The sequence below is a fragment of the Ciconia boyciana genome, chromosome 1 (genome assembly GCF_034638445.1).
Source record: "Ciconia boyciana chromosome 1, ASM3463844v1, whole genome shotgun sequence".
Lineage (NCBI taxonomy): Eukaryota > Metazoa > Chordata > Aves > Ciconiiformes > Ciconiidae > Ciconia > Ciconia boyciana.
The window spans coordinates 134,566,653-135,143,368 of NC_132934.1; the positions used below are offsets into that span (position 1 = coordinate 134,566,653).

Consider the following 576,716-nt stretch of genomic DNA (forward strand, 5'->3'; position numbering starts at 1 on the left):
CAGGAATTGCACTGGGAATTTTAAAGGGAATTGCACTGGGAATCACAGCAGGAATTGCACTGGGAATTGCAGCGAGAACCATACTGGGAATTGCAATGTGAATTGCAGTGGGAATTGCCCAGCACGGGTACAGGGATCCTGCCAACACAGCTGTAGCTGCTGGTCCATTGTGCCAACAAGGGGGGGCAGGCACAGATGCACCACTGCATCCCCTTGGGCCCCTCCACGCTGCCTCTTGCCAGCGTGTTCCCACCTTGTGTGTCTCACCCTCTCGCGCGCTGGCACTGCCAGTACGGTGCCGATTCTTCCAGCACACCTGCGGGAAGTCAGGGCCATCAGGTATGGAGAGAGAGGTCCTCGGGGGCATTTCCGCTGGATGGTGAGCTGAGGCGTTTGGGTGATTTAATCATTCTTCAGGAACCTCTGGGGAGCCTTAAAAGTAGTTAGTGTGGCTCTGAGCCTTTGCCTCCTCAGGGAAGGGGGTAGCATGTGACTTATTGTAGCATCTTTGGTCCTGAGTTGGTGAAATGGGAGGGTACGCAGGCACTGCGATGAGCACCCATCATTGCCAGGGCTGGGAAGGCAGCAGGGCGGCTTCCCTCTGAGCAGGGACCCTGCAGGAGCCAGAGGGCAGGCAGTGCTGCCCGGCGGCCGGGCCACCCCAGGGAGCTGGGGGACCCCCAACAAGGGGCTTGGCAGCCCTCATCGGGACGATGCTCACAGCCAGCCCTGCATGCACGACCCCACTTTAGCTACTGTCTGATCACCTGCACAAGCGATAACACATCATTTAAAACTAAGGCTGGATACGGTTAAGCCTCCCATTAAGCACTGTGTGTGTGGGAAGTGGGATCAGGGCGGCCTTTTAGAAGGTGGTTGGGCTGTTTATGCTGCCCCTTGGTGAAGGTACGTATCCTGAACGTACCTTCACCAAGTTAAAAGACTTCGCTCAACAGCGAGGAAGTTTATGGTCTGCCATGGCATTTTGTGAAATGAAATAGAGGCCTACATGCACGGAAGAGATAACTTCAGGTGTTGCAGCCTTCTAGGCTAGCAGAGGACTCCCACCTTGATAGGTTAGCTCACTCCCAGTGTTCCCAGTAAGGACACGTTTATCTTGTTTTCATTTGGGCTCTGAGTCAGGAAGGTAATAAAAAAATAACTCTTCTGAGTGTTCTTGCACTTTGTGTGTGTTTTTACAGGAATTTACAGACACCTGAAAAGGATATTTGCAAAATGACCTATGATCCTTAACCTGCGGTACACACAATAAATCTGCCACCCTAACCATTGCCAGCCTTTTTGAATGAATGGCTGCATTATAACAGCACATGTGTACGGCTACGGGGCTGTATATCTTATTGGACCTCATACTCCAATCAACATTTAAAAATAAAAGAAAACCTATATACAACTATCTACACATAAATTCTCTCACAGTGATTTGGCTCTCCCTTCTCCCTCGCCCCTTTCCACCCTGACTGATGGCTTTATTATACAAGGGACAGTAATAAACATCCTAGCTAAGCCAATGAACTTCTTCTCTCACATGTAAATACCTCCTTGGAGGATACTAGGTATGACCAACAGAAGAGTAACGACTTTTTTCCCCCAGTTATTCAGTGTTAATGAAATAACTGGTCATCAAAATGTAGGCTTGGGTGTGATAGATTCCCAGTTCGTATCTGGACAGCAAAACAGACTTTCGGTGGGAGAAGAAACCAGTTAGCATCTTTAAAAGGAAGGATGTTGCTAACCCCTTTGGGCTTAGGGTAGCAGTATATGAGTCACTGCCTTTTGGTTCATCAGATGAACTGAAGAAGAACCTAAAAATAGGGTCAAATCAACCTAAAATAATTTTTACTTGTTTTCTCTCACCAAAGGAAAACCAAGAAAGGGTAATTTCAAATTTTGGTCAAACAGCCTAAAAAATAACATGCTGCTTTTCGTTGATGTCGTAAAAGCCAAGGGAATGAAAGCTGGATTCACAAAACTGTCTGCAAAATTTCCTTGTGCCCAGTCCAGCTCAGGGAGCAGCCAATATATATCAGAAACTCAGCTTCGCATCCACCTTCTGCCTGAGAGGATTGAGCCCAACTCCTAAGACCACGATCCAACCAAGGGGCCTCGGGGTGCTCCAGGAGGAGCTCAGCCTTTTCTGCTAAAGTCATTTTTCATTGGTGACATAAATATTCATTAATCCAGAAAACAAAGAACTTCCTAACTCATTGGTTAGGCCCCTCTGAGAAGGAGAAGACCTTAGTAGGTTGGCCAGGAAGCAGGTCCTCCATTAATACGAATCTATTTGCTGATGGGACTGTTACTGACTTTCACTGTCTTACTCAATACACTTGTTTCTTCCAATTATTCAACAAAATGAGCAATACAGTGTGCCTGTGTTTCCCTTGGCTGAGCTGAGGTCCCTTTGGAAACTCTCATTTCCTAAATTTGGCTTTATATCTGATGAGATAACGTACACACGCAGCTATGCCCATACGCTTCTCACGTGTATGTGGTGATACACTGGATGCCCTGAAATCAAGTGCTATAAAACTACAGTGAAGAACATAAATGGACAGAGAGAAGCCCCCAGTGTTTGCCCTCACTGGGCTGTTACGCTGACTTTTTTTATTCGAGCACAATTTTGACATAACAATTAAATTTTAAAAATCTAATAAACAGATGAATATTGTAAATAGCCTATAGAATTTTTTGAAACATTCAAACCATTTTCCTTGGAGAACACTGATTATTTTGTTTTGACTATCTACATATTTTTCATATTTTAGTATTAAAAATTATCACCTTATATGGGGAGGCTTTAGCACGGAGAAAGGAATGACAATTGACCACAAACAGTCACAGCTTTTCAAAACACAATATCTCAACATTTCCCTGTCAAAGAACTTGGTGGCAAAAGTTAACGTTTCCTACAAAGCAGTCTGCTTTAGGCAAAACCTGCATGTCGTGCCAAGAAACCATGTAACCAAATTTTTCAGCCAGCTGTCAAGGTCAGGCAGACTATTTCCCAGCAAAGTATGTGAAGGAAGAAATTAAAAAAACCAAGCACACAAACAAATGCTGCCCATACTGAGCTGTACCTTCAGAAGGTCTGGCCCTAGGACTGAAGAGACATCCTTATGCTCTGCCTAGGCTTCTGGTGCAGCAAAGGGCTTGCTGGCCCACCAGTACATGCTGAAAAAATTCACGGGCTTACTGTAATTTCTGCTGTCATGAGGAGGTGAGAGCTGGCCGCTGCTCTGCCTAGCTTCAGGGAATTGCCTCGGGTCAGCTGCCTGGGCAGAGGAGCTCCCAGAAGAACAACACACCCACCTCACCTCCAGCCCTTGCCACCCAGCGCATCGCTCTTGCCCTGGCATAGCGTGCAAGTGCATAAAAGGGTGGGTGCGGTGCAAAAACCCCCCAGTCTTGAATTGGAGATGTACACCTCGAGATGGGAGAGCCTTTATGCCAGCCCTCCTTCCACACAGGATTGTGAGGGGATCCCCTTTCCTGCACAGATCAGAAATTAAACTCTATTTTTAAGATATGCTCCCCAAACTTTAGGGGGCTTAGGAAGGGGAAAGCAGGGGAGGGGACAGGTGGTCCTGTAGCGCTTGCTGGGAGGACGCAGCGTGGGGGCCGAGCTGGGCGCAGGGATGCTCCCAGCCTTCGACAGCACCTCGCTCGCTTTCCTGCTTTGTTAGGAGAAGGGAAGCAGATGAAGAAATGTTTGCTGGAAAATAAGATGGAGGATGAGATTTCCAGTCTTCTCTTGGCTTCCCTGCAGAGTGAGACTTTGAAGACTGGGCCGGCGAGGCCGGCAGCGTGTGCGGGGGCTGCGGGTGTGCAGCCCCTGCGGAGGGAGCGCTTCTGGGCTGGGTTTCCCAGCATGCGCTGCCCAGATGTGCTGCATCGGGCATGTCAGGATGGGGCTGATTTACTGCATCTGTACAGGCCATCTGTAGGGTAGGAGAGTGCCTGTGTGATAAACGTCCCAGCCACGCTGGGCTCACTGCACGTGCACCGCAAAGAGGATTTATCTGCAGGCAGTGGCCCTTTGTCCAGCATTTCTGGATGTCCGGCAGAGACATAATGCCAGTTATGTCTGCCGGAACTATATCCAAAATGCTCAATCCTATCTACGCAACGTTTCCAGCCAGAAAAATAGCCATATGCATGGAAAGCCACTGCAGTACTGCTGTCACCTTCATGCTGAGGGAGTATCGCCGGGACCTGCTCCGGCAGCTCCCGCTTGCATAAATGGCTCACCGAAACCACCGAGGAACCTCAGTGGAGTCCCCGACTGCTGGATTTACATCCCATGTGGTTTTTCTTTCCTGGCTCAAGGCATGCATAACTCACTAGCGAACGTGGCTTGACAACGGCAGACGGAAGAAACAGCTATTGGCCAGCTGTTATTCAGCAGGGCCTCCGCTTCCCTCCCTCATTGGGATGAGGCAACACCCCAAGGTAACGAAGCAATCCGGGCTAGCTGTAGCAGGCGGCCGTACAGATCCCTCATCCCGCCAGCAGCACTGAAAGGCTTTTTAAAGCAAGTGTTTTAAAATGCTGCAGGGTCCCCGCTTTGAGTGGTCGAGGATGTATTGCTATTTATAATCGTCGGGCGGATGATTCACGGCTTCGCACTTACACCATTAAAGGTAGCATTAGCACCGGGACCCTTTATGCAGCAACATTAGCGAAGGCTGAAAAACACTTCTCTGAAAGGGCTTTGTCACCTTCCCTTGATCGTGAAACGGTCTCTTACACCAACCCCGTACATTTCAATTACCATGCGCCGGCGTTTCTACCTCTTTCCCCAACTCATAAAAATCACAGCCAATAAACACAAATCACCACCTGAAGGAGTCGGTGCTTTCCTCCCGCTTTAATATACTTGCCCATACTTCAAAGAAACCCGGAGAGATTCTCGTATCAGCAGTGCCCAGGCTGCCTAGTCCTAGGCAAGGATTAGCCACGTGCACGCTTGGAACAATCTGCTCTTAGTTTGCTTTAACATGGTTTTTATCCCTCTAAATCACGCTCAGCCATTTGACCTGACAGCAGGCTAATACATGACCTGTTTCGGGGGCGGAGGGTGAGGAAGGGCAGGAGATTTTGCTCTTTTCTTGTTCAAAACAGAAAAACCCTGCCTGCATCTTGCCGGGCAAGCTCTTTTTCTTTTTTTGTGGGACAATTTTCTTTGTATTTGCTCCGTTCTTTCCTAATGGTAGCTATATTTTAAGATGCCAAGATAATGGCAATGACTTTAAGGCTCCATAAGGAGAAGCTTTAGTGGGAACTAACAGGGGAGAGACAGACGTTGCTGAAAACACACGTAACCCTGCAAAACAGAGGGAAGGTAACTGGCAGACACTAGTAACAGGAGAGGGAATGTAAATATCTCGGTGTCAGGCCTATCTTCAGCCTGCCCCTGTTTTTCAAGGGGCTGTGGCAGGGCTTCCTAGGCACCGGGACCCTTGTCATTTGATGCAGCATTGATTTCACCTGCCTGCCGCGCTAGCAGGTGGGGAGAGCCGGCAGGCAGGAGGCAGGGGCACCCGGCAGCAGCCCCGGCTCCCTGCCTGGGTTTTTGCCCCCATCCCAGCGTGTTCCCACTGGAGGGGCGGGATTTGGACAATGCCAGTGCTGTGGAGCAGGAAAACAAAAGTAGCTTTTCATTCAGGGCTCTTGCGCAAAGCGGTGGCACTTCAAAACTTTCCAAGTGTTGCATGGGAGTTTGGCATGTGACTCCCATTAAAGTCAATATGAGTCATGTGGCAAACAACCCCCCGAACACTTTGAAGATATACTGCAATTTATGTTTTTCTGATCCCTGCTTTAAAAAAAAAAAAAAAAGGAAAACTATTGTAGACCGGGACTTCAAGGACAGCTTTTCAAGAGCGGTTCTCTTTCCTTGTTTGCTCCTAGACATTAATCACGGCAGGAGGGAGCGCAATCAGTTAGGCTGTTCGTTGGTGGTGGCACACCAATGACTGGGCAAGGGAAAAAAAAAGGGTGTGAAAAAGAAGCGTTCATGAAAACTATATATTGATTACTTCAGCCTTGTACAAAAGTACTGACCGCAAAGAAACCCGGGTGGATTTCAGTATGATTTAAAAGCTTTCCGTGGAAAAGCTGGAGTGTTTAACAGAAACTGGGGGGGGAAGCCGTGCTCCCGGGTCTGCGTCAGTGCCAGACCTCCCTGGGGAGACAGGCGATCAGGGGAGCCGAAGGTGCGTGGGTCTCGCTGCCTCCTTCCCGGGTGATCTGATCTAGCAGGGCCACTTAGCTTCGGTGCCGTGTTTGGGACTGGTGGTACCCACCGCCTGTGCATCCCCCCACCGGGCATGAAATCCAGCCCGGCCGGTGTGGCTACCCAAGAGCTCTTTCCAGAAGTCCTGGCTTGAGAAGTCCTGGCTTGAGGTTTGACTTGAAATCGGCAGGAATTTTTTCCCCCTCTTGCAAGGAAGAGCCCAAATGTCATTTTCCTCCCCAAGACTTGTGCCCGAAGCCCACCAGTGAAGAGACCAACCGCAAGACAAAGTCTCCTGAAGCTGTGGTTTAGGTCTCCAGCTGCTGTTTCCAGGGGTCTAGACTTTTTAAGTGACCAGCTGTAGTGCTTACCAAAATGGAGATTTTGCTATTACAGGAAATGTCAGTGTTCCAGCACAGACCATATTTCTTAAAATATTCTGCAACTGAAAGAATCTAACAAAAAATTCCCCTTCATTTCAGCAACAGGGTCATCCAGCTGCATACAGGTCCCCAGCCCAGCAGATGGTCTGTGACCCTTGGCCCAGCATCCTCAGCCCCTTACCCAAAACTGGGGCCCAGGGTCTTTCACAGCCCTGCTCTTGGATCACACAGGGCCCCAGAAACCTTTCCCAAAGAAAATGGTCCAGATCCAGTCATTTCCTTGAAAAGAAAATTAAACCAGCATCTTCTGGCAGGAATAAAACATGATCAGAAGTTGTTCTGGTTTTTTAGATACAATCACTGAAACAGTCCCACGAGCTCTCAATCTGACAGTGAAAAACCCTCCGAAGATGAGCTCTTCATCACAAACTTTCTCTGACTGTCTCTGTTTTCCCTGCGTTTCAATGCTCCTGACAGCCTCTGAAAGCCACATTTTTGAGGGTAAACCTTTCAGTGCCAGACTGTACAGCCTGTGCCATAGTAAACGGGATACTGGACCTGAGCATCCCTGAAAATCAAGCCTGGGCACATCCACAGGTCAGGTTTGCAGACACTCAAACCAGGATCACCCGTACCCCTGCTCCCGTGGCTGTGACTCGAGGTCCCCTCGGGCTGTTCCTCCCGGTTCCCTGCTGTCACCAGCAGGCCTAGGGACCACGCCTCAGCCAGAAGAGTGCCTGGGACATCATCTCCACATGTCCCATGCTGCAAAACCCTCCCCAGTGCCATAAGTCCTGTCCCCCAGCCTCGCTGTTAGAGGGTGCCAGGAGAGGCAGGCAGCCGATGCTGCCGGTCCCCCCAGTGACACTGTGCCAAGGTCACTGCTATTGACCAGCGCTCCCAGGTGAACACCACCTAAGGGACCTCAGCCTCCGTGTCTTGGCACCCCTCAAGAAATTCACCTCATAGTGCTCCTCAAAAAAAAAATGTTTTTGCATCTCGCTGGCCCCTAAGGAGCTGCCGTAAAAGGGGATGAAAGATTTATCCCTGCAGCAGCAGAACAGCAACTCAGTGAGTATTGAATAACTACAATAGAAGTAGACAGGATTTGTTTTGATGAATAGTAAGTAGAACAAATGAAAAATTCAGTTTCCAGTGAGAACTATGCACTGACTGGATTTAGATTAAATGGATAAATGGAGAAAAATGGAGGAGTGAGAAGTTTCTTGATATTTCCTTGATGTTCTGTTTTGACAGTTTCAGAATAAATTGTTTCAGCGCATTATTTTGAGAGGATGTTTTTATTCTGAAATTCACCTGAACTGAGAAATACTGAAACAACGCATCATATATCATCCTGAACCAAAGTGTGATTTTTTTTTCTTTTTTTAATTTAGTTACTGAACTATTGAAAAAATAATCCATTCAGGTAAGGCTGAGCAAAATCAACATTGATAAGAGGCCTGATAATGCGATTGCCTTCTACTCCTGTCCCTGCCTGGCCTAAATAAAATGTTTTCAGGAAATTAAAAACCTCCATAATAGCCTAAGTGGAATATGCTTCTCTGCACTCACCTCCTCTAACGTTTATTCTTCATTTTATCTCTGCTTGTCCTTGTCTCACTTTTCATCTTGTGTGGGATTTTTTATAAAAGGTATTTTATTCCCAGGACAGAAAGCACAGGACTTTAATGATCAGCAGGTGAGAGATTACATCCAAGAGAAAATGCAGTGCTGCACTACAGAGGATTCACGGGGATGCCTGGGCTTAGGTTGGATGTGGTTTTCTTGGCTAGTGAAATGCATCTGTTCAGAAAGTAAATGCATTTCTCTTAGGCTTTGGTGTAGCCTCTACCTTTATTTCCAGATTAGAAAATTCCAAGAGGCAAAATCAAGAGGAGCACACTTCTATTTTCCCACCCCAGTTACGTACCTTTGCACATCGAACTTCCCAACTATTTCCATGACAACAGATTACACTTTTTTTCCTCCATTGGCAATGAATTTATAAACCAGGGATTTATGAAGTATCATTGTTGAGAGATGCATCAGGATCAGACAGACATGCCACGCGTTTCTGAAATAACTCACGCCTGGCTGTCGGGAGGGTTGGGGCACTTTGTGAAACACCGCGCTTAACATTCACACCGCTGCTGCCGCGCCACTAAATATCGCCCGCTCACGCTGGAGCTCCAGTAAGTGGCGATCAGATACAGTGCGCCGTAAATCACTCGCTGTATCCTCGCTTTTATGCTTTTGTAGTTTTATTGCTTTACTTTAGCCGCTAGCTGTTGTAACCGAATCAATTAAAAGTTTACTTATTGTGTATCACCTTTGGGTGGGGAACGTGTGGGTGCTCCCCTACCTCCCCAATGCTGGGACGTGGTGCTGGCTGTGGGGATCGTCTCCCAGCCCCATCCCAGCAGCGGGGCCGACAGCATCCTCACCCGTGGCTCTCCCACCAAGGTGCCGGGCTGGCACGTGGGGTCCTCGGGGCTACCCCAGGCCCCGAATACAGTCTGGAGCCCCTTTCTAGCTCCTGCCACCGAGAACAAGCAGGAGGCAAAACGCAGCAAGCAAAAAAGGAGCAGCAGCTGGAAACGAGCCCCAAAGATGCCCGGCAAGCGGGGTCACAGCCCCGATAGCAAAGCCCCATGGTGGCACAGGGGAGCCCCAGGACATGGGGAGCACAGGGACGGAGGGACTACAGTGCTGTTAGCCTGGCGCTTCTCCACAAGTCACCTTGGTCCCAGCTCGGCTACACAGAGAAACACTTCAAAGCGCGAAGGGAGAGTACAACAGACTTCGGGAGGAGAAGGGCCTCCTTTAAAAGCCCTGGTTTGATTTGTAGTTCAGCAAGTTCACACAAATGATTGCTCGAAGCAGAAGGAAAGGTTAACGTGTGAACGCTTCACCCCTGAAAACCCGGGTACTGCTCCTGATTATGTCACAAGTAAAAAATTAGATTTTTTCCAATACGGAGAAAAATTAATAAGACCTTTAATGAGTCCATAAAAACATTAGGATAGCTTTAGTCACTTTCTTTTTAGTAACTATTAGGCTTGTACATTTTCTTAATGGAAGTACAGAGCAAGAAAAGTGCTTCCTTATGAAGAAAAACGAGGAAATAGCTGCTGAAAGTGGAATAGTCAAGGATGTGGAAATGTTGCTGGCTCCTCCATCTGTGTGAAGAAATGGGAAGGAGAGTCAGGGGGGAGTGAACTGCCAGGCGAAGGAGATTTGAACAGCAAGGGCACAGCTGAGACTCGTACAGGACACTTTGCGGGGATTACTGGATGGTTCTGTATTACAATTTTTCCTTTGAAAAACGGCAAACCTAATTAATATAAGGAAAAAACATTTTTGTAGGATTTTCTCTTACTTGCCACTGAATGCTTATTACCTTTGCTAGGTTTATTTCTGTCTGGTTACATTAATGTTAGTAATGCAGATTCTCTCTTCAGAATGAATTAAGAGATGGAGGTAACAATCTTACTGCTAAAATCAAAGGGTTTTTTTAATACCATAACAGCCTCCCTTGGAAAGAGTGCCTTAAGTCCAGAAATATTACACTGAGGGAGATCCTTTAAACTGCTTTCTGCATCTTTTTTTTTTCCTCCTCCCTTTTATATTAATTTTAAAGTACTTTCAGCAATGCTGACTAATAAGTTAGGATGCAATTCCTAGTGTGGGCATAGCACTCATCTATACCCTTGTTGATTCTTATTTGCTTGCCACTCTCTGCCTCCTGCTTTCCTTGCTGTCCGCTAACCTGCTAAGCAGCAAGGCTCCAAGAAGCGCTTCCAGCCCTGTTGTGGGCAGCTCAAACCCCCGAAGGCTTACCCGCTCTGCAGCGGAGCAGCCCTCACAACTCACTCCCCCTGCAAAGAGCGGGGCTGGCAAGCGAAGGCTGGCTGCCACTGAAGCCGGTGGCAGAGCACTGTGCTCCTGGGACGGTTTGGGTAGCCACAGGGCTACCCAGGCTGTCCAGCTCCCCTGGCTGTCTAGCTGGGAGGCCGACAGAAGGAGCGGCATGATCTAGGGGCAAACCAGCAGTTTGACTAGCAGTTCAGCAACATGGGAGGAAGAAACCACTGGATCTCTTCCTTCCTCGCCCCTTAGGAAAAGTGCTGACAGCGTTTCACAGCGCTCTGGGGACGTGGTGACATTTCCAGGTCTGCTGCTCAATTGTCACCTGAGCCCCCCAGGTGCCCTCTGGAGCATTTCCACATCGTCCCATTTCCACGGGGTCCCAGGTGCTTTGGCTGGGCATCGCTGGCAGGTCTGAACTACACATCCACGGCAGAGGCACCTGCCACTTTCCAGAGCGTTTCCCCAGCCCAAAGCCTCCCAGTGGCCCAGCCAGACAAGGGGAGCTGCACAGTGCCTGGGGAGCACAGCCCCGCACCCGAGAGCCACGCCGGGGCTACACTCTCCAGGGTCGGGGCTGGAGAGCTGTTTACGGGAGAAGAGAAGGGATCAGGAACTCTTAGGAAAGCAAGAAAAAAAGGAGAGGCAGTAGTAGTCAGGGCCACCCAGGCAGGACAGAAACAGCTGTAGGGCTGAATGGTCCCTGCTGCCTCCCAGCCCAACCACCCCTGCTCTCTGGGCACCCCCAGTTCAGCAGCCCCCGGCCATGGGTCCCAGCACCCTTTGGTTCAGCCCGGAGCCCCAGGGACATGTAGCATGAGAGAAGTGACTATCCTCAGGGCAAAAGAAGGGGGTCGCTTTTGGGGGATGAGGTGAAACATCTCCCCTGAGCTCACGGGCACTTTCTGGGGTCAGTTGCACCAGGCACGCGCGTGTGCTGGCGTGCCCTGCGGTGTCGGCCAGCTTGCCAGTCCCGGGTGCAGGAGCCAGCGGCACACAGTAGCAGCAAGGGCACCTTGCACGTCTGCAGAGCTCTCACCCCATGCACCCATCGCCTAGAGAAAGCTCCAGCTTCACTGGCAAGGCTGACCAGCCTCTCCGTACAAAATTTTCACCGTGTCCATCCATTTCAGGAGTTATTTAAGCAGCAGGAGCCCTAGTGCAGACATTCAGCCCCGCACAACACCCCAGCAGAGCCTGCAGTGGTACGCATGGCCCAGGATACTGTGGAAGCTGAGTTCCTGCATCAAACCTTGTTTTCTCCACTTATCCGGGAATAAGGCATATGACATCCCTGCATGCATTTTGAGGCACCCCCTTCCTCACACCCAGTCCCGAGGAATAACCATCATGGGCTGTCTAACAGAGCAGGGTACAACAGTTCACTGTCGCTTTAGCCCATGGCTTACACCTCCAGAGCTTGCTGACGACGTCCCATCCAGTCCAACAGAAGCGGGTAGAAGGGTGACCAGGAAGGGGCACCAGCAAACACCCAGCTCCACCAGCACTTTGCAGGGGTCCTGCCTTTACAGAGGTTGCAAAGCCTGGTACTGCCAACAGCACTCGGTTCGGATGTGCCACTCGCTATGCACCGAAGCCACCCTTGCTTCTTCACACTTGCCTTGCAGAGGTCACATTAGCCCATAAGACCCTACCACATTCAAGATCCCAGCCGTCAGAGCCTGTCTCCCCATGCAGCATCCTTTACCCCCCCAAGACAAGCAGCCCACTGCCACTGCCCTGTGCCAAGGATGCCGGGCAGCGAGCCACTCTGGCCTTGCAAAGCGCAGCACCTGCAAATCTTTTAAACTTTGGCCCTGGGTCCTTGCGCTCCCACAGAGAGGTGCGATAAGCTCAGCACGCCGCAAACAATTACAAGGGAGGTGGAGGAGAGAGAAGCACCGCTCGGCTCTGTAGCAGTCAGCAAGCAGATGGCTCTCTCAGCTTGCTTCGAAACTGAGCTCCAAGGCGCGGAGGAAGGCCAAAACCCATCTGCTTTCCTGGGGGCTGGGCTTTTAAAACCTGCGCTTTATGCACTACTGTAGTATAAATCTTAGACTTGCTCACTTTCCCGCTTCCAGGCCAAGACCCCCGAGCGGAGCCGAGGCAGCCCCCTGCACCCCCCTGGTACGCAGAGCCTGGCTAACACATCCCATCTGCCACAGTGAATCAGCAAAATCCATCAGTATTTCCCGGCAGGATTTTGGCACCTGCTCACAGAGTGAGTCGACAGCCGAACCTGTTATTCCCTGCTGCAAGAATAATAAGCTTGCGTTTTCACAATGCTTTTCAGCGGAAAGTTTCCCAAAGCATTTCACAAACAGCACAAAGCGTAGAAAAAGGGGCTGTTCCTGCCAAAACCTGAAGCACAGCCGTTATGTTCTGGAAAACAGCAACTGCGAAATAATGAAGAGAAACAACACAGAACTTTTTAGGAAGCAAAAACAAGTGGCTGGAGGAGTGTGGAAAGACATCCTGGAAACTTAGCTAGAAATAATTGGGAAAAAAAGCTGTGGATATGTAACTCTCTTGGCATTAGTTTTCATTTCAAAAGGCTTCCTTTGGTAATTTGTGTGCCAGTCATAACCAGGCTCCTGCTTCTTTGGAAGACAATCAGCGAAGCAATTTCTGCCTTTATTAAAAAAAAAAAACAATGCTGAAGAACATTTAGATCACTTAGATGTCCTCCAGTCAGCAGAGCAGCAGGGTCTGACGAGCGCTGCTCGAGGTACAGAAGGGAATTGCTGGGGTAATCTGAGAAGCAATAGCAATTATCTTTGAGTGCTCACACAGGCACAGGAACATTTCAGAGACACAGCTGGGATTCAGGTCCAGGTTAAGATCTCTGACAGTAGTTCTCCACGTCAGAGCTGGGTGCCTAAATTTCCATTTTCATCAGTGGAGAGCCAGTCAACGGAGGGTAGGGAGCAATGTGCCTCATCCCACAGTAGACACTGATGAGCAGCTTAGATTAACTCCTCTCCAGATTATACACTAGCATCTAAACTTGGATACCTTGTGCCATCTGGGACTCCTTGGGGTGTTCAGAGCGTTCATATGGGGCTGACATATGAGACATAGCCAAGGGTGCCTTTCTGGAGTGGCAGCTGGAGGCCAGGGCTGGACCTCAGGCATCTCAGGGGGCATGGGACAACCATGTTTACCAAACTCCCTCCCATCTTGGATCCCCGCCATCTGCAATGGGTGTGCAGAAACCTCATGTCCACGCGGACACCGAGGCGCGCGCACCTACAGTTCACTGCCTTCTGTCCCTCAGTGCTGTTAAAGCTAGAAACAGAAGAACCTCAGAGGGTTTTAAATGAAAGGTCCTACCAGCAGAAAAGGGCAAGGAATGTCTGAACTTCAAATGCTCATGCGTGCTTGCTGGCTTGACCTCCAAGTAGGTAGTCGCAGGGGGTCTGACGCTTGCACACTTGGTGCCTAGGGAACAGAGGCACTGATGAGACACGATGGAACAGCAATTACTGGAAATATTGCTGGGTTTGCAAGCAGAGCCTTCAATTCCAGTACAAAGTATTCAATCATTCTATCATTATTTATTTTCCAGTTAATTTCATGTCAATAATATCTCATTGCACCTTGTAGGGGTTTTAGATTTTATTCTTTTTTTTTAGCAAGACTGCTGCTCCTGGATCTGTAACACTCCAGGAACAGTCATGTGAGAACACATATTGAATGCATTTTTGCATTTCCTAGAGATTATCAGATTATGGTTATCAAATCACGGGTTATGATTTCATTAGTTTTCATTATCTGAGCTGCGGAGTTCTTGAGCCTAAGAAACCCACTCCTTCAAAAACTAAACAAAAATAAATTGTTAAAAAATAGTATCCTCTGTAACCACTTCTATAAACCCTTCTGGAAAAGTCCCCTGCACGCCCCCAAGGCTGCAAAAGAAATGAGTTTCACTGTTCAAGAAAAAACAACATATCTTTCTGAAATAAAATTCTGAGTTCCGCTCTGAGGCAGGAGCTTTATCCTGAAATGCAGTGGATTTCCATACCTCTGTGTAAATTCTTCTTATTTCAACAAGACCTCGCCTTTAATACCGCAGTAGATAAAGTACCTGGGAAAAGCTGTTTAATAACTGACAAAATGTCAAAGTACATTTCTGCAAAACAAAGAGATTTATAACGAAATGTGTGTTCTAGCTTTTATTTCAAATTCTTTATTAACATGTTCAAATATTTAAACTAATCCCAGGGAAGAAAGGGAACAGAGATTAGATGCCAAATTAATTGATTGACTTAAAACAAAGACTACACTGAAAAAAATCCCCGTCACGTGCCACTTTGTATGTCTGCTTAACTTGTGTAAATAATTGCAGATGCAACTAATTAGCCGAAAATATTACCAACCAATAGCAACAGTGGAATAGGAAGCATCCTCAGAGATACTGGTCTGAGATGACATCTCTTTTAGAAACTGCCTGGGTTTGATTTTGTAGAATCATACAAATGTAGGCTTAGCTTAAACCTCAGGAGGTCCGCTAATTTTAATCCATCCTCCTGTCCTCAGGCAGGAGTGAACATCCATTACTGAGAGATGTGTGTCTTGTGTAGCCCTAAAACACTCCACAGTCAGTCTCAGTAGCCCACGCCAATTCTTAACAATCATTACATTTAACCTAAATCTCTCACGTTGCAATTTAAACTGCTAATTTCTTGTCTCGCCTTTGGTCATGATGAAGAAATGAGCAACATCCTGTTTGTAGTAAGTTTATACACACTTCAAGATACTCTTGAGATCCCTGTCTTCCCTTCAGTATTCCCTTTCAGGAAACAAACAACTCAGTCCCTCCCTCCTGTCCTTCCTCCCTCCCGTCCTTCCTCCCTCCCTCATTCCTTCCCTCCCTCCCTTCCATCCCTCCATCGGTCCAACCATCCATCCACCCACCCACCCATGCTGTATTTCCCAGATGTCTCACAACTTCTTTTTTTTTGTCCTTTGTGTTCTCTGTAATGTATCTGTATCTTTCTTTACCTGAAGCTCCCATCCCTGGAGACAGATTTAAAGTAAGTTTGCTAGCCAGATATGTATCCCCTTTTCAAGGGCACGATTTAGCCCAAGTCTCCCTAGTACTCTTATGCGTGTAGATGCTCCCACTTTTAGGGCTCTTGGCTATTTTGGACAGGACAGTCTCTGCTGTTTTCCTTCAGAGGCAGATGGTCTGATCCAGCGTGCACACCTAACTCCACACCAACAGAAAGGTCAGGGCTGAGCAAGGCACAGTGTAGTCACCCATCTCCCCTGTCTGAGACAAACACGTGTGCTGGCTGGAGGAAACAATTTTTTCTTTGTGTTCAGTGCATGTCTGGCTGCCTACTCCATAGCTCTGAAGTGTTCTCTTTAGGATCCTTCACTCCCCTTGCAGAAAGAGTCTGATACCTGGTTTGTGGCTGAAGGATGCCATTAGGTGCCCACTGTTAGTATACAGATGCCTTGAGATACTTTATCATACTACAGGACTCTGCAAAACACAAACACTTGCTTGACAGTCTTGTCAGACCCATTTCAAATGCTTGAAGGAATTAGTGCTGGAAATAGAAGAGCATGAAAAACTTAAGCAGGAGATGTGGGAATATAATGACCCCTTGGCAAAGAATTACACAAGCACATCTGGGGAAAAGCAAAGTCCTAGGCAAGATCAATAGTGGTGTATTGTGTACCTACCTTCGTTTCTAATTGTTTACAACATTTTGACTCAGGTGGATTTTTCTTAAAGAGATGCATTTAAAAAATTATTCCTGAGGAGAGCCTGCTGGGTTATCTAGACCAGTTTCTGCTGAGTTAGGAAACCTTGGAGCTTATGAGAATATCCGAAGTTGGGTGTATGTGGATTTGAGATGGGAGCTACAGTGAACATCAGGAAGTGGGTTTACATCTTTTGGGAAGCACAGAAGTGACAAAATGAGTCTTTAGCGCAAGTGTCTAAGGAGAAGTGTAATTCCTTCATCACCTTCTCAAGGTCAGCACAGTCCCCAGAGTGTTCAGCATGACCCATTTAATTTCAAATTAATCTTTTTTGGTTTGGATTTTAAAATGCACTCTTTTTGGAAGACATTCACCAAGGGCTCAAAAACAGAGGCAAGCTCTGAAGTACAGTTTTGTATCGCAGTCTTGTAGGACTCAAATCTGTCTCCTATTAAAGTCAAGCGAGCGGTAAGTTTAATGAGAATTGAGTCCTGATCATACAAAATACGGACCGTGAAGAGAGGGCTGTTCAGTGTTGCTGAGCAGTTTGGCTTTAGCAGGCTCAAGGGCAGCCTTCGCTTGCACTGCAGCAGTGAGGCATTAGATGGAAAAGCCATGGGCTTGCTGCTATAGCAGGGCAGGGAATTAGCTTACCCAGCCCATTAGATATGAGATGTCTGTTTCAAATGAACTTTCCCATCACCTGCCTTCTTTCCCTCCCCTGAAATAGATAGCCATTTAAGCATAAAAAATAATGTAAGGGAGAGAGAAACATTATGATTTAACCGCTGGAGGCACTTATCTTCCCATACGGTATAAAGTGCCTTGACAGTCACTTACACTAGACACCCACTAAAATCGGGTGACGTGAATCCTACCCTTTGTGCTTTCTTTCGCATTTCCAATTAAAAACCTGATGGAATTCCACAGCCTGATAAATTTTAATGGATTCTTTCCACTGACTCCAGAGGCTCGAGGCAGACCGACCTATCCCACTGAGATGGCACACAACACCTCGGGCTGGAGCCATCGGACAGCTGTTCACTGCAGAAGTGGCCAGCGGGGTTTAGGATCATACCCCCTGAGTGCTAGAGGTGACTTCCCTCTCCAGAGAGCCTGCAGAAGCAAAGATGTGAAAGCGCAGGTAGTGCCGGGGATAAAGGAACCCAAAGTTCAGGGCCTTGCTTCACTTGATTCAAACAAGAGGCTTGAAAGAAAGGACGCATCTATACTGTGCCATGAAATGCGGGGCAGAGAGCCCCAGCCCAACAGGATCTACCTCGCTGCCAGAATGGGCGGGATTTACAGCTGTGTCAATAGAAAGCTGCACCCAAACTGCTGGCCCTGCTGGGCAGCGGGGCTTGCCAAGAGAGGCACATCAAACAGGCTTGTGTTTCAGAGGAAGGTGTGCCCACGGCGGCATTTCAGACCGAGGTGGTCTAACTTCAAGCGTCTCTATCAAAGTGCCTAAAAGGCAGCAAAAGGCTCCATTCTTACCTAAACATTAGTGTTTATTATCAGCTGAGATGCCATAGGGACAGCAGGACCCCAGCTGGTAGTCCAGAAGGGCACAGGTCACCCACAGATGTGTTGCCACGTCTGCCAGTCTCACGTGGATGTCTCAGAAAACCTATGATATTGCAAATGGCTTTAGACACCCATGGTTAGGCAACTCTACCAAGCCCTGGATCGCCACTGATTGCAAATGGGCGATTTAATCTGGGCAATGGGCGATTAAATATCCAGCTCATGTCAGTCTATGTGACAATTTCAAACCAAATCATACCTGCTGCCTCTACAGGTACTCTGGATTAGCCAGTTTAGGTTGGCTTTGGTACAGTCTGTAGCTCACTCCATCGTGCCAGCTAGAAATGACCTTAATCTCACAGTCCATTGACGCTCTATGGTTTGGGCAGAAACTCCATCCCAGAAGTGGCAGATTTCACTTACAGATCTTTTGTTTCAGCAAAGCAACATTTTCTAATAAAAATTTCTATGTTGGAAAACTACCATCTGGATGTCCTTGGAGATGCTTGAGAACAGCACCGATCTTTTAATGAAAACACTATTTTAGCTGTTACCTTTTTAATTTGGGGGATAGAGGCTTATTTTTTTATAGATTTTAGAGGTTACTGCCCATGTTGAGATTGCCATCAGGACCGGTGCTCTATCCTTCAATTGCTCCCATCACCGTGCTGTTTCAGAGGGATGCAGGAGCTGGCCACAGACCCGGGTCTAATCTTTCCAACAACCCGTCAGCATCCTGCGTGGAGGTAGGGGTGGGGAAGAAGAGGCAGAGGCAGAGGCACTGGCTGCTTCAGTGAGCAGGGGCCTTCTGGAGGACTGGGGGGGTGGCTTGGGCAGAGGACACAGCCAAGGAACTTGTTTGAATAAGAGCTGCTCAGAAGGGATGACGGTCATACTGCCATCCTTACTGAAACACCCAAGAAGTTTGCTTTTTCCTTTCAGCTGTAACCTGAGTGTTAACGTTGTTGTCTGCTAATGAACTGTATCTTTTTTTATCTTGCAGATGCCCGGAGATGTAAAGTTGCTCCTTAAACTGGTCCCGGATGAATAGCTTGGTAAGTGGTTACTTCCTTAGCACTTTACATTCCTCGGAAACCAATTATTTTTATTTCAGAAGCTGTGAATCCTAGAAAGCCTGTTCCTAGCTCAGAAATGTAGCTGAAAGCTTCAGTACTCTAAATTAGGAGCATGATCTAATTGATTAGTTTTACAAAAATATGAGTTCCAAATTGAAGCAAGGTGGAAGCTTTCATTGCCTTGACTGCTTTAAAGCATGACTGTTTCCTTTTTAACATTGCTTCTCAATAAATATTATTTTTAATGAATTCCAGTGATGTCTTGCGCATTGCTATAATTTTATCAGACTACGCTGAGACATTTTTGGTTTTCTCCTTGAGAGGCTTACATGGGTGTTCAAGGTATTTGATCTTCAGGAAGGGTGATTTGGGAGGCCATCAGATCTAATGGGCTGGGCACTAGACTGGGACTGTAAAGACCCAGGTGCTAATCTCCATTCTGTGACCTTGGGCAAATCATTTCTTCTTCCTGCATTTCTCTCCTACCTTTTATCTTTCTTTAACACTCTTAATTAAGCCGGAGTGCTACAGATAATACAGATAATAACAGTTCTTCCCTTTCATGAATTAGACATGCTCCTCTTAAAATGCCACAGAGGTTGGACTGTGGTGAATGTGTGCAATTACTTTTAGTAAAGACAGTGGTTGTTGCACACAACCTCCCTGGATTCGTATGAGCATCTGGATTAATTATATCCTGTCTTCAGTAATCCTCTGGAGAATGAAAATAATGAAGGGTAAATACCTTTTATTAATACAATTATGGAGTGTAATATGAAAAAAGCTGAATGCATCATACATTTCAGTAACTACTTAATGAAACAGGAGGACATAACTAGAACAAACACCCTGTCCTCAGACATGCTCCCCACTGGGTTTCAGCCAATGGGCCTTCTTACAAGGAGGCAGAGCTGCCAAGCTTCCCATACTACCAGCAGCACATCACCAAACCCTGCAGGTTTTGATGCAGAGACACGACCGGGTAGCAATCGGTGGGCCCTGTGATACTGAGAAGGTGCAGCAAGGAGCTCAAGCTGCGTGCCAAGAGAGGTCGTCCCTCACCTGCCACGGTACTTCAGACAGGGGGAGGACTGGGCTCTGCAGGCGTCCCAGAGGACCGTGAAGTCTCCGTGAGCAGCCATGGCAGGCTGCAAATTTCGGAGGGATGGAGGCAACTGCCAAGCTGCTGAGCCACGATTCAGCCGCTGAGGATGTGTCTGTGAAAGTCACTCAGCCATGATTAGGAAAGTAAAACTTTCAGCAGAAAATAATATCCTGGTTAAGCACTCTTAGTGCCTAAAGTAAACAGTGACATCTTTGTATTGAAAAAAAATCAGTGGGAGAAGTCTAACCTGTGAAAGCCATCTGGATGCACACAGTGGAAAACGGATCACGACAGTCTGAGTGCAAGAGGATGTGATGAAAGGTATATTTTACATTCAAACAGATAAGGTAGATGAAATGTAAAAAATCCAGAGCCCTCTTAATGCAGCGCCAGCACGCTTAGTTGAAGATCACAGCAGTCGGCATTCAAGCACCCTGAGCCCCCCAGCAACGTTAATGCAGCCTCCTTGCAGAGCCACACCACCAATGGTCAGGGTGGTCTTTCCTTAATGCCAGCTCTCAGACAGGCCCCGTACAATGCACAGCTATTACTCGAGAATAACTGTAGCAGCACCTTAAGGAGCCACTTATGTAGGACATTATTATCCAGGAAAGAACTGAAAGACAGAGGCAGTGTCTGTATAAAAGACCCTGGAGCAGAGAGGCAGTTCTGCCCCCTGTCTTCAGTGCAGCGCTGCTCTGCTCTTTCATTCACTGAAGATGATTCGCTGCATACAGTTCACTAGGAATAGGTATGGGTTACAGTATTTTAAGGAATGGCTAGAATTTCTCCCTCAGAGGGATCTTTAGGACATAATAAGTTTTTCAGATTACAAAATGGGCTCTGTCTGCTTCTTATCCTTCTGGTAGAAAGAGAGAAAAATGAATGTATTTTGCAAATTGGAGGGGGGGTGTCTTTTCTTTCTTTTCTCCCTCTCAGCTTGCGTATTGCTAGAGCTTAAAGCCCTGCAAGGTGAGAAATACGCACCTAGTATCAAAAAAGCCATTTGAACAAGAGGGTTGGGCTAGAGAAGCTCCAGAGGTGCTGTTGAACCTCAGATATCCCTTGATCCCGTGAAGAAGTGCACAGTCTTGCTGCCAAATAGGTCCTACAGCTTTGCTATCCAAATGCCACTATTCCCATGTCATCAAAGCACATCAGACTCCTAGCCCAGTCATCTCTGGGAGAAAATATGGTGCATCTCTACCACAGAACCACAGAATCATTGCTTACTTTTTGGCTTCCTATTATCTCAGCAGCAATTAAGGGAAAAGGAATTAGCTTCAAGCCAGAATTGGCTTAAATACTTTATAAGGGAATCAAACAGACCTTCAGAATCATGTTGAAATGTCTAGCTCCAGCCATTGCAATGCATGCCAATATTTTACACCCTGAGTATTGGACGTAGCAATGGGACTGCTGGTTTTTATTTTTTAAGAAGCACATGTCCCCCCCCATCTCTGCATTGATATAAACCCTCCATGTCTATGTAATTTTTATTTTCCACTCAGTTAAGTAAAACGCAGTCCCCAGTGAAATATTCAGAGTGTTTGGACTGATAACTCCTTACAGAGGCAGTAACAGCCTTCTGAAGATGGGGGAGGAGGGGTGTCCCCGCACGTCCTTCACCCCCCTCTGCAGCAGACAGGTCTGCCTAGTGCTAGTCCTCAACTGTCTGCTTCCCGGCCCATGTCTAGGCATCCAGCCCCTTCCAGTTATCCCCCCTGGTCTCTGTAGCCCTCCAATGCGAAATTTCCAGGTATCTCACTCTCTAAATGCCTAAGGCCGACATGACCCTCAGGGGCAAGTCATTTCCCTGCCGGGAGGGTAATACATGTTCACACACTATCATTTTCTTCCTTAGCCTGTGCTGCTATCCTCATCAAACATACACACACACACACGTGCACACACATGAAGCTTTTAAAAGTGAAGTCAAGAATGAGCCCTGCATTCACATCAAAGAACATAAAATACCCCAGGTTTAAAAAGCTATCAAAATTAGCATTAAACTGAACTGAATATGTATCAAGGAACAGCTAAGGTACTCAAATAATCCTAATTCTTATCCTGCTGAGAAGCCAGCCATCTGCCGTCTCTGATTTTGTGGGCAAACTGCTGAAAATACATGCCACAAAACAGTAGGTCTGTTTTTGTTTACATATATATATACACACACATATATATATATATATATATGTCTAGTCTACCATACTAAAGGTAGTGCTTTGTCGTCATGCCAACCTTTGTATTTTTCATGGAAGTACTATAATTTTATGATCTGGGCCCATGAGATCAGTATATAGGAGAGCAGAGCTGGTGATGCGTCTAATGGCACGGGGTAATTCCCAGGAACGGGCCAGGTGCTTGGCAGCCTGAAGAAGCAGACAAGGAGGAGGAGAAAGCAGTACCTGCCTCCTGAGGGAAGGGTGAGGCTTTAAGCCACTGGCTGGCCTCATGAAGAATAAATGCCACAGGTCCATGCTCCCTCGTAATGTTTCTGAATTTTCCAACAACCTCCACCTTTTTGATCAGACCAACCGGAGCAATGCAAACCGCACATACGGCTTCAATGAAGCTGTGTCTGAAATGGTTTTCAGAGTCGACGTGGCAGTGGCAGAGAGAAAAGATCCAGTATGACAGACAGGGGAGGTAAAGAAAAGGAACCTGAAGGGTAAGGATGAGGTAACGGCATATCAGAGACTCAGGTTCAAACCCTTGTCCTCCACATGAGTGAGGTGAGACGTCTGCAATCATGTACACCTGTGCCTGAGAGCCATGCCTGAGGCCAAGTGCACCTCCCATCTTCATTGCTAACCTCCACCAAGACACCTTGGCCTTGTCCTCTGGTGAGGAAGCCCTGCTGCACTGGTGCTGCAGAATGTAAGAGGGCTGTGCCCAGAAGGACAGGTCCTTGGACCCCCATGTTGTAAAGGCCTTCTACCAGTATGAGCAGATCTGACACCAGGTACACCTCACCGCCTGTGTAACCTCACATAGCTGATGTGAAAGCACACAGAGAAGCTTTATACCAAAGGCAAGAGAAGAGCAGACTCGCCGCATGTCCTAGGGGAGGCTGCTCTGTGCATTGCAGCAGGGCCTAGGGGCCTCCACCGCTCCTAAGAAAGCCCTGTGCAGGCACGCACCCCACAACTGCATGGACAGGCTCCGCAGTCTCCGGCAACCATTTCTTACCCAGGCTTGCCTAGCTGAAGAAAGACAAAACTTCCCTCTCCTCTTGCCTAGCTCATCACCAACCGAGATGTGCTCACCCCACCTCCAAACCCAACCCCTAGAGCAGACGAAGCCTTCGCTAACCTTTCGGCTTGGCCGCATATGCCATTAAAGCCCCTGTGTGCTCATGTCGCTCACCCAGGCGTCCTTCTGTGACTCCAGGCTCACAAATGTTTTGTCTGCCAAGAAACATGAAAAGGCTTTTCTGACAACACGCACCCCGTGGGAAGTGCTGGGGGATCAGAGGGGGCCTGGCCAGAGGTTTGTCCGCAGCTTGGTGTTCCCGGGAGGCTGCAACCACCCTTTCCGGTGCAGTGGATCAGTGCTCTTGCAGTGCTCCCTGAGTGGCATGTGCCACCTCATGGGGAAATTCACAGTCCGCAGTGGACAAACGGACCGAGCCTTGCTCACGCTGCTATCTGCTGCCCCTAGCTCGCATCTGTGCCGCTCTGCAGCCTCGCTGTAGGACTCTCAGACAGCTGCTCCCACAGCTTAACACCAGGGACTGGCCAGCAGCAAAGCACAACACCCTCACACAATTCACACAGGGGCAAGCGTCACCTCGCAACAGACCCCTATCTCAGCAGGGAAGCTGGGCGGTACTACCGATACTAACACGTCTTGGACACGTGTGTCACAGCCCTCACTGAATGTCCTGAGGCCATTTCCCTGCTGACTACCAGTTTCTGTGACATCCTGGCCGGGGTTCAAAGAGTTGCCAGTGGGTGCGAGCCCTGCTACAAACCAACAGGAGCAAATTTTGTCAGCCACAATCCACTTGGCCATCTGGGTTAGCTACTTCAGTGAAACTGGGTTACACAGGACATGGTTCAGAGGAGCCACAGGCTCCTGCTGGATTTCATTGCACTGCGCAGCTTCTGCTGTACAGACCTTCCACGCAGCCCCTCAGAGGCTCCCTCTGGCAGATGACACCCTTGCTTGGCCTCTTGGTGAATTGGTGACTGTCAGAAATGCCATTATCGTTGAAAATTTTGGTAAGTGGCACCTTTAGGCAAGTGCAACAGAAGAGCAACGAGTGTCTTCCATACTCAGATCCCTTCTGCTTCTCAAAAACTACACATGATAGTCAAATAACAGGGCCTAAAACATGCCCCACAGGCAGAGCACTGGCACTGAACGCTGGTATTTTGGAGTCACTGGGAAGTAGTGAGTAACACCACAGTGAGTAAGGTAGCTGATTAAGCTAACACCCCCAGCTTCAAAATAACTGTGAACTCTAGGCTGATGCTGTTCCAGACACGCAAAGCCAGTCAAGCGTCAGCTGTCCTCAGCAAAATATGAAACCCACTCACTCTTCTGCTATGCCCAGCACATTGCCATATACCTGCCATGAATTTTCCATACTCAAACTAGTCAAGCAAAATCCATGCCACCTTCAAAGCCACTTCAAAGCCACCCTTGTGACTTGCATTCAATCCGTTTGTCATCAAGTTGTCCCCCGTCGCATGGCAAGCCGCTCGTAGACGTGGCGGTGCATTCAGGATATGTCCGGTGAGAGAGGAATAGCCTCTGTCAGTAGGAACAAAGAAATATGCAATGTTGAGCCTCTTGTTTGTCCCCTGGATTTCAGTCCACTCTGCATCATATTGCTTTTGCTGAGCAGACTCTGGACCACCTGAGGCCAATACTGGCAGCCCCCATGGAGGAAAAGAGCCAGAAAGAGCCACCTAAATATGTGGCCAAATACAGACGCTGACACCTATCGTCAGTAAATCATTTCTGTCCAGACCCTGGAGGCCTGAAGACACCCAGCACAGCAAATGTGGAAGCCACTCTCTTGCTCAGTGAAATTCATGTCCGCTGGAAAAGGAGGCCTCAGCAGTCAGCATAAATCGCAGCAGCCCGCATGGCCTGCATCAGCTCACACCAGGGAATCAGACCAAAGCGTCTTGGCATAAATCTTCCCTGAGATACGCTCCATTGCTTTTCGCTTGCCAACAAGGACGAGAGCATAGCCGTTTTGTTATCTGTCATTATCTGTTTTCATGTTCTCACAAACAAATGGGTAATATTCCCCCAGCAGGTAGCACTCTCCAAGGCTGGCCCCTGGGAATAGATGAATGCATTCACTGCGGGGACCTTTGCATTGAAACTGAACCCGGCTGATCTCTGTGGCGCTGGGCTATAAAGACAAGCTAACGAACACAAAAGGGGTCAGTGAAGTTATGCCAAACATACGCTGTGTAATTGATTTCCAGATTTGGTTCTCTATCTGTATTACCAAAGAACAAAGGAGGAGAAAGACTTAAAATATGATGCAAGACATAAATATTTCTCAATTGTATGTTTTTAAAAGTTTTCTGTAAGGCATCATCTGCTCTTTAAGGCTTGACTATTATTCCATTTTCAGAATTTATAGCACAAATAATAACCACATTTTCTTTCTTTTAGAAGTATCCATGCAGGTTCTCAAATAGTTGGCTATCAATCTGAGGAACGAACATCTTAGAGATGACTGTCCCAGCCAAGGCCTCGAGATAAGAGGATAATAACGCTACACATTAGCCCTAAGCGTTCCTGAAAGCCACGATCCCTCCGCAGACCCAGTTACTTCCCAGCATAGGATTAGTTTCTTGGTAGCTGGCAAAGTTCACTCCAGCAACTCGCGCAGCATTTCCTGCCGTCCCTTTCCCAGTTTCTCAAGAAAACCGGGATGGAACAAAATAGCTTTTGAGGCCAGAGTCGATTGCCATCCCCAGATGCTTTACATTCAACATGCCATCTGTGTTTTGTTTTCTTGTTAGGAGGGTTTTGTAACAGTTTTTATTATCTACTGTAACTAGAAACAACAGCAGGAAATCGTGTAGTGCAAAGCAAGTATAGCGAGTGATTTGGCTTCGCAATCACCGGCCATCAATCCTCCACTTGAAACCTCTCCATTGCGAGCCTTTTCCATCCTCGCTTGCACGTGTATATGTGAGAGAGAGAGGGTGCAAGTGTGGGGCAAAAGAACACATTTGGTGGAAAGGCAGGAGATGGGTAAAAAGACCCCCCAAAAACTAAGGCATAGCAGGGTTTAATGCTGTTGTAAACAGACATCATTTGCAGACAGCAGGCAAACTAGTTAGCTCATTGCTCATTTTTCTGAGGGGGACACAAACTTTTCTGCATCTTTGGTCAGCCCAAGAGATTATCTGACTGTCCAATTTACTCGGTCCTGTGCTCTCAGCAATTTGATTAACAGCTTCATTGATTAATAGTGATTAGTTTAACCAACGGAGTTAACCTCAGAATTAATGTGTGGTCAGTAATTTAAGTGTCTTGTAAAAAAAATCATCCTGATTGCTGTCTTGCAGCCCATTTCCCATTAAATCTTTCTGTTCATTTGTAACCACCTTCTTTCTGTACAAACCCGCCATCTCACACAAACTCCAGTTTCAGTGTTTGTACTCCTCTGTATACACTAAGTAGAGGAAAAAGGAGGCAGAAACATGGATTATGATATCCTAGTATAGGGTTATTGTAAAATTGCACTCGTTGCATACCAGGGAATAGGAAATTTCATTTTCAAGGGCTCCCTGGGGGGCTGAGATAAACTACAAAAGTCACAACTTGTCATAATTAAACACTCATGCCCATTACACACAAAGGAAATTATGCACATTTATCTAGGTCATTGAAACATTCATATGGCAATACTATACATGAATGTCCATTAATATCCTGTAAGAATTTAGTGAAAATGTTCTCCCAGAAGCGATGCAAGGCTGTCTTGGATGAAGGTGCTGTAACAGTGTGGAGGAGAGAGGGGTGGAGGGATGGGAACGGTTAATGTATTTCCAGCAGGAATACAAAAGTGCTTAGATGGCTATACCCACCATTCCCTCTCTGCAAAGTAAAGCATAAATATGTTAATTGGATAAGCTTTCCATATCATTATTCTACATGGCTATCAAGCAACAGTAGTGGGAGTGGTTTAAAAACTGATAAACAGCAAGTGTGCCGTTTGGAAGTTGGCTTGGTTCGTCTAATAAAATTTGGTTTATTGGAAGTTGGTAGCTCTGAAAATATCTCCCACCTCTTTTCTTAGATTTGTATTTTGAATATCTGCTTGCTGTGGGAATGTGTGTGAGGGCTGACAAACAAAAAAACATTTTCCTATAGACACCGTTGTAGTCACCCATATTCCCTTTATTCTTGTCATCTCCTCGATGGAAAACTGTAGTAATCTTGCCTGCCCTCTGGTACTTTCCACAAGTCAAAAATATATTATTCCCCATTAAAAAAGCAGCAAGGATTGTTAGAAACAGCGCTGATGAGTTTGGCACTAGCATCTCCTGGGGAATTAATGGCCAGGTGTCGCTAATGGCTCTCAGCTTTGCGTCAACACTCCAAGTCACTCCTAATCCCCAGGACAGGCTCTGCTCCTTATTGCTTAATTAGAACACAAACAGCTCTATGAAAATAACACTGATGGTCTGACTCAAACCCACACAAGAAGATAAAATGCAGGACTTAAGGGTTAAAAAAAAAAAATATCCCGGAAAGACTAACACACAGCCATCTGTGTAAGTAGGTTTTGTTTTACAGCAAACACTGTTAATAGAAATGGCTGAAAATATATTTTTTCAGAATCTGATCCGTAGATGTTTTGCAGCTAAAAGACCTGCATTCAGTTGCTTTTATTCCTAGATTATGTTTTATGCTATTTGGACCACTGCCAAGTATGTGACAACCCTTGTGTGGGAAAGTGGCATGAATTTTAAGAATGAATGAGTAGTCCTCCAAGCGTTTGTGCCAGAAGCACCTCATTCACTAGTGGTGTTTGGTTTTTTGTTATACAAGATGTTTTATTCATCCAATCAGAAAAAGACAATCTTACCATATGACCCATGAAATTTATGCAACACAAAGAGTCATCAGGTAGAAGAACCCACAATTTTGATATTCCATCAAAATATTGGGTAAAGATCTCAGCCAATAAACATGTTCACAGGAAATCAGTAGTAAGTCATGAACCATTTTTTAATCCAAAAGGAAGGGAGTTTGTGATAGCATTTGAAGCGATTTCACTTTCTTTTGCTTTCAAAATGCTTTTCAAGCTCTGACATGTACAATAGTTTGGTGTTTGAAGAAATGTCCCATCCCCAGCTCTAGCGGTAGAAAGGTCTGCCTAAAGAAGGGGGCTCCTAGAAAGCCAAATCGAATTAGCCAAGTGAGTTTATTCTTCTAGATTCAAACTTTATTGTTAGAATGTTCCAAGGGTCATGTTTGTGAATATCTGTATTTTTTTCTGTATGGACAAAGCAATCCAAATTAAGCCCAGTGCTCTGTTTAAAATACAGGTCTTGCAATGTACATCTGACTGTAGGAGAAATTTCCAGACCTGTACTAGTAAGACCCATGTCTGGATGTAGATTCAAACACATGATTTTGCTTAAGACACTTTGTTCCAGCTGCCAAAGAAAGAATTTTTATTCTTTAGCTATTTGTGAATCTGGATATACACCAGATATAGTCCTACAGTAAGTAGGAACATGACCTTTAGACTTTTACAGAAAACCAATGCTAAAACACAATTCAAATGATCGATTTACAATGCATTAAAACAACTTTTCTCTCCCAAATTAGCAGATAACTCTAGACTAAGTCACATTTCCTTCAAGAGGATGTTAGTGAAAATAAAGTATTATTTTATAGGTTTTCATTGCTTTGCCACTTGAAAAAAAAAGTGATGCAGCCATCAGTATTTTGAATGTGTCTGGAAGATGTGCCATACCTATTAGCAGTGCTATTATCCCTGTTGGCAGCGCTGCTGTGCTTCTGCTAAGCTGCCTCGGAAGGCTCGCATACATACAATGCACCCTGTTTCCTCTTAAAAAAAATCACTTAAGCTGACTTCTGCTAATCCCCCTGGCCACACAGAGTGGGCTCAGTCAGGCCGGGGAGCAGAGCCAATTTATAATGCGAGCTATAGTACCTCTTGCAAGATAGAAATTCAGCTTCGCATTTGGAAAGTGAAAGAGGGGGAGAGAAAGTCAGGTTTTCACAGCTATCCTGGTAACAAAATCTGTATGAGCTCCATACTGGCAATGACAGTAGTAACACAGAGCATCTACTGAGCAACGTTAGTTACTCTGCTTTTTGTGTCTGTGTGTATAGCAAACTGGAAGTACAAATTTCATCAATTCATATGTATTAAAGACTAATAACTTTGTACATGCAGGTTCAGAACTTTTGAGAGATGTGTTGCTTCATTTCTTTCAGCCAGTTCTAGCTTTAGCCTTTTTTTAGCCTGAGATATACATTTTATATATTGTAAAGTACACCACGGGCTTGCACTATAAATTATTTCCCTAGGGTTTCCCTAGGGTAGAAGGGTTGCTTTTAACAAGACACCTATCGAAATGTGGCTGTGTGCATTTATCAGTCGAGTGTTCAATTAATTGGAAACTCTTAATAGCCACGTAGGACCTGAAGCTTTTATCCAGCTTAGCCTGTTTGGCTACATTTCATGTTGGCAAATAATTACTCTTTTGCACAAGTGGTACTGTGTGAGGGAAATTTCCCCAAGTGAGGGAAAAAAAATTAGTGCCCTCATTTTATGCGCTGTATTGTCACCATTTGCTAAGCATGATGTGTTAGGTGTTGATCTTGCAGTATGTTTCCATAGCAAAATGAAGTTATGAATGTAGCATGGCTGGGCATATCTATGCCTCATTGAATCTGCTTAGCCTGGGTAATAAGAGGAGTGAAAGGATGGTGTACGGGAATGAGAACAGCTCAGCAACCCAATTGCCCTCCCAAGACCTGTCAGTGAGGCCTGAAGCCTGTTCCACCACATCTTTGCTGCTCTTGTACATCTTTATAAGCACACCTTCATCTTGTTATGGAGACAAACCCCTAGAAAGGGAGAGAAGGCATGATTTGTTTCTCTCCTAAGAGATTAGGAAATGCCACCTCCTTCTTCTTCACCTTTCTTTTAAATCGATATATGTATGGATGGGATTCCCTGGAGGAAACGTGACAGAAGCAGGTCTTCAGGAAGGAAGGCATCAAAACAGGTAAGTAGTAAGAGTGTGGTAGCTTCCCACAGGAAAGCTGCACCACATCCTAAGGGCCGTGGACAGAAATGGTGCGGGGGTGACACCCAGGGAGCTGAGTTGGGATGTGCCTGCAGGGTGGAGGCCACAGGTGGGCAACATAACTCAGAAATACAACATGTGGGAAAGGGCAGGGCTGTGCAGTGCTTCAAAAGCGAGTATAAGGCAACTCCAGCTGAGGAGTCAAGAGAGAGTGGCGAGGGCTGAGGTGACAAGCAAAGAGGACAAGCTTCGCCGCAGCACGTTTCCCAGGCTGGAAGGTGCAGTGCCCGAGCTGCAAGGCAGCTGGCGCTGGGATGGCCCTGGGATGAGCCTGCAGCTCTTGAGCGTGGATCTGCAGGTTGCCAAAGAAGTGACTTCCATCCCACTGGGTGTCTGTTCTCCAATAGCGTTCCCTGAAAGTTAGCATGCAGTTATAACACATACCCTTATACACTTTAATACACCATCGGTTGTTTAAGTTATATCTGCATTAAATGAGTGTTCAAAATACTGAGCGGCTGTGTAACCAAGAGTGGAGCAGACCTAAACACTTCATGAAATACCAACAAAATAGCTGTAAATCTCAAGCTTAAAATGCCCTGCTCAATACGAGCACAATATTTAATCTTACTTTTTCTTCAGGACACACATCATTAACTGCTAATCAACTCAAGCTTCAGAAATCCCTGAGCAGTCTTCTCAGTTTTCAAAAATGCAGTCAAGAAACAAAGTACTTTTTATCCCACCCTCGGCAACGGTAACGGGTCCCAGAGGTGTCCAGGTGCAGACGACATCACTGCACTGCACACCGAACCACGCTGCGCTGGCGATACTTTGTCTGTGTTTTATAGGGCTTGCACAAAGCCCTCCAGGTTGACAAACATAACTGCTCCGCAGCACATGGTGTTACATGCACCTTGGCTGTCAATTAGGCAGGGCCTGGGAAGCCGAGCCAAGAAGCCAGGGGAGCTTGCCTGCTCCCATGAAGTCTGGGCAGGCGGATGCAGGCTCGGTGGGGGCAGCACGCCACGCAGCTGCTCCGGCTGGGTGGGAGGCAGAGGAGGGCTTGCTTTGCCGAGCGAGCTGAGCTGTGGCATCAGGCACAGAGCAGATTCCTGTTGCTGGAAGTTTTTATTTCCCTGTTGGAATCTGACCTGGGAACGGTTGCCCTTTGTGCGCGGGGGCTGAGCTCACGCACACCCACTGCAGCACCCTTATAAGGGAGGGGTTGCTATTTAATTAGCCTGGTGGGGCGTGCTTTGCGTTTCTACAGAGTGAGAGAATGCTGCTTTGTTAAAAAGTATGCTTGCAGGTGCTAACAGGAGTAATTGGTGGATTCCCCCCAGCATAACGTTTCTTCTGGGGAATTTCTGCCCTGGAACCTGGAGCCTCTCACATCCCTGAATAAGGGTGCTATACGTGCCCCTGCAGCCTTGATTCTGCAGGGTCTTGCTCCGGAGTCTTTTCCCATCTCTCTGATTTGTTGGGGATATTTATACAGCATGAACACAGTCCAGAAAGCAGGCTGCCTTCATTTGAGTTCATGTTGTGTTCCAAAGACCTTGGCCACTTCCTTCCTCCTCATCTTCCTCCTCCTGCCTTTTCTGTCCCTCCTTTTCATTCCACAACTGTTATTGCAGGAGGCTGCTGATAAAGGTGCAGGCTCGGGATTCAAAATATGGCAGAGTCTACTCCACCAGGTGCAAGGAGCCCCAAACTGTCTGTGTGGGAGATAGGCACAGGATTAGATTTGCAGGAGGGGCACACACAGGGACGCTCGTACTGGACTCCCTCAGCTCCAGAATCAAGCTTGGAGGAATTGCCTTCCCACTGCCCCCGTGTCAATAAATCCTGCCTAGTGGGCTCAGCTGCCTAGGCAGCACGTGGGTCTGAGCCGGCAAACCTGTGTTTCACCATGTGGATGGAGTAGCTCAGGTCTCCATGACCTCAGACATCTCTGTACCAGGCTAACACTTGGAGTAGATGTGCCTCCCCACCCTCGGCCCATCATTCTGCTCTTGGAGGGGTCTGCCATGCCCAGGGTCCCACCTGGTATATCCTCTCTCCAAATCCATAACGAGGGTGATACTGCACTGCTAAGGGCACGTGCCCTGCCAGCAGCCCCTGGCCTCCAGGCCAAGCATGATGCAGCATCTTCTGCCCACACCGCTCCAGGTTGGCTCTGTCTGCAGCAAAATGGCTGAATCCACACTATGCGACACACCGGCCTGCTCATCATTATTACTGGCATTGCTGGGGAGGTGGGGGGCAGTCTGAAGTGCACAAATCAGTGAGAGAGTTGTGTTGCAGCCCTCCAGAACAGTTGCTTTGTAGCCTGGCTCCAAAGGGATGTGAGGAGCGGGGATGTGGATGTGGTGGGAGGGAAGGTGTAAGGTGCCAGGCCTGCTGGGATAGCACTGGAGGACCATGCAGCAGGGTGGGACTTGTTATGGTCTGGTCCACACAGCCTGTATGGCACTACCCCCGTGTGTTACCCAAGTTTTGTTCCAGAAAGTTCGGGGCTGGCTCACTCCAAATAAGTGTCAGGCAGCAAACTAAGCAGGAACCCCAAGATGTCCTGGGCACCTGGCTGTGGGTTCAAATGAAGGAGCTGGTCTATTGAGCCAGCCATATCTGCCCCAAATGCTTCCCTAGTAATGGCTGCTGTGTTGCTCAGTGTGGAGGGGGGAGCAGGTTTGGAGGTAAATTGGACCCAAAAAATTAATGACCTGGATGATTAGTACCAGGTACTTGAACTGAACCCTCATCTGAAGAAGGAGCTGGTGGAGGGCTCTGGAGGGCTGTGCTAGTTCTGCTGAAGAGAGCTGCCTGGCGTGTAGCTTATTTCTGTGTTGGTCCATGCCTCCTAGCCGTAAGCTAGAGGACATTACCATAGCTGGCTTTTATTTTTCCATTCTAGAGGGACCTTTTAATGAGGAGGCTTTGCCTCTCAGACGTCCCCTCCTCTGTTCCTGAGTCGGTCTGGTGTAAGAGAAATAAGGATATGGCCCAGAGGGACTAATCATATAAATAAGATTTTAGGATCTGACTCTGAAGTAATAAATGAAAGACTAGCAATTTCATGTTATGAAACCCCAGCTGCACGAACTCTCGACTTCAGCCTAGTGCCTCTGCCAGCTTCCAGCTGGCTATCAGAAATCATTTCCACTTCAGTGAAACCAATGTTAAAACGTCCCCTTAATCCTTTTCCAAACCGTGCCCACACATTCTAGCTGTATTTATTTTTACTACAATTCGAGCAGAAAAGGTGGCCTGACGTCACTCTAGGAACAGCACGGCGTTCATTTGAACACTTCAGCCTGACGTCCGCCCTCCAAACCGCCCTGTGAGGCTCGGGGCTCTGTCTGGCCCTGCCACAGCCCCGTCCTCGCAGCCCCGACCCGCTCGGGCATGCTGCACAGGGAGCCCAAAAGCAAGAACAAAAAATAAAAACAGAAAGGAAAAAAAAAAAAAGCGTATTTCACGGGTTTTTACCACCCATTTTGCCGAGGTTTGCGAGATACGGGTATGGCTGGGCCTTCTCACCTTTTGAGTGTGTTGCAGCTCATTCATCAGGGGAAGATGGCGGGTGGCCAGGGGGTGGGTTTTGCTGAGCTGTGTTGGCTCACGTTCACCGGCTGGCCCACGCTTTCCGGAAAGGGGGAACGAAATTCTTCGTCACCCCCATCCTGTGAGCCCTGATCAGCAACATTTCAGCTTTTCAGCTGAGTGTGGCTTGAAGCAAGGAAGGTGGCACAGGCTGGGTGCATGGGCACCCTGCTGTGGCTCCGTACCCCAGGCAAGTGCCGCTGGAAACAGCTTTTTGTAGAAATTTCTGGGTGACAGCAGCTGCAGGACAGCTGCTCCAGAGGCAGCTGTATTTCAGCGTGCGGAGGAACCATATCTATGTAGGGGTGTGGGGAGAGAAGCCTTGGGGAAGCCCTTCGGGGTGGGCGGCAGGGCAGCTCCTATGGCCACCAGGGGCGGCTGCCACTGCACCGGGGCCCCCAGGCCGGCGTGGGCACGAGGCCTGCGTGTGTGGGGCAGGGGATGCTGGCACGACTGTTGGTCCTGTCATTATTAATAATAATTTCACGTGGCCCTCGGTAATCTGGGGGAGGCACTGCCATTAGCGGGCTGTGAGGAGATGTTGGTGGCCGGGGGGCATGGGGAGGCTGGCCCCGCAGGCCCCCTTGCATGGCAACTGGTGAGCCGGGGGTCTGTGGGGGGGACAGCTGCCATAGGAACATGCTGCTGGCTTTATTTTTAAACAAAAAAACAACCCCTAATTTCTGATGGGGGGTGTCAGTGCTGCAGGGGGAGGCCGGGGGTCTGCTGTGGCTCCTGCTGGGGGGGGAACCGCCGGGCTGGGTTCCACACCCCTCCGCAGCGAGGGCCGGGCTGTTTCGGAGGGACAGGGGTCCAGACCAAGGTCGGCTTGGTGAGCACAGGGGCAGGCAGGACACCGCTGCCCCGCAGCTGCTGCAGAGCCCATTGACCCAGCCCGTCGGTGGACCGAGGCTGTCCAGAGAGGGGTATGGCTGCGAGTGGGGTGCCTGTGGCTTGTCGGGGGACTCTGGGCACACAGCTCTCTGCAAGCCTGGCTCATTTCAGTTGCTGGGAACCGAGGCACCTGAAATCATTAGTCACTTTTGAGAAGTTTGGCCATCATGTGTGGTCCCAAATCAGTGTCAGCATATCCTCAAGTGCCAGTCCTTTCCTTCCCTAAAATCTAGGTCACAAACAGTAGGGTTTTTCAGCTTGTGTTAGTTGGGCCACATTTTCCTTCTTTTTCTTTCTTTTGTTCTTTTTCATTTCTTTCTCTTTCTCCTTCCTTCCCTCCCTTCCTTCCTTCCTTCCTTTTTCTTTCTTTCTTTCTTCCTTCCTTTCTTCCTTTCTTCCTTTCTTCCTCCCTCCCTCCCTTTCTTTCTTTCTTTCTCTTTCTTTCCTTCTTTCCTTCTTTCTTTCCTTCTTCTTTCTTTTCCTCCCTTCCTCCCTTCCTTTACCTCTCTTTCTCTCTCTCTTTCTCCCTCTCTTTATTTCTTTATTTGTTTTTCTTTTTTTTTTTTTTTTGTCAAAATAAGCAGGGTTCCCTTCAGGGGCTGTGCAGAACTGGAGACCTATTTTCAAGCCAGAAGTGTGATACACTGGCAAAGTTGCCTGTGGAAAAGAATAAACCATGAACACTCATATCATTGCTGATCTTTCAATGGCTAGAAAAAAATCCTTCAGATAGATATTGCTTTTTAATAAACCAACAACCCTCTCCCAAAACAACCTGAAAATAATTCAACCTCTTATTTCTGACAAGCTATCACTGCTGTGCACAGAAACCCAAACATTTGCTGCTCTTGAACGTGCAGGGATGGCAGCACAGTGGCAATGGCTGCATGGCCGTGCCACCTGCAGGGTTTTCTGTACTGCTGCACAGGTTGGCCTGGCTCTGCAGTAGAGCTGCCAGCAAGCTCTCCGCCAGCTGCAGCACAGCCCAGTCCCAAAGCTGTGCTGCAGCTCGCCTTTGAGCACTGTGACAGCTTCCCCCAAAGACTATCAAAGGATCGACGGCGTTTTAGGAATGGTGGTGTTTCTGCTGAGGGGAGCAATCGGCTATTTCCCAGCACTCAGAACAGGTTCTCCTTCACCACCCTCATTATCCATAACACCATTAGCTACAAAGCAGTGTCTCGCTAATAACCGGCTTTTGCTTATTACTATGAAATTATTCTTCTGTGCCATATGCCATCTATATTCCTCTTCCAAAAATGTGCTAGGGACTCCATTAGTGGCATCCGCTGTTTATTGGGATCACAGCAAGCAGACAGTGCTTGAAATGTTCCTATTCACACAGGCATATCACATTAGAATTCAGAATAAACTTCAAAACAGGAAAAGAGGAAAGAACGCTCCCTTTGTGCTTTAATATTCACTTATTTATTGACAAAGGCAAATTAATCCATGGTGAGCTGCCCCGAGGAGGCACAGCCACCAACCCAAGGGCACTAACACTAAACAGGAATTTCCCGTACGCTTATTTGCCTGTGACTAAGCCCTGCTAAAATGTTTAAAGAGTCATAACCAAAAGCAAAGCCATAATAATTGTGGTACTGTAAGAGTCAATATCTGCTGGGCAATAAGGAGCACAAAGACACTGAAGTGATTCGATGCTGGGATGTTTAAATGGTCAGTACTTGAAAATTGTGACTTGAAGAGAAAGCTTCAGCTCTGATGCTCAACAACCAGCAAGGGAATAGTGAAACCCGGGAACGTTCTTCCTCCTGCGGAGAAGGGTGGGAGCCAGGCTGATTTACACTACAGCCCCACCTTAAAAACAAAGAAACAGATTAATTCTACTGCAGCAGTGTACGGACAGAGCTGTTGTCTGCCCTATTTTTCGCTGGCAGATCTCCAGGAGGAAATTATTGTGGGGATCTTTGATGCTATCTGGCATCTATACATGCTCATGCATATGGAGAAAGCAAAAGGAGTGCAACCATTAAAGTGGGAACCAAAGCAGGACAAGTCCTGAATAAACCAGGTGGGAAACTGGGAGAAGGATTTGGGTGGCAGACTAAAGTAGCATATGCACACATTTTTAATACATATGCTCACAAGCAGACAGACATACACACACATTTATGAAAAAGGCACCCTGAAAGAACTTTAACTATAAGCTAATGAAGGTTAGGAGGCTATGCCACTCACACCCCCCCCCAGGTGAGAGTTCCTGTACTCTAAGCCCTGATGAGATGGACACACACTTCCTGAACGTGTCTCATGCTCAGTGCATACGTCCCCACGCTTGGCATGCACATTTAGACACCACACTTCCTTTGCAAACTTCTGCCCACCCAGAGGCAAGTATTGTCTTCTGATGGACAAGTAAAGGAGCCGGCTAGTCTTTGGGCTTCTCCCAACTCTTTCTGCACAGCTACAGTTCATTGGCAAGGTCTGGCTTAAGCCCTCGTAGAGGTCCACTGCCCAGCCTGCAGTTGGCTGGCCACTGAGTAAGCTTTGGCTGCAGCAGAGCAACTTGACAGATGCTTAGCTGCTAACAGAGCCAGAGCAGCCATTTCGGTAGCTAAGTAGGCATAGAGAAGTTTGGATTATGTCTCATTTCTTCCAAATGACTCGTCCACCACCTCCCTATTCCCTTATTCCCAGAGACTACAGGGCTGATGATGAATGGCCAAAACCCTTCCAAGGAGTCCACCATCCTGAAAGAAAATCATGTTGCTGAGCAGCATGAACGTAGTCAGAATGGGGATCAGAAGAGGGGCTCTGTTTTTTTCCTCGTTATCAAGAGTATGGTAGGGGATTTGCAAGTGCATTTTGTGCCTGGGATGGTAAACTCTGTGGGAGCCTTCAGTACACACCCGAATGGCAGATTACTTCTTGTGGATGAGTTCTGGGGGCTCATCAGGGTCTGAAGATGAGGTACTGTGTTATTTGTTCACACTTCCTATCATCCTGTGCACACACATAGGAGTACCAGTATCTAGATTAATCTAAAAACTAGGTATCTAATCTAATCTAATCTAATCTAAGAGTCGTGGTTCCCTTCCTAGACAGTGAACAGAAGCAGACACCTTCAGAAGGTGACTCAGATCCCCTCAAATAGGTATTCACCAAGGAGCTGCTTTCTCTCCTTCCAGTAAGAATAGAGGTTATTAAACATAAATAACCAGCCCAAATGCCCACTTTCAGATGGCTGAAGTGGTCAGGTGAGGTGAATTCCACTCACAATATATAATATTTGTATTCATTTTCTTGATTTGTATAAAAATATGTATCTATTATAGTGTGGGCATGTGAAAGCACACACAGACACAGAAGAGAGGAATGGACTTATTGTGCAAAGCTAGGGCATCTCAAGCCTCCTTCCTCCACATTACTGCTGGCCAAGGCACCCATCAGGCATCGAGGGGCTGTGACCACCCTACACTGTGGTGCAGACTTGGCCATGGAGGCTGGGGTGTTTTCCCGGTCTGCCTGAAATTAGCTCAGGGCCTGCCACAGAGACTGTAGCATTCTTATTTTGAAATATTTTCTTTCTTCTTATGTCTTGGTTTTGCGATAAATCAAATTATTTGGCTGTTATCTCAATCCTTCAACATTAAACAATTCATTTTAGCGTTAGGCTTTTATGATCAATGGAAAGCTCTTAATCAGAGCTGCCAGCAGTGCTGCTTTTATTTAAGGCTCATGATGATTAATGAAAATGTATATGATCTCAGTTGTGCTAATTTTTGCTAGCTATGCCAAGTACTCCCAACAGCCTGGGAGGGTGACCGGCTCTAGTCCACTTTATGCATCACCATGGACATGCTGACTGAGCCCCACGGGCAGGGACGTAGTCCCAGCTCCGCACCCACCCACCACGTGAGTGCAAACACCCGCTGAGGACCGCGGGCTGTAGGGCTCTAAGTGAACCAGGATCTGGCTGGCCCTGAGGGAACCCACATTACTGAGGGTAAGTCAATAAACAAGAAAAGGAAGCCCGGCTGGCAACCAAAGCCCAGGATGAGTTTGCATGTCTGGTGAACAGAGTGGGAGCAAAAAGGAGTACAAAATTTTTTAAATTTGATTTATTCATATACTCCCATGGAAGCCAGTAAGAGACTAGAAATGTGGGATGTCATGTGAGAAAAAGCGCATTGTGTGAGCCCGTTTCTGCCAGCTTGTGTGGCAAGCAACACTACTAGTATTAACAAGTGGAGGGTTGTCGTGGTTTAGCCCCAGCCGGCAACTAAGCCCCACACAGCCGCTCGCTCACTCCCCCCACAATAGGATGGGGGAGAGAATCAGAAGAGTAAAAGTAAGAAAACTCAAGGGTTGAGATAAAGACAGTTTAATAGGCAAAGCAAAAGCTGCGCACACAAGCAAAGCAAAGCAAGGAATTCCTTCACTCCTTCCCATGGGCAGGCAGGTGTTCAGCCATCCCCAGGAAAGCAGGGCTCCATCACGCGTAATGGTTACTTGGGAAGACAGACGCCATCACTCCGAATGTCCCCCCCTTCCTTCTTCTTCCTCAGCTTTATATACTGAGCATGACGCCATATGGTATGGAATAGCCCTTTGGTCAGCTGGGGTCAACTGTCCTGGCTGTCCCCCCTCACAGCTTTTTCTGCACCTGGCAGAGCATGGGAAGCTGAGAAGTCCTTGACTAGTGCAGCAACAACTAAAACATCTCTGTATTATCAACACTGTTTTCAGCACAAATCCAAAACATAGCCCCATACCAGCCGCTATAAAGAAAATTAACCCTATCTCAGCTGAAACCAGAACAAGGGTTCACTCACTGTAACCCAAAATAGCAATGACCAAGCAGCTCGCAATAACTTAATACCTCTTCACTGGATTCTTTCAAGTGAAAATTCCGATTTGAATTTCACCTGTTTCTTACCGTCTTTGGGAGTAGGTTGGTGAGGACACAACCAAGGATGGAGCAAAGATGACCTATCACTGAGTGAAGACAGAGGTGAGCAGGGCTGGTCCTGTGAAGGAGCAATCCAAGATGGGTCAGACCACAAGTTCACACAGAAATACTACAGCTGAACTCAACTCCTGATGGCGTTTGATGAGTTTTGTCAAAATCTACTCTGGAAAGATGAAAAAATAAGCCTGTCTCCTAAGAAGCCAGTGAACTTCGGGGGAAAAAAGCACATTTGCAGCTACTGTGTTTGTGGGTACCCTCAGGTCTCTTGAGGCATTATCAGGTTATCAAGTTAAATCTGAGCGCTTTGGCATGCCAGCACATGGTGTCTTGTACTGCTGCTGCTATATTTCCAAGGACGCAGACACTGCCATCCATTGGTATGAGTCTATCACCTCTGTGGAATTCCAGCCTCATTAAAAAAAGGCACAAGACCTATGAACGGAACAACATTCTGGTTTCCACTTCAACATAATAATAATAATAAACTAAAAATCATACAAGAAATCGAGCAAAATCAGAGGCAGAAAGTTTTAGAGGTAAATGGCTGGAGAGTTACGAGGCATGAGCAGATGTCATGCAATCGTGCAATGAAACTACCATGTAGGTTGATCTGAAAAACTGGCAGGTCTTGGAGAAAAAAGGCTTCTGAAGGAGTAACACCAGGTCTGCAAAGTGAGAGAGAAGATGGGGCTGTATAATAGATAATGCTGACAGCAATTTGGGTATTTTTGTTTGTGCCAAAGAAAATTCATTTATTTAGCTTATTCTGTCAACTGACTTCACAGAACAAGGAGAAAACTTTTCACCAGTAATTCCTAGGGAAGATTTTTTCCATCAGGAAAGGTGATGATCAAGCATGCGAGTGGAAGTGTAAGTGGTATTCATGAAGACCCATCCCTTCTGAAAAAGAAACAGTCTAATGTGTATAAAGGATGCCTTGCAATAAAGTTGTTAAAGCAAAGAGACAGGAAAATTATTCTCTTTTTTAAAACAGCTGGGCCACTGACTCATTGTGTGGCCGTGGGCAAGTCCTGGGACTTCTTTGCATCTCAGTCACTCCAGCAGTTCAACTGGATGAAAGCAGAATGGATGGCAGTATGCTCCAATATTCAATATGCTGCAGATGCTGCTGCTGAAAGAAGCATTCCTGGCTAAATAAGCTCACAATGCAAACCCAAAAGCAACTGGGGATAGCTGGGGGCACCAGTGTGAACCACAGCGTTTGTGTTGTCTCTTGAAGCCTTTGTGCTGTCGTAGATCCTAATGGTCATACAAGCTTATAGCTCAAAGTGCAACGGATTGGATTAGATGAGATTTAAAATTGCTTCTATCCCATTTTTCATGTATTCTTTATAATAAATTCCATATACATATATATATATGTAAAACAATGTGAAACTCTGATTAGTTTACTGTACATGTAGCCGCAGAATGTTTTGATGTATTCATAGCCAAACCTGCAGACACGCTGCTGCCTAGAACGGTCTTGAAGTGGTTAATCAAGAGATTGACCTTATTTTTTTATATATGTATACATAAAACCTTATTAATTATTCCTATCACAAAATAATTCTGCAAGCTGGAATCATTAAAATAGCATGTGTGATGTATTTTAAGTTAATTTCTCTTCACGGAAAAATATCTGTTAAAGTAATAAATATTCTCTGCACTAAACTGAGGTGCGCAGCAGACAGAAATATAGGTTAGAATCTTGTACAGCAATGTTGGCTTTGGGACCCAGTTCAGCACAGCGTTTAATTGTATGCAGGTACTTAGATCCTAATGCAGCAGAGCACTAATGCACATATTTAATTGCCACAATGAATAAAGACCTAAATAGGAGTGGGATTACACATTTTTAGCATTCTTAGTAGTTCTTCATGTTCAGCAGATGTTTAATGCTTAATGTTTTACTGAGCTGGAGCTAGGCTAAATTTATTAACAGAAAGATTTTCAATTTCTTCAGGAAATTTCAAGCGCCTTCCTGAGAAAGGTCAGAGTTTATTAGCTTTTGAAAACACTGGAGATCCTCTGAGCTATGGCTGGAGAGAAAACTGTTCCACTGATTTTTGATGATGCTTTTTGAGGCCAGCCTGCTTTGTAGCATGCGGAATCACTGCCATCTGATCAGCTCCTCAGTGACTTATCAGAACGAATTGAGTGTCCAGGGAGTGCGTACCAACATCACAAACTTGCAGCTTCTTCTTCCAGGACCAACTTTCATGAACGACCTCAGCGAGTGAACGGGCACTGGAGGACAGACTGCCCACTTATGTCAGAAGATTAGCTTTCAGCAGCCTGAGAAATACGCATTGCTAAGGCAGGGCGGAATAATTAGCATTGCTATTGTGCTGTACATGTTCAGGAGGAAAAAAGTAAGCAATGCTGGTGCAGAAATCAAGAGAGCACACACATCATGGTTACCGTATGCAGTTCTGGTCAGTCTTTTCCAAAAGGGATATAGAGGAATTAGAGAAAGTAGAGAGAAGGAGGAAGTGGGTGATCAGAAGCATGGGACCTCTTACACATGAAGAAGGACAAAAGAGACGCAGGCTGTTCTGTTCCCCTACAGCGGTAACAGAGGTGATGGAGGCGATTTATGCCTGAGGGCTATATAACCACAGAGGGCATGGGGAAGGTGGGCAGGGAGCAAATTTTGTTCTCTTACCACAAGGGTTAGGAGTCACCCCATGAAACAAAAGGCAGCAGATTTGAAAACCAACACAGAGAAGAAGCTGGTTTCGTACTGTGCATAATTACAGCTGTGCAACTCATTGCCATAAATGGCTCAAAACAACTGAAAAAGGGATTAGAAAAGTTCCCAGGGGAGAGTCTATCGGTAGTCTATTAAACTGAATCACAAACAACCTCCAGCTTGGGAAGTCTTGCAATAGCTGGCTGGTGGAGGCTGGAGAGGTGTGCCAGCACAAGGGTGACACTGCACTAGCCTTTTTTTGCATACTCTTCCTAGGTGTCTGCTTCTGGCCACTGTGGAAGAGTAGGTCTTGAACTAGATAAACCTTTGGTCTGATACAGTATTTCAGGGAGGGGGTGGGAGTTACGTTCTTATGCACCTCTTAGGTGAAAAGGGGATCCCACCTCCCCTCCCCCATTGCGGGACCCTGGGTATGCTGCCGCAAGAAATGGCAAGACATGGGGTTAATCCCCACAATCTCCTCTTCTTTAATAAAGCTACTCCTAAACAAAGCACTGGTTCCTCAGGAAACAATGTCTCCCCACAGGAAAAAACCACTATTGTATGCTCTGTGGCTTCATTGTCTTGTCTTAAGATGGAGGAAAAAGGCAAGGCATGCCAACTCATTGCCAGTTTGACAGAAAAACTGAGTTTACACAGACCAAGAGCAACTAAATTAGCATGTTGTAGTCACTAACTTTGGTGACTTGGAGGAGGAAGCTGGTGTCACTGACAGCGGGTCCAAGTGTCAGCCCATAGGGGACACAACAGATCTTCTCCATACCTTTCCGCACACAGTCAGGTCTCAGAAGGACATTATCATTGTAGATGCTTTCTACTCTCCTCATTTTTCTCAGAAAAGCCGCCATCTGTCAGTGGTTTTTTTCCTAGCCTCCGAAACACCGGATTTTTGTGTGTACTGAGGAGCATTTTATTAAAGTTGCAGCAGCAGTAGCCCAATTGTTTGGGCTGGTGCAACCGAGAAACAAAAATTTGAAACAGGAAAGCATATTGTGAGATCAGGAGCTAAACTCTTGCCCAGGTAACAACGCACTAATTTTGGAGGGGAGAGATGTGGCTTCAAGTTTTAAGTCAAGGGAGATTTGGGAGCGGGGGACAGTGTGATGGTGGGAATGACTTACTGGTGCATTGATTTATTTGCAAAGTGCCCTAGCATCTGATCTGCGGTCCCCATTCCAGCTTGGTTTCCTGCTCCTGCAACTGCTTCATTACCTCCTTCCCTCATTGAAGAGATGGGTCTTTTGTGCTCTGCTGAACTGCTAAAGGACAGGACACGAGTCATCACAGCTGAGCACACTTTGCCTCTTCTTCCCATTGCTCAGCTTTGCTCCAAAGGAGTGTTACGCCAAGAGCTGTTGACATTAAATCTGAACACATTTTGCTGACGGTTGCAGAGTGCATGGGTGGCTGAAATAGGCTCATAACTGCAGATTTCAAGAACAAGCTTAAGGGAACCCCTCCTTTGATCAAGAAAGGTGACTGCATACTCTGCATCCGATTCAAGCACATTGCAGGTGATTTCCTCAGGCAGCACCGAGGTGCCACGTTTTCAAGTGCATGGCACCTACCGTCAGGATGAGACTTTACTCAAGGAGCTCAGCTCCTACAGAAGCACCCAAACAAGTAATGCCCATGCTTTCAGCAGCGCGGGCTTTCACAGGAACTGAGCAGGAGGGGAGCCAGCTCCCCTGGCGTTTTGCCCCCCAAAAGCCCAAGCCAGGGCCAAAGAAAATTCTCCCATTTGTTCAAAGGCCTGGGATCAGGTCTGATGGGTATGGCGAGAAGGGACCAGACGTCTTGAATCTCTAGTCATGTCTGTGCAAGCTGTGCTGGTCAGAAACCTCTGCCCTTGCTTAAACCGTGTTTGCTGGCAGTGCAGAGTGAAAGAGGTGTCTCCAACGCACCCGTTGCTGGCCCTGTTACTGTCATGCTTCCTACCCCCACTGCTGGTGTCACCATCTTTTCCCTGAGACCAACGCATGTGTAGTCCTCCCTGTGCTGCCATGAGAAAAAGCCGTTTAAATCCTCCAAAGACTGAATGAACGGCACAGGAGCTCACTGAAAAGCTAACAGTTGTTCTTTGGCAATGACATTAACAGGGCTTGGTAACAGAAAAAGAAAGATGATGAAACATATTCTGATTAATTGCTCTGTCCCTATCTGCGAGGGCAACAACAAAACCTTTCCATGCTGTGGGGCTTGTGCTCCTCGGGCTGTGACATTCCCAGGCGATGCCACTTGCAATAGGGAAGAAGGGCCTTAACTTTGCTGGTGGGCCTGGAGGGAAAGGCGAGTTTCAGGAAGTGTTACGGCAGGCATCCCGGCTTGAGGAACACACGGTAAGGCTCTCAAGCTCACGACACTGTATTTAACAGCCTGCATTCTTTCCCAGCTTCCCCTTTCATTTTAACAGGAGATATTTTCTGTCCAAATGCCATTGCTGAAGAGAGGCGTAACAGGTGAGAGAATGCTGTAGCGGTCTTGTCCTCCAGGACTAAAATAAAGACTTAGAAACCAACAAACACATGGGAAAGAGGAACCTCCCTCTTCCATTTCAAATAAGCGAACACCAGCAGTGCCATGAAAAACCAGCATTTTGAGGGTCAGCAGGAAAGAAAGAGGAAACCCTTCCTACCCACAAATGTGAGGGTGATATGGAAATAGGTCAGAGCTTATTGGCATCCCTCTGTGGACACACGGCATGTACATTATCGAGCAGAAAGGCACTGCAGGGCTGGGGGAGCCGGCATGATCCTGGGGCTCTGGGAGAGCTTGCCGTGAGCTAGCAAGTGGGAACGGGGAGGGAGCACGCAGCAGCTCCTGGCTCTAAATCTGTTTTCAGGGGATGGAGAATCTGTCTGCCTGAGTCAGGCACAAGCAGCGCAGCTCCCAGGAGGAGCAAACAGAGAGCAAAGCTTGCTGGAGGCAGGATTTTGAAGCAGCCAGGCTGCGATTTTAACAGTGCTTTCTGCTCAGCTAGGCGAACCCACCTCCATCACAGCCCTGGATGGCAACATGTGTAAGCATGGCATGAGAAGGGGAAGGCCACTGAAATGGCTGCTGTGCTGCATAGCGGTGTTGGTACCGGAGGTGCCAGGACTGCACTGAGACTGCATCTCTCCCTGTGTGGCTGTGGTCACATCCCTCCCCTGCTGACTTGCCATGTAGCCATGGGCAAGCCCCATGGCTTTTCTGGCCCCCCAAGAGCTTCCCAGTTGAGCTGAGCATGCCCCCTGCCACCAGCAGATGTTGTGACTTAGTGGGTTATCACGATAAAGGTCTTCAGGCAGAAAGCCCTATCTGCTGCCATGGGGCTTCGGGTCCCAAAGGCAAGGGATTTAAATCCCAGAAGAGAAGGCAGCTGCCTTCTGCAGGACTGCTTTTACGGCTGACAACAGCAGTCACTGGACCTGTAAGGTGTTGGCTTAGCATGAAGTGCAGAGACCTGCTCCAGTCCAACACAGGCTTGTACAGTTGCAGTATTTCTCACCACAGAAGTTGCAGTATTTCTCACCACAGTATTTCTCACCTCGGGCAGGCCTCAAAGTTGGCAAGTATTTTTTTCTCTTCAAAGCACACATTCATGTAACAACAGCCCCCACCCCAGCACCCTTTAAAAGCAATACACAAAGTGGATACACACCTTCCCGCCCCCATCCCAGCACCCTTTAAAAGCAATACACAAAGTGAATACACACCTTCCCGTTGTTTGTTCTGCGTGCAAATCCCAATCCCTTGTACGGCATTTTGTCTGACCTAGGTAGACTGGCAGTGCTTTCAGACAGGACCAACATACACCCTATACCTTGTAGTACCTAATTTGCTCACTCTCCATGTGTAATGCTGTGACGAACACAGGGGCATCCCAGCCTTACTTTGAACTCTTCATTCTCCTGTAGAGTTACAAGTGACGGCGGAATTCACACAGCCACAAGAGATGCAGGAGGGGACATTCCCTATGTGACCACACCACCACTTTTGGGGAGCTTTTGCTTGTTTGGGTTTCATAAGGTCCAAGAAAAGCATAAAAAGCAAAGCCATGCGTAAATATGCCCAGATAAAACCTGCCGGTTTTGCCCCCAAAGGCTGTGGAGGTGGGAGGCAGGCAGTAGTTCCTCCAAAGTTCTTTCCTCCCATGTTTATAGACAGCTTGATGCTAAGAGCTCTTCAGTGGCTGAGGCGACACCTGATCTGACTCCATATGGTTTCTCTTCACCATCTGTATCAGTCCCTCCCAGATCACGGCCAGAAGGGCTGGACTTTCCTTTGCCAGCAAATGGGTCCGGGGCAAAGCAGACTCTCAGCTGGAAGGATCATTTTAACCAGCTGTTCCTCTGCCCTCCAGACCGGGCACAGTGGCATCCCTGTCAGTCCCTTACCGGTGCATCCTTCCCGGCTCAGCTGCATGCATCCAGGTCCTTGTCCTTACATTGCTTCAAACCCCCTTCCCTCGAGGATGGTAAATGACAGTTTACCTTCTCTTATGACAACGTTAAAAGTGGGCGCTCCACATCTTACAGATGTCTTTTAAGAACTGCCAAACGGCCTGCTAAAGTCTGACCAGCCCGGCTCACTGGTGTCTTGTCCTGACAACGCAAGCAGCTTTCATTTTGGCTGGTGTCACCCGGCAGCTGCGGCCCCATCATTCATCCTAGCACCGCCCTGTCGCTCGGTAGTGCCCAGGGTGGCTGCTCTCGTACCACCAGCGTGCTACCCAGGCTCTGAAGGGGTCACCCCCCTTCGTGGCGGGATCCCCATCACCCCATTTTCTCCATCCACTGAAATCACGAGCTGGATTTCATGAAGAGCACGCGCCCCACGTTTTTGTGCCTGCGTGTCAGCGGCAGTGCTGTCCGAAGGCGACGGCGGGGGACGCCTGCGCTGGGGGCCGGGGGCTGCAGCGATGCAGGTGGCGGGCAGGCTGGGCAGGGATGCCCGGGCAGAGGCTGCTCCGCTCCGCTGTGCCCCATCCAGGCTGCGGGCGTCTCTCCTTTTTATGAGCTCCACATTCCAGCCTCGCTGGGCTGTTTTTGACCGCACACTTTGCTTTGTTTTGGTTTTTTCCTCTTGCCAGCACACACAGCTTAGGCAAAACACTTGAACGTTTTGTCTTTAAGTATTTACTTCCTCAGAAGCAGCCAGCCTGGCACCCAGTCAGATTCCCAAAATAATCCAGTAAGGACTTAAGTAAACAGCCTGCAGGTGTTGCCCAGCTGCTTCATTGCGAAGAAGCCTTGAACTCTGCACCGGCCCCTGAAAGCCAGGGAGGGATGGTGCAAGACCTGCCGCCTTGCCTGCCCTTCCAGCCTGATGCTCTGCTCCTGGGCTGGGGCTGGGACAGGGCTGCCCAGCCCTCCTCCGACTGCCTGCTGCCGCTGCCTTTTTTCCACTCGCGCTCTGAGATCATCTCTAGCATTACTGTCTCTAGGATATTTTGCCATCTCCCCCCGCCGCAGACAATGGAAGAGGAAAATGAAGCAATTCACAGCGATTCCCTCCAGAAGCCGCCCTAAGCAGAGGAAGGGGGCAGAGGCACAGGGAAGTCCTGGGAACAGAACTGGGAAGACAGTTCAGAACATTCAGAAGAACAGAACACAACAGAAACCGGGGAAGTCCTGAACCCATCCAAACCAAGGGGCCCAAAAAGAATGGGGGTTTCATTCCCTGAGCAAAAGCCAGATGACCAGACTTGACGTAGCTGACGGGGGACGGAGTTTAGCCCCAGGTCTGTCCCATCTGTAACAGGCTCTGGGACACAGCCGTACGGTGCTGTGGACCTACACTTTCTTCAACCTACCTGGTCTTCGGCAGGGTGGTGCGGTGGCACCAGCTCAGGCTCTGTGCAGCGGTACCAGCCTGGCCTCTTCCCGGGCTTCAGCTCACATAACCCAGCGCCATCCCGCCAGGACTGGCAGTGCAAATTAAATCCAGGTTAAAGGAGAGCTGTAAGCTGCTGCAAACCTGCATTTAACTACGGCTGAGCTGTAAACCTGCTCCTGCTGATGTTCCTGGTAGGGAGTCGGGCCAAGGGAATAGTTTTGAGAGGTCAGTCTCCAAATCCTGTGTTTAAAAAGAACTTTGCTACGTGAAATTTTACGCACGCCTGTTTGTGTGTGCCTGCATGCTATTGAAATAATGCTAACCAGTTGTATTTCTACATGCAAATAATTGATCTACGTGTTCTCTGTGCCTGTGCACATACACACAGGCAGTCACACACACACTGGGGGAGGAGCGTTAGATTAAGCTGATTGCAATAAATGTAAGAAGCAGATTCGATAATGACCCCAAATATGGACCCAAATGTTCCTTCTTCTGCTACTAATTGATCTAATGGATTTCATATTTGTAACCAGGCAGCGGTTTGCATTGTCAGTTTCTTTTTGTTTGCTGCTTTAGAACAAATAAGAACTACTAGAACATAACACATACCATATTTGCAGATGTAATTGCTATGAAACGCCCCCCCCAAGCAATTGCCAATAGTGGATTACTAACAGTTTGGAGCAGTTGCACTGTAATTTATGATGGCAAACTCGGGGGCAGAAATCCTCAGTCACTACGCACACCAATACAATGATATATATGCATATTAATCTATTTTAACAACAACATGATATTCGAGATCCTCAATCAAATGCAGAGTGTTGTCAGAAGGGATAGCATGATTTGCTTTTATTCAGCTGGGAGAGAAAAGATTTGGGGGGAAAACTGAGACAACAGATTCGTGTCTGAGGTGGGAGTAGATCTGTCGTCTCGCTGTACGCATCTAGCTGCTGTGCGGTCCTCTCCCTCTTTGGAGGAGCATCCTTGCCTTCCTCGGTAATGCTTCCCTTCATCGCTGTTTGTCCATCCACACTCTCCCCCCTGCACATTGCCATCCCTATTACTCCTTATTTCCTTCTCCCTTTGATCTCACCCAAGTTTCAATGACTCTGCCACACTTCCCTCTTGAGGGAGAAATCTGAGCGAATCCCTCACTCTTTTTTTTTTTGAGATTGCCAGGCACAGTGGGGAAGCTAACGACACAGCTGCCGGTGCCACAGTTGTTCTGGCCACTTCAAAAAAAAAAAAAACGGGACGGGAGGAAAAAGAATTGGACGCTCTACAGCTCTCAAACTGGCACCTTTCAGGAGTGCTAAATGGTCTTAATAAGCAAATAAAATGCAGGCTATTTATCAGAGAAATCAGAATGGCACCTTTGCAGATGTTCCTGTCTCTTGAGGAAAAAGATATAATTAGGTAGATTTTTTTTTTTTAAATTAAAAAACCAGTTAATTTGGAACCACTCCAGCCTGCTGAGTAAGCACGTGTCTAGGCGAACTTTAAAACACATCTTCTGTACCAGATAGAAGAAAATCTCAGAAGGAGCCTCCCTGGTTTATTGGATGGGTGTGTATTGGGACAGGTTTAAAAACATTTTAGTGTAGCTGATGGACTATGACCTTTTAGTATCAGTTAAATCCAGATTTATTTTTTTAAGAGGTATGCTATTGAAAGGCACAGGCAGCCAAGTTAGAGAAGTCTGCCATAGTATTTTCACAGGATCATTCCAAAGTATTCTGTTGCTCATGCCAAGCAATAAAACCTTTCTTTTTGTGCGCATTTCTGGACACTGCTGTGCTCTCAGCACAGGCAAATTATCTCCAAAAGGTACTATTTCACAGAGAAAACTATGTTTTAAGCAAGAAAGGTTTGCTTTTCCATATTAAGATAATGAAACAAAAAAAGAGGACGGATTTACACGTGTTGTACATACAAAATGAGAGAACAGGCGTGTACTCAAATATTGTTTTAATTATTTTTCACTTGTAGTTCTCCATATGTTTGCACTGCAGTCAGTGAACAATAGAAGAGCTCTCCTGTGGTTAATTTTACACCTGTAAAGTCCCCTGGATACAAACCAAGATTGCGTGGCCAAGTGGATAAAGTATCTGGCTTATCTTGCCAATGAATTCATATGCTCCAGGGGGTTAGAGAAGACGGGGAGAATATGAGGAATTCTATTATTTTCAGTCTTCAGAAGATTTTCATTACTTTTACCCTTTCTATCTCCAACACCCGAGGAAAGAACCCCCCCCAGCTTCAGGTCTTCAATGCAAGCACTGGAAAAAATCCCCACAGTGGCTCTGCTCCCTGCAGGCAACGGGGGAGGAATGCGGGGCTCCCTCCGTGGGCTCCCCCATGCTCCACTCTCCGTGTGCAGGAGCAAGCGGGTGTGCGTGAGCAATGCCCCAGCACAGCCTGGCCCAGGCAGTGGCCGCCCCGGCTACGCAGCGGCCAGGAAAGCCGCACCTCGGGGACACTTCAGGTTTTGGTTCAGCCCTGCCTGTCCCTTTCATACAGCTTCTAATGACCTGCCGATTCTCATCGCTCCAAAAGCGATTGAGGCACTCGAGCATTTTTTCCCTACCAGCACACTGGCTGAAGACTCCTGGGTTTCCAGGCCAAGCCTTGCAACAGGCTTCAGAGTGACCTTGGGCAGAGCGACCATGGCGTCTGTGCTTCAGCTCCCCCCGCCGCAGCCAGGACAGCGATGCCGCCCGGCATCGCCCGCTTCTTGCCCGCTCCGGTTGCGAGTGCTGCCTGGCGAGAACTGCCCCTTCTGTGTGTCCCTCACCTTCTACAGCAGGCTTAGGCCTCTGCTGTAGTCACTACACGTTACCGTAATCGAAATTAATAGAAATAATTAGTGCTTCACAATCATGCAGATTTAATATGCCTGGGAGTCTGACACTAATATATCAATAGAATAGTTTACAGTACATCATTGGTATTCTTTAGGAGCCGTGACCTATATTCTGATATAAAGGATCTTAAAGGTTCCTTTGCAAATAAAAGTAAATGTTAATTAAAGCACTTTTCTGCAAAAGGCTTTCTTTAAAATAACCTACAATTCCAGTATTTGTTTTATGGCGCGCACAGATAGGATTCGCAGTCTCACAGGAAATGTCATATGAATGTAGGAAGGAAAAAGAAAAAAACCTGTAAGGAGATTAATTCCCTTCTACAGCACATCAGAATACAGACTTTGGTGATGGGCTACAGGAAGGCTGAAGTGCAGAGGGTACGTATTGCAGATGGTTGAAACACTGTGTTTTTAACTGCAGAAAAGGTTTGGATCAATTTTTCTTTTCAGTGAAAGGGATGGCTAGGACATACAAAAATTAAATGTCTAACATTTGCATTGCTTTCAAGATAGAGGCTTGGAGGTATTTTATTTTTGCCTTTCATAAAATTTTCTCTCTTAAAGAAAATTCTCTTACATAGCTTATTTGAGGTTGCATCTTTCTACACAGTCCTTCACAGTATATTTTCAGTTACATTCACAATGCACTTCAGAGCATGAGATCACATACAAAATGCAACGCCTTTTGCAGACATAAAAAACGTTCCTCTTTTTGCACAGAACAATTTTTTTTGGTGCAGTTCTTCCAGTTAGAAGGCCTACTAAAGCTCAGCTAAAATATATGATCTCAGTGTAATATCCTAAGACATCCCGATCACCAACAAATGTTCTTGGTTTTATTAAAAATAAAACAAAAACCAAACCCACAGAGTCCCCGGGGAGTCAGACTCGGCTATTGTTCTTCCATTTCTGATGCAAGTCAGGAGATACCAGACAATACAAATTACTGAGTCACCACTCGCTAAGCTGTATTTGCTTAAGCAACAGCTCTCCCAGCTGACCCTTCCAAGTTAGCATAAAGCATATAAAGACAAAAAAGCGCTCAGTGTTGAAAAACCAAAGTGCTTTTATGCAGCCAGGTACGCTGGGAAGCTGGGAAAGAGGGAAATCAGACGGACGTCCCAGTGGGGAGCCGCTTGAGTGGCAGCTGATGTGGATGGGTTTGTTCTGCAAGAAAGTGGGGAGAGAGAAGGGTGGCTCGTGGCTACAGGGTGTAGGCAGAAAAGGGGGAGGCGGCGCGAGGAGGCACTAGATAAATAAAGGAAATGTCTACATTCTAGCACATAGGATTCTGAACTCAATCCTAAAATAAGGATAAGCAGGGCTTCACTCGTAAACAGGCACAAAGGACTCAGAAATTGATTCAGGACAAGGCGTACAGCAGCATTCTGCTTCTTTCAGCACTTTTTCTTTAAATATCTTAGAATTCACCAAACAGAAGATAGATTACACTTTATAATATAAGCCTCCTGAGGGGATGCTGCTAAAAGGCTGTCAGCAGAAAGAAAAAGAAGTGTTCAAAGTGTGCATGTAGGGTTAGGGACTCCACATTTCAACTCATCTGCAGCTGGAGATGAGATGCATTTGCCTTTGTTCCCCTGGCTGAAGACCCAATATTCATTACGAAAGCTATTTCAAAATAGTTCCAGCTTAAAAATTTATTCAGGCATAACCCATATAAAATAAAATTTTACATAGCTACACTTCAAACAATCTTGCCTACCTCCAGTAAGATCTGCAGAGCGATTACTTTCAGTTTCATGTGGGTTTGAGTCAGGCCTTCAAGTAAAGGCCAGAATTTACTTAATTACTGTAGTGCTGATGGGCTCTCTGCTCAGAAATCCTTTTGCACAAAGCATTGTATATAGAAACAAAAATAAAGTTTGGCCCAGAAAGCTTACTTGTCATCGTTTCAGCATCCTTCTGTTCTGTGAACGAGTGGCTTTTGTTAATGATCACTGTCATTTTCCTGACATTTAACTGAATGGATTTTCTTTGGAGAAATTAAGACAGACACAGGAAACATCTCAATAATCCAAAGAACTGAGGATTATGTTTTGGCATTTTACAAAGCAGTTAGGATTCACTGGTTGCTATTGTGAGCATATTCTTAGATCCCTGTGGCAGAGGGGAAGCTGGGGCTTTGGCTCACATTCCCTCAGCAGAGATCTCTGGTAGCCTAAGGCACTGTCACTCCTCTTGGTCTTTCCTTCTGCTTTCACAGAACTCAGCAGAAGAGCACTTGGGCAGGCATCTCAGCCACAGCTGCTCCGAGTCCGGGGTACTTGTGCAAGCTCACGTTCCTGTGCAGTGCGAGCTCCCATGCCAAATGATGAACTGGAGCGGGTAACTTACACAGCTGCGATGAGGTCAGTAACCCCCAGGAGGAGGACGGAATAGCTAAATTTGCAAAGCTTGTCTGAGTGCCCACAATACCTGTTTCCTACACTTGTTCCTTGTGATCGTTTGATGATTTATTATACTTCTTTTCTTTTTGTTTTATTTGAATGAAGCTCTTATTTGCTAACTTCCATCCTGATCCTTCAACTGTGTTTCCGTATGTTAATCTTTCCTACCTTGAGGAGTCATAAATAGGATGGAAGTTGCACGCTCAGATGCTGTTTGCAGAATTGGGCCATAGGCTCAAGTATCAGTGTAATAAATTCAAAGCCAAGCAAAAGCTTGACCAGAGTTGCTTCCAGACTAGGCAAGACCAGGTTTTGCCCACAGTTTCTGAGCAGAGGCTATCTTAGGACAAGTGCATATTTAAAATGAAATTGAGAAAAGCTACAGAAATACAAAAGGTTTCAATGTTTGGGATGTGGGCTTTTTTTTCTTTTAGAAAGAATATGCTGTCTTTGTTGTCTTGTCATAGGAAAGGTATCTCTTACTGTTGCTACAGTTATAAGAGAGAAAAAGAAATTACATTCAAAAATAAGATCTCCATGTAAAAACATCTCACTGGCTACATGGAGGAAAGTAAAAATTTTGAGATATTTGCTTTTGTTTATCTCTGCTTCCAGTGAACACTGAAAGTGTAGCTCTATAGAACTACATCCTTAAAAAAGGGGGGGGCAAAATGTGCTCAACTAGCACCTCCATGAGATCACACAGCAGAAAAATAATCCTCACTTATAATCCAAATACATGGAGGGATGGAAAGAACATTTTATGGAAAACTATCTTACTGGAATTTAAGAAGACTTCTGCAATGTGTGGAAAACAAGTATGTTTTAATAGGTTACTGCTTTAAATGACTGAATTTATTTCCAAGAAGGTCAGGACCATCAAGTAGAAAACTAACTCTTCCTTCATAGCAGTGGCAAAACAGGAACAGAAAATAGCAACAGTGAAATGTTATCTTTGTTCTCTTAGAGGAAGTAGCAGAATGTTGTTGGGGTTTTTTTGTTGTTGTTGTTTTGTGGTGTCTGGTTTTTTGTTTGTTTTTCTTGTGTTTTGTTTGGTTTTTTAATTTATTTAAAATAACCCCTCTATTTTTCTCACTTTTCTCAGTTTGGAGTCAATAAATTATCTGTAAAAACATTTAAACAAAACCAATCATGTCAGTAATGCATTACTATTATTTCTCAGTGCTTTCACCTTTCTCTGACAATTGGGGGAAAAAGTGTGTCTACGTACTTCATTTTCATGTCCCAAGCACCTGACCGCGCTGTTCACTTCTTTCCGATAGCCATTAAAACAAATGTAGTAGTATGCAATGGTCAAGAACTTAAAATAATTCCCCCCCCCAGTGTAAACTTAAATAGCTTTCCCTTTCCTTCTGAAATTTCCTGCCTGTGTAACCGGTAAGGGGCAGGAATTATCTTGTGGATCAGAAAACTAAGCCAATCCTTTTCAGCACATTTGTTGCCGAATCTGAGTGAAGACTGACGCTCTGGGCAATAAGAACCGCAGTAGGATGTGATACAAAAACTGCTCTCAAAATCCAGCTTACTAGACCCATTGCTTGCAGACCCCTAAACATTCTCCAGTAGTAACGCAGACCTCAGAAAGCAAACTGACGCTTACTGAAACAGGCCTGCCTTTCTCATCAGCTTTCACGGCTCGCACAAGTGAGGCAAAACATGGACTGGATAAAAGAAGCGAAGAAGGTAAATAATGTAACGTATAGAAGTGGGTGTTTCACACAGCCAAGCAGATAGGAAGCTCGGATGGCTACAAGGGGCCTGCTCCAGATGATGTTATTCTGGGTCCTTTCACCAAACCCTCAAACAGCCTTCAGTGTCAAAACCTTAGAGAGCAACTTGAATAAGATAACGTTCTGGATTCCTACAGACACTCAGGCTTTGTCTGTAGGCAGTTTAAAAGGTGTGACATTAACTGGCATAAGAAAAGTGTACATCAAACAAGCCATGTTTGCGGCAGCCTGAGCTTTAATGCCTTTGGCTTGAACTAACTAGAAGCGTGGACTGCCTTATGCATACTGACAGGCACTAGGCAGCAAATATCGGACATCTTATTCTGTATTAGTCCACACAATACCTAAACTAAGCAATTTAGGGCCTTCAGTAGAAAGGACACGCACAGCATCCTATTAGCAGTATAGTTTTTCATCTTTGGTTAGCAACCTCTGCTCCCAAACAGAAGATCTTGCAGAATTTCACATCTGGTTAGGTGCCTTCCTTTTCTCAAGTCTTTTTGGCACTTGGTACACTTTCACTGCCACATCATTCTGAAGTCTTCCCGAAGCTAGAATGCCAGTTTGTTTCAGTAAGTTTCACCTGTCCAAGTACTTTGGGATATAGCCAGCTCCCACATCTGAAAATCCCCTCAATTTGGGCTAGTTTGTTACTCCCTGTCATGTAACTGCAACCTTTCCTATCTCAAACTAGGCACCCAATGATATTTTTAAATGTCTTCTGGCCTACAGTATTGTTATACCGCCTTCTGAAACCTGACAGTACAAGCAGAAAGATGTCCTTCTGGACAACCGGTGGCCCCTTCGCACAGTTTTGGGAATTCCCCAAGCCTCACACACTTGCCTGCCTGCTGATGGCTCTGGAGTTCTCTTCCTTGATGGGGCTTACAAAGCAGATGCCACCCTTGGAAAGTTCACGCTACCAGATTAAATGCCAAAGAATCTGCTACGGCTGTGAGAAAAGAGGATGCTGATCCTGGTGTTCATCACCCCTGCATTTTATTACTCGTACAAAACTGTATGTGAACAGTTGCCCCATGTGTTAAAGATTTACAGATGATATTAAAAGTAACTAAAACAAAGATAGCATCTCACTGAACAAACAAATCCAAACTCAAATCAGATCGTTTGTAAACGGAAAGACTTAGCTTAAAAGGATAAAGCTCAGCTAAAAGCGAAACTTCAGTTATTCAGTGAGAGCACCAAAACCGAATTCTCAGAACTGCATCATTCTGTCAGAGTATTTAATATTCTTTCAGTCAGGGAAGGTTTTTGGTTTCTCAGAAAAGCTGTCGCCTCGGTAGGTGGTGCTATACCCCTTCGAGCTACCCAGGAGGAAAGGACAGCCCTGCTTCCAGTGCAGAAGTACATTTCATGGAGTATAGTATAATCAATGCCACCCAACCACTTAAGGGGTGGGGGGGGAAACCTACGCTGAATGTGGAAGTTAAATACTTACATAAGCTCATAGTTCGGATGGCATTTCAAGTCAGCAGTTCCCATTTCACTTCATGCACAGATATCATCATACCATATACTGAACAAAAGAAATCAGTGATTGTGCAAGAGAACTACAAAGTTATTGCATTGCCATATCTATTAAAAAAATTAAAGAACTGCACAAATATTTAGCCTTTTCTACATCATATTCTAAAATCCTATGAGCACTTCCATCAAACCATCTGAACAAATGCTTGAAGAAAACAGGAAATAATGGTATTGGTACTAAGGGATGAGTTCTGGCTATTAAAGCTGAACGTGTCTGTGAGATGGGTTATTTACATACTTGCTGTGGAACAAGCAAAATTTTTGATCAGACCCCCAAGGGGCACCAAGAGGCCTTAGCTGCCCTGAGCAGCCTGACCCCGTCCCTCTTGGCCACCCCTGCGCATGGGCCTGGGACCTCCCTGCAAGCACAGCTCTGGCCTTGTCCCTGCAGGGCCATGCCACAGGTTGGCGATGCCCAGCCCTGTCCCCTGCAGCCTCCCTTACCGGGCAGGGGGACCAGGGCATCCTGGTCATAGTCAGGTCCCCAGTCCTGCTTGGCCCCATCTCCTGCATGAACCTCAAACCCACGTTGCAGCAGTGTCTCTGCTGCTGCTGACTGGACACCGCACCTGAGTCGTTACCCTGTCTCCTCCGGGACTGTCAGCAGTCCCTGCCAGTCACCACTCCAGCCCTGATCCGAGCACCCTGTGGGAAAGGGCATGGTGCTGCCCATGCTTGCGGGTGCCCTCGGCCCCGGCTTGCTCTCCCTCTCTGGGGGAGCACCACCCAAGCTGCTCCCTGACATTAAGTGCAATGAACAACTATATTCATTTGTTAGACAAGAGCAGGCAGTGATCCATCTCACAAATGCATAAAAATCATCCACACTACAACAGAGGGGTAAGGAAGAGTGGAAGTATTTCATGGAGACTTATCTCCCAACTCCTACAGAAAACCCTTTAAGGGACTGCCAGGCTCAGGGAGGCCAATGAACGTTTGCTCTGTTCATTTCACTTGCTCACATATCAACCTATCTTCTCCAGCAACGTGGGAGCAAGCGCTTAAGAAGTCTGCTGGAAAAGGTTCTAGCAGCTTATCTAATTTGAAACAACACTGCCCAAGAGCAGAGGAGGATCTGACACAGAAAGCTTATCAGTCACCCAATAGCTACTTCATGGATCTAAGCTTCAAAAAACCAACAAAAATCCCCAACCAAACCCCCACCCTCTTCATATTGTAGAAGGAAGGGAAAGGCACTCCCTTGCAATTTTTTCCAACTACTATGCAAGTGCTATGTTGGAGACAGAATCATTAAGGTGTTGTTCTTGCAGGAAGATTTATTTATAGGAACAAGGATCTGACCACTAATGCGGCAAGACCCAGTACTGCAGGTCTGACGCACACAAAACCTCTGCTGAAATCCACAACCGTTGCAAGTGAGAACTGGAGATTGGGATGGAATTTTGTCATGGTGTTTGTTTCCGTATCACTTCCAGTGTTTAGGGTCAATCCAAAGATGAAAATTAATACTAAAGTATTTTAATACTTGTGTAATATATATTTAAATGATATTTTCTTTTTGCAGATCATAGTTATACATATAATTATTAATATATCATATGAAAATACTGTATACCCCACCATTCACGAGGCTACAATAGATCTATCAAGAAAGCATAACATTTTACATGTTATCAGGAAATGTGCACCAGATCCTGGACATGAACAGTACTAGATTAGAGGGCTGTCAAGTCTGATGCTAGAAGTACCAGATGAACTATGAAATATAATCTCAAATCCAGAGACGTCAATCATGCATGAATAAAGTGGCCCAGCTCCACTGTACAGAGGAAGGACTCTTATTGCATTAGGGACAGATATTAGGACTACAAAGATGGAGGACTGGTAGTAAACTCTCAGATGTTTCAAATGAGCAGATTACCTTCCAGCCCTGTTTTATTCCTTGAATAAGGACTAACACGGAAACTGATTCCACTGAGTGAATAAGGCCTAGCCTACTAAAAATGCACCAGTTTAAAGGGAGTTTCTTAAAAATTTTACTCAACCCCTACCATTTTGTGGAAATCTCCATTTGAGATAGCTCACACAAAGCTGTAACTGACCAGTAAAGTCCAAAAGAGTTTGCTTTGGTTTACTGAATCAGTTAAGGCAATTTGAATTTGGAAATCATCTCACCTCAATCAGCAGATCTCCTCAAAGCCCTGGTTCTTGAAAGGAATTCTTTTGAGATCAAAAGAATCTTTTCAGATGAAACTGTACCTGAACTGTAGATCCACAGTGCAAGAAATAGTTAAGACACACGTATGTAGTCAAGGAGCTATATGCTAGCTTTATTTGTAAAATACTTTATTCCTAACAGCAAAATACTGTAATTTTATTTTATAAAAGTTAGCAAAAATTGATACATTTGAAACAGAAACAAGAAAACTATTTCTACTTTTTTTTCAATTATTCAATAATCTTTTCCATATGGAAGCTATAGGTATGCACCACACTAACAGATTTCAGTGCCAGACAGGTCATTCAATAAATATATCATTCTACCATTAAAATCTGTGAAGGACAGTGAAAAAGTTTCACAAAACTACTGAAAAAAATATAAGCATTTTTGGCTTTTTCTGAGGTTTGGAACTAGTAATATCTACACGCAACAAAGTTCTTGGCATTTACAAGAACAATTGTATAGAACAGTAACAGCAGAATTTGTTAGCAGTAAACCAGAACAACCAAATCTGCAGTACAACATTTCTAGTTAAAAAAAAAAAATCAGAAATTCAGCCTATTTCTTAAATCCTACAGAAGACTTCTGCAAGGAGGTGGTAGGGGAAACTTAAATTACTAATTTCATATCTAATAAGGCCATTGCATATCCTAACTTGCAATAAAAAAGCTGATCCTATAATGTATATAATAAACACTGCCTGTTTGTTATGAATAGAAGTGAGAACAAGTAACTTCACTATTTTATCCTATTGCTAACAAAACCTCAAACCTTTGCCTTGTAGAGGATAGATTCAGTTAAATCTTGTTCTGCTACGTACACAGGCATAATTCTGGAAACCACAGCTGCATCAGCTTTCAGAGGTGAAACTGGTTCCCTGCGTCAGCCTTCTGAGAAGCATCTTTCTGTGAAAAAGTTGGACATATCTGAGACTACACTCAGACGTAATGCAAGTGGCAAGGCAGGTTCACGCACCAGTGAGCCAATACGTAGACAGTGAGAAGCCTGTGTGACTGATGCTGGAAAAACAAGTAACAGAAAACCATATAGCGAATACTTCCTCTTTTGAAAACAAACAAAACAAAAAACCCCAAACAAAGAACCCACCCAACAAAAAAAAGCCATTAACTTCTGCACAGTTACTGCTGTTGAATTTCAACTTACAAATGAAACTGAGGGGGATATGAAATTGAATATATATAGTCATTAATTTTCATTCATTTTTATGAGTTCAACATCCAAGTGATTTTCAAAATTTGTTTGGATTTTTAATATATAATTCAGTGCACTAATAAATCAGTGTTGTGTGGACAGAAAGGAAAGGCAAGGGCATGAATATTTATTATTGACAATAACTTCTTCCTCCAAGTGATAGAGGAGCCAATGAGGAGAGGTGCTTTGCTGGACCTCATACTCGCCTACAATGAGGGGCTTGTTCAAGAATGTGAAAGTCAAAAGCAGCCTTAGCTGCAGTGACCATGAGACGGTGGAGTTCAGGGTCCTGAAGGGAGGGAGGAGGGTAAAAAGCAGGCTCACAAAAGCAGGCTCTCTTGGACTTCAAGAGAGCAGACTTTGGTCTCCTCAAAGATCTGCTAGGAAGAGTCCTATGGGATTAGGACCCTGGAGAGAAGATGGGCCCAAGAAAGTTGGTTAAAAATTCAAGGATCGCCTCCTCCAAGCTCCAGAGATCCATCTCAACGAACAAGAACAATGAAAAATGCCAGGAGGCCCGTATGGATGAGCTTCTGGATAAACTCAAACACAAAAAGGAAGCATACGGAGGGTGGAAGAAAACACAAGTAACCTGGGAGGAATGCAGTGACATTGTCTGAGCATCCAGGGATTAAGTTAGGAAAGCTAAAGCCCAATGGGAATTGAATGTGGCCAAGGATATCCAAGACAACAAGAAGGGCTTCTGTAAGTACATAGGTGACAAAAGGAAGGCTAAGGAAAATGTGGGCCCACTGCTGAATGAGACAGGGGACCTGGTAACATAGGACACTGAAAAGTCTGAGGGATTCAATGCCACCTTTGCCTCAGTCTTTATTAGCAAGACTGGCCTTCCGGAATCCCAGGTCCCAGAGATCAGGGGGAAAGGCTGGAGCAAGGAAGACACACTGGGTGGAAGAGAATCTGGTCAGGGAATACTTAAGCAAACTAGACATACGTAAGTCCAAGGTGCGCCCACGAGTGCTGAGGGAGCTGGCTGATGTCATTGCGAGGCCACTCTTGATAACCTTTGACCTTGATAACCTTTGATCGTCACTTCGGGAGAAGTGCCCAAAGACTGGATGAAAGCAGATATCACTCCTATCCTGAAGAAGGGCAAGGAGTACAACCCAGGGAACTACAGGCCAATCAGTCACGCCTCCATCCCTGGGAAGGTGATAGAGCAGCTAATCCTGGAAACTATTTCCAGGCAGATGAAGGACAAGAAAATCATCAGGAGTAGTCACAGCATGACTTCACCAAGGGGAGGTCATGCTTGTCCAACCTGATAAACTTATACGATAAAATGACTGGCCTGGTAGATGAGGAGAGCAGTGGATATTGTCTACCTGGACTTGAGGAAGGCCTTCAACATTGTCTGCCATAAGATCCTCACAGACAAGCTGTTGATGTATGGGCTGGATGAGCAGACAGTGAGGTGGATTGGAAACTGGATGAATGGCTGTGCCCAGAGGGTGATGATCAGCAGCACGAAGTCTAGTTGGAGGCCAGTGACTAGTGGTGTACCCCAGGGGTCAATATTGGGTCTGATCCTGTTTAACATCTTCATTAATGATCTGGATGATGGGGCAGAGCGTACCCTGGGATGTCCTAGTGGACACTAAGTTGAACATGAGCCAGCAATAAGCCCTTGCCACAAAGAAGCCTAATGGTGCCCTGGGCTGCATGGAAGATGTTGCCAGCAGGCCAAGGGAGGTGATCCTTCTCTCCTCAGCACTGGTGAGGCCACACCTGGAGTGCTGGGTCCAGCTCTGGGTTCCTCAGTACAAGAGAGGCACAGACATACTGGAGAGAGTCCAGCAAAGGGCCACAAAGATGATGAAGGGACTGGAGCATCTCTCCTGTGAGGAAAGGCTGAGAGAGCTGGGACTGTTCAGTCTGGACAAGGGGAAGCTCAAGGGGGATCTCATCAATGTATAGAAATACCTGAGGGAAGGCTGCAAAGAGGACGGAGCCAAAAGGACAGAACCAGGCTCTTCTCAGTAGTGCCCAGTGGCAGGACCAGAGGCAATGGGCACAAACCAAAACGCAGGAGGTTCCCTCTGAACATCAGGAAACATTTTTTTACTGTTACAATGACTGAGCCCTTGCACAAGTTGCCCAGGACGGTTGTGGAGTCTTCATCGTTGGAGATATTAAAAAGCTGTCTGGACATGGTCCTGGTCAACTGGCTCTAGGTGGCCCTGCTTGAACAGGGGAGTGCATCAGATGACCTCCACAGGTCCCTTACAACCTCAACCATTCTGTGACTCTGTGAACAGTCACTGCACACCTTTCAAGATTTTAAGTTAACAAAGACAGGATGACAAGTCTCTAGAACAACAGCCTACCCCGACAGCAAAGCAAACATGCCTAGCCTTGTAGACCTGAGTATTAAAAGTTATGATTATGAGCTTGAGAAGAAATACTACTGATGCTGGTCATCTCTGACTGCATACCAACAGTACAGCATGTGTCCTTGGTTTTAACTGAAGGACCAAGGACTTGTAGCTGATGGAAATTATTATTTCTCAAATCTGAATCAGGATCCAAATCCTCTAGATGAAAGTTGCAGCAGATTTGCGTCTTGTGGACATCCACACCAGTGGATGAGACATATGCCACTGAACAGCAGACCAAGCTCCTGAAGTATTTTCTTTAATTTTCATCAAGAAAAAACACAACCAACCATTGGACTGTTTGTTCTGGATGCTTTTTTTGTGCTTTTGTAGAGCTAAATCAGAGCAAAGAAAATATTACCAACTGTACTTACATTGTTGTCTGCCTCTTCCCTTATCCTACAACAAAGACTGCTACAGGAGGCAAAAAAGTGAGAGAGAGATATAACAAGTTAGCTAGATGCAATTAAAAAAAAATTTTGTTTTCCTTTCTGCATTAGGTATTTTCGCTTACAATATCCAACTGTCAAAGCAAATTTCATTCCTCACACATAATTAAATAATTTATGAGTCTTCCTCCAAGGAGGACCATTCTTTGCTCTCCACATTTCTATCTGCTTCTGCTGACCTGATGCACTGTGCATCTTTTCTAATCAGATTAATCTTTCAGAGTCTATGAATCATGAGAGGACAGTGCTTGTAGGGGAGAGCACATTGCAAATGCTACAGGGAACAGTGGAAGTAATTTCTGAGGAGCACAAATGCTACTTATACAAGGAGTTAGGGTTCCCAATGTCTTCTTCTAACTTTGGTCTCATGAAATAATACTATTTAGTGCTGCTGACAACACAGTATATAATAGGACAATTCAATGTAATAGGCTTCTACGTGTGATTTATAAAAACCTGCTAAATTATGATTTCAGATAGATGTTAGAGAGCTTCAGTCTGTGAGATTGATAGTGTCACTTTCAAATGGCTTTACTGAAGTAGGACTCTGTGGAGGACTCTTTGCACTCAGTGGTGGCACTGCCAAGAGTTTCCGGCGGATTCCAACTGTAGCCTTTTTATGGTCATGTCTGAGACTGCGGATTGTGCTGTTTATGGCAGCCACGCATGCCTTCCAATCATATCCAGTTTCCTTTAGATCAAAGGATGGATAATTCTCTTGAAGAAAGTCTAAAAATAAACAAGTATATAATAGTGAGTTATCAATTATTTATGCAAGCTATATACTCTTTTTGGATGTAATTAAACCAAAACAAGGACAGCTAGGCATATCATGAAGCCTGAAGAGCAAAGCTAGAGGGCAGATATTTTTTCCCCCCCTCTTTCTGTTTAATTTGAAAATGAGTAACAAAAGGTCTAAGCGCTTAAAAAAAAAAAAAAAGGCAAAGAAAGCATGTAACCATGTACTACGTGGGCTCGATCCTTTGAAGTGCTGAATAACTTCAGCTTCTAATGTGGTCAGCCAGAGCAAAGAAATCTCAGGCTCCATTTCAGAATGACCAGTGTTTGGCAGGACCAAGCCCTCCTTCAGAGGATCTCAGACAATGATATTCACTAAAATGAAACACAACAATTCAACATAACACAGCTGTAGAGGAACAACAGTGACAGAAAAACTGCAAGAGCTTGTTCCTTACCATACTGCAACAAGATCAGTAAACAAATACTTGAGTTCACTATCAATGGGATAAATAAGGTAAGACTACAGCACCTTTCTCCCCTTCAACAAGTAAAATGAGTAGTTTTAAAAACAGATTTTAATTTTTCTTTTTTTTTTAATTACTGAATGACTGTCCTTCTGAGCTTATCTGACATGCTTTCTCTCACCAAGCCCCTCAAAGATTTAAATAAGCACCAAAAAGGAATTCTCACCTGTAATTTCAAATCAAAGGCAATAATACTATTTCTACTTCTCTGATTAACATCTAGATTTACCTTAGTAGAATGAAAGGTATAGCTAGTTGATATTATGTCAGTTTTGTTCTTCCACTGCTCTCACACATACTTGCAAGTAAAAATCTAATATAGTATCATTGTTTACAGTTGATATTTTAACTTGTAGTTCCAAACCTGGAAACCTATTTTGCCAGAAAAGCATGGGTCTGAAAGAAGAAAATAAGAGAAAAAAACTTGTGCTCTTGCAGTTTACTCTGCTCAAGGAGGAGTGTGGGGGGAAGCAAGAGCACCTTAGGTTCTTTCATTCCCAGGATGCTCCTGTAGTAAACTATGCTGATAAAGGATACACAAGCTGTTGGCTGAAGCAGCAGCCAGGCTCTCTCCCCGTCCATCCCTGACAGCAAATTAAAGAAAATGCTTGGCCTCAGAGCTACAGAACAGGAATTCCTACTACCAGGCCTACAGAGCCTTTGTACATGGCCATGAAACAGCTTTTAAATTATGCCTTTTCTTTCACAGAAACTGACCAATTGTTGGGACTACCATAAGGCTATGTGGGGCCCCTTCCTGCTCTGCCGGGTTACATTCAGGGAGTTGATGCTGTCATCCAATCAGGCTGTTATAATGTTAAAGAAAACAGGGCCAGGGGCTGCCCTCTGGCCCCAGAGCCAAGTGACACAGCCTGGCTGCAACCGCAACACAGAGGACTTTGTCGCTCATCTGCTCTGGAGCCTCTGTGGTGTCTTAGGGCTGCAGGAACACACTTAATACATCTTTTGAATGCTTCTTAAGCTCAAAATGTCATGAAACAAAATATGTTTACTATGAGAGTATGTGGCGACGCTTGAAGTGGCAAAGCTTCCTAGCCTGGTGGTGAAAGAATATGTACGGTTTGGGAAAGCCCACTTTTATGTATAGTCTTGCTATATCGGGAATGGTTTCTGGCATGCTCTGTCCCTCAAGCCATGCCCAGACGTCAGTCCAGAGAGTGCAAGTCCCAGCTCCATTTTATTTAGCATTATTGCTGCATCCTCGAGGCAATCTTGTCACACCTGCAGAGCTGTTACGCTGCACTGTCCAGATCTTAACAAACCTTTCAACCTCCCTACACTCCAGACATGGAGGAGAAGCAGTTTCAAGATTTGTTAGGAGACGCACGTTGCAAAAAGCGTGACGAATCATAGAATCGTAGAGTATCTCAAGTCAGAAGGAACCCATAAGGATCATCAAGTCCAACTCCCTGCGCCTCATAGGACTACCTAAAACTAAATCATATGACTAAGAGTGTCATCCAGACAAGGGTAACTAGTCAAATATGCAACCTTACTAACCCAGTGAGCACTATCCCACAATGATATCATAAGTAAGACCCTACATCAAGCCAGTGGTGTCAGGAAATGTTGAAGGCACTCCACTATTACACTGCCTGCAGCCTGGGATCCAGCCCAGTAAATAACATCCCACAAGCAAAACTTAAAGAGTTCCCGGCAAAGTATTTTCTCTTCAGGTTTCTCATAGAAAAAGCCAACTTTTACAATGAAAATACAACAAGAAATCAGAAAATTAGAGAAAAAGTGGAAAGATTTCTGTATTTGAAAAGGTTTGGTCATGCAATATGTTGAACACTCTCTTTAAGATGCTGTAATAGCCACAGAGCAAATGGCCACCAAAAACCTGATGATCTTTCCCCCAACACCATTGTTTGTGCTGGCCATACTTAAATCTTACCAGATAATGCCAACTTTTCTTCTGTGTGATAACCCCATACACCTTTTCTACCTACAACCTGCTTCACATTCCTCCTCACTTGCTACATAACTGTTAAGCTAATTCTACTGTCACAGTTCTGCTTGCTTTATCCAGCCTCGCAGGAGGGACCAAATGAGACTAACAGAAGACTCCCTCTCAGGAAGGAGCACGGATCAGTGTTCCAGAAGTCTTAATGCTGAAGCAAGAACAATGCAGAAGGCAAAACATCTGCTACAACTCCAACCATAACATACCCTCCCTCTGCTTCTGGAATTAGCATTTGCAAATAGAATAAACAGTACCAATTTCCTGAAGACATCCTGGATTCATGTAAGCTGAGGAAAGTGCAAAACTGTCCATATTCATACAGTGGAATAGGCTGTTATACATTATTTGAAACGACACACTTCAGTATAGATTCGTTATTCAAATAGCTCAAACTGGTCTAATTCAAAATGCTGCCTGTTCACTTGGCAGCAGTCCTTATCCCACCTGTAGCTTCTAAACCACCAAATCATTTGCTGAGACCTTTTCTCTCAATTGAGCCTCTTAGGCAAATAGGGACAGCTGATCTCTGAGCCCTCAGAAGGGCAAGGCACTTGAATCTGTTCCTTTCCAATCACGGTCACTCAGGCCGTGAGGGACCTCGGGAGGTCTCTACTCCAACCTTCTGCCCAAAGCAGGGACAACTCTGAGGTCAGACCAGGTCGCTCAAGGCTCTGTCCACTGAGGTGTGGAAAAAGGAGTCTACTCATAGCCAGTCTGAACCTCTCATTTCCATTTATGCCTGTAGTCTCTCATCTTCCCATGTTCAATGCTGCCAACAGCTTGACTCTAGAAGTTTACTGAGAAGACAGATAGTGGTAGGCTGCTACTAGATCCCCTTGGAGCCTTCTCTTTTCCAGACTAAATAAGCCCAGTTTCCTCACCAGTCAAGTGCTCTAGTTCCCTGTCCCTTTTGGTGGCCCTCCAGCTTTATCAGTATCTCTTTCTTGTACTAGGGGACCCAAAATTGGACACAGTAATCCAAATGCAAACTCATGAGTGCTAAACAGAGGGAGATAATACTTTCCCTTGATCTGCTGGCTGTGCACCTGTTAATACAGTCCCAATTTGCTGTCAAATGCAACCTGATGAGCGTTCTCCATTGTCTTCAAGTCATAGATAAAGATGCTAAAAAGGCCAGGTACCAGGACAGACCCCTGCAGTACCCCATGTGTCAGTCACCCAAGTAGAGCATGACTCCCTACCCTCTGAACACAAACATCCATCTAGTCTTTTAACGTTGTCCACCCACCCAAACTGTAACATCCCAACATGAATACCAAAATATTGTCAGAGACAGTGTTGAAAGCCTTGCTAAAAAAGTAATCAAGATAAGTGACAGACACTGCTCTCCCCTCGTCCACAAATCCAGTCGTTTTATCAGACAAGGCAATCAGGTGAGTCAAACATGATTTACCCTAGGTAAAAACATGCTGTTTCCAACCACCACCACCCAGAGGCCTGAGACACCTTCATGGTGAAGACTGAGGCAGAGGAGGCACTGAGCACCGCAGCCTAATCTGACTCTGTTGTCACTAAGTTATCTGCCCCATTCAGCAACAGGCCCACACTCTTCTTGCTCAATCTTTTATATTAATGTTGTGGTAGAAGCTCTTCTTGCTGCCTTGACACTCCTTGCAAGTCTCAACTCTAGCTGAGCTTTGGCTTTCCTGACACCATTCCAACACTCCTCCCAGGCAAAGTTGCTAAATTCCGCTTCATAAGCCGTCCTCACTTCCAATCTCTATATACTGCTTACACTGGAGCTCAGTTATGGATTCCGAGCTTAGCCAAACCTGCCTCCCCATAACTCTACCAGTTCTTCTAAGTAGCAGGATGGATTCTCTTGTGCTTGCAGAATGCTGTCCTTCATCAAGACCTGCCAGCTTTCCTGAGCTTCTCTCCTCTTCAGAGCTGTCTCTCACAAGCTCCCACCAATGAGTTTCCTGAATAGGCCAAAGTCTGCTCTTCTAAGCTACAGGGTCTGTACTCTCAGACCTTTTTAACTCTACTCAGGACCCTGAGGTCCATTATTTCATAGTCTCTACAGGCAATACTGCCACCAATGATCACACCCCAACCCTTTTTGTGAAGGGCACCATAACCTGCTGTGCATTACCTCTGGTTGGCCTACCTAGCCCCTGTATCAAGAAATTATTCACAACACTCTCCAGAATCCTCTGGGACTGATTCCATCTCCCACTGTGTTGCCCTTTCAAGCAGATGCCATGGATACTGAGTTTCCTCATACAAACCAGGTTTGTGATCTGGAGACTTCCTTGAGTTGCTTAAATATAACTTCATCTACTTTCTCTCAACTTGTTCCACTGCTTGCACTAATACCTGTCAGAACAGTTTCACAGGCTTATTTCTGAAGCTCCATGGTTTGTTCGTAAGATACAAAGTTAATCACTCTTGTTAATTTCCCCATGTTATCATTCCAACACAGATTTTCTTACTTACCTCTGAGAGCATTAATTCTGTTGCAGTCCAGTGGGCTCATGCCACGTTCCAGATTACCATATACATTGCTTTTTACCAGCACATCTTCAGTGAACATATGACGAATTAGGTAGCGAGCTGACAACTCTGGCCGAGACTTCCCCTTAGCTACATATATGACTGAGAAAGGCAACTGAACATTGCGCCATGGACTTCCAAGAAGTTCTGGAGAGGGAGAGAAATTTTACTTATCCAGTACTGACCATGCTTCAAAATGCCTGTATTACACTAAAACTAGGACAGAAAAAGTTCTCCCTAAAACTACTGTCCTTGCTTGGAAAGCCCAGAGCAAAACCATTTAACACTACAGCTAATACTAAAATGTACCATATTGCAGACAAATGTCCAAGTAGCCAAAAAACCCTGCCTGTTTTACAACAATGTAACAGCACTTCTGATATGCTTTCAGCAATGCTAGCAATGTAACCTGCATTATTAATGATTGCTTTCTAAATTGTTTTCATCTCATGTGAAAAGATGATGCTATTCCAATTACGTAAGTAAAAGTTCTGCTATTTCAATGGTGCTTAGATCCCGTAAGTGGAAACTGAAAGACAGAGCGAATATTTTTTAACTACTTCAACCTGACTCCACTGCAAACTTTAAAAAAAAAAAAAAAGGGCAAAACGTATATTAAATCAGGAGGTCTGTGGGATCAGACTAACAAATCTTGGGTGCAGGAGCAGATCTGATAGAGCCCCAAAGTGATTCTAATCAAATAAATTATTTCCAAGGGCAACTAATCTCAGCTCATTCTCCTTGAAGCTCTCTAGAGGCATCACATGCTGTACATAGAATTTTTTTCCAATGCATTTGTATATTGTGCGTTATTTTTAAAAAAAGTATAAAGGCTGCTTTAAGGTTTTTATTATCCTAAATTGTCGGTTTTACAGAAAGGTGTGCTTTTCTTCTAAAATTACAATACCATTCAATAGATATTCTGAGCTAGCTTACTCCATTAAGGTAGAATATCTACCAAATAAAAAAAACCAAAACAGGGCAACTGTGAAATAATTCTTGAGAAGTAATTATTCAGAGAAACTGAACAGAATATCTTACAGCTGAACTTTCCAGTCTTACAGTGGATATGCATTACAGGACACTGGTAGATGCAAACACTTGTTCTGTTAGCCAGATAATGTTCTTGTTCGCTCCCATGAAGACCTACTATATATATATACACACATATATATATACATATACACACACACAACAAGTCACTGCCTTAAGAGGAAAAGAAGAGTCACGTAGTTCAGCAAATCCCTTTACTACACAATTTCACCAACAGTAGCATCTTCTGCCTCTCAATTAACCATTTAAAAATGTAACACACAAATCCAGAAGATAAAAATTTTTTAGTTTACCCATAGGCTCCAAAGACTGCGGTTTCTTGACCGAAGGTGTGTGGAAAGCTTCTGGAAACTTATCCAATCCTGAATTCTGCAATGTGTCAGTTGTGGAGCTGGTCATTTTCTGGCAGTTTTGAGAATTACCTTCACTATCTTCATTATAATTTAAATCTACACAATGAGATGTGTCTGGAGTGTCAGCCACTTTTTCTTTCCCTTCAGCTGTCTCCTGAAACATTAAATGAGGTTAGCACATGCACTGGGAAAAGCCTACCAGTTTTCTAATTAGCATTCCAGTTCATTTCCCATTTAGTATAAATTAGATTCCAGATATTTACAATATAGTTACTCCTGAATGCCAATCATGAAAACCACAGGTGAAACAGATACTACATATTCACAGATTTACATGAAGCTTTTTAGAAGCAGAGGTAAATGGAGTTACAGGTGTTTTGGGAGTGATGTTTCAGTCAATATAAAGCTGAAATACATGGCTGGACGTATCTGAAGGAAAGCCTATGAAAACAGTGCTAGCAGCTACATGTTTAAGCTCGCAATCAAATTTGACACTACTTCTGGCAACATTTACAGTGCTTTCCTTCCAGTATCCTACGCTTATACATCTCTTGACTAAAGGCTGGACACAGGAGCCGGAAGAGGCAGAGCAAGAGAAAGGGATACGCTTCCAGTATTCCCCATATGGAACTAGTGCTGCAGTCAGCAGGCCTATGCTGAGCAATGCAAAAACAGAACCCAAGGAATTTCTAGTTCGAGCACTCGTATGATGAGCAGTTCAAATACTTCATTTGATAAAGAAGCACAAACTTAGTACTTAATAAATTATCACCCTGAGACAACTTACTGGGTTTATTTTTGTTTCAGAGCGTAAACAGCGGATCATAGCATTGACATTTGTGATACAGGTTTTCCAGTCTTTTCCATGCTCGCTCAAATCATAGTTTGGAAAGTTAGTTGCAAGAAATTCTGCATATAAAACGTAGAAAATTTTTTAAGCTTTGTGACAAAAAGCAGTATTTAAAAGTATTCTAATTTAGAAAGAAAGCTAAGAAATGCTTCACATTTACTATTGTCCATTTAGAAGCTTTAGATTTCCATTAAAGAGAGATAGTAAACTCACATTTTGAAGCTAAGCAGCACTATGAATTTAATATGTGCAGTGATACTTTTTTGAGCTGTTGTGAATAACGCTTTTATTATTAAGCATTTCCTGGTAGAATTATGGGAAAGGTGTGATTTATCATATGAACTTTAAAAAAAAAACAAACCACCACAACGCAACAAAAAAACCCCTACAAAAAAAACAGAGGCAGGGTAATGCTGATGCTGCAACTACTTCATGTGGCTTAAGTAATCCCTCACCCTTTAAACACGAAGATGATGATGTATAGGTTCACACACACGTGCCATGGGATCTGTGTAAATGGTTTGACATTTAAAAAAAAAAATGCCCTCCCCATCTTCACCATTTCTCAAACAAGAGAAATGAACTTAAGAAAAGAGCATTTAAGAATCACCAGTTAACATTTGTCCCAAGTAGACAATAGCCATAAAAAAAACCCCAAACCAAACAAAACCCAAATCAAAGAAACAAAAAACCCCACAAAACCCATGCCACACACAAAGTAAGTTGTAACAAAAAATTTAGAAACAATCAGCATGACTGATGAAATACACAAAAACTAGAAGAAATCAGAATTGTTTTATCCACATTGAAGAAAAACAAACATTGAGAATTACAAAGCAGGAATTTCAAAACCAAAAGACACAGCAGAGTGGAGCACATCCACTACCGCATTTATCAATCTACCAGTTGCTAGACAATGATTAGCAGAAACATACAGAAAAGGACTCCTTGTAAGTTAAAAACTTTAAGTATTAAAGAAGTAAATACGTGCATTTTGAAAGGTAGCATACCTCTTATTGCAGCAATTTTGTTTGGATCCAATGTTCTGCGCCCTCGTGCACTCACTCCCATAATGCTGCACAATAATGTTTCCTTGGGGAACAAGACACGAACTAAGTAGCGCGCTGCATACTTTGGTTTAGTCTTATGCCGAGCTTTCATCAAATAGCTTCCAAGAACTTTTACATTTCTTACTGGGTCACCAACAAACTCTTTTGTAAAACAAAAGGATTTAAAGAAAAAAAAAATTTAAAAACCCAAGCAAGTTGTTAAAAAAAGAACACTTTTTCAAACTCTTTCTCTTGACCTCTATGGTATACGTTCTCCACTACAGCTAATTCTACTATGTATTAAGTACTTATCTTTGCTCTTAAAAAAGCAGCTTTAAATTGGAATGGTAACAGAAATATCTTTTTGATTCACGTTAACCACCAATGTAACTAACTGAAATAACAGCACCCAAGAAAATACATTAGACACATAAGAGTCCCAAATGTTCAGACTGGCCCATTTTATACATGTGCAGATACCATGTATGTTTTCAAGACAATGACCCATGAAGAATGGCATACCCATACATAGTACTGTTAAATCATACACTGTTTACAAATTCGCAGACAGATAACTGAGTATTTCACCTACTTCGTGCAGCTCTTCAGCTGTATGAACTTATTTTCTAGACCAAAAGCAAACAAAAACTCATAGCTCAGCCTTCCACATAACTCAGGACATTTATAATTTAGAAAGAAATGCATTAGTTCTTAAAACATGGTGCTATTTTATATGTGCTTCTTTATTATAACCTGATGATCTATGGAATTCTTCATTTTCTGTGGAATTAAGTACTTTGAAAGAAACCAAACACTGGAGGATTTGAGGATAGAAAGGATTTTTCATTGATAAAATCCTCCACAAGAAAAAAGGTATTTCCTTCACACAAATCGGGTAAGTTGCTTTCTTAAACACAAAACACGTATACAGGCATACACATCACTTAGCTTTACTGGCCATCTCATTTGTCTTTTTAAAGATATGCATAGCATGCATACATCACTTATGACAAGTACATAGGTTAAAAATAGTTTACATCAAAAGTATCAAGAAAGAAAGAGTGAGTCTAGTCTTAAAAGAACCCAAAGCACATACTGCAAATCAAAGGCTTGTGGTAGTCTATACAACTGTATATACACTGCAGAGGTTTTAAAGTGATCCCTAGCATGTTAAACATTCCTATGACCCTTGTTTCAAGAGTTTTAAACAGTATTCCATTATAGAAATGCTTGTAAGGCAATCAGTTCTGCCCTTTACTTTTGCTAAATGACAATAAAGATTTCTTTAGGTGTATTTTTTTTTACACTAGCAGCAGTTTTTTAGCCTTCATTTCTGAGTATTTATTACAAAGGAACTCACCAAAGCTAGGATTGATGGAGACTGAAGATGATGGTAGTTCTTTACTAATGTTCACACTCCCAGATGCATTTCTGTAATTCACCACCGCAGCATTATTTCCCAAACTGGTCTCAGATGTTGCTGGCATCGATGACGATGCCACTGGTGAAGATGCAATGTTGACAGTACTTTCCACAACGCCGGCTACAAGATTTGATCGTGGAGAAACGTCAGGCATCCTGTTAGCTGCTGTGTATGATGAATGCAATGAATGCGTAGAAACTATAGTGGGGAGTGGTGGGCTCTGCCTACGAACAGGCTGCTGCAGTTCAAGCTGAAGACTCTCCTGAACATGTTTTATTGTGGAATTGACCTGATCATGGCCATTTTGTAAAGCGACCCTTATGACTGGGCTATGCCTTCCCTGGCCTGGTGAAGGGAGATGAAGACTTGATCCCCTTTCCATGGATTTTTGTACTCTTATTTTTCCTTGGGGCAAATGACTGGAACTTCTGTATGTAAATCCGCCCGGTTTCTGCAAATGTGATTCAGAAAACAATTAAAAGGTTGAATTAGACATATCTGGTCATTTTTTTCTTTAGCAAACCAGGAAGACTAGATTTTAGTAATTATGCTATTTGCAACAGACTCTTCATTGAAGTAGTCACTGTCATGAAGCCAGTGCAATTACTTTTTAGCCTTCCCTCTACTTTCTTTTATTCTCACTTGTAGTTCCAACACTAAGAGTTTATCTGGTCAGCTTCAACGTTTCTCAAGTTTTTTCCACCTGGGGTGCTGGCACAATCGCTTTCTAAAAAGCCAGAGAAACGTATAATGAGAAAGGCAGCTTTGTAAAGGCTTTAAAAAAAGCTCTATAAGAAAAGAACAGGCAAAATAAAACTTAAAATTTGTCAGCCATTGACCCAGTCTGCTGCATTTTCAAGGGGTGTCTCCACTACCATGTTAGCTTCCTTTTAAACAAGAAAAAAAAATAAAATTTCACTTTCTCTCCTGGCTTTCTCTTCCTTCTTTACTTGCTAGCTGAAAACAGTAAACATTCAGATCTCCTCAACAATGGAAGATTCCAAAGAGACTAAGACATACAGACAGAGATGGGCTATGCTTTCCACCACTTGGAGTACTTTCATTAAGAAACACATGCACCCTAAAGCATGCATTCTAGTTCAAAATACAAGTCACTGAGCAGGAGCTACCAAATGTAGCTGGCACATGTGGCTTTAGGCTTGGTTTTTTGTTTCTTTTGTTTTTCTTTTTGTAGTTTTTGTTTGTTTGTTTACAGAAATCTGATTATATTCCACCCTTGTAACCTTTAAAAATCTGTGACCTGAAGAAAGACTTATGTGCCTGAAAGTTTGTCCATTTCTCCAACTATTGGAGTTGATCTCATTAAAAAAAAAAAAAAAAAGTACCTTTACCACCAACCTTTCCTTATTTATATCCTTAGCCCATCACACATACAACAATGGTACGGCTATAAAAACACTACAGCATTTCTGATGGTTTTAAAGATAAAGGACTAGCAGAACTTAAGAAAATGGTTGGCAGGTTGCATTTGCTGGCTTCCCCCTTACACCTTATAATGATAAAAGCCTTCCAAAAAAAAAAAAAAAAAGGGCAGTACAGGTCACTTTTAATCTGAACATTAAAGCAGCTGCCATCCCACGTGATCAGAGGGGAGGGTAGGAGCGCAGAGGTCACAGGGTCCAAACGTAGCTTACAAGACCAGTTTGTTCCCTGAATCTCGTATTTTTGGATGTGTGGACAGTACAAGCTTGGAGTTGTCAACAAAAACACATTCCCAAATAAACCCTACTATCCTACTGGTAACTGACATGCACAAGAACATCATCGCTTCTACCCACCCTTAAAGCAAATGGCCTTACTAATGTTTTGACATCTCCTGACAGCAGGATCACCTCTGCCACATTAAAAGCTTTGCAGTATTGTTGACAAAGAAAGGTCATTATGGATTTTATGACCTTCTTAAAAATAATGTTATGTTTTCCTTTTAAAGAGCATTGTTACAAGTACCAATATTCTGTCTCCTTAGTTAACAATAGATTGACCATATAAGAACAAAATGGATAGTGCGTACTGAATATCAAACCTTGTTAAAAATTTTGAAAAAAGGTATTTTATTAAAAAAAAAATACAATTCTATACTGTAATGGATATGACAACATACTGTTGAGACCTAAAAATCAGTTAGTCAATTGAACCAGCCTGTGCGAGTGATGCATAAACTCTCTTTTAACTGCAGAAACCAATGAGACAGTACACTACATCTCATAAAGCAGCAACACCAATATACCCAAGTTTAAGACGTAACCTACACAATTCATTTCTGTTCATTCCAATACAAATAGAATTTTACAGCATCTATCACAGCATCCTGAATTTCATGGGGGCCACTGGCCGTTCTGCGACCACTGGACAACAACAACACAGGAGACTGAAGCTGGTGTATAATAAGAAATCTAGAATAATTTAATTTAAATTGATTAAGTCTACTACTTTGCTACTAATTTTAATTTTAGTGAAAGGAGAGGATTTTTTTTTTTAAATAAGCATCAGAGGAAGTGAGAGAATTAAAGGAAAAATAAATTTCTTAGGTCTTTAATACTCACAGGTTTGAGCAACAGTGGCTTTACACGAGTATGCTGCATTTCTGAGACCTTCCGATGAAGCAGGTCAAATTTTTTATCCAATTTCTGAATGGCATCATACATGGCCTGACAACAAATGTAAGAGTGAAAACAGTATCGTTTCACAAGAACACAAGTTAAATCTGAAGAAATCAAGAAAGTTCAATTAAGGGCAAAATTCCCTCTCTAAAACTGGGTAAGATCTACAGATAACATATACATTCTGTAAGCATATTAAAGATCAACTTAGATACAAAATGCAAATAATAATGGTAAATATCACAGTAAAAAGAATTCTCAAAGAAGCTCACTCTTGTGACTTTGCCATGGCTGGCACTTAAAGGTTGTTCTTCCTGCTTCCAGCAGATGTTTTATTTTTACTTATTTGGTAAGTTTTATTTTACACTGAAAAGCTATTGACAAGCTCTAAGGTAAGTTAGGTATTATGATACGCTATTTTAAGTCATTGGAAGTTTCCAAGTACACAGGTAAAATGCTTATAAGCGGCCACCGAAATACTGATTTCTGTATCACCAATAGGAAGTATCTTTAGAAAAACACTATCTGTAAAGTAAAAGTCCCAACTAGAATTGAATGAGGCCAAGGATATCCAAGACAACAAGAAGGGCTTCTGTAAGTACATAGGTGACAAAAGGAAGGCTAAGGAAAATGTGGGCCCACTGCTGAATGAGACAGGGGACCTGGTAACATAGGACACTGAAAAGTCTGAGGGATTCAATGCCACCTTTGCCTCAGTCTTTATTAGCAAGACTGGCCTTCCGGAATCCCAGGTCCCAGAGATCAGGGGGAAAGGCTGGAGCAAGGAAGACACACTGGGTGGAAGAGAATCTGGTCAGGGAATACTTAAGCAAACTAGACATACGTAAGTCCAAAGGGCCTGACGGGATGTGCCCACGAGTGCTGAGGGAGCTGGCTGATGTCATTGCGAGGCCACTCTTGATAACCTTTGATCGATCAAGGCAAAGGGGAGAAGTGCCCAAAGACTGGATGAAAGCAGATATCACTCCTATCTTGAAGAAGGGCAAGGAGGACGATCCAGGGAACCACAGACGGATCAGCCACGCCTCCATCCCTGGGAAGGTGATAGAGCAACTATCCTGGAAACTATTTCCAGGCACACGAATGACAAGAATACCACCAGGAGCAGTCACAGCATGGCTTCACCAAGGGAAAGTCACGGTTGACCAACCTGACAAACTTCTACAATGAAATGACTAGCCTGCTAGATGAGAGTAGAGCAATGGGTATTGTCTACCTGGACTTGAGGAAGGCCTTCAACATTGTCTGCCATAAGATCCTCACAGACAAGCTGTTGATGCATAGGCTGGATGAGCAGACAGTGAGGTGGATTGGAAACTGGATGAATGGCTGTGCCCAGAGGGTGATGATCAGCAGCACAAAGTCTAGATGAAGGCAAGTAACTAGCGGAATACCCCAGGGGTCAATATTGGGTTTGATCCTGTTTAACATCTTCATTAACGATCTGTATGATGGGCAGGACCAGCTCATACACCAGAGGGTCATGCTGCCATCCAGAGGGATGTCAACAGGCAGGACAAATGGGCTGACAGGAACCTCATGAAGTTCAACAAGGAGAAGTGCAAAGTCCTGCACCTGGGAGGAACAACCCCAGGCACCAGTATGTGCTGGGGGCCACCTAGCTGGAAAGCAGCTTGGCAGAAAAGGACCTGGGATGTCCTGGTGGACACCAAATTGAACGTGAGCAATTGAACCTTGCAAATTGAACCTTGCTGCAAAGGTGGCTAATGGTACCCTGGGCTGCATTAGGCAAAGTACTAACAGCAGGTCAAGGGAGGTGATCCTTCCCATCTTCTCAGCACTGGTGAGGCCACACCTGGAGTGCTGGGTCCAGCTCTGGGCTCCCCGCTACAACAGAGCCACAGACATACTGGAGAGAGTCCGGTGAAGGGCCACAAAGATGATGAAGGGATGGGAGCACCTCTCCTGTGAGGAAAGGCTGAGGGAGCTGGGACTGTTCAGTCTGGACAAGAGGAAGCTCAGGGGCGAATCTCATCAGTGCATACAAATACCTGAGGGGAGGTGGCAGAGGACAGAGCCAAGCTCTTTGCAGAGGTGCCCAGTGGCAGGACCAGAGGCAATGGGCACAAACTGAAACACATGAGGTTTCCTCTGACCATCAGGAAAACACTTTTTCCCTGTGAGGGTGACCAAGCCCTGGCACAGGTTGCCCAGGAAGGTTGGGAATATCCCTTCTTAGAGATATTCAAAAGCATCAGGACATGGTCCTGGGCAACTAGCTCTAGGTGGCCCTGCTTGAGTATGGGGGTTGGACAAGACGACCTCCAGAGGTTCCTTCCAACCTCAACCATCCTGTGATTCTGTGAAAATGAGATGTAAATGATGTATGGAGAAATCAGCTCAGCTGTGCCTTTCAGAACAAACATGGCATTGAAATCAATTGCATCCACATTTTTAATAATCACAGAATGAAAGATAAAGAATTTGAAAAAAACTACTTATTTTATTAAAAGTGCCTGATCTTTAGTCAATCCCCAAGGTCAAGTTTTCTTTCAGATGTTAAAAATTCACGTTGCCTTACTAAAGCAATCAGGTATAAACTTTAAGTCTTATTGTAAATGCCCAAATTTTCACACATAAAAGCCAGATAAACCAAAGCATTTGAAGTCCATCAGTTATTACTATACATTACTGTGTGATACAGAAAGTTGCTTCTCCAGTGTTTCCAGGATTTAGCAACTCAAACATGATGCTTACACAGCAATTTAGACATGTGCTTTGTGCCATAACAGTATAAAGGAATTAGATAACAGAATATTAGTCTAGTATTGAAAGGACACTGCCAACTTGAAAATACGTATCAGGCACATGTCATCAGCTATTACTGCAAAAACCACACAAGGACATTATAACTATATGAGTTACAAAGAGGAAACATTTCTTCAACTAACTAAAGCAATTTCTTTTGTTGATCTACAGCAGAACTAGACAGAGAAATTTTAAAAAATACATATGGCTATAAAAAAATTGCTAGATAGATTTGTAGTCGACAGAATTTCAAATTATTTTCCATTTTATCAAAACCAACAGTTAGGTTTCAATATGACAGCTATCTTTTCAAAAAATTAAATATCCTTAGACAGAAGAATCTACAAATCTTCCCAAAATTTAGAAATATCTCAAGGAAGCACTAAAAGACCTTATATCAGTGTGGACAGTACAGGCACTATTAAAAGGCTTCATGTAGCCCTAGGGCAGATTTACTGAGAGGAGGGGATAACAGTGGTATGGAGGTGATGGAAAGGGGCTAGTAGGCAGCAAAAGAAGCTATATCTTCTCATTAGCACCACTTGCTACAGCACACATTCCCAGACTAGCGGCAAGAATGTTAGTCATACAATCTTAGTCAATTTTCTTCCACAGCATTGCTGAATATATGTGTAAGGAGACTTACAAGACATTAATACTGGGCTACAAGCCACTCACAAATTATCCTCCCTAAAGCATGGCCTGAATGTCTTTCACTCTCTAGAGAGTACTGTGACTCTGGAGTCACATAAGTGCTCACCTGAATAAACATGGGATGTTTTTAATTTTCAGTGCAGTGATTTTCAATCTTGCCAGCTACTGCTTCAGAAGTCAAAAGCAAAGAATTCGCCAAAACACTACCAGGATTTTGGCACACTTTTGGCAAGCCTCATGTGCTTTCAAAAGCTGGGTACGTATGACAGTCAGATCTTTCCCATTATTGTGAAGCCCCTCCCAATAAATCACTAGACTTTACATTTTGTATTAAAGCTTAATATTTGAAAAGTATTCTTGCCAGCTATGGTGTGAAAAAGTCAGAGAATATGAAGAAGTTATTTTTTCATTGAAAATACTGAAGTTAAGTGGACAACTAACAAATGAACAACAGGAAAGGATGAAGTCATACGTTATCAAATATAGAATGCAAATCTTCCTGAAATGTAACTCAAATTGTTTAAATGCCATTTCAGAGATAAAGGAAAAAAAATACCTGGCAATAACTGAGGACCTCCATAAGAGTTTTCTGCTGATCTCCAGTGTAGGAAGCTTCAGTGTAGGAAGCTTCAGATACAATACTCCCCTTTTTCAGCAAAATAATTAAAAAGAAGAGTGTAAGCTAGTAATATATACACAGTCTTAGGATATCACATTAAGCCAATAAATCCCAGCTTCAAACCTCACATGTTATTTTAGTCTACCCCAAAACATGCATCCCCAAAGCAGCTTTTCAAAGTCAGTAAAACAAAAGAAAGTTAACTTACACATTCATAGTCTGGTTCATACTCATAAATGACACTGTCACTATCTTCATATTCTCCTTCCCTGGTTCTCATCTGGGAAATAACATAAGGAACTTTTAATGTTTTGAATAATAAAAGAATTCAAAATATAAACTACAGAGAGAACCTGCTAGGAATCCAACTTGGACACTTTCAGTTGTAGCTATATTCCCTCCCCTGGCTACAAGAGGGCCCAAGAAAGCGAGACTTAACACAGTCATCTCATTTATGTGCCTGTGATTAGGTCATATGGATACTCACCTCACTTCTGTGGTAATAGTACCTTATTCTGGTTTAACATAAACCTCTTGCAAATTTATATAATAATACGTATTTTTATTTTATTATTCTAAAGCCAGAACTTTCTCATCTAACTATATATGTACTATATAGCCAGGCTTATGTAATTATGAGACTCTATGTAGATTTTAACACTAATTTAAATAAACCAATTTGAAAAAAAATGTGTGTTTATTTCAATGGGTATAACTCTGCACACAGAAGCTGTAAAAATGTCTAAGAGAGAGAATTTTCTTACTGCGTGAAAACTGCTTTTAGACAGGAATCAACAGTGCCACCACCTGGACAATTCTGACATTTTTCTTTTACTGGATGGGAGCAGTTCCTGTCTACCATACATCACAGATTTCATGAGTCTGTTGTTGTTTTGTGTTTGTTGTTTTTTAAACTAAGTCATATTTAATCAGGTCTTATTTTAAAAAAAGGATGGTTGGGGGTGTGAGGGGTGTTGTTTTTGTTTGTTTTACAACAGGCAGAATTAAACAGAGTGGAACTGCTTTTATAGCATTAAAGACACCCCGACTGTTGGAATTTAAGAATTAAATATGGTGACATGAACCAAGCTTCAGACTGCCTCAAGTTAAAAATGTATGGAGGCTGTCTTTAGACAGAATTGTTCATGGAGATAAATCCTTATTCAACACTAAGTTTCAATTCTTATTATCCTAAATTGCATGTAGAGATTTTTACTGAAAAAATAAGAGCATCTACATGGGAAATTAGTGTAAGTTACTCTCCGCCATACAGTAGCTGTTGTGATACATGTGTATAGTATCCAGCACAAGAAGGTTTTACTAGAAACTTCCATGCACTACATGGATACCCTACCCACACTTCCTCACTGGGATATCATCAAATGAGCATCCAAAAGTGAAAGAAAAAATTACATTCCCAATTAACATTGAAACTGGCCTCAAAACAAAGGGCTACTGTTTGGCAAAACATACCACATTCTGTTCCACTAGAGTAGGGGCAAATCTTTTTCTTTTATTATGCGAAAACACAAAATCCATTTTTTCAGGGCTGTGACCATTTCCTCTCTGCATACTTGCAGAATGGCTCATTTGTGATGCCACTTGCTCAGCCAGCACTGGTAAGCCTTCGCTTCCTGGAAAAGTGGAGAGAAAGCAAAGCACATTAGCAGGTTTCTCATTGCATTAAACATTTCACTACAAGAAACGTGCACAGTTACCCATTTTTTTTTTTACTTTCAGACTGCTTGGTTATTTGAAATGTGTTCACTAGCATATTATTAAACACTTATTAATCCAATTTATTTAGATCTGAAATTATAAATTCAATTTAATATTCTTTCTTCCAAACTCTCTCCAGCCTCTATTTCATTTGCTTTACTTTTCACTGTTGATTCTCTGTTCTCATTTCCACATCCCATTGTACAAAGTCACAGAATTCAAAACCCCAACAAAACCAGTTAACTGAAATTCAGGCAATACACCCACAATGTAAAACACAGTTCCCATTTGTTTAGTCTTCAGCTGTCCCCTCCCTACACTTACGGGGTCCCCCCCCAGTTTTGTCACTGAAGCACTGTGCAACAAAAAAGATCTGCTCCAGATCTATCTCCTCTGTTGAGCTAGTGTAGGTCGGGGACTACCAAACACAAACTATCCATAAGTGGTACAGAAAATGCCTCCACCTCTTCACCTGTGGGCCTGGCACACAGTTAAAAGGCCATTACCAGTTTACCATTGCTCCATCCTAATTCTTTTGAAGCCCACACGATTGCCAGACCTACCTTTTGAAGAACGTTAAAGGGTTTTCACAGTTAAGAGAAAAGGCGTATCTCTACTGACAAATCTCTACTGTCGATCATTTACAGGTTTCTACCTCAAACTTTCAGGAAAGGGCTATGGCAGCTCTCTTAGAAATAAACACACTCTTAAGAGGGGAAGAAGAAAAAAAAAAGTAACTATTTCCCCTTGAGTTCTACAGATTTTAGCTATAGATGGGCCAAGCACTATATAGATAACAAGATATAGATATAGATAAGAGAAGATACCAAAAGACAAGTAAAGCTTAGGAAGCTAAGTGAGACCTTGGAAGGTTTCTGAGAAATAAGGAGAAAAACTTAGCTGGCATAAAAAGGCAACACCAAGTCTCTACTATACTATCTGCTGTGAAGGAGCTTTTTGGAGCTTAGGCCAAGCTGAAAAGGTATGGTGGGGAAGTTTTGTGGATACCTACAGTAAGTTCCTCACAAGTAAAAGAGGCTGCATGAGAAAAGTTACAAGGGTACTTCTTACTACTTTTGCAAAATAATGGAACTAATTTCATGGCCCAACTGGAAAGAAGAAATGTGCTGGTTTTGGCCGGGGTAGAGTTAATTTTCTTCGTAGTAGCTAGTATGGGGCTATGTTTTGGATTTGTGATGAGAACAGTGTTGATAACACAGGGATGTTTCAGCTACTGCTGAGCAGTGCTTACACAGAGTCGAGGCCTTTTCTGCTTCTCACCCCACCCCACCAGCAAGCAGGCTGGGGGTGCACAAGGAGTTGGGAGGGGACACAGCAGGGACAGCTGACCCCAGCTGACCAAAGGGATATCCCATACCATATGGCGTCATGCTCAGCATATACAGCTGGGGGAAGAAGGAGGAAAGGGGAGACATTCGGAGCGATGATGTTTGTCTTCCCAAGTAACCATTACGCGTGATGGAGTCCTGCTTTCCTGGAGATGGCTGAACACCTGCCTGCCAATGGGAAGTAGTGAATGAATTCCTTGCTTTGCTTTGCTTGCGCGCACGGCTTTTGCTTTACCTATTAAACTGTCTTTATCTCAACCCATGAGTTTTCTCACTTTTACCCTTCTGATTCTCTCTCCCATCTCACTGGCAGGGAGTGAGCGAGCAGCTGTGGGGTGCGTAGTTGCTGGCTGGGGTTAAACCATGAGAAGAACTAATATCTCAGAAGTGAAGGAAGAAAAAAAGAATCCAATGGGACAGGGACAAGCTAAGAGAAATACTGAAAAGCAAAGATAACTGCTTTCCTTTTATGCACTAGAAGAGGAAGGGCCAGGGGCAGGACAGAAAAGCAGTAATATATTCAGTATCATAAGCTGGAAAAAAAATTTGCATTAAGCACCCAGACAAATGTTGTAGCAGAGCTGGCAGATGCTACCTAGGCAAGATCTGTGGTAGATTTAGATTAGTGTCGTTAATATCATTTTGGAATCACAATCAATAACTGAGTAATAAAAATACATATGCAATTACTTACTATTTGTTCTCTTAGGTGAAGATTAAAACCTACCTACCCTCCCACTCAGCTCCAGAGTTTGGTTCCTTTCCCAGATCACCTCATCCCTCTGTCCCCATCACACAGACCAAGCTAGCACTCATCTCCTAGCACTAAGCACCCCCAGAACTGAGAGCCTGGAAGATGGCAGCACTCTGTGGGACCAACACCAATACAGGCAAGAGGACATGCTGAAAGTAGAGGGGGCGCAGGGCAGCAGGATTAACGCACTGGCACAATGTAGTCCCTCAAACTTCAGATACTTTCTGCAGTCAAACCAGAATGCCACTTCACCTGGAGAAACATTAGGTCCCTGGTTTAATTATATTTTAAACATATTACGCTTACATTAAACTAACTGTCTTTCTGCTTAGCTTCCCAAATTTAGATTTAGGCACAAATATGACAACCTAAAAAAAAGTGCCAGCAAAAGTGATAATGAGTTTGTGGGCATAAATGGATAAGTAAAAGGCATAACAGAATTGTTCTGCAGCAGGCAGCGGTGAGAAATAACGGCCTAGATCCGTATCTTAGTGATGCTGAGCTTGCTCTGCCAGCTAAGTATCTGTAGGCAAGAAGATGAGAGACAAAAGTAAAAGAAACTAGTTTGGACAGACAGAACCAGATTTAAAGAAAAGGCACTGCTCTACAAGACAGTAGCCTAAGATGGTGATTGAATAAAAACAATCAGAGAGAATTTCAGTTCAAAGAGTTAAGTTCAACAGTTATATTCAAGATAAACTTACGTCATGTTTTGGTCATACATCTCACTATACTCATTTTAACCAGACACCTAATGCTAACAATCTACAACAACAGAAACTGTAAGCCCAAAGATGACAAAACCATATTTTGCCTTTTAAAAAACAATCCCACCTACTCATCATGATTCCTTTGTTGATAATGAAATAATTACTCATGTCCTGAAACCAAAGTCAGCAACTGTCTATGACAGTTTCTTGGGCAGGAATTTTTTTTTTTTTTTTTTAAATAGACAAAACCCAAAGTAAAGCATCCAAACCATCCTCCTTCCCCAAATATGTTTTTAGACATAAATGTGCAAAAAATTACACTATACTCTACTGTCAAGTAGAAGACCAAAACCATTAAAGGTTCTCAGAAGCATCTAACAACACTAGAACAGAGATGTAACTTGACTCTGCTGAAGAGAAATATTGATGAGATTCTCTATAAAGTCGACAGGCCAAAAAAAAACCCCCCAAAACAACAAAAACAACAAACCAGTAAGTGCCATCACTTAGTTACAGTCATTTTCTTTGCTAACTTGGTAATGCTGCTACTGGACTTACTAAATGCTTGTCACAGCTATCATTGATTTTTGTCTGGGACAATGAAGAATTGGGTAAGATTTCTGAGATACTTTAATTCATTGTATTTATTTTAACATGTATTTATTTTAAGATCAAAGACAATCACCAAAGGCTACTTACAGCTAATAATTTATCACCTTAAACAACTATCTTACTATCATTGCACATCACTATCCCCAGTGCCCCACTAAATTACACTGGACAGTTTATCTAAAAGCCTCATTTTTTGGGTTTGGTTCTTCTATTACATTATTTTCCAAATTGCTTGCTAATTCATTCCTAGGTATACTTACTTTATAAGTAAGTAAAAACCTGTCTTTTTAAAACAATATTTCAGCGGGTTCACTATTAATAAAGACCTCTAAAGTAGTAACCAAAAACATCCCTCTTTTTAAATGCATTGCCAAGCAATTTCTAGAAAGTAGCTTTCTAATAAAATGTTTTAAAGATACGGGTAATACAGAAAGCATTCAAGACCGCAGCACTGAACATACAGCATTAAAACTAGCTATTAACTATTGCATCACAATAAAAATGAACAGTAATTACCATAGGCAAGTTGAGCCACATGGTGAACAACACCATTTACTTCAGAGTTTTGTTCCATTGACAGGCAGCTTTGTGTGGACAGCCCATTTTCTCCATGGTCAATAATCACTGCTTCAACATCATCCTCAACATTCACAGATACATAATCTATTAGCATATGCAGAAAGAGAAACAGGTAAGACTAGACACCATTCTGCGTATCAGATGACAACTGTAGTGCTTGTATCACGTCTAGCATTATCTGACTTGTACCGCGGGCTAATTTAAAACCAATTTCACTTTAGCATACAAATGCAAAGTCACTTTTAAACACAGGCATTGAGGCTTTAACACGTACTATAAGGGAAGCGGCTTACTATTGCTTAGTTGTCGGGATTCCTGAAACTATTCAGTACACAACTCTTCCTACAGTGTCCAGCTTCAACAGGAACAGTTATAGGCCAGTAGCAAGCACTTCTGAGAAGTCCACTGTTTACATTCAAGCATATGACAAGACCTATTAATTTGGGTTTGAAACTTTACTTTCATAAAGAATGCTTAATACACTTGAAACAAATCAGTCTACAAATCCTAACTGCATATTAGGTATTCATATCAAACCAAACATCGGCTCCCAATGAGACGTTGTGCAGAAACACTGAATGGCAAATCTCCAGTACCAAATTTTTTCCAATTAAACATACTGCATCAAGAAAAAATGTCCTTGTTTCAGAATAACTGTATTATAGCTATTATAGCTAGATCTGGTGGTTTGGGGAGGGGAGGGAGCAGAATTTATTCTTGATGAAACAAATTAATGGAAGGAATCATATTGTGAACCACTAAAGTTAGGAAATGAAACTTAAATTCAGCCAGCACACATGCATAATGACACACTAACTATATGAACACATGCTGTATTTTCCACAGGATCTCTACCCTGTTCAGTGCACAGGATGGACTGAGCTCCAGGAATGAATCAGGGCTGTTATGAGTGTAACAGTGGTCTGGTTCTTTACTCTTACACAAACAAGTCACTCCAAATCCTGCTCTCTTCCCTCTGTTCCAATTTCTTAAGGGACCAAAAGGTGGGAAAAAAGCTGAATTCCACAGCTCAAAGTTTTCCCTCTGGCCAGTACTCCCATCTAATCCAGAAGAAACAATACAGCAGGGTTTGGATTTGGCTGTCATCAGATTAGGAAAGACTTCACCAAATTGAGGGTCTGTTCAGAAACACCCATCAATTGCCATGCAGTCAATAGCTATGCTTACAGTAGTAAATGAGGCCAAAAAGCTAGTTGGGGCATAGTTGTCCTGCAAAAAGGAGTTTAGCTGAGCGGACATGAGCTGGGATATGCTGCTTAGGCTCAAAGTCAGAGAACAGTTCTTGGCCAGTTTTAATTAGCTGTATAGAAGTAAACAACAGGACTACTTATGAACTTAATTTAGGCACAGCTTTTGGCAAAACACTTCAGTGATGTTCACTGACTGAAGTTCATTGCAGGCTAACATGAGTTACTTGCATGTGTTGAATTACTTAACTGCCTCACAGGCACAAATTTTTTTGTTGATAATAATTTAGTATTCTACCTACTTTGGGAGAGAGTTAACTGAGAGTCTGGAAAAGTGCACCTGCAACGAAGCAGGTGGGAACAGAATTCTCTCTGCCATTTTCCCCAACCAGTATGCCAGGTTACTGTATGGCCTGACAAATGCCCTACTTACAGCTGGGCCTCTGCTGCCCTGCAATCATCTTTCTATCCCTAACTAGAGGAAGTGACACAAGTTGTACATTGCCTGTGCAACCCTACAACACACAGAATTTACCCGTATATTCATAATCTTTGCCACAAATCTCATGCCTCACTTTGGCCCACAGGAAATAAGGCAGGCACATCAAGCCTACCTGACCAGCAACTATGTCACTCAAATCTACAGCAGACAGAGCAACAGAAGAGGGAAAATTCTGTGGAACCGGCACATAGCAAAGACAAAGCAGCTCCATCTGGACTACAGGAAGGCCAGTATGATCAGAAGTCAGGAGACTTTCTACAACTGGTTGATACCGAAAACAGAGGTCGGTCTTCCATACCCTCCACCACCCTCCCTTAAATAAGTTTCAAAATCAGAATTTCAACAGTGCAGTGGACTCTGGGCAGAATGGGTTTGCAAAGTCTGTAGCTACAGCAACTCACAGCTGGAGGAGAAACATAAACCAAACAGGAAAATACAGAAATGGAAACACCTCACTTCCAAAAAATATCTAATTAATTACAACACATTTCTACCATGATGTAGAAGCAATGCAGCAACAAGCACTAGTCTCTCAAAACTTTTAACCTCTAAGATGGTGGTCAGGATCCTCCTTATCCCCAGGGCTTTTAACTGCCATCACCCATTGCTGAATATGGCTGCTTTCATACAGGGAAAGGAAATTACTCCCTCTTCAGAATGGCACTCTTGCATGGACAGTCAGGAAATTTTGAGATTAGAATACATGACCCATTTCCATGAAGGTTTATCAACATGCCTGGTCACTGCAACAATAAGGAAAGCTGCTCCAAATGTAGACCCACCTGCTTTGTACCAAGCACTTCTTCCTTTTCCTAATGTGTTCTAGTTGCCTTGCCTCTAAAGTCAGTGGAAAAATGTAAATGTCTTTGCTGTAGATTGGCTACACTCATCACCAAGGGAATGTCTGTGCTCAAAAGTATTTTGTTTAGAAGACTTGTCAACAAATATTAGCTAGTTCAAAAAAAAAAAAAAAAAGGAAGGGGAGGAGTAGTTCTCATCTTATAGTCCTATATATATCTTATTCAGGCAAGGGAACACAACTCTTAATGTCACTACTGTAGTCCTTCTTACATGTGAGGACTTCTTTGTTCATTCAACTACAACCTTCACACCTTCAAAAACTTGTGACAAAAGAATTCCAGCTATTTACTCATAAAGAAACTGCAACTTAGTCCTGTAAGCAATTCTAACTATTTCTGATGCTTCTTAAAAGTGCTAGCAATATGGAGTAATACCATATATACAGCACCAAACAATATGAAATACATATCTGTCTCTCTCAAGTAGAAACTACAAACTGCCAGATTCTGTGATTAATTTGTTCTCCTGAAAAAAACCCAAATAAAAATTAAGCCATCAAGATATTTTTTACTTGTGACTTGAATGAAGATGCAACTGCATTTCTTGTGCCAAGTTAATAACTTCATTGTGTTAATTAACTCCACTGACACAAAACATCATGACATAGATATTTAGACGTTTCCAGTAAGTCTTGAAAGGAAATTATAAATTTAAAAAGTGTGATTAAGAAAATATTTTAGGTTTATATATATATTTCATATAAGGCTTTTATTGTGAAGTGAATTACACATTACAGTAAGACTTACTAAATAGGCTGGTTTATCCAATCATTGGAAGAAGTTATCAGTTTAAGATAACTCTGAATTTCTGTTTGAAAACTGAAGTGACAATCATTTAAAATTAGAAAACATCACCAAACTAATTTCCTTCTCAGCCTCAATGCATGCTCTGGGTTATATGGTATAGACTATGACTTATTATTTTCAGTAAGGCAGCAGGAGATGCTATAATATAAGGTAGAGGTTTATAAAAAAATGCATTGCACAGAAAGATAGTTGTAGACAGAGCAGTGCTCTGAAATGACCAAATTAGAAAGCCAAGATTGGAGGCACTCTTTTTAACTTAAAAGCTGTTTATGTTCACCGTTTAGAATTCTTTCACCATGAGCTCTTCCTTGCTTCTGCACAAAGTCATCAGGTAGCAGGTATTTGTACAAAGTTAAAGGCACTTAAAGTTGAGCCCAGCTTTCATAATGATTTACATGCAAAAATGTCCAACTGTGTGTCTAACCCTGCATCAGAAGTTACATTACTATAGTAAGTACAGCTTTTTATGCAGCAAAGTAAAACCAAGCATAAAGAATTTATTTCCAATAACCAATACAGAAAACTAGTTAAAAGTAATTATGACTTGAAAATTGTCTCTCTTCTTTGGAAACTATCATTTGATCAACATACTCCAGCAATCAAATGACTGCTTATCTTTTTACTACGGCTTGGTCACCTATCCCCAAAAAGTATAGTAGTATAGGTTTTAGTGAAAAAGAGCTGAAAACAGAAGAAAAATGTGAAACATAATACTGAAAGAAGAATAGAACCAAACTGCAAAATAAAGAAAACTTGGGGGGGGGGGCGTGCATGGACAGACCACCAAAATAATTTAGAGATGGAAAGATGTTGATATTAAACATCAAGAAATACTAAAAACAAGCAAACAAAAAATGCCCACAAAAACTGAAAACCAAACATGAACTCTTTCAAAGCCAGAGTTAAAAAGAGAAGACAAACATAAAAGCCCAAAAAACTCTGTAGCAACTACGAATTACATACCAAAGCAAATCAAGCAAAGCAACCCTACCCAAACAAATAAAAGATATATCAAGGAACTTATATGGGTTTAAACTAAGACACAAAAGGAGAGCCAGCTAGCATTAACTTGGAACACAACTAGATCCTGCTCTATTTATGGCCTGACACTTATGCTAACACACACAAAAAAGGAACTAACACAAGGGTGAGCACCGGGACACCAGTGTCATGATGCCTTTCAGCGGTAGTACCATCCCATCCCATCTTCAAGTAATCATTTGCATATTAACTCAATCTCATTGCAGATGTAACTGAGAGTTTTAAGCACATTTCTGCATACTATGATAATCAAAGCTACAGGCACAGAAATACAGCCAGATCTAATGCATCAGCTGAAGTCTGAAGACAAGCTGACAGACTACTTTTCTTTCCCCAAGTATGTTACTAATTAAATATATCACATAAGCCAGTGGGATAAGGAAGGACTCCTACTGAGTCAGGCATTACCTGATGAATGCTCTCGCTTATTGCGGAAACAGAAACATAGGCAATCATGAGGTATGAAAGGAAGGCAGATGAGAGAGCTGAAAGCACTGAGTAATACTAAATCCTATCCCAATCTCTACTACAGAGTTCCTGGGGGCTGCTAGCAAAATCACTAAAACTAAGTCAAACTTTTCACAGGAATCCAGTGTTTTTTCTTCATTTTCTAAGAGTTCAGTTAGACACATCACTGTATTTCTACAAACATGATCTTAATACTCCCAGGTGCAACACACAGCCATGGAAGCTATGTGTAAGACAAACTAGATTTTATAAAGATGCTCACATACTGCACTCAGAAAAATTGGGTACCATCCACCTCCAAGTTGCATCCTTGAATTCAGCACACTTCTGATAATTTTGTCCTTCATCTAGATAGGTTGTCACAGATCAGAGACACCAGAATACTCTACCAGAGACAAAACGCTTATCAACAGTCTCTGAACACTGAAACAATAGTTAATTTAGAATGCTGTACTCAAAATTTGCATGACTGAAATTCGCAACAGATTAAGACAATGGGATTGTATATTGAGCAAATACAAACCAATTACTACGGTGAGAAGCAGAATAATGAAGCCAGATTTCCAGTGGCTTTAGGTCTCATATTTGGATTACTGAGGTGCTAATAAGATCAAAACTCAAGGTAAAACAAATCTCACAAAGAGGCCTCTGATGTTTAATAAGATTTGAGCTCATACTGCACCTTTTGACTGAGGAGTATTATTAATGGCACATCTTTTCTATTGACAAGGAATTTAGAACAGTCTTAATATTTAAGAGTACCGAGTTACAGACAAAGCCAATCAGGAGACCAAAAAATTGAGGACAAAGGAGAAGGAACAGACACCAAACACATTACCCTGCATGTTTGCTTAATCAGGAGTATATCAGGATTGCTATGCTCCCACCCTCCTAGATCTCAATCCTACCCCTTTACTTCATGCTGACAGTTGTATAATGGCACAGTGAACTGGCTGAAGCCTAACCACACCAAAAATAAAACTATTTTTTAGCCAGAAAAGCTCCCTGAACCATGAAGTTCAGGGAACACAAGGAAATCAGGCATCTGAGCAAGAGACAACTGGAACCTCTTGAGAGGGTAGAGGTCTGTGACAGCAATGACAAGCTAAATGAGTTTAAACTGATGTGAGACTGTGTAACATTACTCCTTGGAAGGGCAAGATGAAGCATATAACTGACAGAAATATACCTGCTTTGATCCTAAGTAAAGGAAGCCCATATACCTCTAAGACACAGAAGTTGCACTATGCATTATGTCTTCAAATGGAAAGATCATTAGGTCAGGCATCTCACTTTAGGAGCATTACTCATCTCTGCTGGTACTCAGATTTTGTATCTGAGTAACTGCAGCACTCGGGGACCTGACAGGGTCAAGACACCTCTGTTCCCCAGCAAAGTCTCCCCAACATTTTGCCACTATGCTCACCCACCACTTGAAGACTAAGGAAAGCGAAAGCTTCCTCCACCACACACCACACAAATCCCGCTGGCCCCACACCAGAGGTAATCACGCTGTGGCAGGGCCACATTACTTCTTCTGAGCAGTAACTTCCCTGAGAGAGTCCTGCTCCCAGCTCTACCGCAGCACAGCCACCCACGGTCGCACCTCGGGCCTCTCGCACGGCTCCCCTCTGCCCTTGGCTCAGCTGCGGAAGGACTGACGCTGCAGGGGCGCCTCGGGAATGCGCGTCCCCGGGGAAAACCCGAGCGCCGCGGCCAACGCGGGAGCCCGCCGGGGCACGTACGCCCGGCCCCGAGCGCCCAAAGGGGGAAGCGCAGCACCTCTTGCCCGCCCGCGGGGACCCGCGGCCCCCCGCGCCCGCCTGCCGGCTCCGCGCCGCGCGCAGAAGCCGTTGCCCCGCCACCCCCACCCCGCGCAGCACCTCCAAGCGCCCGCCCGCGCGCCCTCCGCGCCGCGAGCCCCCACCGCCACTGACGCAGCGGCGACGGGCAGTAGCGGAAGCCAATGGCGGCGGCTCGCCCCGCCGGAACCGGCGAATAGCGGCGGGCGCGGTGGGCGTGGCTTGGCCGGCTCAGCAGAGAGCGTTGGGGCTGTTGCGAACGATGAGGGAGCGTTCTCCGCGCTCCGGCGGCTCTCCGCGTCCTGTCTCCCCTCCCTCGGGGGAGCGGCGGGGCGGGGGCGGCCGGGAGCCTTACCCTCGGCAGACATGGCTTGCTGGGCCGGCAGAGCGCGGGGTCCTTCTCGGGCGGGTAGGGCGGCGGAGCGAGCGGGGGCTCCGGCACAGGCAGGTGTGGCCGGAATGCGGCGTTGGAAACGGAAGCGGCTTCTCCGACGTGAGCAACAAACTGTTTTGAAGCAGTGCGGCTGCGCGCTGGGCACGGGGGCGCGCCTGGCAAACGGGAGCCGGGGGAGCGGGGGCGGTGCCGCCCTCTCCCTCAGCCGCCCGCCCGCGCCCTGGGCCGCCGCCTCGACCTCGGCGCCGGAGGTGTGATGCCGGGCGCCGGCTCTCGCGTTAGGGAAAGTGCCCCGGCTTTCTCTGTGCTCCTCTTGGTTCCGTGGCACTGCCACGCTCCCTGCTAGCCGAGGCCTGGCCGAGGGCAGCGGGCTCGGTTTCATGCAGGCTCCTCTGTCCCCAGGAGGATGGACGGCTGCCGAGATGCTCTGCGAGTCTCTGCGGGAGGGCAAAGCCGTGGGTAACTTCAGGTCCGGCCCCTGCGGTTCTCAAACTGCAGAGCCTCTTGTGCATGCCACCCCTGGCCCCAGGTTTCAGCATACAGTAATGTCTGGTTATCTTACCGCACCATCAGATGCGATTTTGGTTCTTAGCAAACCACTTGCTGTAATGGGAGAAATACAGTTACAGAGGGGTATTAAAGGCTGCAAAAGTTTGTCCTCACGGAACTGTACAAAGTCAGGTGTTAGGGCCCCAGTTCGTACAGGAACACTCTGGGTCTTTGGGAGGGACGAAACGTAGACATATCAGCCTCACCTACCTATATTAACAATTTTGTGCTTTTTGCCCTACCACTGCCTCCTTTGTCTCTATACACCAACTCCCTTTTTTTAAATTCAGGACTGGGGATAAGGGGGTCAGCAGGGCCAGGACACCCTGTCCAGACATGCCCTGGGTGTGCTCACACTCCCCTCTGGAAGCACAGGGATATCTCTGGGGGAATATGTTTGGGGAGGGATTGGAAGAAGATCCAGGATGGTGATGGGACCTGATCTGCTCGTGGTCTGGGGCAACGAAGTGCCCTACGACAGCCTGCAGGACCAAAGCCCAGCTCAGCAGCACCATGGAGATACTAAAGCAAAGCAACAGAAGAGCAGTCCCTGCAGGTCCAGCCAAGAGCCCTACCAGGAGGTGAAAGAGATGTTTGGGAAGTGCTGTGCAAGGAGAGAGGATGGTGTGATCCTCTCTGGTTGTATCTTTTATCGCATAACCTAATATTCCCCCACTAAAAGCTGATCTGCACACCCACAAAGAAGCAGGAGAGACAATGGCAGGGGGAGCCCAATTCACACCCCGTCCTGGCTACTCCCAGGCCCATGCCAAGGGCAATCAGCCCGTCAGAGGCCCATCTCCACATGCCCAGAGGAGCCCAGGGGCACAAAGGCAGGCAGGAACCTAAATTAACGACTCACAAGGAACAAACACCCTGTCCAGGCCCCTCCCAGGGCTGCCCCAGCAGAGTCTCATGCCCAGCATCCAGGCATGAAACCCATCAAATGAGTTTAGCATTTAGTGAAACTAGTGAAATGAGCAGTAGTGAAATTAGTGAAACTCATCAAAAGGTGCTTTAGCACCTTTTGGACTGAGGGGGGGGCTTGTTGCCTGGGGGTATGGGGCACATTATGGGGGAAGAGCATTTCAGGATTGCACAGGACTTACTATGAGATGTTTAGAGGAGGAACCGAAAGCAGGGAAAGGGATGGATTGAGGTGAATTGGGGAGGAACAAGCATGGCGTCATATTAAATTTCTTTCTAGCTCTTTCCTGGGATGAGAGTTCTCTGTTCTGTGCACGCGTGTGTGTATGGGGGTCTGAGTGCAGCAACGGGAGTCCGACCACGTGTCAGAGGGCCTGTGTGCCCATGGTGCAGCAACTGGAGCGAGTGCGGATGTGCGAGCACTAATGAAGGTCAAGCTGGACTGTCCAGCCCGTAGGTGAAGTGGCCTGGGAGCCAGGGGTGCCTCTAAGGGTGAGACCACGGGGGAGTCAGCTACTGGGGACCAGGGGAGTCCTGGCCAGCTGCTGGAGAGACCATAGGGTCTGGGGGGTCTCAAGGGGTGAGGGGGGCATGTGTGTGTCTAAGAGCAAGACCAAAGGGTGGTGGCTACTGGGGGATCAGGGTGCCCTGGACAACACTGGGTCTGTGAGTGGCTCTGTGTCTCTAAGGATGCAGCCGGGGGGGGGATGGCTGTTGGGGACTGGGGGGGTCCTGGCCAGCTCTGCATGTCTGGGGGGGTGGAGGGCTGACATGGTCTGCGCCAGCAACTGCAGTGGGGCTGCGGCCTCAGGGACTCGTATGTGCCAGCAACTGGGGAGACTGGGATCCAGGGCCAACTACTGGGCAGACTGAGTCAATGCTTCCTTTATCACTTTCTGATCTGTAGCAGGTTTTAAAAGCCTTTTCTGTCCTTGACGTAGATAGCAAGATGGTAGACCAGCATCTACGAGCCCCATCTTGAACCGAATCAGTGCAGTACATCCAGTTTCTTGCACAAGTTTCTTCACCAAAACACAACAGAATTTTCTGATGCTTTCCAGATAAAGTACTGGGCTGAAAGAGCATTGAGTAAGCTAAGAGTTTTACTTTCCTATAAAGCTTGAGGTGATGGGAGAATGCCTGAGTAATAGGGAGCCCAGCCAACAATGCTGTATTCAAAATCAGCTTTTATCTTCCCTTTATTTTTTTCTGTAGAAAGAGAGGAACTTTTTTATGATAGGGCAACATTTTGTATGGATGTAAGGAAGTGGTCCCTGAAAAGAATGATTTGTGAACAGGTAGGTCTTGGGAGGCCACAGAGGCTGAATGGGGTACCAAGACACAGACTAAGTGACGTACTGGCGCGAGGGACAGGGGATACTGCCGACTGTGGAAAGGAAGTACTCGGGGCAAGGATAAACAAATGTTGGGTTTGAAAGGAAACATTGAAAAAGTTTGTTGGATATCTGATTTCCATAGTCTTGTGGGGCAATGGTATTTGGAGGAGCTAAGGGAAGAAAGATATTTAAGGTCAGGCTAAGAGGAGTACAGTCTTTAGGGAAGCTAAATGAAAAGGGACGATCTGATACACTAGAGGCCGTAACATCTCTGTTCTGAGTTACAGCGTGCTGTTTTAGAAAGTTTTGTCTTGAAGATATAAAGTGGTGGGCATTCCTCTATATTTCTACAAATATTCTTTCAGTGGTTTACTAATCATGGAGAAGGCAGGATGGATTTGAAAAGAAAACTGAAGGAAGTGGAGGTAGGCAGGAGGTTGTTCAGGGAAAGTAGTCAGCTAACAGTTAATGCATTTGAATGCAGAATCATAGTTTCAGAAAGATTGAGAAAACCTGGTCTACAAAGAATTTCTTTTTCTTGGATCAGTTTTCACTAGAAATTTCCTGAAATTAATTTGTTGGCCATCTTTCCTGGTACTTATGGTTATTGGATCCAATAAAATAAAAATATAAGTTTACCTACGTTATCTGTTTCTGTAATGTCTTCATTTTGGGTTTGAAATTTGGTATTTTGTAGTGTTGGACATTTCAAATGCCAAGTGAAGTTGTGGACTAACTCCAGTTACACACTGGTCTTCATAGATCCCAAAACTTGTTTTGTGCATTGAATTGAGGAAAGGAACAGAAATTACAGCCTAAATTTACATTATCAGGTTTTGTTTGATGGTTCGGCTGGCTTGGCAAAGTGAAATGCACAGAAACAGATCACAGTATTAGGATAATATGGTTAGGCATCAGTACTTAGAGGGTATGGTCTGTATTTCATTCATTTTGCTTTGGGTCAGCTCTTAAATTATCTACCAAACCCAAGAAAACAGTGAAAGTGTGAAGCCCAATCTAGAGGATTCATTTTTGAGGCTCTACCATTCTTAAGTGGTCATAAAGCCATTTGTTTTCGTTACCCATAATGAAGAAACTATGTAAGGGGTGTCTGACTGCTGCTGAGCAAGCCTTTAATGAATACCAAAAGGAGGTACTTTTTAAAAGGAGAACATTAAAGGATGAACACTAAATACTACTAATAATATAATAGTCCTGTGCCAGCCTTTTAAATATATAAATAAACTTGCTTATTTAGGAAGTTAGCTTAGGAACAAGCTTAGGAACTGAATGCCATGTTCTTACAGATTTTGAATGGCCTTTACTCATATAAATGTTTTTATCTGATGATTTATTTTTTCAGCTTTGAGGCTTGTAACAGAACTGAGCCACCTGACCTAGATTCAGTGTGACTCCTTAACAGACTGGCCAAGCCACAGGTTCAGTCATGTTACTTAATTTTCTCAGTCTCAGTGAAAACCATAGCGTGAATTTCCACAGAAAACTCATTGGATGATTGCATGTTTTTTGAGTGATATTAAAAAAAGCAGCCTAATGTTAAATCAAAACTATTGCAAAACCGTTACTAGAGGGCAAGGCTTCTGTTGTTTGTTCAGGTGCCATTAGCAAAAAGGCTTATTTTTCTGCCTCATTAGTACCTCACTGCTAGGTATGGAGAATGTTGCTGTAATATGGATGAACAGTCTGAACTAACCTATGAGTTGATCAAGAAATGTCATTTCCTTGGCCTTTGTTATTCTTCTTTTGGGACTGAGATGCCCAGCTGAAGATGCCAGTGAACTAAAAAGGGAGATATAGGGGCAGTTGTTTCCTGACAGGAATAGCTTATGGTTTGCAGCCTTTTTGTGAAATGGCAATAGTAAGAAGTATTCATGTCAGAGCTTGATAATCTTCTGTCAAAAAAATAAAATTGGCAGCAACCTATTTAGAGTGAAAGTGCGTGAGAGCTACCACTCCTATCCATGATGCTGTTACTACCATCGCTGTTTTGCACAGCCTTTTAATTTATCTTCTAAGAAAACAGTAAAATTCACCGAGAATGCTGACATCTGTTATAGGATACATTTCTCTTAACATTCAGAGTGGTTTTCTGATTTTCCAACTCTGGGGAAGTTTAAATAGCAATGCAAGTGAATCTAGTGGGAAAGACTGTGTTTAGCTGCTTACCTGTTCTGTTGTCCTGACCTTGAGCCTATGTTGGAGGATATGGATTCCTTACAAATATATTTCCTCAGTTTTCTCGTTGGGGAGTACAGGTGATATGATGTGAAACCTCTTCCATTCACACTGAAGTAATTAAAGACAGACATCTTCGGTCAGCAGAGCTGGATAACTTGCATTCAAGAAGTTAGGAGAACCCGTTGAAGGATTCTTATGACCAATAATGTTGGGCACTAGAAAAGTTTCAGGAGAATGCTAATGTGCCAGTAGCTGAAAATACAAATGGGACAAGCCGGGTAATGAAAAACCTGTCAGCCTGACTTTAAGCCCAGGAAGCTATCAGAACAGTTAATACACACTTCTGTCACCAAGAAGAGAATTAAAAGAGGGAAATATAATTAATGCAACCAAAAATATGTTCATGGAAAACAAAGTCTGTCAAGTAAGTGCCCATAGAAACACGTGTAGAAATCAGTACTAGGATTGTTACCTCTGTTGTGGATCAATGCCTCTCTTTTTAAGTTAAGTCAAGTCCAGTAAAAGCTCCAGCAAGAGATGGAAATTAAGACATGCCTCATGCTTGCTGGCGCAAGGGGGACCCCACCATGTTGCATGTGTGGCCTGAGTTGCCAAGTCTCTGAGAACACTATAGGAAGAATGTACAGGGAGAGTGTATAGGAAGATTTGTTGAGTAGGGGTTGAATTCCACTCTGGGGAGAAGGTGCTAACATTTTCAATGTGGCATCTAAGTTTTAACACCCATGTGCTTTATTATCCTCCAACCCCCCCCCCCCCCAAAACCTGTAACTCTTCCCATGCATAGTTATATATATTATATATATATATAAAATATATATATTCCTTATATATATCTACACAGCATGGTGGGATGCTTTGCTGAGAAGCAGGATAGTACAACCAGAGAAGAGCTTGTATACATAGTGATACTACTTATAGTATCTAGTTTATATTATCTCTGAATGGGGCTGACAGTGGTATGCCATGTACACATACCCAAAGGTACACACTGAAGCCTGGATTTTACAGACTTACAAAAGTCACTGTCTTCACATATGTTGTAAATAGTTACAATGATTTCACTTTGCATATATAAAAAATCAATGGGTATGTTTTATGTAGTCTAATGTTTCATCTTCTCTTCCACTGAGCATGAAAAAAATACACAGGCATACAGTGGGCAAATGAAAACCAGCTTGTGCCTGCCTCTACGGGCTAAGCTCTTCCTACAGATCTTGCTTATCTGTATTTCTGGATTGGGAAAGGCATACAATCCAACAGGAAATGATCGACATAATCATTAACTGCTTGACCATCTGGTTAAAACAAATGCAAACTGATTCCCATTTGGAGACTACTCTAGAACCACAGCCATCAGGGCAATCCTCATAACCTTGCAAAGCATGATTGCAGGCAGCCCAGCAGCATTCCCCAAAGCTGATTTTTTCTACTCACTCTAAGGCACCAGAGCTGCACATTTCAGCTTTTTTTTCCATATGCATTTTTTAAATACCAAGTACAGTGTCGCAAAGCTACTGACAAAATGACAGCTGAAACCAAAGTTTCAGATACGCATCTTCCCTTCCCCTTTTCCTGCAGGTATGCAATTTTCGAAGAGACATGCAGGGGCTATCATTTAAACCACTTAGCTTCCATGTCCTGACTTCTCAACCTCCTGATAACCAAACTGTTTTAAAACAAAGTAGTGTTTGCACTTCTAAGTTTGTGTTCATAATTTATGGCCTGCCCTTTAGCCCACGGCTTGCTTTATCTGATAAGATTCAGTCACTGGATTCTCTATGCCTCTATGCCTTGGGTCTGAAGCATTGCAATTTGTTTTGTTTTCCAGCTGAAGATAAAGTAGCGATCTTCCCACTATTATTCACCCCAGCTTCCTTTCTCTTACCTTTTTCTTACATGTAAAAAAGACCTGGGGCAAATTCAGCAGGGTTTATATTCTGCCAAATTGTACTTGTGGGGAAAACTCCACTTAAGGTCAATGACAGTTTGGATACAGATTTCCCCTCACTCATTTTATAAAAAAAATTAAGTTGAAGAGAAAACACGATTAAATGGTTTGAAATGTGTAATGCGCTGAGAATTACCTTTGGAAATAGCATACCTGTAGTCTGTAGATTAGAGTTCACATTTCATGACAAGAAAGTAAAAAGAAGGCGTGATTTAATTGCAGTCACATTTATTTGCAGTTTCTATACACACTTTCTAGGTAATCAAACTTTTCCGACACATTTTTTGAGAGGGGTTCACAATGAAACTGTCACCGTTTTTACTAAAAATAAATACAAGACTTAAAGTGTTGCACAGCTCTAAAATATACAAAGGCTTGGATTTAATGTAAACTTTGAAAACATTTTACAAAAGAAACCATCTTTGCAACAATTTAAAAAGTTTGTATTTACAAATATTACAAAAATACAAAATGGATGCAAGTCCATAAACCATTGTCTTTTCTGCCAGCATGAACTGGTGCTAGTACCAAAATAGTTACACTGTAACCTTCTTAATTTTTTTTTTTTAATTCTTTAAGTCATAACCTACAGTATTTCTCTATCTGCCACCATTGCAGCAAATGCACTCAATCACTGACCTTTGGCAAAAGCAAACATATGCTTTATTTGCTACAACTATTCCATGTCCCCTCTATGCTGCCACAACAAGAACAAAAAAAAAGAGAAAAAAAGAAAAGGGCGAAAATGTTATTTTTCAGAACACACAGCTGTATAACTTCCGAAATCGTTCCCATAACATCAGTGCAAACAACGGCACAGTAGGTTGAAATGACGGTTCAGCGGTTACCTGATGCAGGTACTGTACCCTGTCTCAAGAGGTGAGTGATGTTCCCTTCGCTCTACAGCTTGTCCTCCGGTGCCTTAACGGCACGCCTGCAACACTACGGCGGGGGTCCCTGCCATTCGTCTTCCTCTGACTCCCACGTTTGTTACGGACTCTTTTCTTCATAGTAGATTTAGAATCTCTCTTTGTTTGGGTTTCAATCTGCTAAATATAAACTAGGAAATTAAACAAAAGAAGTAAGACTATATTTTAATAGGATTATTCTGTGGCCGTTTTGTACGTGAAGTATTGCCTCACCGTTCCAGTAAAAAAAAAATTTTTAGTGTACATATATTTATTTATGGTCTCTATGAAACTATTGATTGGTAGTAAAAAGTGATATCATCAAAGTCAACTCAGCTGTATTCTCTTTACAGTTTTGAATCACTATTTAAGTCAGGACTATTACAAGTTAGGACTATGTTGTAGAAGTGCTCCTGGTAAAATTTTTAAGGAAAATGAGTGAAGATGACAAACTAAGGATTTTCTGCCCAATATCTAAACTTCCTTTACTCATGTCCTCCAGAAAGTGGTTTGTTATATGCTAAACGTTTCCTCTAAAACTTTATCATTCATTCACTTCACTTGTGTTCAGACTTATTTTCTTAACTAAGCTACTACTGTGATTAGCCTTTTGTTTCCAAAACCTTGTTCCCATTACCTTTTTGAAAACTCTTTTAGACTTCTAGATTATTTAGACTTCCCGATTTGCAGCCCTTCAGCTAACAGACCACCCCTCTTCCCAGCGCACGTACCACATGCACAGCGACTCCACCTCGCACACTGCACACAACCAGACTACGCAGGAGGACGGTAGGAAACCCTGAATAATGTATTTCTTGTGGTAAGCGCTAGACGAAATCAGACATGAACCTTATGGGGAATAACATTTGGGATTTGTTAAACCATTCTGACTTGCTTAGACTCTTTAAAATCATAACAGTTATAGGTAGAACCGTCCTCTTTAAAACACGCTCTGCCCTCTTTTAAAAACTCTCAGCTTTATGTATTACATGATTAAAAGCAAAAAAACTAGTAAAAACCCATTTCACACATCCCGCTTCCCTATCCTGTACTTATGCTTAAAGCCAGCTTTTAGTTGATTTCTTCAGTACCAAAGTACGCTCTTTCTGCCATCCTACTTGACCTATCCTACTGCACACCACATTCCTCCTCGCACTGTTTTCTCTGCACTAACCTTTCCTCTACTCCAAATCATATCCTACGGCAACCAACACCAACTGCATCAATTTTGGACAAAGAGGGCCTTCTTCTCTGAGTAGCATGGACAGGGCTACATCGATGGAAACGGTGGTGGCCCAAAGGAGAATCAGGCCTGTTGGTTTTATTCTGCTTAAAAATTAAAAGTATAAAGCGACTCACGGGTTAAGTTTTAAAAGTACACGTTCTTGCAGTTTTAAGACGCAAAAATTCAAGTAACTTCAAGTAATTCAGCTTTTATTTCCCTGCCTTCATTTGTACCAAAGCAGCTGCTTTGGTTTGTCTCCTTTCCCACCCCACCCCAGTCCCCCACCCTGTTCTGCATTTCTGGTAAACCCAGACAAGATCCCAACTGTACGTGGCTGGCACAATGAACCAGAGCTTTCCCCTTCCCAGCTCAGCAATGAATATAAATAATGCATACACATACCTATTTCCCAGCTACGTTTTCACAGTGTCATTTTTGTAAATATTTAGGTAGCATGAATCTCATCAGCACAAAGAGAAAGCTTCACTGAAAACTCATCGCGGATATTTACTGATAAATCGAAAGCGCTTCTTGCATGCTTATAATTTATTTGTTTCCTTTACGAACCAGAAACTAATTGTGTTTAAAGATTATAGTTACCAGGTTATGACCGTGTTATGTATCCCAATAGCCTAATAGGAATATGACAGTTAAGTACTATTTCTTCTTGCATCTCTCCTCTCTGAAGTGATCCCTGCTAGAATAAAGGCCCAGGGGAGGCTGTGGGATGGGACCCTTTGGGGCTTTGCATCAGACACGACTTTGTTCTGTCGGAAGCACGCTCGCCTTCCCCACTGATCCTCACAGTAACCCTCCCAGCTGCACTTTCCAGTTAGCTTCTTCGGAGCTGCCTTAGAAAGACAAATGGTTACTTTAATCCCATCGCAGTCAGCCTTTCCATTTCCTTAGCTAAGGCGGAGAATTCCTCCTTTCCACTGCTCAATGTCGTCCTTCAGGCTTGTCGCACTGAAAGTGGTTATCGGTGGCCATGTGAATTTTTTATGTTTGATATGAAAATGGTATTCACAGAATACAGTTATTACATTTGACTTCTTTTGTCTTCTATAAACAAAGTTGTTATGCAGTAAATTGTTTGCCGTGTCCACTTTTTGATAATTCTATTTACAAATTTTTATCAAAAATATGGTATTTACATATGTTTTGTTAATTTCTTCTAAATTTTGTTTCAACTCATTTTAGTGTAGAAAAATACCAACCCTCAAGAGCATTTTTTTTTTCTCCCTAGGGAAGCACTACAGTGAGGATTTGTTTCTAGATGGGCAGCTTCTGGAAAAAAAAACCCCAAAGTTACTTTTAACTCTATGGAAAATGTATAGCTTTGAAATCTACAGTGACAATGGAAATGAGAGTGGGATAAACCAAATGAAGCCAAAAGAAAACAGAACAGACATAGCGTATCTTCCTCCTTTTAGAAAATGTAATGTAATAAATAGCTACAGCTCTAGTCCTCTGTTTCCCCAGCATCTTACAAACACAAACACATTTAAGCATCAATATTGCCCTGCAATTTTTTTCTTTTTTTTTTTTTTGACTGCTACAGCGTTGGCCTTTTATATTCACACCCTTACAGAGCCCGAGTGGTGTCAGCAGCCTGGCCCTGGCACCCATGCAGCCTACGTTGAGCTCTGAGAAGACCGGTCATCATGGGGGCTGCCGTCCGAGTTCTCCGTCTCTCCTTCGGAGATGGCCTGCATCGGCGTGTTGTACAGCCTGCAGCGCACGCTGTACCGGCTGCTGCTGGCTGCCGGAGGCGCCCGGGAGCGCCCCACTCTCGAAGACGCTGACATGGGAAAGCTCTTGGAGGAGAATCCTTCTGTGTTGACCCTGGGGGAGCAGGGGGAGAGCGGGGACAATGCATCGGGGCTCACCGCAGGGGGAGACTCCTCTAAACTTTGAGGGGCATCCGCCGTCAGCTCTCCGGGAGACTTGGGCAAAATAGGACTTTTCAGAATTTCCGTGGCGGACATCCTGTAGCTGGAATCGGATCGGCTGCCCTTTTTAAGGAGCAGTAGTTTAAACTCCTCATTGGATGTGTTGGACTTTTTGGCATTCCTGTATATGAGCCCGGGAGACCTCTGACTGCTGATGGGAGTGCCCACACTGCCGGCCGGTGGCACGTTGCTGGCAGGCAGCGTGCTGCTGGTGGGGGGCTGGCTGCTAGTCCCAGACGAAGCTCTCAATTTGTTTCTTATGGAAAGGTCTCCAGAATCCTTTCTCCCGAGAACTTTCCTTTTTGATCTGTAAAAACACAAAGGAACACTCCTTCATACATTATTTTTGTAGAATAACACTTAATGCTGGTCTGGAGTTTCACAGATTGACCGTGGTTTCATACTAGCTAGAGTTCTTGTAATCCCTCTATCAAACATGGGAGGCTAGCAGTGACTGATGGCACTTTAAGTCATGATAGCTCTTGTGCAATGAATGAGGCACTGAGCCACAGAGTCCCTTTCAGCCTCACCCAGCTCTTCCAAAACAATGTATGCACAACCAGCTCTTTATAAAGACAACAATGCATCTGGCGTCTTAGCTAATAATAACACTCAGCATAACCTATTCAATGTCAGAAATCTGTGATTTCAGTTGTGATCGCAAATTTCAGATGAATACAAAATACCCTAAAATTGAAGAGATGCCTTCTCATCGTTCTCACTACAATGACTCACCAGAACAGAGCTGGTGGGCAGAAGGCAGGAACCACTGCGGGTAGTTTTCTTTGGAGACATGTATGTTTGTTAGAGAGAACGGCCCTGATGTTGTTATCTGTAGAGCATCCTACACATGCCACGAAGATACTGAAAATGCACACCAGACCTTAAAGCATCTTTTAAAAGCTGCCTTTTAGAAAACTAAACTCAATAAACTAAAGAAGGTGGTTTCAGGACAAGACTTAACCACCGAATAACCATCGTTAGTGGGCGACTGTGCAGGGCTGCATGTTACCATTCCCCGTTGCCGCAAGGTTAGGTCACCTGTGAATGACTGCAAACAGATCCTCCGTAGTGCGGGGTTTGTTTGGAGACACAAAGACATCCTCAGCATCAGCCTGCAACTCCTCACTCAGCGGAGACACGATGGACTCGTCGCTTGGAGAAGACTCTTAAACAAGGAAAGAGGCCACGCTATGAGTCAGACTCCACCGCGCTTTACAACAGCAACACCCGTGCAAGGCACCAGCTCGGTTCACAACCAAGCGGCCGATACTGCCATACAGACTTTATCCTCTAATCTAAACATCATGTATGCATGTTGGAGCCCATAAAGGGGGCACTGCTAGGGCCTGAAACCGGGATCTCCCGTTTACTGTACAGCTCTGATAATAAGGCTCCTCTGTACCCAGGGTTAGCGCTCCTCCATTCTCTTTTCAGCTGAAAGGGAGCACAAGGGAGGAAATAAATATCAGAGAAATACACTCTGAATACACTGAAAAAGCGTAAAATATCTTTGGGCTGGCTGGCCAGCTAACAGACTGGGGGGGCTCTGTACTTAACCTACAGAGGCACGCCGATTTGCACCTCCAGCCTGCTTTTTGACTCCACCACCAGTCACGTCCAAAGCCTCATGATCGCATATAACACAGAAAGAGTTCACAACTGACCTTTCAGCGAAGGCTCGTCCATGCCGCCCGCCATCTCATCCGCCCTGCCGTCATCAGAGGCACTTTTGGTTGGGATACCTGATACGATATTGTTTTCCTGCTTGCAACTCGCTTCGCCAAGTGAATTTGCTGCTGCCGTCTCTGCTTCGTAGCCGATATTCCCAGGCACATGGTGGCTTACATCAGGTTGGTGCTTAAGCTGATCGCCGACGGCCGCTCCCTCAGCCTGACCTGGGCTTTCGCCTGCAGGCCCCGCTTCCAGCCTCCCCTCGCCACCTGCGGAGAGCTCTCGCTGAGCCTGCGCTTGCTGAAGGTCGTGCTCTGTTTCTGCTCCCTGGCCGGGTTTTTTTGCTTCGTCGTCACCTGTGAGGACAGCTGAGCCCTTCTGAAGCCCGTCCGTGGAGACGGCACACGTCTGATTTAGAGCACTTTCTGGCAAGCACTCAGCGGCCAGGTGTGTTTGGTCCTTCCCGGGTTTGATTTCAACCAGACCCACGCTTGCTGAAGTTACAGCGTCTCGCTCACAGCTATTCTGCCCGCTGAAAGAGGAGCTTTTCTCTAAAGGCGGCTTTCCGGGGCCCCCTTCTGCTGGGGAGGCGTCAATGTACGACATTATGGCCTCCTCCGTGGAGTACTGGCGCGACACTGGTTTCTTAGCTAAGAGCGGCCTCGCTTTGCCCGGAGAAATGTCGGTCGCCATCAAGGCGGTCTCCTGTATGCAGAGCAGGTCTGGGGCGCTGCCCTTCTGTTTCCCTCCTTCAGGCTTGTTGACTGCCCGGAGGTGGACAGACTTGAGAACGGAGGGCGTGATGGCGAGGGCAGAGGGAGGGCTGGGATGCAGGGCTTCCCCGACCGCGCTCTGCTTGCTGTGGCTGAAGGCATGCAGCTGGTGCCTGTGAGCGAAGGGCTTGCTCAGGACATTGTGAAGAGCACTTAGGTCGAGGTGAGTAGGAGGTATAATCGGAAGTTCGAGGTCTTTGCTCACCGAGGCGGTGCCATCTTTCGAGAGCGGCTGCTGCAGCGACGACTTCCTCTCCGGTACTTTCGGCTTCCTCTTGCTCCCCCCTGGAGACAAGGGTCCCGAAAAGAAAGCGGTCGGAAAAGACGAGGTGGGCGTCTCCGACTGGCTGGAGTACCCGCTGGAGGGCGAGGCTAACCCTGCCAGCTTCTCGGGGGAGGCCAGCTTAAACTCGTTATCGACCGAAGGGAGGGATGGGGTGGTGGCTCGTGAGCCAGACTGGGACGTCTGGGATTCGGAGCTCTCCGGTGACTTGATGCACTCTATGACTGTAGTACCCGTAGCAGTGCTCGAATTGGACAAGGACCTGTAAGGATCGCTGGATTTCAAGTCGTTCAGAAGCCAGAGGTCTGCATAGTGAGGTTGTTCAGCACCTTCATCTTTAAAGGAGGGGATGTCAGCGGTGTCAAATGGAGTGTCCTTTAACCCGCCATCACCCTGGTTCGCCCAGGGGAGCTCCTGCTTGGCTGGCAGGTTGGGGCCTTCCACTCGGGAAGGCATGTTTGAAAACTCAAGGGGCAGCTTCATCTCCCTGGCGGTGTGAGAGACGTGCTGCCCGCTGCCGATCTTTGGTTCTTTCTTGTCAGGAAGGTCGGTGCTGCCCTCCGATTTCCTCAAAGACGAGCTGCGTTTTGGTGGGGCTGGCTTTGCCTTTGGTTTCTTCAGTGAGATGCTCTGCCGTCCCTGCCTCCTGTGGCTCACGCACTCCTGCCAGGTGCAGTCAGCCAGGCTGGAGGTCACGCTCCCGGTCTGGCCGCTCTCAGAGCTCGCAGCTGCATAGTTGCAAATATAGCTTTTATTACCCTTGAGACCGCAGTCAAAGTGCATGGAGGTATAGTATCCTTCGGTATCCACAGAAAAGTGTGAGCTAGTGTCTGCCTTGTCAGAGGGGGTCTTTTCGAGGAAGCTGTCGTAGGTGGCCATGCTGGTGAAGCTGGGGCATCCCAGGCTGTCGGCCTTTGGGCGCTCGGGGCTGAAGTCCTGGCGACAGGAGGCGTCGTGGTGATGGTGCAGGTAGTTCCACTCGCTGTCGCTCGTGTTGCTGTTGTTGGGGTCATCCAGTAAATCTGCCACGGTGGAGGTGAAGGAGCTTGCCCTGTGGCCCCTGACCTTGTCTGCATGGTCACCAAACTGCTCTGTGATGAAGACGCTGGAGTCCTCGTTGGCATTGGGAGCGGTGTTGAGCGACAGCTCGGAGTCACAGTGTGAAGAGCCCGTCAGGGGAGGAGAGGCAGCAGGAGGAATGGTTTCGGACGTCTGGGAGGGACACGTGGAGCTGCTCCCACTCCAGTTGCCACTGGAGGACTGGTGGTCATCTTTCTGGTCCATGTGGCTGCTGAGCAGGACTCCTGCCGTGGAGATAGAGTGAATGGGGCTCCCAAAGGTGTCCGAGTTGGACGAAATCTCGCAGCTGCCCGAATCGGCCATCCTTGACAGCCGCGATCTCCCCCTCTCGCCGATGCTGTGTTCGGGGCTGTGCAGGTGCTGAGGACAAGTTAAACCGATGGGCTGGCGCTCTTGTGAACCCTGCTTGCTCAAGACCTCCTTCCCCTTTTTCGGGATTCTCTCCTGGCCAGCTAGGAAGCGCTCCGCTTCGTACCCTGCACTCTTGGTGGTGGCATCCTGATGGCCCTCGCTGGCCCGGGCACCCTCGCGAGGAAGGCTCCGCGAGCGGATGCGGTTGCTTACAGCGGCAGCGAAGACGGCATCCCCGTTGTCCGCCAGCACCAAGATGTTGCCGGCAGAGTGGGAGAGGGAGGCGACGATGCTCTGCCCCCTCTGGGCGCGGATTCGCCGCCGGGAGGGAGCAGCTATCAGGATTTCTTCTGTCTGGCACTCTGAGTCCCGGGTCCCCGACCTCCTGCTGCCGGAGCCGGAGAAGTCTGGGTTTGCATGCACAATCACATTGCGCTCTCTTGCCACCGGCGACTCGTCTGAATCTAGGGCACATGGAAAGCCAAGTGAGTGGGAGACAGTTCCACATTTCCTGGTGCGAGATGACCCGCGGTGCAACCCAAGAAGCATTATCTGCTGTATTCTTTCTTTTTTAATCTTGCTGAGCATTGGACCAAATTTAACTTTGCTATAAAGAGTATATAAGGCAGACCTCATCCCAGTGAGGTGGGGAAATTCTCCTAGTCCTGCAATGTGATCTCAGTTTTCCTATTTCTGCTACGTGATCTCACGCAGAGCTGCTCTTGCTGTGGTAAATATTAACATCAACATTAAGTTTTCCATTTTTGTCACTCTATTTCAACTACTTAAAGACAGTTTTCAGGAGTGGCTGCTGGACAAAACACTCCACGAGCTTCTAAAAATAATTCTATTTTGACTACCTGTCTTTTCAGAGTTTCCATTATCTGCTTCTTTACTACCAAGAATATTTGCAAGGCAACAGGATCTTTCTTTCATAGGTTCTCTGGTTGCTTATTCCCTACGATAAACACATTCCTTCTGCTTCCCATCAAGTTTCATGGCAATGGACTGAGATAGCAGAGCCATCCTCAGGTGCAGATGAACATTAAGAAATAATGATCCCATTAGCCCTCAACAGAGTTTCTCCTAATTTACCTGGGACAAAAAGTGAGGTAAGCCGCTTGATTTTGGGCAAATATCCTTGGTAATAAAGAATGAAAGGAAGGAATCGAAGACGAGCGTGATAAATAAAAGGAACATTTAGCAAAGTTTCCCGTAGGGTACCAGCAGCTGTCTCTAAGGCGGATATCCAACTGCTCATCTGAGTGAGTTATCCGGCTGTTGTGACAGCTCATCATCACTTTGCTGAGCAACATCTGTCAGTTCTTTACCTTAAGCTCCCCTCACACAAGAAAAAACTTTCACTTAATCTAGTTACTTTTTATGCACATAACTATGGGTTCATAACAGAAATAAAATGAAAAAAAAAGAACTGATTAACATTTACACGATAAGAGCTGAACACGTACATCTATATTACTCAGTAAGGCCCCCGGTCTGTCAAGGCCATATGGAGTAATATAGCTTTGCTTACTGTATTAAATCAAAAATACCAAACCACATCATTCCCAAACTCCACAAGCATTTATGCTTTCAAGGTTTCGTTTCTTTGGAAGGCTGGCTACCAGTTCATATCCCTGCAATTTAAGTTGGTTAGAAAGCTATCTACAGAAGATTTGTATTTATACTACACCTATTTCTTGTTGCACTCTTCTGGGGATGCCAGAGATGGTTTTCCTCCTCCTCAACTTTCGTCTCCGCTGTAGTACAGATTGTGAATGAACAAGAGAGCAGCGTATACTAGCCTCTCTGTCAAAACCAACTCCTGCAACCCATAAATAGGTCTCATTAGCCTTTAGAAATAGTAAACAAATTTTCATGGCTGGAACACAGTGGAGGTATGTGAGCTTGGATTAAGCCTGTGAATAAACATAAGGGAGTCCTTATGTAGCTCTTATGTAAATTATATCACAGTATATCACAGTTTTACATCTAATTCCAGCTCCCCCTCAGCAGCCTGGTCTGCCAAAAAAAACCAGAAGGCATAAAAAAAAGAAAAGAAAAGAAAAGAAAAGAAATTCAGGAAGGAAAATAGAATTGAGAGCTCTTGGTAACAGGGCATCTTTCTTATAGCTATTTATCCATCTGTCATAGAGACAATGACAGTAACTTGTCTGCAAAGAGTAATCTGTTCAGCTATAGCCTGACTTATTTTAAGCAACTAAGCATAAGAAAACCATTTAAGGTTACAACGCCATATTGCAGTAGTTGGGCACTTCTTAGGAGACCAATATGCCAAGGGGGCTAACATTTCAAAAAGGAAGGAGACAGCTAAAATGGGGCCAAGTCCCCGTGCAAGTTTAGAGAGCGTTCTTCGTGACGATGACACATGGCCAAGGCTGACATAAACGGGCAGCTGCTATTTATTTGCGTACATCCGTAAGTGGCCTGATTTTCACAAGTGCTCAGCACACGGCGGCTTGCGTGGGAGTCCACTCTGGGAATCGGGTCACACAGTCAATCAAGATCCTCAGTTTGGATTTAGGAGCCCAAGTTCACGGGCACGTTTATTTATGACCACAGTCATACAGAATAGGTGAGAATTCCTCATTTTCTTTACATTTCCATGGCATTAGCTCAGGGAAGTGTCTTCACTTTGTTTTTCACACTGTGTTGTCAAAATAAAGTTAAAAGGAGGCCCACCAGAAGACCAGTGCCCATCTGTGCTGGCTTTTTGCACAACTGTACACTCACGCTCTCTGAAGTTGACGTGGGACAGGTCAGAAGAAATGTGCCAGGTCCATAGAAACACTAACATAAGGATCGCTGGTACAGTGGTTTGTAATCTTAAGAAAAACAAACAAACTAAACCAAACAAAAGGGAAAAAAAAATCCTGATAAGAAGCTCTATTTTAATAGCGTATAATTATAGAAAACATAATTATACACAGACATACACGTACATATTAGACTACATAACAATGTAAAACATTAAAAAGTAACTTTCTTGTAAAAGTTCTTCTTGAAATCTACTACAGTGAAATAGAGGCTTCAGACAGATGTCCTGTAACCACCAATGCCCCTGGAATAAGCAGAGGAAGAACTTTCTTTAATATGGAACGAAAGTGCCGTAAACCCCAACAACAGTCATTTTCAAAAAAGTGAACATTTCTCAGGGTTGGGAGAAGCTTAAAAAACAAAAACAGAGAACTGAAAGCAAACTCTTTGAAACAAAAAATCAATCAGCATCATTGCTGGTTTTCCAGCAACTGTGAGTTAGCCGAACATGCTCTGTGCGCCAGATGCACGGGGGTCATCTCTGAGAGGAAAGTGGAAGAGGGTATATCCTCCCCGTGACGCATACAAATTATTCCCATTAGTGCTAATGAGAATGATACACATAAACATCCAGAAGATTACATACCATTCTTGATCTGTAAAACTGATCAGTGGAAATTTGGTTCCAATGTATGGCAGGTGGAGTCTAGGCAAAAATGGCTATTACTGGAAAAGTTAACATTGGTCCCAGACCTAACTCTCCTCTGAACTGCATTAGGTGACATTAGCCATCTTAGAAAGCCTACACCAGTTAGGGTCCTATACTGAATCTAGAAAGAGCATCATTTTAACACCAGCTTTACCTCACAGAAACGTGCCACACTACTTGCTGCTTTCCAGGGGGATTTCTGTTGGCAGTGCCCAACCTGCGACCTGGACCAGCCGGCTCCCAACCTCCAGCCCGGCAGGGTCTCTGCAGGCAGCTCTGCTGGCCAGCCACCTTTCCTCCCGTGGGCTGGCCAGAAGCACCGTCCCGGTGGTGAGGACACCCGCTCCTGGCTGCCACCTCCCCGGGTAGGCAGAGCTGGTGGTACCGAGCAGCGTCACCTCCGCTGCTGGGGTGGAGGGGAACCGGGACCGCGTTGCCATCACCAGCAGGATTCATGCAGCAGATAGTGGCGCAGACAGGGACTTGTCACCGTGATGCTGTAGGACAGACGTGCTGCAAGCCCAAAAGCCCAGAGCTCCTCGGCTGGGGGCTGAAGCTGGACTGTGGGCATAGAGCCCTCCCCAGCACCACGGTGAACCCCACAGCCTGTCCTGCAGGCAGGTTGGGCACCGCTGATAGACACGGCAAAGAGCAATGGGACGTGAGGGGCTGTGACCTCCCCCGCAACCCCCCAGTTACTGGGAAAATAGAATTAAATACAAATATTTTCTCTGGGGAATGAAGGCTAACTGAAAGCTCCCTACTTTCTTCCTGATTGTTTATATTCAAGTCTATAACCGTGGAAGTCAGCCCACTTTATGCTCTTACATTAATCAAAACTTGGTGCGAAATATTATTGAGGAAAACTCAGATCAACTTTATGTTTACCATAGCCCTCTGGAAGGAGAGAAAGAGAAAAAGAGAAAGAGAAAAACAGCCTGATTTTTGATTCTGGAAATAAGTTATCTATCATATTTAATAAGTGATATACCTGCTGCTTCTATAAACAAATTCTCCTTTAAATAAATCTCGTCAAATGTATCCAAATGTTATATAAGTAAAAGAAAATGCCATTACTATACCTTCAGCATAGCTGCATGTAAAGAGATCTCAGAGCGATGGTTTGCATGCTACACAGTCATGCCTCGCATGTTTAAAGCACTGCAAATAGTAGCCTACATTCTCTAGTTTCTCTTCTCCTGCTACACATGATAATCATATGATTAATTTTGGTGGCTTTCTGCATTATTTCAGTCAGCTACATTCAAAAAGTCATTTGAGGGCTTTGTAAATACAGACTGTAGGTTATATACACAACAAAAGTACATTGTTTATACAGGGAACCAGTGTTATGTTATGCTGTATAACATGACTCTGAAAATATGGGCCAAATTAATCCTAGATGCAGCTTCAGTGACTGCAGTGGCCACGCATGAGGGATTAATTTAGCCCACTGTCTTCCAGAAACTAAATCCTCAAGCTAGGGTCTTTGCCCCCAGACTGCACAATCCCGTGACTTCAAATAAATTAAACAAAATAAGTACTTCACCTCCCTTGAACCATGCAATAAATACAAAAAGAAATAGAAGAGATTTGTACCAGTGACATTGATGGGGATAATGCAAGAAGAAATCACTTGGGCATCTTGTTTCATTTTCTCCTCTGGAGTTGGGAGAGGTAGTGCTTTACTCCAATTGGTTTGTTTATCCAGTGTAGAAGGGATATTATGTATTGGATTTTTCGGCCTCTGCCCTAACATGACATCTGTATCTTCGTCCTCTGGTGGATGGGACTGCAAATGAATACATTCAAAATCAGTGTCTCCCGCTCAGGCACACAAGGCTAATTTTGAAACAAAGCAGACACACAGATCAGAAATCAATTACAGGGATGCAAGGAGGAACCGTTCTAGCTAAGTCACACAGCACAAGCTATTCTCCACTGGAAAAATAACAGCCTGCTAATAGGAGAAAAATACCTCAACATACTGGAAACAATTCAGTGTATTTACAGTGACATTTACAGGACATCTCCTCTGTCAGAAGGGGCACGTCCTGCATTCGTGGGTAGCCGTCGCAAGCGTGCCCTCAATTACCATCAACGCTAGACACGTGGGCCCTTATTTGCATCCGCAACATTTTCAACACCCGAGTCCACTGATTACTAGTGAGGACTGGCCCCATATAACCCTTAATTTGAGGGCAAGCATCGGAAGGCCCAAAGTTTTAAAAAAGACCCCTCCGTACTTCAGACCACCATTTGCATTTCATTTTTACAAAGTAAGAACGTGAGCAGACCGAAGTCACAGCCATCCAGCAGCTATGCGGTGGGAAGCGGCAGGTGTTAACAGTGCCGAGGCGGGAGGACAGTGGCCAACGAGAAGAGTAGCTGCCACCAGAAGAAATTCAAAGGGTTATTTAGAAACCATGCACATTTTTACAGCATGCTACAAGAAGCGCTAGATAAGGAAGATAAAGAAACGGAGAGAAAAGTAAACTGCATGGAAGAAACACAGATGGTTTGTTTTCTTTTGGAGGACATAACAAATCCCCCAACAACACCTTGTCCTGCAAAGCTGCTATAATTTTGTCTAGTAAAAGAGAAATAAATGAAGCACATTTTCATGTGGTGCTGGCTACCAACTTGGATTTGGGAGTCTCTTTGTTTGCAAAAAAAGTTTCCATTTTGTTTGGAAGGGACGGAGAGGAGAAACACTTACCTTTTTCTGCCTAATTTCCCTCCCTTTTTCCATTAATACATTCTTCTATAAGCTGTGACAACTCTTCGACCAGCCCAGGACATCTGTCTGCCTCTCAGTTTTTAAAAATGAAGCACAATCCCTTTCAGGCCGGCTTTCTCTTCGATCCTGAATTCCCAGCTGCTTAACTACCAGCCTTCCCCCTCATGCCTGCTGTTTACACTTCATTTGCCAGTTTTAGTTTCAGTAGCAAAAACACGGTGAAGATAAAATATTGCTCTCCGGCTCCTTGGAAGGGCGTTGTGCAGGCGGGTGTTGAACACCGCAGGATCACGCCCGGGCTGCCATTGTACTTCTGCCATTCCTCCGCCCAGGCTCCTCACAAATCCCAGGGGAATTAACCGTCTCAAGCTTGCCAAACAGCATTTACGCCCCGGCCCCAAAAGCATTTAAGATCTTAACTCGGCAGCTACTATTTAAACTGTTGGAGGGCACTTACTTACCTCACCAGCGTCACCTCCTGCAGCACCCCCAGACCTGAGACAACACACGCTTCCTCCTCCTCCCGCCCGCAGAAAACCCCCTTTTCCCACGTAGGATCTCAGTCAAACATCGCAGCCTTCTTTCTGCCTGCAGCTTTTGTGCCGATTCCCAGCAGACGTGAATAGCTCATATAAACTTCAAGCACAAAAGACTTTGTTTCCTAGGTAACTCCCCCCCCCAAAAGTTTGATGCATGCATGCAAAAAAAAAACCCCTTGCACACACGCACGCAGACACACGGACACACACACGCACGGAGGCTGCATTTGTTGCCGATTCCTCCCCTGGATGACAATGAAGTGCTGGACAAAGCGGGCAAAGTGACCCTGGCTGCCAGAGCTCCTCCTTTCCAAACAGTGGCATCACCAAATGGCCGGAGAATAAATACCCGCTGTCATGCTGGCATTGCCTGAACAGTTTCTTACCATTTAGGAAAAAAAGAAGAGAAGGGGCAGTTTGGCAAAAACATTGCAAGAGAATGAAATGCAATCGCTAACACTATTGAGTCTGTCCCGGTTCAGACCTTTTAAAGGAGGCGATAGGAGGAGGTGGCCTCGTCGCCACGAGCTCCTGAAACCCATCCAAGGTGAAGAATGAAAGGGGGAAAAAAAAAAAGTCATTATTGTGTCTTACTGACAAGAGAAAAACAGAAGAGGCTTCTTTTAGCACAGTAAAGTTAGCAAGTGAAAAGCAAGCAAGAGGAAGGGTTAGGATCTGGAAGGGAGAAGAGTTAAGACAGGGCTGTTAGTTGAGGATTGCTTGTTTTTCCAGTACCTTTCTACTCCAGGGTGTCATGTGGCAACACTCAATTGGGGAGGGCGAACGGGTGCTGTTAAACTATAAATGTGAAATGTAAAAACAAAAAACAAAAAACAAAAAAAATTAAAAACATAGACAAAGCATTTCTGGTAAAAGCACATTGTTTTTGTCCAAATAAACTAGCATCACAGGCAAAACAAGCTGAGATTTCCACCCTATTTCCTACTGATGGGTTTGTTCCCCAGAACAGCCTACTTCTCCACAAAATGCAACTCAAGCAACTGTGCCCACGGAGTGGTTTGGACCCCTGTGAAGTCTGTGCTGATTTTGCTTGCTCAGATTAGACAAAACTGCAGTGAATTTGGTTCAACCTCCTTGTACAGACATGCTTAAATTGTCCCAAGAATGCCTTGTATTGGTTTGGTAACTCAGACTGTGTACTGCCTGGAGCTGAAGCAGTGCAAGGTACTTATGCAATTACATTATAAATGATCTATTTCATAATATAAGGGAATTTTTTTGCATGAGGTGTTTAAGCAATGGATATAAATAATGCTGGTCCTGAGGGTGATTTATCAAATACATTGATTGCTAAGGTTTTCTGATGTTATCATTACATCTCTAAGATTGCAATCATTGTGTCAGGGTGACAATGGCAAATTGGCTTTTCCTCATTTTTTATAGTACTTGAAAGGACAAACAGCGATGCCCACAACGTCCTGGGTCTCGCTGAATCCCTGCACCTCTGAAATCCTCTTCTGGCAGAAACTCTGGTTTGTTTGTTGCAATGTCCTGTTTTCAAAACCCAGGAGTGAAGGATGACTTCTTTTGAAATAGGAAATAAACCAAAAAAGGAGATAAAGAAAACAGGTCTGTTGATCGCACTGGAAAGCTCTAGGAAGTGTTTCTTGGTGGGGGCTATTATCTCCCCCTGCATTAGTTAGTAGACCTGCCAAATAATCCTATGAACGTTTTTCCTCCCAGTCATTATCAACACTGCCGTGATGGATGAACCACAAACCTCAGTTTGAAAGACTGCATTATATGGTCTCCTCTCAAAAAAAAAAAAAAAAAGCTGTGGTGAGTCTCAAAAGGCCTAATTCTCTGTCTTGTCGAACTCTGTTCCTAGATACACACCACCTCCTGCTTTGCCCTGCTCCCATGTGCAGGACTAAAACCAAGGGAAGCCTCCAAATGAGCTGCCCATCAGCCTTACAGGAGAGCAGGGGGGAGAATTCAAAAGAGGACTGTTCCCAGTTAACATTTCCAGCAGGTTAGTTTCTACCCAGGTCAGTGCAAAACCAGTTCTCCCAAGCTGGGAAAAGTCCTTATTGCAGGACAAACGCCTCTGCAACGGAGAGTGTGGAGATACTGAATACATCAACCAGTTAAGTCTACTCTTCAGATACACAAGGGTGATTTCACCCTTGGTCCTCTGGCTGAGTTTCCAGTCACCTGCTCTGAGCAGATTGACTGCATTTAATGGGATCAGGGTTTGAACTGAAATCCAGCTTCCTTGTGGAAGGTGTTGGAGGATCTCTGGGGAGGGCTGAGACAGGGGGAGACAAACACTGCTTGAGGTGACAAGAGTTCAGGATATAAAACTCTTTGCAATGTCCCGCAAAGGCCTATGACGGTCTTAGTCAGTGCACAAGGAGAAGGGAACAGGAGGAACCTCCTACCCCGAGCTCCAAGCACAGCTACATGCACAAGCTGCTCAGGGGCAAACCTTCCTGGGAGAAACAGCAGGACCTCGACTTTGGCCTCAGGCAAGGTCTGGTTATGCATCGGTCTGTGCTGGCAGTGCAGGGCTTTCCTACCTCCCCTGTGTGCTGCTCTGCCCGCCTCCTCCAAGAAAACACCCATCCGGTCACGTGTATCCACAGCCATCGTTGGATGGGCCAAACTCTCAGGTCTCTGATTAAGCACAACGGGACAAACTTCCTAGGCAGGTTGCTACCATGAAGAGGTAGGACAAAAATGGAGGTGACCAGCAGAATTTCAGCTCCTGCTGTCACAGCGGTGCTCCTGAGAAAGCCGGTGCCACTGCTACCTTGCCAAGGGGTCCCGAGGTCATCTACTGCCTGTTCCCATGCTGTGCCCACTGCCGGGCAGCCGAGGGACACTGGGATATAGCAGCAGCCTCAGCATTTCAACACCTCCATGCTGGGGGCAAGAGAGAGCTGCAGCTCTTCAAATGTTCTCATTCACTCAGAAGACCAGAATATCTCTAAATGTCCTGAGTAAACACGTAATTAAGCAAGAAATTATTATTATATACCCAAGGCTGTTCTGGTCTGATGGGCAAATCTGCAGTTAGGCAGTTTTCAAAGTGAATTTCTTTTGTGTGGGTGTGCTTGGCAAACAGCAACGGTGATAATCAATCTGTTAAATACAAAGCCAGAATACTTTAAATAGGCATTTTTCTTTAATGGGCTAAGATTGCTTTGAAACCAAACTGGTGTGTAATTGCTTGAATAGGGATTTATTCTGCAGTCACTGACAAATGTGAGCATCTTTATTTTCTGAGCTATCCCATCAGCTTCACTTGTAGAGGTGCCATTGTGCTCGTGAAACTGCTTTGCAGTAAAAATCTTGGTTGCATATGCACGTGATCTGACTTCTCAGTGCGCCGCGTCTCTTCGATGTGAAAGTCTCTGGTTTCTGTGTACTACAACAACAAAGTCAGATGTCCAAGTCTGAACTAGTCTACAAAGCTTCCCCTGTAGAGAAAGAGAAAGCGGCATTGCCGCAGAGCAATTCAGCTCACCTTCCTTCAGCACCTAACTGGGGGTGAGATGAAGCACCCTTGAACACTCTCCCCACTGATTTTAGGAAGAGCCTAGCATTTCTTGCAGGTACCTAGGTCCGGACACACAATTCACCCTTTTGTCGAATGAAAATCTTAAACCCCATCAGTGCAGTGACAAAGAAGCAATTTAGCAGTCGACAAACTTGCCAGCCTGGCAACTTATGGGCCTGCCCCATTTATTGTCCCAGAGCTGGGATCCGGAGGAGGAAATTAATGGGCCAATAACAGGACAAAAATGCCACTTCATCCCCTCTTCTGTTTTCCATCCCCCAAAGGTTTGAGATGCCAATGTTGTTCGGGACCTTCAAGATATAAGGGAAGACTAGAGCGAGAAGCATCATTTGCATTAAATCACGTACCTAGCCTGCCTTACCTATAGTGATAGCATTACAGGAGATACTGGGATTTCAAAGTTAGTGCACAGGGCGTATTGAACACAGTGCAATGGTGAGGGGAAAAACATAAACCCAAGAATAAAGAACTAATTTTTCTTCAGGTAATTAAAGGTGTCTTGACAATGCTAAAGCCTCATCAAGAGCATTTATCCTCAACATGTTTGTCAAATGTAGGCATGGCTGAGTTGATTCCTTCTCCCTCAGCTGTGTTTGACCATGTAGGCAAGGTGTTACCTCGCAGGACATCTCGGTGGCTGAGTCACAACCCCCAGCAGCACAGGGCTTGGCGAGGGCAGGAGGCAGCTAGCAGCACAGCAGTGTTCTCCAGAGGATTATTTTTTATTCCTGCTGCCTAAAAGTTGCAGCTAATAAAAAGCATAAGCCATCCATATTATTTCTGACCTCAGGCTTCTATAGGACCGAGTGGCGGACATTTCCTTCACCTTATGAATAAAGTGGGTGATATTCACCCGAGCAGAGCATTAGCATGAAGCTTCAGCATCCGCAAGCTTCATGTATGGTCCATTTCCAACAGCAAACAGAACATATGCGGGATGCCTTCACCCTACGCGAGCACAGAAATAATATGTACCTATTAACAGTACATCCTGACTTCACATTTGAAAGCAAACATTCACATGCTGGAAAGGTAACGTGTAGAATAAGTGTGAACTAGTGTTTAATCCCTCATTCATATGAGTTGAGTACTGCTTCCTTCTGTGGCCCTGGGTGAAATCTCCCTGTCTCCCTTTCTCCACCTGTAAAACCGAGAGCCTGCTGCTTCATTAACTCACAGAAGTTCAGGAAAATGGTATTGATTTACATGTTGGAAAAATGAAAGGTCTGGTAAAAGGAGAAGAAATACTAATAAAAGGTTAGCAGCTTTCCAGTGTGTTCAGTTGACTACTTAATTAGAAATTAACATTCGTACCTATACAGCAGCTTTCTTACGCAGTCAACTGATGCTGAAGGGAAAACAACAGGAATACTTCTGACCGTGCTATTTCTGCTGCAAAACACAGCCCTGCTCACCTGCCTGTTCCCAACGTTTATATTCCATATGTTTCATTCTCCTCAAGTTTTTGTTTTATCTGCTTGTGGGTGTTTTCTTTTCTTTTGGAGCATCACAAATGCGATCTGTTAAAGTACTGAAAATCCTTTAACGATTAATGCACTGCTCCAATGTTTTGACAAGGTAAAGACAAAAATAAGACGTGTTTTCTGACAGAAGTCATACCACACATGGCATTCCAGCAGACAAAGGTACAAAATAATCATCCCACGATACAGGGTAGTAGGTATTACGCTTATTGCACAAATAGTGCTAGACAAGTTCATTCTGACGAATAACGCCAGGTAGGTTTTATTTCGAAGAGCTACAGGCAGGATTTGCACACAGAAAGTGCATAGCCCAACTTGTGCCCGGCCCTTAACTCAGTTATTTTTTACCGAGGTTTCATACGGCTTCAGCACAAAACTGTGTGAAAGTTAGTATATTTGGTTGTGTTTCCCTTTGCTGTACAAAGCATGCTGAGGCAGACCATAGGGGACATTTTTGAAATGGCAGGAAGATGGAATAAAATTACCCGATGCGTTATTTTCTCTTCACATTATAATTATGAACAAACTGACACTGAACTTTGTGCAATTGTGAGTGTGAATTTCCAAATATTATGGGTTCCTTGCTCCATCTCCCTTGTTTTATTATAACAGCTGTGCCACGAGGGGTTTGAGAAAGTGTGGTCCCATGACATTCTGAACTTGAACACTGAGATTTCAGAGCCTGGCTGGCTGGACTTGGGGAAACCAGAGAAAGAAAAAATGCGGAGAAAATGAATGAGAGGTCTGAAATGCAGCTGGAATGACACAGCATCTTCACGCTCAGTGACTGGCCTCAGCAGTGCTACAGGCAGGGTTGTCATGGGAACATGTGTGAGGAAAAGTTCCCTCATTTTCCCGAGTCCATACTTTCCTCATACTGTCCTCAGATTATTTTAAGGGTTTGGGTTTTTTTTTTTTCATTGGCAAAAACGCCTGAACGAATGGTACTTATGACTGTGTTTGGTTGTATAGTTCTTCTGTGTAGAGAGAGACTAAGTATGCCAGTTTTTCAGCTTTAAAAATGAATGACTGGGATGGATAGAAAAGTAAAATCATGTCTGCAAAACCAGGAGGGGCATGGAGAAAGGGAACAGGAAAGCAGTGCTTGCTGTTTCTCACAGTCTAAGAACTAGAAGGGATGCGATGAAATTATGAGGCATCAGGTCTGAAACAAACAAAAGATACATTTTCATACAGATTGTTATTGTCACAGGATGCTGTTGAGGCCAAGGTGTAAATTTGCTAAAAAATGGATTAAACAAGTCTCACAATCAACGCAGACCCATTTACACTGGCATTAGTCGCTTTGGACTTGAATTCATTTGGGCTTTCTTGGAATTTGTGGGACTTTGGCATCTTCCTCCCTGTAAAAATAGTCATGCTTAAAAGTGAATCTTCATCTGTTGTGGTTGATTTTCTCTAGCTTTACTATACAATATGCAAGATCTTTGGAAAAGCTCACAGCCACCTAATTGGTAGCAATAAAACAGCAGCCAAAATGTACAAATGTGGAAGCCTTGGCTGGTCTCAGACAGTAGCTTTCAGTAGTGGTAGTTCTCCCAGTCCTCACAGTGGTAATGTGAACATTTCTCAAAATCAAGTCACTTATTTCAGTGCCTTAATGCAAGAGCTTAACTTAGGTGGTCAGTTTGGAAAAGTGAGATCCAGTAACTTTTAAAAATTTCCCAGGTTCTTGTTGATCACTTTCCAAATTTACAAGAAACACAGAAAGGGGCGTTTATTATTGTTTAGTATTGCTTTCATCAGCACCTTCCCAATGCATCGGAAAAGTGGGATACAGAACAGACTGCTATGCCACGAATAAAAATTCTTGTGGGATTTAACATCTTTAGTTCATCGACGAATAGATGATACAATTGACTGGAACCAGATATCAAACATTACCGACAGCCCCTGAAGCAGATAACGCCTTTGCAGATGTCAAAAAGCTTATGCCAAAAAGGGCAAGCTAGCCAATAACAGCATTCTCGACTTTCTCTTGTAATGATATCATTAAGTCATGAAGGCTGGCACAATATCAATTAGTTATCCATTGTTGTAGTGTCTTGTAAAAATCTCTGATTAACTTTCTGCCAGACAGAGCATTCATGTGCAGCTTCATCTTGCCTTGTTCTCTCTTCTTACAGTTGCCCCACGAACAAGGAGTTCTCTAAGAAACGGGTCAAGGCACTTTGAAGTACTCTGGCCTTGGAGTATTTGCAATTACCAAAGCAGAACATTGCCAGATGCCTTGAAATCGATAGGACGACAACCTCCAAGCAACTCTTGTTTGCTCCTCCTCAGGGGAACACTGAACCTGGTCAGCTTCCAAAAAAAGGCCCAGTATGGGTGGGCACAAAGCTTAATATTTTCCCTCTTGAAAAGAAAAAGGTGGACTTGCTGATAAAGCCAAGACATCTGCATTCAGCATGACTTAATTTTGCCAACTAATACAGGACTCAGAGGGTTGCTCACTATTTATTATTATTTTGTGTTCCACAGATGGAAGTAATGTCTCAAACGCACTGGTTGTTTTCCAAACACAGCAAAGATTCAGGCCTTTCACCACTGAGTATGCAATTTCAAAAGACATGCCTTGATCCCCATCTGATACTAACTAAGAGAGCTAGCTTCATGTTCAATATACTGTCCAAACTATTATCTGTAACTAGTTCCGAGCCATAACGTGGGGTCACGTCTCCTTTACCTTTCAACAACCCTACTACAGCTCTAGCTTTGATGATGACTTATAAAGAAACAGGTAAGCCTCTTTCTCCTTTACGTCTTCCTACTCTTTTCTATGCTGTCCCTTAACATCAAGATATCTTCTTCCAGTCAAATCATAAGGCCTGCAAATTTAACCAGTTCAAAGCCTGTAGTGATGGTGATGCTGTCCTCGAAATTATCCAGATAAGCAGCCAAAAAGCCAGAAGAGTCAAACTAATTGAAACCTTATCAAGCATTTCATGCTTTCCAATGAGAAACAAAACTCTTCCTATGGAGTGGCTAGCTGACGTTTTGGTCCCTGGATGGGTGCTTTACACTGTGAGTCCTTTACTATTGTAGTATTTCCATCTGGTTAACATAATGGCTTAGGATGAATGTACTTGGATTTTTAAGCTAAGTAGGTGATGATTCAGTAGCTACACACTTAAAATGTGCTCATGGGTGTAGCATCTCTGTAGATGCCAACATCCCTGTACCTGCAGATGCAGGACAGATCTGTCCCTACACTGAGGGCTGGCACTAGACATAGGCATCAACTAAAAGTCAAATCCAGGTCTGACCTGTGGAGTTTAAAATGGTTTGAGGAATGCAATGGCTCTTAGCACAGGGCAGAATTTAGCTACTATGGCACTCTCATGGCTCAAACACCCCGAGCCACACAGGTACTGAAGTCCTGCTGAAACCAGTGGGAATTAGAGACACAGTCAGAATTAAATTTCTGGATCTGGGTGCATTTCCTTTAATGATGATAAATACCATATCATCAACACTAATTTGATTTCAAATTAGTGCAGCAGGGGCAAGTCAGCACAGACATAGAGGACCAGATCTTCAGCTGGAGTTCCTGCTTGGCTGGCTGCAAGGACACGTGTGAGAAATGAAGCATCTGAAAAAACTGTAGGTGGCCACTGCAGAACAGGACCATTGCCCATACATACATGGAAACTGTAGTTCCTCGTAGCTGAAGTGCTGCTGAGCCTATCTGCACCCATGCAAGCCTCAAGCCAGCACTCAAAGCCCTTGAGTTCTTGGCTCCTGGCAATGCTAATGCAAGGGCTGAAATTACAGCACTTACTGAAATTACAGGAGGGTCCTGGAAGTGCCACCTAAAGCAGGAGCGGAGAATGTGAAGGACTGTGGAGGAGTGTGTGAATGAGTGCGTACGTGTGCTGGCCATACGTGAAATAAGAGGTTTCTCAATGGAAACGTCCACCGTGGGGCTGGCTGCTGGAAGCTGCGACCTGAGTTATGTTACTGATCAGTCTTTAAGGTTAGCTGTGTTGTACCTGCACAGGCTCAGGGCAGGGGCACTTGTGAAGCGCTGTCACACTTAGGTCCCACAATGCTAATAACGTGTTTGTGTGTGATAGCTGTAGTGAAAGACTTACTCGTAGCAAGTGCCGGTCCTTTATCGCTTGCCTCTTTTGACTGGAGATTGCGGGGAAGGGAGGAAAGGGGGGAGCCACCACAGTGATGGGGCCTTGGACTTTTTGCTCTCTGTTATCACCTCGGCTTCGATGTTCTGTTTTGGAGGAGAAAGAAGACATGAGTCTTTCAGAGTGTTAAAAACATACAATTATCTCTATTAACAGCACAACAAAGAAATGAACAGGATGTGGACTCCAAAGATGAAAGTCCTCCTCTTCTCCACTGACCGGTACCTATGATCCCTGTGTGGCAACTGAAGGGGAGAAGCACTTACCGGATGTCCAAGCCCCTGGAAGAGCAACGCTCATACAACACACCCCAGTGTGTGCACCGAAGCTGAATTCTCCCCATATGGGATTTATACCCTTCATCCCAAGTGACAAAGCACCTTCTGGGTGCTTGGGACCCGAGTCCTGATTCCCAATGGGAACCTGCAGCGCCTGTTGAAACGTCGAGCTGCAGTAATGCCTGCACTCTACCCATATAAAATATACCCCTCTGAGGAGAAAGAAGGAAACACAGCCCCAGGTAGGATTTCCTTCCCTGGCTGCATGGCAGTGCCAGGTCCTGAGCATTGGCTTGGCATCATGAAGGTTGTTGAAGTGGCAGCTGTGTGTCCCGGCATGGAGGAGATAATCCTGGAAAAGTCAAGATATCTCCAACGCAGGCCCAGAGGAGTCTTCCTTCACCATGGGGTCACAATATTCAGCCTTCTTCCAGCATCAGCCCCAAGTCTCTGAAACCTTCCAAGCGAATGGGAGAATGCTCATGGACTTCCCATCTCTAATTTTAGGTGACAGTCAGGGATTTACTGTTTGCACGGAGTGCTGCTGAAAGGGGATGATGGATTCACCTGATGTACATAGCTACAGTCTAGCCAACAATGTTTGCTGCTAGCATAGCTGTTTTCTGATCTAACATTTAGTTTTAATTACTGCCGGTTAAATAGATAAGGAGATAATGAAATTTTGATAGAAGAAATAGGTGAGACACAATAAACATGTTTAGGGTAAATTTCCGATTATAATTTCACTCCAATACACGCAGTGATTTGGAAAATAAAATAAAGCAGCACATGCCAAGCTGCCTGCTGAACCTGCACAGCTGCCATTAAACACGGAGGACGGGAAGGTGCCAAAACAGAGATTTATAACTTTAAAATGATAAGGCATTTTCTGACAGCTGCCTGCCTGTGCTGCTGTCAGGATTTCTCCTGCCCACAAGATGGCAGGCAGAGATCAGCCTGGTCCTGGGACAACTGCAAAGCAGAGTGGCTAAGAGCAGAAAAGCCAACTTCTGCTCTACTCCAACACTACTGTGATTGCAATTCGGCTGTATGGCTCTTTGCAGTGCTATGAAGACATACTACACCCTCAGTGTGTTCTTGAGCTAAAATCTGTAGAGAGGTTCATATGCGGTAATTAATTGGAACGTTTTATCCAGCTAACAGATGCTCTACAGATCCGAGTAATCGATTATTATTAAAACCTGATAACAATAATAAATGAGCAAGGCAATGATAGCTGTTGGTGCAAAACAATTCCAACACAGGAGGCTGCTGCTGAACATTTTAAGGGTGACCTGCATGGATTTTCTCCTTCCTTATGGCATAGAAGAAAGACAGGCTTGTTTGCCTACTTTTATGTGCTTCCCGGTAAGAATTTTCCCTTGGTTAGGTTCCCAGTGAAAACTGACCTTTCCCCATCTTTTGCTTTCCCTGTAGTGTGCTGTTGTAGGACCATCCAGACGTTTGCACCTAGGAAATTCCCCTTATGGCAGGCATCCAGGAGCGTGGTTATGACCGTGATTGCTCCCGCTTCCTCCCCATATCGCATGATTCGGATTTGAGGCTACAGGTCTCCAGTTTGTTAGGTGATGTCAGGAGGTGTTCCCTGGCCTGGGGAGGGGAGACCTGCCCGACCCTTCCAAGCTGTCTGGGCTATCACCTGGCTTTCAGCTGCCACCCTTGAAGGATGCAGGTCTCCTCCAGTATCATGCTTGGAAACCCCACGCAGCCAGCTCAGTTTCTGTGGAGACTCTGTAATAGCACTGCTCTCCATTTTCAGCCCTTGGGAAGTTAAATCTTATCTGTCCTGGAGCTGAGGCATTGTTTAACATCTGTTTAGCGGAGGGAGACAAGATGGCCTTGTTGAAACACTCAGTGCCTCCATCCTTTTGGGGTCAGTGCATGGATTTGCTCAGACATATCCACTTTACTAGAAAAACATATAAACAAAGAATGTAAAAAGGAAAAGTAAAAAGTCCTTTTCAGCTCTACTCTAGTAATCATAAACAACCCGAAGAGGGCACCAGCCTTTTCTACTGCTAGAATTTCTTCAGCTTTATTTCTTAGCCTGAGTACCTAAGTCCCAGTGGAGACCAGTGCCCACAGCCCTGTGCCTGAGCACCCTGCCGCTGCCTGGAGGAGACGGTGGAGAGGCATCACGTGTGTGGAGCTGGAGCCGGAGCGTGTGTGGGCACCTACCTCTGCGCAAGGCTCGCAGGTGCTGCTTGGCGTGGTGGTGCAGCTCCTCCACGCACGGAGGTCTGGTGGAGGGGAGGAAGATGTTTCTTTGCTGATGCCAAGGTGCTCGGTAATAGACACTCAGTTTGCTCTCTGCATCCAGGTTGGAGACAGCTGTAGGATAAAACCAGAGTGCAAGGTAAGACTCCTAGCCTCTCTTATATCAACCGAGCTGAAAAGCAAAGTCTCTCGCTTGGAACAGCAGTGCCAAGGACAAGCACTGGGGACGTTACAGCACCTCACCTCCCACCAAAGAACAGCGACCGTTATCTTCTCCGTGTTTCCATACCACGTTACACCACGTAGCATTTAGACAATGCCCTTTTGCCAGATTGCAAATGGCTCTATGGAGGCAAGTAGGTGCTATGATACTACATTAGTGTTAAATATACGGACTAAAGGAATAATCATTTTATAGACAGCAAAATGAAAACGCAAAGAAGCTACGCAACCTTCCCACAGTGACATTTTGAGCAAGGGCAGAGGGAGAAATGGGTCTTCTATTTAGCCATTCTCCTGCCAATATGCTCTTTCACTACATCACGTTACGCACAACTAATTTCTGACACAGGTTGCTAGCTCGTTGCCTTCCGGCGCGTAACGACTGAGGTTAACTGCCCGCCCTGCTGAGCGACTTTAACTGTCACCTATCAAAAGCAGTTCCCTTAATAGACAGGGACTTCTGAGGGACAGGAACACTTCAGTTCCTCTACAGAGAAACGCCAGAAGTCTGCCGCTGAAAGTTACATGAACCAAGTCCACTAAAGATTTCAGAGAATTTCTCAGGAGCGCCGGGACTCAGGGGAGATGTCCCCACCAACCTCAGCGTACGCAGTAGCTAGCTTTCCAAGGGCCAAAGCAGGAGAGGAGGTCCATGGGGGATGCCAGTGCTCTGCCCTGGCCGGCCGCGCGCAGCAGGCTTGTCCCACCTGTGCTCAGCAGCCCATGTAGCGCAGCAGAGCCTGTGGCACATCCTCAGCTATAGCACTGGGCTTGCTCCTTCTTCTACGGGCATCGATACAAAGTCTCTCCAGTCATCTCCTCTTGTAACGCCAAGGAGCTGCTGCAGCTGTTTTGGGCACATGGGCGGAAGGGTGGTAGAGGCACCTCCCGGGGTTCCCCTCCCAGCGAGGAGCCAAACCGCCAGCGTGCCTCGGGTTGGTCCCCACACTGGCCACGCGCTCCTCGCCGTCGCCTCATCTCTCTCACCCAGCGAGAGCCCAGAGGAGCTGCCACGAGCGGAGCAGAAGCGGCTTCAACCTCAACACAGTCCCACACAACACTGATGGCCAGAGCTCTCTTCCACAGAGAATACGACCAGGGATATTTAACTCTGTCTTAGCGACCCAGCCTGTGTGCCAGCACCCTTCTCCAGCCTCCCTCTTGCCTGCTGAGTGGTGGGTATTTTGCGGCCGGGCCCTCCCCTCACATTGCTTTTACTGCTCCAGGCTCTGCCCCAGCCCTTGCCTGGCAGGGCCCTCGCCACTTCCACAGGAGAAGGAGAAGGGACGTGCCGCTGCTGTGGGACTCCACCGAGGGGGAGGCCACGCCAGAGAAAGGGGTTGGTGGCAGGACGTCCTCAGCAGTATGTTGTCTCCAGCCAAGGAACTAGCACGTTTCGGGGCTCTCTCTACTTCCCGTGCTTTTGCCCTCTCTAACCTGCAGGAGCAGTTGCCCTGTTTTGAGGGGGAGTCAGGGAGTCATGTCAGAGAGCTGCTCTCTGGTGGAGATGCTTTTCTCTTTCTGGTTTTGTTGCTTTCTTTAATGCAAAACAACATTCACTCGGGATGAAGGCATACCAGTGCTTTGTATAGAGAAAGGAACTGGGAAAGTACAGCAGGAGAAGAAGGAGGGAACAGACACAAGGGGAGAAACCCAGGAACCATGCTGCCATGTGCGGGATGCTGACAGACTTTATCAGTTTCCTTGATAAGAAAAAAAACAGTTCACAAAACTTTGTGGGCATCATGATGGAAGTGGTGGTACAATATGGTGATAGACCTGCGGAAGTTCAGGTTCTCAGAGCTTCAGCACCACTGAAGGGACCCCCAACTCTGTGTCCAGTAGGCAGCCTTGCCTTGCTTCTCAGTGGATTTTTGCAGGTGGGGTTTCACTCAGTTTGCAGGATGTTTGCAGTGCTGCTCCATGCCACTGGCCCTGGTGTCAGTGCAAAGAATGGCACCAGGGTGAGAAAAAAATGATTGATAGTGGGGGGGCTTGTAGGATGAATGATGGCAACCTCTAGGTGTTCATCATGAGGATTTACTAATTAAATCATCGACATCGTAATAACGTAATGTTGCCAAATTGCAAGCAGAGCTTTTGATGGCTTGTCTGTCTGTCACCACTGCAGTAGGTGGATATCTCACTGTCATGAGCTGATTTTTATATTACCTTCACCCCTTGAGGGTAAGGAAGCTCTATGTCTATTTTACAGACAAGGTACCGAGACACAAAGCAACTTGCCCCGATCCTGTTCTGAGCCACGCTGCCTCCTTGGGAAGCTCATCTCAGGACAAAAATTTGTAAGTGATAGTAATACCCCACCCATTCTTTACATCACTGAGGATATGTGATATTCATGATAACAAATTGTACCCTGGAGGCTAATGAAACGGCAGGCACAAGCAGTTCCTCCCTACTCCCAGAAAAAAACTGTCTAGACTGCAGCTCTAGTAGTTGTCTGTGATGGAGCTCAATAAGTGAGTGGAAAGTTTTACCTACTTACGAAATGTTCAGACATTTCATTAGACTAGAATAGATTTCGCTGCAAAATTTAACTTGTGGAAAGCTCTTCTGGCTTTGGCAGCGGTGTTTTACAAATATGAAGAGTAGGAGTTGGGTTAATATACTTTGTGTGAGACTTAAAAATAAAACCAAGCTAATACAGTTCTGCTACACACTTGCTGTTGTAGACACACATTGCTGTTAACAGATAAAACAGCATGACCTCTTAGCCATCCAAGAAGTCTCCCTTAGCCGGCAAACCTGGCAGAGCTGTGCATAGTGCTGTACCAGAAGAAAAATAAAGCACAAATACATTGCTTATCTTCAAATGATAGGGCACTAAGAAGCTTACAGTGCCCTGTGCCATGGCCCCAGCCAGTGCACATCCGTATCTTCTCGCCTTTCCCTGCAGGAACTCCGATTCGCCGTGTCAGGGAATATGCCCCACTGACACCGAGAAAGCAGAAATGTTGCACAGTACACACTGAACTGAACAGTCCTTTAAAATACTCAAAAGCTGGAGTGGATTTTCTAGGTGGTCCAGAATATAAACTAAAAGAGCTGGCAAAAAAGCCATGAGGGGTTGAATGTTCTCAGCCTGCAGTGGGGGAGAAGCTCAAAAGGAGGGAGAAGCGCTGGGTAGGGTAGAGGACAATGCTGGCCTAAGGACAAATAAGTATAAACCCACCACAAATGCAATTGGGCTGGATGTTTGAAGAACAGCATCCCAACCTCAGAGCAATGAAGCTCCAGAAAAGCCTCCCGGAAAGGGAAAAGAGAAGGAAAAAGCTAACCGGTAAGTGAGAAAGCCTGCACCCTTTCTGAAGGGGATTACCAGATGTGATTGCCTGCCAAAAGAGGGACCTGCTTCCACTTCATTCCTTGCACATTGTCCTTTGCATGCATCCGTCCATGTCCTTCGCACATTGCCTGTGCTCCTGCAACGCTATCTCGCCTGGCCCCCACTCTTTGGGCATGGGCCCCTGGGAGCTGGACACCACTGCTGGGAGCTGAAGCCAGAGAATGCAACCACAGCAGCAGACCATGAGCTTTCAGGACCACCGAATGTCTGATTTTCTGCACAGGGTTGAATCTCTTACCTCCACTAAAAGAAGAAAGTCAACCCTGTGGCGGGATAATTCAGCAGTCAAAGACCACTGGGCTGAGATCTAGAAGACCTGTGCAGTCAGAGCTTCACCATATACTTCTGCTAAGAGCCTGGGTTAAATATTAACAATCCCTATGCCTCGGTTCTGTAAAATGGGGATAACTCTTCCAGCCAGCCCTTCCTTTCACTCGGTATTTTACACTGCAGGCTGTTTTTACAATGCCGAGCCTGCGCGTGGCTGTCGCCCCTCAGCATCATCATAATATGCGTAATAAATAAAGCAATACAGAAACTGTAAAGCCTCAGTCTTTAAATTATTAACAGCTGGACACCACAGTGAATGAGAAAAAAAGCCTGTACTGGTATAGGAAATCCTGCATTTCAGGCATCAGATACAGATTGTTAATATATTTTTAGTGTGCGCTTTGATCAATTTAGAATATACAAGTGAATCATATAAACTATCATGTTCATTTCATTCCTGAGTTAAAGTAATTGTTTTTTTGTCTTGTGGGATGACAAAATGACAAGAGACCATTTAAATGGATTCTCCATCACATTCTGTGGATCCATTAATGTTGGCTGGTTTCCTGACAACCAATGTCAAACAGACATACACTAATGGCTGTTCTCATGAGAAGATTTTTGAAGGTTTCCAAATAGCTGTTTTATCAAAGTTGATCATATTTATCATTTATAGACCCTTCTCATCTTCACAGCCTCTTGTTCACTCTCCTTCCTCCTTTTGCAAAGCAGAAAAAGGATCCTGCCGTAGCAGAGCTAGATGTGGATGCTTGAAGGTTGTGCAGCTTTAGTGCACTCAGGCGTGGTTGTCCTAATAATAACACCACAAAGGCCAAGCAAGAAAGATTTCTGCTCTATTTATTTGATAGATTCAGGGGTTTCCCTCCCCAACTCTGTCTGCTTCTCTAGATGCTTGCCTCCCTCCTGCCCCAGCTCCTTCTGTTTCTCAACTTTCTATTATTTCTTTCTGTATTATAGTTGCCATTAGGTGTTGGGGGGAAAAAAAGATAATTTCCTATGCTTCTGGGTTCAAAGAGAAAACACAATTTGGTGTAAGGTGTGAAAAAGTGTGGAGCCTGGAGGGGATTTGAGTGGCGAGCAAGGAAGGTGCCTGCATGCTAAGGAACAGAGCCCAGAGCTGTCACACGCCGTGAACTCCTGCACAAGCGAAGCTGAACCAGCGGCTGCTGAATCCTGATTAAAGCATCTGCATTCCAAAAGACAAAAACCACAATTAAAAAGGATCAGACTAGCGAACAAGCCTATTCCAGAGCCCAGTTGCTCTTACAAGCAGCGCTAATGACCCAGGCACTTTGTGGGAGGCAGAAGAGCTGGGGGCTGCGCACCCACCACGCACCCACTACTTCTCCCTGCCATGCCGCAGCGGTGCGGGATGCTCTCGAAGGCTGCCGCAGCCAGCAGCCAGCAGCACCATGCCAGGCTCTGCTTGGGAAGCCCTTCTCCTCCAGCGTTAAGATGGCTGACCTGTCATTTTAGCAAATGCCATTTTTTCTAGCCCTTTCAGGTAAAAATGGTGATGTTTTTCTTGTGAAATTCAATGTGATAAGAAAGCTCTATGTTCACTCAGCTTTGCATAAATAGGCCTATGCTAGCAGCAGCAGCAACAGGGTTCAACCTGATCGAACTCTTCCACACCTACTGCCCAGGTCAGCAGTGAGTTACTGCCTGCTAAGTTTGTGTGTAAAACATCGCAAGAAAATGAATTCTGAGAAAGACCAGATTATCTCAAAGACTAGGCAGTCTGGCAACACATCCAACTTCATCATGCATTTTAGTGCATAAATGTTTCACTGAGGCAAGTGCCGAGTCTGATGTGAATTTTATTTATAGCCCTGAATGTCTCGAATGTATGCTTCCCCCAAGTACTCATGTCTCTGCTGTAACACCCAGGGGGTTTAAGCCTGCAAGGCTGGTAAAAATCTACAGTCGCTTCTCCACTGTACATGTCCCACATTTTGTGCAACGCATCAGCAAGCTCAGTACTTTCAAAGCAGCTCCCTTTGCGGCTGCTGCTTCATGGTGGTGGCACGCTGGGTGCTGGGGTCCCCCCCCATGGGGACACAGGAGCCTGCAGCTCCTCAGAGGTGGGACAATCGCTCTGTTTTCTACAGTCGTGCTTGCTTCCAACCATGCATGCACCCAGACATTTCCCCCAGTCCTGACCTATTTGCCAGCAGCAAACCCCACCAACTGGAACCGCAAATAGCTATATGGATCAGCCACCTTCCCATCCCATCCTTATCAAGGATTGAAAAATGCCTGTGCAAGGGGAGTGTGTTGGCAAGGCTGCTGTTCCTTGCAAATAAGGCAACTGGCTCTTCAGCATTGCAATCACCCTGCTGAACAACGGCAACCTCACCATAACGTCAGCGACTAGACCTACAAGCATGGGCATGCACACAACTCCCCTCACACCTCTAGATAAAAAATTTCAAGTGACTGGAGCCACAAACTCAGACATACCCTGGTGCCCTGAGGAACCCTGTTCACCCTGGCAGGGGCAGGATGCCATGCTCTTTCCCCTCCAAGGGGAAGCAATAATTTCTGCCCGTGTGAGTGCCAGAGCAACACCTGAGAGTGATGGCTTTCTCTTCTGAAGCCCTTTTGCCGGGGGGGACATCAGATGATGGGAACGGGACAGGCACTTCGGCTCCTCGGCACCATGGGGCTGCTGAGAACCCTGCCTGTGCTTTCTTGTCCTCCTCTCCCCTGGCAGGCTGGTGTGCGGTCCAGCTCCCCCAGGAGATGTGAGAGCTAAGGCAGGTCCTACCGAGGCCTTGACAGAGCTTTCTAAGCACACTTCTCACATGAGACAAGAGATGCTCAACTCTCAGTGAAACAGAAAACTGCATGCCAAAACCCCTGCCTCCTTTTCCTCACCGCTCTTGTGCATCTTTGGGATTTTGTTCAGGATCTGGATGGGATTCCCCCATCCTTGGTCACACCTTTCGTTCCTGCTTTCCTGGTGTACTCTGACACTTGTGAGGGCACTGTTCAGTGCAGACATTTCCCTTTTAGTCCTCGCAGTGCCCACTGTCACAGGGCCGTGGGTGACTGATGCCCCATTTCAGGTAGTTTGCTCCTTGGTTACTTCTCTCTGGGAGGCCACTCTGGAAAACATGGTTTGTAATGGCTTTGCGCATCATTATTTCTTATTATTGCTATTATCAGGGCAGAAACCCAAATGATTTCTGAGGATTTTATGCCCTGTGCAACCTGAGTCCAGGATGGATGTGAGGAGCAAACTCCAGCGGCACAGGCCCTGAGACGTGGCTTGGGCGACTGGTCTGGACCTGAAGCCTGGCTGACCACATCTGCCCTGCCACTGGCACTCAATGCACGCACACCAAAGCTAGCATGACCGTGTCTACAGGGGCTGCAGCTGCCCTCTGGACAAACAGGAGGGGAGACATGACAAAGCAAGTTAAGTCTTTAGCTGCATGTGGGCAACAACATGAACACAATTATTATTCTCTTCTGTGCTCACAGATGGACAATTTAGCAAATTTTTCAAATTTAGGCAAAAAGGCAGAAACCTAACCGGCAGCAGAAACTGTTGAGAAAGACCATGATCTCTTATGCTCTTTGTATTGTTTTATTTCTTGCCAATACGGTGAAACTTCTCATGTTTCAACCATGGTTTCTTAGCGCATCCCTGTGACATTTTTCTGCCTCCCATTATGCCATACATATGGAAATAACAGCTACTCAGGAGACAAACGGACAAGTGGACAAAATCCCATCCATATTTGGCGTTCAGTTATCTGGAAAGATGAAAATCTTGGAAAGCATATGATTTGGATGTCATTTCCATGTGCAGATCCTTGAATTTTGCATTTACCTGATACTCAGTTGAATGGCACAACAACAGACATAATTCAAGAGGGCTGGGAAGTGTGCAGTTCTTATACACGTAAGAAGATTAGGCTGTTAAGCAATATGCACTTATGTGAAGAGTACCACACGCTAATCCCATTCTTGGCTTTGCTGCTTTCAATCACTGCTGGCGGTGTTTGAACATATTTTTAGCTGCTTTCCCTAACTCAGTCAAATAAGTTACAGCGGCCAGAATGGGACTTGGTATTTCAAAGTATTTCAAAGCTGTCACTGCAGGATAGACAATAGCCTCTCAGAAATACACAGTATTTTATACGTTCAAGCCTTCATTCCTGTGAAGTTTCTCTAGCCAGCAATTTCCTTCTCTCCTTTTCTTCCTGTTCTCTGGTCTATGTTTTACGCAGCCTCCAAGAGTGGCTGGGAGAGAAACAGCTTTGTGCTCTCAGCTACGAAACAGTGGCAAACATAGTCACAGACAGCAGGTTTCTGTTGGAGGGTTTCATTAATGGAGCTGCCCTTCTCACCCATGAGAGGTGAATGGCATTTTTATTTTAGGTGCACATGCCTACATATTATACATATCCATGAATATGTGCAATTGTGCATACGTCCCCTCCCCATCACATCCAGCTCTGCAGCAAAGAATTCCTCCCTGGTACACATCTCTTCTAATGCATGGTGACAGAAAGCACTGGAGGGAGTGCAACATACTTATCTATTAATAAACATCTGAAATGTTCAATAATGTATGTGTAGCCATGGTGTTTTTATGGTCCTTGTTCAGTCAGAGATAGCAGGAAGCCCATCAGGGAAAGCAGGTTAGTAAGCAAAAAAGAAAACCACCAGTAAGTTCAGGCTTTATTCCCAGGGCAGCTGAAGACATATGACTAGACAAAAGTTTTCTCAGTTGTGTATGTGTATGCATAAAATTAAACATTTAATCCAATTCTACATCTTCAGAGACCGCAACCCAGCAGGGAAGTGACTCATGCCCCGGCTAAGTGAGTGGAAGTGATACCAAAGGCAGCATTGGTGTTGCCTGCAGGGCAATGGTAAAGAAAGCAGACAACACGTGAGCCCTGCCTGGCAAGCTTAAGGTTGCCATTAGGTCAACTATCCTGCAGGATAAGTCCATTTCAGTTTCCTACCATGCTCCATGAGGAAACAAAAAGCTAATTAGCCAGTAAAATAGTGAAGGTATAAACAGTGTTAAAGAAAAACCCCAAACCCCAAACTGAACTAGTTTAAGGTTACTGGACCTAATGGTAAGGATGGCTTGTTATAGTTGGGATGATATGACATCACACATCTGCACACATATATACCTGTTTGTGTACAGACATACCAGACAATGTAACTGAAATCAATGTCTCAAGAGAGCCCTTTCAATCCTACGTGCTTAATTAGTTGAAAGCACTTCTTTCAATTTGACACACTTTCAGCACCTGTCAACACAGATTTCTTCCCATGTTGACCCTTCACATTACTCCCACTCTCGATACACAGCAAGATAAAGTCTCTTATCTCTGGCAGTGTAGTCTGTGGTCTCTATAAAACACTTTGTAAGCATGCTTTTAGACATCCTTTGCAATTATCTCTCACTGCTCTGCCATTTTTCTCCTGTACTGACTCAGCCCAAATCACTACTAAGCTTGCCCGAGTTGCTCCAATGGGTCACCATAATGCTCTCCCTTTCATCACAGAGAAGTGTGTGGTTCACTGTGATGTTGCTCTCAGATCAGTCACCCTGATTTCACATGCCAGCACCCAAGAACAAAGCTTTACAAAATTAATTTACTATTCTACCTTCAGGATCTTGTGAAAAAAACACCCTCACATTCTCCAGCCTATAGAAATTTTTGTGATAGGTCAAACAGTGTTTTGGCAGTGGTTTTAATGTATCTTGTCTATTCTCCCACTCAAAATATTCAATTCCCCTGCATATTTCTATCTGAACATTTACACCTAAAGTGGTCATTTTCCAGTAATAGCCTTCTGAGTCTATGCTGAGGATCCTCTTTTCAAGAAGAGCAGATGCTCGCACATTGGAGCACCTATTTCCACATCAGCATCCACGATACAACCTCTCCACATTTGTGAACATGCAGCCCAGCTGTAAAACACTGGGAGCCTTGAAAAAGCACACTGGAAGATGACACTCGACATAGAATATGCGGTGTTTGGTACGTTGGAAGATAAGATTCAGATGACTTATGCCAAGTACAGCAAATATATTTCTGTTTTCCTTGAAATCTTCATAAACTACAACCTTCCATCAAAGCTCTAAGAGTTAGTCTCCATCAATCTCCGTGCCTTCTCCGTTTGGCTCTCAGAAGTGGCATTTAGCATCAATTACGCCAGCAGTGCTGTGATACACGCAGCTGTCTCTTGGACTGCAGATTGAGGGCACCAACTTGTTTTACACAGGGCATCAGAAGGCCATCAGCAGGTGATAGCGTTTTGTTTACTACTGACCTACCCTTCATTCAAGATGATAACCTGTAAGAAAAAAAGCCCTATATCCCCACTGCTTAATCTTGTTAGTCCCTGATGTGGCTCCCCGTGGGTAATGACCAAGTCACTGTTTTGGAAGGGCAGTAGTGGAAAAATACACGCCGTAGTGGAAAACCACTATGAAATGTGAACAGCAAAACCAAAGACACAGGTTACATTTTGTCTCTAGTATAAAAGTATTGGGGATGTTTTTCTGTGAATGACTTTCCTCACTGGCATGACTTTGACCCTCTTGCTTTCAGCAAACTGCATGGGGAAGCCAGTACCTGAGGTCAGAAGCTGCTCCCAAGCAAAAGACAAGACTGAAGAGTTTACACAGAACATGAACAAGCAGGGCCCCTCTTTCCTTCCACTGGCACCGCACGTAGGCTAAGAAATCAAACCCCCAAAAGTCAGGAACAGCAAGCCATGTGTTAAGAGTAGGACGGTGGCTCGTATTTCACACTTCTTCCTCCCCATCAGTCTTTTTCAGCATGCTTGGCTAGGTGCCCTGAACACCGCTTAACTGCAAGTTGAGGTAAGTAGCAACAGTTTCTTCCGATTATATTTAGTAAATACTATGCTACTATTGCTACACACATTCCTTCAAATTACTCACAGGCATCGGGGGAAGACAGAAAGTCAATCATCTCAGAGGGACCAAAGACAACTAATTTTTGCTGCTCCTGCAGCTCCCTCAGTCCCTTCCTGCAGAGGGACTGAGAGACCTTAGAGTCTCAGGACTCTGATTGCCCTTGAGGTCATGCCCGTCCCGGGAAGCTTCCTCCCCATAACGCTGCGGCAGCGCGTTTCTTGGGACAGGCAACAAGAATCACACGCACGACTCCGTGAGGTTACTCCTGTGCACCCTGATGATGGCCCAGGGTTGGCTGGGCACAGGGGTGTAGTTAAAGATACAACCAGTTCACTGTGTAGCTCCTCTGGGTCCTTTAAATAAAACTCTTCCCCAAACTCAGTGAATACCTAAGTCAAGTCCTCTACCACCAGCCCTCTCAGATGTTCCTTTTGGCCCTGGCCTCCCAAGTAGTTTACTTGAAGCCCAGTTTCGGACAACTGGCTGTGAACTGGGCTTGCGGAGCACCCGGCCCACGAAGGGGCTCTGCGCCAGGAGGGGGGTCCTATTCCAACACTGTCCAGCAATATCCCTCTCCAGTCCCACTTCTGCCAAGACGCTTGTGGAAAACACTAGAGCAAACAGGGCTGTAAGGGTTCAGAGAGCCATGCTGAGAAGCCAGCTAGGAAGAAGTAACATGGCTAGGTGACTTGCTGAGTTTCACTTGGTGAAACAATACTGAACACAGTCCTTTCTGTTTTATAAGGGGAAGGAGAGCTGCCTGAAAATGTAGACACCTGCCCCCCCCTGCTTTCTCAAAGGAAATTATTTTAACGAAGAAACCTGCTTAGGGATGGATTCTTGTTAGCCTTGCAAGGTGGGAGGAGAGAGAGTACGGTACATTTCCCTTCCTTAAGCCCTTTGCTCCCCATGCAAAGCCTACTGCAATCCGCAGTACACCGTAATTGCACAGAGTCCAGTGCGCACAGCAGCACTGCGTGCTCCAAAAGGCACCGCAGGGAAACTGGGGCTGGTCCCCTCCACCCTGCCCTGCGCTGCCAAGGACATGTCCCAGCAACACTCCCCGCCGGGACTCCAGCTCCTACCCAAATACTGCAGCCTCTCCCCTCCAGGCTTTTGGGCTCGAAATTAGCCCTTAATCCCTAAAGCACAGACGTGTTATGATATATGGAATGGACTGTATTACTTACTGTACTTTCTATACACATATATACAAAGCCACTGAGATATACTGGATTACTTTTTAGAAGGAACCCATCCAGACAGCATTTGGAAACTGTCTGTCTTTGTCAGTGATATTGTGTACCTAGACTGCAGGATGAATAACTTATGTCAAGATAAGCTATTTTCCCACTGTTATTATTATTTGAATAACATGTTCTCAGCTTGCTCACCTTAGGCACTCATTTTTTTTTCTGCAGAGCTGCATGGTTTTTTTTCTACTGTATTTCAGGTCCTTGCTTACCTAAAATGGTCCAAAAACCTCAAATGGTAAATGCTAGCTTGCAAATTTAACCGAGAGGTGAGCACTGTTAGCTGTGTCCCCTTGCACTTCCCTGCAGAGGATGCAAACCTGTTACCATGCCAGCTAGAGAGCCCCTACAGCTCATGCTAACCCACTAACCCCCACTTCGAATTGAGACATCACGGTCAAAGGCAACTAGGACATAAAATGCAGCATGAAAACATTTAAGCTAAAATAAATTTTAAAACATTTACTTCTTGTAAAGTGTCATAAGGTGTTAATAAAGATCATAACATGGACTACCCTTTCTTGTTATGGCTAATATGGCTTTATGAGCCAAAACCACATCCTATTGTTTGTACTCACATTTATATTATTAAGCCACATATTTATGCAGAAAACCTAATTGAGTTCTGCTGGGATTCCTGAAAAGCCACAACTGCTGAAGAGCTACAGAGTTTGTCAGATGCTGCAGGGGTGTGGGCCACTCTCTGGCGAGAGTTTTCATCCAGACCAGAATAGCAAACAGCAAATTCTTGCACATTTGTAACTCATCTGTCTTTGTGCGTGCGTTGGACTGACTACACAGTCGTTTTGAACATGTTGGCTTTAGCACAGTAAATACACATAGTGGCAAACAATTGTTCGCTTAAAGTACGTATAAAATGATTACCTTTTAAGTGTGAGCAGGCATTTTATTACGACAGTGTACCGAGTACTGCACACGAAGAAGAAGGCGCGGTGAAACGGATATGTTTCCCTGCATCCAGCCAAAACCAGAACAGAAATGTCAGATGTCAACACCTACTGGTAACTATCAGAAATACTGGCATGACACTGCGGCATGACACTGGCTGCAACACTGGACAGGAAGCCTTCAAGCTCTTGATTGTAAGCAGTGATGAAAATGAAATAAAAATAAACTGCAGGAAATAAGCTGCAGGAAAAAAATCCGCAGGAAAAGAATTTAAACCAGGAAATACTTTCAGGAAGGGAAAAAGGAAAAGAAAGAAGGAGCGGGAGGGAAAGGGCATCGTCATTAAAATTATCATGCAGAAAGTGTAAGTAAAAAATGGGGCCATTGAGTAGCAAACAGTGTTTGACCTTAATATATCATGTATTGAGTGGAATGGTGAATCAGGGGAGAGAGCACTCCTGGGACGCTTGGATTTGTTCACGGGGAGCAAAGTTGACAATATTTCCAAGCATAAAGAAGCAGACCACGGAAAGTAATCACAAAAGTAACTTTCCCCAGGGGAGATTTGTCTCCCTGGAGTATTTCTGTAGCTAACAGATAGGCTCCTCACTGACTTTGAGTAGAAACGAGCCTCAGAGAGCTCCGAATAGTCCTCTGGCAGAGCCTGTCCCTCTCTGTTCACTGTGGAAGGGCCACGAGCAGAGGGACTGTGCCGAGCCGGCGTGCCCCAGGCACCAGGCACCAAGACGGGAGATGCTGCTTCACAGGGGAGCAGAATCGCCTACTCGGAAACAAACGTGTGTCTGCGAAACTATGGGTGGGTTCCCGCATTTACTCGTTGAATATATTTAACGGCAAAGTAAAAAACCGAATTTAGGTTACAGCCAAGCAAGCTAGCAAGGCATAAAGTGGCTTTTAACTCAAAAGGTGAAGCACTGCCTGAGAAACTGAACAAATACATTCATTTTTATGAAGAGGGGAGTAAACATGCTCAGAAATGTGACACAGTAAGCCAGACCAGGTGTCAAATTTTGCTGTCCTTGCTCTGTCCTTTCTCAGTCGCGGCTCTGCCTGACTTCTCTGGACCCTTTGGCTACGCCGGGACATCGGGTCTGGCCCTAATTACCTCCCTCCCACTTTACTGCCTTCTCTCCGCCTCTCTTCTTTCTGTGTGGATTTTCCAAGTGGCGTTAAAAAATAGAAGTGCTGGAAGAGGTGCCAGACTGCTCTGGAGGCTGAGATGCTCTACATGCTGAACAGCGAAAGGCAGACGACACCCACGGATATACCCCAGCCCTGCTCTGGCAGGATGCTGTCTGGGGGGAGGTGGCAATCAATCTTCACATCTTATCAACTCCCGTAGCATCTGCCAGCACAGGGGGAGGGCGAGCCACCCCAGCCAACTTTTTTTATAATATGGATATTGTTCGTTAAGTTGGAGACATTTTATATACAAATACAGATCAGTTCACTGCCATCTGCTTATTTTCTATGTAGCGTCTAAAGTATCGTAGGGTGTTACAGAGAATATGAAAACAAGCTCTTATCTCTGCCACTGAGCTTAAAATAAAAAAAAAAGAAAAAAAAGGAAGGAAGAAGAAAATATAGGAATTAGTATGCAGTGAAAAGCAAAGAACTGAGACAGCATTTTCAAATGGTGGTTGCCTGGGCTGCTGTTGTTTGGAGATGCAATTTGGCTTGGTAGGCAGATACGCTGGCACATCCCCACTCTGGCCCAGGGCAAGTCACCTCCTGGCCTTCATAGCCATCTCTCGTCCTCCCAGGGACCTCCTAGCCTTTCCTCTCTTCTCTCTACTTTTGTGTCTTAAGAGCAGAAATCATCCTTTACACTAAGCATTTACACATACAGTAATAGGCCCTGCATTTCATGTGCTAGTCCAATAACACTTTATTGGGTGGTTTTTTTAGTCTTACATTCTTCCAGATAAAAGTAGCCTTGCTTATTCTCTGCTAGGGCATGCTCCGAATCTTTGCAGATGAGCTGTGGTTTGCATGGCCCTGGCCGCGGTTTTGGACCCACAGGGCCCTGCAGCACAAGGAACCTCCACCATTCCCAAGCAGCTCCAAAACACCAGACTGGGTAAGTGACGGGTGGTTTGTTATTCAGAATTAACCTGCCACCGTCAGTAAAGAAAAAAGAGCCAGCCTGGCACCCTGGGTGATTCCCACCTGCGCCCAGACCCACATGGCATGGGGAGACGCACGAATTCACTGATCATCTGCCAGATTCATCATCACTGGAGGTTTTTTAACTACTGCATTTAAATCACAGCTAATTCTGATAAATCAAGATTGTTTCCCTGACTTGCTGGTTTGATAATTTCATCTTCATGTTTGTTCATATTAGTAAGTATTGATTTCCTGTGGGATGCAGTACATCTTCCTGTAGTGCGCAAGGGTGAGGTCACTGCTTGGCAGTGTTTCTGTTACGCAGAGTTATTTCTGAAGTTCGGCTGTTGGCATACTTAACACACTTTGATTTTATCCCAAAAATGGGATTCTATGCAACAGCATAGAAGAAAAAAAATCTAAAAAGTGCAGCCACTACTTAACTATGAAAATGTCGGTTAGGCAAAGGTTAATTTGGATGCTTTTCATTTGGGTTATCCTTTTTCCCTTCTATTAGCATCCTGATTCCTTTTGTCTTTGTAATATTTGCACAATAGTAGCATTTTACAAATACTGCAATGCTTCTTCACTTTACAAGGGCCAGAGCAGCCTCCCCACAGTTAATACAATTCTCTCTATTTTCTGCAAGCTTCTACACGTACTTCTAGGATGGAAAAGCTACAGCAAAACTTCAGCCTGTCAGAAGAAAATATCTAAACTTTGAAGATTCTCATTTTGATCCAGAAAATAATTTATTTTGCTGATATTTCTACAGGACAGTGGAATAAGTTTCAAGCCTTTAAGAAATTCCAGTTCTATCGCTACTGAAGTTACAGCCACATCCATGATAGCTTAAGACTAAGGGAAATATTTGCTAAAGGGATGGCTAGAAGATACTCATCCTCCTTCCCCTTCAATGCCCTTCTATCTGTGGACACTCAGTGAGTGTATGATGATGTTGCTCCAGAAGCACTGCAGCTAGAAAAAAGTAATGATAACCCAAGTGCCACACATCACTCAGAAACAAGCCTCGAAGTAGGGTAGCGGGCAGAAAACACTTTCTCATCCCACTCATGAACCACTGAGACAGGTATGTGCCCAGAGCTGAGCTGATTCAAGTAATCCCCATGTAACTCTTTGTATTCAGAAATTCTTTTTTGGGGGCAAACTGAAATGAATTTGTTGCCTACCACAGAAAGCACAGCTTTGCAACAGCACTGTCACTGCCTAGTCTGTGACGATTCATTCATCCCAGCAGGGAGAAAAATGTCTCTTCCTCCAGCCAGCTCCACACTCAGCCCAGACCCCCGCGAGGTGAAGCCCCACCGAACCACAGCTCTCAATTTTCCAGACCTGCCTTTCGACTACTGTCATTCCCAGCCATGTCAATGGGGGCACAGATCATCAGGTAATTAATCCCTCTTTAACGTGATGAAACCAGGGAGACTTGGTGCTAGCTGTCCACCGGGTACATATCTCAGCGGTACCTAACATTTCCAGCCAGGTGCCTACGTAATGTAACACTGGTTCTACAATTACAGCTGATGACAACCAGAGTTTCATTCTGAATTTCATACTAGCAATCTTCCATTTGGACTAGATGATCATGGTAGGTCCCTTCCAACTGAAAATATTATTTTCTATTCCACTCCATTCCATTCCATTCCATTCCATTCCATTCCATTCTATTCTATTCTATTCTATTCTATCCTATCCTATCCTATCCTATCCTATCCTATCCTATCCTATCCTATCCTATTCTTTCTACCAACATGATGCAGAATGGTCATGTTTCATGCTGCTATTTTTATATCTAAGCTTCAAATTCATAATATCTCCCAGCCTGGCAACTCACTGCATGCAGGAACTCTACGTGTAGCTATTGGGAGGTCTTGAGCGGTACAAGGCAGTGTATTGCGCACATGAGCTAATTAACCTCTGGAAATAATTCAGGGTCTAGCTAACTCCAGCTGTGTTATCTGGGGTCATTTTCCGCCCTCGAACTATGAAGGTTATTTGGGTTTTAATGCAACAAAATGACTTTTGTCTTTCTACAATACATTATACTGGCAAAGCGGCTGCAGCCACGCTGACAGAACTGCATTTTAGCAGCTAGCCTACTCCTCACACCCCCACATTCATCAAAAAGACACGTTATGCTGATAAATGGTTGTAATGGCTTTGGCTGGCACAGTTTTACTGGTCAAAAATCACACACTTTTCAGAGCTTTGTCCCATACCTTTGCACAAGCAGAAATGAGTAGCAAAGAAAATGAGCTTCAGTATGTTCATTCAGACTTGTTATGGGGAACACAACCGTTTAGGTTCAGACTACATGAAAGGGATTTAAAAGTGCGGGACACTGCTGCATTACTGTTTTTACTCCTGGCCTTGTTGACTGCAATCTCCTCCCTTGATCTTTCACCACTTGACCTACTGAGTAAAATACTAGTTCTGCCCAGGAAGTACGAATTTCCACCCAGCAAAGCTGAAACCCTTTTCCTGGGGTCATAAGCTCTTCGGGGTTGTTTTGTGTACCAAATCCTATTCTGATAGCCCACAGACCACAATTCATAATATAAATAAAGTTTATTGCATCTCTTGGAGGTATCACCAACTGCACAGTGCCTCTGTTTAAACAGTGGCTGCCAGAAGATGAAGGCAGGGCTCTGCCTGCCTACAAAAAAAGTTTCCAATAATCCTGAGGAGACTTCACCGTGATGCTGGCACCAGAAACAACCTGGGACCTGCAAGGTGACTAGGCCATGGAATCCCCTTCCTCCAGAGAGGGTCAGAGGCTGCAACGAGGCCAACCAAGGGCAGGATGATTGCTTTGGAAAATGAGCAAGGCTGAGTGAAAGCATCAGGGCAGAGAAGATGACTTCCTGAAAAGTTACCAGTAGGTGTAGGTGTTATGAAGAGGCACTGCAGAGCACGCAGAAGAAAAACTGTATGAAATGTAAAATCCGTGCGTGCGGTAAGTAGAAACCCAATGCAAGCTCAGAGAATGGGGCTGGAGTAAAACAGACTGACACATCAGCCAGCCAGCAGAATAGGCTAAACACTTTTTGGTACATTTATGCAGTGATGTACAACTTACAGGTTTATTTATTTTTTAATTTTGCCTCATATGAATAGGCACCTGGCACTGCCAAGGCAGAAAGGGACAGCAGTCAGTCATATATTGAGATAGAAACAACTTGAGATGAAAGATTTTATCAAACCTGGGAGAACCAGTTTCCTCTCAGGTATTTGCTGGACTCCTCCGAAGCTGAAAGAGTGAAAAATTACCAACGGCAGGCTTAGGCTGTAAGACAGAGGACAGTCCCGGACTGCTCCAAAGACCCAGGACTGAGCCTTCAGTACATGCCAGAACTAGGGGTCTCGAGGCACATCTCCAGGAGGAACACCCTTTTCCCAAGGCACTGCAAGAGACAGCCTGAAGACACCGAGCCAGCGACCGAGCCTCTTCTCTGGCCAGTCTTGAAGCTTACAGCAAGTCGTGAGATTTGGACTGGGGCATAACCCCGCAGTTTTGGAGTTGCCTGAGATCAGCATCATGTGTCCATGCACATTGCAGAAGGAGAAGGAAAACACATGACTGCTTGTGAAGGTTGAATTTGAGGAGATTAGGAGACTACCATTTAAGCACTGCCCACCTCGTGTTTAAAAGGCTTTTCAAGGTATTACAGAAGGGGTTCAGTCATTTCTCTTGTATTACAGCTGCAGCATCTCCAATGGAGTCTGCCTTCCCAAAATGCTCATTAACCCGGACCTTCTGAATCACATCCGCTCTACCTGCCATTCAAACTGCACTGCCGTAAGTCAAGTCCCTTTCTTACATATCATAAAAGAACATTTTGAGAATAACATTTAGTCACCAAAAACCTGGGAGGAATTCAGACCAGCAGGGAAGTAAAACCATTTGTTCTGATGAAGCTGACATACCACCAGAACTTTTTTTTTTAAATTGTTATATGACACGCTCACTGTTTCACAGTTTATTGAAAAAACCATAAAGTCACAGAATTGTTTGATCTGTAGTAAAAATACAACCAATTAAGTCCCTAAACCACTGCTGAACAGGGTATAATAATTATTGCGGGCTTGGCTCAACATTTGGAGTTAGACATAAAAAAAAAAAAAGGCTTTGGCAGGGTGATGCTGAGAGAGGGAGTCTGGGACAAACTAAGTGCAAGGGAAAATAGATCCTTCCCTTACTGGCGTCCCTTACCATGCCCGTATTCGAAGCAGGCAGTCTGGAGCAGACCTGTAGCAAGGTGGTAACACAAACCACGCGCCGGCCTCGCTGCTGGCCAGTCGCACGGCAGAAACGCTGGAGGCAGGCATGGGTTATCGGCTGGGTCGGGGCAGGGCTCAGGGCTGCAGCGTGCCAGGAGCACCGGCGACGAACCCCTCTGAGGTCTGCAAGGGCTACCACAGCACAGGCAGTAAATAATACCTTGTCAGCAGGCCACATTATTGAATAGCAATAACTTTCCATAATAACTAATTAGTGTCACATACAGACCAGACACTTAAAAGATAGAAAGTGCTATAGCTCTTCTTCCTTCATCGGATTGCAGCGCTGAGGTCGAGCTTTACTCATCTGCTGGACTGGCACAGGAAAGTACCCGCAGGTGAGCCAGGACCTTCCCTTTGGCAGCCGTGGGTTGAATCATGCGGTTTGTCACCTCCCCCAGCCCTGCGGTGCCGTTCCTTCTGTGGCCATCCTGCCTGGACAGCAAGCTCTGGTGTGTTTGGTTATCCCATGCTGATCCCTGAGACCTCCTCCAGCTCCTGCTCCTCAGTGGGGACCCGGCTCTGCGAAAGGAGGCTCCCGGCAGCACCCCTCTTGGGCAGGGCTCATGCCGCCCCGAACGGGCTCGCTCCTCCTGCAAAGGCTCCTTGGCATCCCCAAGACCCAGGGAAACCTCAGGAAAGGTTTATTTTGGCGGGCTCAATAACGTGGGCACGGTCAGCACTCTATTCCTCCACTTTTCTTGTGTATCAAACAGGGGGACATATCTGTGTCGCTCCATGTCGAGCATGTCGCCTTTTCATTCATAAAAGGCAGCCTGTATCTTTAATCACTTTGCCAGAAGAATAGCAAAGAAACAAGCACTTGATTGCCTGTGTTATCAGACACTATAGGAAAAGTCTAGATAAGGATGCTGAACAACCTTGGCTTATTAGTATTCCACATGCAAACGCTTCCCCATAACCCAGAGTCATCTGTATCCCAGCAACCCTTAAAATTTCATTCTCACTGAATTGCCAGATCTTTATCAAAATATAATTACAGTCTTAATTTGGAAGATAAATTTTGATTGCCTGTGCTGTGCCAAAAAAAAAAAAAAATTGTCAGGTACACGAGAGCTGAGGTACAACTGTGAAACGTGAATCTGCATATTCTGACATTGGTGCGTCACCTTTCCTCTTATCAAAAGTTGGGCTCTGATAGCTAGCAGTGAGGTTACGTAGGGGTAAATAGGCAGGGACATGAAAAACCAGTCTCCTGATGCCATCAAATGAAATTTGTGCTAAAAACAGGGAGGAATGTGAAATCTGCAGCTGCACACGAAGATTATTACTATTATGAAGATTATATACTATTATCATTACGGGGTGAGTGATGTGCAGCACTGCTGTGCAAACCTGGAAGAAAACACCAGTCCTTCCTGAAACAAGAGGAGATTGTGCAGAACTCGCCGTTTCTCCCACTGCTTTTTTCCCCCCTTCAAACACTGGCAGAAAACAGCACAGTGTTTTATAATTATATCCAGAGGGTTCTCAAAATGCAAGGGTCACAAAATGGCTTCAGATTTCAGCAAATTGTTCTAGTGTTCATCTTAAACCTAACTGACAGCTTTTAAAAGCACTCTTAGGAACAGCCTTTGTGGTTGATTCATTCCAGTAAGATCTTCTGGCATTAAGAGCTCGGCTGTTACGAGGCTGAATGAAAGGGGTGCTGTTTTCCAGCAATGATAGTAGACTCCTATGTATATAGGCTGCCACAACCTAAACACCTTGTGTCTGCACACTTCATATGGCACAAAATAGCTGTTCCTTCACTGACGTGCCTACGTGAGCCAACATCTTTTATTCCTCGAAATGACTGAAGATACTAGGATTCATGCATATGTGACAACAGATCAGAATCATCCAACTTTACTATGTGCTGTTATAGTGATATATTATCTTTGATCCCACTCCCATCTGCAGCAGATGCAGAATCAACTTCTACATACAATCATATGAGGATATAGTTGGAAATCCCATCACTTCGACTGAGCATTATTATCAAAGACATACTGCTGGGTGGGGAGGTACTCTTCTACCTTCCAAGAAGTGATATGATTACAAAGATTTTTCCAAATTTAAACATGAACCCTAAAAAAAGTGTCCTGGAGGAATATAACCACTGCCTGCTCTACCAACAGAGCCAAAAGGAGAGGAGACAGCCCAGCAGGCAAGCCGTGGAGGTTACCTAGTTTCTGACTTATCAGACTACAGCAGTCCAAACCCACTTCAGTTTTACCCTGTTGAAATGCCAGGGGGAAAAGATAATTACTTGGATGACAATGGCATAAATGCAATTAGACACTTGACCTTAGTGTTTCTTGGTCACATGCACAGAGTTGAACTCATTGCTAAATTTGGGACCAGGAAGTTCTTCCCCGCCCCTCACGATGAGTTATCTGCACTTTCTCTGCAGCCCTGATAAGGATCCCTTCCTAGGACAGATGTGATCTCATCCCTTGAAAGTGATCTCCTCACCTCCCGTGGGGGCTTTGGGTACCCAGCCTCAGTCCTCTTTGTTATCTGCTTCTTCGATCACCATTGCATGCACCATAAAATAATTCTTTGACACACCTGTTAGCTTGAATTCACTCCCATGGATCTTATATTGTCCTCCCCTGAGAAGACCATGCAAGGTGAGAACAACTGGAGCAGTAAGTAAATTCTACCACATAAACATACAGAAGGATTACACTGTAGACTGAAATTCATACTGTGTCAGAGTTACAGTATGAAAAATGTGCGTCCTCGTGGGCAGCGGTCAACTACATCGCTCAAGTGAAGTCTGTTTCCTTCATGCTCCACTGCCCCAACCCTTTCCAAGAGACGACTCCAAACCAAGTGCAGTTTTGACCAGAGTCTGGTGTAAGCAAACACAGTTGCCAACTAATGGTAAGACCCAAAGCACACTGAAGTCCAGAGAGATACTGCAACCTTTGCAGTCACTTCTGTGCACTGGTTCCCGTTGCCTGAAAGTCATGTCCGTCACTGACACATCAGTAACGCTTTTGCTGACAGTAGCAGTAGAAAGTTTTACAGCTGAATGGGCTCAGGGACGGAACCATTCTTGTCCCCTTGGTGGTAGGACCTCAATGGGGCTAAGTCACACTGCAGTAGAAATGCAGGGCAGGAAGGAACCATGAGAGAACTGTCTGGTCGATGACTTTTGCAACCCCGAAACACAGCTAAAATGCTATAAAGAGCAAAGGAGGCACCCACGCCCAGACACAGAAGACGGTTCCTATAGGGAATTTTGACCAATGTGTGACCAAAACTGTCCTAAAAATGCCAAAATGCAAAGCCAAGTGTAATTCCACTGCTCTGAAGTGGACTGAGCATTTCTAGTCCACCCCAACTTTATTCTTAGTTGTTCTTAAAAAGCCTAAAAGAAGGACACGCCATAAGCTCTGTAGGATGCCTGTCCCAATGCTTTATTTCTCTTTGCACTTGGAAAGGTCTTCCTAACCTTCCCTGCTTCAAAGTCAGCTGGTTCCTAAGGGGGAAGGCTGCAGAAGCCGGCACACCGGCTGCAGTCACGTGCAGCTCCCCTCTTCTTTGGGTAGCGGACTCCATCTCTAGTGCCATGAATTTGCAATTGCTCACCTCAGATGAACTAAGCCGAGACAAACAAGCCAGAACTAGTGCCCTGGAATACTCCAGGCAGGGGGCAGGGGGAATATCTGAGCCCCCAAAGGACGAGGATTAAGCGACGCTTACTCCAGAGGCACAGTTCTTTGCTCTCCTTTTTAAAATGCATTAATTCCCTGCTGGTGAGGAGTGCCACACTAAAATCAGAGGAAACCAAAGTTGCCTATCCACAGCAGCAGATTCATCCTAGCGCTAGAGAGATGGAAAGCTTCCATATGCCATGGTGACGGGTTCAGTACAGCCTCTTATCCATTCCCTCCACCTGCCAGGCACACGGCCCCACATCAGCACTATCAGTGAAGGCAAGCATGCGTCTGGATGAAAACCACACTGATATGAACATGTTGTTTTGAAAGCCTGGCTTTTGGCTCCGAGTTACATATTCCAACACGAAGGCTAACGCTGCGAGGACTGGCAGAAGAAAAAGGTTACCAGATTTACTCTCCCTCTGCACCATGGCGTGTTGCAGGGGGAGGAGTTCAAAATGGCCCCCATGACAGCTGCCAGCATCTTCATGATAGCTGGTAAAAGAGAGGCTTATTCCTCCCAGATGCTCTTCACTGGGAGCTTTCTCAAGGGAAGCAACGGATTCCCCAAGCCTTTATCATCAGCAGAAACCTCCTGAAGGAACATTTCATATTCAGAAGGTACCACAATGTTCCCATTGCTATTCTGCCTCTTTCATTTTCGAGCCCAGTTCTCCCACCTTTGAGCTCACAGTTGCCATGATAGGCTACAGCAGAAGGTATATGGCTATCACATACACGTCCCAGGTTCCTAGGAAGCAAAACTGAGGTCTGGCTTCCTTGGCTATCTCAGATGTTCTCCTGGGTGAGAAGAGAAGCAAGGCTCACCATTGGCAAACGGGAGCCCAGAGAGGAATGTTATGAGCCTTCCACAGCCAGCTGGACTCTCGGCGTTACAGCCCCTGCCTTTGGACCAAGCAGCATGACAACAACCACAAACCCAAACTGTGCCAGTGATACCAGTAGCTGAATACTTGGAAATATAAACTGGGGGTGCTCTTCCCCACCTGCCACTTTGGCTAAGCCACTTTACCCTTGGTGGACCTGTCTTGACAACCTTATTTATCTAAAACTGGCTTGACTGCTGCTGCTGCTGATTCCAGGAACCGGCGAGCAGCATAACCCTCTGTGCTGCCGACTGTCCACGGCACAGCCTGGCAGCCCACTCATTTCTATGAAAGACAGCAACGGGGCAAGTGCAGTGGAAGGAGCAGCACGCAAGTGGTTAACGCATGCCATGAAGAAATATACATGCATATACTGCCTCAAACAGCCAGAACCTCGTATGTTGACATTTTCCATTCCGTTGTTCCACTAGAATTAAAATGCTCATAATAAAAACCTGGCAATCAAAAGCAAAGAAATTGCCCCCAAAGCAAGATTCATTTCTATCTATGTAGTTGACCAGAAGTCTTTCTGCCTCTTACAAGCAACATTAAATGCCATCCATTACAGCAACAAATGCCAGCCGAGTCCCTTTCTTTCCACCTGTGATTTTAAAAGTACATTTCCCATGCAGAAAGCTGTGTGCTTGGCAACCTCTGCATCTCCCCTCCTGACGAGCAGCAGAAACGCTGCATGCTAAACTCTCTCCTGTAATGACATGGATTCCCACACCAGAGCAAAATTCTCAAACTACCCAGGCAAAACTTCAAATAACCTGCAAGGTATTTAACAAACCGGAGGCAAAAGCTGAAGTCAAACCCTCAAAGCATACAGAGAGAGAGAGAGAGAGAGAGAGAAAAGAAATGCCCTCTGCTTGACCCAAAATAAAGGTCTACCAGAACAGTTCTGCATAGGAAAGAAAATGAATTACCATTGTGGGGACCCTCAGTCATTTAGAGTCTCCAGTCAAGGCTGAGAGCCATTCTGAGACTGCAGGTTTTTCCTCTAACTTCACTCCCCGGCTCTGCGAGGAACTAGTTAAAAATGACATCACTGCTCATACTACCCTCCTCCCCCTCCCCATTCACTTGCTAAAAAAGCTGAGGCTGCTCCTCTCCCCCTGCATTGGCTCCAGCTTTGGTCCTCGATCCTCGCCAAGCGCCCGGTCTGCAGTTGACCGTGCGGGTCGGTGTCAGCACGGGACGGAGGATGCACCGTCTCCACGCGCTCTTACAGCATCCCTGCTGGCACCCACTTGAGCAATAAAATAGCCTTTCCCTTAAGAAATCAGAAGAGGTCTAACCTCGCGATGTATAATGCATTACACAGCCAGCTCCGCTTACAGAAGGCAAACAGTCTTCCTGTTTGAAGCAGGAGGGAGAGAGAGACCTTCCTAGGGGCTCTGCCTTTTGGCTCGTCTTCCTTAAAGGAGAGGACCCTCTCTGTGGTTTGCTGCATCCTCCTTGCGTTAGGACTGCAATCTATCTTTTTTTTTTTTATTTCCCTCCCCCTGAGCGTGACATCATCAGACAGCAACTCTGCTTCTGTAATAAAAAAGGATCCCAAGCAGAGCTACCTGGTTCGAGGTCATCTGGAGGAGCCAGGCGATGCTGGCTCCTGAGCAGTTGTCGCTTCTTACAAAATACTCTGCTCTTACACACTGTCATCTGGATTTAATAAGCCTGCGCTTGCTGCAGACCGGGACGCCCAGCTGCCGGGCTGAGATCAGTCTTGTTTCTATCCCCACTGGCTCCACCGGCATCAACAGCGAGCAGGTACCCAGAGCACTTCCCTGGCACCCACGATTCACCTGGCATCTCCGTTTGCTTCCCTCCCCTCACCCCTGGGAAGGATGCTGCAGCAAAATCCCTCGGCCAGCACTCCTGGCTGCTACAAAGCAGCCAGGCTGCGAGCACCCAGCGCACACGCTCCCAGCGCTCCTCCACTCTCCCAAGGTCTCAGCCTAAGGCATCACTGAAAGGAGCCTTCTCAAAACACTGTCACCCCTGCCTGACGGCTGCAGGAGCCAGCGGCTCGTGGCCAAGAGGGAGGCCAGCCCCAGCGCAAGGCCTGTTTGTTGCCAAGGGCACCCGCCGCCTTCTCTTCCCTACCTGCGTTTTCTCTCCCGGGGTAGCGCTGGGCTCGTGCTGAGCGCTGCCCATCCCCGAGGTGTCCGGCAGGCACCAGGGCGGCCGGGGCGAGCCCCGCTGCCACTGGGGTGGGGGACGGACGGCGGCTCCTGGGCTCCGCAGCCTCCCTTGGGTGTTCCCATGCTCACGGCGGCAGCCGGCAGCGGCGGCGGCAGCCACAGCACTGGCAGGAGAGAGGAGTCTGTGTGTACATGCATATGTATAACATATGCCTTCGTGTACCTATTATATACACAGAGAGCTACATGTAGATATAAACACAGACATGCATTCTGGATCTCTTACTGCTACCAGCAATGCCGCAGATGTATCAAATATTGCACAAGTAAGGGGACCGATGGGATAAGGCTGCATTTGCAAACGTGCTCGGAGCCGTTTGCGCGCTACCTGTCTATACAGCCTGCACACAAATATAACCCTCGCCACTATGTTGATTACAGGTGAGTACTTGATGTAGAGCTGTAAAAGCTTCACGAAAGTCACCCAAGCTCCTCTAAAAGGTATAGTGGTGTGTAACACACATGTCATGTAACGGTACTTCTTTGCATGCTAGCAATGTCTTATACATGGGAGGGACTGCAAAAGTCTTTCAGCAACGAAATCCCCAGCAGCCCTCGGAATTAGGAACGTGCCGGTGCATCAGGTCCCATGGAAAATCCCTGCTAGAGACAGGGAGCCAGCGGGAAGTTGAAGGGAGTCGGTAAAAATCCTGCCTCAGGGTTTATTCATAACTCCCTCCCCCTTCTCTCCTTCTTCAGAGCTGTGTTTTGCATGTGGGCTGCTAACACATTCATATCAAACACCAGAGCCCTTCTGAATGAGCCAGGGTTGAAAGCCTGACATCTCCTGTCAGCTGGGACAGAAGAACGTTACACACTCAGCAAAGAGCAGGTGGCGTTACCCTGGGATAGGATTTCCACTGAAGAGTCTCCCTCTCCATCTTCTAGCAAGCGTGGCCCTGCAGGTCCTCTTCTCCAAATCACAGCCCTGCCAGGCTGCACCCATCTGCTCCACGCGTGCAGCAGGCACAGGCCTCTGGCATGGGCAGGACAGAGCCCGAGACGGAGGAGGGATGACTGTGGTGGATAGGGATGTGGGACCATCTTTGAAGCTCCTCTGGTGTGAACCTTCAGATGAATACAGAAGAGCGTGTCCTCTGCCATCACTCATTAACCAAACCTCAGTTTTCTCACTGCTCTGATGGGGATATCACAGTCATTAGCAAAGGGGGATCCTACGTACACGTAGCAGCATCAATAAAATCTCTGGAGTAACATCGATTATACATCATATACTAGATCAAAAGAGAAAAAAGCAGAAAGTGTGCCAATTCACCAGATAAATCTCTGTATTTCCCTTCTAAATGAAATTAGTGTTTAACCCAGCTTCTTAAGGAAAAAAGGGAAACCTGGTGCCTGTCCCCCGCATCCCATCCCCATAATTTTTGAGTTCCCTGCCCAAATTTTCCAGAATAATTTGATTATGTTCTGGATAATTAAGTTCCTACAAATTTTAGGTGGAAAAAATAAAAAATACCAAATCAGTGCCACTCTCATTGAGGACAGCCAGGTAAAATTCAACTATTGCACTTTCCACTGGGAACCTACTGGCTGGCTGGCGCTGGGCTAGTGGTGGTCCCCTTGCCCTGGCAGAGGGAAGGGTGTCCTGTGGCTTTTCTGAGGAGGCAAAGAGCGTTTCAGAGAGTAAAGGACAAGTCGACAAATCCACATGAAGTCCTTACTGCTTGGTTTTCTTTGGTTAATGGGACAATTTGTTTAGTGTTTCTGTTTTCTCTTCCTAAATCTGCTTCTCACGGGTCTACCAGTGCTTTGCAGTTTAAATGCCTAGGTATTTTATCCTCCGAAGAAACCCTTAAAGAAACCTTTGAACAACCCCTTCTCTTTTACTTTGGTTCTCCTAAGCGGTGGCACTGTTTTAATCGGCAGCCAGGAGCGTTCGCAGACTGCCAGCTGGTTGTAACAGTCTGAAACCTGACAAGTTCCACGCTTGTTCCTGGTCGTGAGAAGTTTTTGTAGGAAAGCAAACCAACCCATTCCTGTAAGAAAGAACAGGCAAACAAAGTGCGGGATTGGGGGGTAGAAAGAATGCAACATAAATAAATGTGGGCTGAAACTACACCCAGAGCTCCCAAAACTCCCAAAGAGGTAGAAAACCTTCCAGCCAGAAGAGGAGCTTGCCCACCTCTCCCATCATTTCCCCTCCTATTATACTAACTAACAGTTTCACTTGGCGAACACAGATTGTTTCAAGTATTTGGGTGACTGAGCTGAAGATCGGTGCTCAAATAAATGAGCGTCATGTAGCAGCAGTGCCTTAATGTATGCATTTCAGTGTACCTTGGGGTACCTCCAAAGTAAATGGGGTAGAATATGCTCCGTATTATATGAATTCTCCACTTGCCTTAGCAAATGCACCTTGTTCAGGATTTCTAATATCCTCTTTAATCTAGCACTATGCCTCCCATGAGCACAGTTTAACAAATGTGTTATATCGTATAAATGGGTGTTTCCCATTTTGAGAATCATTCAGAGGCGAGCTGAGAGTCCCGGACTACTTCTCTGCTTTGACCAGTCTTTAAACGCAATCAAGTCTGGTAACAGACGTGAAGAAGTCAGCAGATCAATGTCACACATCTACATCCTCTGCTATTTTTAACATTACAGAGCGTACTGAAAGGAAGAACTGAAAGTCCTCTTCTTTAATGATGTCCCTGCAATTTTAAAAAAAATCTAAATTTCAATACTCTTCCATTTCAACCCAAACTGTTACAAAATAAATCAAGGTCACGGCTGTCTGTCACTTTCCCAAATTACTCTTGAGTAAAGACTGCCCTCAGCCAAATAATATCAGTCTAAATAGGAACTCAGCCTCTCCTGTTTCATTATCCCAGGGAGGTTTCAATTTCAAAGCTGACTTGGACTACATAAAAGTTAGCTTTTAAGCAGAAGCAGTGTGAATATTCCTCCCTCACCTCTATTTTACTTTCTCAAGGAAAGAAAGAAGAAAGTAAGACCCAATACCAGTTCTCCTGACCTAACACAAGAGGGGGAGGCAGAACAGCATGGCATTCCTCTGAGACGAAATCTCAATGCCATTTTTTCATTGCCTATTTTCCTTCCTGCTCCACTTGACTACGTGGTACGCTAAAAACAGGCTGCTCCAGCCTGCTGCTCCCGTTTCAGAGCGTTGTCCTCAGCGGGGGTGGCTCTGAGCATCCCACCATTTGGCAAGTGACGACAATGCGGCTGACCCTGCAGATCCTTCCTGGGGTTATGCTTCTTAGTCAGGCCCTCATAAACAGACACAACCCAGCAAGGTGCAACGAGAAAGTGAGAAATGGAGACATAAAGGAGGAAAGAAAGAAAAATTTGGAAGGGAAAGACAGAAGAAAGGAAGGAGGGGGGCTATCCCCATTTCCCACTTTCCATGTACCTGCTGTACAGTTCGAATGGCAGGCATGCACTGGGCACACGATACAGCTCGCGTGTTCACCACGTCACCTTTGCTGCACTTAATTCACCACTGCTAGGTTTCACGTCCCCAGCAGGCAGTGGCCTCAGTGGCAGTCATACACCAAATTCCGGCTTCCAAGTCTTCACGCCAGGCTCCTTGCAAAGGCTGGTGTTGACTCTAACATCCTCTTTTAAGCTTTTAAAACTCTTAGGGGAATAGCTCTAGCATAGCTATTCCCTCTTTCTTTTACTTGCATGCCTGAAAGGCCTGGTTGCATTGTTGGCCTGTCCCCATTTTGGCCTTGACAGCCAGACCAAGGGCACTGCAGCCCCATGCGGGAATCTGGAAGCAGAAGCAGGAGACGGGAGGGAGAGCCGGTCTGGCACCTCTCAGTTCCTCTTAACCCCGACCTTTCCCGTCTGTTACTGCACATCCCCATCTACACTGTATTGCACACTCTGGAGCTACGAAGTGAATGTTGTAAATTCAGGTAGCTGTTGACATCAGGAGAGGAGATGCAAACTGGGGAGAAAGAGCAGTAAAAAATAATTATACAGTAAAAAATAATTGTACTGTAATACAGAAAATGTAGTATATTTTGGACGTGCTGGGCTGAACATTTCTGAGGAGGCAGGAGGGGAAGTGTCAGAGTTGGAGCAGTGGGGAGGGACGATGGGAGGCAGCAAACACACTTCAGGGTAATAATACCATCTCGAAAGTCTTTCCTCTTTTGCAGTAACTGTACTCTGGGCTAGTCGTCTAGCTGCCATCCACGTGAAATGGGTGTTGCTTTGTCACAAGCAACATAAAACATATTGCAGATGCTTGTAGCAATGGAAAATACCAAAAGTAAAATTCCAGAAGATGCAAATGGTAATAACTAATAGCACACTCATGCTGGAAGTGAGCTTGTCAAAGCTGTTCTGAAGGGTTCAGATACAACTTGGCTTTGAAAACCACTTGGCTTTGAAAACCTGAACTCCCATCTTGCTGCACTAGACTAGAGGGAGCTATCTTGGCATTTGGGAGGCAAGCAAAGGGTTTTTCTAGGAGACAAAACAGCTCATGTATTATTAAAATAATTAAGAGCTAGAAAACAATGCAATACAACAGATACATCTTGAGGTTTTTGGGGACAGCACTTGGAGGATATTGCCACCCAATGGGATGGATTCCACTATCAGGTTTTAGAGCATTCCCCATACCCATCCGCATATGTAGCTACCTCCACATGGCCACAGACCCACATTCTCAGCCTCACAGAATATTATGTTAAAACCAGAAAGCATCAGACTGATCATCTCCTCATTGTGGTTCTGTTTCTTAAAAGGCTGCATCAAATAGCAGGCGTTTTTCTCACACATCATAAAAAACCAGTTTTCAAAGCTACAACGTCATTGACTCAAGGCCCTTTCGTAACGTCAACTCACAAAGCGCAACTCTTCTGCTCGCTACAAGCCAGACCTTTCTTAGATTCAATTATACGTCCTATATAGTGTCATTTCTTAAACTGGAATTAATGAGTATCTGGTAAAAGACAAGTGCTGTTCTTCCACCAGTGTTGACCCGTGCTTGTCATCGGGGCCGAGCACCGCCACTGGGAGATAACTTTTGGCTGAAGCACCTGCAAGGTGCGCTGCAAGCCTTGACAACACCTTCACAGCTCTCCTTCTTGGTGTCTGCTCCTCTTCTCCCCTACACCGTCCGTTCCAGAAACCGGGCCTGGGGATGCAAACCAGACTGCAAGGCTGGTTTGGGCAATCGTTCTCATTTTCCCATATTTGCCGTATTGGTTTTGCTGCAGCTGTAGCAACCACACATGTTGGAGCTAACAAAGGAAAAGCTTCCACAGCTGCGTCGGAAGATTTTAAAACTTCCCTGCTGCTCCTTAGGCCAGCTTGTTTTGTTTTTAATGCAGATAATTTTTAAAATTGGAAGCATGTTTGGAAATACCAGAAGGACACAGGGTTATTCTTTTTTCCCCCCAATTTCTGAATTTAAGTTGTCTGATACGTGCATTTTGGGGACTCGTGTGAACACGTAACGGTGCAGCACCCTTCAAGTGTCACACACACATATATACATACACATCAAAGCATACACAGACACATATACCAAGGCCGTACGTATATACATGCACGTAAATGTACTATATTTGACTTGGTAGTTCAGAGCTCCAATGCTATGAACAAGCGGGATGGGATCACGCTGCCTGCTGCCTGCATGGCTGCGCCGTCCCCCCATCTCCAGCCACCACAGCCCCGCTGGCCAACCCCGGCCAGATCCGCACAGCGTAGGTGACACCGGGGTGCAAAATAACAATTCAGAAAATTCAGTTTTCTCACAGATTGAAGAAAGGTTGGGATTTTCGCGTCACCCTCACCTAGTGAAAACTCTATTCCCCCAGGTCTCCAGCAGTGCAGTGACCGTAACACTTCACCTAGGGCCCAGGAAACACGGATGCAAACTCCTCTCTCCTTGGACGGATGCGATGCTGTATTTCCTACCTGCGAGAACAGCATGTCATTCACTGTGCAATACACCTCTGTGGCACTGGTTTTCAACACTGATCCTGGTTTGTGTTAGAATCTCAAAAACTAATAAGAGGACGCAACATTTTCTAATCACCAGGACATAAAGTTTCTTTCTCCTAGTTTAACTAATACATCAGGCTATGATATGGAACCTGGATTGCCATGGAACCAAAAAATAAAACCTTGAACTGAATCTTGGGTCCTTCCCTGGGTAACAGGGAAACTTTTTACCTGTTTGCTATTCCCACTATCCCGTTGTGTTTCCATGCTGCCCCGGGGTGACAGGGTGTGCAACCCATGCTTTGGGAGAATTATGATGTGGTTTACAAGTCTTATAATGATAAAAGATGTTGTAGAAGGATCAATATATTTGCCTGGTCTTTTATCACCAGAAGCAGAATGAAAGTGTTTTTTTAAATAGGAATTGTGCTAGTATAAATAGTTTGGATTCATAATGTAACTTTCAGTCACAACTCCTTAATTAAGAGATTTGGATGTGTGGCTCCATCCATTTCTATGTAATCCAGTAACACCTCAACTGCCACGCTATTTGGGTACCAGCTGCAAAATAAGGATTGCAGAAAAGGATCCTCTCTTGACCCTTCTTTTGCCCAACAGCGCGCACTCGCTTCATTTGTCTGAAGCCTTTGCTTAGCCACAGGTGATCATGCGGGCTTCTTAGAAGAACCAAGCCCTGAGTTATGCATGTGAGTTTTATATTGTAATTATTTTATGTTTATTGTCTCTCACTAGCATTTCCAGCCTTCCTCATCCTTTTTCACAAGGTTTTCTTCTTGTTTATTTCAGAAGAACTACTGATTGTGTCATAAATATTGATGTTTGACTTAATATATTTTGCTTTTAGCCTGGCAGCTCTGTATTTCTGCTTGCCAGGGCTTTGCTTTTCAAACAGCTAAGGACACAGTTGTTATAATACAGATTAATAACTGCTTGGAAAGACCGTAAGGTTTATTAACATGAACAGAAATACAAGTCACATTCAAGTAACCCACTGCCTAAAATAGTAACCATGTCATTGTCCTAGCAAAACTGGTATTTGAAAAGCCTGCAAACCATCCAGCAAGAACTGCCCTATTCTGACCTGTTAAAACAAGGCAGAACTGCAATAATCTCATAGCATTTATCGGGCGCTTTGCAGCAAGTTCTACCCACAAACCCAAATAACAACCTAGGGAACTACCACTCCATACTGACTGCATCGGTACAAATCACTATTACTTATCTAATAATTAATATCACTTGATGGAAAAGGATTGAGGAGCCTGATTTTCAGTGCTATACTTTCAGCGCTGCCTTCTTGCTTTGGTATCGAATTAAACCCTGAAGATATATCTGCTGAATTTTACTGACAAATTACATTCATCATCTATGTGCCTGTCTTGTCAGGGTCTGAGATGTAATACATATTAAATTACTACACATGATTTTCCTCTTAGAGCGCTTAGCAGATACCACTCTTGCATACCATGCTTGACTTCCAAAATCCAAAACAACGCTTTTAGTGACCCCCGGGGAGAAGCCAAGCTACGGGATTAGTGACCTCTATAAGCAGTGACCACAAAAACAAGAATCCAACTGGAATTATCCCCAAGTGAGTTTGCCATCTGCTGCCCCAGGAGAACCACCCCAATTCCTTTCAACCCACACGGAATTTAAGACGATCGTGGGAATTCTATATTTATTCCTCCATATCTGTTTGCTTCATCTGTCAGCTACGAAGGAGTCGATCACTGTTTGCCCTGTGAGCTAGGAGTGCTATATTTGTGCTACGACCAGAAAAGCACCAGCCTGCGGCGGTGGGGCTGAGACGTCTCTCCGGAGCCTGTGGCTCTGCTGCAGAGGGCAGCCGAGGAGGTGGCAGGAGGAGCGAGGATGGACACGGTCGTGGCAAAGGCGGGGGAGAAAAGAGCCTGGAAAGGATACATGTGACCCCGTATTTCTCAATCTTACTGCAGTTAGCTATGTGTCTCTAAAAGCTGTGTCTGCTACTGAAATTTCCCTTCCAGACTGAAAGCGGGAGGAAGAAAGCACCTGAGCATGTGTCTTTGATTGAGGGACAAGGTGTCTCTTCTGACAGGCTTTGACCGCCCGCTGCTTTTAGCTAAAAAATAGCTTAAAAGCCCGGTGTCTGTACTTGCCTTGATGACAGTGCAAGGGGAGCACAGTTGTATTTCATCCCTGTCCTCGTCACCGCTTTGGGAAAATGAAGAGAGGGACGTACATAATCAAATGGGAGGGAGCGATGAGTTGAAGTAATTCCACGTGCTGCCCGTAACAGCCACAAACAGTTCAGAGGAGGGAAAAAAGGAAAAAACTTTGAGCCTCCACGTCCTGGGAATGAATGGCTGCTTTTTTTAGAGACAAGCTGCCTTAAGCCGGACTCCTTCATAGGAAAGGGAGACGGTCCATGACAAAGCTTTCTCCACGAGAGGCCACAGTGGTGACCTCCAGCTGGAAATGGTGCAGTGGTGAAATCCTGTCCCAGCCGGAGGCAACAGCAAGATGCCCGGTTGCAACCAGGCGAGGCCAAGGCTGTGGACACCCCAAGTGCCTTCTGTATACCAAAAGTTTGAATCGATGCTAAAAAGGCTTAGTCTGGAAGAGAGCAGCCTATTTGGGCAGGCTGGTAGCGGAGGTTGATGTGTGCAACAGCAGTGGCAGGGCTGCAATAAGCAGTGGTGGTAATCCTCTTTGTGGATCAATCTTTAAAAAGCCCAAAAAAATGTTTGCACAGAGCCATGTGACACCATGACAACATGCAAGGGAATGTCATTGTGCAACTCTTTTCCCCGAGTTTCGTTAGACGGCCCTGAGTTTTGTGGAAATATTGATAGGCCCAGGGAAAAGCCCAAGTGCCATTTAATTTTGACAGATGGAAAAAATAATGCCTTGTACAAAGCATGATAGCTTGATGGTCTGCTTTGTCCCTTTTCATCAAGGATCAGCTCCCAGAGGCAGTAGCCAGGATAAAGCACACGTCAAATACAAGGAACCAGAAAGGCAGAGAGATTTTATGATTAAATATTTACAAGGGAGAGTGGAAGCAGGGGGAGGGGAGGATGTACATAAAGTATATGAAGCAAATGGTGCAGAAGAGACAGACACGGCGATACGGAACTGCCTGATGTGAAACTGAAACCCAGGCTGCTGGGGAGGCATGACCTACCTCATTTATTCACCACAGTCTACAACTGGAAGTCATCCCAACAATTTATCTCAATTCCTTACTCAACTGCATTGCTATGTGATAGGAAAATAGCTTCTCGCTGTTAGCATCTACGAGACCTGGCTAAACTCCTATTCATAGTAAATCTGGGACTAATTTTATTAAAGTCCTTCCTTGGTCACTGCACTCTTCTTGAAAAATATTGTGCCAACAGCTACACAGATACTATTAGCTCATACAGACCTAGTGCCTGTTGATTTGGTATTGGCAACAGTGACTGAAGTTGGTTAGACAAATGTGGTTCGGCTTTGCTGTTTGTAAAGGAGCAGTGCTGCAGACTGCCTAGTTGCTTTTCTGTTTCTGCCCTTCCTCCATTTGCAAATGCCCCTGTGCTCAGCCGCTTTGGTTGACTTAACATGGTCAATACCCGCCCTGGGATGGAGACCCGCCGAGCCGAGCCAGCCTTTGGCATGGTGCTCCAGCTGCCTACTCCATCTACTGTGCAAGGTTATTGCACAGCATCCATGAGGTACGAACACAGGATACCATGAATGGGAATTAAAAAAGGTAAAATCATTTCTCTTTGACAGCATTTAAAATCTGCTTCCCTGGCCCTTTGAAATATGCTTCTCACCAAAGCTCCCTGTTCAAACAAAACCAGTGCGCTGTACAGTGGATTGGTCACAGGCATCTTTGTTCTGCACCCACACGAAATTAGAAGTGACACTTTACTTCCATTGCAGGCCAGACATCAAGCAGAGTCGTGTCCCCACTTATAGTTTATTTAAAGCCATAGCTGGCTTTTTAGGGATCAAAGAGAAGGAGGTATAGGAGGGGGATGCTGTTCAGAGGAAGACTGGCAACAAAACAGTAGTTTAGTCATACGTGTCTTTGACTGCTTCATGTTTGCTTTTTAAATTGCTGAAACCTAGCATGGCAATGAAATTACATAAAGCACGAGACACGGAGGGGTGGCCTATGAAGCTCTTTCAGTTTGTTAGTACTTCAGCTCTCTGCAGTACCTGTCGCAAAGGTAAGGGATTAGACTGGTGTTAATCAGTGCTGTCCCACTAAGGGCAGCCACAGTGGGAAGCCGGGCTAAAGGCTCAAAGGGCTTCGCAAGCTGAGGGTACAAAGCACCATTGGGATACACATACTGTCAGCATCCGAGCCCTGGGACAGGACATTTGGATAGGGCACGTAGCTTTTTTTATCATGACTTGGACTCTCTTTCAAAGGAATCCCATTTAAACCAGAAACAGTGCTCTGTGCATGGCCAGGCTCTGCAGAGCTGGCAGCTCGCCTCTCCCCATATCGGTACGTCTGCGTTACAACCAGCTGGATGCCCCAGCCCTCTCCCCTCCCTGTAACTGGGTTTCAAGTTTACAAGTATCACAAATGAGTTCATTTCCCCTCATTAACTCCCCCAAGTAGTCGCTGCTCCTCTGAACTCTGTATTTCTCTGCCCCCAAATCCCTTGGGAGCTGCTGGGGCTGAAAAAGCCCTTCTCAACAGGAGCAGTTTCGGACGGCTGCCCAAACGAGAAGAACGAAGGGGGCCTCATTAGACCGGACACGGCACTCACAGAACGGATGGGGAGGGGGATTAAATCAATGGAGAAGCTTATAAAGCAGAAATCTGAGCAGCTTCATTTTTTCAGATAATTGTTTTCAGCAGGTTTTTTATTCGATACAAGCCTCAGCCAAAGTGGTATTACAAACTATTGATCTCATGCTTCCAAATTCACTTTATACCTCTCTCTCTATCCCAGGCCTCTAATCTTCTTGCTTCTCTTAGCAGCCCACTAAGTCCTCAAACCGGCAGCTGAGATCCCAGACTCTCCCCACCGTCAGCTATTGCTCCAAATATGCAGCACGGCAATCTTTTTGACCCTAGAAAGCCCTGCGCTAAACGGCCACTATGAAAACCTTACTGCACCCGCTCCATGCCAGATTAACTTTTGGACTGCCTCGTTGACACTTCCACCAGGTCTTCTGTCACGTGCGAGGCTGCTTTCCTACACTCCACCTCCCCGTGTATTTTCTTTTGGTCCGGGGTTTCTCTTCCTCTCGCTTTGTCTCATGTGACCTACGTACCGTAGGCTCACACGGACGTTTTCTCGAATAGCAGAACAAATAACCCAAGGCAGCCGCACAGTTAGGGCGAGACTTGGCACAGGGGTATTAAAAGAGCATGTGCATTTCCCTCCAAAACCCAGCACAGAAGACGTAATAACATCGAAGGCTGAAACAAAAATACAGAAAGTATAATAAGGTTAGGTGAAAGGACTTTCACACCTTCCCTGTACACGACATATGCCATGGAGAAGCATTTGTCATCCACTGCAAAACTTTCTTTAATGACCCTTAGCTAGTCAAATTATTCCAAAATGAGAAAAACAAAAATAAATCCAACCAAACCCACCATATGGATACGTTCATTCCTGAGAGAGGGCATGTTCCAGAGATCAAAATGCTGGATAGCACATGAAGAGGTCTGGGCTTGGGTCCCAGCTCTCACAGAGGCTTTATATATGATCTTGAGCAAACCACTTAGAGTGGGATTCAGTTGCTTAAACAAAGGTGTCCGGTACCATTTGAGATGCCCTAGGGTATCCGACACATCTGTACAAGGCTGGTCGACACAAAATAGGACCCTGGGGCAGCAGCTGGAGATGAGGAAGGATTTAGACACCTGTACTGCATCCTGTACTGCTTTCTGAGTGTCTGCTAGAGATACCTCATGCAGCTTTCCAAGCCTCGCAGCTTCTAAGCTAATGCACCCATTACACACCTCTCCTGAACCCTGGTGTCCTGTATCAATGACAAGCTATAATAATGACCCATATGTTGCATTAGAATATGGATCTTTTGGCCAACTTTTTCACTGAAAAAGCGTATTTTCATTCCCCCTTGCCCTCAACAGTCTGTTTTTTGCTCAAAATGAAGACTTTAAAGCTGGTTATGCTCTACCAGGATGGGCGCAGGCAGTTCATGCCATCTAGTCCACTCACACTTGGCTTTTGGGCTCTATGCTACAGGCCCCTTTATTGGCCATGAAAGCTGTTGTCACCTCAAGCAATGTAATGGCCCATTTCTTGTATTTGTCACTGCAGTCACCCATTAGGCTTTATTAGGAGTGCGAGGCATAAGCTATAAAACCCTGTATGGGGACTGCATCATGATGTGTGACATTCTGCAGCATTTGCCAATCAACTGTGACATGACAGTCTCTCAATATATATATAACGTCATAGGTTGACCTACACGGAGATGCTGGTCAAGCTCGGTGCAAGACCCCATTTAACTACTGGTTTGTTTTGCTGCTTTGGGGAGCAGGGGGATGGGAGCTCACATAGCCGTTTGCTACAATCCTTGTGCCAGGATCTAGTCACCCTGTGATGCTGGGAGAGCAACTGGGGACTAATGACCACAAACCCTTTATCGTGGTCCAGTTATCACAGTGCACTGAAAGCCTGCTGCCCAGAAAAGGATGGAGTAGGTTTATGCCCCCATTGCTGATTTTGAAAGAGTAGCAGCAGCCTTGGCCATATTAGATAATGTGAACAGCTTCATAGCTTAGGGATCCATTGTTGCTCCTGCTGCTTGTATATTTGCTGAGATGAGCCTTAGATGTGAAGCCTGCTTTAAGTCTGCCCCACCACAGCCATCACACCTTGACAGGACACCTTTAAAGTTGCTTTTCTTCCAGTGGTATGTTTTTGGAACGGCTGGTGCCATATTTAACACGCTAATGCCAACAACCTTCACAACACCTGTTATGCCACTGAGTGATTGCATCTTGGTTACAGACTGCAGAGCAGCCAGAAGAACCCCATTCCCCATCCTGCTGTACTCATAACAGCAGATAACCTACCCCGTTATCTTCCCTTTTGGTTACCAGTGCTCTTCCTTGTCACCCCGACCACCTCATTTGCTCTATAACCTTCATGCCCCAGGACCTGTGCTGTGTGAAGCACACTTTCGTATTCCTCATTGCTGGAATTGTGTCACTTGGTCATAGCTGTGCCTGAAGCAAGCTCCAGCCAGGCTCTGCGCTCCCTGGCCCAGGGTACCAGTCCCACCAGGCGGCAGCCAGCAGGGCTGGGAACACCCTGCACCCCGCAGACCAAAGCCGGGCATTGCAGGCAGCAGGACTCCCTCTCCCCCAAGGGCAGCGCTGCCCACAGGGTTTGCCCACGGATCCTGCTGGGACTGCAGTCACTGTGCTGGCAGATTTGCATTGGTCTCCCAGTCCCTCCGGTACAACACCTCTGGAGAGGTCCATGGGCCAGTGTATTTAGTCGACCGCGGTTAATCCCTCATGATGGAGAAAGCCTACAAACTCCCCAACAAACTCAGCGAAGTCGGCATGTCCATCCCTGGGTGTCTTTACAGCGCTGAGCACACGTCTCCCTCCCAAAATAATCAAGCCTTCATTCCTTTAGGGCTTTTCCAAGCCCAGTGAGGCACACACGCATGGGTGCCACCGGCCCGCCAGCTGTCGCAGGTTGGGCAGCAGTGCCCTTGCTTCTGTGGGTGGCCAGGGCCTGCTATCATCTCCTCTAGCCACGGGCTGGCTGTTTGACTGTGTACGCTCCGAGCAGGCTTTACAGCACAATCGCATTCCAAAATTCATCACCCAAGCCCAAACTGCTGGTGAGTCTTTCAGAGACAGAAAACTTTGGCAGTTGCAGTTGGTGGTGGCCAGAGGTGAGTATAACACAGACAGGGCACTGGCTCTCACAGTGATTTACTGTGCACTCAAAAGGTAAATCACAGTTTTGTCCTGACTACTTGTGGATGTCATCATGTAAGAACGGGAGCGAAGCATTTCCATGGAGTCCTCCTTTCCCCCAGTTCACAAAAACATTTCTTTCCTCCATCGTATCGATGTCTGACATTTGTGCTTCACTTGTGCTGTTGAGAAATTGCAATTGGGTTTCGGAGTCCAGCCCAAAGCCAGGGTGACTCCTGCACACTTCTGTTTCTGTGCTTCTGCTTTACCGTGATATGAACATGGGTAGCACATACTTTTCTGATAGCTTCTCAGGGGGGAAAGAACATAGGCACAAGCACTCGGGATGTCCATCCACAGCCACCTCCTCCCAGGTCTGACACCACTACTGCCCACGCCTCACCCTCAGGTTCGTGCCAACCCATGCATCCCCACTATAGGTGAGTGGAAGCTCTCCCAAACTACGGGCTGTAAAAGGCATCCAAAGGCCAGACAAGAAGATTTCAACAGGGGAGAGAATGACTCTCTTCCTCATTTACTGCTCATTTATGAAAGTGAGCACAGATCTGCGGGGGGCAAAATTGAGAGCATCTCTAGCACTCACTGGCTGAGATGCCCCAAGCCACCAGCACCAGGACAGGCACCCGGCTTCCTATTCTGCCCCAAGCATTAAAAAAGCTCAAGAGGCCACTGTGTAGGGGGTGAGGAAACTGCCTCAAAGCCCCAAGGAGTAGGAGGACTGTAGCTGGGGCTCCTGCTGCACAAGGATGGCTATGAAGCGGAGATCTTCCTCCACCCTGCCCTTTTCCTTGGACACCAGCAGAGCAAAGTGGTGCCCCCTTCATCCTGCCCATGCCCTGCCAGGGGTTGCATGGGCAGCACAACCGCTGCCCTGCTACCCTGACTGCATTAGTACAAAATCCATCGTTACACCAGCTGCTACTAGCTCTCTGCTATCCAACATAGTTGGCAACAGCAGAGTAAAATATCAGATCAACTGTTTTTGAGGGACTTCATAAGAGGCCAACAAAAGCAAGGACGTTCAAAGCTCTCAGCTAAGCATAGCAAGAGGTCTCGGTGGAGCGTCAGATGACGAGAAACAGATTTGCTGCATTACATAGTCATGTCAAAGGGTTGTGCTGGAGCTTTAGCTGACGGCAAGTCTGAATTTCTTTGCACTCGCTGGCTTGAGCCAGACAGAGGACCCTGCAGCCTTGTGTTTCATATTTTGCCTACCTTTCTTCTTAATTTCATTGATCAAATTCTGATATGTCTCTTACATATCTTATCTTACTCCAGACTGGCCCCACTGTTTTTGCCATGGGGATGACTTTAGCACAGCTACTGGATGAGTAAGGCATCTCTTGTTATGATTAAGGGACGGTCCACAGATCAAAAACATAAAGAAGCATTATTAAATGGTAGGTAGTCATGGTACAAACCCGTCATGTTAAACTGAGATGCAGTTCTTGCTTGGTTTGGAGCAAACTGATTTCAAAGGCCTTTTTTAATATGGGGAATTTGACAAGCACATGGTATTTCTCTCTGGCCATTTTGTGTAGTTTCCCATGAGGACTCTCTATTCCATAACAAAAGTAGATTTATCCAAGAAGCACAATGTTAATCATTTCTAAAATCCCTGTTTGTTCTGGAAGACAGTCCACAAAGGCAGCTACTCCAGAGTAGCTATCGTCAGAGCGTGGCTGCATTCGCTATACATCAGTTCCACTTCCCCAGGAGGATGGAACCTATCCCATTCCTGCTGAACCCAAAATGAGCTGCTAAAGAAAAATAGCCCGGTCTGTCTGCCCCAGGGTCTGCATCCCTTTAATTTAACCGTTTTATAATTACACCTTTATTTAGCTGAGAACATGTTTTTGACATACACAAAGACTTAGAATTGAGCTCGGCTGAACCAAAAAAGTCCCTATTATACAAAACAAAAGTGGCTTCACAGACTGTTTCTAGTTAAGGGCGCACCCACACCAGGCTTGCAATGACTTAGCAAGTAATATCTGCAGCGATGCTCCAATGTGTGTGCTACCATGCAAAGACTCAGCCACATGGTAAGTAGTGGTACCTATAACTCAGGGAAAGCCATGAAAAGAGGAAAGTTTTAAGCTGAGATAAATGGAGACCACTGAACACAGAGATGGGGGGAGGTAGCTCTGCTGATGGTGGGGAACATGGTAATTTACCATAATTAGACTGTATCTGAATCTCCCCAAATCCTGTTTTTTCCTGATTTAAGAGAGTGAGACATGTTTAAGTTGTATATTCCAGGTCTGTGGAGTCCATGGACGTTGCTGGCAGGTGTTGCACACCGTTACACCAACAGACCAGAGAGATTGCTCTCACAATACAAACCCATTAACAACAGCAGCAACATCTGGAACAGAACATTGCTTTCTTGAGCCACAGGATGTCATTATGTTTGGGGAACTTGTACCATAATGCCAAATTGTTGGAGACATCATTAGAAAGTACTTATTTGCTTTTAATTGTTAATTAATAGGGGGCCCAAATATTCGGGGGAGGGAGGAATGGGACGATTTCTGTAAAGAAGGTACCCACAAAGCAAGATTACATTTTATAAGGCTTCGTTTGCACAAATAAAGCACTTGGTTTCATAAACCTGTCAAGGAGCAGTTCTGTATGGACTTCAGTGAAATGTTGCAGAGTGCCACTGGGAGGTGTCACTATATAGCAATAGCGTCAGGCCAAAGAAAAGAGCCGTGTCAAATACAGCAGAAGGCACACGCATTATTTCCACGGGGACTATAAAAAGGGGGAGTGTGTGGGGGGGTGTGATTAAGTCATTAACACTGGGATGCCTGACACTTTTGTCATCGGGTGCCATCCATCCATTGACAGTGTTTTAAGATGACCAACCCTGGCCACAGAGTTAAGTGATATATGTTGTTGACCTCCCCTTTAATCCATCAGGATCAGCACTTGCTAGTAATACAGTCGCACGTGCACGCACACACACACACACAACCCCCAAAGGCTTACACATTAGCGTAATCTTTACCGGGCATCAATAGATTTGACACTAACGAGGCTTAACAACAAAACCAAACCCTATCCTACCAACCCTTCAAGTTATGGAGAAAACTGCTGAAAGAGCTAACTGCCTAGCTAAACACATCAAGCCTCATCCTGCTACTCCCTCCTGGCCCTCTCTCCTACCATCTCCCTCCCTCCGAGCATTTAGCTGGATCTCCCTTATTAAACTGATCATGCATCTGATGCAAAAAATGTTTGACTGAATCTGCATTTTGCCCGGGGTCTTATTCATTTATTTATTTAATTTGGTGTTTCATTTGACAACAAAAAAATCCTGCCCAGTCTGCATTTTTTTCTGCAAGGAGCAGACAAATAGAGCTATTTCTCCATGGCAGCAGAACCGAACAAATCAGAGAGGGTTTACAACCACTTTCTACAGATTTTATCACCGAACCAATTAGGTGATATCAGTGCTGTCATTCAAAAAAAATAACAGAGACCCCCACCCCACTCCCACTGATGCTTTGCAAGGAGAGGAGAAAAAATAAATAAAAGCGTATTAGCTGGCTTTGAAGGCTGGCTGAATTTCAGACAAGGTTCCTACACGAAGACCAGTCCCATCTTTCTCCACTGTCCCGTGAAGCTATCTGTAGTCGGTCTGGGGTGCTTGACAAGTGGCTAACACCCACCCACGAACCACCAGCCCTGGGAGGAGGCACGAAGCCAGCCGAGAGCCGAGTGCTACCCAGCTCCCTGCTCCCGCCCGGCAGCCCGCCGGCTGGCAGGGGAGGCTCTGGGTCCTTCAGGAATCCCCCGCTCGGGTAAGTCTCTCGGCCGTGTGCAAACAAGAAATAAAATCATAAAAATGAAAAACTTTAGGCAGGCTTGCCAACTCGCAGAAAGCAAGGACAAACACTGAAAAGTCTGAGCACTCTGTAAATCAGTTTTGATAAGAAGTACCTGTTACTGAAAGTTTTACTGCATTCTTTGGCACTGGAAATGGAAAAAAAAAAAAAAAAAAAGGAGGAAGCATCCTTAAAATAAGGGGCAGGGAAAGTGAGCTTGGGGAAAACATCCCCTCTCCACCAGCAGTGCCTGCAGGGGAAACCTGGCAGGAAAAGAGAAAGAAGAAGAGAAGAGAAGAGAAGAGAAGAGAAGAGAAGAGAAGAGAAGAGAAGAGAAGAGAAGAGAAGAGAAGAGAAGAGAAGAGAAGAGAAGAGAAGAGAAGAGAAGAGAAGAGAAGAGAAGAGAAGAGAAGAGAAGAGAAGAGAAGAGAAGAGAAGAGAAGAGAAGAGAAGAGAAGAGAAGAGAAGGACGCTGCAACCTGGCAGGAGAAGGACGCTGCCTGTGCTCTTCAGCCCACAGCAGCTCAGGGCCACAGCTGCAGGCTCTGCTATGCCCTTAGTGAAGGGGCCCGATGCCCAAGGGGCTCCTCTGTCCTCCATGGCACCCACCAAGTCCCAGCCACACCGGGACGCTGCGGGGCTCACCCCGGGGGAGGAAGGGGCGTGGGGAGCCAACGCGCCGGCAGCATGGCAGACCCAGCCTCTGCGCGGCCTCCCTGCTCCCCTTCCAGGCTCACAGATGGTCCGGCCCTGGGACTCGGTCCTCCTAATCTCCCCACGGACAGCAAATGGGAGTGGGGAGCAGTAATCCCCTCCCCACCACCACCACCACCACCCCTCGATCCTGCTGGCCATCGCGTGAAGGGGTTAATGCTTTCCTGCCCCGGAGAAGCTCGAGTTTCTTACTTGGCTTCTGCCCTGGCTTAACAGCAAAGGCATCGGGAAACATTCCTGCCATGGTTGGGAGAGGTGGGAGAGTGTTTAAGAATTAACCCGGCCAGCAACGGAGAATAATCATGACTGGTAAAATTTGCGTGGAAGAAAAAGGAAAAACCCCACAGATGTGATTAAAACCAGCCGTTTCTCGCCAGCACGCACGCAGCATCTCCTCCTGCCCGAGCCCAGCGTCTGCGACGGGCTGCCCGTCGGGCAATTCCCAATTACAGCAGCCGTGTGCTGCTCTCCTGGGCTGGTCAAGGCCAGCAGAAGCTGACCCCAGGTTGCACTGCTCACATTGGCGTTGCAATGTCAGGCACGGAAACTCCAGCAAAGAGGGGCAAATGACCAGTGCCTCTCTGCAATACTTCCTAAGGTTTCCTGAGAATTGTCAGCTGTGTACTTCCAGCCTCTTAGTTTCTGATCCCCACGTCTGGAGCTGATGCCGTGCAGAAGAGCACGGAGGAAAAAGTCATTTTCAGCTAAGGAGCAGTCCCTACCCCAAACCCACTGGCTGTTCAATAGGCTGCTCCATCACGTAATGGCACCTCCGATGTTATTATCACTGTGCAGCAGAGAGAAATGTTCTCCGGCAGCATTCCTATTTTCATTTTTCTGCGGGTCTCCATTCGTTCTCTTAAAAGTATTTTTTAATAAAAAAAAAAGTCCTGACTGCCTCTTCTGGTTCACTGCATATGATCGTTGATAATAATAACTGGGTTATGAGACATGGAAACCAAAAAAGAGAAAAGGCGGGAAAAGAGATTTAGGGAGAGATTTCAAAGATTTAAAAATAACAACGGCGATGGTTAAATGAGAAATTTTCTTCTCTGCCTGGGGAACCAGAAAGGCTGTGATTAATGCTCGAGTTTCCCTGGTCAGGTTACCCACCTCAGCGATTACACGAAGAGCTGAGCGGTGCAGCTCGAGTTCAGAAGGGGAGCTGAAGCATAGCAGAGGCTCTTTGATGCATTAAGACAGCCCAAGTCAACAGCAGGTCTGGCTGTAAGGGAGGCAGCAGCCTTGGAGAACGTGACCTACATAGGGGCTTCAGCCTCCCAAGCAGCAGCGAGCGAGGGGAATCAGCGGCTTGTACAGCCACGGACATTTCCTAAAATACTTACAATTGCGGTACTCGCCGGCTGCTCCATCCCCTCCCTTCGTGTGTGAGCCCTCGCACTGAGAGGGACCGGACGACAGAAAAGCAGACCAAACATTTCTACAGGGTTTTATGGCGGTATGACTTATGAATGAGCGTTTTCATTTAAAAAAAAGAAAATGGTAAATTAATCCATACATTTATTCAAATCCCCTGCTATGATCCCAAGTCAGGCACAAAGCAATGTTTCCTTCCCAAGCCAGCAATTTTTCCATAAAAATAACCTCACAAATGGAAGGAAGAGGTGCTTTACATTTTATTTTCTCTAGGAAGTAATAATAATTTTTAAAGGGGCGATATACCTCCAGCCCTGTTTTTCCCTTAAAATGACCCCAGGCTGCACAGGAAAAATATTTGCTCTCAGTGCTTGAACAAACCTCAGTGAATTAAGTTTTTGTTGTTAATGGCAAGGCTGCTGTTTATCTGCAGAGAATCGAACCAGATGTGGAAAATAACTGAGGGTTTGGTGGCTCAGCAGCTCGCCCTTCAACCTCGGGGAGAAAGCCCACTACCTAAACCTGGGCGAGACTGCAAACAGCCCTAAAGCCTTGGAGATGCCCGGGCTTGTCTGCTGTGGCCATCCGTGCCCACCGGTTCCTGGTGGGGGTTGGGGGGGAGAAGCAGGAGCCCCAGATGGGCTCCGGAGGGAGAGCCGGGCGCTTGGGCACCTCTGTGCCCTCCTCGGGGAAACTTTCACACGGTGCAGCCAGCTTTGAGCTTGGGACATTATTGAGGGTTAATAAAAATTTTAAAAATCCATCATAACTGCCATCCCAGAGAAAATTATGTGTTCGACTCAGTAAGATTGGTTGGGCAAAACTTTTTTCTCCCATCAGAAAGTTCCCCCAGACTGGAAAGATTCACTCCCTGGAGAGCACTCACGTGGAAGTGCAGCGGTGGCCCGCAGCAGGAGGTCAGGGTGGCCGCCCCGTGCCACCTCCCTCCCCGCGAGCCGGGCTCCCTGGCCAAGCTGCACCTCCCACGCTGCCCCCCGAGACCGCCGCCGCGGGGAGCGGGGATCTCGCTCACGAAGGGGAGAACGCAAGTACCCTCAGCAAGTACCTTGGCCAGAAGGTCTGCCCCGCGGATGCGCAGCAATACAGTTCCCATATGGGCCCGCAGCGGCATTTCTGAATTTTAGCTGGAGATGTGTGTCAGAAAATGTTTGCTTTGGGGCTTCTGCATTTGCGTTGAAAACTTTCGCAGGAAGACAAAAAAAGACCCAAACCCACTCAACACAGCATTTTCTGACCAACTCTATTAAAAGCTTTTAATCATGGTTTCGGCCACAGAAGCAGAAGGAAGCTGCATCCTTGAAGTATTTTCCCTATTTTGCATGTGAGCTTTTCCGCCCGTCCCAATGAATACCCGCGGCATTGACCACAGCCATCTGACAGAGTGTTTGAAGCACAACAAGCACGCAGGGCGAGAAGCTGAAGAGGTGACCGTGGGTGGTGCGTGCCAAGGGGGGGTTCACGACAGCCTGCTTTTCCACTCCACCGTGACCTGCCTCACCTTGCCTCGCCAGGGACTTGCTTCCCCCTAAAACAAGCCCGAGTCCTGTGAAGGAAACGCATAAGTGGTGGGGAAAGGTGGCTGTGTGGATCCGTCAGCACTTCATTTCAGTAGCCCTGCTCCCTGCAGGAGACCGAACTGGGCTAATGAACATTAGCCCTCTTCAGGCATACTGAACCTGGTCCCGCGGGAGGACCGGTGGGAAACTGTCCTGGCACGCCCTGGGAGATGCTGGGGAGGCACAAGGCTCTCCAGTGGCTCTGACAGCTTATTTATATCTCTCACTACATGCACCTCTGAATGGGATGATCGGCTGCACATTTAGCAAAGGGCAAATTTAGCAAAGGGCTCACCCATCTCCCGCTCTCTCTCCTTGCAGCTCTTTCCCTATGAACAGATAATATAGCTCTTCATTTTCTTCATGGGACAGCCAACAGGTACTGATGGCTTAACCCCACTGTCCCTTTATCCTTAAATACCCAGGCTTATACTAAAAAAGTGTAATTTCTTGCAACAAATTATGTTTTGGACAAACATCCAAAATGCAGAAAATGGAGGGCAGTATTTCCATGCAGTATCTCTGTGGCTGCTAAGTAGTCTCCTTGCTAGGCTTTCACGTGGCTGAGATAAGGAGAGGTACACTCTCCAGTGAGGGACCAATCCACCACATGCACCGGGGAGGCGAGGGCAGGAAAGTCACATTATGCCCCATCTGATAAGGCTGTACTGATGGTCTTGCAAAAGCGAATAAATACCCTGTCGATCTAGTCATATTCATCAGAACATACAAGTTAGCACTAAAACAATGCATGTGATTTAAATACTGCTGCAGCATTGCAAGAAAAGCGCATACAGGTGTTAATGCAGATTTGCATGGGGCTGTCTCTGTGACCATATAGAAGAACCGCTGACTTATAAAATCAGGTTGCCTTTGTAATGCCACGCACAGATCTCCTTCTCTCCCCTCCCTGGAGAAATCAGGATGTGAAGAAGCAAAGCTTTCTTCCTTCTTGATGTTTCCTAACTAGGCCAGATCACTTTGGAAGATGGCCAAAAGTTAATTTAATATTCACCGCTGACCTGTTTTATTCCTCTGAGGTTTCAAGTAAAAAGTTGGGTGAAAGCCTTTTCCTCTGTTTGTCTGAAAGTGCGCCACTGCTAATGCCAATCCCTGAAGCACAGTCTGCAGTGCACACATAAATGATTTATTCAAAGCTGCCGCTACTTGCTTGCTCCATCAACACACTCCTGCAGAAACTTGCTAGCTGCTGCTCAGGTAATATTTACCGGCAATCTCAGCAGCATCAGGGAAAAAAAAAGAATAAACTGCTTCCTTTTTATTTTAACACCCTTCTTCGTGTCTCTTCAGAGTCATGAAAGAGATTTGGAAAACAGGTAAGAAATACCCAGCTCCCAGCTCTCCTCCAGCTGCCTGCGTATCACCGGGCTGCTTAGCCGGGAGATTATGCAGCTGTGTAATCTGCAATGCAAAGCTGAAACCCTCCTGCTAACCATCAGTACCTGTCTGCAGTGCAAAGGTGCTGTTCTGGCTACTGGAAGTAAGAGAGGATAAGGGGAGGAAACTACAGAGGCAGAAGAGATTTTTTTTTCTTTACTAGAACATGAAAATCCAAGACAAAGTGCAATAAAGGGTGCAAATAAATTTGAAGCGAGTGAAAATGGTGATTTTCTTACTTGCAGGTGGAGGGCATTGTGATCAGGTGTTGCTGGACATGCTGATCACAGCTGCCCCTACAGAAGCCATTTTTTAACTGAATTAGGAATTTGCAGATACTATACTCACATGCGCATGTGTTCACGTGCAGCATCACTGATTACCTGTGCAGCAGATTCTGCTAGACAGACAGACATGCATACATACACGACTGATGGCCATCAGTCCACAATAGCCCTACTGACTTTGGAAATTGCCCTAAATATCAAGCATATGTTACGTGTCGTTAATCCTCTTAGCTTCCATTTTCTACAATAGGAGTTGTGAGCGTTCAGCTCCTTCTCAGACTTGGCTATGGAGGAGAATATATTTCTGTGCTTGCCGCTACGTGCTCAGATACCTAATTTAAGTTACTGGTTGTGACAGGGACATTGAATTTAAATTAATGATTCTGGATTCGGTCTTTCTTCAGTGGAGGGACAAACTGCTGTGCTGCAAATGCTTATGGCCCAGCCAGTAGTGGTCATTAAAGATCTTGACGATATGTCTCACAAAATGACTACTGGTCTTTTTCTTCAAATCAAGCTGTCTTAGAAGAACATACCCTTCTCATTTGAATTGGAAAAACTATGCTGACGTTCCTGAATTAAAACATGGTGTTTCCAATGAGCCCTGGTACCTCTCTTCAACACCTGCACTGCTACTCCTGCCTTGATGGCCTTTCAGACACCGCAGTTTTAGGCAGTGGATCACGCTGGATAAAAGCTGCTGCAGAAGGTGACATGTCATACATAATGTGATGCTGGCAAAACTGTATCAGAGGCAGGTTTTCAAATGGACTGGAGGTGCCTGCTGATGGGTCCTGACGGATGCTTTACAGGATACAAATACATGTGCATACCTATAGATAAATTCCTCTCAAAGGAAGGACAGATTTTCAGCTACCCACGGTTTCAGTGATGCTTAGGTGACACATTACAGCACTTCGGAAAACTCCCAAGAGGTAAATATACCTCCATGGGACTAAGCCCTGTTGAAAACCCACCCAACAGGGTGAAATTCAGCTCATCTAATGCCAGTTGCCTGAAAGTGAAGTGCCTAACCTAATCCGGTCGTCCAGACTCCTCTGAGTCAATGGAGAGAGACAGGCACCTTCGGAGGGCAACTCAGGTGGCTTACCTTGGACACGTCCATCGTGGTGAAGTGAATACCCACCTGCAAGCGTCTGCCGCTCTGCCTTAACTCTGCCCCGAGCACCCTAGACCAGATAACTAGATGAATCCTAGACAAGATGAATCCCAGCCTTGGAAATTAGCTGGAGTCTTTTCCTCTTTCTCCTTGTTTCCTGGCAGAGATCCCTTTTGGGAAGGCTCTCAGATCCCCAAGTCCTCAATTTAGGGTCCAGGTAGGGAAGCGTCTGTGCCACACCACTAGCACCGTTCCTCCTCCTGCTCCCAAATCCATTTCGCTCTCCGAAAGATGAATTCCGATACATTCAATACCCAGAACAAGTAGCCAGGCAGCACCTTTCTGTATGCACAGAACCTTTTAACCTTTTCGGGGGGGTCTTTTCCTCACAATAAATAAATAAATAAACTTGCAAGGCAACTTTTGCAGAAAAATTGAAACTGAAAACTGATGATTTGTCTGACGTTTCCCTGTTATGAGACTAACCTTGACTCTGCGTGCCAAACACCGCTTACCAAAGAGCTCCCCTGCTACCTGCACGAGCTCTGGTCCTTGCGTGAGGGCTCCCAGCGAACATGGCCTCAGCAGCTAACTTGCTGCTGACACGGAGCCCAGCTCTCCTTTGATTTACAACCTCCTTACGCTGCTCTGATGCAAACATCCTGCAGCCCAACGTTATTGAATAACTCGTACGATCTGTCTCCTGTGATTTCCATCAAAAACACCTGGCCTAAAAGATTTTCATAGATCATAAATCCAAGGTTTTATCTGGATTTCTCAAGTGATGGTGAGCAAGATGTTTGCACCTATGGGAGCCTGTTGAAAACTTCCTTCAGCAAAAGATGGCTTTTGAAAGGAATAAAGATTTTCTTGTGATTTCCAAATCAATACCATCACTTTGGAGGCACACTAAAGGGAAGGTGTTTTGTTTCTGCAGAAAAAATTCCTTACTAATGAAGATATTTTGCTTTGTTCAAAAATTTCCGTGGATCAGAAACAAATTAAAAATCTCTTATGTCATCATCACCTAATGTTTAATTAAGTAAACAATCCTGCTTTACCAGAAAGGCAGCAATCTATATTGGACAAAAAAAATGCAGACATTTCAACAAGTACAAAGCCAAAGCAAGAAACCGCAGGCACACAATAGCAGCTAGTGGTTTTTTTCTGCCAATGGTGGAAACGTTTCCCTTCAAATATCAAACAGTGAATTCATTTCTTAAGGTGAATAGTTCAAGTGATAAAGGCAGGTCGGATAAGAAGGCAGAGGACAGAGAATCACGCATGCACGCATTAACCGCAAATCATCTCATGTAGTGTGACTTATTTATACTGTACATCAATAAAATAACAACTTTCAACCCACTTAGTGACTTTTGGTGTACAGACAGAAAATGAGCACACCTAAGTAGGCAAGGAATATTCAGGTTAAATGTACAAATTATTTATACTTCATAGTCTATTTTGGAGGAAGAAGGGTTGGGGGGGGAAAGGGGAAGAAGCAGAATGTACTTCAAATAGCATTATTTATCATTTCCTGACTAAATATAGCATGTGTCTCAGGAAAAGATTGACTTGGGCTTTCCAGTCAGCAGCGAAGGGAATTAACCCATGCTGGGTTTGGCATAAACTGGTAAATCCTTCAAATATGATCCACCCCTTAAATTAAAGTCCCAGCTGAGCTGCTGGAACTGGATGTGAGGAGAAGTGTTCCCCTTTTGATGACAGTTTGCCTTGAAGAAAATATGATTTTCCTTTAATGCTTGCTAACCTCTGAGCATGGCAGGATCTCTGTGGTATGGGAGGAGGACCCACTCCCTCTTCAGCCATCGGTCAGCTGCAAGCAGGAGACCTGCATCCAGATGTGCCAGGGAAACCAGCCCCGGATGACCTAAGTCCGAACAAAAGTGAGCCTCCAAGCTCCAGGAGACCCAGACACGGAGCAGCGTGAAGCCCGGGAAAGAAACTAGCAATTTCTGAAGCTGTGAGGCCCTGCATTTGTGTAAATCTTGGATTTCCCCATTTTTTTGGTGGTGCCTGACCTTTGCCTTGCCTGCCTCCGCAGTCTGAGCGAACAAAGTTGGCAGTGCTATTCACGGGAAGGATTAAGCAGAAGCACTATTTCAGTATTATGTTCCAGCACTTGCCTCAAAAGCCGTGCAAATGTGCAAAATAGTATGTTCCATTAAGTGATGAAAACTCACAGGAAAATTGAAATAATGACCCCTTTGGAAAAGCAACAAATACTTCACCAAGCAAAAGCACACTCGACTTTGCACTTCCAATACCAGACTTACTTTACAGCCCTCAGAATCGACTCCGTCATTTATATTTCATCAGCTATAGCACGCTAGGGTACTATAAACATAATCCAAAAGAAGTGCCAGCTCAGCTTCCAGAAAGCAAAAAATCCCCCAAACAAACCCCACCAAACCCAAGCCCTGCTCCAAAGGGAGACACAGAGCAATCAGGGGGTCTGCTCCTCATCGAGGGAAAGGCGGGCTCCTCCCTCCCGCCGGAGACAGCACCCCTTCCCGAGGATTTACGGATGGGTTGCTGCAAAGGTCGCAGGATGGGGATTGACGTCTCTGTGCTGTAAAGAGAAACAGGCAGACTTCTCAACTGCCTCAACCGAGGATACTTATCTCATTTTAATCCCAAATTTATTCCTGGCCCCAAAATCACTGCTGTTATCCCACATATGTTATTACGAGTTATATACATCAAGCATGCTGAAATGAAAGCCTAAGGCTCCAGACAATGTTCTTTCCAGTGCAGAAGTTGCTCCCATGTTATCTGAAATAATTTGTATGTCTGGTTTTCTGTCTTCCCTCCGTTACCTCTTTGCCCATCAGTGCCGTCTGTGTTTGCATTGTGATAACTTGACAGATACACAAACAAGTAGCAAAAAAGGTCTTGAGTATTTATAGTCTTCCTGTTGTTCTGGTGTTACATTATCTGGTCTGCCTGCCTGGAGTAAAAGGAGGCAAGGCTGGCTGGATGCTTTGGCTAATCCTAACACGCTATCAAGCTTTTCTTCTAAATCACCAATTCAAATGCGAAGTCAGCAGTGACCGGCCATCCTTAGGACTTGCTCCGGCTGCCCTGTAGAGCTCCTGAAATGCCATTAACTCTCACAAAACACACACCTACTTCAGCAGAAACCCTCTTGCAGTACGACTTGCAGCCATAGCCCAGAGGCCGGGCACTGAACAGGCATTCGCTACCACATCGCTTCTAGATAAGGCGATGGTTATCACTCGCAGAGGGCACGTGGGCCCTTGGAGAGCTTCCTCTTGGGCTCTACGTTAGCACGTGGTGCAGGGCAATGGGAGCTGGTCTGCAGAGCAAAACATCGCCAAGGACCTCATGTCCACAGGACCTGCAGTTTGGGGTTTTTCTGCCCCCCTTTGCCCAGCTCTCGCCTGCCCCATGGACTGAGCGCCTGCTAGCAGAAATGCACTGGGCGTCCTCCTGGGACACATCTTCTGGTTGGGTTTCACCTGGAGGGTGAACTGCTGGGCCCAGCATGGCTCCACGCCGCAAAGCAAAACCCAAAAGGGGACCATGGGGAGCACCCTCCTGGACCGACCTCTGGCATCCAGGAGACGGGTCGGGGAGGAGCGGGGCAGCTCGCTGCCCCCCGTGCAGCCCACCCCACCACCTCCTCCCCCTCAAGCACGGGCAGGTGGGGAGACTGCCAGGGCACGCAGCCTCGCTGCAGCCAAACACGCGGCAAACATGGGCCGTGCACGGGGCGGGCAAGAGCAGGCAGGTCTCGCTGCTGCTGCTGCAACCACAGCTCTGCCCGACCACTGCAGCGAAGGCAGCTGGGTCCTACCCACCGCCCAAATTTCACATGGAAACGCAGTCACGTATACACGGATGCCACTGCTATCCAAAATAGGGCCATAAATAGCATGCAGGCTATAGCAGGTGTGGCAGGCTGTTTTGCCATAAATAGCAGGGAAAATGGGTCAAGCTGTAACTCACGCATGTATGCTCATGCAGGGTTTTGCCCGTTGAGCCTGGAGCTGCTCTAGTATTTTCAGTGGAGTAAACAAGAGATGGTACTGGCCTAAGTGGCTCTATACACAGATTTCCTTCAGTTTGATGTGAACTGTTCCAACAATCCTACCATCACCATTCCTTTTGGAAATTATTGCACAGTACAGGAAAAATCAGGATGTTTTTCCCTTTGAAGAGTTGCTGGTTACTACTGTGAGTAATTCTTCTCCTGCCTTGGCATTCACATGTTCTGCAGGCACAGACTATTGCATCTCCGCCTCGGCTGTGGCACTGCCAAGCAAGCCAGGTTTAATTCTTGCAAAGCACAACCGACAGTGTAGCACCCTTCCAGCTCCATCTTTGCTGCCCTTTACTGAACTCTAGCCAAATTACCTCTATTTTTCCGGCAACTGAGGGACCAGAACCAACCCCAAAATTCCAGTTACAGATGGAGTCTGAGAGAGACAGGAATTACCGTCTCCTTGCCTGGGACCTGAAGTCTCTCCATAACGCCTTATGTTTAAACCTTCTTTGAAGCCAGTCAGTGAAACGCTGCCCACCTTCCCACATGCTCCTTCAGCGCAACTGTGTTCCACTTCAAAACATCAAAACCATGTTTCATGTTTTTCCCTAGAGCTTAAACTTGTGTTTTAACAAGTCAAATCTCACTTTGTTATTTTCTGCTCATTTTTCCAACCTGGCAAGGCCTGCCTGCCTCCCTGTTCAGTACTGCTCATGGTTCTCACTGGCTTTTCCAGTTCTTCCAAGACAGTGTCACCTCCAAATTCCTCAACTGCTGTTTGAGAAAGAAGCCTTCCTAATTATAAGTAAAAAAAGAGAAGAGAAGAGAAGAGAAGAGAAGAGAAGAGAAGAGAAGAGAAGAGAAGAGAAGAGAAGAGGAGAAGAGAAGAGAAGAGAAGAGAAGAGAAGAGAAGAGAAGAGAAGAGAAGAGAAGAAAAGAGAAGAGAAGAGAAGAGAAGAGAAGAGAAGAGAAGAGAAGAGAAGAGAAGAGAAGAGAAGAGAAGAGAAGAGAAAGAAGAGAAGACCAGATCAGATGCAACAAGCCAGCAAAGCAAGTTGCAGAGCCAGTCCAAAGTGGCAGACTTTGCCATCTGTGTGAGCACCAACCAGTTACAGAATAACGTGAACACAAAAGGATTATTTTTTGCCTAGAGAAAAAAAAAACAGTGAAAGATCTCAAAACAAATGGCAGTGTCTCTGCTCTTCCCAATAGCAGGCATTATTCACTAATCTTTCAGGGAAATTAAGGCACAGAGATTTGAAGGGATTTGCCTCTGGACAAAATAATGAAGAAGAATGTCAGTAAGAGATGATTAATATTGCAGATGGTAGCACGGTCTGTAATTAAAACACGATATGCCAAAAGATTACAGCCAAACAAGAAGCCTGCCCTCATCCACTTCTTAGTATTACTAATTGTACAGTTATTAGGCCAAACAGTGGCTTTTCCTCATTATACTAATTCCTTTATTTGCTGTGGAGCTCCTGTCTTAAAGCCCCAGACACCAGAAAACCACTTTATGCCACAAATAACCCGGCAGAGGCAGAGAGGGGGACTTGTGGGGGACAGGGACAGAGACGCATGGACGGAGGAAGCGTATGGAGTGAAGGAGCCCCTCATCACTCTTCCCTTCAAATCTCTTTCTCACAGCCACCAAGCCAATGCTTGGCCAAAAATTTTCGTCTCAGGCTCTCTCCCGCTCCAGGGGTTGCTTATTCATGCAGATGGGGGTCATGGATGCCAAGTGTCTGGGAGGGATCACCACCCAGGGACTCGTAGGAAAGTTCCTCCTGCCGATGGCCCCAGCGGTGTCTGGGCGCACAGCTAAGGGGTTTGCAGTGCCAAAAGAGCTCCTGTCAGCGGACAGCCTGCACCCCACCGTGCCGGCTATCTTCTGTAGTGCTTTGCCGCAGCACTGAACTGAGTCCCATCGGTGGTGAGAGCTTGCAGTCCCAGGAGGGGGACTGCAAGAGCATGCTCTCCCCAGAAGTGCACCAACGTCCCCCATCCGCTGCACAGCAATGGAAAGCTGAACGTTTCCACCCACCAAGGCAAGCCTGACCCCGCACAGATGAACCAGCTGGGACCTGCTCACTAAACGTCCCTCCTACATCTGTACAGACGCACACTTAGGTTTTCAACAGGCGTCGTACGCACGAGATGAAGGACGTGGGGCAGTTTGTTCACGTGGATGACATGTGTAGCATTTGAATACACATTAAAAACATTTCCCCACTGGAATTCGGCATTTTTTAACTTCAAACACATGCTGTACTTAATCTAAACAGAGCTAAAAGAGAATGTGAAGAACTGGATGTCTTTCAAAGTCCCAACAGCCCGGTTTTTCAAATCTCAGACCACCCTTCATCTGATTATTTGTGGGCCTAACGAAGTAATTGCGGAGTGGCGGCCCGATTTCCTCCAATCAAATGTCAACAGTCACGAATCTCCAGGAGTTTCCGCAGCTTGGTAACACAGTGACTCTGCAGCATGGGGGCCCGTACATGTTTTTCATATTAGGGAGCAGATGGAAGCTGTAATTCCCTTTAGAGCGGAGGGATGCCTTGCAGCAAACAGTAGCAGATGACATGCTCATTTCTGGAAATGTTTTCCACTTCTATCCAACAGATCAATGGGTTGTGGTGGAGAAGGAGCTGAAACAGTCAGACATGGTTGGACAAAACACCACAGAGGGGATGGGGAAATACAACCACCGTCTCATAACCCACGAGTCTCTGTTTATCTGGAACTTGCTGCTCTCTAATGCCAACAAATTTGGTCATGGTGCCCAGGCAAAGAGCTCTGCAAAGCCGCTCGGCTTTTAGAAACAGAGACCGCAGTAGCACTGGCAGCATCGTGCCATTTCTCAAGAAATATGCCATTTTTCACTAGGTAGGCTTTACAGGTGATCTAACCTTTCTGTAGAGAAGACGTTAGTGCAGCCAGTGTGGTGGCAGGATGGCTGCGGTCTCTTTGCAAGTTTGCCTGTATTTAGAAGGCACAGAGAGCTTTTTCTTGAAGGCGGGGGTTTTGCAATCCTGCCTGCAGTAGGGTCAAGCAGCCTGTCAGCTGTCTGACTAAGGGAGGTAAGCTGCAAAATACAAACCCTGGTTACTCCTTTAAAATGAAAATACCCAGGCTTGCTGTCTTTCAACCCTCTTTCAGGCATGACTGTTTGTTCTGCCAGCACGGCAGACACTCAGGAAGGCAAGGAGCACGGGGGGCTTCGAGTATCCTCTGAGCTTGACAAGGAGACTCTGACAAAGCAAATGCTCAGGACTTCTTCATTCAGCCTTTGCAATGCAGTACCTGCCAAGAGTATTTCCCCACCCCTCCCTCCCTTACTCCTAGCGAGGAGAGACCAAAGCCTGCCCTCGGGAAAACACACTGGTAAAATTTAAAAGAACATGAGCTAGCAAAGGGAGAATAACTGGAAGACTATGAAAATACAGAATAATGTGGCTTACGGTGGGATCTACTCTGCTGTACATTTTTAAAAGGTGTACAGATTTGTTTCTCTTTCGTGATGCCGATTATATATGTTCCCAAACTCCAAGGGGCTGTTTAAAATCCCATCTACTGCCTAACTCGGATATTTCCAACACTCTGAGTTTTCTGGAGTATTAATTTTAGTGCTCGTGCACGCCGACTTAGCCCATTTCTGAGCTACACAAGTTCCCTCTGGCAAACTCTGCCACTGGCTCAGCTTTGACCCTACATCTTCTCGGCTGCCTAATTCAAAGCTTCTCCTGCCCGAAGATTGCCTGTCAAAGCGGAGATGCCAATCTAGATGCTAAAGGCAGAGAAGCGCCCTGTGACAGCTCGAGCTCCTGTTCCCAGAGGTGAAAGGCCACCAGCTGGGCGAGCTGTCCGTCTTTCCTTCCTCTCTCCTGACTGACAACCGTCAGCAACCAGCCCTCTAATTCACACTGCACCGCAGGAACTAAATAAACAACTGCGTTAGGCAATTACTGCGATAAATGCCTTCTTTCTTCCCTCATTTCCACTACCAATTTGTTGTTGGAGGCAAAAGACCACCTTGTTGGAGTGGCTTAATTTTTTTAATTGCGAAATAACCACCTCACTGACAGGTGGGTTATGGTAAGTGTTTAAAAATCCATTTAGATGAACATAAAGTCAGACGGGCTGTAATGTAATGCAAATTTGAAAGTCTTTGCTTTTAATTCTGCTGAGCTTTTGCCAAGCTCAGGCATCCTCTATGGCAAACAAAAGATCCTCTCCCGTGAAGCCAAAGCGTGTGGGGTTTTTTTATCCCATTTTTATCCTCAAACGTTTAAACTTTGAAATTGAGCTTGCCCAGTGTATTTAAGCACCCAGGAGTTCGCTGCTGAGGCCAGTCCAGCCTGCCCAGCAATGAATACAGGGAGGGGAACCTGCAATGGCAGACGTCCTATTTAACTATGCCCAGCTATGCTGTGCCTTTAGATGGAGATTTGTCTTGCACACATGGGCAGATCTTTTCCACAAATGGCATTATCTGATGATAAGGCCCAGACCTAATTTGATTAGAGGAATTTAACTTGAGACTGAAAATTAAATTCTCCTGGCAGTCAAAGGCAAAATAACTCAGTAAGCTGACAACACATTCAAAATTAATTCTGATTTTTAGAAGAGATATCTTTTGGCAAGGTTGATTTTCCTACCAATCTGGCTTTTTTTTAACATGCAGCTCACTATTTATTAAGCAACATCGGAGGTTTGAAAATCCACTGAATGCTGTTATAACAACTGCAACATTCAGACACATGAGGAAAGTGTGACGTGGTACTGATTTATTTAGCGTGAAAACAGATTTATATCAAAGTAGATGTCTATAGCTGAAAAGTCTAAAACATCTGCAAATTTACACTCATTTCTCTTCAGTCACCTTTGTGTGCATTATACACACTTTTTAAAATGGGCTCATGCATGTATTTTACTTATATTTAATATATGTATAATTTCTCATTGTAAAAGTTTGTTCAGCCGTTCTCTCACGCGTATCGAGATACGTGTGCAACCGAGGGCTGACAACACCCTGTTTCACAACCCAAGCATTTCTACACATGCCACCTTGAGCTGCAGGGCATCAGCACGCTCTCTGCTTGGGATCCCGAGGGAAATGCAGCTCCGAAATGAGGTGCCTGAGCCACGCAACGCAGTGTGCCCAAGAGGCACAGCCCTGATGCACTGGCATGCACTGCCGCGGCAGTTTCAACATCTCCTGCTCCTGTCATGGGCTACCGTTACCACAGCAAGGAGAGGCAACAAGAAGAAGAAAGTTGCAAACCAAACCATTTGTCCAGAAGGGAAAAGGATAGGACAGAGATGTTTAAAAACTGATGTCGTATGGCCGTGGATCTGTAGGATTGTCAGTCACATCTCCAAAGTCTGCATGGCCGCTCTGCAAAACACTGCCCTCTGCAAGTGGATAGGTATTTGCACGAAGATGCAATGCCCGTCTTTGCCTCCTGTTGCAATTTTCTCTTAGCGTTTTCCACCGAGCTTGGTATATAATATGTGCACACGTGGGAACACAGGCAAGTCCCTCGAGGGAAAAAGCAATCCTTGGAGCAGACAGAGGCTTAAAAGTCTCTGGTTTTGAAAGGCACCGCAGCAAGAGCAGGTGCTTCCACTCACAGAGACAGGAGCTAATTGTAGGATCGGTTCTGGCCTACAGGCTCTCTTTTTTATGGTTAAGTCCATAAAGTCTTTGGCTGCTCTCTGTAGTTAGTGACCACACACACAAAGAGGTCTTTCATTAGCAGTGCTCTATAGGAAGCCAGAGCACCGAGTAAATGATACCTTAATGTTCCCTTTCAAAGCCGGAGTGGTTTGACAATGACGCTTGTTAGCGTACTGCCATACGTTCCTCCTGCCCGCCATCCTCCAGCTTGCAATTAAGCTTACAACCATCTAGTATTTAGCTAGCCTCCCAAACTTTGGCACTAACTGTTTATGAGTTAATTTGGGAAGATGCAAGGGAAGAGCTATGTTTGAAGAGTGTGGCTCCAATTCCATGTTACAGCAAGTGCTCATCAACCACGCCACCACCAAGAGAGGTGCGGGCACCCAGGACTGAGCCCCGCAGCTGTGCAGTCAGCAGGCGGGCAAACCCAGCAAGAATTCAGGGGTCCAGGTTTTTTCAGGGCAAAGAATTACTCTTTTGCTTCTGGAAAGTCCAACGGGATTTTTAATGTTCAGCCTTGGGTGTGATGCTGGTTTAAACCTGAGGTGGAGTCTGTTCAGCGGGTATTACCACCTACAATGTAGCACAAGGCAGCTCTGGCTACAGACCTCTGTTCCCACCTGCAATATCAACATCCGTGACTTTGTGGCCCGGCAGAGACAGTATTATTCACTCCTGCTTAATGACTACCGCAGCTTGCTACTTCTGTACCAGAGGTTTCTGGGTCTTTGCTCATTAAACGCGAAGCAAAGAGAGAAACACAAACAGCAACTGTCACAAAGTCCTTTTTTTTCTATTAACTGTGTGCACTAAACTGAACTATCTTACTGACAGCTGATGGTGGAGAAGTTACAGGCATTACAGCTGAAAGTATGAGTAAGTATGAAACTGAGCATTGCCAAAGTCTACAAAACCACCTGTGAATTCAGATTAGCACGTTAAGTGATAGCATGCTAACTGGCAAAGGAAAATGTACCGATTCTGAAAGCAGGGGGGTACCGATTCTGAAAGCAGATTCTGAAAGCTTCCCCATATGATCTGCTTCCCTCCGGAAAGGAATCTCTGCTTACCCATATCAGTTAGGACAGAGTTGTGTTTTGGTGAGTCGGTCCTATTTTTACAAGGAGGTCCTATTTTTCTAAGGCACTGTACTTTTCAGAGACTTCATATCAAAATCCATCTTCTTGGGGGAGCAGAAGCAAAGGACTGCATGAAAAACAGAAGGCAAGAATAACAAAGACTGCACTTGCTGAGTCATGTGCAAGGCACGTTTACAACAGCAGACCAAATATACCTCAATATTGTCATCATTATTCAATGTGAGGCTCTTCTGACATTTTACAAAATGCTCTTAGTTTTGACAACTTAGATTATTAAGGGGGATTTTATGTACCCAGCCTAGTTTGAATGATGTGACTACAAATGCTTGAAAACAAAACACCAAAAAAAAAAAAAAAAGAAAAAAGGGAACAAGCCCACAAGTGAATACTAAGTAAACATATTTAAGTGAATAGTAAGTAAACATATTTAGAACCATTGAAAAAGAAGGTAATTCTTCATCACTTCCTCCATGGCTTTTAAGCTGCATTCTATATAAGTGAAATACAGGATGATGGAAATGTGATATAAATATTTTTATTTTAGTTTTTGGGAAAAATGGTGGTTGGTTGGTTTTTTTTTTTTTGAGCTTGCAAAATTAGCATTCACAAAGCCAGACAGTCAGGTGTTTTGTCTGTAAGAGATAAGCATCTCATCTCTCTCCTAGCTTTGTTTGACAGATGAGCACTATCCCATCACTTTCAAGGCATATCAGCCAAATTGAGATCTTCCAGCTGCACCCTTTGGAGCAGATCAGTAAAATGGTGCGTGGGAAGTATTCATTAGTAAGGTAGCTGTTTAAAGCATTGCTGGAGATACTTATATTTGGAAAAGCTAGCTACAAATATATAATACAGATCATCCTAAACAAGAGTGAGACTGTAGTTACACGGCCTATTTTCTGTATCAGCAAAGCCAGCTTAGGAAACTCTTGCTTTCCTTTGTTTTCCCCCAGGTTCTCAGCAATGTATATTAGGCTTTTTGACATCTTAGAAAGGCAATAGTCACCCTCTGGAAATCCTGTCCTTTCCACTGACTGCAGAGGGAGCCCAGATGACTAGCCTGCACTAGGAGTCAAAGTGTGAGACAGTTAAAACAAGTTGGTTATAGGAGATAAACCCTCAGAGAAGGGAGCGAGTGCGGAGGCTGTGCTGTTAGGCTATGAACTGCTGGGGGGGTCCTTCCAGGTAAGCTAGTGTTGTATCTGCCAGGCATTCAGCACTAAGTCCGGACTCTGACATGAGCTTTATTACCGCTAGCAGAAGCCAGCTGCCAGCACCCCTCGCTTCCTCGCTAAAGCTTTAGCATGTGCAGCTCTGCTCACAACCTGGTGAGTAGATGGGAAATCTGGGAAATCTACTGAGTTTCAATGGGCAACAACAGAAATGCCTACAAAATCTTTGTGCTCCAAGACCCATCCACAAACCACAGGAGACAGTGCTGTCAGAGTCCAGATGGCAGAACTGTGGGTGACCTCCGCCCATGAGAGACTGGATTTTGATTCCACTAGGACCAGGTTTTAACTGTGCTTCTGTCATGATATAACCAGACCCTATCATATTCCTTACAACTTTCCAACTGGCTGTGCAACATCTGTCCTGTTGAAGATATCCTGGCACCTCAGCCAGGAGAAGGCATGATGCTCTGCTTCTGCCCTCATTTGCACAGGCTCACCACTGCTCCCTAGTACGTCCCATTCCTCTGTCTCACCCTTCACCACTGTCAGGATGTTCCTCAGGTCTCTTTTTTCCATTTTATCCTTTCCCTGCAAGCCTTGCCTGAAATCTTTACCATAACACCTCTTGACACATCTGAACAACCCTGTTATTGTCAGACGTTCCGGTCACCCAGAATCCAGCAACTTGCGCCACGCTCCTGTAAAGTGACACATCTTCCATGTCTGGCTTTGACAACTCGGCACTGGGCAACTGAAGTCTATTTTTAAACGTACGTTTTGTTGTGAAAATCAGGATTAAAATAATTCTTCTATGCTAGGAATCTGTAGGGTTTCCTGGAGGGAGTCGGCGACTCGCTCCTGCAAGGCTATTTTTAGAGCATCCAAGACAAGTTCCATAAACATGTACTAAACAGAATTTTTTGCAAGTGGAAAGCAGTGCTTTTTAGCACATTTGGTCCCTTCTTTCTTTCTGGGTTGGTGCTCATTTGCTGTTGGAACTTTCTCCACAAAAGGGAAGAGACATTGGTGGCAACAAGTTCTCCATCGCCTCTCCACCTTTTTTGCTCTACCTTTGACAGCAAAGACACCCCCCTCCTGCATTTTCAAAGGATATCCCAGGTCTGGAGATTATGAACTCAGGGCTACTTTCTTCCGGAGTATTTCTGACAGTCTGCTCCCCCCTGGGAACATGGGGCAAAAGAGAGTTGCAGACTGGCTGCAGCAGAAGCGACGGTACTGCTCTGCTAACAACCTGGGGAGCAAGGGGAGCTGTGAAACACAGGGGACCAGGCAGATGCATTTGACAGGCTGGTGGGACTTTCTTCTCAAGTTATCAGTGAGTGTGAGAGGAATCCCATCTCCTCCTCCTTCCCCACGTCTGAACTATACAGCCGTAGTAAATAAATGTCCCAGGAAAGAGCTGGAGCTGGCCACAAACCTCTCTGCCACTCATGGGCTGATGCTCCAAATCTCACTTTTCAGCGAGGTTGCATACAGAGCTCTTCTATTTGCTCTTTCTTGGGGGGATATTTTAAAATTATCCTCCAGGCAGCAGCAAAAGCAGTAGCAGATTATGCTAGCCTGCAACTTAATGAATCCTGTAAAACAGCCAAGTGGTTTGTCTACAAACTATGCTGGAACTAGAAGCACCCAGCAGTATGTGCAGCTTAGAAAAGGACTATTTTCCTAACAAGCTTTCCCACAGTGGTGTCATCAGTTCTCAGTGCCTTTGTATGCCTGTGGATCTCCTTCGGTAACTTTGGCTCCCTCACGCTGCCATTCTCCCCCTGATGTTGCAGGTTCCAACAGGGCATCCGTGAATACCTCAGAACTGGATGATACACAGGATAAAACACCTTCATGCCATTCGCTGGTAATTTCCTTCATTACACAAGCTATTTGCCTGGCCAGCTGGGTGTGCTTCCCTCCAACACCTGGTTGCAGGGCACTGAATCACACATTTCCTAAGGGCAACTTCTGCTCTTGCAACTGGCCCAAACTCTTAGGAAGGATGCTGGTTACATCTACAAAGACAAGCCATGCGGTGTGGAAACCCCCTTCCCATTAAACATTTTCCAATGAGGACATTTCCCTTCTAAAATGACCTGTTAAGATTAGGAGTGAAACATGAACCGCTGCTCCTAAGCAGAGACTTTATGTCTGTGAAGAGAAGGTTTTTGAAAGTTGGTCATCTTCACATCTATAGTTCCAGTTTAAAGAGGTGATGACCGAAGGAGTGGAAAACAGTGCTCAGTAAATATAAAAATAAATAGAGATAGCAGGGTGAAAAGGAGGAACAGAGCTTAGAAATGCTCACTAAAAATTTAGTGGCATTAGGAGTTGAGGGCACATGTAGGATTCAGCAAGACAGAGGCGGTGGAATAGTTGGTTATGGATGTTTTGACTTTTGTTACTGGCTGTTATATGAATACAGCATCGTTAGGAAATTTTGGCCAGTTTTCACATCCCCATGGTGCCATGTGGAAAACTAGAGCTTTGATTGTGAGCACTTGCCCAGCGTTTCTGGAAGGCTCCTGTTCAAGATCCGGTCCAAGTCAGAAACTTCTTCATATAGCTGCAAGGTACGTTAAGGAGTCTTGGGACATCAGAGGGTGGGTTACTCTGCCTGGGCAGAAAAAGCTGTTCTGTGGTTCATGGCACAAGCCACTGAACTCTCCGTCTCCTCCTGTTTATTGATGAGGAACTCAATGACAGAGAGCTGTACGGCAGTACTTCGGAGTATGCCAATAAAAAGATATGCATGAGGGCAGCAGGAGGGCTGTTCTGAATACCTACATAGTTCACTCTTGCAATTTTTTTGTCCACTAGTTAAATACCTGAGTCACAAATAATGCAAGGCTTGGGTTGTTTTTTCTTGGTTTGGTTTTTTTTTACATGCACACCTTATTTTCATATTCTTTTTTTTCTCTCCAGCTCTGAAAGCTCTTCCTTTTAACACTTCTGCCTCAACTTCTGGCAACACCTGGATCACGTATTTAATTTGCTTTTTATCTCATCAGCTTGTTAGCTTTAAACAACTGACACACTCCATCAAAGGAAGAGAAAAACCAAAACAAGAACCCTATTAACCTCTGTTACCCATATAAACTAATTAACTCTAACCCCTCCCCAATCCTCTCTGGAGAGGGGAACTGCTTTTATGAGCTTCCTGCTCTTTTCCCACCCCTCCTGGCCACGGCTGCTTGCCTTGCTCCTGAGGAGCGAGGCACTGACGTGCCCCATCCGCAGCTGCCCTCGCAGCCCTGAGGGCTCTGCAAGCGCCGGGCTGCTGCGAGATGCTGAGCCCCGCATCCCTGCTCGGCCATGGTGCCCTTCGGGTGCCCGGGGGAAGGGGGAGAGGGTGATTTTCCCGACAGCTTTTGGTCACCTGGTTGTTTGGCCCACAGTCAAGGGTGGTGACCCTTAGCTTCTGAACTTGGATTACGTTTCAGGTTTTCAATGGGCTTCCCGTCTGCTGATTAAAGCTTGTTTGTTCAAAGCGAAAGGATTAAAAAGAGTAATTATAATCCTGCTAATTTATGTGATTCTTCATGCTAAACCATGCCTGCATGCATAGACATCTGTGAGCACACGTGCCTGGGACGGTTTTTGTGTGCATTTGTTTTAAACCTGTGCCAGCAGCGAGGGAGACAAAGATTATTAACTGGCTGCTGTTAGTCCTCTCTGTGCCATATACATGTCAACACACACGATCGTTCTTCCTTTTCCATTAAGAAGTAACTAAAAGCAGTGAGGCATTTCAGTACGCTAAGCTCTTGCTTCTGAATTGCTATTCAACAAGTAACCTGACGCGAAAGGTGAGAGCAACTGTGGCTATCCTATCCAGCTCCATGTAGCTTTTTGGTCAACTCTTTCATCAAACACAGCCATAATTACACATTTCCAATGCACTGTATACCAAAGACCTATATTGTGCACGTGGAAGCGAGTAACGTGGACTAGCATCTACTTACTGTACGCAGATGAAGGGACTCTCGGCGAGAGTCCAGTAAAACAGAAGGCAGCAAGTAGGGGAAACTCTGTTCCATGCTTGCAGAAGAGATTGTCAGCAGCAGGTCTGGGGCTGTAACCATCCCGATCAGCATCACACAAAACAAGTGGATCAATTCAGAGCTCAAAGCGAGAGGGAGGTACGGGGCTCCGGTCTCTTGGCAACCTCCTCTCAGTTATTTTGTGCCAAGGAAGGTGTCAGACGGACAGTCCTGGAAACTAAGCTCCTCTCTGCATCTGGGCAGGGCAGACAGCCCGATGCAGACCCAATTAAAACTCAAGGCATGATTCACAGTTACCTAGAGAGGCTTTGGGCTCAGTCCTAACTTGATCCAAAAGTTGTTTGAGGGGCTTCTCAACGTGCTTCATGACCTGGGCCAGGAGAGTTGTTTGGACCAGGATTTGGCAAAGCCCCAGGTGAGCCAGTGCCGGAACGGGGTCTGTGGTCCCTCTCCAGTAAATGCCCATGGTGCACCCAGTGCTGCTGGGCACAGACGGGGACGGCCCACGTGGCTATGGCCAAAGCACAGGGTCCAGTCAACCTCATCCTAATGGTGTCAGTCATAAAAATATCCATTTCTCTAAAATACCCAGCTAGCACGCTCTGAGGGGCAACAGGTATTATACTGTTTTTTCTCCTGACAAATACTACAGACAGGAACAGGTATCTGGGCAGGCTCTACAGAGACCACAAGGTTTTGCTTTTGGTTTTGTTGCCCTCCCATTACCAGCTGAGCAGCAGCACTACAGAAACCTGCCTTGCCTTCCCCTCTCTAGGGACGACGCAGGTTTATTCCATCCCAGGGTGTATGGCACTCTAAGATTACCACTTAAGTAACTAAAAAAATACACAGTGAATCTGATGTGCAGCCATTATAGAAGTGGCCCACGTTACAAGGAGCCTAGCTTTGATGTGCCATCGCAGCTACAGCAAGTCTCTACCCACTCCGTCCGTCTCGGTGAAATTGAGCGCTTTTCTTCTAAGGATGCAAAACCGATCCAAATCCAGGTGGTCCCTCCACCCCACAGCTCATGTGAGAGCATCCCTTAGAAAAATAGCTGGCAGCCTGTCCTCCTCTTCGCTTTTTTTTCTCTCCTGTCTGTGTTTCCCCTTTCCTGCCCCTGGGACCAGCCCCATGGTGCCCAGCCCGCTGCCGGCCGGAGGTGCCGTGGGAGGGAGCCGGGTGGCCACCGGAGTGGTGTTACCACGTAGGATGACCCCGACTGCTCCCCGTGGTGCCTGCCCGCAGCAGGCTCAGCGAGCCGGGGCTGCCGGGGTCTGGCCGCAGCAGCCCCCCTCCCGTCCCCACGGTGGTCTCTCTCGCAATGCATGGGCTTCCCCAGCTTGTGCCCGCACGACGAGTGTCCCCATCTTTTGCTCCTCGCGCCGGCTCCATGTGCGAGTGCAGCAGCAGCGAAATTAAGGCAGCAGATTAGAAATGCTAAAAATTCTCAGCGCTCCCTCCCCATCCTCCTCTTTGGGAAACTGCTTTCAATCACTTTATGTACTGAAAACAAACATGAAAGGAAAACCTCTCCTCTGCCTTCAGTTGTCAGAGCAAAAACTAGAATTCCCTGAGCTCTTTTCAGAAGTGCTAATATTCTCCCCCAGGCCTTCATTATATCGCACACAGATCTGCAGTCCTCTGCACACAGACAGGGAGGGAACAGCCTTAAAAACTTGGGCCGCTTTATTTATTTATTTATTAAAAACAAAAACAAAAATTTGCCAGTACCAGTGAACAGCAGATTGGAATAAAAAGGGAGGCTTTGGTTCCAGCAGCAATCGAAAGGGCAATGTTCGGCTGGTGTGACGGGGGCCCCTGACCCAGCTCAGAGGGAATACGGTGGCCGGGTCCTCCTCCTCCGGCCTGGCACCTGCACAGCTCAAAGCAACTGAATTATGTTTCTGTAGGTATCCAGTTCTCCTTCTCAAACTTCTTCTGCCTGCTGCGACTGAGCAAAATGCTGTGCTCCCTGCTCCTTGTGCAAGATGCCCCATGCACACATTTCCTTGCTGTTCTCCCTGCAAAACATTTAGATTTTGTCAGTGGCACTCCTGCTTCCAGGCTCAGGAATATTGTTTGTTTGAAATTTGAAACTGCAATTTGTTCTAAGGGAACAAATAGTCTTAAAAGTCAATATTCCAAGTGGAGGCTATTTGTGGTAGTTTTAAAATCTGGGCAAACCCCCAAATCATTACTAAATTTCCCATCAAACACAAAGGAATTAGTTACAGTTCGATCAAAATTCTGTTCTCACTTCAATGACAGTGGAAGCGCTTTGTTCAGTTTGCATGATCTTATATCACATTAATTTAGAAAAATGTTTCTGCCGAAAGGAAAACTATTTCCAACAAGAAAATCAAACCATTCAGTAAGATGAAGTTTAGAATGAAATTTTTAATATTTACTGGAACACTTCAAAATTATTCTATAAAATAACATTAAATTGCAATTAACAAATTTGGGGGAGACTTTTCAATTTTTAGGAAATCAGCACTTTCAACTGGAAAAAATATACTGGGAAATTTCTGCGAGTGCAGAGCCAGCTTCATGCCACAGTTACGGATCCCATTCTCTTGGTCATCTCATTTTCCATCTATTTACAATCTGAATGCATCCAGCCTAGGCCTAGCTAAAGTATAACCTGAGATGGGAAAGAGAAACACATTCAACATGAATGCTTTCTTTTCTCCTCAATGAACAGTTTTGACAGGCACGATGAAGGCATGATATACCTATGCAATGACTGTAGATAATGGGTTTGAAACAAGAAGAAATTATCTTCCGTGTTACTTAACCTTTCGCAACATCCGCGGTTTCACTTGTGCTGAGCATCCCACCTAACAGCACTGTCCACAGGCTGACACCATGTGAGTTTACATGCGTAACAAAGGGAGCTGTGAATCTCATCCGTGGCCAAAGGACTTGGAAATCCAACCTCAGACTTGACAAAGCCCCATTTTACCAACTTGGGAGTCAGTTTCCAGGCCTACACAAACTGGATGCTCTCGGCTGGGCCCTTACCGGCACAGCTCATGCAACCTCGGTGGGAAGATGCCAGCTCCCACCGCCCGAGCATCCAGATTAAGATCACACTACGGCTACTCCTAGTGAAAGGAAATCAAGGTTCAAAGCTGGGCTGATCTTCACACCTCTGGCAGGTGGAGCCCTGGGAGGTGGGCAGAAGGAGACCTGTGCCCAGGTCCCCGCTGCTGGGGGGTCCTGCGTGTCCGCCTGGGCCAGCCCTCCCTTCCCCAGCACCTCTGAAGGGGTCTGAAGAGGGCCCCTCATTCAAGGAAACTCTCCTTTGGTAGTGAGGTACCCAAAACACAGGGTAACTCAACCCAATGCCAACCGAGGACCAGGCAACGGGACAAACAGCCAGCGGGTGAAATTCCTCACTAATTCTCATGTCCTGTCACCCACTCAGGAGCCCCTGGATTTTTTATTTTTTTTTTTGCATATTACAATCGTGGGTATTGACTAATGGCGGGACTGCACGAGCAGCACCCTTACTCCTGGAATAACTCCAGCACAGAAATGACATTTATAACATGCTGCCAGCAGGCATCCACATCAGCCCCCTCAATTTTTAGATCACAGTTTACAGCAGATAGAGCTTTTCTGTCTCTCACTTTATTCACGCTGCCTAAAGAAGAGAGAGAAAAGGGGGGAAAAAAGCTCTAAAACATTACTGTATTCAGCCCTTTTAAAAAAACACCCCATGAAGCACTATTCTCGTCTGGTTTCTCAAACACACTGGGAAGACATTAACCCTCCCTTACCATTGCAGGCATACGATGTGTATGGAAATGAAGATTCGTTTGGATTTCACCTGCTAGCGCAGAGCATTTTTTGGCTTTCTCCAAAGTTACATGAGTTAGATGAGTCTAAAATGTCAGTGTCAACACTACAGCACTGGGAACAGAGACAGGAGTATGTGAATTGCCAGCCTGATTTGAGCCAAACTTGGCAAACAAGACACACCATAAGACATACGCCTACGTTCACAGCAAGGCACCTGCATCAGGGCAATAACAGAGTTTTCCAAGCGCAGAGCATCGTTCAACTGCCTCTGAGAACCCTGTGGTTAAAAATTAGATCAACTGCTTCAATGTGCTATAGAAATGTTAGGATATCGAACCAGAAGCCTATGTTTAGGATGAACCTTCCACTCTTAAAAGTTGAAAGTATTTTTAGTATCGTGTCTCTTGAATCAGTTGGTTGTGCCAGTGCTGGAAAGCACTGGTTAATTCTAACTCTCCCCAGACACCATCCCAAAGGTCTGAGCCCTTTGTCCACTGTCTTGCACCCAGGACTTGAGTGGTTTAGCATGTACTGCCATCAGTTCTTCTATGGATCCACACATATTAGAAAGTACTAGGATAAACAAACTACTCTGAAAACTGGTATTTTGTGTACTGCTTGCTGCTGAACATCGAATAAGAAAGCCAAATTTGTTCACTTGCCTCACTGGAGTAATCCTGAGACTATCAATAATGTAGTCAACATACAGCCATGCCATTCATATGGAAGCCGTAGTTCAGCTAGAAGTTGAACATGGCATCCCTAGGGCTGTTTTCCAAGGCCAAAGAATTTTTAACCATCATTACAGCACTGAATGCATGCCATGCAACGCATGTAATACACCCCCGCATCCCCCCTCCCTTTTCTTTTTACTAGAGACAAAAATCTCTCTGAAGCTGAATAAATAACGAACTATATTGTTTTCTGATCTATATTATGCCCAGAATATTAACCCTTCATCCTCAGAATATATTCAAGACATGAGGAATCAATAAAACAACCTGCTTTTTTTAAAGGCTACTCTTTGGCGTGACCACCTACCTAGAGAATTTGCCTCAAATGATCCTAAAGTACTGATTATAATTTTCTCACTCTTCTGTTAGATCAATTCTGGCTGACAGCTGCTCTCAGCTTGTCTCTTCAGTGTTGATTAAGTTTGCTCTTGTAGCTGAGATACAACAGAGGTAAGGCTCACAAGGAGAAGTAATTTCTTTTCATAGATGGAGGCCAGCTCCGGACTGAGGCGAAGTGGATGGTCTTCTAGGGCAACACATTGCTTGCAGAAGTGAAATGGATCCGGTCCTTCTACTGACCTTGCTCACACCAGAGCCGTGGCAAGGCAGGGTGGCTGCTGCTTCAGAAAAGCAATGGGCAACGGGTAAGGTATTGCCAAAGAAGGGAGCGGGAAGCATCTGCTCCCACTGGTGGAGATGCTGCTTCCAGCCCTCCAGGCTCCACAGGGGTAGCAGATCTGCAGATCTCCCCATCTCAACTCTTCACCCAGCTTTGGCCCCCTTTTTGCCACAAGCCTTTACTTTTGAAGCAGCAAAAATCGTTTTTGCCTGTGCTGCTGAGCAGCTTGAAACAGCAACATTAATTAGTCCCACAGACCAGAGTTAGAAAAAATGGACAAGCTTTCAGGCACTCAAGTGCTTCTTATTTGATTAAGCTACTTTTTGCAAGTAGAACACATTCAAACAACAGAATACCCTTCAAAATGGGCGACAAACCCAATTAACTGACAGGATCTGAAAGGACAGGGCGAGGAACGGGAGACAAGGTAAAGTAATAAACTGTAAAAACTGAAAAGAAGCCCCACATAAAATAAGATGGATTTTGGTTGTTTCTCAGTGTGAAAGGAGTGATGCAGCCAACAGGACTGGCTGCTCTACATGTTATGACCCGCTCAGTAAAAGCACTATTTGATAACTATTTAAGAGGTATCAGTGGCAAAGTATAGCTGTCCAGTGGGTTCCCAACCAGTTGCTATTCAAATTTAGAGGGGTCTACATCATCAAGGGTGGAAAAAGCTGAGACTGAATCTCAAAGTCAGTCTAGTCTCATAGCTCACACAAACCACCTAATGTGCTATCACCTCGCTGCTGCAAGATGTGGGTAGCATTGCTGAGGACCCGCTAAAAGGAAGCTGTATAAACAGTGCTTCAAATGCTGGCCTTGCAAGGTCAGCATAGGGTAAGCTGGGGTGCAGCATGCACAGGCACCCTTACTGAAACAAAAACCAACTGACTTTTTTACTGCACATAGTACACAGCTTGCTACCCAAATGGAAAGGTCAAAAGTCACGATGTGATTGATATTCTTCAAGGATGAGACAAAGGAAAAGAGGCCCTGCTCTTAACCACAGCACCACAGGCCCAGCAAGAAGGTTTTATTTTCCTGAGGTTGAGGGTAAGATAACTGTGATGCATCCAGCTGGCAAGGCTGTCAGAGAATTTCCCCAAGGCAGAGTCTGAGCCTACAGACTCCACTGGGCAAGATAAACAGATGTACCAAGCACATACTGAGATCTCCATGAGTATACTAATCACGCTTTAGGATGTCTAGGAACAATCCCACTAAGGTTTATTGCATGGATGCGGTGACCTAGATGCTTGCAAGCAACGCAGTAGAAGGCAGCAGCATTATTCTGCTAGAGTTACCAGCAGGATGCCACAGCCCTGTGAAATCACCAGGTGCCAGGTCTGATAAATGAGCCCGGCTCTTTACTGTTAGGTATAACCTTAGTAGGGCAAGGGCAGAAGCACGGTGGAAGAGGACAGACTCAGGAGAAATGCTAAAGAAATCATCTCGGCACATCTTCTCGCCCTCCTTATGCCAAAATCTCCTTCACCCTTCAGCATCCTTCTTCTCCTCCCCACCGCCAGGAACCAGCAGGGATGAAATAATCAGGTTTAGCAGATGAGCCTTATTGGCGAGAACATCTGTTTGGAAGCGTACCTTTTCAGCAAGGCTAATTGACTGTTTCTAGGATTGAGTGCTTTTTAAAAGGAAGATGTGAATCTGATGCTAAAACTGAAATTAAAATAATTCACCTTTTATCATCTCTTAGCATGACAGCAGATAGGAAAACAACAGGGTCAGCAACTGTCTCCATGCTGAAAAATTCATGTTTCCTGATCTCTCCTTTGCTTTTTACCTTCCATGTACCTGATAACGCTGCTCAAGGTCTGCTGAGGACAGAAGATTATTCATCTGAAAGTTGCAGTCCCTTAATTAATGCTAATAAACACCCAAGAGGATTCCATCATAATTAGTGTGGCTCAAAGTACTGGAGAAAATAGACTGTTCTACATGTAGGCTGCTGTACCATCAGATTGACAAGCAAACTGCAAAACTACTTAAAAGCAGCATGGGACTGAATCCTGCTCCACTTCCATCTATGTCACTCCAGTGATGCTACCACGAGATACAGTGGTGTAAGCCCCATAATTCAGTGATGAATCTTTTTTAGTTAAGATTCTGATTTAGCCAAGATTCTGATTTAGTTAAGACTCTAGGCCCTGAGAAGGCAGTTGTTCCTAAAACGCCCCAACCGTTCTGGTGGGTCTAGTACTAACTCTGGCAATACACTACTGGACCAGAGCAGCGTCACAAAAACAACCTGAGTTGTTCAGAGCCAATGTGGCACCTTTACTTGTCATTGATCTGCCTTTTGCTCATTAAAAGCAATGGTGAAACTCATCCTGGTTTCCATAGAACAAAATCAAGCCCGTGTATGACACGTGGCTAAAAAGCCACAACTAGTTGTCAGTGTCTATTAGCTGCACAGTATCTACATGTAGGCAAAAACAGATTAAATTTTATTTTATCCTATGACGCAAGTGCTGTGTAGACTAATATATCCTCACCACTAAATGGGCTACCCCTTCAGTTCTGCTGCCCAGGGCAATAGTCAAATCAGCACACAGAAGGGGCCTGCCCGGACCTCCATTAGACACCCATGGAGTGAGTTAGGTATGCCCATATTCTGCAGGGGATTCAGAGCCCCAGGAAAAAGGCCATTCGGCATCCCAAGAGAGCCAGCACATTCAGAATTCAGAAAGATTAAACCCAACAATGATAGACAGCTCCAATGAGTATTTTTTAAATGGCAGCTTGCCACGCAAACGGTGAAGTGCAGATTTTATTAACTAAATCTTAGTTAATTTACTGTCCAGTGGGATTCAACAATCAAGAGGCTGCTCTTTTCATGTGAGTTAAAATACTGCAGTGGCAAACCTTAGGTAAGCGTATTCCCACTCTGTCTTTTAACAGTGTCAAGCAGCTGGGGGCGGGGGGGAAGCAGACTCTCTAAGTTGTGTCAACCTTTGACATTGCTCCTGAATCCCCCCTAAATGCTGTGGCTGAAATCCTCGCCCCCGTGGCAGCAAGAGGAAGGCTCTTCACGGACTCCTGGAGCCCAGACTCTACTTGCACTCGGCAATACCGGCACTTCCACTTTGCTACCCCATCCTTCCTGCTTTTCTTGCTTTCTCAGTCTGCCTCCATCCTCCCCTTTTAGCTCACACGTTAATGCAATCACTTCCAAATTAAAAATTAAAGACACTAAATCAATACAAACCTCAGAGCTAACAATCTGTGTCCAAGCCTCATTGTTCATTCTTCTGCCTTGCTTCTATTCCTCTGGGCTCTTGTTTTTGTGGTTTCTGCTTCTCCCATGGAAGGGATCATTTATGCCAAAGGTGCCAGATCATTATTAGGAGTGGTACGCTGGCTCTATCGGGAAGAGCTGAAGAACTAGATAACCTGTAAGCAAATGCCCAAAGTGCAGGACTGAGGAGGCAGCTGAGCTTTCCCTGGTCTGTGGGTAGAAGTTCAGTCTCACAGGAAGAAATGCTGCAGTTGTCCCATTCTCAGCCCTGCAGTAAAGATCAGCTTCCAGATAAAACAGCAATTAAGGGGTCTCTCTTACTGGCCAAAGATAAACCTCCCATTTTTCCCACCAGAAGAACGCAAGCATTGGTTCACCCTTTGGAGGACTTGAGACCTAGGTTCAGTTCTGTGTTTGGACAGATCCTTCCCTAATTCCTTATGGCAAGTCACAAGGAGCAATTGAAGACTACTACTTGACTACATATCATGTAACAGCAGACACAGAAGGACCTAAGCTAGAGAGAGAAGAGAAGATTTCTAAGAAGTGCTTTGTCAGCCTACACAGCAAAGAGAAGCTGAGGCAGTTTGGCTTCTACTAACCACTTCAGAATTAGTCAATCCTTTCTATATTACCTATCTATCTATCTATCTACCTATGAGTATATATAGGATATATCTTATAGAGAAAATATATATACACAGTACATATAAATGAAACTATTTCAGTGTTCTTAAAAAAATTAAGACAGTCAGCAACCGTACCATAATAAGCAGATCCAAACCTCAAACTTCTAATTTTTAATTACCAAGAGTGAGAAATATTTTTTTGAGAAATGAAAGTCACAAAGGGTGTGCCTGTCTCATTTTTCTTCCCCTCCAGTTATATACAATGCACAGCATGTGGCGGTTATCTGACACTGAGATTCTTCAAGTCCTGTACACCACAATGGTGAGTTTGAAGGAGCATGCTACAAACAGCATGGCCTCAACTCAGACTTGTTTTACTAATGCCTTGTGTCTGTTTTTACAGCCTATTTGAGAATTCCTTGCTCTACAATGGTGACATAGTTCTAATTTACAGCTGTCAGACTCCTAGGAACATTGCTCCCAAGCAACCAGCATTTTGACCTCTGCACTTTCGGATGCACATAACCTCTTAGAAACCTAAAAAGAACCAAAACAAAACAACCCCAAAAGGATGATCATCTGCATAAGGGAAAACTTAGGCAATGTCTGTGGCTACTCTCTCTGCTCTTGGCTCCTAACACATCCAAAAGAGATGCTGTCCTCTCTGGGTGCATCTACATTATTGTTTTAGCTCACATCAAGTGTATGGTTTGGAAGCAAATCTACCAATCATTCTCACTTGCCAGATTTTGGGTCACATCACAGGGTGGGAGATTCTGAACCGGATGGCTTTTTACCTTGAAATTAAATTGGAAGGTGCGCCCCAAGAGTGCACTCAATGTTCTCCAACCACTAATGGACATTCAGCTCCCTGGTACAAAACTAGAGTTAGTCCACAGTAAAATCCCAAAATGCATATGGTGTGAACATCAGTCCTCAGCCCCATCTGGTCCTCTCCTCTTGCAGTGTACTTACTACTTGATTATGTAGTCACAGCCTCTGAAACTAGTTTCTAACCTTCCCTAGGGCTTCCTTGGGTAGGGTGTGCTGTGCCACTGCTGGGCAGCAAGCCCAGTACTCCATCCGCAGGTCCAGGGTGCAAAGCTGCCAGCATGCGGAAAGACTGGGTGGCCTCTTCCCTCCACCTTTCCTCACACTCCATTCCTGGTGAAACTGCCTCTCAAATCATAGCCCTCAAATATGACTTAATGGAAAGAGAGGTTGTGGAGTCTCCATCCTTGGAGATATTCAAAAGCCACCTGGACGCAGTCTTGGCAACTGGCTCTAGGTGGCCCTGCCTGAGCAGGGAGGATTGGACAAGATCACCTCCAGAGGTCCCTTTTAACCTCAACCATTCTGTGATCCTACGACAACCACTCTTTCCAACTATACCGTAAAATCTGAAATGTATAGCTCACACAGAATCAGAGGAACATGTTGTCATCAAGCTCCCCATGGAAAGGGTTTGAGGGTTCCCAGGGCTGGCAGAGTAACCCACCATAACTGTCATGAAAGGATGCTACTAATCCTAGGAGCTACACTAAGCTTGCTCTTCTACAGCTGAAAACATTTGTCCTTGACTGGAACATCTCCCAGCTCACGGAAATGCCATTTCCATAGAGACATGGTGCCCAGGGATCTCTCCAGGAGAAAACCAAGTATTGCAGCCACTGGCGAGCGGGGTGACTCCTTGCCTAGAGCGGGGCAGAGGCCTCCGCCAGCTCATGCTTCAGCTACTGCGCTGCCCTGGGGGGAAGCCGGGAGGGATGGTCGCACTGACCTTCCCTATCGCTAACACTACAGAGAGCGAGCTGGGGAACGGTACTGTAAAAGTATATGCACAGCAGGGTACTGAGGGGAAAATGCAGATTAAGTAGATCACAGGCAAAAAGGAATGGTGAGCCATTTATTCAGGGTCAGCATTTTTGAGGAAGGGAAAACAAAACAGTTTTGGTGACGGTTCAGAAGAACACAATGTAAAACTTATTCGAGGTTTGAGGCTAAATGTCTTCTAAATTCACAATAGGATTTTTACAGAGGTCAAATACATTTTTTAAAGACAAAAAGAAAATGCAGGCTTAAACATTGCAGAAAACCCATCATTTTGACTAGTTACAATAACAAGTGCTGGGCTGGCAATATCCTCCAGCCAACGCTTTTTGTCAGAATTCATCATAAAAAGCATTTCAGATGGCCCCTCTGCAGCTTTACAGAGCTTTCAAGAGAAGCTCCCTTTTGTGAACTGCATAACCCATAGGACAGCACAACTGCCCAAGGAGCCATCCGTACCAGTCACACACTGATATGTGGACATCACAAGACAGAAAGCTCCAAATGGCTCAAAAGCCATACAATGAAAATAAAGTTTCTTTAAATATATGGAGAAGCTGCAGAAACGGGATCTAAACCATGTGTTATCAATAAAAGAAATGTAGAAATAAAGCACATCTTACCATGTGATTTCACATGATGACTTTTACCATTAACCATAAAGTTTTGGTTGGGTTTATCGCATGTAGCCAAGAACCTTCAGCTGGATTTGTAAGTGTGTCATGATGTAGCCAAGGCCTTCAGAGTGTTTTATTTACTAATTAAATGGATGCTGGTAGGCTAAGTGCCAGTCTGTGCCATTACACAATTACATTAAAAGGTCTGGATGATGTAGAACTTTCATCACCCATTTGGGATTTTAACAGGCCGTTTCGCTTTCTTTACTAGTACCGGCTTATTACAGTAGGTGCTGTCATTAGCGTGCAGTCAGCCAGAGCTGAATTTGCAGGCAGTTCGACGCGAGCATGTGCTGCTGTGTATTAATTAGGGAAGTGCTGAGTGTGCCATGTGACCCATTTTCCTCCGCTCTGCAATTAGCAGCTTTACGAAAGTGTCTTTTGAGGACCTGAACACAAGTTAGTCTTCTGGGGGAAAACGGCAAAAGAACCAATCAGCAAAACATTTCAAATGGGATTTAAGATAATTCTGCCTAAAACTGAAAGGTCTTGCATCTACGCGATCGGTTTTAGGATACTGGCAAAGTACCACGTCTTTGTTTCTGGAATAAAAATTCCAGCAGAGTACATTGCCCTTCATGTTTGCATCTTTCCTTCTACATTTTGGAAGCCACAAAATCTGACCCAGCATGTCTGCATGCCTTATTATAGCATGACATCACCCTCGTGGCTATAATTTGAAAGAGAAAACTTGTCATTCCCAGTCAGATACCCACTGCACACACAACATTTGCTTCGTCAATCATTCAAAGACCTACTGAGAGCCAAGTGTCTGAAGTTTCTCCAGAAGAGACTTTTTTTTCCACGGTGTTTGTACAATATTCAAAATGCCTTTGCTGCTCTGACTGGAGTTGGAGAGAAGTGGCCTTCAGACATTTCCAGTGATGTGCTTATTTCCCGTCTCAGTAAAGGGTAGACTCAGCGAGTTCGCAGTCCATGGTCCTCCTGCACTTGGTATCTCCTATGGCTGGGACGGACCTAGGTGATGGGAGACTGCAGGCTCAGGGACTCCAGCTACTCTTTGGCTGGAATTGAACCTACAAACAACTAGATTTCTCCTAACAAACTCTTCTATGAAACTGGTTTTTAAAAGTAATTTTCTATCAGTGATGAGGGAAGGTGGTGAGGATCAGCTCAGGTAAGCTTTACAATTTGGAGTCTGTCCAAATGAGATCAAACATTTTGAAGTTCTCCTCTTGTTGAAGTCTCTATCAGCTCCTGAAATTCCTGGCAGTTGCTTAATGCCTTCTGGCACTCTCCCCTTCAGCCGCAAGCAGACAATATCCTTGGGGGTTTCATGGGAATTGCTTCTTTCTAGTACACTCCCAGGACTACCATCTTTTACCCAAATGAGAAATACTGTGTGATGAACTTCTCCCTCAGTTCCAGCTGAAATCATTGAGCAATGATTGAACATAAAAACAATGCTTAAATCCAAAAGTTAAATAATCTAGCTGAAGATTTCTGTAACAGTTTGGTGCAAATTAGGTTGGCTCCCAATTTTATAAAGGCTGGCTTGATTCCTAGATTTTACAGACACCTGTTAGCAGCCATTAGCCACATCTTTGGATTTTACTTCTAATACAATGGCGTTATTCCAAAAAAAATTCTCCAGCAGGTAACACAGATGGGCAATCAGCACCTACCAACCAGATCAGTGTGAATACTGTGTGCGATAACAGCTAGAATGAGGATTCAGTGTGTTTATCTGACATGATATTCTAGATGACGTATCAATTTAGTTAATCTGACACTCAGCTAACATTTCCTGCATGAGAGCTGTTTACAGCAGGGATACTCAAATGGCAGACAACCCTGTCCAGATCCAGGTGGTAAGTGAATGTCACAGAAGCATAGAAAAGTCTGGGGTGGAAGGGACCTTTAAAGATCACCTAGTCCAAGCCCCTGCCATGAGGGGGTCACCCAGACATTGTAGAGGTAACACGATGTTCTCCAAATTCCTGCAGAAAACTCGCATTTCTCACTGCTCTCCTCTCTCTGAGGAGTAGCTGCAGTTCATCCCCACAACCCCAGCCATTAAAGTGGCATGAGCATGGGCAGAGCTAGAACCAGCATGCTGCTTCTCAGCACCAGCAGAATTAACCAGAGGACTTAAAGTCAACTGTCTTGGGATTAGACAGAGTATGGAGCAGCCTTGGTGAACAGCCACACAGTGAAATCTATTCTTTGAGAAGATCTTCTTGATGTCTAATGATATGCAGGAACAAGACCACACAAACTGGTAGTCCACCTGTGTAAAACCCTTCTTCAATCTCAAATTGCTTTACAGATGTTCATTAAGCCTCACCCCCCTCCTCTGACGTTGGCTGTATGCCCATTTTGCAGACGCCCCAGCTGAGGCATTGGTAAGTGCTAGCTGGGGAGCAGTGAGTCAGAGGAAGAATCCTGATTCTGAATCACTCCAGTCACTCTGTGATACTCCTTTCCCTAGAAAAACTTTAAACCTGAGCCATATGGAGGTTAGAAACATAAATTATCAGGCTCGTTATTACTTCTAGGCATAGCTCCCAAGACAAGCAACAGGAAAAAATCCTGACATTCCTTTCCCCCTCCCTACCCGCCCTGGAAGCCACAGGCAACATCCTACTGAACTTAATGGGGCCAATACTCTTTGCTTTTATCAATTATGACTGTCAAACCTGTGCTGTCATTAGTTACAGGAGTTTTTTTGTGATGTTCAGACATGTGCCTAAGAGGGACTTTTACAAATCAATCTGTTCAAGACCAAGACATTGATACTCTATGGTCTCTTACATAGTCCAGGTGTTACGGAAAAAACAGATAATGACCGAATAACAAATTATCTAAATCAGGAGTAGAAAAGCTATGGCTGTGGAGCAGCTCCCATAGCAACACTGTATCATGTGGCTGGCCATGTTGGTCTTGGGATGACTGGGTAATCTGAGTCCCTTGCTGTGACCAGCCTGAAGCTGATGCCACCAGGTCTTCAGCAAAGGTGTGGGATGTTGTCTGTTCTCTTGCATTTGCTTTGATTGTCTTTAGCAACAACATTCAGTCCCCCGCAGGCAAATGTTTGTAGATCCATGCAATGAATATGTCTTCAAGGCATTTTGCTAGTAGCCTGCATTTCCATAAACTGCAGCAAACATCCTCATAAAGGCATCAAAAAAAAAGAGAGACTTTGGATATTCAAGATGTCTCTTTAACCTGAGCAATGACTACGGCCACACAAGGACTTCTTCAACATGTTTTATCTGTACTTTCTCTTCTCTGGCTTCTCTTGTTACCCTGCTCCTCTTAAAACATCTCCTTTTCCTTTTGAAGAAAAACTCTATTAGCTTCACTTTTAGCTTCACTTCTAGATATTTTGGGCACCCATAGTTATTGCAGACCAGGAATTTTAGATGTTGAGCCCTACACTGTAATGTTGCTTTATAAGAATAAAGTTGAAGACAGTCTACCAAGTCTTCTGTCCAGCTCACCACTACTACAGCAGTGTTCCTGTTAATAAACTAACTAATGATTCCCATAATCCATTGATGAACTCTTCCACAGGGACTTAAAAAGGCATCTAAATGTAGCATTTTAAATCTATACACAGATAGATTAGTATCACATAATACATATCCTGCAAATTGCATGGTTTACCAACCAGTAACCAGTCTAGGTACCAACCAGTCTAGACACTGCGTTCCCTGTTTTGGGCGGTAAGGGTTTTAAGAGGAGGCTTTTTCTCAAGATGAAAAACTCTGTGGTAGTTAGATTTAAATTTTCTGAAGAAATATACCTGAATACCAAAATAAGCTTGAATTCCCAGCTGGTATCTCAACTCAAGCTACCAGAAATAAGACCATCAGTGCAGTAAAGCAAGGACATGAGCTGGCTGAAGGGCACATTTCCAAGAACATTATCAGAGCTGATATTCAGATGGGATGGTCCTTACTCCCATGGCAACTACAGTTCTTCTCTTTGAAGCAAGGAAGTTATCACCCTGGCTGTTCTCCCTAGAAAAAAGATTCTTCTAACCTCATCCAAGGGTGACCAAAGCCAACAGAAAGATTCTTCTATCGGTCAACTGGTTTTCTTATTTCTAGGGTTTTTCAAATATGCATTAATTTGTTTATGAAAGACAGTGCTGACAGCTTTGTGGGGATAATTTCCAGTCAGCAACCTATCAAAACCAACAAATTAAAAGGAAGCACCTTCATCACCCACCATTCTCTTATTTTAAACAAAAACTTGCCTGTGCATGTGGTTGAAGTACTATCCATCCATGGATGAGGTATGCCCCATTTTGCAGAATAGCTTGTCTCAGTGACAACAGCTGTGACAAAAAATTAAATGTTCCAGGATGAAGGCATTTCCATCAATGTTCTTCTGTTTAACATGGCAAAAAAGATTTTGTGGCATTGCTCTTATTCCTTCTCTCTCTTGCTCTCTCTCATCGGGCTGCTAATTTGGGCTTCCCAGCAGGCTTTCAACAGAGAAAGCCAAAACCAGGGGGTAGATCCTCAGCCATTGGATGTTGTTAAGAGCTCTGCTGAAGTCACTGAAGTGTGACAATTTACACCAGCTAAAGATCTGCCTGCAGGGCTCAAAATGCAGCCAATTGTCCCTCCTTCCCCTTCGCCACGCAAACAAAATCTTATATATCTTGTATGGTAATTCACTCCATACTATTGGAAGAGGAGAGAACAGAAAGGGAGTTCCCTAGATTAAACATTTGCTATTCGAGGCTTGGATAGAAACCCACAAAACTGTGAGCGATCAGAATGCACCACATGGAAACGATGATGGAAAACCCCAGTGAATAAACATGCCAGCAAAGCCTGTCTCTAAAGAACATATTATTGTAGGTTTTCTTTAAAAAAAAAAAGAATTTATGGTTGTTGTATTTTTTTTAATAAACATTTTCTTAGTTTCCTCTATTCTGCCTTTTCTCTTCTCTCCATAAATTTCTCCCCTCCCTCTACAGTCCCATATGTTCAAAAGGGAGACGGCACATTAGCAACCGGGCCAAGTACAATTGAAGAAGTATGCAGGCACACAGAGCAGGCTTTGGGATGAATGGGAGGAGCACCTCATTTTTGTCCTTGTGGATCATCTGGTTAGCATTGAAACGGAGCTGGTGCGCTGTACCAAAAGTCCCTCTCATGTAAGGGCAGGTTACAAAGTCCCCAACCAGTGTAGCCAACTACAGTGCCCTCAGTCGTCTGCGGGCAGACCGGCTGAGCCCATGGGAATTGCGGGGCAGAGACAGCACTGTGCAAACAGGGCTACCTGCTTGCAGGGTCGGGCCAGCCTCAAGCGGAACCCAAACCAGCTGCTGCCTTGTAAACAGTGGGACTCAGAGTAATTCCCCAAACCCTGGCAATGTCCTGACTTGCATGCTGGGGTGAGATAATGGCAAGCTCCACCGGACTCGCCACCCACTTCTCCCTCTTCTAAGGTTCTGGTTTCTAAAGGAAGGAAGGCAGGAAACCCAGGGGTACCCCTCCATCAGGGGAGACGCTCTGCAATCTAATGCCGTTCCTACTCTGGGTCATCAAAAGACCAGGACCTTTGGGTGCACCACCAAAGGAATCCTCCCCACGTAGCAGCCACAGGGAGTCCTTGCCCCTGTACAGAGTTTAGGTACCATAAAGTATGAGTGAGCCGAAGTGATGGGATTTACTTCACCTGCCTAAAAGTTCAGCCTAGGTTCTTTCCATAGTCAAGACAGACATGCACTTCCCCAACAGAGTTCATCCCACCTGGTTTAGGATGGGCTGGATCACTCTTGAGAGGTACTTGTCTTTCTCCACTCTTTCTAGAGGACATCTTAGATACTTTTAGACATCTAAGAAAAATGAAATTATTTCCACCCAGGTGTCAAAAGTGGCTCCTTCCATTCTTGCAATTTGACTGATATGATTAATCAGTGGAATGAACTGACTCAGGATAATATCAAAGAAAAGGGATTAATAGGAGTCGAGACAAGACAAAGGAATCCAAGTTCTCTGCTGATGTAAAGGAGTGAAATTTATGGTTACTATCTGTACTGTCATTAGAAGAACATTATATTTCTATAAAGAAAGCTTTGTATTCCAGTTCATGAGGTACAGAAAATGTGTCGATTGTGCCCAAAATGCCAGCCTAGTAATTTCCAGTCTGGTAGTTTTGATAGTCTTAATGAACGGGCTCAGCAAAAAACAAGGACTGGAATATGGAGATAGCTGTATTAGGTGGACTGACAGGCTCTTTCAGAAAGACTGCATAGGACCTGCCCTAAATATTCTTAGCCATTCTGTGGTAGTACTTCCTCACTTTCTTAAGCACGAAATTCACTTACATATTCTAAAAAAGAAAAAAGCAGGGGGTGGGGGGGGTGAGGAAGAAATTGGCATTTTTAGTGTACAAGCTTATTTACATAATCAGGGCAAAAACCTGCATTTTAAAAATGCCCTAAATACATATTTACATGAGAGAATGCAATGATTCCAAAGAGGCTGATAATATGCATTTTAAGGATAGCTAACTACATATTTACACAACCAAGACAATAATCCCCTTTTTTTTTTTTTTACATTGCCACATTAGAAAACTGAACAGTTATTAATCCATACAACTCCACATTAACTCCTAGATACTGTGTGTCCTCAGGGCTTTGCAGTACTCGTAAGCGTACACTGAAGCCTAGAAACTTCCTCACGCGGAAAGGAGAGGTTCCATCTCTCTCTGGGTTTTGCTCAATTCTCAGTCGTCTTCCAAAAGGTCTCCTGGAACCGCAGTTTCTCTGCTGCAAGTGGCACCCTGCTCGAGTCACTGCTGAGCTGCACCGGGGATGGGAGTAAGCACTTTTTAAACATCCCGATTCAGAATGGTATTTCTGAATGAATTGTGCACGTCTGCTCGGCATGGTCATTCCTGAGTGCAAATGCACGTGCGGCAGGGAATTCCCTCTTCTCTTCTGGCAGGAAAACCCGATCTCCTCAGAGGCTATGACGAACAGAGAGCATGTGGGAACGTAGTGCTTTGGGTGTGACAACGCAAGGGGAGACAGAGACGGAGAGAACAAGAAAGGGTCTCTGCTGTCAAATCAGTAACAGCCTCTCCTAAACAATTTAATATAGTGAATTGATGAATAATATGAAAAGGAAGCTTGCTTTCCCTCCTCCACACCCTTTGAATTTTCCCCATCAGAAAATCCTATCTTATTAACAAGGTGAACAGTATTTCTAGATATTTTTTTTTCTTCTCTTCTCCCAGCCTCAGTTCCAGTAACACAGGTATCAATGAGTTTCAGGAAATGAGAGACACTGGATTTTTGTTTCTTATGGTAAATCGCCATCTATGATCAACACAACTACTTCAGTGTTATCTGTGGGCACAACACTTTTTTTAAAAATAGACTAAAAGTAATAAATTATGAAACATTTTAAAAATTAATGCATGCTCCACTTTAAGCAGCTGTGAAATTCATCTGCTCCTCCTCCTCGCAGGAAAACATCTCTTCCTCAAAATATCAAAACTCTAAAGGCAGTCAAATACAGAGCTTTGACTGGTGCGGAAGGACAAACATCCATCATCAAAAGTACTGTCTGTCTTTCACATCTTTTCTGCATTACCTCACTTCCCTGCAACTTCCAGCCCTACCCCATCAGCAGAATACCTGAATTCCCTCCAACAACGCACCCAGCAACGCTCCCGTCATCTGGTACCTGTGCTTCATCCTCTCCTATCTGCTCGCAAAGGGAAAGCTGTGTATGCAGTCGAGCATTCAGGTAGGGTTTGGTTTGGGGGGATTATTCACATTTTCAGATTTTCAGTCTCTACACGAAGACAGGCCTCCTGGGGAAGCCCTTATGTTAGACCGCATGTGGGCAGAGCTTGGACACGCAGGTGGAGGAGTCACTGGTATGTAGGGACCAGCCCAGACTAGCGGTGACACTGTTCTTGGGAACAGTCAACAACCTTATATCGATGTCCATGACGTTTTTACAGCACCTTTGCTGGCTGAACTTTCTTAAGCTTTTTTTTTTTGCATTAGCTGACTTTTGCTGCTGTTGTTCTCAGGCTCCTCATAATACTCCTTGCTCTCACCTCACTGGCAAGCTTCTGGAAAAAAATGTCCTTCTCTGACACGTGTCCATCTTGTTCTTGTTCCCTTTATACTCCTTCTGCTATCGTACCAGGCCCAGCTCAACAAGCCTCATCTCCGCTCATACCAGCCTTAATCAGCTGGGAGTCCAGTAACAAAAAAAGATCAAACACGAGAGGAGTCATCATTTCAAGGGTATTGCCTCTTCAGCATCTCCAGCCACTGCCAGAGTACAGGAGGATGCTGGGGACACAAAACAAATTCACATCCCCTACCTGAAAGCAGTATCACACTATAATAGCTAGCATCACAGGCCACTGGACCATAGAGAACACTGGTGAAGGATTTTAAGGAGTTTTACCTCCTTCTCAAAAGAAGTACGGAAAAACAATGAGTCTGGCTGTCAGCATAACCTATGCTGCCTGGCAGGCAAACGTTTTCATAAACAGTTGTGGTAATTTCTTACTCAAATTAAGCAAACAATAGTATTCACACACACAAACGCATGCATGCGCACACCCCACCTGAGGAACGCTCCAAGCTGTGGCTATCCCTGACCATTGCTTGCAGACACGAGAGCTGTTGCACAGCCCCCCTAGGCGTATTTCTCTCTGCCACAGACCCGCTGGCCTGAGCACAACCAATACATGGACATCAGAACAGAGACAGCACAGAAAATAACAAGCCTCAGCAGGGTCACCAAGCAAAGAGATCGATCAAGAAGAAAGTTAGGCAGCCAACACAAGTGGACTGGACACTTGTGCTTTCAATAGCATATGTTTCTTTGGGCCATAAAGCTGACACTGGGACTTCACACTTGCATTCCAAACCAACGCATTTCTTGGAGAAGCAGAAAACTCATGTTGGCCTATTAACAACTGCTGTCCTCTGTATATCAGTGCAGGACCTCCCTTGAAGTATATTGCCTCCCATTTATCTCACAGGCATCAAGGAACCCTTTGCCCTCTTCAACTCATTGTTTGGCCGTTAAATCAAAACATTGCCTTTCAGGGAGAGGATTGGTTCACAAAAGCCAGAGTGGAAGACAGACTACTCCAGTATGAGGTTCAAAACGTGGTTGGAGATACAAATGACGTGATCCCAACTTGCCATGAATTTGTTGCAAAGATTTGACTTCATTTTATTTCCCTTTCTGGAAAAAAACAGTGCTCCTAAGGTTCATTGGTGCTACGGGAGACAAAGTACTACAGAAACCAGCAGCTCTTCAGGATAGGATACATGCACAGATGTGCTACTGTTTCAAATGAATGGAGATTAACAGTTTAGCATCAGTTTCCTATGAGTTGCTCGGATACAATTTTTCCTGCAGAGTTAATATAGGACTAGAATGGCAGAATTTAATGCTATAATTATAATTTTCATAAATCTGGCTTATGCTGAAAAATTGAGAGAGTGCTATTTTTTTAACTAAAAAGCATCCTTTATAATTCCTGTATTATTCAGGGGAAGATGAACTGATAAACAATTGTCATGGCAAATAGGAAGAAAAGTGTGGAGATGAGATATCTCTATGCGCTTTTTCATCATCTGGACTCCAAGGATGTGGTCAGATACATTCCCTGATAAACTCACTCCTTCTGTGGTCAGTGTCCTCTTCTCCTACTGACAAGGAGCCAACGTGTCCCACTTAGTCACACGGTAGGAAAGAGCAATAACCAAAACGTAGTGGTGAAGTTCCTGTGGGAACACAGTGTTCACAATTTGTACCACAGCGGTGGTCCCGTGGCAAGAACTCACCCCGCTGCCTGCACCGTCAGACAGGGGTGGCCCAGGTTTGTCTGGGAAAGGAGATGAGCTCCCCTCAGTGCTGAGCAGGTGGGAATCCCTGTTCTGCAAACACCGTGTGGACATGAGCCATCCCACCATGGCCCATCCAGGAGAGGATAAAGCCCTACAGCACCACTCTAGGTCATACGAGAACGAGAAGAAGCCAAGAGCTGTGCTGTATGTGCAAGGTCCGAGGGCCCGGAGTCAGGCGTGCGCTTAAGCATCTGTCTGTGCCGAGGTGCTGGGGCTGGACTGAGAGAGGAGGAGCAGCCACCCAAGAGCAGCGCGCGCTGGTGCCGGGGCGGTACCCGCAGACGCGGTCTTGATTTACTCACAGGTTGCAAACATAAACCAGATATTTTTATGTTCTGTTACTAGAAAGGTTCTGTGCAGCCAGTAAAGATAGCAGTGGGAAATCCAAGAGGGCCATGGCACTACAGAAATGCGAAGTTGTAGAAAAAGTTAATAAATTTTGGAGGAATGTTTCAGGCTTACTCTGTTTCCAAGGGACCCGGAGATTCCCCGCGTGCATAGCTCACGGGCCTGGCCAAAGGGGCTTGGACAGACTTCAAGGGAAATCTGCAGCTATCTCTGTCTCCGCTGCCAGGAGAAGTTTAATGGTGCCGTGCAACAAAGCGCTGCTGTCGACTGACAGAGCGATGGAAAAACAGATCAGATGCACGCCTGCCTCCGGGGAAACCCGCTGCAATCCAGGAGATCCTCCCATCATTGTGATAAAGCACTTACCCTTTCAAAAACCAGTTTCAAATCTCTTTTATCCAAGGTGGACAGGCAACAACCAGGGTCCCCTGACCCTGTCATGCTGTGATGCTACCACGCCATGAAAACAAGAGTTCCCTGTAAAATCCAAACCTTCTCACAGAACCAGTTTAAAAGCAAGCAAGGAAGAAAGATGTTTGTACCCCTAGTTTGATATAATTGTGTTCTGCTGTGTCAGCAATATTGGCCTCGTGAAGTACACTTTTATTTCAATGGACCCAGTGAGTCTGAAACCTAATGTGATGGTTGCCTGTGCCATCATTGACCATGTTAGGACCTGCTTGCCTCATACTTTTCCCAAGGCAGCAGTTTCCAACTTCTCTCACATCAAGAGAGTACCGCATTGTACTACCAAGGAGGTACTTGTGGAAAGAGAAGAAGAAAGGAAGAGACCTGGTCACAGCTGGCCAGAGCCAGGGCAGACCCATATTTCCCTGCTCACACTCCAGGCCCTGGTTACTCTTTTTATGGACATTCTTGATGCTGTGCACACTTGGCCTTGTTTTTTAAGACTAACACTTCTATGTGCCATTGGATCCATTTGTCTGAAAAATTAATTACAAGTTTAGGAGCACATGGAAACAGCACAGATCTTCAGAAACTCCATTACCAAGAAAAGAAAAAAAAAATCAAGCACTTAATGTTAGCAAATGAAAAACAAAATGTGAGCAGGAAAGAAGCCTGTGCTTTTGAGATACTAAAAAGGGGAAAAGGCAAAGATTAAAAAAAAAAAGTTATAAATAATTTTCCTATTATTTATGCAACACAGCTGGTTAAAAAGTTGTTTAAAAAAGGTCTTTTAAATGACTTACAATGTGCACAGCTAAAAGGTTTATTTTTACCTTTCTGGTTTTAGATAAAAGTTGTTTTGCTGATCAGAACAATTATGTTTATAATGGGAAATAAAAGGAATTTGTTACCTACAGATACACAAACCAGTGATGCTGGAGGTACAGCCACTATGCAGCATTCTGCTACTTAAATTGGTTTCATCTGTGAATTTTATTTCTCCACAAAACGTATATACTTTTTTTTATTAGGGGCTTTCCATTGCCCTATGCAGTTAATACTTATTTTTACAACTGTGGAACAAGCAGGAAAGCTTTCTGTTTGGGGAAAAAAGGAAAAAAAATAGGGACTACAAAAAGCAAAATAGGGGCTACAATTTACAGCTAAAAAACCAGAAAAAATAATATCAAAACTTGGGTTAAACACTGACTTTGCTGTTTCTACCAATGGGAAATGCTGTTGCACACAATGATTTGTGCTGTGTTCATGTCATGATTTGTGCTATGTTCAAAACCCACCAGTATCAGCTGTTGCCAGAAACAGGGAAGCAGATCACATGCACTACTCACTGTCACAGTTCTTCTATTCCTAGAAGATTTTATTCTATTGGTATCATTGGAAACTTCTTACACGGTGTCTATCCAGAAGGACTGCATTTTAATTATCCCTCAGAAGGCTGGCTGGATGTTGGGTGTCTCAGTAGTTTTGCTTGCTTTCTTAACATTGCCTTATTGCTTAAGGCTGTACAGATCCCTCTGTAATAACTGAAAGCATCTAAACTATGGAAACGTTATCTCCTGGAAAAGTAAAAACAAATCAAGATTTGGGTTCAGGGTGGCTTAGCAGAGTGAATTCTTATTCATAGTCTTCACATTCTTGCTGAGGCTTCATTTTATTGAATTCCCCAACATTTTTCTCTTGCTGTTTGATTAGTAAAACTCACTCTAGGTTTCTAGGGCATTGTTGAAGCACATGTTCTTGCAGTACCCGTGTTCAGTGGCGTTACGGCATGTGGAGAAGAAACAATGAATGAGTATAGTAGAAGAAAGAGAGGGCCAGTCCAGAGACACCAAGTCTTCCCTGGCATCTAAAGGGAAGTAACCTCTCACAGTGCGATTGTCAAAGAACTGATCACACAGGTTTATTCTGATTTCTGTGTCAAACGAGTCTCAACTGCTCCTCAAATGGCAAGGATATAGCAGAAGAAATGAGAAGGTAGTGAGGTAGGACCACCTGCCCTGGAATCGGCTTTGTCTTGGCTTTCATGGAGCATGGGCTCCAGAAGCACTTTCTCTTTTTATACCAAATAGGTTCCCAAAGTGAAAATAAGACTTTCCAATAGGTCTTAATAACTCATAGGCTTGGGCAATTCTGGCCTGGTAGGACTCTGAGGAGAACAGCAAGCAGTGTGTGGCAACCAAGATCAGAGTTGGCCATGGTAATCATAGGGACATGTCAAAGGTCTCAGTTTCTTCACTTGGTGAGACCATAACCTTCATTTTGCAAAAAATATATTCCTATTCTCCCCAGTTGTAAAGGAAATATTTACAAATGAGCCAAAGAATAGGTGTCTGCCTCCACCTGTAGGAAGCCTGCAATAAATTGCTTCACACAGTGTAAGCAGTCCCTGTTCATCTTAACCTCAACCACAGGTAACGTGTGGGGAGAGCAAAGGAGCAGGGCCATGAGGGTGCCATGGGAGATACATGGAGGGTTCCCAATGCCTTAATTAATCCATGACTCATGACAGCAATTTAAATGTAGCTTCTCCAGCTCAGCTTACAAAGTTTAGGCATGAATATGAGGGCGCAGTGTGTACTACCATAGCCAATGCTGTAACATCAATAAACCAGAAGACTTAAGTTTCTGGGCTGTCAGTTTGGTAATTTGCATTAACACTACATTCATCTCAAAATTAATTTGAAAACAAACAGCCCAGGTAACGCTAACTTTGGTATGTTACAGCTTATTAGCGAAAGCAGAGAAAACAAAACTGTACCGTGCACAGTTGGAGGTCGCACAGGATCCCAAAACAGGATCCCACAGTGCCTTTTAAAGCAAATTGTTAAATCAGGACTATACATGTCACTACAGAGCTGTCAGCTGATATGGTTCTAGGGTTTCAACATTCTCCCTCTCTTGCACACAAGTATGTACACAAATACTCCCACAGATTCAACAGAGCTCCTGCATACACCTCTGCCAATCCCTTGCCTGCATATGTATGACTTCCACTAAAACTGGCATGAGTTCAGTGAGAAAAATGATGTATTTCTTTCTGTGCCATAATGCATGTGGCAGTGCTTTCTACCATTGCCATTTGTTGTTTATGAAAAATTCAGTTTATGTGAAACAATTAGGAATATTGAAAAATGAGACGGGAGGGAACATTAGGAACAAATATATTTGTCCATGACCCTTTGGAAAAGTAGCATTTAGAATAAAGAACAACAACACTCTGCATTCTGAACTCAAATGAGTCCATCAGTCATCTAAAATAACAGGCTATAATGAATTAATAATATAATGAATTAAATTATCATAAGCTTACACTAGAAAATTACTTAAACACAACCACAAAATACAGAAGGGTGGGGAAGGGCTGGGGTGCAGGCAAGCCAGGCTCCTTAGATGAAATCCCTTCCACATTCAGCAGCCTCCCACCAACTTCAAGGCCCTGATTTCTCTCCTGGACTCTCTACCAGGTTTCACTCGCAACTCACTGCCTGAGATCAGAAAAATTTCCACCACCTCCATTTCTGCCAAAGAGGGAAACCCATCACTGAATTCAGGCTACTGTTTGATATGCTATGTCTTTGATTCAACACAATACTGTGGCATTGTGGTTATTTTTTAATGCAAGAGTAAGAGTCATCCAAGGTATTTTTAGCCTCCCAGAAGGACGTAAAATACCTTTCACTGCATTAGGTTGGAGGAAGGCTTCTCTTGCTGATGAGATGCTGCATGAAAATACCTGTGACCTGAGCTCAGTCCCCTAGTCCCCATTCTACAGGGATCAGTATTAACCAATGAGGCGAATACACCTTCTTTCTCCCAATCTTGAGAGATAATGTCATTTTAGACTTTGGGAAAAGAATTAAGTGATTATGGCGTGCATGCCCCAAAAGACACTGCCACACAAGGCCCTGTCATGATGTAGAAACATAAAATAATTTTTAAAACTTTGACATCTTCCCCTTAAAGGACAAATGTCCATATGGGTAAAATAGTGCTCTAAATACTGCGGGGAGCAGCGCAACAAAAGAGAGGGAGATGAGGAAAATGACATCTGTACCCTGACCTGCCAAAACTTGGTCTTGTTCCCCCACTCGTGGGGATGGGCTCCATCAAGGTGGGGGCAGCAGGGAGTGGGACAAAGCAGGGTAAAGGACCCACGCAACGGGGCAGCGGCAGCAGGCAGGAACTCGGACAATACACAGGGGAAACGAACTCTAGACAATCACTGGTTTTTGCTCCTAACAACAGTTTCCTGAGGAGGTGAGATCATCCAGTATTTATCATCTTTGAAGAAGATTTCAGGCTGATGGGTGGTTAAGCAAAACTGTTAGAAATGGCACGGAGCCCAAACTAAGAGCGTGAGGAAACGCCACTCGAAGAGGTCTGCTCTGGATTTGTGCAGCCTAGCTGTCACGGTGCAAGGTAAGGAAAACCAAGAATGTGTCTTCTCTGACCACAGAGACCCTGTAGGTTCCATTTCTCAGTAGTGCTCTAGAAACAATTCTTCATCCTCACTCAGGTTTGAATCTTCATTTTTTCCCACATAATTTCCAGCTCTCCAGAGAACCTTGTCTTTTCAAATCCCTCCCATTTTCATGAGGATTCTCTCTCCCTTGTTGTGATTTTGAAGACATTCAAATCTACATACATAGCACAGTGTTTTGAAAGGTTACTTTCCTGTTTGACTGATCATTCTTGACCCATTGCCCTTCCAGCGCCGCCCAGTGCAATAGCAATAACATTTGTCAAAAGTGGGAAAACAGATCACAAAACAAAACATAGATATATCTATCGGTAGATCTATATCTATCATATAGATTTACTACAATGCAAAATAACTACCAGCATAATGTGCTCCGAAACATAAATCCAATATGGACATAAAACACACACCCACATACCCCTCCTTTCTTCTCTGTGGCTGTGTTGAATAGACTGGAGCTAGGCAAAAAAAGAAGCTTTTTTCCTTTTCCTATGTGCAGTTTCCACAAAGGCCACCCAGCAGAGCAGCGGGGAGACCTGAGGAGTCGTGGCCAAAGCCATGGGGGCGAGCAGGGCAGGGGGTGTTCAAAGCCTCATTGCCACACACCAGATCCCATCAAAATACACTGGCCCGCTGCAGAGGGGACCTTCAGTCTAGAAAAGAAATGATAGCCACGGACATCTACTGCTACCCTGGACATCTGAAGAAACATTCAGCAACTGACTGAAGGCCCAGTTTTGTGAACTGGGGCTTCATGTACGAATTCATCTGACCTAACATTAGACATCTACCTCATGGGCTGAGGTGAGAAACACAGTCACGCTGGTCCCTCCTGCAGCTGGAGGTGAGGCACTTCAGAAAGGAGCTCAGGTCTTAAGCCAAGGGTGACCGCACTGCTCATTTGGGACCTTGTGTCAGGTGGGACGAATCCAGGTCTTAATGAACAGGTCTCCTTGCCTAGCAGTACCTTTTACAGCACAAGGACTGGGAAATCCTGCATGGGGAAATCGCAGCTCTGCACCCACCCAACATGAATGTCCAGGATGCAAAAAGACTACAGTAAATCTCTGACTTTTTTCTTCGTTGGTTTATTCTTCTTGGCTATGGTCTACATTTCTTGGAAAATTCCTCCATCTCTCTGTTGGCAGATCAGTCCTACACTTGTCACATCTCTGCTGCTTTAGCAGACTAATAACTTAATTTTCCCCACAAAGCAGTAACGTGTTACGGAATGAACTTTTCTGATTTTTTAAAGCAGTAAAAAGTCTCTTATTCAACCTGTTGAATAGGTTAAGTGGTCATTGTGTATTAAAAAAAAATCAGGTATGCTTTGCTTCCCAACCTCTCTCTCCCTCTGTTTTTAATCTGACATTTTAACAGTTTCAGGATCAGGGAAGTAGTTATTTTTGGCATAATATTCAGAAAGACAATCTTGGAATAGTATTCTCTACCAAGTGCTCAAATGAACAGAGCTTATAAATGATTAATGTAACAGCAGTGAGATAACCCTGACAAGTACATCTGGTGTTTGTTAAATGAAGATTATTTCTTTTAAAGTTTTAATTGGGCCATGTTAATTGGATGCTTTTCTTCAGTAGACATATTTCATATCACAAAGTTAAGCCAGGTTTTGTTCAGCAAAACTGTAAACACGCAATTAATCACTGAAAAACATGGGCCCCTCCTTATGCTTGGAACACACAAACCCTGGAAGTCATTTTCACGGGGTTTTACTCCCTAAAATCAAGTGGACTCATATGGCTGAGGTCTTGTATAATGGTCTGAAAACTGAGGGATGCCTCAGTAATTACCACGAGCCTGCACAGCACTGGCAAACCTGACAAGAGCCCTTCCTGGCACAAATACCCTGCGTACTTCAGCAGGAGCGTCTCCGTGAGAAATGGTTGACAAGAACAGGACTGTGACAGCCCTTGGTTTCCCTTGCCTGTCGGAGCAGAATATCGCCTTGCCTGCGAAAAGGAAGGCAGGAGTTCTGCTTTTGTGCCAAGGGGGTCTGAGCCACTCAGGAATGGCTCTGCCAGTGTTTATGACGAGTTTATTATCTTCTCAAGGCACTGTCACCAAGGCCAAGAGGGTGTTAACACACAGAGGGCAAGAGAAAATGTACTGCCGTGTCACTGAGGTTATTCAGAGTAAGACTGGAAACCACCTGTGGAAAAATACTGCCAGAAAGGCTACACAAGCCCTTTCTGCTTGGCAGCTGGGTTAGTCAATGGCACGGGGACTGTGGGAAGGGACTGGGTCAGTGCCAGTCCTATCCGCCCACGGAAGTGATGGGAAATGGGAGAGCTTCCCATCTACTACAATACATTTTCATGGGTTTGAGTTTCAGCTTTTTAGCTTATCATCTTTTCCTTCCTTCCTCCCTCCCTTCTTCCCTCCCTCCCTCCCTCCCTCTTTTACTATTTTCTATTTTCCTTTTTCTTCTCTTCTTTTCTTTCCCTTTTTTCCTTTTCTTTTCCTGTCTTTCTTTTTTTCTCTTTCTTTCTCTTTCTTTCTTTTTTCTTTTTCTTTCTTTCTTTCTTTCTTTCTTTCTTTCTTTCTTTCTTTCTTTCTTTCTTTCTTTCTTTCTTTCTTTCTTTCTTTCTTTCTTTCTTTCTTTCTTTCTTTCTTTCTTTCTCTCCCTCTTTCTTTCTTTCTCTCCCTCTTTCTTTCTTTCTCTCCCTCTTTCTTTCTTTCTCTTTCTCTATTTCTCTTGCTTTCTTTCTTTCTCTTCCCCAAATTAGCTAAAACTATTGTGTAGAAGATGCATACACAGGCCATTACAGTAGAACCACTCACTGATCCTTACCTATGGAGGCTTTCCAGAGCCCTGTACAAGCTCCTTTCACAATGACAGCACACAGTGTTGTGAAAGAAGACGAGAAACCACAAGAACAATGTTATTTATGGGAACAACTTCTACTTTTGCTTTAGAATAAGAAGAGGTTTTAACCTATAGCTATGATGTACAACTACATAAAATATGCATATGTTATACCGAGGTACACACACACACTCAGCACAGACCAGAGCACTGTCATTTTCTGGTAGACGGAAATTACGACTGTACACAAGTGCCTAGTGCATTGTGGGGGTATGATAATGCTTTTACGTGAGTGGCTGCATAGCTATATGGAGAATAGCTATATAATGTCTGTTCTCATTACGCGGTAGTGTAAAGCTCATTTTCACTGAATTAATTAAGTTGTTCCTGTTCCAGATTCATGCCAGCAGGACTTATGATTGATTAAAAGTAGTTGCAGCCACGATCTCCTTGAACATGTGTCAAAGGTCTGCAGCTCAGTGCCCATGTAAATTAGAGTACTACAATTTGCCTTTCATTAGCCATCAGGTTTTGGTTTGAAATGCCCCCAAGGAAACTATGACCTACTCTATGATCTGTAGAAAACACCCTTTACTCCCACAGGCCCAGTTCAGGGCAGTGTTCAGCACAAGCCTGGTTTTAAGTAAGCGGATACACTGACTTGTCTCAGCAGAACCACTCATGAACTGAAAGCCATGCTCCTGCACATACTTGCTGAACCCAGAGCTAAAACCAGATCAGCCTGAGAAACCGAATACGTGCTCCATGATCACTTTTGGACATCCAAAGGCTTTTTTCACATTTTAACATAGGCAAAAAGACAAACGACAGACATTTCCAGGGGACTAAAATCCAGAATTACTTCATTCTTGATACACAACATGTCTTCCAGATTTCCAGCAACAGCCGAGGTAACTGAGTGCTAAGGACCTTGGGGAGTCACAGCTGTCTTGCAGTACCATGATGGAAACCATGTTAAGACCATGGACACAGGACTCCCAGACCATGAATTGGGTGGAATACCCAAACCAAGCAGGAAGCCTCAGAGCCCTTGGAGACCTGGTTGAAGAGCTGGGGCTGACAGCAAGGCTCCCTCCACAATTACGATGAAGATGCCAGAGGAACCAGCTGGCTTGGCAGTCTGGAAACCATGAGGTCCATTTCCTTGGGGCAGAGTATCCAGTGGGGATGTCCTGGAGCTGAGGACCCCAAAGGCCCCTGCACTCCCCACTCTGACGCCATCTTTCAGGCAGATTTCTAAGTCGCTGGGCAGGTAAGCTGGCAGTAAGCCTGCGAGGTTTCTGAGAAAACCTGGCTGGCAGGAAAGTTTCCAAACCTGCCTGACAGGCAAGGACACATCAGAGCTTGGGGGAAAGAGGGTGAAAGACAGAAAATGAGCTGAAAGGAGCATGTTTCTATATGATGTTTTACATCTGAAAAAATCAGCATATTCTAAGATAAAAACGTTCTTTTGGAAAATTTCCGTCACCTCTACTTAAACGGCTATCATCTGCCACAATCTCGCTTTCAGCCTTACGGAACTGGATCACTGTTTGCTTGCTGCAGAAAGTCCTAACTGGAGTAATTTCTACAGCAGATTGTTTCTCTGAGCAAGCTTCATTTGGCCACGGAAAATGATATACTATTTAGCTCCACCACGGTGCATGCTATGTCAGATCAGAAATATGACAAAAGGAAAATATTCCCATAACACAAAATACTCTCTCTCTCGAAAACAAAATCTGTGGGATACATGGGTTACACAAGATATCCTACAGCTGTCAAATAACTGAGTGGCAGCAGCCCCGAGACTCCACTCCACTACGTGGATTTTCCCCTTTCTCCTCCTTTAAGTTTCGCACGAAGAGCTCACCCTACCAGGTTGTAGCGGTTAAGAAATACCATTGGAAAGAAATCTGCCATCCAAATTTTAATAGGGTTTCAGCCACTTCAAAGCTGTTCATTTCTAACAGTTTTAATCCTTTTCAGCCGCTAGCTGTCTTCCCGCCAAAGTCAAGTCAATTAGTTAAGAAGTCATTAGAAAAGCCCTCAGATATGAAAGCCATGCCTTGAAGTCCAGCTCTTTTGCGGCCTCTCTCAACAGACAGGGCTGCTACTTTGGCACAGTTTCAGCCCCTTGGTCTACCTGAAACACAAATGCGAAATCAGCCTGACGCATCTGCTTTGTCTGATTGCATCCTCAGCCACTGGAAGAGGCTTTCTGCCGGAAAGCAGATGAGCAAGTACCAGTAGAGCAGCAGCCACAGCTTTCGTGCTGGCGACTGAATAACGAAGCAGTTGTTATTCAGCAGACCTGCTGTGACAAAGTCGTGCCAAATTTTTAACATCTTCAGGGATGCTGCTGTGCACCAGCCTTGCGCAAAAGCCTTGGTGATCAGTGGCAAGTTCAGTCCTAGTCAATTCTCCATGCCATGAGTCAGCCCTCACCCCAGGGCCAAACGGTGTGTACTGGTTCACGACTGCTCTCAGTGTGGGGTCCAGCTATTTCCCTGCCAAGAGAAATATTTGGCTTGTTTCTGACTGGAGCCCTGAATGCAAACTCTTATACCTACAGCGTGGGTGAAAAACGGAGCCATGCCCCAGGGCAAAGCAGGGAGTGAACCAACCTGACAGCACAGAAACACCCAGTGAAATTCATTTTCATTTTTGGCCCATCATCTCCAGTGAGCTTATCTCGTGTTGCCATACAAGCTGTAACTCAGGCCAAGACTCAAAATTTTCGCACTTCTAGGCTTGCTCTGGACAGAGTCAGGCATCCTGATGGCAGCAACGCCTGTCCCAGGGGTGCCACCACATGCACTGTGCTCCCTGGATATCCCACGGCCACGACACATCAGCCCCAGCTGCACCGAGGACAGCTGGCACCCGCGCTGCTGCCACACTCACGGCTGCCAAACAGAAGGGGACCCCTTCCTGCACGGCGGTGGAACATGGCATTTGCTGCTGACGTGTCCCACCCTCTCACCAAGCCGCACCGCGGAGAACAGCACAGCGGGGTGCAAAGTAAATCCCGTCTGTAACATGCGGCCCTGCGTGATGCAGAGAGGGTGCACTGGCAACTGTCCTTTTACTAAGCCCATTTGCATCCTAAGGCAGGCTGTCATCAAACTTGGCATTGCAAAACAGAAACTGGCAGGGACCAAAGGCAAGAAGCATGCGCCTGCTGCAAGTACATCCTCACACATCCCCGCATTTTGCATTGCAGCACAGCAGCAAACAATTATATCGCGCAACCAAAAATTGCTCAAATTACACATATTTACCCCTACAGTAAGTCAGAATGGGAGTTGATTCACTCATCACTCCAAAGAAACGGGATGGAGTGACTAATGCGGAAATGATCATAATTTTCCCTGCCCTTAATTATGAAACTGAATTTAAAAACATACAATCTGATGATGGCAAAAGATGGGTTGTAAATATTTTGATAGGGCAGCATGAAAAAGGAGGCTGAGTGTTAAAAGACATCATAGCAAGAAGCAAGAAGGGACGCTGTTACTGTACCTGCAATTTTCACGTGGATTGTACAGCATCAGAAAGATATTGTCAAAATAGAAGAAATTTGGTAAATAGCAAAATGAGCCAGGGCAAGAAGCAGGCTTAAGTGAAAAGACCAGGAGAGCTACTATTTCTGCTGCAGAAAGGGTGAAAAGATAAATCTTCGAATTGCGAGTGCTGTAAAGTGCGAGCAAAAAACAGGCTGCAGCACAAGGAGCGGACACAGAAATTGCTCTCTGCAGCCTTTACTTTGCAGCTTGGGCCAAGCAAGATCCAATGGAGACAAGCAAGCAAGCGCTTCTGAGCCGAAACACCAAGGAGAAACGGAGTCGGTGCAAATAACCTGCCACCAGGCCCAGTGTGGGCGAGGGTCCCCTGCCCAGTGAGGGGACAGGACGGGACGGCTCTGCGCTGCGTGTCTGCCCGGGGAGACGGGGACGGCACAGCCAGAGGACACGGTTGTCCCTGATCTTCTGGGAAACGAAAAGCTGGCGAGATGCGGGCAGAGGGGGCGAGGGGGCTGTCACTTGCTTCTTGCCTGCTCCGTTTAATCAAGATATCCGCTCCTCTAAGGTGGCAACTGTGACCATTCTGCCAGGAGCAATAAATCCGGGGGAGGAGAGCACGCACCGCCTGGCCGCCCGCCCCGCCGTCCCCCGGGCCAGCCCCTCCACACCTGCAACAGTGCAGGGCACTGCCAGGGCCCCACCAGCCATGTTTTGCTCCCCTTCCTTGCCTTGTGCCACGACAGCAAGGCGGATGGGGTGGCTTTGGAGGGAGGTGAGAGCCGCCCAGGCAGGGGCGGGCAGAAGGACGCGGGGCAGCTGGTCACTGGAGCTGCTACGCAGCACTTTTGGGCAAGAAATACACTTTGCGCGGAGGAGCGGCCTCGGGGAACGGAGAGGAGGCAGAAAGGACGGAGCTTGCTCCCACTCTCTGGCCGCTCAGTCACCGACTGCACAAGAGGGATCCATTTCCCAGGGTTTGAGGATCCGCTACGAGGCTTTGGGAACAGAAAAAATACCCCTCTCTCTCCCCCAGATATCCACCTGCTGGTACTGGCAGATTTGGAAGAGGCGGGTGGAAAATGTCCTGCATGTGGAGGCACAGGTAACCCACCATCACCTCAGCATCACCTCTGTGCACAGTGGACATTTTCCAGGATGCCAGGATGCCCAGAAATGCTAGGGACAGCTGCTCACAGTGAGCATTTCTCCCTGAGGCTCAGGACAGCATGTAGCAATCCCGGCCCCATCCAGGACGCCGTGGTGCTGGCTGCTAGAGGACCAATGAACATATACCAACGGTGTAACACCGTGGCGAGGATGTGAAAGTCACCGGCCCTGTGCCCTGGCCCTGGGTTATTGTACTGCTGTGGATGTGCCTTGGGAGACAGCACAAGATTCCTGTCTTTCAGATGACTCTGTTATTCCAAGCAACGCTGAGAAACAGCTACGGAGGGCACGTGGCCGGGATGATGGGTTTGCAGAGCTCTTCAAATGCTTCACAATGTCATCCTGACCTGTAGAGAGCCTGATGTTTCAATGCCAACTTCATTAAGTGTACCTCTGTTTCAGATAAGCCCCCAAACAAACTTTTTTGTGTGTGTTTTAATTTAAGGGAAAAACATCTGGCTGCTAACGATGCTGTTGTCATTGGAAACAAAATTAAGACTTTTGTTTTCGTAAACTAAAAATAATGGTGAGTGGTATTCAACAGCCTGAAATCTTTATGCTGTATGTATAGGAGTCATGATTTTTCTAACAAGATGGCTGTTTGAAGTGTGTTTAGATGTCTATAAAGAGAGCTAAATAGCACGTATTGATGTTAATTGCAGAGCTGACAAGTTGTTCTACCCTGTTATTACGTTGCCCCCTTCCACATAATTCATAAACTATGTGAAAAGTTGTTTTGTTTGGTTTTAAACAGACCTCCCCTGGTGGGGAAAAGCTCACTGTGGTCTGCAACGAACGCTGGGATGGAGCTCGCCAAAGCACGGCACTTGCTCATGGCCTGTGTTTCGGCCTCGGAGTGGCTCTGGCGTCCTAGAAGTGAAGTGGATGAGATAGGTAGAAAATGCAGCACCTTAAACCTGTTATCTGCCCTGTGCAAAATCCCATTCGGATTGCCACCCACTTCTGGGAAGGGTCAAACTCAGCTCTTTAGCTTGTCCCCAGAGAAGGAAAGGAAAGGGTTGGGGGAGGTCTGGGGTTTTTACAGACACCGTCACCGCTTGTGAAAGCAATACAAACAAGGGCTTCAGCTCAAGCTCAGCTCCAGGCTCTCTACAGAACAGTCTCCTGACATTGCAGCAACACCATGGCTGCAAGAAGTCAGCTGACTTCTATGGGTCTCAAAAAGACAGTGGATGGTGACAACTGGGGCAATGCGTGTAGGATTTCTGGACCCACAGACAGACTAGCATTGGCGAGGGACAGTTTGCTTGCAGACAGCTTCCTCTATGGCTGTGAGTTGGATGAAGAGTGTGATCACACCCGAAAATCTACTCAAAGTCTACACTCATTAGAGAGTCTGCAACAGGGAGAGGGCAAATGGACCCGCAGACAGGGATGGCAGTACTGCTAACATCTGAACTATGCTGCCGGAAAACCTGGGATGAGGAAGCACGGTAGGTTCTGTGTTTCATCTGCATGCTGAAGACCTGCAACATACGTGGACCACATTTCCACGTTGAAAGCTGAAAGTCTCACCTTATCACATAAATGCACAAGCTGGAGTGTACAGATATTTGTCAAATACCACAGGATTTGCAACAGTATCCCAACGGGAAGCGCTGGCCTTACAAGGCGCTCAGTCCATGCAAGAACAGGAGTTTTTAGTTCATTAGTAGGTAGCTACAGGAAGAACTACTGAAGTGGGAGAATAATTGTCAGGAAAAAAAAAAGATGGCAAGAGGCCACAAGAGAAAGCGAAGGTTTCCACTGCTCAGGAAATGGGAAACTAAGACTTCCTGCTTCTTGCTGGTCCAGAAATATCACAACTTCTGTCTCTCTCAAAACACTGCAGAACTTGTGCATTTGGTCTTGTGTGGGACATGGTGTTCACAAAAGCAAGCACAGAAATGGGGCAGAGGAAAGAGCTACCCACATGTTTTTCATCATCAGACTGGTCTCGGACATCTAGGTGACATGCTCTACCAGTGTTTTATTTACTCCAGCAGGTTTGCTCAGTAACACAGTTCCAGGAAGATTCCCCTGCTAATACTGCAGTGGTATTTCCCCTGGTTTGCCCATCCCTAGTACACAATAGTATATTGTCAATTACAACCATGCTCTATAGCTTGCCCCATACAGTTAACGGATACAGATTGAGTGGGGTTTTCCTTTTCCTTCCCTTGGAGAGGACTTATTTCACAGGAATGTTTCGTCCTTATTCCTCCTGCCTGAGCACGAGGCTATGTGAATATAGATGCTGGCTGCCCAGGGACTGCAGCTCTGACATGAACTCACATGCACCTCAGGGACAAGAATCCTTTCCCTCCATTTCTTCGCAATCCCTGAATAAATGGAGAAACTTCTTTGCTTAACACCATCAAGACAGAGGCTAACATCCATCGTGTGCCCCATCAAGGAAGCCTACCTGTTTCATCTCTCCTCTGACACAAACACAACAAAATACTGAAGAGGGTCTGAAGAGACTGAGAGAGAAGAGACATCACCCTGGGCTGCTGGTACAGTTACCGTGGAGAAAACACTTTCATTGTGTAGCCATATGTACAAAATCCTGTGTGATAGAACCTACAAAAACAAATAAAACTACAAACCACTGGAGGGGCCAAGCACCCTTACTTGGTCTGAAGGAAATCACTCTACTGGCGGGGAAGCACGGAGGAGCTGGGAGCTTCCTGCACTGTTCTGGTGACTCCCTTTCCAGCTAAGGAAGCTTCAGCATGCCAGCGAGGGCCACTCTTATCTCCTTCTTTTAAAAGCTTCTAAAAAGTTTAGATGCTTTTTTGGCATTTGGGGAAACAAAAACTGGCTTCCATATGTGAAAGGAGAAGACCTACTCCTGCAAAGCGATGAGCATGTTCAATTCCTACTGATAGAACTGGCTTTTCAAATAATACACTATCTTTGCTGACTGATACATGTGCTGACAGGTTATATTATTTGAGAATAACATGCAAGGAAGTTGATTTAACCATAATCCAAATGGACAGAGTTAAGTTTAAATGCTATTGTTTGGCTTTTGAGAGATTAAGTTTAGGAATTTACCATTCTCTTGATGATTTTTTTATTTATATAACGTGTCAAACTGTAAAGCGTATCAGTACATGCAGTCAAACAAGATACTCAGTATACACAAGAGGGTGATGTTATAGCTTGCAGAGATGTTGACAGTTTCATTTTTGTATTCAACAGACATCTACCCGCTAGCACAGATCTTCCATTCGTTCAATCAACAGTTTACAGAAATACAGATGAACGAGGCTCAGCTGTAACCAAACTCATGCCATCTTCTATGGCAGGAGCCATAGCAACCACTTGGGTACTGCCACGGCTTTGGTTTAAAACACACACCTACACTCTGCAGCAGAGACCCATCAGTGCGAATGAACGTGACAACACTCCCTCTCGCAGTCTAGGGGGAAACACATACAAGAACATGACAAGGGCAGCCAACAAGGTGGCTTGACTCTAAAGCTAGTTGACCTTGGCCATGCCCCATTGAAAGGAAGGCTCTCCACAAGCTGTGAAAGCGATGCTCCTACATATACCCTCTCCTTATGTGCCCATGCCCCCCTGGCAGAAGCAGGGACGATGGGGAATCGTTCGGTCAGGGCAACACAAAGGGCCCTCTGCCCTGTTTCTTCTAGGTCAGCGAGCAAGTGCTGTTGTTAAATTGGGGTTTAATGTACAAACTGCCACTCAGTTGTTTCTGATTGTCCAGAATGTGTCTTTGTTTAAACACATAAACCTCCATCTGGTACCCATTACCGGCCCGTTTCTTCATCTTGCGCATGGGTAACTAAACACAGAAGCTTGTAGGGATGGTGAACTCGGCTTGTGCACATGGCCCCACAGCTCCCTCAAAGAGCCGGCTGGGCAGCCACAATGGTCCGCTTGCCCAGCTGAGGAATCGCCTCCATTGCTAAAAGGGGACAATACATTAACGTTACCAAAAGGCAGGCTCTCCTTTGCCCAGGAAGCCAGATCTCTGAGATAGGATTAGCAGAGAGCATGTTTCAGACAGGCATGTTTTCGTAATAACAAGGAGTGATCAAGGGCAGAATGACTGAAGTGGGGTGAGCACAACCCAAAATGTTCAGATCCACATTCAGAAGTCCCAAATCTGGACTGCAACACACTTCACACAAACCCACCTTTTCTTCTCTCACACACACATCTGTAGGTGTCTACAACTTGCATCATCATCGTAATAGAAATCCACATACTGTATTTTGGGTTCACACTCAGACATTTGCCTTAACGGGCTAACAAACTCCAGCCTCCAGTTCTGCCAGGTTCAGCAACGTTCCCCTGTCCATTCAGGGGTTGAGTTCCATGTACCTGCACCAATTACTTCTGAGTTGACACAAATCACTGTCATAGCTATCTTACTTCGAGAAGGGTTTGTGGAACAAAACTCACCCCAATCCTGTGCTCACAAAAATGTTTCTTTTCCAACCAGCATAGCCTGGCCTGATTATGGCTCCCAAAAATGTCTGTCCGTTGTGAAAGTGGCAAAATGAGACAGGTCATCTCCATGTTCAAACTGATGCTCACACACATATTTCTTTTAAACACTGCATTTTATATATTTGTAAGCAATTGTATAAACACCTAATCTTTGTATCCTCCTAAACTTTGAGTTGAAGCTCATGCTGTCTGTCACAGAAGGGGACACTCCCATGTTTCCTCTGGCCACCAGTGATGACCAGAGCTTAGAAAAGCTGGCTGCTCTAGGAGCACTGCACTAGTGCCCCAGGCTTTCAGGTCCTGTCGGCCCATGAGACGGCTATTCCTCTGAAAAGCACACCCCTCTTTTGGCTGTACCCCCACCTCCATTCCCCCGTGTCGGGGCTGACAGAGACCCACACAAAGCCTTTTGCAGTCTAAGTCCGCAGGCTATTTTCAGAACTTCACAGTGCGTTTCTGGAGAGTGGCAACCACATTCATACTGGCATGAAAAGGAGAACAGGGAAGACTGAAACTATTCAGAATAATGTGATTTTAAAGATAAATGACAAAGGGCAAACCCCACATTTTTGCAGTTTGCCAGCTGCTCTTCTTCCTAGATAAAGGATGACCATCATGTTAATAAATCATGTTGGGTCTACTGATTCTTGCTCTTAGGATAAATTCCGTCACTGAAACTCATCAATTTCTAAAGTCAAGTGAGTTTCACTAATCATCCCAATGCCATGGATGGGGAGCTCTGTTAATAACTTTTAAAATGACATTTTGTATTTCAAAGATCAGACCCTAAGCATTCACAAGATTGGCCTGACTGATTCATAATGCATCAGGGTTTTTATTTTATTTAGCTTCTATTTTTTTTAGACACTGGGGCTTATATTTTCCAACAATTCTCTGCAACTCCAGGTGTCTAAAAGTTAAAAGAAATCTTTGATAGTCACGACATTAGAAGGAACGGAGGCTAAATGAGGTTCATTCAAAATAAGAACACTCAGCAGTGTTGCACTCAATTGTGGCAAAATGTGTAAGGCCAGGACCAGGACTCTGCCCACGTGTAACCTAGAGATTTCATTTGATTAGCTGTCACACATCGTTTTGTATCAAACAGCTCGTTTGGCTATATTTATGGTGACAAATGGACACCTGTGCACCAGACACCCCAGGCCTTGCCTATTACATGCTGCGAGTGTGAACACATGCCTACTCATACTCTGATGATCTTCTTAAAGCACCAGTTCCTGGAGTCAGGTGATTAAGTGAGAGTCAGTGGTATATTTGAAGGAAAACAAGATGTTTTTTAGCTTTCTTGGTTGCAGGGAAAAACTTACACCAAATAAACCTAAGAAATCTGAAAGCAAATTGTTTTGTAAAAAGTATATAATGACCATGGTAAATTTCCGGTCCTTGAATGACAGGTGTTGGCATAACTGATGCAGCCAATTTGCTGGCAAGAATTCTGATTCCTATGATGAGCTTCATGAAACACCTATGGCCACCAAAGGCTGAAGTGATAAATAAACTTGCCTGTTAATACCCACCATGCACTTTCTATAAGATTCTGCTGTCCATTTCCCCATTGGCAAAGAAAATCCAGCTGCCATGTTTACAACACCGCAGTGAGAGCAGGCACAGTGCTGAAAATAATGCAGAAAAATCTCGCAGCATGCCTTGAACCTGTCTACCTGGAGTTACAGATGTGGGAGGAGAGGACGTGCAGTCGGTGCACCTGGCATGCCCAGCAGTGGGGACACAAGAAGCCATGCAGGAGCCGTCCCGGGGAGCCTGCCCCACAGCACCCCAGGGTGTCCGTGAGGGGGGCAGACAGTGACCCACGTGCCAGCCATGCCCTCAGTCCCAAGCCCAAGCAGGCAGGCCAAAGGCACAGCTCTGCTCCGCAGCTCCAACGCTCGGTGCCTTCCTCTGTACCGAGCCATGGCCATGTTTGATGTCACTTCGACCAGACGCAGTCCTTCAAACACCAGCGTCCCCAGCTCAGCAAGCAGCACGCAGGACCAAGACTTTGTGTTTCTCTACCCGCCGCTTACTTTGGGGCTGCCACTCGGATTCCCAGGAATTGAGGAGGTGGTGACGGGCATGTATACGTATATATACACACAGACACACACACACACATTTTAGTCAGCCAAGAAACAACCACTGCAGAGAGGACCTGGCCTGTTTTTAAGGTGTGCACTAATGAATGCCCTTCTCCAGAAACCAATCAACAACAGCAGTGGTTTGCAAGGCAACCCTTTGCCTTTCTGTGCAAAACCGAAGCTGTTGCACGTTCTTCCCTCAGAGTGGAGTTTGCAGAAAAGCTTTCATGGACTGGCTGGTCGTCAAAATGGTAGAGGAAGAAAAGGGAGGAGCCATGAAAAATACTAATTTCTAATAAATCCGAGATGGTTTCACATCCCTGCGGCAGACTTATGTTGTTTTTGGCAGGCATGACATAAAAAATAACACTGAGTCTGCAACTCGTGAGCAGCTTCCTGCATGGGCTGTGGATTTGCTTTGTTTTCTGTTATTATTATTGTTATTAGATGGAGGTTGTGGAAAAGAGCATAGGTGCGTGCAGGGGGGTGAAGTAGGAAAAAGTTAATCTGTCATGTCATCACTCTTTTAACTCAAAGCATAGAAACTTGGGGGTTTTATAGTGTGAGGTCTGATAATGATAATCCGACACCACCTGAACAAACAGTCTGTGGGGCAGTCCATACCACAGCGAGCGGGAAGCGAGCGGGAAGCGAGCGGGAAGCGAGCGGTCCTCCACCCGCTCTCTCCTCCTGCTCCGAGAAAGCTAGCCGAAAGTGTGAAAAGGGGAAGGGGGCACACGCCGCAGCGCCCGTTCTGTCAGCTGGGCCAGGGCACACAGGCACTGGGTGAGCCCAGCGTACAATCAAAAGGCTTCTTCGCAGAGAAAAGCCTGCTCGAAGGCTTGCCCGAGACCTTGCCCTCTGCCAGCTGTGGGTCCCGCGGCAGCCTCCCCTTTTGGAGACAAGCACATGTCTGAAGAGGAACGAGCCTGTTAAAAGTATTTAAAGTCTTCTTCACATCAGCGTTTACCAAAAAATGGTCAGCAGCAATAACGTTTCTACAACAACTAGTACTGACAAAGGGGAATGACCTCAGCTTGGGCCATGGAAAGACCAGGGTAGCAAGTACTTAAATGGACAGATGCTCTTAAATTACATGCATCTGAGGAAATTCATCCAAAAGTACTTAGAGAAGTAACAGAAGGCATGATTAACAGGCTCGTTAGTGGTCATCTCTGAGAACCTGTAGATGGGTGAAGGCCCAGAGGCTGGAAAAGGGTAAGTAGGAATCCTTGCTTTAAAAGGGGGAGGGAAGGAGGAGCAAGGGAACTCCTGGTAAGACCACACTGGAAGAGGATGTCTGTGGCCCGGAGGACAGAATTACAATTCAAGTCGGAAAAACAGTCTGAGAATAACATACTAGAATTCAGTTTGAATAAGGGAAAGCTTCTACACAAAGGCTGGAAGAGTCAGCCACACTAATACACAATGGGGAATCACTGGGCCAGCAGCAGCTGTACAGGAGGGGAACCTGTGGGTTATAGCAGAGCGCAGGGGCTCTTGTGATGCCTGGCTTAGCCCCCGTCTGATAGCTGATACAGGAAAGGAACTTCAAACGGGGCAGAGAGGCTCTTCCATTCACACAGGGAAGCAAGTATGGGAGGAGAACACCAATGAGGGAAGGTGGCTAAACTCACCTAGCCTCTGAGCCCAAATGGCACCCAAAGATGGACAAAAAGCCTGGGGAAGAAATGAGATAATAAACTGAGGATGCCAACCCTCCATCCACTGCTGTAACATAACTCCCATCTCCCCCTTTCCCTGCCTTCACTTCTGCCTCTTTCCCGCTCTTGTTCTCCACTCTGGATGCTCTTCCACACCACCCTCACTTGAGATGAACTCTCCAGCCTGGCGTGTTGCACCGTGTCCTTCCTCTGCTCAGTTCTGTCATGACCGTGTATCCCAAAGGACTATCCAATTTCATCTCTCTCTCCAGGATGGATGAACAACAGACGGGAAATTCAATAAGCCCAGTGCAAGCTAAACAACATGCATATTAACTTCATCACTCCATCACTGGGTTGTTTAGGTTCAGTGCTTCTTTAAGTGCTCCATCCTTTACTTGTGTCAATCCACACAGCATACTCCTCAGGGCAAGTCTTTGAATTGGCCAGAAAAGCATGCTTTATGCATTTATATATCTGTATTATATCAGTGACATCACTAGTGACATCATTGCCCAGACACGTCATCAAATCAATACATTCAGGGATTTGGGGTTTATTTGTTTGGGAAAGTGAAGGAGAAAAAGAGCAGCAGACCACAAATGAAGAAAATGCGGTGCCTTAAAGGCTTCCATGGGAGAGTTTTGTCTGAGATGAAGGACAGAAGAATTAGCAGTTAAAAGAGGAATCGCAGAGGAGCAGCTGTGCCATGTCACGGCAGCGTAGCTGCTGCGGACACCTCTGCAGCGCTGGCTGAGAAACGGGCAGCCTGCACTTCAGGACTCTACAGAAGGGGCTCTGCACCGTTTTACCATTCATGATGATGTGTCTGACGTGTTAACATGGACGGGAGCAGCCACTTCATACATGGGGACTACTGTATCCCAAAGACTCTCCCCAGTATATCACTGGCAGTGTTAATTACCCCACTATAAAAACCTGGGGTTTTACAGGAGCCACCAAACCGATCCCATTCCCTCTCTGACTGCTAAGCTCCTTGTTGCTCATCTTAGTTAAGAGGGGAAGACAGGCAATACTGAGCCAATGTGGGTGAAAAGAAGTGACCTTTAGTTAAAGAAAAAGACAAACCACTACTCCTTCTTCTTTAATTCAGACATTATACAAGCAAGAAGCCTCCGCTTCTTTCACAGAGAGCTGAAGGCTGAAATACAAAGTACAATCACTCTCTTGGTCACCCCACTGGTAGATCACCACACCTTGAAACAAAACCATTAGGAGAAAAGGGCCTGGATTTGTAGAAAAGCTCTATAGGAACGCTATAGTTTGGATGTGAACCTCACAGGGCTGAAGAGCTGGGCAAGCAGCATCACAAATGTTGAGAAACCACAGACAGAAAAATCCCACAGTTTTGGTATGACAGGCAAAAGTAATGGAAGGGATAGAAGTTCCTGAAAGGTTTAATGGGACAAAAAGAGAGCATAAAGACTCTAAAGTGTGAAAGCTCTCTAGATGAATCATAAAATTAGGTAACACAGAAAAATGAGATACTGCCCACAGACAGATGGGGCTAAAGGTGTACGTACTCAGCTTACAGTCTGAAGCTCCCCTTGGTGCAAACTCAGCTCAGGGCGTTTCACTAACCCAGCAGAGATCCTTAGGTTATTGTGTCTCATCTTCTGTGCACCACAGGACAAGGAAAGCCATACAAGTGTCCTTAAGTTGGGGTTGCCAAGTTACACCTCAAAATCAAACCAAACCGCTGTGCCTCTTTCCCTCCTCCATGTGAAACACAAGACATCTCACTACTGCTGAAAATGCAAGAATGCTTTGCTCCCTAACTTTTTTTCACTGATCTATGACACAACATGAAATCCGATATATGTAGCACCAACCCAAAAGTTGTAAAGTTGTTATCTTTTTCTATGGTTGACATTGCACCTGGATAAGCACCTCCCCACCACAGAATTTCTCTAACAGATATGACCATGCCGGCAGGCATGTTACTGCCCTCAAGTTATTCTTGTTTATCTTGTATTTTGCATATGGGTATGGATTTTCTTTAAGATGTAAGATTTTATTTATTTGGCGGGAAAGAAGCTTTTCCTATCTGCTCTCCAAAAACTGAGGAAAATCCTTTAATTTTTTTTCCCCAACATATTTTCAGTGCTAAAAGATAAAAGCAATAGCCCTGATTCAACAAGGTATTTAAGAACATGCCTAACTTGAAGTACATTAGTAGTTTAACTGATTCCATTGTAATGAATTTTGTGTTCATGGCTGATCACATATACCTTGATGAACCAGGGCTAAGAGGTTTATTTTGATGGGTACCAAGTACGTGCAGACAAGTGCAGATGCGTATGAACTCCCTACAACCAGAGACATGAAACAACAGTCAGCCATTTTCACAATCCTGTATCTGTTAGTCAATCAGAAGATTTTTTTCCCCCTCTTATACAGGAAAAATCTGCAAGACCTTGCAAACTGGTCGTGGTGGTAAAGAATCGAAGCATGTCCCTGTGCCACATTTTTCCCTCTCATCCCAGCCTTACTTAACCCAAATATGGGTGAGCCAACAGGCAACCCTCCTTAATGTCACCTACGGACTCAAGATTTTTTCCCTTTAGTTTCTTGATGATTATGGAAGCTTATCTGTGCACGGTCCTGCTTCTTCCATGGAAACTGTCAGCTGTGTCCTGCAGCCTATTTCAGTTACGATAATAGCTGCTCCTCTCCTCTCTGCTTCCCCAGCCTTTTCTGAATTGCAGGAAAGTTCCTGTGGTTTACTGGTTCTCCCAGCACCCAAAAATTGCTTTCGGTGTCACTGAACATCGTGTCTAAAATCTATCCATAAACAAGGAGAAAATGGGGAATGGAAGAAAACAGAGAAGAAACAAAAAATGCAGTTAGTGATGCTGCTTAATTTGATCCTCTCAGGAAGTGTCCTGTCCTAGAAACAAACCAAAACAAAACAACCCAAACCAGCGAAAGAAAACATTCATCATTCCCCAGATAAGATCACAAAATGTGGGGGAAGTTATGTTATTCCTCAGGGCACAAGCTGGAGTCAGCCGGGAGGAGCGGGGCAGCAGACAGCAATACGGGTGCAAGCTTCCCAGGAGGCTGGGGCTACAGTGGGGCTGAGCTGGCCACTGTTTGCCTTTGCACCGAAAGCAGTGCCAGGGGCAGCTGGGGGTCCCAGGCACCCCGCAGCCTCCACACCCAGGGCTCCCCGCCTGGGCTCCCTCCTGCACCCCTCCACGGCACACTCATCACCGGCTGCTGCCGACACCTTCTGCCCGGGGGGCTTCCCCGTCTCTGAAAACACCAATTTTGTGTTTTATAGGTCTGTTTCAGGCTTGAGAGCAAATCTAGGAAGAAGGCCTATTTTTCCCATTTTCTTGTCTTTCTCCTCTGGCTTCTGGGGACTTGGGGAAAGAGCACCCCTCCTTTCGAAGGAAAGCCAGCAGAGAAAATGATACGATCTCGACTGACAGGATTTGAAAGACTCAGTCTTGGCTAAGAGACAGCAGGAGAGGGGAGAAGAAAATGACTGTATCCCTGATTTTATAGCTTGTGCTAATCTATGGATATTCATGTGGGGCTGAGCAGTGAATTATGAACATCTTTCCCAACTGCACGCTTTCCAAGTCCTCCTACGGGAATAACACATGAGGTAAGGAGGTGAGGAAACTGCTACCAGAAACCTAACTAAAACTGCCCTAGCCAAGTATGAAAATTAAGCTTTCCTTTCCACTGCTCACCTAGATGCTGGTTCCAAGAGGGCCTGGAAACATTATGGTCTTACAATTGTAAAGGAAATTGTTCCACTGGGGCCCAGAGCAAGTTCAGTGGCTGGGTGTCACATCTGCTGTTAGCTGAATGCCAGAAGTTTATCCTCTCACTGGAAGTACACTTCTCAGAGTTTTAAACGCCAAGCTCACAATCACTTCACCTCCTTTCCTAAAAAACCTAATGATTTGAAAAATGGTGTGTTGTGCTGGGAAGTGACCCCCAGATCCCACCCCGGAGATGGGCTACGTTTTATGGGTGAATTATCCTTGAACATGCAACTGGCAACGTCCTCTGTGAAATTAAAGAGGCTGCCTTGAAAAATAACATTAAACATTTAAACGTGCTCAGTACTGCTGTTCTGTTTCCATTTATTCCTTTCCCTGCTCTTCCTCTTACTTGTGCATGTCCATGCATGGAGTCGGCAAACCCCAGGATGGAGTCTGTTGTAATAACAGAATCAGCGTTCACCTTCCTCCTAACTACAGAGGAGACGGTACCTCTTTTGCTATTTCTTACCCTAAAGCTACCAGAACAAACACACCCACTCATTGTCTCCAAAGAGGGCCAAAAAAGTAGTGTGTAATCACATACGCCGGAACGAAGTGCTCCAGGGGCAAATAAACAGACAATTCGGTGCATGGCAACCTGGAAAGCAGCTGAAATGAAAAAGGACATTCGATGCTAACTTCTGGGGTTTTTTCCCCCTTATCAGGCTTGGCTTGTACTTCTGCTGCACCCTGGGAGAAGTAGCTGTGCGCCGTGAAGATAAGCCTTCGTGACAGATCGGCCCACGGCGCGTCGTCCTGAGTCCTCGCAACGCCACGTGAGCGTTGAGGAGCAGAGCAACATCTCTCTGCCTTTCCTCCAGCTTTTTCTGAACGGCGGAGGAAAAGCAACTTAGGGACAGAGTTACTGACTTGCTTTCACTCACTAGGAACATTTTTACTAGTTCCCGTGAAGTCTCAGTGAGGGATTTGGTTTTCATCTATCTGTTTTCCTCCAAGCCATCCCAATGTCTTGTTCCCAGGTGATCTGTCCTGAGAGTCCCACATTCAACGTGCTATTAAGTTGCCAAAACATACACAGCGTAAAGACCCCTCTGTCGTGCACCTTCATGGCTACAATGTGCCCTGACTGAATAATATGGCAACCTCCTCCTCGATTTCTACCAGTAAATGAAATCATCCCTTGTGGCTTCATTTCCCCAGGCTTTCAGAGCTCTGTATAGCCACTGTTCTGGTTCTGCTCTGATGCAAGACCGGCCACGCACAAAACCCTTCAACAATCTCAAAAAAAATGCTTGGACCCATACAAACACACACTCACATGAATTCTCACAGGTATGCTCCAAGTATTCAATGTCTTAAAATTCAGTCTCACTTATAGCCAAGCTAAAAAGGGCCAGTGGATCTCCTCCCTCCAACTCACCAACAACTGTGCATACATCAAGTACAGACATAGGTACGGACAGAAATCAAAGTGCATCATTTCAGAGAGTCAGAGTCTGACACATGAAAAACCCTGAACTTTGTGTCTGCTGCACACATCTAAACTCTGTAGGCTCTGAAGTGAGTAGGAACTGACAGAAAACAGAGCCAGCACCAGCACATTTTTTGACAGGGGTGGCATTTTTGTACCTCATTGGACTTGCAGGAGGAGAGGGGGAATGAAAAAAGGGGAAGATAGGAAGGTAGAAATAAAGCAACTGCTTGTTATTTCTCTCAGGACCATCCACAGACCCGTTCAGCAGCACTCACCGTTGCTGTGCTGCAACACGCATGACCTACATACGGCGCCAGGTGAGTGTCAGGGTTTTCTCCTCCGTGGCAGGATGGAACATGCCACCCTTAGAGATCCAGGCCCTCCACTTCTGGATAAGCTGGGTGATCCAAGAGGCAAGCAGTGGACATACAAAATGCACACCTGAATTTCTCCGACATTTTGTTGGCATTTTTAGGGAAATCTCCTCTTCTGGGTATTTCTGAAAGTATTATGGTTGACCAAGAGAGGTTGCACCAATGTGTGAATTCACCCGTTTCACTACAAAGGAAGAAGGTAACTGTCAGTAACTCCTCTCCACCTCCTATGTTCACCTTCCCAGTGCAGGGAGTGTCCCACTTTGGTTCCCATCACGGGCAAAGGCAATGGCACCAGGTCGCTGCAGGCAGGGCCCCTCGCAGCAAGATGGGTTCATGGCATGGCACCTTTGGTAATCGAGTTCTCACACGCCATTTTTGGGCAGCTGGCAGGATAGGGAAGGTGAAAAATGGCCAAAAGCAACACCTAAACTGGAGGAAAGCTCTGGCACACAGAAACCCCTCTGGCAGGTGATAACCAATCTGCCTGCAGACTGACACAGGACATGGATTTGTTCACAGGTGAAGTTTTTAGTCAGGAAAAACTTAATAGCACCATCTATGAAAAGGATGGAAGGAAATGAATCCTATTTTGTTATAGGCATCCACTTGGAATAAAAGCTTTGTCGTACTTACAATGGAAGAGGAACTAAACTTAAGGTTGCGACGCCTGTGGCTGAGCTGTGGCTGCCAGTGCAGCTTATTCCTCGAGAAAAAACCCAACATCCAGTAGCAACTGTGAAAACCATCATATGAGAATACTCACAGGGCACAACTAAGTGCAGTGACATTCCTGGAATCCCCTACTGCACAAGACCAGAGAAGCCACAATTATCTATATAAGCATGTGGTCAAAATCCATGCCGCAAAACTAGGCAGAATTTCCTATATCATATCCTCTGATTTTTTTTTTTTCTTCAGAAATGAAGATAGAAACTGCTTGATAAAATTTACTTAAATAAAGCGTCTTCTTGCCTGCAAAACTCACAGCTGCATTTTACAGAACTGAATAAATGCCACATGCAATTGTCAAGTGGTATGGATGGGAAATACATTCAATGACCAACCTAAACACTTGCATGAACCTGTCATTCATGCAATTTTCTTCCTCTTTACCTTCCCCAAGCCAAAAAAAATACTTCACATACCACAAGAAGATGTAGACTCTATTGCATTAGACTAAAACCAAATCCTTTGTCTATACCTAGCACAGTTTAAAGCCTTATTCTAGATTTTTCAAAATTCAGATCATATATTTAAATGAACATACTGCTTCAGAATTAAAGGTTGAAAAGTTTCATTTAGCAAATCTGAAAATGACATATTTTCATGTTCAGAAAAATGCTGCAATGAAATGTTTTGACTTTGTTAAACCTTCACTTCCTCCTCTTTTCTGTCAAAAATACTAATCAAATTTAACCCGTTTTCTAGAACAATTTCAGTACCTCTGAAATTACATTTTAGGCAGAATGAACCATGTATTGACAAAACCACCTCTTGCTGTATTATCACCTTTCTTAAGATAGTTGTTAATAATATAACAGCAATGCACTTTGTCCATTTTTGCTGGTTTTTAAAATTATTTTGATCTTCTCTAACTTTCATGAGGTGCACTTTCATTTTTATGTCCTGATCACAAGTGTGCTTTGGAAGTGAATTTCCCTCTTGTCGCCACGCACCGTGCCTTGGTTCACATCGCAGACTGGTTTGGGAGCATGCAAACTGGATTTCTTTCAGATAAAACCAACTGCAAGATGCTCTTCAGGAACACATCTACCATGTTCCAGCTGCTAACGGGTGTTCAGTCCATGGGGCTAGATCTGGTGAGCCCCTGCAACGTGCACAATGTGGGGCCAAGTTCTCAGCGCTGACTTTTTTTTCCTTTGTGTGCCTACTCCTGCTGCTCTGCACTACTGCCATGCAGACAGTCCCCCAGGGAATGTCTGTTCTCAGCTTTTGACGTGCGTTACAAACCTGGCTCACTGTCACCATTCCCGCTTTGCACATGGAGAAAGTGCGGCCGGCACAGCGCATTTACGGTTGGTATTTTCACAGGTGCTTGCTAATTTTGCATCCATCATGGCTGGGCAGGCACTGAGAGAAACTCATGGTAGGAATCACTCAACTTGGGGGGTCTAAAAGCTAGACCTCTAAGTCTGAGTTGGTCAAGAAAGGGAAACAGAGACCTTCATAAGGTAATGCATATCTCGTCCACCTTAAACAGGAGAGGTGGCTCTTCCATAAACAGCCACTGACCATAACAGAAGCTGAGATAACCAGTTGAGATTTAGGTGTCTAACTTTTAAACTTAGACCAGAAGCCAGAACGTCCCTCAGAAGAAAGGTTTTCCTGTACAGTGTTGACCAGCCACAGTGGACAGAGACTCTCTGGATCAGACTCACAGACTGGCCAAGGCTGGAGAGCACAACTGGAGAGCGTCCAGCCCAACCCCTGCTCAGAGCAGGGGCAGCTGCAGCAGGTTGCCCAGGGCCATGTCCAGGCAGGTTTTCAGTATCTCCATGCATGCAGACTACACAGCCTCTCCAGGCAACCTGCTCCAGTGTTCGATCACACTCACCATAGAAAAGCTTTTTCTTATTTTCAGATGGAACTTCCTGTGATTCCAGTTTGTCCTGTCACCAGATACCAATGAGAAGAGTCTGGATCCATCTTCTTCTGACAGTCAGTACACCAGTGGTCAGATTAAATCAAGCAATCTCTCTTTAAATGTAGGAATATACTGGTTTGTTCTGGTGATCAATAATTCCTAAATTAATATATCCCATCAGATTTTTCTGACTAGCCCATTCAATTCCATGACAAAGTCAAACAGCCATTTTCTCAAGCCTTAATATCAACCTCCAAATGCTTCTGTTTAGAAACTTCACAATTACAATGTTTATTCATGTTTCATAACCTCAAATTCAGTGTTGAAAGATGCAATGAAGCACCAATAAACTTCTATTTATGCAGTTAAAAGTTTATTGCATAACCCATTCCAATTTTCATGAGATTTTTGCTCATAAATTTCTGCAATCCATTTCATCATTGATGTGTGTGCACAGAGGGAGACAGAAAGATGACAGATAGACAGTAATTTTTATGCTTAATCCTGTGTAAATGAAACCTAAAATTCAAACTGACTTTGTAGACAGAAGCTGTGAGATTCACATTATCGTTGAAAAAGTGTATGCAGAGATACATGTGATACGGGTGTGAAACTGTGGTGCACCATTGGGCACAGATTTTGAACTTTTATTTTCTTTCATTTTTCTTAAGAGTGTAATCAAAATTTATGTCCATATCCATTCTTGCTTTGACAAATTATGATTCCATCAAATTAAACTGTGTGTATGTGCATCTTCATCTCTGTTCCTCTAACACATTACAATCTAAAAGCCTGTTTCTGAAGAGAAAGAAATCCAAAGAGTGCCTGAAAACAGCTCTCAACCAACAAGAATTTAAAATGCAGATGAGGTCAAACTCTCGTGGCTGTAAGTACGATGGGCATTGGGTGCTTGCCTCCTAGTAGTAGAGATTTAAGAAAAGCAGGGGCAGGGGGACCGAGGCAAAAGCTATTCTAATGGTTATGAAAAGGCTTCCTTTGCAACGTGGCAGCCACCTGCCACAATGCGCTCAGTGGAACAAACTCCCTTCTCGTCCACCTTCACGAAATCCACTCGATTTCAACCCGGAGCAGGTAGACAAGTCTCATTTGCCAACTGCAAACTCCAAGTTGGGTCAATAGAACAACATACGGACAAAATGAAAGATCCTCTAGTATGAACATCTTTTTAATGGATTAAAAGTTGCAACGTATCTCCTGGCTACAGTTTCTGTGAAGGGACTGAACCTGCCAAGAGAAAACCTCTTCCAGTAGCAGGGCAGGCCTCATCCAGCCTCAGTACCTGAGATTGGGACTCTTGCCATCACCATAACTATGTCAAACAAACGGATGGATTATTGACCATGCAATGATGACACAAGACAGGCTTCCCTAAGTATTTTCCCTAAGGCTTGATGCTGAGTTGAGGCCAGACCCTTCTTTCAATGATGGAGTGTTAGTAAATGAGCTTGCACCTGCAGCAAAGGGGTTGCACATCTGAGGATGCTCCCCACCGCCTGTTTTCACTCCATGTCTGGGCCAGAACAAAATATACTCTGGCCTGTTCCCTCCCTGCTCCTAACACACACAGACTTTCATGGAAACCGACGGAGCTTAGTCTGTTATTTGCAATTATTTATGAAAATAAAAATCAAAGTAAAAATTAAAGGCTGGAGTAAGTCCACATAGGAGCTGAACTAACCCCAGGGTTTCTGTGAAGTCATGTCTCATGAGCAAGACGACCTCAGGACCAGAAATCAATCCACCAAAATTTGCACAGTGAATACTGGTCCTAGCTCTGAGCAAAAACAAGAGGAAAGGCTCTTCCACTTCTTCCTAATTCCCTCTTTTCTCCCTTTGTCTAAGGAAGCCCAGACAGCTGTCAACAGTATTTCTTTGGCAATTTTGTAGTGAGCTCATAACCAAAAAGACCGCTAAAAGCAGTCATAAACAGCTTAATGCTGGTCCTAATTTGCCAAGTCTTGGAGTGAGTGATAAGGCTGTGCTCAGCCTCTTCCCGTGCTGAGGCTGCCAGGACGCTCAGCAACAGGAATGGAAGTAGCATTTTTTATCATTTCTATTTGCCTTTTTTTTCCCTCTTTATCTTTCAAGCAAGAATACACTGTTCTCCAAAAAAGCAGCAGCAACTACTCCAGCTTATCTCGGGTGACTTCGCCTTCCAACAAGATGGTCTTTAATGCTATACTTAATGCCAATTCTAAGTTCTCAAACTGGATCTTCCCTGTAAACCTCCACAGCTGAAGCAAAACAGAATGCACTTCAGAAGCAAAATGAGATCTGCCCATACAACACCTTTCAGACCCTTTCCGTTGCTCCCCTGCCTTTTCATCTGTATCTTTAATAACGTAGTATTGTAAAGTGAGTATTATGTGATAATGTAAAGTCTTTATAAGTCAGAGACTTTAATGGAAATTGTTGGCTAAATGCCCAAGCAGGCAGAGGTTTCTGTGCTCAAACTCTAAAACCTCACTTGACCATTAAACACCCCACCACGTCAAGGTCACATTAACACCTTTAACTCTGGGGACCCAGCATATTCTGTTGAAATGAGCACAGGATATCAGCTGGGATGCCCTCCTTCTTCCAGATCTAATAGCTATTAAATTGTTGGCAACATGAGAGACTTGGAAGCTTACTGGAGAGCTCTTGGGATCACATCACAGGAAAGTAGGAAGGGCTCTAAAGAGAGCTCCTTGTTTGGTATAATAATCAGGGGAACAATATGGGCACATTACAAGCCTTTACTTTATATTTTACTTTTTTTAATAGAAGCAGATAGACCTTCCCCATGATGCACACCTTTAGAAAGTAGCCCTTGCCTTACTGCCGAGATTAGTTATCTCACAATAACTGTCATTCTGTTTATAACAAGAAGGCCTGGGACTAGAGTCACTGATGGTTTGGGACCAGAGTCACTGATAAGAGTCTGGCAGTTCAAAGCTGTCATAAACATACTTGAGGAAACAGCACACAGCCCAAGCATTCTTCCACTTGGCCAAGTCCCCTCTCCGTGACATGACTACCACCTGAACGTGCGGGCAGTCTGCAAATGGCAGAGCAGGCCTGAGGCGAGAGACAAACTAGATCTTGGTCAGCTCTAAGCTTAAGTATGTAACAGGAGCTCAAAGGCCACTTTTGGCCCATATATTTTTCCACTGACCCTTGCACAGCCACAAGGCAGGATCTCATCTGCTAGTACTGTTGTTTTTGTAAGACTCTAATACTCTGTTTTACCTCTTCAAAGACAAGATGGCTTAACTCTGGCATCCAGATGCAGGTTTTGAGATCCCCTATAAGCTGTCTCTGCCCTCAAGAGTGACTGTCAGCCTCCGCTCCATGGGAGCATCACTAGCCCAGCTCCTGAACGCAGGCAGACAGCAGCATCTGCTTCTCCTGGCACAAGCATTTCCAGCATCTCTCTGGGAAACTAAAGTGAGTCACAGGCTGGGGTCAGCATACTTGCCACCAGTTAAACCATTCCATTGTAAAAACAGAGCTAGAAAAAGCAGCATTTGTACACACTAAATAACATTAGGTCACCCTGGAGACTAGCTTTGGAAGAAAATGGCCTTTGGAGCTCAGTGACATGATATTCAGCTTCCAAATGGAGGCACTGTTAAGAAGAAGTATGCCTAATACCCACGGAAACCAAAATGAAAGGATTCCCCGCCGGGCTGCGCGGCAGTAGCTCCGAGGCACCGCAGAGCGGTTAGGAAGCGCTCACCTCGCAGGACGAGGTTGGAAAGGAGGAGTGTTTTTGGTGGCTGCTACCCTTTACTCATGGCCATATTTCTCTTCTATCTGCTCTCATTTTTCAACACTGCTTTAAAAAAACTTACTCCCAAATGCCCCATCATTCAAGCCGGCAATACTCTTTGCAATCAAAATTAAAAAGACTAGACGGCAAAATAGCCTGTTTTCCTGCTTGCCAACACCAGCTGCTTTTTTAATTCCTCTGAAACCTTGTATCTCTGAAATACCAACTTCCCTGGAAACATTTTCTTTCACTTGCTTCTCTGATAGGGGTAAAATTACCTCAACAAGTATTTCTCTCTAAGAGATGAAAAACAGAGATCAGTGAGGTTTCCAAGGCTGTATTTGGTGCCTTTTCTATACTGAACTGTGATATGTAATTTTGATTTGGGCCCCTCTGAAATTACAAAGTTATTTGTGTTCTTTGATGTAGTAAGGAGTAAAAAATAAATCAAGTGGTTCAAGAGAATATAGGTAAAGACTTATCTGCATAAAAATGTGATACATATAACAATTCCCAGACATCACTTCTGAAATATGCACGTGTGCATGCATTCTACATATTCATACATACATTTACAAACACACACCCCTTTCCCAGTTAGCCTAGTAGAAGTGACAAAACCTAGAGGGACATAGCACTGTAACATCCCAGGGTCCTTTTGGGGTAAGATTTCCAAGAATGCTCTTTAGCTAAGCTCTGGAACAGACAAACTACTAGGAACTGGGGATTTGTGAACATATCTTACAAGAGGAGGCTAGAAGACTTCAGCTTTAGCCTGGCAAAATGAAGGCTGAGGGATTATATTGGTGCCTTCTCTAAATTCATCACGGAGATAGATAAAAGTCAAAAACAAGGAAAGGCTGTTGAAGTTGGCGCCAGAATAAATGGTTATAAACTGGTCAAAATTAATTTAGGCTGGAAATTAGAAGCCCCCTAAGTTTTAGAGTAGTGAGGTCCTAGAAAGTGTTCAAAGCAAGTCAGAAGACTTCCTACATTGTTGCTGTTTCCCTTAAAGTCATCTCCTGGCTAGGTGCGGCCAACCCTTCCACTGGCAGAGTTAAAACCCTGGTGACATGCATGACTCACTCCATCACCAGGGCAGAAGAAGATATCTTGGTGTCTTCAAAAAGAAGGATTTTGTTCCAAAGGAAAAAGCATGTTTATGAATGGCTGGGCTGGCCTGAGAATACGGCACCCCTCAGCTGTGTTTGGTACCTTGCTGCCCCAAGCAGGCAGCCACGTCGGGGCCTTGCCCTGGCACCTTGCTCGCACACCTCTGCCCCAGACCTGTGTGGTTTGCCCGAAAGAGGCACAGGTTTGCTCCGTGCGTGCCCCCCATGTTTGGCTTGCAGTGGCCGTGGCCACTCACTTGGAGCAGCAAGAAACCAGCCACTCAACCTGCAAAGATGCCTTCTCCAACCAACCCTGGTCATTCACAAGTACTATTTTACCCTTCGAACAAAATCCCAAATTCCTCGCAAGCCAAAGCACGCCCACAGAGGCACCGGATTTGCTTCAGTGCAAATGGTGAAGGAGAGATCCTAGCAATTTCCCTGGGACCCTGTCATCCAGCGCAAACCTGCTCAGCTCATCACGAAATCCACAGAAGCGGCCAGGCAGGTCTGAGGGCAATGCCAGCCCCTGTTGGGATTTGACCCTTTTGATGCTGAGAGACAGCAGGCGAGCGTCCTTTCATTCTCCCCATTTAAAATGAGGGCTGGGTCCTTTCTCTCGGGGGACCGAAGTCGCCGCGAAGCCCCGCTGGCTCCACGGCACCGGCGCAGGCAGCTCCCGCGCTGGCCCGGGCACGTTGTCCCTGCCCCTCTTCTTTCAGCAATGTGCTGGCAGCAGCTTTACTTTTGTTTCACCGGCTGATCCCTCCATCTGGGCGACGGCTGGGCCCATTCAGCAGCCGTGCGACCGTCTCCCGCTGCTCCCGGCCCCGGCCCCGGCGCGGCCATTGTCTCTCAAAAAGCAGTCAGTCTCCCCAAACAAAAGTCCCCAGAGCTGGGTAAATCCTTCTGACATCAGCCCCGCAGCAAAGGCAGCTGAACTTGGACTGTGCCCCCAGCCATGTTCTTTGGGACTTGCTCAGCGTTGCTGACCTCGCATTGAAAAACACTGAAACAAAGAGCATCCTCACCCCAACATACGCTTAAACGTCCCTCCCGATCCACGCTGGGACCCATCGAGAGGCTGGCAGAGCTCGAAAGCTGCCAAGCCCTTCTGGGTCATCTCAGCTTGAAAATCAACAAACAGCAATGCAGGAGAGGCCCTGATACCGCCTGGGGGTTACATTCCCAGTGCACTGGATGATTTCCACGTAGGAAAATTTCGTCAGTGATTCCACAGCATCTTTACAACTACGTGCACCAGAGACGGGAGGCACGGCACCCTGCACATTGAGATGCACATCCTTAAGCCACAACAGTCAATAACTGAGCTGCAACATTTCTGTGCAACAGCATCCCTGCGTTCTCTGCACCGATGGATCAGAGCACAGCCACACAGCCTCAGAACGCTCATCCCTCATTTGTTCTGATAGGGAAACATGGGATGGGAGATGAGGGTCTCATTTGCAGACTGCAGTTCTTTTTTTAAGGATAAAAAGAGAAAAAATGTAGAGAAAGAAAATATTAAAAGTTTTGACTGTCCAAAGGGACCTGGTTTTCACTTCAGCAGAGAAGAGAAAAGCACTGAAAAAAGATGTAGGAAAGACTTACTCAGTATTACAGACGCCTACTTAGACTTTTTCTTTTCTTGACTGGGAATTTTTGTTAACTTCCACTGCGATGTCATGTAGGGCACCCACATATACAGGACCTATTGTGCCAGTCAGGTACAAATATATAATGATCACCTTGCTGCTGATGCTGATACAGGATTTAAAATTGAGGAAAAGAATGGATTTTACAGTGAGAAACAAGAATTTCCGGCCAAAATGAGATAAGCATCAGTTCACAGTGGGGATGGTAATAGCACCTGCCCTTACACAAAAATGTATAACAGACATCTACATGTACAGCAGTTTTGATGGAGAGAGACATTAGACTAAATCTCCCCCATCAAAAGTTTCTCGCGTGGCTCAGGACAAGTCATTTATCTCTGCTGCATACATATCCCTCCCCATCTCCCAGGACCTCTGAGAGATGAAAGACCTTAAGAGCAGCGACATATTCAAAGGCTACAGCATCGAGGGCCACGGGAAGCACCTGGACCATGTGTAGAGCAGGTCAGGGCCCCAGCACAAGGCAAGCCTCTCCTCACGCTGTGCTGGTGAAGCCTGTCCAGAAGCCTGAGGAGCTGAGCGGCTCCCTCTTAGCTACATCACCCTGCACCATTTAAGTTCACTGGAGACATGGATCACTCACGGGTCTCAGAAAGAAGACAAGTCCTGAGGATCAACCCCAGCTAGAGATGTTTAACTAGCGCTAGCCAAACTATCAGATCTACTAAAGCCACTTACTTCCAACCAGATCCTCGGGACTCTGAAATACTCTCTAACTCCATTTCTACAACAGGTCTGTGAGATCTCCCATGACCACTGATGCAACCACCCAGGAGCAACTCTGTGATGCCTCTGCCATCAAAGGCCACCAGCCCTGCTACTGCTGGAGGAGGGAACTGTGGAAGACCCGAGCTCCCCTTTCTCCTGCAGACACAGCCTCACTTCTCATTTCAAACTGCCTGCTGTGGCTGGGGAGCTTCTCTCTGTATTTTTCTGCTATGTGCACTTCATGATTGATGGCAAAGGCATGAGGTTCTGAAGAGCCCAGGGATCCACTTTCCCATGCAATACATCAAAAACATAAGAAAATTTCAGCATCTTTAAGTGAAAAAGTCGTCACCAGCCTGGATTTTAAAGGAGAAAGAAAGAAAGAGGAGATTCATTAAATCAGACACATTCAAAACTAGCAAGGGTCAAGACTGCCAAGTTTGTAAATACACAGTTTGGTTTGGTTTACGTAGATCCTCTCATCTCCCACCATAGTCATTGAGATCGTGATGATACTACTCAGCCACATTTATGAAGCTGTGATCGAGAGCTAGGTAATATTCTCCAAATTAGGGGGAAAAGAGAAATTACAAAAGCCCTCATGGGCTCACTAACCCTTCTCAGCCAAGTACGCCAGTCACAAAAGCCTCTCCAAGCTGGTGACAGTAATAACTCGAGAATTCCAAGTACCTCATATTTACAAAGTGACAGCTTTCAAAAAATAAACTTAGAGCCCTCCAGGGGTAGAGAATAGTCTGAAATATTTCCTCAATTAGCAAATTTAGCTTTTCTTTGACTTCCTCCTGATGTGGCCAATGTAAACTTTCCCGTTTTCTGCTATTTTTTCTCTTGGAGAGCATCACGCCTTACAACAGAAACATGAAATCCTCCAATTCCAGTTGCCATTGTGTTTGGCATCTTTTTTGCCAGGGGTATTTTTGCCATCATAATATGAAGCTTCCTACAAAATGGGAGCTTTGGGTCATTAGTATGCCAAGCATTTTTTTAATCTATTTTTATAGACAGTTCACCTTCAGGTTTCTTGGGATTTTAATGCTGCTCAAAGGCTTCAAAGAATATTAGCACTTTCAGCATTACTTACTTGTGTGATTTGTTTTCATCCTCCATAAAGATAAGAGAGGACTTTGAGTGTATTCTCTCTGTGTCTGACAAATGTTAACAATGGGTATTTGCATAAGAAAGGCTCATGATTTATATTTTGATTTTCAATCTATAGCCAAGATAAGCCTAACCAGAGATCATTTTGGGAAGATAAACATTTATCCCATTTTTCTTTCGACAAGCTGAAAAATGCAAAAGTTCAGAATATACTTAAAAGGGAGGATGCAGCCTTCCCACACTAAATTTATAGACTACATTATCAGAGCTGGCCTTCACAGTTCCTCCCCTCCTCCCCTGTTCTGTGCAGAAAATCTGTAGAGCAAGAACCTTGCGCTCATGGGGGGTTTTTTTTGTAAAGCTCTCAGCACTTGGTGGTGGTGTCTGAATAATTAATCATACTACATTTGTATATGGTTATGCATGCAGAACTATTTGTACCAGAAAATAACACTACGGACATGCACAGAAACTGTGCACATGCTTTTGAGAGATTGCCTGGCTAATGGTGGCAGAAACACAGCCTATGTGTTCAGTATTGTCTTCTTGTAAGGAATAAATATCTTAGCACTCAAAACCCTTTATGTGACAGTGGCATTATATTACTAGTACCGTAAACCCTAAGAAGAGTTCAGACCCCACAAGAAAAAAAACACATTACGGGCAGGATGATATATTTTTTTTCTCCAGCCTTTGCCCTGAAAAAAATAATTTCGCAAGTCTTTTCCACCTATTTCATTTAAGAGATGCTCTCAGCAGATAAGGTTAGCACAGTACATATGTCCCTCTCCAAATCCTCACTCATCTTCCTAACTAATCACACCTGAGATTCAGCTGGCTGGTCGTGCCCAGCATTCATTCTGCATGGCTTACTGAGTCTTTGTGGAAACCACAGCTTCGAAGTCATTGTTCCTTATGGTGTTTTTTAGCTGCTACAGCATTTTTCCTGTGCCCACATCCTTTACCTACAGGGCTTTTCCTAGCAATTATGATTTACGCTGCTCTGTTGCACAGCATTTTTATCTAACTGTGAGATTTTGCCCTACCTCATTCCAAACGCTCAGTTCCTACCTTCATCAGTTATAACCAGCGTGCTGGCATCTCACCCAGCTCTTCATCTGACAATCAAACGACTTACTCACTCGAGCTGGCACACACTGCTCCCAGATCCTCCGCTGTCTTTAGGATATAAACAGCCATTTACGGGCGCATCCCTTATTTCTCCTCTTACCTTTATCCCTGCACCCCAGCGTGAATCTCATACTTGAGCACTATTCCCTCCGGTATACTGTTACAAATCCACTCTCTGTCACCTCCCCTATGTGCCATAGTGGTTGTATCAGGGTTGCCTAGTAAGGCACGCCCCAGCAAGTCTCTGGGGACATGCAGGAGATCTGCTGGAGCGATCTGTGGCTCCCATCCAGCCTGCGTGCTCTGGCTCCTTAGCACAGCAGAGAATGGGAAAGGACGGTGCATGCTCTCGTCGTGCCCCAACGTGGAGTTTGGACACAGCTGTGGCACGCACCCAGGCGCAGATGCTGGGAAACTCTCCTGGGTTCAGCAGCGCGGGCGTTGCATTGGGCAGAGGCTGTCATCGCATTTCATAGCTACTCTGCTTGAAAACGCGAGACACTGAACATTATTAAATGCCTCTGAAATACGTGCCACCAAGCGTGGCATTCCTTACTGGCTGCCAGGACAAACAAAACCAAGTCATTACATTAACATCTATATCCCCCAAGAGTGTTAGACATTGGCAAAGGGTGATGCTGGGGAAGGGGAGGAGAGGCTGGAGACACAGACAGGAGGGAGGGGAGAAGTCTTTCCGTACAAACAGAAATAAAAGTAAAGTCTCCACCAGAGCTTGTGATGTTGTCCTTTCCGTGACCTTCTCCAGCCTGTGTTTACCAAGAACATTGTGGAAATCACTCCAATTACCACACACTCGAGTAGAAGGTTTTCACTGGCACATAAGCAGGCGTGTGCCAGAGATGCCAGAGTCACAGCTTTCCAGACTAATGTAGTTCTCAAATGTGCACATCACTGCTGATAAGGGGATGAGCAGTGGGGGAGGAAAAACACAGGCTCTTGCAATGCAGCTCTTCAGTTTTTCAGCCTGAAAAAATGCAGTCTGTCTGTGGGTACACTCCAGTAGCTCAAGTGTCTGGGTAGCTCGTCTTGCCCCCAGTTTCCATTCCCCTCTTCTGCTATGACTTTGAATGCTCTTGCTTGCTTTGCTTTTGAATGACTCTCTTCTCGCTTCCCCAGGCAGCGGAGCACAATCCACCGGTCCCCCGTTGTTTTATCGTGCCCACCAGGCTTTGGCTGTATCATGCTCTGGAAGAACAGCTGTTGCCTCCTCTCACCCTCTTGCCAAGCAATGCCTTTTGCTTTTCCTTTTGCTGAGCATTTGCAAGTTGGAGGACCCCCCTGCAAGCTACCTAAGTGCTAAGTGCTGCGGGCCCAGGGGACCTGTGACCCTGCAGAGCAGCAGACATCCCGCTCTGTACCTGCTCTGACTACCGTGGAGGTGGGTGGATTTCTCCAGGACTCTCTAAAAGGTTGACAACTAACCTGGGAAGAGATAACGGATCAAATTAAGTTCTTAAGTGGACCATTAAATTAATAAGGTTACAACACAGGAGAAAAGAAAGCCAAAGGCACACAAAAAAAACCCCTTAACTCTACTGAAGCATGACGCTCCAGAATGGACAAAGAGATCTGGAAAATCTCCAAAGGTACAAACATGTGAGAGGGTGTGAGGTCTCATACCAACCTTCTAGATCCCCCTTAAGCTCTCCTTACGCTTATTGTTTGGCTACATAGCAAAAAAAAAGGTCTTTAGTGGGATTTCATCTTTTTATTTCTATAAAAATAATTGTTATTAATGCTGGGGAATTTCTTCATATGAGGACTTCATCCTCAAGCAGAGGCACCTTTGGAAGAAAAACCCCTCATCTATGAAGGTAGGATAAGGTTCAGTAAAAAACTATGAGATACAGATTATCCTTCCAGAAAGTATAGCTGGCCATTACTTTACTATTTAGGAGAAATGCAGAGTTAGAGAACTAAAAATTTATTATGTTTTTATATAGGTGGCTGTGAACAAGTAACATCTTGCAAGCCTTACAAAATTCTTTCTCCACCTATACAAGTAAATTTCTAAAAGAGCAGCTGCATACACTTATTGTTTGGAAACTTGGAAATGATGGACAGATTCAACTCATGCAATTTTAACAGCCTATTGGAGGTATTTCATAGGAGTCCACCAGAGACCTGAACCTCTGCCTCTGTCCCAGTGGTGGTGTGAGAGGGAGTCCAACAACGGAGCCCAGGGCGACCTCCTTCTTCGTCCAGGCTCTGCAGGGAAGCGTTACAAGTCAGGTCAGATCAACACCAGGTCCAAGTCTGCAAAGACCTATTTGAGTAACCAGTCTTGGCAAAGGTAGCAAATGCAACAGCTCCACTGAAAGCAACCTGCTGTCCTCCAGGTGAATATCCCACGTAACCTGAGCAAGCATGGCGGGATTCCGCCGAACATGAGCATCATTATTAAATCTTATTTATGTAAATATTACATATTACTTGTGTAAAACTTTGCAACAACAGGCCTCTGGTTATTATAACCTCTCCCTGCGCAGTCTACCTCCTGCAATAAACGTAGAAAAAATTCATTTTAATACAGTACAATATAAACAGCCTAGTCCTTCCTCCAGGAGGTACTTCGCATGTCAGAGCACTTCATATACTTGTTACCAACAAGCACAGGCCCTTTTAGTACAAGAAAAATACTTCGGCAATAAAAAAAGCAACAGGCAGCAGCTACAGACACTATTATTTAAATAATAGTGACTTCAGAGTCACCTTTGAAAGGTAAAATAAATAAATCCTTACTGCAAAGCCAAATAGCAAAGCATTCTGGGCTTTCCTATCTGCAACACCAGAGCAAGACTTGAGCAGTTTTGGGGCTCCAGAAAAGAAAGCCCCAAGATAGCTTTGGGAAGTCCCAAGATAGAGACAAAAGGCTGCCAGACAAAAAATGAAAGTAGTTAGTGCATGAACTAGCAACAGAGGGAAAATGCGGGGATTTATTTGACAACCCTTTCGACAACACCCCAGCAATCTGATAAGTGGTTGGGACTTTCCTCTGGAAAAAAGAAGGAGTCAAGTATGACTTATTTTTTAAGGATAACGTGCAACTAAATCTCTTTGCATCGATACTGCCAAAAGCCCCATTATGAAAAAAAAAAAAAGGAAAAGCAGCAACTATCTGTGCAGTGCTGCAAAGGCCTCGCTCACTTACTCACTCAGTGAATTTCAAAACTAAACTTGTTTTCGTAAGGATCCTGCAGGGATTAATCTATATGTTGTAGGAAAGGTGGTCACACTTTTTCTTGGAAACCAACTGGTCAGCTACCCTTTTATGGCTACGGCTGCAGCGAGGGGAACAACACACCATGGCCAAATATGGAGCCAGGCTGAAGTTGCTGAAGCCATTTCTTTCGTTGGACCCAAGCCACTGATTCTGCTTTTTTATTGCATGTTGCATTCAGCTAGCCCAGATGTAATAAAGGCATCGAGATGCAGGAACGCCCGTGCCTGCCCTTTTTTCCTCTGGAAATACTGCACAGCCTAATTAAATAATGACATTTGCAACAGGAATGATAATGCAAAAATTAGAGCAGCATTTCAGCTTACATCGCACCCCTCCTTGACAAGCAGCCCAAAGTAGCTGACAGTACGCAGAACATCACACTGTGCTAGAAGACCTGATGTGCTCTGAAAAATAAAACCCATCCTCGGTTTGTGCCGCAGTGGAGGAAACAAGCAAGGAGCTCTCCCGGGAGTCCCCGGACACAGTGCTCCGTCCCCTGAACCTGCGCAGCAGCGTGCTGAGCCGCCTGCCTGCCTGCCTGCCAAAGGCGAGAGCACCTGGCAGCGTGTGGATTTAAAGGCAATAGCGCTGCTGAGAAATAAATGCAAAGCAGGGCCGCTCAGAGACTTGCAGATCACCCCCAAGGTGTTATCCGGCTCCTGTGCGGCTCAGTGCTAGTCCCGGCTGGAGGCTGAGCAGTGGGGTTCGGCTGGGGCGACGAGGGGGCACGTGGCACTGACGGGTGGCAGGTATGTAAGAGGACTACTGGAAATGCACTCGGCCAAACTCGCCAGGCACGCTGGGGAAACTGTTCAATAGAGAATTATATGAAGCCCTGGAAGCAAAACGCAGCGACTAAAAGCAGCCGGGCTCATCCAGAGATGACTTGGCCTATAGGTATAATACCTATCACCATTCCTTCACTTCTATAATCAGCCTGAGGAAGGAAATTAAAAGCAAACAAGGAGACACAATAGCAATATCTCTTCATCAAACAAGGAGAAGCAAGGGAGAGCAAGAGGCCACAAATTCACAGTTGCTTTTCCCTGGCCCTACTGCTCAAAGACGCCGTTTTGTCCCTCTCCATCCCCGCCTTTGCTCTGCCTTGTGCTGGCACAAGCATTTGCTCAGCTCTGCGGTGAGCCGGACCCGGGGAACTAATCCAGGCTGAAACTAATCTAGCAAAAATGAATTACAGCACAGGGGCAGGAACGTGTGGCCAGGGCAGCGGGAAGGGCAAAATCAGCTCCCTCAGCAGCAGCACCCATGGGGGTCATCTTGATTCGGCTGCGAACGACGGTGTTAGAGTCTGTACCTGTGAATGCAGCTGCTGTCATAGCAGGAAAAACCGTTCGTGTGGCCACAGGCACGCGGGGACTTTAAGCTCAGTGGCTCGGATGCTCGCTAGCAGTAGAAACAAGAAAGCACAGAGCTCAGCACATGCAGCAGAGCCTGCCTGACAAGGTAGGTAAATATTCAAGCAGTTAGCTCTGTGCTGATGCAGCTACACAGTTAGCCGTGATTTAATGGTAGCTCCGGTGCGTTTGCATCCATCATAGTCGCCACAGAGAATTAAGCACTGCAAGTATACGTCAAGAACTAGAGCTGGTCCCATTTCTTCACATTCAAATTGATGTTCCAAATGCAAAAAGCAGCAGGAATTTTAACGTTGTTTTTTTCTATTTCTGACATTTGTAAATAGCCTTTAAGAACACTGACAGGAGCACTGCCTCCCCAAAATCAGTCACAAGAAATTATTTCCTTGTATTAGCCTTTGATCTCCCTCTGCAGCCACCTCCGATTTAAAACAGCATTCATTTGTGGTATAACCATGTTGGCTACCAAAGAGTTACAGCAGAGATGAGTTAGACCCACCCGTAATTAAACATCGCAGCGTCTCCTTCGCTCCGCAGCCTCTCTGCTTGTGCCCAGCTCAGCTCTAAGCCACTGCACTGCTTTCACCAGACCCGGGGCTGAACTCGTTGCTGGCGGAAAGCAGAGCAAACCGGGGGCCGTTAATGAGTGCTAACTCGCAAGGGTTTCTCAGGAGCCATGATGTTGTCAAGGCAGATCCAAGCGCAGCGCTCTTCAGCCCTGGAACGCACCATCCCTCTCCCTCGCCTTGACATGCTTCCTGCACCCGGGAGAGCCAAGGGGAACGGGCACCGTGCTGGGCTGGCTCCGTACCAGCCGAAAACACCCCGGAGCTAATACTCAGTTGCCCTGAGAGGCTGTATTCAAGACCCCTCTGTGCTCCTCTAGCAGTTCAAGGTGACCTCTGCAAGGCAGGTCATCGCAGTAAACTTCATCCTTGACAAAGGACTGGGGGGAAAGGGGGGGGGGGGGAGAAGGAAGGAAGAAAGAGAACTAGAAAAATGAATTTTCTGGCAATTAGCTTGCAACATAGTGAAAGTAAACGATAGTTAATCCTAAATTAAATGCCACAGAGTAGAGAGGAATAAAAAGAGTGAGAAAGACGGACAAACGCGCGCACACGCGTACACGCACAGGCAAAGGTTTGCAGTTCACTCACAAATGCACCAGGCTCTCTCTGCGGAGCAGCGATGCAGGTAACAAATGCTTATGCCATGCCGGGGGGGATGGCATGTTCCTGGTGTCTCAGAGGAGGGCTCGATTCTGCTGTCACTTACACCACCAGAAACTTCCAGTAACTCCCTTTACAGCCGTGAAAATGAGATCAAAACCAGGCCCAAGGTCCCTGCTCCACAGAAGCTTGCTGTGTACTGTTGACAGTTAAAATGATGAGCAAAGACATCAAACCTCAGGGAAAGAGGGAAAAATAAAGGTGACCCAACAGCAGGAAAAGGGGGTGGGGAAAAGAGACACTCTTAGGAAAGCAATTACAGCTTCTCTTTCATGTTGCTTGCTTTATGCTTAGTGGAGACCAAGGGTGTTTTACTTTTAAAAGCCAGGTGTGGCAGCAGGAATGGAGAGAATCTGAGCAGAGATTAATGGGAGTTTCAGAGACAAAAGGACTTAACTGACTTTCCTCTAAAAGCTTTTAATGATATTCAGGCCAGGCCAGTTTCTGACTTCCCAGGACTGATACCAGGCTTTGGCTGGCAGGAAAGCCTGTGGGTCCCGTCCTACCCGGTCACACGGATGAGGCTCTTTTAGTAAAGGAGCACATAAAAGATACTACGCAAAGGGAACTGGCATCGCCATAGCTTGTTCTTCAGAAAACCTGCAAAGCCTGAAAAATAAGCTTATGGCTTGATCTCTACTTCCATTTTGAATTGGGCAGTGTCCTTTGGCAGGTACGAACTTTCCTGACCCCAACCAGCAGACCCCTGCTCTGCCTATCAATAAAAATCAAAGAGCCCATGTGCACCAATGACTCGGACACACGATGAAAAACTGGTGCAAAATTCACCTTGCGTATGCACACATACACACATTTGCATGCGCGTGTGTGCATGTGTTCGAATTTAATTTTGGACACTACCTTAAATTCAGGTTGAATGGTAAAATAGCCAAAATCAGAAAGTGCCAATCACTGGCACTAACTTAGAAATGCAAAATATGCCTAATAGCGTAACTACCAGGTTACAGTGCTGGGACTTCACTGGCTATCAGAAGTCATGCAGGAGCAGGCCAGAGATCCTCTGAAGCGTGTAGGGAGTGGAGCCAGCGGGGAAGGCAGCCATTTGCTTTTGCTGGCAGTAGGGACGCCCTCCTTCCAGTCTGTTTTCGGGCAACCGGGAACTCGCTCACGAGGCCTCAAAGTGCCACCGCATGAGTGCAAACACACTTTACCGTTCTGCTCCTACCTAAATGAGCAGGAAGATGAGAAGCCTGGCTCCCCACCTGCCCCCGCTGCTCGCCTGGGGCTCCCCGACCAGGGGGCCAGGGCAGGCAGGGCTGAGCCAGCCCGGGCAGCCCCCCGCCCCGCGCTGGAAGGAGCCCCTCCGCGTCTCCCCGCAGGCGGAGGTCCCCGTTCGCAGGGGCACTCCTCGAGGGCGCTGGGAACTGGCGAAACGTTTCTACCGCGCGGTGCTTTTGGAGGTGCAGTTGAAGACAAATGAAGGCTCTCGGTGAATTCGTAATCGACTGAGACTGCCGCATAAGGGGGGCTGCAGAATTCAGCGCTGCTTTACCAATATGCTGACTAATAGCGTTGATTAAAATCCTAGGGCGCTTTTTGTAGCACACAGGAGCATTAATTCCAGTTCAGTTAATTACCTGTGCCTAAAGAAATGCCACTTGCAGCTTCAGCCAGGCCTGAAATTCTTCACCTCCCCTCTTAAAAATGGTGCTGTATACAAACACACAGCTGCCCCACCTCCCTGGGATCCACGATCCTCTCTGCCCCTTTCCATTTCTATGTCCCTGCTCATTGCAGAGGGGTTGGACTAGGTGACCTTTAAAGGTCCCTTCCAACCCAAACTATTCTATGATTCTATGATTTCACTCGGGAGAGAGGATGATGCCTGTACAGTGACTCTAGATCCACGGATGAAAGATGCGATACAAGGGCAAAAGAGACGCGCTGCCTCCATGACCTGATTTTGTCCTTTTCCATTTTTCAGATGTTGGGTTTTGTAGCTTATGGCTGTTAGGGCTTCTTTCGTAAGCACTGCGTTTTTAAATGGGAACTCTCGACTGTGCTGCAGTGGCAGCTGCCATTTTGCATTCATGTGCAGAGAGTGAGCCAGCGAAGGAGCTCTGAAGAAGAATTCACATTACTTCTTTTTCCTCCTTGTTTTGCTGTTGCATTTAAATATAAAATAAAGGTCATCCTGACTGAAAGGACAGAATTGCTCTACGGAAACATATAATGAATGCGCTGGATGTAAAAAGGGCAAATGTCCTTTAAGCAAAAATACAATTCGAATTATCTTTTAAAAAAAAGAAAATTTTTTTTGTCGTCAGACAGTTTCGTTTTGTGACTAGCGTGGGTCAAGGCTTGAGGAATTACAAACCCACATGAGCTGCCGCAATTGTGGCAGAGGAAATACTTCCACTGCACAGGAGCTGCTTTCCTCTCCGATCTTCCTAGTCACTAAGTGGGGAATTTCAGGAAATGATAAAGCTGTAAAATTTGGAGAAAAAAATTACTTTTGCATGTTGTTTGACCTGTTTCATGTGCTGCTCAAACCTAAAGGAATTAAGCATCTCCAGTATCTCTATAAGGCCTACTCCTATGAGGCTTACCCCTATCTGAAGGCTATGACACTTACAGAAGGAAATTCAACACAGCAAAATGGAAGCCAGTGGCAGAAAGAGTTTCCCAGCACTCCTGAACCCCAGCCTAGTGCCTGTTGCCCCACTGGTAAAAGCTGACCTGAAGAAATCATTTGGCCATCTCGCATTTTCTGCCAGGTGAGCTCTGCAGGAGGGTGCAGCCCGCCCGCAGAAGGGGGCACGACGCTGCCCCTCTGATGAGCGAATGACACCCTGCAGCCCTCTGCCAGCAGCTCTTCTTTGCATCGCCACGCACAGAAAACTAAGACCTTATCCGATGACATACGGTCCAAACCTACACCATAAAACCAGCAAAGCTCTGTTGGCAAAAGCCCAGGCTTGCAACGCCTAAGCTGTTCGCAGTGTGGTTTCCTTTCTAGCCTTCCCCATCCCATCCCGTCCCCTCCAAAGACATTCCCAGCTAAGCAGCAACTGCTTGTTATGAATCAGAAAACGCTGGTGTGACACAAATTATGGAAATTGTAGCTCCGTTGGGTGCAAACACGGCGACACGTCATTGCAGGCCAGGGGCCACTTACAGGTTGCAAAATATATTTTAAAACCTGGTGTATACGTGCACTGAGTAGAAAAGCAAACGTGAAACCCGATCAGCCCAGCCAAGAATTACCCTGGAGTTTGGAGAAACCCATTACAAAACTTGTGAGAATAATCACATCTAAGCATTATTATGCAAAATTGAGTTTTCACGCAACAGATTATGACAGCTCTTTCGAAAGAAGGTGCGTAAAGACAGGAAAAGGAAGGACATTAAAACAAATGGGAGTTTCAGATCATTATAAGAGGCATGGAGGAGAAAGATAAATCCCAACTGGAAAGAGGTTTTGAAGAACGATAATAGTAACAGTTCAAGCCCCATCTCTACTACCACTTTGGGGGCAAATAATTTAAATCTGTCTTATCAGTTGCATATAATGTACCACTTTTTTCTCTATTGGCATATTCTGAGGATTAGTGTTTGTTAGATTCGTTTTCCATAAATATAGTGCAGTATCTATACACTCAGAATATAATCCAATTAATACAATCATGCATACACATAGCAAATGATTGGAAATTTCAAAACACATAGACTACGCAGCATTGTCTGCCCCAGGCAATCCAAAAACTATGACTTACACTTCAAGCAGGAATGGGAGTAATTTTAAAATCTCCGTTTAGAAAAAAAAAGACGTTTGGAAAATTGTCTTGAGGAGATCTTAATTTATGTTCTGCCTTTTGAAACTTTAGGATTCCTATTTTCCAGATTTTCATACAGCCAGGAGGATTAACAGATGCAGCCAGAATCTGAGAGTGAGAACTATGTCAGGAATTTGAAATGAATCATTAATCTCTGACAACTCTGGAAAAGGCTGAACTCAAGCGACATCCTCATTTATCTCATTTCAAATACACATCGCTCCCAGACCCCGACTGGGTTTCTGCAGACCCAATAATCCTCCATAGGTGACTTCCCTAGTGAAAATGCAACACGAAGCGGATGCCAGGCACAAGTTTGCGGCAGTCACCCGCCGGCAAGCACCAAGGTTGGGGTTACTGCACCACCTCCCACCCCATCACTGCCTCACTGCGACGCTTGTTCGGGCAAAGAGAGGGAAAAAAAAAGCAACCACTCAAATCTCCTAAAACTAATTTTCGGAAGTGAAATAGGAAAAGGTCGCTGTGGATGCTGCTGGGATGCTCTCCAGCCAGAGATCTGCCTCCCTATGGGCTTTATAATCCAAGTGGGGTTTTTTAGTGCACGGCAGCTTCAAGTTTGCAGGTGCTGGCTGTGGGGCGGCTGCTCAGCAGGTTGCTCCGCCGGCGGCAGCCCTCTCCTCTCATGCCAGCACTGGCAGTTTGGGCACGGCGTCTCGCTGCGCATGGAGGAAACATGAAATTTGGAGCAGCCTCGAGAAAAGGTCACTCATGGAAGCTTTCAGCTTTTGAAGTTTTCAGCTTTTTGCCCCGAGAAGCAGGAGCGTGCCGCCAGCCAGGCTGCGTGCGGACAGCGGGGAGCCCATCGGAGGGGGCCCTGCCCCCGTGCTGTGGTGCCCCAAAAGCCCATGCCAGTGCCCCGGCCGGGTGCCAACGATCGGCTGAGGTCAGTGGGGCTATGAAAACATACAGCAGCAGAAAATCCGCCCCTCTGTGCTTCTCCTGCCCCCCTTGCAGCCCCATTCCATTCACCATCCTCTGCTTTGAGACTGATCTGCTTGTTAATTACACAGCTCTTACAAGCTCTGCTCCCATCTTCCACGGAGTCCAAGTCAACGTGTACAATAAACAAACAACCAAAAATAGGTAGGACCAGATCTCGACCGTACATGCCACTAGCTGGGGAAGCAGTCTTTTCAGTATAGGCGATCTGTAAGCAGCACTGAGTAGGTATTTCTTGGGCTGTGGAGAATGCTCAGCCTGCACTCGGAGTTGCTCACGCCAACACAAAGTATGGTGTTACTACTTCGAGAACAGCTTGGGAGACAGTGCTCCTTTACCTCCACCCCTGCAAATACTACCAGCAGGAACACGTTACTCAGTGCTTCCTTCAGATTCACTCAATATAAGCAGTGCAAAAGACACCTACTGACACACTGATAGGAATTTTAAATTCTTCAGCATCCTGTCAAGCCCTTAACTCTGTATCTGTCTGAAAGCATGAAGATTTGGTCCTCCGCCTTTTTTTTAAACTGCTCTTTTTTCTTTTTTTTCTGCCTACAGATTCCCCCACTGTCTCCATTTATCAAAAGCCCTTTTTCGTCTTGAGGGGAGCTTTAGGAAACTTCTACTGCCACTATGGAACATGCAGGTTCCTTCACTGCTCCTCCTGCAGCTCCACGTTTCTTTTCCTGAGAAGAGCAACATCTGCAGACCTCCATACTAGTGTACATCGACCCTCGCCATTTTAGCTACAATATCTGCTGCTCTGCTGAAAGCCTCGGGTCTTGGCATCACCTGATTGCAAGAGCCCCTGTTTTGATTTAAAACTAAGAATTTTTCTAGCTAATCTCACTTTAGATTAATAAAAAAGACTTGAAACACTTCAAAACGTTTCAAGATTTAAAAAACAAATAATAATTTTTTTAAAAGTTGAACAAATCTCAGGTGACTTGGGCATGACTTCTGCATATCGGGGGCCGACAGCAGGGCGGAAGAGCTGCCTGCACATTGTCTCCCTATCATGGCAAGCGTTCCTGCAGGCCCCAGGAGCCAGGGAGCTCAGCATCACCACAGTTGCAACGATTACAACTTTCTTGTGAAATCAAGAACTGAACAGAGGTACAAAGAGATTTAAATAGCATCCGATGAATCATGTGAGAAAGGTAGAGCCAAGCTGCGAAACATCCTCTCTCTTCTTGGCTCCCAGCCTAGGGGCTCAGTCTTACCATAACAGTCCTTCACAGATTATCTAGCAGCAGAGCATATAAATCTCCTTTTATTTCAAAGCAGTCGGTAATCAATACCCTAAATAAGACAAAAACACGGCTCTCTTCAGAAAATTGCTTTCTTGATAGAAGACAGGGAATAAATATTCCTAATAGGTACCTACTTGCTTTTAAATAATAATGGCATCAGCTCAGTAATGTGAGATGCCTCAATTAGAGCCCCATTGTGCTACGAGATGTACAAACAGGTCAAACTGGTTCAAGCTATTCTTGTGATAATTTCCAAAAATAAAGAACAGAACATGGGAAACGATCAAAATGCTGAATGTGAAACCTCCTGTAGTTCTGTCAGACATCTTGACTTGAGAAATCCCCAGGAAAAAATGAAGCAAACTGCTGGGACAGGCAGTCCTTAATTAAAAAAAAAAAGAAAAAGAAAAATATAAAAGCACTGAAAACTGATTTTTCATTAATTCTTGTTTCATGGGTTGCAAGGATGAAAGGCAGCAAGGAGTGTGATTGGTGAGGTACCTCCCTCTTTTGATAATGCACACACACACAGCCGCGCACACACACACACACACTTGCCCTCTTCCTACATACGGTAAAGAAAATCACTCGGCTTTGATTTTCATAAGTAATCAAATGAGTCACATCTAGCCATAAATTAACTTTATTAATACTGAAGAGCGATCCACTACTTTAAATTTGTCCACTGGCAGTTGCACACACAGATATTTTCAGTGGTTTTTTAAAATATAATTTTGCAAAAATGAAACCATCTCTCATCCTTCAGCATCTGAGCTATGAATGAGAAGTGGTTCGTGCCAGCAGCCTCCTACATTGTGAGATGGTGTTTCCCAGGTCACTTTAAAAACAGGTTTGAAATATGAGGATGGAATGAACTTCCAAACCTCCTTTGCTTTTGTTGCTAATTACACAGATACTCCGACCCTCTTTATTTTCTCCAAAGATAGCTTTGCATCCCCACTATGTACAGTAAGAGATGTAGAGCCTTCAACACTGTACACTGAAGGCTGTACATCAGCCTTCAACACGGCTCCAGAGATCCTGGAGGTTTAAAATAGAGCAGCAGCTCAGGGTTCAGCTATTGTTATTATGAGAACTGATAGAAATTTTTCCTCTGGAAAACAACTATGCAGAAAACTGGGTTTCTGCTTAAGGAATACTTTGTACTAAACTTCTGTTTTCTATTGAAAACTGTCAGTGCACTAAATCCCGTAGAGTACAGGTGTGAAATGCTGCTGCAGTGAACCGGGGGAACTATTTCCATGTGTGGCTCATGCTCTCACCTCGGGGTCATGTCCTGCACCCCTCACAACCCCACATTAGGTGCCTGTCCGGGATGGGCTGTGTCCCTTTACCACAGGGGAGCCATTGGTTTCACCAGGCTAAAGAGAAGAGCGGAAGCCTGAAGCATCTATTAACTATAAAACTCACAAAGCACCTTGGCAGTGTTTCAGAAGCAATATATTTAGGTGTTAGGGAAAATACTTCATCAAAACCTGACAAACTTCATATGGGGAAAAAAGTCCCTCCATTTTCAGGTCCAATTACCATCATGAGAAGCTCATATGATAACAGTACCAGTGCCAGGTAAAAAGCAGATAGGAAGACCTGCTCTCTGCCTGGGGGAGTTTGTGAGCTAAGTATTTCACCACTGTCTGCCAAAGTAATATGCAAAGGTATGGTAAAGAAAGATGTAAGCAAATGCTTCCAATTTGTATATCTGAAATATTATTACAAAGTGCTGACTCCTCTCATCCAGTGCCTCTCAGCTGCATAACTCTATGTAGAAAACAGGGTTAAGGAGTGTCTTCAGGGCCAGGAAAAGACTTTACTTACAGATCAACTGCAGATTTCACATCTGAAGTATGCTTGGTAAAAGAAATGAAAAATCTGTAGGCAAGGTCAGCAGCGCCAGTGGAGCAAATGAGTCAGAACACAGTGTGGAGGAGAAGCATGCACACAGGGGTAAACCAGTAAGGGGATAAGGGGGCTTGAGCATGAAGGGGTGAAACAGAGGGAGCCATTCAAAGTGGATGGCAACGTGGCTACAGAGAGGCAAATGAAAGAAGCACTGCTGTGGAAGAATAGGCGTAGGTTTTAGGGAGATGGGTAAGTTCTGGGTGGAAGATGGGAGCCTGGCCAAAGTTTCTGCTGCAGATGGTTTGGGACATGAGAGCAGGAGGAGGCAAAGGTGATCAAGGGCTTTTGGCATGAGGGTCAGGGTGGTGGAGAAGCAGGATGGTGAAGTACAGCCCCATGGTTCCAAAATAGGTACCTCTGTGCAGGCCTCACTGCAAAACTACCTCCAGCTTTCCACACCGAGCTCAAGCAACCTTGTCCTCTCTTCAGCCACCATCTGAGCTTCAGTTTACAACGTTGACATCTGAGCAGCTGTATTTGGATTGTAAGGTGATAGGACATCATCGCTGTACGCTCCCTATTGCTGTAGTCCTTGCAATGCTAGCGAAAACACCAGAGCTTTTCCTTCCCCCCCAGGGAATGCTTGACATTAACTTCTATGCCTTGCAATGACTCTGCAGTCAGAAGGTCCCCTGGGTTATGGGGATCAGACCTACAAATCCTCCTCCTCCTGCCCTCCTGGCAGTGACCTGCCTGGAAAGCTGCGTCCTGACAGGTCTCCCGCCCAAAGACTTATCCATCACTAGCGCCCGTGACAGATGTGAATCACACAGCCAGGCAGCAGAAAGCAGCGCTGCTGGGACTTTTGGATAGTGATCCCCACAGGTTGGTGGGGGGGAGGTTCAGGAAGAAACCTCTGCATTCCAGTGCGGAGATGTGCTGGGAGCACATCCAGCATCCCTGACCTCAAGTCAAGGAAAGAAAGAGAGAAACTTGTAGCAGCTTTGTTCAACAAGAGAATCTTAAATTAAGAATTGAAGAGAGCCCCGGGTCTATCCTAGCAATGGAAAGGTCCAACTTCGTCATCAGATCTGGAAAGACTACAGCAAAACAGAAGCTGGCATTTTACAGAGGGATCACCTAACTCCCGTGTCAATCCACGTGTGCAGTTACATAGCTCAAAGGAAGAGAATGAACACAGGCACCTTTGGAGAGGAACAAAATGACACCAGCACCATGAAGAACCTTTCCCCTGAGTGACTTGGTGCTTTCCTGCTCCCAGCCCTGCTCCCCGAGGAAGGAAGTGCCGAGCAGCTCCGTCGGAGCAGGCAGACTATATCACAGCTTTCTCTTCCGTGGCTGAATTCAGGTCACGCCTCCATGATCATTAATCCTGGCTCTTTGCTCTCAGTACACATTTGATCTGGATCAGCCCAGGGCACATAATCACATTTAAGATGAATTAGCTAGAACACATGATACGGAGTTTATGCTGGCCTCACGCCAGCTGTGGGAGGACGAACGACACTCGATCCCGCATAAAGCCTGCCAGTACAAAGTTACCCCGGTGCTGTTTTTGGAACAAATGTGAACCGGCAGAGCCACATCGGTCCCCTGGAACCAGCCCTGTGCACAGACTGGTTGCCGCGTTTTTGATGCAGTTACTCTTAGTCGGAGCCAGACTAAGTCTGACTTCATTACGAAGTCAGGGTAATCAGACTCACTCTTAGTCAAATCACATTTCGTATCTTACAGCAGAGCTGCCCCACAAGTTAGGAGGATCTAAATACACCTGGACTGGGTGTAAACAAACACATGGTGCCTTCTTAGCTTTGTCTCCTTCCTTGCTGGGTCTGCTCAGGGCACATCCCACGGTTCTCCAGTACTAGAGCAAGCAAAGCCACGCTCTAACTCCTTCCTCTGCATTTTGGAAACAAATTGTCTTACCCTTTGGGGTGCATAAAAGAAAACTAGAAGACCGTCTCTTGACACACAGGTGATTTAACCTGTGACTTTACTGTTGAGTTTCTGCACCATCCAACTAAATATAGGAGGGAGAGGCGGGATGAGAGACCTCCTGTCCAGTGCTTACTATTTTATTGCACCAAAACAGTTACCGTCAGCTGCTATCTCTGCTTGAAAACATGTTCCCAAAACATCTGCTGTGCATGCCAGTGATAACCATTTTAAAATATCATATATTGTATGACTGTTATTGAGCTCAACATAGTAGTTAGCTCAAGTATAGAAAACTGGCAAGTGTTCAAAGTGGAGCGCATATATAGACAGACGACACAATGCACTGTTTTCCTTCTAATGTCTGGGTGACAATATCTACACATGCCATTCCAACATGAGCTTGTAACCAAATGTTTTCATATTCACATTAAAAATAGAAGAAGTTTTCTGAAACAACCATTGCACAAGTTATCTTTTACTAGATGCAATTAAATTGTACTCAAACTTCTTGGATTGGATCCCTAACAGATAATTAGGAGGAAAAACATAAATTTCTAGAAAATAAAAGCCGTAGGTGCTTCACATGGGGATGCTCACAGAAGTGAGATAGTTTGAGCAGGGCCCTGAACAGCAATTCTACCGTTCTCCTTGTGGCAATGAAGAGAACAAATGGAAGAGAAAGGCAGAGAGACAACCTGGCTCATCTCCTGGCCTCCGGCTTCGCCTTGTCCTTTGCCTTAGTTTCCTTTTCCCTAGTAGGATAAATCATATCTATCCTCCATCTTGAACCACATAATTCTTTTATTTCTAAGGTGTGATAACATTTCATTATTCCTGCCAGTTGTAAAAGAGAGCTTTCAAGGACCTTGGTGAACCATCTTCTGTTCAGCCCAGCTGATTCATGAGATAATCTGTTCTTAATATATACAGTCCTAAGCCTGTAGCGCTCAAGTTTTAGATCAGCATAATATTCATTCCTTGCTGTGACTCAGTGGAGGCTGCAAGAGATGGCGGAGGGGAAAAAAGAAAAGTATTTTTATAGCAGGTTATTTTTATTAGAAAATAGTGTGTTGTATAAAACCAGCCTTATTGAATTGAGGTGTTCAAAGCAATTCCTGCAGAGTAAGATTATAGTGAGCAGAGTGCAGGTGAGAAGGTCAGAACTGCAAACTAAATGCAATTTATTCCACTGGTGCAGAAACCTAGGAATGTACTCCAAGGTAATCATGAACACGTGTGATACAAGTATCTCGCATGCATAGATGTACATCCCACCACACAAATCTTGAACTGTACTCAAAGGCAGTAATGACAACAAACATAATAAAAAGTGCAAACTTTTAATCTCCTCACAAAATCGTATGTAATAGATGACTTTCAGCACAAGTGACGAGAACAACTACATGGCTGAAAAGACTAAACTCATCATACGTTTAAATAAAGCATTTGCTGAAAAAAGGAAAACATGCAGAAAAAAGGATGCATTTGGGTGTGTCCATCTGAACCCACAGTAAAGGCCAAGACACAAAGGGGATCAGCTTGGAAATAAAACCCAGGTGGTACATTAAGCGTACATAGGTGAAACAACAATACAACGCAATGGAAGTAAACAGGTATGGGGATTAAAGCCAAAGCAAAGGGGAAGATAAGCCATCTGTAAGCTGCCCAGGGGAAACAATGTATGAGATCATACTGAAATTCTAGCTGTTTGGATGCACGGAAACCAGGTGAACCATTTCTGCAGAAAGAATGATCTCACGTTGATTAAAGACTGAGCCCTCACTGTCCAGTTGCTACCCGCTCCAAGCTCATCTCGGATTAATGCTGGCCGCTACAGATGTGGGCAAGGGAACGTGCAATGAGGGAGTCTCATTAAAAGTAGAGTTCATTTGCAGTGCTTTGAAACCAGAGGGGATGGGGACGGGGAGAGCGAGAGAGAGAGCAGGAGCAGTACACAGTTAAGTCACCAAACCACCCAGCGCAGTCTTGTATTTAGTGTGCAGACTACACTGCTCTCCATGCAAAAACAAACCGTCCACCAGCTACTGTTTTGACCAGTGGCTTTAGTAAAATGTAGCCAGCCAGAAAAAACACATGTATATATATTGACTCCTCAGTAGTTACCCAAGATCAAAGCAAATGAAGATGGGAGAGACCGGGAAAGGAGGTTTTTCTCCTTTATTCTGGGAAAAGAGGTTTTTCTCCATTATTCCGCAGCTCATTCTATGTATTTTCTGAGTGGCATGTTCTTGTCCATACCAAGTTCATGGTTTGTCATCTCCAGTTGTGCTCAGCCTTTCTTTTTTCCAGTGGAAGTTAGATGCACAAGTCTTGCCAGCATAGATGGCATGCCCATCAGCAAAACACTGCATAGACTGTGTTCGCTCCACTGGCATTTTATCACATTAAAATAGCTGTGAGCCAAAGAAATCCGACAGTTATGTTTACAAAAATTTCTACTCACCTATATTTTCTCCCGCTTTAAAAAGAAAGACAAAACAAAAAGACCACAGATGCAAAGATCAACACTGTAGAAAAAGGCCCAAAGAAATCCAACACATGGTAGGTTTCTTGAAAGAACAATCCCTTTCTCTGAAGAGCATCTGTAGTATAGTATGTCAGTCATAAACTGGAATTTCCTGCAATTAATCAATTTAATAAAAATAATTTGACAGCCTTCCTTCAAATGCTGCACATGGTTTGGTTGCATTTCTGTTTCTCGATCTTTTGATCAATCAAGGAAGAAACTGACTGGCTAGACTTGCTCTACTGAAAATGAAAGATGAACTGGGAAGCTCATTTATTTTTGTTGGAGAAAGAAACAAAGACAGACAAACTGACCAACCAGCCAAATCAGGCCACTGGCCAAACCAATTATTTGTGTCTTGCCAGTCATTTCACTCCACATTTGTTCCTCTAACAAAACTAAGCAGCCCGTTCATACAGTTATTTGCCCAACAATGATGAGGCAATCCAAATCCTTCTGGACTGTTTTCAAACAAATTTTGAATATAATTTTATATTCTGTTAATTTTTAAAAAGAATGAGTTGGATGCTTTCAGGCCTCCACACTTACTAATACCTGTTAAACAACCAGAATGAAGCCGACTCGCAAGAGAAAATGTCTTCTCAGCTGATGAAGTCATAAAATTCAGCATTTCTGGCTTGCAGCTGGAGAGGAAAGTGATTTCTTCTACAAATTATGTTTCAGATGTTCCACTATCCAAACGAGACCTACACAGTAAGCGCAGGTAGGGGAAGATTGAAGAATGGGATGAGATCCTACCAGCCACAACTGGAGGGTTTGCACTTGATTTATGGTCTCACAGCCTGAGAACATACCTCACTAGTGCTGCTGCTATAGTAACGAAACCAGACTGGTATGCAGGTTTGTGGTAATATTTGTTGAAAGAGTTTTCTCAGTTGCATATTCATGCTTCTGCTTCTTTTTTTTTGGCATATCTCTAAAGGACATCAGTATATGAAAGCAAGAAATGCAAAACTGGAGGGAAAAAGGTCTGTAAAGGCTTTATAAGAGAAACACATAAAACTCTGCAGTTACTTCCCAGATATTAGGGACCAAAATGTTAATGGTTATTTGGGAACCTCCTAGGCATTTCAGCTGCCCTTTGGGCTTTGAAGAGCCTGACCTGGAGGCACAGTCCTCCCAAACTCTTAGAAATATCGGCAGCTTTCTAACTGAAGCAGCAGTGAATGGGAACTGGGGGGAAGAGAGCAAGACTTGGTTTATTCAAGGCCAAGTTCATCCTATGGCACCAGTGACTCAAACCCTTACATACTGCTTTTCTTTAAATGCTACAAACAGCCCCCGCTCATGCAGTGAAATCAACAGCAAAACTCCCGTCACTTGTATACATAAAATTATCTGTGTGCTTTTGCTCTTGTGTGGACAAAGATCAAATCCCATTTATCTTATTTATCCATGGACCAAAAAGAAAGAGTCTGCTGTTTGGCCTTGATTCAACAAATCCCCTTATCCAGAGAAGATCTCCTGTACTTGATGGCAGTATGTGCACTGCTGATCTGAGATCTTCCAAATATCCCTTAATTATCACAACGTTAAGGCTATGAAGGTTAATTAAAAAGCAAGTGAGGACACTCCATAAAGGTAATTCCAGTTACTCTGACCTGTAAAGGCATGTAATGCTTGTGCTCTGGGTATTTAAAAAACAGGGAAAGCCGTTTAGTTAAATATTATCCTGGCCTCTTTAAGAATATAGCGTTTAGCACAGAAACATAGGAGTATGCTTTCGTTTCTAATGGAGCTAAAATGGGACCATTTTAATCTAATATTTAAAAAAGAGCCATGAATTTGGGAATCAGTGAAGAACGGCATTTGTCTTTACTTACATGTTTTATAATACATATTTTCAATATTTTCTATTACGATATGAGATAATCGATCTGTTGCTTTATTCTTTCATTTCTATTCTCTGTTTCTGTAGAGCCACAAGGAAGAACAAGGCCCCTCCACACCTGCTCACGCTAATTATCTTTCTTGGTGCTGATGTCTCACCCACAGCAATACGCTGAGAAATGTGAATTTTTGACTCACTGAAAAAGGGGAATGGAGACCCATGCAGCTGTTCTTTGGTTCAGTTCCTCCATACAGGCCACCAGCCTAAAACTCAACCAGTGTGGAAAAAAAAACCTTTCATGGACTATAGATCATTAGCACATAAGAAGGAGGAGTAAGAAATGGCATGGCTTTCTGGAGTAGGAAAAAAAATCTCCAATCTGGCATACAGAAGAGAGAAGATTCATCACATGCAGGACAATTTACCTTCTTCATCAAGAAGAAATACAGTCTCTGCACTGCAGGTTTTTTCTCCAAGGCCAAAAAAAAAGGGACCAACACTGTTCCTACCATCATAACTACCGCAATTCAAAGAAATGAGCTATCCACCAACACATCTCTTTGAAGAAAACCCAAGGCACTGCATCTTGGTGCTGGAGGTCTGAGCCATTTCTTGAAGCTTTTTCCCCTTTAATAAAAGGCAGCTACAACATTGCTCCACTTTGAGTACATCAGTTTTGGCCTTTGGTTTTCTGGCAAAGCACCAATGTATCCTCTCAGTTACAAAAACTTGTCATGTCTCTGAGATACCAACTGGTTTGGAAAGGTGAATATGGTCTAAGTGCCCATTAACGGTCGGCCCCCACTAATGAGACTGAGCAAGAATGGCAATAAAAGAGGCAGTAAGGAAGATACTATACTAGAGTACCCTGAGTCTGGCAGAAATTTTTAAAGCTAAAACTGGCACTCTGGCTTCTTTCCCCCACCCCCAAAAGAGGTCAAGAGCCAAACCAGGAAATTATAGAGCAGTAGGATTAACATCTGGCACAGGAAACCTTTAAGGCATGTGACATGAGAACACCTGGAAAGACAGTTTGATTAAGGACAGCCAGCATACATTTAGACACAGGAGGTCATGCTTAACTAACCTGCTGGATATCTTTGAAGATAATGCTGCCGTGGCAGATAAGAAAAACATGACAGATGCTGTATAGCACACTGAGGTTAGATTTTTCAAACAAAGTTTTGACAAGGTCCAGTGTCAGAGATGACTAATGGAGACAAACAGAAAGTTTGGGATTGCAAAGTAAAAGGACGGAACAGTCACTGTGGAGCAAGAGATAAAATCAGATCTTGGGTGGGAGCTTTATATTGGGAAAAGGGTACTGAGTGGAGGGGTCAGATTTACAAGGGTCATCCCCTCCCACTTGCCCCAAACACTGTTTCCATGTCAGCACCTTCCAGACAAAAACATCCTCATGACCTACACTACCTTTGATTAGGGCTCTTACATTACGGCACTGGTGAACAATGGCCTTTACAGTCGCCTTTGGTTCACAGTACCACGCTTGTACTTGTACACTGATGTCAATACAGAAAACCTGAAAAGAATATCTTCCCACGGTGTGAGCGAGTGGCTGTGTGGTGCTTAGTTGCCGGCTGGGGTTAAACCACGACAAGCTCTCATGTTAGGAAATAAATCTAGGCTGAGCACAGTCAATGCAGAAGAATTTGATTCACTCAGCAAATGTAGCTCAACACAAAAATCACAAAATAAATTAATCCCTGAGAAAGGAATCAGGCAAAGCTGTATATGCTAAGTACCATAACGACATGACACTTTGCAGAGGTAAAGGATTTTAAGGGTTGTAGTGGAAAAAACATAATTAAAGCCACCAATATATGGCAGAACATCAGAGAAAAGGAAAAAAAAAGGGAAATGGGATACAAACTTGTGTTAGTAGAGATACAGCAATAACAACTAGAAATCAAGGGCTTGTTCTGGAGATGGAAGCTTAACAGATGCTCTGTATTAGTCACTATATCACAGCAAGAATATTATTGCCTCAGAGGGTGCAAGAGCAGAGCAACAAAAAGTGAAACCAGATCTTGGCTCTTACTGGGCCCTAAATTATTAGGTGGGTGAAGTGAGGGCATGTTATGTTTATTCTCATTGGAAAAGAGAATACTTTGATGTGACCTAGTAGAAGATTTTCAGAATCATGAAAGGGGGTGATCAAGGTAACCTCTACCATGCTAGGTGGAGGAGCAGGGGGAAGGAAGGGAAGGGATATCAAAACAGGCTGCAAACATTTCAAATAAAACAACTGGGAGTAAACAGGGAAGTTGTCAGGCAGAACTGCTTCAGCTGAAGGGTAATAAACATGTGGAACAAGTTACCAGGAGAGGCAGTTGAAACAAAGGCTGTACATGAGCTCAAAAGACACCTGGACTTGTTTCAAGAGAAGAGAGGGATTCGGGGATTTTTGTGAAAACCAGAATGTTGGGATTAAGATGCACTGTAAAACAGCAGGTATGCCAAGCCAAGTCAGGGTGCCTAAAATTGTGCATACTGTCACACACTGTAAAGCAAAATTCCCTGTGTTGCCGCCACCCCTTTACCCTGGAGCCATGGTTAAGAGAAATATCTCCACATACACACCTTCCCTCCTGCAGCTTCTTTTGGCCAAACCATTTAAATCGAGAAGCCCTCTTCTCCCAAATACCTCAAGGCTACAAATAGCTCAAGGCTGTAACAAAGGCAGAAATGAGCTGCAGGAGCATCACCGAGTCCCACCGGCAATGACCTCCTCAAACACAAGCTACACCTGCCACTGCTGCTGCATTTGCTGCACAGCCCCCCAAAACACCGGCTGAGGTGCAGGAGGAAAGGAGCGACTCGAAACAACCCTGTGCTCACTTTTCAGGGTGAACTTCCCAGGTCCTCGGCCTTTCAAGTCCTGAAATGGTCAGCAGGTTTAAGAGGCAGGTTTCCCGCAACCTCAAAGTTGCCACAACGCCGGGTTGCCACAGACACAGCCGAAGCCTCCTAATGGCAGGGGGTATGTAGGACTCACAGACTCATAGAATCATTTAGGTTGGAAAAGACCTTTAAGATCATCACTCCCTGCTGCTCAGGGTCCACTGCAGGGACCCTGACAGCTGTCTGTTTATCTGTCTTCTTTATTGCATTTCGGTTTAAAATATGGAAGAAAAAAATTGCTGGGCATGTGCAGCAATGTCTAGAAAGATACGTGCTCACCACTCCCATCCCCAGGCCAGGATGTGATCAACTCCGTGTTGGGCATCAGCCCAGAGTAACTTCCCTGCAATACCAACAGCAGCTACGTGATGCAGTTTGGACCAGAATCATGACCACGTAAGCAGCTTAATGAAAAGTGGATAAATAAGGATCTTAACTCTTCTTGTTTAAATTCTATCCTTATTTTAGGAAAGCCATCTCAGAATTATCTTCAATTTTGTGAAGAGAAAAAAAATAGTGCTCCCTGGTTTAGAAATTTACACCCACCAGTTTAGCTTCAAGCTATTTCTTGTGGATGAGATACAGTGTGCAGAAATTAGGTGACTGTTTTGGAAACGTTCGCATGCTTCTAATAGGGAATTCACCACCGTGCATGGAAATATTTTTCACCACTTTATTTTTATATTTGCTGTTAGTTATAGAAACATATAACCCTGAGACTGAAACGGGTTTTCTCTTCTGAGATTTCTTCTTCTATTACCTGACACCCTGATTTCTTACAATCATTGGTTCCTAGCATTTATTTCATTTTAATATGTTCTAAAAAAAAGCAAACGTCAGAGCTGTTCAGAAAAGCATAAACAGCAACATGAGTATCGCAACTGCATACAAGAGGAAGAATAAAGTAGATGAAGAAAGTGTCCTGTCAAACATGAGCATCCTGTCCTAGCTACAATGATAATAAGAGAGACAGGATTTAGAAGAAGGCACAAGGTAAAAAATACATGTTTTTTTACAATTTGTTACTGTTCCTTCGGACACAGCTTAGCCAATGATGCTGCCTTCAAATATCCCTCAGATGGGTGTGTTTATGTCCTTCAGCAAGCACTGAATCCAAAAAAACACTTGTTCGGAAGCCCAGTCAGTATTCTCCTTCCCCCTGCAAACCAGAGCTGTATCTCCCAGCTTGCTTTCCTCAGGGAGTCCACAGGATTTCTCTCCAGAAGACCTGCTGTACCATTCACGTCAAGTGTGAAAGTCCACCGAGCTTGGCAAAGGATTCCTTCTCCCTCCTGATCTCACCCAGCTCCCCAGAAAAGGCCTTGAACTGGCTCCAGTCATCATGCCATCACTGACAGGGATAACAAACGGAGACCTCTGGGGAAAGTTAATATTATTAGGCAGGGTGTGAAAACAGTTAACGCTATTTGGGGTAACGACAGGCCACATTCCCCGCAGGTGTAAATGGAGTTTCGACCATTTATGGGAAGAGGGAATTTGGCTTTTGGAGTGTGTTGTCAACCCTGCCAGCCTCCTCCACGTACCCTCCGGCACTCACTGTGGAAACCTCAACGAACACCATCTTTATTTAGAACTGTAGGCAAGTCCCTTCCAAACCCATCCATTCTTTCATTAGAAAGTTCACATCTGGGTGATATTACTGAGATGACCAGATTAAATACCCATGACTCCGGTTGCCTACAGAAGACAACTGGCATTACTTAGGCCAAGAGACAATTGCTAAGGAAACCAAATGATGGGCTGTGTCACACACTCTTTTGCTCAAATGTGTTGCTCTGGAGTAAGCAATTTCTAGTAAAAATGTGTATTTTGCATTTGCTCCTTGTTTGCAACAAATTTTCTTCATGTCCAAGATTTATTTAGGATATGTCTTTTGACTGCAAGGACTGGGAGATTAATTACACTTTTCCTGTTTCCACTGATAAATTATCTTGCTAATCATGATGACTATGCTGTGCTTTGCACTAGGTGTAGCTTGTGAAATGCTCCTTCTGCCTTTCTAGAAGTCATTCTGGAAGAGAAACAGAAAGCGTATCTTTTGCTCAGTTTAAGCCACTGAGCAAAATGAAGGACATGTAACTGACATATGGACTGACAGAAACATTGTAAAACAAGATGAGAAAGATTAAGTCTAAAACCACATAGGTGGGTCACCATCAATTATACCCCAGTCTACTCTTACAAACTCCTGATGACCTGAAAACCAGAAACAGTTTGATAAATACAGCTGTGAGACAGGTGTCCAGGCTGGAATCTAAAATAATCAGATAATGTCCTCACCACAATTTCCATCAGTAACAACTGCTCGTTTCCAAATATGTAAAAGTATAAATGCACATACATATATATAGAGTTCCAAACTATGAATCTATTTTGAAAAAGACGAGGAACAAAGTTTATAGTCCTATATTGGCATAGCAACCGGCAGAAAAACACATCATCTACTCCACATGGCAGGAGCACATGGAGCCAACCGGTTGTGATAGAAATAGGACCAGGCAAGGAGCCTGCTGAAAGGCAGCGTGGGGCTGGGAGGCTGGGGGGCTTCCCTTTCCCACCAGTCTCCATATCGTTTGGTCCCAGCACAGTGAAGCAGGTTATATGAGGGTTTTTTTCCCTTCCAAAGCAGCCTCTACAGCTTTATCATAAAGGAAATATAGCTTGGGTGAATTAGTATCACCCCAGCGTACAGCAGAGCTCTGAGAAGGTGGGAAGAGTTATGGTTATGATGAACTGTCTGCACCAAATTTTTTGCTTCCCTACAGTAAGTGTCTATAAAAAGCTCTTTCTTTTAAAGAAAATAAAAATGAAGCACAGAAAAGAGTCCATTCTTAGTCCATGCTTAGATGCATGTGCAGGCTGATGGCCAAGGACAGCAGTGAAAGCAAAAGCCTTATCAAAGTTTTAAAAAAAAAAGAAGTAAAAAACCCCAAACAAACAAACATATCCCAAGATAGATGCTTAACTGAACTTGCTGTGACACAGTATCTGAGTTCCTGTCCTTTCCCACTTCCCTCACTGCTTATTTGGGGCTTGACTGTGCTACGGTCTTGCCGGTCTGCCCAGGGGTGTCCCAAGGGATGCACTTTCCCACTCCTCTGCACGGGACTGGGAGAAAAGGTGCGGGAAAAGGAAAGCTGGAGCCACCGAGCCACCCCGTTCCCTTGCAAGTCAGCAGGCAGCAAGGGCAGGAGCAGGCAAGGTAGAGCCATTCCCTCTTGCCCTCTCCTGCCTCCCCACGAGCTGTCTGGCCACGAGACAGGGAGCAGACACCGTGCTTGGTGGCACAACGTCCTCCCTCTCCGTCCTCCCTGCCATGGTGCATGGGGAGCAGGCACAGGAGAGCCGGGGATGCCTCCAGCAGTGGGAAACAGCCCCTTGCCCCCAGGGAACCCTCGGGGTTTTCAAGGCAGAAACCTTGTACGGCAACTAAGGCACAAGCGGTATAAATAATCAATGTCAATAGAGGACCTGCAAGGGAAATGTTCTGTTACAGCAAATCGGCACTTATGTCCCTCATGAAAAAAATGCATGAAAAATATCTCCGCTATTTCTTAATGGGAATAACAAAAAAGTACATTTAATTTTACTAGAGCAGTAAAATAAGCCTAAGTATTCTCTCCCCATCTTCATAGTTAGCATTTTACAGAACGATCAATGCCAGCACGTCCCCTTCCCATGCATGTCCCAAGAGATAGTTTAAGGAACCTTTTAAAATGAACATTTCTTCATTCATGCACAGAATGCACATTTCAGTGCCGCTGTACAAATGCTGTGATGCCAAGAAACGACCACACGGTTCTCCTATTCAGGCTGCTTTTTTAAATGGAAAACAGAGTTTTATCCTCAAGTGTCTGCTTTTGACTGACATTTTTCAATTTTCATAGAAATCCACCAAAGATATTCTGGCATCCAGGAAGCAAAACAGTTCAGTTCTGAGCTAAAAATTGAAGTTTTCCATTTGGAAAGACTGACAGATATTGTTTTGATGTTTTGATCCAAAATAAACTTTCAGCTTTCCTGCAACGAGACATTGTTTGGTCTTGACTCTTGCTTTAAACCAGTTTCCTCCCTGCCTTCTCACCAGACCGGCCCATGATTATTTGTCTAAATACTTCAGCCTCTTTCCATGGCCCATGCTCTTTGCCTAGCCTACGTAGCTCTGACCACGCAGCAACACCATGCCATTCCCCTCATGCACGTGCAGGCCGTGATGCATCAGGGGGATGCAGGCCAGCTGGAGAGCCTGGTCAGCAGGCTGGAAGGTATGGGAGAGGAGACAAGCCATTACCAGAAAAGGCAGCATGATTTAATAAATGCAAGTAACTGCTCTGATTTTCCTGAAGGAAACTGCTTTTATTCGTTTGGGGAGAAAAAAGGGAAGCTTTCTTTGCCATATTCCCTCTCTCCAAATTACATCGCCTCAGCCCAGAAAAGAAACGTACTTAGACACCTGATTAGTAGCAGTTGGACATACAGGTATTTTCATGCAGCTGGGCCTATACACTTAAGCTTAGTTGCAGTGCTCCCCTTTATACACATCATACCGTGTTGCACAGTAATGGGTTAGGGAAGGGATTTCCACATCTCCCTGAGAAACCAATTTAGTCCTGAAGGCAAAGAAGCTGAATGAATGCACTTTACCTCAGACTACGCTAATTGCATGAAAACCAAGGACCTGGTTAAGAAACAGTAAGACACAACTGAGGTCTTCTTGACAAAGCTGCTTCTAGATTTCTTTGCTGTTTGTACACTTCTGTTGTGTTATTTCACCTCTCCCTGCTCCAAAGGAGACCAGAAGCTGCTGAATGACTGAGAAGGAGGTTAGTCCGGAAAACAAGAGCCCAATTCTGCTGCCCAAAGTGACCCAAGTGTTCCAAGGAAGTTACAGCTCATACAGTTCATGCAACGGTTCAGCTGTCATTAGATTCATTCACGGGGAAGCCTGACAAGCCAAAATGACAATGTCTAGAGAACAAGGACGGTTCAGTGTCCCCCTCCTCCTCTTCCCCCACTTGTGTCAGCCCTGCTCCTTATATCTGGTGGTGGCAATTAGTTTCACCAGCTACGACACACACACTCATGGAGGCAGGCACTATACAAGCACCGTGGGAGCAGCTCTCCCAGCCCTTTCGGGTGCTATGGTTTGGGATTGTATCAATGGGTACGACAGATCCTGCTGGGGGAAAGTGCAGAGAGGTGAAGCAGCTTGCCCAAAATCACAGGGTAAATCCACGGCTTGGCCAGACCGAGGATACCAGTCTCCACCTCCTAATGCCCTGACCACAACGGGACTGTACTCCCAGCAGGAAGAGAGCATGGGGAGGGCAAGTGTTTCATGGGACAGTGCACTCCCTTCCCACCCAAAGCACATCCCGTCTTCGTTAAGGCCATCTCCCATGCCAGCTCCTAACCCAGCTGCGCCACAGACTCCAGGCTGGCAGCATGGGACCTGGGCTCTCCCTGGCAGTGGCAGCTGTATCCTTGGTCAGGTCTTCTGACGCTTGCTTGAAACCTGGGCTTATTTGGAAGACATGAGGATTGCGGGTGGAGGTGTTGCTCATGCCCTGGACCAGCACTCAGAGCTTTAGCTTTTCATTTCAAACCTCTAGAAGCAAGAGAGATGGGATTTTCCCACCCCTTTGCTTTCCTCGTAAAAGTGCTTTCTAATGACTTTTGCAAAGCAATGTGCAGGTCTCCTCCCTTGGCCGTTTCAACACGCAGAGAAGTTACAGCCCTTCACCTGCTCTCCGCCCCAACGCCCGTAACACGCAGCAGCCGCCAGCGCTCCTGCCCCACCGCCACAAATCTTTGGGGAGAAATGAGCCGTGTGGGAGCGGGGCAGCTGGAGATGAAGCGATGGAGAGACGCGCCGTGCTGCCTGCGCCGGGGGCTGTGAGAAGCGGGTCAAAACCCAGCCGTCACGCACCACCCGTCTGTGGCACGCCGAGGAGAGAGATGTACGACGCTTTCAGGGCCAGTGGGTGTTGCCTTCTTAGCGGCCCGTGACATCGGTGCTCTTTACAGGCTTTACTTCACAACAGCATAAGAGAGGCAGAAGGTGGGGTTAGACAGGAGGACAGAAGAACAGTAAGCGATCTTTTATTTACACTGAGAAAAACAATGAGAAGACTGGAGGGGAGGATCCAGCCTTACTAACACACATGCCTCACTCCTGGGGGGGACGGGGATGACCTCCCCTAGAAACAGCCACCTCTTTCCAATGAATACGCAAGGAGCCCCAGAGGACTGCTTCACTATCGGCCTAAAATAGAGCTGGGTGGGTCGATGCCTCTCTTGTGCACTCCTTCCAAGTATTCACTATAAAAGGCCTTTACTCATATTAATCCTCCTGCACCGAAGAGTGCAACATCTCATCATGTGAATGAAGACTGCGGCGTAAGGCAAATATCTCTGTTGGCTGAAGTAAGGCTGCATGAACAACATCAGCTCTGGCATTTTCCACACATATTTTTTGCAACCTTAATTGTATTCTTTCAATAAAGACATTTGTAGTTTTGTGCTTTCCAGAGTTTTGGGGTTTTGGGGTTTTAGGGTTTTTTTTAATGCATAAGATATTTAATAATATATGCCAGACAGGAGCCTCAGTCTAGTAAATCGATGGATGTTTTTTCACCCCATTCACAGAAAACCCCACCTCCAGAGATGATCAAACCAGAAGAGGCAGAGAAGACTGGAGAACCGTTTGGTTTTCAGCCCATCCCTCCACAACAGGAGAACAGAAACTTCCCGACAGGCTTCGCTTGGAATTGCTGCAAAAAGCAGATCTCACGTAAAAGCTCAAAGCTTAGTTGGAGAGGAGCTGACTTTGCTGTTAGGGAGTGGTGACACGGGGCTGAAGTGGTGATACACAGTGAAATTACCAGGTGGAGGAGAAGAGTGAGACTTGCCCGCAGGCCAGCACTGAACATTAGCAGGCTGGTGTAACAGGGGTTGTTGTGCTGTTCAAATAGCTGACGGGGCACACGGTGCATCAGATGAGTATCTTGTACTGTATCTCAATACATATTTTCCTTTACGAAACAGTTGCTTGTACGGTTCCCAAGATTTTTTATTTATTCTGTAGGTTTGCTGGGATGGCAGAAAGGGGCCAGTTTACTTGTTTTTAAACATCATGCTTCCTCTCTCTGAGTAAAGCTGGTGATGTTTATGACACTCAGTGCTCTACAGGTATTTAGCAGCTTTATGCAGTGCAACAGGCCAGTGAATAATTTGCACGTTGCTACAGTTAAGCCACTTCAAACTCCATCACTGGTTGAACTCCTGGTGAGGCTTTTGCCTCTAAAATGCTAAAGTTTTAAAGCAACTATTTACTTGTGCTGGAGGAAAAAAAAGTAGAAGAGAAATCCCAAATCCATCTTCTTCGTTTGTCAGATATTGGTACTCTGCTTCATTTCATAGCCATTATGTTTTCAAAAAGTAAAACAAATAAAGGAGGGTGCAGTGAATGCCAAGGTCTAAAGGAGATCAATATAAAGACCTGCCTAGAACAGACTGTGCATTAAGACTATACACAAATGGTTTCACTGACCTCCCTCTCAAACCCTGTGTTTTGGTAGCCACCTAACTTAATCTGTTTAGCATGAAAGTAAGCAGTGAATCGGATTCTTAAGCCACCATAAATGCGTGCCAGTAGAAGAAAACATCACCAGTATTTATTCTTGACAGAAATCCTAATATCAGGAAGACAATGTAGCAATGGCACAAAGAAAATGTATCAAAAACAGATTTGATCCCCTCATCCTCAGATGCCAGAGGAGAGGCTTACAGGTTATCCCAGGTACCACTGGTGGCTTGTAGGGCAATTCCCTCTGGCCCCCGAGTGCCCTGAACGCTTATTCGCACACTGGTCCATCTCCACCACGCTCGCATGACATAAATGCTACTGCAGCTGGTCCTCAAAAGTGTTTCCAGACCATTGCTTCCCATAGGGTAGGGTCTAGCTTTAGGAGTTACATTTCAGCATCCTTGTGTCTTTGCTTATCATTCCCTGACAGAGAAGCAACATCCATTGCTGGCTGAAGCGTGCATCAGGTCAGTGCCTGGTTTCAGACACAGCCCCATGCAAAATGGGGCGCAGGATCCCAAAGGTTCAACAGCAACGTTCCTTAGATTAAGGTTTTCCTTCCCCCCAAATCACACACACAAATCAAAAGTCAAGAAGATAACAGAGTAACATTTGTACTGACAAGCGTTTTAACCTAAAGGTGACAGCAAAGTAGAGAATACATTTATACTAAAAGAGAAAGATCACCTAGTAGGAGATGGGGAAAGAACTGTAAGACAGGGGAAAGCATAGAAAAGATTCAAGCAGAGGGGAAAGAAGAGATACACTCTCTTTCCATCCCCTAAAAAGGCAGCAGATGCAGCAATTTGTACGATGCAGACCAAAAGCTCTCCTTTGCTTCACAGAGTTTGAAGGAAGGGAAGAAAGAGCCAAAGAAGAAATGGAGCTTCTCTAGCAGCTAGCAGCGCGAGTGTTATGCCAGGGTGCCTTTCAAGAGCTGCAGCACTGGTATCCAAGCATTAATTCCTCTTCGCCGCATCGCAGAGAGCCAGTGGCATCTCGGCAGATTCCAACTTTACCTTAGCAATGCCCAGCGGAGCAGCTGCACTCCGGAGAGCATCTCGCTTGCACGTCCCCAAGCTGTCAGTTCGCAGCACATCACTCCAGCCATCCGAACGGGAGGCCAGCAGAACGGGGAAGGCTCACAGTGACCTGCCCAATAACATTTTCTGCAGACTGGAAATCCCAGTCAGATCTCATCCAGTCCCATCGTAACCTCCCACAATCAAACCTGACAAGGAAAGCCAACTACAGAATGCATTTCAAGCCTCACCTGATCTCCCAAGAGTAGCTCTACATGCTTGAAGCATTTTGATGGGCTTCCTGAAATGCTTGCCTGGCTAAAGTGACCTACAAATACCAATATACAGCACATCCTTTATTCCATTTGCCTCTGTTTTGGAACCCAAGCGCTGTATTTAATGTTGGGGGGGACCGCAAAACAAGTCAAGTCAGGAAGAGGAGGTGGACAAAGGAAGAGCAGAAGAGCTGGGACTAGCTAATGGTACTGGCTACTAATCTATGGTAGAGATAATTATTATCATTTGAAGGGTATGTTGACAAATATGTTATGATGGGGACTATTAATCCTTATAATCATCTATAAAGGTGCCTTCAGAGTAGAATTGTCTTTACTCATTACCTCTATACCTATGAACCTAAAAGAAGGGATAGGAAACAGTCAACTGGCAAAACTGTGCTCTCTGAGCTGTACGGCCGATCCCTGCTCCACCACTGCCCAGCCCCACATGTGTGTGCCAACACAGAGAGCAGAATGCTTTGTGTGCAGATCTGATCCTTAGCACAGTATCTTCTACTAATAATAAAGTAAGAGTAATTTGAGGACACTGAAACAGGCCAATCAAACAAAAAACCTGGGCTCAGGTTCTCAGGCACTGGAAATCAGTGCAGCTTCAGTGATACTAGTCAAGTTACACCAATTTATTCCTACTGACGGTCTGGTCCATTAAATGCTAACACCATCCTTGGGTTTTACTTTCTCTCACTGCGTTCAGGGAAATAGGCTCCGTTCTTTTAATAAAAACTTCCTCCTCGCTGCCAAGCATCTGTGTTTCAATTCACTGAAAAAGGAGCCGCAGAAAATACTAATTTTTCAAACACACTTTTATCATAGCATGTGCAAAAATAAAAACGTAAGGCTGTGTATATATATGTATGGAGAGGGAAAAAAACATCCCATATATGTGGCATATGACATATATATGGCATATACCATACCCATACCATATATATTTGCATGCATACCATACGCACACACACACATATATGGTACATACATGGGCCTGTGTTTGTACATAGACACTCATGGCACAGATGCCTGGAGAGAGGGCAAAGACAAGTCTTCACGCAGTCCAGCACGCAGTCCAGACTTTCAGACATGGCCTCCCCAGGCACCAGGATAAATGTCTCTCAGTGACCTTGTAGAACAGAAAATGTTCCTTTCTGTAGGGTCAGCTCTTGCAGAGCATTCAAGCAGGCATTTCCAGCCCTTCCACATCCTCCAGTAAGGTTTCCAGACAGAGCAGTTCTCTGTTAAATCCTTTGAATTTTCAGAGTTCCTTCAGTAAGGCCTGACAGGTCTCACCCCATCGTATTTCATATGACTTTTTCCATAGGCAACAAGAGCAGGGGAGCCATGGCAGCTCTCTCACTTCAGCAGCAGCAGGTACACCTGAGTGGGTGCACTGGGGACAGCCACAGGCCATCCTGCCCCAGCTCCACTGGAGTCTGAGTCACCCTTTTTGCTGGTGCCACCATCGCCACCGTGGGCCTGCACGTCCCTCCAGAGTGGAGCTGAGCAAGGACTGGTGAGAGCAGATGAGCGATATGGGGGTTAGCCACAAGCACAGGACCTTACACTGAACCCCAGGTGAGAAACTCTAAAGAAGGATCTACCCTCAATGAGTGCTTCATTTATGCCTTCTAACTCTTTGTGCTGGCATGGCAAACTACACTTACTTGTGCATTGTCAGCTGTTTTGAAAGCGAAGCAACAATTACTACCTGAGGAATTTCTTTCTGATCATCAAATCTGTTCTAGGAGAAGCAACGCAGTCTAACGGAGGCTCCCTGTGATGTGTGCCTTCCACATCCATACAATGGAGGCTTCCAGCACGCGTGCAAAAGTCCGTTCCTTGGAGCAAGAGAAAGCCAGCTCCTACATGCTTCCCTCCCCCTGAGTTACACACAACTTTAGGCATCCTCATGCTGCAGCATCCCAGTGCAACAGCGCTCGGGACGCAAAAAGGGAATAAACACAAGGCGGTTGTATACAAGGCACCTAAACATATGCCCACATTGGAGTAGCCTTATCCTTCATGCCTAAGATTAAATGCTTTGCTCAATCAACATTTCAGAGAATATATATTTTCTCTTTTCCAACAGGAAAGAAGATCTGTTGCATCTTTCTTCCCAGCGGCTTCCTGCAAGCAGCGGCGAAGGTGTCCCGGCTCGGGCAGACCCAGGTTCCCACGGATGTCCCTCTTATCTCCCACACAGCAAAGAGGCAGGGGGGAGCGCCAAAAGGAGTGCCAAAGTTTGCCTTTCCTTTTTCAAAATGTCAGCGCTCATTGATCACTAAATCAGTTCAACAGCTTATTAAGTAGATGTCACAGAGAGTTACTACCAGTCTCCTATTAATTCAAAAATACTAATGGGTTTTTTTGGAGCGCAATTTCTTTCTGAATGAAAAATGCTCCATGTATTAAAATGTGAACATTTTGGACCCCAGTAGCCAGTGTGCAAGGCTGTTGATAATACAAAACACACATTTAGTAGAAATTTTAACACTGCAATGTGTTTTTAAGGTTGCTCTGTAGCTTTCTTGTCTTATTTCTTTATCATTTCAAAGGATCCCCTCCATTTGGTTTTTCCATTTGCAGACAAACTGACATTCTCCTGATATGTATTATTCACAGGTTCATGTCAATACCAGCATAAGCAGAAGCTATCAATCACTTCTCTGATGATAACAGTAAATAAATAATGCACACTTTAAGCCTTCAAAGCTCTGCATAAACATCAGTTTGTTTTCACAACATCCCTTTAAGTGTTGAGGTAAGTAGTTTAACCATTTCACTAGGCACTAGCTCAGATTCAGGAATGGCTTAAGACCCATATGAATCATTTTGTATATTACCCACAAAAGACTTACATTCTGATATATAACCTATACCTAAAAGACTGGGAAAAGCATATTTTCCCCCCAAAAAATGAAACTGAAGCCAACTATTTCCCATTTTAGAAGAAAGCCAGGAAGCGTTTCCACAGCAGAACCACCACGCAGCATTGCCGGGCTGTGCTGCCCTTCCCTTTGGAAGCTTCTGCTTCCCCACAAACACGGAGGAGACGGGAGACACCACTGTCTGCCTTCTCCTAGTGCCCTCTTTCCCACAGGACGTGAGGCTGGAGCAGCAGCTACACATCTTTGTGGCACCTGCAGACAAATGCTACCTGTGCCATGCCACTCTCCCATGCAGGGACAGCACATGCCTGCCACAGGCAGGTACGTGCCCTGGGCACAAAATGAAATACAGGGAAAAAAAGCTTTTTTTATGGTGAGGGTGGTCAAACACTGGCACAGGTTGCCTGGAGAGCTTGTAGAGTCTCCATCCTTCAAGATACTCAAAACGCAGCTGGACACGGCTCTGAGCAACCTGCTGCAGCTGCCCCTGCCCTGAGCTAGGGCTGGGCTGGACGCTCTGCAGGGATGCCTTGTTGCCTCAACTATTCTGTGTCTTTTGCATAATGGAGTTGGGATCCCTCATTTGGACTGCTACATGCTCATGCAAAATAAATACCAATGTTTGAGGATACCAAAGCATTTCACTGCCTTTTACTTTTCTGTGGGCACAGCTAGAAATGTCATCCCATGGCTAGAGATGTCATCAACTACCCACTCCTGCAACAAATGCTACAGGGAGCCAGACACACGAAATGAAAAACATACACGGAGGACCAAACTGAGACATCTGATTCCTATATACCGTGCAAGGAGTGGATGGGTGTTGTCTGTGTTTGGAAGCCTTTCAGCTCTAAAATAAAACTACTTTTCATTCTCCAACAAAAGACTGGGATTAAGTATCAAACTTTTTTCCTTTTTTTTTCTTTTCTTTTTGTTCAGCAGCCACCAGCCAGACTTCGTAGCATCTTTCTCCCACAGTTTTCCTTCATAGATATAAAAGCTTCCTGCCCATTACATCTTCGGTTATTTCACATCCTCTTGATCATTCTGCCTGTCCAGCCAGCAGAACAGCAGCAAATAAGCAAGCAAACTAAGATAAGGCTAGATTTTTGCCCTGGAAAGCTGCAGCCCTGTGTTGCCTCCCCTGTGTTCTTCTCTCCCTTTCCCCCTCCTTCCCCTATCTTATTTCATCCCTAGAGACATTTCCAATAGCAGATAAATCAGCACTTTGAATTCTTCTTCTGATGTTGTAACAAGCTGGCAACTGGCATGACAAGTTGTAGAGAGAGACATGTGAATACCTAAGTCAGAAATAATGAGATTTCTCTCTCATATTCAGCGTGAAATGAGAGGCAAACAACACCACCGCTGAAAACAGAGGAGTGCAAGAAGAGGTGTGGGGAAGGGAGGTAGAAGGAGTGGATTTCTAATCCATTTTGCTTACTACAGTGGATTTCAGAAGAAAAACTGTCTCATAGGCAGCACCCTGGGAAACACAGACTCGGAGGGATGGGACAGTGGCAGAGCACAGAGTCTCAAATCCAGGCAGCTCCACCCTATATCCCAAGGACACGTCCCCTGTGGCCAGGCACTACTGCGCGTTGTGGCCAAATGAACTAGTCCTTCAAATAAGAACATAAGAGATGAAAGGAGGAAACAAAAGAGAAAGGGGATAAAAGGTCCCAGTAAATCAATTAATGCAAAAGTCTGCTTCAGTTTATAGACAGCACTGGTAATTGCTGTGTGTGTTGCCTGTGATGAATAGGGGCTGGTTACCGTTGCACAACTCATCCTTCTTTGTGCGGCTGGGAACCAGCAGAACGCTGATCTCCACTGAAAGTCTTTAATTATTGTTAAATTAATCAGGGCAGGGTGTCAGCTCTGGGTTCATGCTTAATTGTCCCATTTTCTCGCAGCCTCAGACTCCCACCTTCCTCCCTTATCCTCCCACCCCCTCCCCAGCCCCTGTGCATGCATCATCTGTAGATTGGTCTAACACTGGGTCCTGTTTACACAGCAATGAGCCACACAAAGATTTTTGAGATCCTGCATTTCCACTACTTCAGGACTTTGTCTCTTTGAAAGCCACGATGTAACACAAAACTTTGGAAAGCAGACTCCAGACATACTTAAAACCACAAGACATGGGGTAGAGTATGTTGCCACCAGTGCAGAAGTTGGAGATATTGTTGTTGCTGTTACTACTTAACACTGGGCATGCAACCACTTCCCAGTCCTGATCTCATTCTCTGGGGTGGTAGAGAACAAGGGGCATCATCATCTTAAACCTTTTCATTCATATTAGGGATCACTCCACCAAACAGTTTTTTGTCTAAAACCAGCACAAGCAAGATGATAATCTGGTCCAAAATGTTTCTCTTTTTGGTGCTCAGAGAAGAGGTCAAGAGCCTGTCAGTGGTTAAAGATGACTTCCACATCTTTGGAAGACTACTTCCCAAAGTCTTAAGCCCCTAGTTTCTCTCTTCTCTGTCTCCCCAAAATGCCGAAGGATTAGTGGGATTGGACTAGGATATTCCATGCAACTTTCACAATGTTAAGCCACAAGTATGTAAAAGATTACAGCAAGGAGAAGGAGACTGTGCTCCATGCATAGAGAGGATAGGACAAGAAGTAATGGGAGCAATTAAGGAATAATTAAGTTGTAGTAGAAGACATCTAGGTTAGGTGTAAGGGGAAAAAAGCAGTAAGAGCAGGAAAGGACTTGAATAAATTTTCTAGGGAGACTGGGGGATCTGTCACCAGGGGTTTTTAGGAAGCAGATAGACAAACAGCTGTCAGGAATGATGCAGACATGGCCTGAAGACATTGAGGTGGTCTGAACGACTTCTTCCAGCCCTACAGTGGAGAATCAGACTGAGCTAAGGGGAGGGTAATTACAGATGAGCAAGGCAGCAGCAGAGATCCTGAGGACCTGCTCAAAATAAACTGCAGTGACAAATGCAGTACTGTAGGTTTGGCCCTGTAGAAGTCTGAAAATCACTCCCATCTGCACTTCAGTGCAGGTCCAGCCTTTACATACAACATAAACGTGATTGAATTTTCCTTGATTCTTATAATGCAAACATATAATTTACAGCAAAGTCCGGGAAAAAGGTGCATTAAATTGAACAGTTTATTTATCAATCAAAAAGCATAAGCCTCCCAGCAGCCTGAGTTCACCGCTTTCCATCCCTATGCAGAAAAAGTTAGTTACGTCTATAATGCAACCTGCATAACATAATCACGCTGCTCCCCTTTCTCACCCAACTGAAATGATTCACACGGCAAGGCACCAAGGGAAAGGCCTGAAAACCAAAGCTGTGCATAGCCAGCATAAGCAATATTTCACTATTCTTTTTTAGCATAGTTTAAAGAAGACTTTGTAGAGATCGCTCAGGAAGTTCCTTCACTATTTCTAGGCCACTGATGGGTGAGCAAGTTCACTCTTTTGAAGAATATATTATCAAGAGATGCCCAATCTAAGAAGTGATCTAATGCATCTAATGCTGTGGAGCTACTCACAAAGGACTTGGCCATGAATCTGAGAGCAGGAGAAAGACTTGAACTCTGAAATCTCAGGTAGGATCCTTAGTCATTCATTCCTTGATATTACCATATGACTTCTTTACTTTTGGCTTCTCACCGATAAATGAAAAGCCTTCAACCTACTGAAGTTAGGCTGTATAAGAATATATCTTAGCATAATTACATTTGATAAAGAACCACTTCAGATAAAATGTGCTTGTATCACTACATTGATTCTTTCTTACTTCCTAAAAATGGAGACAAATTAGCAAGTCTTTATTATCCTAGAAAAAGGCATCTAGCATTTTATTGGCACTCCCATATTTGCTTGGCTCAGTTTTACATTCATCAGGGGTGAAATCATTTACATATTTTTATTTGCATTAGAATGGCAATTTAGGATCATTGTGCAATCCCAGCAATATGTATCACACTGCACAGCTCTGATCTCCCCGCTGTGCTGGGAGTAAGGAATCCAACACCAACATAAGTGATGCAATAGTTTATCTTTACATAATTGACTGCTTTCAGCTCCTGATACTTTATTTTGGGAGGGCTGAGGGAAGGGAGGTGGTGGGAAAGAGAAGGGCAAGAAGGAAGAAGAGGGACCACAATGAGATTCACTCCCTCAAAAGAAAATGTATTTGCTTTTTATCCAGACATGTGAGGCAGCAGAGTTTATTAGTTAAAATGGGTCTTTAAAAGATGTTTCAGTGAGCCCGATCCTTTTCCTCTGAAGGGCAGATATGGAATGATCTACTTCAGAGATGAACGTGCCAGGGTCCCACCATGGCAGACAGAGGGACTGTAGCAGGCACTCCCACAGCACTGTCTCATCTTTTTCTTTTCAAACCCAGAGTCACAAATTCCTTTGTTTTCTCTTCAGTCCCCAAACTGCTCTAGACTAAGCAGCCTAGACAACTCCTGGGCTTCAACTCCCTCATTATCTTGGCTTCTTTTTGTTCCAAAGATACTCCTTCTAAAGAAGACGGGCCCCCATTGAAACACCTGTATAATAACAGAGGCTCTCTCATATGTGTGCATTGTATATACCACCTAATTTTCTGAGGGTCACTACATGTCTTACCAAGAATGGCATTCATTGGAGGGTGTCTAATCTTTCTTTCCCACTTTTTTCCCATATACCAAAAGATCCCTCTATTTCACAGATAGCTGTAGCTGAGATGTTATTGATTACTTTTTATCTGTGTGAAACTTGCATAACAAAATCACTGGGTTTCATACTATCAGGAAAGAATGAAAGGACGGAGTGGGTAAAACCAATTCTAGGCGCAGTGCAAACCAAATCAGGACAAGGCTCATGAGTTTGCTGGCACTTATTATTCTGCTTTTCTTGTCCATTGTATGCATCATAGCGTTATTTCTGAAAAATGTTCTTAAAGTCTTTTTCTGAGTTTGTTTACCCCTGGGGCTAGTATTTTGTACTGGGATTTTAGCTCTGCCAATAGAAGAGTCAGCTAGACAGTGTGTTAACCAATCCTCAGGCTCCCGTGCTTTATTCCCAGATGCATCTTTACACTGTGGCAATTCCTATGTTATTGTTAAATAATTGGAGGTGGGGAAGATGTGAAAAGGAAGAACAAGTTACATGTATTGGCTTCCACAGATGAGAAGGTAGAAAGATAGTTAAACTTCTCCCAAATGGATAATTTCTTAATTATCTGTATAGATTTTCTGTCTGTCTTGCTATTGCTACTGCTGCATCTCATTAGGAGTTGTTTAGCTTCAGACAGTCTCACAATTGTTGTTTCTAGATGCTTTTGAAAATTACTATAATTTGTTTGTTACTTGTGTTAAAAAAGGCTTGAATTATGAGCTTTTCCAACAAATGTTTACCAAGTATTACAGAATCCATAATGAAATTTCACTCTGTAACGCTTGGTAGTTTTATTTTTTATTATTATGAGGTTGGTTTTTTAATAATCTGAAGCATAACAACCCTACCAAATAGTTAAGCCCAAAGTAGAGCTCTTAAGAGTTAAGTTATGGTTAGCCTAGAGTACTGGAAGTAGGACTTCATTAATTTGAGCAGTATGTTATTACAGCTTATACATAACAAATGATAATTAGTAGCTGAAAGTTATTACTTGAAGGCTAAGCAGGATCTTGCCTGAAACAAGATGACAGTCTTGCTCGACCTTCCAGGACCATGAGTCACATCTCCATGCCACAAACAGGTTACACCGGCTATACCCAGAAGTGAGGCTAAATCCGAAAAAAAATGTTTTTTCTGCTCCCACAAGACAAAATGCGCTTCAGCGCTCTTGGGTTTGGAGAGTGGAAAACAAGAGACATGAAAATGCCCTCTCCTGGCACCACTTTTCTAAAGTGGAGCCTGAAACGGTGACCGGAGGGTCTCTGCTGCCCTCTTTACAGCTGGCAGCACGTGTTAGCAGTGCACAAGGTAACAACAGGTGACACTGTAGATGCCCCCAACCTCCTCCTTGAGCCCAAGATGGATATGAACAGCCCTACCATGAAGTTCCTGAAGAGCTACGACCCCAGACCTTTCAGTGGGGAGAGCGGAGTTATTTGTCACATTAGAATACCACTTTTCCTTCTGAGAGTACTGTGCCCATTTTAGTTTATTAAAAAAAATCCTTAACACACTGGAAGGATTTAGCAAAGGTATCATTCTTCTCTGTTTTCAGTCTGTTTTGCTTGTGGACTTGACAACAAGAATCTGTGACTGGCCGTTTTCACTGCATGACGGAAGGTGCGTGCTCTCCGCAGGCTCTACAATAGGATGCTTTCCAGAAACAGCAGCAGCAAATCTGAGAGCAAAAGGCCCTCAGGAAGATGAGTAATGCAGAGAGCAAAGGGAGGGATTTCTGTGGCACAGGGCCCAAACTGCAACTCTTTATGAAGATCAGTCGGGTCTGGATGTTACTGAGCCTGAATGGAGAATGCCTCCGTGTATGAAAAAAGCGCCCGCCCATCACTCATCGCTGTCCCTCGGGAGCTAACTCAGTCATCGGGCTGTCCAGTGTCTCTGCTGTAGAATTTGGTGTCAAACCACATCAGCTTGAAAACTGTATTTCTCTAGGCTAGCACTGACATTCATAGTTCAGAAGAAAGACTGCAGGCCTGATTCATCCTCATTTTACACCACAGCAGTTCCACAGAAGTCGGTGGAGCCACACCAGCACGTACCCAGAACGGGTTCGCCTCAGCAGTCGGGAAGTGCCGGGCTCTCTCCTAGACAGCTTCTTGGGAAGCAAAGCTGCTGCAGGGCTTGTGTTCCCACCACGTGAGCAACAACAGTGCCTCTAAGAGTGTGCACGTGGGATTTTTGAAAGGGAAAGATTCAGTTCCGTGGGAAGTAGAAGCCCAGTATGAGCACTTCATGTGGATATCCCATGCAGAAAAAAATGTGACCGGCAGGGCACTGATTTACTTTAGATCGTAACATTGCTCCACAGCCACTGCATTTTGGTTGTGTTGTAGCCTCCAAACGGCATGTTCTGGAAATCATTTCCAGCACTCTATTTCGTGCTAATATTTTGAATTAAGTTAAGTACTTTGAAATCAGCCCTGCTGTGTGCCTCTGTGAGGCTCGACCAGGTGACCTCCAGAGGTCCTTTCCAACCTATAGTTGTCTCTGAATTTAAGATTCTGAGATTATTTACCTCTCGTGCTGCTTATTCTGCCAGGGGTCTGTTTCAAACCAGACTCTAATCAAGCTCTACCTGCCGTAACCCTCTTACCACAAAGTGCTGACTTTCTAGTTACTAACAGACTACCAACTAGAGTGCATTACTGCAAGATCGTTCCTAGCCCCCCTCATCTACACCAAATCTGCTTCCAAATCTGCTTTTACCACTTACCTTTCTTTGTGTATGGGAGTCCCTTGTAATTTCTCCTTACTTAGACATTCCTTACACCTGAGAAGCAGCTGGGATTTTCCAGACTGCCCTCATCCCTTTCTCCAGTGCTTCCGTATGGCTGTAACACCTTGCCATTGCCGTTATCTCATGGTAAATGAGGAGGGCCTGATGGCATTCAGAACACTGAAGCAAACCTCATTTTCTTTTGTTTTTTTAATTAAAAATAAAGGCACTTACTTACACACTGGTATGGCCAGATACGTGGCGAGGTCTCCCTCTGCTCCATACAGTGCGTATGTCTATACACACTATGTATATGTAGAGCCTGTGTAAGCAGCATTCTTTCCCAGGAAAAGCCAGTCTAAGCCCCAAACCGACACACCCTATTCCTCTCTGGATATACCACTCAAACGCAGACAAATTACAAATGTGAACGTGCTACCTCATTCATGTTTCTCTTGGCGCTTCCAAAGTTTTTTTACACAGCGTGCCAAAAGTGCTCCTGTCAGTCAGTATCCAGCTCCTCACCACCACGGCAAACGCTGAAGTGATAGAGTGGGCACAGATTTATTGGGTGAGGATGGCAGAAGCAAGGGGCTAGGACAGGCTTCACCCCCTCCGCTAGTACCAGCTGCCTGGCCCACATTTCTCCAGTTACTCAGCTGTCCTCTCACCTCTACCACCCATATTCATTTCGGCGCTGCAAACACCTTGGTGCTCTCCAAATGAGCTGCCTCTGCCTGGCGGCATTGCTGGAGCAAACCAGCTCATTTGAGCCGGTAAGCCTGTCAGTCACTATTTAAAAGACGTTCCAGTTTTGCAGTATATAAATTAACCTTGACACCTACTGCAGCAGTACCTTTACTTTTCCTGCACATCCAGCTGCACTCGGTGGGAGTTAATAACTGCAGGCAGCAAGAGAAGGACACTGCTTTCAGGAAAAATTGTGAGGAAGAGCTTTCAGGGGACATGACGATGTTCCTTGCAGTGCAGAATTTTGAAATTAGCTGAAAGTCAAATACCCCAAAACACTTAATGGTGTATCCCTTTGATCTTTGGCGTTCAGCCCTGTGGCTTGTTGGACGTGGCATCTTCACTACTGCTTGCTTTGTGCAGGAGTTGTATTTCAAGGCATCAGAGTGCTGAGGGATATTAGTAGAAGGTAGCATTTGTGTGGCCCTTATCCTAATTAGCTGCGTTTCCACATGTCCTTTAATTCACCCAACTAATCCTAGGGATAGCGTGACCTTTATCTTTCACCTCCTTTATCACACTCAGCAAATGAACTAGTTCCCATAACCTAGGCCAACCATTACAAATAATGAGCCAGACCTGAACTCTATAGTTTTTGTCTGCAAAACCAAAATACCTTTGCTTTGCCAAATTCAAAGCAGAGCTACAAGCCAGGAATCAGCTTGTAATGTATTTGTAGCAAATATTTTATGCAAATTCTGGCATTGTTTTTTTTAATTAAATATTCCATCAGATATGCGTCTGTTATTACAGACTTCAACTAACTTGACTATCAAATAATACTCTGCAAATATTTGCAACAAATCATTGCATTATGTTTGAATGCATTCTAATATAAAAGCAAGCTGGAAGAAAGCAGCCATGTCACAGCTGGAGACATCACTTGTGTTTGGACTGCGCAACCAAATCTAGCCCATGGGAAAAAGATACAGCATCAGGTCAGGAGACTCTCCCCTATTTTACTTTGGTGCACACACAGCTTAGGTGGTATCAGCAAACAAACAGGGTAGTATTAAGCACAAGAAAGGAAGATTTCTGCGCTTAAGCCCTGAGCATATCTCCTGTGCGGAAAGAAAGCCAGGAAGGCAGAAAACTCAGCAATCTGCAACTTGGGCATTATCTGGTTCACCTGGAAGATGGAGCCCAGACCTCTCCTTGAGGTAAGGTGCACCGTCTGCTAAGGAGACAGTCAAAAGCCATCGCAACAGCAATGTGAGATGCCCAGATATGTAACCAGACCACAGGCATCCCCTCGCTGGTATAGAGTCACCAGGAGCTGCCATGCACCTGGTGCATGAGGACCATGCACCTGGTGCATGCATGGTGCAGAGGCTTCCTGGGCTCCCCACCAGCAGGCTTTGGAGAGCAGCTGCAGACGCAGGCTGCCTTCCCCCACAAGAACTAATCCAGCCTGGAGAGTGCTCCTTTAGCAGGGAGCAGGCCCCGGGCCGGGCTCACCTCCACGGACGCTTGTATCTGCCCCATTGGCTACATATATGCTAGATTTTTCCCTATAACACCAGAAGTTTGTTTGATTGGTCTAAGCAAACTAAAAGAACAAAACCAAAAAACCAAGCAACCAAACACTCGAGAGCACTCTTCTTCTCCATCTTTGCACAACAAACTCGGCAATTCACAGTGGCACTAAACAAGATGGTATCGATAGGACCAAAACACACAGAGACTAGTGACCCACGTCAGCAGCTACTAGCCTGCCTGGTATGGCCTCCGAAACAGGCATCCCCCCGCTCCTGTGCAGCCCGGCTGCAAACGAGGTCCATTGTGTCCTTCCAGTGACCCATTCTGTTTGCTGAAAGCCGAAACGGGGCCAGTAGCTTTCCTGTTGGCATCCCAGCCCGCTTTTCGGCTGCGTGCCTCATTCTCCCCTCCTCCCCCCAGCCAACCAGCTCACTTAAACAGCCAACAGCATTCGTTTGGATTTATTGTGCAGTTACGGCCTGAGTCCAGACCCGAGCTGGCAAGATCAGTGGAGGACCAGCATCGTCCTATTCAGCTACACACAACCTACTTGTCATCCTTTTGGGAACCAGTGACTCAGACGTAACTTTATTGCGGCCTGGCAGCTGGTGGGACTGGGCGAGACGTACAAAGAGAATAATGCTGGCACCCACTGAGCCCCGGAGCACGGAGCAGAAAGCCTGCCTGCAACCCTCATTCAAGCCCTGGCATCATTAAAAAAACATTACCACTCTTTGTGGCAGATTTTCACCTTCCGTAAATGCAGACTTTCTGTGAGTGTTTTGTTTTACCAATTTACTATGTCTGAAAGTCAATGGATTATAAAACAGAAGAGCAAGTTATCTTCCTCTCTTGTGTGCTGCTGCTATTAGCAAAACCGCTGGAGCTTACCTTTGGGGCTATGCATATGGTGGATGTTTGACTGTAGCCTTGCCAGCTACCAAGGAGACAGCAAATCAAAGTAAGGGTCTACTCTTTTGCAAGGCTCCAGACAAGATCTTTTTTTCAGATGCTGTATCTACAGGGGGCAAGTGAGAGAAATCTTACAATTTTTATAGGCAATCTTTCCCTCTTAGGTTGTGGTTTCAGAGGAGAGCTGGGCAGCCCCATAGGCTCCCTGTGCTGCCACAGTCTCTCCTCCTTGCCTGCTGCCCGATCCCACCCGCTGCAGTGCCCTTCCAGTCCTGCTGATACAGCTGGTTCTGCAGGCTTGCTGAGCCCGGACCAAGGAACTCATCTGGATGGATGAAGGGGAAAAAAGAAAACAGTAAGTCACCCTAAGCAGAAAGCAATTGCAGCCTCTTCGCCTCCATGCAGCAGTGTTTTGTTCAGGGTACCTGCTCCTTCCCAAACAGCCCCCCGTCACATACGCACTACAACATCCCTGTAACGCCCTGCAGAGAATATGTCCTTCTGGTAGCTTTGCATATGCTCTAGCTAGAAATCCAGCTCCTCTGTATCTTCTCAGTTACCAAAGATCCAACCAGTACCAAACTACAATATCTATGTTTCCCCATCAATACAGCTTTTAGCCCTGCCTCAACACTGCAGATACAAATAGAAGAGGGTAAGGGAAGAGGAAACATTTGCAGGGCAGTTGCAGAGGAGAAACTAAACACATCTCCCTCCTTTTCCCTTCCCAGGATGCAAGACGATGCTGTTACTACATCCCCAGACCTATTTACATGAGTGTGCAGCCACCACATGCCCCATCCACCTGAGGCAATGCCCGCTCCTGCTCTAGGCAGCTCCAGCAGCTGATCCCCCTTCTCCTCACATCGCTGCTTGCTGTCCTAACCCATCCCCCAGCTTCAATTTTCGTCTGCTCTTCTAGAGGGAATAGCTCCTGCGGTTGTCTCAGCAGCTGCTCTTCTCTTTCCCAAGCAGCAGCAGAGCTAAATTGACCTAATTCCTGCTTGTTTCCCTGCCACCCACAGAATCTGAAATAGCAGCAGTGAAAACTGCCAAGGCGCTTGTCAGCGGCCGCCCTGCCGCAGCGCGGGACCGGCTCACGTCCGCTCCATTTTCTGCAGGTCCCACAAGGGTTAGAAACTTTTTAGGCTGCAATTTAGAAACCTGCAAAAGCGGCAGACAATTATTGCAGGCAGCTCCTCCGGCAGCCTCAAGGACAAGTGGATTTTTTGTACCCTACGGCACAACCTCAGCAGTGTTCTTTATACCGCAAACATCAGACATATCTATTTGTAAAATCCATGGATAAGTCTCCCAGCTGCTGTCTCACCTCCTTTTCAGATGTAGTTTGGATTTGCAGTCAGGTTGGGACTATTAGGCTGATTTTATTTTTTTCTTTTAATGAAAGCTGGGTTAGTCTTGATCATAACTTCAGCGAGAACAGGACTTAAACTCGTATATGTATTCTGTAGTGAAATGAGCTATCACCTGCCAGGCAATCTGAGGGACCTGTTACTGCTTCATCAGGAGCGGCCTCCCTTTGCTGAAGTCCACAGTCTCAGATATAAAAAAAACATATAAAAAATCATTCTTTCCCTCTCGTGGGAACACATTGCCACAGCCCAAGCTGCACAACTGCCCCCAAAATTTAACAGGCTACAAAGTGAGCGGGAGTGGGAACATTTATGTTAATTAGTGTGTGGAGAGGGAGCCAAAGATATGTTAAGATCTGATACGGCATATGGGATCCAATAGCATGTCATTAGAGGTAGAAAGCAGCCCTTCCCAGTGTAGCTTTTCAGCTGCTTATTAAGGCTTTCTGTTCAAACTTTTAAGTGGCCGGGCTGAAATTTTCCATGCCATAATTGCTACTATTCTGGTAATTAAAGCTTGCTATAATGCAGAGACACAAGGGCATTTCCTAACTTCTGAGTGTGTGTGTGTCTGCAACCTTACTCATTTTTTTTCCTAGTAGCAGCTGAAGGAGGAGGAAGGCTTAAGTGTCTGAGCCTGAGCATGAGCGAGGTTGGCATTCAAGTTCTCCCAAACTTGACGGGCACCAGCCTAGATCAGACAGGGATGTAAACTTTACCAGAACGTATTTTCTGTCCTTGCATCTGCACTGGGTTTTTATTGCTCTTGAGACTCAGGGCAGTCTCAAATTTAAGTAGAACTCCTACATCAGTCAGACAAGTCATCACAAAAAATAACGGTGGCCACGCACTCTCCAAATACTCCTCCTTCCCGTACCTTTGGCAAGGGGAGCTGTTACCAGTAGAAAAAGGCTCATAACTTGTCGTAATATGAAACATCCTTTTGGATTCAAACTGAACCAAATGACACGCTGTGCACCATTAACTAGGCCTGCAAATATCTGCAGGACAGGGAGAGGGATTCATTCTAACTAAACCTTGAGTCGTTCAGATTTCAATATTTAATAGAAGCTTCTGTAGGTATCTTGCCCACTTCCCTATCCCAGCCCTCATCAGCACAGTGACCAACGAATGTCATTCACTTAAAGCTTGCCAAAGCTTCGAGTAAGAAATTCTGGCACTGCTTAGACTCTTAGGAGACCTCAGAGCCAAACAGCCTGTGTAATAACTATGAAAATTGTATTATTAGCTTCTAAACAGAAGCAGCACGACAATCCGCAAAGGAAATACACAGGCTGTCAGAAGCCCTGAGAGAAGGTGTCAGCTACAAATTAATGGCTATTTAAACATATTATTTATTCCAAAGTGTTAAAAATTAGATTTTTAGCTCTGACGGCAGAAAAGGTGGTGGTGTGTCAAGTCCCACATCGGCGTGCCATCTCTCCCAGCTGCTGCTGCCAGCATTTCAAAGCTGTTGCTTGGTACCATTTAGAGACTCCCATGGGGAAAGGAAGCCTCAGGAGAAACAAAAAGAGGTTTTATTCCTTCCCCTTGGTTTAGTTGAGGCAGAGACATTCCACTTTGGGCTCTGCTGACAAACACACATGATTAAAGAAAGGAAGGCAGAGGAACAGAGATCGACTTAAGTTAGCACAGATGGACGACGTGGACACAAATCTAGCTGATGGACTCCTATTCATTGAGAAACTGAATTTACAACTAGTTAACTATGTGTTTGCTCAACTAAGCAGTACAATGTGGCTTCTACATCCAAACTCAGAGTACCGCAGACTTCCAAAGAGCGCTGTGAAAGCAGAAAGGCCCTTGCAATCTGAAATTTTTACTGCTCTTCCCATTTTGCCCGTTTAAAATGTACCGCCTCAAAGAAGCAGAGCCTCTGATATGAAACAGCCTGAGGAAATGAATTGGGAAGCTAAAAGCCAAGCCAGTGGAAGACAAATCTCTGTTTTCTGAAGGAGGCACTGTCTTAGCTACCATGCCAGCTCTTTTTTGTGGGGGGGGTATGTGTGGGGATGCGTGTGCTAACCATTGCTATCGTACATGGAATTAATCCCATATGTGCTGCCACTGAAGATATTTGGGGACTACAGACTGGTACTGCTAAATGGAAATACTACTGAAATTTTTCCACAGCACTTGCAAAGAAAGAGAGCAAGTGTGGCACACACTGGTACCGCACTGCTCACAGGTGAAGAAGGAACCATTGATTTTAATCTATTTGAAGAGCTATCTGTTGAATCTACTGCAAACATATTGATGGAGACTTGCCAGTCCAAGGTAAATAACATGCCACACCCAGCCACAAGAGTGGGTCAGCATAGTCAGTGCTTGGCATAGCATGAAATACCCATATTTCATGTCAGCATTTCTTGAAAAATCTTCCTGCAGGTCCCTGAGCCTTGGAAGATGGGGGCGGGAGGGCTCAAGGAGGTGGGACATGCAGAGCTTCAGAGGAGTTAGGCTGGTTTCAGAGCATCCTACCACCTGGGTCTTGTCGCAGCCACAGCTCGGGTGCCTGCAAGACCAGGCTACCAAAGACGCAGACCTGAGGCTTCCCTGCTCCTGGCTCCCCTGTGCCTGCTGGCTAGGCGGGGAGCTGGCAGGGAACAAGGCAGGTTTCAGATCCTGCACTGCAGAGAAAGTTTTCTTGGGAAGCTGCCTGGTGTCTGTCAAAACCGCATCGTAACCAACTCAGTTTCACAGACTCATCTGACTTCAAGTTGGCGTTGTCTGATGGAAAAAATGCTGTATCAGAATATGCCCAACCAACATGTCTGAATATAAAATGATGAAGGGCTTTCCCTGAGTCCACTGTGTCCTGGGGCAGGCTATCTGCAAAGTCTGGGCTACTCCACATATTTCTCAGTGATCTTTTGAGTCTGAAATCCAATGCCAACTTCAAAATACCAGCCTTTTAAAGCATTTCTGTCGAGAGATCTAGCACCAACCTTTTGTACTTATGGCACAGCTCCTTTATTTGGTCAAAACCACTAAAACATCACAATATTGGTGTATCCCTGATTACGTTGACACTATCAGTATTTGAAAACTAAAAAAAAAAAAAAAGCACGCCATATGAACTCCAGATGCTATCCAATGCCAAACAGCAGCCATCCTAGTCTAGTTACTTACTCATTTCTCTTTTCAGTGAATTACATCTTTCCACAAAGTTGCACAAACCTCTCACATCAATCTCAGACTCTCGCTAAATGTCAGTCCACGCAGAACCTGGGTGCAGGGAATAACTGAGCTGATGAAAGGATGCAATGGACTGAAGCATAAAAGAGGAGGGCTCGGTGATGAAAGGGGAGACAAACGCAGGCAGCCTGCACTAGCAAGCACTCCAGCAAGAAATCACACCGTCAAAGTTAGAAGGGGAGTTTAAATTAGAGGAGGTACTGTTATTCTTAAGGTTTGTAATCAAAAGCCTGCGGTTCCAATTAGGAAAGCAAAGATGCCTGGCCAACATGCTATTACCAGCTTTTTGGCAGGCAAAGCCATTTACAACAACCAGGCTGCCTCTCCTGCACTCAAGTATTTGTTTTTACATTCAAGCCTTCTCAGACTCTATAACTCTTGGAATAGACTCCAGCCACACTTGTAGAGGGCAAAGTCCATATCAGATGGATCGTCAAGCAGAACAAAGTGTTATTACTTTCTCAAAGCTGCTATTCAGTCACACCCCTTACATTATTTCTGTGAAAATGAGGGAGTGAATTCGATTATTATGTATGGAGAGAAGAAGAGACTGAATATAGGAGATGAGTTGTTGCGGGTTTTTTTTAACCTTCAAGGCTGAAGTTCATAGTAAAGCTCCCCAGAATAAAGCAAAGCACCTTCCTTTCGGTTGTGCTCTTCCACCTGCCGACCTTTGGAACATGTCTGGGAGCACCACAGTGCTGCGCAGGTTGTTGAGTGTCAGAGGTGCTTGGTTATACTGGAGCAGAAACAAGGAAAGGGAGGGATATTCGCAAAGACTAGCATTTGCCTAGGGAGAACTGGGGCTCCTGAAGTCAGGCTCCTGCTCTGCATCAGCCACAGGAAGACCTCTTCTCTTTCTGTCTCTCTTACCATCTCATTGTGTCTTGATCTTCAGTGACTTGAGTCCCTTGGGTGATCAGTGGGTAAGCTCCCTTTTGAGTTTCACTCTTCCACACAGTCTCAGCCCAATGCAAAACTGCTTGTGTTCAGCAGAAAATGTCTTCCACTTTTTCTTCCATGCTTATTTAAAGCTCCACTTCATTATATTTACTGGTATTCTGACTTTAATAAATAATAATCGTATGCTTCTTGGAGGCTCTAGGCATCTTAACGCATAATTAATCATACAACCAAACCCCATGAGCCTTCAAATCATCATTAGAAAGAAAATCTTCCAGCCAACCACCTTGAAAAAAAGAAGAGATCCTTTCTCTCCCTTAATTGGTCTGGGAACCACAGCCACAGCTCTCTCGAACGGATGTCTTCTGCACCGTACCCGCAGATCTGGGCTCAGACCAAACCAGGGAAAGAAATTCCAGAGGTGCACAGCCCCCACGGAGGCACGTCCTGCCAGCACCCGTCTCTCTCTGCAGCACGGTCTGTCAGGTTGAAGTGACCACAAGAAGGAAGAGGGACAGAAAAAAAGGGAGCATCCTTTCTCCTCAAGTCAAGTAAGAATTAATATGGAAAGTGATACTTCAGGGATAAAACACTACACACGGACACGGGCAACTCCACAAAGCTGCTGTTAACTGATGCGCACTTCTCTTCTCCTAAAGGTGGAAGTGTAAGAGTGAGGCTTCAGAAGTGCTTTAACTCTTTTTCCACCCAACACCTCCTTAAATCTGGGAAGTTAAACTCAGTCTAATTTCCTTTACAGCCTTGATTACAGCTGGAGAGTCAGCACGTATCACTAACAACAGCAGAAGGTTGCTTCTGGTCTACACAATAATATTAATCACACTCTGACCTAAATGAGCACCAGGGCCACAGGCTGAGGGTTTTCTCCTGCCTCGGCAGAGCTCCAGGTTAGCCCTGTCCCCGTGTACTGTGGTAGCTCGGGACTCAGGGAGAGCTTGGAGAACTTGAACCTCTCTGCCGGCCCCAGTAAGCAGAAGAAGAAGTAAGAGGAAGTACAACTGCCTGGGAGCAGCGGCGTGATGTCTCCAACGGCCGTGGAGCACGTGCTCAGCCGCCTCGCTGCACCTCCCGTGTGCCCCCCTGGGCCCAGCCGCAGCCATTGGCGGGTCCCCGTAACACAGACGCGGTGCAAAGATCTGCACGCTCCGGTTTTCCCAGTTAGTGACTCCGCAGCACCCTCCCAGCTCACTTCATTCACCTGCGGTCCTTGCCATTGGCACGACCCCATCACAGGGCTACCCCTGCGCACTCCTAGAAAGTAAGAGTAGCTAGCTTAAAAGACAGCTTATTTCCGTCATAGTATTTACATTCCCCTTACTTCTGCTACACAATGAAGTAAGGTCTAATATGTAATGGTTTACCGGCAGGGCAGAAGGAGCAAATAGCTAACTTATTTGTTTTAGAAGGAGCACGCAATAAAAAAAGTGCAGCCTACTGTATTGTGCCCATGAACTTTATCCTTCTGACTAACACAGTGTCCAAGAAAAATTTCCTCCTCCGAGAGTCTGCGACCTGGGACGGGAGCCCAAAGACTCCCAAGAAGGTCCAGCAGCCAGTAACCAGCTGCATATCCCGAGGGAATGGCTAACCTGGCAGTGGTTTCCCTGACACTAAATCCTTATTGCTTTAACAAGGTTGCCTGGAAGTGGCTCGAACAGAAGAAAAGGGAATGCTGCTCTGATCAAGTGACTCATAGAAAGAGGGAGGGAGGTCTTAAGATACTCTTTGGAAAGGATTTCAAAGCTGAGCATATTGTTCCAGGAAATGTTTACAGGCTGGAAAAGAGGAAGTTTTGACTTTCATTGGCTTGTTCTGTTGCAACATGGCATGTTTACCAAAAATCCATAAAGAGAGGGAAAAGAAAAGCTCCCTTCTGAAGAAGAGCTGGGCAGGAGGCAAAAGGAGTGCAGTTCTGCCAGTGGGAACTCTGCTTTAAAGAACCAGCCAAGATGGGAAAATGAACTCTGTCCTGGCTCTGCAAGGCACGCTCGTACCTCAGCCCCACAAATGCCTCAAAAAAGAACAAAACCCAGAGTAAATCAGAAGAGGCCAGAGCACGAGGAGTATATTCTCACTGCAGTTTTTAGGGCCACACCTGCCACATACTACCCACTTTACAGACACCAAAGAGGACAGTGCTCCTCCCTGGAGATGTTAGCAGTGCCTGGGAGATGGAGCAGTTAGAGGGAGACTATATTTGGGGCTCTGGTGGGGGTAGGAGGACTTTATGGATGCTCCTGTGAAAGGCTCAAGAAAAGCATGTCATGTTTTAGGTCAGCAGCTCCTAATTTTTTTACAGTTGAGGGTCCTTTGAGAAAATGGGCAGTGACCTGTGCCTTCCTATGTAGTCCTTCAATTGCTCCATTTTGTCCCGAGCCAGCATCGTTTCATTCCCCTAATCCACTCGGGATGTCTCCTCCCGTCCCCTACCAAGCGGCTGCAAGATCCCCCTTTTGCTGCCACCGGGTTTTTGGCAGCAGCATCGCCCCAGAGGCAGAGCTCATGCTCCTCTCTGACCTTGCTGAGGTGCCAGGTCCCAGGGCTGTGAGACAGCCGCACTTGAGCTGCTCCTCACCCTGACCGAGCTCTTGCCTCTCCAAAGAAGTATTGTCCTCACTCCAGAAAGAGCTGCAAGAAGAGAGGCCTGTGGAGGACCCATATGAAAACAGCCCAGCAGAAAGTAAAGGCTGAGAGAACAGGGTGGGTGTCCCTCAAACTGCACTGTCCCGCCTGCTCTGAAGCCTCACAGCATCTCCTCTTTTTCTCCCCACCCTATAACCCTGGCTCCAAAAAGGATGGGAGCACTTTCAAATAGGCCCCAAAGCTCGTTGGGAGGGAGGACAGCAATGAAAACAAAGGCTTATCACAGGCGATGACAGCAGAGATCAACCCAATACCCATCAAAGGTGAAATTATGTTCATTTAGAATGACAAAAAGATGAGGAGCCTGATCCAGAAGGCGTGAAAGAAAGTTTGGGAAGAAGGTGAGCATTTCACTCCTGGAGATGTGTGCTGGAAGACAACAGGAGATGCAAAAGTCATCTTTTTCATCCTTAGCTCTTTTTGCAAACCATATATATTCATTTTCTCGCACTGCAGGAAGCCTAATGAGGGGTAAAAAAAAAGGTACTTTGTTCTGCAAACCATTTTTTAAAGAAACAGAAGTCCCTCAGATGTCAACACTACTCTAACCTGTGGACCCCTAAGTGGACTAGCTTTTGCTTTGGAAATGAAGGGCCCCTGCAGTTCGGTGACGTAGACATTTGAAATTCTAACCTATTTAACAAGACATTAGTCAAAAAGCAGTGCCAGAATGTGTGAATTAATAGGACCCATATGTAACTGCTTAATAGTAACCACTCACTTAATCCTGTGTAGCTAAATGGTATAACAAAAGAATTAGCCAGTGACATCCACTTAGGAAATATGATCCAATCGATACTATGATTTCTTTTTAACTGCTGAACTGGTTTTGACACATATAAAAATGTGGTTTCGATCAGACCAAATTGCACCGCAAAAAAGCCTTGTAAAGAAGCCCAGACCTGTGGGCTTTAAACAATGCACTGAAGTGAAGAACATTCACAATGGGATTGAGACTGGGAGCACGGGGGGAGGAAATAAGTGGTCCCTCAGTCATTATTACCAGCCATGAGATCACACAGACCTTTCATCTTATATTATCAATCTCCCTTAGTGCTGGACTTACAATAAAATATGTAGTGCCGGGCAGAGCTGTAACAGGAGGAACAGTCAAATTCCCCTTGCTTTTCTCCTCCTGATTGCCCTCATTTACATTAACTCCTCAGCAAACAGTAATAGCTAATGGAGCAAGGCTGTTACAGTCCTGGTTCAGCGACACTGGCTAACTGGGAACACTAAAAGGATATGCAGAAACACAGACCAAAATGATAGCAACTGACACTTTAGCCTTAGTGGGGAAAAAGAAAAAAGAAATAAGAAAATAAACCTCCCAGACTAAAATATCCCCCACACCAGGGGCACTCCAGAGTAATATTTTTATGAAGAAACCCCACTGACCACAGCTGATCTGATTTTCCGTATGTCCAAACGGGAGCTGAATGAAGCTTCCTCCTGGCGATGGTCTCAATCCAAGCCCTCGACCCACCAAGCACTATAATTGTCTTGGCTCAGGCAAGACACGGCCCCTGAACAGCATCCCACCTGCAGTTTTAAGATGGCGTTTCATTAAACTGAATTATCTTTGTGCAAAATGTACAGATTAGCTCCTGGGCTAGCTCATATCATAAGTACACACAAGCACCAATGAAGCCAATCGGGTTTGATCCCATGCAGGGATCAACGGCAAAGCTAACTGAGCCTTCACAGACCGACCGAGAGTAATGCATCTCCTGTGCATAGAAAAGTCAAAGAGGAAAAGCAGGGCCACAAAGAGCACACACACTGAGCAGTATGTGGGGGGTGTGTGTGTGTCCATCCCTGTATTTGTACGCCTGCATGCTTACCCTCTGACTGCGCTTGCAGACGACAGAGAACAAATATGGCCATGAGCTCTGCACGCATACAAAGTGCTTAAAAATCGTAAAGGCTACACCAGTCCATGGGAAACAGGGCCACTTCAGTTTTAGAGCTGAACATATCATAACAACCTCAAGAAATTGGCTGCCACATTTCCTCGAGCAGGTTAGTACTTGTTTTACAGCTTCTGGTGTTGCTGCTGTTCCCCCTGGAGCTGCCCCAATGGGTGCTGAGCCCAACACCTGCAGCCTTTGAGGGAAGCCAGCCCTGCGCCGTCCGCAGGGTGCAGCTGCATCGCAGTCCTGCCTTGTCACACATAAGCCTCAGCAACACTTACGCTAACTAGGCTTGCGCCCTCGTAGTACTCTGGTCGTAGCATCAGGGTGCTCGAGTGAAGCTGCCTGCTGCGGTATTTGGCCAGCCTTTTCAGGCTGTTCTGCAGGCTGCAAAACTGGGGTTGTAGCAGGCAGACAGCTATCGATACCAACACAGCTAAAGACTTGGCTGTATTTCAGTATAGTCCCAGCAGGCTCTAGAGACCACAGGTGGTGTGGTCCTCCTCCTCCATCCACGTCAGAAGGTGAAGCAGTTAGCACTCAGCTACTCAGCCTACCAAACATTAACTTTCGCAAACCATGTCAGGATCCAAAAGAGTTTTGTTAAAGAAATAACAAACTGCTGCTTTTAAGAAGCTGTTGAGTTTCTCGGCTATTTCCTCTCAAAGGTCACACGGAGCAGGTTTTAAGATTCAAAGAGCTGTTTTCCTTTCGGGATACTGCCTCCTAGCTTCACAGCTGAGGGACGGATAGACATGAGTGGGCTTCTTTGATTTGCTTTCTGAAATAAATATTCGTTCCCACATATCTAAGTCAAACATTAACAGTAATGCCTTACTCTAGGAGCTCATAACAACATGAAAGGTGAATGTGCAGATTTAGAAGAGTCAGCTTTTAGAAAAAGACAAATAAGGTGATGCCAGCAGTATCTCAGAGAGGTCTTCACCCCTTTGTGCAAAAGAAGTCCCAGGTCACCCACCTCTGTACTACCTAGGAGCAAAGAACAATTTCTTTGTTGCTTTCATCTGTTTCTTTAGTTATATTGTCCTTTATTCGTATGCCCCTCATTGGCCACATCAAGATGGCAAGCTGTCCTGAGAAGAAGGACATCTTGCCAGTTAGGATAACAAAGCTTTCACCAGAGAAAGGATGTTCACAGACATCAGCACAGTCTAAATCCAGCCCCCTCTCTCCAGAAAAAATGAGGCAGGAGAATCGATGTTTCAGTAAGCGATTTTTGCCCTAACAGTCAAATGTTTCCTCCGTGCTCATGAACTGCCTAGCACAACGCTGAGGAATCCCCACAGCTCACGTGGGAGGCAAGGACGGGGCTGGGGCACATCTCCTCCTCTGCAGGCACAACCTCATGCAAGGGGGAGAGAGGAAAGAGGTTCTGCAGCTGGACGTGCCACACCGGCTGCTGAGACCGAGCATGCTGCACCGTGTCAGCTTCACGGAGCAAAGCCAACATATTAATAGCTACAGAGAAAAAAATCCCAGTCAAATGTTTGCCAAAGCTCTTATAAGAAGTAGGACCTGTTCCAACAAAGGTTATTCCACAACTAGTTCAGCCTAGGAGCAGACTGATAATCTGGTGAACTGCAACACTGCAAGGACAATCCCTCTGTTTCTGAGCACGGAGTTACTAAAGCTTCTGAAATGGGCCACTGGTGGACTGATACTGATGTTAACCCTGTAACAGCACCACAGCAATAAAAATAGAGCAGCAATATTAGCCACTATGCACAAAGGAGTACAAAAGGGTGAAGAGCTGATGGATTTATTCATATTTATTTTGGGTGAGCTAAAAGCAAATGTAAATTTCAAGCATGCTCCTCAGCTGCATCTCATCACTTCTAACCTTACTCATTACAAAGATCCAAATATAGTGTACTGAGCTTAGGACTTGCATTTGCAATTCACTGATCACTGTGTTAGGATCCTAAGTGCTAGCAGAACCTCATGCATGGTTTTATTTATCAATTTACATGTTTCAGTCATAGCATAATGCTCAGAAGAGAGGTCTTCATTTTTGTACAGTGGGCCACAAACAATGTAGGGGGACATGTTCCCCTCTGCTCAAGAGAGTGCAATACACCACCACCAAATCCTGCAATAGTTTCCTTGAGAAAAGGCAAGCTATACATGCTTGGTACACATTTAAATGCTTGTTGACGTGGGCTCAGTCCTTGAACAGTTGTCCTCCTGTGGATATATCTGCTTATGGGAGAGGCCCTCTCCCATTGCCTTCAGCCACTTGTCACCCTACTGTAGCTACCAGACACTCTTCTTCCTCTTCCCTACTCCATCCTGAAAGGTAAGCGGCTCCCTCAATTGCTTCCGGTAAAAATCAGCTGAGTTAGTTTAAATAACTTGGTGGTTCAAGCTAAGCCAGTCCCTCTGGGTTTTAGTTCCTCTAAGACTTGTTCTACCCAAAGTTTCCATAATGGTTTGACTACTTCAGCTGGGGGTGTCATGTTATCCCTGTAAAATTGAAGTGGTAGCACAGATGTAGTTACACTGATATAAAATATTTCACAACATACTAATTTTTTTCTCCTTTGTGCTGTGAGTAGCTGTAGCAGTGGAAACACCTTTGCACTACCACTAGAACATCCATGTTCATCCCATGTGAACCTCATGAGGTTCAACAAGGCCAAGTGCAGAGTCCTGCACCTGGTTGGGGTAACCCCCAGTGTCACTACAGGCTGGGGGATGAAGGGATTGAGAGCAGCCCTGCGGAGAAGGACTTGGGGGTATTGGTGGATGAAAAGCTGGACATGAGCTTGTTCAGCCTGGAGAAGAGAAGGCTCCAGGGAGACCTTCTGCAGCCTTTCAGTACTTAAAGGGGGCTTATAAGAAAGATGGGGACCGGCTTTTTAGCAGGGCCTGTTGCAATAGGACAAGGGGTAATGGTTTTAAACTAAAAGAGAGTAGATTTAGACTAGATATAAGGAAGCAGTTTTTTATGATGATGGTGGTGAAACACCGGAACAGGTTGCCCAGAGAGGTGGTAGATGCCCCATCCCTGGAAACATTCAAGGTCAGGTTGAGGGCTCTGAGCAACCTGATCTAGTTGAAGATGTCCCTGCTCACTGCAGGGGGGTTGGACTAGGTGACCTTTAGAGGTCCCTTCCAACCCAAACTATTCTCTGATTCTATACCAAAGAGACGATGCCATTTTAAGATTCCTGCTTTCAAACCAACATAATGAAAGCACTTTGTAAAAAAACCCAAAAACCCCAAACCCTGCAAGCGGTCTTGTCCAAAGGTGGTCTGCCTCGGCCCTTTGTACTGGCTCCTGCTCTGTATTGCAGTCCCTGTGTAACTCAGCAGCTTCTTAAAATGCTCTCCCATGCGCAGCTGCAGCTGTCACACAGCTGGCAAGGCAAAGGTGGTGATGAGCACAGGCGCAGGAGCCCTCACTTTGATGGCCTCCACCCCCTCCTCTGAAGCAGCGGGACCACAACCCTGGTGGGTTTTCTTCAATGCCGCCTGCCTTTACCCCTCTCCCGTGTGCCGAGCAGGCGCACCTTCCACCCCCAGCACAAACATGGGCAGTGTAAGAATGAAGGGGCAGAGAGCAGGGAAACGTTTCTCCCTGGCTCTCAGTATCTCTTTAATAGGCAATTTATTCGGGGACATATGTGAGCGCACGCTGTGTGGACCAAAGAGAAGTTGGTTGCTGTAAGCAGGGTGTGTGCAAGTTCAATAAAAAGAGAGCAAACCCCTCTGTCAAGAGCAGTGCTGGAGACGCTTGCCTACCAGCAGGCACGAGAGCAGCTCAGAAGGACGCATTTTAACGGGCTGAGAAGATACTAATGCGCCATTTCAATCCTGGCATACCCACCACGGCTGCCAGAAAGGAGCTGCCAGATGGGACTGTGGGGAATGCGTACAAATTACAAATTTTTCTGCTGATTATCCAGACAAGACCACCCATCCATTTTGTCGGAGGCTTCGCAGCTGACGCTAGTGACTTGGAAAGTAAGGTTATACATCCTAAGCCATCCAGTCTGGCTTTTAGATTTTATAGTTTTTAATTTAGATTCTCTTGATTAATCCTTCCACCTTCCTTTCCTGCTGTGCTGGAAACTGTAATATATCACGGGCAGAAAACAGAAGTGAGGGGGAGGGCAGGAAGGGAAAAAGAACAACAAAACTACAAAAGTGATCAGGCCGGCTAAAGCAGGCAACAACAAGAAGAATATAAAATGTCAGCAGTAAAAGTGGTGGCCGAAGGGACTGGCAGGGCAGAAAAACCAGCAGTGGGATGTAGGGGTTTTCAGCAGAAGATAATATTTAAAACAACAAATCAATTCAAGGCATTGTCATAAAATACTCCTTTGTACAGAGAGTAAGACAACCCTCCAAACATGGGTGGAGAATAACATCTTCACTTAAGCTAGAGCTATAGTTACCCCCTAAGCTTTTCCACAAAGGACAGAAAGGGAAGCTGAAGTGAACTGGCCAAATATTGGCAGTGAGTAGTAACTCCACCCTGCCTTTTAGCTATTGGCAAGGAAATGAACACCCAGCAGAATACAGCAGATTTTTATCAGAAACTATTTTTTCAATATATCTGTAACATTTAAAAAAGAATAGATTTAAATTTTACAGTGGTAGAGAACACATTACTAATGAAGCTGGTCGCCCCCCAAGAAAATCCAGTAACCATATCCAGTAACTTTATTAATTGCATACGGTGTTTTTCTTACAGCCCAAGCTCCTGGAGTCAGGTGACTGAGTGGAAGCTAAGATTAGCATTTTATTGAGAGGAAAGGGAAAAAAAGGAATTAAAAATTAAACCTTATAATTGTGGAGAAGCATTTAGAGATGATCAAAAGTTTCAAAGTAGAGATTTTAAAATAAACCAAATGCATTACTATGTTTAAAATATATTTGTTTTTTAAAATAAAAGTCAATGTTTTAAGACTAGATTTTGACTGTCTGGATGTTGCAACTCACTTCAAATAGACTAATAAGGTCAAACACAATGAATCTGTTTCTCTGGACTTCTTGCCAGCTTGACATTTCAGAGCAACGTGCACCAATCTTCAGTTTCAGTATTTGGACCCTCTGAATTAACAGGAAACAGCAAGAGCCAATGCTCTATCCACCACCCCTCCTTACAGACTCTTGGATAAGGGACCACTCTGAAACAAATATTTTCTGTAAATAGTCCAAAGAAGAGAAATGAGAAAGATGGGATGTCTAAAAAAATTACCTGAGACTGCAAAGTGAAAGAACTGGCATTGCTTAGTCTGAAGAAAAGAGGGGATGTAGGATGACAGTATTCAAATATATAAAGTCTGCTGTGGAGAAGAGAAAAGTCTATTTTCTATGTTCATGATGAACAGGGCAGTAAGTAACGGGCTTACATCACAGGGAAGAGAATTACAGTTGGATAGCTGGAGACACTTTCTAATGATAAAAATAGCAAAGCCCTGGAACAGGCTGACCATGAAGTCTTCAATATCAGAGGCTTTTCAAGATAGGTTAAACAAACACCTTCTGAGAATGACATTGGTACAGTTGATCCGCCTCAGGGCAAGGAGATGGATGGCATGATCCTTTGAGGTCCCCTCCAGCCTGAGCTGCCTATGATTGCATGAATTGTTTATTAAACTAAAACTACTTACATTTTAGAAACTCTGTGTTTTACTCTTCCATATAATATGAAATAACCTCTGAAAACAAGTTAGTTTGTGGGAGAAATTTCCTTTGCAAATAATTCCTCTTCATGAAAAAAAGAGGAATTTTCTAGCTTCCTTCTTTAAACTGTAGCAACAATATTTACTCACTGGTCTCATTCCTGTAGCAAGGTGAAAGGCCTCCAGAGCATTTCTTTTAATGAAAACAGAAGCTTAAAATGACTACTCTCTCCTTCCCTAGTCTTTTGTCTGTTTTTCAGATCACTTGTGGACGTCTTACTTGCTCTCCCCTCAGATGCTCTTTGTCCTCACAGCAGTTATACTACAAGGGAAATCTTCCCCTTAGTTCCATTTCCACCTCTCTGCTACACTGTGGTAGAAAAAATACGTCTCACTTGCATATGTAGCTGACCTGCCCCCCACCTCACACCTGAGGATTGGTGAAGCCTCTCCCTAAAACACTCTCTCTAGATTTTGCTTGCATGGATGTAAAGGAGTAAAATACAAGCAGATCATCCAGGCAGTGGTAGATGAGATTTCAGAATGGGACTATGCCACAAACTCTTCCCACTTCCAAGGAGACAGTCAGGAAATGCTGCAATACTCAAGCCCAGACAGTGATCTGCAATCGTGACTCAGTCTAGTACATGGGAGCATTTGCCAAGAGTAGCATGAGCTGATGGCACGATGCAGCAAAACCCCTCAAGGTTGGCCAAGTCTCCCTTTACAGGATTACCCCTCTCCTCCCCAAAACCTGACAAATAAGTGAATCTGAAAACTTCTCTCATTCATAAGCTCAGCCCAGCTCTGCAACATCACAGGAACTACAGTCTTTCTCTCTCTTCCACTGAGAAAGAAATGGAGGGCCCAGTGAATTCTCTCCATCACGACACACTGGTATAGGCAAGATTTCTCCCTAGAGGTGCCACCTTTCTTTCAAACACACTTGTGATGAGCAGTAAGGGAGAGGATGCTCCTGGACAATGTGTCAGACCCAGCTCTACCATCCCAGGCAAAGTTCTCGTGGGATCAGGTAGTGACAGTGGTCAACAAGACTGCCATCAAAATGTGGGTGGGGCCAAGGGATCAAAAAGAAAGGACATTTGGAGAAAAATAATTGTTTAACATAAGTAAGAAGAGAAGATGAGGAGCAAAAAGGTGAAGCTGTTGTATTCCCCACCAGAGATGTGAAATGGTAAATGCCAGCACCTTCACAAGTTCATAACAAATCTTAGTCTGGGAGCAAATAGTTTGAAAGAGAGTACTTAGAGGTTACAAAAATATGGTATGATGCATGAGAGATTATAAAAGCAGGAGATCTTCCAGGCATCCACACTACCTCCCAACCAGTCAGGATTATTACCCACCATTCATCAGTAATGCGTTGCACTTACAACAAAAAAATTATTTTGAATACAGTTATCTTTATTGTAGGGCTCCTGAATAGCTAGGCTCGCAGGGGAAAAAGTGAAGAGATTTAAGTGAGAGATTTAAACAAATTAAGTGAGCAGAAACTATTACAGTGTTTTTAAATTGTTATTAAGGACTTCTGCATCCTACTGTAAGGGGTGTGTTGGATACCTGTGAGGCAGTTGCTGCTCTTTGGAGGACAGTACATTTCGGACAAATGGCCTCTTGAGGGAATATTGAAACAACAGACCTGAAACGGCTCTATTGTGTCAAAGGCACCACACTGACCAGATAAACCTTAATGTTTTCAAAGAAATCATTGTATTCTTAGGCTGCTGAAGCATGCACTAAAAGTTTTCTGAACAGGGTGTGCCCTTTTTGGTTCCAACAACTTTTAGAGAGCCTCAAGGAAGGTCTCATGCCTTTCATTTATATTTCTGTAGCTTTCTGATCAAAATACATGTCTGACCTAAGGAAGCGACTAAAAAAAGCTTTCCCAATCAATGTCACCCGCTAGATCAGCAGGCATTACAGGTTATCAAATATTAAAACCAACCTTTTAGAAATGCAGAGTTGGCCTTATTAACCCTAGAGAACGGAAGTATGTGTGGGTGAAAAGATTACTGCAGTGAAATAACGGGAGCTTGGCTTTAACTTCAAGTGGTTTTCCCTGAAGCTTTTCACCTCAGCACCTTTCCTCCACTGGCCAGGTACAGCACTGGCAAAGGTCACTGCTCTAGCTCCTGAACCGTTTCAGCCTTTTTTTGCAGGCGCTATCTCTTGCAGTGAGACTGGTGGTGACAGAGGATGCAAAAGGGTGCTGCCGAGCTAATAACTAACTTCAGGGACACTCAGTGCAGTCACATAGGTAGGAGAAATGCAGCTTCATGGTCTGTTTTGCTGTTCTCCCATGTCCCTAGGTCTAGCTTATTAACAATCCCTCTGGGTTCTCTCTTTATGAAAAACTCAAGCAGTTTTTCATGTCATCCTCATGCACAACAGCAAAATGCTACAAGTTGCGTAACATGGGAAAGCCAAAACAAGCCTCCTCTCCTCCTTACCCTTTTCAGCAGCTTTGCTGTCTGCAGAATGGGGGGGCAAGGTGGGAGGGTTGCTCCCCCCCCGTGCTCTTGTTTTGCCCTAGGCCTCCCATAAGCTACCAACAAATATCAGATTGCTGGCTCAGCTGCAGCATTCACTAAACAAGAGATAAGGATTACTTACATAGGAACTGTAAATCCATCATCAAAATGCCTATAATTGCAGGAGAAACCAGCTGTCCAAAACGTGGAGGTCTCAGCTGAGTTTTGCCCACAGCCACAGGGCTCTTGTTTTTCACCTCCCCTCGTACTTGTTCAAAGAGAAGAAAAAATCCACCTTTATCTCAACTGGGGGGGGGGCATTTCCTCTGGTAGTCTATGTCTCCAAGTAAGAGAGCAAGCATCTGCCAATTAACTACATAAAGACAGACAAGTACAAAAGCCCAGATTGTGAAAGGCTTTCAAAGGTGATGCCTCTGGTACAAGCCTTGCCTCCCTACCTACTTCTGCATATAGTGCAAAGTGCTTCATATCTCTCCCTTTGCTCTCTAGTTTGGCATATCTAAGGTCTACCAGACACACACGCTTACAAGGAGCTTTTCACTAGAAGCAGGGCTTTTGCCAGGGTATGCAAATACAAGAGCAGACATAAGCTATCTTTTCCCCAGTATTGCCTCATTGCACTATCCCTCTCTTCATGCTCTACCTTGCTTGCTTTGCACCCAACAGTGACCTAAACTGTTCAGCTATAAGATCTGGACAAGTATTTCCAGCAACTCATAAAAGCCAAAGTCAGGCAACAGCCCCTCTGCTTTGGTATGTCAGAAGTGCTTGATCTCAGCAGCACGCCAGCCCACCTAGGAGTAACAAGGAGTCATTTTTCATATACTTTCACAGAAAGGAGGATAAATGAGGTTCACGCCTGATAAAGCAGCCATCTCAGCCTGTGATTGAGTCATGACAGCTTCTTCAACCATGATAGCATGGAATTAAGGAATTCTATTTCTATGCCTCTGTATCTTTCCTCTGCAGTTTCATTTTACATTTCAAGCTCAGAGTTTTATTATTTTTTTCTTTCTTTAGTCATTATAAAAACTATGGATCATTTGTATCTCTTGAAATCCCCAGTGACGGGTACAGTTTGTCCTGATCGATGTTGACTTTAAGTTGTTTTGCAGAAACTAAGTAAGTAAATGACAGGCTATGAACAGAAAGGGCTCATTAAAGAGGACAGAGAACCTGAAGGCTGCAAAGGTGGCCACTGGTCAGATGAAAACTAAATCTCCAGGTTTAAAAACATGTATGGAAGCTTGCAATAAACAACTGGCTTATGCCTGTCTTAGATAAGAGGCTAACAGACCACCAGCACTATTAGTGAGTCAAGTTTTGCCTCCACTCATCTGAGGAAAAGAAGACGTCATTCCTGGCCAACCGTTCCCTCCTTGTGCTGTTCAAAGCAACAACAGACTGACAGAGCTGCGGTGCAGGTAAGCAAAGAGCAGAAAGCCATCCAGAAACAGCCAACATCCTCATACTATACAGTATGCATCCATCATATGGCAAGATAAGAAACGAAAAAGCAACTTCCTGTGCTTGTGAACAAAAATAGACATATGAGTTCGGTTATTACAGCTGTAGTGTTCTCCCACTCTCAGCTCTGTGCCTTTTTTTCCATACCACCCACGACACTTGGAACAGCTTCCCATTTCCTTTTTACCTAATGCCCTAAATCTCCACAGAACCTATTTTCCCCTTGAAGCCTTCCTACATCTGCCAGAGTTGGCCTAGTGTCTTTGCATCATTTCATGGCCAAATTGTTGTCCTGGTGCTGGTAAACTACCTGGAATAGGGCTGTATTTCCTCCAGTGTTTGTAAAGCGCTACATGCATTTCTGCAGTGTTGTATGCAATAGGAATCTGAGAATGACTTCCCGCATTACGTGCCATCTTATAGCACGCGCTCTCCAGATTTCATTACAAAGAGCCCTAATCCTCACACAGTCATGCCTAAATCTGTCTGCTGCTACAGCTATGACACCAGCATGGCGATGAAGCAGCTGTGTGGGGGGAGTCCAAAAACATGCAGCAAGCTTCTTTTTGTTCAACATGCATTTTGTCTCCCTCACACTTATGTTACTTGCAGTAAAGCAAATAATTCATGGTCTCAAATATATATATGTTAATTTTGCTGTTAATGTTATTATTAATGTTTAATTAGTCTTTGCTCTGAAGATGAAAAACAGTGAAGCACATAAGTTAGGCTCCTGCAATTACTGTGATTGCACTCACAAAACCGGCTAATTGCACTTGCAAATTACAACTTAGCTATTTGCACATGTACTTCCGCAGTCTGCCGGCACCACCATGATAACTGTGTAGAGAGCCTGGAAAAAAACTAGGGTGAATTATAGTAATTCTGTGGACTGTTATTGGGTCTTTATTTCACTTCCTACACACTAGGATTTTCTGATTCTGTTCCCGTGGCACAAGGGTTTTCAGATGATGATCACATCCCACGATGCATGTGAGACCTGGAGCTTTTCCTGGGGCTGTGGTCCCCGAGAGGTGCCATTGCTGCGCCCCTCAGCCAACATGAGCAGAGAGAGGTCTCCAGGTGAGGTGGTGGGCAGGGGCCTTCCCACCCTGCTGTCGGCTCTAATGGGCATTGCCTCTCCCCTTCCAGGTGTAAAGTCCAGCTAGCTCACCCCCTCCATGGTGCACCCACACCCACAGAGGGCTGCTGGCCCTCACCCTCTGCTTGCAATGTGCAACTGTTCCCTAGCGTTAAGGTGGCCCAAAAGCTAGGTGTGGGTTGAATGAGTTTGGTGAAGCACAAAACAAAGCTCTTGGACACGTCCTCTGCAGAACTTCATATCTTGGGCTAAATGACTGTTGCAAAGTGGTCTTTTCAGCATACCTGTTCATGCTTTTCAATCCTGCATGGAGCGCTCAGAAACCCCACTATATCCTTTAGGGAGGTGGTGACACCGAGGTAGCTTTGGCCCTTATCCCTCCAATCACACCATGCCGTCAGAAGAGAAATGAGCATTTGTACTGTGCACAGGTAGCACATCTAATTGCGCAGAGCTCCCTGACATCTCTATCTGGCAACACTCAAGCCCTTCACACTGTCGCAGCAATGCAGAAAGGACTAGACCTGTCAGCAGCCTCCCTGAAGCAGCGCTGGAGGGAGTCTGCAGTGTCTCTGTGGCACAGTTCATTCATATTTGGCCACCTATTTGACAGGACATTAATATCAGTTAATGGTTGTTAATTTTTCCTTATGATTCCTTATGAAATGCATATGACCTGGATGTCTGAAGGTAGCAGGAACACAAGGGTTGATCAGGACTCTTCTTCCTGACGAGCAGATTTCAATACGTCTATTTTGCAGCAATCACGTTCTCTAACAGCAGTAGGGCCTTTGAATCCTTTCCCCTCCCCCTCACAAAATTAAACATTTGCTTGTTTTTCTAATCTTGCTATAGACAGCCTCCACAGGTCACGCACAGAAATGAGGACACGATATTAAAATCAATCTGCCCCGCATACTCATTTAAACGGAGGGGAAAAAACAGAGCCACAGAGCAGAACTGCAGGACTGGAATAAAAACCAATAAAGTGCCCCTTCTCTAATTTCTCTGAAGGTCTTTCTAGAGTTTTATTCCCAACAGTGCTCCTTAGATGTCTTGGTTTGCCTGCAGAAACACTTGATATTTCTGTAGTGCAAATCAAAGTGAATTAAACATTAAAGCACTGTGATAGCGTAGCAGGTCTGCTATAGGAGTGAAACTGGTTAACATGGCACTGAAGTTTATGAAGCAGTGGACTGGACTTTCCCGCTCCTCCTCCTCCTCCTTCCTCAGATGTATTTACTTATTCATTAGTTCATTCATGCATCCTTCAGCGCAAAGCAGAGAAATCTTCCAGTATAACTCTCCAGTTATTTTGGTCTGGCACTTTGAATTTTCTGCACATTGCATGACACAGTTACATACACACAAGCTGTGTGACATGCTGCATTCTGATGTGTCCTCGCAGAGTGCTTTCCAATACTCCCTCATTAAAAGGCAGCACATTAACTGAAGGATCCCAAACACTCCTCAGAAGAGGAATCCCTCTCCCTTTAATGGAAGGCTAAGAGGTGCATAAACATCCACCGCCTGAACAGCATTACCATAGAATCATAGAATAGTTTGGGTTAGAAGGGACCTTTAAAGGTCATCTAGTCCAACACCCCCCTGCAATGAGCAGGGACATCTTCAACTAGATCAGGTTGCTCAGAGCCCTGTCCAACCTGACCTTGAATGTTTCCAGGGATGGGGCATCTACCACCTCTCTGGGCAACCTGTTCCAGGGTTTCACCACCATCATCGTAAAAAACTGCTTCCTTATATCTAGTCTAAATCTACTCTCTTTTAGTTTAAAACCATTACCCCTTGTCCTATCACAAGAAGCCCTACTAAAAAGTTTGCCCCCATCTTTCTTATAAGCCCCCTTTAAGTACTGGAAGGCTGCAGTAAGGTCTCCCTGGAGCCTTCTCTTCTCCAGGCTGAACAACCCCAACTCTCTCAGCCTGTCCTCGTAAGAGGTGCTCCAGCCCTCAGATCATTTTTGTGGGCCTCCTCTGGACCCACTCCAACGAGTCCATGTCTTTCCTCTGCTGAGGACCCCAGAGCTGGACGCAGTACTGCAGGTGGGGTCTCACCAGAGCAGAGCAGAGGGGCAGAATCACCTCCCTTGACCTGCTGGCCACACTGCTTTTGATGCAGCCCAGGATGCAGTTGGCTTTCTGGGCTGCGAGTGCACATTGTCAGCTCATGTCCAGCTTTTCATTCACCAGTACCCCCAAGTCCTTCTCCGCAGGGCTGCTCTCAATCTATTCATCCCCCAGCCTGTAGTGACACTGGGGGTTACCCCAACCAGGTGCAGGACCCTGCACTTGGCCTTGTTGAACCTCATGAGGTTCACATGGGCCCACTTCTTGAGCTTGTCCAGGTCCCTCTGGATGACATCCCATCCCTCAGGCATGTCAACCACACCACTCAGCTTGGTGTCATCTGCAAACTTGCTGAGGGTGCACTCAATCCTACTGTCCGTGTCATTGATAAAGATATTAAACAGTACCGGTCCCAATACGGACCCCTGAGGGACACCACTCATCACCAATCTCCATCTGGACATTGAGCCATTGACCACTACCCTCTGGATGCGACCATCCAACCAATTTCTCATCCACCAAACAGTCCACCCATCAAATCCATATCTCTCCAATTTAGAGAGAAGGATGTTGTGGGGGACCCTGTCAAAGGCCTTACAGAAGTCCAGATAGACAAGCCCTTCCTTTGTTCATTGATATAGTCACTCCACCATAGAAGGCCATTAGGTTGGTCAGGCAGGACTTGCCCTTGATGAAGCCATGCTGGCTGTCTCGAATCGCCTCCCTGTCCTCCATGTGCCTTAGCATAGCTTCTAGGAGGATCTGTTCCATGATCTTCCCAGGCACAGAGGTGAGGCTGACAGGTCGGTAGTTCCCAGGGTCATCCTTTCTACCCTTTGAAAAATGGGTGCAATGTTTCCCTTTTTCCAGTCACCAGAGACTTCACCTGACTGCCATGACTTTCCAAATATCATGGAGAGTGGCTTGGCAACTACATCAGCTAATTCCCTCAGGACTCTGGGATGCATCTCATCAGGTCCCATAGACTTATATATGTTCAGGCTCCTCCGGTGGTCATGGACCTGATCTTCTCTTACAGTGGGAGGGACTTTGCTCCCCCAGCCCCCATCTTGTGGTCCATCCACTCGAAAGGTGTGGGAAGAGAGTTTGCCAGTGAAGACTGAGGCAAAGAAGTTGTTGAGTACCTCAGCCTTCTCCTCATCCGTTGTTACCAGTTTGCCAGTCGTGTTCATCAGAGGGGGGTATGCTTTCTTTGACCTTCCTTTTCTGGCTGACATACCTATAGAAGCCCTTCTTATTATTCTTTGCATCCCTTGCCAAGTTCAGCTCCAGCTGCACCTTGGCCTTCCTGACCCCATCCCTACACAACTGTGCAGTGTCCCTACACTCTTCCCAGGATACCTGTCCCTGCTTCCACTGCCTGTGCATTTCCTTCTTGCCCTTTAGTTTGACCAGCAGGTCTTGACTCATCCATGCCAGTCTCTTGCCTGCCTTTCCCGATTTCTTACACCTGGGTATCGAAAGCTCTTGTGGTCTATGGAAAGTGTCCTTAAAGATCTGCCAGCTCTGTTCTGCTCCCTTGTCCCCAAGGGCAGTTTCCCAGAGGGTCCTATTGACTAACTCCTTGAAGAGCTGGAATTTTGCTTTCCTAAAATTCAGCGTCCTGACTTTACTCTTCACCTGACCCATAGCCCTCAGGACTGCGAACTCCACCAGTGCATGACCACTGCAGCCCAGGCTGCCTCCAGTCTTGACATCACCGATTAGCTCACTTGTGTTGGTGACCAACAGGTCCAGTATTGCATCCCCTCGGGTAGGGGTGTCTATTACCTAGTTTAAGAAGTTATCCTCAATGCATTCCAGGAGTCTCCTGGATTGCCTATAGCTCACCATGCTACTTTTCCAGCAGATGTCGGGGTGGTTGAAGTCGACTCCCCAGCAGGATGAGAGCCTGTGAGCACGATGCCTCCTGTAGCTGGATTAAGAAGGCTTCATCAATAGGCTCCCCTTGATTGGGTGGCCTGTAGTAGACACCAACCACAAGGCACCCTTGGTTGCCTCAGTCTCTGATTCTTACCCATAAGCTTTCAATCCACTCGTGGCTATTCTTCAGGGACAGCTCTTCACACTCTATCCATTTCTTGACGTAGAGGGCAACACCTCCGCCCCTCCTTCCCCGCCTGTCCCTTATGAACAGCCTGCAGCCATCAATAGCTGCACTCCAGTCATGGGATTCATCCCACCAAGTTTCAGTAATGGCAACTAGGTCATAGCTTTCCAGCAGCATGGTGGCTTCCATCTCCTCCTGTTTCTTGTCCATGCTGTGTGCATTGGTGTAGAGGCACTTCAGCTGGGCTGTTGGCCATGTCACCTTCTTAGAGTAACAAACACCCCTTAATTCCTTTGAGTTATTTCACTGGTGTTTCCCTGTTGGCTCCTATTACCTCAGGGGCCCCTGGCTCATCTCCGTAAGACTTCAAGTGTGCTGCAGTGTACCCAGCACATCTCAGAGCAACAGGCTGAGGGCCCTTGCTAGCACCCTGTCCCTCTAACCTTGGTGTGTCATCCCACAGCTTGTCACGGGCAAGCCTGATATTATGCCCCTCCCCCTTCAAGTCTAGTTTAAAGCTCTGTCAATGAGCCCCGCTAGCTTGTGAGCAAAGACCCTCTTCCCCCTTTGAGAAAGGTGAATCCCATCTGATGCCAGCAAGCCTGGTGCCGTGTAGGCCACCCCATTATTGAAAAACCCAAAATTGTGGCGGTTACACCAGCCACAGAACCATGTATTAATAGACTGGGACAGTCTGTTTCTTCCAGTGTCGCTGCCCACAAATGGAAGGAGAGAGAACAAAACAACCTGTGCTCCAAATTCCCTTACCAACCGTCCCAAGGCCCTGAAGTCTCTTTTGATTGTCCTTGGACTACCTGTTGCAGCTTCATCGCCACCCACATGGAAGAGCAGTAATGGGTAACAGCCCGCGGGTGGTACCAGGCTAGGCACTTTCCTAGTGATGTCCTTAACCCAGGCCCCAGGGAGGCAGCAGACTTCCCTAAGAGGAGGGTCTGTCTGGCATATTGGACCCACTGTTCCCTTCAGAAAGGAGTCACCTACAACTATAACCTGTCTTTTCTTCCTCGTGGAGGTGGTCATGATACAGGGGGTAGGCCTTTCTGACCTTGGCGACACCTCTGGTGTAGATGGACTGTCATCCACATCATCCATTGACTGGCCTTCCACATCCAGAGCCTCATACCTGTTGTACAGAGGCACCTGGGAAGGCGAAGTGCGCAAGGAGGGGGTTCGCCTGCTGCCCTGAGAGTGGACTTACCACCAGTCTTCTTCCATCACGGGGTATAAAAAGCATCAAAGAGATGTCTTATTCACAGGTGAGACCCTGGAGCACCTTGCACTGACTCCCATTCTCTTACCTGACTCACAGAGGGGCTGGCAAACTGACCAGAGATGGCATGCCGGTTTTCTGCAGTCAGCTTTCTGCTCGGCTCCTTCCCCTCCCTCTTGACCATACACACTCCCTGCTTGCTTTCCCTTGGCCAACCCTGCAAGATTACAAAATGAGAGAGAAGCCAAGGACCTGTGAACACCAAGGGGAGCAGGCACTTGCACAGGTACCAAAAGGTCTACAGAAACCAACTGCACATTCAGATGTAAGGAAGAAGAGTTTGGCATCTGCATTAAGAGATCCAGGAAACCAAACACAACTGCAACAAAAACTGGAGCTTAAGGAAAGAAATGAAAGAATTAATTCAGAGGAGCACACTAGACAGCCAGCAAAGACAATTAATTTATAAGGCCAACTAAAGGGAGAGACTCTAGCCAGGGCCTTGACTTCCATATAGTAGAAACCTGCACTTCAAATTAAGCCCAGAGGAAGTTTATCCACCAGAGCTGAATAATGAAACCATCATTCAGAATTATTTCATATAACTTTTGTGGTTGGTTGTTGGTTTTTTTTCCAAGAGAGAAGCTGCAAGGCAGTTTAAAGCTCAACTGTATTAAGGTTCATGGGGGCTAGGTCATCTGGAGAAGCTCTGATTGCCTCTGGGCATTTTGATGATTCTGACTCCCCTCCCACACATTTTTGTTTCCCTCTCTCAGCACATCACATCCATGGCTATCAAGCCCTGACCAGCGAGGGCTGAGCAGGTGAACATGATTCAGATTCCATCTTTATTGTCTTTAGAAATATTTATCAGGTTCTCTAAAGATGCTTTTGATTAATTATTATGCCGGACAAAAAGTTCAAAGCCTCCTTCAGCACTGGTGAACCCATTCCTTGCCCTGTTTTCAAACTGCAGACATTAATTTCACAGCTAACTTTACTTCAGAAGGATGATTTTGCATAATCAGAGAGATTGCTCTAAATCTCCATTATGCTCCCCCCACCAACACAAAGAAGAGATGCAACATGTATATGTATCTGGGGTCATCACCAGCTGAACACCTCAGCCAAATAACATTCAGCCATGTTCCTGAAGAGAGGGCAGAGTACTCATACATAGATCCCCACTGTCACTAGGATCAGGCCTAAATTATACTATTTTAACATATGGCCACATTGGAAAGGACAGGCAGGGAGGACATAAAAACATCCCAGGTCAGTGTTTCTTTTTATTTCAACAGATAAATATACAGAACTGCACAGGCAGCCAGCCAGAAAGCTCATACATAACCTTGCTCAGAAACTGGCAGATCAGGTTCCTTTTCTCCCCTGTTATTACTATTTTGAGGAGAAAGTATTGTGGAGAGCCAGCATTGAGGACAACGAGCATCAAATGTGTTGTAGTAGCTATAGTAATGTGAAGACAGAATGACATCTTATATCTTCAGTTCATCTATTCCCTTTCAAATATTCTACATGCATTCTCCCTCCATCTTCACTTTCCTTTGAGAGCACGGCCACAGCAAGTATGCACTATCAATTATTTATTAAAATCCGTGGCTGCTCCTGCTCTGATTTCTAACTATAAACATGAATGTGCCTAGCCAAGATGAATGGGTACATCATTGGTTCAAACAAGTGCTGCTTTGATTGATAAGCAGCTTAAATGGCCTTCACTGCCTACTTATTTTGATTTACATTAAGTGCCCAAACTCCCCACTAACGTCAGGGCCCCTTTGACCTAGGTATTAGCCAATATCTATTAAAAGACTACCCCTCCCCTAAGAGTTTCATAATCTAAACACCCATGAAAAGTAGACATACAAAGAGCTGAACCAGCCTGCTTGCCACCACAGAGCAGGCTACTAGCCAGGCACAGAATATAACCCGTATCTCCTGCCTCTCAACAGGGATGGTGGCATCTTGCCACATTGCTGCAAGCTCTGCAATAGCTTTCATCACTACTGCTAGTGATTCAGGTTGACCCAGTGAGGCTGGCTCTTCTCCACTGCGTACGAGAAGCTGGAGTTCTATTAAATACTCTCTTACTATTTCCTCTCACTGGTTGGCATTATTCCTCAAGAGAGGTTCTGCAACTAACAAAAAAAACCAAAACAAAACAAAAAAAAGACTATGTTCTATTTGCTTAAACAAGGAATACAAAAAATATAGAAAAAGTGTAAGTATAGAGATTTGAGGAGAACTTGTTTAAAACTATATCTTATCAATCTAGGTATTTAACTTTGTTTCTTAAGTGTTCTCTCTCTGAATGAAGGTTTTCATTGACAGGAAATGTTTGGCTTTTTTCCCCTTAAAAGCAATTCTGAGAAAAGCCTGTACACTCCTCTGGTAAACTGCTGATTTAGGGAGTAACAAGAGGATAATAATAATCTGACACCACCCTTTCTCAAGAAAAAAATGATAAAAAAGGAAGTATCTCCATTCCCCAAGACACCAATGTGTGTAGTGTGGCTAGTCCCCTCTTTTCACCCCTGTAATCATTGCCCTTCTCAGCAGAGTCAAGGACATGAATTTTTACTAAGCACCTTTCAAAAGGCCTCTAGATGTCCTACCCTCCTGAAGGGCAGCAGCTCCCTGCACACACGAAATTTCTGCCGAAGCTCAGTTCCAGCTATAGGTTTATGTGCCATTTATATGCCTGCACTGGGACCTACCTCTTTTTTTCCCCTCGGGAAGCAATTTTCATACTCATACTATGAAACCCAGGTTTCATATTCTTTCTTTACTGCATTCCTCTTCCCTTCCATTGCTAGCATCCTAACCTGCCACACTAGGCTCAAATAATACCTGACTACTTTCATTTGCAGCAGTAATGCTTCATTGCATGTTATAGTACATGCAGTTGAACAGAACTAGATGGAACTATACCTTTGCTATAACATCACATAGGTGACTTCCATAGACCAAAGCACTCCATATGTAAATAGTGGAAAAGCACCGAGAACAAGTCAGGCCCACCTTTATCTCAGACAGGATCTGTTTTGCAGTGTAGTTGTGGCATAAGTTTGAGTGTAAGATTTCTTACCCTGTTTATTTTTAGGAACTACCCAGCTATACGGAATTTTATACTGGGAAAATCTAGCTTAATAATGGACCACATGAAAGCATCTAGTTAATACAGCAAAGGCCACATTTTGCTGTCAGTAGTTCAGATACTCAGTACAGAGGGACAGAAACATCAGAAGCCTCAGTTAAATTGCTCTCTAGAGAAAACCCCCCAAACTTGTTATTTAGCAACAGCATAACTGTGACAGATACACAAAGCATGCTCCATATTACAGTATTACATGAGCTAATGGAAATTATTTGCAGGAGTGATGGTGGAACTGTTTGTTCCATTAACTGGTACAGTCTTTGTCACCATGGCTTTCAAATGCTACAACTCACATTTAAAAATACAAATAAAACCATAAAGGGCACTAGATACACAAGGACCACTGTGGCAGGGTTTTATGATTACAATGAGAAATGGGAAATACTTTGGTAGCGACAAACCTGGGAGAGAGCAGAGGGAGGGTTTTAAATTATATGCACACACTTTTCAGGGATGCAGACCTTTTTAAAGCACATGACCCTCCGTTATCGAAAGCCTTTTAAAATATTCAGACGTGATTAGATCAAGCATTTCCCTACAAAGCCCAATGAATGAGGTATGGCATTTCAGCTGTCTGAAAGACATGAGTGCAGAGTGAAGCCTAGGGGAGAAGAAGAGACTTTAAGCTTCACTGACATATACTCCATATAAAAGGCATGCTAGGCAGACTTTTTGGGTCAGTGGTAATCAGCAAGAACATTAAAGCCTAGCTGTACTGTAACCGTGGAAAAAAATCTCTTTCATTCTCTAATAGCAAAAGCAGTCACAATGGCTGTGGTGAGCAGCCAAGTGAGGGGCCACTTACTCTCCAGCCTTGTCCTACTGAAGCCAATGGTGCTCCAGCAACTACACCAGAGAGTGAAGTCGGCTTGCCAGAGCCCCAAGACATCAGCATGCTCCTAAGCTGCGTAGGCACGCTCTGTTTTTGCACCGCCTGGTTAGGAGACAGCTTAAGCAGAGATGGGTCTAATGAAAATGTTCCTCCTCACCAAAAGCGCACCAGTGAACATAAAAGGGCGCTGATGATTGAACAAATGCGTCACCAGCGCCCTGACTCGCACACTAAGGAAAGCTGTTGCATTTATGAGGTGCTTGGTGTTGCTAAAATCAGCTGGCAAGAGGCTTGCATCCCCTGCTCAGGTTTGTATTCTTTTCTCCTTCCTCTGCTTGAAATTCTTCAGCTGTTAAAAGCAAGACTGTCTTGCTGACTGTCAAGTCATTCAAATCCCAGATTTCACTTCCCATTAAAACAGCACACGATGATAAAAAGCAGGTCCTTATTTTACCCCAGCAGAGATTTTCTCTCAAATTAATCATTCACGCTATGAGCAATTAAAGAAACTGAAGTCTATATACAGCACTTGGATAGATACTGCACTTGAGTATATGTAAATAGGCTCCAGTGCTAGATGGTCTGCTGCTTGAATGGGATTTCAGTTACCTTATGAACAATTGGAAATCTTACTTGGATGACATAGGGCCCTTTCCCAAATTTAAAACATACAACTTTAAAATGGGCTTCATTCCTTCAAAGTAGACCCCAAATAACTAGACAGAGCCTCTTCAGAGGTTGTTCTTAGGTGTGGCTGGCTTAAAGAAGGTTTATATCTCTCTGAAACTCACATTAAGAAACAAAATCAGAACTTCACCATGAGTAAGGTAGAACAGAGGCTATCAAACACCTTTCAGCAACACACACATCCTTGAAAAGTTTGGATACTTCCTCCTCCTACTTAGCCCCCTCTGATACCTGTCTGCCTCATCACTCAGTGCTACCTTAGTCAAGAGGCCCAATGGGCCCAAAGCAAGTTTGATTTTAAAGATTACTGACAGCAACAATCTCAGGAGGAGAATCAGGAGAAAACTTCATGAAGGGCTCCCTTGAGGGAAATCCATGAAACCTTCCATCACATGGTGAGGACTTGCTCCCACTGAGTACCCAAAGGGTCTGGCTCCAAACCCTGTGAAGACCTTGCAAGACCACATCGTATGTAGAGTCACAACTTGTGTCTCCCCCAAAGCCATCTGATAGGATGATGCTACAAGTGTGGATATTTGTCCCACAGTCTTCATGACAGGCACAGCTACTCTTAGGAGGGAAGCAAGGAAGCAGTCACCTGGCACTCAGTGTGTGGGGAAACATCCAGGCAGACACACACAGCTAAGGAATGCAGTAAATAATTCAATATGAAGAACAGAGGCCTGGGTTTTAGCATGTACCTGGAGCTCCCACAACTCAAATTCTAACAGCAACGGGCTCAAAATACAGAAAAGGATCATGGAAAATAACAGGAGAGAAATCCAATGCTTCGCCTCAATGAAAGCATTTCCTAACTTTTAAGGAATGATAAAATGACCTATATGCACTGCAATTAATGAACACCTTTCCTTTCCTCTGTTCCTGGAGCCAGAAAGCCTGCACACCATCACAACAACATTACAGGTCTCATTTTGTGTGTGTTGTGAGCACTGCTATGTACGACTGAGTTCACCGTTCCATCCTGGAACTGCTCTGTGTTTTGGGAAGCCACTGGACGGTGTTTGTTACTCATCAGAACCAAGGTATCAAGCATATTATGCTGCTTCTTAACCAAGTAAAGAGGCTCTTGCTGGCATAGAAGCAAATGAGCAGCTTTCCCAGGAGTGTTTTTACAGGACACCAGCTCAATATTTAAAAAAAATAAAAGTCAAGGATTATGTATGATGAACAGCTGGAGAATGTTAAACATATTTTACTTTAGGTTTGGCAGGGTTTAGTAAATCATGATTTAATCACACTCCCAGGCCATCGCTGTAAGTGAACTCTGGAAATACTCAATAAGACATAAAGAAAGGATAAACAGAAGAATGGAAAAGACATTTTACCAGGAAGGACAGAGCCATTTGTTATTTAGCTTTGGAGCGAAACAAATGTGAAGAAGTCTCAGAAAGGATAGATGAGAAGTGATATGAAGGAACACCATGTCACCTTCCTCCCTCAATCATGGGCACGCTTCAGCTGCAAACCTGGCTTGGACCTCTGGGTGGGTGTCCCCACCCCACACGCGTGCAAGCACGCACGCACACACACACACACACACACAGAGCTGTAGGCTCCAGAATGCTTTAATGTGAACTGCTCATTCCTTACTGTAGGAAGACTTCAATGTCAGGAAACGCTGCCAGATTTTTAAATCAGCTAGGCAGTGCATAAGCCCAGATAAATTAAAATTAGTTCCATGCAAGTTTTGAGGAATACTGTCATATGCTTTACTGAAGATTAAGGGACAAGTCAGTGAAAGCTGTGAAACTGACTTCAGTGGCACACGGTTTAGCTGTCTGAGCACTGCATTTACCTTATTCAAGCAATTTTAATAGTTGTTATAACCAAGCCAATGCTCTGATTTATTCTTTATTAACACCACTTGCTCATTTTTTGTGGTTTCATTACCTCCTAGAAGGCAGAGGTTTATAGGTTCTGGGCCAAATTCAGAAGCAAGGCTTGTAAAACTGATCTAAATTATACTTGGGTAAATTATATTCTACAAGATCTTCTTAACTCCAAGAGAAATGGGAAAACAAAATGTTAAACTGGAGGTCAAAGTGATTAAGTGTGATTCGTTGCACAAGCCACACCATCTTCTGCCCTCCTATTAACTGCTTGAGTGAACCAAAGCATACCAGAAGATCCATACTAGGTCAGACCAACGGTCTGTCCAGCTCAGCACCCTGTCTCCAGTCCTTTGACTAGGCTTCTAGATTACAGGACATCATATTACATGGGACGGCAAGACAGCATAGAAGCTTGCTCCATCCACTCCACACACACCTGACGTGGCAGCACCTCCCAAAAAAATAAACAACGGCACCAGCAGTTGACCAAGGCAATGTACAACAACATGCCATGACCTTTCTCCAGAGCACCCCATTTCCAGCAATGTGCTCCTCTGGGATCTCCTGGAGCAGAGCAGATGCCCTTGTATTTATCAGCGCTCAGTAGATCTCCCTTCCATTAGTGGATCTAGTTGCTTTAGATTTCATGTATCTTTTTAGTATCCCAAAAGTTGAGGTGAGGAGCTCCACAGTTGCTCAAGGACCCACCTCACATAGTTTTGAACTTATCCCTTGCTAGTTTGCTTTTATGTCCCCAACATCTCTCTACTGTACCCAGCTCTTCTGGTTTCCTTGGTGACAATATATAGTAAACCAGGGTTCCAGTCAGCTGCTTAATAGTGTAGATTTTATGCGGCTTTAAGTTCAACATTTCCTCCTTAAATCTTTTTTTTAGTATCATTTTACAAGAAAATAGCATAAAAATTAAGAATTTTTCAGAATCCATTTTTTCCCACACTTGTGACTTTTTACATCATAAATGTTTACATTGTGATGTAAACATTTTAAAACCTTGTTGTTTCCTATTCTTCATGTCTCAGGTTTTTATAAAAGAACTTCACAAAAAATTTTGGAGTTCTCAGTAATAAAATTTCCCCTCTAATTGTCCAATTCTTTTTCCCTACTTACTATATATCTTCCTGTTCTTTGTGAAATCACTGTGTCCAAACTGTGCTGATGTAAGTGAAGGAAGAAAACCTTACCTAGTGTCTTTTCATTCTCTCCTCTGCCCTGAAACAAACTCCTCTCCTTTGCTTAATCACGTGCATGTTATAAAGAAGAAAGTTATACAAAATTTTACAATACAAAGAAGTTTGCCAAGCATTCGGTTTTAAAGGATAGCGTGAGACCAAGTGGAAAACATCGGTTCTTACCAACATGTCTAAAGCTTCTAGCGAGAAGCTAGATCGTCTTCAGTGAGTTTTATAAAACATTCATGCACAGCTGCCTGATTACGTGTAAAGGTTTGGCCAGAAAGATTGTTCTAAAAATCCATAGAAGTGAAGGCTTGAGGGCTTCCTTACCTATGTGAGAATGGTATTTTTTCAAGCTTACTCTTATCGAACATCTAGACTTCACAACTTCCAAAGCAAGATGGCAGAGTTGGCTGAATACAGTGAAACCAGACAAGGAGGTCCATGCAAGCACAGCTCATTACTAATGGGGACTGCAGATGGGCCGTGCTTTGAAACTCAGATACCTGAAGCTTAAATACAAGGAGCTCACAAGTCAGTTGTGATGGACTTGCACATTAGCAGTGTAACAAAAATGTCACATTCGCAGAATATTATCCATTTTGTCCCATGGAAATGCAGGTTTCTAAAAATGAACAATCAAATTAACAATTTTAACATGCACTCAATTTGTCCTGTCTTGGGACTACTTGTGCTGAGTCAGATTCCTGCTAGAAACTGCCTGGGTTTCTGGAATGAAGGTATTAAAGACTGCGGTGGAAGTTAATCCTTTTCATTTAAGCGCATTTTAAAGGCTGCTGCCAGCCACTAAGATATAGGACAACACATACCATCTTTTGAAAAGGGAAAACTGGGAAAAAACATAATAAGGAAAGGAAAAGCCACAAATCGCAGCCCCCATGTTAATCATACTTTGGATAGTGGTGGCAACCAGGCTGAAACACAGTCTTCATTGAGAATTAAGTCAGTTTTTCACCTCAAAACCTATACGTCAAAAATCAGCGTGCTTACACATTGTCAGGATGTAAATAAGTACTTCCTGCCATTGTGAGCGCTAAGTGAATGGCTTCAGTTCAGATACGTAAGCCGAGGCAGCGTGTACTGAAGCCTTTCCTCGCATCCCTGTGGCTTGTGGTGGCTGCAGGAGCCCCGGGACAGAGAAGATGACCTCAATGGGCAGCTCTGTCCCCACCACATCCAAAGCCCGGTACCAGAGGCCCACACCACCCGACAGTAACAACGGTCCTGGTGGGACGGATCCTTGAACCCTTCTGCGTGGACAATGGCCAAAATGGCGTCCCTGCCGAAATCAATGGCAAAACCCCCGCAGATGCCAGTGAGGCCAGGACATCACCCAGGCACCTGGTGGGAGCCAAAACAACAGTGCCATCTCTTCAGCCACCTCAGAGAGAGTGGGAGATGCCAAAAAAAAAAAAAAAAGAAAACAAAAGGGGGATTTTGCTGTGAGGTCTTAAATTAAACTAAAAGAAAACTCCTTAAGAGAGTGATAAATATTGTTCGCAGCTTCTGTCTAAGCATCAGCTCAAAGTATTTCCTTCTTTTCTAATTAAAATAGGGATTTGAGTGCCAGAACAATGATCTCTAGTCAAAGACTCTCACAGATGGAGGGATCACACCGACTCATTTCCTACTTAAACAATGAAATCAAACCAAGGTTTGGGAGACCAGCGTTTGTTGCTATTACTTGAGCTGGCACCACGCGCACTCTGCAGTACTTTGATGTGGCTGCCTTAGGCAGCTCATAACAGGAGTAATAATATTGTAAAATGTAAACAATCCCAGTTAGCAGTTTGGGAAAGAAGGAAAAAAAAACCAAAAAAAACCAGAGTCCCTGCTTTTGCAGCAAGAGCGAGCATACTGCCTTCTCCACTTGTGGGGCCCGGTAAAACCAACCCCAAATTTTAATCGTGCCAAGTCTGTGCTCCTGCAGGTGATGGAAGGGGAGATCGGTGCCAGCACAGAGACTCCCCTGAGCCAGGCGGCTGTAGGCATGGGGCAGCCCCAGCCCTGGGCACTCCCCTGGGGATGGCGACAGGTCGAGGCCAGGCTGGGATGTGGGCCCGCGGGTGGGCCGAGCTCGGCGGGGCCCATGGCCGGGCAGGGCAGGGCTGTGGGGAGCTGGAGACCAGCTCTGCTGCGGCATCGCTGGGGCAGGGGCTGACGGCCTGGGGGGCTGACATGGGGTCCTGGGCCGTGGGCAGGGTGGGGGCAGCCCCCGGGGGACTGACATGGGGTCCTGGGCCGTGGGCAGGGTGGGGGCAGCCCCCGGGGGACTGACATGGGGTCCTGGGCCGTGGGCAGGGTGGGGGAGAGCCCCAGGAGGCTGGGCAGGGACAGGCAGGGCTAGGGGTGCACTCAGGGCCCGGACACCGGGACTGCAAACTTCAAACCCAAGACAAACACAGTCATACCCCAGAGTTACCCCAAGCGTCCCCCTGACTGGCACTTAAAGGTCTCTCCTGCTGACATGGCGGCTATAAAAACTTTAAATTGCCAATGAAAGTGATAATCATGAAAAAAATTTAAGTGCTGAGAAAGTACTGCTCACATTCCAATGAACCCCTGACACACAGGAGCAGATAATTTTGAAACTCATTTACTGCTTTTCAAGTGAACGTTGCAATGACAGTGAAAAAAGTGGGCATTGGAAAGAGCAGCAGAGCATACCTAACGGCAGATAAACCCACACATCCTATGCAGTGCGACCAGCCAGGCATCCATCCTCTTAAATGAATGAAAAGCAAAACAGACATGCTGACCACGTAGGAGTACCACTATTTTCCTGATTCTGCGCCAGTTCCCTTTTCCCTCCTCGCATCTCCTCACGCTTCCTCCTTCCATTGCCATCCTATTCCAGTGCCTCTTGAAATCAGCGGGCTTCCTGCTACTGCTTTTAATGGCCTCCAGTCAGACTCTACAACACTTCAGGCCCTACCTTTATGAGCAAACCCCACCAAGTAAGGAGTTTCCATCATGAGATGTGATATGCATGGGAAGGCATGGCCGGCAATGCTCAGAGACAGGCCTGGCATAGTTGAGCTGAACCAGGAGGTGGAACAGAATGACTAAAATCGCAGAAATCCCAGTTTAGCAAGGGAAGATATAGCCTAATCTTGAGATAGGAGGGCAAAACTGACTTTGTTTTAATAACTGCGGTTCTGCTGGGGACAAAGAAAGCAGTACATGTCACAAAAGTAGAATAAAATTCATGTTATTAATGCTAAGAGGCAGAGGGCTCCACTGAATCCAAAGTGGTTATTGTTCTTCTACTATCAATCGCTGTGCTAAAAGCCTTTTGTATTTTAAAGCCTGAAGCCAAGCTCACAAGCCTTAAGATTCATTAGATCAAAGGAAATGGTTTATAGAAAAACAGACAGATTTAAGGACATACCCAAACATATCTATTTACAGGTCTAATCCTTAAGGCATTGATTATATTACTCAGTCTGTACATGGACAATGGTATCGGTGGTGGTGCTGCTCCAACTCCCTTATTAAAATACATTCAGATGGAGACCTAACATTAAGAGTTGTGTTTTCTAGAAGTAAATTTACATCTGTCAAAACCAGACAGTATTCCTCACTTCCTTTATCACATTATTTCCAGATAGATAGTATGCATGATATGAAATGCTGGTCATAAAATATTCAACCTCTGAATCATAGAATGAAGAGTGGTTTTAAGTAAGTCTATTCAGTAGCTTAAGAGTTTACAAGCTTTAAAGAGTGTTTTGGAAAAAAAAAAGATGGTGGCTGCCTAGCATTTATCCAGATTCTTCTCATTTAGGAATGAGTTAGCAGGAGGAATGTCAAGAGAAAAATATCTAACCACTGTCATACGCATTGGTCAATTTTGAGAGAAAAATATCTCAATTCAACCAATTTTAACTGTTATTCTTCTATAATTTTTCACTTTCTTTGCAAAAATAGAAGGTAGTGTCACTGCCAGGTATCACTACCACTTCCAGATTAAACAGCAAAATCTACCAAGATCTCCTCTGTAAAAATAGAGGAGAAAAACTATGGAAGTACACTGTGAATGCAGCAGCAAAAATCCATTGAGTAGGACGGAAAACTGCCTCTTTCTTGCACTTACAGAAAACACAGCAATATGCCTATCAGGAAGTCCTCTAGACAGACAACCCACCATTTATTTATGGTTTGGATTTATTTTAAGGTGCTGAGATCAGTTCCAAGTAAATTCACCTTAAAAGGGAGACCATATGCTAATCTCTGACCATTATTGCCAAGTCCAAGTATTCGAAGATCCGCAGTCAAATGCCCTTGGCTCCTACAACAGTCTGCATACATATCTATTAGATAGAAGTACCAGAGCTGTGTGTGTTGTTTTTTAAATGGTAGGTTAGTGCTTTTCATTTACCTTCAGGATTGTGAACCTCTAGAGTTCAAAATACTAATGTTTACAACCGGACAAGCTAGTAACTTGCTTCTTTTTAAACAGGGAGAGCTGATGCTCAAATGAACATATGACTCTAGTTTTTGGCAGTCTCAGATGGTCAATAAAATCACAGAAGTTGGCAACACTGCCCACACTGTCAGCAAGCCATGAACCAAGGGTGACAGTACATCTACCATTTTACAAGGTCCCCCTCCATCAATGTTTTTCCAAACAGCTACTAACAGCATCCCTCAAACGGTATAGCCTATGCTAGCACAAAACTAAAAAGATTAATAAAATAGCTGTTAATTGCATGCAGGGACAAAAAATTATAACAAATAAGATGAGGACAAAATGCATTAGCTTCATTTGCACACTTAGCACAGTGTGCACGGCAAATTGCATTTCTGTCATGCACAGCTTTCACTTAAATGCAACGGAGGCCTTATAGAATACCCTTGGCTTCAATGTTTCACTCATTCTCATCTTTCTGAGGCCACAACCTATTCCTAGGCTACCCATTTTTTCCCCACTTCATGCAGCGACAAAGGGTCAGAAAACAATCAAATTGTAATTTCAATGCAGATGAGGAAAGCAGTAGGATTACATGCTTCTTTTTTACTGCAAAGCAATCTCTCTTAATGCCTCAGTGCTTTGAGCACAAAACTGTTTCTCTGCTTGCAAAAGAAAACATACAAAAAAACTGAAGGGGAGGTGACACCTTAGCCACAGAAACCTTTGGGACTGTGTCACAAGTTGTGGAGTGGCTATACTGGTTTGCTATACCTGTCCAACAACAGCGGACCTCTCGAGCATCTTCCTTCCCAACAAGTGGAAAAGCCCTGGGTCATGTCATGGAAGAGGGGGTGCATCCCAGAGACCACGTCACTTGTTGGGAGAGGTGTCCCAGCCCTTGGCTCTCACCTGCCACCGAGCAGACCTGCCTCTCATTAGAAGTCTCCTGTTAGGTGGTGTAACCCCAGCTGCATCACAGCAATCCCCTTCCACCAGACCCAGCTGCTTCCAGTACATATGGTCAGTCACAGGATGCTGCTGAAATATGTATGAAATACAGGCCTGGCTGCTCGGAAGCAGCAGGCAGAAGTCAAGCATGGGGGCTCAATGTAAGATAAGGACCAGTCTGCTCCAAGCTAGGCAGAAATCACACAGCACTCTCAAACCACAGTTTCCAAAGCCAGGGTATTCAGGCTTTCTCCAAAGCAAAGACATTTGTAGCTAGGAATTCCACATCTAGCAGCACTGCCCTTGGGGTAAAAAAATAAGATAAACATGGTCCTTTCACAGAGCTTGGAGGAGGTAACAAGGTATCAGTACTGGGAAGTAGTGTGGAACCCATTAGTTTGATGTTCTCACTTCTAAGCTAGATGGCCTTAGCCATGCACACAGTACACAAAGGAGAAAAGTTAGCACCGATCTTCTCAGCAGTCCAATACAAAACCATAACCATGCTAGTCTTTAAGAAGAAATGTCATCCAAAGGGGCCAGCTTCCAGAAAATGATGGCAACCCACACCAAACATATACGCCCCTGTGCTGAAAGGCTGCTGCAGAGCTTCCAAATTCCACAGAAGATCAGTTCAAGTCCTAACCTGGCTTTAGGCCTGCACAAGGATGCAGCCCCACTCCCCATGCTCGTTATCATATTCCAAAACTGCCCATCAGCCTTCCTAAGCTATAAAAATTTGCAGATATTATCCTCGCTCCTCCATCACTGCTGCGTGCAGCCTAACAATCTCCCAAGCAAAATTACCCTTTGAGGGCAAACACCTCCTTCTGAAAGGTGCTCCCACGTGTCTCCTGTCATCCAAATGAGAAATCCACACACGCTGGTGACTGACTGCCAGTTGGTGGCTCTTCTGCCATGGGACATGTGGTCTCATAAAGGAGTTCAGGCTATTCAGGCTCTACACAAGCCATTCCTAGCTGTGTACGGGCAGCAAATTGCCACGTTAACATCGTTAACATCACTTTTGCCTCCATGCCAAGTCAGGACAGACACTTTCTCCCTGCAGTATCTCCCCAAATGTTTCGAAAGGCAGGTCACACTTAAGGAAACCCCCAGCGGAGCCAGAACCCCACTTTATCCCATTCTGCATCAATACGGGGACAAGGACACAACTGTGAAAGAGTTAATCCTCCCAATGTGGGTATTTTTCTTCATTTTACCTTAGCTTAAGTGGGGTAAAAGAAGGTAATTCTGCAGCACAGGTATATGCTAAGCCAAGTCTATAAGGATTAAAGCATTTTTATCTCCAAATCATCTGTTCCACAAAATTTGTTTTTCCACACGCTTACAGTTAAGGTGATTTGTTTGAGCTTAGTTGTTTTGTTTTGTTTTTAACATGAAAAATGCAAAATTGTAGAACTGAAGGTTTAGTGAAATTTATATGAAACATTTATATGAAATAAAGTATCCCACACTGTTTTAATTTTCTTGCTGTATTCATGTGGGTTCCCCACAGCACGTTTGTCAAACATTGCCCTTTACATTAAGGCTTCGGCAAGTATGATAAAATACAAACACAGGCCCTATAAAACCATATTCACAGCACAAATTTACATTTATAGCACTTGATATAATTAATATAGAGGACAGCAACAGTAGGGTGCGTATATTCTATGTTTTCTTCAGTTGCTGAAATCATAGCAAGAGCACATGATTTTGAACATCTGAGGGTAAAGATGTGAACATTAGCCCCTTTGACACAGATAGGAGGAGGCTTGTACGTACTAACTGAGCTCGTAAGAATCAATAAGAAAATAAGTAAAATGAAACAAGTAGCCCAGTTTCTCAAGAAAAGAAAGATAACACTGTTCCCAAGCTCAGTAGCACTGGTTAGCAGAATATACCCTCATTTACTGCTACTGTATAGCCTAGACATACATGGTCAAGTTCCATAATTAGCATCCTCTGTTACAAGGATAGAGTATACATTCATGTCAGAACCGAGGGGAGAAGAAGAAGGGTGGGCGAAGACACTTTTTTCCATATAAAAGAAGCTACTGTGTTTCCGCAGCTCTCTGCAGACGGGTTCTGTAGGTGGCCATTGAAACAACAAAGGAAGTTCAAGGGTTCAAGACAGATTTCTGCTGCTTAATACCCAGAAATCTGCATTTTTAAACTCAGTCTCCCTGCTGTGCAATTATGTATGAATTTAAGACTAGTCGTTTTCTTACAAGAGGCTGTGTTGTGCAAGTGGGAGACAAAATCAGGTCACTCAATCATGAGAAGTAAATTTCTCTCACCAGCCGTTGTACTCCAGAGAGAGACAAAGAGGGAAAGGCAGATTTTATTCCCTCCTCAGACTAGTCCAATTTCTAATCATATCCTTTGGAGTTTTGAATACCCCTTCCCTTTCCCTTCAGACCCAGGGACTAACATGGGAACCTAATTAAACCTTAAGTAGTGTCGTGTAAAGACCAACACTGTGTTAAGATTTGACTGAAAGAAAAGATCAGCCAAGGCTGCCTCTGTAAAACATACATCCCCTGTCTAAAACAAGGCACCTGCCCTCCCTGAGACTTCTGTGTCTATTCCAATCTCCCTCTCTTTCTCTTATTTGCCTTTGAACACTTCATTTAAAGTTGTTTCCTTCCTCTGAGACATTTTATATATCCACTCAGTGTGTTCACAATGGTCCATACGCATTGGAGGTCATGCCCTTCCAGAGCAAAAAGCCTAGAGAAGGGACTAATCCAAATTGCTGTGCTTTGCCACATTCCTCACCTTAGGACCCCTCAAACTGTCAGCAGAAATTCCTCCAGTTTCACCGCAGCTTTGCACGGGCAAGAGAATCCACAGCAGCAAAGCCTGACCCAGGATGCAGCCTCCCTCACCCACCACCCCGTGATGAACATCCACACACAGAACAGGAATATTTTACAACTCTCTAGAGAAAAACCAACCTATCTCCTGCTGTTGGACCGGAATTCAGTATTAGTGAACATCTCTGAGACAAAATATCTTTTGCTAAAACCAGCTGATTTCTCACATGCTTTCACAAGCAGAGAAACCAGTAATTAGGGTTAAGGTTTTTGCTAGAAAGACATGGCAAAGGAAGTACATCGAGCCTAAACCATATGTCTATGTGTGGTTTTCATTTGCTCCCAAACATTATTTGCTGTGTGATCATGAACACAAAAAGGTGTTTAGAAGAGTCAGCCTGGGAAGAAATGACTTTCTTGACTACCTTGGAGGAGGCTACTCTCAAACCAGTAGGCAACAATTGCTTCTATCGGAAAGATATGACCTAGGTCCATCAGCTTTATTTATATATGGCAGTTCTGCCCTGTAAACAGCTCCATTACACAGCACAAATTCAAGGTGTGTGTCGCTGCCTCACGCAGGTTGGCTCTTCCAGGGCTCCCAGACAGCGTCTTATTTGCTTTATGAGCATTCATTTTTTAGTTTCTGTATTAAAATAAGTACTATCAGACATTTATATTTATTAGGCATTTTTAAAAAAATCTCTATTTCAGTGACCAAACGTCAACAGCAAGTATACCTTGTTAATCAAAGCCTATTTTCAAAAGAAAGTCATGCTGTACACTAGAAGTTACAAAGCTCATTCTGTTTAGTTCCTACATGTGCAATATACCGCATTAGATCAAACAGGAAAAACAAATCAGAAAATGTGTTTTCCTGCTCTGATTCTCTAACATAGCCCACAGTTTCAACCCTGAGCCCACGTAGTTCAGTGCTGAAGAGCAGTGGACTAATTCATGGTTAGTGAGTCAAGCAAGAAAATCAATCACTGGATCACAGTAGTACCCTTTATCTGCAAATGAGAAAGGGTTTATCTGGGTTTGCCCTTTCTTTCCATATACAATAAAATACAAATGGCTGCAAAGAATCTTGAAAGAGAAATTGAAACGTGTGAATAAATCTAGGAACTGAAGATATTACAGTTTAAATATATGGATGGATGGATAGATATTTAACATGCATGTACGTATCTATGGATGTCAGAAGTTACAGCTAAGGTTGCCATGTTCAACTCTGTTTATGACCACAGTCAGACAAGCTGCATGCGTTCCCAGCTCTCCAGCTCTTTGCCTTGGTCGGGTCACAAGGCTATTTTTTTGAGAGTCGAGAAAGTAAAGTGAAGGTGAATTTTGAAAATAATCTTTTTTTCAGCCTGATTTGCCACTTTGCCATCTGAAAGAGGCACTAGTGCATGGTCGACTGAAAACAGACCACTAATTTATGGAGGAAGTATTTTTCTCCCTGCACAGGGCAGGTATCATAGACTATGTTTGGAGGGAAACGAGACCTCAGGTAGCCACAGAAAAGCTATTAAACATCTCTGTATGACTTCTGCTGAAGTGTTCTCCTGAAATAAGAGCAAATTCCAACACTACAGGTCCAGCTGCTGCTTTTTCAGCAAATGTCCCTCCAATGCTAGTTGGGGGCCTGCATAACAACTTTTCTCTGAAACCTTCACCCTCCAAGCACTTAGCAAGCCTCATTTTTCCTTGAATGCATCTCAAGGTCTCCTCCTCCCTCAAAGTGCACTCACTGGGCAGCTTTTCCATCAGCCTATTTTTGTAAGAAAATGAAAGTTACTCACCAACTACATACCAACTTTTCCCTACATACCAACTTTTCCCCCAGTAGCAGTGAGGGGGCCTCCCAGCATGGCACAAATGAGGCGACAAAAAGATTAAGCTCTGCCAAACCTATGCTAGCTTGGGGACTGCAGCACAAACACACATCTCCAGACACAGAATCAGCAACATCTACCTGGGCTTATTAACGCTGTGGTGGAGCCAGCATTGCCAAAGTGAGCGGCAGGGTCAGCCTGAAGGATAAGGAAAGCATCAGCTACGGAAAGGCAGCTCAAGGAAGGAAATTGTAAAGCGAGGCGAGAAACTGGACCCAGCCAGGCCCAGGACCCACTCAAAGCTGTTTCCCGTGAGGCATGTGACTGCAAAAAGATTGGGAACTATTAGATGGAAAAATGAAAAGCAAGCCCAGCATTAGGAGTTCAGATGATAAATCCTTCCAGATGGGACCCGTGCACCACTGTTCTTTCTGTCCCATCTCCTGTTACAAAGGACTGAAGCCACAAAACTGCTCTCAGATCCCACACATCTATAGTGAACTACCTCCTCTTTGAATTCAATTTCAGCAGGTATGAAAAGGAAGGGATTTCTCTTTCAGCTCTTGTTAGTATTTTCATCTCATTTTGGAATTTGTCTATCATTTTTATCTTTTGATTTAGAGATGTTAATAAAGATTGATGGTCTCCCTGAGGAAAAACAGGTGAGGAGATAGCACAAGTTGGATTATATCATCCCAATAAATCTTCCTTTCAAAACAAACACAGCTTTCTCTTCTTGCAAAACACTGCTCTTTAAAGACTGTACTTTGTTTTTTAATAAAGGAAAAAGTCTTTCAACTGTGTTAACGATTAGCAAATTAATATGGCAGCTAACCAAGATGCTCAGGCCTGTAGCTTCAGTCACTTATCAGATTAACAGATATAAATGAAGGATTCTGTAGTCTTCACTTACAGTGGCTGAAGTCATCGGGATTAGATGGCACAGTGAGGAAAGGCTGCAGCACTGAGCCCGGAGAAAGGGGGAGGACGGAGGGAGAAACTGAGGAGAAAGGAGCTCCCAGAACACATACGCATAAGGACACTGCTGTCGGCAGCTGCCTTCGAGTGGTGAACGATACAGAGAAATAAAAGAAGAGTTCCAGAAACAGCTTATAAAAATAATTAGTAGCATGAAAAGATCTACAGATGGAAAGAGACTGAAGAGGTATGATGCATTTAATTTAGATATAAGGGCACATGAAAGAGGTACACAAAGTAATGAATAGCACAGAGAGAGAACTCCTGGATTCTTTAATCATCCAGCTTTGTAATGCAAGAACAAGTGGGTATTCAGAGAAATGAAACCAATTCCAGAGAGTTCCCAGGCAATACACAGGTAACCTGCGGAGCTGCTGGCCACGTTTCATCACTGAGGCCAAGAATTTAGGAAGACTTAAAAAAAAAAACACCAAACCACAAAACACACACCCCTGCTCAACTAATAGTAGCACGTGCAATGACAACATAGAGAGTGAAAAAATGCCACGTAAGAAATGATGCTTCAAGGGACCTGTCAAAACCAAGCCTTCCTTCTCTAGGATAAAGCTTCATGTGTGGGCAGTCATTACTACTTTTTACTACAGCACTTCTTACACTTTGCTTGAACCATCTGGTTCCAGCCATGACTTTTCTGATCAAAACTATTTTCCTGAGTATTTGAGGATTGCCATGAGGCTCATGGTAGAAAGAATAATCTTTATCCCCGTGAGCCCTCTCCCTGTGCTACCTCAGCCTGCAGCAGCCCAGGCATGCGAGGGGGGAGACCCCGGCACTGTTACAGCAGGAACACTAGCGTTGCCGTGTGGTTGTTCCCATGGCCCTGGGACACCTCCGCGGAGGCACTTCATCCCCCCTCCAGCAGCAGCAAGGCTGAACACAACATCCCAAACCAGCTGTCATCCTCAGGCATCTTCACAGCTACTGGAGGGGGTGTGCATGGACACAGCTCCCCAGCTTTTCTTAACAGCTGATAAAATGGGGAAGCTCATGTAGGTTCTCCTGTCACGGGCCACGGCTGCGGAGCCCTCCTCGAGCTGTAGAAGCAATTTAAAAAGAGGCTGGGTGGACACAGGGCCAGTGGTCTGGGCTCATTTCCACAGCTGAAAAGAAAACTAGGTTCTCCCCAGGGAAATGGGCAGACGGGTCAGTCCTGCACCGCATCAGCACCGGGGAGCGGGGAGCACGGGGCAGAAGGGGCACCCTTGGTCCAACGCGGGCCATAAGCAATGGGACAGCTTTTGCCTCCAGAGGGCAGAAAAACGTAAATGGAAACTGATCCAGCTTGCTGTGACTGCTCCACATGCCTGCTCCTTCCAGTGAGCTCCCTCGGAGAGGGAAAGAAAGAAAAAAAAACCCAGAAGTGATTCATGAGGGCGTGAAGCTTTGTCTGCCTGAATAATGAACTAACGGTTGGCCTCGCCGACAGCCCTGCATCCTTTCACCATCTCATCAGTCTGCGCTTTGTTCTCAGGCCCCGCTCAGCCATCAGCTGAGGAAGTTCATCTGTCTCAGCGGTACACCGTAATGATAGCAAGGGTTAAATACCACTTAGATGGAGGTACAAAAGGCCGGTATAATTTTATATGAGGCCAGACAGCTGGTTTGTATAATTCCAGTTTTCACAGAGCGTTTTCTTTCCAGTGCGTCCCCTTAAAAAAACTTTTCCCCGCGAGTTAATTCTCCCACGGGAGAATGCCAGCGCAGCTCCAATTATCAGTGAGACAATCCAAAGCTAAGTTCGCTGTCAACTCAGACCCGGGCAAAGGCTTCAAGAGAAAAACTCTTATAAAAGTCCTCACCATGAAATCATTTAAGGACAAGGTAGAGTTTGTTTTGTGTCTACCCTGTTGAGTTTTTTCCCAAAAAAAAAACCTTACCGCTCTACATTTCTAAGAGTTTCCAGATAAGAACATCTGTTTTTAAATAATCTCAGTGCTGCTTTGGAGTTTCTGCAGTGTACAATGAAACAATCAGCTGCTTTTTATTAACTTATTTGTTTGTGCAACAGCATTGGTGAATGTTCATCCCTTCATCACTGCACATCAAGCAACTGGGGCAGATCCAGTAGCGGGAGTGTTCAGTGCTTGCCAATTCTGGTACATCAGCACTAACGAGTAGCTGAATCATGCTTGCCTTGCCTGAGCAGGCACTCATTGAAGACAAACACACGGACACACAGAGTTGCTTACCAAATCCTCCTTCCTCCACGTTTTAACAGCTAAAAACTGAGCTGAAAACATAAGTCAACAGCAAGGCATTCAAGGTGCAGCTGAACTCTCCTTCCCCTTATTCCCTCGTCTCCAAGATTCTCCCAAATAATGGAAAAACGCCCTTTTCCAGGGATACCCCTGCAACGTGAGGACAGGATGGACCTGACCCATGAGGACTCCTGTAAACAGATTCTACACTATCACACGCAGCTTTGCGTAGCAAAATACCATCCTAGAAGCTCCTGGGATTTCTCGCAGAGTGTGAGCTAACAGTCTCTGACTGCCGTAGAGCTGAGGGGAGGGGGCAGAGCAAAGCAGGGTCCCAATTTGATAACACACTGTGTGCCCCTCACCTCAGCACACTACCTGAAGCCTTTGGTAAATGACCCTCCTGCTGAGGATGGATGGAGGACACGGGGTTGTCACTATCCAATCCACAGAACGACAGGGCAGGAGCAATACTGAGACCCGTGGGTGCAGGGTGTGCCACAGCAGCCCTCGAGAACCAAAAATGAACAGTTTCATCATTTCAGCTATGTGCACGTTACCACAAAAGGGAAAAAGCCCCTTTACTGGGCTCGGTCTGACTGACAGCCTACTAAAGGCAAGTGGAGCCTGTCTTCTCTGCAAGTCTTCCTAATGGCTCAGAGCAGTGGAACTGGTGCCTATCCTCTTAAGAGGATAAATGAAAAAGCACGGTCCTTGAAGCTTTTAATTATGGCACCTCGAGCTCTTAAATGCTTCAAAGACTGGATTATAGAGGAGTACACAAAAGAACTAGAAAATCCCATAGAGTCCAGTCTGATCTCTGCGCCTATGTATTCTGTAACTACCCCTTTGACAGCACTATCCTATCTGATCTGATTTTGACTCTTTGCAATGACTGGATGTGGACAAGCTGCTTGGCTGCTGTGAAGATGCTGTGTGTGATGGAGCAAGGGGGTGTTTCAGTGAAAGGCAGGTCTCGATTTGTCCTAGAGTACCTGATGATCTTACAAGCACAGATTAAAAATAGTTTTGAAATGTCTGGACCAAAGCACTATTGCTGTCCCTGCTGGAAACAAAAGCACCTTGTAATCATGCCACAAAATGAGAAGTTTCATAACAAGCGCTCTCCTCTACGAATCTCCCACTGTAAATCCAAGAACGGGGATCTCCACCCCCACTAAAATGAACAAAGCTCTAGATCTGGGTTTAAAAGGTAAGGGGGATCTAATTACACTTTACAAGCCACCTGCAGATCTTGAGTTAACTACTATTTAATTGAATCATTCTTCTGAAATTTTCTTTAAAGAAAAAGAAAGATACTGACTCATTATGGTTTCTTTGATCTTTTCCAACACAAGTAGCTATATGAAGAAAGCAATTTTCCTTCTCTGGGTCCTCTCCTATTTGTTTCCTGTAGTGTCAACCTGCTGCAGCAGGCAGTCCCTGCTTGTGCCACAACACTGCTTATCCTGCCCGCGATCGCTTTTAAAGACACAGTAGTTCTGATTAAACACTGCCAGCACCACTAATGAGGTAGGCCTACTGTCATGGGTGGGTAAGCCAAAATGATTTGTAATGTCTACCCAGGCACAGCAAAGAACTACCACGTCAAGACACTGCTTGTGACTTTCCCAGCCTCTACTAGCATTTTGGGAAAGCGTTGACTCCTAGCACACCCTGCTCTGGCCACATCCCCTCAGGAATCCCAATCAAACCGAATGTTCCCCCAAATCCTTTTATGTTGGAGCATCTCTTTCTTGAGAGACTTCATACTTATATGATCATTTAAATATTCTTCTGCAGGTGAATGGTATCTACACTGCCTCTACCGTGCTTGTGAACTATGGAGGAAAAGGAAATATTAGTTTAATAATGCACTAAGGTGATGGTAACAAAAGCAAAGCTACAGCTTTCCATAACATTAGATCTACTATATTAAGCTTTTAATACTGCAAGAGATTAACAGTGACAGATTCCGTTGTAGACTAGCAAAAGCTATTGCAATTCTTGCAACTTTCACATTAATCACATTTAAACATGCTGCTAACAGATGGGCATCATGGAGCGCTAGGTCTCTCACAAGCCAGTGCTAACAAAAAGCAGGCCTAGGAGATCTTGTGGCTTCTACAGTTCAGAGAGATTGTATATGCAGGCGCTTTATTATTGTTTTTGTTATACATTATCTATGATTATTAGAAAAGCTCAAGTTAAATAGATGACAGACTTCAGCATACATGAGTGGGAAGGGAAAGGGAGGGGGGCAGAAAGAATCAAAACAAGACCACCCACACAAAGTTCCTCTAAGTCCACATTTCACATGCATGATCATGATTTTTCCACTACACAGGGAAAGCCTTAGGTTCTGCACTGCAAGTTTTCCTCTGACACTACTACCTGCAAAAACCTTTTCCCAAAGCCCAGACACAAGCCCAAGCTGTGAAAAGTGAGCTGCCAGACACTAGCCTGGCTGGACAGAGAATGACAATCTGTCCTCCCCTTTCCTTAGTGCAGATGTCAAGCTCAGGTGGCCCTTTCTAACTGAAGTTGGGAGAGCACCTGAAGAGAACCGCAGCATTAGCACTCGGCAGCCGGATAGAACATACCAGACGTTTATTAAACTTCTCAGCACCGTTTTTTAATTAAACCAAGTCCCAAGGTACAACCTCGTCTTTACAGGACTGTAATTAACCAGGACACAATGTCTGTAATGTAAGAAAGCTCAATCTCCTCTACAAGCCAAGTCTCAAAAGAAAGATTGGCGACTGCAAACTTGGCCCAACCTAAGGTTCGTCCTCACAGGGCAAGAGCTGCAGTTCTCTGTAACAAGAAATGCTGCTTGCTGAAGGAGGATGGGAGAATCCCACCCGGGGGCACTGCCTGCATCAGGAAGAACCACACGGCAACCAGAAGCGTTTGCCCACAAAGGACCGAAGCACGCTTGATGTGGAAGGCTCTCAGCCTCGCAAACTGCTTGTCATTTACAAATGGGGTACCCGTGCAGTATCCATCACCACAGGACCCAGCTCGTCCTCACTGCCTGTGTGATATCACCTCTGAGGAGAGGGGATGGGCTGTCACCCTGCCACAGAGCTGGGGAACAGAGGCGTACAGAGCCTGTGGTGGTACCCACCTCGCACCACAACATTTACAGAAGTTGAGGAACTCATGCAATCACGCAATCTAGAAACTTTCTCTGCTCAACAGAGAGAGACAGGCTCACCCCTGAATGGGATGGGTGGCCCAAAGTTTAGAGTGCTAAAACTTGGTGATCTGAATCCCACTAACAACCTTCGCCCAAGCCCCCGTGAGAAGCCAGCGGGTGAATCCAGGTCTCCTAAGCACTAATATTTTAGCTGCTGGGCCCTCCTCCTCCTCAGCTCCAACCTGCAGAGCTGAACATCCTCAGACCACTCAGAGGGACTCAGCACTTGGGTGGGTCTGGGTCTCCTCTACACATCTACCAGCTATTTACAGATAGCAGCTGAGTCCACCAAAAAGCTACCTGCTATGTTTTCTCATAAATGAAATGGTGCACACATGGCCCATCAGCAGAAAAATAAACAGAAAAAATACTGTCATTCTCAAGCCGCTTTCCAAACCATCGGGAGGCCAGCTGCCCTGCGGGGCCAGATCCGTGCAGGGCTGCCTCTGAAGGGGATGAGGTCCCACAGCTACGGCCTGTCAAGAGTTTCTTCCAAACCATATCACAGCCCATGATACACAGTGGTTGCTCAGGACGGAAGGGATAAACTCCTCTCTGGACAGTGAGATGGCAATTCAATCTTTAAGGTGAGACCTACACTGTCAGACTTATTCCAAGGGCTGCAGTGGTATTGGAAACGTTTCACAGGCTCCATCCTGGCCAAGCACAGCTGCCTGTGAGCAAGTTTCAGCGTTACTCAGCCTGTAGCACCCTGCTCTAACACACCCCATCGTACCCATGAGGCACCTGAAGGAATTCAGTGCTGCTCCACGACGGAAAACTTCCCTGGCAGTAAAAAAGGAGACCCTGGTCTCTGAATACCCTCCTGAGGTGGCTCTTCTCACAGCTGCTCCAAGGATAACATGTACGCTCTTTCTCCCTTCTTTGGTTTTTGGTTTTTTTTTTTGGTAATCATCTCCCCACTATGCATACACAACCCCATCCACAGTAACATTATGGAAAAATGACTACCCCAACTTTAATGTTTCTGAGTAGAAATGGAGAACGAAGCAGAGGAGGGTACTTAGGGGCCAGCAGAAAAATAATATCCTTTTGATGCAGCTTGTTCAGGACGAGCCTGATCCTCAGATTCAGGCCCACTGGATGTACAGGCCAGAAGCATCTGAGTTATTTTAAACAAGCCATGTTCTGTAGTACAGCTTCTACAAACACCGCTTCAGTGAGTGGTCTTTCAGGAATGACAGAGACTGCTTCCTCACCCACTCCCTTCCCGCTGCCAACTCCTCTCCCACGCACCGACACCGTCCTGCCGGAGGCTGCACAGCACCCAGGCAGGGCAGCACGAGCTGCACAGGAACATGTTGCCTTGGAAAGCAGCTAGGCTGCAAAGAGGAAGCAGAGGAGAAACATCAGCTGCTCCGCATCCCCGAAGCTGCTAAGCGGCGTGTCAAGGAAGGGGAGAAGAAGGGGAGGTGGGAGACAATTCACTTGCTATAAATGGCATACGAAAGCAGGAAGGAAAAAGGCTGCAGGATGGCAGACAGACCTCTGACGTGGTTTCCTGGTCAGTATGAAACCAGGCTCCTCAGACCCCAAATTCACAATGAGAGCTGCAGAGCCACATTCCAGTGTCCACAACGCGCTCGGCCAGGACTGCGCTGGCGTGGGGCTTCCAGGGAGTGCGGGTTCACATGACAATCACAACTGACCACCACGACTCCACAGCAGGAAAAAGGCTGTACAGATTTGAAAGAAAAATTCAGGTGGGCTTCCACAGGCCCTACAAGGTTGCAAAATGTTCCTGTACTGCTATCAGGACACAAAGTAATAGAGAGAGCTCTGTATTATGCAGATGAAAATATTATTGGTATATAATTTAACATACTCATACCCAAGGAATATGATCTGAAGGAAAAAACAAGAACTACTTTGACACAGCAGATGTATCTTGGACTAAGAAGTACTGAAGTACTGGCCAAGTACACTCAGCTCCAGCCTTCAATACTAGAGCACTTAATTATGCTATCCAGCATTTAGCTCTAGGGCTCTGTCCATCTGGCTCACGCCACTAGAATCAAGAAGCTACAGAAGAGCAGACTGCAGCAAACAAGGTCAGTATGTGCCAACTTCTGTAGAGACATATTTAACAAGCCCAAGGTTGGACTGTCTCAAAAGGGAACGAAGGCAGGGGAGACATTTCTTTGCAATAATAAACACAAGTACAACACATTCCTTCAGTGAATCTGCAAACTACACTGTAGACTTGCATCACTTTACCTTTCACTTACCCATCTGTTCTCTTGGAATAATTAATTTCATTAATTTGTCTTGGTTTTTATTTTATTTTTCAACCCTCGCTGTAATATAGCAGGGGCAATTCATTCAAAAGCAAGGGCTTTACTCTTGCAAGTACAACCAAACAGCATAATTCCCACATTCTCAAGCAAGATGTACCTCACTTCTGGGGCAGGATCACCCATTACATCCAGTAGAAGAGTTTCCATCAATACCACCACAACCTCTCGAGTCCAAACTAATCTTTCACTGTGAGAGGGAGGGCATGGGAAGGAAATGAACTCAACCACGAGATGCTTTTGGATGAAGACACAAAGTCAAAACAAGGAAAGAACAAGAGACGTCAATTGCCTTCAATTTTTACCTTTGTAAGGAGAGCTGTAGTACTGAATATTTTCTCCCTTGTTTGACCAGGTTGCTGCTGATGTGGCTATAAAATTCTTCTCCCCTTTATTAAGTTTTTCTAACCTCAGTGACCAACATTATCTTGACCAATCTTTCCAGTGGTCTTCCTCCTTTATCTAGCTATGTGTTTATGTATATAGATATATAAAAAGGTGTTCTTCTAGTGACAGACAGAATTTTGAGGAAGAAGATGCTATCCAAGCCTCTTCTATTTCAACTATTGCTTATAAAGGTCTGCACAAAATTGGGCACGCTCATTTATTTTATGGTAACAGAACCTTTTAGTCTCACAGTCCAAGATGCTGCTTATCACGTCAGATCTACAGCCAAACAGGAAATAAAATTCCAGAAAGGAAATAAATAATCACCCCGAGCTGTGATATTTTGCAGCTCCCTCTCATTTCCTTTAACGAATTGCCATTCTGATGGGTTCTTAGGAACAAGCAGATAAATGAAAAATACTTCTAATCTACATTAATAATTTGTGTTAAGTTCCACTTTGACAATTTCATAAATGAAAAGCCACATTATAGCTGCCGAAGGTAGCTGTAACCCATTCACTCATTTACAGACCCAGCACTCCTCAAATACAGGTGCTCATTTCCACAGCGTACCTGTAGGCAGATGATTTTATCATTGGATCTGATATAGAACTGCCCTGTAAATTTTGCAGGTATTGACAGAGGTCCCTAAAAAAGTTTACAGTGCAAACTGGGTAAATACCCTGGGTCGTACTTTAAACAGGCGGCCAAGTGTCAAGGGGAACTCCGAGCACAGGTCCAGCCTGCTTCAGCCTCTCTCCTCCTCCTCTGTCAGACACGGGCGGTCAGCCTCATGTGCGGTCAACCCATGGTCAAGGCTGCCGTCCTAGCTCACCTCCCAAGCGCTCCAGCTAGCTTCCTTCAAACAGATCTGGTCCAGAGCACTGCAGTGCATGGTACACGTGGCTGGCAACTGCGCATCTGTTTGTACAACACGGCTATCTTACCACAGCCCTGCTGCCTTGCTGTGCGGGGATGGGTTGCACCGCTGGCTGATAGCAGATACATTGCTGCCAGGGTAGCCCCATGCCCCAGGCAGTGGCCCAGCCCCACAGCCCTGCCCTGGGCATGTCGGCTGGCCCAGGAGCGAGCAAGAATGAAACTGGAGACATCTGCATGCAGACCAGCATTGCTCTGCCACTCTGGCTTAAAAAGGGACAGCTTGCGGGCTCCGGAAACCAATTCACACCAGCTAAAGGCGATGGAGAATTAATGGTAAATCTTCAGGTGAGCCTCCTAGTCTCCACTGGGAGGATTTTGCCCAGAACACAGCTTATCCAACCTCTGTCTGGGCACCGAGGCTGAATCAAGCCTGTGGCAGCTGTAACAGAGGCCAAAAAATATTGCTGAAGTCATGAAGTAGTGATACTTATTTTAGGCTATTAGCAGAGTAATGACAAGATGATTGCCACAAAATATACTTCAGCTAGACTGCAATTTGAAAGCAAAGGAACTTAAACCAGTGATTTTAATGTGCCAGGCACAATGAAGGCATTTACAACATCTATTAAAAGCAGGTTATGTTTGGGGGAGGGGGTTAATTAAATCTTAGCAGGTTATCTGTAGTTTATTAACTGAACAAGACAGCATCACATTAAAGATAATCAATGGAGAATAAACCACAGTCGTAAAAATTAATACTGTTCCGTCTTACAATGAGGGGGGTTTGCCTTTACCATTAACACAGAGGTAAAAGCGTAGCTGCATCCCCTTCAAAACCATCATGAAAAGAGGAGCAAAGGATAGGATGGCCCAAAAGGAAAGTCATTCAAGGCATAAGTTTCCAAAAAAAAGATTAAAACTGAAAAGAAATAATCGGTAATTCTAGAGGGGAAAGAGGACTACCAACAAGCAGTTTTGCAAGCAGCGGAACTAATGAAGCCTGGTTTTCTCCAGCTTTTATGTCATGCGAAGGACTGACTTTCACAGTGAAGAAAATGTGAGCTCCAACTGGAGCACTTTTTTTTATTGGGTTGGAACATTTATATGGGATTCTTTCCCCAGTGGATTTTCTAGTGCCTAATAAAGAATGAGCCCTTCCTTCAAATGCAGCAGGAATAGTCTGTTCTCTCCTTTACCTGGCAGCCTCTTTTATGATTTCTACACCATGGCAATGTAGTTGAAATCGTAGCTTAATAACAGATATAAAATTTCTGAATGGCTGGTGTGAGATACACAGGCATGCCCACGCCCTCCCCTGCTATACACGCACAGTGTGCTATTCCCTAATACCTGTTTCGATAAGAAACCAGGCTACAAATGGTGTTGTCAGAATAATCCATCCTATGGGGAAAATTTAACTTTGGCATGCTAACTGTGTGCAAGACTTCAGGCAATTTGCTGCAGAGACCAAGAGTTCAGGTTGCTGCAGCAATACTTGTTGCAGGGGAACAGAATGAATATGGGAGGGGAGGCTGGATCTCTTCAGCGTGCTGAGATAGGAGCCTCTGTGATTATGTTAACTGCTGGGGTACAGGAAGGCCAGGGGAGCTGTGTTTAGCACAGCCCCAAGCAGCAGAAGCTGTGCTATGCAGCCAGAAGAGGTTTTGGATAAATATGAGAAATTCATCCCCACAAAAAAAAAGGAGGGGGAAAAAAAAAGATGCTTGCATTCAAAACTTGAACTGTGCAGAGCTATGTAGCTTCCAGGGTAAGAGCTGGGCATATGAAAGTCAGTGGTCAACCCATGATATATGCTTTTCTTTTTGAGAAATTAATTAATATACATCTCTTGACTATCCTCCTGTACACAACACTGCACCAAAAGCCACTTCACCAAAGAAAAGACCATGCCTATGGCAAGAACTGGCCCTCTGTTTCCTGCAAGTACATAAACAAACCTTACAGGGAGAAAAAATGGAGCTGGGTAGCACCTGCTCCTTGGACCCACTCTGATTTGCGTGAGAAGTATTTAATCATAATTAATCTCTCATTTCACTTAAAATTAAAAGGCCCCTTATCATATCTCACTAAATACTGGATGCAGTGAAACATGCATACCATCTTACAAAAAGTTTGCCTGTCAGCATCGCAGCGAGTTATGGCTGCTTATTCTGAGCTTCATCATCAATAAGATCTGATTTTTGCAATCACGTGCAGTCACAGACCATCTGAAGAGAACAACACTTGGTAATACTTTTTTTGGGGGGGAAAAAAACCAAACAACAAAACCCAGGCAAAACTGAGCATGCACAGAGAGCCCAGTTTTGCCTTTAAAGCAATCCAAAGCCTGTGCACACGGAGGAATTTTTCGGTGCACCCCGCGTGTTTCACTCCTAAAAATGCCCTGATTCTGCAGCCACTGATACATGTATCTTCAAGGAGAAGGATCAGTGCCTTTTCCCCCCAACTTGCCCTCCGTCCAGGCCAACTTAAAGGTCTTTTCAAACATTGTCAAGCCAACAAAAAAACTTGGAGAAGGCAGGGGGAAAAGCTGCGGAGGCCTGAGCAAGCTATGCATATTTATAGCACAAACACACCGCCCTATGCTCATTCTCCTTAATCACATGCACACGCTAGCAAGACAGCTCCTCCGAACTTTCTCAGGGACTCGGTCTGAGTGGCTATAGTTCAAAGTCCAACTGCCTTGGCAGCTGAAAAGAAAGAGAAAACCACGGTGGCTTTGTAAGAATTACAGTGATCCTATTAAAAAAAAAAAAGTCATTCTCTGCTGAGACTTAACATGGCAGTGCCACGCAGCACTCATTGAATCCAGCAGCATTTCAAGCACACAGCTCCTGGTGTAATTAAACCACAGGCTTAATTAGGTTCCCATCACTATTGCTTTCTTCCTGCCTTCAGCCAAGAAGGCATAAGAAAAGATTGTCCAATACAGATACTGCAATTTAAAGTCTTGAGTTAAGAACACAGTGGGTGTATATCTGCTATAAAATCTACCCTAAAAACATGCCAGTTGTTAAACTAAGCAGTGCATTAGACGCAGTTAGATATAATGAGAATGTAAATGTAAAGTATTCTAGGGAGATATTTCAGCTAAAAACAGCACACACTGTGTGCTATCTTTTATTTTAATCATGCTCTAAGCCCTGCCTTTTTGAACTTTTTATAAATTCTGCTATCTCCCTTTGCAGTTACTTACATATTGGTATATAAATTCAAAGACGAGAAGCAATTAGGAATGAAACGAAGACTCCCTCTCTTGATGCTAATACATCAAAGGAAGTGAAAAAACCTTCCCCCTGCATACACACTCGGTAACACAGAGAGTTTCTGCTCTTCACAGCCTAATAGCTCAAGTAGTTCCAGTCGAGAGTCTGATGTCAGCCTCTGATTACATGGAGATGCCAAGTGATTGGAAAGAGCAGCTTTTGAAAATCCCAGCTCTCTGACTCAGAAGACCACACAACCCTGCAACGATGCCTTTAAAATGCATATGTGTATTATTCACATCAGCTGGTCATATTTTTTTCCCCGCTTTGGGCATCGTAACATTGCTTTTAAGAGTTCCCTGGGGGTCCCTGCTTGATTTGGGTACAACATGTCTAGGCACGTGTGAAGGAAATGTGTTGGATTAGGGGCTTTTAAAAAACAGACGGTGCTCCCCTGCACTCGATCTGTTTTGCTATCCAGTTTGGAGAGAGGAAGAGCCAGGTACTGCCTTTAAACGGCCACGCTTAAGAAGCCTGCCTTTGCCAGAACGGAGAAGGAGAGGTTGGGACTGGCTCATGCCAGGGAGCAGTAAGGGCTGGCTTCCCCTCTTTTCTCCCCACCTTTGCATACCTCTGCCAGACCAGCCATAATCTGATCCTTGAAACTGCAGCCACAGAACAGGTAAACCTACATAAGAAATGTCAACAAACCTGATTCTGCTGATCCAGAACAGCAGCTGAGTGGCACCGTTACACTGGATATTTATATTTGCTTCCTGCAAGTCCATCCATCAGTCCAAGGACATTTGAGAACTATGCAAAAGTTTTCGGGAAACAATCCAGGCCCTTCATCTTTCATAAAGGGAAACGACCATCTTTTTTGCATGTGAACCAACAGGTGAATGACCTGCCCATGCCCTTAGCAAGTTATCAGAGTCTGCTTATTTCTTAATCTCCAGATCTCTCCTCTATCAGCAGGGGAACTAACCAAAAGTAGGAATGACTCCACTGATTTCACTGGAACACTCATCTTATGTTTCCATATGAACACATACATTAAATTATAAAGGCTCTTAAATAGAAGCATGGAGTTTTAAAGGGGCTGTGGGAATTATTTCTGTTAAGCCATCAGATCCACAGTAAGTTGCTCACGGGCCTGATTCTATTTTCTCTGCAGTTTTACTCCTGTGTAAAGGAGACCTCATTGGTCTTAAAGGAGTTAAGCCATTTCCACCAGGATTTCTAATAAACGCACTGAAAACCCTTGCTTGGCTCTTGAGTATGAGCCAGAAAGAAGTTCCACTAATGATTATGATATTACACAGCTATATAGCTGCAGTGAGGTGGGAATCCAGCTTTGAATATTTTTGGATATCAGGCCTTTTGACTGGCAGGCTCTCCATCTAGCAACAAAATCCCCCAACAGTTTAAACCTGTTACATTAGTTTAAGTACTATTTGTGGAATGAAAAGCAAGGAACTCTAGAACAGGCAAAAGCCTTCTATGCTACACCGATGGAAGACCAAGTAAATAAGATTCAGCAAAACTCCTGAAGATTTACATCTGTATAAGAGGGAATGGCTTCAGAGGAAAATCACCGCTGTCTGCTATTCGTCTGTCACCAGGCTGTGCCAGACAAAGGCTAGTGAGTCTACCTGAGCACTGGGCTCCCAGAGCCTTTCCACTGAGAGTCTCCCCAACCTGGGCAGGGCAAAGGATTTTACACTCTGCTTTTATCTGCAAAGAGGCCAGAGTCTGCTTTCCACAAGCCAACATGACTGAAGGTGACAACCCCAACTTCCAAAGCATTACATCCCTCCCAAAGCCACCTGACAAATGCCATCCCATTACCTTCTATCACATGCTAAATGGATGAGAAAAAAATCTCTCAAGCCCAGGCTCTGAATGGTCTTGTTCTTGTGTAGAAGGTCTTCTATTGCTATTCTGTAAACAAAGATAAGGAATCTTTTTCTATCACATACTAAATGGATGAGAAAAAAATCTCTCAAGCCCAGGCTCTGAATGGTCTTGTTCTTGTGTAGAAGGTCTTCTATTGCTATTCTGTAAACAAAGATAAGGAATCTTTTTCCTAAATGACGGTACTCTAGCTAATGGTGCTCTGGCTAATGTTACGGTAAGGTAAGGTAGGGATGGGATCCTTAGGTGAGCAGGTTTTTCTTCCTCTGCTCCTTTGTTGTTGTGACAGCAGTAAAGGTAAGCAGGAAAGCCAATGCTTTGGCCTCCTGTTCCTTTCGACTCTGCTAACTTGCCATCAACCCTCTGCATTTAGAAGAAGCCAAGCACTGAGGAAATTCTCCAACTTTCCCACACCCACAACTTGGGTTATTTGCATTCATGGGCAAACTACAGTCAAGTGCACCAGAGAGGCGAGTTCTCTAACACAAACGAGTAAGCAGCAACCAGCACAAAACCAAAAACCACACCTGGCAAGTAAAGCCAAAAGCCCTTCTCCATTTCCAAAAGGACAAGTGAAGAGGCTGTTCCATTCAGTTTGGGCAGGTGCAGGACACAAAGCTGAAGGCAACGGATTACCACATCCAGCGTACAACTCTGCTTTTCTTTGGAGGTTTTATTCTGCACCCAACAAGGATTTGCCAATTAATATGATTTCAGTGTACAAAGGGAGCTCTGAATACATCCTTGTGCCTCTTGTCCCCCAGGCTATGTTAGTGTGTACCTCTCAAAGTATAACTAACCTTACACTCAGATATGCTCATACACTATAAAGCACTATAATATAGAGTTAAGGGAAGCTAGAAAATGCTTCTGATTTGTCTTCAGCAGTATCACAGATATTTTAATGTAAATGTATCCAACCCATGGAGGTCTACAGTTGTGCCTCAGCACAACAGAAAATCCATGTAATGAAAATTGTACTTTAAAGTCTCTAGGATTTTGTGAAGCTGGGATAAAGTACAACAAGCAACTTGCACTTGCTTGTTTCTTCAGTCAAGACGGCACTGACTCTTAAGGTCTTATGGACCTGCCCAAAGATCTCTGCGAGTATGCTCACCAAAAGTTAGCCTGGGACAGCCTTACGATGCAACTGTATCTTAAGCAGCAATTGAGACTTCAGCACATTAAGTCAAGGAGGAGGAGAGGCATTATCTGGTGAGCTTTGGGTCCAACATATGTTTTGTAAAAATGGTAGGATTGTGGCAGAAGGCACATAAAAACCTTACAATTGATTAAACATTTCCCTGCAGTGCTCAAAACCCAAACAGAAGAGCATTGTATCAGTGTGTGAAAACAAAAACAAACAAAAAACCCCAAACCAAACAAAATCAAAACCAAACCACCTAAAAAGCACAATGAAAGAGACTAAAAGCAAAAGTGAAACTAGCCAGGCTGTTCTCAGTAACCAAGTTCAGAGAAACGGGATAAATTAATGCAGAGCCTAAAATGATAAAGAATCAGTTCACAGCTGTCTTTTTTATCTCAATACTGATGCTTCAGGAAAGAAGAAAAACCCATAGGGGAGCTCACTGCGGAGATCCGGGGGCCTCTGAAGAGCAGAGTAAGACGGGAGATCCCACACTTCTAAGCGGCTGTATCATGAACTGCAAGCACGTAGGAAAATCAGGAATGGAGAAATGGAGCAATGAAGATACAGCAGGCAACCGCTGGAAACGATACAGCTTTTAGAAAGATTGGCTACTGGTAACACATTGATGCTTTCAGAAAAAAAGCCTGGAATGTGTGGAATTCTCCGGGATGCCAGGGTGCAAAGAGGATCTTGTTAACTAGGGCTTTCCAAATCTGCTGCCAGGTCATTGCTGATTATTCCGAAAGCAAGATGGCTTACATCATCAATTTCTGAAAAGTACAATATTCCACTTAGACTGCCAGATCTGTAGTCCCCTGGACTGAGAAATCATCTTTCCAAATAATAACGGAGGCACCGAGTCCCAAGTCTACACACAAATCCAGCACTTCTCCTACATTTCTGTATTACCAAGATAATCAAGCATCTAATAATAAAACTGGGCAGTACCACACTGCTCAGTTCTCTTGCTGGTAATAAGAAAACTCTAAGCAACAGCCCGACTGACAACAATCATGTTATTCCCACATGGTTCTGCTTTAGAAGCAAACCCTGGAGCTGCTCATGATGAAAAGCAGTAACGTACTTGGAGTGGCAGAAGGGCAAAGTAGTTAGTTCAGGAGCTGAGCAGGAAAACATTTCTCACCCTTGTTTCTCTTCCAGTCAGAGGGTGGGAAAGGATTCATATTTGCAAGATGCTAGCTGGCCAGAGGCTTATAAGAAAGATGAAAGGACAAGCAGCATCTGGGAAGGCAGAGGCAAGGGACCTTGCGTTTTTGAAGATGACCTGCTTGCGATTGCCCAGAATCAGTCCTTTATTGCACCTAACAAGATTTTCCAATCACGCTTTCTGAACAGCTGCAAAAACAAAGGAGCAACATATAGGTAAATACCTTTACCAGTAGCTCAGCAGAGGAGTTTAAGTTCTTTTCTTGAAGCAAGGCATACCCAGTCTTGCAAATGTTCACCACTTCAATAGCAACAGAGCTGAAAATATTAAGGCCTCATGAAAATGACAGCAGTAGTGATAAGCATTACCGGAAAAATGCCAGTTTTAATTAATTTCAGTTTTCTGTTAAGATTCCCTGAACCCAACATAGATGTTTTATTTGAATGCAACAATACATAATTTTCAATACAAAATACAACATTACTATGCAAAATTGTACAGTATGCTGTTTTCAAGAGAGCTCCTTTCCTGCTCCCCTTCCCCTCGGTATCATCTCTGCGATTGCCAAGGAATGGTGTTCTGGGCAAGGGATGGGGGTAGGGCAGCCCCTCTAACCACTGGCTCCAGTAGCTCCCGAGATGGCGTTAGCCCATTATTTCTTTTTCCTCACCCAGCCTGTGCCTTCACAAGGGAATCTCGGAATCCAGCTGGCTTACGAGGCATGGAGAAAAAGGCCTTCCAATGTCCCAGCTCAGTACCTAGGGCGTGTCTGGTAGCGTTATTCTCAAATCACTGTGCTGCGCTTGGTGTTAGAACATCAAGAAGGTCTCACTGTGGCAAGATAGCCTAGTAGTTTTAAACTGAGTACTTAAAAAATGTGTGGTTGGCCGCATTGTTGTGATGCCAACATACCAGTACATGGCATCTCAGTCAATGCGTCCAGCACCTCCGGACTCCTCATATGCAACAAGTTCAATGCGACCATTACAGTCATGGCATGGGTGCAGGGGCTGCATGCCTGTCACAAACTTGTCCCTTGTGATGCAAGTTCAAACCTCCAGCCAGTTCTGAGTTATTCTTCGATGTGTCATTTGGGCCGGACAGCCAAATGCCAGCCCAGAGGCCACCTCATCATTCCCATGTTTGCCACAGGAGGTAGAAGTCAGTAGGCCTTAATGTGATGCTGGTGAGGTCCTGGGCAGACCTGTGACCACCTGCGATTGCTCTCTTGGTTTCAAAAAACCAACTGGGTGCAGTGACTTGAGCGTAATACTGTCAGGAGTGAATTGTGTAGGCACTTCATGCTTAAAACAAACATTAGCATAGTCTTGCTGAAAGTAATAACAAAGGAGGAGGTGTCAGCCCAGAAAGGAGAAAGCACGCTATCATTATACACCACAGCAAGGATGGGCAGTTTCCTGCCAGGCAGTTTTATCTGGCCCTTGGGAACACTGAGCAGGCTGGAGGCCAAAGGGAGATGTTGCTGTGGATGTGTATGGATTTGGGGGATGTGAGGAGATGTGCAGAATGGTGCAGTTCAGCTCTATGTTGAGATGTTCAGACATAGCACTATGCAAACACAGCTGTGCCGGTCCAACACTGGATAGGGAATAAAAACAGCCGGAGCACGCGAAGAAGTTGACTGCTTATGCACATTGGGTCGGCGTGGAGACTTTCACCTTTAAAGCACGTGTGGCACAGCAGTGCATAGAGAGAAGCGATGAGGACTGGGCGACATGCCTGCAAGCAGCTGTATCGCTGGAGGCAAAATGCACACCTACTGGAAGATGGGCAGTGGCAAAGCCCGGCATCGTGGAGGAGCCCTTGGCTGGCCAGATCGAGGGACATCTGCAGCTCTATCAGCGGCACTGTGGTGTACACTGTACTGTATACAGGGGGGGAGGAGGAACAGCCGGTGGACATGGGGGAGATCATGACCAAAAGTCTCTCCCCTCCTAAAGAGAGAAGGATTTAAAAGAAAACAGAAGAATACCAAAGGAGCGGATTCTGCACTTATCATCACAAGGGTAAAGCCAGACTCTCTAATTAAGTGCATGACATAACCGTGATGTAATACCAAGGTCTTGCACTGTGATTTGAAAACAAGCTGCACTTGCACAATCCAGAAAGAAAAAAGCTGTACGGATTAGAAAGGCTAAGCTCTGCTCTCACTTACATTAGGGTATACCCACCGTTACTCAGCTCGCAAGACTTACAGATGAGAATGTGATACAAGGAGTTTCATTTCCTCAGACAGTTCCCTCACTACATCGGCCAAGCCTCCTTCTCACCGCAGTTCCCAATCACAGCCCAGCACTCTGCTCTGATTACACACTCGTCCTGAAACCACAGAAAGCCTCCCTGGGTCTGATCTACAGTTGATGTATATTAATATATCACCAGCAAAGTCACTCTACAGCTGCAAGGATCTAGTTTAAATACCACTGAATACTTAAGGCTTGATGCTGTTAATCAGTACAGCTTCACTGATCCTAGAAGAGTTACTTATATTTCCACACCACTCCAAAGGGGGGGAAACCCAGAGCATGATTTTTTTAAATGGCACGGTCATTAAAAACACCTAGAAGAGGGCATGCTCTCATTTACCCTGGTGTAAATTCACTTTGCTGTACTCATTGGAGGTACTCAGGATTTAGAGGAGAATGGCAGAAGGCAAAAACTAAGCCAAATTCCACTTTGAAGATACTGCTTTTCCTAAACCAGATATTAAGAGGACAGGATCGACAGCAATCTCTGCTATTCCAGACTTCCAGTCCACAGCCCTACCTATCAAAAAAACCCATATTCACAACGCTCAGGAAGCGTACGCGCCCGTGAGAGTACAGAACCATTACACTGCCATGAACACGAGCCACATTCAGCAGAAATCAGCAGCTGTTAGGACCACGGAGCCTGTCACCGCTTTTATAGTTTGGGTGGAGAAGAAGCAGGATTCAAGCACTCACTGCTCATACCCAAGTCGCATATTGCCTTGATCTTTTTCTCCCCACCCTCCCGGCTCTTCAGGGCCACTCTTTAAACAGAAAGAAGTCATTAACCAAACTTCCTTATTTCATGGCCCCGAAAGTTGGCTAACGACGAAGCGGTTTTATTATCGCTACTTTAGAGCTTAACATTTCGCTCGGGAAGTCAGAGACACTTCTAGGGGGAAGACAAACCTGTCCGGAGAGGAGGACAGGCCGGCACAGGGAGAAAACCCAGAGACGCCCGGGGACGGGGGATCATCCCCATCCCCACCACCCCCGGGGCCCCGCAGACAAACTCGGACCCCTCCCCGGCCAAACCCGTGGCTGCAGAAGATGCGCCCCGAGAGCCCCGCCAGCCAGCTCCTTACGTAAGGCACAAACCACTGACATCATCCCTCCCGCCGGCATCGCCGCGGCGCCCACCGACCCGACCCGACCCGACCCGACCCGAGCCCGCCCGGCAGGGCACGGCGCGGCGCGGCCCCCTCCCACCCTGCCGCCGGGGCTCCCTTCGCAGCGGCTCCGGCCCCAAACTTCGCAGGGCGGGCTGCCGGGGGATGGCTTCCCCCGCCGGGCGGCGCGGGCTGCGTGCGCCCATCCCGCGGTACTTACGCACTGCCTCCTGCTTGGGGTCGAGGCCGCGCACAGCCCCCTGGAGGCCGGCGATGCGGCCGTGCAGCGCCCGGACGCGGCGGTGGGTGCCCTGGATGTCAGCCTCGACCTCCTGGAAGAGGGTGCAGGCGTGCCGGGCCACGTCGGAGAGCTGCCGGAGGATCCGCGACAGGGCCACGTTGCTGACCGAGCAGAGGTCCAGCACCATCAGCACCGCCGCCGCCTCCCTCTCCCCGCCGCCGGCCGCCTCCGCGCCCTCGCCCGCTGTCCCCGGCTCCTCCGGCGGCGCGTCCCGCGGCGGCGGCGGCGGCTCCGCGCCCCAGCTCTCCTCCAGCACGGAGGCGGCGGGCTGCCGCCGGCACAGCCGCTGCGGCTCCACGGTCCGCTTGGCGAAGGGCATGGCCGAGCCCTCGGCCGGGGCTCTCCCGGGCTCCCGCGGGCACTGGCGGGGATCGCTGCCCTCCTCCTCCTCCTCCTCCTCCTCCTCGCCGCCGCCGCTCCTTGCCCCGCCGCCGTCACTCGCGGGCGGCCGCCGGCGGGCGGCTCATCGCCTCGCTCCCTCCCTGCGCGGGGCTCCCGGGCTGCGGGGCGGCTGCCGCGCCGCCGAGCATCCGCCGCCGCTGCCGCCGCTGCCGCTGCCGCTGCCGCCGCCGCCGCGGGGAGCCGGGGCGCATCCGCGCCGCCTCGCTCGCTCGCTCGCTCGCACGCCGTCCCGCTCCGGCGGCGGGTGTGAAGGGGCGGCCCGAAAACCCGGAGAGAGGAATCCCGCGGCCGCGAGGAGGAGCGAGCCGCCGAGCCTCCCGCCCGGGAGAGCGGCGGGGCGGGGGCGGGGGCCGGGGCCGGGGACCGGGGCGGCGCCGAGCGGCCGCCACCGCGGGGAGGCGCTGCGGGGCCCGCCGTGCCGTGCCGAGCCGTGCCGTGCCGAGCCGTGCCGAGCCCAGCCGTGCCGTGCCGTGCCGAGCCGTGCCGAGCCGTGCCGTGCCGTGCCGAGCCGTGCCGTGCCGAGCCGAGCCGAGCCGAGCCGAGCCGAGCCGAGCCGCGCCGAGCCGGCGGGGGAGCCGCGGCCCCGGTGCGCGGGCTGCGGGGAGGCACCGGCGGCCCCTGTCAGGCGGGGGCCGCTGCTCCGGGGAGACGGCGGCCCGGTCGGGGCGACTCCTGTCCTCTGCGCCCCCCGCCCCGTCTCCCCGCCGGCGGGAGCACTGCTCAGGTGCGAAGAAGAAGAAGAATAAAAAGAAGGAAAAGATGCCGAGAAGGGCAAAAAGGAACCCAAGTCAGCAAGGCCTGAGCGCTGCGGGAGGCTGGTGTCACCCCTCGGGGCACCGGGGAGGATATGGCACCCTCCAAAGTCAGGTGGATGCACTTGGGCACCCGGCTTCTTAGGAGGTGTCAGGGCAAACTGGGTTCCAGTCAGACAAGGAGCACTGTTTCTGATGCAAGACAGCTGAGCTTGCTTACATACGCTTCTGGAAGTTGAACATGCCTAATGAGCAGGCATGAAATCTGAATGTAAGCTGTAAATTATGAGTGGTAAATATGCAGAGCAGATATCACAGAAAGAGCTACCGTAAAAGGAGAGCCAGCGGCTGCAAATGCCAGCATCCCACAGTTTGGAAACATTAGCTTGAGTTTGCCCACTTGACCTTAACTTGTCATTCTTGCACACGTGCGTTGCGATACAGTCTGTCATTACATGACCACATACACACAGCTTTCAATTACCTCTGGTCAAATAATCTGAGTTGCAGATATCAGCACTGCAGAGAGTGTTGCCACCAGCCCAGTGGTACGCACACCTCGGGCTCTGCAGGCACAGCGACCTGCGCCTGGGACAAGCTTAGGTCCGGAGGGTGGATGCGGTTCCTTTTGCAGAGCTCAAAGTCTGAGCTGATAACCTTTGCTGGCCCTGCGGCTGGCTTTTGGTATAGGCAGTTCCTGTGCCTTCACGCTGTGCCTCTGGGAAGGGGAACACACCACCGCGCGGAGTTAGCACGGGTCTTTAGCTCAAGTTTCTAACTCTGCTTGAAATGGGCAGCGCCGGCCCTGCGCTCGGAGGGGAAGAGGGCACAGAGCCTGCCGCTGCCTGCCTCAGTCTCAGTGCCAGCTCCCCACACCTCCTGGGGGGCCTGAAGTTCAGGTGCGACCCAGTGGGAGTGGGCAGGGATCTGAGAGCCGTCGCAGACCCGGGGGCAGTGCTCAAGCAGTACTAAAAATATTTCCTGGACCCGAGTGGAGCTGCTGTTAAAATCACTGGGGCATTTGTACCCTGTACTCCTGAGTTTCTTCTGCAGCAGAGTGGCTTTTAGCCCTGGTAATGGAGCACGGACGGTACTGCTCTTCCCACCTGTGGGAGTCATGGCACGTTATTTACAAGCCACTGAAAGGTATTCTAATATTTCACTTGAGATTCATAAAGGAGGAGGGAGTGGTTAATTCTTAACGTTCCAGAAAGAGCAGCAGCCATCCAAACTGGTGTGGGATCACAAGAAAAGGACCACAGGAGTCAAACCTGTTGGAAGCAGCGCTGTGGCACTCGCCAGGCAGGGGCAGGAGCTACCTGCGAGGAAAGCAGCTCAGGCACTCGTCCTGCCTCTCTCTCAGGCACCCAGGGAGCCACTGGATTGGGCTGTTCATAACAGGTAAAAGCTGCAAGAGGCAGGATTTTAGACTGCACCTTACCACAGCCTCCCGGTTGCGTGTAATGTCTGACCAGCTTGGGGAGGACAGGAGCTGTGCAGCAGCTTCCCTCTTCCTTCCCTTGAAAACAACACCTTGGTTCCTGCAGCATATCCCTACCCATCCTTAGCAAAGCTACCAGAAGCCAGCACTTGCTCTTCCTTTACTTTTCCCAGTCTGTTATTACTACTCCGCGTTACCATAGGCTCCAGGGTCTCTCTCTTTGTCCCAGGCTTGGAAAGGTACAGCTTGCCTTAGGGACACTACTAGTCCCACGACAATTGTGTGACTTCTGTATGTAGCAGCACGAGATGCACACGGTGCCAAAGCCACACGAGTGAATTTCTTTGAAGGAGGCAGGTCCTGCCAAGTCTGCGTGTCTCCACCATAGGGAGCATATCTTCATTTTGGAGGTCTCGTTGCATTTCTATCCTTCCCTCCGTGAGTGTAGATGTTGCCATTTTTCTTAGTTTTTCATTGCAAACAGAACTGACTCCATACACAGCTCGGGTGTGAGGCGCCAGCACTTTCCACCAGGCAGGTGGAGAAGACATCTCCGTTTCCTTTGGTCAGAATACAGCTCCTGTCATTGCAGGTGCTGGCGGGTCAGGTAATACCTCACCCCAGTCACGCACCTACTATATGTTTTCCATCAGTAATATCGGGTGGTGCAAATCCAAACTCAGCAGCTTCTCAGCTGCCTGCAGGATTGCTCTTGGTGTGTCTGTTCAATAGCAAACGTAGTAAGTGGGGAGCAGTCCCAAAGGTTAAACTCAGCCTCAGGGGACGGGTATCTGGAGGCTCTGTAGCCAAAGGAGAGGAAAAAATTCTTCCATGCGGGGTTTTGAACGCTTAAAGTTGGGCTTCAGGCCTGAAGTGCCCCTCAGAGGGGCCTGCACCTCCGCACTGACTGCCCGGGCAGCCCAGGGAGGATAGCTTCCCTGGACTGAAGTTAAACCTCAAGAGTATTCCCTGGGGTATTAATTTGTGAACACATCAGCCTGGGCCAACCTTCCACATCAACAGATTTCAAGAAGCGCTTACAGACCTCGGAGATTGAGACATGTCAGAAAGAATATCAGTCATGAACAGAGATGTGTATGTGAAACCGTTCCTTATGTATTTATTTATGGCAGGAAAAGCCTCCTGTTGGACTGTACTGCCTTCTCACATGTCTGTGAGCTGTATTCCTTGCATTGGCTGCTGTAAACTTAGGTTGGGATGCTGCTGTGGATGGCATTGGCTTTCACCCCTGGCAATGAAAGGCTGCACAACGGTTTGCTTCAGAGGCACATACAATATGAGGGTGGAAGAGCCGGCAAAAAGGGTAAAAGAAAGGTCCTGCTTGACCTCTCACCAGTGCTGCTGGTGGTAGGCAGGCACTCGGTTATAACCCGCAGTAGCTGCTGTGCAGCTTCCCACCCCCATACTACAGCTGTATTCATCCCCTGGCTTGCATTTGCTGCTGCTATCCTTGCTGAGGTGTGATTTTACAGCGACACCAGCTAGGCGATATTTGTGCTGATGGAGACAGAGGGCAGGGCCATTGGCAGATGAGAAGGAATCTGGTTCCCTGCTGCAGCGAGCTGCAGGAAGCAGGGAGGTGGGATTAGGCAATCTCACCCGGTTTGGCAGGGCTGCTCTGGCCTGCTGCAGTACGTCTTGTTCTGCAGTGCCAGAAAGGGAGGAGAGGCTGATGAGTGCTGTAGGCTATTGTCATTTCCTCCTCTTTCCACGGCTATCAGGAGGATGCCTCTAGGCATCATATTAATGAAGTTGTGGCCTTTTGACCATAAAGTGGCACCTGTCATCGCTGATGCTAGCCCCCCCTAAGTATATCGCTTATTTATTCTCAGCAAAGATGTCACAGACAGAACATTACCAAACCTGTCCGCACTTAGGCTAGCAAAAAGTGTCCTTGTTCGGAAACTCTCTTCAAGGTTCAGCTGCCATTCTGCACTGAGACCTGACAGTGACGTTCATTGAACACCAAGGCCACATTAAAGGTAAAAGCCCGTAAGGCAGGAAAGTAGCACAGTGAGGGCAGTTCACTGTGAGTCTGGACCTGCTCATTTTGGAGTCTTAGCCTTGCCAGGTTGTTTCAGCAGGAACATGTTAAGATCATGTCCAAAACATGGGATTTTATTAGGACTTTAGCTGGGAAAGACTTTTGCTGAAGAGGCTCCCTGGGTGTGAATGGCTTAGTCAGGCAAAAGACTGGTAATTCAGCTTTTGACAACGTCTTATGTTCCCCAAAACGCTCTTCTGTTTGGGACACGGAGATGATTTCATCCTTCAATGTGATCTGGCCTTTGAAGGCAACACTGCAAATGTACTGAGGCACACACCTTCTTACTTCTAGTTCCTGTTTCCATACAACTTCATTGGCACAATCACCTATACAAGAGTTGACAAAGCACACAAGAGACCACAAGTCTCTTCTAGGAGCTGCTGCATGAATAGGTACGAATAGGTACAGGTATGAATATTCCTTCTTCATCCCTGCCCCTGCGATCTCACAATATTCACAAATACACCCTTGCTGCCCCTTTGCCATCACCACTAACACTGTGCAATCTTGAATTTTCTTTTGTCCTCCAGGCCTGGGCACCCTTTTTCGTCACGGCTCTTTGAGAAGGAGAATTTTACAATTCTCAGTAGAGCTGTTTCCCTTGCACCTCCTGGATGAGAACACGTACTGGCATTAGAGCGGTGAGTATTTCTCTGCGTTAATCTGTCTCTCCTGTCCAACTGGATTTCCCCAGGCACTTGTGTGCTGTCACCAGCTTACAGTGATCCAGCCTGCTACAGCTCTTTCTGGTAGTTGTTTAATATTTGTATTACCACTCTTAAACTATGACCCCACTGTTTTAGTCACTGGTTTAAGTGGGGAAAATGCAGGGCCTGCAGGAGTGCGTGTACCTGTAGCAAAAGGAATAATTGGACTCCACATGGTGCTGCAAATCATACAGTGCAGGCAAAACAGAATTAAAAAACTGCAAGCTAACTCCCTTTCTCCAAACTCCCTTAATTATAGCTGTTATAGAGTTTACTTGTAATCAGAGTAGGGATGACATTTCAAACTGAAGAGTGATTATTAAATTGACACTTCCTTTAAAATGTGCCTGAAGTCAAGGCTGACATGCTAATTGAATTTTATTAGTAAGAAACGTCTGTTTTAATAAGGAAACTTCCTTATCTCTCTAGTAAGTTCATGTTAAGTGCACACCTACTGAATGTTTTCTGTCACTACTATCTGGCATCGCTAGTCAGAAAAAAACCCTCATCAGAGCATCCCCCTGAACAGCGAACGCTCTAATTTCCTTTGATATCGATATTCGTTTCACATTCATACATCCCATCATTGACTGCTAGCACTGGGAGACGTCAAGGAAGAAAAAAGAAAGCTGTTTAAATACTGTTATCATTTAAGCCTTTAAAAATAATGGTTAAGAATGTGCAATAAATCCAGCACCAAATCAAAATGGGAAACTGGGAATTGCTGGCAAACTTCAGGGTCCCCCCAAAAACACTAAATGGTTCCAACTGCTCTAATATGACGGGTGTCAGTATCCATGCTGTTATCCTAGAGAATACTGATTCTCGGTTTGTTGTCTCAGAAGAAGGGAGCTATGCAGAGGACATTTGGGAAGCCTTTCCTAGGCTCCGTAGCAGAACACAGCACAGCAGCGTAACTGTGCCGCCGGAGCAGCCTCCAGCTCCGAGCTGGACTTCAAGCTCTGCCATGTGGGCTGTGCCGCTGTGTGTTAGGGAAGGGCAAGTGGGTCCTTCTTCAGATGACAAAGCTCTCAAACTGAAGTCAGGCTCTATTTTATATAGGAGAGCTCTGTTGGGGCAAAATTGCCAGTGACCTCAGCTGGAGTGCAATGAAGCCTGTCTCCAGCCTACGCAGAGAAGTGGTTAATGTGATCTCTACAGTCCCAAGTGGGAACATTCAGGATGACACGAAGTTAACAAAGATGGTTATATCTTAAGAAACCATGATAAAAGAAGAGGCAGGCAAAAATAAACCGTGTTCTTTACAAAGAACTATAATCCACTCAAGGGAAACAGAAGGGAGAAAGATATTTTACTTCCAGTGTGAGATCCATCCAGCCTCTTTGTTGCTCTGACTTCTTAATTGTACTTGATTTGATAGCAGTGGGGGTTTAACCTGCACGCTATGGGTATTTTCACTGTTCTCTTTAATTTCGCCTGCTGGCATCAGGCGGTTGGTGCACATCAAGCCAAGTCTGCAGTCTTGATTCAGGACTCAGCCGACCTCAGCTGACATTTTGCCTGTATCAGGACAGTGGGAGCAACGCTAGCATAGAGAAAGGAAGATTTATTGGGAACAGAAGGTGAAAACCCCATCATCCACAGATGATCATTTGTTCAATATTAACAACATGCGTTTTTACACTTCCTAAAATAATTTGGCACATGCTGATTGCACGCTGAATGTGTCCTAACTCTGTATAATACAGTCTAAATGTGGAAGTAATTTCAGGTTTCTGTATTCTGGTGTCGATCCAGCTTGCAGTTCATGTCACCAAGTCGAGGCCAGTAAAATGTCACCTTCCACCCCTTATGCTTACGGTGAGGAGCTGAAGAAGGAGCTACTCTGGGAAAGGCCAGGTCAGGTCAGTGCCTCCACGCTTCCCACTGCTTCTCCCAGAGAGGAGGAACTTCAGTTCGGTCAGGCGGGTGTTCGCCTCACCTGTACCTTTCTGTGTTGTGGTGTGACCTTATCTCACTCAGCCCTGGATGCTGCTTGGAGAGCAAGCTAGCTTTGCATTTCTGAGAGAGGATGGTAGGTCCACGTCACGGGTTTCCTTGCGGCACCTCATGCCAGCCATCCTCCGGCAGTTTTAGGCAAGCTCCTGCTGTTGGGTTCGCTGATGTGGATTCCAGCAGAGGAAAAGCGAACCAGGCTGGTTTCACCTTTTGAGACTCGTGAGGGAGAGCGTGTTAGGGTATTTCAAGCTCTGGCCTGCAGTGTGCAGGCCCTATTCCAGCTCAGTGTGGCAGAAGTTTAATTTATCAGAAAGCCCATGCTCCAGGGGTCCAAAATAGCAAAAAAGGGAGCAAATCAGGTTTGAAGACCATTGGGCAAGTAAATGAAAAAGCTCATGCTGCCCTGCACGTAATCTTTCCAGCTGTATGATTTCCATTATGAATAAAAGTTTGTCTGCCAGGAGTAACTCTTTGATTTTGAAAGAAATCAAAATAACAAAAGATAAATAATTACTTAGTAGGTGGGCTAATTCCTTCTTCCACATCTTTGTCCACAATGGAGACAAAAAGCGTAGCTTTACGCTCAGTGGCTTGGCAGTGCTTCCAACCCTCCACCAACAGATGGGAAAGGCACCCTAAACTTTAATATTTTAACTCTTACTGTAAAGCAGCGAAGGCTGGCTTGTACCCTTGAGCAGGCTGAAATAGTTCCTGCATGTGCTGGAGGCAGAGCCACCAGCCCAGCTTTTAAGAAGAATCTTCATCTGATATAAACACTTTTTAGTTTGAGACCACTTGTGGTCTCATCATGGCCAGTCAAATTGGCTTCCTGTTTTGTTTAACTAACAAGTAATATTTTAAGTGCTCTGAAAATGCACCGTAATAAGAAAAGTCTGACGAAGTAAGTTATTACCGTTTCAAAGGAAAACAAAGTTTATAGAAGCATAATTAGTCATGTGCTCTCAAACCAGAAAAATATGGTAGAGAAACTGAAAAGGTATCTTTGGGGTTTTAGAGAGATACAGAAACAAGTTAAATAATGGAATGTCATTAGAGTCTGCATTTATCTTAAAGACAAACAGAGCTATTGTACAGTCACCCACCTTTATATCTACCCTTTCTGTGTTCTGCCTAATGGGCTCTCTTCCTTGTGTACGGAAAAAATCCCAGCCCTATCCTGTTTACAGTTGAGCTGCAATATACTTAAAATTATTACTTCAGATTTTGTACATTAACTCTGTCTGCTGGCAAGAGGAAAACCCTCTCATATTATCTAATTATGGCTTCAAGCAGCACTAATGAAGAAGTTGCGCAGGCTGGGGCCTGTTCTCTCTTGTCTGGAGGCATCGACAGCAAGTCTGTGGTTGTGGTGGCACAGAAACGGGGAGGGAGGCTGGGGCTGCCAGGCACAGCAGCCTGCAGAGTGAAGTTTAGCACTCACGAGCACAAATGGGGAGTCAGGTCCACATCCCTGACTTAGGATTGCAGCCTTGATTCGTGAGGCTGAGACCCCCATCAACAGCTCCTTCCCCCTCCGCCCTGGTAGCCTCAGCTGGGATGCCTCTCGGAGGCGGCCGGGCTGGGTCGGTGATGGAGACCTCCATGCTTCGGAGAGGTGAGGTGTGCAGCTGTGCCAGCACAACCGCGGCACGTGCTGACAAGCGTATTCCTGGCAGCGGGCTGCGAGCCAGGGCGAGGAGCCGCTGCCCGGCTTCAGGAAAGTCATGTCTGGTCGGTGGTGGGTGAGACTCAGGTATATATGCACTGGAATCAAATGAGCTACCTATGCCGATGTAAAATAAGGGAAGGTCAGTGGCAACTCAGGCTGGACGAGCCAGGCTGTGTCTGCATTCGTAGCAAGGACTGAAGCATGGCATGGAGATCAGTGAGCTTGCTACTTTGGTTTAGTATCATGGATGCAACAATTCAGCTGTAAAACCCACTGTAAAAGCCTAACACAAAACTCACAGCTGAGCTCCATGCTGCCATTCCTGACCTGTTACAGATTCCAAAGCTAACTGGTGTAGGGTTAGCTGTGCTAATTTTCTAAACACTGTTGACATCATGGCATAGTCATACATGTAGTCACCCCAGAAAGAATATATAGTGCAGAGACTCAGAAGAAACGCCACTGATAGCTGGCCTACGTGAAGAGAAAAGAGACCCAAACTCAGATATGAGTTAATTGGGATTTTCTTCTACATCTCATTAACCTCTGGGATGGAGAATCCAGCAAAGCTGTGATTTATTTACCATAGATGCACTCAAAGGATACTGCATAACTTAGTGTTCTGGCACTGTGAAAATTATTTGCAATAATGAATTTTTTAAATTCTTTGGAGAAAAGTGAGTGCATATTCCCTTCCCCCACCAAATTAAAAAAAAAAAAAGAAAAAAGACATTGCAGAGTAACATTCAAAGGCTCATTAAAAGCAGCCAGGGAAAATAGATTACAGAGACTTCAAAGACTCACGATACTGGTTAAGAATCAGCTCTCTTTTTCAAAGAAAATGTTATTAGCTAATCCTTGAAATTTGGTTTTTGGCAGATGACACAGTATTTCCTGCAGGTGCAGAAACAAGAAAGCATTAAAAGAGTTTTGGTAATGCGCAAAAAACTTCCCAACTAGACTTGTGGTTCCATCTGTTCAAGCCAGCCTGAGTGAACTCCCTGATTCCTCATACATGTACTGAAATGTAGCAGCATTTCAGGTGACTCTAACCTACATAAAGCTGTATATCTCCTTTACTCAGAAAGCAACTTTGTTAAGGTAATGTCTTTTTTTTGTTTTTTAGGTGGAAAAATAATGCCTTTAATACTGCTATTATCAGTAATATCAGGAGAACTAACAGAAAAGCCAATGCAATGCATAGCGGAAACAGTGTCTACACATAGGCAACAATTGCACTAATAAAACACCGTAAGGATGCAAACATCACTCCCCACCACTTTCCTGCTTACATCAGTATGGAGATGCTTTGACATATTGTCTCTTTTAAGATCTTCTTTACAAGGTCCCTTGTGTGTGTTTTTGTCCGCTTTATCCATGACTAATCCCAACTCCTCCGTTAGCTACAAGTCCCTGGCTATCAAAAGAGACAAGGCCTGCCACATCTCTCTCAAGTCCTTTGTTAAGCTGAGATCCTTTGGCTTTGATTTAAAACCTGGCTGTCTCACAATGACAATTTTCCCACTGAGACTTTCACCTAAAATTTGGCCCCAAAGATGCCCAAAGCTATGTCCCACTGTTTCCATGGCAACCAATTGCTTGAAGTCCAATAACTGGACTCAAGATGCCCTTAGTGGTTAGCAACCTGAAAAGGAGCACCTGAATCAATAAGGGATGATGTAGTAGCAGCAAAATTTGCAATTAAACTTATTCCTATTTTCTAGCAATCCAAACAGTTGTTCTGTTGCTATTCATTTTCAGGTATGCTTTGAACTACGTTGCTTATAAATTCAATACAGAGACATTCAGGTGTATGAAATTCAAACCATGGCACAACCGAAGTTCTCGACTTGTAGAAAAGAGACCATGGGAGCTCAGTTCATTAAGTCTATCATTAATGACAGAGACCCATGTCTGTGTACATTAGGAGACACAAATGTTACAGGGACACAGTAAAGCTTACCACTTTACTACGTACTTTGCACCTGTCCTGAAAGAAGTATTTTGCAGTGTTCTTGAGATCTTGCATATGGTATACAGGCACTTGCATTTGCTTGTAAGAGACAGCTTCTCTTATTACTTAAAAGTTCATTCTCTGAAGTGTATTTTGTCCCTGTACATGGCATCAGAAATACAGTGCTGAGGCCTAATAGCAGAAAACCTGACACAGTTATAATTGTTATTAGAGCCACATGCATATCTACTGCGAAAGAGCCACAAGATATCACATCGAAGAGTTAAGCTGGTTCAAAAATGGGTATTTGTTTGTCTCAGATCTCAAGTCAGTCTGCAATGAACAGAGAGGTGAAGAGACAAGATAAATATTTTGGCCGGGGTGGCTTACCTGTTTTCATTCAGCACCTAGAATAACTAGGTATTTTCCAATACATGTTTTTAATTAGAGCTCTCTGAACTAGCTGGGAGAGCTGGGACAGGAGGTGGAGTATGGCTGATGACACCAAATGGAGTAATGCAGCATTATTAAATGGGCATCACCAACATTATACAACTATGTGTCCAAAAAAATCCAAAAGCAAACCAGGCACAAAACCCACCTACGTCCACATTTACGCCATTACACAAGTGTCTTGATTTTCAAAAGTTTCTCTTAATGGCCCTTATTGCTCTAATTTTATTGACATTTACACAGATGTGTCAAAATGCCTGCTGAAAAGTTTAATCCGATATAATACTGTTCAGAGAACAAGAGGGCTCAGGAGATTTAATTTTTTTGTTAGGAGAGGTTTAAAACAACTTGGGTGTTAAGGAATATTTATTGCTCAAAGAAAAATAACCCAGAAGTTAGTAAGTGAAATAAATGTTTCTGGAAATAAAAAGGCTACATCTTGAGCGCAGGGCATCTGAGCAGAGCTGTATAACTTATTGTAGTTCTCATTTCCTTTGCATAGATTTATTTCCCCGCTGGTGACAATAAAACAATGTTGGGTGTACAGCAGGATCACCACCTGACACAGACTCTTCCCTGTGGGCAGAGGCCCCTGAGGGCAGGTGGGGTAAGGAGTGGGGAGAGAGGTTGCAGAAAAAGCACAGTTTGGAGGGTACTCTGCCCCTAACATGAGTCTCTTAACTGTGATTATAAACATAAGAAAGGTATCTAGAACCCCTGTACTCCCTCTTTACTTAATGTGGGTCAGTGAGTTGTTCATCTTGCTAAGACCAGAATCGTGCTCTAAAAATGCCTGTATCTGTCCTTGGTTTATAGAGGCCCTGTCTTCCTAGATTGGACGTGCCAGTTACAAACCAGCACCAAGAGTCAGGTGGAATGAATCTGGGCCCCAGTCATCTCCCTTTTGGAGCAGGATATGCTCACAATATATCTCCACACCTTCTGTATTAGATCAGCGATATCAGGGTTTCCAGTGAACTTCCTGGAGTCTCTTGCTCTTCTCATCTGGAAGGCAGAGGAACAATGACCTCTGGAAGATTTTGAGGGAGCATGAGATATATGGGGGAAAACATCAGAAAAGGAGAGTGGCCACAGTGAATTGTAAAAGCCACAGTGGTTATAAAGTACCTTGCTGACTTTACCCAGTCTAAGCAGGTAGGAACAGTGAGTAGGATAACCCGTTTACGGGAGGTGGTACTGAATTATCATGTATGATTTTTGCTGCATGGAAACTTTTTTTGAAGGCACTATAGCATCTATTCATCACACATTAATTTCAACAAGAAAACACCTCCCTGTTCATCAACTGGAATGGCAGTTCAGTTGGATACTCTACCTGTAAGAACGAGGTCAACACCCTTACCCCAGGCCATTGTACTTGAAGTATTGGCTAAGAGTTTTATGTGGATTTCTCAATGGCTGCTATAGTGTCTGTTACCAATTTTCGTTTCCAAATGATGTGTGCTTATTGCTACTTCAATAAAAATTCTGGTTTAGTTAGGGATAGCTACTCTTTTGCACCTGTCTTGGCAGCAGCCAAGGCTGTACAGGCAAATAAAAATGTTCTGAGTACCTGCATAAGAACCAAGAGCACTCCCTCTGGTTCTTTACCGCATAGCCCATGCTACCCACCCCAGGCTCCCTTCTGTGCAGGGGCAATGATGTCACAGTGAGGCTGTTGACTGGAGGATGTGTCAGGACAACTGTTCAAATGAGTAACGTGGGACCCAGAATATTTAGGACTATACTACTTTTGGAATTGTATGTAATCTCTTACTTAAAAAAAGCTTTGATAAGCATGCAAGAGGAAGGAGAAGCATGAGGAAAGAAGTACATTTTTTCAACCTTGTTCCTGCAACTTTACCTACATTTGTTACTATTTTAACATTTGTCGCAATACTTAAAATCTTACCACAGGCAAAATGTCTCAACAATATTGTTTCCACTTCAAAACTAGATGCAGAATTCCAGTCCTGTGAGTCTGCCTTGACAAGCATACAACACTGAGCATTATAAAGTAAAATCAAACTGAAGTGGCAATTCAGAAAAATCCATGTGCAGGACACATTAAAAATTCACTGCAACATCACTGATCAAGTATAAGGTCCTAGGTTACATGAAGTGAGTAACTAAAGCACAAATTGTTCTTGAGAGCTACTTATCTTGCTCTCCATAATTAATTTAATACCTTAGATGTGGAGAACAAAGGTGAAGGCTTACTCTCCAGTGGGGGTCACTGTTGAAGAATAGCATCTAATTTTTCTTCTACGGAAGTTCAAACACATCCTAAAAGCGTCGGGAATAATCCATACAGCTCATGCGAATGTATTGGAATTCGATTGGAGCAGTTCACACCAACCCTCAAAGTGAATCCTGTGTAAAGGCAAAGTGTATGGACTATAGGAAGCAAATTATCAGATAATTAACACTCTATATGCATAACAAAGAAGTGAAACCAAAAGACGGGAGGGTGGGGAGAAGTGTTTGACCTCAGATGAGGCTTGGTGGGAATGCTGTGGTCAAGGGATAAGGAGTCACCAAGAAAAGCTAGCAGCCCTCCTTTCCACCAGGATGGCATTTAGAAACCTTCAGGTCCTGGTTATCACATTTCACGGTTGTGAAGCCTTTTCACCCAAACTTGCTTTTACTTTTAGTAGAAATGGAAAAGCAGAGGACCTCTGGGGTGCAGTTTGCAGAGGTCTCCACATGCCCCAGAGCCTCCCGCAGTGGGGTCCACCAAAGGACTAATGTCCCAGGGGAAGGAGGGAAGGGTTTAGGAAATGGGCTGTGCATTTCAACTCACACCTGCCCCCTTGTTCTCCAGCCTTCCTGGGGTTAAGGTTTTCCCAGCAAGAGCAAGAGCCTAACACAGCTGTGAAGTGAGAAGCAAGTGCCCACGTTTGGGTCGGTGTGACCTGAAGGGTGCATGGGGCTACATCCCTGTGTCGGTGTCATGTGGCACAGCTCTGATGACTTCACAGAATCACAGAATCACAGAATCGTATAGGTTGGAAAAGACCTTTAAGATCATCAAGTCCAACCGTTAACCTAACGCTACCAAGTCCACCACTACACCATGTCCCTAAGCACCACATCTACACCTCTTTTAAATACCTCCAGGGGTGGTGACTCAACCACTTCCCTGGGCAGCCTGTTCCAATGCTTGATAACCCTTCCAGTGAAGTAAAATTTCCTAATATCCAGTCTAAACCTCCCCTGGGGCAACTTGAGGCCATTTTCTCTTTATTCGAGGTGCGGCCTCACCAGTGCCGAGTACAGGGGCACGATCACTTCCCTACTCCTGCTGGCCACACAATTCCTGGTACAAGCCAGGATGCTGTTGGCTTTCCTGGCCACCTGGGCACACTGCCAGCTCATATTCAGGAGGCTGTCAACCAACACCCCCAGGTCCTTTTCCACCAGGCAGCTTTCCAGACACTCTTCCCCAAGCCTGTAACATTGCATGGGGTTGTTGTGGCCCAAGTGCAGGACCTTGCACTTAGCCTTGTTGAACCCCATACAATTGGCCTCAGCCCATTGATCCAGCCTGTCCAGGTCCCTCTGTAGAGCCTTCCCACCCTCAAGCAGATCAACACTCCTGCCCAACTTGGTGTCATCTGCAAACTTACTGAGGGTGCACTTGATCCCCTCATCCATATCATTGATAAAGATATTAAACAGAACTGGCCTCAGTACTGAGCCCTGGGGGACACCACTTGTGAGTGGCCACCAACTGGATTTAAGTCCATTCACCACCACTCTTTGGGCCTGGCCATCCAGCCAGTTCTTTACCCAGTGAAGGGTACACCCGTCCAAGCCATGAGCAGCCAGTTTCTCCAGGAGAATGCTGTGGGGAACTGTGTCAAAGGCTTTACTGAAGTCTAGATAGACAACATCCACAGCCTTTCGCTCATCCACTAGGTGGGTCACATTGTCGTAGAAGGAGATCAGGTTGGTCACGCAGGACCTCCCCTTCATGAACCCATGCTGGCTGGGCTTGATCACTTGGTTATCCTCTACATGCCATGTGATGGCACTCAAGATGATCTGCTTCATAACCTTTCCTGGCACCGAGGTCAGGCTGACAGGCCTGTAGTTCCCTGGGTCCTCCTTCCGGCCCTTCTTGTAGATGGGTGTCACATTTGCTAATCTCCAGTCACCTCGGACCTCCCCAGTTAGCCAGGACTGCTGGTAAATGACGGAAAGGGGCTTGGTGAACACTTCTGCCAGTTCCTTCAGTACCCTTGGGTGGATCTCATCAGGCCCCATAGACTTGTGAGTGTCTAAGTGGTGTAGCAGGTCACTGACCATTTCCCCCTGGATTATGGGGGTTCCATTCTGGTCCCCGTCCCTATCTTCTGACTTGGGGGGCTGGGTACCCAGAGAACAATTGGTCTTACTCTTAAAGGCTGAGGCGAAGAAGGTGTTAAGTACCTCAGCCTTTTCCTCATCCTTGGTCACTATGTTCAGTGGCATCAGGCCCTTCATCCCAGATGATTGTCCAAGGTGCCCTTATTAAATCCTTGATATTAGGAGCTGGTAGCCAGCCACAAGCACTGGAGGAAAAGTGCTATGTCCCTGGTGGCTTAATGGATGAGTTGTTTAATAATGATGAGCAATAAATGAAATCGGTACTCTTGCATTTCTATCTAGCTAGGCTGCTTTTGTACCAGCTGACTGACTGGCCCATTGACTCTGCTTTGGTAACATTAATGTAGGCCTGTATCTTCACAACTATCACCCCTTAAAAGATATTTACTACACCTTCACGGTTGGTGTTAGATTTCTTACCGAACCTGCTCTAATGCTTCCGTTTTGGACTGAAAACTCCCATAAAGCTGAAAATACTCCTTTAGAGCAGCACCACTGTTATGTGATATGTTGTTTCCCAACAGCACGATCTTTATACCTGGTTGTATTCAGATTAAAAAGCTGTTATTACTCTTTGCTTCCAGAGGACAGCAGCAGCAGCAGCAGGCCTCGGACCACAGGGGACAGATAGAGTTGCAGGCAGCCCTTATGTACAGATATCTACTCTTAAAGGCATGGTTTTAATAGAATAAAAAAACCATACGCGCTGGGTCAGATCTTTTGCTCCCATAAATTGGAGTGACGTCACTGGAGCTCTGCCATTTTTAATGGCTAACATCCAGCTCAGAAACTTTCAAGCTGTGAAATACAGAGCAGGCAGCCCTCCCCTCCACCCGGCATCAGGAGGGAAGAAAGGAGGAGGTATTCAAGTAGTAGTTCCAAACATGAAGATGTTAATCCCTGCCTGAAGGGATTATGAACTTCAGCTTTTTACAGTTCAAGGAGCAGCCCCTACCACTGTTAATCGTTCTGAGTAACGCCTCACTGGGAATAGGTTAAAAGGTCTGTTGGTTTCAGGGAGTACATACTTGGCGCTTCAAGTAGTCCTACCGAAGTTGGATGGAGTCAGAGACATCCGAAATGCAGACATGGCAGGAAATGTCTGCCGTGTACCTACTACAAACGTTTTGTGTATTTTTTAGCCATTAGTATTTCTCAAAGTCAGCAACTCCGCAGCACAGAGGAGAAACCTGGAGAGCAGGAGAAATGCAGTTCATTTATTCTTGAGCTGGGACTGAGCTCTGCCTTCTGCACTGTGCCCGTTCGGACATGTCCGCACACGGGGCATGCCTCCATCTGGTAGCTGAAGAGGAGACTCTCTATTAGCCGCAGGCACAAGAGAGATCAGGATTTCAGGAAAACATTGATAGATCTTTGAGAAATTAACACTATGACGAATCAGACTTAAAACTCTCATTTTTAGAAATGGAGTGCCTGTTTAAGAGGAAAACTGCTGGCAAAGATCATTCAAAACCTAAGTATGTTCATGTAGCTGTAAGCCTCATGCTTTGTTTAATGCTTGCAATCTCAGCATCTTTGCAACTGCAAAATACCAGTTCTGTCACTTCTGTGCATACCGGTGTCCTTTCATGTCCTTGAACCTCCTTTCTCCGTTGCATCTGACTAAGAACTGAAGTGTGTCAGCCAATGTTCACCTATGGTTAAATACTCTTGGTACAAAAAGGAACATTATTCGTAATACAAAGTATTTCATCTGGAGGACTTGGGTGTGGTGTAAGGAGAAGATGTATATGACAAAGACAAAAGAAAATGCTCCTTCTGCCTCACCTGAACAGATGTAAACATGTGGCTTCATGATGTACTTCTGTTGTACTCTGTTATAAAATGAAAGTTGAACATTTTGTTCTGCTCCAATTTTAGCATCATCTCCACAGATAATACAGAGCACTTCACAGACTTTTCGAGAACATCTTTTTTTTTTTTTTCCATAATGTTTATGGAAAAATAAATTTGTCACACTACCTTGCAAAAGGCAGTTGCTTTGTTGACCAGATGCCAAAATGGAATTCAGAGATGGATGGCCAGAAATAAGATTTACTTTAATCCTACTAATCCTGAGCTGTTGATTGGTACAAGGCACCATTATAGCTGGGTAAGCTTCCCAGGTTTATCGGCTGATTCTGTTTGGAGTCATGAGATCACTTTGAATTCTCAGCTTTTCCCTTGTAAAGGGCAACGTTGTTGCCTCATGTTCCATTTTTTGCTATAAACAATAATAAGCAAAATAAATTGTGGATCTTTGCCAGCAAATGCAGAAAACTCAAGGCAGGTGGTTTGCTGAGCCTGGTGATATGCTCTACCAGAGAGAGTGGAATGAGAAGACGTGGGCCTGTCCTCAAGGAGGTTAGCAGCCTGCCCAGTTAATTATAGGGCCTTCTTGTACTGACTTCAGTGAAGCCCCAAGCCACCTTCAGAAGCTGAAATTGTGCTTATAGAATCATAGAATCATTTACGTTCAAAAAGACCTTTAAGATCATCAAGTCCAACTGTTAACCTAGAACTGCCAACTCCACCACTAAACCATGTCTCTAAGCACCTCATCCAAACGTCTTTTAAATACCTCCAGGGATGGTGACTCCACCACTTCCCTGGGCAGCCTGTTCCAATGCTTGACAACCCTTTCGGTGAAGTTTTTCCTAATATCCAAGCTAAACCTCCCTTGGCGCAACTTGAGGCCATTTCCTCTCGTCCTATGGCTTGTTACTTGGGAGAAGAGACTGACACCTACCTCACTACAACCTCCTTTCAGGTAGCTGTAGAGAGCAATAAGGTCTCCCGTCAGCCTCCTTTTCTCCAGGCTAAACAACCCCAGTTCCCTCAGCCGCTCCTCAGAAGACTTCTGCTCTAGACCCTTCACCAGCTTCGTTGCCCTTCTCTGGACACGCTCCAGCACCTCCATGTCTCTCTTGTAGTGAGTGGCCCAAAACTGACCACAGGATTCGAGGTGCGGCCTCACCAGTGCTCAGTACAGGGGCACGATCACTTCCCTAGTCCTGCTGGCCACACTATTTTTGATACAAGCCAGGATGCTGTTGGCTTTCCTGGCCACCTGGGCACACTGCCGGCTCATATTCAGCCAGCTGTCAACCAACACGCCCAGGTCCTTTTCCGCTGGGCAGCTTTCCATCCACTCTTCCCCAAGCCTGTAGCATTGCACAGGGTTGTTGTGGCCCAAGTGCAGGACCTTGCACTTAGCCTTGTTGAACCCCATACAATTGGCCTTGGCCCATCGATCCAGACTGTCCAGGTCCCTCTGTAGAGCCTTCCCACCCTCAAGCAGATCAACACTCCTGCCCAACTTGATGTCGTCTGCAAACTTACTGAGGGTGCACTCGATCCCCTCGTCCATATCATTGATAAAGATATTAAACAGGACTGTCCCCGATACTGAGCCCTGGGGAACACCACTTGTGATCGGCTGCCAGCTGGATTTAACTCCATTCACCACAACTCTCTGGGATTGGCCATCCAGCCAGTTCTTTACCCAGCGAAGAGTATACCTGTCCAAGCCATGAGCAGACAGTTTCTCCAGGAGAATGCTGTGGGAGAGAGTGTCAACGGCTTTACTGAAGTCTAGGTAGGCAACATCCACAGCCTTTCCCTCATCCACTAGGTGGGTCACCTTGTCACAGAAGGAGATCAGGTTGGTCAAGCAGGACCTGCCTTTCATAAACCCATGCTGGCTGGGCCTGATCACCTGGTTGTCCTGTATGTGCTGTGTGATGGCACTCAAGATGATCTGCTCCATAACCTTCCCTGGCACCAAGGTCAGGCTGACAGGCCTGTAATTCCCCAGATCCTCCTCTGGTCCTTCTTGTGGATGGGCATACTTCTGGCAAGAAGGCTTAGCTTTGTTTTGCCTAGGGGAAGAAGGGGAGAAACAGGACTCCCAAAACATTTTCCAATGTAGTTGAGGACCACCGAAGAGCTGGTGGGAGCCTATTGATATTTCTCTTCCATCTGGAAACAGCCAACAGACTTCCACGGGTCTGTGGATTACAAGGTTGAAAACCACTCTAGACATGAAGCACTGAGCCAGTCCCATTAGCAGCAGCAACCTGTGCACCTATGGAGGGGCACTGTACTCAAAGCCTGAATGCTCACACTACCTAGCTGAAGAAAGAGGAGGGCCTTTACAGTAAGGTTGTCTCTTGACTAAACAATCTGCTTCATTTACTTTTTTTTAATATACTGATTACATTGTGTGTTCCAACTTGACAGAGCTACCTCACAGTCCAGAACACCACATTCGGGTTGCTTTATACCTCACTGGGATATTATCTGTATATCTGCGGTCTGCATTCAAAATCCTCTGGAAAAATTCCTGCCCTTGAAGCTTATCTAGTTGTAGGATAGTTAGAAGGACACAGATTCCAATATATCTGATGTACCCCATGTTGCAATGTTATCAAGGTAACACCATCACGCCAGCAATGCAATTTGAGTTGAAATAAAAAGTTACATATTCAGTTTTAGGCTTAAGTTTATCTAGGGGCTTGTGGATAAAACTTGAAAGGACAGTAAATGAGTAACACGAAGCTTCTGAGTCGTAGTTTCACCTAGAAAGAAAAGGTGAAAGTTTTACAGAGGTGAGAACAGATGAGTTATGTTGATTTTTACTTTAAGATGTCTTCAAGGATTTACAGCTCAGAGGGGGTTTTGAGACTGTGACTGTCTTTTCTTCTGTTTTCATGGCATCCCTACTATAGAGCCTGCTCTATTTCTGAGGCTTATAGGTGCTATGGTAATACAGACAATAGCTGGCAGTAAACAACACAACCTCCTACACACAATATCTGTATAAAGCAGATGATTGAGAACAGTTCTTACGATCCCTTTTAGCAGTGGATGCAATTAATTTGTTAACATTTCCCTGTAGTCTCACAAAGAAGCTGAACAACATGGAAATATAAACTGGATAATAAACATACGTTGTTGATTCCTCTCAGCCCTAAGATGTTATCCATCATTTATACTCAACATCTTCATACATCTTAGAGGGGAGTCTCTTCTTCTGCAGGTGCACAATGTGTTCCTGAGACCATGAAGTCCTTCCAAACATAATAAAACATGCCACGCCACTGTCGCCAAGGCAGAAGAACTGCATAACTGAGGTTAATTGCTGTAGTGGTGGGATGTGTAACATTGATCAACATCTCTATTTACTGGTCTCCAGCCTACCCAGCTCTTGTCACTTTCCAGAGGAATTTTTAAGGGTATTGATTTACAGAAGTATTATTTGCAAATAATGCTACAAAAGTATTATTTGCAAAACTATTAGCCCAGGGATTGAAAGATGGCTGTCTGTCCTCTCCAGAGTCCTGCCTCCCAGAGGCGGGATGTGATAAAACCCACCTTTGGAAAGTGCTACCCTGCAGGAATGTCAAATGGAAGCAAAGAGGTGAGAAGCAGCAGCTCCCAGCTACCCCACGGTGCAGCAGGAGGTGCAGCAGGAGGCAGAAATGCCTGCATCTGTGAGAAGCTGTTTGGGGGGAGCAAAAGAAAGCAGCATCCTGGCCCATATATCTCAGCTCCCCAAATGTGGTGCACATCTCCACTGCAGGGATTAGGCTCCTCAGAGACAGGCAGCCTAAACTTACTTGTAGGCTTGACTGTGCTGCTGAAGTCAGTGGAAATCTCTGCATTGGTAAGTGCAAAGTTGATTCCAATGGTAGGAACTGGATGGTGTTGAAAAGACAAAGAGCCTTTTAGCTGCTGTGGTTAATAGAGCAACAACAATTTTCACTATTAAGAGACTGCCTTATTATACTGGAAAAGACATCTCTGAACACCCTTTGTTGCGAGAGTATTGTGCTTGCAAGGAATTATTACAGTGGGATCAGGGAATTGCTCCAGCAAGTTGACTGAACTTCTTTTAAAATTGCTCTCCTAACAATTTTACTGGTGAGCTCATTCTCCAGTTGGACAGTGGGCATCTCTGCATCTGTTCCCATCAAGACATGGGCAGCTCAAAGATCCCTCTGATTGTCCTAAATTCTTGACTTCTGATTATATACAGCTTATGCTTCTGACAGTTCAAATAAATAGTCTTATTTAAAGCAGACCTGATGATCTCTTAATGCTTTTCGAGGCTAAGGTTTCAAAAGAGTTTTCTCTTTAATTTAGTTTATGGCAGCACTGTATTTCACAGCTGGTTTTAATGTATTTTTGGAGACTATATGGAATCAGTACTTGAGTTACAAGGTATGTATATCAGATGGAGACATAGCCACCATTCCCTGGCAAACTGTTGGATCAAATGAGCTGAATCTCCTCTACTTTATTGCCTAATTAATTTTTGAACGATCACTGAATTGCAGGAGTGGGAAACCTGCCAACTTTGGTCACACTCTGTATGGGGTTATGTCAGAAAGTATTGGAAAGTGAGGGTTTTCTTTAATCTGGGTTCACAGAGGGAAATTTCTAGGTAGGTGGGCAGGGACTTCTTTTGCCTGCTTGCACAACTGAATAGCAAGAGGAAGCAGCTCTTCAGCCAAGGGTCAAAATCTCCAGGGAGGAGCAGATCCCACTGGGGAACAGGACCATGAAAGCACTCGCATTTCGCAGTGCCAGCTTGCTGCTAGACAGGATGGGCTTGATTATCTGCAGCCAAGTCTTCCTTGGATGACTAGCTCTTTTATGGTTTTTGCAAGCACTACCAGGAGTGGGACAGCTGATTAGTTGGAGAGATAAGTCATGGATTGCTGAAGATGGAGTCACAGCACAGAAAAATTTGTCTGAGAACTGATCCTGAGGAATTCAGGAAACAATGTCTTAGGAAGAGCATTGTTGCTGGCAGGGTGATGTTAGACACAGGACCATCAGTGAAAAACTACTTCTGTTTTCCTGGAGCAGCAATTTCCCATTCCTGAGGCTTTATCCTGGTTTTGAGCATAGGAGGACTCTTTTAGGCATCTGGACACATGACAGTTTTATTGCTTACACAGTCCCTCCAGAAAAATAAAAACTACTTCTTCTACAGCCATGGGCCTTCAGGAGCACCTGACACACCACCCAGTGTGCACAGCTGGAGGCCTCACTTCTGCACTGCTTTTCTGGGCCATGCTGATCTACAGGTGGTAGCCCAGAGGTCTGGGCAGCCTTGGCAGTGGGTACTCTGTCTGGACAGAGCTGCAGCTAAGCCACTGAAGTGCTGTGCAGGGCTGAGTAGAAGGGCTGCTTTCATCTTTGCTTTCTGTGCAAGCCAGCCTGGGTACCAGAAGTTGTATGATTGCATGATATTCCACCTGTGCCAATAAGGCGAGTAGCAGAGCACGTACTGCCTCGGGTACAGGAGTGACAAGTCCGTAGCTACTTTGGGTAACTCTGCACAGGGCTACATCACATCTGTTAGCCACACCTTGAACATCCCAGCAGGAAAGAAGTAAGAGCATATGCAAAAACCAACAGGGTCAGATCAGCCATTCACCTATTCCAGTGTTGTCTCCAACAGTGACAACAGTTGGAAGTGCCAGTCAGGGAGGGCATACAAGCCTGCCCGCTTTCCCTTTTGTACTCCCAGCATCCACAGCTCATGTATTTAGGATGCCAGAGGGTACATCCCAGCCTCCTGCCTTTAGCATTTGTATATATAACTGCTGTCCGTGAATTTTCCCAATTTGTCTAAGGCAATAGGGTGGAAACGTTGTTGGCAAGGAAACCGGTTTATAAGATGTTGTGGATGTTGCGGCTGTGCTTATTCCTGGAATGAAAGATGCAGTTGAAACGTTTTGAATGTACGCCACCACTTCCACTTAATGTGTAAATAAACTCAGGTCAGACCTCACTGTGGGTTTAACTGAGGTCAGTGACACAACCTGTTTGTTTTAATGAGTGGAATAAAATGGCCAGAGGCTAATAGAAAACTCAGGATCTGAAACTTAGTGGCTGTTTTACATTTGGATGGCAGGCAATCAGCTTTGAACGGCTATCCTGGGCATTAGGGAGCTCTTCTTTTCCAGCAGACTGAAGCTCCTGGATGGGAGTCAGTTGGAGGTGTGGGAGCTTAGCACTGTGGCAAAGACCAGCAGCAGACCCAAGGCAAGACCCAAAGGCCCTGTATCAGTACTCAGGCAGACATTGTCTTTCTGACTGTTTGTTGAGATGCTCATTGGTTCCCAAATGATCTCCCTCCAAGTATCACCATCCTTTTCCCTGGCACTTGGCTTCGGTTCTCATGCCAGCATCACTCCGATGTTATGCAGCCCTCTGAGGATTTGATGGTGATCTCCTCAGAAATAATGTGGAGTTTCTCTGTGTGCCTGGAAATATCTCACCTGGAAGACTGGTGCTCAGAGGGCATGCAGGCAATGCCTTCCTTCCGGTACCTTGGCTCATGTCTGCAGTGGCTCCCTGGGAGCCACTTTCCCTAAAAAGCTGTCTCTGATGGGCCACCAAAGCAAGCAAGCTTCTGCAACCAGCAAAACTCCTGCAACAAGCCCCACTGTCTTTTCTGGAGCAAAAGCCTTCATAAAAAAACCCCAGAATGTAACAGCACAGCATGTCTGAACACATGCTAGCAGAGTTAGACCCCAAACAAATAAATGGGAAAGATACCATGGAACAGCCCCACCTCATGCTGTTTACCATTACTGCAACGACAAACACCCCCAGTAGATTTTCACTGCTCTCGTCCCTGCATGACTTCTATGATTCAGGGAAAGCCATTGAGAAAAACAAGCCTGTTTCTAAGTAAATCTCTGTTGGCCACATAGGGGTTTATATCTCCACTGGTCACATTACCCAGGGATCACAAATCAAAAAAATGTTGAAAACCATGGTCCCATTTAAACCATATTAAACCTGTGCAAACGAGAGCTGTTCCAGAAGCCTCTCTGGCATCCAGGGGACGGGTGGTTATGGAGGGGGAAACTATCTCGGTGATGGTCTTCTATCTTGGCCTCTCCGAGGGCCGGAGGGAGGAGGAGGCTGAGCTCCCCGTGCAAGAGGGAGCCCATGGGAAGGTGGATGCTCTCCAAAGTATTTTTGCCTGCAAGAGAAGTATTTTTGCCTGCGAGAGTGTTGCCCATGGAGCTCATGGTGAAAGCATGAGCAGAAATGTACTTGTTCTTTCACTGTCATCATAGGAGAAGCTCTTTGTATGGTGGATCTAGAGAACACTGGAGACACCTATTTCCCTTTAGCGTTTAATGTACAAAATGAAGGGAATTGGCTTGCTCTTGTTGAAATATTGACTCATCAAAAATTGCCACAAGAGCAAAACACTAACTCGTCTGGTATTTTTGAATGTAATTGTGAAGCCTTTGCACAGAACTAATCCAGACAAGGACAACATTAAATTAACTCTACAAAATCACCTGTTTCTTTTCTTACCACATATATAGGAAAGTCCTAGGGAAATAACCATCCCCCTTTAAAGAGAAATTAAATGAACATAAGACTATTCATATGAATAATGTAAATCATATTAATTTCAAGGGCTGCTTTTCATACTGAATTCATTTGTCCATATTTCCAGAGCACTCAATAGCTTCTCAATTCTTTTCATACTGCATGTACTTAGTTGTGGATAATTTATCCTTGAAGCAAAGGTTAAGGAGCCCCAGTCAGAACCAGTGTCCAGAAGGTGAGGGAGAAATGGCCAGGGAGGGTGGCCAAGAGCTGCAAAGTGAGGTAATGCTGATGCCCCTACCCCAGGTGCCAAGGGACGCTGCTCTGCCATGGTCTGCAGAAAAGCAGGGCAGAGGGAGGCGAGCATGTTGTGCCATGGCAGAGCAAGGAGGCAACACCACAGCAGGCAGGGCTGCCGGCCACGCAGGAGACCCTGTCTGTGACTCCCGCAAGCAACTCAAGACACCCCTCGTCCTACAAAACTACGGGCACTGGTGCGGCTGGTCTCATGCCAGCATCACTGGTGGAGGTGCCCAGGACTTCCTGCCTCCCCAGTAAGCCCAGTCCTCTGTGGTTTGTGTTTTGATAAGCCTGCTCGGACAGAACCACACGAGAGTGCCATAAGTGAGCTGGCGCACAAGGAAAGCTTTCATTCAGGGAGCGTTTATTTGCTTTGGCTGCAAAGCTCTCTCATGTGCCTGCAATGCTATAGCCTTCATCGATAGATACAGATCAATGTTTGTACGCTCAGCACCTTTGCTTGCATCTGAATTTTTTCCAAACCAACAAAGTTACACAGATCTGGCTGATATGTCTGAAGCTTACAAACTTCCTCTTTTCCGCTCCCGCCTGTAATATCTGGCTGCTGGTGATTAGTCTGCTAATTAGCAAGGGTGGACCAAAAAAAAAAAAAAAAAAGTGCTTTTATCTCAAAGACATAACCCCCAGGCACATAATTCATGGATCACCATCTCCTAAGAGAAGCTGCTTGCCCTACAATACATGTATTTACATTTCACATGGCGTGCCATCTCCTGCACATTCTTTCCAAAGAGTTAAATACAGCAGAAAATTATACTTAATATTTTAATAACCTTTAACTGTGAACCCCTAGCCTCACTACCGTGTAAAGGAAGAGACCCAGGAAAAAAACACTTACGGGGGAAATTTAAAGCAGCTATGCAACTTGCTGGAAATTATTGCAGACTTTCAGCTCTTTAATGAAGACAGGCTCGGTTCCTTGGGCTTGTTCGTACAGAGCCGCCTGAAGTTATAAAGCTCCAGCAGATGCACCCAGTAGCATCCTTTCTGCCATACACAACCTTGCAGTGGCACCACAGCCTTCCACACTCACGGTGGCACTGGGCTGTATGAACTTTGTTTAGTTTGCAGCTACTTTCCCCCCTGCTAATGACCAGCCTCAGGATTGAAAATTCAAGTGAGAGGACCATCATACTCTGAAAAAGCTGCACACCCCTTAATTCCCTGTGAGAAGGACTCCAGATCAGACCTGTAAGGCTCTCCTCCCCTTCCTTGCATGGTCTAGCTAGCAGGAAATCCAGCCAGAGCTTCATGGCCCCATGGACACTGTGCTAACAAGGAGGCAGAAGTCACACAAGCAGCAGCCACCAGCCCTGGAGGACAGCTTTGGACCCTTGGTAGAAGGGAGTTTCTTTTTCCAGGGTCCTGTGGGCTCTCAGAAGGACCACCCTGTGTCACCACCTGGGCAAGGAAGTACAACAGTTCTTCATGCCAATTTTCCTTAAGAGCTGTGTAGCAGGAAGAGGATAAATTTTCTTTCCAAAAAAGCCTCTCCATCCCCACCTTGGATAAGTGGTAAAAAATGCTGCGAGAGGAGCAGGAAGCAGAAGCTGTGTGGAGCAAAGGAAGTGAGCCCTTCCCTGGTGTCACAAGCAAAGCCTCGTGGGTCTGCCAGGTGAGTTTCAGGACTTTACACGTCCATATTTCTCTCTTCAGGCTCTGCGGACGGCCATCCTGAGATCGCTGAGACCAGCGCACTGCATCCACAGGGCTGCAGCTAACAAGCCACCCACTGAGTTGTCGGCTCAGTCCCTCTCATTTGCATTAATGTTTTGTGCCACTGCCAGGCCTGTGGAACCTCACGGGGACACTGCTGGGCATAAGAAGAAAAAAAATCATATTCCAAAATGCACTATCTTAACAGCAACATAACATGCAGCCTCTACACCTCCACCCATCTGAGAGCTGATGGTGCTCAGAGGGCCCATACCCAGTGCACACCTCTAGCTCCAGCTACTCTCCCTGCTTCAGGCAGAAAAGATGCAACAAGTTCGGTCCCCATTAGCGGGGTATCCCTGGAGGACCACACAAGCACATTCCTCTCCATCCCCTCAAGTAAAAAGCGGCCTCCAGCCTTTCACTGTGTCAGCACAAAGAGTAATTCACATGCATATGAATGCATTTGTCTAATCATAGCGTAGGGATAATTCCCTGTATATAATTACATGCTGTACCAGGCAGTTAACACTGCAGGGATGTTAAGGTCTGCTTATGTGTAGGCAGGGGGATGGAAGGTTATTATGCAATGTTCACAGGGCAAACGGGCAGTTTCAGGCCTGCTGGTAGATTTTGCATAGATATTGAGCCGAAATCTATATCTAACTCAGTGCAGTCCCGATTAAAACCAAAAATAGCTATTGCTGGTAAGATTCAATTTAAACTCTATCCCCTTATCTTTGTCAAAAACTTATGTCTTTGCTTGGGGATCTCCATCATACTGATAGCCAAAGCTGCCTGGCTGTCTGGATTATTAAAAAGTCTGGTCCTATGCACCGTGTTCACTCTCTCACTTTCAGAAGTTTTGGGCAGCTGTATATCTCATATATGGCAAGGGATTAGCAAGTACCTAGTATCTCTGAATATCATGACAGCTTTGTCTGGGGTTGAGGCTTTTCTGAAATCTGTGAGTGAAGGAGAAATATGGAGCCCTTTGAGTAGAAATAAAATAATATAAACCTGAAAACAGAACACCCTTTTTCTTATTTTTATATATATCAAGAAAAACACAATCCAAAATTGAAGAAGAGTCGAAAAAGAAAAGTAGAGCAACATCCCTGAATTAGGTGTCAAGTAGAGGGTGAAGAAAGCAGTTCACAACACTGGGGATACAAGGTACAGGAAAACTCAGAAGTATCAGCAATTCAACAGCAAGAGAGCTCCAAGCAGACACAAAATACGAGGCTGGTTTCCAAAGCTCAGGAATAAGGCTAGAAAATTATGAGGTTTTGAAAGAATAGAAACTTCTATTCCAGTTTCTAAGCTGGAGAAGATACACCAATCTTCTTTTGTTCTAAGCTATTTTTTGCTCTGCTGTCACCACAACTAGAAGCTTAATTCATACAAGTCAAGTCTGAAATTCTTGAACAATTCGTTGGCTTTCTAAGAGACAGCAAATATTAATAGACTCATGAGAAAGTCTTATGAACTGGCAAGGCTGAATCAGGAACCCTTAGTGTCAGAGCAAACACAAACAGAGACAACATGAATTGCTGACTGAAGCCAGGGCAAATCTCCCTGTAAATCCTGTGTGAGCCAGTGATTCTCTGTGTGACCTTTGGCAAATCGTTTGGTCTTGGTTTGTTCCTCTGTCTACTCAGCTGGAAAACCGGGTTAAAAAAAAAAAAAGAAGCAGGAATTGACCGAAAACCAGATGCTGAACATGAGCTAAGCCTTTCCAGGTAAATAAATTATTTTTAAATAATTATGATAATAGAAAATGTTCAGCATATCTCATGTTTTACTTTATGTATTTACTGCTGGACCCAAGCCCATTTACCCCAAGAGGGTGAATATGACGACAGTTGAGAGGAGGGATCTGGTGCCAAATCAACAGGGAAAGCCATCAGTCCTTGCAGGCAGTATCAGACTGCCAAAGACAACACTGTGATAACAGCGAATCCCACCCAGATTTCCAACCCACCTCACGGCTGAGGCAGAGACCAAGGCCAAATGGTTTTCTCCTACATAGAAAGGGACAAGGAAGCTACTGGGAGACCCAGGAAAGCCCCTGAGCTGGTCTCTGTGGGGCTGGGGAAGCCCCACAGGGAGCTCAAGGCAAGGTCTCCCATTGGGCTGGTTTGGATCCTGGGAACTGATCCCGTGGTTTCTGCCAGACGACAGGCGACTTTCCGTAAATGCCTCCTCATTCCAAAATAACTCAGACTCAATAACCTTCCAGAGACACACTGCAGAAGCCATTCGTTAGAGCTAGTTTTGGGGAGAGGTTGGGGACATATTCCAGAAGCAAGAGGGGAAAAGGGTTGTTGGTTTGGGGCTTTGGGTTGTTTGGTTTTGTTTTTTTTTTTTTGTAGCTTTGATTTACTGCCGAAGTTCACTTACTAGCATGCATTTACTGCTGTTGGCGGGCTGAGCGTGCACGCTGCCTAGCAGATTTATCTGTAATATTGCTGGGTGGTCACTATTCTTGTGTTGTAAAATTAATTGTAAAGACTCCTAGGACATTTGGTACTGGGAATTTTAAGCTATTTAAGTAAAATAATAATGCATTTTTCTCTGTGGCCCCATCCATCTACACTAGGGAGGTCAGGGTCCGTAACAGACTAGCGGTGCAACTCCTCAAGCCATGGGGAGGAGCAGCGGCTATCGCAGTGCAGAGAAGGCTCGTATACCTTATCAGCTCGTTCTCCAGGGTCAGCAAGGCAACGCAGTGCTGAAAATACTGAAAACTTGCCTTGTTCCTCCCTTTGTTCCTATGGGAACACCATGGCTATGGGCTGTAAATATTTCACTCTCATGGGTTTCCAGACCTACTGGCTCTATTTAGCCACCAATGAACATGCAATAAGTGGCTGGCTTGGAAACTCCTATCTAAGTCCTCAAAAGGATCTAATTCTTTGGACACCTAAATGCTACTGATTTCTCTTAGTTTCATTTGGAGGTCAGCACAAAAATCCTGCCTGGGATCTGTGCTTAAAAGGCAATGATCAATGAGAAGTATAGTTAACTCTTTAATTGCTCTGGTCTGAACCGAGCTTTTCTTCTTGCCCTACCACTGTGGTGAGTGTGGGAAATGTGCACAGAAAGCACTGAGTCGGCACTAATCCAGCACATGTCTCTGTTCAGGTATCAGAGGTCAGTGATTTGGGCTGGGAGGGAAATTGCTGGCTCCCATCCCTTAAGGCCACCCGGTGATCACAAACAGCTATGAACTGGAAGCACAAGACTTTCAGCACCCACGGCTTCTCTTCTTTGAGCTGCAAACACCACCTGCAAAGCCAGCAGTGAGTATTTTCATAGAGGGAGCTCCACTGGCTTCAGAGCCTCGTGGCGTGACCCTTACAGCCGTGGTTGTGCCTGCCCAGTGGCGAGACAGGGGCTACTGGGGACGCTGCATGTGCTCGCACCCGTGCTACCGGCGGTGAGTTTCACCAGTGACAACGGGTTAATGGGAGTCCCGTTTCCTGGCAGGGTATGGTGGAAGAAACTGAGCAGATACATACTGCAGAGTTAGAGTACTGGTAATGATTGTGTTTATTTTTTTAATAGTTCTTAGGGTGAGGAGACAACTCCGCTATAGAGAATATTTTTATACTGATACATTTTATGGATTTGCACTGAGTGAGAGTGAACTTACTTGCCAAATCAAATATCAGTTTTAATAAAGCTGTTAGGACTTGGCCAGTTTAGGAACACAGGGTGCCATTTTTCTGGGGTGTATAGATTGCTGGCTGGGATTTTTTTTCTTTTTATACTTCAGTGACTCCTTTTTGGCATTAGCATTAGCTTCTCATTTCCTTACAACTGAGTGGGCAATAACAAGAGCTTAGACACACAGGGACTGCTGCTAAACTCACAGGCACACACAGCAAGCAGAAGCTTCACAATAGAGTGGCCAGACTTCAGACAGCAAGTAACCCCCTTCTGGGTTTCCAACGCTCCAGCTACAGTACGAAAAGGTCAAGTGCCAGCTAAAACCTGCAGAAATGTCACCTTTTTCTTCCCTGGTCCGACCCTGTGTTACACAGTGCTTGCACAGCAGCCCCTCGAGGAGGGGGGGTGGCTGGTTTGCATCTGGTGGCTCCCCAAGTCGCCTGGTGCCCGGGAGAGCCCAGGCTCCTCCAGGAGCTGCAAGCTCTGGCTGTGCGGCTGAGAGGGAAGAGTTTCTCCCACCCTTGACCAAGCTGGCAGAGGGTCACTAGCAAGCACACTGGCCTGTTTGCTCCCGTGCTGAACAAGCATCCCAGCATTGCCTCTTTCCAGGGACTTCTCTGCTCCTGTTCCCTTATGCTAGCAGCCCCTCTGCAAATTGGGTCCTTCTCTTTTGCCTCTCCTCTGCAGCAGCTTCCTCACTCAGCCTGCAGCCCTTGCAGCCCTCTCAAAGCAGAAGAGATCTTGCTCACTGTCCCTGCCGGTTTCTTTCTCCATCAGCAAGGCACACTTGCCAACTTTGAGCAGGTTTGGTAGGCTAACCCTTCTCCTCCACAGTTGCCAAGCCAAGACCAGGGTGATAACATGAAGGTTATCATCACACATGCACACCCCCCTTTTTTTTTCCAAATACATAAAACTTTTACTAGGTTTCAACACCTAGGAACCCATCCATCAAAGGCATATCATGGGCAGGAGGGTGGGGAGGCAGCAAAGCACTGAAGCAAATGTCCTTTAAGCAGCCCTAGACGCCTCTACTTTTTTCAGGCTGAAGCAGCCCTGGAGTACAAGAGAGTTTTGGAGATCCCTGAGCGGGAAAGCAAGGTGAGCTCTGCAGCGGAAAGGAAAAGCCCCTCGCCAGATATGTGGACTCAGTAGCTTCTGACTTGCTGGTCCATGGAAGGACCTGCCTGATCCACTCCAGGGGCTGTGGGAGCAGATCTTTCCTCTCCCCCTGACAAATTGACCATGCAGATTTTCTGCGGTGGGACAAGATTACCAGCATTGCCTCTTAGAGGTAGGAGAGACTTGCTGAGACCCGTGAAAACCCTGAAAGTCCACCCAGGATTAGGATGTCTTAATTAATGCCCACAGACCAGCTCTCCCCAGACTGTCAGAGAAATACTGTCCGAGAGCATCCCAAGGGCAGCCTCTTCTTTACTACATTACCACGACCACCCCCTTTTTCCTCTTCTTCCCCATAGGCAGCCCAGCCAAGAAAAATGGGGTGACAAGGGGTGCTTTGTTCTCTCTAAGTGACGGTCAATGCCGTGCAACCGAGACCTGCAAGTCCCCTCCTTCTTCTTTTGCAACTTTGGACTTAAAGGTTGAGCTGACTGTACTGTATTTGGGACAGGCTGAGTAATCAATGGCTGAAATGCAAAAAAAAGCTTACAGAAAGCACTAGCCTTCTATTTTATATTTTTTTAATTACAAAATTACGTTATTTGATAGATTCTTTCAAGGTTGTATCTTGCATTAATTTTAGTGGAAGTTTTGAATGAATGAGGGTTGCAGTAGCTGGCTCATGATAACCATTGAATATATAACAATATTAGTGCCAGCAAAGCTGACACTTTAATGGCAAAGTTACCAGTTCTCACCACAAAAAATAATTTTTCAGAAGTGCATTTGTAAAGTCAATGCATGGTAAAGTTTCACTCTGCCTTTGAGCACAGAGGTTAGCAATAAAAGCAGATCAGAAGGTGGGGAATATGGAATACAGCTCTGCAACAGCTCCACTCCATTTTCCTTTTCTTCTTTTTTTTTTTTTTTCAGTAAAAAAGATAGATATTTTTCAGAAGCGGAAAGTTGCCATTGCCTTTTTTTTTTTACAGAGAGGCCTTTTTGCCTCTCTCAGCAAAACTGGAGCATTCTTGTCTGTAAAAATGTCTCATTTTCACCTAGGGCAAATTCATGGAAATTTACAAAGATTTACAACAAGAAGCAAAGCTTTAATTTTCATTAATATGCCCCAGGTGAAAATGTGACATTTTTACAGAGAGGAATATACCATTCTCCTCAGCAAATGAGTTTTTTCCTAACAAAATAGCAGTTCAATTTTAAAAGCTGCCTTCAATTACATTTTTTAGAGCTACAAAAGGAAAGTTTAATGCAGCCATAAAACCCACTCCTTTCCCATTTTGCCACAAACAGGAGCTTCTCAGTTATATAGAGAGTATTTTTTTATTGTCATTATATTTAGGATCCTTAACCATGGATCAAGACCCTGCCATGCTAGGCACTGTATAGAGACAGAGCATAAGGCTGGTTCTTGCTTCAAAGAGCTGAGCCCCCATGGCAAGAGGCAACAGCATGGGGGAGCGTATGGAAACGAGACAACGGATTATCAGCAGAAGAGGTTTAGAAGTTGATGTACCGCAACCGCTTTGCCTCGTGCTGGGAGAACGGGGTCACCACCTATCAAATTGCAAAACCTTTGAATTCGAGCTGAGGATTAGGGACAGACTTGGAAGGATCTTGCTTAGCTGCAGCAGCCAGAAAAAGATGAGGTGCAATGCCATTAATGCGAAATTTTCCATTTGTCCTGCTGTCAGTCGGATAACAAGTTGCTTATATATGAAGACAGGACTGATATAAAACACCAGGACAGAGCACCACAAAGCAGAAAAGGATCCAGGAGTGACTGTGGTGCGAGAAGCCAACAATGTCCTGCTACTGCAGAAACTGCAAGCATTGCGCTGGGGTACCGCACCAGAACCACCATTTATAAGCTGTTTGACATACCTTTGGTCTGTTTAATGCTGCTAAGGTCTCCACTGGAATATTTTTTTCAGTTTCAAGCACATTTAATTGTTTTTAAGAGAACGAAAAATAGCTGTCCTAAATCCAGTTCTTCAAAGTAGCAAAACCAATTAGAGATCTAGAAGCATGATTTATGAAGTAAGGCTGAAGGAAATGGGGTTGTTTAGTCTAGAAAGGACAAGACTGAAGGGAGACAATAACAGTCTCTAAATACATTGAAGTTATCTGCAAATATGGGGGAATAATTCTGATGATAGGATGGGAAATAATGGGCTTTGATAGTTGCAAAAGAGATTGAGGATAAACATGAAAAAATTTCTAATGGTAAGGATTATTAAGCACTAGATAGATTGGCTGGGCAAACTCTTACATCTCCATCATTTTTTGTTTGTTTTTGAATAAGAGCTTAGGCAAACATCTGTTGTGAATGGCTTAGGTACAAGCTGATCCTGCCCTTGGGCATAGAAGGGATCAGATCTGTGGTAAGCCATCGAGGTGCTCCGAACCACACCAACCGCCCTGCCGGAGCTTCATTAGCCTGTGGGGCACAGAAAACCCCAGCAGGACTCAGCAGAGGCACAGGTGAGAAATTTTGAGAAATTCTGGGCAAGACCATCTCTCACTATCCTCTCAAACATTGCTTGGAAGATTTATGGCAAGTAGAGTGTAATATATCTTGTGGTATGTATTATAGCTAGGGGCCTTTGGCATGTCCGTATGCTGGCGTTTAAGGAAGTCGCTAGTGATTCTGAGTGCTTCAAAGTTTGGTGCAGTCCTGCAGTTTTTTGAGAACATGATGGGCACCTGCCCTCTGGAAGCCAAGGCTTCCAGACTTTTTAAAAGCTTGCTCCTCTTGGGCACCTGGAGTCACTCATCTCCTTTGCAAATTCAAAGGCACCTCTGCTCTGCAGTCTTTTCCAGACCACTTTGGGGCAAGACATAATCAGCATTCATAAAAAGAGATTATTGCTGTAAGAGAGAGCAGAGAAATGGGAAGCAGGAAACGTGGTTACACATGTTGATGAGAAGTACAACCAGTGAGGCTTGAGTACCACACTGAATCAAATCATAAAAGCGCACAAAGAAGAGATCCTGGAGACGTGCAGAACAGCCTGGAGCTTGTGCTCTCCCAAAATTTGTTCTGTGGTTTGGAGACTTGGTCAGACCACACAGATCAGAGCGAGTTTGAAATGACAAGGGTGGGAAGCAGAGGGACCCCCACCACAGCAAATGAAACCCTAGAAGCAATTTGCAGTAAGTGCCTCAGTCTTACCCGCCTAAAATCCCTTTCAAGCGGAGCAGGAGGAAGAGACTATGGCTGCCACAGCATCCTGCTGCTTCAGCGGTGGAAGGTGCTGCTGCACAGCTTTGGAATGGGCATGTTGGGTACTGAAGGCACAAGCAGATGAAAAAGATTACCCAGATACTCTGCAGCTTTCTCCTGTGACACATAGCTTATCCTGCATATGGGGTAGAAGCTATTTCACTGTTATTGGGGTAGGAGCACACATGTGGGCAAGCACCAGGGTGCAAGACATGCTGTAAGATGTAGTCATTAAACTTTCTGACGCCTTGTCTGTTCCTTACAGTACGGTGGAGTACTTAGCTCTGCAGTGCTTGTTCTTTTCTCTTTGAGCATTATGGCTTGACACATGAAGACTTTGCTCCTTGGAAAGACAAACTGTCTCCTTACGGTTCAGCACAGAGAAGGGACAGTCAAGAGACAGGTTGTGACACAGAAACTACTTTGGTTCTTGCCCTGCCATTCCTGCTGCCAGCTGCAGCTGCAGCTTGCTGTGGAGACAGTTAAAAGCAATAACTCATTGGCATCACACTTCTGCAAAGACACCTGCTCAACCATCCTGGCATCACAGATGCATGTGTGCCTTCACACCTCTCCTGCTAACGCCACAGGATTTGCCCAAGACCAGTCTTGGAGAGTGAGAGCAATGATCTCCCATTGCCTCCACGAGGAAATGAAACGTCAGGAGAACATCCACTCAACACCTCAGCCCCTCATCTGTAACGCTGCTCCTTACCGTGTGTTTCTGCCCAGAGAAACAAACCATAAGAACGAGTCATACAGCCAAAAAAAAAAAAAAAATCCTAACCCATCTCAGACCTGCCCCGCGTCAGGAAGATGATGCCCACGGGAGCTTTCCCTGAAGGTGCTGCCTTTCTGTCTAGCACCAGCGCAGCTCTGGTGACAGACAGGACAACCGGAGAAACATAAGTGTAGGCAACAGTGGGAGATCTTCAGAAAGTACACCCACATAGGGACCAGGTTTCCAGCAACCAAAGCAAGGGCGTGCATGCAGCGTGTGAAGCTGCACTGTGGATGCTGTCAAGTAGATTAGAAGCAGGTGGAAGATTTATCTCTGCCTACACAGGCCGTCTGAGTTTTCTTCCAAAATTTTCAGGGGAAGCGTAATTCCCTACCTCTGAGGAAAATTAATAATTTCTACAAGATGTGTGTTTTGTGCTTGAGTTCCCTTCTTGCACATAAAGGACAATTATTTTTTCCTTTTCCAGGAAATCATCTCCTCTTTTTTTTGTTTTTCTTTTTTTTTGGTGGGGGTGTGGGGTGGTGCAGACCAGCAGTGCCCAGGAGAATGCTTGTCCAGTGGAGAGGAGGAGTCCCTGTAGGAAATAGTTTTGCTGCCAGGTGGTCTCCTGCTTCTCAATTTTGTGAAACCCCTGAAAGACCTGGATAGATGTGCCAAAGGTACACATATGCAAATGGAAGAAGGGGGTGAGTGGAAAGAAGGCAAAAGAAGAGAATAAATTTTTCTTGAGACAGATTTTGACAAGAAAACACTCTGGAAGTCAGGTTGCCTACAGAGACTGATTCATTTCAACTTGAAGCGCAAATGTGGTTGCTAGCCTAATCCCCACAAAGCCACAGAGAACTTCCACTAAAGAGTTCATTAGGCTTTGACAAACTATATGCACCGGGCTGTGTGTGCTTGCCGGGCTCTCCCGAGACAGTGGAAAGTATTTAATACACAGGCAAACATCTTAGAAGGGAAGGTATCCTTTCCTCATATATCTCCACGTAAAGCATTTCTGAAGGATTTATTCAGCGTAAGTCGATTATTTCCAGGCTGCCATGTAGCTCCCAGGAACAGCTCTGACCTCGGCTAAGGGTGGGAAATCAAGGAATTCGGCTTTGAAAACAGCCTTTCCAAGCTGCTCTCAAGTTTGGTGGGACAGTTCAGTGCCTATGGGGGGCGGAAGGAGAAAAAAGCATGTTTCTGTTCACCAGCTCAGCCCTCACAAAGTATTACTGTGTTTCCTTCCCAGGGAAGTGCCTAGGGAATTAAGAGCTTATTTTCTCAAGGGGTACCTGCTTCAGTTGGTTCCAATGATCTATTTTTGCCTCCCTGTTAGGCAGGCTAATTCACTTCATGCAGTCAAGGGAAAAAACAACAATCAAATTAGATCATATTATCAGCATAAGACAAAATAGTAGTGGTTTTATTTTTTTGAGCATTTTTACCTCAGTGGCACAATTTGGAGCAAGTCCAAACACTCAGAAATTCTGTAAATTCGCTTTTAAGAGCCCAGCAGGGGGTTTTCATGCAACATGCTCCAGTATGTGGAAGAATTTGTGAACAGCCAAGCCCATTTACTACAAGATTTAATGTGCTTTTTTTGCAGTGTGATTTGTGGAAGTCTATGTTTCTGGTTGCTACTTCCCACCATTATGTTTTCATTAAAAAATGCAGGAAAGTTTTCCTTTTTTAAAAAAGCTATTACACTAAATAGCAAAACAACCAAGCCTTTAATAGGATTGTTGCTCTAGCTTTAAGGACCTGAAGTTTGTGGAGGGAGAAACATCTTTTATTAGAGCTACTGATGGGCCATGGAAAAACAGACAAGTCACTGGATACGCAGGCCTCGTCTTTGGGCCTGAAGCAGCTATCATCACAGCCCAATTCTGTTTGGTCTTAGAGAGCACTGCATGATAAACTATTCTTTTGATGGAAAATATTATCATCTCAGGCCCAACCATGAGCTCCTGTTAACTTATATTAGCAAGCCGTGCTCTTAGAAGCTAACGAATCGCCCTTTTTTGGGCTCTGGTACAAGCCAGCAAGCTTGTCTAACTTGCTGAAGTATCCTCAGCGGCTGGCGTGTCATGGTTTAAGCCCAGCCAGCAACTGAGCCCCACACAGCCGCTCACTCACTCCCCCCACAATAGGATGGGGGAGAGAATTGGAAGAGTAAAAGTGAGAAAACTTGTGGGTCGAGATAGATAGACGGTTTAATAGGTAAAGCAAAAGCCATGCGCACAAGCAAAGCAAAGCAAGGAATTCATTCACTCCTCCCCATGGGCAGGCAGGTGTTCAGCCATCTCCAGGAAAGCAGGGCTCCATCACGCGTAATGGTTACTTGGGAAGACAAATGTCACCACTCCAAATGTCCCCCCCTTCCTTCTTCTTCCCCAGCTTTATATGCTGAGCATGACGCCATATGGTATGGAATAGCCCTTTGGTCAGTTGGGGTCAACTGTCCTGGCTGTGCCCCCTCTCAACTTCTGCACCTGGCAGAGCATGGGAAGCTGAAGAGTCCTTGACTAGTGTAAGCACTGCTTAGCAACAACTAAAACATCCCTGTGTTATCAACTCTGTTCTCATCACAAATCCAAAACATAGCCCCATACTAGCTACTATAAAGAAAATTAACTCTATCCCAGCCAAAACCAGCACATGGCGTTCAACTTCAATAGGAACACCAACACTCTCCTGCAGCGACATGGAAGAAGAAGTTTTGCAGTGGTTGAGCACCACGCAAAAGCCACGTTGGCCTGTGTGGTGCAGGACCATGCTCCTCTCTTGGCTTCCTACAGCTTCGCAGCCCACCAGGCAGGCTGGACCCAACCCAGAGGGGTGGACATCTTGGAAATCCAGTCCTACTCATGCCATAAAACCAGGCAGCCAGGTGATGGAGACATCCTGGCAATGCCCCACTGAAGAAAAGGCTTTGCAGTCTCTGCTCAGCACAACCACAAATGCCCCATAGCCTTTGATCCAGGGCTCAGCCCCCCCTAGGCACCAAAGACTGGCAGCTCGGCTGTCTGTAGAAAAGCCTCCTTCATGAGCCCTGCTGGTCTCAGAAGCACGGTGCCTTCCTACACCTATACCACGGGACTAATTAGGAATTAGTTTGGTAGAGACTGCAATCTGTAATGGAAAATGGTACTTGGCTTTCAAACCTGATGCTCGCCCCGCCATCCAAGCAGCACGACCCTTTTTTTGGCTCTGCCACTGCACCCCTGTGGGAGAGCACTGCACAGGACACGGCCCCAGCAGCTTTCAAGAGCTTTTTGGCTGGACGCCAGTGGATCATCACACTGCTGGTGAGACATGTAGGGATGCTGTAGTCTCCTTAAGGACAATAGGAAAGAATGCCTTCTCACTGTTTTATTCCTGGTATACATACATAAAAAAATACCAATTGTTTTACATTTAAAAGAGCTGAATTTTTTTTTACTAAATTGAGAATTTAAGGATGTTTTTAAAAACAAGTCATTACTTCAAATAGTAGAATACCAAATGGAGTCGCTGCGGTGGGAGAGCAGGAACAATAATCTTCAGGCAGTGCAGAAACATGGCAACGACCATCACAGGTTTGCCTCAGTCTCTAGCAGCACCTCTCTCCAGCTGTCGCCAGCCCTGGAAAGGGCAGGGGGAGAGATATAACCTGTAATTCAAAACCTGCTTTTTACTCTGAAAAATACCTATAAGTATGTGTCTTCAGCTACCAAAACAAAATCCATCTAATCAATAGCTTACCTTAAACTCATTAGCCACAAATATAAAAAAAATTTAGCAAATAGCTTCTTTTGCCTTCATGAGGCTCTAGCTGGGTATTTTTCCCTATCATTGCACACAGCTGAGAAAAAGCTGGGCTACCCACTCTCTTTCATGGCTGAGAATATTGCCAAAGTGGTAGCTTGCCCTCCAGAAGTTCATAAGAAACAGGAGATTGCCCACAACTCCCTCCCCTGTCACTGTGCAAAGAGCATCCTTCAGAAATCCTGCAGCGCTCAGGGACGGGTCTGCAGCCCCTCAAACACATGTGCTGACAAAGCACGGCCTTCAGCAGCTGTGCACTGGGGCTTTTTTGGGACAAGAGGGAAAGGGTGCCTGGTCCCACCCGAGCAGGGAGAGGGCACCCAGTCCTCCCAGCCAGGGAGCCGTCAGGTCCCTCCTACCCCTCGCTGGCATGGGCTTGCTCTGCACCTTGCGGGGGTTTAGCATGCGGATGAGGAGTTTCTAGCAATGTTTGCCGGGGTATCGAAGGCCCAAGAGTGGCATAGCCACCAGGGACGATAGCCAGCTCCGCCACGCCGAGGGCCAGCTTGGCCATTCGCCAGGATCATAAGCGAAGCAGTTAATTTGCATCTAAATTACTTAGGATTTTAATCAGAGATTAATAAACAAAGGTTTCGGTAATTATTTATACAGATCGCAGCAACAGTGCTTCGCACAACACAGCGGCCAGCATCGTTTGCTCTTGGGGCTGCAGAGAAATAGGGGTGGAAAAGAAAAACCCGCTGCTCCACTGGAGCCAACTTCTCCAAGCGTGGCTCTCCCTCCTGCAGTGGCTGGACCCCCACTAGAGCACAGGCTCCCCCTGCCCCTGGGCAACGGGGAGCTCTGCCTGCACCCCTGCAGCTGGGCATCTCTGCCAGGTTCCTGGCAGGCAGGATGCCACCGCCGCCTGCAAGCGGGGTTCAGGCCTGAATCCTCTCCTCCTCCTCCTCCCTCTCTGGGAGCCACCCTGCGGTCTTGGGCTGCCATCCAGACCCCCTGAATTGCCATGCTTGGACCCCCTGCCATGAGGTGACCCTGCTAAACAGCTCCCCACTATAGCAACAACCTTCGCTGCTTCTTCATATCACATCAAGAAAAAACCCCAACACATCAGTCTTTGCTGGTGGAGGATCAGCTGCCTACGCCGTGCCTTTGGCAGCTGGAGAGGCACTGGTGCAGGGCATGCACAGACCGGCGCCTGCCGGGGAGGGTGGAATTGGGGAAACCAGCTCTCCTCCACAAATGCTTCATGCTGAAATAACACAACGGCTCGGGGAGATTTATACTTCCCCATATTAGCTTTAAATCCCAGGTTTGTCAGTTGGTTTGCCCTGTTGATTCCCCCCTTATACTCTCTGGGGGTTTTGTCTTCATGCATGCATATGCTGCAGTTTGGTTAAAAAAAATTTAGAGATTGGACTTCAAGTTCTCGCAGTAATCATCTCAACCATTTAGCTTTATGCTGCTATAGTTAGTCATATAAAAATAGAGGATTTTAAGTCAATACTGCCTAGAAACTGCTGTTGCATACAAGAGAAAGGAAAAAGGATCTCTCTCGTTACTTAAAGAAATGCAAGACCAAAAAAATTCCCTGAGCACAGAGGTGCTCTGTTCTGCACAGCCACTTAGCAGAGCAAGGTCAAGAGAGGCTCCGTTATACAATAAAGCAGCAGCTCACTTGTCCCTGTTTAAGGAGTCACATCCCTAGACATTGCTAAAGAAAAAACCTGCTCTAGCAGGAAGGTACTGGAACACATCATTAGCATGAAGGACATGGGTGTTTTTCCAAGAAACTTGAATTGGTGTGGGCTTTAAGTTTCATTTCCCTCAGCAATGCTAGGCAAGAGCAGGCACAGCAAGACTATTGTAGCTTACATTTTGTTAGTGGCTTGCAAACGGAAACTCAACAGCTTAACAGTTTAACACAGCTGGGGATATTCAGCTTCAATGACTAAATATGCCTGAAAGATGTCATAGCTGACTTGGAGGATTTTACATTTATTCTGCCCAAAGACTCGCTGTAACACTGTTTGTCACTGCAGGTAATCGGCCCTGCTCAGCCTCTGCATTCAACAAAGAAAGGCTCCAGATTTTCCTGTCCATGGGTGAAGAAGAGTGTTTTTCAGTCCATCTTGGTGGTGGCTTTCAAGATTTCTAAGGAAAAGAAAGCAAATAAGTTTACAGCTGCTTCTGAGCAGGCCTTCCATGCAGGTACGGATTCACAAGGATGAACAGAGTTGGGGACAGGAGGAGAGAAAAAATTACTTTAAAGAGATTTGCAGCTTCTCTCTCCCATTAGCAAGTCCCTGTGCATCTCTGGCAAAATACACAATTTTTCTCCCCTCCCCACTTCTCCTGACCTGTTGAAGTTGTACCTGTCCTTACCTTCAACAGGCACCTGCCACCAGCACTGCCTTTTACCTCTGAGACATTTCTGTCTGAGCTGCCACCTCCCAGCCTCCTCCTAACCTCCTCCTCCTCCTGGGGCACTGGAGGGCTGATGGCCCTTCCCCATCAGCACTCATTGCCCCACAGCAAGCATACAGTGGGTCCTGGCTCCAGCCCAGGTGAGGATCGTTCCTGGTTCAGGTTACTCTGCTGAGGGAAAATCTCATTCATTTTTCTGACTTCAGTGTGCTCAAGGTACTGTACAAGGTACTGTACTCTCAAAACCTTCCTCTAGATAATCCTTTGCAGCCTGGTGGGGTGCTGGGTGGGGAGGGCAGAAATAGATGGATGAGATGAGAAGCTCTGGAGGAGCTGCTGCCTGGTACAGTTGTGCACAAGGCTTCCTTTCTCACTGCTGAAGACACAGCTCAATGAAAACATCCATACTGTCTGCTCTGTGAAGAATTGTCCAGATTATAAAATTCCCCAAAAATTCAGGTTGGAGGGTCCTCAGGAGGTCCCCTGCTCAAAGCAAGTCCAATTAGAAGAAGTTGCTCAGGGCCACGTCCGGTTCAGTTTTGAGCGTGTCCAAGGACGGAGAACACACATCCCTGGGCAGCCTTGTCCAGTGCTCAGTCACTCTCTCTGTGATACTTTTTCCTTGTATCTAATCAAAATATCTCTTGCTGTGACCTGTCCATTGCCTCTTATCCTTTCCCTGTGCTCCTCCGAGAGGAGCCTGGCTCCACATCCTCCCATTTAGTAGCTGCAGACAGCAAATAGATTCCCCTCCTTTGCGGTTTTTTCTCCGGGATAAACAAATCCTGCTCCCTCAGCCTCTCCTCATACAACAAGTACACATAGAGCCTCACCTCATGGAGTAAGCACAGGGCCTGGCCGATGCCTGAACCAGTAGTATCTGGAAAGAAGAAAGCATTTTGAGCTATATTAACAGAAGCTTGGCTAGCAGACCAAGAAAAGTAATTATCTCCCTTTACTTTTTGCTTGTTAGAACACATCTGGAGTACTGTGTCTAGTTTTGGGGCCCCTGATTCAGGAAAGTCATTGATGACCCAAAGGGACTTCAGCAGAGGGCTACCCAGCTGGAGCACTTGCCCTGTGAGGAGATGCTGGGGGACATGAGCTTGTTCAGACTGAAGAAGGGACAGCTTCAGGGAGACCTTCCAGTACCTACAACTAGGTTACTGAGAAGATGGAGCACAGTGGGAGAACAAGAGACGGTGGTCTGGTCCAGCAGAAGCAGGTGCCACCATCTCCCAGAGGATTCAATGTGTGTCAGCCCTGGCACCACTGGAGAGCCTGAGGGAAGGAGAGCCTCCAAGTTCCATTGGGACTCCTCTTACAGGCCCTGGCATCAAGGGTTGTTATTTTACAGTTTCACAGGGGGACGGGGGCCATTAGGATCCCTGTGGCCAGGGAGAGGAGAGAGGTGCACCTGCCTCCTCATGCAATGAGTGGTACCATGGGCACTGAGGAGTTTGGGAGCTTTGGCATCACCCTCTGCTTACTCACATCGGTGACCGCCAGCCAGGGGTGCCGCCTGATGTGACGAAGGCTCTCAGTACACGTACCACGGTCTGCCTCATCCTCAACTCCAGGGTGAGCCATGCAAGCTCCTCTTTGGGCATCAGGAAGATCATGACTCTCGTGAAGGTGGGCCCCAAAAAAGGGGCAGCAGAAACAGTCTGCAGCAAGTTCCCGTGCAGTCCCCACAACTGCTGAACTGCACCACCAGCCCAGCCCCCAATGGCGTCTCATGTGGCCGTCAGTTCTCTTGTTCATGTCCATCGCGGAGAGGAATGATACGTCGGAAAATTTCCTGCATCCTGACTGTAAAAACAGAGTCAAAGTAGGACATTTTCTCCTCTACTTCAGGGCTCATTCTTTGTTACTGAAGCGCATCATGTAACAGTTTGCAATTAAAACCATCAACAGCATGGAAGGCCATACCACAATAGCTTTGTAGTCAATTATTTGATTTATAATTAAACATGCAGAATTTCAGCTTACTGACTAGAAAGTAGGACAAGTACTTTCTGTTTGCCTGGTTCTTAAAAAAAAAAGCCAGGAATCCAGGCTGCAGTTTCTATAGCATGGATAATTTCTCTCCTCCAGCGCGGGCTGTCTAGACAACGAGCAGGTTAGAACAAGGTAAGTTTCGGGATGCAAATTTTAAGTATTACCATAGCAACAATTAGAAACCCCCAAATAAACAAACAGCTGGTGGCTATGAAAGCCCCTCAGCCATCTGGGAAGGCAAGCTGGGTAAGACACGGCGAGCACTGCAACACGTGGGTCGGGTTGGCGTGCTCCCTCCACGGGGTGACGTTCTCCTGGATTCATCAACGCTGCCGTCAGCTGAGGCAGCACGGTAATTTTGCACAGTGAGTCAGTGCTTCGAATTGACCCTGAAGAAAGCGATTTCCAGCTACTTTTTACTCACACACCAATGCCGTGTTGTCCATCCCTTCCTTCCCTCCCCACCTCCCCCTTGGACAGCAAGGAAGATTTGAAGGTGGTTCTCATGTCAGAGTCCTCCAAAGGACACAGCAGTTCTGTGTTTGTCAGCTCTGAAACAAAAGACAGAATAAAGAAAAGGCCAAATATTCTCAATCTGACTGACACACTGAACTTTCCTTTGTTTAACCCTCCAAATCCTCGTGGTTTGTGGGCCAGCCAAATGCATGTGGGGCTGTATACGTCTCTGCCAAGCACATCAGGTACATCTCCTTGGTCAGGCCTTGCAATTCTTCAGCTGGCTTTCAGTTTTTATGCACATAAAGTGATATGCAGCCTATTGCACAGGCATCCTGTGCACAACATGTGGTGTGCGAGGGCTAACAGCAGTTTTTACCCAGCTGATGAGCAGAGCAGTATACTGGATCTAGCCAATTCACGCTGTCTTCTCTGAGAAGTGGTAAGCATATCTTGAAGGCTGTTGTTACACTTTCCTAACCACTTCACACAATTAGTCTTGAGGGCTTTTTTAGAAAATTTCTGTAAAATATACTCTCTCCACTGCTCTCTCGTACGCATTAGATTACATTTTTCTCTTCTGCAGCTTTGTAAGAGGCCACTAGAAATTCCCAGGCTCTCTGCCTCCACCGGGCATGCCAGGAGAGTTACGAGGGCTTCCAGAAACCCATGGGATTTCCATGCTCATGTAATGAGAATGAATACTGAGCCACAGCTCATTGTCCAAGATCCCAAACATCTGTTTGTGGGAAGAGGTTTTGTGTATCCATACAACTTGTTCTAAAACTGACTTTCATGTGAACACAGTGCACAAGATTCGTGCTCAAGACTTGGACAAGCACCATGTGGAGGGCCTACAGCATCCCTGGAGCAGCAGAAAGACTTCAGGTTGTGAGCGGCCAAACATGCATATATCTGATGTGTTTTTCTTACCTGGAGAGCAGACTTAGCTGCCTATGTAGACAAAACTGTCATTACCTTTCCCATACTCTGGCTTTGGAACATCTCTATTACTTATCCTTGAAAAACATTCACCTTTAGGGTCATGATATGGCAGTGAAATAAGATCTGAGTAGTGAATATCTGCATTTTCCACCCCTTGACAGTAGAAAAGGGGTTTTACTTGGTGATTTGTACATCGGGGCAGTTTTATGCCTGCTTGCCATTCTGCCTTCCTACAGTGATGGTGAGCTGTTCTTCATAGACAAGACTACCCGCCTGGTCATCAGAAGAACCTACCTGTTTGCATGTGGTATTTCAGGAAGGTGAAGCAATAAAGATGCCTCCCAGGGGATTGTTTCAGGAGCCAGGTTTCAGCTTGATCAGTAACAAGTACACCTTAGTGCAGAAGTAGCTCCTCTCTTCTTACCAGCCCAGCCCAAGCGTAGTTTCCAAAAGCTTGGATTATTTTGGTATCACAGTGGTTGCACATGCAGAAGAGGCAGATTCCCATCTTGAGAAGGTTGCAATAATTGGCCATATATCTAGCAAGGGTTCAGTGGAGCTCAGAGGTGTTCAGCCTATGGGTCAGGTTGCAAGACTGGAAAATCAGTGACATTTAATAAATGCCAAACAAGAAATATTCTTTTTGTGAGTCAGTTGCAATTAGCACAACACTAGAAATACTCAGCATGGTTACAATTTTCATACAAAAAAGCAAACATGCTCAGAGTAGAAATGACTGGATTTAAATGCAAGAAAACAAAACAAGGAGAAATTGCCACCTATAAAACCATATATTTCACTTGATGCATTCTTCCTGCTCAAGCCCCATTCCTGAGCAGACAGTCAGCAGTGGATTTTTTTCCTGTTTTCATGTTCAGTACACAGAAACACATGCTCTGTGACCACAAAGATCAAATGGTAGACTTCTAAATAAGGGTTATATTCAGTTATTACTACATCCACCAGCGACATCAATTGTTAAAAATAAAATTAAGACCATTTAACTATATTTTCCTTACTTTGTCATCTGGCCATTTTTCCCAAATTAACTTTTCAGCTGCACAGGGAAGCAGTTTAAGTATGAAGCAACCAACTGGGATTTTTGTATGACTAAATGTTTTTCCCCGGGGTCTGGGAAATGTTTGCATCAGCTGTTGCCAAACCATGCCTGCCTCCCAGCTAGTGCAAGGCCATGGCCTCTTGCTGGGGAGGGCAAGATGTTCCTCTGAGCTCACCAAATTGGGCATGAGGTGACTCAGAGTGGCATGGAAAACTCTTCTTCCTCCCAAATCATTGCACGGGCCTAACACTGTACCGAGTGTAGATATTTACCTCTCCGCAGTGCAAAACGCTGTTTTTCCACGCAGGCCTGACTCAGCACACAGTGAGGGTAGCTGCAAAATGCAAGGCTGCTTTTTTAAGCAGCTTAAAGGAGATGCAGCCTGAGCTGGAATCCAGGTCTTGTCCCCAGGCCTCTCCTTGGCTTCTGCTTCCTTGCGAGACAGGAGGATCTTTTTATATTTCAGACAAATTCCCAGAGCACCAGCAGAAAACAGAAGCCCCTGGCTGGATTTCAGTCTCTGCAAAGAGACCTCTGGCACATCTGAACTCCCGGGAAGGCCGGCATCCTTAGGCAGGCATTTCAGCCAGGCGGCAAACCTTTGCCCGGCACGGCAACGTCACATCAGCGCACTGTGGGGACCATCTTATACACATCTATCCAAGCACCAAGCATGTGGCTTTTACTGATATACCTTTGGGATGACAAAAAAGGCAAAGAGAGCTCGGAGTTCACCTCCCAGCAGTGCGAGAGTCTTCCCACAGTGCATCCTCCGGTGCTTCGTCCAGCCACCATTAAACTGTAAGGTCGATGGTGTGGGACCGTGTTGGCAGGACAGAGCAGGGGTGCCCATAGGCGCTATGTGATTCGGAATGCTACTAGCCACCACCATAGTACTGCCCTTCGCCTTCCCCACACACTGCCAGACTTCTCCCTCGCTGGCTTTAGGCTATTTTCTTCTGCAGACAGGAGTGTTTTGTGCTGTTCTTCCTCACTAACGTCCCAGCCCTCTAGTGAAACACTGAGAGGTTTCCATTCATCACGCTTGCCATTTCACCAGCGGTAACTTGAATCCGTGACTGCTGGCAAGTACTGAATGTTTTGGTTTTGCCCGTTCACTTTCCTGCGGTCTGTAATTTCTCGTGTGTGGACGGCAGTTGCCTATTTTGCCTCCTTTAAGGCTTCCCATGCGTATCTCTAACAGGAGAGTTGATTGCAGACAACCTGTACCTGGGACAGCCTAGGATGGCAGTAAGTGGTAGCCAATTCCTCCCCAAAACTAGCTACGTATTTTCTTTTCTGTGGCCAGCGTGCATGAATCATTTCCCATACCCAGGTGTCTGAGTCTTGCCCAGCGTGGCCTGGCTCTCTCCCAACGAGCCAGTGCTCTCATTTCAAATCTGAGGAGCGATTTGTCTCTGAAAGCGTGCAGAAAGCCCAAGCAGTACTCATCGGTAATTGGCACCAAAAAACGGTTGTCTTTTTTCCACGAAGCTTGCTAGATCTCATTACTGGATCTTCATTTCTAACAGCCACACTGTCGAACATTGACTGGCACATTAAGAAGTATTAAAACTAATGTGGCAAGTGTCAAAATCCAGTCCATGTCAAAACCCGTGTTGCCAAGCCTCACACCTTGCTTTTTCATTATGTTCATTCACTTGCAAAATCCACTGGCTTATTTGCGGGGAGTGTGAGAGCCATTAGAGAGAATTAAAGAGGATCTGCTGAAACTGGGGAAGAAAAGCTTAAACATCTGCACAGAAGGGAGGGAGGGGAACTTCTGCGTGTTGGTTTAAGGCAGAGTAATTAGGACTGCACATGCTCCTTGGAGAACAGAAATCTCCTGGAATACAAGCCTGCGGTCCAGAACCAACCTCATCCTGGAAATGCTGGTCTCCACCATGCGGTTTCTCAGCCATGGTTAGGGTAATTAAACCTGCAGACTCACGAGCATGGCGAAAGCGGGGAAGAATTTGTGGAAAGGAGAGAGCCGCTTATATTTTGTTATCGCTCGGCGGAGGTAGTGAGGGATTTAGGCTGATTACACGCGCTGCACTAATCTTTCATTCCCCGGCACCTGCCTCTTGCAGGGGCTCTCGTCAGATAATGAGGAGTGACACATGGTGTGAAGTGCCAGCCCTATCTAATCGACGTTGTCATCGCCACTGTCACAGAAGCACTATGGGAGATAAATTTAAGCCTGACTGGTGTTTAGAAGGATTCGGAGGCTGTTTGTTGCTATTTTTATGCAGATTCTCTGACAAAGAGGCTGGAGGAGAACTGCTGAGTTACTGATCATGAGAAACAATTTCAGCTAATTAGTGTTTCTGACCCTTATTAGGAGAGCATGCTTTTTTTTTTCCTGGATTAATTTAAAATGTATCTTGCAGGCTTTAGTCTGATGTAGAGGACTTGGTGAAACTGCCAGACTTAGCATCTCACTACCTGGTTTGGAGATCTGCTTTGTGCAACTCTTTTAACTCTTTGTATGCGGTTTCCCCAAATAAGCTTTGGCTTTTCGAAAGTCAGATATAAACTCCATTTCATGGCACCATCTGAGCTCACATGAACATGTACATAACAAAACAAATGCATGAGTGGGCAAATTTTTCCTTTAAGGACTGAAGTTTCAGTTTGATTCTTCCAAGAGATTATTATAAATGACTGTGGGAAAATGATGAAAAAATGCATGTAGAGTCCTTTCATAATACTTGCACTGAGAAATATAATAAAAGGAAAAGCATTCCCCTTTTGTCTCTATTTTTGTGCGTAATCCTTGGGGTTAAAGCTGTGATTGTATCTCTAAGCCCTTTTCTTAACAATTGCTGGTTAAAATGCACCAGCCACGTTTGCACAGATAATAACCTCAGACCTGGTCATGCAGAGGTTTACACCCATGTTTAAAGTCCTGTACTGTGAACAACCTCCTCAACTTAGAAGAACTGCTCCCTGTACAGAAAAGTTGAGCCCATGCTTGAAGTCCTGCAGCAGGACTGGAAGTCGCGACCTCTCAAGTGGTCTCATCCAGCTCAGCCCTATATCATCTGTGCAGAAACCTCCTTGTTGCCTGACATTTGCAGAAGTCTACCCACACAAAAACAAATGGCACAATTTTGGCCTCCATCCGAGGCAATTTAAGATGAAAAGTCGAAAATGTTTTCACATTTATTTTTCCCAAGCCAATGAAAGGAGTGTTTGACAGTCTATGGTGCTAACGTTCATTAGCATTTTGGAGCATACACAGCCTTTACTTTGTTTGCAATGAGTACAATTATTGTTTAAAGGACTGAGAAGTGAAATCCTTGTAAGCTAAACTCTGTGGGCTCTCTCCAGCCCACAATATCCCCCCACGTGTGTCTGTAGGACCCAGTGCTGCAGCAGCCGTTCAGAGGCCCCTGGCGTGGGTTGCAGTGGGGCTACCCCGCAAACAACTGGGCCAGCAGCAGGGTGCTTGCAACTGTAGGAATGTTATATCCACCTCCACCCTACTGGGAGTGTCACGACTTGCAAGCAAGGGCACCAAGTAAGAGACCAAAAAAACCTCCTTTGAGCCAGCCGTGCTCTCCTATGGGAGACTAACAAGGCTCCCAGTAAACCTCAAATCTGAACTGCAATTTTTCCTGTAAGTAAATGAAGGACATGCAGACCACGCGGGATGGGTACCAAACAGGCTGAGCTGCTCCGAGGCCAACAACCATGCAGCTTCTGCAGCTGCAAGTCTGAAAGTCTGAAGACATTTTTTGGACAGGCAGAAAATCAAACCAGACTCTCAGAGTGATGAAGTCTGTCGGCTGACCACAGTGTGGGGGTTGAAGCCCTTTTCATCATCCCCACTCTCACCTGCAGCATCCGGACTATGATTCTGGGTGGTGAAACCCTACTGTGAGCTCGGTCTCTCTGTAACTGAGCAAATGTTTAAAGAGATGTTATCATATTTTGTTTCAGAAGAGGAAAACAGAATGATTTTTGTTTTCTGAATATGTGTTTTCTGTTGCTGCATAACATTTTAAAAGAAATATTCATACAGTCATTTTTGGTAAATCTGTTACTACAGAAATTTTGCATAAAAACATCATGCAAGCTCTGCTCCCACTCACCCCAGTCAGCGACTTCACTGATTGAAGACTAAGCACGGATCACCAGGTCAAGACCAACATGTGGATTTTGGTGTATTTCTTCAAAGAAATAAATTGCAATCAGATTACAGTGCACAGACCCTGCAAGGCCCATAAACAGCTTCTCAGTCCCTTCCTTGAGAGAAAAGCAAAGCAAAGCTATTGTCAGCAGACTTAAGTTCCCCAGGCAGGAATCCCTACCCCCACAGAAAATTCCTGAAGGCTCCAGAAGCCAAAATACTTCTAAAAAACCAGCTTCATAAGGTAGGCTTGCTCTTCTCCCTTGTGTCTGGGGTACGATCTTAATTACTGAGAAATAATTATAATGTCATAAAGGACTCTTCTGCATGCGGCGGAGAGGTGGATGATGCCACATACACTGCCACTGCTGTTCTCCCATCAGATGGGAGTCAAACCAAGTGCCGCGTCCCACGGGGCTTACAGCACTGCAGGACTCATGGAGCCATGTGCCAATGGCTGTGCACCGCCAGCAAAGGACTGTCTAAGAAACAGAGATCCCGTTCTCATGCAGATGGTCCCAGTGATAAATGAGGAAGGGGGAAAAATAATAGATTCAGATTAGTATTAAATTAAATAAACTCATTTTCAAAGATCAAGGTGATTTACCTGTTGGTCTGTCAACTTTTTTCAAGGCCTTCTTAAAGTTCAGCCACCTCCTTTGCTACTTGTTTCGCATCTTTCTATTGGGAATGAACCTGAACTAAAGCCAGAGTTAGGATTGCTCTAAACATTGTCGAAATATGACTAAAGTTTATCCTAACATGCTCAGGCTTTAGGAAACCCAGGTTTCTTGGCATTTCCTGTGGCTTTAGGAGCAGCTCTACTGTTCTTGTCCTTCTTCAGTATTTTTCCAGCATGACTTGACATAAACATGGATCCTGGTCATTTTTCCATTTGGGACATGACGTCGCAGGTGATCTCCACTTGTTGGTGTGCAGGCAGTTAATTCCAGTTTAACAAAGGTGACCAAATACCTGTTTTAATGAAAAATAGTTCTGTACTTTTCAGAGTTTTTCCTCCAAATCAGATTAGAGAATTAGGTCAGGACAAAGAAATGCATTTGTGATATGTTGTGTGAATTGTGAGCTATGTCTTGATCCATGCCCATGTCTCTACAGATGGAATTGCATTCGGGAAAAATTTGGTCCATAGCATATAATTTACTACTCACAGAGGAAGGAAAGTCATTTAAGGTGGAAACCATGCTTATTTGTAAATGCAGAGGTCACCAGGTGGGAAAGACACCCCACAGCAGCGGCTAGGGCTGACCAAGCGCTCCCCTCAAATACTCACAGAGCAAAGAAATCCTCCCTGCCAGCAAACTGTGAAGAACCCACAAGCTGAACTCTGTGTGTGAGAGCCCTTGGCTCAGACTCTTTCGAAAAACAAGTACACTGGTTACAGCTGTTCCCCCTGCCTTTTTTTATAAACCCAACCAAGAGACTTGAGTGGGCAAAGAATATGAGCAGTTGCTTTGGACAAGAGGAGATCTGCATGGGTGCCTTCCAGCTATGGGGTAGCAATAGGTGATAGTGGCATCTCTAGCATCTGGTACGAAACTAAGTTGTTCTCATCAAGTAGGAATATTCAAGCTGTTCCCCTGGAGAGGTAAGGAGCTGCCCCTGCACTGTCTTAGGCAGAAGGAGGAGCGTGATTTAGGCACAGGGAATCCAGGTCCAGGCATTCAAAGAGAAAAAATGAGAATAAGAATTGAAATGGATGTTAGCACACTAATTCTTAAGTGATGCTTTCCATGAGCCCAGTCTGTTTTGGGATCACAGATTACAGCTGTGTGTGCAGGATAAACTGAGAAAAAGGCAGGGGACTTTGGAAACAGCATCGCTCTCCTGGGAGTCTCCCCATCTTTGAGGACATAGTCATGGCATATTCCAGAGGACCTCACCAAACCACCAAGTTTATCTCCTTCCCAATGCCAAATGAACAGACTGAAATGGGCGCTGTGGTTGTGTTGACATCCGTGGAGGCCTCATTAATTTTTGTGACTGTCATTAGAAAATCTGAGGGTGGATTTTCAGTCCTCTGAAACGGATTTGTTTCTGAGATGTGTTCTTCTCCTCAGGTCCCTCCCCTCAGTCCTCCACAGTAAAACAAAGCAGATTAGACAAGCGCAGTCAGTTTCACGTGCTGCACTCTTACTTCTGAGGCAGAGAAAGAAACAAGGATGTCTTGGCAAAACCTAGAACACTTCCTATCATCCCCTTCATCTCCTCATAACCTTTTTAAGACTGAGACTTTTGGTTCCCAAAGCTAGCTAGCTCTCTGTACCACACGGTACCTTGACATATGCTACTGGGTAAGCCCTGCCTCCCTGCCCTCCTTTACCAACCCTGACTCCTGGGGGCTTGCTGTCCCTATATGGGTCTTTTTGCAAACTATTTTTCTTCTGTAAACGATGAAGGGGCCAACAAGGTGAATGATTAACCCCTTGCATGGATGTTGTCATGCTGCTGATGCCTATGGCGAACAAGACGATGAAGACCACAAGGCTCAACTGGAAACGAGGGCTGAACCAGAACGAACTGCAGAAGTGTGAAAGTGCGAAGGACATTATGAGGCCAACTGCAGGGGTTCATGAGCTGTAGGAAAAATGAATATAAAAGGAGCAGAGCTACACTAATTTTGAGTCAAAGTTTAAAGACTTTCTCAGCCACTTGCAGGGACCAAAGTTGTTTCCTCTGCCTGAAAATCTGACTCTTCCCTGGGCAGTGCTGGAGGGTCCTTTGAATGGAGGCAGCTATACGATTAGTTTCTGCAGGGGGAAACAACCTACAGCAGAGGCACAGTGATCTGTGTGCGTAATTTAAAAGGGGAGATTTATGAGAGATTAGTGCTGTCTCCTGGTTTTACACAATGTGTGCAATTAAATGTCAGGTCTGTCAGTGTTACACCTTGTGCACAAGCAGGACGTGGTTTTCCTGAGCTGCTCTTTATCACTCGTATCACAGTACTGTGATTAAAAACAATAACGTGGCTAGCCAGGCAGCCTACTGGATCACAATACATTAAGGAATGGGGTCAGTCCTTTTTTCTGATATACCGATTGGTTCCTAAGAAGGAACGTCTCACCTTACAGGGACTGGGGCGCAAATCAACAAAGGGACGTACTCACCTCAAACAATATGTATATCCTAAAGTCCTTAAATGTATCTCCATACAAACCTACATGCCCCCATTCCCCAGTGAGTTTAAATCTGCATCCTCTTATGCCCGCTCTTATATGTCTCATCAGAACTGAACAGCTCACAGCCTTTTAAGACTCCCAGATTCTGTGTTCCCTTGCTGTATCTCCCAACTAGCTCTGCCTGGCATGCCTCAAGCAAATTTATGGGATCTAATCTCCCCCAAAATCAGACAGTTTGTGCAGCTGAAAATGACGATGATTTACACAGTAGCTGGTGAATTATAACAAAGGGTCATTCTTTGGGAACCACCCCCAAAATACTGGAGATCTGCATTCAGTTCTGTCTTCAGACAGCTTGAGGGAATCAAATTCCTTCCTCTCTTGAGATGGACCATGCAAGGGAGAATAACTCTTCTCACTGCAGAAAATTTGAACTTTATTTGGCCAGAGAAAGAGGATCCAGGCCCTGCTTCAAAAATTATCTGCAAATTTCATTAAAAATATACCCTCCCCATGGTGAGGGGTTTATTTTTTCCTCTCTTCCTCACCTAATTAATATTTATTGATTACATGCAAAGTGGAACAGCTTCAAGCTTGAGAGGTCTTCTCTTGGAAGTACTTTCTCACTGAGTGATTCAAGAATACTGTTGTGGTCCAAATTTCATCAGTACAGGAGGGAGTTCCATACCCTTAATAAGATCTTGTCACCAAACACATTCTATCGGTGATGGAAAGGATGATCTCTTCTTGAGTTTTGCAGAAAGACTTTCAGGCACTCATTGCTAGGGGAAGGGTTGAGGAGTCTCAATCTGAAGGCTGAAGCCAGCATCTCTAAGAGAGGCAAGTATAGGACTTGCCCCCTCCATCAGCTTTCCCTCTGGCAATAGGTATGTCCTTTTGCTGATAAAAACCTGAGGCTTGAAACTGAGGGGGTGGGTGTCAGTCAGTTGCTTCAGTTCCCTCGGGAAGACTTCTGTGTGCAGAGCCTGCAATGGCCTTCTGTGCCTCTGCAGGCACGACGGACCAAGGTGTTCCTGCTGGTGCACATCACTGCTGAAGTGGCAGCTTTGGGCAATGCTGTCACCTTTCCAAGCAGCCTGGCGATGGGGTGAGGAATGGGATTTGGAGTTTAAAAGATGAAGGCATCCTTCTTCTCGATGCTCAGAGGTACTCCCTGAGTGCCTGTCCTGCTGAGGTGAAGGATGACACACACACGGCTCTTCATGACTGTCATTTATCCCGTCCTGAATTGTCCCTCGGCCAGTGGGCTTCTCACTCTGGGATGTGATGGCCACCAGCTTGGTAGCTGGCCTCTCCAGTGCCCTGCTTTGCCTCACTTCAGTACTCACTACAGTATCCAGCAAGACAGGCAGCTCTTCATGCCACACGCGTATCACCTCAGTGTCTATAGGCTGAAGCTAGTGGGAAGTTGCCACGGGCAATAGGGAGGTTGCCTACATCTCCAGCTCCCATTTTAATGACCTGGCCTGCAGGTGCCAGGTCATATTCTAGGAAACTGCTGTCCTCACAGTAAAGAAGGCAAAAAGCCTTGCAGCCCTGAGATACAGTGTCCTGGTATCGGCACAAGGCTTCTTCCAGTATGAAGGCTGGTGTTGGTCTTCCTCACCTAGGGGATCAGCCCCTAAATGTCCACACAGTGCAACTGGGCTCACATCCTAAAATGCTACAGGGACACCAGTGGAGAAAGGATCACAAGGGAAACATGGATAAATACGCAAGGTACCAACCAATGCAAATGCTGTTTTGCCTATTAACTAATTCAACAGTAACATACTCATATTCTGGACCAACTACATGCTGCCAGATGATTTAGCACTATTTTCATGTTAAAATCCTTATCTAATCTTGCTTAGCTTGCTGGCTTTTGAAAAGCCCCTCTGAGGTGCTAACCCTCCTCATATATGTTGCAGAAAACCTAATGTCTCACCAGGATGCCCCTCATGTGACGCTCACCCTTGGCCCTGGTGAACACATGTGGCCGGTAACGTAGGAACCAGCTGTGGTGGGCTATGAGATGCTAACCAGTTTGGTCCTCCCTACCACCCCTCTCCTTCCATCCAGACTTTTTGAGCCTCAGCAGTGAACACATCAAAACACAGAAGGACATTCATGTAAGTCAGCAGGATCCGCTGTGAGCTCCTGCAGCGGTTTGTGCCGCACACACGTGCTTCTGAATGCTCCTGTGCTTTGGTTTGTGTGCCTGGCTTGGGAGGGATGACCTGTGCCCGAGAAGTGCCTGTTTCCTCCATTAACTGGAGCTTAGTGTGACTGGCTCACGCTGCAGGCTTTAGTCTTTATGCATCTTCAGTCAGATGGATTACATCTCTGCTATCTAAAAGTTAGATATTTAGGCACTAATCTCTGCACAAACGCCGACGGGACAATGATGAAGTGTCCCATTAACTCCAGCTGGAGTAACCACGTATGCCAAACTAGACGTGTGAAGAAACTGTTGCGGTGTTAAGTCTTGGGAAGCTAAAGCAATGTGGCCTGATTTCCCGGAGAGTCTGCTGAGCACTCAGATCTCCTGTTGAATTCAAAGGAGCTGTAGGTTCTCTGCACTTCAGAAAATCAGTTTGTGCCAGATTTTTATAACAGAATGATGCCATGCTGCACTTAAAAATAAACATTTCCCCCCTGCCCCCTCTGTGTCCCATTTTAACTCATTTGTTTTTCCACTGGATTTTATCCATAGCTTTCTCGGTATGAGCAAAGGAAAGAAAATGCATAAGTTTTAATTAGAAATTAATCTTTCAACCTACAATGTAAGCGAGGTTTGAAAATCCAGCAAAAAATGTTGCAAAGCCTGTTATCCTTAGTTACAAAATAAATATGCAAACTATGTCACCATATTCTTCATAAATATCTTTCAGCTGTTCTTTTTAATAAAGAAAAATATGAACCCTTCTGTATTACTCTGCGTTTAAAGTAGCTCAAATGTTTGGTCTACCAACTTTGACAATGTCCCTTTAAGTTTTCTGATTCTTGTGGAAGATCTAGCCCTGGGGTTTTTTGGCTTAGACACAGCACTTGTCAAAACCCTTCAGACTCTCTTACTGAAGTGGCTGATGCTGAGTGGTTTTTTTATTATTATTATTATTTTTTTTTTTTCCAGAATGACCTTGTTTCCAGCTCCAATTTCATGAGAAAATGTGATCGTGTCAGAATTTTCCTTTGGAGAGAATTTTCATTTTACGGATCTGACAGATTTTCAATTTCATGCTTTGATTTGAAGTTTCTGTGATTCTTTTCCTCTTACATTTTAATCTGACAGCCTGTAAGGCTAGGGGGACCTATTCTCCAACGGTTAAAGCAAAAGTTTTGCATCAGGAGATCTGGGTTCTATTTCTGGTCTAATCTCCAGACTTGCTATGTAATTTCAGCAATATGAATACATGAGTGTGTGTGTGTCTGTGTCTGTGTGTCTGTGTGTATTTTGCTGTGTCTTGTCCTTTAAATGTATAAATAGGCATTTAAATAGGCAACTATATGCATAGAAGGCAGCAATGCTTACCCACCCTATTTCTATTAATGCTTTTGATTATTTTAAGCTTCTTGGCTGTGAAAGAAAAAAAAGATAACAACACATGTGAGCATCATGGTATCAGCGTGTTCCCATCAGCAGTTAAATTTTGACTTATTTATAACTGATGTTTGCATTTGCCAAAGTTTTGCATGTCTGTACATTCATGCAATATCCTAAACAGACTATTACTAGTAACTGTTTCCTAAACAGTATCCTATTACTTCAGTGAACAGGTAGGGAGGGCTGCAGGCTGCGTAGATGGAAACGCGACTTTTGCCTGCAGCTTTGGCTTCTGCTGAGGTGGTTCCTAAAACAAGTTTAGGCTCCCTGGTCAGTGTGGACTGAGAGACATCTCCCATGGAGGCTCCAACCGCTGCCAAATAGGTGTCTCAGAGAGCAGGTGAATATTGCCAAAGTTTCCTATTCACCCGATGGAGAGAAATTTAGATGCATCTGCTCCATAGAGCGTATCTCCCTGGGGGACCTTCAAAGGCATGTACTTCTCCATAGGGAAATGAGGTGGTTACTTTAAAAAGACTATTTCATGAGGTGCCAAAAATGTCGATGCAAACTACATGCTTATGTTGGCTAGATTTCTATCATAGAGATGTGAATATTTGGCTGTAGATCTTCAAGAGTTCTTCATCTGCTCCTCATATGGTGGCCATTACACTTTTATATTTCTGTATCCATGGGCGAGGAATTCCTCACTAAGAAAGGCTATCTGAAAATTTTAAAAAAAGAGAGGTCAGTCCAAAATGGATGACAGATCAAACTGTCGAATGCTCCATGAAAATTGATCATCAGCACTCCCGGCCAGGCTCAGAAGCTCTGCACTTGCCGGCTGTGTCATGTATTTGTAATTGAGCCCAATGCTTTCCTCTTCCAGCTGTCAAACAGAACTGGAAAGGCAATCTGGAAAGCCACAATTTTGTTTTTGCAGTTCAACTATTTTCTCATTCATTAATTAGATAGGAACTATGGGACTATTTACAATTTGGCTATTACCCGAAATGTGATCTGTGTAATTGGTCATATCATTCATATTTACTCTCTCTCAGACCAAACAATTCCGAGGCCATAAAAGAGGTTTCAGTCTTGTCCCACCAGCCTTGCCAGTGAGGCTCACCAGGTGATCACTATCAGATGTGTTTTCACATGATTTTCATTTTACAGATTTATTTTCTGGCAAAAAAATGACAGGAAAATTCAGCTACTTGAATGTTGGTGGAGAGCACATAAAAGGAGATCTGATACTATAAAAGAGAATTTGCTATAGTCTTCCAATACTGTTTTTTATCAGCATTTGTTCTTTCGGAGACGATCTGTATCCTGCTCACGCAGAGCTTATCAGATCTGATGAATGATCTGATTCGTTTTCATTCATATTCATTTGAAGGAGAATAATAAGCGTGTAAGAAGAAACGTGGTTCTTCCATCTCTGGCTAAACACTCAAAAGAACAAAAGTTTGGGGGCATGGGAGAGACTGGTTCGAGTGCTGTCAGGACCTGAAAGCCAAAGGAGGTCATTCTCAGTCTTGTGGAGGGGCAGTAAGCTCTTTTTGGTATGCTTGCAGGGTGTCTGCTCCAAGGGGCTAGAGCATAAGGGCAAATGGTACACTATGAGAGTAATACTCCTTAGTGAACAGCATCGCATCTGGAAAGCAATCTAAGCTGAGAGGGAAATAAATGTCGAGAAGGGTGTGAAAAATCAATTCACAGAAAAATGCACACTCTTTTAAAGCTAAAAATGCTGTGTTTTAACTAAGATAACATGCACTGTTTCAATAATACTCTTCTTTAAAAACAGATGTTAAAAATGGCTGCAACACTGATAACCTGTTGCTAGTATTGGTCTCTCTATCTCCTAGGGAGGGAGCAGATCCAGCAGCATCCTCAGCTTTTGGCAGGGACACAGAGCTATGGCAGAAGGAGAGCAGTGGCATAAGCATGGCCCTTGGGGGGAACTTCTTACCCCTCAGTTGAGGTGAGGAAGTTTACCTTCAGCTGGGGAGGTGGAAGCTATCTCGCTCTTGCCAAATTTAGCATGGGACAAGGGTACAAATATAGGTAGGTATTGAGAGCACATGCATCTTGTGTTTTTACAGTAACTTACTGCACTGTAACTTCCTGAATAGTATGCCGCATATGGTAACAGACTTAATTATGCTACTTTATTTTTCTTGACATACAGTCTCTTTCTGGTTTTGGTTGGTTTAGCAGACGTGTGGGGAGGTAGCAAGCAGGGATGGGCTTGCAGTGGGAGAGAGTTATATATGTGTCTGGTATTTTTAGGAATTTATTTCATATTGCAACCTTCTTCTTAGCCAGCTATTCTTACTTACCACTGAACTGTGTTCAAAAGGCCAGGTAAGCTGGGTGTGAAGAATTTCCCCCAGAGATACTGCAGTTCCCCAAGCCTCACACATCAAAAGGCCTGGGTGCTCAGTGTTTGAACAGCACTGCTCGCTGCAGGGGACACCCTTCCCCTCCCATAGACATGACCTCTTTAGTCTTGTATGGCACAGGAAACCCTTGGAGAGCCTTTTCTCCTCCTGGCAAGACAATTGCAATTTATCGGTCTCTGGTAAGACCTCAACATCACACAGAAAAGCCCAGCAGCCTTTCAATTAGAGGAATGGCAGATCAACCGGCCCTCTTTTCATTTCCCTTCCAGTTCATTCCCTATGCTTCCTCATCACCATCTAAGCCTTGATGACTTTGCTTGTGGAAGGACTTTATTGGGTTGGCTTCTTAAAAAATGCACATCTTCCAGGAAGGTCTGAAGTCCCAGCCCATACTCATTGCTCTGCAGCAGGAACTTGTGCAGATGAAGCACTGGGTTTATTGCAATACCAAGGACAGACATCTTACAGGTGCTATTAGTTCCAGGGACAGAGTTATTCTAAGAATCACAGAAATGCTACTCCATTAAAGAGCGTTGCAATGCTGCGAGTATGGCTGCCCATGGACGACTCGTTATCCTTTTGGGTAGGAGTGGTATCACTCAGTGTTCACCATCAGCAAGCAGGGTGTTTGCTCTGAGGGAGCCATGTGCCCTCTCTCTATGGTCAGTGGAAAGATGGTCATGTGAAAGGACAAGGTCCCCTTTTTGCTCCATGGAGGGACGAGTGTCAGGCTGGGACAGCAGTGCTCTTGCGAGGGGACGCTAAGGCTAGATACTGTGAGCCTGGGAGGTGTGCGGAGGTATGTGAGAGTAGTAGATTTGCCACAACAGGGCTGGGGGACAGTCCCTGCAGATGCTGGGGCAAACTGTCCGGCCAGCAGCGGCCAGCGTTCCTCTTGAAACTCATTATAGAGGTGGGGGGAGTCCCAGCATGAATTACTGTGTGGGCAGTGTGGGTGACGAGGGGACTGGGCCCTGACAGCTAACGGGGAAGGGATGTGATTTGATAGCACAAAGGCACCTCAAGTTGTTGGGATGAATCATCCTTTGGAGGCATTTGCAGCTCCAGACACAATAAAGAGAGCCGAGACAGCCAGGCAGAGCTGTACACCCCGCTTTCAGACAGCTACGGCTAGATGAGAGGAGCCCCACTGGTGTCTCAACCCTTTCCAGCCTCCACAGGTTTGATTTCTCCCCTCTTTTACTGTGTCTGCTGGGAAACGAGCCAAAGCCACACAGAGCTGGATCTGCTCCTGATGTTCCTCATGTTCCCACTGTTCATCTCCAGGGCTTTGGGTTGGCCCTTCAGAGGAGCTGAGGCCAGCAGGGAAATTTGGAGTTTGATCAGCTTCCTAAAGGGGGGAGTTTGGATTCAGGGGGTTGTTTCAATCCTATCCCCACAAATGTTTGCTAAAATAATAAAAACTCATTTCTTTCCATTAGCTTGACTTGCATTTGCTATGTTGGTGGTCTCTTTTTCTCCCCTTTCTTAAAGTCTTTCCTTATAAATTTAATCAAAACAAGTTTCCTAGATTTGCTGAGTGATTCCATTGCATTTCCTGACCACTCTCTTTCACGTCTGCTTTACCTGTCTACCTCTATTCCTCGCTGTCCTGCAAGAATCTTTAACACACACCCCTGAACCCACCCAGTCACAGCCCTTCAGCATTTCCTTCGTAAGCACTGAAACAGGCAGAGTAGGCTTGATTATTTGGCAGAGTAAGGCTAGAGCGTGTCCCTCTGCCGCTCCAAGGGAAAAATCCCTTTCCCTGACACTCAGCTCTGATTTATAGCTCTTGCCCTATGTGACCAGCAGCTCCCCATCACCTCTCCCCTCTCTTTAGGTGGCTGGTTTCCAGACAGCGGCTCATCACGTCTGTCTTGAGGTACCTTACAAACTAGGAAACTCGTCGTGTCATGCTGATGGATGGCATCGGAGGTGGGAAACGATGGCTTCCCTGCGCCCCAAGCCCAGGCAGAGATATGCCTGCCGTTCGGAGGTTGGGGTGCAGTCCCCCCCCCGGCACCCAGGGCTCACTTGCCAGAAAGGTCTGCGCCGCTTCTTCTCCCTCCCTGGATAACCGTGACCCACCTTTCTGCGTCCTTTTACTCCTCTCTGGTTGAATGCCCTTTCTTAACCTTGTAGGAATGTGAGTGCGTACTAACCAGAGGGGATATATAAAACACGTCAGCCTGTACATAATACCATGTGAAGGTGCTTACCTGAGACACTGGGGCATGAAGACTACAGTATGCTGCTGGGGAGCAGGAAAATTTATCGGCAGCTTTAGGCCTGACAACCTTTGGTGGCTGTCAGAGTGGCAGGGAATAGAGGCAGAGACAGATCTGTGCTTCGCCCCTGCTTTAACTACCAGGAATTTATTGTTCAATCATTAACTTCTTACATTGAGCCTCCTTTCTCCTGAGCTCCAGTTACTGGGGGGGGGAGCCCTTTCTGCCCTTTCCTTGTTTCCTTTAAAAAAACCCCAAGTTATATGTCCTGTGGAGTGTTTGTTTTGTTTTAAAAGCCTCTGCAACAAGAGGGTAAAAAGTGTCAGAGACAAACCAGCGGTTGTTTTTTGGTTTTCCTTGTTTCATTGTGTTCCAGCTGACCAGCTGCAAACTTTTTTTCGTGCCTTCATTGTTTTTTTTTACTGTCAGTGGTTTTACTGCTTGATTTCTACTTGGACATTTCTTGCAGGTGTACCTCTAGTGCTAAATCAATGCTGCTCTTGGCTCTTTGATCTGGGTCTTCAAATAATGAAACCGAGCGCTTATCTCTCTCTTTTATCCAGGTGGCTGTGTACTTTGCCAACGCTAATGAGTCTGGTCTCACGGCACCGAGGAGACAAGCTGTAGGTAGCTATTGTCCGCATTTAAACGGAGGTGCAGAGAGGCTTGCCCGGCATGGCGAGGGAAGGCAATGGTGCTGCCAGAGCCGCACGCCCAGCACTGACTGCCAGCACAGGCTCTCTAAAATGACTTCCCCTACTTTGATAACGACATGGGGAGAGTGATAGCAAGCCCTGGCAGGTGTCATTGCTCCTTTGTAGATGGAAAGACTGGTCATAATAATGAGAATATATCATAAAAAAGCATGCTTCATCTTTAAAGCGCTTTAAAAAAAGTAGTTCTATAACTTCCCAGGTACATACTTAGCCCTATAATCACTGCTTCAGCTTACTGCAGCTGCTTATCTGCTCCTCTTACTCTGTGTCCTCTTACTAATTACTCCCAGAGCTCAGGACATTTTTCTCCTGGCATTTGAGGATATGCATAAGAGACAGCGGGAGCAAACCAAAGAAAAGAAAGGACTACAACATCTCCCTCTTACAAATTCGCTACATGTATTTTGGCCAGTCTGTTGTAGAGCATAGCCTGTGGAGCATCCTGGTGTACAGGAGATAGCAGCTTCACAGCTGGGGACACAGGAGGCCTAACGGGGCTGACCTATCCAAAGCTGCAGGACAAACCAACCGGAGAAGTAGCTGGGTTGCTGGCAAGGGGCAGGTCATTTTGGTGTAGCTGTCCACGCTCTCCCACTGAAATGCAGGCTCATGAGAGCCCCACTGAGAAACGACACAGAAGTCGGTTCTTAGAGATCACATGATCTAGCAGCTGTTCAAATGCAGATGGTTTCAGATCCACTGCTCGCATGTTTTTCCACACTCTCCAGAATCTATAATTCAAATGTTAAGAAATGAAAGGTTGCATACTCCTTCTTGTTACAGTGTGAACTGTGCCCAGATATAGCTTAATGCACAGCTGTGCTTTTAGCTGGAGGGCATGGTTTCACAAGACACCTTGAGTTGAACTAATAACTCATGGCTCTGCTGTTTTAGTGGGCCAAATCGGCTTATCTTACAATCAGACAAGTGCCAGAGCCGGTGCAAGGAGAGTCAGGGAGGTGGGGAGTGTGTGGTGTGGACTGGGATCTAGAGGAGGGCATAGAGGGGACCCAGGGATGGCAGAGGACGGGCTCTCCCCTCCTGTAGCAGCAGCTAGCTACTAATTCAGCTCATCCATAACCAAGCCCTTACCGACCAGAGAGAGATCAGACGGCAACGGTGTCTGGACAGCTGAGTCACTTCTACAGCTGCAGGGGGAAAGCTTCTGAAGGCTCTCATGGCAAGCTCGGTGCTTCAGGCCACCGTGGTGAGGACTCAAACAGCAACCGCGAGAGAGGTGTCAGCTTGGAAGCCTCATTACTCGGGAGAAAGCAAAGGCAGCTCTGCTATCAAGCTCCCGCAACATTATTAGTATTAGACTAGTATCATACTCCCACAACAAGGGATGCAAGTTTTAATGGGTACACTGTAAAGAGTAGGGAAAAATAAGGGAAAGAAAATATGCATTCATGAACCAAGTTGGTTTAATAAAGTAATAAATATTTAATGAATGATGCTTTCAAAACAAAACCAAACAGGATCATGGAAAGGCAGGAGAAAATGCAAGTACACCAGAAACGAACTGGACGGCTCTGAAATTCCTAAGCTGGGTCTGAGGAGGGGAAGGTAAAGGGAGGAGCTGGTCAGAGATTTCTACTGACTTCTGTCTCTAGCGTGTCTCATAAAACCCCACATAGCTCAAATTATTTCATTCCAAGACACACGTTATAAAGACAAACCTGTTATTAATGGGAAACTTTCCTGGTATGAAAGGGAATATGAGGTTGATCTTGTTCTTGCCATATGTCTCCTGAAATGACAGCTAAAGACGGCTGAATTGCCTCTCAGTGCTAGGCAGCGGTTACTGACTAAGGAGATTTTTTTATTGAGAAAATGATTATATTCCTTTCCATGATAATAAAATTCTTCATGACGCTCATTAAAAATGCTAAGACTTCCCAGGTAGCCGCTGTGCCCTGCTGGGAACATGGTGCTCTCCTGGTGTTCAGGCAAGCCCAAGAAATGTGTAGAGCTGGCTGTATGTTTTCAACATCTTTGCAATCCTCCTTAAAGAACTTGTGATTTGAATAAGCCCAGGAGTGTCCTGATCCTTCTGAGCTGATTCTTGTGCTGCTAATCTTTGCTCCACTATTTTTAGATAATTTTCCAATCTGCCTGCTTTTCAGTTACGAATTTGCTCAAAGTGATGGCTTATTTATGTGGTCCGGGAGCATTTGCTCTTTGCCTCAATATGTCGGTCTGAGCCCTGCAAACGCTTTCTGACTTAAGCAAGCTCTAGTTGCCCTTACCGTCTGCACCCTGCTGTGGGAGAGGTCCCCGCAGGGCACACGACCACCCACCCACGGGGTGCTGCAGGAGGAGGGCACAGCTCAGCCCCCTCCCTCGCCCCCTGCCACACACCTCACTGCCTGCCAATATAATAATAATAATAATAATAATAATAATAATAATAATAATAATAGTAGTAGTAGTCTTTATGGTTTCAAATGTTTAGAAAGACTATGTGCTCCTACAGTAAAAGCATGAGTGCATCGTCAGCACACAGCAGTGCCCCTGGCCATGATGGCAGGAGGTCCCCATGGCACCTGGCAGAGGCCGGAGAAGGTGCCCAGGAGCAGCTACAAGCTGGCTTTTGCCATGTGTCACCTGAAGACAGGCACACAGCTGAGGCCAGTGGGGCTTTGCAGGCCTAGACCCACTCAAACCCACATTTGTGCAGCTGTGCAATAAACTGCAGCAAGGAATAAGGCAAAAATTACAATTTCTTTCCAAATCTGTTTTACTCCTGTCCTGTTTTACTCTTAAAAGAGCTGCAAACCAAAGACCGATGGGTAAAGCCTGGTGGGTGCAGGAGCCAGGCTGCCGTGTCCTGGCCGCTTGGCCCCACAGGTGCTTTGGTGGCTGCATGGGACCCACTTCTGCTCCCAGGTGGAACAAAAACCTCATCAGGAGCAGTGAGCCCCGCTGCGACAGCCGGAAGGGAGGGAGCGGGGACATGTGCGGGGCATGAGCCAGGGCTGGGGGGGACGTCTGTTGTGTCCTTTTCACCATGTGAGGTACTCCCAGACCAGGAAACAAAGCTTTATTGCATTTACAGCTTTATTACCTTAAATAGTTGGAGGGATTCAGAGCTGCCTTCTGGGTTTGAAGCAGAGGCTCTTTGGGCTGCAGCTGGCACCGGGGACTGGGAGAGGTCAACCCTGGCAGTGCCGCTCGCTGAACCGGCGTGTGAGGTGCCAGCAGGGGATGACATCCGTGTTGCCACCGCAGAGTGGGACTGCCATTTTGCTGTGAAAAAAGCAACATTTCCTTATACAGGCAGGAAAGTTTCACCTTGAATCTAAACTAGGACAACTTGCGTGATGTTTGCTGGAGGAAATACAGTGAAAACAAAGCTGTGATGGCAGAGAGATGGGCTGGGCGGGTTTTTTTACCCCCACCCCTGAGTCTCTAAAAGTGTGGAAATCTCACTTAAGGTCATAGCTGAGCACCTCTGTGGATATTCACAAATCTGTCAGCTTTCGCTCAACAAATGCTCAACAAACAGCAGCGAGTTGTTTGGCCGAGACAGTTCAAACCCACCCTGCTCCTCCGGTGAAGGAGCTGAGAAGCAGCGGAGGGTCGGGGGAAGCATATTTCAGCTACAGTGCAGCGGTTTGTGCTTCACACTCCCATGCAAACTGTGTGGGCTTGCACTTTTAGGAAGCGGGGCTGCCCTCGAGGAAGAAAGCGAGGTTTATCAGAGCTGGCGCTGTGAACAGCACTTGGCTGCTATAGCTGCCACTTTCATTTAAGGCCAACATCAGCTCACATGCTTTACACAACTGCAGATGCTGAGGGTGTTGCAAAAAATCAATGACTACTGACAATATATCTACGGATAAGCCCAAACCCAAGCTATTCCTTGAACTTTGAACACTGAACTCCACTGAAGTGCCAAATGTTATTTATACAGGATACGGGCAGAATTTTAAGTCCGAATATCCTTACAGCTAAAGACTTGCTTAAAAATGGATCCAAAGTAGCCAGTTAAAGTAATTTGTTTATTTTGGGTTTCTTTCTTTCACATTTGTGACTCAACAACCTGGCAGCAAAAGGCCTCCATTATTCTCATTATACAGGGCAGCGTGTTTAAAGAAATTGGACCCAATTATGTCGGTTATGTTGATCTTGCCAAACTACCTCTTCCAGCAAGAAATTACGTAGCCAAGATCATTGCTGGGTGATAAACATCTCTCATTTCCTTCAAAACCACAGGTGCCTTTTGCCCAGAGAAGACTGGCCAGAGCAGCAGGGTGGTGAGGCCAGTGAGCCTCCATCCTCTGACCCAGCAGCCATCGGTGTCCCTCAGTGGGCTGCCTTGGGCACCTCTCCCCATCAAGGGCACCCAGGCCCCCCCTTGCCGTGGGACCATGGTGCTGGGAGGGCTACGCAGCCAGGGCTCACCACCCGCTGAGACCTGGCCTGCGCCTGCCTGCAGGGCTGGGTGCAGCCTCTGGGAGCCCCAGTTTCCCACCTGGGGAAGCAGAGGGCTCTAGCCTGGTTCACCTTCCAGACTGCTGGCTATTCAGGTACTGCAGTGACAGAAGTCCCCGGAGCAAATTGTATATTGAGAAAAATTCGGCTGTCTGTGGCATTACCACCTATCTCTGCCATACATGGGTACTCCCAGACTGAGAAGAGGAGCCAGCAAAGACATATGAAAACCTCTGCGTGGTTTTTACCTTACCAGTAAAAGCCAGTGCTTTACCATACCAAGTCAAGCCAATGCCAGCAAACCCCTCCAATCAAACATGACAGGTCGAATGATGAAACAGTGTTCTTCGGTATGTCCTCAATGTTTTCATGTGCGTATGTCAGGGCTTAACCTCCACGCATGGAGCTGCTCACTGGCGACCATAGACTTGCAAGAAAGTATACTGCAGAGCCCCTTTGTCCCCATGTCCCTGTCCAACCCTTAGATCCTCCTTGCTCTTTCCCTGGTAGCCCCTTTGCCACCTGAACCTTTGCAGTCTGCTCTCCCTGCTCAAGTACCTCCTGCTGTCTGCTCCCATCTGCACAGCACGGGGTCTGCCTCGGGGCTGTATTCAAACAGCAACACTTCTGCCAAGGTGTGGTTGGTCTGGGAAGTGGGTTACACATGGAAATGTCCCCCAGAGAGCAGAGTTTCTTGGTTTCAGCGCATGAACTTGGCTTCAGAGAAGCTGGGTGACCCCTGGCATGATGGAGATTTGTAGAAGTGGGTGTGTGTTTTTAAAGAGCGTGGAGGCTGTTGGCGTAGTTATTTTTGTTCCCTGATCCCATAATCCCATCTCAGGGATCTTTTCTGTCTTTGGGAAGGAAGTCCCACCGTGGGAGAGGCAGAGAGCTATTGAAGAAGAGAGTTAGAAGAGGTTAGCACAGCCTTGCCTCCCAAGCACCCAAGAAACCCAGTTTCCAGAAGGTGACTAACCTGAGGAAGGTGAGTCTTCGATGGGAAGAAGAAACGAGGACCATGAGAAATGGTGCCATCGAACAGGACACTTCAGTATTAATGAGGGGCATTAAGGAGTCAGTCATAGAAAAAGCCAGCAATGTAGAGAGCTGCAGAGGACAACTGCTGTCAGCTGAAAATGCCAGAGGTGCCCAAGCTGGTGGCAGATGTGGCACACTCGCAGCTGGGAAGGCAGCACGCCGCTCCCGAAAGCACCCTGTCGCAGGGTGGTAGGCAGCGTGCTCAGCCCTGGCTTGAAAGCATTGGAGGTGGGGAGCTGCCCTCGAGCTCACACTCGTGTGCACGCACCTGAGTTCACTTGGCCATTGAGGGGCACAACCCGCAACGCAGATCCGTGGGGCCGTCGCGGGAGGAACCTCTGTGGGGAACGCAGTCGTGAACTTTGTTTCTGTCTGTGCAAAACAGATGTAAGGGAGGTAGATGAAACAGGGAACAGGACGCAGGCTGACATTTCAAACGCTGCCAAAGTCTCAGGCTGTGGTTCAAATCCGGTGCTGTCTTCGATTACTGCAAACCTTTTCCCTCTTAGTCTCGGTTCTGATGTGACTAAAAGGACACTATCAACCACACTTTGTTGCCAAGTTCCTTTTCTTTTCTTTTCTTTCTTTTCTTTTCTTTTCTTTTCTTTTCTTTTCTTTTCTTTTCTTTTCTTTTCTTTTCTTTTCTTTTCTTTTCTTTTCTTTTCTTTTCTTTTCTTTTCTTTTCTTTTCTTTTCTTTTCTTTTCTTTTCTTTTCTTTTTTTCTTTTCTTTTCTTTTCTTTTTTCTTTTCTCTTTTCTTTTTCTTTTCTTTTCTTTTCTTTTCTTTTCTTTTCTTTTCTTTTCTTTTCTTTTCTTTTCTTTTCTTTTCTTTTCTTTTCTTTTCTTTTCTTTTCTTTTCTTTTCTCTTTTCTTTTCTTTTCTTGTCTTTTCTCTTCTTTTCTTTTCTTTTCTCTTCTTTTCTTTTCTTTTTTCTTTTCCTCTTCTCATCTCTCTTCTCTTCTCTTCTCTTCTCTCCTCTTCTCATCTCTTCTCTTCTCTTCTCTTCTCTTCACTTCTCTTCCCTTCTCTTCTCTTCTCTTCTCTTCTCTTCTCTTCTCTTCTCTTCTCTTCTCTTCTCTTCTCTTCTCTTCTCTTCTCTTCTCTTCTCTTCTTCTCTTTTCCCTTTCCTTTCCTGCCCTGCCCTGCCCTGCCCTGCCCTTCCCTGCCCTCCTCCCTCCCCTCCCTCCCTTAAATATTTTTTTAAAAAAGCCCTTATTTTGAAATTATCTGTAATTTCATCTACTGAGGATTTTTCTAATGTTTTAAAATAGTCATGGTTTGCATTTTTGGAAGAAATAGCATCAATTATCTTTTATTTAAATTTGGAAACAAATGTAGCTTTTCTGGTCCTCCAGTCAGCCCTAAATCAAGGAGGATTAAGCAGTGTGCGGTGCAGTTCTCATTCATGCCCATTGGGCCTTTTTTATTCCCTAGAAGGTTATGGCCTCTCCTCTTGAGCTGACATTACACACCAATCATGACCATTGGTGCGGAAAGCTAGGCTAACATTTGTGGCAGCAGCTACTTCCCAACTAAATTCCCATGTTTCCCTTGAAAAATGCCAATCTTCCTCCAGTCTCAGTGCCCACACCCTGCGAGGCTGGTTAATGGCAACGTTTACCAGCTGCAGCAAAAGCATCATCTCAGCAGCCTTTTCTTTCTGGAGAGTCAACTTGGACACAGGACAGCAATGGCAACCCACGGACCTCCTTTCCTCATGGGAGCCAGGCCACCCAGAAGCTAAGCATTGGCGGGGGAACTATTTTAGGTCTGGAGACACCTGCCTCCTGCAGCCTCATGAGAAGGGCAAGTTCCTGGAGGTGATAACAGTCTGACTGAGGTTCTTGCTGAAGTCTCCTGTCATCTACAGTTTATAATTGAAAGGGCAATTTGGCCCTCTGTCTCAAGAGGGTTGTAAGCTCAGACTAAGTTTTCCAACAAATCCCCCAAGTTCTGCAGAGCTCCAGTGTAAGAGCTTGGGAATTTGTCAGCTAGCTCACTGAAGTGAAAAAAAAAAAAAAAGAGCAGTTTTTAATAAATAAAATACAAACCAGAGTAATAAAATAAGCATGCTAGATTCGGTGTTATTTGTTTTTATATTAATTTTATGCTGCCCCCACAAATTCAATATAACACAGCTTTGTATATTAAGAAAACATGTGCAACATGGAAAGTATTAAGGAAGTGTTGTAGGGGTTGCGTTAGAGGAGGGTCGTTACTTTTGGCTGTCTGAGAAGCTGTCTGGAGTTGAGGAATGCGTGTGTCAGCTGATTAAGACCACAGAAGTGATTAGCGAGGGAACTGTTAACAACGCTGCATGTCAATGCACATCTTTAGGTTAAGGAGTTAATTGCCTCTCTCAAAACTGTGGTTTCAAGACTTCTGTAGACCTGGAAAGAAAACCCAGTGGCAGTTTGCACTTGATCCACATTTTTCAAAATTCATTTCACAACTACAAAGGCTAGATACGTCTCCTTTTAGTTCCTGCTGAGCATTTAATGTTGAGGTAAACGGCTAATTCTGTGAAGAACGAGGTAGCCATGAACTACACAAGCATTTACCCATCACCTCCCCTGTTTGCTACAACTTTTTGTTTTCAGGGAAGCTTCTCCTTGATTTATGAAGTGTGCTTCTCCAAGAGTTCAAGTGTGTGTGCAACACAGCACCTTCCACCAAAGCGCTGATGTGCAGCATCCCCTTCAAAATGCCCTCCCCAACCCTGGGAACAAGCACTTGCCGTTCCTCCCTTTAAATGGTCCTCTTCCCACCCCTTACTCGTAAGCCTGAAGGAATAAATATGGTCCAAAAATTAACAGATCAAGATTTTATAGGCTGAAGGAAGAGAAAGACCTCTTGTTGAAAAGGCTTTGGTAGCTTCAGTTCATCTACAGGTGAGAAGCTGGAGCACTTCTGCTTGGTAGCGCTGCCCGGACCCACCCTGGGGGGCTCTGGACCCCTCCAGCCTGGCGGGTGCTGCCCGGTGAGCTTTCCTGGGGGGCCTGGGTGCCCCCCGCAGCCTGACCTCTGGGCTGGACCCCAGGCTGCCCACACCAAACCCAAGCCACTGCTCTTCAGCTGCAACGCTGAAGTGTGACCTTGTGAAAAAACTGGGTGGTCTTTCAAGAGAGGAGGTCCCAGGCCATTTCCAGCTGTTAGAGATCCTCCGGAGCTGTCCCCAGCCAGACTGTGGAAACCAGGGGGTACTTTCTGGATGAGATGCACCCACACAAGGTGGCTGCTACCTACTGTCCCCCACTGGTGCTCCCAGGAGGACTGCACGGTGCTAACCCAAACTTGGGGTGTGCAGGTATTGTTCACTGCGCTGTAGTAGGTAGGCAAATTAAAACCAACAAAAGTCCCAACCGAACAGAGGAAAAATAAACATTTGTTCAGGTCAGCTGCTCTGATCTGCTCACATTTTGCTCAGCTGCCCATACTCTGCAAGCCAGAGTGATAGATGATAGACATAATCTATAATCAAGTGGGTCTTTTCCTATTGATAACATGCAGGCACAGTCTATCCTATCTTGGCCGAGGCCAGCTGGCTCTGGGTGAAGCCCTACCCTCAGCCAGCCTTGAGTAAATGACCTTCCCCTCTAGCTCTGGGACCCTGTTGCCTTCTTTAGCAACTTGGCGCTTGAGTCGAGTGGCACGAGGGTGCTCGCCCACCTCTCGGGTCCATAAGGCACAGACACCAATGTGGTGGATGCAACAAATGGCGTTTATTGCGTGATACAGTTTGCTTATATAGCATATGTGACCCCTCCCACATTCAGGACCCGCCTTCTTCTTCCCTAGTCTTTCCGTCACAGCCCGAGATCTTCCGCATCGCCGTTCCCTACAGGACCCCAAACACCGCTCCATGCCCCCGCACTGGCCCGCAGGCTGGGAAGCGGCAGGCGCAGGGCGAGCTAACCAGCTCAGTCAGTGCCTGGAGAGAATCAGTCTTTTCAGTTGAGAGATGCTGGGAGCGACAGCCGTGGCTGCGGATGCTTTCTGTCCCTGACAATAGCTGCTGAACACAGCTACGAGTCCTTGCAAGAGTTAGGCACCAGCAGGTTTAAACAATAGGCAAAGTAAGTCCTTCGTGACCTCAGCTAAATCTTTAACCTGAGAAGAGGAGAGCCAGCTTTGGTTTGCACAAGTACCTACAGACTCAGATGTTTATTTCAGGGTTGGTTTTTTTTAACAGCTGGGCTTGTCTTCTCTAGATAAGAGTTTTTCTTGAGATATTCTGCATTTAATTATCAGCTGGGATGGAAAGCTTGCAAACACAGCTGTTATTGCAACATTTCAGTGCTTTGACTTTCAGGCCCAGATGGAATGAACTGTGCAGAAATGAGAAATCAAGAGTAAAGCAAACTTTCCCAAACTTTCAAAACAACTCGATGTGAGAAGCGGGCTGAGATGGATTAAGGGCACACACGGACGAGCTGAGCCGCTGCGGTGATGAGTCCTGGCGCTACACTGACGTGACACCATGCTGCGGTACCCTGCCGCTGAAGAAATGCCGAGGGAAAGGGCTCCTCTGCAACCTGCGGCTCGGAGCCCTGGCCTGCCATAAATCTCTCTGTGGGGCTGGGTGAGGACTTGGCTCTGCCTTTATTTGGTCAAATACCTTTCATTCTTTTCATGGCTGGAGCTCATCACAGTTAAAGACGTTATTTGCAGAAAAATGTATTCGGCTGTTGAGTGTAGAAGTGGGGAACAGCATGGGCTCCTTGGCATGTTTGCCAAAGCCGTGCCATGGCCATCACTGCAGGCAGGTGTGTGCATGCATGTGCTTGTGTACGTGTGTCTGCCTGTCCCCACAGTGTCCTACAGGTTGGACCCTCTCTAACAAGGTGACTTGAAAATACCAGCATGTGCTCAGATGCAACTTCGCCTTTTGTTTGCTGCTGAAACATTATTTCATGACCTTAGAAAGTTTAAAAGCTTCTCTTTGGAGGAAAAGAGCTAAAATAGGATACCTGCCTCACAGGCCTCCTCATTCACTTACCCTTGACGCTACCTTTCAAAAATGAGAAGAGCACTCGGGCACTGCAAGGGTGCAGTCAGGGTCCCTCCCAGGGACCGGGTTTGTCCCGTGCGCTCAGCACGGCAGAGGCCACCGGTACAGTAAATGGGAACCTGCCTGCGTTCACGGCCCAGGCCAGCAGCTTTTGTTTCACATGCAAAGCTTGCAGCCAGGGTATTCCTCTTTCATGCCCATCCTTTCATCAGCCCCGGCCGCTGGGTCGCTGCCGCCAGCCAGCCGTCGGGCTGTGCCGGAGGCACCGAAGCTGCCGTGTCTGGCTTTGCCAGCCAGCAGGGAGGGTGATGCTGGTGATGGTTTCAGCGTGATCCCTCGCCTGCAGTGAGTTTGTCCCAGGCATTCCCAGTCTGTGTTGGTATTTCAGGATCTGGGAGACTTCCCTCTCCCACCCCCTCCTCAGGGCACCTGCCCGGCTGGCGCTGGGCTCCCACGCTGGGGCGAGACCCATCTCTCCAGCGGCACACGCGTCCTCCCTTCGGCGGAGGGAAGCGCTCTGGGCCAAGGCAGAGAGGCTGGTGGTGGGGCTTGCCTCCTCTCATGCCAACCACTTAAAAACCAGGCATCTATTTAAGGTCTCCATTTCTGGCAGTCCTGCTCCCCACATGCCCACCGCCCCCGCCTTGTTTCCCACCTCTACCGCCCTGGTGCCAGCATGAATGGCCTCACAGCAAGCCAAAGGAAGGAACTGCTTTGGGTTAAAAAGACCCGTTTTTTGCCAGGCTGGTGTTAACCCATTTCTCTCCCTGGATGCGGGTGGCAGCAGGGCTCGCGGGGCATTGCCTGGGCAGGAAGGAGCAGCTGCGGGGCCGGGAAGGCAAGAGGGCAGCGCTGCCGCAAGGCGGTTTAAGGCACGAGCGTGACCGGGGCCGCGGCGAGGTGCCGGGAGCCCTGCTGTGCTCACCAGCACGGTAGCACTGCAGGAGCTGCCCTCCAGAAGTGCTCTTCTCTCCCTGTTAATGCAGAGGGAGCCCAGACGGCTAGCTGACACCAGAGCTTTCACTCTTACCCAGGTGGAATTAAGCAAGGTTAACCCCACATCTGATGGCTTCCCGAGGCCGCAGAGAAGGCGGCGGCAGAGAAGGATTTGAATCCAGATTTCCGTGGCTCGTGCCCTAATGCCTGGACAATCTTTCCTCTCTGGGGGCAGGCATCTGAGAGCCAGAGTCTTGTCTGCAGCGTCAGCGGCAAATAATCAAACGCCATGGCAGCAGAGACAGCCTCAAGCACTTTTTCCTCTCAGAATTAATCAGATTATTTCCTCAGGATAATATTTTATTAATGCAACTGTAACCCATTCCATTAGTACCTTTATTTACGAGCGGCTTGCACTGCCGTGCCTTGCGCAGGACGCTGGCTGGTGAGGCTCAGCACCTGCCCCCAGTCAGTAGCATCAGTCGAGGTTTTCCAGTTGTCTTCACGCTCCTGCTGAGTGAAGTCCAGGTCTCCCTGTTTCCTTGTCAGCTGGTTACAGAGAAGAGGAAGAGTGTCCTGGCTCCCTTTGCGGGCCAAAGAATCCGGTTCACAAGCTTAAAGGAGTGGATTTCTAGGAAGGCAGGATTTCAGACAGCTTTGTGGAGCTCTCCCCGTTGCCTGTGCAAGAAAATAATCTCTTTGGCTGGCTCATCCCGTATTAGCTTCCCAATTCATCCCCCAGACTCTTAGCCAGGGCCATCCATACTTCATTAGTTCACTGAGCCCTGTTGCACCTGCCACATACATGTTATTAGGTCACTGCTGATTAAATAATTCAGTCTCTCTGAAATGACAGTCCTCAAAAAAGTGGGTTATGTGCTGAGGCCAATCCTGTTTACCTCAAGGAAGGCTGGTGGTACTGGCCAACGTTGTTGGGTTGAGAGAGATTTTTGATGGAGGAGAAGGAGTTGCAGTAACAGGCTGGCTTTGTCAGAACTATAGGCTGTGATTTCTCTGCCCCCAAAGTGTTTTCAGAACAAAGATCACTGCTCTCCTGCCTCTCCAGGGCACAGAAACAAGAATTCAGCTTCACGAATTTTCCCCGTAGAAACACTCAGCTAATTCATTGATAGGCTGCTGCCTAAACATGAAATATAGGCAGGCTACAATACGTAAGCAAAATACAGCAAGGAATGTCTTCTAACTTCTTTTATAAAGCTGGATATGGTGGTTAACACAGACGTGATGTTCCCATTTCTAATGGGACAATATTGACCTTGTCTTACTCACAGAATCACAGAATCACAGACCGGTTGAGGTGGGAAGGGACCTCTGGAGATCACCTGGTCCAAGCCACCTGCTCAAGCAGGGCCACCTAGAACTGGTTGCCCAGGACCATGTCCAAGTGGCTTTTGAATATCTCCAAGGATGGCAACTCCACAGCCTCCCTGGGCAGCCTGTGCCAGGGCTGGGTCACCCTCACAGGGAAAAAGTGTTTCCTGAAGTTCAGAGGGAACCTCCTGCGTTTCAGTTTGTGCCCATCGCCTCTGGTCCTGCCACTGGGCACCTAATAGTCCCAAACACTCTGGCAGTCTTCTCTGAGAAGGTAAGCCTTGGTGCCAGAGGAAAATACAGCTTGTGTATGTTTACTCCTTTATGGCGGCCCCTTGGAAGTCACAATTACTGAACTCTCCACCAGTAGAAGGACCTTTAGAAGAGAAGCTGGAAATGCTCCTTCTATTTATAGCAACGGGAACTCCACATCCAGGCATGGCAGTCTGGCAGCTTTCACGCTCTGCGCTTGATACCAGAGACAGGACAGGTTTGAGTAAAATATTAGTCATTTTGACACTTCCCATATTTTGATTTAGAATAAATAAAAACTGTGCAAAATAATGATGTGCTCCCTGAAACTTCTTTATTTTTTTGGAGGATGAACAGGACAATACTGAAGCTGTTTGAGGGGTCTTTTTATGCCTGTTACTTACACATTAGATAGCACGCCTTGGGACAGCAGCAACGCTGTTACGTGTGTATCGACAGCTGAACAGCATTGCTGCCTATTTGCTCTCTCCGAGTATTGACTGCATTTCTTAAAGCTCCAGCTGCTGGAAGCAAGGGATTAAAAAAAAGTAAGCTTAGCTTTAATTCTGAAAAATCTGTGGTCAGGCATTAAAAAGGTGCCCTGAATAAAGATTCAGGAGCCAGAAGTCACATTAAAAAGAATTCCCATTCAATTTTCAGTTGTCACTGTTTTTAAGCCCGCCTTGTGGTTTTGAAAGCTGGATTCATACATTTGAATCACTGGGGCTTGTAACACCTTGGCCAACACGATACTGTGAAAGTGAAGATCAAATCCTTTATTTTAAAGTTGGTTATCCTACTAATTTCTTAAGTCCCTAAGGAACTTCTAAAATTGAATTTATTTTTACCACTTATGATATGTAGTTACTTCTGCATTTCACTCAACTTGCACAACGAAAACAGACCAATCTTTCTGAGTACTGTTGCTACTGTGACCTGCAGAATTACTGCTTTAAGCCTTCAGCACCTGCCTACAGCAAACTTACACATGCAGCAAGCAAATTCACATTCCCCTATGTCACCCGCTTCCCATTGTATTAGAAGATAAGTAATGAAACTATTGTAAAAAAGTAACAGCTACTAACATATACATCTAGGTTGAGGATTAACATAAATAACTTGTGCCCTTCTAACAGATGAGAGGATTATATAGTCTCCTATTGTGTAGGCAGTAAATAATCAACCTGATTTTCTTTTAGACAAAAGCTAAATTTGAGGCCTGAATTATTACTTCTTCCTTAATGATAAAAGACAGCTGCGTAAGGCAAAATGTGCGGTGATGTCTGAGCACAAAAATGAGAGCAACTCCCAAAAGGCTTTGCAAAATGCAAAGAGGAGCAATAAATACACCTGTTTAAGGGAAATAAACATTGAGATATTGATTAATTTTATTAGAATGAATTTTGAGATCTCATTCCTCTCCTGCCTTTGATCCCGCTTCTTATTCTTGAGAATAAATAGATTAGACTGCTAATAAGATGCCTCAGGATGTAAAATTACCTGCAAAATTGTCCTTCTCCCTGGGAGCTTCCCAAGCCCAGGCTCAGAGTTACCATTACCATAAGCCGCAGAGCAACTCCTGAGCTTGGGATTTGCATTCTCAGGAGATGCAGACAGTGATGCTGTTATCTGAGGGAGCGGAAATCAAAGCGCACAAAGTCAAAGGACAATTTTTATCGGCCTGAAGAGACACCTTTTTTTAGCACTGGTTTTCAGGGAGATATAGGCTCTCAGTCAGCTAAGACCTGAGGTTTCCTCTCCAGCTCATGCACAAACTTTTCCATGCAATTCTGTGAGAATGCATGGTTACAGGGTGTACCTGCTGTGGGGCAGGGTGGCTCACACACGCTTCTGATGGTTTAAAAAACAATTATTACTTTAAAATGATGCCTCAGGTTTGATGCAAGCATCGAGAAAAGAGAGTGTGAGACAGAGATTCACACCTTCTTTTACTGACTTGTGCAGTGCTATTTATAAATTCTCAATCCACTAGGATGATCCCACCCTTCCAGGATGCCAGCTGATGTTTGCAGGGCTGCCAGATAGAGGGGGGAAAAAAAAAGAAGTAGTATAAACTCCTGGGTGTCATGATGCTGTATTTTACAGAGTCACTGCTTTAGAAATGAGGTGACAACAAACTGGCTTTCCTATTTCAAAAAAACAATAAAAGGAAGGAGAAAAGTCCCAGAGAGAGGCAGCAAAACCAACTAGGGACAAAGAAATGTCTGGAAAAAGACAGGCTGAACAGATGGGAATTCCTCTGGCTATACTAGAGAAAAATAACACAGGAAATTATATTAAAAAAATACATATCAAATAATGAATGGCAAATGGAAAAGTAAAGCAGAAACTTCTGTAAATACGTTTGTATAGAGGTCATCCTGCTGAGTGTGTATTACAGGTATTCTTCTGTCTCGATTTATAGAAGAGAGAAATTGCTGTGGTCAAAAGTGAAGCAGATGCTGGCCTGGAGCAGACTGCAGCAGTCCATGCTTCAGGTTCCAGAGATGCCAGAAGAAACACCAGCACGTCAGCCAAGGCAGTGGTCATCCAAAGTCTATTCACTGAACCATTTTTGACAACTTTGGGGTTCTTCCCTTTTCCTCCAACACTTTTTGGCACTGCCCAACGTCAGAGTGACATCTTGGATGAGATGGGCCAACCTGAGCAATAGCTCCGCGTGTTCTGCATTAGTGTTGCTATTAGTCTCAGGTATCATTTCTGTAACTTTTCCCAAACTCTGTCAAGCACCCTCGGGTTTCTGTGCTCCAAGTTTGAGCTGAGGGCAGGTCTCCACAGACCGTTTTGATATCCAGCTTGCAAAGCTGCAAGTCCACGAGACGATCTCCACCCAGCCGATATGTCATGAAGAGGCCCCTGTGCTTCGTCACCTGCAGCCAAAGCCACCTCCAGAATCAACCAAACCAGAGCAAAGTCGTAAACCCAACCACACATTTGTACGCAAGAGCGAAAGCATACCAAGTCTCCCAGGCTATGGGCTGAAAGCAGGACCAGCCGGTAAGCACCTGCACTCTGCTCAGTCTTTCCAGTTGGTGCAAAACCAAGCAATTGCAGGGTGCCAGACAAATTTAGAAAACAAGGCAATGAATCAAACTAGAGGGAAGAGTAAGAAAGTATGGCTGAGGGTCCAACCCATTAAAATATGCATCAAGCTAAGTTAGCTTCATAACTGAGATGGGGGAAACCAAACCGCACTTTTCTTCCTCAAACTAGAGTTTACCCATGGTGGTAAAACTCAGAGCAGGAGGAAGACACTGCTGGCCTGCCTCTGCGGTCCAGCGCTAGCCCTTCTGCCGGCCACACTTGACGCAAATACCCGTTACCTGCTTACTCTCACTTGGACGTAGCTCCGCGTGCACTTACTGGCCAGCTCTAATTGGAGCATGATATACCTGCAACAGCGGTTTGCAAGGCTGTAAGAATAAATGTACGGGCTTAAAAATATGTATTACTATTTGCACTAATGTGGGTGATTGCAGTAAATAGGTTGGGGTAAAACATGAAGGCCAGTTCTAAATCAAAGCCCCCTAAAAGCCCTGGGATGCCTGGATCAAAGTTCCCGACTGATGATCTTTTGCAGTGACAAATTCAGAAAGCACAGCCCTGAAGAGGCACCTGAATAACACAATTACCCACATATTCGGAGAGCAATCAAAGCACCAACTTTTTCTTTTTTTTTCTTTTTTTTTTTTTGCCATGTGGTATGGTACGAAGCACTGGAAACGAACTTTGTCCCAAGGAGGACTCTTTTAATCCCAGGAGATATTTTGGCTGATAGTTTCCAGTGACTGCTGACTCTGGCAGCACTGGCTTCTTTAGCGTCCAAGCCGAGACACCCAAAAGGGAGTTGCTTTTCTGCTGGCAGAGCATGGTGCCTCCCAGCACGGCCCTCCCCGAGGGCTAATCGCTTTTGGAACTGCACACCTCCATCACCCAAGGTGATTACTCTGAAGGGAAATTGCTCTAAGAACTCATTAATGGCACAGGAAGCCATTATTTCTCATTGAGTGTACGGTGTCCTTTAGGAACAGCACGGGGCTGGGAAACAAGACCCAGGTGAGATCATGTGCTGGCTTTTCCCTCTCAGATAAGAGCGTGAAAACTGTAGTGAACAATGCACCCTTTGTATTGCTCTGCCAAACACTGGTATCGCTGGCTTAGCGCACCCTGAACCTGTGAAAGACAGCATGAACTACTGAATTCCTTAAGTGACCTTGGAAGGGGATAGCTCGTGCATCAAGTAGCAGTCCTACAGCCAAGCCTCCTGCCAGCCAGGTGTCCAGCAGAGCTTTTTTAAACACGTTATTCTGCTGTGTGGGGGTGGAGCAAGTGGTGGAGGTGTACCTACTTCCCTGCTATCTCAGAAGCACGATTACTTTTCCCGAGTCACGTTTTCCCTCTGTCGTGGTCCCACCAGAGCTGACATACTGCCTCCTTCTCTGCTTTCCTCCTTGCTGGGCTCTGCATGCCATTTGCCGTCACCGGGCTGGGCATGCTATCACTGCTCCACTACTGCTCATCTCCGCAGGGGATCAGCTATTCAAACATTTGAATAGCTCCGCAGCTATTCAAATGTTTTCCTTTTCCCGGTTTAATTTCAGCTCTTGCCGTTGACAAGGGTCCTGGTGGCAGAGAGACGTTACCTGTGCATTTGCCAGCTGTTGTATCCACGTTTCATTGAAGACCACAGCACAGTGATGAGTAAGTTCCCTACGTGAAGCAAGGATGGGAAGTAAAAAAAAAGATGTTTCTTGTGGGAGCACCCTGGCTAAGGCAAGAATCCCCTTCTTCCCTCCCTCCCTCCCTCCTGCAAAAACTAAACTAGATGCAGTATACAGCCTTAGTCTTGTCTAGCCCATCACATTTCTGATGCACAAAGCATCCTCAAAACGTCCTCAGGTAAGACGTTCTTCCTAGCTTGTGCTATTTAAGTTAGCAATCAAACGTAAACCAATTCAGGATTTAACTGGGAATACCGATTCAGCATTTAGCAGGGGGACTACTGGGATGGCACAGCTAATGCCACTGCTTCCAGACACATGCCCAAAATGGTGGGCGCTGAGCGAATACTGGGGACTTGAGCGCCTGCCGCAAGCTGACTTCATGCACCCAAGGCCTCCCGCTCCAAGGTGCATTCGTCTGAGGGCACGCAGTGCTGGGGGGCTGGCGGGGGAGGTAAAACAGGAGGAGCGATGAGACCAGCAGGTGAAAGAGCTCTGATCCAGCTATGGGCTATGGAAACCCAGGGAAATTTTTCATTTGTTAATTTTCCTTTATTCTGCTTTGCTGCAGAAGCCATGTAAGCATCCCATCTAAGCAGGCATGCTTGTGAAGCAGCGTTACCTTAAAACCAGCAGAAGGATAAAAAAGGACTTTTGAAGCTCCTCCTATTTCTTTTCTTTCCTACTTCCACTAAGAACTTTTTTCCTAGAGCAGGAAGATGCATCTTTTAATTTTTAAGAAAGATTATTGGGAACGTGAATTTAAATATGGAGAGCCAGCCTAGAATTGCATGAAGGCACCCCAGAGTACCATCTAACTGTAAAAACTAAGAATGGAAGAGCCGTCTAAATCCATCCCGCTGCCGACGCAGAATAGCTCCCTACAGGATATTTACCAGTTTTTAACGCCTTGGCCTTGTGCCTCGCATGCACCGGAGACATACTTTTAGGCCAATAAAACATCCCTTGTCATGGCTTAATGCTGTAAGAATTAATTTATCACTAATTATTTCCTCTTTTAAAGCCCTGCTCTTTGGATAGATGTGACATAATTCTTAAAAATCAGACTAGTTAAAGAGGAAAAGTACACCGTCCCCTCCAGCTCCCTGCCCGGGAAGGCCAGCTATTCAAATGTTTTCCTTTTCCCAGTTTAATTTCAGCACTTGCCGTTGACGAGGGGCCAAAAACACTGATCACAGGGGTGCTGGGGGGAACGGCTCGAGTCCTCTCCCTGCCTGGCACCCTCCGACCCAGCGTCTGCTGGAGGCTTGGAAGGGCTTTTCCTCCGTGGTGGTGCCGTCCAGGTCGGAAAAGGGTGCACCTCTTCGGGCTTAATCACGGAGCTAAGCCTGAATTCTGATAAAGCGAGGCCTGACAAAGTAAAGACGAAGTTTTGACTTAACTGAAGCCTAAGGAAATATGATTTCACTTTAAGTAAGTCTCTCTCTGTCTCTCTCGCGTACACACAATCCCAACATAAGTGATTTCATCTTTCATAGCTGAAGGTCAGCCATTTCAACGCTGTATTTTTTCCACAGCGAGTCACAGTTTCTGCTCTCTTGGCAGGTCTGCACAATCGACATCCTAAATAAACCACAAAAGCAAGGCAATTTGGAGTTATTGGACGCTTTTATTTTAATGTAGCACCCAGCTCCATATCACATACATTTTCCAAAATTAGATGGGCATAGTATAGAACACTATACATTTTGCAGCTTACCACGTGGACAGTCTGCAGCTGTGAAAACAAATTGCTTAAATCTGGCTATCTACTTTATAAGTTAAAATTCAAATATATAATGGCCTCAGGGTATTTTTTTAGATTAACAACAATAATGCTTGCAATACGATTTTTTTTATATTAAAAAATCAGTAACAGAGTAAAACATAATGCATATGTTCATAGCACATTATCATGAAGATAACTGAAAAAAGCTTCAAAATACATCATCTCTTCTCAAAGGTACTACATCACTTAGATTTCTTTTTTTTTTTTTCCTGAAAAAATACTTTTACTCTTCAGTCAATAGAATATGTGGCTTCATGAGGGCCTCTCTTCCTCTTTTATAACCCCGTGTATTTTCTTGTCAAGGACCGTGTGTGCTGAAGGCCGAAGGGCTGATGGTGCTGAAAAACGGATGCCACTCATTCCCTGGCTAGCAACTTTTACAGGCTCTCTTTCTCTGGATCTGGAAGCTCAGCTGGGAGGAAAGCAGCTTATACACCACCAAAAGGCAATTTTCATATCATGGCCATCCCAAATGCTTCCTGTGAAGGGTTCCAAGTCCCAACCATCCCTTTGTGGTTGTTTTACGGTGCGAGTCATCGCTACCCCGCGCTGGTTAGCCCTGGCAGCGTCACGCTGGGACCATCTGGAGGACAGCCGAGCAAGTTCCTCTCCCCGATGTGGATACTGAATTCCCAGCAGCAAAACTACTGCCACACACATAAAAACAGTTTGGAGATAATCTTTTGAGTTAAAAAGGATATTCACCAACTTACCAATAACAGGGCTGAATCCAGTAATCACTGACATTTTTGCTACGTCAGCAAAACTCTCTGGAAAAGAGAACTGAGAACTGTCTGGAAAGAGGTGGTAATGTTTCCACCGCATCCTGGTACAAATTTAATAACTAGGAGAAGGACATTGATCATGAAGGATTAATATTTGTTCACAAGCAGTTTGTCTAAAGGAATGCCTCTGAAATGGAAACTGTTTGCCTTGCTTAATTACCAGGTCATTATTTATATTTAAAGGCCCAAATAAAAATGGCTTGATCTACAAAGGCAACCAGCCCCTACACTTAGCTGGGCATTTTTCCTTTTTCACCACTGAATTACCATGTATTGAAACAAGATTTCATAGAAAGGTATCAGGTGATATGAACGCTAGCAGATCCATAAAGAAATGCACGATCAAAAGGAAGACACGTGAGTGCATACTTACACACACGCTGAGGAAGATCCTTATCTGCTCTGCCTAGTCCTGCCCTGCAGACAGAAATATTTAGTTGTCCAAACCAGAACAGCTGCACGAAATTGAAGACTTAGAAAGGGGCATCAGGTTCATGGTCTGCACATCCTCTCAGATGCTAGGAAGCCATGCTCCAGTTCCTGCTCCCAGTTATCCTCTCTTGCTGGCCATGTTCTGCTCTGCATAAACACCTACAGAAACCGTGAACTGAGGAGAGTGAGACCTCACATGTGGGAAGCTGCTCTCGCTCCTTGGTCGGGCCGTAAGCTGGGACAGGCAGGTCCTAGTTGCTGTTCTGGGTCAAGCACATCAGGGGCTTAAAGTTGATCACTCTCCTGTAGCTCAAGGAAGTGCCCTGAACATTGAGCAAACTGCTTGTGAGGTCTCCCTTTCTGACCAGATGGTCTGTCTTGGGTCTAGGAGCATCTCCCATCCAAAGTTTCAGAAACTAAAGGTTTCTGCAAGAAATGGTGACTTTGCTGTATCCACATTTTTCCAAAGGAAAAATATTTTTTGAGAACATCTGTGATACTGGGTTTAGATGTGAATTTTGACCAGCCAGGGTCTGTTAATAGTAGCCATGAGCGTGGCTGTATGCAGCAACTGCCAGAAGCACTGTCTATAGCTTCATGATGCCTTCTCCTCTCCCTCTCAAAATGCTAACAGCCCCCAAAACCAGAGACACTTTTTCATTTTGCATGGGCTATCATGAATGCTTAAGTACTGAGAGATACAGAAGAATAATTTCCTGCATTGTATGTATAACACACTGACATTTCCCCTTGAATATTTCGCTTTACCCTCTGTGTGAAGTAGCGTATCATCATCACAGCCAACATTTCACCAAACAGAATACAAATAAACTCACACTCTAGGTCTTGAAGCTGTGTGGAGCATTTGATTGCATCCCTAAAAATGGAGGGATGGTTAGATTTTATATTAAGTCCTGTGGTAGAGTAACAACTGAGTAAATATTTCACGGTTGGCTAACCAAGTATCCTAATTTCCGGTGAATGAAAAAAAACTCTAAGTCAGAAGGGAGACATTTGAAAAAGACATATAAAGCAGACTTTTCCACTCTTCCTTTGAACAGCATATATTCCATGAACAATCCAAGTGAAATAAACTCGGGTTTACTCTAGAGGAAGCTCCCATCAAACATGGAAAAGTCCTCCACTGCCTTAAAAATGCAATGTGCACACTTTTTTGTAATCTTTGAAAAGCTTTCCTTAAAAAATCACCCATAAAATAAAAAACCAACGTGCCATATGATTATTTCCTATCGAATAGTAGGAGCTTATTAACCAAATGACAATGTAAGAACTAAAAAGCAAACAAAGAGTGAGCACTTAACCTCATTAGAATTTCAGGAATGACTCAGTGTTATGAACATATGAAATAAATGATGATAACTTCTGAACAGTACAACAGTACCACTACTAGCAAGAGGGCAGCGGCTGTGTTGGCTGTGGGCAGCTTCCCGGAAAAGTCTGCAGTTCTCGCATTTTGTCACTGACCAGGAATGGCTGTCTGACCCCAGCTATGCAACAACCACACAAAAGAAGTCCCAAATCCAGAGAAATGGTTGTGGCTTGTTGACATAGTGATGTTTAGTTGAATCGAAACCAGTGCGTTACAAAACCAGATTTTCAGTAACAATTCTGCAAATGCTTATTTTCACCTTCAGACTTCTGAATCCATGTTCCACATGCATATCCCTTTCAGCAAAAGTAGGCTGTTTCCTCATCACTTCAAACATTTCCATTGATGTCTGTCTTATCTCTCAACAAAACGTTTGGCTGCTCTGGTGTCCTCTGATACCCCACGGCAGCCATTCCATGATACACCCTGAAGGGAGGCTACCCAGCTGCTTCAAACCTGCTTCTCCTTCCTCTCAGCCCTAGGGCCATCCTATAGCTACAGGGAGAAAGCATCACGCCAACGACGGTAAAAAACTGCTGCGCCGTTTCTGCAAGGTGAACGCGTACACTTAAATTAGGTCAGTGAACAACAGGATATGAAACGCATGCAGCGTCATGTTTAAGATGGGTAACAGGTAGGTGACATTCCCTTGCAGTGAAGCACATATCATATCCATGGAGGGAGCAGGGCTGACATTGTTATGTCTGAAGTCATCCAATACAAGAGTACCGGCCCAAGAAATAAAGTAACATTAGTTAGCCAGCTTCCATTGCAAGAACTGAGACTGAAGCCAATGACCACTGCATCTACAGAAAAAAATCCCACGGAATTCAGCTGGCCCTGGATCACACCCAGGTAAAAAATTAATCTTTGCTTCTTCATTTAGAAAACAGATGGGCATTAGCAGCTTCACCCTGTCAGTAGCACCTCCAGCGAGGTGCAAAGGAACCTTAACAAAAGCCTGTTGTAGAGGGCAATTATTTCCATCACACATTTTATAACCTCATATATAGCACTTTTGCTATCTTTCTTGTTTTGGAAATACAGTTCTTGTACACATCCTTAAAACAAATCAGCAGCTATTAAGACAACAAAGCAGACTAATACGAATGTACATAGAACAGCTTTTATAAAAATGCCCAGAATGCATTTTTAACCTCTTGTTAGAAACACACTGTTGGTTAAAAAAAAAAAAAAAAGAGAAGAAGAAAAAGAAGCTATAAACCAGTGATCTCAAACATGCTAAAAGTACGCAGAGACACTGGCAGTTGCAAGCAAGTGATCAAACACTGGTGATCAGAAACAGTTATAGCTCAAAAAACATACTTTTTTTTTTTAATTTCCAAAATAATTAAATTTTAGTATTTTTTACTGTTCTCTCATATGATTTGAACTTATAAAATACAAGTTCTCTAACATTAAAATACATCCGTGATTGCATAATAAACAGTGCTAAGAAAATAATTATCTGACATGTGATTGCGGATAAAGACTCTGTAAGTCTAGTGAGTTTTATTCCTGTAGTACGTTGAACCCACAGGTACTCTACCATGATACAATCCTACAGGAATCAGTAACATCAGTAAGCAAGAATTCAGGAATGCTGTACCTCTTAATGATGAGGGCAGGAGGTGCTGCCAGAACGCGTATAAATCAGGAACTCTTTACATAAATAAAATACTCTCAGGTTATTCATTTCAGTGATAAACTGCATTTACACATTAGGCTGGGAAGAGGGAGGAAAGAAATATCCGGCAGTCAGGCATTTGTTTTCTGTACCTTCTTAACGGTTGGACTCGATAATCTTAAAGGTCTTTTCCAACCTAAACGATTCTATGACTCTATGATTCTTCACTTGCAAAGGCAAACGCGCGCAGCGGGGTGAAGGGAGACCTGACAAGCCAGTCCCCCCCGCTGCCACCACCTCGGCGGAAACTCTGCCCAGCCGCGCCGCACTCCTCTCCTTGCAAGGCTGTTGGGACGCATGCTCCGCTCTTGCCGCTGCACTGCGGTGCGGGAGGTCACAAGACGGTGACAGGACGTAGCTGCTCCAGCTGGGTTTCCAAGGCAATTCGTTCCTTGTGAACCTCCTGCAGGAGGGAGAGATGTGCTGTAACTTTTGGGATGCTTGCTTGCACCACCCCACTCTGGTGAAGAGCAGCCAGGCAAACCGCTGGCATTGACTGGAGGCTCGGGGCTCTGCTGTCTAAGAAACTCTCCTTGCGGTCTCAAAACACTGTACCAATGCCACACAGCCACCTCGCGCAGCCGTCTACTGCCTTCTCCTTAGAGCGGGGCAATATGGAGGCTCAATCACTTGCTCGGGTGATCACGGAGAGGAGCAGTCATCCACTGGCCAGTGGAACAGCTTGGGATGCAGCGACCCTGGCCACAGGTTGGCAATTTTACCAAAGAAAATGAGGTTATTTTGAAATCACATTTCCCTCAAAACTGCTTTTTGAGAATTTTTGCTTCACGCAACCAACCTCTTCCCTTCTGGAAACGAACCAGACTCAGCCTTTCTAAGATGACACAGGCTTTGCAGTCTACTTCTTTGGCAGCTGTGTCAGGAAGATCACCAGTCTCAGTCGGAAACTAACTGTGAAGGCTTTGGGGATCAGCGACTTTGGGAAAGCCTCTCCTGGTCGCAAGGCTGTCCCTGTGCTGAGGGGCACCTGGCTCTTGCTGACCTCCCGTCAAAGGGCTCCCCAGCCCGTGTGGGAGCCAGGCTGACCTGTGACTCCTCCAGGCTTTGGTACCCCGCTTGGGCAGGCTCACAGCCCCCGCCTGGGAGTGCACTTGAACGCGCCCCGTGCCTCGGTGCAAGCTGTGCCTGAGGGGTCCCTATAAAAACATAAAGGCCCTGCTCCATCAGAAAGCTTCCAGGCAGCAATACGACTTGAAGGACAAGTTCAGTTTTCTGCTCGTGCGTGGACTCAGGCAAATCTGTCTTTACATGCTTCCTTCACCCTACCATAAAACACAGATAACAGCACTGCCCTGTTTTGTGAAGGTCGGGGAGTTTAAGCATGCTGAAGATAGTGCATGGAAGCAGATAAGACCTGAGCCAAGGAATGATGGCAATGTGCTGTCATTAAAAGCTTTCATCTCTGTGCTTATTTCAATCGCTGTCCTATATTTTGCTATGATTTCAGTACAGAGCATCCAGCCTGCATCAGTCTGGGGACATCCTTGAAAGCCAGTTAAGAAATTATGTTAAAGCAAAGTAGAACACAGAATCAAACTTCCACCTTGAGTCAAGACATAGTGTAACTGGGGGTTCACCTCCCTTTCCACACAAGTGTGTTCATAATATGCAAGGAAGAAAAAGCTGTAGCAGATGAAAAACTGAAGTCTGTACTACCTTTGGACTGAGAAAACAGAAGAACCACAACTGGTATTTATAAGAAAACAGCCCCTTCAGAACATGTTAAAAGACAAGTCAGCAGACATTAAAAATCAGTGTTAGCTGTTCACGTAAAGCATGGTTTAGCCAGTCCATGTATACCTAATGCCTGACTCCAGGAGACAGCTATGTAGCACAACTGATCAGAAGACAAGAAAGCTACGCTTGAGTTGCTCTTCTGCGCTAGGTGACACCATCACATTATCAAACTTTTCAGAAGGACAAAGTTCACTCTTTAGACTTGCTCTAACTGCCAGTGGAGCTGTAGGCCCATAGGTTATAACTTTTCCCAGAAAGCCTCATCCTACCCACACATACAGTAGAGTTATTCCCTTCCAGAAAGCAGGAAATAACACAGTAGGTTTCATCTGAGAGGATGAACAAGATTCTCTGCTGGAGGTGACACGTAACTGATTGCAGGGAGCTTTGTCACCGATTTTCAATGCATTCCTTACCTTCAGCTGCTGCTGGAGCTCACTGTTCAACCTGGCGAGCACAGCATTGGCTTCTTTGTTTTTTCGTATAGCGGTCTGAATAGCCCTTTTCTGCTTGGAAGACTGTCTGCCAGACAGATAAATACAAAACATTTCAATTAAGAGCCTCAACAGTGGCTGATGCCAGAAGACCAGCCATCCATTTTGCGCCTCTGTACTCTATACACACTGGACTACACTTCAAAGCCAAGGTACAAACTACACATTTAAGAGAAGAAAAATGTAACACTGAAATGAGATGGCTGAATCAGGTAGATTATTTGAAAGTAAAACAGTCACACCTGTTAACCTGAATGACAGAAACATTTCAGGCACTCTCAATTATTTCAAAATCACTGCATTCTGATTCAGCTTAAGAATAATCCCTGCATAGCTGTACTTACTGCAGCTCTTTTCTTTAGCTATTTTCAGACACTTGCAGAGTTTAAAGGTTCAGGAGTGGTTAACAGAAAATACAAAAATCATTCTATGCGGAAAGAAAGGACATCTGCATGAAAATACCGTCTCAGATTTTTGGGGGCACTGCTGATTCTGATGTTTCTTTACTTCAAAAATTAATCTTTCTTTCATTCAAAGCAGTCATTTCCATCAAAACCATCTGATGTCACAAACAGGAACAGGTAGATGGCTTATGGACTTTTGTAATCTCTTTTGCTGCTTAAAGAAAAGATTACTCTCCTATTATTATTACTTTATAGCCCATGGTAACTGATTTGGAGGAAATTACAGTTAGGCAGACAGGTACAAAAAGAGACAGCTCTGTACATAAGAACCAACCTATTCCAAGAAACAGAGGTAACAACAGGAAAAAGGAAAGAAAATACAGAAAATGCTGTCTGAATATCCAAGCCCTTTTCCAAATAGATTACTTTAAAGTTTTACATGAGGCATCAAGAACCCTTTAATGACAAATTTGATCTAAAGCAGATGCCCTATTTAAATAAGGTGCATAGTGGTACACAGTCCCCATTAGCTCTTTTCACAGAGCTGATGGCACTGATCTTTGCAACAGGATCTGTTTCGCAGCACAGGCAGGTCTTTATGCTGTTATCTTCCAGCGAACTGTCAGTTTTCCGCTTCAAGATTTTGCTTCAAACTACTCTCCATAGGCTATAAAGTAATAATGGCAGGAAAAATCCAAGAATCAGGGAGATATACCTCTGTGGTCATTTAAACATTTTAGGAAAGATATAGACAAGACAGGATTAAGTCAAGACGCTAACAAATGCTGTTATCTTTCTTTGAACCACTACGGAATATGCACTCCCAAAGCACAAAATAGCACTTTAAGGGCATCCTAGGAGTCTTATTACTTACTCTAATCTCCAATTATGCAGCACAGATTCAGTTTACTGATAAACAGTTTGCCAAGAACCACTCAACTGATTTGGACAGCTCGGTTTTGTTTCAGACTGAACCAGATGTCTTTGCAAGGCTTCGAGTGAAGGCAGGCTATAATGTTTGCACACTGTTTCAGTTGAGGGAGATGTATAGACCCAATAGGGCTCCAAGTGCCTTTGCTTACCATTTGCACAACCCCTTCTCCACTGCTATTAAATAAATATATAGTGAAATCCCTACAAGTCTTTGCTGCTGACAGCTTCAACAGCTACATTTATGTGACCAAACAACACACACTGGATTTGGCAATTATCAGATCATCACAAGTGGTCTATGGCTCAGCTCATACCAGTGGCGAGCTCACTTCCAACCTGCCTTGCCATCAAGAAATATCACAAGGATATGACCAACATCAAGCTTTTTATGACTCAATTTCCTGGGCATTTATCTGGTCGTATCTGGCCACATGAATGAGCAACATTCCAGAAGATATGTGCAAGGCAAAAATACACACCCACAGAGCAAAAAGGAGTTGTGTTAGAGATGCTGCTTGAACAGCTAGGCTTGCTCTTCAGACATGTCTACCAGCTACAGCAGTAGGACACCTTTGAAGAAGCTATCACTCAAATATTACCAACTTAGACAGTTGCTACAGACTTAGTCTGCATTTGAGAAGACAGATGTAGCTGTCAGAGACCTGTAGCTTGTGAAGCATTCTCAAAACCAGAACTATTAAGCACAAAATTATGCAAAGAGCAAACCCTGCCACATCAGATCTCATGGTGCAGTTTGGTACAGGTTTTTACTTTTGGACTGGGAGGTGAGGCTTGACTGCTGGCAGGGAAGAAGTCACATTTATAGTGGGAGAAAGCTCGGGGGTCTCCAGCCCCTGCGCCTCTGTCCGGAGCTTCCTGCGGGCGGGTTTGGAGGGCGGCTGAGCGAGAACAACCTCCTGCAAGGGAGAAGCACAGCAACATGAAGTCAGGCCATATGCATCCCATCATTAGGGTGGGGAATACTTGTGACACAGAAATTGCTGACAGCTGGCCTAAGATTTCATAATTTAAAGTGGTACAGAGCTTAATTCAAATTTGGTAATAGCCTCTCAGGTTTCTGACTTTGAAAAAAGGAACAATAAGTCCTGCAACCTCTTAATGAATGAAATTATTATACTGGTGTTTTGTCTTCATCTGGATGACAGGCTCTTCAGAACTGGATTGTATAGCTCTGCGTGCATTTGTGGGGGGTGGAGGGAGGGGTACAAATACATACACTAGCCCCCAGTTGACCCAAAAGCATTAAAACCAAAACGAGATTTCTTTTTAATTATGCTCAGTTGGTAAGAATCAATAATCAATCACTTGCATCCCAACTTACTACCTCACCCATCTGGCATGGAGTCTCTCCCTTCTCCCCTCCTCTCTTACGTGAAAATAGCTTAGCAAGACAAATGTATAAAATTATCCATGCAAAATTAACATGTTGGAAGTGTAGAAGGCCAGTTACTTCTCTTGATAAGTTACATCAAAGAAATAGTCTGGTTTGTAGGTAAAACAAAGACTCTTGGATTTTTATGACTTCAGTGGTAAAAAGCATTTTCATTATTTTAAATTAAGACATCCTTTCTTTTGCAACCAGTAGTTTTAATGCCTTATAGCTGCTGTAAACCTGAAATATAAATATATCCTTTTCAGTGTATTTTATTATTAGATCTCTTTTACAAGGGATATAACTATTACTGCCCCATTTCATGGATGAGAAAGCTAAGACTCAAAAAGATGAAGTGACTTGACAAAGGTTATACATTTAGTGTCACAGTCAAGACCAGAGGCCAAATTTTATTATCACTTGCACAGTGGACAATTTACTAGGCCAGACTATCTTCCTTACTATGTTTGGCCAAATGCTAATAAAAATAAGAAAAAAATTAAATGAGGAAGCATTTAATGATCCAGCAATCATAAGAAAAATACCCCACACTGTAGTAAGCAGCTTGACTCAGCAGAATAGACTACTATGAGTGATACAGAATGAAACCAACATAAGACCATCGATAATTAGTATTAGAGAGATTACAATTATTAAAGGAATTAGAATTATAAGGAAACAAGGGGTTTCAACATTAAAAAACAGTTCTGCCATTACTGAAAAAAAAAATCTAAAAATATTATGAGATCTTTTGATCAGGACGTCAGCACATCAGCACTGCACCAACCTCAGGTAATACTGTGCTCTGAAATCCTATGCATATGCACAATGCACAGCTCCCTGCAAACACACAACGTACAGCAAGTGAGGAACTTGTGTATGCCTTCTACAACTATAAACTGGTGGGATGCCAAATGCACAATCCTAGCCTAACTTGAATTGCCAAAAACCTACCAAATCCGTAAGATAAATCCCTCTTCCATTTCAAACGCAATACTGGAAGAAATGATCCAACACCTAAAAGCAGAGCCCTCTGCAGGGGCTCTTTGGCCGGCTGCTGTTGCACCAGGCCTTGGAAGGTGGGTGAGCACTGCGCCAGCAACCTGCTTCCTGCACCCCACAGCCTGAGCTTCTCTGTATTTTAGGGAGCCAGGTGGGACGAGGGTGAGCATGAAGTAGGTGGACCACAAGGATTTCACTTCCCCAGCAGGGCTGCAAAGCAGGGCTGCAAAGCAGGGCAAGGAAGAAGCAGGGCTAGGCTAGTAGTAGCACGCGGTGAGCGCAAGTGGAGCGAGGGCGCTGCCCTGAAAGCCCTATCGCATATAGGAAATGACACCAGACATTTGTCTGTGCCCCCCGTTAGGCTAAGAAATGTGATGATGCTCCCTGGGCAAGGTACGCACTAGGTACGGCACCTGCCAACAGTTCTTGGTTGTGCTGAGCAAAGGTCTTGTAGGTGCTCCCTGGCTGCAGGAGGGGCTGGAGCGGGGAGGACATGCGTTTGCCCCCTAGCAGAAACCTCTTCTGGCTAGGGCTGGTGGAAGGAGGCGGCGAGAGCGTGACCAGGAGCGGGGAAAGGCTCACAGCCATTGCTAAGGCCGCTGCATCCCTAAGCAAGGCCCCGTGAACAGTGCCATTGCAATTTCAGTGCTTACTTTATACAAATGATACGTTCATAAAAAAACATATTAGAAACTGCACATGTTGAGCTAATCTCTCCCAGTCTATGTACATTTAGTAGCAGATTCTCACCTCTAACAAACAAGTGTGGTTACATCAAAACTGAATCCTCAATAACTGAAAGCACAAGAAGTGCGTCACAATTTGGAAGAATTACAGCGAGTCAGGGGTCAGCACAAAGCAACTCTTTTTTGTCTTCCCTAAGGCTCCACAAGCCCCTATTGATTTGAAAGCAATGGCAAGCTGCCTCTCTTAAAGCACGTGCATCGATATATGTACTAAGAGCTTTCTTAATGATTTATCTGAGCTGATGTCACACGCGATCCTGGTTCTCTCTAGCGTCTTGACCTCCAGAGAAGGTAAACATGTAAAAACGTAACCCTAACCATCCATTTAATTGCTTTAAAACTTAAAACAACCACAGTTGTTGATGAAGGCAAATCACTCCAGAATGGTACAAGTGCAGGGCTCACCTTTTTTGCTGAACTGTTTTCTTCTGCCTGCGACGGGGGTCTGTTCATCTGAGGATGTAATTCAACCTCAGATACTTGCTCTGTCTGCAACAACAAATCAGTCATTGCTACACCCAGAAAACGACTAGCAGTCACATACAATAAAGTCAATGAAAGGAAACGGCATACACAGAAGAAAAGTTACTTTAACAATTCAACAGTAGGAGAAACAGAGATCCAGGGTGACAGCCTAATGGATGACATATGTCTTTCGCAGATTTTTAATGAAACCATTTTCCTGCATTTTGTTGTGCTAGGAAAACAAGAGAAAAGCGTTAGGAACCATGTCTCTGAATGTAAATACCTAGTACCCAGAATTTCTTCTTAGTTACCCTTATGGCCTACATACTCAGAGAAAGACTAAGGGGCTGGATAAAAGCTAGAAAGATCTTGGTTGCGCCCTGTCACCTTATCATCTCCTGAAACTGATGAAAATTCATTGGAGTAAGCCTCTGTCTTTGAAGTTTGCAAGGCTGGAGTGAGAAAGTCTGAATTATACCAAAAATTCCAGTGAAGTTACTGAAAACAAAGTCATAAAAGAAGCCAAGTAAGTCTTCTTCCCTCCTCCCTTCTCACGTTTCAAACAGAGACCGAGCTGAACACTCATCACACAGGTCTACACTCGGGCAAAACAAAACACACTCCCCCCAGCACATCTGACCGAGCAGCAAGTTAAAACAGAGGGTTAATCCCTTGCTTCGCCTTTCCTGAAATCTTCCAGCATCTTTCGCTCGGCTTCACCAGGACAGGGCACAGCACCGCAGCAGGATTTGGAGCTGCTGGTCCCTGGGCACGCTGCCGCAAACATGGTATAAACACGGTGCCGGCTGTTTTCTGTCCAGAAGGTATGGGCTGGCTCTCAAAGACGGGGAAGGCAGGCAGGAGCGGGGAGGTTGAGGGCTCTTGGCACTGGGCAGATGGCCTCTTCTCTTTCCCATCTTATGCCAGGTGGGAGCCAGGCTGACAACGGCCCCCAGGCAGGAGAGGCAACCCGCCACCGGCTCTCTCCTCAAAAAAGGCTTGTTTCTACACTGGTGAAAGCTTGCATTTAAAACCAAGTTCAAGGCAAACCTCAAACTTTAAAGGGGCCAGGATTTTAGCCGTAATAATAATAATCATAATAACCTGTCGCACACTGAAGGACCTAATTCACTGTTGCCAAGAGGTTTCTGCATAGCTCCATCAAGCTCTGTAGCAGTCACAAGTTTCCCAGTGCTTAACTGTAAGTTACATAAAAACAACAGAAAGCACAGAATTTGGTATATTTAAAAAGGAGGGACTTTTTCGTACCACTTTCATTTCTTTCATAACATACACAATAAGAGCTGTACAGAAAGCTGCAGGGGAAACGCGCTTCTGTCACGTTACTGCTGTTCTCCAGCAGTACGGTGTTGAACATGTGCACAGAGGAGGGAGATCTGTCATCTTTTTTTAAAACGCATGTGAAATTCCCCTCGAGAGGAGGAAAAGGTGTCTTGGCTGACAAAGTCTGTCTCCCTCCCCTTCTAAGTGTGCTACATCTGCAGTGTTATCTGATGGTTAAACACCACCCCACCACCACCACCCCCCCCCCCCCCAAAAAAAAAACCAACCCAAACTCGCCCTGTAATTTTCCAGTATTATTTGAATATTAGTATCTTAAATATTTGTATTTTAATAACTATTTGATACTAACATTTCAATTCTGGAAAGCTTCTGATTGACTGAAGAGCTGCTTCTTTAAAGGTAGATTCCTGGTAAAAACAGGAGTGTGAAATGGAAAAAGCAATCTTTTTTTTCTGTCTACAAAAACCAAAGACCTTTAAAAGTGCATTTAATGCAACAGAGCATGTTTTTATCAGCAAGCTGAATAGCCCCTCATGTCCCTGATTTCTACAACCACTTCTTACATATTTCAAAGAAATGAAGGCTCTAAGCACTGGTAACAGTAGCCTGGCAAAGTCCATGCGGCCTTCATGAATGATTTGGGGATAGCAAAGTCCAAATACCCAGCAGAGCCACACGATAAATTTGGGACCAAATCACGTCACTTTGACAAATCATTCATTTAGGGACAGCAAGAGTAAACACAAGCTTTCAGAGAGCCACGTAATACATATATTGTAAACTCCAGCTTTGCTGCACAACACTGAGCAATGACAGAGATATACAAAAGCCAGCTCTTAGTGACCTTTCTTGGACAGGGAGCACTAGATACCCCCCTAACCTGGCCAGGCAGGCAGTTTCTCGTGCTCACACTTTTGTTGGAGTCGAAGTTAAACCTTGTATCCGAAGCAAGAATACAGTCACTTATTCCACAGAATGAAAAAGAAAGGAGACCAACCCCATGTTATTTATGTATAGATAAAATGCAGCTTTTCGAGAACTAATGTGTTCAAACAGTGTAGAAGTAACTAAATAGACTGGTACTCTACAATGTCAATTGCAAATAAGCAGGAAAATGGAAATCACCGTAAGATAAGGGACAAGTGGAGGGGAGAGAAAATAAATAAAAAACCCCAAAATTTTGCAGAAAAACTAAAACCTCCCCCTCCCTTTTTTTTTAATGGTCTCATTGCAGGAGAATAATATTTTAAACTGAAGGGAACTGAAAAGGCAAAAAAGAGTAAACTTTGTGTTCTGGTGGAAGCGAATATAAATTGGAGTGCTGATGCCAAAAAGGATAAGATTTCAAAATGTCCAACAGTTCGGTATCACAGTTCCTACTGATGCAAGATACATTTTTTACTAGCTGAGTGCTGTGATGTGGCCGTCAGCCTAACAGCTGTGGCAACCGCTGTGCTGCAGGGCTGCGGCCCCGCTGGGTGAGGTTGGGCCACTGGGCTGGCCACTCCTCCCTGGCTGCCAGGACGTGAGGATGGCAAAGCTCAGCAGCCAGCAGGGCAGGGACTGGCTGGAGCAGGCAGGTGGTAAAAATAAATAAATAGTTACATCTAACCAAAAGAAGAAAAAAAAGGGGGGAAAAAAAAAAAAGAACTAGTTCTGGTGATGCAGCTCATGCATGAGGAATAAAACCAAGTGACTGGCATGTCCCTAAAGTGCCACCTAGTGGCATGTGGGACAGGCCATTTCGGAGCGTTTTGCTTAGAGGAGAGTACCAAAACATAGCTGTCCGCGTTACTCAGAGCCTGCAGACTGAGCCTGCAGCGTAAGCCTCAGCTCTTTCCCTCTCAAGCAGAAGCCAGGTCTACACATTAACGATCTGCCAGCAGAGCTACAAGTTCTCCTCTACGAAAGATCTCCATTCCTCAGAGTGATGTGCCTCCGACACAAGCGCCCAAGCGTAAAAAAATCGGTATGCTGTTGCAGGGGATTTTGTTCAGGGACTGACAGCATTTAACCCAGGCAAAAATCTTTTGTTTAACTGCAATGTGCACCAATGCAAAGAAGGTTTGCTGATTCAGCTAACCCAACGAAGTCCTCTAGGCAAGGCCTGAGAGGCTTTACAAACACATTTGCAAGCTGATGTCTCCCCACACCGGCCCCACATGGATTTTAAAGGAAAAATAACTCCTGCTTTTTCTTTTGGCAGAGGGATTCTTCACAGATTTCCTTCCCTTCACTGATTTAGATGTGGGGTAAAAGCTAGTCCCTGTAGCCTTCTGGTCATGGGCAGAGTGAGACTGGCTCCGAGGTACTCCAGTCCAAGCTCCTATAGCAGAGCGTAAGCAAAAGGTGATCCATCAGGAGCAGCTGAGGTGGGTTCCCTTCAGTTCTTCATAGTTTTATCCCATGCTTAGTACAGTCTTTGGGCAACTCACTTCTCATTCAGAAACACAGCAATAAACTGCCTCCCTCCATCACAGCAATAAATGTCTTAAAGTTTTCCCACATCTTGGAAACTTCTCACCATTATATTAGGGTTTAAAATTCTTCGCCATCGGTTTATAAGACTGAGAGATTATACATTATGCAATACGGTCTTCCAAAGGAAAATTCAATTACAGGAGTGTAAAAGTGTTTAAAAGTGCACCTCATTCATGTCCACAGAATGGAGTAAGCTACTGACATAGGAACTGCTGCTGTGCTGGTATGGCTGGGTCCACATCCAGGGTTATAGTAGTTGGGCAAAGAAAATCCTGCTCATGTGAGCTACCAGCAGTGCAAAAGAGTTTGCAGACCAGGCCTGAGAGTATCTTGATTTTGGGAAGAAGAGAAAGTGACCACAGAAAAGAGCAAGACAGTGTCCTATTCCAAATCTCCTGAAGAGCTTCTCTTTGCAAAGACCAAAGTCCAGTTATTAACTGGCAGTATCTCTTTTTTCCCCAGCAGAGTCTCATATTTTCTAGGAATAGCCATACCCTCCTCATTCTTCCAGGCGGCAAATAAAACTGGCCCACAAAGTTTCTGTACAACAGCCACGGCCAGAGACCAACCTGTGGCCTACGGCCAATATTGAGCATTAGGACAGATAATTCCGCATCATTAAGGAGAGCATTAGGAATCGCAAATGCTCATTATTTCATTGCATGATCCTTGACCAGCCATTCATAATCTCCTCACTGCTCCATGTGACGATACTTAACAGTACCTTCCTAAAAGAATATGTAATGCTCACTTAAGGACGAAGTGCTTTGAAAGCCTCAGATGAAAGATTTTCATAACTATAGGAGAATGCATTACCTTAACAACTGGTTCTTTGCTTACATTTCCAGTTCTTTTGCTTTGCGATGCTAGATTATATGTAGATTTCACACCACTTTTCAAGACAATCCGTAACTGATCTTCCAGAACAGAAGGTCTACGCGGAGCTTTCATATTTCTGTTACCTGAGAGCCTTTTTGCAAGAGGTGAAGTATATATTCAATCTTTCCCACAATTCAATCTCGCCCACACTTACGCTCCAGGCTAACATTACACATGGAAATAGTCCCATTGTAGTCAATGGCACTACTCACAGAAGTGAAATTATCTCTGTGCATTCATTGGAATAGCCCATAATCATTACCTATACAGTGCCACTGCTTAGCTTTGCAAAAAAGTATTGAGAACAGCTTATCTGTAAGAAAAAGTAGGATACTAAATATGCTTAACGCTCAGTATGTGCCCATTGCAATCTTCTATCATCTCTACGTAAGTTCATTTAAGAGGTATTTTCCTCCTTTCTAAACATTCATATTTTTGCACTTAATGCCAATTTCTAAGAAGTCAAGATGTCTCAATTCCAGTTTCTGTGAGTCTTATGCATCCCACACTGAATCATCAATTCTTTTTATTGCTTGTTACAGAAACTGAAAATGATAAGACAGAAAGAAACCCCATAGGGATGCAAATGCAACAAGCTGCCAGGGTCTTAGTGCGCTGCCTGCTTTCTCAGCACTGTGCAGCTCTGAAGTTTTGATAAGCTTTTTCTTTCCCCGAGCTATCTGAGGGCTGGTGATAAGGTTGAGGAAAAAGGCAGTAAATACAAACAAATTGCTGCAATGTTCAGCCCATTCGCAAGGAAAGAATAGGACCCAGATGGAAGCATTAACAATCTGTTTTAATACTCCACTTCCACAAAACCAGATTAATGTAAGCTAGAAAGGGGTCTGTGCATTCCACTAAAGATATAGGCATTGGATTCTCAGCTTTTTTTGTTGTTGTTTTTATTATAAACATGAAGCCAAATTCAAAAATTATTACAACACATTTTAATTAAGATACTTGCCCTTCTTCCACTCTCCCAGAAACCTCTTTAGAAAGGATTTTATAGCATCCATCAACTACTTCCCAAATTCAATTTTAACTGTGCTACTTCCCATCACTTCTTAAACCATAATTTATTTTGTCTGGCCATTTTAGATTTAATATATCATTTTCATGACAGGAAGATAATCCACTTGTATTATATTAAAGTGGCTGATGGCAAAATCTTTCATGTTATAGAAGACTTTCAGTTTTATTACAGTTACAGGCTTCTTCAGCACCTACTGCACTGCTTATACAACATATGTCATTCTGCAGCCAAAACCGTGGAGATGATCAAAAAACCTACCCTCTTCTTGCACAGTGGTTGTAAATGCAAGCTAAAAAAGGTATTCCTTTGGTTTAATATAAAATGGTTGTCTGGGAGAATACCATCATGTATACAAATAGCATGCCTGCCAAAAGCAAAATCTTCACTTTCTTTTTTTTAATTTCTGTAACAAAGAAGTTCCTTCCCATAAAGCTCCAGGTGTCCTGCCAGCACTTGAAATTCCTCACATAATTTTACAGCGTAAGAAGGTGCCTCAGTTGGCTGAACATTTCCTCCAAACTACTCTATAACAGAGATAAGCAAACCCTACCTCATCCTCCATGTATCCCGGCTTCACCCAAAGACATTGGCCATGGGGGGATCCCCGGACCAGCTCCCAGCACGGAGCTTGCACTTGGCCACCCCACTCAGGAGGCTGAGAGGTCTCAGCAGGACGGACAGGAGCCCTTCCCCACCTCTTGGCCTCAGCGCCGCAGATCAGCGTGGGCACGTGTAATTGACGGTCACAGACCCAGCCTGAGCGTACCCCATGCTCATGGATCTCCATGGATTCAGCAGAACATGGAGGCATGTTAGTAGAGACAACTTCTTGAACTGGGTCCCAGTTTTCACTTGCAGTTCTGGATGATGAATGGCCAAAAAGCTTCAAGGAATTATGAAGTATCGAGTAACATTTGGAGAGTGGAACATTCGATATGTTAAAAAGAGTAATATCTTTGCTTTCCAACAACACCAGGTGCCTGTGACTGGATAGGGTGACCCACCTATCATCCCTCACAGCACTTTGTTTCCATGATTTCACCTAATCAATAACATCTAATGGTAACGATGGCCACTAAAAAGACAGCCTAACTCCTAAGCTCATATAACAGTGAGATTTTAATCTTCAGAGCTGCAATGTACTCAGGATGTTTCAATTTGATAACATTAACAGCTGCCTACCTACTCCACTTCACCACTTTGCCTTCATCCATGATTTCTTCAGCACCTGTCAAAACTGCCAGTGTGGAACCAGTGGGAAAACCAGGTCCCAAGGTCTCCAGAAATAGAAGTCCTGCACAAATCAGTGTGAATTTACAAAACTAATAGGCTTAAAATTTAGACTCTGGGAAAAGAGACTAGGAACATCAGTTTTTTCAGCCAAGATATACAGGGTTTTCTTCCAGTCCCACTGTTTTCAAATCGCCTTATGTAGCATGGGCAGAACTGAAGATACGCCTTCATTATTGGACAGGAAGGTACCGAAATAGAGTAATTTAAATAAAGGAACATTGATATAATTGGGCAATGTTGCAGATAGTGAGCTGACGTTGGATAAAATCCTAAAGTTATATTTGCTCTTCAGCATTCATCCGTAATTCCTATTAGCATAAATATGCCACTAAACCTCCCACAGTAAGCAGCTGTGGTAAATGACTTCTGTAGGCTTAAAAGCCAACAGTAATAAAGTACTATTTTGTTTTCCATTAAAAAAAAAAAAACAACAGAGGCTTATATGAGATGTGCATACACATGTTTGGTTCCAGTGGAGTGTTATTCATGAGCACCTAAAGTTATTTCCTGTCTGAAATCTGTGTCACTGCAAATCAGCTACATATGCCATTGCCTTCCCAACATGATTCTTACTGCCTCCAGGTTACACAAATTTTCTATGTACAGCTCTGGGTCCGCACAAAAGTTTTGGGGCCACCTTTATGCCATTTCTCCTTGATGACTTAAGTTTACCATTAAGTTAGGAACACAGGATCACGAAAAATTACCCAAGCCACTGAATGCAGTCCTCTACAAGCCCAGAAAAAAACACAGTAGGTATTTCAACAAGCTACAGGTTATCTGTTCTACATACCATCACTCAGGGTGGGACGACGACGATGGAGATGACAAAAAAAATCCTAAAAACGTGAAAACACTTTAAAAACCCACAAAAAACAATAATAAAAAAAGAGTGGAAAAGCCATAACTATAGCATGTCATGAGAAGTGAGCAAGAGAGGTAAGGCATTGCCAGTGTCCTAAGTCTGTACAATAGCTTGCAGCATATTAAATATTTATGGCCTGAAGAAATAGGGAAACTGATACAGATAAAATTATGCTTAAATCCAAGCAGCTACTGCAGACTTACTAAGTGTGAGACATGCTACTAGGGGTTACAGAAGGTGTCAGTGAAGTTACACACAGGCATATACACAGTAGTAAAAGGAAAACACTTCAAAATAACATCCTATCCAAAACAAAACTCTAGTCTTTGTATAAACCTCTTTCTATACATAATCTTTTCAAGTACCCTTTATAGAGTTTAGGCAAAACTTGAATTACTTTATTTTTTTAATAGGAAAGCAACATGAATTGAGGATTCTAATAAAGCATTTCATACTGCATTTCACAGCGTCTTAGTGAAAACATCAATTCAAAATGGCTTGCAGCACAGAGACACATGGGTTGGAATTCGGGTTAAAAGATCATAAATTGGAGATAATGGTGTATCCACATTATGTAAACTTGCCTTCTGTCCATCTTTATTTATTAAATTTATTTACAGTCAGCATAGGGACCTCAGATGAAAGCACCAGTGCATCCGAGAAATGTCTGGTGAAAGCTCTAAGGAAAACTTGGGTACAGTTTGTGGGCTGATACAAAGTCGATACAATGCTGACTTCGTCAATGGAGAAAGATCCCGAGGAGATGGAGCTACCATAGCCTTTTAGAGGCCATCAAGAAGAAAGAAATGCAGAGTTACTCCACCAACTCTAAAACCCATCACAGAGGTAAGAGGAGATGCAGCCGTAGCCGTAAAGGTGTCTACCCATCAGAGGCGTAGAACGGCATGGGCTGGCAGCAGCAACCCAGAGCAGAGAAGCCAGCCCTGCTGGTATTTCCCCATAAACCAGCCAAGTCCTCGCAGGATCCCAAGACTCGAGCCTCTCACAGTAAGCCTGTGCATCCGCTGAGCTCTGGAGTCAAGGCCACAGCAGTATTAGCTCTAAGCCTTACCTTGTGCTGCACTCCCCCAGGGATGCAGTCCTTCTCCCGCGTTACTCAGCTGGCTGCACTATGGAGGCAGAGTTGTGATATGGCTAGAGACATTTGGCGCACCCTGAATAACCAGTGTTTCAGTAACTTACTGAGCTTGATTACCTTGGAGATTCTGACAGGAAAAATAATGTTTTCCTAAAGGTTGAAGCAAATTCTACTAAAAACAACAGCAACCCAGGACCACAGTCAAGATACCATTTCTATATTGCTATTGATTAAGCTCACAGAAGGACTTCTGCTCCGCTGAAATGTAATACCTACCCCTCGATACCTCTCTTTTATGCACTTTGGCCTTTACATCCCATGAGCCCTTTAATCTCACTCTAAAGAGCCAGCCGGTCCAGGCTGCTTCTCAGCCATCCATAGAAAACTGTAGTCCTCAGAAGAAATTATTTCCCTCCCCTCCTCCATTGACTGATTTCCAAAGCTGAGCCAAAATAATCACGCCATGAGCATACTTACATGGTGCGCAGCCACCTGAAATATGTGGGGCTCGCTTCATTTCCAAGCTACATTTGTCATTCACATTGCTTAACTGCAGGCATACAGCAAAATGTTACGGCAATAAAAAAGGATTTTCAATAACATTGTTGAAAAATAAGTTAAGACAGAAATTTAAGAAGTGTTTGGTAAATCCTGAAACAGGAAAAAGCTGAATGTGTCATTTCAGTATCATGGCTTTTCTTCAGTTCTTGACCCTGCCTTGGTTTTGAAAGCAGATCCCTCCTTCCAACTCCTTCGTGGTCTTTAAATCAAGGGCCCCACTGGACTAATGTAATCCATACGGTTACTATTGCTTACATGCTATTCGTAAGGGTCAGCCCAGCTGAATTCTGACCCCACCACACATACTTCCCTACTGTCTGTTACCTTTATCACAGAAAGGCACGCTTGGAGAAAAAATAAACAGGATGTGATGAGCGTGAAGTTTATTATGTTTTCACTAACTGTTTTTATGTACATTTTTGCTAGATGTCAGAACAAAAATATTTTGATATTTGATTAAATAGCTTTAAAAATCATCAGAAATAAATTAAGTGAATGTAAGTGATGCATGTAAGCAAAGCATCAGCTATATATTCATTACTGAGCAGACACAGAAGCCACTTTTTTTCTTTCTTTCAGAAAACAGACTTTTGTATTGGAGAGGACTGGATCAAGAATTTCACATGAGAATCTTCTTGTGTTTATCATTTTAGAAAGGTCCTATATTCTGCATGGCCCAGTGTAGGATGAGCAGTTGGTTCAGTATTTATGATGTGGTAAGGAAGCTGCTGGCCATGCATAAACTAACGTCCCTCCTCAATGCCCTGCTAAGGAAACGCAAATCTATCACAGGACAAGAAAATGAAAAATTAGCAGAACCTTGCTTGAAAACAATGGTTTTCTTCTCCCCAGGAACAGGATTTGTTATAGTTACTGCTTTTCCTGATGGCAGCGAGAGGGCTTGCAGTGCATGGAGCTGGCGCACTGTGGCAAGTCCAAGCAGCGGCAGGAGGGCCGGCGAGGGCTGCAGCAGCAGCTGCTGCAGGCAGGCACAAGGCAGGGAGCTGCGCTGCGGGATGGGGAGAAGCCAGAGGGAAACACTGCTCTCCGGGCAGCGTTAGACAAAGCAGGAACGTGATGGCTGCACTAAGGAGCATGTGGTGTGAGCAGCGTGGCTAAAGCCACTGCGACTCGGAGGAAGCACGCAAGCTCAAAGCAGAAGGCTCTACAGTCCTCAAGGTAGAAACGAGCTGCACTCAGGTGCTAAAAAGGGCTGGGGAGAGGAAGAGCACAACGATCTGGGGGTGGCTACAAGCCTTTTATCATTTCTATCCTAAGCACTGGGCAGCAGGAGGTGTTCAACAGCAGACTCTTAAAAGTAGATCCAAAACTCAAGGGAGGACTGTTTCTGGCCCAATGAAGGTGCCTCACCAAGTTTTTATACGTAATGGGCTGTTAGCTCCCCTGTAGACTTGTTTTCCATTATACACCTCACCTAAAGGAGTAACATATGAAGCATACTGCTGCCTAAGACTTAACAGAGGCAACAACATAAAAAGAACAAGACACTGATCCTCCATCATTTCCTAAAACATGAAGAAGTATCTGGATGCAGATACACAATATAGTCAATTTGCATTGTGCTGCGGCTGTGCGATGCTCTAAAAACAAACAAACAAAAACCCATCCAGAAAGCAAAACAAAAGCATGCCAGTAATAGTTTGAAACTTAATAACATAACTAACATGGCATTCGCTTCCTTTCAGCATTATTTTTTAAACCCATGGGTGACATACACTCTTTCATGCCGTGGCTCCCTCAGCAGATGCCCTCTGAGCATTTGAAGCTTGAGAGGCAAATAGCAGGTATCAAGCCCATGCCTTTCAGGCATGAAACTCTTATTAGTAGACTAGCCTTACTAGCCTTTAATTTACAGTTTTGTCTAGTGGGTGCATGTCAGCTCCACTACAAAGAGATTGAATTAGTCTTTAATTTGACATTGCAACACAGCGGCTAGACAGACCAATGAAGAAGGACATGTATGGAACTGCAGAGCAAACTGCAGATTTACATTAACTTGGAAGCAAGAACAACTGCCACATCCAAGCCAACTTGTGCTAACCACTGCAACAGTAACATAAATAAGTGAATAATACACAGCAAAGTGCTAAACCCTTTGTCCATACCTGAGATACAGAAGGTCGAGGGGGCAGTGCAGGCGGTGGTGGGGGCAGCCAGCCAGACCTCACAGCTGAACAGTGAAAAAAGAAGAAAAAAAAAACAAACAAAAAACAACAGACAAAACCACATTAATTTAATTCCAAATAAAACCAGAATTAATTTCCATGATAATTCCTAGTGAAGAGGCAGTATTCAACATTTTAATAACAGAAACCAAACTTGATCTTTATGGAGCAAACCCTGTTTGAAATGACTTCATGAGTAGTGAATAAGCAGTGATTAATTGCTGTAAAAACCCACAATGTTATGATAAAAAGCAGAGATGGAAGCCAGTCAGCCACAAAAGCTGTAGCTAACACAATCCAATTCTAGTTAAAGAACCCCAGAAACAGGGTCTACTTGTCCTTGGGACTTTGCTCTTTGTCATTAACATTATTGCCTTTTTTAAAAGTGATGCTTTAGCATCCAATGTAGACATTAGTGTTAATTCCAGATAAAGCACACTGTGTGATGGTGTGCAGCCTTAAAAAGAAAACATCTGCCATGGAATTAATAGGACAAAAGCTTAAACGAACCAAAAAGAAATCCGTTTCTTTGGCTTTATGTTTTGTATTTGCATGTTATTACTCATTGGAGGTAATTTGGAGGGAGGAGGAAAAATAAGGGGAGGAAGACAAACCCTAATGGTCAGTTGAGGCCCCTTTAACATAATGCAACGTCAACTTTTAGTTTAAGCCAGCACAAAGGGAGGGTAACAATCACGTAGGTCCAGCCACTGTATTTCTCAGTTCCCCTAAAATACCTAAAACCCATCACGGGACAAAACTACAAGACAGATGATAGCTTCCAAAGGCAGCTGCAGAGAGGAGGACTAGGCTAGCACAGAGACACCAACCAGGACTGGTGGGAGTCCTTACGTGGGTTACCCTCCCCAGGCTCCTGTCACACTAAGCGCTCAGCGCTTGCACTGGCAAAGATATCGGACAGTCCATCTTGCACTGGTGGTTATTTGTATAGCAAAAAACCTCAACAATATTAAACTTCAAAATGCCTTTTACCACAATAATGCTAAGCAAGCAATTACAGTTATACACTTTTTATTTCCATGCATATTTTTAAAAGCCACAAAGACCATTACGAGCCCTGTTACAGCTTAGCCATTTACATATTTTATACACCAAGTCTAAAAATGTCTACATGATTGAAAATACAAAGACAAAAGATATTAACCATTAAGGACAACATTGACATGAGAGTAAAAATGTGTAGGTGAAAACATTGAGAACAGTCATATTGACTATATACAGCTCCAGAGAGGCTTATAATACATTGGGGTTTTTTACATCTTCTGTATCATCATCTCTTGAATCAAATGAAGCCTGATATCACTGCACACAGTGCCAAGGAGAGAGGAAGAACAATTAAAACCCAACTTAAGTTAAGCAAGGGAGCCACTAACACACCTACTAACCACTAACCACCACCTACAGGTTAAGAGAGATTTGAAAAATATGGTCATTAGGATCCTTTCTCGAGTTCAATTAGTTCTGTTTACAAGGCCACTGCAATACCAGCATGATGCCATCACTACACTCTCCGTCTCTTCTGTGCAACTAATCTTTAGAAAGGAACATTGGAGTAAGAAACCTTCCTTTCCTTTAGTGTGAACTTCAGGTTATTATTTCATTTATTTGAGCACTGGCAGTGGCTTTGGCAATTACAGCTAATAACAATATTTGAAAACACCATCCAACTCAAACACGAGCACTCTGTAGGTCCATCAGCTGCACACTGTAATAGCGGACAAGTACGTATGCTCAACGTGGCATGTTTATCTTCAGGAAACCTTGTGGCAACTGTGCTGCGACGCTCCATGGAAAACACCTGCATGCACCTTACCCTCCCAAGACCACTAGTGATTATCACTGCGAGGGTATCATCTCTGCTCTCCAAACAGCTCTAACGTCATGGGGGAGCATGGACCACGCACGCTTCCTAACGAGCCCCTGGCAGCCCAAACATGAAGCTACGGAGTGCACTGCTGCCACGAGCACGGAGGTCCCTGGGAAGGGGCACACGGGGCCAGGGTCAGCGGTGCTGCAGGCAGGCACCAGCCCCAGCAGCTCCCTCAGCCCTTCCCCAAATGTACGCAGCCCCCCCAGGGTTCATCATTTTTCTATGTGCTGGCTTATGCTCCAGCAGGCCCTCAAAAGCTTTACTGCAGGAGCTGCGTCCATTGAGAACTGGCCTCAAGTTCAACTCTAGAGGATACAACACATACTGTCCTTGCTCCCTGATTCTTCAAACCCAGTGATATACCTACAAAAGCAGCAGGATAGTCTTTATGCAGAAAGGCGCTGGGCTTGCTGGAAAAGCATCTCCTGAAGTGGTTGCATACGCTGTGAAACCCCAGAATTCTCCTGGGATTTGGCCCACAAAATTCCAAAGGGAAAAGTAATTTTTCTGTAAGATGGTCAAATTAAAAAACAAAAACCAAAAAAACCCTCCACAAACAAAAAAACCCAAAAAAAACCCCAACCAAAACCACCAAAACCTCCCACCCCCCAAAAAACACTTCTTCAGCTTTCAAAATACAACATATATGAATTTAGCATTAAAGAAGTTAGATGTTTACACCATGTGCATTTGACCCAGTTTCCTCTTTTTAATCCTGCAAATTCTAACATAAGCTACTCATGAAATATTCATAAAATTCCTGCTGTTGCAGAACATCTTCGGCCCGTTAGAAGGTAATCATGCTTATGTGAGCACAATTGCTAGACAAAAGTTAGCTGACTTTTGAGGACTCATAACAACTTATAAAAACCCCTCACTTTCTTTTCCCCACAGGGCAATGAAAAAAAGTTTAATGATAGATGCTGCATGCTTCAGCCTTCTCTAGTGTCGCTACCCTAGAAGAGGGCAATACTAACAGATACTCATAGGTTTTTATGTGTATCAGCAGGTGACTTGTACTATTAGGCTATTCCAGAATGACTGCCTTCCTGGGAGACCGCCCCGCACAGATCGTCTCTTGCTGTTAGAGATGGCATCACTACATTAGCTCTGAAAGCGAACCCAAATAGAGGGGAAGGTCTCTTTCCAAAATGAAAGCAAGTACCCTGGGACAGAGCAGCAAACAGACAAACGTCATATTTGCAGGTGCACACCCCAGAGCTGGGTAAGCTGCATGCCATCGCTCTTTGAAAACAAGTCTTCACACCCTGCACAAAAGCAGAGGGAGCTGGAGGGAGCAGGACGAGCCTCGCACAGGTCGCCTCGCTACTGAGCGGCTTGGTGGCATTCACACCAGGGTGAGCAACGTGCAGCAAATCTCAGAGATAGCACTGTGGAAAGGCCATACCGGTACTAGTAAAATAGATTTAAGTATATCCAGTATCCATATCGCATGTATTCCTGTAAATGATAGCATTTTTATGCACTAGTTACTCCCACAAAAATAGTGATAAGGCTTTCAGTTAAAAAATCATGGCGCTCTACTTAGCATGTTTACACTTTAAGGTGGATTATCTGCATGGAAAGCTTCCAGGACCATTTTTCTGCCCTACTTTGGCAATTACAAAGGTCTGATAGCACTAACAGGACACCACACTAGATAAAAAAACAGGTTTTCCAATCTGAAGCTAGATCAGTATTTTAAAACAAACACCAGGCTGTAATGCTACACTCTGAGAACAGGCCATGCCATCCTATCTGGCCATGCCGCGCTGCCTCCAGCCTCCCTAGCAGACAACACAAATCTTCAGCACTTTCATTACCCACAGTACTGAAAAATATCAATCATGGTGACCATCCAAGTAGCTCCTTTACTTGACTTATTTGATCTAGGAAGAGGATACCAAGGAAAAACATAAAATTATCATAATCCAGTCAAACCTATGGGAAGTAGGTCTTTAGCTCACCACACACAGCAGCAGGGGAGGATGCCAAAATTGGGGTGGAATAAATTTGGGCCCTTGGGATCCTTTAGAGCAACCTGTAAGAGCAATGTGCTGCACCTCTCTCACCCAATGATAGTCACCTGTCCTCTTGTTTCTTAGTATTGAAGAAAACTGCCATAATACACTGGGCTGCTGGGTGCATGCTATTTTTTAAAATTAATTAATAATAGAACAGCAGCATATAAAATTACATTTCCTGAAACATTTCCATGTCAAGTACTTAATTTCATTTCCGTTCTTTACAGCTGTCTTCCTTCTTGGTTTTATATGTCTATCGCTTTACCTTGGGTATCACCTCAGACAAGCTAGAGCTGTTGGGTAAAAAAAAAAATGTACTCCTCCTCCTCATCTGAATCGAACACCTTCAGAAGCAGTGTCCTGAAAGAGGGTGGTTTTCCTGGGTCCAGGGCCATTTTGTACCTTTCTAGCCAAAGTGAAACTAGACACCACCTACACCAAAGGAGGCTGACCTCATCTTACGCCAAAACCCTACACACCTTTCATCCCGTGATCAAAAGGGCACCCAGAGTTTGGTTGCTCCTCTTATTTCGGTCACCGTTCCCACAGGGAGAGAGAGGCCTGTGTTGCTCAGCTTGCACAAAGGGTGCAGCCCTAACCAAAGCCAGCCTAAATCCAGGCTGACCTGGATCCACATGGCCTAAATCCAGGTTCTTGCTTCTGTTCCGCTTCCCCACCCACCACCACTACCGCCCCTTCTGCAATTGGGTGGGGACCATCCAGGGACTCAAACTGGGAGAAAACTCTGATAGGGTTCCTCGGTAGAGTCTGGCTGATGTGTTTGGTATTTTTCAAGTGGATGCTACAGCACTGTTGGATCAAGGGAGAGGCTGGTTGCACGGCAGATTTACATCAGTACCCGCTGCTTCAGCGTGCTTAGCTCCCAGGTCAGGTTTAACAAAAGCTCAACCAATTCATTTTATCAGGAAGCAAAGGATCTGCAAAAGATAAGCCAACAGAGTGAATCATTCTCCAGTTCCCCAAACTACCCAAGGCTTCGGTTCCTTAAGTAGTTTGGGAAGCCGGCATTTTCACCCTTCCACTCTGACACTATTTTGGAGAGTTTTTTGAGATACTTTTCCTGCTTCTGTTGCCAAAGGCAAACCACAGGAAAGTTCTGTGTCTAAGCTGATTTCTGTTTACCTCCGTCTTACAAAACTTCCCTTCTTGTTCACTGAAATTGGTACTTGGATATCCCATAATACCGTTCTCTGCACTCCTTCATTTATTTACATTCCTGACAACAGTGCTAGTAAAGTGATTGTGAAATAACTGTTTTTCAAGATATCCGATTTCTTAATTCTCACTACTATGTCTGCAGAGAGTTGAAACATGAAAAAAAAAAAATTTTTAAAGCTGTAGCCAGGAATGTAAATTTAATGAAGGATTCTAGTAAGGTGGTTGTAAAATACCTATTTATCTAGGGATCTGTTTCAATAATTCTTACTAATGTCTCCTCAGAAGGTAATAGCAACGCGGAAAAAGATTTGAGAGTCCTGATATTAATTTTGTTATCAGGTTTGTAGAAAGACTGTAGAAAGCATCGCCAGAATAACCTCTCTTTGCACAGTGATTTCTGGGAACCCGCTCAGCAGCAAAGCTTCCTGCGTCCCAGCGAGTGATACACACACCTGATGTCACAGACACACTCAGAAGTGTGTTTCATGTGCTAATCATACAGAACACCAGTCCTACCTCGACTGCATGGAAAATTATCCAAGTAATTTTCAAGAGATTAGGAAGAGATACAGCCAGACCTTAAGCATTTAATGCTTCTGCACTATAAGCTCGCAGGTGTGACTTCATTTAGGACATCGGTGTGCTTACATATTTGACGGGTCACTTTCAAATCAAACAAGCAAGACACTATTAAAGGTGGTTTTTATTATGTCTTTTTTTAACACCCTATCCATGAAATGCAGCATGTTTTATGTAAAAGCTGTAAACCAGATTTTTTTTTTAAACACCTGTTTTCTGTTTTGTGTCATATATCCACAACAGCTGTATTTTTAACTTTCTGTCCCTAATTTTCCCTAAACCATTCCATTTTCTAGCTACTGTTTTCTCTACCCCTTCCTTTTCTGTGTATTTCTGTTTGGGGACTGTTTCTCCCTCCTCCCTTAAACGAAGCTATTCATGACTTTGTTCCCTCTCACTTCACGTTTAGCTTCATTCTCCACCCACAGGGAGGCACGGTCCCTCCACCTACCTCCCACAGATCCATGTTGCCAGAGCTTCTCACCTCTGGAGATCCCGGTGGGAGTGCTGGAGGCTCCGGCACTTGCCACCTGTGCCCATTTCCAACACAGATCGACTCTGAGCAGGCACACGGGAGCCGGGAAGAGCAAGGAGCTACCACCCACCACCCCTCCAGTCCCACTTGCCGCTCAGACACTTCTTGAGCACATCTGCATCTCCAGGGTCTCCCCCACAAGGGAGGCAACTTGTCCCTCTGTTCTGCATGAGAAATAGAAGATCCTCTCTTGTTTAACCTGTAAAGCTATTCTATGATGGACCAACATTTTTTCACGGGACACAGTAACCCACATGGGGTCATGAAAATAGGTCAGTGGGGCTGGTAGGGCCAGTCGAGAACATTTCAACCTCAACAATTTTCAGTAGAAAGGGGTTTTTGGATTAAAATCTCATTTTTAACAACCCGCAACAGAATAAAAACAGACTGTAAACCATGCCTCAATCCCAGAAAGACAAGAGGTAAGATGAGAAAAATGGGAAAAAAATAATTTAAAAGAAGTTCCATTTACACAAATTATCAAGAAACAGTTACACTGAAAGGCTGGTAAGATTTACCCCAGTTTGCACCCAAGTACTCTCTGGTCTCAGCCCTTAGAGATAGACATAAAAATTTAAAAATCTAAAAACACAGAAATAAGTTACCCCATCAGATTCCTATCATGTAATAACCATTCATCCATTTACATCCTCACTATTTTCTCCAGCCTATTCAACCTTAATTATGTCCTTGTCCAGGTCAGCAAAGAAATAAGTTACATAGTTGTAAACACATAAATCCTTCATAAAAAATTCTAAAAGGCTGAGAGGCGTAAAACTCTTCCATTCAAATCAGAGGGAAGACATTCATATTTTATTCAGAATAAGCTCAGTTCAGTGATCACATATATTCTGAAGCAGAACAGGACTAGAAGAAAACAGCAGCTCCAGTAACAGATCAGGAGCCGAGTCCCAAAAGAACAAAATCTATTCTTTGCTTCAAAACATGTTTTTGCAACATATATGTTAAGAAAGCATTTCACAGTATTTTCATTGAAGTGATACAGTGCTGGAGAAGAGTACGAACAGCAACTCAATTTTGTGTTCTCTATGGTTTATGCATAAAAGACGTTTTTAATTTAAATAGCAATTGTTGTTACAACCCTTACAACTAAAGATATTAACTTAACTCTGCACTCTTAACTCGACGAAGCTGGCAATGTTAGAGTTCTTGTATACCATGCAAATGACATTCAGTGAAACGGCATATTTTGCTGATGGTATTTGCCTTTATCGCTATTCTAAAATAAAGGTCCTTCAGAATTGTCATTTTCCTAATTTAATGTTTTGGTCTGATTAACAAACACAACACAGTAACATGCAAGACAGCATAGTACTACAGCATGACTAAAATCCAGCCCTATTACCCAAGAAAGTAGCTGGATTTTACTAAATCACGACCAATACAAGAGCAATGAGAGGAAGGGGTCCCGAAAATTAACTACTTAATTAAATTAACCGTGATCTACATTCAGCATAAAAAAGGACATTACTATTCTAGGTTCCCCTTGTCACTTCGGCTTTGAACCAAAAAGTTAGCTGAAAAATCTGTACTTATGGTAACACAAACAACCTCCTGCATAACCCTTTAAAAGCTTACCTTTAGTAACTAGGACTTGCAAAGAGCTAATCTCAATAGATACAGGTATTTCCTAGCAAATACAATTAAGCATAAAAGAATACAGAAGATAATGCAGTAATCATACTTATCTAGGTTAAATTTGGCAGGTTTTTTAGTACCCAGTTCCATGTACCCAAAAGGGAAAGTCACCTGCATTTGGCTCACTAAGCTAAAAATACGATGTAGCTGAAAACAGATTGCTGAAAACAGCTGGAAATAGTGTTAGGGTAACTATTTGGACCTCTTTGTATCAAAATATGTATGACAACGGAGCAACAATCATTTTAATTCTCCAAATCCTCTTTCCTACACAATTACAGAACTGTTTTATTTGATACATGGACTGAAAACATTCAGAAATACATAAAATTCAGCTGTGGTTGGGCAAATATGAAAAACCAAAGACATCTCAACACACTTACTATTCAGAAATCTCCACACTGGGCAAATAAAACCCACCAAGCCTGTACATTCAAGGAAAGGTTGTGCTAACTGAATGAAGTAATGAAGGTTTGATCAAGAAAAGGAATTAACAAAGAGTCTTCTTCAAAGGTCTGAAAAAGAGGATAAAATGTAATGCTGAACACCAGTCTTCCTCTAGCACTAACAAAAATGAAAGGGTGCAGAAAGAAGTCTGTACTGACTGCATCTTATGATAAAAGTACCACTGTAAACTGTGTGGGAAACGTGTATATGAAGGAATACAGAAGTGATGTGGGGACACATTTGTATCACTTACAGGAATGCTGATGCACACCAATAAACCTGTTCCCTTGTTCCTTTTCTGTGAACACTACATTTAGAGCAGAGAGGATGTATTCTTGTTTGGCAGCCATCACTAGCCCAGCAGAGATAAGTAGAGGTTACAGATCTGACTGCAGTTAGGAAAACATCATCCCTAACAGAAAACACTGCACTTACAATAAAATGCTAGTTGTGTTTCCCCCTTACCAAGCGTGATACTTAACGCCTTACATTTTAAAAGGGAGAAAAAACCCAAAAATACTAGCCCCATGCCGCTGGCTGAAACCCGCATCCCCGAAGGAGCGAATCCAGGTTACAGTGAGTATTTGCTTACAAGCCGACATAAGAAATGGTGCCTGCATTCCACGCGTTCTTCACTGCAGGGACAGCCACAGTAGGAGGCGAGTTTCAAAAGCAAATGAGTGCCGAAAACCTTCAGTCAGAAATTCATTTGAAAATAGTTATATGGCTGTTTTGATTAATTACACAGAGATATTCAATCTGCTTCCATATCAACATGAAGCTACACTGTTTATGACAATTTTGTGGTTTCATTAAAGAAAATTCCCTTTTCCAAACAAGTATCCTTTGCTCAACAGAACTGTTAATTAAAAGAAGTTATGCCATTTAGAAATTAAACTAAATGGGAAATAAAATGTACTTCAGAGGCATCTGTATCAATCTAACAAGACCCAGACTGCTGTCACTGCCCATAATTGCCCAGAAGTAAATTCTTTAGTAGTTGTCATGGGTAGAAAACGTAACCGAGCAAAACGCCAGAAGACACTGGACGCATTTTTGGGTTTTAATATTTAAGCTGAGACTTGCTCCAGTCCAGAGTTACCCCAAGGCAGACCCTAGCTTACTGTTGCTGTTTGGGGTAAAAGGTGGCTGGGGATCTTGCTGCAGGACCACCAGGCTCTGAGCTGCAGTGATTTTGGCCCCCTCAATACCTGCTCCCTCACCCAGATGGCAGGACAGATGGAAGGGAGCACGAGGAGCCCCAGAAAGCAACTAATTCTGCAAGAAAACTTTGTGAACAGTGCAGGAAAGCTTTGCGGACCACAGGCTATCAGGTCTTACTCTGGGAGCTCTTGGCTTGTATTTGACTAGACAGTGGGCTAGAGAAGAAATGAAGATGTAAACCAGGTCATGTATGCATTTAAACTGACATTTGTGTTTCTGCTTAAAGCCTGCTGTTGTCTTTCCAGGAAAACATAAAACCTAGCCAAGTATTTTCTTTAATATGTATGTAGGCTAAATGCCAGGGGTTATATATTCAACAAAAAGAAATACATTGAGAATCCAGCAGTACTGAATTCTTCTCAGATGCTAACATAAAGACTACGTGATTAAAAAAAAACAGAAGAGATTTCTGTCTCTTAACATCTCTTAACAGAAATTCACATATGGACTTTTCAGAAGGTGGGGTCCTTCAATAAGTTCTCTTGGGTTTTTTTATGTTTTTCCTGGGTAGCTCTAGTTACAGCATCCCAGAAGAGTGCAGCTATGGAGTATGAATGAAGGCTCCTCCTTCAAGTGCAGTTATGTCCCAATTCAACAATTTTAAAGCACAGTTTCTGTGGCTAATGCATTGCTGGACATTCCAGCCATCAGGGACAAATGTTCTCTGTGTATACTTGCCAGGAGAGGGGCATCATAAGATGGTGTCAAACATGATATAGCAGCAGTAAATGAAAAACAACCAAAACACCCCCCCAAAAAAACCCAGTGCCTGCTACAAGGATCTGCCACAGTCTTTGGCTGAAGTTACTTGAAGAAAAGAGATTTTTCTTTTTCTGCCCTTTAAAAATGAAATAAACAAAAAACCAGTCCAAACCACTGATTGCTTTACAATTAAAGAAGTGATACCTATAGATCAACATGACCAACGAGGAACTGAAAATAAAACTCAATACTACTGAGCACTCCTTTGCAGGTGTAGGAGCAGATTACCCACCAAACTCCCCAAATCAGAATTATGTCTGAATAAGAATTAGTAGGACAAAAACTAATGTACCAAAATGGGATTATTCTAATAATGTTGGATATACCCTGAAAGCTATTAAAATGGTCGATTTTACAGTCTGGTTTTCTGTACCGACACTAGGCAATATAGTGGTGCTAGAAGGGATGGTCATTCCAGCGAATTTTTGTGGTTCAGTTGTGACAATGAGACTGTTTTTGAAAACCTAGGAAGGAAGGAAGGCAGGGAGAAAACGTAAAGCAAAAATTCAGTCGAGAGTACATTAGGACAGAAAGTAATCAACTGACCTCTGGACAGACACACATCAGGTTCGATATTTATGCCAGGCTGTATTACCCCAATAGCCAAGAAACCTAAATAGTACATTGCCACTACGTCATCTATATTGTAAATCTGTAACTGTATCTTCCGATGGCAGATGGAAACTATTCCAACTTCACTTTTTATACTGTCAGCAGAAATAAGAATACAGCTCGTTATTATACAACTGTGTACAATTCACTTCACACAAACACGCACACACACTTTCTTTTCAGCGAGGCTCTTTGGTTTAAGGTGACAGTGCTCAATCCCTCTGTCTTCCTACAAATTGCCTTTTCAGAAAGTGCAAAGTGCACCTCGGTAAAGAGTTTGGCTCTGAAACAGTGACCACTCCCTGAGGAAGAACTGTCACTAGATGAAAAATATCCAAAAATGGTGAGACTGGAATTTCTACTGAGAAGCAAGATCAGTAAGGAAAAGGATTAAAATAAAGGATGAAACAAGTGAGGTGATAAAAACAAGAGAAGTGGAAGAAAAGAAAGCAGCTGTATAAAACCACATTATCAATAGGATGTTGCAGAATGACAACTATTCAGGGCTTAATGATAGGAAAGAGCATGCACATGTTTCGTCATAGAACGAAGGACTGAAAATATGACTTCCAACACAGACACTTTACTTCAAAGCAGAGCAAGGTAAATGCACCATGGTACTTGGGCGCGCTGGGATGGGTTGATTTAATCCCCTCCTTCTGATGACACAGATTTATTTGAACTGGAACCCTTCTTCAGGGTGGCCTAACAAGTTCTTCCTTGAATCCTTCAAAGCTACAAATTCCTCCGTATTCTTTCCCAATGGGTATTTACATTTTTGACACAAAACAGAACAGCTCCATTAGAGGGAGATGACCACACAAATATTTAGCATTGCCATCAGGGGACATCCAAGAGAGCAAAAAATGACAGGCCAATACCCTACAGGTACAGGAGGAAGCTGAACCTCTGGGAGACCTTCCACATTTCTGCAATTTGGTAGCACACTATACTTCGGGTTTTGTCAACCTAGAGCCCATTTTTGTTCCAACTATAAATAGCCATAAATTTGAACCAAATATGAAGAACAGTTTTAGGGTGACCAAAGTGCTTTCTTTTTTTGCAAGCAATCAACTGCCTATCCTTACTTAATTGCCCCATTTCCAGTAAGGAAACCCTCCAAAAAGTATTGATAGGACGAGTCATCCTTTCCTGCACTCACTGTAACACTTAGTTTGTTAAGTTGGCCAGAAGAAATCATTATGTTACTTCAAAAGCAATGGTGACTTTCAGAATGACCCATTTCAAAAGCAAGATGTTACTTTTCCTTCACAGAAAGACTTCTTTGAGAATTTACATTCTCCTTTCATTTGTGTTCCAAGAGAAACTTAAATCCAAGTTTACTTCCTTCCAGTTATACTTTTTATCTGGATTCTGAGAGGATTTGCTGCCTTAGAAAATGTGTACTTGGCTCTGTTTGGGGTTTTATTTTGATGTATAATGAAATCAAAATTGGAGGCAACACATCCCTGAACAGGAACCACAGTCAAAGATCAGGAATTGCTTCTCTGTGTAAGGCAGAAAAAAAATAAAATGTTTATTCCTATTGAGTTTCAGGGTTCAGCACACATAGCAGGACTCTTGAATTCTGTCTGGTGTTTGCACAAAAAAAAGTCCCATATAGCAAAAGGTGAAACTCTTTCTTTTCTACTCCAACAACCACATTAGAGAGCCCAGTTAAAACATTCCTTGACACAGTTAAATCTTGGCTTTCTTCTGAAGCATAAACATGACCATATTTAACCTAGGCCTTGAGTCAGATGATTGGTGTGCACTGCATAAAGCTCTGGTCTGGTTCAAGGACACCGCTAAAGCACAGCGATGCTGGGTGACTGCTGCCCTGAACAAGCAGCTCCTCTTTCCACCGCTCACTGGGCAAGGCAAAAGGAACACTCAAACACTAACGCACTGGAGAGCCGTCTTCTTTCAGTTCACTCCAGCTACTATTCTACATTTTCTTTCTCTCCCTTCAACATGCACCCGTGTCAAAAGAAATTACCCTTCCCTTTTACCCAAAGAATGGTTTCTGATTGCCCCCACGCATATGGAAGACTTTAACATCAAAAATGTTTGCACACTACAAATTTCACTTTCTCCCAGTTTAAACATTAAGGGTTTTCTTCCTGCTTCTGAACTACAAAAAATAAACAGTAATAAAAATCAAATATATTGTAGTTACTGATGAGAATTGTCTAAACAGCCAGACTAGTTATAAACAGTCAGTGATGACAGACTACCATATGTTAAGCTTCCCATTATCATGCCAGAAAACATTATAATCACCTTAATTACAGCAACAGTGATTTTTCCCCACAGTGGCGATGTAATGCAAGAAAGTGCAACTTCTTCTATTCTGTAGTGTATTGCTGTCTATAGCAAAGGCGAGCATATGCACATACTACCAAGCATTTGTGGAAACAGATCAAGTTGCCAAGTATGCAGCCAACCTAAATGGTCTCAAAATGAGGAAAGAAAGCAAACTTTACCTGGTGTGTTTTGTTGAAATATTTTGTTCAGATCCAAAGAGGAAGCTCTGGAATGTGATTTTTGTGGCCTTGGAGGTGGAGTAGGGGGCTCTTCTCCCTTTTTCATAGCATCTTCTATTGATGTGCTAGAATAAGACCTAAGGAAGAACAGGGGACGAAAAAAGAAGAAAATATTTATTTTTCAGAATATTATTTCAGAAATTCATTTTAAATGACTACAGTGAATAGTACCTAAAAATACACTGACCAGAACTCAGGTTCACGGTGGAAATTCCTTGCCCGAATGACTAAAAGTTACCCCTTATAAGAAAACAGATTTATTTGGCAGCAGAGGGACCTACATGCCTGGGGAAAGGCAAGGGTCATGCTTACAGGGCTAGTGTTTTTTAAAGCCTTTTATATCACAGCTTCACGCCTTCTTACATAACTTTAACTGTCAACAGGATACTTGTAGCAACTATTTTGAATAAACCTGAGTAAAAATTCAACCCCCCCTTACAGTTTCTGTTGCCTTTCCCAACTGTGAGGGTAGTGTCTATAGTGGTACAGCTTCAACCCACCTCTTGCAAGTATACATTTTGTAATTCATAATATTCTAACTATCAGAATGATTTTTTTTCACAGCAAATGATCACCGAATTCCACAAAATCCAGAAAAACTGAATGGCTCCAGAGTGATCAACACTGGTCAAATACATGTCTCAGTACCTCTTTCCAGGGCCTTCCACAACCCATTAATCCCAATGCAGTGAATTTTCTAAGAAATTCGATTTTGCTGAATAGCGTCCAATATTTTGCAGCTGTTGTAGTTACCAGTTTTTCTGCAAGACCAAGAGCTTTGTTCAAAACCAGCACTGACAGTGTGAGATGTTACACTTACTGTAACACATTACACATGACAGGCAAGACCAAAACCACATTTGAGTAGAACAGAAATAACTCCCACTAATGGGAAACGGATCGCTCTTTTGCCAAAAAGGCTGTTGTTAGAAAACAGCTCTTCAGCGGGACAGACATTTGGCAATGCTGATCCTATATTTCTGATGTAAACTTTAATAAATACAGGAGTGAAAGCCATAATTGCTTCAAAATTTACATGTGACACAAAAACCTCTGCTGATGCTGAATTTTTTGTCTTGGTAGAGTTTTGAATTCCATAGCCTTACCATATCAGACCTAACTCAACCACCCTGAAATAAATGGTAAAGCTTTGAACCAGGATCTTAAGGTTTTATACGTTTACTTTCCATATTATGCAGCGTATATTTTACTTGCATTAAAATTGTACAACCTAACAGTTTGAGATTTTTAATTTTTTTTTTTTTAAAGATCAAATAAGATTGCAGCTACCAAGCAAAAATACACCTGCCCCAGCAGTGCCAACACAGAGCCCTGTGACAGTGAATCGTTGCTTGCGGCAGGCAGACCTAGCACCTAAAAGTCAGTTAAGAGTCAGCAGCTAAGAACCTGCAGAGCCTAGGCTAGAAAGCCAGGCTCCAGAGCTGAGAGCTGTTACAGACTCAAATCGTAGCCTCTGGTGGTCAGGCACACCTGAAGACAGAGACCCTCAAGGTTATAGATCCGTCCAGGCTATGCAGGACAAGCGCAGCAGAAGGTCTGAGTTCAAGGATGTGCCCAGGAATCTTTAGTCTCAACTTCTGCATTAAAGCAGTGACATACAGTCAGATGTGAGATAGTCATATGTGACACAGTAGTCACATTCCAGTGACTTTTTTCAAACTTGTTTAAGCATTTGCTATTTCATGCATTTTTGCATAAAATACTTTTTACACGTTTTTTGCATATTTGCAAGTTATGATTCAGTAACACAGCAAGAAAATTTAAAACAGTGTGAAAACTAAAAAGCTTTGGCTAGCAGCAGAAAAATAGCACACAAGCCAGTTCAGCCTTCCTGGATGTAGGCCCTAAGAACAGAGGATTTCAGTCTTCATTCATCATGCTTATAGCTGATTCTCTCTTATTAGCAGGCTTTGACAAGCTTGTAAGGAGGGAGCTCCTGATTATACTCTCATTACCTAAGAAAAAGAAATGAAGCCCTCTAACTAGCACCAAAAAAAAAAAGTTTGAAGGTGAATGCACGATATGGCTATACACCAGAATGGTGAACAGCCAAACCCAACATGTAATCCATTTATACACAACATTTTCTGGCACAGGTTTCCCTTTTCTTTCAAACATCCAAATTCAGCAGGTGTCATTTCTAGCACACAACAGTGTAAGTCCGTAAGTCCTTCCATCACACACCAACCAGCTGTAGTCAAGTGCATGCGTGCCAGCGAAAGGGTTTACTCACCCACATCCGAGAGCTGAGCTACTATTGCTCTTTCTGTGGGAGCGTGCAGCATCTCCCTCCATACGCAACCACTGTGCAGGTTTCAACAGCACAAAATTGCTGAGAACGTTCCTCGGAATGGAGTGGTCCCTGCTGCCCCGCCACGATGGCCCTGGGGCAGGGCTGGAGGCAGTCACCACCCCGACAAGGCAGGGGGGCTGGGCAGACAGGGAAAAGTCCCAGCGCCTTATGACCAGAGATCGCAGGGCTCTAGACAGTACTTACGTAGGGTACTATAGCTTACAGATCTCTCCAGGTAAATCTGTCTTTTATCTGAGCTGGACTTCCAGCACAACACCAATTAAAAAAAAATTTAAAAATGCAACACCAGTTCTTACACCTTGTGTCTAACACCAGAGGAACTTGTCTTCTCCTGAAATAGAAGTGAAAGCAGTACCTGGATCGTGGTCTGGCTTTAAGTGCATGAGATTCCTGAGCAGCTGAAACAGAAAAGAAAAAAGAACCGCTAAAACATCATATTTAAATAAATGCCTTTAGCTGAAGGATCAGTGTTCATTAAAAATGTGTTACAAATGTGGATGTGAGAGTGTGCTCATCTCACATGAGCAATGGGGATTGATTTTTGCTTCTCCTTCCCCTTTGTTTTTGTAGTGTGTGAATGTCCTAAAAATTCAAAAGCCCACATTTAGTCAGACCTTCACCTTTTAATTTGGTTACCAGAACGCAGGAAAAACAATAGGTCTGACAGCTCTGACCTGTACTCCTGGATGTAGTTGTGACAAAGCAACATAAGGAATAGCATAAACTTTCCACAGAAAACATCTTACTCCTAGTCCAGATATATATTAGTTGTCCTGCTTCCCAAAGCACAAAGGTTTATGTCCTTCTTAAATACTTTAACTAATTAGTATAAATGTACACCTTCGTGGCACTCATTAAAAAAAAATTAACACATCAGGTTGAGACTATTTTGACATTGGGAAGGAAAGATATTTGAAGGCAAAAAGCTTTACAGGCTAAGTGTTGATCAAACACATTTCTAGCAATGTAAAAATCGGTTTCTTTTATCTGGATGAATTCCAAATATCCTGCCACATGCAGGTTTTATGTCATAGGAAAACAACAGTGCTGACTTACCTTCTCTGCGTAATTCCTCGAGGCTGTTCTTTGGTTTACATAGTCTTTTTGTGACTTTTCTGTTACTCTCCTTACTAACATCAGATAATTTTGAGAAAACATATCTGTATGACTGCTTTCAAGTTTAGCCCACTAAGATATCCTCAAGGTACCACAGCAGCATCAGTGATCCCAATGCACACACAAAGTGAACCCTTGTACTTTTCCCATTGTTCTGCTAATCAAGGTACAACACATAAGAAAAGCAAGTAGGCTGGGGGAAAAAAAAATTCTCAGAGTTTCTAGCGTCCTTCAGATATATGCCTACTCCAAAGTCAGACATTTCTCACCAGCTACTATACAGCACTACCTGAGAATACAACAGATCCTCCAAAACACAGAGCAGGAGCTACCTGTGCTAGCAGCTGGCAAATACTGACTTTATAATGGCTTGTATTGTACTACTGCATAGACCCTCCATAGGAGGCTTTAGGCTCACAGAAGACAAGAAGCAGCATATGGCACGTGTATAGCCACACACTATTTCTCCATTAAAAAAACTGCTTTTAAGGTCATGCAGTGCTAGTTGGTGCTTTGGATGGAATAAACCCAAATGTAGCTGGCAGTGACACAAAAAACCACTTACAAACCAAGTTCTAGTAGATTATTGTCACCACCAAACTGGCTCACAGTCATTCCAGATTTCTGTGTAACAAACTCTTCCTAGCAACTAAAGGGTAGATAGGGAATTATTATTAAAATATGCAGTGGTGATAATCCTTCTCTCTCTCCTTCTGTATCAAACTCCCAGAGAATACAACTTCAGAAACTGCTTCCCTACAGCCATATGACCCAATTTTTCCAATGCTGAAACTGCTGATTATTAAATTACATGCACAATTATTAAATATATGCCACTTAGAAATAGGAAGTATAAATCCTTTCCAAGCTAAGCTACATTTAAGAACCTTCAAATTTTCCTTCTTTTATGGAGACTGTAATTCTGTTCGTACTTCTTTTAGAAAGCCTTTCTTCTAAAAACCTGCAGGTAAAACTGACATTCAAACTCTCTGAGGACATCTTGTCGAGGTAAACAGAAAAGCACACAAGGAAGAGAGAATCCTGAAATGACTACTAATAAAAAAGGACAGCAACCAAATACTACTGCCAAGAATTTTCTTTTAAGCTTTTGAAAAATCAGGAAATTCAAGGCTACAATTACACAATACCCAGACTTAGCTTTACCTTTCAAAAGAAGTATAATATAAAAAATATTATAAAGCAGGTAGTTCATTATTAGGACATACAAACAGTTGTGACAGGATTTCCATAAAATGTGCAGTTATTTTGGTACACTCAGTCTGTGCATAGTTTGTGTTTGAGGTGCAGGTTTATACACACACATAACATGATCAGTCAAGATGATACAAAACTATTTATCCAGTTAATGAATTTTCCATATTTCTATTGCTATGGATATATAAGCCTAACTTACATGAAACTGATATAAAATTAAAGCTGTTGAGTAAATTACTTACAATTATTATTTAAAAGTTTGTACGATTCCTGGAGCCTGATGAACTGAACAGCTTGGTCCACGCTAATTAAAATCATATATGATGATGAACTCCTATTTATTCATTCACACCACAGGAGAGTGTGAAGGTTCCCGTTTTGGGTGTTTAACTGTTCCCACCCCTCTCTCCCAAGACAACTTCATTTAAACGTTCCTAAGGATGCAGGCTGTAGCTGGATGGCTTACACTCAGCTGGTGCCTCCTTGCTTTACAGGCTGATTATCAGCTGGAAAACCGTACCATAAAAGGTGCAAGTATGCTACACTGCTAAGGAAAAAACAAAGAATTCCCCACTAGTTTAAATCACCTGCACTGACTCATCTATTACCTTTTATTGGTGGCCTAGGCAGAAATGTACAATTTAAACGTTCACAAATTTGGCCCTTAATCCTTTATATGTCTAAGGCCAACAATGATCTTGCACTTAGGAGCCTAAATAAACTGGCCAGCTATTGGGAGATGCTGAGCATATAAAGTTTTCACCGACTTCAAATTTCTAGTCCTCCTGATGGCAAAGAAAACTTTCCCATAATGAACCATGGCAGTATCATCTTTCCTGAATTTACATAAACAGCCCAAATCAATAACTGAAGAAGGACGTAAAATTTCTCCCACTTCATCCCAACTGAGTTTTCACCCTGAAGGTTAATGATTACAACGACCTTTCAGAATGATGATCGATCCCAAAATAACCACTCAACTACTGTGCTGTATCTAGCCCACTGCATAGATAAACATTTTTACTTCTAACATCAATCGTATCATGCAACCTGAGAATGTGCTTGCTCAAACCCTCAATGTGCAGGACAGCGAGGGTGAAAGCCCTACAGTGACAGGAGTCATGACGATGGGGTGAAACTCTGCCACCGTCTCCCTTGGTATACAATCACAGCGATGCTGCTGGAGGAGCACAGCAGCATCCAGAAGACCTCCCTGACTTGGAGATGAAGGACATGGGGGAAAGAGTACAGTGGCACAGGAAATGTGCAGGTGACAGTAGTTTTTTTCCTAAGCGTACCGAAGATGGAATTGCCAAACTGAAAATAAAACTGCCTGGGGCGCTCCTGAGCAAAACGTCAGGGAAGAGAACAGAACTGAAAGTCTCACAACCACCCTCCTTCTCCCCCTGAGAGGGAAGTGTAAGAGTGTGTGTGTGTGTGTGAAGGAGAAGCAGCAATCATTCAAGAACAGGAGCTGAAGACAGGAAACCTGACAGCTGCCAAGTGTTTGGGAAGAAGCCAGGAAAAAAAGAGTTGGGAAATGAGGCATGCAGCTGTTGGGCAGCCATAAATAAATCGAGCTATAAGACAAAACTGCTGTGACAGACGTGTGGGGTCAGTTTTCTTAATCAAGGATACCTTCACGAGTAAAAACATTTATGCAAAAGGAAAAGAAAGCAAGTCCAGATTTTAGCTTGACGGGGACCAGGGAGGGCTTGCAAACAGTCTTACCACTCTAGAAACAGATTAACAAAAGAGGAAGGCAAGGGAGGTCTGATGAACCGAACTGAATGCATGGGAAGTTTCTGGAGCAACTAAGCAATTTTGACATATGCCGTTCCAGAAATAACATTTTCCAGTACGATAGGAACAAGGAGTGTGTGTTCGAGTTGGAGAGAGAAAAAACAGGGGTGGTTTCAACAAAGAAACACCCCCCGAATCAAAAGCTTACGTCAGTGCTGTCAGTGCCACAAGGTCTGTGTTTCCAAAAGGCTATCTAACCTTAAACTCTTTGACAGAAAATGTGAAAGCTCAGTTTTTACAAAGAAACAGGCGATTTCAGAATAGTTACTGAATACTTATTCCATACTTGAGAAGAGCTTTTATCAAGAGGTACAATATTCGTGCTCTGACATCTCATTTCTAGCACAGAAAACCAAAATTCAGACTCCTTACAAAATGCTACGTTAAAAACATCTCCCATGCATGAAGAACGCACATACGGTAACAACAAGGGAAAGAAAGCAAGAAAACCTTTTGACAACCTGAAGTACTAATAAAGATTAATTTTGCAAGTAGTAGTCCTATGAGGTAAAAGCTAATTTCAGTAGTAAAATAGTACAAGAGCAAAAGGATCTTAAAAAAATGAATCAAATTACATTGATTTAGGCTTACTGTGATATAAAAATATTTGACTGAAACTCTAATGGAAGTAACAGATCAAATTTTTTCTTCTTACCTGTTTTCACAGTCAAGTGCTGAAATTCCTTTGGTATGGTTTTGAGAGCAGTGCTCACTTTAAGAGCTAATAAGAAAACCAAAACAATGAAAATTACTTTAAGTATGTGCAGGTAAAATCTACAGGTATCAGCTCTGAGAAAGGAGCATCTAAACCGGTATTAGTTAGAAGGTCCAATAATGCTAAACGTACTCGAAAAGAAAACAGAAGTAGCCAAATACCCTCAGAACACCCAAGCACTCAAAAAAGTAACAATTTTTAAGAGCACAAGAGTCAAGAACAGGAAGGCCTATGCCCAAATTGCCAAATAATCCCAAATTTTGAGAACTGGGGGTTTTGGTGTCCAAATCCATGGACTCCCGTTTCAGAGATGTAGCGCTCTCACGGAGACGGCAGCGGGTGACACTTGGCAGAGCTGGGTGGGACTCATCTCTCCCAAGCTACAAACCGGGAAAGCCAGGGCACACCAGAGACTAGCTGCTGCTGGCAACTCCAACCTCACCAGCCTGCCCCAGGGAACGTCATACGGCACCGACAGAGCCAGGGTTAAAAGTTAGGAAATCCCAGTCTTTGTGCTTATTCCCCCCTTCCACTGATGCCTACGCATCCTTTATTAATGACTTTAAGGCATTCTTAGTGCATTGTAGCATATTTTAATGCATTGTAATACACAGTATTATAAATGACCACTTGGAATGAAGTCTCTCATCTCCATCTGCCTTTATCAAATAAAACACTTGGGAAAAGTCTGGTTCTCGTGATCCAGTTCTATTTACATTATCTTCCACATTTAACTGTATTACAACGTGACAGAGTGGAGCTAATTTACTTGTATAGTTTTGAAAATGCAGGAAAATTTGCTTCTATAGTCCTGAACTACAGGTTCTTGACTTCTGGGGAGATCTCCTCAGTCAGGAGAGCGATCTGTTCTTTCATTTGTCAGAACAGCAATAAATGGTAGAACAAGAGCATTTGTTCTTTGGCTGAAAAGGCAGGAATCTGTGTCATAAATACAGCAAATCTTCAGCCCTGAAGGACTGCGTGTACCAAAGCAGCTTCCCATCTGACTTAACATGTCAGCTACCAAGAGCAAAGCACAAGTTTTTCACCTACACAGGGAAGAAAAAAAGATTCCTCAAGTAAAAAGTAAATCTGCCCTAGTCATGAAAGCAATAACCTTCAAGGTTCAAGTCCTGCTCTAGTCCATTACAAATTTTACAACAAACCTTGTCAACAAAACACGAATTTCTTGGAACATGCTGACTTGTCAAAATGTTTTACAAACACCCGTCAACTCTGACAACCTTTCTTTGAACCAGGGACACCGGGAATCTGCCAAACTCGGTCACACCTGAGTGTGGAAGGTGATTCAGGAATGTGAACCACCTGGTCTCACAGCCCTGATGCAACCTCAGCATGTGGACAGCTGGGAGGTCAAGATGTATATTTTTTTTTATTAATGTATAACCCGCAGCTCTGAGAATAAGGCAACAAAATACCCACAACTGTTTTGTTTCCACAGCTGAGGGACAAGGACAGCAAGCGAGAACCTGAAAGGTCAGGGAAAGGGCATATAAAAGGGAATGACCATGCAATGATCCAGCACCAATTCTGGAAGCCCTAGTAGCTGCTGAGTGGAAAAAGAAAAAGATCACTTCAATTTCACATGGCTTGCTGCTGAAGGATTTCAAGTGAAATAAATGAATCGAGTATTTTCAATCCAGTTTGTCCAAAACTTCTGTTTTGCGAGAAAAATATAAGGATTTTTTTTTAATAGGAATAAAAACTAATTTTGAAGTGTTGCTATTTCCTGCAAAAAGGGAAATCCAAAATTTGGCACAATGTAGTCTTTACTCTTAAAAAATTCCTGATAACAACAATTACAACTTTGTTAAAATATGAAGTGCAACATTAATTGCCTTAGGACTAGACATATTTTAGAAGGCACATTTCATACCATTCACATATGATAGAACTAATTTTGAAGAAAAGACATCCCTTTATTTGTCTTCAACTCAGCTGCTGTCAATGATTTAAAAGCAACGTCTTGCTTTTGAATCTATAGCAACACATAGCCAGCTTAGAAATTAAAAATACCATTGCTTCTGTCAGCAAATATAGGGATTACTAATAATACACAGAACTTAACCCGTAACAGCGGGTGTGGAAAAAAAAAAGTGATTTATTTGAATACCTTGTTTGTCATCTTTCTTTGCATCTTGTAACAGGGCAGAGTTATCAGGTACCTCTTCAGCTGATGCCTTCTTAAAGAAAGAAGATGTATTTATTATACTGATTGGCATAGCACCCACATTTCCACAGTCAAATATTTAAGAATACAGACCAACACAAATGAAGGCGGTATTCTCTCTCACACCACTATTTGCTTTGTAAAATAAAGCAGCATAGAGGACCTTCAAAAAGACAACTGCAGTTCTGCTTTTCAAGGTACAGCAGTTCCACACCTGAAATTAGTTTGAGAAGCACTTCAACAGTGACTCACAAGGAACTAAGGACTATATGTAAGGAGAGACGTCTCACAACAGAGCAATGTCATTCTGTGTTTTCTTTTCCTTTTGGGTGTAAAACCTGTGTTAAGGTTGAGGAAACCTGCTCCAGCCCCTTCACAAGAGTCAGTCTCCATCAGAACAGTCTCTCTAGCCAAAACTCAAGCCATACTGCAGAGCCCTGTAGTTCTGCATCTAAAGTCTTGCAGCTGAGGTGGCTGATCCCTGGACTACTCTTTTCTTTTAACATGCAGTCATTGAGATGGGAAAAACAAATTTCATCAGCATGTCTGCTGGAGGCCCATTCAGGCCTCTGATGGGAAAACAGGGAACTTCTCCCTGATCTTATTCCTTAACTTTTCTTTATTTCAGCAGCAACTTATAATACAGGCATTTGTTGTTCTTGTAACTTCTGCTGTGTAGCTCACAAGAAGGAACCAGGAACAAATTCTACTACTATTATCTGTAAGAACAAGGATATGCTCTGCAGCCAAAACAACAATAAAACAAATGTCAGAAACCCCAAGCTTCCCTAAATATTAAGTGATGCTGGTTTTTTCCCAGGGAGCATGGAAGAGATTACAATCCATTGGGCCTAAAAAAAAATAAAATTCAGAAACACAGATTTTGCAGACATTAAAAAAAAAAAGGCAAACAAAATCTCAAGTCAGTAATTCAAGAAGGCCAAGTCCAGAGTAAAAGGCAATGAGATCTACTTTATAAAGTTGCACGTGGGATTCCCTAATGCTTCTGAGGAAGCAACATAGCAAAAATATGGCTTGAGGACTCTGAAAATGTTTGAACAAAACACTTCACATTCCTAGCTAGCCCTGACACTCTAAAGAACATCAGACTAAAGACCTAATTCAGTGCATGCTTGAATCGATGGAATGACTCTCTCAAAGTTCAAGAAACTGTGAGCATGACATTTCTGAGGGAGTTTAGAGCAGTCCCAGCCAGACATTTTATGCATATAGTGCGAAATCTTGTGTCTTATCTTTAAGCTTTTGGCACCAAGAAAGCTTGTGGAAAAGAGCCAAAGGAATGGAAAAGGACAAAAAAAAAAAAAAAAAAGGAAAAGACAAATCAGAACCAGAGTGGGAGACAAAAACTTGAGGAAAAAAACGGGAAGACAAAACCTCCTTGGTTAACAAAAAGCAGTCACCCTTGTCATTCTCCAGCATAACATTAGCAGTCTTTGTGTGTTTTGTAAGTTTAACAAAGCCTAGCATTCAGGTGACCTGTCTCCTGCCATTATTTTCTTTATGGATGCATTCAAGAACTGTTTCCATTGTACTGCAGTACTGTAGTTCAGCAGTCACAGTAAAAATGGTCTCCTGAAATTAAATTAAACAGCCTGAATGGATGATAGGTGGAAAGAGACAAAAACATGGACATAATGCATAACTGATGGCATTGATAACATAATATTTTTATGTAGCGATCAAGTATCTAAACTATATTTCCTCAAGTAGACAAGCTACAAATTAAATTGCACCAGTGAATTACTGCACTTCCCACAGAGGGAGATGAATGAGAGATGAATTACTGACCTTCCAAATTATACTAATTCAGTGTATTAATTCTGAACATAAAAACATCAGTTGAACAACAACAAAAAAAATCAAGTCAAAATCATTCTCAAATCAGTTTTGAGAAGAGATTTTACAGTCCATTAATCTGGGATAACAAAGGGCCAAAATAATAAGGCCCTGAAACAAACTAATTGAGAGCTTTGCCCTACATGTCTAGGACCCAGACAGTGAAGAAATGGAGCAAAACCAGCCAAACAATTGTGATGCAGTCAGGTAACACTATCTGCGCTCAGCCAGCAGGTAATCATGCTACAAATTCTTCTTCGTTTTCAACCTAGCCATAAAAAAACCCTGATTTTGCAGAACATCCTGCCACCTTGCAGAACCTAGGAATGGAGCAGAAGACCCAGCTGTTCCCCCAAGAACATTATCTGACTACAAAGGCAGCACAGTAATCTGCAAGGTATTGGCAGGTATGGTGAGAATGTCTCAAGGAGGTGAGCGCAGAGGTCTGAAAGCTTAACTGCTAAAAATCGAATTAAAAATTAAAAATAAAATGGGGGACTTGTTGCTTGTTCGGGTTTTTTACATTTTGTGCTGTATACCCTATACAGCTATTTAATTATTACTATGATATTTCTACTATTATCATCTCCACTGCAGCAGAAAAATCTAAAGAGCAAAAAACCATACAATTTAATTGCTTAGGAAATTATCTCCTTCTAGATTTATCTTTACTCTGCACATACATTCAAGGACCACAAACAAGAGCCTAAAACCAGACATTTAATAAGATTACAAAACTGTATTGGTTAGGTTACTGAAATGACATTTTATTTCTAAGAAACACAAGATGACTCTGAAAGCAAGATTTCTGAGCTTTCTGAAATATATAAAAGAACATTTTAATCTCACAGTCCCAAAGCCTGTGCTACTAAAGAGCAAACCTCCTCACAACTCTGCAATAACCAAAGACCACTTTGCATGTCTGGATAATCACTTGCGAAGCCAGTATCCTAACAAAAACAAGGGCTCCCTAGGCCACAGAGATACTGAGGTACATCCTGAAGTCAAGAAGTTACACAGACTGAAGCTTTTTAATTATGTGTATAAAAGAGACATAATTATATATTTATTTATATTTATAATATAATTTCATTATATATATATATAATATCTCTATCTTTTTTTATATATGCATGTGTATTTGTATATGCACATGAAAATGCAAGTGAAAAAGAGAAGCTGACACTCAGGGGTCTTGCCTACTGACAAAAAACCATCCCAACAGGGATGTGACAGTTTTTAAGCAGAAGACAAATAATTGTCTCTAAAAACAAATATTGTAAGTTGATGCAGTGAGTTAACTCAAATACTACACTGACTCTTACTGCAGTCTGGAAATGGAGTTATGTATATACGTACATACACATGCTGACATCAGTGAATGAGTTTTCAATGCAAATCACCTTGAATTTGGCCTCTCATTGCTCATTTAAATTGCAAACCAATATGCATGTATGCTAATCAGGCACACTCACAGGACTGTCGAGCTTTGCCACACGACCACACAGTGAAGAAGTGCTAGCGCAGCGTGGCCAGTGGCACGATCTCGCAGCCCCCTGCAAACCACCCTCCCAAAATAAGGCTGTATGCAAGGGACAAGGCTGTTCTGCTACGGTAAAGGACCAGCCTACGCTGCCAACATACCAGCAACCCGCACTACTAGAACAGCAGCGCTGCTTTCAAAACCCTGTATGATGCTGTACTTTGGCCAAGCTGCAGTACAAAGAACAATACCACCCAGGGAGAGCACTGGGGAGACCACATATATTTTAACAGTTCCAGAAGATAAACTGGATGCTCAAAGCGCTGGCTGCAGCATTGCCCAAAGTGAACATTGCACTCCACAGCAGCTTAGGAGGGTCTGTTTGGTGGTACCACTACTGAGCTGAATTTCACGAGGGAACAGTTGGGTTCTGACCCAGAAACTCCCCAGAGCAAAGCATAGGGAGGAAATAATGGGAGAACAGCCTTGCTGAGCTGGCATGACATACCATTACTTTTTAACTTGGAAGCAGCATCAGAAGAGCCCATTCTTGCAGTCAGTCTGCCATTTGATTCACTGCCTCAAATACTAAACCCTTAAATCCCACAGCGTATATATTCAGAGTTGCAATATCCAGGCATGACTCAGTGGCCATGGTTAGTTCAACTTTACAGGACCTTTAAAGTTTCATTTTTTAACCTCAGTGATAAACTTTTCTTCTTAATTTAGTTTTGCTTGCAACAGTTTTCCATTACAAGGCTGGTATCTGTTGTGATATTGCTACAATGGATCTCCATTCTTCCCTCAAAACACTCTTCCCGGCTCCTTACCATTACTACCTAGACCCTTAGACGGTGGTTCCTTAGACTATGAAAAGGCTGGCTATTAAAACGGAGACTGAATCACCTACAGCAGAAGGATGCATGGCCATACCGTACAGAGTCTGGGATAGTTTCAGTCTCCAAAGAAGCAAAGTACAAGGAATCAGGACAAGCCAAGGCATTTTTCTTCTCATCATCAAAACTGGGGGAGCAAGTGTGGAAATGGAGCCCTTTAAATGGAAGAAACGCTCAAGAGCTGCACGGTCAGGAGTGCCTGACTAGAACAAGGTCTGCACCCAAAGCCTGACATTTTTGACCAATTCCGATGCTGGAGAGGTTTCACCTGCGCGCTGTCCTTGTGCCAAACAGCCCTTCCGGCAGCATGGGCTCTGCCCCTCCGCTGCCTCCCAGCGCCGGAGGGCCAAATGCAGCCCCGCGGGACACGAACAGCTAAGGCGTATTTCTCTGCAGACTCCAACATTGCACAAGGCTGGAGTCCCTCGATGACTACCATGAACTCTGTTATGTGGGGGTATCTGCTGAAAAACCTGTCGGCCCTTTCCACACGCTGAACGAATCGCTGAGAGAGGGGGTTGAGATGGCTTAATGGTACACTTAAGAGACTTCTAAAATCCTCTCAAAGACTTGCAGTTCTCCTGCTACACATACCACAGCCATTGTGAAGCTGGGCTACTCCTCTGCACCCTGCAAGGTAACTACCCTGCTTATGCCTTCTTACCTCCGTCCGACTGAAGTCCCGAGTCTGCTGACCGCCTGGCAACGACTCAGAATAAGAATCAAATAGTGCGCAGTCACGCATGGGCTTCAAAGAAGCTGCGGGGGGGCGGGAGGAAGACAGACATGTCAAGTCTTCGGTTAATACACAGTTCTTAAAAAACTGTTCCAGCATCATTTTGCCCTTCACTTCCACATATCAGAACTGATCTATAAGCCACAGATGACAAACACCATGGAGAAAATCTTACTGTCTTGTATTTTGAATAATTCAATGTCACGAAAGGGATAACAAGTTAATTTCTGTTGTAGAAATAATTGTGAAATTTGTGAGAAGTGTTTTTTTTAGTAAACATTAACTGCCAAACAAAAACCGTTAATTTGCATTTTTCCTCCTCACAGTTCAGTATCAGCTTAGTTGGCCCTATAGTTTATACCTTGCTGTCTTAGGAATGTTAAAGGTACTTACCAAACCTTCAACTCCAATTTTTGACATTTTGAATACTGAAAAGTATAGCAGAATCTACGTTATACACTAAAATTGAAGGCCAGCAAAAAGCAAGGACACTAAACACAGTAGATGCTGTAGTATATACCATCTTTAACTAAACAGCATTGAGAGCAGGGGGAAAAAAAAAAAGGAAAAAAAAGCAACTCTAACTTCTCACAGGAAGATTCACAAGCACCTCATTTCTATTCCACAAGCTCAGGTCCTTCTGCTGATATCACTCTGGGATTAATTCCTCTGAGATAAATCTGTCTTAACAGCTGGAAAACAGCTTTTCTTTAAGATCAATATATTGAAAGGCAGAATAACCAGTTCTCATGTCAAATTGCTAGTTTCTGGCTAGCATCTAGTTTATCTGAATAAATTAAGCTCTTGCAAATCTGTCTTAATTTACAACACAGTGGGTTACATACAGGGCAAATAGCTTTACAGATTCGGCAAATTAGTTTTAATAAAAACTTTCAGAAAATAAGGTGGTGGGTCAAATTGTCAATGGAGCTGTGCCAGTATAGCATTTGGCCCTGCGCTTGTAGTTTATAGAACAAGCCATAAAACTAGCAAAATTAATTCATTCTTAAATGCTCTGTCTTATGCTCCAAGTTACTTTATTTGAAGCTTTAAAACTCCTATCAGATGCAAATATTTCACTTGAACCAAATTCTGCCTCATTCTGAAACTAACACAACAACCCAATGAAAAACAGTTTCCAGTAATCTTCATCGGGTTTCTAACAAGGCAAAAAAAAAAAAAAAAAGAAAAAAAAAAATCTAAGCTTCACAGAAATCATATTATGAAAACATGAAGCCAAAAAGTTTTTCTTGAAAATTTCTTTGACATTTTAGGTTAGGTGTATGAGATGCTTACTTATCAATGTTTTCATTTCAGAAGTTGATATGACCAGGGCTCTATGCTTTCCTGTGATTCACGGTGTTACAGTGTGTTGAGATGTTCTGCTTTTTATTAATGCAAGTCTTTCAAAAGACAGATTTCTGAATCCCGACTAGGCAAGACATTTTCAGGCCCTCAAGCTAACCAGAATTACCTTATTAGCTGAGGTATTTAGAGTGCCCACAACAAATAATTAGTCCCTTCACCTCTTCCATGTAGATCAGCTTGAAATGCTTCATTGCAAACACCACCATGAAACAATAATCATCCAAGAAAATGGTAAACACCCCAGTGCTGAAAGGGACAAATTTGGGAAAAAGATGACTCCCAGGGAACAACCACAGCTTAGCATCCTCTTCCTCCCATTGACATAATGATCCCCTACTACTAGAGATAGTTATTTCCATTGCAGTTTTACCCAAAAAGGCTTAATGTGAAGACACACCAACAAGAACCTGCATGGAAGAGCTTACAAGGTAATTTATGATGAGAACAGGCATGAGAGTAGCGAATAAAGTGGTGGTCCTGGAGGGAAAAGGGTAGTTGTAATTATGACAAGGGAATGTAATTAGAGAGACTAAAAGTGATGAAGACTTGGAGGTGCAGGTTTTACAGGAGCTTCTCCCTTTGGATATGAAGATAGTGGATCATAAGGAACATGACTCCACCAGAAATTACTTCACAAATCTGATACAGGGTGAACATTTAATTTTCCTAACTACAGCTTGATTTGCTCTTTTCCTGTCTTTTAGTATATTCAGTGTCATCAAATTTAATGGAGATTTTATTAGGTCTTAAATATTATCCCTTAGCACTGTAATTATCATTTGCGATTAATCCTCCTTGCCCTAGAAAGACATCCACATTTTTTTAATGGAACAGTATATATTCCAATGTTCATTTATAATTACAAGACACATAACTGAAGAGAACAAATTAAAGGGCAGGTCTCTCACTGCACAATGTTACTGAGGTATGTTTTATTTCGGATTAATTTACCCTTGTGCTACACAAACTATTGTAATCCCTCTGTCATTACCGCGAATTACTTACAGAAGAATCTGTGGATTACATAAAACGAATTACAAAAACATTCAACCTTTGATACAACCAGTAACTGCATCGAACAAAATATTTTAGCATAGTAAGTTCTAAAGCAGTCCAGTATCGTTTTCAACACATCTTCAAGAGACAGGTACATAAGGGAAAAATCATCAAAAGAGTTAAAAGCCATATAAGTCTTGTTAGATTATCTTTGCTATAATCACCTGCCACTTTAGCACACTGGAGGAAAGAGGCAGATATTAAGGGGCGGGTAACCTCTATGTTTTGCATCACTGTTTTGTGCTTTTATATGTTCCTTCTTCAGCAATTGCCTCATAAGAACAATTAAAAATGCATGTGTTAAAAAGCAACCAGAGAGCCATTACGCAGTGTAGAACCCCATCCTACCTGCAGGATGGAAAACAAAACCTGTCTTGCATGTTGGGTTTCTGAGATGGCTACAGGAACACGACCTGCCAGAGGGACATTACCTGCTTGAAGGTACTCGGGCAGCAGCGTCTCCGGCAGTGTCTCCGGCAGCTGGTAACCATTCTTCCTCGCAACCACGAGGTGGAAAGCGGCACAAAACTCTGGGAGTGTCAGCGCCCCGTCGCAATCCATGTCGCTCAGCTCCCTGCGGGTACAACAGGCACACATTTTCCAAGCCGTTACCTCAGGGAAACATACATGTGCAATCACAGGGAGACAGAAATGCAGCTTTGAGAAGGGATATTTTAATACTAGACAAGCATCTCTGTCATTTGCACTTGATCCTAACTTGTACATTCGTCTCAGGGAAGATGAAGCAAGCTAATTTTCTAATACTGACTTGTTGCTTTTTTCTTTTTTAACAAAGTACATTTTTTTGTTATGCATCATACTGTATGTATACATTATAACATGAAATACATATCCTGTATCTCCAAGGGTGAAATTAACTTTTAGCTAGTTTTGGCTAATCCATGCAGGATCTTAAACACTGCAAGCAGAAAAAGTTAAAAATGGACTTCAGCAAATGGTTACTTAGCACTAGTGACTAGCCCCAAGAAGAGCTAAAAAAATGCTTTTGACAAGTTTACATGTTATTGTTAACTGCTCATTAGAACTGTTGTGTCTTTAATTCTAGGACGCTCTTCAATCAATAAAACTGGACTTCAGAAATTCAAGAACTCAAATTTATAAATTAACTCTTTGTAAGAAATAAGTATTATTTTCTCATTAGCACATGGACTAAAATAAACAAACATAACTTCCTACTCTTTGAAAATAATGAGCATTTTTCAAGCTGTTGAGGTTATATAGTAACAAAGACTGAAACATCCCATGTGTTTAACACAGTGACACAACCTGATAAATCACATCATCACTAAGTTATAATTATCTACTAGAACAGAATACTTTTCTTTAAATTTTGCACAGAGAACAACTTGTGTCAGCAGCAGAAATAAAATGTGTTTTGTTAACATATTGGGTTAATCCATTCTTCTTTAACAATCTTGAATTTAAATTTCAATATTCACTTCCCCCAATACAATGTTTCTTCAGTTGTTTTTTTTTTAGTTTCACAACTGACAATCCGCTTTGAAAAGATTCCAGACATATTCTTTGACCCTGACATATGTTTAGGCTCTTGCAAGCTTTTCTTCTCATCTCTCTTCATAAAAGCATATATAAAAGTAAAACTTTTGTCAGCATTTTTGATCAACATTTAAAACTGTTTGTTCTTCCTATCTGAGATGCAAGGATGACACTGAATTACAAAGCACCATGTTGTTTATGAAAATATAATAGAATCCTTGTCAAATTTTATAATGTACAGTTCCATCCGCAATCGTTTCTAAATAAGCTCATTAAAAGTAAGTGTGCTGGTTCATTAGAAAAGCACTGATGAATTATGTAGTTGTACTTACTAAAAATTAGGCATTAATTAGGCCTCCTCTGACAAAACACAGCCAGAAACATAAAACCAACAACACATCTAAAACATTCCAGAGGTGCTTCTCCTCTGTGTCGTTTCATGACAAATGTCAGTTCGTTGAGCTAATGATGCTGCTTACAATATACTTAAGAACAGCTCTCAGTTATATCGCTGTTCAAACCTTCCCAGTCCTGCTGAGTAGGCAAACATCTCTACAGAAAACAAGCGTGTCAGGAAGATCAATGAGCACCCTGCTGCTTCGGCCTGAAAGTGATTCTGGAGATAAGAGCAATAATTATAAATTTTGAAAAGTGTCTTCAATTAACAAGAACTCTTGAATTAAGCGTCTTAAAAAAAAAAAAACAGGATACACATCCCCAGTGCTATTACAGTACTTACCAGATGTGAGAAAGCTCTGGGATAGGCAGCTTTGATTTTGTGAAGAAATTCTTTGCCACGGAACCTGTTGGGAAACCGTGCCTTATCAACCATTGGAAATTAGTTCTCCAATTATTTACCTTCGGCCAGGGCTGCCATGCCAGAAGCAGCTGGTTACTTTACATCCGAGAGATGCTCAGATTAACTGCATGCTAATATAGCTGTTGGACCGTTTTTCTCTTGGTGAATAAGCGAGAGAGAAAGCCAGACAGAGCTGTTGACCTCATTTCCCCATTCCCTCCATATGGGAAAAATAAATAAAAGGAAAACATGCTTCTGTACTAGTGATTCTAACCAGCATAATTAGTATGTCACCAATGATGAAATAACAGACACAAAGGGCTCTACTTCACCCAGAAGCCATGTGTGCGGCAGTATAGTGCTGTAGAGTCTGCACTGCTCTCCCAAGACACTGCTTCAACCATGACTTTTCCCTGCAGCGGCTCAAATGTTATGAAAAAAAGCAAAAACCCAGGAGATTCACATAGCACATAGCTACTGTCCTGCTGCAGGCATCCTCACTCACCCTGCCACAACAGCCCTTCTCATTCTTCTCCTAGCTAATAAATCCATTATCTCACCATCCCATACACACAGACTGTAGAGGTAGCACAAGATCCCTGTACCCTGGAAGCCCTTCCTGGATATAGGCTTACAAAACGTAAGGCAACGTAATGCAGAGACTTCTAAAGTCTCTACTACTCTGCCCCTTGTGCATTCAGGTCAGATCACCTATTGCAGGGCATAAGAAAAGCTGTAACTGGGGCAGGTCCAAGACTCACCTAGCGCAGAGCATGTCCTCTCCAACACCGGCTGTCAAGAGAGGACTGTGTGGCCATGACAAAGCCACGTGATATAATGTAGCTCCAGAACATCCCCCAACCTCTGACCACCTGCGATTCAGGAACTTTGTCAACCAGGGGTAGCACTTAAATATTCAATAACTTCTGATTGATTTTTTCAATTACAGATTTCTCTAATAACTTCTTAAACCTGGACAACATCTCTAGCAGCTGTATCACCTTGCAGCAAGGATTTCTACAGCTTAATTATTTTAGGATGCTGTGGAAGCTCAAATTTATTGTTTATAAACAGTAATTTTGGATGTGCAAGGACTGCCTGAGAATCTTTCTCAACATAAAGGAAAATGCACAGCTACCTGAGAGGCTGTATATGCATGTACACATACATACACAGTTACCGACTTATATAAGTCTGTGATGAAATACCATGTTGTTGAACAACCGTTTTCTCTTTCAAGAAAATTATATTAAGGGAACTTAACTGAGGCAAAGAACTGGTGAAACGCTAATTTCTGTCAGCAGCAGGCAATTTATTTAAACTTTTGTCTGGATCCAAGCCTCCTGAACCCCAGTAACAGAGCAGGACTCAGTATAAACCGCTTCAATTTAAAACCTGCGACGTCTTCCTTGACAGACCAACTATCTGTACCCGCAGTGACTCCTCTCACGAGCAGCCTGATCGTCCTATTTGGGATGGAAATGCAATCTCAATACTCTGTTAACAATACGTTTACCATGTGTGTGCTCTCCAGGATTTGATTTTAATCACCGAAAGGTCAAAATCTGAGTCCCTCAGAGCCATAAACACTCAGGCTTGATCACACAGGACAGTCAAGTGTATGCTTCACTTTCATCACATGGGTGCTGCCACATTTCTGCTGGGAAAGCAAGCAACCCTAAGGGTTTTTTCAGCTCAATACACATTGCAGGTGTGATCCAAAAATACAGTACCTCAGAGTGAGAGCTCATTTTCATTTTTACTGAATCGCAACACTTCTCTCTTAGATGCAATTGTTTTCCTAAAATCAGGATATTTAGGAAAAAACCATAATGCCCACAGTACTGGTTTGCTCTTTGAGTTCTCTGCCTTTAAAACAAAAATGCAATCAACTCTTTCTCATAAACTCACTCCAGAGAGAAAAAAGAATTAATTTTTCTACTTAACTCTTTGCACCTCTCAGCCTGGTCCCTCTACTCGATACGCACAGTGTTTGGTAAAAACTACCTGAAATAAAGGAGTTGAGGTCAGGCTGCAGGGACTTGAACTGGTTGATGTAGTAGTCTCGCTGCTCCTCCGTTATCCTCCAAGGGTCATCCGAGTAGTGGGCACTGCTGTCCTGCTGCTCCCGCTCCGCTGAAAGAGACTGAAGGGAGGGACACTGGCACCGGCCGCAGGCAGAGGGCCAGAAGGGCCAAGCAGGGCACTGGCAACCTCAAGAAACCAGATTCACTCTCTTCTATTAGCAGACACATATTTTAGAAAGATGAGAAGCAGAAATGGCCAGCCTGATTACCGTTCCACTACTTTTCTGTTAAAGCTGAGGCTAATATTAGGTATCTTTAACCAGGCAATTAAAGGAAGTTTACATGACTGAAGCTAAAAGAAAAAGGAAATCTTACTACTGCTGACCTCAAAAAGGGAAGTCCAAGGCATACCTTACTAGCTCTGGATTCAGTTTGGCTGTTCATTTTGGCTGCCATGCATTACAACCCTGAACTGCACACTGTACGCCTGAAACGGATGGAACCAGTGAAGGACCTAAAGCTGTATTTATGCAGCACAGTGTATAAAAATTTAGCTCTGCTAAGAAACTATGTATTTAGTCTAGGAGTGGTGCTGTAACTATGGAGCTATACCGCTTCTGGACCTCGGCCCACGCAGGTACCTCTGCACACATTACACTGAGCCAGGGAGACATGCAAACCCCTACAGACCTCCTTGACCTTCTGTCACTTCCCATGGTTTAGGTAAAAATTCTCCTTCAGGAAAAAGAATATTCTGGAGGAGAAGGACATTTTATCCATTTATGCCTTTGCTTTCTGATTGACTTGTTTAAGGGAGATTGGGTGGTGGTGTCTAGAGAGGGCTGCCGGTACAATTAGTGCCTTTGTTAATCTGGAATGACTTAGTATTCAAGATTTAAGCCTGGATGACAACACAAAGAAGGAGGGCAAGAATGAACAATAATCAGGCTCCAACTAGCTCCACAACCCTTTCTCTGACATACCTGTCCATTTCCTAAGAATCAAACGCAAAACACTGGTTCTGAAACACACCAAAGGATCCCCGAAACAGGCAACATCATAAAGCTGTAAATTAATTTTCATTTCAAAGTGCTACACAAATGCACCCAATTTCATTTCAAGTTAGCACAAATTATGTGACACTACCTGTAGATCTTTTCCTGAGGCTCAGGTGACATTTTATTATGGGTGTTGGGTGCTAAGCACTAGGGAAAAGGTACAGAGTCTCTGAGTCTTACTTATTTAGGAAAAGCTCTCCCTTAGGAGAGCTTTGTCCTTCCACAGGGCAAACTACCTGTCTGCATAGTCAGTGCACAGCAGGCATACTGGAACATTGGATACATCTGCTTTTGCAACCAGGAGGAGAACATAGGACCCATCTCATAAAAGCAAACAAATATCCAGAAATTAGTTTATTCTGTTTGAGATGTGATTTAACCAACAGGAGTGAAAAAACAGAATACGCAGAATATTAGGCCATAAATTCTGTGCGTGTGTTACAGATGGCATTCTAAATCAAGCAGGAATCTCTGTGAAACCTCACATATTTTAAATAAAAATGTTTTACTTTTGCTAGGATAACCTCAATTTTTTTTTTACTTTTGAACTGAAGATTCTCAGTCTAGTTTTCCTATCTATGCTATTTGGTCCTTCTCATTCTACTTAGCTTCAGCAAAATAACTGGATTATTTATTTTAATTTCTCCTTCCCATCAGCTTTGTTTTTTTCTTTTTCATATACTAAAAAAGCACGCTTCAGCCTTTAGTCTAAAAACACCATGAAGAACACTTTTTATTTCTGAAGTGAGAATACTTCTGCCTTTTTTTTTTTTTAATTTCTCTGTTGTTTTATTAGTAGTACTACTAAAGAAAAACATGCAATTCATTACCCGATTAAGAGTTGAACAGGCGAGTGCAGGCTTGGCTCCATAATTCCCTGATGATGGTCCATCTTGCTGGTGAGTAGAGTGTCTGACTTCATAAGGAGCTACAGACATTTAAAATAAAGTATATAAATGAAAGGATAATCAAAAAGATGCTACTAGGCTAATCAAATACCACAAGGTCAAGAATCTAGCTTGTGAACCTAGTATCATAGTATCAAAGTCCATTTTGTCTTCTGCAACAAAATTCCAGCCACATACTTGCCTTTCACACTACATCATTCTTCTTCAGACATTACTGATAGAAACTGTCAGTTATATATTACTAGATAACAGAAATCATTGTTCATCATGTTGAAATATAAATTTATATAGCCTGTTTACATACTTATACATTTTATATACTTATAGCCATATATAGCAAAACAATGCCTTACAAATAAGAAGAAATAATTCAACTGAGCTGCAAAAAAAATGTTTTGACAATGCTATCAAACAGTAATTCACTAATTTTCCATATACTCTTCTTCCTCCTTCCTGAATTTCTGTTGAAAATCCAAATACATGACTCACCACTTCACATCATTTGGAGTAAAGTCAGTAAAGAAAAATAACAATTACTTCTTCTTTTGTTAAAGTAAGTCACTTACGTCCCACTGGAGCAAATATAGTAAGCAGTGACATAACAGCACGTTTAAGAACAATGTTTTAAAAATAGGTCAAGTATGCAAACACAAAGGCAACTCACTTGCAAACTCTTACAGAGCTGAAAACTGCTGCTGCCAGCCTATTTAAAATGTACCACTACAAAGACAGTCTGCATTAGATAGACAGAACTTAAAAGACGCTTGATGAAAACCGAGACCAAGAAATCTTAAAAATTCTGAGCTCAGGAAGACCTTAAAAATCATACCCCTAACTCCCTTGCTTTCCTGAGTGGTCTTATCCTGTATTGGTATCTATTTTTATGCCCGTACAAGTAACTTCTAATTTCAGAAAAAAAAAAAACCAACACAGGAAGGAAGCTGGGAAACATACAGACGCCCTTGGAGAGGACATTTAAGCACAAGGCCACTCTGCTATGTGTTTGCTGCCAAGAAAAACTTACAAAACTACCAAGAAAGGTATCATACGGTCATGGTTGCAGTGCGAAGGGCTGCCCTCGAAGGCACGCTGTCCAGCTGCAGGGTCAGACCTGCCGCACAGAACAGCCCACCCAGCTCGGTGCTGCGGCGCTAGCACCTCCTGCGCGTACGCGAACGCGGTGGCTCTCAGACCCACCCTTGCGAGTGGAAGGGTCAGAAAACTGGAAGGGTCCTAATCTTAAAGGCCAGGAGAACCAGTAGGTCACCGAGCCTGGCATGTGGTACAGCATGGGCCGTAAAACGTTACCCGCTTACTGCTGCTGAGAATACATTTGGCTGAAGTACCCCCAGTGGGATTAAAATGAGATTCCCTTTCTGGAAAACAGGAGAAATTCCCTTTCTGGAAAATAACCATAGTGTTCTACACCTCTAGTATTTTATCACCTGCAAGCAGCTGAAAGGTGATAAATTCACCTGAAAAATTCAAGCAGTTGACTAATTAATTTTAGAAGTTGACAGCTGGATTGGACGCTGCTGCCTCTACTCACTTTGCACAGCCGCTGACTCCATGAGAAATTTCACTGAAGTTACGATTGCAACCAAATTCAGAGGAAAAAAAACCCCAACACCCAAAATACCCCCCCCAGCACTGACAGATCTGGGACAGAGTCCCAGAAAACAGCAGAGCGCACAAGGTGTAACACAGTCGGCTGCTCCCGATGGTCGCCTCCTGCCCGGCTCTTCAGGGTGTGGGCTATCTGCCACGTGTCTTCTTCACTGGAGCAGAACATGCGTCATACCAGAAGACAACCTCGCTAGTGTTGCTTATTTCAGAAGTCAACCATCACTGTTTTGATCACCCCCAACGGTGGGGTGGGGAAAAATCCCATATCTGAACAAACAGCAGTTTACCTAACTGGCAAAAGAATGCCTGTGACTCAGTACTGGTATGATTTTCACATGAAGGCCACTTGATAAGTGTTGAACACATTCTTATCATGGCTTTAGTGAGTTTCAAAATGTCATAATAGCTCTGTTTTTTCACAAGGACAACAGCTAAAGGACTAGCATGCTCCACTCCTCACTCACTGCAAACACACTAACTGAAAGCAGGAGGGATGATGGAGGGATGGTACACACCAATGCCTACTACTGCCACCATCTTGGTCACCAGATGTTGCAATTAGGAGAGCACAGGCAACTTACTATTAACAGGAGCTTGTAAAACTGGCTTCTGCCCCACTACCCTCTTACTAAAATCAGCATGTTTTGCCACCTACTCTAACGGCAGTGAGATCAAGGACAGAGCATCTATGTAGTGCCTTATTTTTGGCTGTTTTGCCTAAGTTACATTGTGGGACTGTTTTTATGTTCATGTCCTATTGTTATTTCCATTATGAAACCAGAGAGATTATTATCCTTTCCTGCAAAGGAAGGTTCACTGCCAATCTGAAAACTAATATAGCAGCTATTGAAATCAGGAGTGGGCTTTTCTTCCCCTCTAATGAAACCAAAAGCATCATGCACTCTGAAAATACTCACAAACACTCTGTCAGTGGGATATACTGCACATAGTCTTGTCAGCGACTAGGTATTAGCATTTATATATAAGCAGTGACACATAAACTAATTTACCAGAAAGCGAACAGGACTGAACAATCAAAATAAAATTAGATGACTGAATCATGTTCCAAAATACAGGTCTAATTAAATGTTAAAATCATTAGGCTGACTGTCAGCTGCATTTGAAATTTGGATGCTTCTGAGAAGAAAAAAAGAAGAATTTAATACAATGTGCACATACCAATTTTTATCCTACCTCCGTGCTGCTGCTCGAGCCCACTTCTTGATTTACCATATCCATAACTTAAGGGTATTCTCTGGTAAGTAGATGGAGAAGCAGGAGGTGAGCAGATTGGAGACATCGGTGGAGACTTGGGTTCCTATTTCAAAAACACACCAACACAAAATGGAATTCTGAGATGACAGCAAAAAACCAAGTAATCCTGCATAGGGATCTGAACATGTACAGCATGATAGACAAAGAAAAGGCAAGCACTGTAGTTCCCTGAGGCCCTTTATTTCCAAGAAAAGGCTCCTTAAAAAAACAAAAGTTGGTAAAGACAGAATTTGGTATTGAACCTTCTCAGGGTAAAGCATGGCAATGCCATAGCAAAGCTTTACAATGAACAGCTTAAGGTATTTTACTTCTAAAAGATGCCTGAAGAAGTATATGTAGAATGCTTAATGTGAGTGGGTATCTTTGAATTTATATAACACGTTTAGTTAGGGTGAGTGCATTCTTTGTGGGAGAGCATTTTTCCTATAAAACACTTACAAAAAATTAAAATAAATCTCTGAATTGGTATTTTAAGCACTCTGTGGATTTGTAGGTGTTACAGGGTATCTATCCTACAGCGTTCTCTTTACCTTGACTTATGGATTGTTTAAGAAGAGGATGTGATCCTGAAACAGTTTACTGTGTAAAAAGGAAAATATAACACACAGAGAAAACCTAGATGGAGCCATGGGTTTGAGGACAGCGTTCTGCTTCAGTGTCAGTACACACAGGTGGACAGGCATACATGCTCTTCTTCCTCATCCTGTTATTTCACCCGTGTATCTTGTCATCAGCTCATTCCTGTTGGTTGACCGCAGGCTGGGAACGCCATTACTCATGCCAACGCACCGTGTGATAAATGTGTGCGCACGTTGTGGGAAGATAAAGCGCCTGCCACCAGGCACTTACAACATGACCTGATATGGTACCAGAACAGAAGGTGTCAGGCCTGGGGAAAATTATGAAAATCAAGGTTGCACTGTGAAGCTGCTTGTATCCAAGTAAGCACTCTCAACTCTCCTAAATACAGGTAATACATATCTCCCTTAGATAGCTTTATTAAACTGGCAACTCAGAACAACAGACACTGGGACAATGTTTCACTGAGGACAAAAGAAATGCAGATTTCTTCTGGGCTATTCCTGGGGGACATCAGAATGGAATAAAACCTGGTGGCCTTATCCCACCCAGAAATAGTGGCTTGTGATTCAACACCTCTTCTCCAATTGAATATTTCTGTAGTGACTAAGAATCATACTGGCCATGAGAAATCGCTCAGTTTCCTGTTGTGTTTCACAGACAGATTTCTATTTGCTGCTCCTCCACAAGAAACAGCGCTGGACTAAGTAGGAGGACAACACTGAAATAATTTATACAGACTATTACAGGGCTGACAGCTTTATACAAGGTTATATAGAGAAATTCCCTTCAGGGATGCAACTGGGATGCATCAAAATCAGAGCACAGCCCCAACGGGGATTGCTTGCACGTCGGGAGTTCATCTCCTGTCTAGTACTGCAAAACTGAGTAAGCCCACATGAGTGTAATCATTTACAAGACTGGACCCAAAAGGAGGATGCATAACAACATATTGGCCTGAAGGAGACAAGCCTGTTACCTGTTTGTCCCCTTCATCTGTTCTTTTGTAGGAATTTTTTTCCAAAGTTGCATGTGGAACCTGAAATTTAACTCCATGGAGCTCTGCTGGAGTCCCATAACGTACTTCACCGTCATTTTTCAGCGCCATAAACCGCGGCAGAGGCAATTCTTCATTGAAAGAGAAAAATTCAATTGAGACAACAGAATATTAAAAGTACTTTAAGTGGTATCATCTTGTAAAACCAATGAAAAGTTGTATTTATATTTTGTATTATAAAAGTTTTGTATTATAAAAGTTGTATTTATATCTATAAAAGAGTAGTATTTATATTCTGTAATGTTTATAAGTGTGGCACCCCTGTGATTATTTTATGTCTTAATAAAAATACGAATGTTACACAAAGCTACATTCACTAGCTTAATATATAATCTTGCCATGCAAAGAGAAAGAAGTAAGCCTTGTGCACGTTATTAAAGCAAGCAGCAATCTCATTTCCTGCCTTGAAAATGTTGTCTGTAATGAAAAGAATACTTTCCCACAGAAACTGTGGGACTGATGAATTAATCAGTCAGGATCACAGTATCCTCAATGCTGCCATCATAAAAGGAACAAATTAAAAATGGTAGAGTTCAGAGATCATGCCAAGGCCTGGTGAGATGACCATGTCAGAAGGTCCCATGTCGTGTCTGCTCTGCAGAGCAGGAGAATGACACTTTCTCACTCTTTAAGACTATTCACAATTATTTTGAAGAAACACCATTTATTTTTGTGCACAGTCACGCCGAAAGATCAATACAAGTAAGATTAACAGAACGCTCAAAACCGAGCAAAGTCGTACATCACCTCTGTAATCATTTACACCTACAGCTACTACGAGGAAGAAAAAGAAATCAGTTGGAGTTTGGTGCATGTTACTCACCCCACTCTAAAGGCACTCATACATTTCAAGACAAAATGTAATTAACACTGGAAGCATTTCAGTAAGTAAGTAGGATATCAACACAAGGACTGCAAGTACCCTTCTTCACTCAAATTTGTCAATTATTTGCAGATGTTGGACTTGTAAAACATACACAGCAAATCTCACTTAGTTCAGGTTTCTAATTTAGTTTGTTGGTTTTTTGGTTGTTTTTTTCAAATTAACATCCTTAAAAAGGATGACAGTGCAAGAGAGAGCACACAAGCTGTCTGTAACGAAAACTGACAGACAAATCCAGGCTGCCCCACTTCACCCCTGGTTTAAACCCCTCTGCCAGCAAGGCACTGAACCAAACCGTGCTGGCTGCATCCAGTCCCCTCCACTTAGGCGGGAGCTCTGCACTGCAGGAGCTCAGCACACATAGGTCTGCACTTGCAGGCCCAGCTTCCTCCCCACCAGGATGGGGCAGACCTGGGAACTCCCTCCCTGTGCCTTGTAGCATAGGTGAATCTTACATTTCGTTGCCCTTAGCAGGGACAGCAGAGCAGAAACTGCACTGGGAGCAGTGACCCGACTGCGAGGCTACGGGTAGCTCCTGCCTTTCCTACCTCCTCTCTGATCTCGTGGCTGGTTGCATCGCTGCCTTCAGTGCGACGGTGGCAAGCACTCTTGCCCAAAGCACAGCCTCATGGAACGGTTTGAATGTCCACCTGGGATATGGGAGCTAAGGGTTCAAACCTGTTCAGGCTCAAGCCCAAGTGAAAAGCCACGTGTTTTGAAGCCTGAGCCCTGCCGAGGCAGAGCATGCATCACCAAGGCAGAGCATGCCATCACCGAGGCAAGAATATAGAGTTCCTTCCATTTAGTCGTTACCAAGGTTTCGCAGCTAAAAGGGCCCTGCTTTCTCTCTTCATCGCTTGAGTTTGATAAAACTCTTTTAAGAAGTATTTTTCTCCATCAAAAATGGTAGATTTAATATTATTGTCAATTCATTGGGAAGAACAAAGCTGTTTTAAATTACATCTAATACACGCTTTCATACCTACTTATAGGAAGCATTATCATTTTGTCACCATTGCCCATTTATTTCAGCAGGATTATTTGCTAAAACAGATGAGTGTTGCAAGCTGCCCTGCACAGGGGGACCCCTGACCTGCCCATGCCGCCTGCAACATGCTTCCACCCGAAGCAGCTATCAGCTCCCACTCTGCACAGCTGTCAAGATTAGAGGCTGAAGGTGAGAGAGACATGCATCCCTAGCACTGATCAGCTGTCATTTGTGCCATTCCTCTGGTAATGCCTTTTCCAGAGGGGGATGTCACCTCAGCTTTGCCATACACGTAATTCACTGCAATTTTCTACCAGTCACTTAGAGAATGTAACATTACCTTCCACTCTTTCTCTACTCTTCAAAATACAATTGTTTCATAGACATGTTAGAAGAAAAGTTTACCACTACAGAGAGCTGACAAGCATTAAAGAAAGTGAAAAACAACTGCACAGCGCTGCAAGCAAAATTTGCTACTTACCATTCTTAATGCTCTCAATCCGTACTGGGAACCCTGACTGCGCTGCAGCAATTAACTTCAAAGCAATATAAAACTGAGCAGGACCAAAATAACCCACACGCTTGGCTCCACAAACTTCTGTAATCTAAGAGAGAAGAGAGACATTGTTGGTTAAATGCATTTCACTCTTCCAGGGAATGTAAACACCACTACTTAAACAAAGGAAAAATTCTTAAAAAATGCAAAATGCGTGTTGTATTTAAAGTTTTCTATTAAACATATTTGTTTCAACTCAGGACATTGCTGTCTGATCACATTCCCCTTAGTATATCAGAGACAGGTAGTGATTTGTTATCCTTTTCAGAAGCATTGCTGGTTAACATTGCTATCGTAAAACAATTTATGGGTTTTCATACTACGAATGATTTTAATAGCAGGTGAAATGATAAATTGTTAAGTTTTCTGCCCAGTAAAACATTTCCATCGCAGAAGCTATGATATTCACAGAAAACTGTACTTAATATTAGTCCTTACAACAACAGTTCAGACAATCACTGTAACTAGAACATAAATGCAACACAAGAAATACCCCATCACAACGCTTGAGTAGAACACTTTTCTGTGTGAAAAATTAACATGGTCTCAGCATCAAAGCTTAATTTCTGTATATACTTCACTGTTTGCTTCACTCAGCCACCTCCGTGAAGCAAACAGCTCCACATTCACACGCTCAGACAACAGCTAAACAAACAACAGCTACCAGCAGGTTTGAAGCACAGGCGCCAGCTCTCCCATGCACGGAGCTTCCAGATGCTCACGAACAAACCTCAGCCAGGCACTGAGGTTAGAACGAAATCCCATTCCCCCCAAATGTAAAGGGAAGCCCCAAATTGTTTTCCTGAAAATACACCTAGATTAGCAATGTCTCCTGGCTGGCGAGGTTCATCGCCTGCGTGCAGGACGAGTAGGGCTGTGCTGGTTCTTCCTTCATGGGTAAGTGCTGCTCTCCAGAAAACCCCGTGCGCAGATCGCTCCCGAGCTACAACAGCATGACAGAAACTGTTCTCATGTCATGTGTATAAAAAAATAGCACAAATGGATAGTCTATTTTTCCTAACTTATTTTTATATGTATATATGTACACATACACACACACAGAGTGGCAAAATATCAGGTGAGACAATTACTGAAAAATCAAATGTTTTGGAATGGTAATTCTTACTAATCAAAGAAAATTATCTTCAAGCGAACTCTTTCTTCTCTGGATGTGGCTTCTGCTTTGATTGAATGAGCTCTGCCTTCCTTCTCTTCCTGTGAGTTTCAGAGATGCATGGCTTAATTCTGTGATCACGAGATGTATCAAGCAGCTTTCTTTTCTCTTACTGCTTGATGAAAAGGGAGACTGATTCTCTGTACAAGGACAGCTTCAATTAACCAGCGGCATTTGCCATTCCCTTTCCTCTACATATCTTTTTTCTGAAGTCACTCTGGCCTTTTTTTGTTTTTGTTTTTTTTTTATTCCCCACCCCTCTGTTGCTGGCCTTACTTCTTTTATATTCCGGTGGGAACGCAGGGCACTTGGCTTGTGCCCGAGATGCATGGTGCTGAAGCATGGTGAAGGTTGTAGAGCACAAGTCTTCCGAGGGGCGGCTGAGGGAACTGGGGTTGTTTAGCCGGGAGAAAAGGAGGCTGAGGGGAGACCTTATTGCTCTCTACAGCTACCTGAAAGGAGGCTGTAGCCAGGTGGGGGTCGGTCTCTTCTCCCAAGTAACAAGCCATAGGACGAGAGGAAATGGCCTCAAGTTGCACCAGGGGAGGTTTAGGTTGGATATTGGGAAAAATTTCTTCACCAAAAGGGTTGTCAAGCATTGGAACAGGCTGCCCAGGGAAGTGGTGGAGTCACCATCCCTGGAGGTATTTAAAAGAGGTGTAGATGTCCTTAAACATGGTTTAGTGGTGGACTTGGCAGTGCTAGGTTAACAGCTGGACTTGATCTTAAAGGTCTTTTCCAACCTAAATAATTCTATGATTAAAAATGGGAGGGTACCGGGAAGAGAGGAACAGGTGGAGGGGAACTCCTGGGAGGAGGGCAGAGCCCCGTCCGGGGTGCAGGAAGGAGCCAAGCACACCCCATCCACCTGGGCGGATGGCACTATGCAGACCCCAGTGTTGCAGAGGGCTTCCCGCTGCCGTAGTGAGCAACACTGCCCGCCGTAGGATCCCACTGCAGCAGCGGGTCCCCCGACAGCAGCCTACCGGGGTCCCCTGGCAGGAGCTGACACCACAGGTGGATGCCCACCGTGCTGCAGCGGCAGTGCCTGGCCGCCCGCCTGCAGCCTGGGAGTGCTGCCGGGACAGCCGATCACAGTACCGGCACCGTTTTGGGAGGGCATTGGTACCATTTCTGAACTCAAAGCAGGTACTGGCGTCCTTCCCCTTGTCCCTGGACACTCCTCATTCACTCAGTCCTGCTGCCCACACCTCCTGCATGGTCCTTCCCTGCCAGCGGCCCCGGCTCTGCCCGCCACAGCAGTGCAGAGCACAGCCGATCAGGTTTGACCCGGGACGGACACGGAGCCTGCACCGTGGCTGCGGCCCAGCCGGCTCCCCACAGGCACAACCGCCCGGGCACGCCACACCCCGACAGCTCTGGAGACAACGCCGCCGCCGCCGCCACCGCAGGTAGGTGGGAAGCCACGGGCCAGGGGCTTGCTGCGCACCCCAGGCGCACAAATTCAACAACCTGGGGTGAAGCAGCTGGAGAAGGGGCACAACCAAGCTGAAATTCACTCTGGGTACACAGCCCTGGTTTGTTAAAGCAGAGGTTCGTTAAACAAAGGCCAGCACTGAGTACGGCAGTTTGCAAAAGCTGGGCACCGGCCCGCACCCAGGCCCTCCCGTGGGGGGTGCGGGTGTTCACCTCCTGCATGACCCATGGACGGTGCCTGGGGATGGCAGCTGCTGCAGTGCAAAAAACAGCACGCAAAATCCCTGGGTGTACAAGAGGGGACCACTGGCCACGCAGACCCCAGAAAGATTTTTCTCCTCTTGGGCTGCTTTCCTGCCACGGCATCTGACGCTTGCTGGCACAGAGCAACGGCGTTACCATGATCTGCGTTTCCTCTCGCCGGCTGCTGAAAAGAGGAAACACCGAGCAACTGGGACTTTCACACAGGGATTTGTGATGCTATCATCTTCCTGACAAGATACTGAGAGTTAATTTTCCACCTGTTTTTCTATACTTGGAAATATTAAGGCCGCGGAATGCCGTAAATGCTCTGCTTGCTCCTGATGTAGAACCATGAACATTTTATTCTGATCAAGCAGACAAAATTTTTTATCAAGGATACACCTCCTCCTAAAAATATGGTGGTGTTTCTCAAGCACACCAACCAACCAACCCGAAACTTTCGCTCTGTAATTTTGCTCTTCAGTGGTAACAAGAGAAAAAATATTTTATAGGCATGAGCTCCTCTGTGTTATTTTTGCAACTAGATCCTGATCTCTTGTTAATGGCCCAGAGCAACAGATGCAAGCTGACGGAGTAGCCAAATTTATCACACAATTAGTTGTAGGTATTCACATAGATTAATTGCAGGTAGAGACATTTACTCTTATCAGGTTCTCTGTACAGTTGGAAGAGGGGGACTTGCGTTCCCTTCCAGACAGCATTTCATACTACCTACACCAGGACCCTCCTTAGAGCTCCTATGGGGAGCAGCCCCTCTCCAGCAGCCCCTACCTCCGGCAGCTGCAGAGGTAGGTAGCAGATTAGCCTTTATCCAAAATTAATTCCTCAGAACGTGCTGCCTGCTTAAATTTCCACAGCAGCTTAAAGTGAATACTGCATTATTTTTTTGTTTCCTGGTTTTACCTTTGGCAGGGTCAGTGCACATAGCCTCTTGATGGGCAGATTACATTTAGTGATATGCAATACTGAAGTTAAGCTAGTTTGTGCAATATACTAATAAGAGTCTCCAAGTTCCATCTGAATTAAAGGCATTGTATATGAATGTGATACGATATTTTTTCAAGCTGAAACTAGATTCTTTCTCTAATAAAACAGAGAGTACTTTGGAACTAAGATTTATGACAATATCCCCTGAAAGACAGGGGAAACATCAGTTCTGTTTCCATTCAGTTCTGTTTCCATTCAACTGATGTTTAAAAACAAATTCTTCCTATCCTTTCCTGTTGTCAGGTTGCATACTTTTCAGCAAGCTAGTAAGGAAAGAACTGGTATTTTCTATTCGTGCACTGCTAAACAGACATCCATGTAAATCAAAACAAGTTGTATACCTTGATACTTCAAGGGATTTTAATACAGAACTATTGACAGTCAATTTTCTTTGCAAATTTTTTTTTTAATTCTTCAGCAGAAAACTGTAATCCTCCAGTCACAGCCGAATATTGAAGAAAAGTTTAATGAAGAACATTTTGGAATTAATTTTTCATGGTGGCAGGTTACAGATGTTGCTTGCCAAACCTAACCTCAGGATGATAAACTGGATTTTTAACAATTGATCTACTCAATGGTTTGTGAGGCAAGAACATGATGCTGAGTGGACTAAAACTGAGTTTAAATTTACTGCAAGGTGTAACTACTTATATTAAACAATTTCACAGGTCATTTGCCAATTAAGGAAACAAGTTCATTTCACACAACATGTGAAAACAACATTTCTCAGAGAAGGATGGAAAGCTGTAGTGTCTAATCTCGTGTTCGTTCTCACGCAGTCCTAGAACAGCACCTCTCAGTTCAATGCGATTTCAGCAGGTAGCCTTAAAACACATGTTCTGTACACAAATCACTCCATCTTCCCTATCAAGCAGCAATAAGAAGGGGAGAAAGAGCGTGATCTAGATGCCTGCACACCCTTTGGACAGGCCAGAAGTTTTTCTGTGGTTGTAAAAACACACACTTTTTTTTTTTTTAAAAAAGATATCTCCAACTCATCAACAATAAAATTCAAAATGTAGCTACAAGCTGTTCAGAAGAGTGGCTGTTTTAGATTACCATTCTCCATACAAACTTCTAATAGAAAAGCTTTACATCTTGAGATGCTTGAACACAAAGCAGATTTTTGTATTTACTATCCACTCACTGCTCTGCTCTATCGGCTGACAGCAAGTGTTATTTTTGTAATTGCTCCTTGAAGACATCCCACATGAAGCAGCTTTTCCCAGCACAATCTGACATTGTTCCAGCTCTCCCCAGTTCTCTCCAAACAAGTTTCCACTGCAGTCTCCAAGAGCACTGACCTCTCAAACACCCTGGGCAAGTCTAATTTAGATTGCAAGAGCTAAACTTCAGGAACTGAACATTAGCCTAGAGCTGAAGTTTGTTTTCCGTAAGGAGAAAAAGAGGTAAAATCAGAAACAACTATTCCATAATCCTATGGGCAGGCTGAGATGACCGTCCTGCAGCCTTAAGGGAAAGGTTTTCAGCTGTAAGGCAAAGGTAGAGCTGGGATTTTTGCTTTTTCATTTAGCCATTAATGCTGCTACAGCACCCTCTGTATCTAGCTGGCACACAGTTTTTGTCTGTTCTGCCCCCTTGTCGCTACCTGTCACGTAGATGGTCACTGCTTGTCATTTGTGGGCAAACCCAGCCCAAAGGTGCTCAAACCTCTGTGCGGGTTGTGAGACTCTGAGAGGAACGCGTGTAAGCTGAATGCATATTCAACTCATTCGGAAAGAAAAAGAAAATTAGTATCACTGGCTCTTACATTAAAGGAAATTTTCCTCGCTGCACCTTCCACCTCAGCCCAACCCCCGAAAGCACAGTTTTGTTACTTGTCCTTGCTCAAGCTATAAGGAGGTAGAAAGATTTTCCAGTTCATCAAGTGCCTCCACATTTTAAGGAACATGTTGAAAAGCTTCTGCCGTTAGCTGACGCACACCTCACCCTGCAGGACGACCAGCCCTGATGCCACAGCTGAGAGCTCAACCGTGGAGCAACCCCAGGCTCCCTTCTGGATCAACCACCCTCTTATAACTGTTTCAAAGACAAATATTTGCAGCAGTGGCTTATCAACAGCTTATCTCAAAATTGTGTCATGCATCTGACCCACTTTACCCTTTTTTTTTTTAAATTTGTGTTTACAGAGTCTTTGATCTGCTTGTTACAGACGAGTTTTGCTACATTCTTAAACAGGTATTCCTTTCTGAACAGATCACTGTTCAGATATCAGTAACACTACCTGGAGCCCGGGACTATGTATCTATCTCTTCATTATTTAAAGCGAAGTAAGAAACACCACATCCTGGATCCAGGAGGATTACTGCCTGGGAAGGCAACAGGACGAGGAATGTGCTGGGGCAGTTACATACCCAGCTGTACAGAGGAAGAGGCTCTGCTACGGATTAGGTTCTTTAGCTCTGCTCCTTCATATCAGTGGTATTTCTGTAACTATCTTATTCTGTCGTCCTGACTTTCAAAACCACATTTTATCTGTGTTAGACTTTTTTTTAAACATCACCTGAAATGCTTACTAAAATCTAGTTATTCTGAGCAAGCATGGTTCCAACACCCAAAACAAAAGGAATTACAAATGGCTTAGTTTACGGTACGCAAGACAACACATATATAGCGTATTTTTAAAGATCTAACTACAAAATGTTCTCACTGTTTAAGCTCTGCATGATCACCGCTTTACATTAAAGAACACCATCAATTTAAATTGCAAGGCAAGCTGCTGATAAACTGCCAAGGCTTAGCAACTTCAGTTCACACAGCGGTAAAAGCAGCAAAGAACACCCACATCTGTTAGGCAAAACTCTGCCGATAGCACCGCCAGGGTTTCCCCAAACTCCCTCCTCCTGGCACGACCCAGAATCATTCACATCCGCGTGCACCAGTGCTCCGCGTGCCATCGCACCTTTGCCCGTCTAGGGGGAAAGCACTTCACTTCAGGAACAGGGAAATGCTTTTCCAGCAGCTCCAAGCAGAACATTTTATGCCAATACCGAGAACTACAAGGCTCATGATTCAGTGCACAGACACACGCGAAGCCACAGATAGCATCGTGTGAAACAAACACTAAAGCCATTTTCAAACAGCTCTAAGTCTCACATTGAAGCCTAACAGCAGAAATATTTTATATACTAGAAAAAGTCGATTCCCGAGCAGAGGTTAAAAAAAAAAAAATGCAAACACAACTGTTTACAATCAGTAAAGATTTTTGCGAGCAGGCAGGGCAGGAGCAGGGCAGTCATACTCGGTCAGTGCAAGGGTCGGTAAGTCTCTCTTGTACCTGAGAAGTCAGCTGCAGATGCCTACAGAAACTCAAGCGTGCGAATCATGCCGTACTTCTCTCCAAGTAGAAAGACTGGCAATGCCAGCATACCACAAGTTACAAAAAATATTGAACTGAATTGTGCAGCTACCAGGACATGTGAGTCAGCACTGTTAATCAAAAGATTTCCATTATCAAGGAGTGCTGGCTAGAAAAACCCTGCCAGGGAATAAAGGCTGCTGATGCATGCTAATATTTATAAGTGTTGAAGCATACCTGAAAGAAATCCCATCTCCTATGCTCAACCCTTTGTCTTTAATACACAAATGCCAATGAATCTTTTATCTGCATATGATGTGGAAAACGTGGACACTTTCATCTAATGTCAGTCTTAGTGGAAGGTTTAAGAATCACCATTCCTGAGAAATATCTGGAAGTCTCCACGCCAAGTAAATTATTTTCCCGACAGCAGTGCCTACAGAATTAGGTCAGAGGCTGTTACGTACATTTGCTGATACTTCATTCTGTCTTTCATTTGAAAGAAAAACCTAGCATCATCTTCACTAAACACATGCCTTTAGGAGTGTGTAAAATCCTGCAGGGTTGAAAGAGATGAAGCAAATCCTTTTCAAAAACTCCTTGCGTTTTTCTTCTTACTATTTGGAAAACGAATGCTCAAAGAACAGCACTCATCCACCTAAAATTGTTCTAGCTGTGTTTCATACTCACTAGTTTGTATCAAATTCATATAAAAAACTACCCAGGTCAATAAATACAGCTTGTGCCAATAAATTTGCATAGGATTATGAGTGAAATTTTAATAAAGCTTATTACACTTGGAACACAAAAATAAAAAGCCTGAAAACAGGTTACTCCAGATTTAATAACTCAGCATAAGGATACCAACAAGCGGTACGGATTTTTACAAAAGTAGGAGTCTACTTATTCAGTGAACTGCTTCACATTCTTTGCAGGTAATCAGTTCCTCAGCATCTGGATATGGAAACGCAGATATTCGGCAGGTCACTCTCTGAAATGCTGCACACACAGCCTTGCCAAAATCACTATTAAGACCTGAAATCCCATGGAAATCTGCAGAGAACACAGAATTGGGTTGTGGGTGTTTTATTTGCTTTTCAAATCTTACTGTAGAAGCAAGGGAGTAAGCATAATGTCCCAAGTAAAATGGCAAGTACAGAGCTGTCACACCGCCCCATCCAACCAAGTAGATTGCAGGAAGCTTCCACAGGGCTTATCCAAATTTCTTCTGATGCAAGTCCCTGCCAAGAGCATTTCCTTTTCTTGGACATGAGACATGAGTTTCATAAAGCTCATCCTACAGATGGTTAATACTATACATTTTATACATTGTAAATATGCTTCTTTAAAGGCACTAGTCATTCCAAGGATTTCTGTTCATTTTCCTGCTCACCTCTTTTCTTCCAAGAACTTACCTAGGCACGTAACACAGAGAAGGTCCAGGATGTGAGAGAAGAGAACCCAGACCCTCCAACTCCTGCCCGCTCAGCGGAGACATTATCCTGAACACCCTTACCCACAAGCAACCGACATGGCAAGAGGAGCTTGATGGAGGCAGGATATAACTACCCACACTGGAATTTGGCCAGGGCTGGCACTGAGCCAACCAAAATATGCATCCCTTCCTAAAACTTTCATTTTCTGGAGGCTGAACTGAAAAGAGTATCTAAACCTTACTACTAGTGAGAGTGAATGGAGAGTTCCTCTTCAGCTCAAGTGGAAACGCTGCGCTTTGCACAGGAGCTGCACCAGCAGCCTTTGGGAATGAAAATACAGGATGATCACAGGAGCGTTAAGGAACACCACTGCTTTTAACAAGGATAGATTTTAGGGAAAGGGAGTATATCCTTGTGTTTTTATCATTTTAGACCACTTCAGCAACCAAGCTGTTAATTATTTCAAGGAACACTTTACACAAGCAGCATTTCTATTAGCATATTTTCATCTTGAGAGTACATTTTCACTGACTTAAAATATGACACTCATTTATAAGCTTGACTTCATTATTTAGAATGACATTTACTATGAACTCCAATGTATTTCAATATGCTTATTTTTAAAATCCATTCAAAACACTCTACATATATACAAAACTGAAATTAAATGTAACTTGAAGCTCAGTCCTAACAATGAAACCTTAACAGGAAAGGTTTCCTCAATCTGTCCAAGCCTTTTTTACACAGGATGAACGGTCTCTCCATTGCTGCAGTTCAGATATGGATTAAAACACATACTCTGAATTTAAAAAAAAAAAATGAAAACACTGAAATTTGATAATGGTGCAGGAAGCCATTTATAATGGAAGACTCCTCAAGCCTACTTAAAAACATCTGACTGAATCTTGCAGTTGGTTATTCATACAGACAATCCTTATCCTACCTTTTGTCAAATTTCAGTCTCTTAACAATGCTCCACAGACTGAGAGGTCAATGATTTTTTCAGAAAAAAAACCAAGCCCCACTGGTTTGAGTTGAAGTAATTTTCTTTGCTTAAGTCAAAATTCAGTTTGAGTATTACTCATGCAATACAAATGTGTATTACAGAAAAGTCCACTTCATTTTTTTACATCATGACATGTTGTTAGGCAGGATTTACGTTACTCTCTGAAGAAGTTAACGTCAATTCTTTGTCGCAACTTACTCTTCAATAAATGAGCTAACTTATGAAACCAAGCAATACAGCTCTGTTTTGTTCTCATGTTAAAATATCATCACAAAAAGCTTCGGTATAAGTCACAGTTGGTGAAAACCCCTCCCCATCACCCATAAAGAAACTTGCCAATCTCACCTAAGGCACAAAAAGTAACCTGAAACAGCTGAAAAAGTGACAAGCTTTGAGCTTAGCAGTAAGGAGACAACACCTCCTGCAGACACACCAGAACATTTTATGGAAAGGTAATCAAAATATCTTCTCAGATTTGGGGCCTCTTTTAGCACCGCAGAAAAAACAATGGAAATGCTTGCTAGAAAAATCCTAAAGTCAAACTACAATGAGGAAAATGGGCAGAAAGGCCATTCCACAATCTCCTTTGCAAATGTATAAAAATTAACTGCTATCAGAAGTCTCTTTTGATACTTCCACTGATACACTCAAGCCAAGGATACCCAAAATATGGACCTTTTCCATTAAATCTTTCTTTCCTTTCTCATTTGATGGCAATGTTTAAAGACTTCATTCCATCTGAGTATGCTGTGTCGTGACAGGCGAATCCCAGAAAACAAAGCTGTTTTAACTTGCCGTCACCATCGAGAGGTCTCTGGGACTGCCTACAGAAGGTACCACAGCACACTTCTGCTGCTGCTACAACAGCTGCCTTATAATTCCCACATTTCTTTGCAACTACAACAAGGAAATACTTCAGGAGTCTCACTCTCAGATGCTATGCCAGGAGAACTTTATGATCTGTTCCATTTGTAGGCGTTTTCACAGCTGAAAGCATACCAGGAGCAACCAACAGCAAACCTCATGACAATTACTGTTATCATTACATATCCAGGCAAAAACATTTCTCTACTTATTTTGGAAGGCTAACAGCCTTTTCTTCTCAGCGAGTATGCTTCTACTTGTTGATGGGACACAACCCCTCCAGCCACCATCACAGTTCTGATGTGCCCAGTCACCGTCTCAGCCAAATTAGATGTAAATAAATTCTTCATCTCTGATCATAATCAAACAAGGCACCTCGCTCGCTTCCCCTCTGCACGGGGACAAGAGACTCTGATGCTGAGCCCTACGGGCCATGGTTTAACTCACAGTACAGCTGTGGGATCAAATCGGTTGTAGATGACAAGACATCGAACAGAGAGGATACCTAAAGTTGACTAGAAAGATTACAGAAGAACATGTAACACTTATTTACACTTATTTACACTCTGTGGGCTCACACACCCGGGTGAGCTTTTTGGAGAAGTCTGGAAAGCCCCTCACTTGGGGACACACAGACAACGGGTTTGACAAAGAGTGAAGGCAAATGTTGCTCAGCTTTGGTCTAAAATAGTATATGATTAACTGATTCAGCTTTCCCATGACTTTTGGGACAAACCCTGTAAAATGCAGGAGAGGTAACCACCTTCAACAATTAGTGAAGGAAATAAGAGCAGTCTTTAAAAATAAGCAGAGGTAGCAACCCTAAACTGAGCTGAAAATCGAATTTTCTGCAGCCGCGCTGAGCTGTGGATAAGTTGCATTACTGCCATTAAGTTCCGGCTGCCCACGGGATCCGCAGGCCACCCTGCCGCAAACCCGCTCTGCATTGCCACGGCTGGCTCCCAGGGATGGCAGGCAGCCCGGGACCAGGGCAGAGGGACGGGCAGGCTCCCAGAGCAGCTCCCAGTGCTTCCGCGCATGGGGCATTCCCAGGGCATGCACCTGGGAAACATTCCCGGACCCCACCAAAATAAAGTGACCCAAACCCAGCCGGTGACTGCTATGTAGCAGAGCTGGCCAAAAAAATATAGCAGCAAAGTTATTAGCTGCAGGTTTCTGGATTTCACTGCAGAAAGCCTGGCACATGGATCAAAGCGGGATGGCCTCTCCCATACAAGACTCGGTTCACAGCAAGATTTGTCTACAAGACAAAACTCAAGTTAATCCCTCTGGATCTGTTTGTTTTCAGTGGGCCTTGGTTCCCGTAAAGAAAAATAAGAATAAAGCTGCTGTTATATGTTAGACATCAATGTGTATCATTCACCTTTTACCACCAGACCTTTTAACTGTGGCCAGTGCAATACAGATGAGTGTTTGAACGTTCAGTTCAGCAACACCTTTATGCTTGTTTCCATTGCCTTTCCTCCCTAACCTTTAACTGCTTAAAACAACTGTAAGACCCAAATATCATGATATGCAAAAATAAATACGCCACTTAAGAATCACAGCTCTCTTGCAAAATCTTCCACAGCACTATACAAAGAGATTATTACCCAACATTAACTTTTAGCAACATGGGTTTAAAGATTCAGCAAACTATTTAGCAAAACTACTCTTTTTTTTTTTAACCCCAAACCACTTATAAAATCAAACTCTGTACATTAAAAAGAGGAGACCAAAAGTCATACAGAGTGCTTTAAACTATGTCTTTTCCAAAGTCCCAGAGGGAGCAATCGATGAAGCTTGTTTTCCAAGTCTTGGTAGCAGAGTGCAGATTTGTGCAATTTAAAGTTAATTGACATGTTATTAAGAGCATTGCACTCAATTAAAATGGGCATAATTCACTGACAGAGAGGTAAGTCTGGAGTGAAATTCTGTAAAAGGATTTTCTAACCACCAGATCTGTGGCAATTTGTGTGGAACAGCTGAGGCTGGCTCACCCTGCAAAGGCAAAAGTCACTAATGGTGCAGCCCATTTCTCAGCTATTACAGATGCTGCGTGATCCATCACACATCACTGCCGCAGCCATTTCTGCTCAACCTCCCTCTCCCGTCCTTAGATAAAGATAATGATAGCATAATTTGCGCTTGCGAGAGACTGTCAAAAAGTGCTTTGGACTTCTAAGACTTCAATCAAATACTGAAAGTATCCTTGTAACAGCCTTTTCTCCACACAGAGTATCTGGTGCACCGCACCAGGGAACTGCACAGGCTTGCACAGCTGAGGGGAGCAACCCAATGGCTGAGATTTGTAGTAGGTATGCAAATCCCCATTTAATTTCTAAGTCCTTGGCACAACTTTCAACAAACATTTATGGCTCAAAATAGCAAATTAATAAGGAAGAACTTAACACATTGGGCAGAGAAAAGACTGCTGATTTATTTGACTCTGAAGGGATGGGTAAAATGGAGAATGATCCGTGGCTAGTATTGCATGCTGATTTCCGATCTCCAAAGGCACTAACGATTGCTGCAGGAGACATATACTACTATCTGCAAAGCAAGAAGGAAATGTCCAATAAAAACTTAGCAATTTTCTTCTCGTAGTGGAAACCCCCCACACACCAATTTTAAGAAAGATTTTCACTCTTTTCTACACAAAATACCACAACTGTTTCAAAAACAATTCCTATGTCTGTGCTTCCTCCTCCTACACATTCACAAGTAACATTTTGCCATTTGTGCACTAATCAAATGAAAGCTTCTATCCCTGCCTTTCATTTCCACAGGCCCATTTTATAAGGATATGAGCACAGCTATTTGTGATCCAGGTCTCATTTCACACAAGGTACATGAGCTAGCATTTATCTTTAAGCCTGCAAGAAATCCTCCTGCAACCAAATGGGAAAATTCACAAACCGAGCATCACCCACGTGTGGATAATATCCGAAAACAAGGCCATAAATCTGCATTCACCTTAGAAAAACAACTCCATGCTTCTCTTCACAAAGCCTATTGTGCTGCATACTCAGTATTTATAATCTACTCTAATAACGGCTATATTAAGCAATTATTTTGCATTGGTCCGTTCAAGGAAAAGGAGCTCAGTGGAGATGCACTGGGAAAGAGTGGGATGCACTGGGAAAGAGTGGCCGCGTACCAGTTCCGCCCACGGCTGCCGCCGAAATGCCTTCTCCAGCTCTCGGCACCATGGCGCACGCAGGAGGAGCTCAGGACTTATTTGAAATGCTAAATTATTCTGAGTTTGTCACTTCTCTGATCTTAATGCAACAATTAACAACATGCTTATTTTAATATACCTCCATTATTAGGACAAAACATCACAGCAGGCAAGGTATTTAAAAATATCAGCTTCAAGGCTTTTATTGACTCTTTCACAGGACTTCTGGAGTTCATCTAGAAAAACAAAAAGACATCTGTACATATTACTATGTATTAGAAGAAAAAGGATTTGTAAAAGCTTGTCACATGCAGCTTTTCTAAATATCTGTTCATTTTTAGCATTACTTTGCTTCAGTATTGAAAATTAAGCCTATGCACCAGGACAGTGAATGAACTATTTAGCAATCATTTTTCCTTTCAATTGCTTTATTTTCTTTCTTGTTCTTTAACACTGGTAAGTTTTATATTTAGGCAGAAGTCTTTAGGCGAATTATTGCTTAAAGTAAATGAAAGCTGGATACCAAAAACCAAGCTTGTGTTGCATGCCAATTCATGTCTTAAAGGCAGCAGCCTCTTTTTCTTCTCCTAACCCTCTGCCTTATACTTTGCCCAATTTCTGCAGTAAATGAAACAGGAATCCTGCAGAGCAAATAGTTTATCATGCAATTAAACCTTACAACATACTCACAAAAGGGGGCCAAAGTGCAGCAGCTTTAAAAAGAGCAAAACCACAGAAGACTTTTAATAAATTTATATTTTAGTAAGCACGTACTCTTTGTATGACTGAGCTAGAAATTCTTCTCTTCTATAAGAGCTGTACAATTCAAGAGAGTTCTCTCTCTGAGAACAGCCCCATGCGAATTCACTAGGAAAGCTCATGGGCTGAAAACCCCCAAGTTTCTTAACTGCTTTGTTAGTTTGGAGCCTAACTGAGAACAAGCAAAAGCATTAGTACTTAACAAATACATACTCTTTCCCCTATTTTCCTTGCCTAAACCATTTAAACTCCTGAGGGTGCAGGAACTGCTTAAGCTTTTAATTCCCTCAGTGCTTTTGCACAGGAATCTGTTGGCTTAGTAGACTTACAACAACCACTTTGTTAAGCACAAGAAGCAAGATAACAAGGAAAGTCCTACTCCTGACGCTCCCCTTCGCTCCGGTCCTACCTAACAAATACTGCTCTTCCTACCTGCTGCTGCCCAGCAAGAGTGTTGCCACAGAAAGTGCCAACAACTTGGAGTGTCTCAAGTTTTGTTTTATAGTGGGAAGTTAACTTTCAGGTGTTCTTATTACTGACAGCTTACAGAAAGCAAGTTTAAATATAATAGAAAACTATTTAAATAAAACAGAAAAAAACCCATTATTGCTACTTTTCTTCACTTGAAATCTTTAAACTGTGGCTTACTTTTATTTTGCTGTTGAAACTAGGTCTTCGGTCAAAAAGCAGGAGCGTTTTTTTCCCACATGTGTGAATACTTAAAATAAATTTAGATTGCAATTCATCACCGGTTTTGGCGGTAGGTTGAGGGGAGGAAAGAGGGGAAGAAGAGTTGAGGTAAGATATTTTAAGATATTTTTTTTTTTTGCCTTACAAGTTGCTGGGGCTTGCACAGGGGCAGGGGAGAAATGCCAGTTTTACATCTGCGCTCCTGTATGACCCATCCACCAAGCAACCAAAAAAGTACCTCCATCGGTGACCTGCTTCTCACCACAGTTGCAGGCTTACTGCTGACTAGTGCAAAAGGGAGTTTTCTCTGTCTTCAACTTCTTAGCCACACTAACTTTCTAAGAAGATCGTTCTATAATACGTGAAAACAGCATTTTCAGCCTCTAGAAACAATTGTTTTGAGCAGAAAGCCCAACACTTTAATCCACAAGCACTTTTTCTTCTGAAAACAAACCAGTATATACATATTTTGCAACAATTTCTATCTGACCCTCAGGTTTTATAGAAGATGCTACATCAAGGTTAAATGATTTTTAAAATTATCTACGCCACTATGTTAATTCTGAATTAAAACTACTTGCCTGCTCTAACTAGTAACAAGAAAATTAAATACAACACTGTGCATTATACAATTAAAAAATTTAAAGATCCTAATTCCCTGAAAAGTTTCTGGTCAGTACAAATTCTTAAAATACTGGGGGAGGTGGGGGGGGGGTGTCTTTTCTCAACAGGTATGGCAGGTACAAGAAAGAATAAACTCACTACAATTTCAAAACCAGGCTTGGGATTGATGTCACAAATAATTCCAAATCTTTGCACTGTACACACAAAGAGGTATTTACTACTGACAGATAAAATACAGCTTTGAAGAACTGTATGCCTGTGGATCCAGATGTTCTAGAGGTATACACAAAACCTGGATGATTTTAATTCTGCCAAATGAATACAACCGTGCTACCTTTTCCTCCTAAATAAGCAGTGAGAAATATATGCATCTATTGTTCATTTGCATCTTCCTAAGCAAACGGTCATAGAAAAGTTGTGACAATTGTAAATACCCCATTAAACAGCAAAAGCATGTAAAATACCACAAAAAAATATGAACAGTTTGGAACAACAATAAAAAAAATATTTTTTAGAAAAATAACTGTGATTCCTTGAAATGGCCATGTCCTTTTAGAGACCTATTGGTTTACTTGTCCGTTTCATTCTTCCAGCTTCAGAAATATGGAAAAAAATTGTTCACAATTAACAAGTCATGTAAAAATGATCCAACTAAACTACAGTTTATGATAGAATATATTTGTATTCTGTACATTTCTTTTTAATGTCACAGTATTTGGGCACCACACCCTAGGCTCTCATTGTTTTTAAATCCCTCAGAATTGCTTTCGTAATAATAATTCTCACAACACTGAAAATCTTTGGCTCCATACTTCAATGTCAAAAGGAATTTATTCTAACAAATAATACAAAACCTTTTGTCCTTTTAAATAAGAAATTTTAACAAGGTACATAATTATACTTATTGCACATCATGAGTACAAGTTTAATTCGTATTGCATAAGAATACCAGATTTATTTTTTTCCAGATTGCTAAAAAAGCTGGAGGCATTTCCACGGAGTATTAACCTTAAAAATCTTGACACTCCTCACAGGAAATTGATTTTCTACAAAAACTTTGGAAAGGATTCAACTTGGATTGCTGCACATGATATTTACAGTCCATTTAGGTCCAAACCTACAACACGACCCACAGATACGAGTGCAGCGTATAAAAACCCAACATATTGGAACAAGTTGGCATCAAGTGAAACTTTGAGAATAAAAGTCCCAGAGGAACAGAATGAAAGGTAACAAACCAAACAATTTCAGAGTTTAACTTTTTTCCTAAGTCCCCTTATTAAGCATTCTGTAATAAAATTGTTTTCATGGTAATTGCTGATCTTCTGTAAGTCTTGACAGACACGTAAAATGGCAACCATCCAACTTATCTTGCCCCCCTAAGCTTCGTATATGGCTCGTGTTTCAAGGAATGAATAAGAAACATTTCCTACTCAACAAGATGTTTATTGTGAATTCATTCCCTTAGAGAGGTTTTTGGGTTGGGTTTGGAGTTTTTTGTTGGGTTTTTTTTTTTTAAACAGAGTGGTGGTGTCAATATTTCCAACGAGGGCCTTTTGAAAACCGGCCTCTGATAACAGGCCTTATTTTCTGGCCCACAACCAAGCTTGGTTTCAGGAGCGAAGAGCGTACATGACCACAAGAAGCAGCCACTAGCAGTAGGAACCACGTTTTGAAAACTAGAGTTTAAAGAAAAAAAACACTGACAAACACACCATGCAATACAATCCACCATTTCCACGCACCTATAAGAACTGTAACTTCAAGCCTGCCTTGGTGGAAACTTAAGATGTTCTTATGAACATCAAAACCTTCGTGAATTCTTCACAGATTAGCCCGTTGGGGCGAGGGGATGGTCTCAGGGCAGGCAACGACCCCGGACACAACTCACTGATGGACGGTAAAGATCCTGCAGTCGGTAGGTGCGTTTCGGCTGCCTTGGGGGTTGTGGTCGGCAGCACCATCCGGGCACACAGCAGACCCGTGACCGGGTGGCATGGCCCTGTCCATAGGCACCACGGCTCCCCAGGCGCCTCTGAAAACGTACCGGCGTGCCTCAGGCACAAGGGTGTCCCTGCTCAGAGCCCAAAGGAAAGCTGCAGTGAAATTCCCTCTTCTCTGAAGAATCGTGCCCGTATGGTTTTTATTCTTATGTCTGGTACGACCGCTTGTACCCTTATCTATCTTATTAGCAAATGATACTTCAAGTTTCTTGGAAGAAAAAATGTCTCTACGTTCATTTTCCCCAAGACTCACTGCAGAAATGTCCAAACATGTAAATGGCAGTTTGCAGCACTGAACTAAAAGGAGACACAACAATAGCTAGCTTGAAAAGGGAGAGGAATTAGCTGTTCTTCATATCCTCTGTAGACAGACATAGGGCTTACAAAAACCTTCTTAAATCTAAAGATAAGGCAGCAGTAGAGTACATTGCCTACAAAAGTTGCAGTTATCACCAGAGATTAACAAATTGCTCAAGAATGACACAGAAATGGGATTTTGCTGTGGAAAGGAGAGGGTGTCTAGGGATGGCCCAAGGTCCTTTCCACGTCTGTAGATAATCCAACTTCCCATAAAGATGAGGCTGATGTGATCACACTGCACCAAACCCTCTTCCCAAAACTTTTCAAAGCCCATTAGTTTTGGTGTCCATTTGGTTTGAAAGAAGGGCAGGGGTGTCAGAGAAATGCATTTCTCAGCCTCTGATTTTCACGGGCCTGACCAGTAGCGCTGACGCAGCTCAGCCCCTTCTCCGTGCTGACACGGCCGTCAGGTAGCTAGTCAGGGCACGGGTTGCTTCTGAACCCATTAGCGTTTATGCTTCCACTGGCCTATGAAAAATGCTACGCTCACATTGCCATGTGCCTTTTTCCTATATAAAAGGCAGTGTGCAAGGCCAGAAGCGAGGGAGGGACAGCACACCAAGGGCGACCCTTAGGACAAGAGTCCTAAGTACTGTAAGACAAGACCATGTCCGCCAGTCCCTACATCAGCTGCTGTTTCATGAAAAACTACAAAAACGCCATTAATGTTGAGTGGCACCTAACATCTACAAAAAACCTTAGACATGCTTTTGCTGATTATCCTTTCTTTTATTCCCTGTTACACCTTGGGAAATAAGAACGACAATCAAAGTCCTGTCTCACTGTGCAGCCCCTCTTACCGATGATCAAACCCTCTTCCTTCTGTAGATTAAAAAGATTCACGATCGCTCCAGACTGGTGCTCCTTCCCACCAGTTTCTTCCTCTGAAAGTAGCAAAGTCAGTAATGAAGCAAAGAGCAGAAAAATGTTCAGGCCTAGCTGACTGCGGTGAAGGTGTGTATGGCCCACTGCTTGTGTCCTGCTTCTCAGCAGAAGCTCAGCCCTGGTGTTTTCAGAACATGCAAGAAGTTTGCTCTAGACTGGGCAAGCTGGTTAAACACAAGCATGCAGGATTTCACAACTTTCCAAGAGACCGCCAACATGTATCTTACAGTGTCTTTGACTAACACATTGCTGCAATTTTTCATACAATTTAAAAACATGTTAATCTTAAGCAAAAGCATGTATAGAGTAATATTCCTCAAAACCCTAGGTAAGAATGTTAACAATAATACATAATTTCAGAAATTATTTTGCATTCCAAATAGTCTTTCAAACAAACCACATCACAAACATTTTGTGTAGCTTAAGACCTCAAACACGTTTACAGAGTCAAAAGGTACACACGGTCAAGCAAAGTTTCACTCATAATTAGATATTGTTAAGTATTTTTTTCCAAGACGTAGTATCAGCAGACACGCTTCTGCAATGAGATGGTGGTGGCTGTTATTTTTAAATTCCACTGGAAATAGTTGTGCAGATTTTGTACAAGAAAGTATTTCCCCGCAATGTTTATACTTAAACATTTCTGTAATGACAGTTTGAAAATAAGGCCAATTTTCCTTCCAAACTGAGAAAAACAGACAGCAGAGACATAGTAAGAAATTAAGGAAAGTCTGTTACTCATCTTTACCCATCATAAAAACCACTGAATTTTGTAAAGATAAATATACATAAAAACCTGTAAATACTTTCAAAGGTGACAGGATCCTCTTAACTAAGAATGGAGTAGATATGGAGATAATTAATGAGATATATCCACAGCAACAAAAGTATTTGGTGTTAAGACATAACCTTGCTGTAAAGGAGAATGGGGCAGGCAGCCTCTCCTGCACGCCAGCGCAAGGCGGGCAGTTCCTGCGCCACAAGCAGCCAAACTTCCTGAAGGGAAACCGCTGCTAAATGATCCAGACCTGTTAGACACGGCTAAGAAATTAACACCTCCTTACACAAACAAATGAGGAATGAGCAAATGGCAATGAAGTTGGGTATTTAATTTAGAAGCAGCTATCAATTGCGACATGCTGAGCTGGCACATTATATGTGAGGGGCTCACCTGCTTGCTGTGCCAAGTATAATCCACCTGTTCATCTGAATCCCCGACATAAGATGAGACATCACGTGGGGTGACGGGGAACCTGAGCCTAAGTACAATTAAAAAAAAAAAAAAAAGGGATCGGGTATGTTCTCTCCGGCTCCCGGGCAGACGGCAGCCACAAGGGCTGGAAACACTAGGAGAAAGTAGTGGCACAAAAGGAGCAAAAATAGCACCAGCACATCGTCTTCAGCTTCCTGGGGAGTTAGAGGGAATTTATAGGACAGAGAGGCAGACAGCTCCCAAAGCCCCGCGGCGATCAAACGTGGGCTGCAGCTACCTGCAGGTATGCAGGTGCAGGCCACTGTACAAAGCACTGCATGAGCGAGGGGTGCGTGCAAACAAAACACAGCGCCTGGCAAGCCCTCATGGGACTACGTTAGACCTCTCAATGGTAATGGCATACTTAACAGCCGTATAAACGAGAATCCATCTCCAACGCATCCATGTCGAAGCACGTGCTTTTTTCTTAAAGCCAGAAAACTAAGGAAACCAAGGAGGCAATAGGATTCAGCCCTAGTTTCAAGGAAATTTTCTCACAGCAATACATTTTTGCAAGACATACAATTAAAAAAAAAAAAAGCCTTAAGTAAAGCTGACAAAAAGAGCAAGAACACATCCCTTCCGTTTCTCTTCCCACTATTTATTTATTTCCTGGCAGATGCAGAGAAGTGCTGAAGCAGCAGCTCTCTTGGCTGGTGGAACTCGCCAGCTGGAACCAAGGGGAACAAAGAGCAGCGCAGGTGGAGCCGCGTGGGAAGAGACGGGGGGGCAGACAGGGGCACAAAAATAGCGACAGAGAGCAGATACGGAGAGACTCGCCCTCCCCTTTTGCTCCTCCCCACTCGCTATCACAGTAGCTTTAAGATGCTGTTCTACAACCATCTTTTATCTCATGCCCACTCCAATGTTTAATAACCGCATTGGTTCTAATAAGACGTTGCCTTTGAGCAGCAGAACCGACAAATCCCGACTTTCTCTGGACCCTTGGTCTTGAGGTGACATTCCCCTACAGATTCTTTAATGTTTAACATGGGTTGAGTTCGCTCTGGGACCTTTCCTTCAGCAGGAAAATTAATAGGGTTTTCTTTTACCAAATGACTTGGGTCTTTCACATAACTCTTCGGAACTCTTCAAAGTCTCTCAATTTTCTGTGAAATTTTGTTGAAATAGTTAACAGATTCAGAAGCTATTACTGGGCTGAATTAACAGCATTATTGCACAAGCCTCATTTCTTTCAAAAACCAGGCCAAAAGAAAACCCCAACACATGACATGGGGAACTGGCAAATTTTAGATTACACTAAGAGAGATGAAATGGAATAAGCAGCAATAATGGAGACCATCTCATTCTTGTGCTCATTTTTGAGCTGCAACCACACAGCCATGTAGGAAATGGCAAGACCTTTCAGGAATATAAGCTTGTGGTTAGCCACATAATGATAACAAAAAGACCATTAGTTGGTAGGTCATTCCCAGCAGGAGATGAAACTTTGCGTTGCATAAAGAGCAAGGTGACATGTTAAGCAAGCCCCTCATGGAGAACCAGAGGAAGGATGCCTTCCCCATAGCGTACGTTACACATTCGGAAACTCAAATGTGTCTTCAGCCATTTGACCATTTAATGATTAATGAGACTGATGGGTGTTCACACAAGGATATAACTAGCTTTCATATTCTGCTTGCAACCTTGGTAATAAATAAGCTACTGCGGCCACAGAGGGGTAAACTGAGCGTTCCTATTGCAAATGAGTACTTCTGGCGTTAAACTTGTAGCAGTTCTCCCAGACAGACTGCAAGAAAAGGTTAACTCAACAGAGAATGAAACCTATCATAACAAGGTATTAAAAGCATGGACAGGCAAATTCCTAACAGAACAGGAACAGTAGCAAAGCAAAAGAAACATTTTATACTTCCCAGGACTGAAAAGTCATTTTAGCTTAAAATTTTTTAAGCATTAAGTTTGCGAAGTGGTTCACTACGGCAATATGCATTAGCTCATGATTCAAACCCACCTTTCATTGGAACCACACAACTTCAATACGCTCTTTCATTATAAAACTATAGCCCTGGCCACTTTACAGCAATGGTGAACTGGTTTTGAAATGGCTTAATGCTCTTCTACAAATGAAAACTGCTGTACAATGTTGCTTGCAAGACATGTTGTCTTGCAATAGCCATCAGGAAGCAAAGCAAAATTTCAAGTATTTAGAGTTGGCGCAAATAATTTCACTGCTCCAAACAAACTAATTTCTTCTCTGTGCTCTGTTGAGTCACATACAAACCATGCCACTCAACTAGACAGTGCAAACTGTAGAAATGCTGTTCTGAGCAAATGCCAATCTGACCATAAGACGGTCCTGCAACTATCTATTTAAGGCACTACATATTACCAGAAGTCTCCATATGAAAGGGAAACAGGAACATGGAAAACCAGACAGCACTACTTACCCGCTTCTTCAAATGTATTTCACATCTACAGTCCTTGACACATTGCTCCTCTTTCTCTTCATTAAAATGTCAAACACTCATATTTTGAAACTTAACTTACCTTGAGTGACCAAGTTACTAGAAGGATGACTCAAGTATTACTGTGCCTGTCTCAGTATTAATTTGGTTGTTACTAATATTTGCACTTAGACATTGCCAAATAATTTAAACTACATAGTGGGAAAAAAAAAAAGATTCACAAACTTACCCTCTACTTTCGCCTTTTTGGATGTTTCCCCTACTCAGAGATATTTACTTTAAGACCTGTCCTTCAGTATCTGAACAGAAGACCTTCACTCCAATTCCAGAGTGCCCTATTTTGTTGCAGGGCTTAAATTCAGTAGTTATACTAAAATGAAGTGCCTTGCTAGACTTAACTTAAAGCTTTACCTCTTGCACACTTCCCCTGCAATCAAATATATGCATGGTAAATAATGCAGTCTAAAAACAGCTAATGAGTATTTCCTAAGGAAAAATATTCCTTTGGAGAATATCCTCCCCAAGCACAGTCCTGATTTAGACTAGATCAAATAAAAGATATAATTACTATAATATAGCTGGGAGGAGGGGGGAGCGGAGAGAGAGCGAGAAGGAAAACAAGGGTCTGATAACTTGATGTAAATAACATTAAGAATTATTTTCCTGCTGACATCAGCACTCCCCAGCGCTGCTCGCTCTTGTCCTGAAACAATATTTGCTCTGGCCAGTGAACCCAGGACCTGTCACGCTGTGAGGTTCCAGGTGCTGTAACATCGTCACACCCGGGCTCCCCATCCTGGTTCCTTCCTCTCACAACATGTTTTGACAGGCATGACTTCATACCTGTATTATTTTATAAGTATACTATATCCCCAGAAAAATAATTCAGTGCTCTTTTTAAAAAAAGTCCACGGTTAAGCGTGGGTAGCAGCAGGTTACAATGCAAGTGCAAAAAAACCCAAACCTACTATTTTTTACAGTGGAATCCCTCCATCACATACCAGGTGGAGAAAAAAGAAAGCTGAGGCTCTCTTCATTTCTAACTTTGGTGGAATCTCATGAGAAACTCAACCTAAAAACAGGATAAGATTCTGGTTGTGTAATTTTAGGGGGTTTGTTTTGGGGTTTTTGTTATAGGGGTTTTTTGGAGGGGTTGGGTTGTTGGGGGTTTGGGGGGTTTTTTTGCTATTGATGAGCTTTTCATGAGACTACTCAAGGGCTCTGTAGGAAGCTTCAGACATCAGCATAATTTTAAACCTCATGTTATCCCTTTTTAAAGGTTATCAGGTTCCAGCCTGTTTCACCTTCTATCTGCAGCAGACATTTACATTCATAACCTGCTCATCACCATGGTATCTAAAGCATCTAATAAAAACCAGAAACAAGCAGCTTCCTGGTTCCTGCCTTTTATTATTCAACAGCAGCTAACAACGTAATTGAGATTTATTTATTTTTGCCTTCTGATCTTCTCCCAAACCAGATATCCCCCAATGCACACACTGGCCACCTGGCTGACTCTTTCAAGCTGCTTCTCCAATCTCTTTCACAACCACTGCTTGTAATGAGATTCCTGCTCCAACTACCTCCCAGCTCCCTCATCCTCAGGTAAGGTCTCCACTTGTCTTACATTCTTATAATGGGAAACCAGTTTTAGTCTATCTGTTCCTACCAGAACCGCAAGGGATCCCATCTAAGTATCGGAAGCACAGAAAGCTGCTGGGAGGCATGAATGTCGCAGTTACCAAACCCAGAAGGGAACTCGGCCAGTAACCTAGAAGTCAGCCCACAATGATCCACAGAAACATACTATCACTGTGGAATAGCCTTGTATTCAGAGTCTTCTTCTTACTCTGTTTAAGAAGGGAATTACTGTATTTTGGGTCCACAGGAAAATTTTCAGGACCCCTTTTTACCATTAATACTGAATTCAGAGTTTACAGAAGAGAAGAATAGACGGCCAGGACATATGTGACATGCCCACACAGTTAAACAGGAGAATATTTCTAGCAGCTACAATTATCTAGGTCTTCCACAACTTCAACAATGACAGAAAAACTCATTCTTCAGGGAGTTAAACTTTTTGCTTCTCACTTCTCAGAATGAGAATCAATTATGGACAACTCTTCATGGCAGATCTGACACTTGGTGTCTCCCAGTCCTCCATCTTTTATACTTAAAATAGCATCAGCAGAACAAAACCAAACCAAACCAACCAAACATCCCCCCCCAAAAAAAGCCACCACCCCTGCCCACCCTCCCCCCCAAAAGCAATGGGGCATTCTGAAAGCAGTGACACAAAGTGCCTCCAGTTGCTAAAAAAAGCAAGAGTTAGTATCCAAGAAGTGACAAAGAACACACACACGGAAACCCTGACAAATCGTCCCCAGCTAGATGGCAGCCACCAGATCTAGTCATCTTGAACTAGACTAACTGAAAATACTGCAAAATCTTGAGTTTCTTCCTGAAAAAGCCACTTCGATTCCAATGAACCTTCCAAATTTCTGCTAGGAAATTAAGGATTTTTTTCCAGGTTGCCTTAATACAAAGGTACCATAGAGTGTCGTGGAAGCTGTTGTTTTGATGTTTCATACCCTTATGGTTCCTCAGCAGATGACATTTATGGGGCACCATGGTCTCCCATCTGAACAAGCTGCCTGGCCACCACCACTGCTACACGCAACGGCAGAATTAGTCTAACCAACAAAAAGGAACAAAGATGATGACCTCCTTCCCAAAATTCATGTATTTAAGATGTCACAGTGCTTTAACACATAAGCAGTTCAAAACAAAGTGTTTTGATGTAGTTCAATAAATTGCAGGGTTTTAAACATTTCCAAATCAACTTCTCTTGCGAACATTTCTCACAGTTAACTTTGCCCTAGAAGGCCAGAAAAAATTCTGGCATTTCCCATAAAAATGTAATTCTGGGTTTTGCTCCACTTTGCAGACAAAATGAGACGCTACTAATACAGAAGAAAACAGAGACTCTGTGACACAAGATGCACTTTTGACACAAACAGAAACCACATATGGACTTATCTCCCATTTCATCAAAATATTTTTTTCTAAAATAAGCATCTTTCTTCAGTAGTTACTGTGATGTGATTTTCTAGACTGGCTCCCCCCAAAAAAACCTTGATGCTCCCTGTACCCATCCTATTTCATCACATTTGGCACATTTCCTGAGTTAATTTCCCTAGCACTTACAACTACAGCAGGTACTTTTAAAGGCAATGCAACAAACACCCAAAACATTATCCTCTACAGTTGTGCAGTTATCTTAATCAATATCACAAATTAAAATCCTTCTTTAGTTGAGAGTTATGGATTATTTTTATAAGCCTGAAGAGTTGTCAAAAGACTTCTTAACTGAAGGTGTACCGCTGTAGCTAACTCCATCGCATATGGTGTGCGTAGAAGACACCTCCTGCCCTTCCTTGATCTCATACCCCATTTACCTCTAGTTTGAATCAACACATCACTTGGAAAAGCCCCTTACATTTTTTCTCTTCCACATCACTAAACAAAACCCTAAAATGATCACCATTTCACTCAACATGCTTGCACCTTATGCGCTGAAATGCGTCATTCAGTCAGTGAGAACCTACTTGTTTGCGTCTAAACCAAGCGTTCATCCTCAATTCCGCTAAAGCGTGCAGGACTTCAAAGCAGCAACATCAGACAGAGTCAAAGGTGACATCGTCTCCGGTGCCCGCGCACAGTATGCCAGCATTTTATAGCACACTTTATATCACGACTTGCATTTGCATTTCTGTCTGTACATAGTAAAGGAAAGGCAGCCTGTGGCTATTAAAACATAAAGCGTTCTTATAAAGGCACCAATTATTCAGAGGAAGAGAAGCAAAAAAAAAATTTTAAATAAATACATAAATCACACTACTGAGTTCGTTTTGCCTCCCTTCCCATTTGTTTTTATTTTTGGCATTTGAAACCTCGAAGTACTTCACCTTTTACTGCTCCACTGCTGTTACTGTTGGTAATAAAATAATTCTGACTGTATTTGTTAGCCTATAGCTCTCATCCTGTTTTGCAAATGATTAGACACATTGTTTTACTCTGAAAGACCATCGTCTTGGCTTCCATAGGACATCACTGTGTAAATTACGCCATAAGTAAATAATGCATGAAATGTGAAATGTTACCTATGCCAAAGCTGATCTGATGTTTCTTGGTGTGGAAAAAGAGACTTTAAGAAGAAGAAAGGATTAAAAAAAAAAAAAAGTAAATGAATTTGAAAGGCTCATGCCAAAAACCACACTCTAAATAAATAATAAATAATAACAATAAAGTAATGCTAAGACATTTGCTATTGAAAGTAGAATTCAGCTTCATGACTCCTACCGTAGTGAGCGAGCAGACACCGCGGGCCATGTTCAGACAGCTTAAGTTCAAGCTCAGCCAAGCGTTTCCCATTAGCCGACTCTAAATTTTCAGTGCCACCAAGCCAATGGGAATGACGAGGTCCGAATCCAGCGCTTCAGGTATGGCCCTGCTCAAAGGAGTAGCTCCCCACCACCTCCTGTCAGAGAAGAGGACCAAGCGAGGTGCATGTTCAGATTGCAGGACTATGCAGATGCAAGGATAAGATACTGGAAGAACCATTTGCAGCTTTTTTGGATGGGGAAAGACTGCTCAGGGAAGAAAAAACCCCACAGAGATCAAAAATAAAGCAGCAGAAGAAAACACTGAAGATGTGCTTTGGTAGTCAGGCTACCTAAAGTTCCTCAAGAACCTTTTTTTTTTTGTCTTAAAAGACATTTGCTAATCATGCCGCAGTAAGTGGGGCACTTGTAGCTCTGCTCAGTAATTTGCGTTCATTAGGAAGGCCACTGAATGTCTCATCCGGGTACAACATCAATTTAACCGGCAGCGTGTAACCTTGGGGTAGTCTTAAGCAGGCCTAGTCCCAACCGGAGAGAGCCCACCGCACACCACAGGCACGCTCCGTGCGGCGTGACAACCTGCTGGGGGACACTTGTCGGAGACCGCTTCTTCAGCGCTCCTCTCCGAACCTACCACCCAGTCTAAAGCAACCGGCAGCACGAAGCAGCTTAACCTTAACGTTTGCAAGGCAGACTCATGGGAGAAATAAGTTATTTAAAACATTATTTGAGTCTGAAGAGATAAGACTCTCATTTCATTTTTGGTCTGTATTGGAACTTTCTAGTTATTTTTCTAGATAAAGATCTATCTCATCAGTTGGTCATCATTAAATCAATATATATTTTTTTAAAATATGGTAACATTTGTTTTTACTAAACAAGTAGCATTTTACTAAACAAGTAGCCCAGGGAAGTGGTTGACTCCCCTTCCCTGGAGGTATTTAAAAGACGTTTGGATGTGGTGCTTATGGGCATGGTGTAGTGGTGGTCTTGGTAGTGTTATGTTTATGGTTGGACTTGATGATCTTAAAGGTTTTTTCCAACCTCTACGATTCTGTGATTTTAAAATATTTAAGCAACTAAGTAGCTTAATATACATCTTAAATTTTTTTCGTAAGAAATTTGCTCCATTATAATCTTTAATAAGAGATACATCTACTTGTGTAGGTACATGTGATATATGCAAAGTGAAATTTAGATGAAAACTGGAATTCATTTAAAAATACACAGACCATCTTCATCTGCTAGAAAACGAAAACCACACACTTCTTATGTATACAAACACTTAGAAGTTTATAAAAACATGTTTTGTCTTTTAAACACTTTGGTAAATAAACTAAGTATAATTTGCAGTTAGTGATTTAGCTGATTATTTCTGGTCACTGTGTCCTACCAGATGACAGAAGGAATGGACCTTGTCGCCCCACATCCTTCCACCTCATCATCATATCTAAACTTCAGGGAAAACAAAACAAAACAAAACAAAAAAACCACAACAACTTCCCAACAGAGTTCTCAGTTTTATGCAGTGGCCACCAAATAATGCTCCTGAATACACTGGAAAAAGAAAATATTCCCTCTGTTCAGGAAGAGGGGATTACTATTTGTCCACAGTTGGTTTTCTACTCCAGCAACCTTTTCTAGTTAATTATCCACTAACTCAGCTGTTCAGTCATTTGACTGTCTTCAAAAGTTGAACTAGCACATATTGCTCATTAATGTTTTATTTTACCATACTGTTGGTATGTTTAGATGTTAATACGTCAAAGAATCCTGCTTTACAAATATTATATCAAACATATTTCTCAATTCATAATATTTTAAATTTAAATAGGTTATTTATCCTGATTTCTTGTCACAGAAATGCTTGTTCCACCTTTCATGAATCTGTCTTGGATAAGTTTTTCAGCTCAGCTAAATTCATGTTTGCAGAGTTTATACCAACCCTCTTTTGCAGGGGTGCCTGCGCTAGATTCCCGCACTGAAGTAGGTGCATTCTGTGTCCTACGTGTCCTTTGCAAAACAGATTGTGGACAACATCAGTCAATCTGTATATGAACATCACGATACTGACTGCATATTGCTGTAGATACATGCACGAGAAAAAGAGGTTATACTCAACTGCTTGGTGAACCCACTGCACTTAACGCAAGTACCATGACAAAACCACTTAAAAAAAAAAAAAGAAAAAAAACACACACAAAAAATTCTTCGTCATCGCTGCTTCATACTGCAGCAATCTCTCATGAAGAAAGTTATTCATTTTCATCCCAGTGAATCTTTTTCCTCCATCCCTCTTGTAGAATTATTGTAAATCACTGTCACAGCAAAGCATTACTTTATTGGAAAAGAAACTAATTAATTCATACTTGGTTGTAATGAGGGTTAATTACTGAAGGCTGCAGGCCTTGACCAGGCTAATTCTGACCATCCCACTGAATGTCTGTGACAAGCAGGTCTAGGAGCTTCTGGTTTTACAGAGTGATTTGGAACGCACTTGGGAAGGAACAGCTTCTAGAAATCTTCTACTGTGTATCTCAACATTGTGGCACACAAAACTACTAATCTTGTAAGCAGTGACTACTAAATGATAGTTTAAATTACAAACAATAGTTTAAAGATGTATTAAGACCTCAATTTTTTTTTAATGGAATATATCATCAAGATTGCTTCAGGTGACATTCTACCCTTTGGTATGATTTACATATTTTTTTAAATAAATAATACTGCTATGTTTTTTACATGTTCCTACTTACATAAACACAAGTTTGCTTGTGATTCTAGAAAGGCAATGACAGTTTGGGGGATTGTGGCCAGAACTACTGATACTGAAACGTCAGTTTTCCTTTCCTCTTCTTGCTGTACCACTTACATGAAGTTGTACTCCGCCTTTTGTTTCTTCCTGACTCAAAGACGTCAGTAGGATGTAATTTCTCCACGTGTACTCTAACCTAACATCACTTTTTGATGGACTTACTGTTAGTCAGTCAGTCAGCTAAATCACATTTCCAGCACTAGCATAATGCCAAATTCTGTTAAAGGGGCACAACAGAGCGAATTTTATCTTTTATAAAGTAACGATAAATCCAGACTTTCCTCACTCAAAAAGTTCCTATTTTAACTGCTACAGTTCTTATTCTTTTCTGCCTGTTTGAGGCTGACAGTTAATCCCACCCCATATATTATGCAGGTACTAATTTATGCTTATGGAATAAAAAAAGTACTGGCCTTTTTCCAAAGAAATATCAACTCAGCAATTTTTTTTTAATCTATTCGCACTTCTGTTTTTTGAACACAAAAATACGGTAGAGTTGTAACTATAGAGACAAGTCACGATAAACACAAATTAACTCACGAATCCTGTGGAAGAAGAGCAAGATTGCTGGTCTGTGTTCCCTATTCACACAGAGCTGGAAGGAGAGTTCCAGCTAAAAAAATGCAGCGTCTGTGTAGCCCCAGCACCACACAATTAGTACTTGTCATCCTCAGAGCTCAAAATAACACAGTGTGTTCATTTGCAGAGGAAAAAATGCATTTTCTTAAGAAAACTGGATCTCTGTGCTGATAGCGCAAATCCACGAATAAGATTAAGGTTTATAAAGCTGGGAATTAAAGATACCATCAGACAACCAAGTGAGAATTAATCAAGTAAGTCAGAAACTAATAAAAAGAGATAAGCATTTCAGTCTAAATCTTGAGTCCAGTCCTGCTCCCTAATTTCTTAAGACAAAATCTTCAGAGACCACAGTAATACCAACAAACAGTAAAACTAGCACAAGGTAACTCTCCTTTGCTGACCAGTGGGCGATGACTCTATAAAGCACTATTTTATCCGAAATCTGCGCAGGCATCAGCCCCTTGGTACTTGGCACCCATAACCTTTGGTGTCCCAGACTCCAGGAGCAGAGGCTGTACTCGCTGGCAGCCAGCTTCAAAATGGAGTCCCAAACTGATTGCCCAAAATGAGACAAGGCAAACCAGCCATCGTCAACACTTGTGGCACAGCAGTTCGTGAGGAGTATCGACGTCCCAAGACACTCAGGGAGCATAATCAAACCGATTCCTCCAAGGAAAAGGCCAGAAACCCCAGAGAGAGTTTGCCCTTGTGGGCACGCGAACCTGTTGTTGCCATCTACCGATGGCCATCAGATGGCCATCTCAGGGCCTCCTGCCCCGAGATGCAGTCACTTCTCCCTTCTTCCCAACTGCTAGCCGCCCCTTCTCTGCCTGCCTTCTCCCCTTCTCTGCCTACTCTGCCTGCCTTCTCCCCTCCTAAGAAGCGTTATCAATATTGATCTATGTAACAAAGTATGCTGTGGGATTCGTCTTTGCTTCAGCAATATTTTTGTGGCCCCAGTGAGTTCAAAACATTTATTTTTTCAGGATTTTCTTCTTCTTTGCACAAATTCAGTTCTTTTTCCCTTTATTAGGAGTCAAAGCATAGGGAACACCATTTTCAACTTGACCAACGTGGGTAAATATAAATCCGCTGAGGCTGTTGAGTTTCTTCTATTTCTGACAGTCTGCATAATTGCATGGCACGTGACTAGACTGCTCCTTCCTCCTTTGACATAAATATTGTAAGAAATAAAAATAAAAACAATCCTAGCACAGATCTTTCAGGCAAGAGATTATGGACATTTTACAGAGTTACTTTAAAAGCCCCCGGTGAAAGATCTGCCACAGGCTTTGTGCAAGTCTAAACAAAATCTTAATGGTTCTGCCTTTAGCCACACTATATGGCTAGTCAAAGACTTCCAGTACATGGGGGAGGTATGATTATACAGTCCACAAAAACCACGCTGTCCTGTCCCTGTCATGCCCTTCTCTGTCCTGTGAAGTGTCTGACATCTTTAATTTTAGTGCTAACTTCAACGATTTTTCCAGAACTGAAATAACTCTTGCTGAGTTCATTCTTCAATTCTTTCTTTAAGGGAAGTTAAATAGGTACAACCTCTGCTGTACCCTATTGCCCAGCAGAATAGCTGGCTTTAATGAGCCTGGGTGTAATGAATCTGTGTTCAATCACTTCATTCTTAGCAAGACCCAGGACTCTCGGGTCCACACCATCTGCTCCTACTGACCCGGCTGCTCTTGGATTTTTTCCATTTATTCCAGCATTTCCTCTTCTGGCACATGCTCTCACATTCCCTACCTGCTCTCTGTTACCTAGCCTCTTTCTTCTAAATAACCTCTTGGATTAACCTTTAAACAAAACAAAACCCTTGCCCGTTTGCTGTTTGGGAGCACGAGTCGCTGCTTTTCCCACAGGAACTGACATATTCAACAGCAGTACTCCAGCCGGGATGCAACCACATGATTTTTGACTAGACTGCAAACCCAGCCATTACAGTTAAGGAAGGTGGAAGGAGATTTCCCATGATGCTTGTGAGATGCTTCTGATCAACAAGAAATCTCAACCGAAGACTGTATAAGGAAAGGCTCCTTCTTTCTCAAAGATTTATCCCACTTATTACACAAGTACAAATCCCTGAAGACAACAGCACAGGTTCAAGACTTTGCCGTGGCACTAAATGCCAGTTCTGGAAGCATACTGATCTGTGAAACTGCTCCTCAATGAATACATTGAGAATAAAAAGCTGTAAATTGCACATTGCTTACAAAACGGTCCGTAGCTGCCTCTTGTTATAGCCCACGCAAGGGCCAGGGAATGGTGTTAAGTACCTTCTGGACTGTGCAGGCTCTGCTTAGTAGAAATCCAGAACTGGTTTCCAATCCAAATCTCCCCATTTCTGACATGGCAAAACTCAGCATGACCATTTCTCAGTCGGTCAGTAGGGATGCCTGCGTACTAAGCACTAATTGTGACAGATGGGGATTTTTAAAAGCATTTAAAAAAAAAACCAAAACTTTCATGGTCAACAATTATTTCAAAGAAAACACATTATCTTAACCCAAACGAGCTGCCTCTGCCTAAAATGGGTGTTCCCTGTACTAGCAGAAAACATATACCATGAACCTCTGTGCCTTGTTCCCAGAATTGTTAGAACAGTAGGGTTTTTTAAACAGAAACTATTAGACTGCATTTTTGGAGTATGATAAAAGACAAAATATCAGCAAATATCTCAAACAGTGTTGTGGGGTTTTCCCTATTGAAACATCCACATTTCCAATTCTTTTTTTTTCTTAAGTCCCAGTAAATGTTAGTAAGAATACCTGACAGCAGTGGGTTTTGAGGACAGGCGCTCTAGCCATAGAGCAGAACGCCACTGTGATTAGTGCCATATAAACAAGAGGGGGAAGGCAGGAAGGGGGAAGACAAACAGCCCCAGATCCCACAGGCCTTATTAGCTGAATATTCCTGAAGCCAATTACAGGCTTGTTTCCCACTAATATTCTCCTCACAGCATAAATATACCTAGAAATAATCTAAAATAGTAAAAAACAACAACAACATTTAAAAACCTCCCCAACATTTCCAGGCTTAAGTCTCATATCACTATCAAAATGACCCCCAGAACAGACTATGATAACAATATGACAATAAATTTCACTTAAATGATAGGGTAAGGAACTACATAGCAAAAATAAGAGGTTTTTTCCATACTTCTTTGGAAAATTAAGTGACTAATACCAAAGTCACACAAATTTACTAATAGGGCTTTAACAAGTTCCTTAAATACACCTTCTTATTTGAAATTAAATGCCCTCTTCTTCCTCTTTGCAAAAGACCTACTCTTGGTGCTAGATCTATGCGAAAATTCTACTTTCACCACTCAATTCACCTGCAAGACCAAGGCCACAGTGCGGCTCAAAATGAAGTAGTACTACAGCGCTCGGTAACATTTTTGTTTTACAGATCTGGTAAACAGCGCAAGTAAGAGAGGAAAAATACCCTTGAAATATCATCATTTCCATTCACAATCACCTGTGTAACATGAATTTGTATAAATCCTTATGAGACGACCCGACAGCTATCGGGAAAGCAGTAGAGGAGTTTAGTACCCTCAGGCGGTGCCCAGGTATAACTATACTTCAGCTCAATTTCAACGTAACTTTTTTCTGGTTGATAAATAATGACTACTGAAGAACAGAATTCCTGTAAATGAAAATAAAAGAAGATAAAATAAACAGGAATACCCTACCTCTGTTTAGTTTATTGTCAGAAGTATTATGCAACTACGGCGCATTAGTCAAATTACTAATCCACAGGTGGAGAAGACCACAAGCCCGGCTCTTCCCTGCCGCTGGAAACTGCAGGGCACAAGCCTTCCCACAGCCTGACCAAGCTCCTCCTCAAAACCAAGGGGGGTTCTGCCTCATAGCCTCTGTTGGGGACCTCTTCTGGGACTCTGCTGCTCTGATGGTGCGAGAGGCTCCCACTTCCGACCCAAACGAGATTTGCTCTCAAGAACAGACGTAGAAGCACCGCAACGTCATTTTACCCACAGATCTTTTTCACTGGAACAACACTTAAACAACAAATATCAGTGTTAAGCCAGGAATTAAACACATCGCATGCCCTTTACAGCTCTACGAACACAACTGTCTTTATGACATTTGGGGGCCCTTTTGCAGAAGTTAATGACATTACCGGCTCGACCCGGGAGACCGCACGCAGACGCCGAAGGGCTACACATAACCTTACGCCTAGCCCAGTGACTCTGTGCCGAAGCATGAACAAACAGGACATCGCCTATCCCTAATACACGAACACCTGGAAGGCAGAAGAAAGACGACGACTGAATATTGCCACTATTCGCAGCTTGTCTGAAAAAAGAAATCGGACACAAAGCAGCCCCGGGCACCGCCATCCACGCCGCTGCGGTGCGAAGCCGAGCCCCGCTCCAGCGGCGTTTTGGCGCGGGCAGCGCTCTGCTCCGCCGCCCGCACCGCCCGCGCTCCGCGCCCGCCCCAGCCGCCGCGGACGGAGCCGCCGCTCGCCCCAGCCCCGCGGGCAGGGCAGGGCAGGGCAGGGCAGGGGCGGCAAGGCACCGGCCCGCCCCGCAGCCCCTAACTTTCCGGCGGAGGCAGCGCCAGCCCCTCTCCCGCAGGGCTGAGGGAGCGGGTCCCGTCCCGTTCCCCCCCTCCGCCCGCACCCCGCAACTTCGGGGAGCGCCGGCCGCCCCCCGACCCACCTGGTGCAGCGTGTCCGGGGGCAGCTGGGAGGCCCGGAACAGCTCGCCCACGCTGCTGCCCCCGGCGGCCGCCTCGGGGGGCGGGCAGCACCGCGAGAAGAGCTCGGAGTAGCGCTGCTGCTCGCTCTCGCTCAGCGGCAGGAGCAGACCCCCGGTGCCGGCGGTGGCGGTGGCGGCGGCAGCAGCAGCAGCAGCGGCGGCGGCGGCGGACCCCCCCGCCGGCCCCTGCTCCATGGCGGGGCGGCGCAGGCAGAGCCGTTCGGCGGGGCAGCGGGTGCCGCGCCGCCGGGGGGAGGTGTGGCGGCCGGGCGGGAGGCGGCGCCGCGCTGCGGCGGGGAAGGTGCAGCCCCCCCCTCCCCCGCCTGCGCCCGGTGCGGCCGCCGCGCCGGCTCCGCAGTGCCCCAGCCTCTGCCGCCGCCGGGAGCCGCTCCCGCCGCCTCCCCCTCCCGGCCCCGCCTCGACCCGCCGCTCCGCCCCGCACCCAGCGGCCCCGCGTCGGGACCCCGCCGGCCGCGGCCCCGCGTGGTGGCGACGTCCCCTCACGGCTCCGCCACGCCTGCCCCACTCTCCGCCTGGCGCCTTTTTTCGTATTGTCATTTTTTTTTCCTGAGTTGGTTTGGTTTTAATCTTAAGTACCGACCGCCCGCGCTTGCCGCCAGCCCCGGGATTTGGGCGCTGCGTGGGGCAGAGCATATCCGTGCCACGGGGCAGGCCCACGGGCAGCGAGGGCCCCGGCGCCGCCGCCGGGCGGGAGCAGAGGCGTCAAAACTCCTCAGGAGGCCGGGTGGTCCGTCCCGCCCCGGCCTACACCATGGCTGCCTGGTGCCCGTCGCCGCCGAGCCCCTGCCGGCCCTGCTGGGCTCCTCGGGCCTGTCCGGCCGGCACAGCCCCGCCTGGGCTCCCTGGCCAGGGGCTCGGGCCCTCACCTGCCGTCCCCGCTGTAGAGGCTGCGGTCGCAGAGCTCGGGGGTACTCATTTTTCTCCCCAGATATGGTGGGCCCTTGTCAGCAGCCTTTCCAAAAGTATCACCTGCTGCTGAAAATGCAGCGTGGGTGCTGCAGGGAGGAAATGCAATAATGTGATACCCTGAGTGAGTCCTAATGGACCAGCCGTGACAGCTGAACAGAGAAACGGCTCACCGTGTTCTCTGTAGTTTTTGCTCTAGCACGAAGGGCAAAGAGCCCCTTGTTCATGGAGACAAGATTCCTCTTTATTACACCTCTGTCAGCGGTTAACACTGTAAATGTTCCCCTTGCAGGGCAAGCGTCTCCTTAAAAGTCAGGCAGGTCATGACCCAAGGTAGGAGGGCTGGGTACATCCCAGCAAAGAAGATCTTCGTGGGTCTCACACTGTTTTTCGGAGCCTTTCCTCCCAGCAACTCTTTGGGGCATTTCAAGGAGTAAAATAATCGACCGGAAGGTGATGCTTGTGAATGCCAATGCCCTGCAGAAGAGCAAACAGTTCTCTTCACAGCGGCTCTGGTGCTGAGATGCAGCCTGGCCCTGGAGAAGCCAGATTACTCGTTATTCGCTTGCAGTCCTGTACCATTGGCATCATGTGGCTCATGTTGTTAGCCATGTTCCTAAACTCAAAATATTTAGGAAGTCAATGTGGTTTATTTTGATATGCTTGTTTACTATTAATTCTGGCAAAATATAAAATCCAAATGTAATAATTTTACATAATGTTTTTACTAGAAAATATAAGGTTAGGGTTACTTCAGTTAAAATTGCTATCAGCTTAATTTACGGTCTGTAAAGCGAAAAAAAAATTTACTAGCTCATCACCTCTGTCCTTGTTAACCAAGACCTGTTATCTCTTTTCAAAATCTTGTTAAAACTACGTTATCCTCTCCACACCATGCATCTGTGCCTCCTTCTCACCGACACAAAACATGCAAACCTTTAATTCCTCTGATCCGAAATGAAGATCCGTGCCTGTCCTCTCAACGTGTGGAACGCTGAACGGGTTGTTAGTTGCAGTTATTGGCAGGTGAGTAATTGATGGTTGTGTTTAAGGATGGAGTGTTACAGAGAAATCTTTGCTCCATTAGGGACAGTGGATTGTCATGGTATTTTCTCATTTTAAAACACACTGTTTGGAAGGAGGGGAAGGCTATTTCAGAAACTGAATCTTGTAGCCCAACTTAAAGTGGCAAAGACCGATAGTAGCTCAGAAAAATGCTGTGAGTCCTCTTGAGAAGGCTCTGCAGAGCAGAGAGTGAACGACTCCTCAACGGCTAGGTTCTTCACCTGGAGAGTCCTAAGATGTCGCTGGCTGCCTTCTGTATCTTCAGTCAGGTACAAGATACTGGTCAGAGGAAATGGTACCAGGCATGTGGAGATGACATAGGGGTTTACCTAACTATTGCCATGTTTAACTTTATGGCTCTCATGAAAACAGAATAATATCTTCAGACTAGCTTATGGAAGAACAGCTGTCTTACAGCTGAACTTGAACAAGAGAGATGTTATGCTGCCAAGCAAAGGAAAATACTGTCAGCAATTTGTGCTAATTGTGCGTTTTCCTGTGCCTGAAGATGCTCATTCATAACTGACCATCTCAATACTTGCAATGCTAATGTCTCCTCACAACAAATACTCCCTTCTCCAACACTGCAGCAGACACCATTTGACCTTTGTTGATGTGTTGGCCTCAGTTTTTCTAAGTTTTTCTAAGGTGGACCATGGCAGGAAGATATTGGAAACACCCACTGTCTCAGAACACAATAGTCTGTTTTACCAGCCACACCTCTTACTGCAAACAAACACAGCTGCTTGCTTTTTTGCCTTTTTTTTCCCTTTGGACAATTTTCTCTTCTTCCTTGACCTGTAAAACTTGCATTCCTCTCTCCATACATCCCACTCTCATCAGAAACGACACAGTGGCTGTGTTCCAAACCAGTCTACCCCAGTATTGTAATCTCCAACATGTCGTCTCCACTAAAGAAGTGAACCCCCACAAGCTGAGGGAGGAGGCAAGGAAATCCATGCCTCTTATTTCTGCAAAATAAGTGTGAGCTTATAGGTGTAATAGGTGTGAGCTGAACACCCCATGGGCACGAGCACACCTTTGGGGAACACAGGGGGTGCGCAGGTGTCGGCCTGCCACCTCTGAATTGCAGGCGTCCTTCGGCACTTAGCAGCGCCAACCACGCCAAGTTACTGTGCTGAGCCCAATACTTACGGGGAGCTTTAATCCACCCTGGGTGCCAGAGCCACTTTCTATACAGTCCGGTGCGCCTTGTGCAATGGCATTGACGGTCCTTGCATGCTTTAAGGTTCTTGTGAGGGTACAGGAGTTCAGACTGAGAGGCACTTCATGATAACAGAAGCCATACAAGTATCGCAGGAAGAGAGATTCAACCTTCCTGTTTACAGGGAAGTTGTGATGTCATTACAGGTTACCAAACTTCCCTGTAACTCAGAAATGCTACATACCAGTAAATCAAAACAATTCAAGTATTTATTGTTTGCTGGAAAAAAATAAAGGCAGTAATGTAAACTGGATTGAAATCTGACTTATCAAAGTATGGTTTGGTCCTCTGTGTGTGGTCCTCCTTTCCTCCTTCCCTCCCCACCCAAATAATAACGCAATGACTTACTTTAAACCCAGCCAGCAGCAGTCCTGCAAACAATTGTGTGATCACGTGTGGGAGGGAGACTGAAGTTGTAGTAAAAAAAATAATTAATAAATACTACTTCCAAAGACATGCTAGTAGGAATAGTAGTCATATGTATGATAGGTATATTTTTCTTTAGGATGAAATCGTCAGTATAAATTGTCATGTATAATATGACATATAATACATAATCACCAGTAAAAAATCCCTCCCAATAATTTAGTATTTAGGGGATCCTGGGAACTACTTTTATTTAAGCAGTACAACCAAAGACCAGTCACTCAAATTTGTATGTTACTTCACTAGTCTTAGGGTTTAGATCCTGTCAAACGTGCCCTGGCCCAAAACGCATGAGATCTGGCTGGCAGCTGCTTTCTGTTGTCTGTGAAAATACCCCACATATCACTGAGTGAAGCTTCAGAAACATAGGCAAATGGTTGGCTGGAAAACCGTGATTTAGCTTTTCCCAAATCAGTTCGAGTGAATCTCACCCATCGTTCCTAATAACAATTCTCTTTATTTATGCTCTTTGCAAAATGAAAGAAGACTTTGATGACAAGCAACTGGTGGGGCAGGTTTCCCAGCCATGGCATCAGGCGTGCTTGGAATATAGTTGACAAGCTTGTAGTTTTGTGTATCGATTCAGCGTGCGAATACTCTTATCTTTCCTTGCATTGTTGCTTGCATGAAGATATTCCATCTCTAAGAAAAACAGGAGAAATAGTTAATGAGCTGTAAAATTTGACTCCCTGTTGTCCAGCTTGTTAATACCTCTAATGCATGAAAACCCCCTAAGAAAAAGTGGCTGTTTCCTAGCTCTGACCAATTAATTCTTTTCAAAAATTAGATGGCATCGTAGGTGAAAACTGCCTTCTCTGAGCAGATTGTGGAAGATGCAGTTCCTGACAGTTTTTGCTGTAAGCAACTGAGTACATAATAGAGAATAACAGTTGGTGTCATAAAATATTTGACAAATAGCCATATATTTATTATTTGGGTGGGGAGGGAAGGAGGACCACACACAGATCTAAACCATACTTTCATAAGTCAAATTTCAATCCAGTTTACATAACTGACATTATTTTTTCTAGCAAACAATAAATACTTGAATTGTTTTTATTTACTGGTATGTACAGTTTCTTAGTTACAGGAAAAACTTGTAACTTATAACGATATCACAACTAGTTGCGTTTAGAATTTACAAAGTCCTTTTACAAAGATTTATTCATGTAGTGTGAGCTTTAGTGGCATAAGGCTAAGCCCATGCACACATCTTTGTAAAAGCAAGGCCAAAAATAGTATACTGCTTCTTAGGTAACTTTCCAGGAAAGTACAGCCTCCTTTCAATTAATTCCATCAAAGCCCCTGGAAGTTTATTTCTTTTAAAATAACGGCTTCACGTGAAATTGAAAAAAAAAAAAATCAGGTGCACATTTGTTATTAGTTTAGGTTTAGATTTGAAAGATTATCCACTTACTTTTCTATTCTGTAGATGCAAAAGGTCACTCAACAAACCAAGCACTATAAAATGTGGTTCCTCTATCATTTGTGCTTTAACTTAGAAATTTCACAAAGCCTTCAGCAACTATCCAAACACCCGGTTTCAACCAGGATACACCCGACCTTACCGTATTGCAGGGCAATGGTTCCTAAAAGTCAGTCATCAACACACTTGAAAGCCTGAACCAAGAAATGCTGCCAGGGGAAGATCTACATGATCCTGGAAGTCACATGCAGAAAAACTAAAAATTAAAAAAAAAAAAAAGAAGAGGGACCTATGATTGTCTTCTCAGACCACAGACACAACTTAAAAGATAGACCTTGCAATATATCCTGAAAGTTAACTCTGTTCTCATGGACAAGGAGGGAAATGCATGTTAGGCAGCAGGGGCTATTACAAGAGCACAGATTACAATTAAAGAAAATTTCTTAGTGCTTGGTGAGGTGGCTAATGTTCCATCACTTGTTTCTCTTAACAAACTGTTACTGGCAACCACACTCTTAAGAGAAAAATAATCACAGAAAGGGACAGAGACATTAATCATTATAGTGAAGCCATTAATGCAAAGCAAAATGCATGTTTTCCATTTGAAGAGATCACAATTAAGTAAAAAATCACTGCACGTCCACTCTTCTGTGTGTCCTTCTGCTAATTTGCCTCTCAAAATTTTTGCCTTCAGATTTGGAAAAAAATTCTAAGTGTTCAGTTATGAGATAACCTATTGACCAAAAAGGGCTTTCAGTGCTGCTACTGCAGTCTCATGCTTCATATGCAGTTTTGACCTAAATAAGTTCCCTTTAAGGCAAATGGTATGCCCTTGCGCCATATTCCTAGTTACATTTGAATACAGCAAATGGTCCACCTTGTCCTCTAGTTAATTCATGAACTCAATATAAAACACAAACAAATCTGCCGCAATACGCTATGGCTTCTGCTGTTAGCACAGACAGTGGAGATACACCAACAATAAATTCTATTTACGACTGATTTTCCCAGACCAAATACAGCCACAACAATGTCATTGCAATTGCAGTAAGTAACATTGCAGGCATTTTCTGCAGGAACATGCACTGAGACATAAAGCTTGTAACCTGCACGTGACAAAGCTTTTCATTCAGCATCGGTTTGAGAAGGGCTGTACTTTCACTGCATCGCTCGTTATGCAAAAGCCGCAGTAACTGCAGCCTGGCCTGCAATGTGATAGCAACCTCCAACTCTCAGATCTCCCATGCAAAGACGGAGAAACACACAGCTGGCTCATATTGCCCAGCAGCCAGAGCTGCATCGCCCTCATCTGCAGCACCATGTCATGGCCTCTCTACCTCTTCGTAACCTCTCTCACAAGGTAGGGTTTGTCCGGAGCTGGGCAGCTGTGCCTGGCACAGGGTGGTGGAGCAAGCGCTCGGGCAGCAGGGACAGGCTGGGTGGCACAGCTCGGAGATGTGCTAGCTGCAGCCTGGTTGCACAGCCACTGCACCATCATGTGAGAACCTCCTTTCCCTTCTCCCACCCCTCCGAGCTCCCAACAGATAACTTGGGATATCACTTTCAAAGAAAAGAAACCCGAGAGACCTGAGTGGCATTAGTTTGGATTGGGCATTGTTTCTCAGCAGCACAGGAGAAGGTCTTCTCATTTCCTGGTAAAGCTCTCCTATAGCAGGGACAGCCTCTGACCATCAGAGCCCCTGAAGCCACAAACAGGAGACTGCACAGGAAAAATCACACAGACCACAGCTGGACTCTTAGTGTCACTGCTAGCCCAGACATCATCGCCAGCCTGTTCATGGCCAGCAATCAGCAGGCAGGGAAAGGTACCACGGAGGTAATTTATTCCCTTCTCTCACGTAGGAGACAGAGCTGCAGAGCTGAACACAAGAGATCCCACACAGATTAGAGAGCTTGACCTGGGCCACAGTGAAGACAGAGCACAAGACGGTTTACGGCATGTCCCCAGGAACTCATCTGCCCTTGGAGCCTCTTGCAACGTAGAGCGAGATGCTCTTCCCGGGCTCCTCTGCAAGCTTTGTTTCCTGCTTGCAGACTTCAGGAGGGAATAGGGCTGGCTGACCACCTCCTCACTGAGTACCGCCGGCTTGCTTCCCCACTCACTGGCCTTTGCTGGTGCCACAGCAGCTTCACCGAAGTTATTCTTCATTTACAGCAGCGTGAGAAAAGAGATGGCTTGTATTCTTTGCAACTCAATGTGCTTAAAGCCCTTTATAGATTTGCTGTTGAGGTATCTAAAGCCAGGATTTAAAATCGGAATAGGATCAGGCCTAAAATAAAGGCTAGTCTGTGCATATGGACATACATTTGATGTTATTGAGCCAACACATGTCCATTATTATATAAAATCTTTGGGTTTTAGTTACATGTGCTCATATTGCCAGTATTGACTGGCAAAGACTAAATATTGTTAGAATACTATTTGCTTCTCTATTTATACATGCTCTTCATTTTTTCCCCTGGTGTAAGAATTCCAGGCAGTTGACAGCTGAGATACTATTATTCAGTATAGAGATTAGATATTCAATCTCATCATGGTGGAGAGGGAAGGTGCGTGTAAGGAAGATAAATTACAGTCTTGTGACTGAGGATTGTATCTTAGTGAGACTCAGAAAAATCTGGTACCGCTCCTACCTTCGCTACCTTTGCCATGCAACCCTGCAGACATTCTTTGTTAGTAGTACAAAGAAAATATTTTCTAATTGTACAGCAGTCTTGTGAGATACAGGCAATGTTTGTAGGGCATTCAGATACTCTGAAAGGGTAATGGGGAGCAAATAAACTCAGTGAAGGACTAGCAATCGGGACTGACTGGTGCTACTTGAGGTGTAATGACGGTGACTAACAGGGACTAAGTTGGTGAAATGCAGGATTTGATTATATGGTTCAGAAGTTATTTCAGTTTTCTGTGCAGATGACCAGGCTCCACAATACAGTTCAGAGATGCCATGCAGGAACCAGGCCCACTAGCTTGCAAATCAGAGTGGTACAGCTGCCCATGCCTAAGCTGACAAGCTCAGGTGAAGGCTAATGGCAAAGTTACCCTTCTGGAGTCCAAGCTACCATCTGTGAACAGCACTGGGCTGGGCTGTGGGGACGTACCAGCTCTTCAGTGCTAGCTACGGGATTTCCAGTATTGCTCAGCAGTGTCACGCAGAAGTGCATCAGGAGCAGATTGCACGGGAGAAGCATGGGGACACAACACCCACAAGGAGAGCTCTAGATGGGAGAATGATCAGTAGCACAGTAAAAAGAAGAGATCAGGTTTTAGAAGCATCTTTCAAATAAAAGAAGTAAAGAGCATCTCCCAAGCAGCCTCTGCCCTATTTCACCCCGCTCCTTTGAGTGATCCCACTTTTCCCTGCCCTGGTGTGGGTGACCTGGGACCTTTCCTATCATCCCTCTCTCATCCTCCTTGCCAGTGACTTACCACTGTGTTCCCTATCTTCCCTCGCTGGACCTCCCCCTGCAAGGTGCCTCCCCTCCCCTTCCCTCTCTTTGCAAGTGCTAGAGGACTCTCTTCACTCCACTTCCATCAGAGGATACAGCCCCTTCGATTACAAAATCCTGCTTCTGTGCCCGAGTGCATCATTTGGAATCTGTGGCTGATGCCAGCTTTGAATATTCAGCTCTAAATTGCAGCAAATTTGTAACGCTGGAGATCAGCTGGGAGGAAGAGAGGAAGGAAAGAAGGAAAGGAAGAAAGGAAGGAAGGGAGGAAGAGAGGAAGGAAAGAAGGAGAGGAAGGAAGGGAGGAAGAGAGGAAAGAAAGAAGGGAAGGAAGAAAGGAAGGAAGGGAGGAAGAGAGGAAGGAAAGAAGGAAAGGAAGAAAGGAAGGAAGGGAGGAAGAGGGGAAGGAGGGAAGGGAGGAAGAGAGGAAGGAAAGAAGGAAAGGAAGGAAGGAAGGGAGGAAGAGAGGAAAGAAAGAAGGGAAGGAAGAAAGGAAGGAAGGGAGGAAGAGAGGAAGGAAAGAAGGAAAGGAAGAAAGGAAGGAAGAGAGGAAGGAAAGAAGGAAAGAAGGAAAGGAAGAAAGGAAGGAAGAGAGGAAGGAAAGAAGGAAAGGAAGAAAGGAAGGAAGGGAGGAAGAGGGGAAGGAGGGAAGAGAGGAAGGAAAGAAGGAAAGGAAGAAAGGAAGGAAGGGAGGAAGAGGGGAAGGAGGGAAGAGAGGAAGGAAAGAAGGAAAGGAAGGAAGGGAGGAAGAGAGGAAGGAAAGAAGGAAAGGAAGGAAGGGAGGAAGAGAGGAAAGAAAGAAGGGAAGGAAGAAAGGAAGGAAGGGAGGAAGAGAGGAAGGAAAGAAGGAAAGGAAGAAAGGAAGGAAGGGAGGAAGAGAGGAAAGAAAGAAGGGAAGGAAGAAAGGAAGGAAGAAAGAGGGGAAGGAAGGAAGGGAGGAAGAGAGGAAGGAAAGAAGGAAAGGAAGGGAGGAAGAGAGGAAGGAAAGAAGGAAAGGAAGGAGGGAAGGGAGGAAGAGGGGAAGGAAAGAAGGAAAGGAAGGAAGGAAGAAAAGGAAGAAAGGAAGGAAGAGAGGAAGGAAAGAAGGAAAGGAAGAAAGGAAGGAAGAAAGAAAGGAAAGGAAGAAAGGAAGGAAGAAAGGAAAGGAAGGAAGGAAGAAAGGAAAGGAAGGAAGGGAAGAAGGGAGACAGGAAGGAAGGACGGACGTCTACGCAAAGAGGTGGAGGCAGAGTTCAGGCTCTCTGCCTTTCCCCCAGTTGGCTGGACAGAGGTAGTTGTGAGCAGGAAGGTGCCTAGGTGCACTGGTGCAGCCATCCTCCCGTCTGCTGTCTCGGCCAGCGCTGAGCATAGGAGCACTGCGGAGCTCACGTCTGCCTCCATGGATCTGCCTGGCCGTATCCCGCGTCTTCCCTTGGCACGCACCGCTGCAGCACAAAGCGGTAGATGCAGCCTTTCCTGTTTACCCCTCTGGGTGTGGTACATCAACCGCTCCTGGCTCTGGTATGAGAAAAACACTCTGGGATGTGTAGCTACTCTTTTGCGCTTGGTCAGTTAGATGTTTTACAAATGTTTCCTACAACAACGCGCCAGTTCTGCTCATAACCGATAGTGCAGCCCCCACTGCTCGGGTGCAAGAACACTGCCGGGAAACTCAGGATTAGTCTGTCCTAAAAAAGCTAGAGACAGCTAGAGACAAAAGGTTTTACAAAAAATTGCCACTCTGAATTAAAACTCCTAGGGATGTCTGGTGGTTTTTTGCTTTAACATATGAACCAACTAAACAGTGTCCCTGTCTGGTAGCCTTGCGGAAGCAGTAAAGGGACCTGATGAAGCCACAGAAGAACCATTTTGAAGTCGGACAGCTCAAAAGCGAAGCCCTCGCTACTAGAATCCCTGGGTTCCTAGTGAATATGCACCCTCTTTTTTTAGCAAGCGGACAAACATTTTTGAACAGTTGTATTTTTGAACACTGTTGTACTTTCCACATAGTTTAAATGCTATACATTTGGCAAGTCTTGCCTTCTCTAAAACTATGGATAGCTTAAGGGAGGAACATTTCCAGTGCGTCTGTTATAATTTAATGAGCGTACTTACTCAAAGTGGAATTGATATGAAGGAGTAAGATTTGCTTAAACAGGGCCTGTGGTTTTTTTTCTTCTCTTTTGTTTGCTAATTTATTTTTCTTTTGCTCATTCAGGGTAAACAAGATAAATTTTTATGAAGTCTATATCCTAATATAGTTACAGAGGACTGTATTAATTTCTAGAAAAGTTTATGCTATCAGTGTCATATTTTTTAACTTGCAATATTGGGATAAAACAATATGAAAAAGTTCATAAAGTATGAAGATCTACAGTCAAAACCAGAGTAGGGCTATACTGAGTTGGGGGTTCATCTTACTATGTTCTGTAGCATAACTGAGTCTTTCTTCTGCTAACTCTTGCTAAAATAAACACAGTCAGGTAATCCCATAGCCGGAGGGCCAGATCTCTTTGTACATGCCTAACTTTAAAATCCATGAAAGAATACGGAATTTACACAGGCTAAACACAGTTGCGAAGTTAAGCGTGTGCAGGATAATGGCCTAAAAATTTACTGCAAGATAGATAGCACTGTAAAGATTTACAATAAATGAGCGTGCCAGATGAGGCCCCATCTCAAACATTCAAATATAATATTCTGTTGTAGTGAATTGTCATTGAAGCTTTAATGGAAGAGTGCATCCTGAGCAGGCATCTAAATGAAAAGTCATCATCTAAAAAGTCAAACAACTTTTCCAGCTATAAGAAATGCCATGGAAAGAATATTAAATACAAAGAAAAGAGAAAGCTAAAAAGAACAGCTAAGCAGGATGAACAGGTATGGGTATGGGTTTTGCAAAAACCTTCAAGATTTAAAAAATATGTAGGAATTTAAAAAATATGTAGGAATTTATCAGCTTTCAGACAAATGTATTTCTTCTAAGTTATCCCCATTAAAAACATTTCAGCAAGGGGAGCAAAGATGCTGGTATTGCATGGCAGTATTAGAGATGCTTGAAACCTGCAGAACAAAACCAGTCTTGCCGGGACATTCAGCGAACAGATGTTCAGAGGCAGTCTGCTGCTTGGAGTACTTACAAATCAAAACCGTATGAGCAATGTTATAGCTGCTGATGTTCGCAAGAAGGACAGATTCTCTTTTGTGGATTTTTTTAATGTCAGCTCTAGTAATCCTTGATGATCTTATATATTCAGAAAAACCCTGATAACTTATTCTGAGAAAACTCAGAAGAGATATGCAGATGGAAAGTAATGTAGTTATCAGCATTCCTAATAAAAAAAAAAAAAATTGTGAGAAGCAGGGTTTCTGAAGTGTGGTTTTCCCACAGTTCTCTCTTGCCCAGATACTTGGCTACCCACAAGGGGTTGCAGGAACACCACAGACTGTCCCCAGTGAGAGCACTACCTTGGTCTGTCTCTACCTTCACAACACTGGCAGAAAGCCTGAGTCAAAAAGGTTCTTCTCTTCTGAAGATTGAAGGCATTGGCGTTACCTTTTACTTGGTGCAGTCACTCAAGCCAGTGCACAGCGATCTCCTAACATCATTACCGAAACATTTTTTTCTTCCTTGGTAGATCCATCAGTTTTCTCTTGCTTTCTGCAGTCCAGATGACTACTGATGGAAAAGAATCAGCCCATTGATCCCTCTTTCCTTTCCTGAAGTTTTGTCCTACAAGCTGGGCACAAGGGTATGACCCAAATTCAAGAAGCACTTGCTTGTAGCTTCTCCTGATCATCTGGGAAATTTAGCATCATATATAACAGGGAGAAAAAGCACTATAGCTGCGATAGCAGCTATTAGCCAGATCCTATGTTATCAGTTAAATTAAAACTGAGAAAAATCTTCATGCTGAGGAGGAAGAAATTAGCATCCAGTTGGCAAGGCAGCTATATTAAACCAGATACCAATCTCAGCAGCACCAGAATTAATTAGGAGTAATTGCAATCTACTTCTGCACTGAAGAGAGTAAGTTTTTTATCATTATGTGTTTTCTTATCTTTATGTTTGAGCCTTTAAGATAGTGATCACATTTTTAAATGTTACTTTGGTTTGATAACTGAAGATGGTATCGGAGGATAGACGCCATTGTATTAGGACTCTTCTAGATAAAACATCCTACACAAAAATAAATATTGAGATTAAAAAATAAAGTGCCCCAAAATTAGGAAATGTCACAAGTAAGATAGCCTACACAATGTTATTTCTTTCCTGTCATGGGCACAAAGGCTGATAAATGAAAGGTACAAATGAATTCTTTAATATTCAGCTATATTTGCTAAATAGTGATGGAATGTAGCAGATGATCTGCTACTTGGGAGATGGAACCTTACTTGCTTCCCAATAAAGAGGTGTTCTAACAGTGCACAAGAGAGAATCATGTTTCGAAGTGCTGTTCACAAGCCTTGAAAGAGGGGATGCTAAATAGAGCGGGGGGCTGGAGAGGAGCCTGCAGGGAGCCTACTGCCAGCTCTGGGCTGCGAGTGGAGCCTGGCAGTTACGGCAAGTGAGGGAGAGTTGGGAGGTGATTTGTGATATTTCTCTGCCAAACTCATTAATTGCTGAGCTTTGCAAAGGTGGGTTGTGTATCACAGCTGTAAACGAGTCAGCAATATGGTGCTTCTGTTCGCAGGCAGCATAACTGATGAACTCCAGTTTCCCTCGCCGGGATGTAAAATGTGCGGTGCATGTGGTTCATGGCAGTCTTTGCATGCATAGGCACAGAGGTGCACTCTCTTTATGATTAAATAATTATGAGAAAATACTTGGCAATAAGACTGTAAAGAAGAAGAGGTGAAAGTATAAATCACGGTAACTTGTCTTTTAAACAGAACTCTCTCCACAAGGTCGAAGGCTGTAGTTGGTGAAATAAAAGGCAAAAGCTCGCAGTGCGCCTGCCTCACAAACCTCTGGAGTGTTATCATAAGTTCAGCAAGCTGCTTATGTGTAGTCTGGTCTGACTTCTAAAGGTATGGTGATTTTTTAACCAGATTTCTAAAGGCAGCTTCCTTGTACTTCCACAACAGTAAAATACCAGCAAGAAAAAAAATAATCTTTTCTTTTGCAAACGCTTTTGCACATCTGTGCAAATCTAAATAACTGTGTAGCCAGTGAAGGAAAAATAAGGCCCACAGTTGCTGCAGTGAATTCTACTCTGTAATTGAATCAGCGTATGTGCATCTCGGCTCTGAAATTAGATGAAATGCAAAGACTGTTGTGCTCATGTGTAGCCGTGCTGACTATATTGATTTCCTTGTGAGTAAAGATACATATCAACATACTGCACTAATTCAGGGCTGCTCTGTAATGAAATACCTCACAGTAAAGAACAGTCATATATTAAAGAAAGGGGAATAAAAAGGAAAAAAAAGCTCAGCCGCTCCATTTTTTCAATACCGCTCAAGACATTAACTGCAGAAGATGAGGCACCTGAAAATCTCTGAATATAGGTTTGCTCACAGGGCTGATGTGAGTTATGCTCGTTTCTCTCCAGCCTATCTGTTTGCCCACTTCTGCTGGTCTTTTCCTTCTACCGCTTGACAGCAGAAGCTGAGGATGTTACTGTCTCCCAATATTAGCTGGTAAACAGATGCTTTTCAAAGCAACAGCTGCACTTCAACAAAAAACTTTAATTTTCTTTTACAATTTTACAGTGAGATAAAGCAGCTGGAATGCTTTGGAGATAAAGGAGCTCATGAATAATTCACTTGACACCTTTATACTGAAGTATGGCTGTCTTCATTAAATAAAATTGCCTCCTGTCAAGGGCAGTGAGAGGGTTTTGGGAGGAATGCAAAGTTGTTTCCACTTGAGACCCCAGATAATGACAGTTGGTGGCAAGGTGGAAATCAATGTCGGAATCATTTTGCAACTTTTTGTTTATCGTTACCCTTTAGATCATTTCAATATAAAAATCACTTGGGTTCAATACTCTGGAAAATAATGCAAAGGAAAAAACTTCAGCAGGTATGTAGATTACACATGCTTATGGCCAGCAAAAAAGAACAGACTATGTGTGTTTACACAGATGGCTAAAATCACATACTGCAGCGTAGGAGGTATTTTATCCATTTGTTAGTAGGAGGTGGTGCTGGACGCCCTCCCGGGTGCCACTGAGGGGTGCCTGGGGAGGCCCTGCCAGTGGCCTGGGCTTCCCCCCAGAGCCGGCTCAGCTCCTGAGCTGTGGGTCGGGAGCAGCTGCCGGAGCAGGGCTTTGTTAGATCCAGCCAGATCCCTGGCGTTCTTGTTCCCCCCTCGAGGCAGAGCATAAACTGCAGGCATTTATCGTCCTTGTTGCTGTCTCCCTGGCAGCATTATGAGAGATGCCACTTCGGTTAATTGCCACAGAGCAGGAGTGTCAGCCTGACTCTGGCTAGCACAGGATGAGGATGCTCGAAGGCGCGGGGTCTTTCTCTGGAGGTGGAAGAAGGCTGCGGGGATCTGAAGTGAGATAAGAGCCTGCTGCTCTCCTCCCAAAATACCTGCCTGCTCAGACCCAGAAACACATTTCAGCTCTCAAGCAAGCCCCTAAAGCTCATATAGCACAGAAATGTTACTGCTGGCAGGTGTAAGGGAGCAGGCAAATGTCTTCATCGGGTAGCAAAGGATGTATTCAATAAATTGCACTGACAGAAAAGCTGGGACAGGGCCTACAGCGAAGAATGGTCCTGAATTGCCAGCAGATGAGGCACAGCCCTTCAGTCGGGGTCTGCCAAGAGGGAGAGAGATGGAGGAAGCCACATCAAGGTATTTATGAAGAAATGAAAAAGTTTTGGGGAGCTGGTTGAGAAGTAACAGTGAGCTACCTCCTTCCAACCAGGGAACCTGAAAACGAGTCTAGAGTAAAACAGGGTGAGAATCTGCAGGCTAGTTCCTCAGAGGAACTCCATGTGTGGACAACGACTACTACAGAATTACGAATGCATTGCTAATGTTGTATTACTCACCAGCAAAGCTGAATATACTAATGCAGAAAAAGGCACTCTTATTCCACACATCGTTTCAGAACGATCCGGTGTCAGTAGAGCCCCCTGGGGAGAGGATATAAAATCCTCATTAACAAATAGTTTCTGATTGCCAGTCTACTCTGATGAACTCATAGAGAGCTTGACCACTAAAAGTACTGAGTAAAATAGAATATGTGCCCATCAGTAATCAGTATGTGACTGCAGCTTGCAGGGACAGTCTGGAGTTAATTCCTGGGCAGATGATTTGGAGAAAGATGTTGTAGCAGCTCAGTGTGGCCAGCTATGCAAACTTTTACCTGGATGCTTAAACAGGCTTTGCAGCTTCTACTGACCTATGTGGCAACACCTTCTATAGTCTCTCTAGCTAGCCTCAAGCTAGCTTTAGTATAGCTACTTAAGTTATACTTACGTCTTTGCCTTCAGGGTAGAGATGCCCAGAGCTATGTCACCTGGCCATGCTCCCACAGCTGGTGAAGGGAAGGTGAATACTGTGACTACAGCACCACTAAAAATCTCCCACCGAATATTTTTTCCCATTTGCACCCTCGATGGTGTGTACTTGTGCGTATTTCAAATAACTGCAGCCTTCTAGACAAAGCTACTGTATCGAAAAGAGAACTCCACTATCTTCCTCAGCTAGATACAAGAAGCATAGCTGTTCACACTGGGCAGCTTTTGGCCAGCCTTAATGATCTCTCTTCTACTTGCCGACACTTTTTGATGACAGTGCATCACTGCTGTTTTGAGTCAGCTCAAGTTTGGTGCACTGCAAAGAATTTTGCTCAGAGTGATTCAGCTGCACTATTGTTAGCAGTTTTAGCATGGACAGTGCTGCCAGCAGAAACCTCAGGAGCAAGGATAACTGACATGATACCGAGAGCAATGCAAAGCTGTTGACAAATACAGCTCTTAGTACCACTGACTGCGCTAAGCAAGGATAGAAAAGCTCCTGCAGTTTCCCTGGTACAAGCACGAGTGCAAAGTCATTCCTTGGGTTTTCAGATTGTCTAGTTGAAGCAAAGAACGCTATGGGAGGCTGCTGAGTGATGCTGTCTGGCAGTGTTCCCATGCTAAAAATACAGTGGAAGATAACTGCTGTTTTTTTGGGAGAGTGTTCCTCCTCAGTTTTCTGTGGATTTTATGCTGTGCATGTATAGTGCTGAATGGGAAGTATAACGCCTCTTTTTTCACTCAAGCTCCAAAATTCTTTGGTCTGGTGCCTTTTTGTTGGTGAATGTTTTTGCTCCTAGCTGCATTTCTGTGAAGGTGTTTCATGGCCTTAACATGCTGTCAATTACAATTTATTAAATCCTAGGGAGGCCTTTACACATTCTTTTATCTCTCATTGAGAACAACTGACAGTTGATGCGACAAAAAAATAGCACCTGTTAAATTTTGGAATCGGTGAACTTCCAGCCTTGCATTCTTCATGGAGATTTTCTAACTCAACATTTTGAAAGCTGCATTTCAAGGCAAAAATGAAATAGTATCTCCTTTTCGATACAGTGGAAAAGCCAAACTTTTTCTTAAACTGTGTCCTGAGTGACTAATGGCCATACTTCTGGAACAAATGTAAGTGAGCAGCCTATCTATTCTGAACACTCTTATCAGCACTTCCAAGGGGTTTGTAAAGGACAACAAAAAGCCATGGTACAGTAATTACTGTGATGGCAGACTAGAATTCCAAGGCTTGTGTACTTTTTCATTTAAGAACCAGTTGCAGTGATTTAAGATGTTGCCAGTCCTTACTCCCCTCCCTGCCCAGCCCCAGTTATCTTTTCCAAACCTCTTCCAAGTAATGTTTAATTGTTCCTAAGCCAATATCACAGGAAATCTGGAAGCTCAGCATCAACTGCCTCTCACAGTAATTTGGGTTCTGCTACTAGACTACTAGATTTCACATCAAACTGGCTGAAGGACCATTTTGCTTTACTGATTCAACAGGGGAGGATGTGGAAAATGTGGTTGTGTTCACCTCTGGCAGAAGGACAACAACAAAGAGCTGGTCAATAACAATTTATATTGTTGCAGCTATTTCTTTACTAAATATGTATCTAAGACCTAAACTACAATTTTGCGATACCAAAGGGAATCAATCCAGAGTTAAACTCTGCAGCTGATCACCAAGTTAGTTACTGCACCAACTTTTTTTTGAGTGCTATGTGTCGTGGTTTAACCCCAGTTGGCAACTAAGCACCACGCAGCCACTTGCTCACCCTCCTTCCCCCCGGTGAGATGGGGGACAGAATTGGGAAAAAAAAAAGTAAAACCCTTGGGTTGAGATAAAGACAGTTTAATGGGACAGCCGAGGAAGAGAAAATAACAACAACAACAACAATAATAATGATAAAAGAATGTACAAAACAAGTGATGCACAATGCAATTGCTCACCACCTGCTGACCGATGCCCAGCCTGTCCCCGAGCAGCAATCACTGCCCCCCAGCCAACTCCCCCCAGTTTCTATACTGGGCATGATGCCATATGGTATGGAATGGCCCTTTGGCCAGCTGGGGTCAGCTGTCCTGGCTGTGCCCCCTCCCAGCTTCTTGTGTGCCTGGCAGAGCATGGGAAGCTGAAAAGTCCTTGACCAGTGTAAACACTGCTTAGTAACAACTAAAACATCCCTGTGTTACCAATGTTATTATTCTCATAATAAATCCAAGATGCAGCACTATACCAGCTACTAGGAAGAAAATTAACTCTATCCCAGCTGAAACCAGGACACTATGTAATTTTGGTGACTACTAACTGGTTGCAAGCCACTCTAATAAACCAATCATTTGTAAGAGTCAAAAGAAAAACTACTCCCTTTGGCTCCACAGTCCTCCATTACTTGGCTAGATGCATTTGCTGAAGACAGAGCTGCACTAGACTGATTCAAGCCAGGACAACAAATTCCATATTCCAGATGACAAAATATTTTCCATCAGGCAAAGAAATTAAAAAAAAAAAAAAAAGAATCATTATCTTTCAGAGATAGATCTCTTCCATATTGATGACTCCAGTCTTGTGACTACGATTTGTTGGAATTTGAACTGAATACACTTTATTTTCAGAGTGTTGGTTTGAGCTTGTCAATAGCCTGTAATAACTGAAAAAGCATCAAAACCTAGTGTGTTTAATGCTACGAGAAAATAATAGGGCATAGATTTTAAAAGGTCATTATCAAAATTTCTTCACAAGCACTAACATTGGACAACTTGGAAAAAGGTATGAAAGGTTTCATTTTATTCTGCAGCTGACCTGACATAGTACATCTGCACCCCTGAATATATGCAGCAAGGAGAAACAGCTTGGAATACATAAGTATTTGCAAGACTTATGTTAGTCATCATTAAAGTGGTTTTGTACCCCGAGTGACCTGCTGAAAGAACTTTGAGCTTGAACGCTTGTCTTTTTTTTTCCTGTTACACTAATAAAAAGTATTACTTCTTCATATAAACTTTGTACCTTCATATAAGCTGTGAGGCATTCCCCAACTTCTTATTTGTGATATTGGGAAAGCAGGAGTAGTAGCCTTGGGTCAAAGGAAAGTATCCCAGCATGGGAAATGACCTTCAGCTGACTTCATTGCAGAGTGATAGTTACTTACGCTCAAATGATGTCCCTTGACGTAATGCACTTGAGAACAACATTTGCATGCAGCACCAAGATTTCTGGGGCCATACCCTCGGATTCTTAGTACTTTAGTAAGCTGAAATGTACTGTGAGTTTCTTTACAGTGAATGGTGGAAAAACTTGTTTGCCATTACAGAGTGTAAAGATATGTAACAGAAAACCTAGAATTGGTCTGGATGGAAATGTGCATGTGAAAGCACCAGAAGAAACAATGGAGCAAAGCGGCAAAGCTACATCACACTGAAAGTGCCATTCCTCTTCCTGTTACCTCAGCATTAAGACAGACCATAATCATAAAGATATGTGAAATGAAGAAGCAAACAGAATGGGCAGCAACCTTGTTGGAGATTCATGGAGGATAAAACAAACAAGGTTCTGAGGCAAAAATATTGCCCCATAATAATTGTGGACTCCTAAAGAGTATAAAAACCTGTCTGAACCCAATTTATCATCAGCTGTGAAAAGGAACCCCAGAGATGTAGTGAGGACCTGAAAGCTATTTGCTGTTGCCATCCATATCACATACAGGTGATCCTGGCAAAATTGCTCAGGCATGCACATGTCTTAGTGCTTGCAAGTATGTGGGCATGCGAGTGTGTATGGGTAGAATCGACTTACTTAGTGGATTGTAAATTAAAATCTTATTCTGCCTGCCTAAGGTCTTGTATTGTCTTTTGTTGCACTAACAACCTACAAGGACCATGTATCTCCCGTTGCGTACTACTATGTTATGGACTTACTTAATGGATTTGCCATTCTCTTGAGCAGAATGGCTCAGAAATTCTGATTCTGTTCTCACAACACTTCGTTCAGCAATTTCAAATTCGGGTAATTGTGGGAGAATGGAGGTTTTCCAACATTTATAGCAAGACAAACTTAGTTAATGGTTTTGAAGGTGAGATCTGATAAATTTGGATGGAAATGTATGGCATGATTGCTTATGCAGAGTAAGAGCTGGCTCTGATAACTCTGTTGGTCCCTTGCAAATCAATATCCTGAATTGCTGTGACCAGTTTGGATGATATTATCATTCAGCTGTGTATGGCAAAATGGCTGTACAAATACCTGAGGACGTGAATTCCTGTGAGCTTTATGCTTTGCTTTCTGCTAGGTCAGACCACTAGAGTTAAAAGTTTCAGTACAACTAGAGATAACCATTCTTGTGTGAACAGAAACTTAAAGGCAATATTCAGTAAAGCAAAGCAAAGTAATTCAGTAAAGTAAATTCAGTAAAGTAAAGCGAAGGAGAGTTTGGTTAGCGGGTGTACAGCCACTTTGTGTCACTCTAGAATGGACAGAGATGACACTGTCACATTACTGATTCTGGTGATACTGTTACTGATTAAAGCCATTATAGTCTATATTTACGTGGAAAAGATTGCACCTGATTTAGCTCATGGGAAGTATACATTTCACATTTTTAAGCTAATTCTTCATTTCATTTGTCTTTGCTTTGTCAAAACAAGGAGTAACTTCATCTGCATGTCCCTAAGTAAAAGAATACTCCTTAATGTCTAATTAAAGGTGCTGAAGGATAGAGAGTCCCTGGATGTACCTGAAACCCCCTGCCATAACCAGAGAGGGAAGAATCCTTACTGAAAGGGATGTAGAGAAGAACAAGAGCAGAAGACCAAGAGAAAATGAACTAACTGTATCAATTGTTGACAACCTGACAGACAGCATCTGCAGTGGATATCATTTGCTTTAACATCAGACTCCCAGTGCTGTTAGTCCCTCTTGCAGGATCAGCCATAAAGAGGATAACCTTTGCTGGCCTGAAAGCTACCAAACAAGATGCCTGGGAAAACCACGGTGATTACATCAGTCTCTTGCCTCATCTTTCTGCTACACTGCTTTCCTCCCTCTGCTTGCTAATCTAAATGCTGGTAGGAAGCATTGCTATCTTTCATTGTGCAATATCGTGTTACGGACTTATTTAATGGGTTTGTCTTTTTCTTGAGCAAAATGGCACAGAAATTATCTCACAGTTCACCCTTCAGCAAATAAACCATAACTCGGGACATCACAAGAGACAGTATCTTTTAGCTATGGGAGCCGTGTTTCTTCCACATTCCTTTGCTGCTTCTTTCCACATCTCCTTCTTTTGGGGGAGAAATGGACAATTTTGGTGGAAAGCAATGCACACACATACACACACAAACCCAGGTATGTCGTATCTTAACAAAATCTAGAAATATAGCCAATTGCCCACTTCCACAGAACTCCACAGCACTTGCTGGTGTAAAGCTTGGTGAGGTATGTCTTCACCCAGCTGCAGGCACAGACATACTCTGAGTGCTTCTAGCCTTCACTTTCCCCTGAGAAAATTAGTCTGCAGCATGCTGTAACCCCTATGTGTATTTCAGCATTACTCTATGCAATAAACCCAACGTTAGTTGCTATGCAGCATATTCACCATTTGTAAGGAGTCTCCTCCTCTTTTTCTTTTCTCTTAGCGCAGCAGCAACAACTGTGCCAAAAAGCATTTGGGTTTTTTCTAACACAAATTCTTTTTGCTGATTAGAATTTCTGAAGTCATCAAACATGACCCTGTTAGCCGGGGTCTGCTCCAAGACCCCTTGGAAGTCTGTGTCTTGTGCAGAAAGATCACTTAGTAGGCCTTAGCTGGGTCCTGCTGCATTCTGAACACAAAGAAATGAGAATCCTGAATAGTATTGCGCCTTCCTGTACGGCAACAACTCCCAAACCAGCTTGCTGCCCAGCACTTGCAAGACTTCAGTGGCAGCAGCTCATTGCTTGCTTTCCTCTGAGACAGTAACTACCATGGTGCTTCTTCAGGCTTCCTGCAAGCTGCCGTTATCCCAGAAAAAAAGGGGCAAGCCGATGTCTGAAAAAAAATGGCATCATGGCATATTGCCACATGCTGCCCTACCCCACTCGGAACAGGTCTTTACACAGACAATTTTGTATTGTTATGTGAACAACACCCTTAATGCAATTATCAGTTGCTTAGAAAAATACTACTCAAATAGAATGTATTTTGAGTATTCTATTCTATTAAAATAGTTTTATTGTCTTCATAGCACATTTTTTGAGTCCTTTTAAGAATGCATTACAAGTGTGACCTGACACTTGTAACATGCGGTTTAGTATTCTTTTATCCCTTCTTAGGAGAAGGGTTCTGGGCTTTTCATTTTAGCGTGACTTTTTTTTTCTTGCTATTAAGTGCCTATGTTGCTACTTATTTATATTGTATTACAAAAACTTTGCTGAATGAATGTGCCTGGGATTTGTGGTGACAGGTGGTGAAATTTATTGTCCTTAATTCTTGTAGGAGTTCAGTCCCAATGAAACTGGGATTCTTCTGTGACCACCCTCTCTGACCACCATCTCATATATATACAAGCCCTAAGACACAGCACTACAGGAGAGGCTGTGGGTAGCTGTACCAGTCCAAGTAAAGTCTGAGGGAAGAACCAGGTTTCACCTCTCTGGGGCCCTCCTTTTCCCTGTGGTTGATTGTGAGAGTGTGCTGCATTACCCCTTAAAAACTTGTGGTAAATTCTTCCCTTCCCTCTCCCTGAGTGTATGGAGATGGGAATGTGTCCACATTTCTGCCAACTACTTCGTTTCTTTGTGTACCACATGTTACCAGAATATTTCTCTTCTGAAGTCTTCTGTAGGATCTGAAACTGTGCTAGGCCTTAATAAAACACATACAAGATCAACAGTATACTGCCCCTCGATATTTCCATTGCGGAGCCAAGTGAGTGGGGAGGAGAGACTGATGAATGACTCTATGGCCACACGTGGGAAAGAGGGAAAAGTGTTTCCAAATGTTCTGTTAAAACCTGTAACATACTTTTAAAATTCTCACATTTCAAGTCAAAATCCCCTGAGACAGAATTTCTGACCTTCACTATCTTTAACTGTTTGTTTCCGTATGTGCCACTGCCAAAATGCTGAGTAGGCATCTGAGATTTACCTACAATACGCCATTTTAGCTTACAAGATGCTTACTGTGAATCTAGAAACTTTGTCCTGAGATAGGTGCAATTTCACTGCAAATACTAAGCAAAGCATATAATGCTACCTGAGCAAATGCCTCTGAAGCGTTACAGATGATAGGATATCGGCATACTTAAGAAATATAAGCAAAGAGCACTTTATCAAAAAGCTGTATTCCTTTCAACAATGACAACAACAAAGAAACAAGATAATTTATGTCTACATTAGCAAGTACCATGCAATAGGAGTGGATCTGTAAGGCAATTGATTTTGACGACCTTGACTCCATGCTAGATGTATTTGTGGGGATTTTTAAAATTATTTTAGATTATCTCTTGTCTGGTTCTGTATGTCTGACCCCTCATTGGCAGTTGGAACATATTTCTGATTTATTTTCACTTAAAAAGAATCCAATTCATGCGCTCTGAGACCAGTCTGCAGTGTAAACCAACATGCACTAAGTGGGGACAATCACGTTTGCTTCAAAAGTTCACTCCTGACCCAAACTAAAATGTTAATGTTAACCCCAGGAGACTTACAATCAGGGTTCTGGAGCAACTCTTTTGGGAGGTAACCTAAATTAAAAATAAGCTTTATCTGAAAAGTTATCTACCCCCTTTTTATTTTTCCTACTTGCATGTTGCTCCTGGGCACAGCTCTCCTATAAGCATTCACAAAGCCACTTTCTGTCTTTCAAATTCTCTTTCTGTATTATCTCTGCTACTAGGGAGGTTGCAACCATGATGAGAACTGCCTATTTTGCTCACCAATAATCGTCACCTTGCACAGTCCCATCTTCCTGTATCCAACTGTCTTATTCTCAAAATCTACGAGTAAGATAGATCTTCAGCTCAATAACTGACGTGTCTGTAGAGTGCTGACAGAATCAGGTGCTGACCTGTGACTGTGGTATGCAGATGTCATGATAACACATAACTAATAACAAAGCTGTCCTGGCATCCAACGTACTGCATCTGCGTCACTCTTCCAGAAAAGAAACCAGGTTATTCACACCCTCCTTAACCTCCCATGTGCAATGTTTTTTAAAGTGAGAGATAGCCAAAAATGACTTCTCACACAGAAATATGTTCATGTAGTCTGTACTTCTCTCCCCAAGCCTCAGCAAAAAACAGGTCCTTCTTAAGAAAGATGGCAGAGGTGTTATGTTAACAATCTTCACTGCTCTACTGTTCCCCCAATGTACCTCACAGCAGAGACTAAAGGAAAAACACAAAACAATAAAGCCAAATGTTAGCATTCCGGGTATGTGGCTAGAAACTTGAGCTAGGATTAGCAGTCAGCAGTTCTGATTCCCTAAATTACTTCGGCCAAGTTGCTTAGGCCCTGTTTACATTAGATTTCCAGCTGTATGGTGAACTAGCTGAAATATGAAGGCTTAGATTTTTCTAAAGCCCGTAGTGTTAGGGATTTCCTCAGTTGATGGATACTCAGTCTCAGACACCTTTTAAAGAGGCTCTCTGCAGTATCTCGAATCACAAGATGCTTCTAAAATTCAGGTTTTATTTAATTTGATCCAGTTGTGCTGCCTCTCAGCAAAGCAGCAATTTTGTTAAAACCTTTTTCCTGTAAAAAAACTCTTTGAAGAATATTTTAAATGCATGTCAAATAAGGTCTCAGTGGTGTCCCATGATACTGGGAGTCTCTGTACTCATATTTAGCTCAGTTGTCTCCCACTGAAGTCCTAGTTATATATCCCATTTATACCAGTAACTAAGTAGAAATTTTAAAGCTTTCCTCCCATGCCAGCAAATGAAAGCATGTGAATGGAGTTCTCACCTTCTTTCTCAGTTTCCTCATCTGCAGAGACAGACAAGTGGCAGAGAGACAATACTACTAGCTGGCTCTTCAGGGAACTGAACACTCCAGACACGGCAGTGAACTAGCAGTAAAACGCTAACACTGTTGACTTGCATGGCTTGTGGTGCAGTCTCACAATTGGTACAAATTAATCTGAAACCAGAGCCTGAATGGAGCCATCCCTGCCCTTGCCCTTGGCCATGTGCTCCCCATCGTGCCAGGTTTAAGACCAGGAAGACATGCAGTGAGTATGCTCAGCTTGATCATCTGGCTGAAAAACAACTCTGCTAAAAAAAATAAATCAACTACGCTGGGGACCTGATTCAGCTCCCCATTGACCACGTGAATGTTAGCGCTGACACAAGGGCAGGGGCAGAAGAGTGACTAGCAAGAGGGGAGACAGGTCTCCTCCTTTTAGCATTATTATGCTCTTAGATTGGCTTAAGCTGTTCATAAAAACATACAAACTTACTGCAAAATGGCATTAACAGCATGGTGAACTTTGAACTGGCCCACAGGGAATATAAAACAGACTGCTAATTGCAGAACATGTTCAAGTACAGTTCTGACCTGACAGGGTAGTGTGGCTATCTTTCTTTTCTCCCATTTCTGAACACGTGGCTATACTGCTTTAGCTGCAGACACCACTGGGAGTAACTAGCATAAACAGCAGCAAAGTTTATTTGCTGGATACTCCTGAGATGGTTGGGTACCCACCAGTTTTAGAACAGACTGCAGAAATGTATGCAGGCACCAACCTGGTCTCAGCAGATCTTCTGTCTGCCTGGTCCTTCTTCCCTTATATGATGTCCCTAACACACTGAGAATCCACAGTTAATCTGGCCCCAGCCTCTGCCGCCCAAAATAAAAAGCTGTATGGCCATCTGACATAACACCTATCCATTACTACATAGTCTCTGCAGTACTGTGGTTCTCCGTACTCAAAACACTTGGAAAGAAGAGAGGATATAAAATTCAAGATCTCTAGAGCTTCCGAAGACTGCACCTGAGGGTGATCTGCCATAATGACTGAGTGAATCAAACAGAACAAACAAAAATCTTCATTACCACAGAAACTGATCAGTGAGCTAAAACAGCTTGGCACGGTTCCTGTCTCAGTGGATTCACCTCTGAGATATCCAGAACCTTGAAGATAATGCCATTATTAATTGCTTCAAGTCTCAAAAGAGTAAGAGTGAAGAACAAAGAAAGAAACCATATGGTGACCTCAGAGAAGTCTCTGAAAAAGAAGGCCAGGCAGCTCAGGTGGGGAGAGACATTCCCAAAGATTAGAAGGCAAGAGCAGAGATCCCTTTCCTTCACTGAATACTTGTAGAGGCTTTTAAGCCCTAGAGTGGAAGATGAAGAGGAAATGGATTATAATAAACATCTCCCTTTCACTTTCTTTGGCACGGAAGGCTTAGACTTTCCTGTGCTTCACGATGCTTCAGCACATCATTGAGAGCAGCAGTTTGCCTCGACTCCTTTCCATGTAACTGAAAACAGCAGCTTCTGGACTACAGTCTCCTCTGATTCCTGTGACCCAGACATAGGCTCAGAACTACCCCATTCCTGCTCCCGAAGCTCCTCCGAGATCACAAGGAGGGAGGCCAGGGCAACAAGCAACGAGGAACTCCACTGAGCCAAATGCTGGAAGCTCCAGAAGTCAGATGTCTCCTTCCATTTTATTGAAAATCCCCCTGTTGGCACTCATTTAAACATTTATACTTTTAGGCAAATAGATTGTTTGTTGTACAAATTTGCACGTCTGTTACTTCTATCAAAAAGCCAAAATATTCTCTGCTATTTCTTTTAATATTCCTGCAGGTCTGCAAACTCCACATATGGGCAATAATCTGTCCAGGCCAGTAGGCTGCAGAACTACAGCAGACTATACAATGAAAGCACATCTGACATCCTCTTGGAAATGTATAGCATGCAACCAGCAAATATTGCAGCACCGTTTCATAAGATGACCTGTTAAAAACTACTCACGTATTCCCCCGGTCCTCAGCAATTCCACCAGTTCCACTACCCTGTGCAAAATTAATAAAAGTGTACCAAGCCAGTTACGTAAACGTTGGTATCTATGTCTCAAGTAATTTACCTGCCATTCTATACGGAATTATTAAAAAAAAAAATGCATAGAAAATGCTAAGCAAATGCCGCAGAACACAGAAATAGCCCAGCAAGCCTAGGTGTTGAGGGAATGCTGCCATGTCCATGGCAAGCAACAAAAAAATGTTCAGCAGGGTTGGGTTTATTGGTCTGGGCTTAGTGCAGTGTTGATGTTATTTCAGGAGGGGAAGGAGGGGCTTGTTATATGAGAACAAGCTTAGTTTGTACGTTCCAACATAAACATATTCTACATCAAAGGTAGAACACTGTATATTCCTGGAATGCACAAGACTGCCATAAGATTGCCTCTCATTTGCAGCATGAAGTGCAAGACAATCTACAAGTTAGCTGAAAGTGTGACAAACGGTGCTGGTTATCCAAAACATGCAGATCACGAGTTCCCACTACAGCATCCCGATAGCGGGAACAATCCCACCCAGAAGGTGCAAGAGGAGTATTTGTCTACAATGCTGGATATAATCCGAGTGAGTCATGCCTTCCCCTAAGTCCTGACGTTCCTACAAATGTACTTTATTCACTGCAAAGCAAAAGCTATCATTTGTACAGGGCTATGCAGCATACATATGTTGCATATCAGGATAAAACACAGCCAAGCCTATTTAGAAGTGAACCGCCAGAGACATGCTGTCATTAAATAAATCCCAAACTGCACGTCACAGAGAACAAGAAAGTCCAAGACACTGCTACACTGCTACAGCTCAAGATTTTCTGTTGACAGCAGGGTATTGGTTAAGTGTGATTTATACTGGGGAGATAATAATTGCTGGGTAAATACAAAGAAATAGTGGATGAGCAGTGAGGAAAATAAACACGATCTCATTTCAAGAAATTCTGAATGGATGTTTGCATCAAACTGAGGTGTGCTTTTCTGATCTGCATGTTTGATGAAAATGATGCTTTATTCCAAACAGGCTACTGAGACTATGCAATGACAGCAAATATATTGGAGAATGACAAATGCTGAGGCTGCTACGTTACTTTTCCAATGGGCAATTTTGAGTTTTTGTGCAAACTTGATTTTCTTTAAACAATTTTCTGAGATGGTCATTCACAGTAATACCTACTTGCTGAGTTGTGCTATGAACATCCATCAGCTCTGCATAATGTATGAGAGACATAAGCATCAACAAGCCAGCTAATTCTTTGCAGAGTAATAAATCAGCATACATGTCTTCAAACTGAAAATTAATAAGTGCATATAATTCTTCATAAGTATATCTGGCAATTTGAAGCATGATGCAGCACACACAATTGAGGATGCAGGAGACAGATTTCTTTTTTTTACTGAAATGAAAATGCAATACTTCATGCTTAGGTTTGAAAGAAGTATAGCTTAATAAAATAAAGCTTATGATTCAAGTCACTCTTTTACTTCAAAACTAATTTATTGTACATTTTACACATACTGCAAGTGATGAACAATGGCCTTGGATAATTACTTTCCTTACAAAGTGTGGGAATCAAAGGATATGTTTTAGATGTGTGGTCACAGATATGACCACGCTGATGAATTGCAAATAACCAAACGAAGAGTCGATGATGTGCCTTCTTTGATAGCTGTACTGTTTATAAATTGTCTTTTCCATGACAATCTCAATGGGAGAAAAGCACTCAATAATAGGATTTTTGGTGCGTGGATTTAAATTAAAAGAAAATGTGGCTGTGTGCAAGTATAATTGCTAACAAGGAGAAAAGAACCATGCTGGTCACTTACCAACTATTTTGATACATAAGCGTGACAGGTTTTGTTCACCAAAGCTAGTACT

At 44.7% G+C, this 576,716-nt stretch overlaps 3 protein-coding genes across 10 annotated transcripts; all 3 read right to left on the reverse strand.

The window, feature by feature from the left end:
* Positions 1-59,028: 59,028 nt before the first annotated feature.
* Positions 59,029-93,097, reverse strand: BEND2 (BEN domain containing 2). Of its 6 annotated transcripts, none has more exons than XR_012040042.1 (14): positions 92,950-93,090; positions 85,844-85,990; positions 81,657-81,817; positions 80,392-80,463; positions 80,121-80,210; positions 76,064-76,168; positions 73,437-73,950; positions 72,038-72,238; positions 70,965-71,086; positions 70,118-70,331; positions 68,715-68,918; positions 63,459-63,731; positions 62,928-62,967; positions 59,029-59,964 (listed from the first exon to the last, which is right to left on the reverse strand). XR_012040042.1 is itself a non-coding variant. In XM_072849218.1 (14 exons), exons 1-13 carry the CDS (start codon positions 92,960-92,962, stop codon positions 62,953-62,955), a joined length of 2,052 nt encoding a protein of 683 aa, XP_072705319.1. In that variant the 5' UTR covers positions 92,963-93,091; the 3' UTR covers positions 59,029-59,964; positions 62,928-62,952. The 6 variants fall into 6 exon arrangements, 5 of the variants coding, with proteins under 5 accessions (XP_072705319.1, XP_072705311.1, XP_072705325.1 ...); XM_072849218.1 differs by having other exon boundaries at positions 63,538-63,731; positions 92,950-93,091; XM_072849210.1 differs by having other exon boundaries at positions 59,029-62,967; positions 63,538-63,731; positions 92,950-93,091.
* A 7,105-nt stretch (positions 93,098-100,202) lies between these two features.
* On the reverse strand, positions 100,203-364,054 carry NHS (NHS actin remodeling regulator). Of its 2 annotated transcripts, XM_072849244.1 has the most exons (10): positions 363,603-364,054; positions 126,650-126,802; positions 124,125-124,258; positions 115,717-115,779; positions 113,302-113,494; positions 109,909-110,040; positions 105,722-108,679; positions 105,096-105,222; positions 103,992-104,361; positions 100,203-101,029 (listed from the first exon to the last, which is right to left on the reverse strand). In XM_072849244.1, the coding sequence occupies exons 1-10, from the start codon at positions 364,000-364,002 to the stop codon at positions 100,976-100,978; spliced, it is 4,584 nt and encodes a 1,527-aa protein (XP_072705345.1). In that variant the 5' UTR covers positions 364,003-364,054; the 3' UTR covers positions 100,203-100,975. The 2 variants fall into 2 exon arrangements, with proteins under 2 accessions (XP_072705345.1, XP_072705335.1); XM_072849234.1 differs by having other exon boundaries at positions 100,203-104,361.
* An 86,005-nt stretch (positions 364,055-450,059) lies between these two features.
* On the reverse strand, positions 450,060-548,166 carry REPS2 (RALBP1 associated Eps domain containing 2). 2 transcript variants are annotated; one of them, XM_072852743.1, is made up of 18 exons: positions 547,819-548,166; positions 512,575-512,698; positions 510,145-510,293; positions 508,506-508,629; positions 505,608-505,705; positions 503,700-503,838; positions 501,633-501,696; positions 499,807-499,949; positions 496,880-496,974; positions 491,923-491,989; positions 489,729-489,794; positions 485,295-485,337; positions 482,545-482,681; positions 469,087-469,151; positions 457,385-457,468; positions 454,610-454,755; positions 452,424-452,529; positions 450,060-450,652 (listed from the first exon to the last, which is right to left on the reverse strand). In XM_072852743.1, exons 1-18 carry the CDS (start codon positions 548,050-548,052, stop codon positions 450,584-450,586), a joined length of 1,953 nt encoding a protein of 650 aa, XP_072708844.1. In that variant the 5' UTR covers positions 548,053-548,166; the 3' UTR covers positions 450,060-450,583. The 2 variants fall into 2 exon arrangements, with proteins under 2 accessions (XP_072708844.1, XP_072708835.1); XM_072852734.1 differs by having other exon boundaries at positions 491,923-491,992.
* Positions 548,167-576,716: the final 28,550 nt, after the last annotated feature.

What these genes read in the sequence shown, in the direction of transcription:
- NHS (XM_072849234.1), bottom strand. Translation starts at nt 364,002, where the DNA reads ATGCCCTTCGCCAAGCGGACCGTGGAGCCGCAGCGGCTGTGCCGGCGG. An exon ending in AAGAGTGCAACAAGAAATAG is followed by an intron (nt 108,680 to 109,908) that starts GTGTAGTATAAA and finishes CATGTGCCCTAG; the next exon opens with ATTCAGACGAGTCGCCGGTG. An exon ending in CTGTTTGCAGTCATTCACAG is followed by an intron (nt 104,362 to 105,095) that starts GTGACCTAACCT and finishes GTGTTTTTACAG; the next exon opens with ATCAAAAAGGAAAGTTCTCG.
- BEND2 (XM_072849206.1), bottom strand. An exon ending in TGTGGCTCAACTTGCCTATG is followed by an intron (nt 81,818 to 85,843) that starts GTAATTACTGTT and finishes CCACTTTTCCAG; the next exon opens with GAAGCGAAGGCTTACCAGTG. An exon ending in CTGAAACAAAAATAAACCCA is followed by an intron (nt 70,332 to 70,964) that starts GTAAGTTGTCTC and finishes TTAATGTTTCAG; the next exon opens with GAGACAGCTGAAGGGAAAGA.
- REPS2 (XM_072852734.1), bottom strand. Translation starts at nt 548,052, where the DNA reads ATGGAGCAGGGGCCGGCGGGGGGGTCCGCCGCCGCCGCCGCTGCTGCT. An exon ending in CCAGAGCTTTCTCACATCTG is followed by an intron (nt 499,950 to 501,632) that starts GTAAGTACTGTA and finishes TTGTACCCGCAG; the next exon opens with GGAGCTGAGCGACATGGATT. An exon ending in GCCCGAGTACCTTCAAGCAG is followed by an intron (nt 496,975 to 499,806) that starts GTAATGTCCCTC and finishes GCCCCCCCGCAG; the next exon opens with CTTCTTTGAAGCCCATGCGT.